Genomic DNA, 576,716 nt, shown 5'->3' on the forward strand with positions numbered 1-576,716 from the left:
GGACAATACATTTGGAATTATTCAAAATAATTGTCAGCTTAAAAACTTACTCAGTAACGAGCAATGTAGAACTGTTGATATTATAAAACATAGTGAAAAATGGCTCCCTCTGAAGTAACATAATTTTTTAGAAAGATTTTTTTTTTCACTAAAATGTTATAAGACTATACATCCCTGAAGCCTTTTTTAGTGCATCTGAAATGAAACCACACAATTTTGTCCACTATGAGTTTTTTTCTTCTTTTTTCATTGCATTCTCCTCCAACTTCGAAGACCAATGAGTCAAAATTTTCACAGGTTTGTTATTTTGTGCATTTGTTAAGACACACGAAGAGAGAACACTGGTCTTTGACAGTTACCAAAGGTGTCCAGTGCCTTTCTGAACCCGCACCAAGGCCTAGATATAAAAAGAAAATCTTTCTTCTATTTCAGGTCTGTTTTTTTCTGGTTTGATCTTCAAGAATACACCTGGAAAATATTGTCCGAATATGATACGGGTTGTTTTCGTAAAGATACGTTTCAGTTCTAAATATAGCCTGCACAAATAATGGAGTATAATTAAATTCAGTTTTGCACTGCTTTCATACAACCAGAAATGACGTAATCAAACGGTAGTTTCTCCGGAAGCGATAAAAAATGTATCCGAGTTGCTTGCACTTAAAATAAAAAACAACAACAAAAACCTGACTTGACAATTGTATTTAAAGGTACTGGACACCTTTGGTAAACACTATTCTCACTTGGTGTATAAAAACACAAACAAATGAAAATTTTGAATCTGTCATCGCAGTTGCAAGAGAGTAATGAAGGAAAAAAACAACCTTGTTGCACAAATTTGTGTATATCAGATGTCCAGCCTTGAAGTCCTTTAATATTTGGGTGAGACCTCTTTCTCGAAAACTTTATACTATCAACAGCTCTCCATTGTTTATTACCAAGTACGTTTTTATTTTGAGTAATTACCAATAGTGTCCAGTGCCTTTAAACACTAAAAAACCTGTTTTGACAATTGCATTTAAATATTCTATATTTATCTTTGTTGAATCATTAACCTGTAACAAAATGTTTATTTTTCTGATGGAAATCTTGAATAATAGGATCTGCCCCTTAATCCACCCCAATTATTACCCATACAAACTAACTTTAGACTTTACCTACACGATTTTGAACTTTAGGTTTCCGTTTTTAGAATGTGTTTTATGAAAAATAGCGCATTTAACCGGCTTCCAAAGTTCGAGTATAGGCCTACACGGATTCGCCAGACTTTCAACTTATGGATATGTTTGGTAATTGTCACAGACTAGTATTCTCACTTGGTATATAACCCAACAAATAACAAAAACAAAGTTTGGGCTCAATTGGTCATCAAAACAATGCTGAAATTAGATCAATATCCCTGCTAAAATGCTGCCGTGTGAAAAGAGCTCTATAGACAACAACACTCGCTGAAAGACATCATCGCTGATGTAAACAGATCCATATGAACGGATGACACATCATTGTTTATAACTGAGACAATATTATTTACACTGATGAGTTCGTGTTTATGAGTACGTGTGAACCGCAGAGTGAGTTCCAGGAAACCACAGTGACTGTGAGCACACAGCTAAAAACGGGTTTTTCCTATAGTGACAACACATCACAGGGCGACCGTCATTGCCACTCATCGGCTCACAATGCTAAATTGAACATGGTAGACATTTCTTTTGTTGATAAACAAACCACCTTGGTTGGCATGGTCGGCCGAATGTTAGTAAAACACTTAATCGTAAAACACTTAATCGTTAATCAAATTCAACATTTTCTGCAATCTTTCAATCAATAAAATAGCTCTCATAATTAGTTTTTTATTTACAACAAAATCAACATAATTGTTTATTAACAAAAAGTAGAGAACCTCTTTTTTTATTTGCATTTGTGACTTTCCATAATAGTTTTCTCGGGGCTGTGACGTTCAAAAGAAAGTTCTATGTTCGTTTGTACATGACGAATGAGTTTGTCCTCAACAGGGCTGGGGATTATACGGTCTCACATTTAAAGTTTACAGCACTTTTATGTGGGTCAACTTCCATCGTACATACCCAGATGCATTTCGTGCACATTGGCTAGAAAATAACCACAAATGGACAATGTTCAAATTTGAATAATAATGCCTCGTTCATAGAGAAATGTACACTTTATGCCTTATCATGCTATTCCAGTTATACGCATCACACAAACTGCAGTTCGTCCACAATTAAAAATAAATTTAAAATTAATGGAAACTTATAATATCGATGGGTGATACTGTGGAGGGACCATAAGGCAACATTGACCATCACATTTTTTATTTTATTTCACTGTCCTTAATTTAAAAGAGACTTGCATGTCGTCATTGTCAATAATATTTATAAAAAATCATACAGACGTATGTTTGCGAACAAAACGGCAGCCAAACCGAACCCATGAGAGGACAGAAACAAAATGTGTGTCTATCTCTTCATGCAGATTACAATTTTTGTTTTCATATTAAAGATGAAGATACAATCTGCACGTGTCAATAACATCCTCGATAGTCTAAACATGTAAACCTTTATGTGAACTTATAGTGGAAAACGTATGGAAAAGAGGATATCATAGGGCACTATTTCATGCATGAAGCTTAAAGGGATCTTAGTCTCAAACATGTAACCTTAAAGGGTCACGTTGCCTTGGATCGGTCGAGTTGGTCTTTGAAAAGCGTTTTAACCGTTTTTGTTTATAAAATGCATATGGGTAGAAGGATGTTGTAAAAGTAGAATACAATGATCCACACAACGATGCCTCGAAATTGCACGGTTTTCCTTTTAACTCGTCGACTAATACGGTCGGCCATTAATTTATGAGAGTCAAATCATTTTTGACTCCCATAAATGGCCGACCGTGTTGGTTCGTAAAGTAAAAGATAAACCACGCAGTTTCGAGGCAATACTTGTGTGGATCATTATATTCTACTTTTAAAACATCTTACCAACCATATGCATTTTCTAACAAACGGTTACAAACGCTTTTTAGACCAACTCGTCCGATCCAAGGCAACGTATTCCTTTAATTCGTATGAACTTCCATGGAAAACGCATGGGACAAGAGGGAACAAGACCGTCGATAAAATACCCTTTCGGTCCTTGGAAAACATGTGCGTACATTTAGGGTGATTGGAACATTCGGGGTCAGTGCTACATTTGAAGCGAAAAATATGGCGCCCAGCAAACAACAATTGACAAAAGAAACTCATGGTTCCCCCATGTTGCAACACTCTCATCTCAACACGTCACATCGTTGCACTCGGTCATAAAATACTAAACATAAAGGTTTTCGAGGCGTTCTTGGCCCAAACATTAAGCAACTTTCTGCTTTGCAGAAAATAACCAGTTTGTCACAATAACACCCAATCTGATCTTGTGCACAAGTCATACACGGTGACGATGCAAAAACGATATTAATTTAGATGTGATGAACTTCATAGGAAAGGTACATTAATGGAGGTAGAATGGTATATTCTCATAACTTTCATAAATATTTCTTCATTACTTCCTGCCGGTTATGAAACCCAAATCAATTTTTACAAGATACTGAATGTAACATGTTCAAGCCCTTGCAATGTATACCGCTTTAAAGAACTTTGTGTTGACAACTTTGCTTTGCCATCGATATTATAAGTCCTTGGTGATGTTAAATGGAAAAGTCCCACCGGGCCCCCTGACCAATGACCCCTCATTGTGAACCCCTCTCCTAAAGCCCTCTATTGTTCACTTGCTATGTAGAAAATTACCCTTTCGTGAACTACTATTGACAAACATAAACAAGCCAATGGCAGTGATAAGGTTAAACCAAAATGTACACATTTCCCCTATTTTCAAAATGGACGAGTCTATCGAAAAAAAACAAAAAAAAAACATACATAAACATGCACTCAACTTGGCCGGCGCGACATAACATGTACTTCCCCGAAGCCAGCACTTTAATTACAGTCTGGTCATCGCCCCAAGTGGATTATTCATTGTGCGGCAGGGGTTCGGCAGACACCAGACTACCTTGAATTATCTTGTACATACAGTTATATTCATCTATTTAAACAAATAGGGGATTGTACTTGCAGGGGGTCGTGAGGGGGGGGGGGGGGATAAGCTACGGAATAATAAAATAATAAAGCTTGTGAGTTCTGCTATTCAAAGCAAATATATCGAAGAAGATGATAAAGATTCTTACAAACTAAATTACTTTGAAGTAGATACACACATATACACTTTTACTTTATTCAAAACCCTGGCAATAAACTAGGATTCAACCTTTTCTTGCAGCTGTAGAAAGTTCCCTCGGTCTAGGGCATGATTCCCCTTCTATAGTAAAAATGTTTCCTACTGTTTGTCTGCGGTTATTTAGATATTATTCACCCGCATTGGAATTGGCGGTAAAACCTGTCCCCAGTCGTATACCCAGAGTGCTCTATGCATAGAGCATGAGGGTCCTACATACGTGCCCACCAGTCAGAAAGTTTATGAAAATAGACAATATCGTCACTTGTTTATCTTCCCTTATGTCTTTTACCAAACACAAATATATGTATGTTTACTTTAACATAGACAATATTATCATGCATTGATGACCCTGTAATACCGAAAGTCGTCCATGCGTGACTTTGAATTTAATAAGGAACACAGTTGGGGCTCATTGCTATGAAATGCATTCTAAAAGGCACGTAATATAATGCAGTCTCGATTCAAGGCAGTGAACGTGGATACCAACAGAGGGCGCAAATCTAATACATAGGACATCAATGACGATCGACACTTCTGGCCGATGATAGAATTTGAGCCTAGAGACAAGGCTAAATATTGACAACAAAAAACATTATATTATTGTATGGGTTGTGTTGTTCTACAAATTCCAATTCACTGCGTCACTGCATTTTAATTTGAAACAAGCAGTACAGTACATGCTTTAAAGGTGCAGTCTCGTCGCGCTTAGGCGACCGTGACAACCTTGTCCCTTCAAATACTGTTAGCCCACAACTTGAGGCACTGCGGACACTTTTTTTTGTAATTGTCAAAGACCCCTATTCCCACTTGTCCACATATTTACATTAAACGTACACGGTTTTTGCAGACAATGATGGATGGTAGGATATGCCTATTGCAGGTGTGCTGTTTTGGGTTGTTTTTTTTTCGTTTACTTTTTTATTTTTAGAAATGAGTAAAACAATGTCACTAAAATAATGTTCGTCTAATGAGACGAACATTATTTGGTCAATATTATTTTAGCATGTACAACGTAATACCAGTACTGTTATGTTATAACACAAGTAGGACTGGTGGTAATACTCAAATTAAATACAGTATTTACGCAACACGCCTGAAAACATCGCTCTGTGATTTTTCACTTGTTTTCAAGCACGCTAACTTGACGACGAAAGTATGAAGATTACATACATCTTCACTCACAGTGAGTACATAGATTCATGTCATGGCGAAACAAAAGGTATCAAAACCCTTGAATAAACGGCAACACAAGACAGTGTATGTTGGGCAGGACTGCCAGGCAGAGGAGATTTTTAGAAACCCTGGCCGTGAATTGTAAACCAATCATACGGCATTAGACTTGGCTCAAATCCCAGTACCGTGACAGTTTTCAGTCCCATCATCGCCCACATCAGGAAACTCCCCCAACCTGTGCCGCGATGGCTACATTTTGACGGCTACTCTCGCACGCGGTTTGTATCAAGTCTAACAGCAAACTATAGGCTACGTGCTTATCGCATAGGGTAATTAAACTTTCCCTCAGTGACTTCAGTGACACCATGGAGGTAGGTGACACAGTTCACGAACCCCTTTAAAACGGATCAAAAATAAACATTGGATACCTGCCAGACAGGACTATACCATTTTGAAGGACGGGTGATAAGAAACCACAAAATTGGGCGGGGCTTCGAACCAATTAAAACTCTATTCTGATGCCTTTCCCATCGTTTTTTTCAATGAAGATTGATTTAAGGTATGTACGTTTGTACGCTATATCTTTATATTCGCAAGTTTGTGACCAGTATCTTTCAGGAAATTAAATGGATACGTGCCAAACGCTTTTGTTTTTCTTTCTTTCTGGTACCACCATGGGTTGTGTATCAAGTTCATTGTTAGTGCGCACGCACGTCACTGCAACCCTGCTGTCTTCTGAAATAACAACATTGCTGCATGCCAGACGGAAACACTGATTTGCACACAATGCAATGCAGATATAGGGTGCGCTAGTGGTGCAAATAGCTTTCCAGGAAATGTCAACATCACCGAATGTGGTGTTTAAAAAAAAAAACACGGTATTGTAAAATATAAATAGAACAGAAAAATGACATCATTGATTTGTTTAGGGGCGATGCTTCGAAACAAAGGTGGAAGCTTTAAAGGAACACTGGGAGAAAAAGAAAAAAGTCATATCTATAATGACTTTATGTCATTATGTTAAATTATTATATACTAAAGTTGTGACTTAATACAGTTAGTCATAATTGCGAATTTTTACCAACATCTTTAAGTCTTAAAATTGGCACAAGCCATAATCAAGACTTATATCATTACAAGTAACGGCTATGACAAGTCATTGTGACTTCCTGTTATTTCTTTCAATGACCCTTGGATTGGAGGCAAAGTTTACCTTTGATTTTTGGAATCATTCGATTGTTTGAATCCTATATATAAATAACGATGTATAGGCCAATACATTAACATTTAAATTTCGTTTCAAAAGCTTGTCGCGATGTTTATCTATCGCCGAAGTCTGGATTACTGTCCAATCAGAAAGAAGAATGTCTGATAGAAATACACCGTCTGAGAAGCGTTACTGACAGACACGCTTCTCAAATTCAAGTTTTGGTGCTTAAAAACGTCTGATCCAATATCCGAACTTTTAAATGGCATGCTAAAATAATGTCATTTCTACAATACAGTAACAAATATGGCTGACTTTTCGGAAAAATGTCCTCAGCACTAGACAAACAGATCCAACAGTAACAGAGCAGGGTTTCTGTACAAGTAGGTTTACAAAATAATTGCTGATTTTCTTCACCAGACCGACTTAAAAAGTCTGCATTCAGATACAAGTGAGAAAATTGAATTGGCTGTTTCCTATGGTATAAATAAGGGAATAAAACAGTTTCGATCCTTTCAGAGTATTTCTACAAGGCTGAACAAAAGTCTGAAATAATTTCTCATCCCTGGTATTTCTTGAAATGGCAAAATAGTCTGCCCTTCGTAAAGGGAACATCTATGGGGGAAGGAAAACAATTGTAAAAACAACGTTATCAGTCATTATGAAGGCAAGAAATTTGGCATTATCAAAGTGCAGGATTTTCTTTATACATTGACAAAGTAACAGCTGATCTTCTTCAAGAGACTGACTTAAAAAGTCTGAATTCAGATAACAATTTGAAATTTCTCATCCTTGGTTCTTGTAAGTGCAAGAAAGTATGTCCTTAGTGAAGGGCACATCTGTGAAGGAAGACAAACAATTATTGTAAAAACAACATAATAAGTCATGATTTAGGAAAGACATTATTTCAAAAATTGGGCATTCTTTATTTTTCCACATGGTAAACCTATGAACTGTTAAATTGTTATTTCATCCCATTTAGTACAAATTACAGCAGCAACACTAAAATATATAACGTTGATTTGTTTCAATGTGAAAAAAACGACAGTTATTTTAACAACTGGCACCCCAGAGGAAGGGTTTTACACGACAGACAACTTGTGTCTAATTTCTGCCTGAAAAAAACTTGTGGAAAAACTATTCAACCATCCAATGCGGATTTCTTGACCTGAGCCAAAATTCGTAAAGCCTGTAAATACAAATCCTTGCTAAGCAAAGACAAGTATTGCTTAACCGAAAAACGTTACCAGCCAAAATTACATAAGTTTACATTGCTGTGACTGCTACCCCACTAAATGTTTGCTTAGCCGAGAAATTTGTCAAGCAGTTTTGTTTCTGCTTAACAGCTTTATGAAATTAGGCCCTGCATGCACCTTTCAGTCAGTCGAGTAGCTTGAGTTGATACATGAATTAATAACTTCATCATGTGAAAAGGGGAACCTGACAAAAATGAGAAATGTACATCCAAGCTGAGCCTTGGGCAGCGTTTAGTATCATTAGTAAGCCAGCCGTCGATTTCACCAAACTCTTCCTAACTTACTAGGATTAATCTTAGGCCTAAGGACGAATTAGGTTCCGTTTGAAAACAAGAATAAATGGACTGGCATCAAGAACAGGGAAATGGAAAAGAGGTAGACAGACAGAGAAGATGGAGAGATGACATCAGGGTATATGCAGGAGCAACATGGACAAGAACTGCAAGAAATAGAAATGAATGGCCTCTACATGAAGAGGGCTACATCCTACACTGGTTCAACATAGCCTCAAGGATGAAATGATGATGAAGTTTCACATTAGGACGCATAGATCCCATCCAAAATTAGGACGAGTCACTCGTCATAAGTTGAGATAGGACTAAGCCTAGGGTTTGCGACTACTGATTGCTTCGTCGAGTTGCAACTACTGTTTTGTAATGACGACTACAAAAACAGTTGTGACTACTACAAAAATGGTCGTGAACGCCTGTTTGATGAATCAATTGTGTCAATCACCACTATTCACGACAACATCACCTATACTTTTGAAACACAAACAGCGACAGTGAGTCAATTCTTCAATCATTTCAACATAAATTTTTACTATATTGAGCCTGTGGCAAACAATATGCCTTAATGCATCTTGGGAATTAAGAATGCATCTTGAGAATTAAAACTAGACGCGACTAGTGTCAAAGTCGCAAGTTTTTGAGGCACGACAAGTCGAATGGTGAATTCTGTCAAATATGGGGACAAAGTTTAAAAAATATGCAGCAAAATCCTAAAACAATTGAGGGAAAGACTTGTGCTGGGGTCAAGGTCATTGTTAACAATAAGGGTCTGAAACTAGGACCTCAGTTTCAGATTTGTTGAAATGGTGTAATTTGCACATTTAGATAGATTTCCAGAAGCTTTTGGGAACAGTATCGATACACACTAGAGAAGTACACGTAGATCAAAGAGCAAGACTTTTTCCTGACAAAAACAGCATACAAATGATAGATGTTAGATAAATAAATCCGAACAGAACAGACAAAAATAATAGAACTGTACATGGGGGATCTGAACTTAGTTTTTCACATATTACTAGGGTAGGATTCGAACCCAGCAGCCTTGCAATTCTAGAGCAGTATCTTACAAACTAGACTACCCAGATTGCCGGTAGCTAGAGGCAGTTCCAATCCTATGCTGGGTATGTTTGTGGAATGAAGCCACACTTTGTGAAACCTAGAGTAGCCTGAACCAACTGCTGTCACAAATGACGCCAGAGATCTGCCGTGAGACAACGCCCATAATCACCTTTGACCTTGAATTCATTTCACATGGCCTTTATGGTCCTAGAGATTCACAAGTAAATCTGACTTACATGTGTATATATAAAGCCAATACCTGTCTTTAGTGGACCAGTCTAAACCTAGAGCTTGCTGTGTGAGTTTTACTATTTTTTTACCATCTCATCTCCCTCACCAAACATCAGAAGAAATTCCTATGGGGATCTATTTACTTAACAAACAACATTCTAACTCGGACATTACGCAAGTACATTTATACAGTGATAGAAAAAGAAAAGAAAATAGTTAGTCTTTGAAGTATTTACATGAAAACACGGAAGAAAGCTAGCCAGTTAGATGGCCTTTGATGAGCATCTATGAGAGTAAAAAATGAAAAAAGAAAATTTGAATTAATACAAAACATAAACCATAGGAATACAAAGTAACACATAACTGTAATCTTTATACAATAGTCTTTGTGCACATGATATCCACTGCCTTGTAAGCCTGCGCAACTAGTGCGACTAGTGTCAAAGTCGCGACTACTGATTGCTTAGTCGAGTCGCGACTGCGCTGTAGCTACACATAGTCTATCGTGAGAGTTTAACCGAGGCCCTACAACCAAACTGTACATACGTACAAACATTACACTGGGCCAAGCCATGAGACCACATGTCCGGACCGCACACATGTCCACTAGGCCTGGGTGAATAGTGTCATAGTCACCACTATTGATCGCTTAGTCGAGACACGATTTACTACCAGTTTTCATTCACTCGGTTAATCCTGCTGCTACAACTATTACAAAAATAGCGAGGACTGCGAAAAAAAGAAGTTGCGACAGGCTTGGTGAACCAACTGTGTCGCTCACGACTATTCATGACAATCGCCAACATAATTTAGTTACGGTACACAATCAGACGTCAGTGGAATTTTGCAATATTGCGCCTGTGGCCAAAATGATACCACAATGCATCTTGGGAATTTAAAAACTAGTTGCGACTAGTGTTGAAGTCGCGACCATATAAAGACGTGACTAGTCGGGTAGTTTAATTTCACTAGTCGCTCAGGCCTCATGTCCACCCGACAAAGCACCTCCCCTAGATCTTCACCGTGAACACCACCGGTCTGTTCCCCACTGCTGCGGACACACCAGTTTTGAATAGCGCCTTCTGGACAGTGGACGTATCAAGTGGCTCACTAGAGGGTGCCATTGCATCGGATCGCATTCCGACGGTTGAGGAATAATCAGTGGTGCCCGTTGACCCTCCTCCGATTACTCTGAAGAAGGTTAAACAAGAAATTCAGAAAAAATTATAAAAGATCTTATATTACATACTTTTATCTTACCACAAAATAATCAATTAAATATATTATTATATAGTATGAGGGTTGGATGGGAATCCCTATCTGTTTAAATAATAATAATAAATTTTATAATAACTATTATAAATAATAATATATAAATGAAGCGCCTTATGTAAAATTTACAAAGCACTGTACATTATCTACGAATTAACACAAAATAATATAAATTTTGTTGAGTGCATAACACATAGTGATTAAACATGTCCCTATGTGCTGTAGAGAATGAACACAAATTTGATAAACACAAAGTATACGAATTGTACCGAGTTAAAAACAAAAATGAATGTCAAATGTACAACTTGTGATTGGCATCCAGCTCAGTTCTGCTAAGCACTAAGCAGCAAGTTGTTAAGCAATATCTTCTGCTTAAAGACAGTGGACACTATTGGTAATTGTCAAAGACCAGTCTTCTCACTTGCTGTATCTCAATATACATGTAATGCATAAAATAACAAACCTGTGAAAATTTCAGCTCAATCAGTCATCGAAGTTGCGAGATAATAATGAAAGAAAAAACACACTTGTCACACGAAGTTGTGTGCTTTCTGTGCTTGATTTCGAGACCTCAAGTTCTAAATCTGAGGTCTCGAAATCAAATTTGTGGAAAACTACTTCTTTCTCGAAAACTACATTACTTCAGAAGGAACCGTTTCTCACAATGTTTTATACTACCAACCTCTCCCCATTACTCGTAACCAAGTAAGTTTTTATGCTAAAAAATATTTTGAGTAATTACCAATTGTGTCTAACTGCCTTTAAGCAGCTCTGTGAAATTGGGCCCAGCTTTGCTTGGGAGCTTGGACCCCCGTCATCAATTTTAGAGCAGTACACATTTTGCACGTGGTTTCCAATATTTCAAACGGAGCCCGAGACCATGTCTAAATTAGTGGCTACAGCTACGGCTATGGCTAGATTTCCGCATCCTCATGCATTTAAGTATAGGACATCCTTACAATCACCCTTAGCAACAGTAGTATCCAAAGCAGATAGGGCCTTAGCCGAGTTTTGGAAAAAGCCCCTGTGTATGTAAGCTATATATGTCTGCTGCCCTCTATTGGTGAATTTGACACTGTGTTATACACCATACATGTAGCAATAAAAACAGGAACATGTTCTCTGTGTGATTCCCTACATGGCAGGCCTGGAACTTCATCTTTGAGAAGGCCAGGCTCTTTTCATTTTGCCAAGGGCACTTCCACTGTTAATAAAGTTAAAGTCTATGGGATACTGATGAAGGGGCACCAAGGCCAAGACATGGGCAGCCGAGGCCATAGCCTACACTGTATGTGGCCTCAGTGTAATTCCAGGCCCGACATGGCTGTGTCTGTTATAAGGCAACACTTCCATTTTAGCTCTATGGCAAATTACAGTTTTCACACTGCTGGAATGTCCGATAGTAATGATCCTTTTTGTACACAGGAGATCGAGTACCCAACAGCAAACACAGATGACGATTTAGCTTTCCGCATTCTATTTAAATGGCATACAATCTACATGTTTTCTGCTCACAATAATGAACAGAAAAATTGCTGAGCAGAAACTGTTATCAGCCAAAATTCAATAAAGTTTACATTGTTGCAACTGGCGCCCCACTCGATTTTTGCTTAGCAACGAAAACTTGTCAAGCAGAATTTCTGCTTAATAGTTTATGAAACTGGGCCTAGCCCAGTTGCCTGCAAAACTGATTCTTGTGACATGGTTTTATAAAAGAAGAAATCTATTGATGGGCATCACTTACTTAAATCTGTCGCTCATGGACATCCGTTTTCCCGTGACTGGAACGTAGAGACCAGTGGCTTCCGGTACCGTGCTAGTATCCAGCTTACATTGCATGGGAAGTCCGTCCAACTCCCTATTGTGATATCTGGCTATTGCCTCTAGCGCATGTTCCCTCTTAACATAAACGACCTCGGCGAGACCGGAGCGTACTAGGCGGGCTCTTTTCAAGGGTCCGACATCTCCGTATAGTTCCTAGGGGGGTACAAAGAAGAAGAGGAGAGTGAGCCATCATGGGCGAGACTGTGGAGTGTCAACTTGAATGAAACCACTGTGTAAAGTTAGGCCTAAGAAAGCGTTCATTCTATTATTTTTGCGAAACTTTATATAAATTTGTACATAGGCCTACCTGTTAATATTAACTGGTTTCATAACAGCTTCTGAAGGTCATGGCTGCGGAGGTCAGGGAACAACAAACTCAGGATGTGACAGCCATGAACTTAGGGTTACCCCCCTAATATCATTAAGAAGGCTATTGCGTGTCCCACCCCCATAACTTTCTACCACTTTAGCTAACTAATCATGTTCTGTTACAGTAGGGCATTATTTTGGCCCATGGAAGTAATTAGGCCTGGGTGACTACAGTGACTAGTTAACTTTAAACTTAGCTTAATTGGATGTATAAAGCGCTTTAACTGTTTCAAAGCACTGTACATTAAAAAACCATTGTGCATTTTTTATGTTTTTTTAAGCAGAAATGGCAGTATGATTTAAAAATACACAGCAGAAATAGCAACAATGGTTTAAAAATACACAACAGTTACAAAATAAGTACAGATTTAGTAAATTTAGTAAAATCGGTTGTCACCGATTCTTTTAGTAAAATCGGTTGTCACCGATTCTATTAAGAATCATCTTAACAATTATAGAATTAACAAGCATTTATGAGGCGCTTTACAAAGAACAGTAGAGACTGAAAACTGCCTGTGGCATGGGGTGTCATTTCACAGTGTATGCACAACATCACACAGTTTCTGCTTACCCATACAAACAGTGTACATAGTAATTTCATTTCATGTTGATATTTTATCTTAAATCACAGTATTCAAAAACGGAACCTAAAATGTTTCCTTTGTGCCGGTAAACCTATGCAGGCTATGTCACTTGGCCTAAATAATATAATTTATTCAGCCCCTAACAATGCCACAAGACAATTCAAAAACGCATCCAGATGGGGTAGGAGAAACAAAAGCAAAGTAGTTACTGTGGTCAATAGACATGACGCCTAACAACTGGTTATAAAACAAAAATAAAAAATAAACAATCAATACAAACATATGTACACGTCCATCATCAAAAACAAATCATGGTGAAAAATGCAAAACAAGTAGGGGAGATGGCCTTAGCTACCAATCCAAACCGGACCTTCTTCAGAGGCATAACCAAGTACAAACAAAAACATCCAAATAAATAAGGAGCAAAGGATTAAGGGAAGGAATCAAGAAGCAGGAAAATTAAATACCAATCAGAGTTATTCATTAACAAGCAATGTGGTGGCTAACAGCCACCCCTTTTAAAGGTTAAACATGAAAATATAACATTTGAAGCAATACAAATGTTCATTTTCGAGCAAGCAAACATTAACAAAATAGCACAATCGAATGTCAGTAATCATGACATGACCATGACATCATTAACATTCAAATAGCATAATCAATATTCAAGTAGCATAATCAATATTCATGTAGCATCATTAATATTCATGTAGCATAATTAAAATTCCTGTAATTCTTTCAATCTAACAGCACAGCAGCCAGCAATGCTCTCACCAGTGTGCATAGCACTGATTGATGCATGCCCTACTGCATTTGTCCAAACCGCATCACATACTTCTTTTATCAAGGGTCTGTATACGCTGGGTAATGACTCTAAAAATAAATGTCAATAAAAGTACAGCAGCTTTGGATAGTATATATAATGCATTTTGAGAAATGTTCCACTTTGAAGTACGAGAGAAAGGGGGAAATATCATTGTCCAGCACATTTTGTGCAGAAGTATTAATGGTAATTTGTAAGTTTGAAGAGTGTACCATCAGGGCCACCATACATTACAAGCATGAGTACTAGGCCATTTCACAATTGGCGGCTACAGCTAGGGCTACAGCTAGACATCCGTGTTATCATGCATTGAGGTATAGGGCATCCTTAGCAGCACCCTTAGCAACAGCCGTACTTGCAGGTGTACACGCACATTCAAAATAGCCTTAGGCCGTGTCCGAAATGGCGACTTCGGCTACAGCTGCGGATCAATCAGGCGTCTGCCAGTGTTGAATAATAGGGAGACACGCGTGATCTAGCCGTGCTGTAGCCAAAGTCGCTGTTTAAGGCATGGCCTTAGACTCGGGACTCACCTTAATATCAGCCTCAGATACACTTGAATGAAGGTGGCTGACTATGAGTCTAGTACCTTGTGCTGACGATACTGGGTTCACTGATGGAGGTTGCTGGGTAGCCACCCTCTGCAGCGCACTAGTAGGCTGTACATTCTGAAACAGAAGATAACATTGATTATAGAAATATAATTCTTAATAACATTAATAACGACTAGTATTTAGTAAGCTCTTCATAGTACACTATATCACAGCATTTACACAAAATAACGATACAAAACATACAACTGAGTTTCATCAGAAAAGGTACATACACAATTTAATGTTTGAAAGGGATAGGGAAAGTAAAGGGAAAGGCTTGTGTCCGCCTGCTGTGCAGCCGACTGATGATGATGATCGTGATGATGAAAGGGATATGTTACAGCTAAAACTTTTGCATGCTTTTCATCTTTCAAAATAGTATGTAAACAACTTTGCTAATCCTACTCCACACAGCATGTTATGTTAGAATAGAAGACTACCTTACTTACTACTAAAAAAAAACACAACACAAAGTGTTATGCAAAATTCATATTCTATTTAAAAGCTACCACAGTGCAAACATTTGCAAACAGTGTTGTAATGTTGGAGATTGTTAAATTGCAAATGATTACATCAACTCAATAAAGTAAAATGCATCCTTGGTCTGACTGTCAAAAGAAAAACTACACAATGAAAATGAGGTTCTTCGCAAATGCCATATATACAACCATTTAGAATGCCCAGACTGCACAGTAAAACCAAAGATATACACAAAGTCGAACACATTCTAAGGACCTCATTTCAACAGATTTTCTTCAACTTCTTTTTTCCACACAGTTTAATTTTTTTTTAATGGCAGTGCCCTTTGCAAAATGAAAATGGCTGTGTCCTCTAAAAGATGAAATTCTAGGCTCTGCTGTTCGACCCTGATTATGGTTAGATGGTTCTATGACCAATCATATGTTAATCATAATCAGTTTACTAGTGCAGCTCACAGTTCAACAAAATAAAACAAAACATGCAGGTGGGGCTGGTTATACAGGGTTAATTAAGCCTGGTTCACACTTCCTGCGAAATCGATTGCGATACAAATGTTGACGTCATATATTCGCAACTAACAATTAGCAACAGTTGAGATGTGGCGACTCCTGCTAACGATCGCAGCAAAAACAGAGATGTGACGTCAAAATTGGCATTCACAGGAAGTACGAACTAAATGTAGGTTTTTAATCAAACAAGAACAGAGAAAGGTTACCCCTATCTGGAAGGGGCTACCTAGCCCTCTTGCAGAGAAGCCCAGCAAATCTCTACCATCCTGAAATAAAAACAAAATCAAAGAAGAGATGCAAACACACAACCACATCAACCATGCAAAACAAAAACTCATGCAAAACAACAAACTTAAAAAAACAGCAAGTCTCAAATTTGACACTGGACAGCTGGCTGGAAGCCAGTGATTTTAGTGTCAGGTCAGTCAACTCATAACGAGACAAGTCCGACAGTCTTGTGTTTTATCTCTCTCAACACAAACAAATTATCTTCAAATGTTGCCTTCGATAAGATATTACTTTTGAATTCAATGAGTAATCAAGTTTACTTTATAATACCAGAAAGACAAAATGAGATAAATCTTCTTGTACATGTCTTACACCCTTTTCAGCCGAACCAAATAGATTAGGAGCGACTCTAGGTCGACCCAAATAAATTTTGGTTTGAGACATGCCAACTTAACATAACAAATTTACATTAGGCTCATCTCATGACCAGATCGACGTCTGAAATAAAGACGCTCCCAAGTTGTTCCGAACGACTGCAACAGTCGATGTTTTGACTACTGGCACGTCCAGTTGCTCCTAATTGTTTCAGACGTCGAGCTTTTAATGTACTTAATTCAGAAATTGGTTCAGCGCGACTCTGTAGCGCCAGTCTAAAATGGATGTAAGTGCTTGCAACTATGAAAGTATTTCTCATTTTTAATTTGCTTGGTCTTGTAAAAAAACTATCTGTTACATATTTTGGGCTACAAGTCAAGTTGTCTTGTGGAATTTCCACACGAACACAAGCCCTGGCCAGGCATGATATTCGACCCTCGACAAAATACCATAAATGAAGACTTTACCAGTAGCTGGGTTTCACAGAATATATGTAGGAAGAAAATATTGCTTACAAATGTTATCCTAATAAGTGTTAGATTTTAATATTGTCTGGTACAATGACATGCTTGATCAATAGTTACCACTTCAATTTGAATTCCTTAGACTATCAAGACAGTTGCTATGTCAGATGATTAGGGGCAAGTTTTCGCTTAGAGACACCAATACACAAGTCTGAGTGGTTAGGTATGACACAATGGTACCGGGGTTTGCTCATCTGGAGGTGGCTCTACAAAAGCTTGCCCTGAACATTGTGACAAAGCAACTGTCTCTATAGTCTCAGTGTTCTCCACAGACTTTTTTTTTAGGAGGGCGGCATGACGTAATCAAAATGGCGCCCGTCAATATGACATAATCAAAATGGCGCCCATTTTGATATGACGCCAGCGGACGTGAAAGCAACAAATGCTTGAGAAAACCATTTTCTTAAATAATGTATTACGACGACGCTACCTACCTATTGATGGGCATCCATTTCGGTTGGAACAACCTCATTTTAAAAACTAAACCAAACTACAATTTGTTATACATTTTGCTTTGTGCGCTGCGCCAATAACCTCAAAGGGATGATCGGCATGCCGCACGTTGGAGTTTAGAAAGCGGGTGATCGGACCATGATCGAACGGTCTTCGTGTGTAATTTTCAAAATGGAAAAAAAAACATTTCCATGAATTAGTAATTAGCGGTTCCATTGTTAAGAACTTGGTTTGTAATAAATAATCGAGATTCAATGATCAATGAACTTTGCCCCGCATCACGCATGCCCTCAATGGACAAAAGTTGACATGTTTGAACATGCTTCAAGGCTGTACACTGTACCATTCTGTACATGCGTGCGGCACTGTGTGGTAATTCTTTCTCAGTTTGTGAACGTGCGTGTTGTGTTGGAGTATATCAACGGCCAATCACAGCATGGGGACTGTTCATGCACTATGCATGCAGTGGGTATTCCCATCGTTGATGGTGAGCATTATGCACTCGGCATATACGATCCATGTGGCCGTGTGTACTTCGTGTTTTAACGTTTGTTTACGATCACATTTCTGATGCTATAATCAGGTACTCGTTTGATCTTATTGAATGCAGTCTAAAAATAGTCTCTTTGTACTTCTTTGGGCAGAGCGGCCAATAATTTTAGCAGGGCGGCCAATTCTTTGGCAGGGTGGCCTAAATTTTAGGAGGGCGGCCCGCCCTCCCAATTTACGTGTGTGGAGAACACTGAGTCTGAGGAATTCAAATGGAAGCCATACATTGTGACTATGCAAGTCATTGTACCAGACATTATTCAAACCTAACTCAGTTAGGTTTGAATAATGTCTGTAAACTCTCAATTGGCTTATTTTGGAAGCGTTCTTGGTCAGGGACTGCAGGCCCTGGGCCAGTGATTTTAACATGGAGCCAGTAAAGTCACTGAGGCAAAATTAGGCAAATCATTGGACAACAGCTGCTCCTGGTGCGCAAAATAATCTGCATGACCTCAGCGTACAGGCAGCGTTGCGCGTTATACAAAGTGTCTGTTTGCAAGCACCATTACCTGTATGGTTGTTTTGATGTTTGCCTGTGGTGCTGCTGGCACTGCCTGTGTGGTAATTCTCTTGAATTTGGCCGACACTGGTTGGAACATGAGCTCGTCTTCAAATGTGTCTTCCGTTGGGATGGTACGCTGAAACTGCATCTGCTGTCTGGCTTGACGCTACAAAAGAAAAAATAGGGATACATGATTCAGTTAACTCATCGTTATAGGCGTTGTATGGACCCTTGGCAGTGACATCACATGTTGAGCTCTGCTCATGGTCTGCCATTAATGTAGGCAAATTGCATGCTAAGATAGGGTTTGAATCCCAACCGTGAAATATGCCTGTGAGGTTTTTTTTCCCCAGAACTTTGGTAAGTACCAAGTTCACAGTGCTAACACACATGTACATGTATATAGGTAAAATCAAAAATGAATATATTCTTCATCCCCGATGCAAACTAACATCTATCAATGATATATGGTGAGTATTTCAAAGATAAAAATCACATTGTCATCTGAGTGTGGGTTCAAATCCTGGTCATGACACTCGTGTCCTTTAGAGCAAGATGCTTTACTATAATTTGTTTTATTCACTCAGGTGTATAGGTTGAGGTTTTGTATGAGAAAGCCACTGCAGCACAACAGCAGCTCAGGGCTGTACATGAGTACTCCACATGGAGCTGAGAAAGATTAAAGAAATGTTGTTGCCACAAATAGTCTGTTACACAAAAGTCGCCAAAATGAACCAAGGAAAAAGACTATTTCAATAAGTTATTTTGATAAAGTATGTATGAATAAAATCTACATAAAAGGACAATGTACTTCTACTGTGACTTGAAAACTGGATGCCAAAATAAACATTGCACTGAAGTGGTAAATTGTGCGCATAAACAAACATGATCAGGGATTAAGAAAGGTCCATTGTTTGTATGTTTGCCCTCTTGATCCCATAAATCCCTGTACAGGCAATTCAAAGTGAAAGGGCTGTTAAACCAACCATACAACAGTGTAATTGAAAACAATAATACAAAAATTAGCCAAGAACACTTAGCTTTCTTCAGCATTTTTCAGTTTCACTAACTTATTTTTACAATCTCATTTTCTACTAGTTTCACGAGAATAAAAACAATACACTATTTAAGGACCTCATTCCTTTTTGTGCATTTAAAAAGAAACATGATAGAATTGGTTTTGCTAACAAAACAGTTGCTGGCAGCTGGCATGTAATCCACCATACATAAACTGACAAACCTGTACAAGTTTACGATCGCTCAGCCATCTGGGTCCCAAGAAAATAGTGAAAAACCGATTCACATTTTTGCATGACATCGATGCAAACAGAAAAATGAATAAAACGCTCACCGAGCGATAAACTCCAAACATGAATAAGATAACTAATTTCTCAACAAATATGACATTTCAGACAATAATATTTCATATGGGATGTTCTGTACTATTATTATCATTAGACAGTGTAAGTTTTATGTTAATCTGTGATCTTCACGATTTTTGCTTCTTACCAATTCTGTAACATTTCTTTAAGTTTTTATGATTTGTGTATACTTGTGTAAATGAAACTTGTCTATGTGAGTTGTGGAAAATAAACCTTTGAAGGAACGATTGTTTGTCAAGAGTGGACATCTACTATGGTATTCGTTGAATCCTTTTAATGGACAAGTTATTATTTTTTTTTTGTTACAAACTCGTTGTGTCATGTCTTATGTTCATCTGTCCATTGTCTGTTTGTCTGGTTGTATTGTTTTCTCGTCTGTCTGGCTGCTTTTTACAAGTTCATATGCTTATCAAAACAGCCCTGTACTCTGTTAAAAATATTTATGTTGACTGTTTCTTAATGATATGTTTTGCTTTACTCTGTAATACATGTAACTGTCATTATTCTTTTATGAGAGTATGGAAATAAATGTTTTCCTGAATTGAATTAGTTCTGAACAAGAGTCAACTGGGTTTATTACCTTTTTAGCTGATTTGTTGATAGTTGTGACTTGAAGCCCCTCTGCTCCTAATGACACTGTGGGCTTCTTAGCGTTTGGTCTCCCACCTTGCGTCATTGCCTGCGTGTTGCTGATTGTGAACTGTGTGGGGCCAGTCATCTGCCGAGGCTGCCTCTGGGCTGATGGGTTATTGACTGTGAATTGCTTTGGTAGTTTCTGTATAATTGTAAGAAGACAAAAAAAAACACAGTTGGAACTCGGTACTTTGGTTTCATTCCCTGTATGGAGCAAGACCTACCGCTGATTTCACCAATCTCTTCCTTACTTAGGATTCATCTTCAAAGGACTTAGGACGAACTACGTTCCGTATAAATAGACGTTGGAAGGCATCAAACCAATCCTAAGTTGGGACGAGTAACATGAAATAGGATTAACCCTAGCAATTCGACAAACACGGTCGGCCATTTATGGGAGTCAAATATTTGACTCCCATAAACGGCCGACCGTGTTAGTTCGCAAAGTAAAAAGGAAAACCACGCAATTTCGAGGCAAATGTGTGTGGATCATTGTATTCTACTTTCAAAACATCTTTTTAACCATTGCATTTTATAACAACATTTACAAACGCTTTTCGAAGACCAACACGACCGATACAAGGCAACGTGTTCCTTTTAAAATAGGCAGATGCGCTCAATATAGCGGTAGCTGTAACTGAAGCCCCCGTTTCGGAAATGGCATCATTTGGGGGAATAGATCCTTTTCTTACCGTTGGAATAAGCTCCCACTCAGAATACAGAGTCTATCTGCCCTTAGTGATTTCAAACTTGCTCTCAAAACCCAACTCTTCCATACAGTAGTATGGCTTAGTTTTAGCTATATTGTTTTTGTATTAGTAATATTAGTAAAGTAGTAGTCCCAACTGATTTTCCACCTTCTGCCCAGGTAGTAAACAGGACAGTTCTTTTCAGAACTGAGAAGTCTCCCAAATTCAGGAAATTTTACCCGCGGCAGTAGAATAAAAGAAAGACAGTTCTCTAAAGAACCAAATCAACTTGGCAAGTAGAGACACACATGGTGTAACCGCAAACCATTTAAACACTTACATTTCCTTGATTTCTAAGTTGTGCTCCAGTTTCTAGCCCCTGCACCTGGGGCATGTCACCTTGTCCCTGTTGCCCCTGCTGCCCTGGATCCCTTTGGCGTTTAGCGTTCAACTTCATTCTAACGTCCACAAGTTGGGCCTTTTTGTTCAATTTTTCCCGGGCATCTGTAAGTCTTGCCTTTGAGATGAGTTTGTTCCGTGCGTCCGGCACAGTCACCGCAATGGCCTGATTGGGTCGAAACGTTTTCTGCCTCGTCAACGATTGGATAACCTGGGATCGGTTTGGCATTTGTACTTTGGAGTTACCGCCTCCTCGTTTCTGGACTCCGCCACGCCCCCCTCCTCCCTGCTGTCCGACATTTCTCTGACTGCCTCCGCGAAATGCACCTCGGCCACTACATACATATGGAAAGGAAGATACCTATTAAATTAAAGGCACTAACCACTCTTGATACTTAATCAAAATAAAGCATGAAAACTTACTTGATAATGAGCAATAGAGAGCTGTTGATAGTATAAAATATTGTGAGATACGGCTCCCTCTGAAGTAACATAGTTTTTTATTGAGAGAGAGAGGTAATTTCTCACTCAAATAATAAAAGACTTCAGGTCAGCTGTAGCCTTTTATATTAAGGCAGATGAAAGCACACCGATTTGTGGAACAAGGTTGTCAAGGGAGGGTGTTATTTTCTTTCATTGTTCTCTTGCAAATACGATAAACCAATTGAGACGAACACTTTTACAGATTTGTTATTCTATGAATGTGATACTCTGGTCTTTGCTAAAACAAGTTACTGGGGTGCTGTACTTTTTTTTTTTTTTCTCGAAATTTCAAGGGGGGAAAAAACCTACATCGAAACCAAAACGGTGTCCAGTTTAACTGTTTAAATTAAATGAAGAAAGTTAGGTCTATTGTTAATTATGTGTACGCATGGGCTAACAACATGAATAACATCACCACCATGAAAATATACACACTGTCCCAGCCAGTCACCAGCCATGTCTATTCGAAATCAATTCAATTGGATTCACTTAATTTCCAATTCCAAACAAATATTATAATCAAAAACACTTTATTTAATTTTAATATTAGGTAGTGAATGAAGATTAATGTTCCACAAGCAAATGGAATAATGATAATAATACATGAAGTAGGCCCCCCTGCCCTAGTTCAATAGTATAACATTTACAAGCAAAGGCAAAATATCTAGCCCAGGTTGGACTCTTCCGTTGCAGGCAACGCGACGGAGTCCGGGTATAAAGGTCCTGTACAATTGCGAAATTTTTTCAAAAAGCTGTTTAAAATATTTCTACCTAAATCGGGAGTCTGAACTTTTACTCACATGTTCCTTGTAGTTGGAACTCAAAGTTCACACTATTTAAAATTGTTGAGTTTTCTTCTTTGGTATTAAAATTTTGTGAAAAGAAAATTTAAATTAGCGTGTTCCGATCCCACGTCGTGCACTCACTTCCGTGTAAACACTTCCTTGCACTGATCACTGGCGGCCTACTATTTGCAGCCAAATCGCTGTCAACCTGCGTTTACCAAACACTAAGCAGATGGATAATAGTCAGTGACTCACTGAGTGAGGAATTTACTCAAAGCGCAGAACTATGCGATACCGAGCATTGACGTCTTGTGCCAAGACTCCATGATCCGGAAGCGTATTTTTTTCCTAGGACAAATGAGGCAACTTTTTACCATAAATTAGTGCATGCTAACCGTCCCAGGAAAAAAAATATACGCGCGCAGGAAAGCGCTCTCTGTTGTCCGCACGTGTACAAGAAGCACTGTGAAAACCAAGACGGCGGCAGGCGATTTTGCTGCACGCTTAAAAAAATTATTTTTTAACAAAAAAAACAACTTGATATTTGTAACCGAAATTCAACCTGAAATTTATAAAAATTCTATTTGAGCTGGAATATTTTATGCCTCCTGGATTTTAAAATGTATATTGGAGGAGTTGAAGGCGAGTTGAAGGCGAGTTAACGGCACCTACCCTGCCTGTTTTGACGGCGAATAGCGGCAAGATAATGCACTGTACTCACCGTACTCAAAGCCATGCGCACTTGGGCTCTTACTAACTATCCATTGGTACACGATGATCAACATCGCCAGTGCAGAACTTCGACATATTTTTGGATATAATTTCGGAAAAGTTTCCGTATGGCGCCACCACTTTTTCATTTGATATGAAATAATATAGTATCTAATTTACCTCAATGAGATACCCCTTTTTGTAAAAATAAGTGAAAAGGTGGTGGCGCCATACGGAAAGTTATCCATAATTTCTTCCATGGATTATTTGTTAGCTGTAAACTTGTTGAGAATATACATGTAGTGAGGGACACTATGAATATATGAACTGAATTTCAGCTTCTCAAATCAGGTAAAAAGTAAATAAAATAGTAGTCAAACTTGTGTTCACATTGTAAAGAACGGACCTTTATAACCAGGACGTCAGTGCAGTGGCACTGACTGACGTCCTACCAGGGCTAGCAAAATATCATATAACTACTACTAGCTACTAGTGTAGTAGTACTTCAGACAGTGTGTACTTGCATTACATTTACAATGTTCTGTTCAACCTGGGTTACCTGTTCTGTATTCAGCATGCCCGATGCCCATTGGTAACGTGCACATTCCACATGCATGTTTGTGTTGTCATTTTTTGACTTCTATTCTAGTTCTACTTCTAGTCTACTTTTGCTAACATTAGAATCATTTATCCTGCAAATACACCGGTGTTGAAACCAACAACTCACTGATTGTTAATAATAGTGCTTCTTCTACATGCTTACCGTCCACGACCTCTCCCAGACCCGACAGTCTTCCGCTCTTTGATGATTTGGTCCAGAGATTTGTCCGCCATCTTTCCTAGCTTAATCGAGTGGAGTGGAACCAGTCTATTTTCATTGTAACATGTTCAATGCCTAATGACCATTCCAATATACAGAGGGCGCTATGCAATGTTTGTGTTGGTCTTTTTCAGGGTGCACCGCAAAAGAAAAGAATGCAATAGTCAAAAAATTAATACTCAACAAAATAATACTTTAAGTCTATCAGCCTCTTAAAACCAATCAGACAACTAAACTTCAAATCTCTTAACAATTTTTGGAAGGTCAGCCATTTGGAATGCTTACTACCCAAGACAAAAAAAACACACCCAAAAAATATTGGTGCAACAACGGCAGCCTGTGGCAAGCCAGAGGGGAAAATAATAATTATATATAAATAAAATGAATGTGTGTATGTATATAATAATTGATGTAATTTTTACGTAATATTGATAGTAAAAATGTATATTATATAAAATATACATTCATACTTTACGAAACCAATGTTTAATAGTATAAATAAATATTTAATAGTAACATATTTTTTTAGGACAATTATTTTTGGCATAACGAACAACTATATATAATGAATATTTTAATTTTTTAATTTTTTATAAATTGCAAAAATATAATTCCATACAAATATTTTACCACGGAGGTCCTTGATGTTGTTGGTCATGTTCAACTCCTGGATCGACATGATCGAATGTTGTAAACTATCGTCATGTTGATGCTGTCCACGGTTGGCACTAACGAAACCACGGCCGCCCGAGTCGCCGGCTGAGTTCGCTAACATATCAAGATGCACCCCCCCCCCCAAGTTCTAGCGTAAGCGGTTTAACGCATAAATTCAAGTCGTCATCAGACCTCGAACTTCTGTTTGTTCTTTCTCATCTCCATAGGAGGCATACCAAAAATAGGAGAAACAACGTGTACCACAATCCAAAACCACATTAAAATTGGGCTATCGCTGCCATTGCCACGTATACAGGTTAAAGGCAGTGGACACTATTGGTAATTACTCAAAATAATTATTAGCATAAAACGTTACTTGTTAATTGGTAATGGGGAGAGGTTGATGGTATAAAACATTGTGAGGAACGGCTCCCTCTGAAGTGACATAGTTTTCGACGAATTTGATTTCGAGACCTCAAGTTTAGAATTATTTCGAGGTCTCGAAATCAACAATCTAAAAGCACACAACTTCGTGTGACAAGGGTGTTTTTTCTTTCATTATTATCTTGCAACTTCGACTACCGATTGCGATTGAGCATGTTTGTTATTTTATGTATAATATGTTGAGATACACCAAGTGAGAAGACTGGTCTTTGACAATTAACATAGTGTCCACTGTCTTTAAATACTGTTTGTTAAAGTTAGTCCAGCCTGTCCATCCGGAATGTGCATCTCTCTGGTTTCTGGGGAAGCAGCCATCTTGTGCCGATGATTTTATATTTGTAAACTTTATATATTTTTTAACAGTTTGCAATTTGAAGTCATTGATTACAAGAGCGCCTTCTTGTGCCGTATTTCGGCCAACTCTATATATTTGTAAACTCTATATAATTGGTCAACTTTATATAAATTGTAAACTTTATATAAGTTGTAAACTTTATATAAATTTCAAAGTTTTTATATATTGTAAACTTTATATATATTGTAAACTTTATATAATTTGTAAACTTTATATATATTGTAAACTTATATATATCGTAAACTTTGTATATATTGTAAATTTTATATATTTTTAACAGTTTGCAATTTGAACTCCTTGAATACAAGAGCGCCATCCTGTGCCGTATTTCGGCCAACTCTATATATTTATATATAAAGTTTACAAATATATAGTGTTGGCCGAAATACGGCACAAGATGGCGCTCTTGTGTTCAAGGGGTTCACAAATTAATTGCAAACTGTTAAAAACATATAAAGTTTACAATAATATAAAGTTTCCAATATATATAAAGTTTACATAATATCTAAAGTTTACAATATATATAAAGTTAAAGTTTACAATATATGTAAAGTTTACAATATATGTAAAGTTAACAATATATATAAAGTTCACAAATATTATTTGTAAACTTTATATATTGTAAACTTTACATATATTGTAAACTTTATATAAATTCTAAACCTTATATATGTTGTAAACTTTATACATATTGTAAATTTTATATATTTTTAACAGTTTACAATTATTATTATAAAGTTTACAATAATATAAAGTTTACAATAATATAAAGTTTACAATATATAAAGTTTACAATATATATTAAGTTTACAATATATATAAAGCTTACAGGAAGTTTACAATATACATAAAGTTGAAAATATATAAAGTTTACAATTTATGTAAAGTTTACAATTTATATAAAGTATGCAATAATATTATAAAGCTTACAAACCTATATAAAGGGTGCGTTCGTTTAGCTGCCCTGGGTCTACCCCGGTGTGTCGCGGATTTTTTTTCCAGGACGCACGTGGGTAATTATCTGCACACGTTTGTCCTGGAAAAAAAAACACACGACGGGGTCGACCCAGGGAAGCTAAACGAACGCACCCAAAGGTATATAAAGTGACGTTATATTTATTTGTAAACTTTATATATATAATTGTAAACTTAATATATAATGTAAGCTTTAACTTTATATATATTGTAAACTTTAGATATTATGTAAACTTTATATATATTCTAAACGCTATATATTGTAGGTCTAAACTTTATATATTTTTAACAGTTTTCAATTTGAACTCCTTGAATACAAGAGCGCCTTCCTGTGCCGTATTTCGGCCAACTCTATATATTTATACATAAAGTTTACAAATATTATAGAGTTGGCCGAAATACGGCACAAGATGGCGCTTTTGTGTTCAAGGAGTTCAAAAATTAACTGTTAAAAATATATAAAGTTTACAATATATATAAATTTAAAGTTTACAATATATGTAAAGTTTAAAATATATATAAAGTTCACAAATATTATTTGTAAACTTTACGTATATTGTAAACCTTATTTATGTTGTAAACTTTATATAAGTTTTACACTTACATATATTGTACACTTTATATAAACTGTAAACTTTATATTGTAAACTTTATATTGTAAACTTTATATATATTGTAAACTTTATATTGTAAACTTTATATAGCCTAAATTCTAAACTTTATATATATTGTAAACTTTATATAAACTATTGTAAACTTTATACATATTGTAAACTTAAATATATTTTTAACAGTTTACAATTATTATTATAAAGTTTACAAATATATATAAAGTTTACAAATATATAGAGTTGGCCAAAATACGGCACAAGATGGCGCTCTTGTATTCGAGGAGTACAAATTGCAAACTGTTAGGAATAATATGAAGAGTACAATAGTGTATAAAATTTACAATATATATAAAGTATGCAATATTATTATAAAGTTTACAAATATATATAAAGTTTTTTAAAGTGACGTTATATTTATTTGTAAACTTTATAAATTTATTGTATTGTAAACTTTATAATCATTGTACACTTCGATATTCCTAACAGTTTGCAATTTGTACTCCTCTAATACAAGAGCGCGATCTTGTGCCGTATTTTTGCCAACTCTATATATTTGTAAACTTTATATATTTGTAAACTTTATAATAATAATTGTAAACTTTATATATTCCTAACAGTTTACAATTTGTACTCAAATTTAATACAAAGTTGTATGTTAAAATAGTTCTCCGTGGTAAAATACTTTTGTGGAAGTATATTTTCGCCATTTATATAAACACAAATTAAATAAAAATATTCATTATATTTGTTATCGTTATGACTATAATTGTCCTAAAAAATATATATTTGTTAAAAAAATATAATTTGTTACTTTTCAAATTTTTAGTAAAAAAATGATTTGATTGATAATGATATCGTAAAATATTACATATATGAACGTATATTTCATATAAAATACATTTTACTATCAATATTACATACAAATTATATATATTTTTACCATTTATTATATGTACACATGTATTTATTTAATTATTCTTTCCGCTCTGGCTTGCCATGGTATGACATCACACGATTAGTTGCTATGGCTGCTTTAGATCCAATACCTTTGTGATTTTGTTTGTGTAGCATTGTTGCAAACTGTGGATATTTTACTGCTTTGCATTTTGTGGCTTCCCATAGGCCTAAGTTTTCCATTGTTGGAAAAACACGGGCTAGTGATCTCTGCAACAGAATACGCCATGATGTTCAGGAAGTAGCGTGTAAATTGATACCACTCGTCATTTACTAAAAAGAAACATTTAAAAACTCGCTTAACTGCTGAGGAAAGAGAACCTTGTGAAACCACTGCGAGCAAGAGTCGTTATAGCCATTGGACAAATACAACAATAAGTCATTAGCAACGAACATAGCAGTTGGAGCAATGGAAGAAACAGCAATGGATCACCATCACACCATAGAGCAAGGAACAGCTAACACGCAGCAACCCTCAGCTACGGGACATATCCCTTCAGATCTAGTGACACTCAATGTAGGAGGCAGCCTTTACACAACGACTGTTGCAACCCTGATCCGCTACCCTGAATCCATGCTAGGTAGCATGTTCGGTGGTAACATCCCAACAAATCGAGACAACAACGGTCACTACACCATCGACAGGGACGGGCCTATCTTCCGACACGTCCTGAACTTCCTTCGCAACCCCAAGCTCTGTCTTCCCAGTGACTTCAAGGAGTTGGACCTCCTGAGTACAGAGGCTGACTTCTTCCAAATCAAGAAGCTGATAGATGCAGTGAAGTTGCTCAAAGAGGAACGGTCGGCAGAGGGCAGCAGACACAAGATGGAATTTGTAGAAATTTCTTTCGCCAGAAGCTGGTGTGAGGATAGGTGTAATGCGTCAGTGAGTTACAGAGGGACCGAAGCGACCCTAAATGATATCCCAACCCTTTTGTTGTACTTTAAGAACAGAGACGGAAAAGCTTTGGTTAATGATACCGGTTTTGCTGAGGCGGCACACCGACACCGCGTCGTTGGAGATCGCATGAAGATATACCAGGAGGTAGCACAACTTGGTTTCAAGGTGTTGAACACTAATTATGTAGAGTTGGAGAACGTTCAAACAGACAAGATTTTGTTTGGGCGTAACATATAGGCATATCCTTTTACAAACATTATGCTAGAGATAGGCCTAGCCTGCCTGCTTGTTCATCTCAGATAGAGTGTAAATAATGCTCTTTTTTTTAAAGCTCGATCGTATTCGCTGCTGCATGTTCTTGATAGCTTGCCTAATATTATAATCTGCTCAGTCTTGTATAATATAATGTGTTATATTTTGTTAACACCGTATGCTGCTTTCATTGCATTTACATTTTAGTGGTGTTTCCCTTCCCTTCGGCTGGGTTGTTGGAAAAAAAAAATTCTCCACTTTATACAGCTATAGATCTAGAGACATTTTGTTTCAATAATGCGCTTCATTTTGATAGTTATAAGCATTTTACGGTGGCCGAATCGGGGTGCATACAGTGAGCTTTTTTAAAGAAGATAATTTCTGGGTTCTATAGGGAGCCTTAATCCATCTGTTAAGACCATTGAAGGAATAGTGTTTCACCCAAATTCATAAATACCTAAGACAGTTTATCTGTTCTGATTGGTTGAGAGTATGTGTTTAAACGGCTAATAAAGACATGGCAAACAGTTTTACAACATGGGCGTGACACGCGAGCTTGCACCTGTGCTTATAAGACAGTTTCTTCGTTCCTATTGGACGAGAGCAATGGCTTGAACACCTGTGTCACATCACGCCATACGCGCGACGCGCACGCCAATCTCCTTGTAAGGATATTTTACCAGAGGGCCTTACGATTTCATAGCTGGAGGGGTATTTTGTTGAAAGAAATTATTGAACAGTTACAATTTTTGCGTTTTATTTGCTTTTGGACCCAAAAGTTTTGGTGTATTTTGACCGAAAAGGTGTTTGATAAGGTGCTGATAATTACCCTCGCCTCCGGCTCGGGTAATTATCACATCCAGACTGCAATCGGTATTAAACAGAGTGTTTAAAACCGGTCAAGCACATATTTATCCCCTTATTAAAAGCTACTGGACTCTATTGGTAATTACTCAAAATAGTTGTTAGCACAAAAACTTACTCGGTATTAAACAAGCAATGGAGAGCTGTTGATAGTATCCGGCTCGGGTAATTATCACATCCAGACTGCAACCGGTATTAAACAGAGTGTTTAAAACCGGCCAAGCACATATTTATTCCCTTATTAAAAGCTACTGGACTCTATTGGTAATTACTCAAAATAGTTGTTAGCACAAAAACTTACTCGGTATTAAACAAGCAATGGAGAGCTGTTGATAGTATAAAATAAAATAAAAACATTGTGAGAAACGGCTCCCTCTGAAGTAACGTAGCTTTTGAGAGAGAGAGAGAGAGAGACAAAAGATAAATTTTCACTTCAATTATTTGAATTGAATTCGAGACCTCAGCTGAGGTCTCGATTTCAAGCATCTAAAAGCACACATTTTCGTGCGACAAGGGTGTTTTTTCTTCCATTATTATCTCGCAACTTCGACGACCGATTGAGTTCAAATTTTCCCAGGTTTGTTATTTGATGCATAATATATTGGGAGAGATAAACGTGAGAAGTCTGCGCTCACATGCACCTATCATATCCGCCATTTTGGACGTCAAAATGCAGGCCTACACAAAGGAATTGACAACTAAAATGGTGAATATGGTAATCGTGCATTGTGCAGAGGTTTATTCGGTATGACTGTGGGAGCTGACGTCAGCCAACGGTCCAACACAAATTTCCAAAAAGAGAGCAGGGTTCGATTTCACAAAGCAATCAAATTCATCGCATTAAACATTGTCAGTATTACCATAGTGATTTGTGTTGTGACATCACACTTTATATAGGCAACTATACAATTGATTTGCAGTTATGATCAATCTTAACTCTTTGTGAAATGGGCCGTGTAGGCCTACGAAGTACTAAATTTGTCACAATAATACGCATTATATTAACTTCAACTGGTTCAGTATTCTGGGTCCGACTTGTTTGCAGACAAGAACCAAACAAATCAATTCAATTCAGATACACGTTTTTTCCATTACTTCTATGAAAATAAGTACAGTGTAAATAGTTGAGTAAAGCAAAATGTAGGATTAAGTAGCACTAACAGGATGAACAGCATTTAGATAATTAATATTAAATAGCTATTTTATAGATTGGACATTGAATGTGTAAGCTTTCGTTTATTTCACGGAGGGGGGGGGGGGGGCGGGGAATCTACTAATTATGTGTGAGTTTATTTAACACCAAAATAATGAGTTATGGATAGTTTGCCTATTCCACGATCCTTCGGATGGGACTTAAAACCGTTGGTTCTGTGTGTTGTATAACGCACGTAAAAAGAGTCCAGTGCACTTATCGAAAAGAGAAGGGGTTCGCCCCGGTGTTCCTGGCTTGATTGGCAGCATATTGCGCCACAGCATCTTGTAAACCATTACATGGTGCTGACGATTAGGTCTTATGTCCCACTCACCTTGCAGCCAATATTTGGCGCTTTGCCTTTGGAAAAAGGCGCGTTAATACGGTTATTATTAGATCTACGATGAAACAATGGCAGTTTTCGAAACTACCTCTTTTGCTTAGCAATATGGGTTGAGGCTCCTGTTTGAAACCCCGACCAAAAAAAACACAAGTATTTAAAACAATGGGAGACTTTTGGAACGGACACTTTTCACACAAAGTTCTCGCCAGTATAGTGTGTGTGTGTGTCCCGCCGTCATATTGTACCTATTGTGGTTGGGGGAGTTTTTTGACGTTAGGTATAGGTGATTGTACTGAAAATAAAAGGGCTCTCACGGGATTGGGACTTGAGAGTCAAGTCTACACCCAGAGCCGCAAAAAGGACCGTTATGTCTGCTGCCGCCAACGTCGCAAAAGTCATCAAAGCCACAAGCCACCCCCTCCCCCCACTCGCCGTAGTTTCGAAAATGCCCCATATGTCTCCCCCATCCTAAGCATTGTTTACCTTTACCGCAGCAGTGAACACTTGACAATAGTCTCTAATGTTCAAATTCCATGTCATCAGACTATTTTTGCAAAATGTTTATTCATATTGCGTTTCGTCCGATTTTTTTGTATAGATAATCAGACGAGCCAGTTGTTCACTCCTAATCACAATGTACAGCAGGGTGGGTAGAGCGAATACAGTATGGATTCACCTATGCAACGTTAGGTCGATTGGAAAAGGTTACAAACTAGTTGTGTTTACAGTAAAATTCCTATGGAAATAACTTTGCGTGCAAGTTATTTTTTATTAGCCTTTAGATTGTCAAAAAGTTGATTGCCACCCGACGCTGTTTTTTTAATTTTCTAAATAACTGATATGAGGGAATTTTACTGGACTTTCACCTTAGGGTGTTGAAAGACAGGCTCGGAAGCGCACTCTACTGCGGGCGTATTAAAGTGTACACGACATTGGCAATAAACAACACATGCAGAATGGAGGAAAGAAACATTGACGACAACGTGAGCTGTGCCTCCTGTGAGAACAGCGAAGTGTTGTCGACAGAGAACAACGATGGGCTGCCGACAGACAACACCGAAGTGTTGTCGACAGAGAACACTGATGTTATGTCGACAGAGAACACAAATGGGCCGCTGTCGACAGAGGACACCAATGTGCTGTCGACAGAAAACACCAACGGGCAGTTGTCGACAGAGAACACCGATGGGATGTCGACAGACAACACAGATGGTATGTCGACAGACAACACAGATGGTTTGTCGACAGCATACAGCAAACGACGCTGTGTAGTGTGTTGTGGGTTGGCGACCGGATACCACTACGGGGTTGCTTCGTGTGAAGCATGCAAGGCATTCTTCAAGCGAACCATTCAGAGTAAGTCGTGCCAAACTCTGCGTTTTTATTTTGTAAAAAACCTTTAAAAACCGCATCCAATATTCAATTTAAAAAAAAATTCAATCAATATTATTTCCGTATTGGTCAAAAAAGGAGAATAATAAACAAATTAAGCTCAATTATTTAAGTCAACAACATCGACAGTAAAGAACAGATCAATAAAATAATGAAAATGAAAGAGAGAGAAAAAATTATTGGATACAGAGCAAACTAATTAAGAGACTTTTACAGAAGCCTGGACACTATTGGTTATTACTCAATGTAATTGTAAGCGTAACAACGTACTTGGTATTACGAGCAATGGGGAGCTATTGATAGTAGAAAACACTGTAAGAAATGGCTTCCTCTGTAGAAGTAAAGTAGATTTTGAGGATGTTATTTCTCACTCAATAAAAGAATTCGGGCATGAAGCCCTTTTTAGGCATCTGGAAGCGCACACTTGCACACTCAGCTGAGGTCTCGAAGTTAACTCAATATTTTAGTGAGAAATTACTTATTTTCCAAAACTACGTCACTTCAGAGGAAGCCGTTTCTCACAATGTTTTATACTACCAACATCTCTTCATTGCTCGTTACCAAGTAAGTTTTTATGCTAACATTTATTTTGAGTAATTAACAATAGTGTCCAGTGCCTTTAAGCCGGACTCTACATGTTGCTTTCGTGCTTTGTCAATATACTGGCTTAATCTTTCTTTTCTTTTCGAGTGCAGTTATTTATGTTTTCGAGTGCAGTTATTTACATTTTCGAGTGCATTAATTTATTGTTTTCGAGTGCAGTTATTTATATTTTCAAAGCAGTTAATCTTATTTTCTAGGGCAGTTAATTTTATCTTTTACAAAGTCTGTAGGACGCGCAGTCTAATTTAGTAACATTTTTGCTTCTGCATTTATTTATTTATTTATTTTGGCGAGTGCATTTATTTGTTTTGGCGAGTGCATGCATTAGTATTTCCAGTGCAGCTAATTTTATTTTCAGTGTAGCTGTTGTACTATGGCCTGCGACCCAAACTTGGTTTCGTAAAGTTCCTAAATATAATTAACTGCCCAGCAGTCGATTTCACGAAACGTAGGATCAATCTCGAGTTAGGACGAGTAACCCGTCCTAACCTAAAATGCGTCCTACGTATTTGGATACGGAACTGAACCCGCCCTAAGTCCTAAGATTAATCCTAAGTTAGGAAGAGTTTGGTGAAATCGACGCCTGGAAAATATAATTAGCTGCATTGGGAAATAAAAATAACTGTACTCGAAAATATAAATAAATGCACTCGGAAATAAAACGAAGATGTCACTAACGGGCTCTCGTAGGATGGCAAGTTGAACCCACAAAGTTTACAAATCTGATATTAATCTTACACTGAAAGGAACTACACTTATTTAGCATTGTCATCAAGAGTGCAGGTTATTATGGGCAGGCCCCTAGTAAGGAGGCATGACAACAGGTGGGCATGCAAAACAACCAACTGGACTCCAAGAAACTGGACAAGAAAAAGAGGGCGACAAAACAGAAGATGAAGAGATGACCTAAGTACACACAGGGGCATTGCTTGGCAACAGACAGCGCAGTATAGAGTGAGATGGAGAATTGGTGAAAAGGCTTTCCTCATGCAGTGGAGTGAAACAGGCTGGACGACGAACTCGCCTTGCTTTTCAATCATACCTAACTGTGTTCTTATTCTTCCACTCTCAGAGAATATATCCTACTCGTGCACGGAAAACCGACAGTGCAAAATCTCCCCGGGAAAACGTCGAAAATGCCAGGCCTGCAGATACGACCGATGCATCCAAGCCGGTATGATGGTTGACGGTGAGAACTCCTGGGCCCAATGCCCCCTTTATCATTCTGCCTTCGTCATGTTCCCTTTATCCACTAACAGTAATGAATGCTAATATTCATTGATCATGAAAAAAAAGAAACCAGACTACTTCATTGTTCGCTTTCACAGAATGACAATTTAAATATTTTTAGGTGTTCGTGTTAACCGAGCTAAAGGAGGACGGCAGAAATACAGACGTCGCCCCGACGAGAATGATTTCTCTCCCGCTACGACCGGGAAGAAGCGGAGGCACATCCTTGGTAAAAAACTTTTTTATTTTTTACAAATTGAAATTTAAAATACAAAAATTCCAAACTCACAAGGCCGGTGTGACAGGAGATGCTGTGTCCCCCATAGATTCGGTCCCCAAAGGCGATTGTGTACAAGCTTCTTCTGATAGCGCCCTCTTTTGAAACATCCTCCTTCAGCCAACGTTAGTTTTTTACAAGGGGGACAGCATCTCCGGCTGACCGGTTGCCCTGGGACACCGGACGGCCACTTCAAGGCCAGGTGAGGGTAACACCTAGGCTGATTTGGGCTACCAACCCAAATCGACTGCCACAAGGAACACATTGCCACCTGCCCCTGTGGCTGGCACAGGGTTACCCCCTTCACAGTCCGTACCTTCCCAAATAGTTAAGAAGCAATTTTGGTTAAGTATCTTGCTCAAGCGCACAAGTCTCATACTTCAAAAAAGTAGCTCTTATTATAGCGGTGCAGGAGGACAAAATACTGAGCACGGTGATACGCCCCTATAGGGCTGTGATAAAGCACCATATAATAACCTAATAGGAGGTATGTCATTGGCAACACTATCTTGCCTCAACCCCAACCACTTTTCATTATTTCTCCATCAGCTTTGGAGTTTTCTGAGCGCCTTCTTGAGATCGAACCGGACGTCTTGAAGATCACGATACCAGAGGAGGTGATTCAAAAGCGCAAACTCGCAGGCGGGAAAATCCTTCCCCAAGATCTAGCTCCAGCCATGAAGTTAATGGCCGAGATGGCGGACAGGGCACTGATCACTACCGTACGGTGGGCTAAACAAGTCCCCGGTAAGCAGAGTGAAGACCTACTCTTAATTTGTAAAAAAAAAAAATAAGTACCCAGACTCATTGCATAAAAATTACGCCCGTTTCAGACAGACGCACCAGAGTCGCGCCGAACCAAATAGATTAGGATCCACTCTAGATCGACCAAATTAATATTCTTTACCACGATGCAAATTTAAGATAATTTTTTAATATTATAAACAAATTGTGGTTTCAGACAGGCAAACTCAACATAACATTCACATTAGGTTCGGCTCATGACAAGATCGGCGTCTGAAACCAAGGCGCTCCTGAGCTGTTCCGAACGACTGTGTAACAGTCGATCTTTCAACTTCCAGCGCGTCTAATCGCTCCTAACTGGTTCAGACGTCGAACTTTTGACTCTGGAGCGCCTGTATGAAACGGGTGTTTGGATAATAAAATAATCCACATCTTTGCACTGATGATGCTTATTGTGTGAACAACAAATCCTGGCTATAGGTTTTGACAAGCTGTGCCTGAACAACCAGATGGCCCTGCTGTGTAACTCGTGGATGGAGGTACTCCTGACCAATGTCATCTACCGTACATCGATCTTTATCGACGGCAACGACATCGTGTACTTCGCCAAGGGTCTTCTGGTTTACCGGGAAGATCTCTACTCCTCGCCCGACTGGAGTACCAGTACGACCCTGCTCATCTTCGACCAGATCATGAATGTAGTCAACCGGTTCAGGCTACTCAAACTCAGCAAGGGCATCGTGGTTATACTCAAGACGATGATGCTCTTTAACGCAGGTAATAGTAGTCTCGGTTCCAAGTCGTTGATCGTGGCTTTTAGTCTACCCGATACTTCCGCCATTAGCTTGAGACAAAATGAGCTGTATATGGGGTAGATGACTTTACCAAGCTCGGACATCCAGTTTGCTTGCTTGCTTTAGTGGTAATTCCATTTCTTATATTCATCTTCCAGGTCCTTCTTTGTCTAACCGTCTCCCCTTACAATCCATGCAAGAGATTCAAGACATCCAGTCCACCGTGCAGGACGCCTTGCACTACCGCATCCAGCAGGATCACCCGGGGGACAGCCGCCTCGTCTACCACCTCATGATGCTCATGCCGCTCATCAAGGATGTCGCCCTCACCGTCGCCAGTCAGGTATGGAGTGAGTTTATCCGGGAGCAGATCCCTCTGCAGCAACTTCTGAAGGAGGTCCTGCAACCGATCATGCAGGTACAGTCCGGACAACAGGCGAGCACTGGAACCCCAAGATGCTCGCAGAGCTTCCAGACGGCCGATTTATGAGTGATGATGATGACCAGACGGCTGATATATGAGTGACTGCTGATGATGACCAGACGGCTGATCTATGAGTGACTGCTGATGACCAAACGACTGATCTGGTTGTTAGAATGAATTCGGGTCATCTCGTACCCATATAAACTTCTCCTCTGCATTTAACTTTAGACGATACGAGCTGACTTGGGTCGAGTTGACTTGGGAACGAAATAACGTGGGTACGAGTTGACCTGGGTACGAGTTGACTGGGTACGAGTTGACTTGGGTACAAAAGTTTGGGTACGAGTTGACTTGGTACGGGTTGGCCTGTTTCCGTTAGGAATTATAGCTGTCCGACTCCATTCGGCATAACAATAACCCATGGCACCCACACCAAATGCCGTGGTGCCGGCCCTATGCTTTTGCCGTGGTGCCCTCTGCCAAGTTCCAATGAAAATTTCATTGTCCACATTGAAGTACCTCTCATCAGAAGGAAATTGCTGTGCCCCTTCAAGAGCGAAGTTCAAGGCCCGCTCCATTATTAAGAGTGTATAGCCTTTGGCGACAGAGACTTCTTGTTTAAGTTTTACTAAACCTAACATGTTTAAAAAATAAAGTAACTGGCACCAAAACTAATACACTAAGAATACACTTTTGACCAGACAAATCTCACAATGAGCAGGTATACATACACAGACGCGAAACCACCGTGGTCAAGAGATTTTGCTGCAGGTCTTGCAACCACAAGGTTGTGGGTTAGAATCCTACCAAGCTAACCGCCGATTTCACAATGACTATATACGTATTGGCGTCTAGTAACTGAATCGCAATTTCTTGATTTGTGCAACTCATAATTATAGACGTTATCAATGTTTGTATGAGAGAGATTGACTGTTGTCAGCTTGTCATTTATATCCCCTTCTGGGAGTTTGCCGAGTCATCTTGACGGGAGTCTAAACAGAGAAACAAACAAAAACAAAAAACAAACAAACAAACCATTGTGTTTACGAATGACATGCAGTACTCTTCAAGGCTGAGTGCTGGACCCTCTCAGCTCATGTTACAAAGTCTTGAAGTTTATGTTCCTATTCAAAATAAATAATACTCACATAGTGAGAAATTATCGTTTACAAAATGACATTGAAATCATATGCTTCTGAATAAACTGTAATAATAATAATAATAAATAATAATAAATGAGACTTATAAAGCGCATTTTACAAAATTCAATGCGCTGGAAGAGTGCTACGGAAAAGACGATTATGAGAATAGATGTGTTTTTAATTTACTCTTGAATGTCTGGAGTGTGTTGGTGTTCCGAATATGACTTGGTAGGGCGTTCCAGCACCGGGGACCGGCGACTGAAAAGGACTGGTCCCCTGCCATTTTGTGTGTGCGAGGGATTGTAAGATTCTGGCCGGAGCGGAGCCCACTCCGGCCAGGTTTGTTGAAATTTAGCGACTCTGTAAGGTATTGTGGAAGTACGTTAGAGAGTGCTTTGTGCATGTTCACTAATATATATATTGAGTGTTTTGAGCACTTAAAACGCTAACAAAATGTGTAAAATAGTTTGAATTGTTGACATTAATGCATTTGCATTCAGGGGGAATCTGTACAAAATACAGTTTGAACGCATTATCACAAATCATCATAAAACCTGCATAAATTTTACGCGTGTCCAAAGCTATGAACAGTTACTATTTTTATCAAATAAACCGTAGTTCAATTGTTGTTAGAGGAGAACAAGAAGTAATCTTATCATACATGTTTTCTATCCTTTCGCGAAATGCACAACTATATACAAAGGCTATCTTAATGCACTTTGCCCGAATGGAGGGCTGTCGAGTGGTGTTTGAGAAACTGCGGCTTCAGCCTTTAAAGGTACGGTGGCGCAATATACATTTCTGGAAGATGTCGTTCATTCCAGTCTTGATTTCAATAACGCATCATTTATATATGCTTCTGAACACCTTTGGTAATTGCTGCCAAGGATTAGTGTCCTCAGTTGGTGTATTCCAACATTATTATGCAATAGACAATTTTGAGACAATTGGTCATCGTAGTTGCAAGAGAATAATGAAAAAAAAAATACACCTTTGTTACACAAATTTGTGTGCTTTCAGATGCCGAAAAAAAGGCTTCAGGCCTGACGACTTTTAAGATTTGAGTGAGAAATCACCTCTTTCTCTAAACTACATTCTCTACAAACTACTTCAGAGGTAGCCGTTTCTCACAATGTTTTATACTATCAACAGCTCTCCGTCGCTCGTTACCATGTAAGTTGTTATTTTTACTAGTTACGATACAAGTACGAATACAAGCGAAAATACTGGTCTTTGACAATGACCAAAGGTGTCCAGTGCATATATTATATAGGTTACGACTTTGGCTTAAAGCCAAAGACGTAACCTATATTGTTTTAGAAGGTTCACCGCTTTGCTCACGGCAACTCAAAGTATTCAAACATGTGACCTTCATGCCCAAATTCCACACTCTTATCTAACAAGTTTACTTTGTGGGTCTATCTTTTTGTTACCAGTGATGTTGCTATTTTTGTTGCATGACGTGATGTGGACGCTCAATGTCAAGGAGATTACAGGGCAAAGTTGATTATACAGGGCAAAGTTGATTATACGCGACAGTTATGCTCAAAATCTTGGTAAACTCTAGTTCTAAGGTACAATGTTTGAATCGTAGCTGTGTTCCCATTGGACTTTTTCTTCCGTGTTCCCATTGGACTTTTTTCTTCCGCTTCCACGCGAAAATTTACCGCCTCTGGTGTAATTCTAGCATTTTAAAGCGTGGTTGCAGTGGGTTTACAGCGCAGAACTATAAATTTCCCATTGGACTTTTTGGCGGCCCTGTTTCAGTTACCGTGGCTGCGTGGAAGTCTTCCGCTACCTCTTTCGGTCTGTTGGTTTTACATCACCGTCGTGGTAAGTTGACAGGGAGGGCAGTTATCATTTAAATTCAATTCAATAACAAGATATTTATTTTATATTGTACTCCTCAATGACAGTGAATATATAATTTGTATTTAGGACAATTTTAAAAAGTAGTTTGCAACAGAATCAATATAACATGTTTACAATAAGAATAACTAAGCTTATAATTGTTTTTACTTGAAGGCCACACTAACTTGACTGTAATGTTTATATATAATATATATATATATGCAAATATCTTTCCCTAGAAAACTGGACAATAGATTTTTTATTATGGTGCAGCCATCAAATACCAAACTGAGGCTGCAAGAACAAAATAGTCTGGTTCCTATTTGCAAAATAACTATTAGCATTCGTTATTGTTACTTGAAACGAGGAACATGACCTAGATGGAAGTAGCCTGATGAAGGTCTATACCGTGTCCCCATTGAATTATTTTGTTTGTTTGTCATTCCACAGAAAAGTAGCAGTACTTTAACCCCAAAAGGTCAAAGGGGACACGGGTTAGGGACCAAATGCATACGGCAAGCATCACGACGGGCTTTGGGGGAACAGAGGGTGGTTCTACGGAGAGGTGTGGCCCTATGAGGAAGGAGAGGTCTAGGAGGTTGTGCGTGGTGTGCCAAGGGTTGGCAACGGGCTACCATTACGGTGTGGCGTCATGTGAGGCGTGTAAGGCATTCTTCAAGAGAACTGTTCAAAGTAAGTTGTTTTTTATAACCAGGAATCGATTTCACTAAGATAGTTCTAGGACTATGCCATCGAACTCTTTATGAGTTGTTAACAATTTAAGGCTAGTACTAAGTTTAGGACGAGTGACCCGTCCTAGCTTACTCGAGATAAGACTTTCTTAACTCTTTGTGACCCCCCCCCCACACACAGGATTACACCTTTCAGAATTTGTTGTTAATTCATTCTGAGACAGCAACAGTTGAGCCAGGTGTCATTTTTAAAGTCATAGGGCGGCTGCAGGAAATGACTTTAAAAACTAAGAACGTATTAAAGATTTAACAAAATTGTGTAAAAATATTGACTCAATTGGTCAGCGAAGTAGCAAGAAAATGATGAAAATAAACAAAAAACTCCTTGGTGCAAAAATTTGTGTGCTCTCAGCAGCTGCCGAAAAAGGGCAGCTGAAGTATATTATTATTTAGTTGAGAAATTACCTCTTTCTCAAAAAGGACGTTCAAGTTCAGAGGGAGCCGTTTCTCACAATGTTTTATACTACAAACAGCTCTCCATTGCACATTACCAAGTAAAATGTTATGCTAACAACTACTTTGAGTACATTACTATTAAAAGTGTCCAGTGCCTTTAAAATGTTACATTCCAATGTATATAGGGAAGTTGGCCTACTCTTGCTCAGAGGACCAGCAATGTGAAGTGCTTCATGGTAATAGGCGGACATGTCAGTCATGCCGGTATAACAAGTGCATCAAAGAAGGCATGATGGTTGAAGGTAATTATACAGGGAACATATACACACTCTTATATCAAGCCAAAATAAGACTTCAAACTGTGCATGGTGGAGTTACAATGTAAGGTTATTTGCATTAAAGGCAACGTATAACTTTTTTATTGTTTTAATTTGTTTATAGAGTAGTTCGATTGTTTTAATCGTATATTTTATGAATGTAGATTAAGTTGACCTGTGAAACGTTCATTTTGAAATGTAGTCGCATTTGTGAGATATTGCCGAAACCCCAGAGCAAATAATGTCCGTGTGCATGAAGAACTTTCACCTGAGAGTCGTTACCGCGGGAACGCTTATAACATTCAAATTCTGGGGGATAACGAGTGAGTTTATTAAGCATCGTATGTTAACAATTTTGCCAAGTAATAGTAAAATGCTTTAACAGTTCTAAAGAAGTTGTTAAATGTGTTCTTATAAATGTGTGTGGTTTTCAACCTGACTTTATGGACATGTACCCCTGTTCAAAGTTCTTTTTAGTTCCATGATCGAAACGTAGTCCATTTGAGTGTGTCTTTAGTCTAACACTGTCAGAAATGTTACTGCAATTGGTAAAGCGATTGCTATTACATGTTCCTTTTCATCTGATATCTAGGTGTCCGACTGAATCGGTGTAAAGGAGGGCGACAGGAGTACAGACGCCGACCGGACGAACGCGACTTCAGCCCGGTCAAATCTGGCCCAAGAAAGAAGAACCAGCATCGTATGAAACTTGGAAGATGTCCTTTTAAGGGACACCAAATGGCCACACATTATATAGCATTTCCCCCATTCAAATCGGTTTCATTTTGAATAGGCCCAATATTTTCTATTTTTATGTTTACAGTATCATATTTACAAATTAAAAAAAAAAAAAAACAGGCTTCCGGGTGTGTCCACTTTTTCATTTTATGATTCTTGTTTCACCCAAAGGGGGCTGGACTTTTTTAATTTTAATTTTTATTTTTATATTTTATATTGCCCTTAAACGGTATCAAAAGCAAAGTATTTATTTTGTCGCTGATTTTTAATTTTGTTAAAATATTTTCTTTCATGACCACACACAGTTTGTGACTTCTCCACGCGACTGCTCGACATAGAGCCCGAAGTGTTGAAGATCACCATGCCTGAAGAGTTGGTAGAATGGTACAGGTTGCACGGAGCGGACAGCACAGAGGTCACCCCAAAGGCAGGTATGATTATCATGGCTGAGCTGGCGGATCGAGCTCTGATCAACACGGTACAATGGGCCAAGAAAGTTCCAGGTAAGTCTAACCTACTATCGTACTACTCACAAGCCTTCAAGGCAATAGACACAAATGGTTGTATTGTCAAAGATAAAAGTATCCTCACTTCGTGTATCTCAACTTAAGCATAACAAACCTGTGACAATTTGGGCTTAACTAGTCATTGAAGTTGCAAGATATTAAAAGATAAAAGAATAACGCCCTTATTTTCAGATGCCTGCTTGAAAGGCTTCAGGCCTAAAGTCTTTCTCCAAATGTTTCAGTTAGGAAATGTCATCTTTCTCAAAGACTACGTTATTTCACAGGGAGAAACTATAATGTAAAACATTATTGTCAATTCGTTACGAGCAAATGACGATACTCCATACTTCGCCCCAAAATCCAGGTTTCGACTGGCTGTGTCTGAAAACCAATAACGGTTCTTCCATTTCGTCCCCAAATCTAGGTTTCGACAAGCTGTGCCTGAGCGATCAGATGGCTCTACTGTGTAACTCATGGATGGAGATCCTTCTCACCAATGTGATCTACCGCTCCTCGCTACTACAACAGAGCAAAGAGAAACCGCTCTTCTTTGCCGATGGCTTCATCATGACCAGACGGCTGTGCATTGAGAAGGGTATACTCATCTATGACCAGATCACCAACGTGGTTGACCGCCTTCGGCCTCTTGGTGTCAGCAAGGGGATCGCCGTACTCCTCAAGGCAATGATTCTGTTTAACGCAGGTTAGAGATTATAGTCTTGGTCCAAGACGTCACCACCTGTTACTCGTAATGTAGTATGATAAACCGACAGAGGGCGTTTTTTTCTTGAATCCATTTTGGTTGACGACTGTCTAAAGCTGGGAATCGAACCAAGGAAAGACGTACACTCTAAATGGGATGGGATTTAACAAATAAAGGATTGTAATAATGGAACAATCCATTTGAAGATTTTAAACTTGATTTTTTGCATTTGAATGTTGAATGCTTAGGATTTACCAATTGAGAGTGTATTGACAGCGGGTTCAGTCTGCTCTCATTACCACATAGTGTAAAGGATGGGATGTAAGGCCGTTGGTCCCGTGTGTTGGTGTAACACGTGTAAGAGAACACAATGCACTTTTTGAACAGAGAAGGGGTTCGCCCCGATATCTGGTTAGATTGGCAGTAATTGCGCCACAGCCATAATTGTTCTATGTAAAAGGAGTAGGCCTAGACCTCATAAATCAAACGTAGTAGTCCCACACACCTTGAAGGAAAAATACTGTATGTTAAAGCGCATTGAGCGTCACTGCGTGACGGATATGCGCGCTGTATATAAGGACGGCACTGCTATTATTATTATTATGGACAAGGGTTAATATTTAGTAATCTGTTTTAATATAAACATTTTTGTTGAAACTAAATGAGTACAACAGGCCTCTATTTTTGTTTAAAAAAATCTAGGTCCATCATTGTCCAACCCGCTCCCGCTCCAGTCCACCGATGAACTGCAAAAACTCCAGTTGACAGCATTCGACGCCTTGCATCAGCGCATCTACAGAGAACACCCGAAGGACTATCGGCTCGTCTACCGCCTCATGACACTCTTGCCGCTTATTAAGGACATTGCCTTGACGATATCTTCCCTAGTGTGGATTGAGTTCAACCAGGAACAAGTCCCCATGCAACGATTGCTTAGCGAGGTTCTGCAGCCTTTTCTGCATACCAGAATGGGGCAGAAGGGCGCCCCCATCCATCCCCCTCCCCAATCAAGCTAGCCTGAACATCTGACGGTACACTTCGAGGATCGTGAATTACGCCAGAGATCGGCTATTGAGCCAACGCACATAACCACCTTTGAACTCTCAACATTGGCTTTCATTGTTCTTAAGATTCGCAGCTAAATCCGATGGTCATGTGTATACATAAAAACAACCAACAACTGTAAAGGGGACCAGTCTACCATCAAGCATGCTTCCAAAGGAACTGTCACTTAAAGAAATATATTATTTTGTCTTTACTGCGTTTTACAAGCTTGACAGATTTTAACCTAAATCGATACGAATGGGCACATCTGTATCATTTTGGTTTACGTTCTGAGTTTGCAGTTAAGTAACAACAAAATCAACGAAACATTAGGCCTATGTCTGTGAAGAAATTATATAGCCAAAATCTACTTCCACAAGGTTGACAAAACATGAGAGCAACGAATTTAGAAACGCTTCTCTTAGTTTGGTGTGAGTTTCTCTTGTGTTGAGCATTATGCAAACAACATTTCCGTATAAAATACACTCAAAGTCGTTGATTATGTCCCAGGAAAATCTGTCCGCCCGAGATTCTGTCGCCCATGAAAAGAATGGACTTGATGAGGATTCAACAGAGGGCGCTATCAGAAGAAGTTTTTTGTAATCTCCTGCCACAACTAGGTCTATACATGTTCATCACTAGAGCTGTAGAAAATTGGTTATAACGAATGTTTTACCATCTCATCAAACAAACATTGTGTTTTTCATTGTGGCATTGAGTGCCACCAGCATAGACCAAGGACTAGAGCTTTTTTTCCAGATTTCATGCAAATAAAGGACACTGTACACCTATTCTGTATAACCAAGGACGTCCATTGTGAAACAGAACTGTTCGTCAATTAAGTTGTTTGCAAACATGATGCGCTTGGCGAGGGAAGTCAGTTTGTATCCACATTGTGTCCACCTATCTCCTTATTTTCGAGCAGACATGTGGGCATTAAGGGGAGGGGATGGGTATTGGCTGATTCGTTGATTATTACGTAGTAGGGACCATTACATTTAATGTTTGCGGTGTCACTTTGGGAACACCGTACATAACATTCGACGATTTACTGAGGCTCAATAGTGTCTGGTGCACACACACAAGTTTTCCTTTCCCCAAAAAGAAGAATCTAGTTTCATCATTAGGTTTACTGGTCAATTTATTTTCCACGTGACAAACTTTGGCAAATCGTAAAGCATTAGACTGGACACAGTCCATTAGTACAAGCATGGATCCACACACACAGACAAAACAAACGTTCGCAACTAACTGCAGTCGAACTTCGAAGACAGTACAACTTAACAAATAGGCCTGTAGTTCGAAGCTTTGCATGGTATGCACAATAGGAAGAAACTATAAACAAATAGTAAACCTGTCTGTAAAACCATGTATGAATCTATGTGATTGTGAAAGTGTTGGCTTGTGAAAGTGTTGGCTCTGAAAGGGCCAGTGTGGTCTCGACGTTTCGAACTGCTTGTCTTCAGGAAAATGCTCAAGATAAATTCAACATGTGAAAAACCGGACATTTTACCAGACTGAAACGAACGTCTCCGAAACACTTATTTTGTCCATATAATTTTAATCTTTAAAACATCTCTTTGGTTTTTACCTTGTTAATTTCTGATTACACAGAGCAGTTAATGTTCAGCCTAACTTTAATAATGCCACAAAATGTAAACTGGAGTCAACATTATGACCAATACTGAACTGTATGGCAATGATCCAAACTATACAATACGACAGCATCGTCCGATACTCGCAGGGCACTCATACAGAAACACCAAAGAACCTGTCTCTTAGCTTATCACCTGGTCACTCAACAAAACATGGAAGGTGATGATGGTAGAAGCTCAGCTATATACAGATGTAGTTGCTATAAGGAAAGTCGGGGTGCTTCCAGCTGATCTTCATAACCAAAGGAAACATAGACAAAGATTGGCACAAGATTCATACCTTGGCAATTAAAAGAGAAAGAGAGTGTGTTGTTGATTTGCTGTTTACTATCATTCCCTCCTCCTTCTTTCTTGTGACTTATTTTGTTGATTGTGCAATATTTGTCTTTATTGTTGATATGAAATCAACTTTAGAGTCCAAACTGTCCAGATTTTAACCACCTTTTCAGAATAGTATTCTGAGTCTTTAGCTTGGCAGTTTAGCTTTCACATACGATAGGCCTATATGGGTGAAGGACAAATTATACCACAATACTTTAAAGGTACTGGACACATTTTGGTAAGCACCCAAAGATACAACACAATCATATACTTATCCCGACTTCTCCATCCTTCATCGAACGCGTCAAAAATAATTCTCATGTCACAAGATAAACAAACCATTACCTGAACAAAATGTTACAATATTGACTGATTTAAAGGCAAGTGTGCTCGAATGTCATGTCAACGTCAGTCTGGCTGATTTGCTAAATACACAAAGCTTATAATATCGCCAACAGCACCAGACGTTGTACACGTAGGCACGTGGCATTTAGTCACCTTTTTGACCCTCTCGGCTTTTTGCGCGCAATATGATGACACGGTCGTCTGCCGAGGGGGTTAGGTTTGATTTGACAGCTCATAGTTGCCAACTGGGTAACTGTGTCCAGGAAACCCGAACCTCACCTTCTAACAAATCCATGATCTTAAGGGTTCAATGCGTCTGGGTTTAGTGGTTTAAAGGCATGCAAAGACTACCTTTGGGTTTTTAACTATTCGATTGTTTAATTCCTATATTAATGATGTTGTATACAATAAAACCAACATGTGAACATTTCACTTCAAAATGTGGTCGTGTTTTTTTTTTAAGATATCGCCGAAAGTACGGAGCGAATGTACATGCAGGAATAATAATAATCCTTATGGAATACATATGTTCACAATCCGAGAAGCGTTACAGCCGTAACACTTCTTATTATCCAAGTTTTTGGGAGATAACAAGTTATACCATAGAGTAAGGACAGAAACTCTACTGGTTATACCTTTTCCCATAACTGTAGTAGGACTATACTTCGAAGTGAACTCATAAAATGCATTATACTATTCAAAGCTGCTGTACTTTTTGTTACGTCGTATAATATACGCATACATTTTTATTGCCACTTATGTTCAGTGTCACTCAGAGTGCATTTCAACTTGATCAAACTATGTGTATTTCTGTTCGTAAATTTAAACAGTGTGTTGAACTCAGTACAGTATTTATACAAATTGTCTTGAAATATCTTGAATTGGAAAGTTGTGAATTTGTACAAACATGTCCTTGTACTTAGTTATTGCCAATACAAGTTACTTTGTCTCAACTTAAGCTGCTTGTGATAAACTTTATGTAGCCTTTAAAAATGTGAAAGTTTCCTAATGCTTGGATCATGATGTTTTTACACCCAAACAATGAACCCCAATGCCGGTAGGCGTGTGTAAGCTTATGTAGCACTATGTAAATCGAGGTTGGTGGTTCATTGAATATTGGCAAGAAAGAGACCATGTACGATGTCACCATAACCCCTCAGATCGATCAAACCTTCACGGGAGTGCGTTACTAAGGGCCGTCTATTGACAGTCGTCATGGGGTGGAACTGGGCTCTATTGTACACGGCAAATAGTCTGACTGGTTGTAAAACAGCACCATCTATAGACTTGATTTCAAGTCTGAGATTGTGGTTATCTTTCTGAAAGTTTGTATATACTCAGCGCCTTGAGTACCTTGTTTGGTAGATACGTGCGCTATATAAGACTTCGATATTATTATTATTATTACTCTGCATTAGCCACAAAACCGCCCGCACAGAACCCCAATTCCAATTTGCCTAAGGTGTGTACAAACCATTGAACAATGTTCCCAAGTATGTGGTCGTTAACTAATAACGGAGGTTATGTTACTCTCTTAAACTGTAAACGAGTGAAACGACGGGAGAAAGACGGGTATACTTTCAACTCGATCTAGAGTGAAGTTCGTTTCAGTTTCACTCAAACAGAGTAACACAGACTGATTTTCACCCTCAAAAGAGTGAAACTGGCACCAATTGGGACAAGAGGGTAAAACTGTCCTCTTTTAAGAGAGTAAACGAGGAGGTCGCCATTATTTCAGGCAATAATGTATTTGTTTTCGGGTAGACTAAAAAAAAACACGATCGCAGACTTGGAACCAAGTCTACGCCATCTATAGTCAGCACACTAATCTATATACTGTGTCCCACTGCTCATGTGCTATAGACACCGGACACACACCGTGCGGGTTGTGAACAATAGGGCGTCCGTAGCAACAACCCGGTTGCACACTGACTGCATAATGCATTAGCTGTGCCGCCGGGGGCACGGAGTTGGTTTCTATAAACATAAACCGGTCGTGAAGAGGCATCGAGTGGATCGCTACGTTTAAGTTCTACGGATTCCCCGCATTAGGAGCAGACAAATCTTCTCGTCAGACAAATAAGACGGGGCCACCAGCTAGTTGAAGACTCGCCAGATCATTTATTCAGGGAGTTTCAGAATACTGATTTCCCTTGGAACAATTTGTTGTAGTAATAAATATAACTGAGTGGATATTAACCACTTCTTCCAGCAGACCGTACTTCACCTTTGGAATTCCCGCAACAAACCACGAGTCACACCTGTTGAGTTCAAAGTCTTGTACTACTTGACATAAATCATGCAGGATTACTACGGACAAACTATGACCGCTAGCTACTTCTCTGCCCCTAGAGTGGGTATGGGAACGAGCTATCTGCCCCCACTAGAGAGCACCATGCAGGCATCTTACAAGAGCTACGCCCCACCCTTCGTCGTCAGCCAATCTCTCAATCTACCATGGAAGCCGAGCACCTACCAACGTGGTGCCATGAGGTCCATGCCGACAAGCCTCAGCGCCCCAGAGCTCAACCCTAGCACTCTCTACCGAGACGATGTTGTATCCAGAGTCCCCCCTCTCATGCCGTCTGCTCGCACCGCTCTCTTCTCCAAGTACACCCCAACAGATTGGTTCAAGTCCAACAACCAGAACTACCGCTCTTCGGACATGACCCGCAGCGCGGCCCAGCGTCTGCGAGACGAGAACGTCCGAATCTGCCACGACACCGACGCACGGACCGTCAAGACGCAACAGGAATCCAGCAAGAATCTCGGCAACAGACTCCAAGACATCAACTTCTGGAAGTCTGAACTGAACCACGAGCTTGACGAGATGGGTAAGGAAATCGGAGACCTGGCCGCCTGGAAGCAGAGGACAGAGAACGCCCTTAAGGAGACGGAAGGACCTCTCCAGATTGCTCAGGAGTGTCTCTTTAACAGAGAGAAGAGGCAGGGTATTGATCTAGTCAACGATGTTGTGGAGAAAGAGTTGATTAGGGTGAGTTTTAAAACAATAGAAAGTTTGAACAACATTATGTTCAAAATATGACCATATTGTTCTATTTTACGAGAAGAGATAAGACGTTGCATGTTTATAGCCCAGTGGCGGCAGTTTGTGACAAGACAATGTCGAGATTTCATTTTACATGTGGGAGGAAAACCCCAGTGAATAGTTGCAGGGAAAACCCACGCAGTCAAGTAGCTCTAAAAACACAATCCTCATAGTGCCCCAGATTCGAAACCGATGTCCCAGACAAGGCAAGAAACCATTACACCAGCATACCCAACAACCTGACCGACCTATATTTGACTTCTAATTGCGAATTGTTATAATTAAATCTGTCTTAAGTAAATTTAAACCTTTGATATTAATTGCTGTGTCTTTAAATTTAAGTTTGTCACACCATGGTCAAACACTCCTTTAGTCAAACATTTATAAAAATCATGTTGCTTATCCGCTCTGATCCTTGGACCAAAATATTTTTACTTAAATTTTACAGAAAACAAAGACTGGGTCCGCAAACTGTAAGGTTCCAAACATTGGCTTTTTGTTACAATAAGATTTAAACAACTTGACAAAAAAATGGCCACACACAAACTTCAACTAAAGAATTAAACCAATTTCTATGTGTGATTCTGAAGATACCAACATCCACAATCAAATGTATATTCTCCTGACACAAACTAAAACTTCCTTTTTCAACAATCTCTGAAAAAACCCCCAAAACATACAGAAGTTATGAAACGAAGTTCAATGAGCTTAATAACCATTTCAGGTTTATTCAAAATAGTTGTTGCTCTGGTGAAGAACGATTAAATGCCGCACCTAATGATTAGATTATCACTATCACATAAATCACTATTGACTTAACTTGTACTGACATTTAGAGAGGTGCAAAGTATATGCAGTTATATCCAGCAGATAGTGCGCCACATACAAAAACACTGTGCCCATGGCGATCCAACGAATTATTAATCAAATTTATGAATGTATACACGAATTCGGGTCATATGTACATGTAGGTCTTTGTGAATGAGCAGGGTCTTGTGTATGATATTTTGGGTACGAGGTGACCGACGTCTGTGCTCAATTTAATACAGCTGCTAAGCAGAGAACTTCTTTGCTTAGCAGAAATTTAGTGAGGCACCTGTTAACAACAGTGTGAACTTAAGGCACATTGCCAGTTACATCTCACTGTTATAATCTAAAAGATTAAAACACTCGATAAAATTTCCACCTGTCCTGTGAAATATTTACAATTATGAAAACGTTTTCCATGTTCTCTGACAAAACATCTTTTCTCCATGGATTCGGCATATTGCAAAACAGTTCTTGTTGGTTGTTGTTATTGATGTACGAATAGTACCAGCCATCAGACTGCCCCAAGGCCATAGACTAAACCCATCTAAGTGCTAAGCCGGATTGCCTATACCTACCTACATGTATATAGAAAGTTTCCTACAACTAATACAGTCGACTCAATTGTACCGACGAGAAGTCAAAGTTAATGCTCTTTTAGCAGTGTAAACCTCTCACTAACTTGTTCAGCATTACTAATTTTATGTTTAAGCTGTCATTTAGGCGGGGAAAATAAGCATCTTCGAGCGAATACGAAACATGGCATTGGAAAGATAACAGAAAGTTTACTCGCCAACATTGTGTTATTTAGTTGACGCTATTTCTAAAATGCAATTATACTTTATCAGGGTCATCAAATTTACAATGTCTCTGATAATTATTGTAACTTATTGGACGCCAATTCTGAAATGCTGAATCTAATTATTTTGTTTTCATTGCAGGAAGTGAATCAGATCCGTGCATGTCAAAACAAACTACGAAAGGCGATTGATCGTGCCGCCACACAGCTAAGGTAAGTAATGACTTCGCGCCTAAAATATTGTTGGAGAGAATAACATAATGAAGCCCCGAAAACAACATTAAAATGCTAAAAATAAGATTTTGTTTTCGACATTCTCGAGCGCGATTGATATATCATAAACAACATCAAACATATATCAGCGGTTTTCAAATTGTCGTTCGTAAAATGGACCCAAAGAAAACATATACACATTTCTAAATTATTGCTACGGCTAGTACGGAAATAAATGAATTGAATTGAATTGCCTGTGCATTTCAATTCAACTATAGCGTCACATGGTTGACTTCATGCCCTAACCCAATCAAGTAATCAACCAACATGATAACATAAAACTGCTTCAGAGAGAAGTGTTACAGTAAATTGACGACCTAGTGACCGAAGTTCACTGCAATTGATTCGCTAATAGTCTCTTAAACAACTCGTCAGCTGCCACTGTGTTTGGACAGTGGGTGGTGAAGTGACGAGGATTGCCTGGCAACGTGTCATTGAGCGACCATAAAGCAGACTATAGAGTCCGGTTCATACTTTATGCGATTGCGACACGATTTTGACGTCACATTGCTGTTTTCGCAGCGACACGTCGATACAAGATTGTGACACGAAGTCACAATGGCATTTTGATACAAGAATTTGACCCGCAGTCACAATGACACTTCGATACAAGATCGTGACAAGCAGTCACTCAGGACAACTGTCAGTTATGAGTACAGAACATTGAGCAAGAAAACGTCGTCACAATATGACTTCTTTTCTCAAACAATGTAGACCCCGATTAAATGTAATAGCAAGTTGGGTTTTTTGTTATGTTTTTGCGCATCACAGGAGTTAATCGGTTGTAGGGGAACAATGTAACCTAATTGGCGCAGTGGCACAAAAGATGTCAATCAAGTCATGCGTAATGAGTGACGTCACTCAACGTCATCAATCTATACGAACGGTCAAACGCAGCAGCAGAAACTTTTTGGGCTTCTGTGCATCCAACACAATGTTCTCAGTAACTATGGATTATGTTAGCCTTCCTTTCCCGTGTAGGCTTAACGCATTCCAGGAAACTGTCCTCACTTCAAACTTTCTTAAACACAGTTATCAAGGGCAGCAGAACAAGACGTCCAGGTGAAAAAAAAGTATCACGAAAAAGATCTTATGAAAATGTACACAATAAATTCATTATAAATGCTGTGTTGTCGTTTATTACATTTCGAGGTAGACTCTGCTGGGGTAAAAACGTAAGGCCGTTCGCTATTTGTTTGCATTTAAATCATCTGCCTTTTGGTTTGTAATCAATAGCAACAGCGAAATATTTACTAATCTATATTATTATTAAGACACAAGAACAACTCCTACACATAATATACTCAATAGACTCATGCCAAGAGATCGTTGTTCAAACCCAAGCAACATTGTTGTCATCAATAGGCAACCCGATGAGAAAGTGCAGATAGAAACCATAAAAACTGATCACTTGAAAAAAAAAAACAGCCAGAATATCATTTTACTTGCCATTTATCAAGAAACAGCTGGACAGACAACGACCATTTTTGTAACATCGATTAGAGATGAAAACTTGCACCTGCTTAGGTGTGATACGGCAACTGTTAACCCCCTCCCCATCTGACACGAACTCTTAATTGATAAATAGTCTGGTGCCGTTGTCAAGACGACCCTTTGTGAATCTTGCGTCGAGACTGATTGGGGGAAACAATCCTTTACAAAAACAGCGACAAATCTAACACGATGGGAGGGGAAATTACGGTGATTAATTTGAGACTCACCTTTCAATCTTGAAGTCAATTAATATATAATTGATATTCTGAACTGTTGCAGTTTGTAAAAGAAAAACACGGGGCCACGCGTTGGCTGAAAATGATTTTCACTAGTTAAGTAACACTAAATTTGAATAATATTACAAACAAACCCAGCTAGTTCTTTCTCATAAAAGACATGACTTTTCTGAGAGGAAATACACCTTCAAGCCCTTGATCTTAAATTAAGGGTTTTCGTCAATTTAACTGAACATGTTTTAATTATTATTTCTTCTAGTATGAGCCGCGCTGCCCAGCACGAGCTTGAGAAGGACCTGACCGACAAATTCCGGGCACTGACCATCGACAATAAGTGTCACCAGCTCGCCAACACCTCCCACGGACTGGCTTACTACCGCGGGGTGGAAGGAGTCGATCAGTGGTAAGACAATCAACTATAAATCAAACAATTTTCATCTTCTGTAGTTTGAATATACTGTACTAGTGAAAATTTCACTCTCTTGTCCGAGTGGTGTTAGTTTTGCTCTTTCGAGAGTGAAAGTCAATCTAAGTCAATCTTTTTGACTCAGTGAAATTGGAACGAACTTCACTCTAAATCAATTTGAAAGTACAGGTCTTTCACTCAGGTCTTTCAAAAGGTTACCCGCCATATATGGCTATTTGCAAGAGTTGTTGCCCGGTCTCGAGAGATTTTCCTTGGGTGGTGCCGAGTGACTTCAGAAAGCTTCTTTAAACAAAAAGGTGGGGAGAAGAAAGAAAGACAACCAAAACAACACTGCAACCGAATTGAAACCTTGTTCTCCAGAAGGCGGTCAGAGCACCCTGACCGAAACGTCGAGCAGAAACAAACCCGCTCTTCTCAGAGCCAACACTTACTCAAAAAAAGACACGTTTACATGTCACCTCAAACCTTACTTCCTTAAAAACCTTGTTAGTTACTAATGGTCAGCAGCTCGACTGTCCTTCAGCTGGGGGCAAAAGGGCGGGTCGGTTACCGGTCTCTCAATTTGGAATAAAGGCAATGTTTCCCTGTACAATACAGCAATTCCCATAGGGCGTAGAGCGATGCTGTTTGTGCAATTGCTTGACGCACACACACAAACCAAACGGACTGTGGGTCTGCAGTCTTCAAGCTGAACATCTGCATTTAGACAGATACAGTGAACGTACAAAGTTATCGAGTTATTTCATCACTGAAGAGTTCCGATTTTTGTTTTGTACAACTCAATTACTTTAAGATCCCAATAACAACCACTATATCTTAATTGGTGAGTGTTTTAGAATAGAAGTAGGCCTATTCCAATCTGATGACGACCCAATAATCTGGTTGTCACGGACAGTAGCAAACAACACTATTGACTGTTTTGATTGGCAATTCTTTATGAATGATAAAACCATAAATACTTTAGGCATATAAATGCATCTAGGGTAGAACGATCGTGCCGCCAATGAAACGCATAGATTTATTTAGCAGTTGCTAAGGTAACAGCGCCAACTTTGACCCATATTATAATTTACTAGAATGAAGTTACAATAACCAAACAATATGGAGGTTCATTCTACCCCCATGATAAACCTAAATACAAACTGCACTGAAAACTCCATCTTCAAAAACCCCATATGATCTCAGCGAAAATACATCGCGCTGTTTCCACCACCAGTTGGTTTCAGAACCACAACAACTCATCAGATTTACTTACAAAACATACATCATTATATATGCCTATACATTGGTGCTATTGCAAACCTTGGTAGGTTTTTAAAAAACCTGTTCTCCATCATTCAAAGTTTGAAATCCTACTTAATTAATGAACGTTTCGCAGACCTTATGTCTACTTCGCTAATATAAGTATGCAGTTGCTAATTTAGTACTTGTATAAACATATTCTGGTTTAAGTGACATAGTAACTAAAGACCCTATAAAGTTGCACTACATGCGATCAAACAGAAAGTTTTGTTCGCAAAGTCTAAGCTCCGTTCTAAACCAAATATTTGGAAATCGAAGATGGAGTCTGCCTGAGTAGACAAACATTCAAGACAAACAATGAAAAACCAAGCAGAGGCTGGAATTAGAGTATGTATGCACTGCGCAAAAATAAACATCAGAAGGGTACACGATGGGGGTATCCATATCCCAACCCATTCCAACCAGTCTCACATGGCAAACAAAATGGCGTCTGTTGCTAGGCAATGGGTCAACAGATCCAAGGTTGTATTACTGGGCGTAACCATGGTCAGCCAAAAAGCACTCGTGGTGGTCATGAATTTTGTAAGCAGGTTGTCTTTTCAGGAGACCGCTCCCATGAATAAATTATTGGTGGGGGATTGAAATGAGTCGAAATGAATAATAGAGCACAGTTGGTGATTGTATCGAAGAAACGACAAGGAGTTGCCCCCCCACACACACACAACCCCACCCCCCTCCCACGGACAAAGCCACGGTGTTACTCCTGGCAACCACTCTGTTTCCGGGCTAATATCTAAATACTAAATAAAAAACACATTATACCTAACAAGTGTAAAACAGTTTAGTACGCCGACACGGTCGATGTTGTATATATTACATGGAATTTTAGCTTGTAACTTTGACAAATGGATTATGCTTAGCTGCTTTTGTGTTCAAGCAGAATGATCATGCTCCAGAAACAAGAATGAATCTGTATACTGAGATCTATAAAGTACATGAAGTCATTCTGACAAGCAATAATGACATTTTTATAATTTCATTGAGTTGTCAACCACTGGTTCTTTTTGAACCAACACTACTCAAAAGAGATATTCACATGGTGCTTACCGCAAACCTCTATTTTTTATTAGATATACTTCCACCATGCAAAGTTTCAGATCCTACTTTATTTCATTTTATTAATTAATAATCATTTTGCTTTTCTTTTCACAGTGTTTCTTTGCCCGAGTCATGGGCCAAGTTCACCAATGACAACATTCTGCGGTCACAACGGGAACGTAATAGCTCCAAGGGTATGCGAGGAGACATTGACAGCTGTCTACAAGAGACTTCCAACGACATGTGGGTCCAGAATAACAATGTCAATGTAGCCTTCTCTGGACGCATTGCTGAGTCTATGGATGCACGCAACAGCCTGCAGTCGCATTTAGCCAGGGTAGGTGTTCAAACATAATCATGTTGAAACTTTAAATTTGGCTTTACCCTTATAAAAAGTGGCTTCTTTTAAAGTGCTCACATCTGTCACTCAGCTCGCTCAAGACACTTCAACATTCACTATTTTACTTCAAATGGGATATGTTTGTGGTACTGTGACGCAATATGCAGCCATTGATACCAGGAACACTCGGGGCAAACCCCTTTCTCTACTATTTTTTTTTGTACGTGCGTTACACAACACGCCCGTACTTAGGAGACCTTTTCCCCCAAATTATAAGGGGGGGGGGAATCCATCCGATGAAAAAATAACACCTATCGTGCTGAAATTTTTGCACATTTAAAGTAGCAAAGGATTTCAAATTGCCAACATATTTGTCCTGGTTGATTTATCAATCTTTATCTCTCATAATGTTTTAGGTTCTACAAGAAATCAACGAGATGGAGAATAACTGTGACGTCCTTCGTAAAGCCATTGCCGATAAGACCGCACCGATGCAGGTCGCACAGAGTAGACTGGAGAGCCGTACACGACGCCCCAATGTAGAGCTTTGCCGTGACCAGCCTCAGCACAGGTAGGTACCAATAGATACCAAAAGGTACCCCGTACTCCCACCAAATTTCACGACGGTACCCAACCCGTCGGGAGCCACAATGACAGAGCCAAAACTTTCTTTTAATTGCCCCTATTTAGAAAGTTAAAGTTACATAGTTAAACTACATTTGTATCTCTGTGACGTCACTATATCGATGAAATTGTAGATTATTCTAACGATAAAACTCAACTGTTACTGTAGATTCGTATCGTTACGAATCTACACTCAATTATTTGGTTGTTACCTATAGGTATAGGTAACAACCAAATAACTGTAGATTCGTTAAAAAGTAAAATGATAGTTAAAATTGAAATGTAATGTCCTTCCAAATTGAAAGACAACATGATATGCATACTCAGCTGAAAACATGCTATATTTATATTTCCCCCAAAAAATTCGAGTCAACCGTATTTAGTAAAAAAAAAATGATGGTAAACTGACCAAAACATTGTACTCGATAATGTTACAAACACTGTAAAACACGCTGAAATCAATAGTTTAAACAAAGAAACTAACAAGTGATATGCTAAATAATTTAACACCAATTAAACGGTTATTTGACGCAATTTTAACCTCCACTTTCCTTATTTTTATACTTTAGGCTCGTACGCGAAGTCGGTGAGATTTACGAGACAGTAGACGTCTTACAGAACCGTCTCCGTGCCGCAGAGAGCGCCCTCCAGGAGCTGGTCAACACCAAGACAACCCTGGAACATGACCTCGGGGTCAAGAACAACAGCTTGTACATCGACAAAGAGAAGTGCATGGGTACCAGGAGGACCTATCCCACCACAGCTAAACTGGCCGGGTACCGCGGACAACCTTGAATTTTGTTTACGTCATTGAACTTTCATAGGCGCAAAATAGAATGGGATATAGATGTATAATTTGGCACGATACAAATTTTTAAATGTTTTGTTGTTTTTGATGGAAACAGTCGGACCAACTTTTCATTCGTTCTGGCAAACTTCTGTCCGATGGAGTTGCAAGAAAGTGTTTCAATTTTAAGGCGCGAAAACTATTTGAAAAACGTGGTCTACATGTAAATGTATAATTTGGCACCATACGAGTTTAACAAAAATGTTTTGATGGAAAACAGAGGGACCAATTTTCCTTCGTGATTGCAAACTTCTGGCCGATAGAGTTGCATTAAACTGTTTCGGTTCTATGGGAAATTTGATGTGACACTGAACTACTTTTTTTTTGGGGGGGGGGGGTGGGTGGAAAAAGACGAACCAACTTTCCTTGTGTTTAAAAACTTCTGTCCGCGAGAGTTGCTTCTGGAAAAAAACAACGTTTTATTCGAAGTGATGGAATTGGTGGAAAGGGGGTTAAATAAATTGTTTTCTGCTTTGTTCATACGATGTATATATTTTCGCTAATTGTATTATGTACCGATGGAAAATGGCGTCAGCATTTCAGTTGGTTTATTTTTTGCACATGAAAACTTTGTCATTGGTGCTTTACACACCAGGGAAGGTGTACGAACGAGCTTTATGCGATTTGGGGGAAAAGTGCACAATGTTTTTTATTATCCCATTTTAAAACCAGAACTGCTTTTTATTTTCTGTCTGGTCAAAAAGATGACCCCTTAAAGAATACAATAGCACTTATTTTGAGTTAGTACCCCCCGTATTTATAGAAGGCAAATAAATGTACGCAATATAACAAACATACAAAACAAGAGATTTAAAAGCAATTGGCAATTGTCATTTGCAATGGAATTTATCGGTAGGTTTAACACGAATTTATAAAAATCATCTTGTTTAAAAAGTGTGCTTTAATGATGTTTAACTTCTAAAACACTACCAAGTTTAACCTACACATTATCATGGAAAAGTATTCTTGTACAGTGTATATTTGATAACATTTTTAAAAACAAAATTAAATATTTTGAGATAATGATATACGAAGAAAAGGGAAACCGCGAAAAACAAATTCTAGCGGTTCTTATAAAAACCTACAATCAAATGCCGGCATCAGACAGAGTAAAAAAGCTGCTCGGTTTAGGGCAATTTTTATTCAGTAATTTTAAAGCGGCTTTTTATATAAACTGATGTGGCAACTGTTCATCATTTGCATTAAATTCATTATGTAAATAACACTGTTATAATATGTTTTGATCATATCACACTAACAAGCTTTTGCATGGAATGTTTTTAATGAGTGTGATTGTTTTGGTTTTGTTTTCACCTTCGATGGCAATTTCATGCGTTTATTTCTCCTTACATCAAATAACCAGCTAGGCATTACATTTCTGCATATTTAAAAAAAAATAAGTACAGAAAAACAAAATTATTTACAAAGGTTAAATTCAGTACATGTATACGAATTATTATTAAATTTGTCCACAAAATCGCCTCAATGTTGTTTGATGTAGAGAAATAACTTCGAGAAGTTTGTGTCCGCTGTAATTTAAAACACAATTTGCAAATCACTAATAAATGACTCTTTCAAACATGCATGAACTTATTTTTTCTCTCCATATTTTGTTAAATAAAGATTGAGACAAAAATCAATTGAGTGTTTTGTTTGTGTTATTTTAACTTTATGCTGACTTTGCCGGTCAACGGTTTGGTGTTATGTCGGGCCTCTTTTATAATAATATAAACTAATTTTAATTTGTCTATTCGTTTGGCGTTTGGAGATGGACTTGGGATAACAAAATATTGTTATTAATATAATTTATTTTTTTTTCTCCAAGTGAACAATAATGTTTGTTATCAATTTTGAGGTGGGTTTACGGTATTAAAGGGTTAAATGCAAAGTATTAATTTATTAAGTTTTAGGAAAACTTCGATCGTTTTAAGAATTTGAAAATTGTCGCGTTTTTGAGTTATCGCCGAACAACCGGTTAACTTTTTGGGGACACACAAACTTATACATGTCCATTGTGCATGTACATTACTTCGAAGTGAAATGTAAGTCCAAACCATAGAACGCTGCTGTTGGCCTTTAACAAATAGTTTTTACCTAACATAATGTACATTCACATTATATACATTTTCGTTCGGGTTACAAACTAAGGGATGCAATGGTGTCATGTTGTAATTTCGGTAATTGACCCTCAAATGAACATCACTATTGGATGGGCTGGTAAAAGGGTTTTTAGGGTTCCAGGCAAGTATTTGGGTTAGTCTTACCCAATTATGTCTAAAGGGCAGTGCCACATGAATAAATACATACATGTACAGAAACTTTTTTCTCACTACATGTACATGTATTTTGTAATATGTACCTTCAAAACATTAAAACATAGCTTTTTAATTTGATTCAAAAAAGTAAGGGAAAAGTGGAAAAGAATTACGTTATATTACACCATAGAGCATCTAGAATGAACGTATTCCCTGGGCCTTTAAGCAGGCCCAGGATACCACGCTGTAAGTGCTTTGCACCTCGAACGGACTCTGCGGTTTCGAGCTTCGTATGGGCCTGTGTACACAAAGTCAACCACTCTCTCTGAACATAAGTCAAGGCGCACATTACATATCACATTACAACACCTGGGTGCAGTGGAGAAACTAGGGTATAATTACAAAACATTCAACAAAGTATGATTTTTTTTAGGAAGATCTTTATTTTCACAGCTTTATTTTGAACAATAAACTAAAATAACACTAACAAGCATATCAAATCTCATCCGTCAAAATCTGACATCGTTAGAAAAAATAAAGCATAAGTCTATCAAACTGTTTCTAAATATTATTTAAAAAGGCAATCTTGACTAATTTGTTCATAAAGGAGTATCCCCTTCTCTTTATAATTGATCTTTAAATTAAATATTTTCTATAATCTCTTCCAATTTTATTTTTTGAGAATGAATTTTCATGATAATGTTTTGCAGTTACAAGTTGAATTGCGTCTGACTATAGCACCCTAACAAAGCAGGGACAAAATAGAGAGACCACAAACATTAGGGCCTCATGTTCCAGATGGTATAGAAACATGTTATCTAATCCAGATGGTACAGATTCAAGCCCCACTCTAGTCAATATTTCTATGTCAACCCAAATTATTTCGACAATATTTTCTTTTAGCGCCCACATTTCACATCAGTGTTACAGGTAAATACATTTTGCTTGAGAGTCAAGTACTACAGAGTACCAAAAGGTATCCATTTATGGTACTCAAGACTACCAACAAACTGGTACTCGACTCCCAAGTTGGTCCTGCTCTGTTGTCACATTAGAACAAATTCCAACAGCAAATTATGTGTACATGTGCAGTACTTAGATTTAATCTGTGGTTATGAGGACTTTAACTTGAAAAACCACACCTAAAATAAGGAAAGTTACATGTGCTTCATTCTTTCTGCTCATCGTAACAAGAAGTATCAAAAAATTACTGCAATAGCAGGAATACAAGTTTGAGTGCTTGAATTTGAGTCCAAGTACATGTGTACTTCAAGACGAGTAACACGTCCTTAGATGAGTAATTTACTATCTTTGTAAAAGTAGAAATACTTTTGAAGTAGTACAGTAGTACTTGAGTATTCAAGTACTGTAGTACTCAATAAGAACTTGAGTAGTACTCAAGTGCTAGTACTCCCAGGTCAAAATTCCTGTTGAACCTAGTTAACTGGGGTCAACTGGTTCAACTGGATAGTGACCAAACTCGTCCATTTTCCATATTAACCAACTGGTTTGGACTTGGTTTAACTGTGTTCAACTAGGTTGAAAATATAAACCAGTTGGTCTCTGTCCATTTGCCATATTAAACCAGCTGGTTTTAACTGTGTTTAACTAGTTTATCAACTGGTTTCAACTCGTTCCAGTTAAACCCAGTTTAACTAGGTTCAACTGGAATTTCGACCAGGGCTTGAGTACTCCATTACTGTAGTACTCAATTAGAACTCCAGTAGAACTTGAGCAGTACTCAAGTGCTAGTACTTGAGTACTCCATTACTGCAGTACTCAATTAGAACTCCAGTAGAACTTGAGCAGTACTCAAGTGCTAGTACTTGAGTACTCCATTACTGTAGTACTCAATTAGAACTCCAGTAGAACTTGAGTAGTACTCAAGTACTAGTACTTGAGTACTCCATTACTGTAGTCCTCTATTAGAACTCAAGTAATACTCTAGTGCTAGTATCAAGTATGAGCTCTTCAACACTGTTTATCACAGATGGCAAGCATCTGAAATGTTCTGTAGTAACTTAGTCTGGTTATTAATCTGGTTATTAGTCTGGTCTGTCAAAAATAATCAACAATTAATGGTATTTGGCCGATAGTCTAGAAGAGAAAATTGTCTGTTCAAAGCAAATTTGTATGCCTCAGCAGCTCTATGACATTCACCTCTGAACTCAGTGATTCGTTGTGACTGATGATTTTTTTAAAAACATATTCATGTACTCTGCAATATTTTATGCACAGACCCCCTTTGGACACTGCTCTAGTTCTCTTTGTAATTTCTCTTTAAAAAAACCTGGTTTCTTATCCAAGATAGATGACTCTGGGTTTGTCGTCATCCTCTGTCTCGCCTCCAAAGAGCTCCTTATCCTCTTTCTTGACCACCTTGACGAAATCATTGAGTCGACCAATCATATCGTCCAGTTTGAACTTCAGGTCATCACACTCTGCTTGTATCGGATCAATACCTGCAAAGAATTCAATACAACTCAATTCAATTTAAGGAGGAACTATAAGAAGATGAACGGAACAAAATACACAGTGACATAGCTATTTACAACCAACCTTAAAATTACAAAAACAAAAAACCACCGAAGATAAGGAACAATCATAATGTACAATCATTTAGGGTTAAGCAATCAGATCATACACCATTCCCAATCCCCAAAATTATAATAAAAAATATAATGGACACTTCAGAATTAAATTAGGACGAGTCCCAGCCTCACACTGTAGAATGTAAACCTTAAGACTAATCCATAGTTATAATGAGTTACTCGTCCCAACTCGAGATAGGATTAAACCTCCTAGCAGTTCGTGAAATTGGCTGCAGTGCTATTAACACAGATCCAACATCCCTATCTATCTCACCTTCAATGTAAGTGTGGACCTTTCCAGTTTGTTTGATTCTCTTCTCTGACATTCCGCTCCATTTCTTGAAGCGATTCACCATAAAGTCTACAATCTCAAGCTCATTCTTGCGCTGGGCACTCTCCTCTTGGACCTACAAAACAAGAAATAAAAAAATAAAAAAAAAAAACCCAAGAAGGATGTACTTTAGAAAGGCGCCTAAAAAAACCCACACTATTTGTACATTATTTAAAGACTCAAACAACACAATTATTAACTGTCATAATAAAAAGCATAACAAATATATAAAAGCAAAGGCACATCAATCGACAACACAAAAGAAAATTGTCAATTTGACAGAAACATCAACAAGTTCAAAAAGTTAGGGCATACAACAAGAAGGGTGTACTTTGGAAGCTTACTACAGCAGACAATATGCACACTTTATTAAAAGATTCAAAGTATTTATTGTCATGTTAAAAATTATGAAGTTTATTCGGAGAATAAATACAAATATAAAGGCATAACAACAATTGACAACACAAATAAAAATTTACAATTTGACAGAAATATCAAAAAATTAATACAAAGAAGTGAGGGCACACAACAAATACAACAAGATTGGTGTACTTTTGAAGTTTACTACATTGGGCCATGGTCTTTATGGATGACTTCCCTATACTTGCCCAATGTTTCATTTTGTTTCTGGTCAAAGACATATGTTTGATAGAGACACAAACTTAATTGGCATAATATGTACCTTAGCGAAGGCTTCACAGATGATGGCCAGCAGCATGTTAGTCAGAGTCCACATGACGATCACGACGTAACTGAAGAAGAAGAGCGGACCCATGTACCGGTCAACTTCTAACAAATCCTCAAACTCAAATTTGCCTATCGGGTGAAAACAAATCATTTAATATCGATAAACAAATTGTTTGTGGTTGTTATTGTGTGTTTGCTTTGATGATGTGCGTTTTTAATATTCATTCTAATGAACTTGTATCAATGTTTATATGTTTTTACACTAGGCCTAATAATAAAAGAGATTTTATATCAAAATCTGCCAAACAAGGTGCCTAAGGCACTTCACACAAACAATTAAAAGTAAGAACTAAAAACAAATGCATAAAGTATTAATAAGACTAACTTAAGAATTAAACGTTTGATAAACTACTTAAAAAGTACAGTAGGCCTACAATGTAAAGTACAAGTAAAGGCAAGTGAATACTATTAAGAGGTAATTTCATAAACCTAACTGAAGAAATAAATGTTACTTAAAAAATAGTAATATGAAAATTACAAGCAAAGACAAAAGGTTACTATCGTTAACACAATAATAAAAACAAATGCATCAATAAAAGCACACTTACAGGTCTATACGAACATGAAACAACCAAGGAACACAATCAAATGAATCGGTTTCCTTAAAAAATTGTCAAGACAAAGCAGTTATGGTAATCTTGCTCAAGGATACAAGTCCAAAGATCGGGACTAAGCCACACCCTTCTGATCAGAAACACCAGAGCTTGAGTCTAGTGCTCTTAGCCGCTCGGCCAAACCCACTACAGTGCTTGACACACAAAGATTTAATGTAGAACAATAAGAAAAGAAGATTCATTAGGATAGGTTTATAGTAATACAATACAAGCAAAGAGTAAAGGCAATGACAATAACACAAAAATGAAAACAAATACAATGATAAAAACACAGTAGCAAGGCTTTAGGAAAATTAAGCATTTCAAGTTCAGGAAAAACAATCAAGTGAATTGATTTCCTTCAGAAAGGACAGAGCAGTTATGGTAAAATATCTTGCTCAAGGACAGAAGTCCCAAAACCGGGACTCAAACCTACACTCTGCTGATCAGAAACACCAGAGCTTGAGTCCAGTGCTCTTAACCACCCGGCCAAACCCACTACAGTGCTTGACACAGAAAGGTTTAGTGTAGAATAGTAAGAACAGACAGATTCATTAGGATAAGTGTATAGTAGTACAATTTAAGCAAAGAGTAAAGGCAATGACAATAATTAAAACAAATGCAATTATAAAAACACAGTACCAGGGTTTTATGAAAACAAAAGAAGCAAACTCAAGAGAAAACATTTTAAATGAATTGGTTTCCTTCAGAAAGGACAAAGCAATTATGGTAAAATATCTTGCTCAAGGATACAAGTCCGGTATGACCGGTATGACCGAGACTCGAACTCACACTCTGCTGATCAGAAACATCAGAGCTCGAGTCTAGTGCTATAGACCGCTCGGCCACGACACACTATGGTTCTTGACAGAAAAAGGTTTATTAGTACAGAATAAGAAAAGACAGAATCATTAGTACAAATTATAGAAGTACAATACAAGCAAAGAGTAAGCAATAATAATGATACTGAAAAAGCGTCAAAATATTACAAGTGAGTAAAGAGGCTGTTTAAATAAGCCGAGGCTTGTGGGAGAACAGCCCTAGACATAATGCAAAGACAATAATCAACGACATCAAAACCAACATTAACAGGAGATTAAAGAGGGCTTAAAATCCCTGAACATTAAAACTCAATTCAAGTCAACATTTATTGACTCTTCTCAAGATATAACATAAACAAAATATTACAAATAAGCAAGATAATAAGCACAGGGAATGGAGGGAAAATAGTTTATCAATATAAACCAAAATAAAGTTTGTGTGAGGCTGTCAGATTGAACCAAGGCTTGTAGAAGACAGCCTAGACAAACAAACTACAAACAAGGAGAGAACAAAAGGTTAAAACAAGGGAACATTTGCATTAAAAACAGACTGGGTTGCTATGAGAAAAATAATGTATAAACTAACGGGGCTAAAGCAACTGGCTGATGACACAATGTAGGAGCTGGACTGACTATTAAAGAGAGCCATGCCATATACATAATGGCAGAAAAGAAATATTGGAAGAATACTTGAATCGACCCTCAGACAATAATTCACTAATTTCGTCATGAATAGAATTCCACAAGATTGACAGATACTTACCAAGCAGGGTGCCGAAGAGGGACAGCAAAGTGCGCATGATCGTGCTGTAGTCACGTAACTGGAAGAATATCAAGAAGCAGAAACTAGCGTATCCCATGTACACCACACCAAACATGATCATGAACAACGACAACTCATACGAGAATTTCTGAGAGAGGAAAAGAAAAGGTCAGAATGAAACAATTTTAAATATTTTAGTGAGCATGTTTGTCACAGATAAACAGAGTTGGAGTCGAGTTACATTTGTTGAGTCCGAGTCTCAAGTTATTTTGGGTCGGGTCCATTGGTTCGACTCTGCAGAGTCACGAGTCACTTGTTTAAATGACTAAATAGTCAAAATACTTTAAACCAGTTAACGTAGATGACTGGATGACACTTTTACTGCAAACCAAATGTAGTAATATAAGAATTGCAAATAAAACAAATTTCTGTACATACAATAATAATAATAAACACTATAATAATAATAACAATAATAATAATAAAGACATAAGTAAAATGCCTAATGCAAAAGCCTCTGCACTCATAAAATAAAATATAAAATGATTACAAACAAGCAGCTTCATACAAATGATTTTTTTATTAAGAGACTTAAAACAGTGTAAAGAACCAGCCTGGCGAATATGCACCGAAGATTATTTAAAAGAATTACAACACCATACGACAGTGCATCTATTTGGTGAGCTAAACGTTAAGACATATGCATGACGACTGGATCATCGGAATTGCTTTAAGTATTTAAAAACTTAGGGCTATTATATGGACTCGTGAGTCACATGTTTTCATGGTCAAGTCCGTATCATGATAGTCGAGTCTGATGAGTCATTTGCTGATGTGACTTGAGTCAAGTCCGAGTCACCAAAACTGTGACTCGTGATGACTTGACTCTAAGTCCTGGACTCGAGTTCAAGTCCTGGACTCGAGTTCAAGTCCTGGACTCGAGTTCAAGTCCTGGACTCGAGTTCAAGTCCTGGACTCGAGTTCAAGTCCTGGACTCGAGTTCAAGTCCTGGACTCGAGTTCAAGTCCTGGACTCGAGTCCTACAACTCTGCACATAAATAACAAATATTTTTTCCTCTATTTGTTGGAATGAGTTCTTACATTGACAGTGTCCGTTAGCATCAGCATCTTCTGATTAAACCTCAGCAGTCGAGTGAACTTGATGATGGCCATAAACAAACAAAGCCCAACCATGGTCAGGTAGATCTAGGGTTAAAAGAGAATAATACAAAAAATGTTGACAAGTTTTGTCTTCTAAATTTGACAAGATGTGCAGATCAGGAAATTAATTTAAGAAGGTCGGCAAGCTCCTATAAATAAATAAATAATACTAAATAATAAGACCACTTATAATGTGTCGATATACTTAAAGTTTTGACATTCATGGTGCAAAATACAGACTAGAAAGAATAAAAACAAAGCAACATTATCAGCGTATATAAACAACTATCAATACAAAAACAATGTCTGTAACTAAGCCAAACTACTGTTCTGGAAAAACGGGGCTTTGAGAGCAAGTTTGAAATCACTAAGGGTGGATAGGCTAGGTATTCTGAATGGCAGCTGATTCCAAAGGTGAGGACCAGAATGAAAAAAGGATCTACATGTATCCCCCCAAAAACTGTGTGGTAGAGGGATGACTAATAATGAAGAATCCAATGAACAAAGACGTATAGTGGGCAAACTAGGCCCATACATCATAACAATTAGGCGTACACATCCTACCTATACATCATAATAAATGCATCAAAATGACAGCCAAGCCCAAGAAATACTCACATAATCCCAGTACGCCAAGAACTGAAAGTTATGGAATTCATTAGGCGCAGCGTTGATCTCCTCTGTTAGCTCATTGGCCTGTAAGAGTCGATACAGGTAGCTGACAATAGCTCCGATAGCCAGCCCATGGTTGATCACCTAAAAACATTAATAAATACAAATAATTTATTGATATATAAAGTGAAAGTCCAATGTAATTTTGTTCAAATGCGCTGAAACATAAAATATAAAAAAAAAATACAAGAAAATCTACTAAAAAATTGAAACATAAACAAAAACTTGTAAACATACTTCTATCTTTGAGTAGTATTTCTAATAATGAAACAAAGCAGTCAGGTTGGCTCAGTGGTTTCTGTCCCCATGCCTTTCACCTCCGTTACCCCCTGGCTTAAATCTAACGTTGAGTGAGTTCTTAATGGGTCCCAACATTTCAACAAGCTTGCTCTAATCATCATCTGGAGATTAGACGTCATTGTACATTCATTTACCATCAAATCGGCCCAAATCTGCTAAAACAACTTGATAAGATGCAGCTTTAAAAAATACATTGATATTTTTTGCTCACCCCGTACACATTCCAAGGATCTTTGAAGTAGGCCTTCTTTTGCTTCTTGATCAGAGCAGCCTCCCTACCGACGTAGAAAAGCAGAAGCACAGAGAAGATGACTTCAGCTGCCATCACAAAATAAGCAAACGTGCCATAGTAGTGGTCCAGTGTCATCGTTTGAAATTTAGGAAACGGAAAAGCACCTGTAGTAAAAAGATTTCAACAAATATTAGTTATGGTTTATTCAAAGCACTGGACACTATTGGTAATTACACAAAATAGTTTTAAGCATAAAAAATGACTTGGTAACGAGCAATGGAGAGCTGTTGATAGTATAAAACAATGTGAGAAACAGCCCACTCTGAAAAAAACATAGTTTTTGAGAAGGGTGTTTGTTTGTTTGTTTGTTTGTTTGCTTTTGTTTTTTGATGTTTGTTGTTGTATGTAATTGAGGTATTGTTCTGCTTGTGTATTTCTTACTTACATGTGTTTGTTTTAACATTCGTGTTGTGTGTGTTTGTGTACTTGTTGGTGTGTCACAGTCTGTTTTATGTGGGTATCAGTGTACTATTTTTGTCTATTTATAATCATGTTTTTTATCAAATTTATGTAACTGTAATTTTCAACTTTATACTAATTTATATTTATACATAGTTTTTAATGATACCTGTAAGTGGCGGTTATCCGCTGTTGGATATCAATAATAAATAAATACATAAAAAATCCCTAGACCAACCCACAAACCAAGTTTGGAGTTAATACGGCAATTCCTTTTTGAGCTATGGCTCAGACAACATTTCTTTTGTTTTAGCCATAATGACCTTTATATTTAACTGAGGGGGGGGGGGGGGTCCAAAAAACAATAGGCTTTTTGGGGATTTCTAGACCAACCCACGAACCAAGTTTTGAGTTGGAAATGCCAAGTCCTTTTTGAATTATTGCTCGGACAACATTTCTTTTGTTTTAGCCATAACGACCCTAACCATTAACTGAAGGGATAAAAAATAATAATAGACTTTTGGGGGATCCCATATGACCAATCCACAAACCAAGTTTGGAGTTGATACGCCTAGTCCTACTTGAGTTATCACTGCCAATGTAACACCAACAACTGTGCAGCGACGTTGGTGCAATTATCAACTTCACTCTTACTGCCAATGTTGGCTTCAGACACACAACAATGGCTCGTCATCGGCAGCCAAACAGAAACCGAAGCAAATTTTTGCAACATTTAGCCAATGTGGGCGCAACATAATACACCAACATGGGTAGAATGTTAGTTTGCGTCACATCAGTGACATTGCCTCGTTATTGGCTGCCAATGAAACACCAACAACAACTGTGCCACAGTTGGGAAGGACCATGCGTAGTTGGGCAGGCCCATTCAAAACCAACAACAACTGTGTGGCAGTTGGGAAGGACCATGCGCAGTTGGGCAGGCCCATTCAAAACCAACAACAACTGTGTGGCAGTTGGGAAGGACCATGTGCAGTTGGGCAGGCCCATTTAACACCAGCAATAACTGTGCCACAGTTGGGCAGGCCCATTTGCAGTTGGACGGCCCATTTGCAGTTGAGCGACCCATTTGCAGTTGGGCGGCCCATTTGCAGTTGGGAAGCCCATTTGCAGTTGGTCAGACCCATTTGCAGTAGGCCAGGCTTACATTAACTACAGTTAATACTGCAGTTGGTCAGGGCCAAACTATAATTAGGCCGGTTGTACAATTGGGCCACAACTTAGTTAAAGAATAAGTTTGTACACACCAGATAAAACTACATGTAATACTCAAACAAACACCATGAAAACTATTATGGTATCTGGTTTAACACAGTTTTTAAGGACTAGTTTAGAGCAAGTTTGAGTTTGCTTGATCACATCACATATATTAAATGCAGTTTCATTATTGTATTCCATAAAAGAGAAATCTGCATCATTCATTGATACCTTTGGTAACTGTCAAAGACCAGTGTTCTCACATGGTGTATCCCGACATTATGCATATAAAATAACAAACCTGTGGAAATTTGGGCTCAATCCGTCATCAAAGTTGCATGAGAACAATGAAAGATAAAGATGTGCTTTCAGATGCCTAATAAAAGGCTTCAGGTCTGAAGTCTTTTAATATTTTAAGGAGAAATTACCACTTTCTCAAAATTACATTACTTCAGAGGAAGCCGTTTCTCACAATGTTTTATACTGTCAACAGCTCTTCATTGCTTGTTACCAAGTAAGTTTTTACGCTAACAATTATTTTTTATTATTTGTGATTGATTGAAAAGTTTGAAAACAAAACAAAACAACTAAGAAGAGCAGCATCTAATGTTGGACTTGACCTGATTTTAACCACTATGTTAATGAGGTCACACACAGCATGTGAGTGATTGTCACAGTATTGCAGTCAAACATGTAAATGATGTTATAAACTGCTCATAGGACTATTTTCAAAGGGGGACAAGTCATGTCATGGAATTGGAAAAAGCCAGTATTCAGACATATGGCTTATTCAAACAGTTTGCTGGATTGATGAATAAAACAATTGAGAAGAGCAGCATCTAATGATGGACTTGACCTGATTTCAACCACTGTGTCTGTTAATGAAGTTATAAGCCATACATGTATGAGTGACTGACAGCTATCACAGTATTACAGTTCTGTATTAGGATTTACACACAGGACTGCTTTCATTAGGAGAGCAGCTATGAAAGTGACATTAGCCAAGTACAAGTACAATGCTAATGGTTTTTAAACAGGTTATAATTACTTTTCTGGTTTTAGGTACAGTGATTGATGCTCTTTTTTTTACATGTGTATACATAATTTATTTGCAAACAAGGGCTGAGGACAAGCACTATCTGCTGATGGACCACCTGTCCGGGAGTGTCACTCTTAATTATTAATGAAATGCATGTTAGTGACTGTGAGAATGGCTCAGTAAACCTGAGTAAAATCTGATAAAAGCCACATCCACTTTTATAAGTGACTGTGATGTTGTTTCAACATTGTGGTCCTAGCTAGACCTGGTACTAGCAGCACCCAGGACTGCTTGCATTGAGAGAGCAGCTATTAACCAGTACCACACAGAATTTCACACCGTGACTGACAATATGGACGATATTATTACAAACTTGTTCAAGTTTTTACAAATGTTGATGCCACTTGTTGGGAGTTTTGGATTTGTTGGAAATGTTCTTGTATGTGTGACTATAATCTACACCAAGAAACTGCATAATGTGACCAATTTGATGATACTCAACCTCGCTGTTGCAGATGCATTGGTCTCTGTATCTTATGCTCCGTATGCATCTATAGCTTTTCAATTCTTACTTCTTGAAAACAGTTCATCTCATTCTAGCATCAGCCAGTGTACAGCAAACAGTCTGGATCAGTTCACTAGTACTTGGATATATTATTTCTTTATCAACTGTTTCAGCGCCCACTCTGTTCTCAATCTCACTCTGGCCAACTATGAAAGATTTATTGGAATCAGTCGACCTTTGCAGTATACAAGCTACTTCACAAGAAGAAAGATCACGCTGTTGTTACTTGCTGTTTGGATAATTCCAGTACTAGAGTATTTGCCTCGATCAGTCCTCATAATAGATCAGTTCAAAAGAGACAATTGCGAATACGGGGAGGTACGAAATCCTGCGGTCGCAGCCTCTGGCATTGCAGCAATGCTGTTGCTCCTTCTACCCATTGCAGCTACAATTTGGATGAACATCAGAATCCTCATCAACCTGAAACAAGGAGCCAGAAACCTAGAAGAGCAAGGAATCCAGGGCCCAGCTCAAGACCTGCACCAAGCTCACAAGAAAGTCACCAGCACTCTTGCTATCATCACTACAGCTTTCTTCATTCTGATCTTGCCTGGAGCCATCTTTTATCCTGTATCCTTGTTTCTGCATACATACGATTTCAGTTTCGATGTGGCCATGTGGAGTGTGTTTGAATCCCTTTCCTTGCTGAATTCTGCCATTAATCCAGTCTTGTATGGATTCAAGTATGTCCAGCTGAAGAAAGCATTCATATCCATGGTGTGTAGCCATTGTCACCAACAAAGACAGCCAAACCAAATTGGTCCACTGTGATTTAAAAACTGCAGTACTCAATAAGTTGCGTGCATCTGTGCAAGTTGTCCTGAACATAATTATAGGCCACATGAGTGTGGAGTGCCACAGAGCTCCATTCTGGGGCTTGTTCTCGGCTTACACTATCCATATTACAACTCTGCCATCAATCCAGTGTTATATGGATTCAAGTATGAAAAGCTGAGAAAAGCATTCATATCCATGGTGTGTAGATGTAACCAACAAAGACAGACAAACCAAATTGGTCCACTGTAGCTAAAAGTTAACTGATGTGGATCAAATTAAAGGAGACTTCTAAAACTCCGAACCTTTTGGGACTGCTTGACTAGACTGCTTTATTAGGAGGTAGTATCTGATAAATATTAATCCTATAAACTAATGCGACCTCCGACGTCATGGCATATTAACCAAAGAGTAACAACTTTACCTGCCAGTGTGCGCATGCATCGTTTTGGATCAAAAATTTGTATCGGAAGTGACCAGTATAATCATTATTAGTATTTTATTAGAGGGCAGTTTAGATGTAAATAAAAGGCACATTATCTATACATACCTCCTGTAGGGGGAAATTCAACCATACAGTGCGAGATAATGTGCGTGTTGGACGTTGGGTTGTACACGACGTACTCAAAGAACACCGCCCTCGTCTGCTGGTCCACCCACTTCTGGTCCATCAGGTAATCGATCATGACCATGTCCTCCTCAATGTTGACGCCAAACTGCACGGTGAACCCTCCGCCGAAGTAACTAGTGATATCCCCGATGGTAGGGTAGGAATCTAACTCCAGCCAGCCTCTGTACTTCCACACACCCAGGAAGGCAGACGAGTCGTAGTCTATCGGAACTGATGAGAGGATGAAGTTAACAGGGGATTAAAGTCCATGGTTTAAAGCAGGCCGTGCTACTTAATATTAGCATTCAGTGTGTACAACATAAGTTTAAATTTCTTGCTATGCACAATTGCTGGAAGAAATCATTCCCTGGCGCTCGGCCAAAGTGAAACTCCTTTATGCGAGAGATATATGATTATGTATATGTAGCAGGATTGAATCCTTGATTGTGATTGGTCGATCCATATAAGCAAGGGGTGTGATATAAACTTATCGCATGGCCCATATCACACCCTGGGTATTGTGTGTTCAAACTCTGCGTTTTGCGCTTTTATAAGCTATAGCAGAACAGACAGCTTATAAGAAATAAGTGTAAAAGTGGCACCTTTGCGTCACATGTTGAACGCCACATGCGTTGCTAGGTTTGGTGGAAGATAAACTTGTTTATCACACGCATTCTCGTGGAGTACAAACAAAACATAGTGCTTCTGCGTCCCATATCCAACTTCGGCCTTGTTGGATATAAGATGCAAAAGTGCTATACTTTTCCATATGTCCAGTCAATATTCCACTTGCGCGTGTGTGATAACCTATTAATATCTTACTTGATTCATTGGCTGGTTCCCATCCCTCATTGTAGCCAATCTCCACATCATCAGCCGAGGAATACTCATCTATACAATGATGTATGGTGTTCCTCATCTCCTCTTCAATCTTGCACGAATCTAAAACACACAAAAAATGACAAATTGTAAATAATCATACAATCTGCACCCTGTCTGGTCAACAATGGTTAGGTTATTAGGTCTACTTGTCGACTAACTATTTTGTTGTATGAGATATCCTAGGTCTGAAACAGGGTTATATGCCTCTCTTAATATTTATGCATGAGGTACGTCACAATGCTAACTCAAAACGAGGCGATGGGCGCAGCCACTGCAAGTGATGGGGGACGTGTGCCGCCCATAGCCTCATTTTGGGTAAGAATTATGATGTCATGCATAAATATAAAGTGAGGCGTACATGTATATTCCAAATAGTCAATGTTTAAACATTTGGGTTTTTTTTTCTTCTTTTCTTCAAAATTGTTGGTGGGTGGGTTAAAAGAAATAACTGAAAATTCAGTTGTTATTAAATAATACATATTAATATTTACATTACATTTAATGTAAACACGTCAATTTGAGTCTCTTTAACTTCTGTCGTGTATTTTTGTGATATTTTTAATAAACCTTATTGAACGGTTGAATGATTGAATGAATACAAAATATTGACAAACACAAACGAAGAAAACAAAATACCCAGCTAGCCCAGCTGTGAGATTGTCACCATCCCTGACTAAACTACATAGTTGTCTGTTTAAGCAAAGAAAAAAATCATTGAAAACAACTTGTGTTTGGTTCATTTTAACGCATGTTTGTGTTCTTCAGTGTATGGGGGCTATTTCATAAAGCTATTCAATATTTAAAAATCAAAATTTTGAGAAGGTTTTCAAAACACTTTCGAAAAAAAATAATAAGATTTTTGACAACTGGATGATCAAGATGAGTTTATTAATCATCTAAAAAACAATATCCCTTGAAGATGTAAGCCAAAATAACAACTCACTGGTGTAAACTCGGACTTGTCTGAGCCTCGCAACTCCAAGCAGTTTATGCGCACGGTCTGCAATGAACTTTTGCTGGGCTGACGTTTCATCGAGGACCCCGTTGTAATGTGTCCCGGCGTACAGAGACGGCACAAAGACTTCCTTTACATGCTTCCAAAACTTTGTACGAGAAGACACCTGCGGGGGAAAAATGGCCAAAGTCAATCAAAGCAAATGGAATTAAAGTTCTCTCACCTAAAACCGCACTTTTGCACAAAGACGCGCCGAGACAAAACATTTTGAATGGAGCATTTTTGCAATGACGCGACAATATCAATGTAAACAACAGGCTCTTAGAAAGTTTGTTCAATCACAACAACACTAAATTTGGTTTGCGTATTCAAGAAGTTTTGTTTAACTTTGATACAACAATGACTTCGAGGCACTGTTCATTTTTGGTAATTACTCAAAATACTTAGCATCGAAGAACTGTTGATAGTGTAAAACATTATGAGAAATGGCTCCCCCTGAAGTAACGTAGATTTTAAGAGCGAGCTTATTTCTCACTAAAATATTTGAGTATGACAAAAGACTTTAGCACAACACACAACACATTGTGCAACAAGGGTGTTTTTTCTTTAATTATTCTCTTGCAACTTCGATGACCAATTGAGCCCAAATTTTCACAGGTTTGTTATTTTAATGCTTGACAATTACCAACCGTGTCCAGTGCCTAGGAAAATTCTTTAGATCAGGTGTAAGGGTTGACTTACCGAATCAAATTTGGTAATGCCGTTATAATCTGCATTGACAAAGACGCTTTCCATGGAGTTAAAGACGCCATGACTGCTTGGGTCCTTGTTACCATACGCAATGAGGAGAAGGATGTACAGATAGAACATATACAGCCCAATCTCCTTCAATATGGCGTCCATCTTGATCTCCTTGAATCTAGAGGGAGGACAACCACAACAGAATTTAAAGTTTAACCTTTTAGAGACCATAGCAGCCACAAGCAGTTTTTACCAAAATGCCTATAGCGGGACAAAAGGTAGCAAGGTTTGAACTACTTCAAGTCATATAAAGAGGTCAAAGTAACCTCCAGTTCATAAAAGTCTTTAGGCAAACAGAGTGGATGTAGTAGCAACTGTTTAATTACGGTCTGCTATGGTGCTCCAGAACTTTGAGCTTGCTCAACATTATTGGGCAACCATCCCACCTTGCGGTAAGATGGAGTGGCAACGTACTTAAACAGAATACATACTATGAATGGAATTGCCGTGCTAGGTGTGGCACGGTCATGTGCACACAGACTGGATCCGTTTGTAGCATGCTCAGCCCGTTAAAAGACATACCCAAGTCATAACTAGAATTAAACTAGCTAAGGTCGCATCATAGACAGTGTCCGGCAAAAGCTTAACGTCTAGCCAAACCAAACCCGTTTTAAGAATTTTTTAAAGGATTGGTTCAGACGTTTTGAAACATCTAAGTTTTGACTTACCGTGTCTCTCGTGCCTCTTCCAGCTCATCAGTATCCGGTGGTTTGATCGGGCATTCCTGTTTCTGCCGTTCCAGCTGCGCCAACTTCTCGGGGTCTTTCAATTCTTCCTCAGTCAGTCTCTCGTGGATGTACTCCTCATCTGATTTGAGGTGAGGCGTGGAAGGCTGGTCGTCTTCCTTGTCTGGCCGCTTGATGACCAAGGCATAAAATGTGGCGAGGCAAAGAACCTGTGATTTAAATAGCAACAATTTCGAAGAAGAGTGATACAGAGGGCAGTCAGGTTGGCTCAGTGGTTTCTGTCACTGCCTTTCAACTATGTGGAACCTGGTTTGAACCCAGACCGTGGATTGGGTTTTCCGGTTCCTACCTAACTGCATAGTTTTTTCCTATTGGGGTATTCCTCCCATGCTTAGAACTGAAATTTCGTCATTGCGTTCTCTACAAAAAATTGCCGGGAGGTTATGCTGTCTATATAATTAAGATTCAGAAAATATCTCCCTCTAGTTGATAAACTGCCAGCAGTCCCTACAAAGATTCTCTTTACACCTACCTTGATCGGCTGAGAGAACAGGATATCCTGGACCAGAGAGCAAGCCATTGAGGTCAGCCACTCTGTCGCCTTCTCAACACCAAACTGTCCAGCCACCTCAATGGTCAACCAGAATGCCACGCCCACAGTGCAGAACGCAACAGCCCAACCGATGAACTGACATCCCCAGGGCAACATGAACTTTGGCTTCTTCTTCTTGGTCTTGACGCCGGCTACAAGTTGCAGCTCATCGTTTTCTTTCTTCTCTCCGTCCTCGCCTTCTTGGTTCTCCTCCTCCGCCACTTCATCTTGGAACCGCACCACCCGGCTACGAGCTGATTTTAAAAGACGCTTGTTGTCGTCGCCGGTGTTCAGAAAATCAAGTTGCTTCTCAAGCTCTGACGAGGCCTTCTCATCCATCCGTTCCTTCTTGTCTTGCTCGATCTCGTCTTCCTCCTTCTTTCCGTTGTCCGTCTTCACCTCTTTCCACTTCCAGAATTTCAACCAGGAAAAGTAGTTGATCTTATCCGGCGGCGTCCTGGACAGCCGGAACATCTGGACGATGATGAGGTTGGCCGGGAGGACCATCATGCTGCTGATGACGCCGACGCAGATCTCTCCGACGGAGATGCTGACGGGGCCCAGGACGAACGACTGGCCGTTGTTGCCGCCGGTGACGTCCACGTTGTAGAAGAAGATGTTGGACATCATAGTAGAGAAGAGCAGGGACAGGCAGCAGGTACAGCGCTGCATGCGGGTGAAATTGCTACGGGCTGGTCGCGCAAAGATGGAGAACCACATGTGGCCGTCGCTCAGGTTGCGCCGGGTCTTGGAGTAGAAGAGGAATCCAAAACTGGTCAGCTCGCTCTTACCAGCGATTGGAATTACTCGTTCAATCTACAAAAACAAACAGATCAAAAAAAAAAAATTCTGTTGAATGTCTGTTGAAAAATACAAGTAAGGTTTGTGGTAACACCATGTCAATGAAATCTCTTGTTAAGTTGTGGTTGCTCTGAAAAGAACTGGTTGTGATCAGTATGCTCTGACCATCTTCAAGAGAATGCAATTTATTTTATTTCTTTTTTTCAGAACCAACACAACCACTTGTTGCATGGTGTATAGATTTACTTATATTTACTTTTTCTTTATGTGTACTGGGTAAAAAAAATGGGTTTTCCACTCATGCCCAGCCAAACCACTAAAAACATAAAATACTTACAACACAATATTACAAACATATTACAAATATAATGTACAATATTACAAACAATGAGAGGGTAAAAGAAATTTGGACTTGAGGATTGCACAAAATTAAAAGGAAAAACTAAACTCCAGAATACCTGTCCGTCATCCTCTTCGACAGCCAGCCAGCGATCCAACATGAAGTAGTACATACGATCCGTCTGCAGATCCTTGACTGAGAGACGGTTCAGGTACCAAGAAGCGTGCTTCCCTTTGTTGTTATGCCAGATGCGAACATGCTGAAGGTTGCCCAGGGAGCGGGGCGCCGCCAGGACGAAGGTGTCAATACCCCCGACTTTGAAGACCTTCCTCTTGGGGTCATCTAAGAGGCGGGGCCTGGACTCCTCTGCATCCCCGGTCAGGATCAAGGAAACCTTGGCTGAGGTATCTGAGGGTAGATAGTTTATAATAAGTTTACATATAAGTTTAATTATAAAATACTACTTTTGACTTGGAAAGCACTTCATGGTCTACATTGCAGATAAAGTGCTTGCTTGTTTGTTTGATTGATTGATGGATTAGTTGACATCTTTAGTTGTCTACCTCTTGCTCCATTTTGTGTGTGCCAAGATCTAAATGAAACAGCGGTATATAAATGCCTTTTTGTATTGTATTGCATTTGTGAGAACTCTCTTTTAAATTTTTGCATTTTTGCAGAGAGATCATTCTCCATACATGACCCCAAAAGCTAGGGGTGTGATTGAACTTACTTGAACCAGCACGCATTCCTGTAAAGACAGTGATTTCATACATGTAGTGATCTCTGGGGTCGTTGTCCGCTAATGGAGTAGCACCGGCCTGGTCAGAGAAAAAGAAAAAAGGTGTTTAGAACCCTGCTGCTCACCTTGTTTCTTTATTCCCCACTCTCATCACATTGTAACAATCTTAAAGACACTGGACACTATTGGTAATTGTCAAAGACTAGTCTTCTCACTCGGTATACCTCAACATAAGCAACAAACCTGTGAAAATTTGAGTTTAATTGGTCGTTGAAGTTGCGAGAGAAATGCCCTTGTCGCACAAGTTGTGTGCTTTCAGATGCTTGAATTTGAGACCTCATCTGAGGTCTTGAAATCAATTCAAATATTTTTGGTGAGAAATTACTTCTTTCTCAAAAGTTATATTACCACAGAAGGAGTCCTTTCTCAGACTGTTTTATTCTATCAACAGCTCTCCATTGCTTGTTACCAAGAAAGTTTTTGTGCTAACATTTATTTTGAGTAATTACCAATAGTGTCCAGTGCCCTTAAACAATCTACACTCAATCCCAATCAAGTTTTGTATCATCTACAAAATTCTTCTCATTACTTTCAAAGCCAATTATGGTCTCGCTCCTGCCTTCTTAACAAATCTAATCCACCACTACTACACACTCGTACACTGCGATCATCTACTTAGTCACTTTTAGAATTTACTCGACAAATCAGCTAATTATACTCTGGTGAAACATCCAATTCATTTCAATAAAACTCTATCTTTTTTTTGTCATTTTAACAGTAAATGAAATTCCTTTTCGAGGTTTGAAAAGTATATATAAAGATACATTTTCTACAAATATATATAATAAAAAAAACATTTACAACAGACTAATCTATATCTTACAATAAAAATTGTAAAAGACTAAGCATAACAAGATGAAAGAGGATAATTTTCTTATGATCCTTCTTCCCATTGGGACAATATTCCCCTCATTATTTGCACTTCTCACAATGATTGAATTATTGTTTAAATAGCCTTTTGTGATCGTTCTTTGTTTACATGTTTGTCTATTTACCATATTAATTAGTTCTGCTAGTTTTATGTTATTATTGTACGAGCACTCGGAGGCTATTTGCAACATGCATTTATTATTACTTTTATTATCTTTATAACTATTTTTATTATTGATATTACAGAAACAAGCTTGAGACCGTTTCTACGATACAAACCATATTGATTTTTATTTTTTTCATTCACTGCATGGAGGATCAGCAGAGAGATCATAAAGACCCTCAGTTACTCACCTTAACCTTGTCTCGCTGGTCAGCCTTATTGGCCCATAGCATGACAGTCAGATAAATACACAGACAACACGTCATGAAGGCAAACACCACTGGGTTCTCATCCAGCTTGCCGAAGGCCGAGTCCGACAGATCAATACCGTTGATCGGGACCTCAAAGCCCCCTCCAAACGCCGTCAGGTGAGTGGTGAAGCACTGCGTCTTGTACAGGGTGGTCAACGGCCCAACCTGCCAAGAGGGTAAAAAAAAAACAAGAAAAGTCATAGCCATGGTTCTAGAGGGAAGTCACCCAAGTATAATAATATTAATAATAATAATAATAATATTAATATTAAAATAATAGTAATAATAATAATAATAATAATAGTGAAAATTTATAGACCTTTCCATTTTTAATAAACAAAGTGTGGCAGTTGGCATGACCAGCCGAACGTGTTGAAACAGATTGTGACAAAATTCAACATTTTCTGTAAACAATTCATGGGCTGAAATATTTGTTATGCTTTGTTGACTTGTTTCCAATAAATCAAAATGTTTTGACAATTTGTTTAACAATTCTACAAACTATATGGCTATCTGTTTTTGATTTTCATTTATGGCTTTTCATAGTTTTCCAACTTCGGTTGGTAAAAACTTGGGCGTGACATTGCGATCAGAAAGGTCTATAACGATCTGTGTCTGTCAGACTTGACACTCCTGGCGCGGTTCAGAAAAAGGCCAAAAATAGTCTGAACTGAAACTAGGGTTTTAAATGTAGGCAACAGGATTTTGAAGTAAAGAGAGCCTAGCCAGCAAAACAAATAACCCCTTCCACACAGAGATTTAAAAGTGTGTCTTACCTCGCATCCATCAGTAGCCCAGTCTTCAATTTCTTCATTATAGTAGGAGCATTTGGCACTCCATGGGCGCAAGGCGTAGGTGATCTGCCAGAAGTTGCTATACTCTGCAGTGTCCAGGTATTCTGAGTACGAGGCGTTATCTCCACCTGTGTGCTTGATGATCAGGTAGACTGGTACGGTACTCCCATTGCCATAGCTTAGAGGGAGAGAAAACAATGGGATTTAAAGGGGAGGTACACATTTGGTAATCACTCTAAAAAATAAATTGCAATAGAAACTTTTGGTTAAAAGCCTACTGCAGCTTTTAACATTCGTTTAAGACCACGTTGCCACTCTTTTATTCCCTTATTCGTATATACCTAAGACAGTTTATCCATTCTGATTGGTCGAGAGGGCATAACGTGGGGGTATTTGAACGGATGATGTAACACCAGTAAAAAGTGTTGAAACATGGGCGTGACACGCGAGCTTGCACCTGTGCTTATATGACAGTTTCTTCATTCCTATTGGTCGAGAGCAACGGCCTGGACAGTTGTGCCACATCACGCGATACGCGACGCACACAGCAATCTCCTTATAAGGAGTTGTTTACCCAAGGGCTTTACCCTTTCATAGCTGGAGGAGGGTTGTGTTGAAAGAAATCATTGAACAATTATAATTTTTGCATTAACAATGTATTTTACTTTTTGACCAGAAAGTGTTGATGTTTTTTCACCAAAAAGGTATAATTTACCTCGACTTCGTCTCGGTAAAATTATCAAGAACCAGGCCTCGGCGGGTTTAAACCACTAGTTGAAAACCTGTTCACCACACATTGATTCCCTTATTCAAAACCACTGTGGATGATACTGAATGGTCACACAGTAGCATTATTCTATGAGGACACCAACAACCACAACAGTACACGTTGAGTTGGCTTATTGGTAACAGCTTCAAGGGCTCTTTTTAACCTGATGATGCTGTTGGTTTATGTATCTTCACTTGATTGAATGAAAAACAGTGCCCTGCTAACACAAAGAGTGTTCCTGTGTCATCAACTGAGACGTTATTGGACATTTGTAATTTTCTTAAGCATTCTTAATCTGTTTATCTTAAATTGTTTGGTATTTTTCTTAACTTGCTTCAATTGTTAACCTCCTCTGGACCCTTTGGGGAGTTATTTGCGCTATATAATGATATAATATTGAAGTCTTAAATAGCGCACGTGTCTAGCAGACAAGGTACTCAAGGCGTTGAGTATGTTCAAACTTTCAGAAAGATAGGTAATTGTAGTGATGAATTCTGAGACCCAATTATGTAGCACCCTATAAAGATTTACAAGGTGCTTCGGCGCATACAGCAGCCACAGCCAGGCGAACCCCTTCTCTTTTTTTAAAAGACCAACTGGACAGGATCTAAAAAGTCCACCCAACATGACAAAACCAGCCACTGTGGCACCACAAGTGCTTGTGAGTGTCCATTGAGCGCTTTGAAACTGTGTTAAAGTGCTTTATAAATGCCTTTAAGTTCAGTTTAGTTTGAAGCTACCTATTGAATAATTTATTTAATCGGCAAGTGATAAAACAAAGAGTTCCAATACCTGTCTAGAAGTTTATTACTGAAGAAGCAGGTGTTTGGATCTGGTAGAGTATCCATGGACACGTTGATGTACTCGTAGCCATCGTATCTCTTGGGTAATGTACAGTTGAAGTCATAGAGGTCAATGGTCGGGGCCTGTCCCACCCGTAGGTACAGAAACAGGGTCACATTGTCCACATCCGTGAAGTTATTGGGCATGACATTGACCGTGATGTGCATACTGGTGTATGGGGCGTTCACTGTTGACAATGAGAGAAAAAGAACAAGTGGGGTGTCAGGGTCGAGTAGTTTAGAGAATCAAGTTCAAGTTCTTGTGGTTAAAGCCAAGTACATACTTCTTGCGAATGCGAATGCAATACGAAACTTGTCGCAAATGTTTCGCAGGAGTTCTGCATAAGTCAACTGATGCAAATTCGCTGCTATTTTGTGATGTCTACAGTCGCATTCGCAGGAAGTATGAACTGGGCTTAAGTCATTGTTAAGTGTGGTGACATTTGTGTCCTTGAGTAAGATGTTTGACTATGTGCTTCATTTCACCTGGGGGTATACATGTGCAAGGTACACGGCACGGCAGTTTAGGGCTTTATACTCCCAAGTAGATTAAAAGAATGTTATTGTGGTCAAATGTCCAAGTTTTTATGCAAACAATTATATTGAGTAATTACCAATTACCAATAGTGTCCAGTTCCAGCAGAGCTCTATGAAATTGGGCCCTGTACATTAATGAAGTACCAGCCCCAAGTATGACTTGATAATCAATCTATATCTCATATTGACTTACTGATTTCATGAACAACTGCGTTCTCCGCCATGGGTGTGGTCACTTCATAGATAGTCTCAATGCTAGACGTGTCCATCTGGTCGTCCGTCCTCTCAGTCCACACCTCGATGGGTTCCTCCAGCTCACTGATGTCAATTGCCCCGCCCGTCTCGTTACGAAAGGTCAGTTTCGCCGTGGAGCCGGCAACGCTCCCGGAACCGTTAGACCAGGTTTTACTGTTCTCTTTTTCCATGGTTATCTGTTTTTTTTGGTGTTTTTTTTAAAGATGAATGTTAATTGGGTTTGTGTGATAGTGTTTGGTGTAAGATGTGCCCCCTTTACCTTCAAGCATATTACCACTTTAATTGTTGTAGCACCCTCGAGCGTTGACACATGTAATCCCTCATCTTCCAATATGGCGAGTTAAAAGGTAAGCCTTTATTATTTTGATAAACCCATGCAAAGAAGCTCATCCTTTGTATCTCAAGTTTTAATCTTAGTTTGACCCTAACACCGCCACAGGTATGTTACTAGGGTGGGATTTGAACCCACGACCTTTGCAATTCTAGAGCAGTGATCTACCAACTAGATCATGGAGATCGCCTGGTAGCTAGAGGCAGTTTGAATCATATATTTAAGCAGCGAGTACCGCAACGCACATCAGCTTATTTTTTAAGAGTAAAACCAAAGTCATATTCTTTATCTCCACTAATTATTTTGTAATTTAACAATAAAGTTCTGTTTTGTATTTACAGTGTCTAATTTTTTTGCTGAACTCAGGCAAAACTGCTTACTGTGGGGAGTAAGTCATAAATGTCTTCATGACATAACAAGACAAGAAAGATAAACTGCCAACTTCTTTTACTTGTTTAGTTATTCAAGACATAAAGGGTTGAATGAACAGGTGCTCCTTTTTAGAAGGAAGGTGTTTTTTACACTGGCCAAATATCTGATTACAACGACAGTTATTCAGATGTTTCTTACCTGTGCATCTACAAAGAGCGTTGTTGCATTGCCACTCCCAAACAGGGATGTAACGGATGGAAGAACAAATGATGAACCACCAGCTGTACCAAAGGTTCCTGTAATAGGGGCACACAATGGTTTTTTTTTTTGGGGGGGGGGGTAGAGAGAGGAAAGAATAAAGTCAGAAGTATTTAAATGCATTAAAACTTACTTGGTAACGAGCAATGGAGAGAGCGGTTGATTGTTGATTTTATAAAACATTGTGAGAAACTGCTCCCTCTGAAGTAACATAGTTTTTGCAAAAGAGGTAATTTCTCACTAAAATATTTTAGTCTTAGAAAGATTGTAGACCTAAAGGCATCTGAAAGCACAAAAATTTGTGCAGCAAGGGTGTTTTTTCTTTCATTTTTTTTGTGCAATGTTGATGACCAATTTGAGCCCAAATTTTCACAAGTGTTAGTTTATGCATCATTGGATCATACGCCAAGTGAGAATACTGGTCTTTGACAATTACCAAAGCTGTCCGTGCCGTTGACCCTTACAGACTACAAATACATATTTTCATTTCTCTACAATCATCAACAAACACCTACCAAACGCGAACACTGTTGGTTTTGGACCCAATTGCAATTGTTTCAGTAAAGATGACGGGTAGAAATTGCAGAGGAGTGTAGTATGTGACAGTTAAAGACACTGGACACTATTGGTGTATCTCAACATACATGTATGCATAAAATAACAACCCTGTGAAAATTTGAGTTCAATCGGTCGTCAAAGTTGCGAGATAATAATGAAAGAAAAAAACATCCTTTTCACCTGAAGTTGTGTGCTTTCAGATGCTTAATTTTGAGACTTCAAATTCTAAATCTGAGGTCTCGAAATCAAATTCGTGGTAAATTACTTCTTTCTCGAAAACTACATTACTTCAGAGGGAGCTGTTTCTCACGAGTTGCATACTATCAACCTCTCCCCATTACTAGTAATAAAGAAAGGTTTTAATGCTATTAATTATTTTGAGCAATTACCAGTAGTGTCCACTGCCTTTAAGGGGAAAGGAGTAGTTTTGTTCAAGCATTTAAAAACAAGACGAGCAATCATAAAAACAAACCGTTCTCTAATCAGTAGTCAATGAAGTGCCCTAAGTTGCAACCGGTGCCCAACTCATGTTTTGCTTAGCAAAGAAATTGGCCAAGCAGTATTATCTGCTTTACAGCTTTAAGAAATTGGGCCTCGATAAGGAAATTAATAACTTGAAAAAGGGTAATTCACCAAATTTTGGGGAAAGTTTGACAAATACATTGCTTCGTGAAAACAGTAACAACAAAACAACATCTGAGTGAATAAAATCGAAAGGATTCAAAAACAAACTTACGGTGATCGAGGTTCTCAGTGAAGGATTTATCAACGGTTAAGTTCAACCCTGCAGAGGGCATAAGGATGGGTGCCTGGCCAGTCACCATTCCACTATTCACTGTGTTCATCAGGTTACCAGACATGGCATTGGTACTGTCACTCATGGATTTACTCTGTTATTGGTGGACAAATCAGGAGGGAAAAGAGGTTAGATTGTTCATATTTCCAAATGGTTGTCAAAATCATTATTATTTATATAATTTAGATATGGCACTGCTCTAGAATTGCAAAGGTCGTGGGTTCGAATCCCACGTGAGTAATATGCCTGTGATTTTTTTTGTTTACAGAATTTGGTATTTAAAGTACTGAGTATACAGTGCTAACACACATCGGTGTATATGGGTAAAAACAAAAATGAATACATATTCTTTATCCTCAATGCAAATTTAACATCTATTTATTATTTATTAGGTTGACCGTACAATGCATTTATAGATGATCTGTCTTTGGGTACAAATTGCGACAGAATCTAGCTGCGTTGGAAAGACAATGTGACAAAGTGGAGTTGTAGAAGTTTGAATGAGCTGAGAATATTGGCGACTGAAGGGAACAACTAATGGCGGCGACTTCAGGAACAAGCCCCCATTGCAATTTAATGATTATAACTTTTTAAATAATTTGTAATAAATTCCCTCATGCCATTATTTTTAATTAATAAATACATGTGTATAAACCTTTGTTCATGACCAGTAAAAAGCGTTGAAACATGGACGTGACACGCGAGCTTGCACCTGTTCTTATAAGACAGTTTCTTCATTCCTATTGGTCGAGAGCAACAGCTGAAACAGTTGTGCAACATCACGCGATACGCGCACAACATTCCCTTATAAGAGTTGTTTACCCGAGGGCGGCAGAGGGCTTACCATTTCATAGCTGACCAAAAAGTGTTGACTTTTTTGACCGAAAATGTATTTATGAATGGGAATCAAAGTGTGTTGAATCGGTTTTCAACTAGTGGTTTAAACCCGCCGAGGCCTGGTTCTTGATAATTTACCTAGACTTTGTCTCGGTAAAATTATCAAGAACCAGGCCTCAGTGCGGGATTAAACCACTAGTTGAAAACCTCTTCACCACATATTGATTCCCTTATTAACAATAAAATACCTTGGACAGTTTCAAGTCTCTGATATTGGTCAAAACCAGATCACGTAGGGATGTATTAACGAATGATAAAGGACCATCTTTGGAAAATAGCAAATAATTGGCCCATAGTCCAGCATACGTTGTGTACAATGGCATTTTCAATACGCTCTACTTAGAAAACTTATAATCACAGGGCTTACAAAACATTATAAGGTTCAGAAAACATAAATAAAATATCCAAAAAATTAATTGAATTAAATGAAATGCAAGTCACATAAAATGCAATAAGCTGATTAATGTTAAAATACATGTATGTACATGTGTATGTTTTTATAATTTTCTTGAATTTGTCAGTCTTGGTCTTAGATCAACATGGTTCATGGACGCTGGGCTCAGGCGCAACACAATACACCAATATGGGTAAAATGTTAGTTTGCTACACTTCGGTGACAATGCCTCGATATCGGCTGCCAATGTAACACCAACAATAACTGAGCCGTAGGTGGGCAGGCCCATTTAACACCAACAACAACTGTGACCAAGTTTGGCAGGCCCATTTAACACCAACAACTACTGTGACCAAGTTGGGCAGGCCCATTTGTAGTTGGGCGGCCAATTCGAAGTTGGGTGACACACTCGCATTCGAAGTTGGGCTGCCCATTCTAAGTTGGGCGGCCCATTCGAAGTTGGGCGGCCCATTCGAAGTTGGGCGGCCAATTCGAAGTTGGGCAACATATTCGAAGTTGGGCAGCATATTCGAAGTTGGGCAGCATATTCGAAGTTGGGGTGGCCCATTTATAGTTGGGCCGCCCGTTGGTAGTTGGTCAGGCCTAACTGGCGTTGGGTAGGGCCAAACTATAACTAGGCCGTTTTCAATTGGGCCACAACATACATGTAGTAAAAGAACTAGTTTGTACACACTGTACATCAAACTAATACTCAAACACACAGCATGAAAACTATTATGCTATCTTGTTTAAAGGCAGGACACTATTGGTAATTACTCAAAATAATACTTGGTAACGTCTGAACGAGTAATGGGCAGAGGTTTGTAGTATAAAACATTGTGAAAAATGGCTCCCTCTGCAGTGGCGTTGTTTTTGAGAAAAAAGTTATTTTCCACGGATTTGATTTTGAGACCTCGAGTTTACTCAAAATCAAGCATCTGAAAGCACACAACTTCGTGTAACAAGGGTGTTTTTTTCTTTCATAGTTATCTCGCAACTCCAACGACCAATCAAGCTTAAATTTTAACAGGTTTGTTAGTTTATGCATATGTTGGGATACACCAAGTGAGAAGACTGGTCTTTTACAACTGCCAATATAGTGTCCACTGCCTTAAACACTGTTCGACCATATAGGAGCAAGAAGGAGTTACAACTCCAGTCTTAATCCCCTAAGCTCAAATTAATCCGGTTAGTGCTGCATCCACCTCCAGTGGAAACACTATGGATGTGAACCGCAGCGCCTGTAAAAGGCTGTACACATTCCGACCTCAGCAAGCTCTTTGTACCCCATGTGTGTTACCGCCTTTCGCTGCCGTCGCTGGTATCACATCGTTTTCCATTCATAATTATTGGAGTGGTAAAGTAGCAACACACAAGCTCAACGCGTGCGCAGTTAACAATGTCACCTACGTTGCATGCGCACAATGCTACATTAGAAACTGTAGACTTTGAGCTTTTGACTGAATTTTGAAGCAAACAAATCGGCCTTTCCTGTGATGAATTATGATATTTGTTAGGTTTTGCTGATCGGGAAAATTATGAAATATGTGGTGTTGATTGTTTTATCATGAAAAGAATGTCGGTGGTCTCCGGCCGTTGAAAACATTTCTTTTTTTAAATTACTTTTATACAATTTCGCAAAGGATATTTTTGGTTAAGAAGATTGAGAGAGCCATAATTATTCAACTGATTTTGTGTTTGTTTAATAAGAATACTACAAAGAGGTAATTCCTATTGCATTTTTGTTTGCCAAAATCATTGAAATGTTTTGAGATATAAGACCTAATCCTTAAGCACCATGTAATGGTTTACAAGGTGCTGTGGCGCAATATCAGAGATGCCAAGTTCAGAGGCCAGCTATGCGTGAGATTTTTCGAAGCCTACCCTTATTTATCCTTATAAACACAAACAAATCTGCGTAAAAGCCCTGTGAGTTTTCTGTCGTTAAACATCGTACATGAGTCTATTCAGAGACATCAGTCTCTCCTTGAGACATAAACATTTAATCCTATGAGGAACTTTCATAAATGCTGTCATTTCTTCAAGCGTGTCTTTACTTCTGGGGCTACCTTGAAAATTGACCAGTACTTACTTGCATTTTGTAGTGTTTACTCAGTTTTATTCATATGGAAGTAATAAGTGTTAAATAGCAAAGGATTTACTTTTCATCAAAAGTAGATACTTTTAGCATTTTAGTAAATACTTTCAAGTAAAAGCTTTTACTTCCTTTTTTAGCAGTAAACACATGACATTTTCAAGTAAAATAAAATACTAGTTTTTATTCATACGACTCATTACTTTTGAGAAAGGTATGTTCTCATTCAAATATTAAAAGACTTCAGCTGAAGCCTTTTATTACGCATCTTTTAAAGCACACAAATTTGTTCAACAACAGTATTTTTTCTTTCATTATTCTCCTGCAATTTCGATGACCAATTGAGTCAAAGTTTTCACAGATTTGCTATTTTGTGCATATTTTGGGACACACCAAGTAAGACTACTAATCTTTAACATTAACGAATAGCCTGTGTCAACTGCCTTAAAGCGAACTGACTTAAACAATGGGAACCAGTGATAATGCTTACCAGCATCATGAGAGGTCACGATGTAACCATTCGGGCCAACGTCGGCATACTACATGTATATTGTGACATTATGTCAAAACGAACGTCGGCAATCATCCCTAATTGCTCGGTCCATTAACAGCCCCAGCTACCAACCCGGTCACATGCAGTGAAGACCGGGTCCTTGCACTGTTATTCCCTAATAACATGTATTGTCTTTTACAGTGTACATGTAGGTCTTAAATCTTTTACATTTTGAAATGCTTATTCTTATTCTTTATTTGGCCATTAAACAATCACAAATACAAGCAGACAGTATGTAAAATAAATAATATAAATACAAAGCAAGACAATTAGTTAGGGCACAAGAAATTACAAAACAACCCTAATGTGATGGACAGGATCAACAAAAAATATAATTATACACTGTAGCTCGAAAGCCTGTTAATCCAGTCACATAGGGATTCTCTTGTACGCTATATTGTTTTGTTTTAATTTCATGCTGATTGACGTGTTAATGTTTAAATGTTTTAGGGACTTATTCATTCCTGTCCACACATGCATTAACTGTCATTCATGTTTTTAATGAACCATTATTGAATGAATTGAATTGAATGAATGTGAAAGCTTTTTGAAAATGTGTCTCACCAATTCGTTCATGGCTGCGACCTCAACATCTGCTTGTGCCTCCAGAGCCTCCAGATCAACGTATGACGACCCCACACTGCTGACGTCTCTAGCTACCCTGGGTAGTGGCGTAGTTACCATGGTGGCTGCCCTCGCTGCTGCTGCTGATGCTGCCGCTGCTTTGGACTTGCTGGCTTTGTTCTGGACACCACTGGCAGCATTGCCTGCAAAAAGGACATACATGTAGTGTTGTCAGGAATAATAATCAGTGAGATTTATACTGCGTGATTTCCACCAAAATTATCAACTGGGCTTATGTCTTTCTCAAATATATTTGTGCAGCAAGGGTGTTTTTTCTTCCATTATTATTTTCTTTCAACTCCGATGATCAATTGGGCCCAATGTTCACAGACTTATACTTTTATGCATATGTTGGGATACACCCAGTGAGAATACTGGTCTTTGACAACCACCTAATGTGTCCAGGGCCTTTAATAATAATAACAATAATAATAGTAATAATAACAACCATATTGACATCGCGCCTTTTCCCAAAGGATACAAAGCACCAGATATTTACAGCATATTTAAGTCTCAAAACAATATCTCACACTGATATATGATATACTATCAAGGTAGAGAAAGAAAGATAGAAGTACCATCTTACCCATCATAGTGAGGATTCCTTTACCGCTGTCCTCTACCTCATCAGCCCCAGCCTCACCAGCCTTCTCTTGTAGTAGATCCATGAACTTTAATCCAGTAGCCATGGAATTCTCCTAGGGATTTATATTTTAAAAAGAAATTGTTTAATTTGTTCATCAAAAGGAATACTTGCAAAAATGTTCAATGGCTATTAAGCAGGCTAGTCAAAGTAGTGAAAGGGTAAGTAGGATTTGAAACTTTGCATGGTGGAAATAAGATATAGAAGAGTTTGCGGTAACACCATGTAATAACAATCTCTAAATGAGTTGGGGTGGTTCTGAAAAGAACCGTTGGTTTAACTTGACGTTTCGATCAGTATGCTCTGATCGTCTTCTAAATAATGTGAAAGGGTGATCACTCTTTACATTAAATGCATTTAAAACTGTTAGTTGGAATCCTGCAGCAGCGTTTGATAGTACAAAGCATTTTGAGAAACATTTCTATTGCAAAAACAACTTTTACTTAGAAGCCTACAGTTTTGAGAAACATTTCACTCCGAGATATGGAGTTTAAATCTGTTTTTGTAATTGTTTTGTTGTAATTTTTTTCTATTTGTTATTTGCTGTAACTTTTTAATGGATTTTTGTGTTATTTGCTGTAACCTTTTAATGGATTGCTGTAATTTTTTAATGGTTTTTTTGATGTAATTACGCAGTTGATTGTTTTCGTTTCGATTAATTAATTTTCATAATTTTATTTTCTTACGGGAATTGTGTAAAATTGTTATGCGCTCTCGAAAAGGCTGGTCCTGGAGAGAGCGCAATAATAAGTTCAATAAATTATTATTATTATATTGTGGTTATGTAAAAAGATTTAATGAAAAAAGAAAAATGAAAAAAAAAGGTATTCTTTATGGCCTTTACTTTGTTAGTTTCGATGGCCTCACATTTGGAACCAATATTCATACCTCTTTACGCAATGCCTCATACAAACCTCAAACTCTCACATTTGGGCCACAGGAGAGTCTTTTCTCAACGGCTCAAATTGTTTGCTACTGTTTTCTGGCCTTATTAAAGGGTTTGAGTACTTTGGGTACACAAACACAAAAGATTTACATTAAACTTTCGCGGTCTAAAGATAATGATGAAAGAAAGCTTTCCTAGAAATATTACTTGCTGAGGTGTTGTAGTTTTTGAGAAAATAATTTTTGTCTCAGTGAGACAAAAATTATTTTAGCATGTACACCAATTTCACACGCCTCTTGATAAACATTGCATTCTTTTCCTCAAAAACTTAATGATTAATGAAGCTGAAACTTCTACAGGTAAATTATATTACATACATCTTCGTTCACAGTGAGTAGGAATTCATGGCATGGCCAAAAACTTGATCTACAAAAGTAACAAAACCATTTATAAGCGAGTGTCTTACCGCTGAACTGGTTGAGATTTCTGAAGCAGAGCCTGATGCCTGTACGAAGGCTGATGCCAGCTGTTTCATGGAACCCACATTGTTAGGTGAGGAGAGAGACAGGGCACCAATCATACTCTCACGCATCTACAAAGAAATGAATAAGTAACTGCATTTATTAATAGACTTTCTCACGCATCTACAAAGAAATGAATAAGTAACTGCAACTATTAAGAGACTTTCTCATGCATCTACAAGCAATGAATTAGTAACTGCATATGTTAAGAGACTTCCTAACGCATCTACAAATAAATGAATAATTTACTGCAACTATTAAAAGTAAGGTACACGTTTAGTAATCACTCTTAAATTTAATCTTTGATTAAAAGCCTGCAGCAGCAATTGATAGTACAAATCCTTTTGAGAAACATTTCACTTCAAAGTAATGTGGTTATGTAAAATGATAACAGATTTTATGCCCGAAAATTTAAATCTAAAAAGTGCTACTGAGTCACACTTCTCAGATAGTGTATTCCTATTGGGGATTATTCTTCCTGCGTTTGCATATTCGCTCCAGATTTTCAGTGAAATCTAAAAAATGCGGCCACTTAATTGTCTGTTCCGAAGTAATAACAATAGTAACAATATTCTGGTTTCTCCAGAAGACGGTCAGAGCAGAACAGACTAGCTCTTCTCAGAGCCACCACTACCAAAAAAGTCCAGTGCATTTTAAGAAAGTGTCAAACATGAAGAACCTAAGCTCTGGAACTCCTTGGATACCTCTTTGAAAAAAATACAGAGTTTATTTTCATTCAAGCGGAAACTAAAAACTCAATTAATCAGCAATTATTTATAAGCAGACTTTCTTTATTCCAACCTCGAGTTTACTTTATATACTAGCATTGCCAATGTAGAGTGTCATGGCCGAGTGGTTAAGAGCATCGAATTCAAGTTCTGGTGCGTTTTCACCGGAGTGTGGGTTCGAATCCCGGTCGTGACACTTGTGTCCTTGAGCAAGATACTTTACTATAATTGCTTCTCCTCACCCAGGGGAATAAATGGGTACCTGCGAGGGTAGAGGTTGATATTGTGAATGAAAAAGCCTTTGGAGCAATATAAACTGTTGCCCAGGTTGTATACTCCCAAGGGAGCTGAGAAACATTAAAAAAGGGATGTTATTGGCCCTATGACCAGGGCACTAATGTAAAGCGCTTAGAGAATTAAGTGTTAGTTATTAGGCGCTATATAAATCGAAAGTTATCATTATTATTATATCTAAGTTGTAATTTAGTTGTAATATTGTTTACATATTGTTGTATTGTTCTTTGTTTTGGTATTGTATGAGTGGGGTCTCTACTCGACAAGCTGATGCTTCTTGGAGACCTCCATCCTCACACAAAATCATATTGTAATTATGTCTTCCTTAATCATTATAATTTAATGTAAACTATATCACTTTTCTTTTTATGTGGTAAAAATGAAAGAAATGAATGAATGATTGAATGAATTTTCTTTTTGTGGCTAGACTGAGCTCACCCCTTCTCTCTCCAGCCTGTCAGCCTCAGCCTGCTCAGCAGCGATTCTCTCTGCCTCAAGCCTAGCTGCTAGGAGCTCATCTTCTGTCAGCTCATCGCTCTCCCCTGCATTCCGCTTCCTCCTTCGCACATTCTCAACTGTTTTTTAAAAAGGTGGCAGTCACACGTTGGCATTATAATGGTGTTACAACACTGCGCCTTCTTAACAGAATACGGGGCTTCATTCACCTGCAACTAGCTCCTGGTCCCTGTACCCATACTTGCTACGATGAACAAGCCTTCTTCATTTGTGCCCCCAAACTTTGGAACAATCTGCCCATCTTTAAATGTAATTCCCCAACTGTGAACAAGTTCAAAACTAGATTTAAAACTTAACTATTAAAATCATGATTGCTGTTTCTTTGTTGTTAATTCCTATTTTTTTTTCATTGTAAAGCACTTAGAAACACTATGTATGAGGCGCTATACAAATGTTGTATATTACTATTATTTAAGAAGTTTTTTTTTAATGCAGTATTTTCAAAGGACACCAGCTTGTTCTTTTTAGAGGACGAGTGATATATTTCAAAGATATTTTTAATTTAAACTGCCTCTGACGTGACATTATGTTGTTCAAAATTTGGGACATGAAAAGGTGCAAGGAGACAGTGTAAACATCTCTAATCTTACCAGTAGCGGCTGTAGTGGCAGCGATAGTCGTCGCCGTACTGGCCGCAGCGTTTGATGAGGCTATATTCAACATGCCTGCACAGGCAGCGACAATGTTAGCTGCCCCGCCTGCATCACCAGAGGAGATCATTTCCGACATGATACTGCCCTCGCCTGATGTAAGGTTCTTCAGCTTCTCTGTCATGTCGGCGCCACTGAGTGATGGAGCTACCACCTTGTCATTAAGAAGGAAAAAAAACAATCATCTGATCAAAAAAAATTCTGCTTCATTAGATACAACAAATTTAAACAGTTTAAAGACCTGCTTGAACGAAAATGTCAAGTCGTGAACTTTGCTGAATTTCATTTAAACTGTTTTCAATAAATAAGGAAATCGAGTCATATGATTATAAAAAGATTTTAATTGTGTAAAAAAATGATCATTTCATATACCCTTATCCAGCGCTTTTCTGAGAGATTTGCAAAAAGCTCTGTTACGTAATCACTCTCAAAACGTCATAGTTGGGAGCTCCAACTTGTAAAGCCGCTTTGTTGCAGCCTGGAGGTATAACAAAGCAAACTCCCAGACATGACGTCAGCGCGTTGTCATTTGACTTGCACCGTCAACGGCAGAAGTGTTTTTAGTTTTTACAACCTTTAGGTTGGGGCCTGATTTTTTAATCAATAATTACGAAAAATTCAGAAGTGTACACATATCAAAATTACTTTAAAATGGTGAACAAGTGCATTATAAACAAGTTAAAATACCAATTCCGTTAAAAACCGTCTGCTCAAGTAGCTGATGTTTAAACAGCCGCTACATGATAAATCTCAATATTTTAACTATTACCTTTTTGGGGCCAAATAGACATCGTAGATAACGCTTTATAACAAATTTACGATGAAAATTTGCATTTAGTAATAAATAATTAAAGTAAAAAATGCACCTGCTTATCTATGATAATGATATGCAATGACCCCTTGACGTCACTGGCATTATTTCCCAATAGGGTATGTGCACAGTTCTCCAGCTTTGGCCAATTGAGGTGTTCTTTTTTATATCAGATAGCGCCGATTACGCCACAATTCCTTTGTCGCGCGGGTTTGTTTGACCTTAAGGTTTTTCAGTACTTCGGCTTGGAGTTTTATTGTGAGGTAAGAGGTTCGTTATATTTTTTTCTTGTTTCCTATGGACTCCATCGTCTATAAAAATGTAATAACTACATATTTCAGAGCATTCTTTAGCCCCACTTTAAATGGTTTTAATACCTTTTGTAGATCAAGTTTTTGGGCCATGACATAAATCTCTACTCACTGTGAATGAAGAGGTATGTAATATAATTTACCTGTAGAATTTTCAGCTTCATTAGTTGTCAAGTTTTTGAGAAAATAAGTGAAAATCACAAAGCAATGTTTTCATGAGAGTCGCGTAAATCTATTGTACATGCTAAAATAATTTGTGTCATTGTTTCTCATCACCTTAGAAAGTAATATTTTAAGGGACACTTTCTACCATCATTATCTTCAAACAGTGTAATTTATTGTAAATCTGTGGACAATGTGTTTTGTGCGTACAAAAAGTACGTAACACTTTAATGAAAGAAATTCAACAGAATATTTTTTGGGCTTGGAAGAAAATTCTACAAACACCATATCTTTGATGAACATATTATCTACTTCTATTTCATAGTATGCCCTCTCTCTCTCTCGAATTGAATGATCTGTTACTTACCCGCACTCTAAGTTCCAGATCTGAGTAAGACCCAATAAAGTCATCGACTCGAACTAGGATGAAGACTGTGTAATCTTCAGCCTCATAGCCCTGTGGAAAGATAGACGGCTGGGCCATGTAGGGTTTCTCACCTGTGTAACAATAACAAATATTTGAACTTATGTTGCGCTCTCTCCAGGACCAGTCTGTTTGAGGGCGCATAACAAAAACAACGCCAGTAAGAAAATCAAAATTATGAAAATTAATCCATCCGGAAACAATCGAATGCAAAACCAGCAAAAATCCATTAAAAGTTACAGCAAATAACACTCAGTAAAAATTATACAAACATACAAAACAGACTGAAAAATTCCATACAGAAGAAAATTGCACAACTAACATAAAAACTGAGATCCACACACTATAAAGTGTAATTACAGAATCCTCTGTGTGACAATGCCCTAATACTCCGACCCTAGCAGAGCCATTTTTTGAAGACTAAAACTAAAAGCTATCAGAACTGGTATTTACCGCTATACATCCATGTCCAAGAATCAGTCTCTAGTAAACGCTGAGCGAATCTGAAGTTGAGGGGGAGATCGGGGTCTGCCCAATCCTCACAGAAAATGTTGAACTCCGTCTCGAGCGCTGTCCCGTTCTCTGGTAGCATGGTGCAATTACCAACGATGGGACGCTCGTTAGCAAGGATATCCTGGGAGGCCATACCTGAAACGGAGGGTACCATGATGATTAATATAGTATCATCATCTGGGTTTGTGACAACAAAGTAGACATCATTGTTCATTTGACTTTCTTTCACGGAAATTTATGAAGTAATATATTTAACAAAACAAAAATCCAAGCAACTGAGTCTTCAAAAGCCTCTTGGAAATCAGAACAGAGTCAGTCGTACGAATATGAACTGGTAAAATAGTCCACAATGAAAGTGCAATGAATTTGAAGGTTCTTTTATTCACATTGTTGGACCACAAGCAAGAATGACTGAAATTCCTTTCCTGCCTATATGTTCATATATTTCTGTAATAGTTTGTGTACTTTAACTGTTTTTTAAAAGCAATGATTTATTTTCCGTCTTCATTTGTGCCTTGTGCACTTTTACTGTTTTACTTTTTGTCTGCATTTTTTACTAGCTTTCGTGTTGTTGTTAACTACTGGTTCTTTTCAAAACCAACACTACCCAAAAAGAGATATTCACATGGTGTTACCCAAACCTCTCTCACTTAACTAAGTTTCTTGTTGACTTGATATACAAAATGTTCCCAATTCAACCTTTAGCTTCGTATGAAATATATTTAATGAATAAACCATCAACGAATGAGTGAATGAATAAAAAAAGTTACTTCTGTTTGAACATTTTTTCGTTGGAATCAGTTCCACAGTTTGCATATAAAGCCCGCTCACAATGGAGTCATTTAAAAACATACCGAAGTTAGTGAAGTCCGGAGATCGATCACAGTAGATACGGATCCTATATCGTGCCTCATCAGCGAAGAAGCCTGCATCGATTGCCAAGTTGGCCTTGTCATTGCCAGTCCCAGAGAAAGACAGCCAATCATTGGTGTCGATCAGCTGTATGGTGGTCTTAAACCCCTCTATGACGATGCTGTAGATCTCCCACCTATAATCACCGAACCAATAGAAACAAATTTAGTCCAAGAGGAGCCACATAAGGGCCCAATTTCATAAAGCCTGTAAGCAGAAAAGCTTGCTTAGCATGTTTCTTAAAGACAGTGGACACTATTGGTAATTGGTGTGTATCAACATATGCATAAAATAACAAACCTGTGAAAATTTGAGCTTGATTGGTCGTCAGAGTTGCGAGATAACTATGAAAGAAAAAAACACCTTTGTCACACGAAGTTGTGTGCTTTTAGATGCTTGATTTCGAGACCTCAAATTCTAAACTTGAGGTCTCGAAATCAAATTTGTGGAAAATTATTTCTTTCTCGAACACTATGTCACTTCAGAGGGAGCCGTTTCTCACAATGTTTTGTACTATCAACCTCTCCCCATTACTTGTTACCAAGTGAGGTTTTATGCTGATAATTATTTTGAGTAATTACCAATAGTGTCCACTGCCTTTAACAAATATAGGTTACCAGCCTGAGCTGGGGTGCATTGTTCACAGTTGTAATCAAGTACTGTTTCAGTCAATGACAAGTGATCAACCAATGGCAAGTTTAACCGAAACAGTTATTGGTTACGCCTGTGAAAAAAGCACCCCAGAACACCATACAGTTAACATCCATTTCTTGCTTATAGCCAAGAAACTTGCCAACCAGAATTTTCTGATAGAGTGTTTCTATTCTTCCTTTATACTTCCATCAGAAAATAATCTTCTTTTACTACATCTCCCTCATTAACAACATAAATGTGAAAACGATTTTAATAAAATCTTTCCACTAAAATGCATTCTACCCAGCGTCGATATACCTGTCGTACAATAACAAAAAGATGAATAACGTGTTTTTCTTCACCTATAGTACAGGATCATCCCACGTCTCCAGTCCAGATTGGTTGACTCCAGAGCAAAGCGACTGGTTGGATTGAGCTTAGATTTACAGTTGGTCTTACAGCTGTGGAGGGAACAGGGATGAAATATATAATCCTGAAAATTGAATAACGACTTCCTCTGAAGGTCTGGTCATAATAAATGCAAGTCTTTAGTAATACCTCAAGGTGAGGGCTACACTTAACTTTCCCCAGTGGCATGTTGTGACCTACTCCTAGGGCTGAAACAGGGTTATCCCCTTCACAGTCTGTAAGGATGTTGGCATGGGTATCATCCACTAGGGGCCTGGCTGGTAGAGCAGATAGCACAACCTTTCAAACTTTGTTCAGGTTCAGTTCCTTGACCATGGGCACAAGTGTCCTGACCGAGACCCGAACCCACACACTGTTCCTGACAATACCAGCTTGGGTTCTGTGAACAAGACCGCTCGGACACGCCACAAATATGGATTGATTACAGACTAACCTTATCTCCATACGAGGTGGGGAACCGGTGGCCACATAGAGGATCTGTGTGAACTCGGCTCGCCTGGTATCCTTGAATACAACCAGTTTTAATTCATAGACCATCTCTTCATGCATGTAGTATGTATCTATCTCCATCTGGCTGGCTGTCTCATTCAACTTGCCTAGTAAATTCAAAAATTCATATATTTATATGTAATCTTTTTGAAGAGGCCAGACCTTGTACAAGCTTGGGCTTCTTGTTTGCGACCTCCCCATACTATTATTAAGTTCCTTATATTGTACTGTTTAATGGTATGGAAAAAACCTAAACCTGATATAAAAATGTGTAAATAAAAAGAAGCAGAATTTCAACACCTTCACTTAACACTTGCGGATAAAACACACTATTCTATGGACACTCACAGTCATTGTGGCGGCACAGTCAACAGTGACTAGATTTGTCATATTGGGATGGCTTTTCAAACCCTGTCCATCGTTGGTCTTTCTGTGAGCTCGCACATTTCACAGGGATTCTTTTTGCAAATGGGCAGGGCACCCTCTTTCTATTAATCAGGTGCAGTTACATAAAACAAAAGCATCGGCACGCTGAATTTGAGTGGGAACCTTAATTCGGTCCAGTTTCCAACCAAGTCAACACCAAGTTTTTATCTAGGTCACCAAAAAAGTAAGAATAGTTTCGTGTAATATTTAGAAAAAAGACACTTGTTATGTGAGAGTTGACTAACATTTACTTGGCTTCATTTCTTTTTGCAGTAAATAATAGTTTTATTGATTTCTTTCAAAGAAAACAATTTCTTCTTACCTCCAAACCCAGCCATGTCGTATCCATACCGACCGAAGCATCCTCCTACGTCTCCTTTCTCATGGATGAAAGACGCATTCACTCCTCCTTCTTGTAGCATCTCTGTATAGTCCCAATTCCATTCCTGAAACGTCTCATGCTCCCTGCGGCACAGCCACACAAAGCGGATTCCAGATCGATCTGAAGGGTCAACATCCGGATCGTACGTATCCGTGAATCCGTCAATGTCTGCTCTATCGTTCCAGCGGATGATACGCTCCGATCCGCCGGCAATCTTGGCGACGAGAGGAGTAGGCACAACGCGGATCGTGGTCGAGTCTAGGGACTCCACACCACGCTCTCCCCACATGGAGACGTTTAGCTCAAAGCGGTAGACGCCGTACGGAAGAACGAACTGCTTGACGGCCAGCTCCCGGCGAGTGAAACCGGCCATCTCTGTGTTGCCCAACTCAAAGAACTCCGTCTCCTGACCCTGGTCGTCGATCTCATATGACCTCCATGTATACATCGTGTATGGCGTTGACGTACAGTTGATCTTGACATACGAGTAGACGTAAACATCCTTCGAGGCGTAGTACTCACGATTCCCGTCCTCGTCACAGAAAGGGTAATACTGATCACAGTTGTTATTGTCCTTCACTCTTACCTCTGGATAGAAGCAGGGTCCTTTCGTGACTGCAGTCGGCAAGAAAATATTCTGTTCGGAGACCCTGTTGTGTGCCCGGACGACGATCCTGAACTGATTGACCGACAGAAAGACATTGGTGAGGGTGATATTTGGACTTCTCCCGGCCAAGAGTAGACCCTCTAGGTAAGCGTTACTGACCTCCGTGAAGCGCAGAAAGGGGTCTGCAAACTCGTCAGGGTATCTCTCCTCGCATGTTTTGCGGTGTCCCCAGAAGGCGAGGGGGTTAATTTCAGACTGCTGGTCGCGAAAGTCAACAAAGTAGCAGACGTCTGTTCCCACATTTCCTGTGTCAAGCTCAAACTCTATGGTGGTGTTTTTCGAGCGCGGTCCGTGGTCGGAGAGCTCCAAGTCGAAGATGCCTCTCTGTATCACGACGGTTTTGGTCACCACGACCCAGTGGACGGGGTTGGAGACATTGAGGGTGATGGTGTATATCCCTCGCTTCGTATACCACCAGATAGCTCTTGGTTCCGTCGTCTGGACTACCCATGGAGCGTAAGTGGCCGGAGGCTCAGTTGGTGGTGTAGTGGTTGGTGGCGGCAAGGTTGTAATGGGGGGCGCCGGGGTCGGAGGTGCACAAACAGGTGGGATTGTGGTGAAGTTATTGCGGATGACGAGGTCTGCGATTCCGGTCAGAATGTCAGCCTTCAAGCAGTACCTTTCCTTAAGTGCATCAACTAAATCTACAAGTGTAATATTCAGCTCAGGCGAGTCAACATCATCCAGCCAGTTGCTGTAACTCGCATTGGTGAAATTGTTGGTGGTGTTGAAATTGTGCACATCGGAGAAATTAAAGGACCTTGTGTAATTCAAGGTAGCCATTAGGGTCAAATTGTAGAGAAAGTCATCCTCCCCTTGAAAATTGTCATATTTGACGCACAAGTCTCTCTGCGTGACAAGATAAATGGGTGATACTTCACAAACAAGTTCCAATACTGGTGATGCTGTATCGTTAATATCACTACTATTGAAACAGTAGATGGTGGTGCCGTTGCCATCGATTGTGTGACTGTAACCAGTAGAGTTGGTGAGGTTTGAGTTTGTGCCGTTTACCTCAACACAGTACAAATCAGTGGAGTTTCCATCGGTGGAGTTAACCCACATCCCATCGGTTCCATTTAGGGTAACATTCTGCACCACCTCCACATAGGAGCAATTGGGTATTAAAGACGCCTCCATCAATGCTATTTTGTCATCATCTTCTGAGGTGAGCTGATCAACAATGAGGCTGGCCCACTCGCTGTAGAGATACGTGCAAGGTTCAGGCGGGGTGGTTGGTGCCAGAGTAGTGGTAGGCGCTAGAGTAGTTGCTTCCATAGTCCCCATAGTCGAGGGTCCAGGTGTGGCGGTCGCTGGCGGTTCAAAGTAAATATCCCCAAAGTCCCAGGTGTACGTTAACCCTGTACCAGATGCCATCGTCGCCTTCGCAACAATCGCCTCTTCGAGTTTGAAGTAGTTTTTGCCGACGTCGAATCCTTCCAAGTCGAGCGTCTCGTTGCCGGGGGAGTAGTCCCCGTCCATGATCAACTCGTTGTAGTTGATCTCCTTCTCCAGCTGGGTGATTGTCTCATAGATCCAGATGTTATAGACGAGCGTCACATCGCTGACGTAATTCCACATGTGGATGGTGACGTTGTAGTTTCCCCACGTATCGTAGTAGTGGGTCTCGCTCAGGACATGAAGCTGAAAGTCAGTGTTTTTGGAGCTGTCCGCCCTGGCCATGGTCAGGTCGCGAGCCCCGATGAACTCACCGTCGCCAAAGTCAATCTCATAATCAGCATCCGTTGGAAATTTAACGTCGTTGACCAACAGAAGGTGGAAGGTAACGGGGGCGTAGATCTGCGCAACGTAAAGACGCGTCAGCCTTCTGCCGACCCACTCCATGCCCTCCACGGGATACTCCACTATAACTGGGTCTGGCAGAGTGTACAGAACTTCTCCGAGTAAATTGTAGGCCAACAATTCCACATAATACCTGCCCTCATCATTGTATTTGTGCCTGCGTGTCCGTGCCCCTTTCGTTCCGAGACCGACTACATCCCCGTCTTTAAAGTCCCAGGTCCATTTGACTCGAGAGCCCCAGTCAATGGTCGCCGTCAGGACAGCCTTCTGGCCGACTCTCAAATGAGAATTTTTACAGGTCACAACTAGCCCCAGAATCGGCCTCTCCATTTCAATCTCCTTGGTGAAATTCATCCAGCTCACCAGGTTGGAGATGTTGACAAACGTTGAGTAGGGTCCGTAGTCAGCAAGACTTAGGTTATGAACAACCGGGTTAGTTTCAGCTATGGGGAAGTCCTCAACCGGTTCGATTCCATGGGCCAGGAAGTACTCAGTGGTAGCATCGGTTGGCGGCATGGCCTGGTCCCCGTTATACGCATATTCGTAACGGATAGTACCCACCTCCATGTACGGGATGGAGCCCGGTGTGAATACAGTCATGACGACAAACTCCACTGGATTCTGCACCTTGATCTCGATCCAGATCAGCTCATCACTCACAGCGCTGATTGCGTGGATGGTGATATTATAGTCTCGCGCCACTCCAAACTGGTGCCACTCCAGGTAGAAGTCGTTCTGCGATCTGTGCATCTCTTCGTCGATGAATACCTTGGACCAACCGTCATCAGCGTCCATGACTATAGTCAGATCAGAGCCGATCTGCATGTCGAATCGGATGGAAATTGTGGTGAATGGGATGATATACATTTCGGACACTTCCATCTTGAAGTCCTTGATTGCGAACTCTACTTGCACCTCGACCGAATCCGTGATTGGGCCGCTCACCAAGTTCCAAGTAGTCAATTCCAACGTGTAGAAACCACGGTCGTCGTACATGTCTGTTCCAATGACGATGTAGCCCTCTCCGATGACATCATCCATGTGGTACAGCGACTTGTTGGCCAAGTCCAGAGTGTTTCCCGCGAAAGTACCCGTAAAGGACAAGTTGGTGCCAGTGTCAAAACCTACTCCGACGATCTGCGTTTCACCGAATTTCAGCGGAGGCGGATCGACGATGTGGAAGTTTGTAATCTCAATCTGAACCACGGCTGTGGAAGTTATCATTGCCCAGCTGACTCTGTTAGAAGCATTGACAGTCACGGGATAGTAGCCTATACTTTCATAAACAGTATACACACTCCCAGTTAAACCTGAAAATGTGATAAGAAAGAAAAAACAAGATTTAAGGCTATGCATGGTTGAAAATACTAAGTAAGTAGGTTTGCTTTTTGTTCATGCAATGCAAAGAAACAATTTGAAATTTGTGCCTGCCTTGCCACAATAATACTAATAAAAAGGTTATAATACAATGCTAGGGGTGTATCAAAGTGCTCAGAATTTGCCTGCAAGGTATGTGGAGCTACATTTTTGTATTATGAGACCTATTCCTTTACACTTATAGCACCTTGTAATGGTGACACTATATGCAGCAAATCAATTGCGATAAGCACACTGGATTCTTTTACGTGCATTACACAATACACGGGACCAATGGCTTTACGCCCCATCAGAAGGACACGGCAATAATGGTTAAGTGTCTTGCTTTAGGACACAAGTGTCACGATGGGGTCTCAAACCCACACTCTGCTGATCAGAAACACCATGGCCCAAATTCATAGGGCTAGCTGCTTAACTACAAATGGCAATACATAATGCTTACCAGAATAACGTTACCAGCTAAAATACCATGTCACATGAACAATGTGACTGTACACTGCTTTTTTTGCTTAGCATAAAAATGTTAACACCATTCTTTGCTTAAAGACATGGACACTTTGGTAATTGTCAAAGACCAGTCTTCTCACTTGGTGTATCTCAACATATGCATAAAACAACCAACCTGTGAAAATTTGAGCTCAATCGGTCGTCGAAGTTGCGAGATAATAATGAAAAAAAAAAACACCCTTGTCACACGAAGTTGTGTGCTTTCAGATGCTTGATTTCGAGAACTCAAGCTCTAAATCTGAGGTCTCGAAATCAAGTTTGTGGAAAATTACTTCTGTCTCGAAATCTACGTTACTTCAGAGGGAGCTGTTTCTCACAATGTTTTATAGGCCAACAATCAACCTCTCCCCATTGCTTGTTACCAAGTAAGGTATTATGCTAATAGTTATTTTGAGTAATTACCAATAGTTTCCACTGCCTTTAGTAAGCAGCTCTATAAAATTTAGCCCAGAGCACAACACGCTTATTTCATCTTTTTAAAACTTACCGTTGTGTAAAACACTCAGGCGATCTTTCAAATCCCTCGGCGGTTCCCTCGTAGGTCCCTCCACACCACTAACCACATCGACCGTCACATTCACGCATACCCACCGGCCACCAACCGAACCGCCGGTCCCGTTAAGGGAAGAAGATGTCTCGTTACCCATCAATGTCTCGTTACCGAAGGTGCCATTGCCAAATGTACCATTGCTGGAGAGAGAGCTGTTGTCGTCGTCGTCCATTTGGGCATCGTCCACGGTCACGTTGTCCATAACGAACGTACAGTTCAATTCATAGACTGGTGCCACTGTGGTTGTTGGCTCGGGGGGTTCGAAGAGTAGCATCGGTACATCTAATTCCTCATCGTGGAACAAAATGAGCGTAGGTACAATTCCATCCCCTATTTCAATTTCGTAGGTGACATTTGTTCCTAAGTGCATTAACGATTTAAAAAAACATAAATAAGTTAATATCAAAACAGTAGTGATTTCTGTTATATTTCATATCCAAATAGGTTTTTTATACAAAGGTATTAAGGTACAATACAATTTTTTTTTAATGTTTTTCCTGTAAGCATTCTAATTTGAAAAATGGAGTCAAAAATGTTCTTCTCAAAAAATGCCAACCATCATAATAAATCCCCCCAAAAATACACAATTTTGGGAGATACATGTATTTATTTGAATCATTAGATTCTACTTTGAAAACAGGTTTCCAACCACGATCACTTAAAAACAACTCTTTTCAAAGCCCAAAGCGACCTATCCGAATCAGTGTGCTCCTTTCACAATTTCTTTTTAAGTCATTCGAATGTGTGTAGTTCAAAACACTTTCATTAAGTTGGCCCCTTGTAAGAGCAGTCAGGCCCAGAATGACATGGAGAACATGGAGGCCATGGCTTTGGTTGCCCCTGGTCTTGGTCATTGTTGCCCTAGTCTTGGCCTCCGTTGCCCCTGATCTTGGCCTTCGTTGCCCCTGGTCTTGGCCTTGGTGGCCCTTAACAAGAGACCAATGGCTTCAAGATTTTCCAATTGAAGGTCCCTTTGCCAAATGAATATAGCCCTTTCCTCTCAAAGATGAAAATTTCAGGCCTGGGAGTTTAACAAATCATTAAAATATAAAACATTTTGTGTTTTGATTTATGAAAAATATCTCACCTAGATCCATGCCAAAATTGATTACTGTCTCGGAACCAAAGATCTTTGGAGTAATGGGATAATCTGTCCATGTGGATTTAGGTTCAGAATCCTTCCAGTCAAAACCTTGGACCTTATGTTGCAGGACCACATAATGCTACGGAAGAGAGAAAAGAACAAGCTATATAAATCTAAACAATTTCCAGAAACCTAGAGGGGCATAGACACATTTGGTAATTACTCAAAATATATTAACATGAAAAGCTACTTGTTAACCTTCAACGGAGAGTTATTAATAGTATAAACATTGTGTGATACGGCTCCCTCTGAATCAACAAAGTTTTGTAAGAGGTAATTTCTCCCTCAAATATTTGAATCTGAGAATGAATTCAGGCCTGAAGCCTTACTTAGGCATTTCGAAAGCACACACATGTGTGCAACAAGGTTGTATTTTTTTTCCATTCTTTTCTTGTCACTGCGACGACCAATTGAGCCCAAATCACAGATTCGTTACGTGATGCATATGTTGGGATACACCAAGTGACAATACTGGTCTTTGACAATTACCAAATGTTTCCTTCAGACGTTAAGCCATAATATCTGTGTGTTGTTAAAGCATATAAAAAAAACACAGTACACTTAACAAAAAGAGAAAGGAGTTCACCCCTGTGTTCCTGGTTTGATTGGCAGCATTACGACACAGCACCTTGTAAACCAGTACATGGTGCTATAAAGGAATAGATCTCATACTTCTTGATACTCCCCTAGGGGTGTGAATAAAGCGCTGATGTACATGTAACGATCCTTTCGCTCCAGTGCTGGGCGCGGCCATGGGTGCCGCGCGCCACTGCTGCGGTGTCTTTGTGACTAATTTTGTGCACAAACACATGATAAAATCATTTTCCTTTTCACTTTTTGGGGAAATTGAATGTCTTCCTCGACAATCTATACAATTTCCCGGCTGCATGATATATAATGATGTAAGTCTACATTCTTGATAATTTCTTTTAAATTAAGCTCAAAATAAAATACTGAAATTCTGACAAAATGTAATGCATTACATGTATAGCGACTTTTATGCAGTTTACATGTCTTTTTCCCCTAAATCACCTAAGACAATCACCGTTTTTAAGATGATTTGGTTTCTCAGCTGCAAATATTTGTTGTCAGTGATCTTCATTAGTACACATATACATGTATCATGTCCTGGCAAGGAAATTGTGTAAGTCGTTGAGGAAAACATTAAATTTCCATAAAGAGTGAAAAGGAACATGATTTCCTCATGTCTTTGTGCACAAAACTAGGCACATGTACACCGCAGCAGTGGCGCGCGGAGCTCAACACTTGTGCACCTGGTGTGCGCCTAAATTTGTCTATAAGAACCAAGTTTAATAATATGGTGTTTTGAAAAGATGATGGTAAACAGAGCAGCACACAACCCACCCACCTCATATATATCTTGGCTGATGTCATTATAAGCCCTCAGAGTAATGTTATAAACTCCATCATCCATCCACGTATAGTTGGCATAGTTGTCCTGCGAGACGTACTCGTCCCCGTTGCCAAAGAACCAGTGGTATGTAACCTCTGTCCCAAGATGTGCGTTGATGGTGAGCCTTTGTTGCTCGGTTACCACGGCTACAATCAACAAGACACAAAGATTCAATCAGTTTTAAAGTAAAGATTTAGTAAAGACTTATAGTTTAATTGTTTGTTTGATAAAGCCATTTCTTCTTTCAAGAATAAAAACTTTCAGTAGTATCTGAAAGTCTGTTGATGTCATGGCCATCATGTAGTTTTCAGTATAATAACAATACATTTCTGTTTATAACAATATGTATGTATCGTAAACAAAATTATATTTGTGATGCAATTATGGTAGCAATTTCAACCAGTATATGTGGCAAATAAAGTAACACTCAAACATTTAAAAATGATTTAATACTGTATTTAAAAAAACGATTATTCATATATGAATGGAAGACATACATGTATGAGCATTTTTAACAAGAAGTTTGTACAGTTGGGAGGTGATGTATTGACCCCTTGCACGTGCATCACACGCGGCGACTGATGCCACGCTCACCATGTTGGTGGGCAAGTTAGGTTTACGTGTATTAACGCCGCGTCGCCTAAAATGCGCACTTCACTGCATAACGCACAGCATACTCTATGCATAGAGTTATATATGAAAACGCACAGTGAAATTCAAATTGCCCACCAGTATGGCGCTTTTCAAGATTTTTTTGATGATGACGTCAGGTGAAATGGGTCAATACTAGTCTGTAGCAGTTTTTACTAGACAATGTACGCCGGGCTTGTGTTAATAATAATAATATTAATAATAACAATAATACAAAGCTTTAAAGCCATTGGACACTTTCGGTAAACAGTAATGTCCAAGGCCCACACTTCGTGTATCACAACTTCTATATAAAATAACAAACCTGTGAAAATTTAGGTTCAATCGGTCATCGGAGTCGGGAGAAAATATCGGGAAAACCCACCCTTGTTTCCGCATGTTTCGCCGTGTCACGACATGTGTTTAAAATAAATCTGTAATTCTCGATATATCGAGAATTGATATTTTTTTCATGTTGTCTCAAAAAGTAAAGCATTTCATGGAATGATATTTAAAGAGAAGTCTTTCACCATTACCTTCTGTAAACCCTGTAAGTTATTTGTAAATCTGTGAACTTTTGTTTTTTCTGTACCGAAAGGGTCCAATGGCTTTAGTAGCGCTTCACACAGAAAGTCTCAAAGCACTTTACAAGAAAAACAACAATAATACAAAATACCAATAATACAAATCAACATAATTAATGATAAGCATGAACACAAAAAGCGATAGAAAACAAAAGAGAACTAATTGAATAAATATGGTTTCAGCAGTGACTTGAACTGATTTTCAGTCTTGGCAGTTTTGATGTGGTTTGGCAGAGTTCCAGAGTACAGGTGATGAGTGTGCAGAAGAGCGATGACCGTATGTCTTGGTACGTGTGACTGCTCATTAATCGTGTCTCTTGATAACTTTGTTGTCTCTTTTTTTAAAAGAATGCAGAAACAAAAAAACGACTAAGCTTCACTCACCCAAATACGGTGCATTAAACGTAAGTTGTGACACAACTTCCATGACCTTGATCTCGTGTTGCATGTCCCATATCCCGGACGCCAGGTTGTTACTCGCATTCACCGAGATGTTTCTCCGACTCGCCTCCCACGTGTAGTTATGAAATACATGCAGGTGTGAAGGCCGCACCACGTGGGCCTTGAGGGCGTGCTTGTAATTGTGCACCGATGCCCCGGAAGTATAGGCAATGTACCCTCCCGACAGTCGGCTGTTGTAGTTGGATTGGGTCGGACGGAACTCCGGCCCGTCGAGCGCAGCGTCTGCCGTCTGGTAGGCCAGCTTACCGCCATTGGAGTTGTACCACCCGATGATGTCACCCTGCTTCACCTCCACATGCTCCGAGCGCTGAAGGGACAGAAAATTGCGACCGACCACACTGATGCTGTAGGATACCTCACTCACAAAGTCGTAGTCGAGGGGTAAGGAGCTGAAGCGGTAGCGACCCTGTAAGGATCCGTCTGCGCTCTTGACGCAGTCACGGCGGTTGAAACTATAGTGGCCAGTATCGGCGCATGTCTTGCTCCAGATGCTCGCCTCCTGTTGGCAGTCAACACTTGGTCGGTGGCAGGCTGCTGTCCTATGGCAGTACACCTCATTGTTAGTGCAGCGGGGACGATAAACCTGAATAAAAAAAAACATTCGAAAAAAACCATTACTAGTGTTCATGTACTGCAGACCAGATAACAGCCTATTTTTGACTTTGTTTTTGCCTTTGTACCTTTAAATACTTTTCATTGGCATTTTAGACCTTGCAGTTGAATGTCATTATGGCTAGCTCCAGCGTATCTGACAGTTTTAAGTGACAAATGTTTTGAAAAGGCTGCAAAAAAACTGCCTGGCTGAGCTACAAAAGTTATACTTTAAGTTAATGTAAACATGTCCTAGTTTAGTTATAACAAGAATGGTGTGTTGACAACACAAATGCCCCGCTGTGATAGGGGTTGCTGCACCAAGTCGTTTTTGAGTTATTGTTTTAGCTATAACGACCCAAATAATTAACTGAGGGGAACACAAAGGGGATCCCTAGACCAGCCCACAAACCAAGTTTGGAGTTCATACATGTACAGCAAGTCCTTTGTTAGTGATTCCTCGGACAACATGTTTTTTTGTTTTAGCCATAACAACCCTAGGCTTCTTGGGGATCCCATGACCAGTCCACAAATCAAGCTTGGACTTGATACGCCGAGTCCTTCTTGAATTATCACTTGGACAAAGATGACATGTGCACATACACCTACACACAGGCAAACACTATATGCCCCTTCGGGTTTGCTGCCAATGTAACACAAACAACAACTGTGCAGCAGTTGCGCAGGATCATACGCATTTGGGCAGGCCCTAGCCTTGCTCAAGGCAGACGCATTATTCGCTCCAACAAGACGCCGCTGTAAACCCACCCGCATACACTGTGCGTGGTGCGTGTAATCACACCGCACGACCCACTTTAAACACAGTGTCATATTGTACGACTACTGTGCACACAAGTCGTCCGCACTCAGACCACTAACCACATGTGGAGGGCGTTAGGCTGACAGCCTTGTCGGGTCTGTAACTTCCGGGTTTAATGTGTTTCATGAAAAAAAATCCAATATTGGAAAAAAATGGGGGCTCTCGGAAATGCTAAAAACCTTTGGACCCTATCAAGCTCGCTAAACATGTCGCGTCTTTCGCGGGCATTAATTGAATGAGTTGACCATGGGAACTCTTTGCTGATTATAGTAATGAAGTCAGTGGCTTCAACAAAGACCCAACAAGGCTGGGCCCATTCGGAGTTGGGCCCATTCGGAGTTGAGCCATTCGGAGTTGGGCCCATTCGGAGTTGGGCCATTCGGAGTTGGGCCATTCGGAGTTGGGCCATTCGAAGTTGGGCCATTCGGAGTTGGGCCATTTGGAGTTGGGCAGGACCATTCGAAATTGGCCATTCGGAGTTGGACCATTCGGAGTCTGGCCGTTCGGAGTTGGGCAGGACCATTCGAAGTTGGCCATTCGGAGTTGGGCAGGACCATTCGAAGTTGGCCATTCGGAGTTGGGCCATTCGGAGTTGGGCCAATTCGGAGTTGGGCCATTCGGAGTTGGGCAGGACCATTCAAAGTTGGCCATTCGGAGTTGGGCAGGACCATTCGAAGTTGGGCCATTCGGAGTTGGGCCATTCGGAGTTGGGCAGGACCATTCAAAGTTGGCCATTCGGAGTTGGGCCATTCGGAGTTGGGCAGGACCATTCGAAGTTGGGCCATTCGGAGTTGGGCCATTCGGAGTTGGGCAGGACCATTCAAAGTTGGCCATTCGGAGTTGGGCCATTCGGAGTTGGGCTATTCGGAGTTGGGCAGGAGTTGGGCCATTCGGAGTTGGGCTATTCGAAGTTGGGCAGGAGTTGGGCCATTCGGAGTTGGGCCATTCGGAGTTGGGCTATTCGGAGTTGGGCAGGAGTTGGGCCATTCGGAGTTGGGCCATTCGGAGTTGGGCCATTCGGAGTTGGGCCATTCGGAGTTGGGCCCATTCGGAGTTAGGCAGGGCCATTCGAAGTTGGGCCATTCGGAGTTGGGCTATTCGGAGTTGGGCAGGAGTTGGGCCATTCGGAGTTGGGCCATTCGAAGTTGGGCCATTCGGAGTTGGGCTATTCGGAGTTGGGCAGGAGTTGGGCCATTCGGAGTTGAGCCATTCGGAGTTAGGCCATTCGGAGTTGGGCCCATTCGGAGTTGGGCCATTCGGAGTTGGAATTGCCCATTGCCTTGAGTCTTACATGTATCTTAAAAAAAATACTATAAATTCTACACCTACCTGCAGTGCTATTGTGCCAGTGGTGATTGCATTCATCTCCCACGCTACCAGGCGGCCATCATGTTCAATAACGGAATTAACCATCAGGAAGACATAGCTGTTTGGCTGGTTATTGATTGTCTCATCTTGGTCAAGCATCTGCCCATAGAACAGCGTCTCCGCATCTGCACACAAGGATAAAACAGCCAGTTTGCAGAGAGTCTTTCATTTCAACATTTGTTTGTTTGTTTGAAGGATATACCCATCAAGGGGGTTGTTCTAAAACCCCCTCGACCCCCGACCCCCTCGACCACTCGACTTTATTGGATTTTTTTTCTGTACACCGAAATTGCTACAGTTCACAACCTCAGCCAATCACGCACACATTTGTATGCTGACGTTGACTACACCATGCCTCGCACATCTAAACACAGCGTACGAGACAAACCATACACACGTGGTATGCACAAAGCAAACTGCGCGTGATTGGCTGCTGAGATCGGTCCTGTGGCAATTGTGATGTACAGATAAAAACCGTGGCATTTACACGCTAATCTCTTGGCCAATCCGAGCCTGAGTAAGATTATTATCCCAACTGGGAACCTGCTTTTACCACCCGAGTACAATTATGCCCAACTCATTACGTGATGATCAGACAGACCATTTTCCGGCCGATCGCTCCCACTCTGTGTACTACCAGTTGCTGTATGCGCGGAGCTCGAGGTTGTAGACCCGGCCGACCAAAATGGCCCACACGTGTTTTGGGGTGCCCAATCGATGTAGAGTTATTACAACTGTGAGGCTTATGCAGATAAGACTTAAAATCAAGTCTAGTCAAGGAAGGAAGTTGCGTCACGGATCACACACACTGTGAATTCTAAATCGGGGACATCATTCTTACTAGGCCGTAAAGCGACATTTTATGAATTTGGAATTTGGACATTCTTCGAACACAGGGCAGACGTCGAGGGGTCGTGGTGGTCGAGTTTTTTTTAGAACAACCCCTATCAAGGCAACTCGGCAAACTCCCAAAAAGGGATATAAACACCAAGTTAGCAACAGCCAATCTCTCTCATACAAACATTGGTTTAACATCTATGATTATAAATTACACAATCAAGAAATTGTGATTCAGTAACTAGACGCCAATATTGATCCTAGTCATTGTGAAATCAGCAATTAGCTGGGGGATTCAAACCCACAACCTTGTGGTTGCAAGTCCTGCAGTCATCAGCAATAACCTATCTTTCTGAAAGTCTGTATATACTCAGCACCTTGAGTACCTTAGTTGGTAGATTCATACGCTACATGTATATAAGACTTCATAATTATTATTATTATTATTATTTTTATTATTATTATTCTAAGAGTCCATTTTAAAGGCACTGGACAGGTTTGGTAATAACTCAAATTATAAATCAGCAACAACTAAAATGTCGATAGAATAAGACATTCTAACTGATTCCAAGCTGAAGTAACTTAGTTTTTGAGATAATGGTAAATTCGAAACTCACATGTTTGAACCAAAGTGTGTAATGTATATACTCAGTACTTTCCCGAGTTTTGTGAATAAATTCACAGTCATATTACTCGGGTGGGATTCGAACCCACAACATTAGCCAATCTAGAGGAGATGTCTTGCCAACTAGACAGCGAAATTGACGGTAGCTAGAGGCAGTTTAAATCCTAAATTTGAGCACCGGGTAGCGCAATGATTTAATAGATGTTAAATTTGCATCAGGAGTAAAAGAATATTATTTAGTGTTACCCATACAACAGTGTGTAAAAGCATTCCAAACTCTCCAGAGTTCTATGAAAAATTCACAGGCATATTACTCAGGTGGTTTTCGAACCCACAAGTATTTTGAAAAGTTAAGACATTATTTTCTACCTTCAACATCAAAAGTGACGACTCGGCCGTCCTGAAAGTCAACTGTGGCACTCAAGTTGGTTCCCTGATAGACGTAGAAATCACATCCGAATCTACTGAGATACTCGACAGCAAGAGGGCAGTCTACCATCACGTCGGTCATGTTGGTTTCAACAGTAACGCTGATTGTCTGGGTCTCCTTGTTCAACCAAAGATCGGTGGCAGATGCCGAGATGGAGTATGTTCCAGGTTTGCTGTCAACGAAAAAAACATTTCAACTTTATTTAATCCTTTGAACTCGACCCTTTTTGTTGGCAATTTTGATTTTTTTGTCAAAAGTTCTGCCGTCGATTTCACCAACCTCTTCCTATTTTAAGATTATTCTTAGGACTTGGGACGAGTTCAGTTCCGTTTCCGAAGACGTTAGGACGCATTCAACCCATCCTAAATTAGGACGGGTTACTCGTCCTAACTCAGGTTCGAATCCCCCAGCTAACTGCTGTTTTCACAATGACTAGAATAAACATTGTCGTCTAGTTACTGAATCACAATTTCTTGATATGTGCAGTTTATAATCGCAGAGGTTAAACCAATGTTTGTATGAGACAGATCGGCTATTGCCAGCTTGGTGTTTATATCCCCTGTGGGAGGAGTGTATCAAAATCCCTTGATCAGCTAAACAAACATACAAACTCACTTGTAGTGATGAGTTACTGCCGCCTCTGCTACTGCAATGTCTGAAAATCCATCCCCGTAGTAAAAGTCATAAGTCACACCGGTCCCTCTGGTGATGTTACCAGCCATATCAACTGGCTCGTAACACAACTCCAAATCTGTTAACAATACCAAAAATATTTGAATAATAAGAATAGCATTTGATCTGCATCAAACTGGAGTCTCAATGTGTTAAGAAAACCCTGCCGTGGATTTCACAAAACTCTTCCTATTACTTTAGGATTAATCTTAGGATTAATCTTAGAACTAAGGACAAGTTAAGTTCCGTATGCATCTATAGACATTAGGACGCATTGAACCAAATCCTAGCGTTTCATGAAATCGCTTGCAGGTGACCTCAAGAACGAGGTATCCTAAATCATCTCTTAAGAAATGGCGGTGTTAATAATAATAAAAATAATAACCATTTTTGTATAGCGCTTTCACACCCGGAGGGCGTCCCCAAGCGCTTCACATTACCCCTGGTCACTGGGCCTTAATTCACTCCTTAAACCATCTTAGTTCTCTGGTGGGGAGTACGTGTATACGTACAGCCTTGTGCAACATTAATATGCGCTACTCGGCTAAATCAATCACTATCTCTGCCCTCACAGGTACCCATTTACCCCTGGGTGGAGAGAAGCAATTATAGTTAAGTGTCTTGCTCAGGGACACAAGTGCCACGACTAGAATTCGAACCCACACTCTGCTGAACAGAACCACCAGAGCTTGAGTTCGGTGCTCTTACCCGCTCGGCCACGACACCCTAAAAAGATGTATGAAACAAAGCATAACAGCAATGTGTATTCTGAATTACAGATATATATACATGTAGCTCATTCATCAACACACATGTGCCTAGAGAAGTTGAACTAGCGAAGAAATATCTCTAAATGTTGAGTAAATAAGATAACAACTTATTTCATAACAACTGAAAAAGTGGTGGCAGTATACGGACGTTTTCCCAGGCTTTCTTTATTCGGATGCGTGACAAAAATATCAAAAGGTTCTCCTTAAATTCGCGTACCACTGTCTGTTTACAAATAAATAAATAAATGACTTTTTTGCAGAACCCATTTGCCGTTAAAGAATGAATACCTTGAGCAAAGAAGCCACATGTATAATGGCTAAATAATTTGTGTTTTCAGTTTTTCAAAACCTTGAGGTTGGGGCCTGATTTCTTAATCGATAATTACGAAAGTGTACACGTATCAAAATTACATTTAAATGGTAAACAAACGCATTAGAAACACGTTAAAATAGCATTTCTGTTAAAAACCTTCCGCTCAAGTAGTTGTTAAATATTAGTATTATTAATATCATTCTTACTCTATATTATCAATCGGTATTCGGTAAATATATGCATATAAAGACAACACTCGCCATGGTCAGTATGATATATTGACGACGATGTGATTTCCCTCGATTTTAGGGACATCTTGTTGAAAACAGGGCGTCCTATGATATTCATTTCAAGTGCTGGAAAACGTTCCGTGTGGCGCCACCACTTTTTCAATCGATATGAAATAATACAGTAATTTACCTCAATGATTCAATAAGATATCCCTTTTTGTACAAATTAGTGAAAAAGTGGTGGCGCCATACGGATCCCAAGTGCGTCTACTCAAACAGTGTGCAACAACGTCTGACCACGGACATTCCATCACTTTTTTTCTTCCAGTTCCATCACCGATGCTGTCATTGTACATACATGTACACTACAGTTGTAGTTGCGATAACGTACAGGAGGGTTACGTTATCGCAACTAACTACAGTTGTAGTCCCGTAGTGCAATCTTTGTTTCCACTTACTCGAGTTTCAGAGACATTTTCCTCCAAGGAAAGGCTATCTGGTTGCTTGATGCTATCCATCTTTACTCTATTGTTTACTTCTAATATCATGTCACATTTCAGGAGGTCACATGGCTGAAGAATGAACTTGAATCAATACTTCTATTGCTGAGTGTACTGTATTATATGGATGGTCTTTAAACATGGCGTCGACTATAGTCAATGATCTCTTGTTACTTACAGCCTCTTGAGGGCGCTCACATTTATTCTTTCATTTTTGGGGGCAGTGGGCCACTCACCCTGGGTGCTCAAGATAATAAAAGCCCTTCAGACTAGGCCTCTTTTCAGAATATAAGAGTGTCACTGAATTATAAATAATTAAACAAAATCACATTTTCATGATGTTTTTTACGTGTTAGGCCTAAATTATATAATGTATTTAAAAGTGTTTTAAAACTTGTACAAATATTTTGTGACTGTGAATTTTTTTACTGTTATAAACCATTTCAAATCAAATCAAACTGAATAAAATAAAATAAAATAAAATAAAATAAAAAATCAAATCAAATCAAACAAAATCAAATCCAATCCAATCAAATGATTTACACTTATTAACTAGTTATAACTATTCCCATAATACTTTTGTAGGCCTAACTCTACAATTTTGATACACCAATTTATATTGAAGTCCTCCTTTCCCACTATGTAACATAGCTTTTCTCTCCACTTATCTTATTACTTTTGTCGTCTTCAGTTAGCCTGGTTTAATATTTTGTTGTATTTTCTCGTCAGCATTTTGTTTTTTCATTGTGTGTTTGTCTTGTCTTTGTTTCTTCTTCGCTGTTTGTTTGTTTGTTTGTTTGTTTGTCTGTATATAAAGGCTGTTGTCTACAAGCCTCGGTTTACTCTAACAGCCTCATGCTCTCGCTCCTCTCTTGTACTTATAGTTAATTCCTAGTTATATATTATTATTTGTTTATAGATTATATTGTTTCTGTATAATTTAAAGCCATTGGACACTTCAAGTAAACAGTATTGTCCAAAGGCCCACACTTCGTGTATCACAACTTATATAAAGTAACAAACCTGTGAAAATTTAGGCTCAATTGGTCATCGGAGTCGGGAAAAAATAACAGGAAAACCCACCCTTGTTTCCGCACGTTTCGCCGTGCAATGACATGTGTTTAAAATAAATCCGTAATTCTCGATATATCGAGAATTGATATTGTTTTAATGTTTTCTCAAAAAGTAAAGCATTTCATGTCATAATTTTTTAAGAGAAGTTATTCACCATTACATGTACCTTCTGTTAACCCTGTAAGTTATTTGTAAATCTGTGAACTTTTATTTTTACTTCTGTTCCGAAAGTGTATAATGGCTTTAATGCGCTTTAGATTTTGTTACATTTCTATGTACTGTTTAATTCTCACAACTGTTCTTTTTTTTTTCAACAAGAGTATGGAATAAATGTATTATTGAATTGAATTGAATTGAAGGGTTAGAAGTTTCTGCAGACTCACCTGGAAGTTCCTCCAGAGTGAAGCCGACAAGAACAAGAGGTGTTGAGTAGACTTTATTAGTCAATACACCACCGCATGTATACATTGGTTTGCCCGGGCATGGATCGGTACACAGTGTAGAGTTGCCAATGCCGTTTTGACCGTAGCTCTGGCTGCAGAAACACAAGTCCCCTTGCTGAAGAGCAGCATATCTGAATGGTTGATCAAAATGCTCATAACAGTAAACAATATTTTAGGAATTACATCATTACAAATTATGCTGAAGTAAAACAATTATTACTGTGAAACTTAAAACTTTTTTTTTTTACCCAAACAAATTAAAAAAAACTATAACAAAAGCATAAGGCCTTTATGTATAACTTATTCCTGCATGTTGGATAGCATATCGTATTAAATACACTTGATATTATCATTGAAATGTTTCTATACATTTTATTGTTGAATTATATGCCATCCATCTTTCATGGTTATATTCATTGTTATTTATTTCTACTGTATGTTTAACTGTCATTTTCAAAATGAGAAACAAATGCACAACTTTTTTTTCTTTTTTCTTTCGTTAAGAAGCTCAAATTTTTACAGGTTACATGTAGTTATTTTATGCATATGTTGAGATACACCAACTGTGAAGGCTAGTTTTTGACAACTACTTTTATTATTATTTTTGTATGGAAAGTGAGGAGGTTCTTTTTTAAGTTTTAATACAAAATTACCTCTTGGGGAAAAAATAAGTAAAAAAAATAATTAAAAAATTGTCATTTGTTTTTTTTAAAGTTTGAAAAACAAATTACCTCCGGTAATAAGTAAAAAAAAAAAAAAGTAACAAACAAATATATATTAAAAAATAGGCCTAAAAACAACAAATAAACGTTACCAGAATCATACTTACGTATAGGATCTTTTGGCACAGCGAGAAATGCATAATTCAGGGGTCATCTCCATCAAGCTGAACTGACCCATCGGAACGGTGAACTCACGGCTGGCGTAATTCTCATGGAAGCAACCCTTGTATCCTAGAAAAATTTACAAATGGAAATGATTAAAGTTTCGGTTCGGAAAAAAAAACCTTTTGATTGATTTTTGGTGAAAGGTTAGACTTTTGGTAATTACTCAAAATAATAATTAATTGATGTTATCATAAAAACCTCGTTTAGTAGAATACAAAGGAGAGCTGCTGATGTAAATTTATAAAACATTGTGAGAAACGACTCCCTCTGAAGTAACGTAGTTTTTGAAAAAGAGGTAATTTCTCACTCATACATTGTAAAATAATAAAAGATTAATCCTTTATTATTCTTTTAACTTTGATTACACATCGAGTCAAAAGTTTCACAGATTTGAAGGTATTTTATGCATTTGTTTGGATACACCAAGTGAGAATACTGTAAATCAAGTAATACAGATCATCTGATATAGAGAGGTTTTTGGTAACACCATTCAATGACTGTCTCTAATGAGTTGGGGTGGTTCTAAAAGAGCCGTTGGTTTCAACTCGACGTTTCGATCAGTATGCTCTGATCGTCTTCTGGATAATCTGCTTGATAATCGATTGTACGGTAATGTACGTACCCATTGGAGAGATGACAGCCTGTAGGGAATACGCTCTGCCCAAGCTGCTGCCAACAGAAAATGTGTCACCCACTCCATAATCAACATAGTAGGCATCAGTGTGACCTGTGTAGCGCATATCCATGGACTCAGCCGCCCCTGTATCCCATCGGATACGGGATCCACCACTCTTCCATCTCCATCCGATGACGTCACCAGGTTCAAAATACAGCCACTCCTCCTCGTTCTCAACGAGGTGAGTGTTGGCCTGGTTACTGTCGTACACACTACCTGGGATTTCGATCTCGCCCGTCAGGAGGAAGGTTGTCTCGGCGTCGTTGTTGGCCCGGTACACTCCCGCCTTAAAGCCGCCGTTTGTGGCCGCGTAGAAACTCCATCCTTTCACCTTTTTGGGGGTTCGAAAGTTTTAAACAATTTAAAAAAGATGTTTTTGGCCCCCATTTTCATGTTAACTGTCTAATTCATGTACATTGTACAACAAACTTCCGTCACTAAAACAAGCAATGGAGAGCTGTTGATATTACATAAGAAATTGTGAGAACGACTCCCACTGAAGTAACATAGTCTTTGAGAAATAGGTAACGTATGTTAATCTGAGAAATACTTCAGGCCTGAAGCCTTTCTCTGGCATCTAAAAGCACACAAATTTGTGCAAAAAAAAGGGTAGTTTTTTTCCCATTATTTTCTAGCCACTGCGATGACCAATATTATTGTTAAGCCCAACTTTTCACTGGTGTGTTATGTTACGCATATGTGAGAATACTTGCCTCAGACAATTGCCCAAGGTGTCCAAGGGTCTATTTCACAAAGAGTTAGGACTAGTACTAACTTAGGACTAGTCCTAAGAGATATCAAAAACATGTAGCTAGTCCTAAGTTAGGACTAGTAACTCGTCCTAACTCAAGATACATGTAAGACTAGTCCTAACTCTTTGTGAAATCCACCCCAGTGCCTTTAAGCACAATCTCGGTTAAATCATCTACATGTAGGTGGAGTTAATTAAATCGGGTATTCGTAAAACAGCGATTTAAACAACAGTTATAACACTCCAGTTTTGAAAGTTGCGATAACAATGCAACAAATCAGTTGATGCATTTTTCTTGGGGTTTGGTGTCAGTATTAATTTTCAGCCAAGGGAAAAATATTTCAAGTTGAAACTATATACCTGGCCATAGCATGTGAAAGGCTGGCTGTGCATGATCATGATGTAGTTATCACCGTCGTTACTTGAGCGGCTTTCGGGTGGAGGTCCGTGGGTCTCTTCGGCACAGTCCACAGTGTAATCTTATCAGAGAAAAGGAAGGAAAGTTTTTCAAAAGTCCTATGAAAGTAGTAATTACCAAACGTGTCCATTGCCTAATATGCAATGGACACTTTTGGTAACTACTTGAACTGTAGCACACAACTAAGTAATGAGCAACAGAGAGCTACAAAGCATTGTGAGAAACGACTTCTTCTGAAACGAGTTTTGGAGAGAGACTCGAGGAAACACTTCAGGCCTGAAGCCTTTCCCATGCATTATGAAGCTTACAACTTTGTGCGACAAGTGTTTTTGCTTTAGTTCATTTCTTGCCACTGCGAAGACCAATATTGAGCCCAAATGTTTACAGATTTGTTATTTTGTGCATATGTTGGAGCTACACCAAGTGAGAATACTGCTCTTTGATACTACCAACGGTAGTTTGACACAGACTCCGGGACGTGAATTTTTCAGAGAATAAGTGTGTGTGACATAGACCTAAAGTAACAATGTAAACTTGTGATTGAAGGTGTGAGCTCTGCTTGCGTTTTCTCTGAGAAATTGTCTCACTGAATTTAACCGTTGACCCACTTGTGGCTCTTGATGTCAAGTCAAAGATATCGACGGCTGAGCGGCGTGGCCAGATCGGAAATTTGATATTATTTATTTTAGGACACAAGTCATGGTTTACAGAGTTCATTATGCAACAGAAGGTCAATATAGTCTAGCAACGACAACGCCTGCACTTTTAAGGAATTTGGCACAGAGGTTGCTGAAGTCCTAGTCAAAATGATTGCCAAACAACCGTTCAAACTAAATTGTCAAACAAAATACCTTCATCTTCGAAGTAAGCTTTGATGGAGTAAGCCCTCTCAGTAGTGGTACTGACAGTGTACACTGAGCCAACTGCAATCTCCGTCGAGTAATCTGATATTCCAACGTAACGCAGCGTCGTGGACTCCAAACTCAGATCATAATGCATCGCCGGACTCGAGTGCCTGAAACCGAGCATGTCACCTGGCTGGAAGGAGATCCTATCGGCGGCCGGCACCTCCACGGACGTGTACCCGCTCGAGGTAGCCGACATGGTGTTCTCCCCGACCAGCTTGTAGTAGTTGCCCGTGGTCTTGCGCCAGACGCCCGGCTTGAAGGGTTGGCTGAGTGTGCTGTAGAATATCCATCCTTTGATCCGGCCGTAACAGTTGAGCTCGGTGGCGTCAATGATATACAGACGGTTTGTGGTGTCAGAGATGATGCGATCTTTAATTGAGCCTACTGCCATCTCAGTGATTGAGCAGTAGGGATCCTCTGTTTTTGAGAAATATGTAAAAACAAGTTAGTGTTGGAACCATCAGGGTTGGAGTAAGAGATGCTTTTTCAATTGAATCTTTTTTGCCTAACATTACCAAATAACTACATTAACTTAAAATTACATTTTCAATTAAATAAAGGTAGCAATAAAAAAAAAATACTGACAAAATTATTACACATATTATTTGGGTTGAGCGATGAGAATATGAACCTGCACATGAACGGAAGAGAAAAATAAACTTTAATAAACCAAGTGATTTTTGTTCAGTAATTTAGAGTGAAATTAATTTAGTGTTAGGCCTATTTATGTCCCATCTTTTCTGAAAATTTTGAAAGTAATAGGAAGCTTGGTGTTAATACCAGTCGGCCAGAACTTTATTCTGAATACGGGTCCGCCAAACAACTGAATGTGCGAATTGAAGAGCAGGGATGGGCTAAAAATATAAATTGACTTTACCAAACTTAGCACCATTCAAAAATTTATTTCCATAATTAACATTGGTGTAAATAAAAGACAAATTTGTTGTTCTTTATTCTTGTTACTAACCTGAGGAGCCGAGCCGAAGTAAAACGACAGCAACCTGCAAGGAAAAACACAATAGTTATGAGAGTCAAAGTGAAAGTTGCCATTTTTAATAACTAGACTAAGCGAAAGCAAATAATGCCCCTTACTGAAGGTAATTGTACTACACACCAAACTGAACCTTGTTAGCCACATCCAATAACAAACCCCCCAAATTCGTTTGACTAAAAATGACAAAGTTTTGTCTCTGATGAGGTTTTGAAAAAACGTTGGACTTTTTCACTTAAAATTTCAATCAAAAAATGAGACTCAAAGTTGTTAAAACTTGTCCTGAACTAGCTCAATAAAAAAGATCTTTATATAGCGCATAATCTGCCTTAAATAGTGCATAAGGTACTTCACACTAACAATAAAACAGTAAGAAGTTAGACCCAGTGACTGGGGCGCTAGTTTCCTTTGTTTGAAATTTTGACATTATCGGTCATCTAGGAATGTAAAAATTCCGAAAAAAGGAATCTAGCGCCCCAGTCACTGGGTCTAGTAAAGAAGTATAAATAAAACTATGCTGACAAACAAAAAACACGCTACTTAAAAAGTACAGTAAAAAGTTTTTGTTGGTTCTAAACATAGACTTCTCCTTGGAATAGATTCATAGACTCGTCTTTAAAACTAGAGAATTTGAAAAAGTAAACATCCCCAAAATACCTGAACATACAAGTTTGTCATTAAACTATCCAGTGTGAAGAGAAGTAATCATGCCTAGCCTTAACTGTACAACCTAAGCTAAAACAAACAATAGAAACTTGACATTCTATTCTTTAAACTTACCACAACGGCGACAAATTCAGCTCCGTATCTCATTTTTCTGGTAAGTTTCCTCCACAAAACAACAATAATACTTTCAAACACACTGCAATTGAAGAAACTCTATATTCCTTGGTTAGTTTTCGCTCCCAAATTGACCCATTTTCAGGTTTCCCTCTTAGAGGGAAAACTGCGTATGGCTTTTCAAAATGGCGTTGCTGCTGTTTCTAAACCAAAAAGCTTAATGTATTTTTACTTTTGTGGTGCAATCATCAATCGGTAGGATGTACATCCTCTTGTATAATTAATGAGCTTAATATTGATTTTGGTGTTTGGTCGGGCCACTTTGTCCTCCTGGGGGAGTTGGGAACTTTCAATGAGGCCCAGTATTGATTTTTCATTGTGACATAAAGACTTTTTAATAGAACAGGCTGTTGCGAAATGGGCAGTTGTTTCATAATGTTTATGAGTGTGGTCAAGGTTGTGTTATAATTCATACCACTGAAAGTTTCAAACTAATAAGCAGAAAATACTTTCTTATAATGAAGCTTCAATAACAATCGATTGGAAATCCCCAATCTTTAAAAAAAAACACCTGTATCTTTAGATCCTTTTAACTATTGGTGCTGTAGTTATACCATCACTTAATTTTGCTTGAAAAACTCGAAAATGTTCTGAATTTATATCGAAGAGCCTTACTCCCTGCAGTAAAAACAATTACAAGTTATAAAATTAATTGTTTTAAAACAAAACAACAATACAAAAACAACAAACAGCCATGGCTTTTGCTTTACAGGCTGTGGTTCGTCGCATCATCATGTTTTCTTTGGTATACTTATTTTTGTTTATCTCATGGACAAAAAGTCCTAAACGACCTTAAGTAGGGCCCAATGTATACACATCAAGATTGTACAGTAGCACTTGAAATCTACAGACGTCTTGTTTATACGCTTCCCTTTATCTTGTGCTACAGTTAGGTAGCCACAGTTGCTAAGTGGGCTATTGATCGTATTTGCATGCAACTGTACGGGATTAACACATCAGAGACCTGAATAGTCTAGGGTGGTACACCCCTGGTTATTTTCAGAACCTTCTAAACCAATGGATTGATTATTTCTACGATGCTACCGCAATCGCCAAGAAATTCAATAAAAAGGTTCAAGAGGGGCTACAAGGTCAAATTAAGTTTTGTGATGCACTAATTTTCCAATAGATGAGTCCTCATGAAATGCATTAGTGGGGACAAGTCTCTAACCTCACGTTAAAATGGTGTGAAACGTCATTTCAATTGCTACTCTTTGTGAAACATGACGTCACTGCACAGCAAAAGCAAACGTGCAAATAAAAGTGCCAAGTTCAATGCTGGATGGAATATCATCAACATTCAGGGAATGAACAGAAAAAATCTCTTTGCGAAAATGTTCAGACCAAATTTGAAATGTGACGTCATCGGACGTCTTAGTACTGTGACAAAAGAATGTAGTAGAAGGGTATTTGACCTTGGAACCTTCCTTTAAAGGATCAGCCTCCAAGAATGCATTTGTCAACCGTGGGCAAAATTAGCGTTCATGTTCTTTTATCTCCATACTTGAAGATGGCGCCTAAGAATGGATAGAATAAAAAATAAAGCCAATAATAAAGATTTCTTTTTACAACACATATGTATTATACATTTAATATACATTCTATTCACTATACCTGTTTTGTTAAAGTTTATGTTTTGACTCTAATGTATGATGAATAGGCCTATCACGCACAAGCTAATTAGAAATCTAATGTTTATAACATTTTATAGAAGTTATTATATTTAAAATGCGTATATTGTTTCAAATGTCACTCTGAAGTTTTAACGATTCTTGACTACATCAAGCAAAATAATTTATAAATTAATTGCACACTGATTATAATTAGTTTGATTTAAAATAAAACATCTCATAAGTATTTATCACCAATTAACTGTTAAGATGCTTTTTAATGTTGCACAATTTTTTAGATGTTTGATCCTCCTGAAATTTTAGTTCTTGATAATTGTCATCAGGCAATTTCTATGGCACACTCGATTTGAGATACTCTCGTTATCATACAGACAAGAATATCTGTCCTTCCTCTCTGTAATTGCTGAATAGTTTGTGCGAACTTGTATTGCAAATCTATATTTTTGTTATTATTATTTTTTTTACATATAGTTTTAACAAACTTGTTTTTACTACACTTGGTTTAAGACTAAATTGACGTATATCTTGAAAGTACGTTTCCACATAGTGTAACTGCACTAGATGTGCGAACTAGTATTTTTATAACACACCTTGAACTCTTTAAAAGCTTTTACATTTAGTTTCTGTGAGCTAGTTTTACTAGACTTGGCTTTAGACTAAATTGACATGTAATTGCTGAATAGTTTTGTATTGCACATCTATAACTCTTCAAAAGTTTTTACATATAGTTTTTACTTTACACTTGGCTTATAAATAAATTGACATGGACACTTCCGCTGTCATTGCAAGTTTATGCAAACTGGTATTTGTATTGCACATCTATGACGCCTTTAAAGTTTTTATAGGCATTTTTTTTACTAGACTTGGCTTTTAAACTAATTTGACATCGACTTTAAATTGTCGTTTTCCCCTGCAATTATTTACAAAAAACTGTTTACATAGTTTCTATTAGCTGGTTTACTAGCTATTTTTACTGTCTCACTCCATTTTTTCTGTTTAGAATAGAGATTTGACTTCAGACATTTCATAAAAACTCCAGGATTTCAGACTTGAATAATTGAATCTCTTGATTCAAGAGTACAAGACCTGGGCCCAATTTCTTAGAGTCAGTTAATTAGAAATTATTAGCCTTTGAGAAAGACTTTGAAAGGGGCAACACGTCAGGTCGTTAACTTTTTGTTTTTGCAGAAAACGTTGCTTACCTGTCACAGATGGTACATATGGTGTGTTACTTTGGCTGGTAACCAGTTTCTGTTAAGCATAATTCTGTTGTGCTGATCTGCTTTTTGTGCTTAGGCAGCTCTTTAAAGTATATGCCTTGGTTAGAGACTTTAAAGGGAAGGTATACAATTGTTAATTACTCTGAAAATTAACGCCAATACAAACTTTTGGTTATATCGAAGCCAACATTAGCTTTTGATTATAGTATAAAGCATTTTTGAGAGAAATTTCACTTCAAAGTAATCTGGTTATGTAAAAAAGGAATCAGTTTTTATGCCCCAAGATTTGAACCTGAAACACGTCTCACTCAGATTGTGCATTCCTTTAAGGGAGTATTCTTCATGCATAGACATACGATCCCGAATTTCGGCGGAGTCTAAAAAAGCTGGGAACCTTTTGAAATGAACATTTCACATGTTAGGTTTATTGTACACATCTATCTTCATTTATATAAGATTAAAACAATCAAGGCATACATTGCCCTTCGGCAGAAAATATCGCTTAACTTCTTTCTGCTGAGCAAAAAATAGGACACCTGTCACAGATGATACATGTGATGTGTTACTTTGGTTTCTGGTAAGCATAGTTCTGGTGTGCTTACCTGCCTAAGCAGCTCTTTAAAATATAGGCCCTTTGGTTGAGACTTGAAAGACCAAGTTGGGAACAGGCTCACATTATAAAGACTGCACCAAATTAAATTATCATCTATATTCTCTCAGACCCTGGGATGTATTCAGATCGTCCAAGGCGGTCTTAAGGACAGAGGAAGATCTTCCTATCCTCTACCTTCTGTCCTGTCATGCCTTTCTCCGAGCGGATGAATTGGTTGAGTCGGTCAACCATGGTACTTAACTTGTCTCTTAGCTCGTCACATTCGACGTCCTTGGGATCTATGGCTGCAAGAGCAAACCCAGCAAATCATATGATAGAAAATAAATTCTTGCAAAAAAAACAGTTAATGGTCTCTGGCATTTCTACCCTAGCAGAGTCTTGTATCGAAGACTAAATGACAACACAGCAAACATGAACAGGTAGCTAAGTGAAATTAAGCAGTGAAGTGAAAGTACATGAATAGAGAGAAAGTCAGAAAGCACACAGTCACTGCTTTTGCTACACTTATTTACCTGTTCATGTTTGTTGTGTTGTCATTTGTGGTAGCCTTTGAGAAAGACTCTGCTAGGGTCGAAACATCAGAACATTAACTATTTTTGGCATTTTAACCAAAGGTTCTTTTGGTTGGTAACAGCTAGTTCTATTTTCTAAAAATAAATTGTTGTTGCAATTCTGTCTGGACATTTGTTTTTAAAGACTAACGCCATGCCACAAGAGGCAATTTAAAGGCAACAAGGTCTGGACAATTTCATAATGAGCTTACCCTCAGTGTAGTTGTATGTCTTGGTCGGTTTCTTCATCAAGCGTCTTTCAGAAAAGTTACTCCATTTCTTGAACCTTTCCATCATGAACTCAACAATCTCCAGCTCATTCTCAAGTGCTTTATTGTCTCGACGGACCTGCCACAGAATAATTCTTTTTCATTTATTAATTTTTTTTTTTGTAATGAGAGACAGCCTAATATCACTATGCCGGAAGGCCACTTGAAGGTGAGGGCTACACTTAACTCAATTGGGCTGTCGACCCACACCAAATACCACCAGGGTCACATTGCCACTATACTCCTGGGTTTGAACCGGGGTTACCCCCTTTACAGTCCGTAAGGGTGTCCGTTAGGGTATTCTCCACTAGGAGCATAGCTGGTACAGCAGAATACACTTCCTTCCCAACATTTTACAAAGCAATTATGGTTAAGTGCCTTGCTCAAGGGCACAGGTGTCATGACAGGGATTCGAACCCACACTTTGCTGCTGACAACACAATAGCTTGGGTCCTGTAAACTAGACCGCTTGGTCATGACATGCCATGGTCTTGAATATTTTGAGGTAGTCAAGTAAAAACTATTTTTGTTTCAAAATAATAGCACTCCATACAAATGCTAAAATATAAAAAATTGCTCGTTAAACCATCTTAGTTCCCTAGGGAGTAGACAGCCTGTGCACAAACATGCGCTTCTGAGCCAAATCAATCACAAGAGCCATCTCTGCCATCACAGGAACTCATTTACCCCTGGGTGCAGACAAGCATTTAGGCCCCCCTATAGTCAAGTGTCTTTTTCAGGGACACACGACTGGGACTCGAACCCACACTCTATTAGTGACTTGTGACAATCAAAAGTTATGATTTCATCATTTGTAACAACGCATCCTTTGAACCCACTTTGGACTCTTTTATTGGTAATTTCTACAATTTTGCTTGGATTAGGAATGTGCTTGTCTAGAAAAAGGAAGTTGAAGTTTTCAAACCTTTCCAAATGTCTCGTTGATGATGGACAGGAACATGCTGAGCATGACAAAGACAATGATGACGACATAGGTGAAGAAGAACACTGGGCTGAGGATGCGGTTCACTGATATCATGTCTTGGAAATCAAACTTGCCTGCAACAACAAATCAAGTTACTCTCATTTAAGGCACTTAAGGCACTGGACCTGTTTGGTTATTGTCAAAGACAAGTTTCTGAACTTTATGTGACCAAACATACACATGATATTTCTTTCTTGTAATATTTTTGTTGGCATACAAATTGTACATCTGACACGGCATTTTGGCTGGTAACCTTACTAAGAGCTTGTTCCACGATAGTGAAGTTAATAACAGTCTTATAAGCTAAAGTAGTAGTCCTGATTTGCTTCCCTCCCGCCCAGGAAGTAGTTAACAAGCAAGACATTTCTCTGAGAAGTCTCCTCAAAATCCAAAAATCTACCCCATGGTAGTAGAACAGCAATACAGTTCTCTAAAGAACAAAATCTACCTGGCAAGTACACCCAAAAATAGTGTTACCGCAAAGTATAAACCTTATTCTGGTAAGCATATTTTTGCATTTACGTAGCTCATTTATGTGCTTATAAGCAGCTCTATGAAATTGGAACCCTGATTGTACACTCACCCAGAATTGTAGAAAATAGCGTCTCAACTGTCCCGACAAACGTGCTGAAGTCTCTGAGGTACAGATGAAACAGGGCGTAGGCGAACAGCGCAAACGCAATAAAGACTACACCAAAGACTAGAGTGTAGTACGCCAGGTCCTTGCTGCATCGACGCAGAGTGAATGAGAAGAGTAGGAGGCGTCTGTTGAAGCGCAGGAGTCGCAGGAACTTGACGGTGGTCAGGAAGAGGACAAGGCCTGACAGGTAGACGTAAAGCTAGTGGGAAGTCAACAACAAAAATCAGGTATTTGATACACTTCAGAGGTTTACAGACTCTCTACATCATTTCAACTCGATATATGAAGGTCTGGGCCCAATTGAATAAAGCCTGAAAGCACAAAAACTTGCCGAGCGCAGACAAGTGTTGCTCAACAGAAACAGCTTAAAGAGCAGAACTGTATCCTTAACATCTTTCTGCTAAGCAAAAACAAGCAGGATACCTGTCACAGGTTGTACATGTGGCATGGTATTTTAGTGGGTAAACTCATTCTGGTAAACATATATAACTTGTTGTGCTAAGCTGTTTTTTTTCTGCTTAGGCAGCTCTATGAAATTGGGCCCAGGTTACCAGCTGAAATAACATTAATTTTACACTGTTGTGACTGGCAACCCACTCAAGTTTTGCTTAGCAAAGAGTTTCGTCAAGCGGTATTTTCTACATTTGTATAGGATTAAGATAAATGCAGTTTCCAAAAACCAAAGGTATACTTTGTCTTTAAATAGAAGCAGTTATACTCTTAACACAACTTCTAGCAAAAGGGGACAGAAATAACAAACCAACCTGATCCCAGTTGACCAAGTAGTGGAAGTTCAGGAACATTTGTGGGTACTTCTTCCTCTGCTCGATCATTCTGTTCCCGACATCCACCCGGTAGAAATAGAAGACCATACTGGCAATGGACAGTGAGATGATACACAACTCAACGCCGTTCCACGAGTTGTTGAAGTACTCTTTCTTCTCGCGCAGGATCTTACGGATCTCTCTGATGAGGAAGTACAGAATGAAGAGGGCGTAGATGACCTGACCAATGAGGACGAAGATCCCGAATGTAGAGTTGTAGCGGTCGAGACGGATACTCCAGAAGTACGGGAAGGCCATGGCTCCTGTGTGTTAAGAGAGACAGTTGGAGGGGAGTTGATGGTGGGGGAGGGGGAAAACTGAAATTATTGAAATAATAATGATGATTCTTATTTTTGCTTAGAATTGCAATTTGCCAGCCAATACGCCTAGTTTGTTTAATACATTTTGTATAGCTATACAGATCTGCTGGTTCCAAACCTGTTTTACAATCATGGAAAAAGATAAACTTTTTATCCTCCAAAAGTTGATATGAGAAGCGAGATTGTGCATCAGTATAGGGGTTGTTCTTCATGCGTGGACATATTCGCTCCAGATCAAACAGTTAAAAAATTTAAGGTATACTCTGCCTTTAAAGTATTAAGAGTTTGGAAGATGAAAAAGAGACAATAGGTATACTTTTTAAGGTAGAGTGAGGGAAAGCTGCACTTTTTTGGAAACAATTGCCATTAAAAAAATGCAAAGATTTTGTTTTCATTTCATATATACACGTTCATGTACTTTCTCACCTCCCTGTGGTAAAAACTCCACCAGCAAGAACGACGTGGTGTATATGTTGATGTTGGCATTGTACACCACAAACTCCATGAACACTGCCCTCGTGTACTGATCCACCCACATGTTCTCGCGCAGGTAGGCTGCGACTCGCAGGCTCTCCTCCGGGGTGATGCCCAAGTCTGCCAGGTACCCTCCACCATTGTAGAGGGCGTGCTTGCCCAAGTAGGGGAAGGAAGAAATGTTGTACCAGCTGTGGTATTTCCAGACGGCAAGCGGTTGAACCTTGTAATTAGGTTTAGCTGTTAAAATGTGAAGGGTTTAAAGACTTTGGTATGACACAAAAGATTACAAGTATACTTCACAGTAGTAGAATATAAAGGCAATCTACCAAGCAAGTAGATACACTGTACTTGCATGGTGTTACTGCAAACCAAATATATAAGTTAAGACTAGTCTTATCATCCTAAGTTTTGAATAACTCCTAAAAGAGTCCAAGAACTTCTCAGTTAGGACTATCTTTGTCAAATTGACCCCAGTGCCTTTAAGCGCAAACTGCAGAAAATCAATCATGAAAAGTTGCGGAGTACTGACCTGATTGATTAACTGCTTTCCATCCTTCATCAAAGTCTACATCTTCCTCATCAGTGATGCTATAAGGAGCTCGACAATCCTGCGTCTTATTTATCATTGTCTCAGGAATCACACAGATGTCTTGATTTAAAATAGAAGGCAAAATTGAATTCTTAACTATTTAATTTGATTCAAACTCATATTTACATGTATTTCCATACTTCATAACATTTCCAAACATACATAATCAAAGAAAACACCAGAAATTATTTCAAGAAGTGAATGCAATGGAGGTTTCTACTAGAAGCCAGGGCTTCTGGTGAGATGCCTGGTGGACAGACAAACAAAACACAAATGGAAATGTACTGAATGACAGATTGAACAAAGACTGAAATTATAAATAAAAATAATGAAAATAATTTATGTTAAGTACTGTTAAGAAAAAAGAGAGCAAATATTAGCTGACTTATTCTCAGACGACACTACCTCCAAGGAGCATAATTTTACTTTGCTTTTATTTTCCAAAAAGGTCTGGCCAATTACCAGTTTGGCAAACATGAAGGAGATGGCAATAAAATGCAATACTTATTAAACTCCTGACATAATCATGACTTAATCAAGGGAAAATAGCTAAATGCCCAAGGGCAGCTTGCCCGTCACTCAAGGGTAGCTTGCCAATCAAAATTAACCATAGATAAAATGAGTTGACAGGTTGCACAGCCTCTCTATATACAAAACTAAAACAGCAGTGTTTTCAAGTAACAACAAAAAGACCTGCAAGGGTTGTTGATAAAAGAGGGGACAGCTTGCCCGCCTCTCGAAAACACTATTATTAGCAGTGTTTCTAAAAATAATGCATACAATTTATTCAATGAGAAGCACAACAAACATGAGTGTGGTTTTATCTCACCATGTTTAATCCGTAGCTGTCTGAACCTCGCTGTTCCCACTAGGTGCATGCTTTTATCGGCCAGTGAATGTTCCGTTCTTCCAGGGATGTCAGGCTCACCGTTATACCAACTATTGGAATACATCGTTGGGATGAAGACATTCTCTGTGTAGTTCCAAAAATTCTCTCTCCCACGAATCTTAGGTTATAATTATAATAAGAACCATTTATTGCATTTTGTCAAAACTATTACCACCCCATTCATAGCAATGCTTAAAGGCACTGGACACCTTTGGTAATGGTTAAAGACCAGTATTCTCACTTGGTATATCCTAACGTGCACAAAATAACAAATCAGTGAAAATTTTGACTCAGTTGGTCATCCAAATTGCAAGGAAATAATGACAGAAAAAACACACTTAATGTAAAAAATTGTGTGCTTTCAGATGCCTGATAAAAAGGCTTCAGGCCTAAAGTCTTTTAATATTTGAGTGAACTGTACCTCTCTCTCAGAAACTACGTTACTTCAGAGGTAACCGTTTATCAAAATGTTGTATACTATCAACAGCTCTACATTACCAAGTAAGTTTGTATGGTAACAATTATTTTGAGTAGTAGTGTCCGGTGCCTTTAAAGGCAGAAGACACATTTCAAATCAAATCAAATCCCATACACTTTGGGTAATTACTAAAACATATATTATAGCATAAAAAGTTACTTGGTAATGAGCAACAGAGAGCTGTTGATAGTATAAAACATTGTGAAAAATTACTCCTTCTGAAGTAACATAGTTTTTGAGAAAGTGGTAATTTCTCACTCAAATAATTGAATCTGAATCTTTACTCACACATCTGATAGCCCACGAATTTGTGCAAAGAGGAAGTTTTTTCTTCAATTATTTTCTTGCCATTTCGATGACCAATTGAGCCCAAATGTAAAAAAACAAAATTGTTATGCATATTCTATGTATAGACCCATGTAACTTTTGCCACATTTCCATAAGGACTCAGGAAATATAACCTGACATCTTCAAAAAATATTGCAGGCACAAGAGAGAAAAATTATACCCAAGAATTGAGCCCACCTTTGTAAAACGCATACGTCCATTGTATCCTGCCTCTACAAACATGTTCCTCATTGACTTGTGCATGTGGAATATATCAGGATCGTGCTCTCCAAAGCAGATGAGCATAGTGAGGTTCAGGAAGATTAGATAAAAGATAATCTCACGGATTATCTTGCCCATCTTAATCTCCTTGATTCTGCAGAGTCAGAAAATGAAAATAGCAGAGAGAGAGAGAGAACGTCAACAAATTAACCACATGAAATGTTTTTTTTTTTTTCAAAACCCAAGGGTTTCCCATACCTAAAGGAATGGTCCACTCTTGCATATTATGGCATTAAAAATGTTAAATAACTGACATGCAGATCCTTGTCATTTGATTGGTGGAACTTACTTCACGTGGCATTCACTATTACTCCCATCCGCACCGGCGATCAAAAAGACCTATTCGCCCATGGGAAATAGCAGTTCCCATTGAACAGTTATGATCATCCTTGTTCCCAATGTTTTTGAGCAGTACATCAAATGACAAGGATCTATAACTTTATGTCAGTTTTATAAAACAAATATTGAGTGGCTTTAATTCGTGGAATGGAAGGAATATTATCACTCTGTAAAATTTGGACTGTTCCATTTCACTCGGCTTTGCCACGTAAAATGGAACAGTCCAAATTTTACCTTGCGATAATATTCCTCCCATTCCACTCTGAGCCACTCAATATTTGTATAATATTAAAGCCTAACACAGCAGCCTTCGATAGTATAAGAAATTTTAGAAACATTTGGTTCTACATGTAAGTAATGTGATTACGAAAAGTCGTCATTTTTTATGCCCTAAGTTTGAATCTGAAAAGCATTACCGCAGCAAATTTTATCATATTGTGACGACATCTCAAATACAAATACAAGGATTAAAACAATCAAACAATTCCAAGAACCAAAGGTATACTTATCCTTCAACCAAATTATGCGAATTAATTGAACCTGGCTTACTGAATTATTTGTAGAAACTTTAAATGGTGTAGTGTATATGTTTTGCCTACAACAAATTTCAGCAGTTTTAAAGTGACACAAATCACTGTTTTCTCTCAGTCAAGTCAAGTCAAGTTGCAAGTCAATGAAATCAGACTTGACTCCAAGTCAACAACACTGGATAGTGGAGGGCTAATAAGAATGTAGCTTCACCTAATCTCCCTGGCCTCTTGCAACTCCTCTGAACTCAAAGGAGCCAGCCTCTTGGACGACGCCTCATTCTTAAGATCCTGTAGCTGGGCCATCTTAGAAGGGTCTTGGAGCTCCTCGGGTGTCATGCGGGAATGCAGATACTCTTCATCTTCTTGTAGATTGATGTCGGAGCTGTTGGCATCGTTGGCTTCCTCCGTATCCGGGTCACGAATGATGAGAGAGAGGAAGATGCCAAGGAAGAGAACCTGATGGAGGATATCCCATTGGATGAATGTTACTTTAAAATGGTTTGTGTACCTTTGGTAAATGGAACCCACAGTTTTATTCTGCATAAAGTCTTGGTGTTTCTACTTTCAAAACTTTTGACCAACGAAGATATTAACATTGGGCTTTAACAGCATCAAAACAAAGCTTATTCTCTTTTTTAAATGTATCAAAAAATGCTTGATCACATCTTATTTCATTGGGAATGGAGTACACATCATATACAAGAAAATAGTGTTGAATGGTTTACCTGTTGTATTATTGCTATTTGCTATAATCGGTCACATTTATCATTTTCTCTACAGTGAAATCATCTCATTCTGCACATTTCCCGTTTGATTAGGGTTGTGGATAAAGTTCAACAAAAAAGTTTAACAAATGATGACAGTACAAAAAAATACCTTGATGGGTTGATTCAAGAAAATATCTTGAGCCAGAGAGAAACACATTGACATTAGCCACTCAATAGATTTGTCCTTCCCAAACTGACCAGCAACCTCGATAGTCAACCAGAATGCCACACCGACAGACGCAACCACCAGGAGCCAGGCAAAGACACAGCAGCCCCAGGGTAGCTCAATGCCCTTCTTGCGCTTTTTGGTGTTCTTGACGGCAATGATTGGAGTCTTGTCGCAGCCGTTTCCACCCCGAGGAGTTGGATAATTGGTGGCAGAGGTGAGATTCTCCAGATCGGCTGATGAATGGGGACGCAAGTTGACCTGGCTGTAGATGTTGAGGGAGATACTCGGCACACTGCCAATTATTTCCTTGGATTCCATGCGAGCAAGCTCCTGAACAAAATATTTGAAGAAAAAAAAAGGTTTGTATACGATGTAACAAAAATGTTCCAACCACAATGTAACAGTTCTGTAAGCTCGGGAATTGAATGCACAGTAGAACAAATAGCAGGACAAGTTCTCTGCTTTTATATTGTTGTATTATTACATTTTTTTTGTTCTTGTAGATCATTTGATTCGCAATTTGTCAATGTTTTTGATAATGTTTGATGGCAAATAAAAAAGAAACGAAATGTCAGCGCAAGAGGTCAATAGAGTTTTTGCTACCAGTCTTTACCTTCTCCAGATCACTCATCGCTCTGGACACCCCGCTCATGCTAGACACAGTGGAAAGCTTTCTGAACTTGGTCAAGTTACCCTTGGCCCTTTGACCCTTCTTAAAGCAGGGGCATGCTGGGATGGGCCGAGACAATCGGAACAACTGTACTACAATCAGGTTGATAGGAAAGACCATGAGGCTGCTGATCACACCGATGACGACGTCGCCGTAGGTGAAACTGATTGATCCCAAGCGAAACACGACCTGCATATAAAAGTTCCAGTGATCTGCGTCATTATACTACCACAGCTTCCAAGAGTTTTACTTGGAAAATCTGCGTTTATCTTCTACTTCCCATATGTGCTTGTTCCCTGCTCCCCGCACATATACGCGGTATATGGCAATCGAGCATTCACAGTCACACATTATGGATCGATCTACCTCTTCACATCCCTCAGGCATCATCTCTTGAATCCTTCAAAGCGAAAGCTCATTTGCTTTTATGCTTAGTAATACTATTTGTGTTTATTCGTAGATGCTCTGTACAGCGATTTAAAACTTTTGTAAAAGGCGCTTTATTATTATTATTTTATTAACATCTTGCATACAGTTTTTTGCTTATCTGTAAGTTTCTTCTTTTGGTAGACTTGATGCCAGTGCCAGATCTCCTCTGACAAATGATTCTGTTTGTAAAAAGGCTGGTTTAGTCAGTTGCAAGATGATCGCATGACTGAAAAGTTTACACTCATCCGTGTGAACAATTTAAGTACAGAAAAAGCTAAGTACAGATGAGAATGGTTTAAACACTTGTTGAAAAAGACACAAGAAAGAGATTGATGCATTTCAATACCTGGTTGCCCTCCATTGCTTCAAAATCCTGATTGTAGAAGAGAATATTGGCCATCATTGTACAGAACAGTAGAGACAGACAGCAAGTCGTTCTCTGCACACGCGTGAACTTGCTCTTCACGGGACGGGTAAAGATGGAGAACCAGATGTGGCCATCGCTGAGGTTTCGTCGCGTCTTGGAGTAGAAGAGATGGCCGAAGCTGGTCAACTCACTGCGGCCGGCTACTGGCACTACGCGCTCAATCTGGAATGTGTGTTATTATCAATATATTTTAAAAAAGATTCAAGGTTTGCATGATTGGCCATATTTTGTTTCAACAAAATATACGAGCAACATCTGCCACAGTTTTAATTTAAAAAAATTCAGTTGGCTTTTGGAAAAACTGAAAACACTCAAACTATACAAGCAACGTCAGCCACTATTTCAATAAAAAATATTTCAGGTGGATTTGGGGCAAACTGAAAACACTCAAACTTGTGTAAGTCAAATATTTGTGAAACTAGGAATCAAATTTTTAGGATATAGTGTAATAATGGCATTAAAACGTTTGATAACCCCTGGAGTTCATTTCACAAAGCTTTTAGAACCAGTATCCTCACCACTAGAGAGGTAGATCAAAGAGCAAGTTATTGCTTACATGTGGACAAAATAACAGCCGATTTTCATGACCAGGGCCCAATTTCATAGAGCTGCTTAAGCACAAAAAATTTCCTAAGCAAAAAAATCCTTGCTTTAAGTAAAATCAGATTACCGGCCAAGACTCCACTCAATTGTTATGCTAAGTAAACAACAGCTAAATATCATTCACAAGCAATGTATATGGCATGAAATTTTGGCCAGTAACATGTGTAAAATAAGCGAGCTATTTTCGTGCTTTATGAAATTGGCCCCTGGCTGATGTTAAAAGTCAGATTTCGTAACAAATCATTTTCATCCCTGGTAAGTATAGGAGAAAGTTGTTTTTAACACACTGGGTGTTATGGCCAAACCCCTTAAAGAGGTATAACAAAGCAAACTCCCACAAATGACGTCAGCGGCATTGTCCTTTGACGCGCGCCGTCAACGGCAGGAAGTGTTTTTAGTTTTTCAAAACCTTTAGGTTGGGGCCTGATTTTTTAATTGATAATCATGAAAAATTCAGAAGTGTACACATATCAAAGTTACATTAAAATGGTGAACAAGTGCATTATAAACAAGTTAAAAAACCATTTCTGTTAAAAACATTCCGCTCAGGTAGCTGTTAAACAAAATGTATGCAGATAAATTAAAATCAGTTGATTTAATCAATTTCCCCATCTCAATAAAAACCTAATCTCACCATTCCATCTCCTTCTTCCACTGCAAGCCAGGTATTGGCCATGAAGTAAAACGTTCTCTCCGTACGTAGATCTTTGATCATGAGTCTATTCAGGTACCTGAATTGAATTGAAATGGTTTTAAAATGAATTTAAATGGGCTCAAACATATTTGCATCACTTCTGGGGGGTATATTCATTCATACCCAAAACAGTTAATACCCACCTCTAAAGCAAACGAAACCTTGGCCAACAAAAGTGACAGAACGACTATTAAAAGCATGCAGGCGAAATCGCGTATACCCCCCTTAAATGATAAAAATACTTTTGGGAGTGCCCTCACGTGGTAAAAAATACGGCACATTGAAATGATTAATTTATAATAACATCATTGCAGCCAGAGGCCAAAATGTTTACAAATAAGAGTATTTACAAATATTTAAAAAAAGAAATACATAAAATACAAATGCGTACCAGGAGGGGTTCTTGCCCTGGTTGCCATGCCAGACCCGGACGTGATTCAGGTTACCAAGAGCCACGGGACTCGCCAGAAGGAAGGTGTCTACGCCCCCTTTCTGGAAGACCTTGCGTTTTGGGTCTCGCAAGATGCGTGGAGCACTGTCGCCTTGCTCGCCACCAATCAAGAGGAAGACAGTTGCTGTCGTTCCTAAAATTTGAAAACGACCAATAAAAATAATTCCCCTCACTAAATTGCGTAAATGGTGAGCCGGTGTGTCCCTTTAACCGACACCGACGGTGTACCAACAAAACTATGTGCCAACATTGGGCCAACATGTGCTTGCTATCTGGGTTGTACAAGGCCCAAAACCAATAATGGCTAGCCAACTGGAAAACGAAGCCAATTTTTAGCCACCGTTGCAGCAACATACACCAACATGGTTAGCTACGCATGCCTCATCGGCTTTCAATGTTGCACCAACAACCACTATGCTGACCTCTAGCCATCGTTGGTGCATCATCAACTTCAAACTTTTATTACTGCTAATGTTGGCTTCCGACCCACAACCAACGATGGCTCGACATCGGTAGCCAACCTGAAACCGTTTTAGTCAGCCATTGCATGAGCACTTGTAGTTTTAGTTTGATTAAAGGGTTTTGGAGCCTGTTGTTTTTGGTCATGGATGAACTCCTTATCACTGTAAATGAAGATGTATGTAATATAATTTACCTGCAGGTGTTTCAGCTTTATTAGTCTTTAAGATTTAGAAGGGGAAAAAAATTGAATTACAGAGCGATGTTTTCAAGAGAGTCATGTAAAATACCAGAGCTGGTGAATACTTTGTACCTTGTTAAAATAATTTGTCTCCTGAACAAACAATTATTTTGGGATATTGTTTCACTCTGCATTTCTAAAAAAAAACTACATCACCTCGCTCAGCAAATAGTAATTTAAGGGAACTGCTTTCAACCATCATTATCTTTATATACCGTGTAAGTTGAATGTAAATCTGTGGTTGTAAATTATTGTGTTTGGTGTCCTTCAAAAGGAAATAAATTAATAAATGTTACTTTCAGCATTGTTCACATGATTATTACCCAAAGGAATGTTTTTTTAATAAAAGTGACTTAAATAGTTAATTTCTCTTTACATCCACACCATAAACAATGCTCTTGATACATGTATATTTTCACCTGCATACCACATCACAAACTTGGCAATTACAATGATTTTTTTAAATGATTGAATTTATTCTCAACTTAAATTTATAGTACCCCTTTACTTACAAGTACCTGCATCAAATAATAAGTGTGAGAATATGACAATAGACAGAGTTCATTAAGCCTAATACATTATCCAAAATTAAACAAATAAACTAGGAAAAGTTTGTTTCACTACAAAACAGTTCATTGCACAATGTTCTATACATGTAAGCATGAAGTAAGCATTAACTTTAACTGGGTTTCAATTTCCAGGCAAGCAATCAAAGATTATGGGCCATTACTCCGCTGTTATTTAGTTGGTAATGAGGAATTGAAAACAAATTCATGTACTAACCAAGACCTTTTTTTTTTTAAAATAGGGATGATTCAAAACAAAGTGTACACGTTGAGTGTTTAGCATAATACGAGACACCATCGAAGCCACAGCGATTTCTCCGACCACCAGATTGGGTTAACTATAGGCCAATATAACCAACTTTCCTTTTATGCCAACCTAGGGCCAATATGTTTGGCCAATGTTGGTCCAATGCCCACGCTTTTAACGAAGGAAGGTACAAATCGTGCCGATGTTTGACCCAATTACATAACTTTAGCAATTGGGGCCAACGTAGATAAGATCATCAATAATAATAACTGCGCCAACAGAGGGCCCACTGTGACTTCTCTGATCACAGGCCAATTTGGGACAGGTATGGGCCAACATTTATTAAACTTTCTTATTATGCCAACCGAGAGCCAGTGGTGTTGGTCCAGTGCACATACTTTTAAAGAAGGAAGCTACAATTTTTTTTCTCACATTGGGTCATCGTCGGCCCAATGTAATTCAACCGACATCGACCATGTACCAACAAAACTACATGTGCCAACATTGGCCCAAATTGTGCATGCTGTCTGGGAAGGCACTGGACACTAATTTCTCGCTTAAAGTCACCTGGAAGTGGTATTTTTTCAAAATAAAGCTTTTGTCACTAATATATGTGTTTTGATGAGTTGAATGTGAATAAACAGTTAACTAAGGTTTTAAAAAATCAGTTCTTATGTTATTTAAAAATTTAAGAGTAGACCCCGACCCGAGAGGGCGCTTTTCGTGATGTCAATCGAGGCAGACTTTGCCTGTAATGCGTATAGTAAACACAATTGCAAAGTACATGTACGGACCAAGTCGTGAGTTTGTACGTTTCAAAAAAAAAATTTTTAGTTTTTTTTCCGGCAATGCCGACCAGGTGTATTGCTGCTGAATGCAGAAAAACACTTTTTGAAATGTACCAACTCACGACTTGGACGTACATGTACTTTGCACGTGTGTTTACTATACGCATTGCAGGCAAAGTCTGCCTTGAATGACGTCACAAAAGGGGTAGGTGGAGTCAGCCCCCCAAACAACTTTATATATTTTTTAAACATATAAATCGTGACAAACAATTACTAAAAAAATTGTTTTATTGTTCGTAAGCATAAACTCTTATGTTTGAAAAAAAAAAAATTATATTTCCAGGTGACTTTAATGTCAGATTACATGTAGGAATACAGCAAACAAATTTTCTCTTGCAAATTCGACAACCAATTAAGTCAAAGTTTTCACAGATTTGTTTTTTCATGCATATGTTGGATCTATAATACTTGTCTTTGACAATTACAAAAGGTGTCATGTGCCTTTCAGTGCTTACCTGCATTCCGTTTCAAACCAGTGTAGACTGTTATTTCATAGTAGTAGTGGTGACGAGGATCGTTATCTGGAAGAGGTGTAACGCCAGCCTGCAGGAAATGAAGCACAACATTTATTACTGATGGTGCAGGGCCCAATTGCAGTGAGCTGCTATGCAAATAACGGTAGGCAAATGTTTGTGCTTACTGTACATGTAGCACGAATTTGATTTTGAGCCCTCAGAATTAGATTTTGAGAAAGCACACAACTTCCTATGACAATGGTGTTTTATTCTTCAATATTATCTTGCAACTTCTACAACCAATTGAGTTCAAATATTCACAGTTTTGTTAATTCGTGCATATGTTGAGATATACCAAGTGAGAAGACTAGTCTTTAAAAAAGCTGCCCAGTTCTGGTACAGCTATCCTTTTCCTCCCCATACCTTGCCATGCACTGTACATGTAGGAAGTTTTAAAGTTCAGTACAAAAATTTGAACTTTTATTATATGGGGCATGTGGTGTTTTTCCTGGCTGGACCAGATTTTTAACCTTCGTCTCTATTGTATATTTTTCTTGTTGAAATTTTGTGTGTGCTGTTGTTGTATATCCGTAGTCTTTATTAAATTTTTTTTTTTTTTTCTATTTTTAATATTGCTCTCAATCAATATGTTATTACAAATATATTGTTATATTAATACAATTTAAAAAAATTAATGTTTGTAGTTGCTGGGCACCTTTGAAAAACAGTGTTTCACTAATAGGTTTCCCGATAGTAAATAACAAATAAATAAATAAATAAATAAATAAATAAGCTTTTTTTATTTGTATTATTATTATGCATAAGTAACATCTATTCAAAGGAATCTGCCGGACCTTAAGTATGTCTCTCTTATCTGCTTTACGAGCCCAGAGGATGACCAGGAAGTAGAGACAGAGGCAGCAGACCATGAAGATGAAGACTACAGGGTTCTCATGTAGCTTCAAGAAGGCAGAGTCAGATAGATCAATCTTATTGATGGGGATCTTGAACCCTGAACCGAACGTTGTAAGATGGGTGCACAGGCACTGGGTCAATGCTGAGGTGCTGTTTTCACCAACCTGAAAGGAAAACAAAATTCTCAAGGAATATTTTGTCTTTTCATTGTAACTAGGTTACTTCTTTAATAGTATTGTGAAAAGACTTGCTGGCACTGTTTTACAATCCTGAAAGACAAAAAGACACATTAAGTGATAGTAACCTTTGCGATATACCGTTCAAAGACACAAGTGTCAAGACCAGGCCTCAATTATATACTCTGCAGATCTGAAAGATTAGGGGCCTTTCTCAAACCTGATGCAGGATAAAGGTAGAGCTGCGTATGAAGCACCCGGAGCCTAAGACTGAGCTGGAGCCCAAGCCGAGGTTTGAAAAAGGCCCCAGAGCTCGAGTCCAGTGCTCTTAATAACTCGGCCATGACACACCAAAATATTTTCCTGGAATGGATAGCAATTGATGCAATGTGCCTTCATAAAAAGCAGAAGCTGGGTTAAGTTTTCTAAAGGGGCTACATCCACAGAGCTGCCAACTTTTGCATATTGAATTTAGAAAGTACATGTAGTCCAACTATCCATTAGGTGGCATGGTTGGCATGTGCGTAAAGCGCTCGCCTCTCACCAAGGTGACCCAGGTTCGATTCCCGGACGGGGCCATATGTGAGTTGAGTTGTGCGTTGGTTCTCTGCTGTGCCACGAGGGTTTTCCAGAACATCCGGTTTTCCTCCCCCAGGAAAAATCAAACACTTTCGATCTTGCTGTGCTCCGTGGTCATAATGGGTTGATGTGGCTGTCAGCCAAAGGCGCCCTTGCATGCCTGCTTCTCGAACATGTTGTAGCCGCGTCCTTCGCAATTCAGCTCTTAGCTGCGTGTAAGGATGATTAGCCCCCCAAATTATAAAGTAGGCAACAAGTTTCCAGAATCAGGGAGACTTTTAAACTTGCTCATCCGAACATAAAAAGAATGGTTTATGTTCCGGGAAAATTCAGCAGAATCAGGGAGGGTATCTCCGCATCTCTCCTGAAATCCCCCTTCCCACCGAGGCTAGAAATATTTTACCTGGCATCCCTTGCTTAGCCATTCATCTTCCCCATCGTTGATAGCAAGGCAGGTGAACAGTGCTGGTGTGAAGATGTAACTCATAGGATGAAAGCGCTGGTCGGATGACATTTCCGATCCTTCGATGCTTGTACCGTCGTCCGAGATTGCCGTCACTATCTCATGGTTGATGCCGACATGTAGCACTCTGGGAGATCCACTCTGACTGGACAGGTGACTGAAATAAAAGATTCACCAAAATAATGGTAGATGGATTCCTGTTTCGGGAATAACTCCAAACTAAAATACATGTAGCTGTCCGGCTGAAATAAAAGATTAACCAAAATATTGGTAGACGGATTCCTGTTTCGGAAATAACTCCAACAATTACTAACCATAAAACCTTACTTTATGTAAGATGTTCCAGTGGTCTTGTGTTGTTCAAAAGTTTACTTTCAAATTTCTTAGTGCTTGTTCAAAAACTTAAAACAGTTCAAACTGTGTAAAATAGATGTTAAATTTGCATCGAGATAAAGAATATTAATTTTGGTTTTTACTGTGTAAGTTTTCTTTTCTGACTTCAACTCTGATCTTGTCAACAAGTCTTGAGGTCTTAAGGATGTTTATGCCCAATTTTAGCAATGAAAACCTTGTACTGCAAACTGAAATAACTGTCTGTTCTAAATGCTCTCCTTTTATTCAACAACAAAATAGTAACTTTCTGACGAGTGAATTTAAGAGAAGAGGTTCCCCCACCCCCAATGTATTCCTGGACTGATTGGCCGCATATTGCGCTGCAGCACCTTAAAGGAACACGTTGCCTTGGATCGGACGAGTTGGTCAAAACAAAAGCGTTTGTAACCGTTTTTTATAAAATGCATATGGTTGGAAAGATGTTTTAAAAGTAGAATACAATGATCCACACAAGTTTGCCTCGAAATTGCGTGGTTTTCCTTCTACTGTGCGAACTAACATGGTCGGCCATTTATGGGAGTCAAAATTTTGACCCCCATAAATGGCCGACGTGTTAGTCGACAAGGTAAAAGGAAAACCACGCAATTTCGAGGCATGTTTGTGTGGATCATTGTATTCTACTTTTACAACATCTTTCTACCCATATGCATTTTATAAAAAACGGTTACAAACGCTTTTCAAAGACCAACTCGACCGATCCAAGGCAACGTGTTCCTTTAATATGGTGATAAGTAAAGGAAAAAGGGGTCATACCTCACAACAAAGCTCCACATACCTTGCAGGATAAATGATAATAATGTGAGAGCGCCATGAGCATCACTAAGCAATGGATTTGAGTCCTATTACTAGAAGCCACTATTATTATCATTATTATATAAAAGTTACTCACATGTCAAGAATTTCACTTTGGAAGAAGCATCTCGTCTGGGAGTCATTAGATATGGAGATATTTGACCACACTGTGACTGTCTGATGCAGGGTGCAGTTGAAATCATGAAGATCTGAAGATGTTAAAATAAATTTTAATCACTATACAGGAGTTAAAATGTATTTTTTTTAAACCTATGTACTGATCAAGTACAGAAAATACAATATATAAACTGCAAAGCTACAAAACATTAGGATAAAAAGAAGACAAATAAATGAATAGTAAATAAATAAATTAACTAACTAATTTATAATCAATCAATCAATTAATCAATCAATGAATAATTAAATGAATAAATAAATCACTAAACAAATGAACAAACAAAATAAAATAAATAAATATTCATAAATACCTGACAGTTTCGCTATTCCAATTGGTGGAGAGCGCGTCACGGTGGTGTGTATAAACCTTTGTTTATGACTGGTAAAAAGTGTTAATTCATGGGCGTGACACGCGACCTTGCACCTGTTCTTATAAGACAGTTTCTTCATTCCTATTGGTCGAGAGCAACGGCTGAAACAGCCGTGCCACATCACGCGATACGCGCACAGCATTCCCTTATAAGGAGTTGTTTACCCTGAGGGCGGCGGAGGGCTTTACCACTTTATAGCTGGAGGGGTGTTGTGTTGAAAGAAATCATTTAACAATTCTAATTTTTGCATTTATTTTACTTTTTGACCAAAAAGTGATGATGTTTTTGACCGAAAAGGTATTTATGAATGGGAATCAAAGTGTGTTGAATCGGTTTTCAACTAGTGGTTTAAACCCGCCGAGGCCTGGTTCTTTATAATTTACCTCGACTTCGTCTCGGTAAAACTATCAAGAACCAGGCCTCATCAAACCTCTTCACCACACAGTTATTCCCTTAGCTAAACAGAATAGTAAATAAATAAGTGAAACAGATATTTAAAAAAATATATGTTTTACTATTCTGTTTAGTTATTTATTTATTTTATTTTCACAGAAGATACAATTTAAAAAAACAAGTCACAGCCACGTCCCAGAGGAACACCAGGCACTTCGTGAGAGCGTCCAAAACAAAGACAGCAAACAGAACAACTTTGTATACCGCTGATGGAATAAATGTCTGCTAACTTACCCAGAGATGGGTCTCCACTCTCCCTGAAGAAGACATAGAGAATGATTTCATAAGACCAGGCTGGCTTCATCTCATCAGTACCCATTGATAGCACTGTCAGATCCAATGCATGATGGAATGGAACATCTAAAACAAACACATCAACAAGAATGAGTAACATCAATTCAATTCAATTCAATTCAATTCAACATCTAGAAGACTATTGAGAATGATTTTATAAGACCAGCCTGGCTTCATCTCCGCAGTACCCATTGATTCAACTGTCAGATCCAATGCATGATGGAATGGAACATCTAAATCAAACACATCAACAAGAGTGAGTAACATCAATTCAATTCAGTTCAATGGAACATCTAGAAGACTTAGAGACCAGCCTGGCTTCATCTCCTCAGTACCCATTGAACGACTGTCAGCTCCAATGCATGATGGAATGGAACATCTAAATCAAACACATCAACAGGAGTACATGTGTGTAACATCTTTATGCCTACAAACTGTTTTTTTTTAAACGGGTGGCTACTGCTCTCCATCATTTTACACCTTGACAACTTCATTTAAAGGCATTGGACACAATTGTGTACTGCAAGTCTCAGACAAAGCTGTTGAATTTTAGTAGATAGTTTTGGTTCTTTTTTTTTCAGTTCAGTATTTTGTTAAATGTTGACTCCAGTTAGTACTCGAGATCAGAATCATAATATTTTGCCTTTATTTGTGATTATTGGTATTCCAATACAGGTTAACTGTTTTTCATGTACATGAGCGAAGCCAAGGAGCATGACACAAGTAAAATCAAGTACACTTTCAAAGACATAAATTACGTTTACAGAAGAATTCTTTTTACCAATGTCGTGTACGCTCATAGCGCCACCAACTGGTGCCGTCTGGCCAGTGTCGCCTGTATTATCACCATCTGTAGAGTTGACTGCATTAGGGTGATGAACACTGGCTATCCAGATCTCGATTGGACTGGACGTGTTGGTGACCACAATGGGTGACCCATCAGTCTCATTAGTCAGGGTAAGGGTGACGACCATTGAAGTCACGTCCGATGCACCGATGGCAAACATCTTGGTGTTACGATTTCGCATGATAACCTTCAGGACAAAATACATATGAATCTGAAATATGGGACAAGCATTGCATGTGAGGTATCAATATTATTATATTTGGTTTGCGGTAACACTGTGTGTGTGCCTACATGTACATGGCAGGGACAGAAACAGCCAATCTGACAGCATATATGTCACAGGCATAAATGACAGGTATTTCTGTTGGGAAACCACCAACTACCATATCTTAACAAAAACCCCAAGTCTAACAATCAATGGAAAATAAATTGAATCATACTTTTTGCGAGACTGCAGTTAGATTGTCCACAATGCTGAATATGTCCTCGTATTTAGGAAGCTGCACTGAGTTTCCTAACCCTGGCTCAAAGTTTTCTGGAAAAAAGAAAAAAAGAGAAAAAAATTCACTAAATGAAAGCACTCTTCCAGGCCTTGTGTACATTTCGATTAAAAACGACTTTTAAGTGTAAAGACACTATACAGTACTTCTTGATGATATTGGCAAACTAGAGCTGTTGAGAGCTGTTGGTTGTATAGCGCATTGTAATGTTAGAAACAGCTCCCTCTGAAGTATCTTAGTTTTTGGGAAAGAGGTATATTATCACTTATATATTTAAATTTGAGAGAGACCTTTTTTTTCTAAGGCATCCGAGGAAAGCACATCAATTTTACCAACAATTTTTTTTTTACTGTATTATTTTCTTGAAACTTTGTAGACCAATTGAGCCCAAATTTTACACAGATTTGTTATTCTATTTTTATGTTGAAATACACCTAGTGAAAATACTGGCCTTTGACAATTACCGAAATTGTGTCCAGCGCCTTTAGACAAAAAAATACACATGTTTGAGGGGGGGGGGGGCATTTTTTACAAAAGGGTCAACCGACACATTTTTGTAGACAACTGACTGGGCTTTTTTTTTAAACATTATATTTTTCTTTTTCGTCTTAGATTGTTTAAAATAATGTATCCTCTTTTGCTTGTAAAACAAGAAGAACAAAACGAGGCGGTCACTAAAAAGGAAGTGGGTGGGGACGCAAAATGTTTCTTTATTTTCTTTTGCCTTAATGCTGAAGTCACCAACTCACATCTGCCAACACTAATTGTACAATCTATTTCTCAAGGGATAAGATACTTACTGTCACTCAGCCAGAGGACGGGAGACCTTGCCAAGATGAGGGCTGACTTAGATGAGTTGACTGTTATGGCTCTCTGTCCTAGAACCATCCTCTGTGTTATACTCTCTGCCAGCCGATCAACTACCTTCTCAGACGTCTCCATGTTCTTAAGACCCTGCCCAAACAAACATTTAATGATAACCAATAATCAAATAACAAACAACAAAGGAAACTGACTTGTGGTTAATTATTTAATATTTGATATCTGATAGGGAAATGATGGCTTCAAAGGGAGGATCTGAAAAAATATCCTTGTGGCCTACCCTAAATATAATTTTGTGACCCATTGTTCAACCAGTTCTTCTGTTCCTTTTTTTTGTTCGTCAAAGCTGTGAACATAATATCCAGACATACATGTACTTTGTACACCAGACCTTGTGAGTTGGGCGGTGCCTCATAACAAATATTAAAAACTACTTACCGCATCCTGAGTTGCGCCCTCATCTTTGGTGCTATGCTGGGCTTCCACAACGTTTTCTGTAAAGCAACATTTTTCAAGAAGACTAGTTCAAAGGTGAAACACTTAAAATTACACTTCATTGTTTTTAAAAGTGTGGGAACTGTTTACTGAAAATGGAGTGATGTCTGATGCATTTCACTTTAATTTAATTTAAAGATTTTTACTAAGGTTTACTTAAAAATCTTTCAAACTATTTGTATTTTTGTAACTAACAGAATGTATATATATTTGGTTTGCGGTAACACCATGTGTGTATCTACTTGCCAGGTAGAGTTGTTCTTAGGGAACTGTCTTGCTTTATTCTACAGCCGTGGAGTAGAAAATCGGAGGTTCGGGAGACTTCTCAGTTCTGAAAAGAACTGTCCTGCTTTATAACTATTACCAGGGCGGATGGTATAGAAATTTGACTGGACTACTACTTTAGCTTATAGGATCGTAATAACTGTACTGCCGCGGAGTCAGTTCGGAATTGGTCATCGTCAGGAGACTGACAATGGAGACTGAACGATGACTAGAGCAAGCTAGTCGAAACGCCGGGGTCCAATCTGCGAACCTACAATGTCTTGTCCCCTGTCTTAAGCAACAGTGACAACTCATAATATCAGGCAGGATACAGTCCTTGATGGAAAAAAGTGCTGACCTTTGTAGTGTATCAGACTTTATCAGACTATTCAGGTTACTAAAACACACTTTTTCAGACTTTCCAAGAAAAAAAAATAATATGAATTGGAAATCAGACCAAAGTAGGAAGACTATTGTGTCTAATGTATACACAAAAAGGGGACAGCCTAGGTTGCTCTTCAAACCTCCGTTTAGAGACAATGGATCTAACGGTAAAATAGCAAGAAAATATGAAAGCTATTTCCAAAAAAAACAAAAAACAAACTGTAACTTTCCATGCTTACTGAAGCTGAAAAATTTGCTTTTTGTGTAAGCGTTCACTGTTGATTTGCATTGTGACCGGAAGGTTAGCATACCCTTTCATGTGCTTATGGATTTCAGCGCCATGAAAGGAAAACATGCAAAGTATGCAACAAAATAAAACAGTCCTTGCTTTTTAAAATCAGATTACCAGCCAAGACTCCACTCAATGTTATGCTACGTAAACAACAGCAAAATACCAGTCACGAGCAATGTATATGGCATGGAATTTTGGCCAGTAGCATGTGTAAAATAAGCAAGCTATTTTTGTGCTTAAGCAAAGCAGCTCAATGAAATTGGGCCCTACCGGGCCATAGCTGTGGCCCCCTTCAGATTTGGGCTTACCTACAACCTCCATACAGAGTGAAGTAGTTGTCTCTAGGGTCTCAGCGCTGATAGTACTGGCTCTGGAATCTTCCTCTAACAGAACGCTGTATCGCTCCATTGAATCAATCATATCGGTCTGGAAAACAAAACAAATTGACAAACAAATTACTAACTATAGAAATTATATGCCATTATTATGAAAAATCTTTAATAAACTCTTACAGACAACCCTCAGCTTAAAGGCACTGAACATGTTTGGTAATTACTCAATTGCAAATAAAAAAAATTGTATTCTTTATTTCTGATGCAAATTTAACATCTCTTACAATCATTGCGGTACCCGCTGCCAAAACATCGGATGCCAACTGCCTCTAGCTAACGGCCAACCTAAGTAGTCTAGTTGGTAAGACACTGCTCTAGAATTACAAGGGTCTAGGGTTCGAATCCCACCCGAGTAACATGCCTGTGATATTTTTTTCACAGGGCTCAGAAAAGTACTAAGTATACAGTGCTAACACACATCGGTGTATGGGTGAAAAACAAAATTAACAATAATGGTTATTAATGAAACCTGCGAACTGATAAATGGGACAATCAGATACGCTTATTTCTTGTAAAATCTCTTCTCAGAAATAAAAAAATAAAAAAGGTCAACTTAATGACATACACTGGCCTGCTGTGAGACTTCTTCTGGTACTTTACTGATGCTAGCCATGGCAGATGTCATCTGTTGCACTCCACCTATGGTAGACACAGGGACCTTAGATAGTAAATCAGCCATTGTACTTCGCATCTGGAAAAAGAAAACAAAACTGAAAGTGAGCAGCATAAGGGCCCAATTTCATAGAGGTATTTAAAGGCAGTGGACACTATTGGTAATTACTCAAAATAATTATTAGCATAAAACCTTTAATGGTAATGAGTAATGGGAGAGTTTGATGGTATAAAACATTGTGAGAAACGGCTCCCTCTAAAGTGACATAGTTTTCGAGAAAGAAGTATTTTCCCACGAATTTGATTTCGAGACCTCAAGTTTAGAATTTGGGGTCTGGAAATCAACCATGTATAAGCACACAACTTTGTGTGACAAGGGTGTTTTTTTTCGTTCATTATTATCTTGCAACTTCGACAACCGATTGAGCTAAAGTTTTCACAGGTTTGTTATTTTATGTATATGTTGAGATACACCAAGTGAGAAAACTGGTCTTTGACAATTACCAATAGTGTCTACTGTCTTTAAGCACAAAAAGTAGCTCAGCACAGAAAAAACAGACCATGCTTACCAGAAATGGGTTACCAGCCAAAATATCATGTCACATGTACAATCTGTGACTGGTATCCTGCTTGTAATTTTTTTAACAAGCTCTACTTACCCCCTAAAATATTTGGGGAAATTTTGTTTTAAAGATCTTGATCTGTACCTCCACCATCCGGGTTTTGGGCCAACTGAACCATCTATTACAGCCCCGCGTCTCAGTCCTTATTAATCAACAAATTTCCCATCTAAATCTTCAATCTAGATGCATTTGTTTAAGAAAGTGGAATAAATATTGCTGGTAATAACTCTCATTTTAAATATGCACCACACAATTAAACCTTTGCAATATTCTTTGAACCAAATGAAAATACCACCTTGCATTGAATAATAATATAATATAACAGCTTTCATACAACAGAGGTTAAAAATTAAAGTAAGTGAACAGTGTGATCTGTTCAAATTGTCTTTAAATTGTGTACAAATTTACCTTTCATTGAACCATGTGAAAAATACATGAAACTTACAATCCTACTGTACAGCAACATTTAAAATATTACAACAAACCTTAAACATTCAAAGATATGTACACAGTTTTTACCTCTTTTCTTACTGTGAGAAAACCACCATAGTCTTCCCCCGTGTTTTCTGTTGTAAAGAAACAAAAAGAAGTGATTACATTAAATGGTGTGTGACTTGAAAAGAAACAAAAAGGTAGTGAAATAAACGGATGTGTGATTTGAGTCCAGTTTAGAGGAACCACATTGTTCCAGCAGACAGAAACAAAGATCTTCTCAGTCACAGACACTTTGTACAGGTTTGAAGCTTGCCTAAATTTGGTCCAACATGGATAGAGCCATATAAAGTGTTTGGTAATTTTAGGCGGGTGGTTCAGTGAGTACTTGGCCGAGCGGTTTCAGGCAATTCAGTTTCAGGCAGTTTAGGCAGTTCAGTAAGTAAATGACAAAGGAATTTCCAAACATGGGCAAAACATGAGATGATCTCCATGAGCGTGGTTTGGTTGGGGTGAGATCTCCTAGGTTTGAAGCTGCACTCTCTCCCCATGCTTATTTTGAACATCGTAGTCATGTGAGTAAATGGCTGAACGTTCAGTAAGTAAATGGCTAGACAGTTTCAGTAAGTTCAGTGAGTAAATGGCTGAACGGTTTCAGTAAGTTCAGTATGTAAATTGCCAAATGGTTTCCGGCTGAGTAAATGGCCAAGAGATTTCTGGCAGTTCAGTGAGTAAACGGATGATGGGGTTTCAGGCAGTTCAGTGAGTAAATGGCCAAACAGTTTTCTGGCAGTTCAGTGAGTAAATGGCCAAATGGTTTCAGGCAGTTCAGTTACTAGAAAATGGCTGAACAGTTTCAGGCAGTTCAGTGAGTAAATGGTTGAACGGTTTTAGGCGTTCAGTGAGAAAATGGCCAAACAGTTTCAGGCAGTTCAGTGAGTAATGGTTGAACGGTTTTAGGCGTTCAGTGAGTAAATGGCCAAACAGTTTCAGGCAGTTCAGTGAGTAAATGGTTGAATGGTTTTAGGCGTTCAGTGAGTAAATGGCCAAACAGTTTCAGGCAGTTCAGTGAGTAAATGGTTGAACGGTTTTAGGCGTTCAGTGAGAAAATGGCCAAACAGTTTTAGGCAGTTCAGTGAGTAAATAGCCAAACAGTTTTCTGGCAGTTCAGTGAGTAAATGGCCAAATGGTTTCAGGCAGTTCAGTTAATAGAAAATGGCTGAACAGTTTCAGGCAGTTCAGTGAGTAAATGGTTGAACGGTTTTAGGCATTCAGTGAGAAAATGGCCAAACAGTTTCAGGCAGTTCAGTGTCGAGTAAATGGCTGTACGGTTTCAGGCAGTTCTGTGAGTAAATGGCCGAATGGTTTCAAGCAGTTCAGTTAATAGTAAATGGCCTAGCGATTTTCAAGCAGTTCAGTGAGTAAAAGACAAAGTGGTTTCAGGTGGCAACTTAATGTGGCAAGACCATGTGACAATTCACCACAGCGGTATGGCAGCAGCCAGTGTGGATCGAATGCCAGAAGGATGCGCTGGGAAGACAACATCCGAGAATGGTTAGATTGTGATCTGATACCTCTGAACTCAAAGCAGCAGCACTGATAAAACTAGTGTTATTGGTTGGGTACAAATTGAGGAGGAGATCACAGAGCAAAGAGAGATAGAGCGCTTAAAGAGTTTTAACTTCACTTGCAGATGAAAATAATTACCTTGGTTTGAGGATTCCAGGTTGAGGTAGTCAGCTACAGCTATAATGAGACTGGAAGCAGAGTCAGTATTGCCGCTCTCAATCAGGTCCTTGATGTCATCAGTGACAGCATCCAGCTGCTCTGCTGACTCGTCTAGGTCAAAATTGGCTGGGCCAACCTTAAAGATACACACACACAAACAGCTACTTATATTCATCGTCTGTTTTGTAATGCGAGTAAAAGAATCCAGTGCACTTATCGTAAAGAGAAGGAGTTCACCTCTGTGCTCCTGGTTTGATTGGAAGCATACTGCACAACAGCACCTTATTAGCCATCACATGGTGCTAGAAAGGAGTAGGTCTCGTACTTCAAATTGTAGCTCCACTATCTTGCAGAAAAAATACTACACACTTTGTAATGCCCCTAGGGGTATGATGATTGTGCTATGTAAGAACCTAGTATTAATTCTGTTTTACATCTATTTATTAGTCAAGTTTCATTCATAAAACCCCCCAAAACTGCAGTGGTGGTCAAGTTTAATCTGGGTTTGGGCAGATAGGGGGTTTATGCATAGAAAGGAGTATATTGAATTTCTTTTACTAAATTAAACACATGATGTCTTAGTGAATAAGTATCAAAATGACTGATGAACTGCTTGAAGAAGCGAAAGAAGGAAGATTGTAAAGTGCCTTATGCCACTCAATATCTGGTCAATTACTGACCAGATATTGGGTGGTTGTATCAAGAGAATTGAGGACAATATTGTTTCAAAGAACGTTAAATGAAAGTACAAATCGCAGCCTCTCTCCACAAAAAACAATGAAGACAATTGTAGATAACATTTATCTCCGATGCAAGTTTAACACCTCTTATTAAGATAACATTTGATACATGCCTGAAGAAGTTGTAGGAGGGTAATACTCACAGTGACTGTCAGATTGACCGTTGTGAAGCAGCCATAGCTATCTGTTATATCAATGCTGACCAGGACTAGGAAGTCTTTCTCAAGCATACCAGGAGTCAGTTTGGTCGGCTGTGGCAGATTAGGCTGGCTGTCTGTGTTCAGAGAAACGAAAAATCTTAAAGACACTGGATACTATTTATAAATGTCAAAGACCTGTCTTCTCACTTGGTGTATCCTAACATACGCATACAATTTTAAACCAGTTGAAGTTTTGGCTCAATGGGTCATCAAAGTTGCAAGAGAACAAAAACAGATGTGCTTTCAGATGCCCAATAAAAGGCTTCAGCCCTGAAGTCTTTTAATATTTTAGTGAGAAATTACCTCTCACCAAGCGATAAACTCCAAACGGAATAAGTTTTATTTATTTCTCATCAAATATGACATTTCAGACAGAAATATTTCAAAGGGATGTTTTGTTGTATCATCATCATTAGACCGTGTAAGTTTTATGTAAATCTGTGATCTTCACAAAAAATTTCTAACCAATTCTGTAACGTTCCTTTAAAGGGTATGTGTACTTTTTCCTAACAAAAAACACAATGTCCACAGATTTACATTAAACTTACACAGTTTGAAAATTACGAATTGAAATTTTACTTACTGAGGTGCTGTAGTTTTTTTAGAAATGAGTAAAAGTAAAATTTTTGTCTCAGCTTTAGCATGTAAAAACATATTCACCAGTTACGCTATAGTTTTGGTAAACGTCAGAACTGGTTAAGGGGATATTACATGCCAAAATAATTTTGGTCTCAAATGATTTTGTGACTTGTTTTCCTCATTTCTCAAAAACTACACAACCTTAGTTATTAATATTCGAAGGGAAGCTTTCCACTATCATTATCTTCAAACCCTCTAAGTTTAATGTAAATCTGTGTACACTTTGAAAAAGTACCCAAATCCTTTAACTGAGGGGGGCAAAAATAGTAGGCTTCTGGGAGATCCCTAAACCAATCCACAAACAGTGGATACGCCAAGTCCTTTTTAGGTAATTGTTTGGACAACATTTCTTTTGCTTTAGCTAACATGACCTTAATATTCAACCGAGGGGGGCAAAAAACAATAGGGCGTCTGGGCGATCTCGTGGCCAATCCACAAACCAAGTTTGGACTTAGTACGCCCAAGTCTTTCTTGAGATATCACTAGGACAACTTTTTGTTTTTGTTTTAGCCATAATGATCATCTTAATATTTATCTGAGGAAGTCCAAACACAATAGGCGTCTGGGGATCTCATGACCAATCCACAAACCAAGTTTGGATTTGATACGCCAAGTCTTTCTTGAGATATCGCTCGGACAACAGATCTTTTTGTTTTAGCCATAATGATCAGCTTAATATTTATCTAAGGGGGTCCAAAAACAACAGGCTTCTGGAGGATCTCATCACCAACCCACAAACCAAGTTAAGACTTGATATGCCAACGCCAAGTCTTTCTTTAGATATCGCTCGGACAACATTTCTTTTTGTTTTAGCCATATAATGATCAGTTTAATATTGATCTGAGGAGGTCCAAAATCAATAGGCCTGCGAGGGATCCCATGACCAATCCACAAACCAAGTCTGGAGTTGATACGCCCAGTCCTTCTTGAATTACCACTCAGACACACACAGGCAAACACTATATGTCCCTTGACTTTGCCCATGAAACACAGCAACAACTGTGCCGCAGTTGGGCAGGACCATGCACAGTCGGGCAGGACAATGCGCAGTTGGGCAAGCCTATTCAAAGCCAACAACAACTGTGTGGCAGTTGGGCAGGACCATATGCAGTTGGGCAAGCCCATTTGATACCAACAACCCCTGTGCCACAGTTGGGCAGGCTCATTTACAGTAGGGTTGGATGACCCATTCGAAGTTTGGCTGCCCATTTGAAGTTGGGCGACTCATTCGAAGTTGGGCCCATCCGAAGTTGGGCTAATTCGAAGTTGGGCACATTCGAAGTTGGGTGACCATTTCGTAGTTGGGCTGCCAATTTTCAGTTTGACGGCCAATTTGCCCATCAGGTCTGACAGCAGTTGGTATGGGCCAAACTACAATTAGGCCGATTCTACAATTGGGCCAAGGCCACAACCACAGACATTTAGAACCTATGAAAATAGATACCGTAAATTTAAAAGCACCCCACTATAACCCAAACCGTGAGCAAATTCCAAAAAAACGCAAGCAAAACAACGTGTAAAGCTATGGGCAAATAAGGATATGATGATTAAAATGTTGTGATTTAAGGGTGAAAAACTCACCAAAATTATTTAAAATAATGTTCAATAAACAACTAGGTACCTTTCCTCTAGATACTTGCTCCTCTTTTTTCTGAACTTGCTCCAAAATGATGAAAGTTGAAGTGGGCGGCAGTGCCTGATGACGCGCTGCCTATAGATTAACGTGCTACTGACACGCGATGTTTTTGTGTATGAGCCAACGCGGTCGTACGCAAAACGTGCCTAGATGTGCATGTAAGGCCTGATGTTTTAAAACAGGCAGGGTCGAAGTGCTGTGTGATAAAGGCTCGAGCCGATGGCGAGGGCCTTTATCACACGGCAATTCGACCATGCAAGGTTTTAAATGGCCGTGAGAGAACTAGTAGCTCCCCTTTTATTCCCATTCATAAACACCTTTGTGGTTAAAAGGCGTAAAATAGAAAGAAACTCTGTAAAATTATCCATTTCCGATGAGCTCCTTATGTTTCTACCACCTTGGTATGTACATGTTTCATGTACATGAACGAAGTCTGTGTGTTGCATGCCTATTTCCGACAGTTTCCAGTTCCGTTCGTGCGCATATGCACGTATAGTCTTGGTGCATACATTCTGGTTTTCCTTTCAAACAAAGCGCAGCCAACTCACCGACAGCCCCTGCATCGCCCGTAACAAAGGTCCTTATCAGCGGTTCAAACACCCCAACATGACGCGCTCTCCACCAATAGGAATAGCCAAACCGTCTTATTACATTGTGTGTGAATTGATATTTTCGAGAAAATTTAGAAGCGTACAAATATCAAAATTACATTTATACATCGTGCCGATGTTGGACCGATTGCATAACTAAAACTGGCCCAACACCACAGGACCCACATTTAACTCATTTTCTTACATGTATCATGCCGACCTAGAGCCAATTGTGTTTGGCAAACGTTGTTCCAACACACGTGCTTTAAACGAAGGAAGATAAAAATCGTGCCAATGTTGGGCCAATTACTTTAACAAGAATGGTGTGTTAACAACACAAATGCCACGCTGAGATTTGGGTTGCTGCACCAAGTCCTTTTCAAGTTGTTGTTTTAGCCATAACAACCCTAATAATTAACTGAAGGTTCAAAAACAATATGCTTCTATGGGATCCCTAGACCATCCCATAAACCAACTTTGGAGTTGATACGCCAAGTCCTTTTTTAGTTATTGCTCGGACAACATTTATTTTGTTTTAGCCATAATGACCTTAATAAATTTCACTGAATGGGTCCAAAAACAATAGGCTTCTGGAGGATCTCACAACAACCCTCATAATTAACTGAGGGGGTCCAAAAACAAACATTTTATAGCCAATCCACAAACTAAGTTTTGCAGTTGATACACCAAGTTGTGTTTGAGTTTTAAACTTTAGCAACATAATGCCAGTGTACATGAAGATAAGATTATGAATAACAAGAATGGTGTGTCGACAACACAATTGCCCATAAAGCCATACCGACCTTCATACTAAAAAGAACAGTACAGAAATGTTTTTGCTTACAAGTCAGTTGCTGGCAGTGTAAGCACTTTATGTAATCCCCCATATACATAAACTGACAAACCGGTAGAGGACCAAAAGGCCATCAAAGTCACAATATTGCTTGGACAAAATTTCTGTTGCTTTAGCTGTAATGACCTTTTTCAAGTTTATGCTCGGGCAACATTTTTTTTGTTTTAGCCATAATATGACCTAAATATTTATCCGAGGGAGGCAAAAAACAATAGGCTTCTGGAGGATCCCTAGACCAATCCACAAACCAAGTTTGGAGCTGATAAGCTGAGTCCTTCTTGAGATATCACAAGGACAACAGTTCTTTTTGTTTAAGCCATAATGAGCTTAATATTTATCTTATGGGGGTCCAAACACAATAGGCGTCTGGGGGATCTCATGACCAATCCACAAACCAAGTTTGGACTTGATACGCCAAGTCTTTCTTGAAATATCGCTCGGGCAACATTTCTTTTTGTTTTAGCCATAATGATCAGCTTAATATTTATCTGAGGGGATCCAAAATCAATAGGCCTCTGAGGGATCCCATGACCAATCCACAAACCAAGTTTGGAGTGGATACACCGAGTCCTTCTTGAATTACCACTCAGACACACACAGGCAAACACTATATGCCCCCTTGACTTTGCCCATGAAAAACCAACAACTGTGCCGCAGTCGGGCAGGACCATGCGCAGTTGGGCAAGCCCATTCAAGACAACCAACAACTGTGTGGCAGTTGGGCAGGACCATATGCAGTTGGGCAGGCCCATTTGACACCAACAATCACTGTGCCAGTTAGGCAGGCTCATTTTACAGTGGGGTTGGACGACCCATTCGAAGTTGGGCGACCAATTCGAAGTTGGGCCATTCGAAGTTGGGCCCATTCGAAGTTGGGTCACCATTCGTAGTTGGGCTGCCAATTTGCAGTGTGACGGCCTATTTGCCCATCAGGTCTGACTGCAGTTGGTATGACCCAAACTATAATTAGGCCGATTCTACAATTGGGCCACGGCCACAACCACAGACATTATAGAGCCTATGAAAATAGATACCGTAAAATTGAAAGCACCCGACTATACCCCAAACCGTGGGAAAATGAGGATGTGATGATAAAAAGGTGGTGATTTACGGGTGAAAAACTCACCAAAATTAAATAAAATAATGTTCAATAAGTAACTAGGTACATGTACCTTTTCCCTAGCTAGAAACTGGCTCCTCTTTTTTCTGAACTTGCTCCAAAATGATGAAAGTTGAAGTGCGCGGTAGTGCGTGCATTGCGCGTGCGCCTGATGACGTGCTGCCTGTAGATGAACATGCTACTGACACGCGATGTTTTTGTGCATGACCCAACGCGGTCGTACACAAAACATGCCGAGATGTGCATGCAAGGCGGGTCAAAGTAAATCATTTTTTATCTGTTGTGGGGGATACCTTGACTCATGGGGAAAGGAAAAATACTTTTTCAACGTTTAAGAAGTGAGGCATTTGGTTGTGGAGAGCAACTTTTTTAGAAAAGTATACTTTCTCTTTCTTTACATTTGGTATTCCGACAGGAGATCAAAAGTTGTTCTTTTTAAACCTAAGTTTAATGGATTTTTTTATTCTGCGAGGTTTCCTTAAGTTCATTGTTTATTTACAAACTATTTTACATGTGAAAATCTGATTTCAAATTAAGAGAATTTCCCTTTGAAGTGGTGGAACTTCTCTCAGACACGGCGTAAAAGTGTGGAAAAAGACGCAACATAAAGTCGCTTCTGCCCACGGTTTGATAAAGTACAAAATTAAAGTTTGGCGCCCTCTCTGTCCGTCTATAGGTTCTTTATATGTCTGAGGCCACAACATAGTTAATTATTAGATTTTTACACACTAGATAAAATTAATACTCAAACATACACCATGAAAACTATAGGTTTTCCCTGCCAATTTCAGCGAAAAATCATTCAGTTTCATTAACGTGAATTCAAATTCATGCATTTTCCTCTAATCCTCTCAAACTAGGGTTTCTTTTAAGCTCTTATAATGCATTCAATTTCATTACAAGACAATCAAGACAACACTTTGACTATTCTTTAGATGAATTTCTACTCCACATTCACAGTTGACGCATTCAAGTTAAGACTCACCAAAGCCAACATGATTTTGCTGCTAGTTTGTGTTTTCTTTTTTATTTATTTGCAATGAATTTGAACTTCGTTGCATTCAAATTAAAGATGACTAGCGGGATGCCGCGCGCCCCGCTATATGATGAAAATCCTTTCCACAAATATTTTGAAATGTAATATGGGTGAGGGTGTTATCGCCTCTCTCAATATTTATGTATGGCGTCATAATTATAACCCAAAATGAAGCTATTTCACACGTCCGCCACTACTTGCAGTGGCTGTGCCCACCTCGTTTTGGGTTAGACGACGTACCTTATGCATACTTTTAGAAACTATAAGGCTCCCCCGTGAGCCTTATAGGGGTTTAATATTTAACGCTACACGTTTTCAAATCAGCGTTGATAAGTGAAACTGACCGTTAGCCAGCAATAACTAAAGTTACTTTGGTACTACATGTGTACACTACCAAAACTTTCCCCACACACTCAATATACATTCATAATGCTTGCATTTCCTTTTTTAAAAACATCGTCAAAAATGACATTTTCACGTCCCACGATACATAGCGTTGCTACAGCACTATAAGTAAAGCGAGTTTTCGGAACATGCTGTGTGCCTCAAGTCTAATTTATCTACTGTTTTGGGGGGTTTGTGTTTTTTTTTTTTTTTTTCGGGGGGGGGGGGGCGGTAAGAGCGTAGACCTCTATTTAGTTTATTCCCATCTGAATTGGTCTTGTAAACTTTCTGGTCAATAGGCTGCACGTTACGGGTGCACTTAACGTGAACGTCAAAAAAGTGTTTTGTTTATTGTCACTTTGGGCCAATTGCATCTCGCGAAATTTTAAGGACAAACAACACAATTTCTGACCGCGCTCATGTTCACGCTGCTAATAATAATAATAATAATAATAATAATAATAATAATAATAATAATAATAAAAAATATTTATAGGGCGCCAAAACCCACCAAAATGAGGTGCTCAAGGCGCACAGGAGGGGGAACCACACACAGCAAGGAAAGTAAGACAAATATATCAGTTACACATAGGCGAGATTAAACAAAGTGGTTTTCAACTTAACCTTGAAAGTATTGATGTTAGAAATATTGCGGATTTGTAGAGGCAAGTCATTCCAGAACGTGGGTCCAGCATGGGAAAAAGACATATCGCCCCATGACTTGCTACTCTTAGTAACCTGAAGCGTGCATGTATTGGAATATACATGTAGGAGAGATCGCACAGGAGTATAAGCTTTTACCAAAGAAATGTTATATATAGGAGCAGAACCATTAATGCAATGAAAGATAAGCAACAGAAGTTTGAAATTAATACAATATTCGACTGGTAGCCAGTGAAGTGACTTCAGAACCGGTGTAATGTGAGTGTGTTTCCTGGTAAGTGTGACAATGCGAGCAGCTGCGTTTTGTAATTTTTGTAGTTCAGAAAGTTGAGTTTGGGGTAAGTGAAAAAGAAGACCATTACCGAAATCCAGCCGAGAGGATATGAGAGCATGGACTATTTACTCAGTGGCTGGACGGGTCAGGTATTTGCGGATCAAGCCAACATTTCTCAACTGGTAACGAACAGATTTACACACATTGGATATATGAACTGACATAGACATTGTACAATCGAAAGTTATACCAAGATTTCTGCAAGAATGAGAGAGAGGAATCGCAGAATCCACAATCTTGAAAGAAGTAACATTGATCTTATCTAACTGAACCTTAGAACCAAATAGTAGAAACTCAGACTTGGCACAAATCAATTTAAGAGAGTACACACTCAACCAGCTACAAATATCCTCCACACAAGATTCAAGATTGTGAAGTGCCTGACTTTGACTTGGGGGGAAAAGAAACGTATAACTGAATGTCATCTGCGTAACAATGATATTTGACAGAGTGACGTTGAAGAAACAAACCTCCATACATCCCATATCTCTGGAACCCTATATCGTACAAACTAAATAAAAACGATAAATTCGTCCTCACTCCTTAATTTTCTCTAACTTATTTCACTTTCAGAAAGCATGTCAAGTTATTTTAAGGGTTTGTTACGTCCAGTTTGGGTCAATAGACAAACTCCTAAAAATGTACCCCATTCAGCCGCATGAGGTCTCTTTTGTTAATACTATCTCCAGTAATCAACCCGACGGGCTGATCGCTAAATTAGGCTACAAAATGGATTTGGCAAAATGTACATTCTGAGACCTGACCGACACACTGCTCTAACCAATTTTGTGAATAGACTTATTCAAAAGGAAACTTAATGTCGTTTTGCTTAACAACTTTGACCAAATGCAAAGTTCTTTTTACAGCTTCAAAACAGCATTTGACGGACGTGTTTAAGTTTCACAAACTTCCGTGATGGGGTAAACTCTGAAACTGCAACACTATACCTCCATGAACAGACCGTATTCTAAAATGGTATTCATGTACTCATTTGAGTTTACTGGCAAAAGATAGTGTCCATAGTTTAAAAACAGCAAGATACGTTTAGCATCAATAGTGCAATTTCTGTATGGAGATTTTTGTAAGTCCGAGGTCGCCACCCATTTTCAACCTAAAGTGGTCCCACGGCGACCTCCTTCACCAAGCAACAGGTGGCCTGTCTCAAAACCAGACAACACACCACTCACAATACACTGACCAGAATGTAAGGCGAGGTTATTGTAGGCTCTTTGTGTTTTGTGTAAGGCCCCCCAACCCCAAAATGTTATTAATTGTAAAGTTCCCTTAGACACCTTCCAACCTATAGCCGGCCCTACCCAATGTTTCCAAATTATAAAGCTTCCGTTTGATCCCATCCTTGTCCATCATGATAATTCTCATGCCGTTTGGAAGTGAATGCTTTTTTATAAATATTCTCAACAAATGAGTCACCTGTCAGAAGGATTTCTAGGAAGTCTGATAACGACGTCGACCAGTGGTTGACACATGGTCGCCTACGAAACATCAATCTACGGCACTTCATCAATTCAATGCAAATTCGTGAGATTGGTTTCGGTTTTGTCCTGGCACCCAGCCTCTTCGACCCTTTTGACCCTGCGCGGCAATGAATGAACCAATCCGGAGAACCATGCTTAGTACAACCTGAAAGTAACCTGACCAAAAAGGGCGGATCGAATGGCGGGTGTGCGGCCAAGGGGCAATGAATGAACCAATCCGGAGCACCATCTGCGAAACACTGTCCAATGAGTCGCCTGTCAGAAAGATTTCTAGGAAGTCTGGTAACAACATCGACCAGTGGTTGACGCATGGTCGCGGCCCAAACTTCCTCCAATCACATGACTTGTTAGTGCGAGTTTTGCAAACTTGCAACCCGACGTCTGAAACCACACAAACGTATTGAATTCCACACACACAACCGTGTTGGATTCCACAAGGATGCCATACCACTGGACCTTCTAATTTTCAATCCAAGATGGCGCAGGTTACGCTTTTAACAGTATAGATTTATGGCTTTATGAGAATAATTTCAATTATAGATCCTTATGCGCATAAGCTGTCCTTTGTGTTTCCATGTATTTTACATCTTTTAGGTGTTTGGGCCAACAGCCCGGAACACCTCTTATTTTTGTTCATTTTCCTTCTTTTTCTTCATACTTCTTTTTCTTCTTATTCTGTTCGTCTCTTGTCCGCTAACAAAAAATAGAAAAAACCTTTGGTTAGATATTTATAAGGAAAAAAAAAACGTTTTTACTTCAAAGTTTTTACTTAAAAGTTACATCATGATGATGTCATCCGTTTAGAGTTCTGAAAGTTCAAAGTTTATTATTTCAAAAAATTCTAACTTTTGATCTAAATGTACAATCGTTACATTATCGGAAAGGTAATTAAAAACTCTGTAAACGCCTTGCAGACATGACCCCATTTTGACCTTGTCTTTCAGTTCAAAATTGAGGTTGAAAATTCAAAAATTCATTCAAAAGAACTATGAAATTCCCCCATTGGTTGCAAGTAAAGATTTTACATGTACATTGTACACCATGTACATTGTACATGTATGCAGTGCACAGTAACACTCCAGTGATTGCGCCGATTATTCTTCGGTTATTTTTCCTTTCGGTTAGTTAGTCTCTTCTACAGTCTTCAACTTTTCATAAGTTCGTATTTCCTTAACCACATCAGCCAATTTCATGACCTACTTAAACGAAAATGGCAAATCTTGATCTATGCTCAAAATAATTTAAAATGTTTTCCATTTTCCATGTGTAAAAAAAATCATTTCAAATACCCTTTATATCTAGTGCTTTTCCGTTATTAAAGTAATAATCACTCATGTTATGTCATGCGTGGAAGCTCCAAATTGGGTTGCCGCTTTGTGCCAGCGTGGAACAAAGCAAACTCCCATGGCGTAAAATTGTTACGCACACCGTCAACGGCAGAAGTGTTTCTAGTTTTTCCTGAGGTTGAGGCCCGATTTGTTAAAACAGGCAGAGTCGAATTGCTGTGTGATAAAGGCTGATAAAAGACCCTGCAAGGTTTTAGATGGCCGTGAGAGAACTAGTAGCTACCCTTTCATTCCCATTCATAAACACCAAACTTATCTGTTTCCAATGTGCTTGAGCTCTTTATGCTTCTACCTCCATGGTATGTACATGTACGAAGTTCGTGTGTTGCATGCCTATTTACGACAGTTTCTGGTTCCGTTCGTGCGCATATGTGCATATAGTCTTGGTGCATACATTCTGGTTTTTCTTTCAAAGAAAGCGCGGCCAACTCACCGACAGTGCCGACAACACCCGTAACAAGTAACGTCTTGCATCAAGATTGGCGCGTAGTCTCTGCTCACAACCGGTTATAAACACTGGTCCTCATCAAAGGTTCAAACACCCCAACGTGACGCGCTCTCCACCAATAGGAATAGCCAAACTGTCTGAGGTGTTAACGAATTGATAATTACGAGAAAATTCAGAAGCGTACAAATATCAAAATTACATTTTGCCTCCTTTTCAAGTTTATGCCCGGGCAACGTTTCTTTTGTTTTAGCCATAATATGACCTAAATATTTAACTGAGGGAGGCATAAAACTATAGGCTCTGTTCCCTAGACCAATCCACAAACCAAGTTTGGAGCTGATTAGCCGAGTCCTTCTTGAGATATCACTAGGACAACAGTTCTTTTTGTTTTAGCCATAATGAGCTTAATATTTATCTTATGGGGGTCCATACACATTAGGCGTCTGGGGGATCTCATGACCAATCCACAAACCAAGTTTGGACTTGATACGCCAAGTCTTTCTTGAGATATTGCTCGGAAAACATTTCTTTTTGTTTTAGCCGTATGATGATCAGCGTAATATTTATCTTAGGGGGGTCCAAAAACAATTGGCTTCTGAAGGATCTCATGACCAATCTACAAACCAAGTTTGGACTTAATATGCCAAGTCTTTCTTGAGATATCACTAGGAAAACATTTCTTTTTGTTTTAGCCATATAATGATCTGCGTAATATTTATGTAAGGGGGGTCCAAAAACAATAGGCTTCTGGAGGATCTCATGACCAATCTACAGACCAGGTTTGGAGTTGATACGCCAAGTCTTTTTTTAGATATCGCTCGGACAACATTTCTTTTTGTTTTAGCTATACAATGATCAACTTAATATTTATCACAGAGGGGTCCAAAAACAATAGGCCTCTGAGGGATCCCATGACCAATCCACAAACAAGTTTGGAGTTGATACGCCGAGTCCTTTCTTGAATTACCACTTAGATATACACAGGCAAACACTATATGCCCCTTGACTTTGCCCATGAAACACCAACAACAACTGTGCCGCAGTCGGGCAGGACCATGCACACTCGGGCAGGACCATGCGCAATTGGGCAAGCACATTCAAAACCAACAACTGTGTGGCAGTTGGGCAGGACCATATGCAGTTGGGCAGGCCCATTTGACACCAACAACCACTGTGCCACAGTTGGGCAGGCTCATTTACAGTAGGGTTGGACGGCCCATTCGAAGTTGGGCGACCCATTCGAAGTTGGGCCATTCGAAGTTGGGCTCATTCGAAGTTGGGTGACCATTCGTACTTGGGCTGCCAATTTGCAGTGTGACGGCCTATTTGCCCATCAGGTCTGACTGCAGTTGGTATGGACCAAACTATAATTAGGCCGATTCTACAATTGGGCCACGGCCACAACCACAGACATGTAGAACCTATGAAAATAGATACCGTAAAATTGACAGCACCTGACTATACCCCAAACCGTGGGAAAATTCCGAAAAAGTGCAAGCAAAACAACGTGTAAAGCTATGGGCAAACGAGGATGTGATGATAAAAAGGTGGTGATTTACGGGTGAAAAACTCACCTAAATTTAATTAAAATAATGTTCAATAAGTAACTAGGTAACTTTTCTCTAGAAACTTGCTCCTCTTTTTTCTGAACTTGCTCCAAGATGATGAAAGTAGAAGTGCGCGGCAGTGCGTGCATTGCGCGCCCGCCTGATGACGTGCTGCTTGTAGATGAACATGCTACTGACACGCGATGTTTTTGTGCATGAGCCAACGCGGTCGTACACAAAACATGCCGAGATGTGCATGCAAGGTGGGTCAAAGTAAATCATTTTTTATCTGTTGTGGGGGATACCTTGACTCATGGGGAAAGGAAAAATACTTTTTCAACGTTTAAGAAGTGAGGCATTTGGTTGTTGAGAGCAACTTTTTAAGAAAAGTATACTTTCTCTTTATTTACATTTGGTATTTCAAAAGGAGATCCAATTTTTTTCTTTTTAAACATTAATTTAAAGGATTTTTTTATTCTGCGAGGTTTCCTTAAGTTCATTGTTTATTTACAAACTATTTTACATGTGAAAATCTCATTTCAAATTAAGAGAATTTCCCTTTGAAGTGGTGGAACTTCTCTCAGACACGGCGTAAAAGTGTGCAAAAAGACGCAACATAAAGTCGCTTCTGCCCACGGTTTGATGAAGTACAAAATTAAAGTTTGCCGCCCCCTAATGTCCGTCTTTAGGTTCTTTATGTCTGAGACCACAACATAGTTAATTATTAGATTTTTACACACTAGATAAAATTAATACTCAAACATACACCATGAAAACATAGGTTTTCCCTGCCAATTTCAGCAAAAAATCATTCAGTTTCATTAATGTGCATTCAAATTCATGCATTTTCCTCTAATCCTCTAAAACTAGGGTTTCTTTTAAGCTCTTATAATGCATTCAATTTCATTACAAGACAATCAAGACAACACTTTGACTATTCTTTAGATGAATTTCTGCTACACATTCACAGTTGACGCATTCAAGTTAAGACTCACCAAAGTCAACATGATTTGGCTGCTAGTTTGTGTTTTCTTTTTTATTACACATACATGTAGTTAGGTATTTATTAGCAAAAGAAACCGTTTAAGTTACATCATTTTGACGGTGATTGCTCTATATTTTGACATCCCTATGCTCCGACACCCCTATGTTCCGAAACCCCTTTGTTCCGACAGCTCAACCTACGAGTATATTTCGACGGACACCCCTATATGTTCCGATACCCCTATGTTCTAACACCCTTATATTCCAACTACCCAAACACCCCTACATGTATGTTCCGACAACCTGCACCAATATTTTGTGTTCGCCATTTTAAGAAGACTTGAAGAAACTACACCTGACAGCAATTTAGTCCATAAATGTACCGGTAACCTATCTTTATGTAGGCCCCACAGGAGTTTAAACCTATTGGACACTTTCAGAACAGAAAAAAAAACAAATTCACATAATTTCAAATAACTAACAGATTTTACAGAAGGTAATGGTGAAAAACTTCTCTTTACTGTTTCAACCAGTCTCGCCCAATCAGAAAGCACATTACATAGAATTTGAATGTAAACATTTGGAAAATGTTTGCTCATAAATGAAATTGAATGGTTGACCAGGTCTTGCTGCTGGCTTTTACGAAATTGAATGATTCTTGCGGCCAAGTGAAATTGAATGATCTAATTTGACCAGTGAATGCTAAACTAGTGAAATTGAATTACTCTTTTCTACTGTTGAATGCTGGCTCAACGGAGCATTCGTTTTCAAACTAAATTGAATAAGCCTCGAGTTAAAATGAATGGACTTTTGATGAAATTGACCGGGAAAACCTATATTATCGTATCTTGTTTGACACAGTTTTAAAGGACTAATTTAGAGCAAGTTCAAGTTTGCTTGATCACAGTTTTCTTATTATGCTAACCTACAGCCTATAATGTTTGGCCAGTCATACAACGCACATGCTTTTCAGGCCTGCGGGTGCTGGATTTTCCAGAGATTCGCCGGACGCGGTATGCGAAACCAATACGGTGCGGGGTCTGGGTCCCCCTTGAGGGCCCCAGAATTGTTTTGGTCCTAGATGCTCTGTCATGCATTCTGAGCCATTATTTGGCACTTAAATTTATCTTTTGGAGGTGGGATATTATCGCAATTAAAAAAAAAAATAACCCCACAATTCATTTTATTTAACACATTAGCAAAGGAAATACAGCACGATATTATCTCTTTATAAATAGCCAATTTGTGTGTGTGTGTGCGTGTGTGTGTGTGTGTGTGTATGTTATTGGATCTCCTCCCTGGATACCGCATCAACCTCGCCAAATTTACACGGAAAAAAGGAGCTGACTTCGTCTTGACACTCATCTATTTTTGAACAAAATCCGTTGAAAAATGACAAATTTATGAGCAAAATCCACCAAATTGGATGGGTTTCTTAGCGCTGTTTAACTGTTGCTATGGGCAGTGCGGGCGTACAATGCAAGTGCACGTACAGTACAGTGGCTGCGCGGGCCCATAGCCTCATTTTGGGTAAGAATTATGACGTCATGCATTAATATTAAGAGAGGCGTATATGGGACGGGATCATGGAGAGCAGAGGCAGGCAGGCTTTAGAGCATGTGGGACGGGGAGAGGGAAGGGGGGGGGCGGCGTGGGAACTGCCTTTTAATTAATAAAATAATAATAATAACATGCTTTTTTATAGTTCTTAATACCAGGTTTCTAAGCGCTGAACAAGCAAGTGTCTGATAAAAAAAAATGACAATTAAAAGTTGGATGAAATAGCAGAAACTGAACAGGCTAGATGGATTTAAATAAGTGTGTTTTTAGAGCGGTTTTAAATGAGTCCAGTTTATGGGACGAGATCATGGAGAACGGAGACCGGCTTAAGAGCACGTGGGACACCTTATGTAACTGTTGCTATGGGACGGGATCATGGAGAACGGAGTCAGACATTAGAGCACGTGAGATGGGGAGAGGAAGTAGGGGAACAGAGGAACAACACCTTTTTTTTTAACATTAGAGCACGTGGGTCGGGGAGAGAGAAGGGGAAGGGGAAGGGGAAACGGTACCTTACATTTAACTTTTGCTATGGGACAGGATCATTTTCTTTCATTAGAGCACGTGGGACGGGGAGAGGCAGGAGACGAGGGAACGGCACTTTTTATTTACCTGTTGCTACGGGACGGGATCAGGGAGATCAGAGGCGGGCTTTAGAGCATGTGGGACAGGGAGAGGCAGGGGGATTGGGGAACGGCACCTATAATGCAGCTCCAGTTTTTCAGGACACATGCATCCGTCCTCAAGTAAACTTAATATAGAGCACGCCTTACAATTAAAGTTTACACACGGGGACACTCAGTTTTATTTTAAAACTCCCGACACACCTCTTTTGTTACCCCCTCCCCCTCCACAAACACACAGCTTTTTGGTAGTAAAACATGCCTTAAAAGTTCATGCATTTTGGACATTCATTGCACATGACAAATTATTTTTAAGCTTTGGTTTACACAATTAATTAGACTGACAAATAACACAAAACGGGAAAAACAGGACGATAAAATAATGATCAGGACGCAGGACGATGCAGGACAGAAAAGGGACTAATAAACGATATGCAACATGAGGTCCAAACACAATAGGCGTCTGAAGGATCTCATGACCAATCCACAAACCAAGTTTGGAATTGATACGCCAAGTCTTTCTTGAGATATCGCTCGGACAACATTTCTTTTTGTTTTAGCCCTAATGATCAGCTAAATATATCTGAGGGGGTCCAAAAACAATAGGCCTTCGAGGGATCCCATGACCAATCCACAAACCAAGTTTGGAGTTGATACGCCGAGTCCTTTATGGAATATCACTCAGACACACACAGGCAAACACTATATGCCTTTTGACTTTGCCCATAAAACACCAATCAACAACTGTGCCACAGTCGGACAGGACCATGCACAGTTGGGCAGGACCATGCGCAGTTCGGCAAGCCCATTCAAAACCATCAACAACTTTGTGGCAGTTGGGCAGGACCATACCCAGTTGGGCAGGCCCATTTGACACCAACAACCACTGTGCCACAGTTGGGCAGGCTCATTTACAGTAGGGTTGGACGGCCCATTCGAAGTTGGGCGACCCATTCGAAGTTGGGCGACCCATTCGAAGTTGGGCGACCCATTCGAAGTTGGGCGGCCCATTCGAAGTTGGGCGGCCCATTCGGAGTTGGGCAGCCCATTCGAAGTTGGGCAGTCCATTCGAAGTTGGGCGACCGATTCGAAATTGGGCGGCCAATTCGAAGTTGGGTGGTCCTATTTGCACATCGGGTCTGACAGCAGTTGGTATGGGCCAAACTATAATTAGGCCGATTCTACAATTTGGCCACGGCCACGGCCACAACCACAGACATAAAGAACATGATTTTGCTGCTAATTTGTGTTTTCTTTTTCCTTAATGTGCAACAAATTTCAACTTCTTTGCATTCAAATTAAAGATGACTTGTGGCTTTATTAAAACGATTGGAATTATAGATCATTTACTAGCTCATAAGTTGTCCTTTAAAAGGTGTTTCCATGTATTTTACATCATTATTAACATCATGTTTTTTTCTTAATTGAATTAGTTGATACTTTTGGGTTGTTACCCTTGCTTAAGTTTAATTCTTCACCCGGTAACTTTGAAATTCAAAGCGAATTATTTTGCCCTGGTTATGTTGTCTTTTTCTTCTGTTAACGCCATCCAGGACCATTTTAAATTTTAAAAATTTTTAAATTAGAATTTAACGATTTTTTCAATGGAGATAAAGTCTTACAATCATAAGTTAAACAATTTAAAAAGAAATTAATGTTTTTCTTGAATGTTTCAACCAGTCCTGCCCTAAACATGTATTTGTACATTTTTGACTGCTCTGTAGTGACCTCAGGCAGCCATCTTTTTAGCCAAAATTGCTTTGGCGTTCACTTGGAGACAATGCCAAATAGTTTTCCCTCAAAGTATCCGCCTTTAAACAGCTGTACGAATCAGAAAGCACGTAAAATAGGATTTCAATTTGAATGTAAACCTTTGGAAAATGTTTGCTTGTAAATGCTATTGAATGGTTGACCATATCTTGCTGCTAATTCTGAGGTTTCGAAATTAAACTCAAATATTTGTATTAATGGAAAATTACTTCTTTTTTGAAAACTACGTTATTTCAGAGGGAGCCAGTTCTCACAATGTTTTATACTATCAACAGCTCTGCATTGCTTGTAACCAAGTATGTTTTATGCTAACAATTATTGAGTAATTACCAATAGTGTCTAGAGCCTGAAGGCGATTTGACTAGAACAGTGAGAGCATAGTCATTGAGAAAGGTTTATTCTCACTCAAATATTAAAAGACTTTAGCTGAAACCATTTATTAGGCATCTTAAAGCACACAAGCTTGTGCTACAACAGTATTATTTTCTTTATTATTCTTTTGCAATTTCGATAACCTATTGAGTCTAAATTGTTTTTTGGGGTTGAACAAAGAATTGACTAGATTGGGATTCGAATCAACAACCTCCGGATTAACGTGCCGGCGTTCTACCAACTGAGCTATCTAGCCCTATATTGGCGGTGTCCCTATTTTGTCAATATCTTTGTTCGGAGGTGCCAGTCAGAAGCCATACAACCGTTAACTGCCGTGTAGCCAGGGATCACACCCAAATTACGATACAACCTGGGAAGCGGCAGCTTGGGGATCACCTTAAGGGGATGTGACTTTTTGTTTCAGATATCAATATAAACCACAAGGGAAACTGACTGGTTAAATTTGTAAATGATTTTTGGGGTTGAACAAAGAGTTGACAAATTTGTAAATGATTTTTGGGGTTGAACAAAGAGTTGACAAATTTGTAAATGATTTTTGGGGTTGAACAAAGAGTTGACAAATTTGTAAATGATTTTTGGGGTTGAACAAGGAATTGACTAGTCAATTTCTTGTCCAACCCCATATAAACGATTTTTGGGGTTGAACAAAGAATTGACTAGCCCAAAAATTGACTTGTTCAACCCCAAAAATCATTTACAAATTTACCCAGTCAGTTTCCCTTGTGGTTTATATTGAGTCTAAATTGTCATACATGTAGATTTGTTCTTGAAAGCAGAGATGCAACAAGTGAGAAGACTGGTCTTTGACAATTACCAATAGTGACCAGTGCCTTTCGGCGAACTGACTAGAATGAGAACCAGTGATCATGCTAACAAGTGTTTTTCTTTCATTATTCTCCTGCAATTTCGATGACCACTTCTCGTCTTTTCTCTCAATCAAATATTTAACAGTTTTGTACACCTTTGATTATCATCGTTTACACGTGCCTGTACAATTTTGTATTTGATTGTTTTTTAAGGACCCATAAGCAATTTTTGGGCTATCCTTGGCTTTTATCAGTTATGTTGTATTTACTCTGTTGGCTTGATTGAAAAAAAATGATCAACAAGGGAAAAAAAAAACTGATAATAACAATTTTGAAAAAGGTAAACAACTTAACCCTTTGGCACGCTTGAAGTATACTACATAACTCCATACGCTCCTCAACGTGCACCATAAAAATTCAATCAGCTTTTATCAGTTATGTTGTATGTTTTTTCTCTGTTTGTTTTATTGTGTAAAAACTATCAAAAAGGGAAAAAAAAAAAAAAAAATAATTTAAAAAATGGTAAACAACTTATAACCCTTTGGCACGCATGAAATATTAAACATTACTCCATTCGCTCCTCAGTGCACCAAAATTCAATCGATTTCCGGCCAGATAACTGTTGATGTGATTATTTTCTTGTAACAAGTTGAGTTTAATTAGTAGAGACTGAAAATATCTTTTGAATGATTTTCACAGTTGTTTTGTTTGACTCACAAAATCAAGCTTTCAGGTTAAACTTAAGATAGATCAACAAAAACTTGAAAACATTGTTTGCATAAATGAAGTTAAAGTTTGTTTACGTGGAAAGTTGTGCAGACAAGTTTTCTCAAGCTACAAAAAGTGGTTGAAAATAATTAAAACATACCTTTAGAAATGAAAACGAATGCCTCTATTATCCACAGATACTTTCTGTACCTAAAACCTTTTGTAAATTCCTTTCAATTGGCTGTATTTCATGTGTAAAAACACCAGAAAGTTTGTCGCAAAAGAAGCGGGAGACTGCCACTACTCTGTGTACGCGAGCGCAGTATGTAGTACATCACCTACATGTATACGGTCCACCCACACAGAGAAAACAGCCTGCTCCACACAAACAAAAAGCACCCACTCGTCGTACATGCGTTGTTTGATTGTGAAATGACTTTCGACCTTTGAACCTTACGTCATTTTTTCTTATGTGGACCATGTGCTTAGACTATTGTCATCTTGACATCGCACTCTATCTATGGCTGTTTGCTGCGTTTTAATGACTCAAATTACACCATGTCAAACTGCTTGGGCGCGTGGGGGCGGTATGCGGGGTAATATGCAGGGTGCCTCCGGGCGGTATGCGGGCTAAAGGGTTCAATCAGGTAATTCATTTCATGATCTGACTTGCATGAAGATACGGTATTCATCATGGTGAAGATATACGTCAGAGGTAGATCAATGTCAGTCCAGTCCCTCTAGGAGATGTCAAAGTCAAATCGTGCTCGCTGCTAAAATGTAGGATTCAGACTGCCTATAACTACCGGGCAATCTGGGTGGTCTATTTGATAAGACACTGCTCTAAAGTGGCAAAGGTCTTGGGCTCCAATCCCTGCCACCCCGAGTAATAGGCATTTAAAAAAAATTCACATAACTCGGGAGAGTACAGAGTATACAGTGCTTATATACACATATTGGTGTAAGGGCCAAACCAAACAATATTCTTTATACCCAGTGCCAATTTAATTTATGTTAAGACTTAAATCAATTAATTTCATGTTCTTACTTGAATGGATGACTCTATTCATGATGGTGAAGATATATGTCAGAGGTAAATCAATGTCAGTCCAGTCCCTGCAGGAGATGTCAAAGTTAGTCTTGAGGGCTTCTCCTTCCAGCGGTGAGATGGAGCAAGATCCATTGGTCGGACGATCATTCACTTCAACTCGCAGAACAACATTCCCTGAATTTTGACAATTTTTGAACAGGTAGTATTAAAATAAAGAGTAACGTGAGCTTTTCTGCTATTGAGTTTTGTCTTTAAACCTTGCTTGTTTTTGCTTAGCACTTTGAGGCTGTTTTGCTGCAGTACTGCACTTTACAAGTCTCTCAATTATTATCAATTCAATAAGCTAATATTTATTGTTTTAACTTTTGGGGGAAAAAAAGGTAGGAACTTTTTATTGAGTACAAGGGCTAACCTACGAATGGTATAGGCTTTAATAGAATTTTCAGACTACTTTTTTGCTGAGTTTTCTGAGGGGCAAAAATCTAATCTAAAAATTGCATACAAGATCAATACCAACTGAACAGTTTTCTCCAACAAATAATATTTGATGGGTTTATTTGGTGTGCAGGAATCACCTTGCGTACTTACTGGTAATAACTTGTCTATTTGTTCTACAACCGAGTTCTTAAACGGTCTCAACGTTTCTAACTAGCGTACTCTTGTTTTTGTTTACCTGAATTGGAGAAGTCTGGATTTCTTGAGGCCTTAAGCTTGAGCTGGTAATTTTGAGACTCCTGAAAGAATCCTGGCTCCATGACAAAGTTTGCCTGTTGCTGGCCCGTCCTGGAGTACATCTCCCACTCACTGACTGGCACTTTGTTCCACTCTCCAGAGACAAACTTGGAAATAGTCCAGCTAGAAAGTAAAGTATTAAAAGAAATGTTGACAAGTAAAGAGTGCTTACACACCGGCGTAAGGATAAAACCAAAATAAAATTCTTTATCCCACTGCAAATTTAACATCTACTAAATTGTAGCATTACCTGATGCTAAAATTTAGGATTCAAACTGCTTCTAGCTACAAGGCCATCTCAGTGTACTAGTTAGTTAAGACATCTGCTCTAGGTTGGCAAAGGTTGTGGGTTCATACCCCACCTGAGTAATATGCTCGTGTGGTTTTTTTTGACAGAGTTTTGGAGTGCTTTACTCACATCGTTGTAAGGGTAAAATCAAAATAATATTCCCCGGATAAAATTTAAAACATCTATTGTACGAGTATAGGCATAATATTTGGTCCTTGGGAAAACTGTATGGAAATTCTTATCGAGTACAAGTCTGACCTACATGTGCACATTGTGTCGGCATAGACTTTTTTCTGATTTTTCTCGAGGGCAAAACCAAACATTTTGAAATCAAACTAAATTTGGAAGAATATCACGTTTGTATGAGTACAATGTTCTTAAAATGTTATTTGTTTGATGGTTTGAGTACAATACAATAATTTTGTCGACTTACGCATAATATAAGCTGAAGAAGTTATTTCCACCAAATGCCTCTTTAGATTCCAAAGAGTATCGGTTGGATGGATTCAGTTTACTCTTACAGTTCACCTTACAACTGTAGGAAAAATAAGCATATCAAAAGTGTGTTTTTTTGTGACAAATGTTTCAATCAACTGTTGTGTGTTAATTTTATTCCAAAACGGAACGGAAGGGTTACAACAACATTTAAAGCTTACAATACAGCAAAGAATGAGAGGTTAATATCAGATTATACTCGGGTTTTCTTTAATCAAAACACAATTGATAATGGTTTTATCATTAGAACTTATAAAGAAAATAAATTTGTTCTCCTCAAATAAGATACTAAAAATCTGTGTAACTTTGACCTATGGTATCACACAATTTCTTTCTTAACACATTGGGCAAAAACAAATGAAGAAAATTTCTTATTTTAACATCCTCCAAGCAGTGAAAATAAATACATCTTTAAAGACACTGGACACTAATGGTAATTGTCAAAGACCAGTCTTCTCACTTGGTGTATCTCAACATATGCATAAATTAACAAACCTGTGAAAATTTGAGCTCTATTGGTCGTTGAAGTTGTGAGATATAACAACAGAAAAAACCACCCTTATCACACGAAGTTGTGTGCTTTTAGTTGGTTGAGTTCAAACCTTTAATTCTAAATCTGAGGTCTCAAAATCAAATTTGTAGAAAATTACTTCTTTCTCGAAAACTTATTATGCCAATAAATATTTTGTTTTATATGAAACCATCTTTATGTTTTTTATGAACTTGATCTTTATTATAATTTTTTTTTTTAATGTAAAACAAAACCACAACAAAATTTATTATGGGGAGGGTGTTAAAAAAAAACAGATTTCGTTTCCCTGATATTTAGATAAGCAGCCCTGGTATACAAACATTTCTTTTCAAACCTACCTTTCTCATTGAAGAGAATCTCAAGTTCAAACACTCTCTATTCTATTAAACAATCTATTGGGAAATTATGGACTAAAATAGTCTTACTGTGTGAGCATGATCGGTGGTCGTCCCTCTCTGACGTCTATAACCTGGGTTGCTTCCCCTACTCTATCGTAGCTCCTGCCCCATAGAGTCATTCTCCTAATGACGGCAACCTTCAACTCATACTCCATGTTGTAGTACATTGGCATAGTGCTAACGGCAATTATCCCAGTAGTGAACTTCAATTTCCCTGTTAATTCAATTCAATATCAATTATGTTTAAGCCATGCTAAAAAGTACTTGAAATTCCTTTTCCCAGTGTGAAAACTTTGTACAACAAATATCAACAAAAACATATCAAAAATACAGTAGTTAACCAGTAGTGAACTTCAAGTTCCCTTATTAGACAACATTTATAACTTTAATAGAAGTTGAATTTGCAGCAGGGATAAATAATTAAATTTTTAAGGAATATTACAGACTTGGCAAGAATTTTCTTCTTTCTAAGATCACAGATTGACATAAAACTTACACAGTCTAATGATGAGGATAGTAGAAAATATCTCCTTAAATGTTTCTATTTGAAATGTCATATTCGATGAGAAATAAACAAAACTCATTTCCTGTTGGGAGTTTATCATTCAGTGAGCGTAGTGTTAATTTATTTTTAAATTAATGTCATGCATAATGTGTATAGGTGTTTTCTCATGACTAAGATGGCCAATCGATTTAAAACTTCTACAGTTTTGTTAGATTTATGTAATACAACTGTTTCATTAGCTAAAACCAATTCTGTAATGTTCCTTTAACTGCAATCAGAGTAAGGGTAAAACCAAATTATTATAACATTTCTAACCTTTAATGATTTTCTAACAATTTATTAAAGCCATTACACACTTTCCGTAAACAGTATTGTCCAAGTCCCACAATTCGTGTATCACATCTTATATATAAAATAACAAACCTGTGAAAATTTAAATTCAATCGGACCGGAGTCGGGAGAAAATAACAGGAAAACCCATTCTTGTTTCCTCGCGTTTCGCCGTGTCATGACATGTGTTTAAAATAAATCCTTAATTCTCGCTAACGAGAATTTATATTGTTTTTACTGCTTTCTCAAAAAGTAAAGCATTTCATGGAACAATAATTCAAGAGAAGTCTTTCACCATTACCTTCTGTAAACCCTGTAAATTATTTGTAAATCTGTGAACTTTTGTTTTGTTTTTCTGTACCGAAAGTGTACATGGGGCTTTAAAGTCAAGGAAGTGCAATGAATTTGGTAACACAAGATGCATAATTTAGGCCAATGTGTACCTTTAGTTTTTGGAGTTTTTTGATTGCTTTAATCCCATAAAATGAAGATATATTTATACAATAAAAGTAACATGTGAAAATTTCATTTCAAAAGGTGGCACCATTTTTAAGAAATTGCAAAAAAAAAACAGAGAAAAATTCCACACAGGAAGACTAATTAATCCCCGATAGGAACACAGAATCTGAGACGCACTTTATAAATCAATCCACTTTACATAACTCAGCTTTTCATTAAAGGAACATGTTGCCTTGAATTGGACGAGTTGGTTTTTGAAAAAGCGTATAAAACCGTTTGTTATAAAATGCATATGATTAGAAAGATATTTTAAATGTAGGATACAATCCACACAAGTATCACTCAAAATTGTGTGGTTTTCCTTTTACCTCGTCGACTAACCAGTCGGCCATAGCCGACCGTGTTAGTTTGTAAAGTAAAGGAAAACCACGAAAATTTGAGCCTAATTTGTGTGAATCGTTGTATTCCACTTATAAAACATCTTTCTAACTGTATGCATCATATAACAAACGGTTACAAATGCTTTTCATGGATAAACTCGACCGATCCAAGGCAACGTAGGTTTAATCATTTGTATTTCGGGGAGCCAGCAACACTAGGTTTACTTATGTTACTTACCACCGGGTTTTGGTACAACAGCATCATTTGACAAGCCGAAGCAACCTCCGCGATCAATGACTTTCTCGTCAAGTTTATCACTGGCATCAATTTCATCATTTCTGTCAATGGCTTCCTTTATCAGCTTCTCATAAAACTTATCCCACTCCTCAAATGATTCCACATCTTCAGTTGTGTTGCCGGTCGTCGTACTAAAGTAGGATTTTCGACGGCACAGCCAGACAAACTGAAAGTCCTTTTGGGTGGCGCCGGGGTCATCAGGGTCGAAGGTCGAGTCGATGGCGTCCAGGGTGACCGTATTGTTGTAGTGGACAGTCCGCTCATCGCCGCCGATGATGTTCACCACCAGAGGCGAAGCGTCCACCCGGAAGAAAATGGAATCCTTCCCAAAGATCGGAGGGTGTTCTCCGACCATTGAGACGTTCAGCTCAATGCGGTGCCAACCATACGACAAGGTTGCCGGTTTGATTATTAAACTCCCCAGGGATGGACCGTCAGTGGGGATATCAGCAGGGAGCTGTACTTCCATCCCTCCGTCATCAACAGGACTGATCCCGGTCGAGAACACAGACCACTGAAACCTTGCCTCGTTGGTGCTCTTACACTGTAGAGTAACCTTGGATAGGATGGTGATCTGCACAGAGGCAAAGTAGACCTGGTAGTCTGTGCCGGGATCACAGGTATGGTAGAGACTGTTGCAGAGGTTTGCTTCCTGGACTATGACCTTTGGGTTGAAGCAACCTGGTTTCATGACAAACTGTGGGAGGATGAAGGTTGAAGCTGAAACAACATTACTCCCTGTGATATTGATGTTGTACTGATCGTAGTTATCATATATATTTGTGATGTTGAAAGAGTGGGGTCCGCCCCCTTCCTCCCAGATGGTCAGAAAGTCTATAGGTTCAAATGTAAAAGGGTACTCTGATAGTACAATTTCTGTTTGATAGGTAGAGAAGCAGACCTCTTTAGAGCCAAAGTAACGCACTGGGCTGCTCTGCGAGTCTTGGAAATCTACTCGATAGCATGCATCTGTACCGAAGCTCTGTGTGCTCACTTCAAAGTACATCGTGACATTGCTGGTCTTGTCTCCGATATCAAGAAGGGTCAACTTGACGTCCGCCACAGGGACTTGCACGTGGACCGTCACATTGCTGACAACAAACTGGACAGGGTTGGACACATTCACGGTAGCCTTGAATGTCCCCGGCGCTTCGTACAAGTAGATCTCTCGTGGTTCTCGCGTCACACTGGTAAGGCCGGGCACTTCACCAAAGTCCCATGCAAACACAAGATCGTTGCCTGAGGTGTACTCTGCTATCAGGACCATGGCATGGTTGAGTGGCACGTATATACCACCGGCATCAAAGGCCGGCTGATCTTGCGCATCATTGGAGTTATTCAAGAGGTACTCGTTATATTTAACAACGGTCTCAACATCGGATATCTCCTCGAAGATCCAGATTTCTTTTGAGATGTTCTGGCTACTTGCAGGATTGGAAATGTAAGCTGTGACATTGAACCTCCCGGCTGCGTTGTAAACTTTAGGGAAGCTACCCAGGTGATGCGAAAGTGTGGTGTCGTAGTCCACACTGCTGGTATTAACTTTCAGTAGATCGAAGAACAATGGTTCGCCAAACCCAAAGTCCATGATAACAGTAGCAGTACTCGGCATGGCAACATTCTTCTTGAGGTATAGTGAAACTGGGATGGCAATGGATCCACCGGGGGACAACCTGTTAACCCTTGGTGCTCTCAAAGAGAAACCCTCAATTCTGCGGAATACTCTCAGGTTTGCAGTCTTCGTCACCCCTCCAACTGAATTTGAGGCTTCTATACTGAGCTCGTATCCTCCTATGCCATAATATGTTTTTGACAACAAGGTGTGCCGATCCTTTTCAGTGTATTCATTTTGTGATGTACTATCGCCATAAAACACATTAAACATAATGTTGGATCCCCAGGTAACTGTCAGGCTAAAATAAACTGGTTCTCCAACAATCACGTCAAATCCATTGCTTGCTGAAATCTCAAAGTTTTCAATGACCTCGAGAAGGGCTACTGTTATAGGGAACTCATTTGTACTGATAAGGTTGTACACAGTGACACTACCAGTGTATAATCCATGACTTGGTACCGGCAAAAGCTGGGTAATGGGATAGGGATCAGTATTGCTGATGTTCCACATGGGATCTTGAAGAGTCACATCAGAGAAGGAATACACTGCTGACGCATCTGTGGGTCGATGGCTGTCGTTGCCAGAGAAGTTGAAGACAACCGCTAACCGGAGGCCCTCTTCCTGAGTAACGCCGATTAAGTCATTGAAACTCGGCTCAACCATCAATAGTCCGGCGACTGGGTTCAGTACTCTCACAACATCACTGTATGTTATATTACTGAGGAGATTCCAAGCATGGATTGTGACAAGGTACGCCCCCGGAGAAGTGTAGATATGGCTGGTTGATACCTCGTCACCTTCTTCTTGATAGAGACACTCCGAGAAACCAGTCACTGGATTGATGTTTTCCACTCCATAGTCAACCTCATAGTTGACGCCGGATCCCTCCTTCAAAGCAAAAGTTACAAAGACCTCCCGACCGGTGACAACAGCCAGACCTGGTATGATGCTTACTTCCAGATCCGACCTGTTAAAGGTGGCTTGTATCGTGAGGTTTGTCATAGCGAAGAGAGGTCCGCTGACGTTGTTATACGCATTCAGCTCAACCTCGAAGACGCCAGCTTCGTGGTAATTTATGTAAGCACTTAACAAGCATTCTCCTTTAAGATCAGTCGTTACGCAGTTCTTGCAAAACTGGAATCCCATGAAGGTCATGTCGACTATGATGTCCGTTCCTCCGGATAGTTTGTACGAGAGCACAATGTTGTCACCAAGACGCTGGGGTGGGGTAGCAAAGACTTTGAACCCAGAGACAGGGGCTTGGACATGAATATTGGCCCAGATACGCGACTGGTTCACCAGATTATAGGCAAGGAGAGAGATACGAAGATGGCCAGCTCTATCTGTGACAAAGGTTGTTGTACCAACTAAACCTGTGAAAAAATAATTAAACCATTCAATTTCAATAATTACAATATGTGGCAGAATTTTGTTAAAGGCACATGGACACATTTGGTGAGAATTCAAAGTTTGTAAGAATGAAAACTTACTTAGAAACGAGCAATGAAGAGCTGTTGAGAGTATACAAAATTGTGAGAAACAACTTCCTCTGAAGTAACAAGTTTTTTGATAAAGAGGTAATTTCTCACTACAATATTTGAATCAGAGAAAGATTTCAGGTCTGAAGCTTTTCTCAGGCATCTGAATGCACACAACTTTGTGTAATGAGGGTGTTTTTTCTTTCATTATTGTTATGCAATTTTGATGACCAATTGAGCCCAAAATTTCACAGATTTGTTTTTTTACGCATGTGTTGGGATACACCAAGTAAGAATACTAGTCTTTGACAGTTACCAATCATGTCCAGTGCCTTTAAGCTTTGCATTCAATAAAATAAATTGATGGTCAGGGGTCGATTTCACAAAGGTAGTCCTAACTTAGGACTAGTCCTTAAGCAATGCTAAGAGATAGGACTAGTCCTAAGTTAGGACCAGTAACTCATCCTAACTGAGGACTGGTCCTATCTCTTAGCATTGCCTAGGACTAGTCCTAATAGTGAAATCCACCCCTGGTCAAGTTGTTCTGTAAGTTTTCCTCATACAAAATATTTGAAATTAAAATATTTCTTGTGACGTCACTCTGTTGATGAAAGTGTATACTATTTTGACGAGTCTACACTCAACTGTACATTCATAACGTTACAAATCTACAGTTGAGTGTGCAAACTAAAGTGTTAGCTCAACTTGAAAATGACTGTCTTTACAAAAATAACATGAAGTGAAAAACTCAGCTGAAACATATTACATTTCAATGTCCAAAAGCATTTTCCAGTTTAAACAACTTAATTTAGTAAAATAATATTGAAGCACTGTATAATATTCTTGTCAATGGTGTATGAAGCTTTGCATGGTGTGGAGAATAAGAGCAACTATAAATATAAGTGTTAATAGTAAACTTGCAGGTCGACCATGAGTAAAATCTCTTTTGAAGGAGTGGTGGCTCTGAAAAGAGCCAGTTTGGTTTCGACGTTTCGAACAGTATACTCTGCTCGTCTTCAGGAAAAGAGCAGAGTATATTGTTCGAAACATCGGGACCAACAGAGTTTTTACCCAAGCTTGTACCCGCAAGTTTACTATTAATATTTATATTTATATTTGCTCTTAATATTCTTGTCGTTTGATAACGTACAAAGATCTTGCCCATTCTTCATAACGTAACAGCACACAATTTATTTTGAAGAAAAAACCCCCCTCTTCTTTAAGGGGTCAAACCCCACCAAATAACTGGTTATGCATAAATTGTGATACCGTTGGAGGAGAGCTGCACTACGAAGTTACTGAGAGTCCATCCAGATGCACTGAGACTTGAGATGTTTGCACCACTCCCACCAACAGTCAGATTGGTATCAGGCTCACCAACGTTGCCTTCAAACTCAAACAAGTACTCAACCTCCGTCCCTACAATTGAAAAAGAGTATGGCAAGCTGTCAAGGGGTGGATTTCACAAAGAGTTAAGACTACAATCCCGGCCTTATCTCATTGAGCCCCCCCTGCCCCCTTTCAATGTTGGTTCTGATTGATGTTACAGTCAACATTGAAAAGGGGGGGGGGGGGTGGGGGGCGAACGAGAGAATGATTATTGTCAGTGGAAAGTGTACAGGGAATGATTTTATCTAACAATAGGAATGGGTGGCCCAAGCATTTTTAGCCTGGGATTGTAGTCTTATCTCTAACTCGTCCTAACTTTGAACTAGCATTAAAGCCATTATACACTTTCGGTAAACAGTATTGTCCAAGTCCCACACTTCGTGTATCACAACTCATATATAAAATAACAAACCTGTGAAAATTTAGGCTCAATCGGTAATCGGAGTCGGGAAAAAATAACGGGAAAATCCACTCATGTTTTCGCGAGTTTCGCCATGTCATGACATGTGTTTATAATAAATCAGTAATTCTCGCTAATTGTTTTAATAATTTCTCAAAAGGTAAAGCATTTCATGGAACAATATTTCAAAAGAAGTCTTTCACCATTACCTTCTGTAAACACTGTAAATTATTTGTAAATCTGTGAACTTTTTTTTCGTGTACCGAAAGTGTATAATGGCTTTAAAGGCACCGGACACTATTGGTAATTACTCAAAATAATTGTTAGCATAAAACCTTACTTGGTTTAGGAGCATTGGGGAACTGTGGATAGTACAAAACATGGTGAGAAACAGCTCCCTCTCAAGCAGCTTAATTTTTTAGAAAGAAGTAATTTACAACTGAAATATTCAAATTTGATTTCAAGATCTCAGAATTTATTATTATTATTATCGGTTTATTTAAAACATCCAAACTTGGCAGCCAGAGGCTGAATTGCGTTTAGAATTACAGAGCATAAGAAAATATATATACTATTTTTTAAATTACAGAAACACATTAGGATATAAAAATACTTATTTAAGTACAAATACAAAATACAAGATATTCAAAGACTAAACTAAAAAAATACTTTCCACTATGGAGGCATAACACACCTCTTGCTATAGACTCTGTTAAGTGCTACTATTCATTTAATATTTTAAAAGAAAATAAATAGAAGCACGAAATAAACAATTGCACCACAAGAGCATGCAGTAAGAGGCAAGTTAAAAAATAAATAGCAATTTAATTTTTAAGGTTTCAAAATCAAGCATCTGAAACCACACAACTTTGTGTGACGAGGGTTTTTCTTCTTTCGTTATTATCTCACAACTTTGGCGACCAATTGAGTAAAAATATACACAATTAAAATTTGTTTTAGTCATGTGACTCAAATTCTTTATTGATTAAAAACATTTCAAATGAAATTCAGCAAAGATCCCAACTTGTCATTTTTGCTCAAGTAAAATACATTGAAAAGTTGCAAGTTTAATAGGAGTTTTAAAATAGGATATTAATCTCTTTACCATTTTCAGCTGTCCATTCCATAGTTACTTGATTGCCTAGTAGGATAGGTGCCTCCAGGTCGGAATTCGTCCACTCAAGGCCAATAATGTTCTCTTGAATAATTATCAATTTCTGTGCAGGGAAAACATTGTCATACTAAAACTGTTTACCTAAAGAAATTGCAGTTTTGTCACAATAAAGTCATTAAATACAAGAAACTAACTTTTCAGATAAGAAGATCACAACATTTAATTAGCTTTTGCATACTGCTTACCAAATAGCTAATGGCTTGAGGTTTCGACACTAGCTGAGTCTTTCTTTAAGACTTTAAACATTATTTTTAGCCTTTGAGAGAGACTTTGCTATAGGGTTGAAAAGTCAGGCCATTAACTTTTTTTTGCAGTTACATTTTAGTTTGTTCTTGTAACACAAATTTAACTTCCATTTCTGTTTCATTCTTGTTCATAAATTGTTAGAGCCTACTGTTTGGAGCATAAGGCAAGCTTCAAAGTTCGTTAACATTTTATCTCATTTTATGAATTGTTGGTACCTTTTGTGGCAGGTCGTGACCGAGCCGTCTAGACACTGGCTCCAGCTATGGTTTTGTCAGCAGCAGCATGTGGGTTTGAGCAAGGCACCTAACCATAATTGCTTTGTAAAAAGTTGGGTAGGTGCTCCAACATCCAGGCTCCTACAGTGAATGATACCCTGTTTCACCCCCGGGGAGTACATATGTAGGTGGCTATGTGTCCCTTGTGAGAGATGATTTGGGTTGATAGCCGAAATCAGTGTAACGCTCACCCTGAAGTGGCCGTCCAGCCTTGTATCTCATAAAACAAAAATTAGAAAAACACCTACCGTATTGGACTGTGAGTTGTACAGGTTTGTCACCGTGACCGTCACATTGTAATGACCAGCATGACTCCAGCTAAACGAAGAGGAATTCCTTGTTGTATTGTAGGTATTGAAACCATCTCCCATATCCCACTCATACCAGACTGGTCGGCCGTCATGCTCAACACTTAAGCTAACCGTTTCAAAGACAGTGGCTAGCAAAGCAAAAAAAAGAAAAGAGCGCTTTTAGTGTGCTTACACCCATTTCAGACAGGTGTTCCAGGGTGGCGCTGAACCAAATTTGAATTAAGTCCATGAAAAGGACATCTGAAACAGTTAGGAGCGACTGGACAGGCCAGAAGTCAAATAATCGACTGTTGCAGTCGCTCGGAATGACTCTAGAGCACCTTGGTTTCAGACATCGATGTTGTCATGAGCCAAGCTAATAAATGTTATGTTAAGTTTGCCTGTCTGTATCTAGTCTTGGCCCAAGACTATGGTGCTTGATTCTGGATAGTGTACTACGCGTAGTTGTAAATCGCCAAAGCGCGCACGCTACGGTATGATTTAGTTAACTGGGAGCTTGAAATCTAGACTACACTGGCAAGCTACCAGTGTAGTCTAGATTTCAAGCTCCCAGCACACCTTTTAGAGGTTAGAAAAGAGTAACAAAAATGGTGAAAAGGCAAATGTGGTTGTTATGAGAAAACCACAGACCCAGTTGAAGTGGCACCACTGTTAACTTGTAAACTTCTAATTTTTTAGTGTACAACTAAATTTAATTTAATATTTTTATTATTTTTTGTTCATTTTTGTACACCCAAATAAACAATTATTAGTACCAATACGAGGATGGATAGGAAACAAGAAAAAATGTTCAGTTTTACATGTTGGAGGAAAACCCAAATGGGGAAAACCCGTATTCAGGTAGGGACAGACTGAAACCCAATCCCCGGCTCTGGTCTGAGGTGGGATTCAAACCCGGGTCCACAGAGGTGAAAGCAGAGAAAGAAACTGCTGAGCCAACCTGATCCCCCAAATGAAACTTAAAAAAAAAATTTATCTTACCAGCTGAGTGGCTGATCGCTAGGGTCACATTATCAATTTCATTCTCGACAAAAAACGTCATCGTGGTTGTTTCATTGCTGACGGCATTCCCAATCTCCACGGTGATGTTGTGGGGTCCTAGAGCGCTACTCTCTGGGTACGTTCCCGACATGTAAAGCCTTGATGGTTTGACCGTCACCGCTCGGAATAAATACTGGCCCTGGTGCTGCACAGACTCTGGAGATAGCACGATTAATCTATAATCCGGCACATCAACCCCAAACCAGCCCAAACACACATCACCTTCTCCCGGAGTCAGGGGCTGAACCTCTCGAATTTTTGCCGATCCCTCGGAGTAATAACCAATCAGATCTCCTGCTTTAAGTTCAAACTCAAGATCCTCAGCGAACACCATTGGGATGAAATGTTTTCCAATCTCATCGATAGTAAATTGAATCTTCCTGAGTTCTTCATAGGTGGTGTTACCAGGTGGGATCCCATTCCGCTGGAAGATTGTACCGTTTTGAGCATTTGACATACAGGCCCGTTTGGTGAAGCTGAACTTCTCTTCTGGAGTGCATGTGTGGGCTGCGAGGCTGGACTGCTCCGAACACTTTTCTGACGAGTCGATGTAGCTTAGAGTCCGGTGACAGAATGACTTACCAGATATTGACTTTGGGCGATAAATCTAAACACAAAAAAAAACAGAGCACTCAATTCCTCAAATTTTATACAATATTCTTAGTGACCCGTTCCACAAGCAGGGCATTATTGGGGGCTGACCCGGGTAAGCCCCTGGAATGATGTCAAAGATTTTTGTACAAACCGGGGACAGACCGGGGTCGACCCAGGGAAGCTAGTCAAACGCACCCATTCACTGCTATTTTTTAGTATTGAAAGAGCACATGTACAACATTTTAATAACAATGGAGAAATCTGCCACTCTTACTCTAAATTCAACACTTCCAGCGGTGTCAATGACGACTTCCCATCCAATGAGAATTCCATCCTCTGGGAGTTCATCCATCACTTTCACACAAAGTTGGGCCCCACCGAGCAAGGCAGAGTGTGCAGTAGCATCAAGATCAGGCCCAACTGCTACACTGGTTGCATCTGTTGGAATAGTATTTCATTTTATTTTAAAGTTTGTACAGTCACTGTTAAAGTGAAAAGTTGTTAAAGGCAGTGGACACTATTGGTAATTACTCAAAATAATTTTTAGCATAAAACCTTTCTTGGTGACGAGTAATGGGGAGAGGTTGATGGTATAAAACATTGTGAGAAACGGCTCCCTCTGAAGTGCCATAGTTTTTGAGAAAGAAGTCATTTTCCACGAATTTGATTTCGAGACCTCAGATTTAGTACTTGAGGTCTCGAAATCAACCATCTAAACGTACACAACTTCGTGTGACAAGGGTTTTTTTTTTCTTTCATTATTATCTCGAAACTTTGATGACCGATTGAGCTCAAATTTTCACAGGTTAGTTATTTTATGCATATGATGAGATACACCAACTGTGAAGACTAGTCTTTGACAATTACCAATAGTGTCCACTGTCTTTAAAGGGAAGGTGTACATTTAGTAATTTTTTTAAACTACTGAAAATAAATTTATTTGGGAAGAATCCTACAGCACCATTTGCATCACATTTTGGTAAACATTTCACTTCAAAGGTATGTGGTTATACATGTAATAGTTTTGTTCTGTGCTGGGCGGCACAGTGTATTTTGCTCAAAGTGATGGTTGAAAAATTTGAGTTCTGGACTGGCCTCGCCCATCACCGCCCACAGTGGCTACAACACGTACATGAGAGCTCAACTTCACAGATTCTTTAGCTGATGGGAATATGAACAGAAAGATCTTAGCCGGTTCTGCAAACAACAAATACTAAAGAAAGCGCAATCCATCTTAGCCTGTTATTGTCATATTCTGAAACAACACTTTGAGTTACTTCAGTCTGAACGCCGTTTTAAATACCCACCTTGTACAACTTTTTGGTTGGAAGCTCTCCTTTATTCAAGTGGCAACCAAAGTTCTGAATGGTGGATGCTCTGCTTCATGTTTCCGTCCAATTTTCCAGTGCAATTATAAATGTATTGATTCATTCCATTTCCTTATTTTCTTTCTTTCATGTCGATAATTTATACTGTGATGTTTCATATGTAACTACGTATATGTGATTTTATAATAGGCTTCCTCTTTATTGTGGTGTCGCCCTAGTTGGTAATTTTAAAACTGTCTTTTTTTATAGAGCTGCCCAAGGTTTTGTATAGTTGCCTAATCTAGGATAATTTTTCATTGAAAAAAATTGAATTGAATTGAATTGAATTTCTTTACCTGCTATGGTCATATTAAAACTCCCAATGTCATCAATGTGAACCGTGGCTGCCATTCCTGTTCCAAAGGCAGTGAATTCACAACTAAAAGGCATTCCTCGTAAGACGACGGCGGGGCAGTGTGATCTGATGGTCAGCACAGGTAGGTGGACATTGAGGTACATCCCAACAGTGTACGTCACTTTGGCTGCATCAGCGACTGTGGCTGTCATGTGCATTAGCCCAGGAAACCTGGGGATGTAACAAACAAAAATTAATGAACATTTTTAGAATCACAAGGAGGTTGATGGTTCAAATCCCACCCTAGTCATTTCTTTGTTCACCCCCAAATCGTTTAAAATTCCCCCAGTTGTGGTTTATTAATTGATATCTGTCACATCCCATACCAACACTTGGGTGTGATCAACAGTTAACGTTGTATGGCTTCTGACTGGCACCCCTAAAAAGAGATTTTAACAAACTAGGGCGACCGCCAACATAGGGCTAGATAGCTTGTATATAGTATTTTAGTTTCAGTTCAGAAAAAAATGTAACTTTCACACAATAGAATAATGTGAATCTGCAAGCCTTTCTCAGGCATTTGAAAACTCAAAATTCAATAGTGTTATTTTTTTTCCATTCATAATTTTCTTGCAACTTCGATAACCAATTGAGCCCAAATTTGTATAGGTTTGCTACTTGATGTTGGGATACACATAGTGTGGATGGTTTCTGACAATTACCAAAAGTATGCCTTTAAACACAAAAGTGGAAGTGACAGGCTGTGCCATTGCAAAGCAGCCCAACTACAAAATGGTGGTTTCTTATATAAGATAATTTCTGGGTAAATTGAGGGAGTTTTTTTCCATTTCAAAGTTTCAAAGGAATGCAAGGATGTGAATACAACATGTCCTATCTTGGCCTCTTTTTTACACTTTCATGCCATTTTTGCGGCGAACAGCTTGTCTGTGTACTTGCTTTTCTCATTTTTTGTGTTAGGCTCTTTTGCCATGGAAGGGCCGTTGGGCTCAATTTCACAAAGGACTAATATTTGTCTTGAGATGAGTTGTCAGTACCACCATTGTCACATCGCACTTGTCTTAGCGATCAAGATCGATTCACAGTTTAATAAGAATGACAGGCCTGGAATTACAGGCTTTGTTGCTCAGTGTTGGCCTTGGTGCCCTTTTCCACAGTTTCCCATAAGACTAAAAGATTTTCCAATAGAAGTGCCCTTTTTGATAATGAAATATGATCTTGCCCTTTCAAAGATGAAATTTCAGGCATGGAATAATAAAAATAATAACACTCGGTTTAGCACTTTATCACACCCCTGAGGGCGTATCGAAGCACTCAGTATTATATCCTGCAAGGTATGTGGAGCTACGTATTGAAGTAGGAGACCTAGTCCTTAAACAGTAGCACCGTGTAGTGGTTTACAAGGTGCTGTGGCGCAATATGCAGCCAATCAAACCAGGAACACTGGGGTGAGGCCCTTCCTTTTTTGGTAAGTGCACCAGGTTCTTTTATGTGCATTACACAACACAAGAGACCTTCGGCTTTACATCCCAGGCTTAAAGGACGCAGCAATAATGGTTGAGTGTCTTGCTAAAGGACACAAGTGTCCGACTGAGAATAATCTTAGCTCTTTGTGAAATCGGCCCGTGGTGTTACTTACAGGTACTGATGACAAAATGAATCTTCACGAGACTCCTCTTTATATCCATCACCAAAATCCACTAGCTTCATCAATGGATGCTCAACATCAATGGAGAACCAAATCCCAAAGTAAGCTGCCACATCCTTTGGAGTTGCCACTGAAATCACAAACACAAATTTTCTTAAAATAAAAAATAAAATACTTGTCATCTTTTCTAAATGTCACCATGCAAATGTCTGGTGTGAAACTACAGTGAAATCTCAGTGACATGCAGGTTTTTCGCTGAAATTGTAAAAATGTTTCTCCTTCACTGGACACTGTTGGTAATTACTCAAAATAATGGTTAGGATAAAAACTTACTTGGTAGCAAGCAGTTGAGAGCTGTTAATAGTATTTAAAAAATATTGTGAGAAACAGCTCCCTCTTTAAGTTTATGAGAAAGGGGTAATTGATCACTCGAATATTAAAAGACTTCAGGCCTGATAAAGCCCTTTATAAGGCATCTGAAAGCACACAAACTTGTGCAACAAGAGTGTTTTTACCATTTCATTCTTCTTGCAACTTTGATGACTACTTGAGGCCAATTTTCTTCTACAGAATTGTTATTTAATAAATATTTCATAAATATGTTGGGACACCAAGTGAAAATACAGGCCTTTGACAACTATCAAAGGTGTCCAGACCTTGAAAACAGAGTCCCCAGACCATTGACTGGTCTCAATGAATTTCACCCTGATTTCAGGGTATGCTCCCTGTCCCATGCCCAGACCTCTTTAAGTGGTGAGTAATTCTCTGGAATGTCATTTCTCACTTCCCTTCACTCTATGGTCTCATGGGGGTTAATAGGCTACACTCCAAATGAAAACATTGGTCTATCCACAGTGTGTTGAACCATGGTTGAACATAACGGTACATTGCTGACCTGAAATAAGGTGAAAAGGCTGACCAATAAACCATCTATCCACTCAAACAGTAATCTATTCAGCTATGGGTATATGATGGAGGAAGGAAATACCAAGGACACACTGAAAACTTGGTGAGTATTCCTTGAATTAAACCACACATAGGGGGGGGGGGGTGAAACAAGGTGAAATGGGGAATTTAAAGTATAATAATTATTATTATTATGTATTAGACCTCAACAGTACAAGTACAGAAAATACAAACAAGGCAACAATGTAAGGGAAAAACCCATATTACAGAAACGACAACGCTTTAAAACATTATGAGTAAACAAAAAAGACAAATAAGTGAAAAATAAATAAATAAGTTAATTAATTTAACAAACAGTCAATCAATAAATAATACAATAAATAATAAAGTGAATAAATAAACATTTCTGTAAACAAGAAAGTAAACAAACAAGCGAAAAATAAAATAAAATTAAATAAATAAACAGAAAAGAAAGTAAATAAATAACGAATAATAAAAAACTGGTGACGTGAGGGCAAATAGAGAGAACAGTGAAAAAAGAGTTTATGAGGGGAGCATGCAAATATAAGAAGTTAATCTGGGGGAGGACACAAGAAAACTACTCAACAAATGACCAAACAATATAATGCGGGTCAGGGACAACAAAAGTAAACTAAATTACTGATGCTCGGAAGCATGTTGTCCCACACATGGTAAAACAAGAAAACTGGCGACAATAAACTAGACAATATAACGAGGGAAAGGAAGAAGATCAAGTCCCCATACATGTATGCTCTCGGGTCAAACGGGAGAGATCGAAACAAAACAAAATGTTAGACAGGATTTAAACAGACGGCTTTAAGTTGGTGGAGAAATGTCGGCAGAGGACAAATTACAGCAGCATCCCGGATGTGTTGTGGAATGGTATCCCACAGTCTCGGGAAACGACGGGACGGAGAGAACAGTGGATTTTCACTCCATTTTGAAGACAAAAGTTGTACAAAGTGTACACCACATCTCACATACATCTCACATGGCGGTATGAATGCTGACATTGTTTTACACAAACAAGTTCCTCTTTGCTTAAACAGCCCAGAAATTTGGCATTTGCCCTGTAAGCCAAGAATAGCGGTTGCAACACAGAATTTTAATATATTTATAGTGATAGTTATTGTATTTTAACTCCTTGTATATTATGCATCCGCAATTCGGCTTTTTGGCCCCCATGTTTGCATTTTTAATAAACCAATAATACTAATAATAAAAAATAATAATAACACAGAATTTGGCGGCACTTTTATTGAGTGCAAACTGGTCCAGCCCCCAGTCAAAGTACCAACTTTAAAAAAAACCATTAAGTACTTTTGCAGCCCTTGTAAACTTAGGAGTTATTTTTTAAAAGCTACATTTTATAAATTGAGTCTCACTTGCATGGAGATTACACTACACACAGCACTCAGATCAATAGTCTTGACATGACTGATGGGTGAAATTGGACAATGAAAATGATTTAACTTATGTCAACATAAAATTTATATTGATTACAAAATGAAACTTAATAAGCAGGGCCCTAATAAAAATCAACATCAATGAATGACATTTCGTCATAGTGTTAAATTGACGTCCATCAATTGAAGACAAAGTATCATTGAGAATGGACCAGCCGTTGCAGCCGTCAACCTGGAAATGTTGATTATCTAAAATGTATCTAAGCAAATACTATACTAGGAACCAGTCTCAGGACATTTAATTCACTGGTATTTTTGGATAGTACACCAGGGCCCAATTTCCTAGGAGGAGAAACACAGTCAATATATACATGATACAGTGTAGTTTTAAAAGGAAATGCCCAAACCATCCTATGAGGAAAAACACAGTTAACATGTCTTTATTATTTGTAGAATGGTTGAGGAAATGCATTTACCATCCTAGGAGAAAAAAACAAAAACAGTTAACATGTCTTTTTCTTCATATGATGGTTGAGGCATTTCCTTAACTATCCTAGGAATAAAAAATACATGTTAACTTCTGTTTTTCTTCCTATGATGGTTGAGGCATTTCCTTAACTATCCTAGGATTAAAAAATACAGTTAATGTGTTTTTTATTCCTAGGATGGTTAAGGAAATGCCTCAACCATCATAGGAAGAAAAACACAAGTTAATATGTATTGTTTTTATTCCTAGGATAGTTAAGGAAATGCCTCAACCATAATAATAGGAAGTTACAAGTATTTTTTATTTCTAAGATAGTTAAGGAAATGTCTCAACCATCCTGTGAGGAAAACACAGTTGCATGTATGTTCGTTTTTGTTTCCAGAACAGCTAAGCAGAAATGAGCAGGATACCAGTCACAAATTGTACATGTATTACGGTAGTGTGGCTGGTAACCTTATACTGGTAAACATTATGCAATTATACACTCGAGGGGGAAAATGGCACCCGAGGTGAAGCCGAGGGTGCCATTTTCCCTCGAGGGCGTAGAAAACCCATGGACCTCAGTCACAGCGTGCAACAATTGTTTGGTTATGCCTTGGTAACATTATTAAGCCTCTTCTCGAAGTTCTGTTGTCATCTTCAAACATTATTACATAGTTTCAAAAAAAATTCACTGTTCCCTCAAACCCGCGGTTGATCGTACTAAGCGCTGGAAATCGACAAACGATGGGAAACGATCAAGGAAATGTACACCGGTGAACATCACTCAGCCATGGTACATGCATATTTTTTGCACGGCACGTGATTGGCTCTCGACCAATCAAACTTCACAGTGATTGGTTCACAAACCAATCAAACTTCACAGTGATTGGTTCACAAACCAATCAAACTTCACAGTTTATTACCGAGGTACATCCATGTATAACAAAGTTTTTTTCTATGCTTAGCTCCTTTTTGTGCTTAAGCAGCTCTATGAAATTGGGCACTGTTGATGTTTCCATGCCAACCATTTCCCGGATCGACGTGAATCTCGAGGTTCCAGCCCATGCATGTTTGCTATTTAGACACTATCAAACATTAACCAGTAAATAAAATGAATAATTGATAATATCCATTATGCCTCATTGTGACGGGCATACTCTTGTATTGATCCAAATTCACCAGACGTCAGCGCACATAAAAGTAAATTTTACAATTTTTTTTTTGTAGTTCTTGAAGTTCAACCCCAAAGCACTATACTAAGGGTTTGGGTATTTTCGGGGTACTATTTTTGGGTACATTATGTAAGACACAAAACAGAAACGTTTACAGATTGACATTAAACTTACACAAAGATAATGATAGTGTATGTAGAAAGCTTCTTTTAAAATATTACTTGCTGAGGTGCTTTAGTTTTTGAGAAATTAGTAAAACAATTTCACAGAATTTTTGTTTGTCTCATTGTGACAAAAATTATTTTAGCATGTACACTGGTGTAAGCGATACTCCAGAAAACACTGCTCTGCCAATTCAGGGCCCTCTTTTCAATATCAAATAGCACCGATGACGCCACAATTCCTTTGTCGCACAGGTTTGTTTGACCTCACGTTTTTCAGAATTTCGGCTTGGAGTGTTTCGGTGTTTTGTGATACACTCATTGTCCAATGAAAATAGGGGATACAATACAAGTCTCTAACCTCAAATAATAAACCACAAAGGAATCTTACTGGGTAAAATTTAAATTATTTGGGGTTGAACAAAGAATAATTTAATAAAGCGGGATTTAAACCACCAGCCTCCAGATTAACGGGCAGGCGCTCTATACATTTCTACAACTAAGCTATATCTAGCCCTATGATGTCAGTTTTCCCTATTTTGTCAACATTTGTGTTCGGGATGCAAAAACCCCACATCTAAATGGTGTAAAATGCCTGCTGTTTTTGATGATGACCTATATGTGCAATTATTTATCAAAATCCAAAAACATGTTTACCGGAATTGTTGCCGACATCGAGCATCTTGAGCGATGAGATACCTGTAGGCACAGTGTAGATAGAACTCTGCCTTTTGCTTCCACATTTTTGAGTTGGATCTCCAGAGCAGTTGAAGCTACATAATTCTTGTTCACGAGATGATGCATATAGGAAAGCGTGACTGCAAAGACATAGCTGGCCAAGATGGAGGTTGGCATAGCTATAACAAAAAGAACCAGTCAGCATATTCTTAGGTGCTCCATGATAATTACAGCAAAATGTCCTCATGAAAATTTATATTTAATGTTAGTCTCCTGACGATGACTAGAGCAAGCTAGTCTAAACGTTGAGACCAATATTCAGAACTGACTCCGCGGCAGTACAGTTAATTACGATCCTATAAGCTAAAGTAGTAGTCCAGTCTATTTTCTATACCATCCACCCTGGTAATAGTTAAAAAGCAGGACAGTTCTTTTCAGAACTGAGAAGTCTCCCGAACCTCCGACTATCTACTCCGCGGCAGTAGAGTAAAGCAAGACAGTTCTCTAAGAACAACTCTACCTGGCAAGTAGATACACACATGGTGTTACAGCAAACCAAATACATGTATACATTGATACCTCACCATGCAATGCCTCAAATCCTATATAATGTTAGTTTTGTTTTTGCTTATAATAATTAAAGGTGCTCCTGGTTTTTTAATGACAAAAATGTAGACTTTGAATCTGAAAAAATATCATTCATCTCTATTGAATATGGAAGTACACTTACACATACAAAAAATAATGAGATAGAATAGCACTTTGATCTTTGTTAAAAGCGCTTTATAAATACCTATGTTATAATTATTGTTATTGTTATTATTCTCTCAGTGTTTTTGGGGGGCACTGAGTTCAGTGTTTTAGTTTTGGTTTAGTTGTTTTTAGTTATTTCTTGGTTTAGGTTTCACTTGGTTCTCAGAGGTTTCAAGCAAATTCATTCTAAGGTAGAAATTCATCCTTTTATCGGTCCAAAGGTGTTTTTATTGTTTTATTGCCAGTTTTATTACTGGATGCCAATCACTGGTTTTGCTTTTGATCATTGGTTTACAGTCAATAAAGTTAGTTTTTGTTTTTGTTTGAGAAACCAACAACTTTGAGTCACTGTTCCAATTTTTTGCATCTCCTTGCGTCGTATCCATCGCGGTTTTTCTCAATTGTGTAAGCGAGTACCCCAACAGTTAGTGTATTTATTAGTTTTTACTCATTAGTTTTCTAAGTGGTCCATTTTGCCCTGTTAAATTTTCCTGTTTAAAAAAAAAAAAAAATTGGTCCAGTGAAAATGTTGAGTTACAGTGTACAAGCCCTTCGTCCCCTCAACAGGGCCCTGTCATACCAGGCAAGTTTTGAGAGGGGCAACCTGGAGAGATACACATGCACTGCATTTAAAGGCACTTGGCACCTTTGGAGACTGTCATAAGATCAGTATTCTCACTTGGTGTATCCCATGCAGAATGCCTAAAATAACATATCTGTGTAAATTTCGACTCAATAGGTTATAATAATAATAATTGTGGCTTCTTATATAGCGCACATGTCCGTCACTCAGAGACGCTCCTGGCGCTGTAACATACAGTATTTCCTGCAAGATGTGGGACTACGTTTTTGAATTATGAGACCTAATTCTGATAGCACCATGTAATGTTTTACAAGGTGCTGTGGCGCAATTTGCTGCCGATCGGACCCCTTCTCTTTTCGATAAGTGCACTGGGTTCTTTTACATGCGTTACATAACACATGGGACCAACGGCTTAACGTCCCATCCAAAGGACGAAGCAATGGTGAAGTGTCTTGCTTAAGGACACAAGTGTCACGGCTGGGGATTTGAACCCACACTCTGCTGATAAGAAACACCAGAGTTTGAATTTGGTGCTCTTAAGCGCTCGGCCACGACACTTTCAAGAAGAACACCCTTGTTGCACAAATTTATGTGCTTTCAGATGCCTACAAAAATAAGAATTGACTTAAGGGCTGAAGCCTTTGAATGTTTCAGTAAATGTTACTTCTTTCTCAAAAACTACGTTTCTTCAGAGTGAGTCGTTTCTCATGATGTTTTAAACATCAACAGCTCTCCAATGCTCATTACCAAGTAAGATTTTATGCTGACAATTATTTGGAGTGATTACCAATAGTGCCCAGTGCCTTTAAAAGGAGCCCTTGGGTAGAACAAAATGACACTTTTCTAACAGTAACAGTAGCTATCCCCAAGAATATTATGTAAATATATTGAAACAAGAATGTTTTTTCTTCTTCAAAATTGCCTGGAGCTGGTCGACTGTAAATTAGCTTGAGACATAAACTGAGGTCTTACTTGTAAGTTGGGCGGCACAAAGCTGCACAGCTCTCCGGAGTGATATTGTTGTTGTCATAGTTCCCAATATTAACAATTCCCCTTGGGTCTTCTGAACTCAAATCCTCATCAAAACATCCCAGATAATCTACAAGATAAAAACATTATCCTTGATCAAAAGATGTTGAAATTCTTTTTCCTTTTGCCTGGGCCCTATTTGATAAAGCATGCTAACCACAGAACAGTATTGCTTTGCAGGAAAAAGTTACCAGCCATTTTTATGGCTGGTGCCCAACTTACTTTTTTGCTTAGCAAAGAAACTTGGCTAGCAACATTTCCTGCTTCATGAAATTGGGCCCGATGACTTTCTATAACAATATACATTACTCGTAAATATGTCATTTGTGAAAACTCCTGTAAAACACTGAAAGAGAATTGAAACTGTAACTTGAAGGTTTTGTTATTTTTTACATGCTCAAGTTCATCAGGATTCATTTTTGGTTTGTGGTTACACAATGTGTGTATCTACTTGCCAAGTAGCCGATTTTCTACCATCCGCCTGGGAAGTAGTTGAAAAGCAGGACAGTTAAAAGCAGGACAGATCTTTTCAGGACTGAGAAGTCTCCCAAATTCCTAAAATATATATTTATATGGTATTTGATGTGCTAAATTCCTAAAATATATATTTATATTTGATATGGTATTTGATGTGCTAAATTCCTAAAATATATATATATTTTTTTGATATGGCATTTGATATATGCTATTTTCAAATTTTTTATGACATTGTACCCTTTTGTGCCTTTGTTATTTTTATTGTCTGGATCGCCTTTAGTTAGTGATTATTTCCGCCGTTGTGGTTATCCGTAGGCTTTATCTCTGTGTAGTCATATATTTATTGCCTATTCTTTGTACACATGTACTGTTTGCATGGAAATAAATAAAAACTAAATAAAAAATAGCTATAGTGGAATATAAAGCAAGTTAAGTTCTCAAAAGCACATCTGGTAAGTAGTACATGGCGTTACTACAAACCAATACACCAATTCAGGCGCTCAGTGTTGAGCACTGCGCGCCATTGCTGAGGTGTACATGTACATGTGCCTAGTTTTGTGCACAAAGACATGAGGAAATCATGTTTCTTTTAACTCTTTATGGACATGAAATGTTTTCCTCAACGACTATCACATTTTCCCTAACAGGACATCATGATATACTAATGAAGATCACTGACTACAAAATTTGCAAAATAGAACTGAATCATCTTGAAAACGGTGCTTGTCTTAAGTGAATTAGGGGGAAAAGACGCGGAAACTGCATAAAATAGTCACTAAAATGAGATTTTGTCACAATTTCAGTATTTTCCTTTGTGCTTAATTAAAAAAAAATAGCAAGAATAGTAGCAAATCGTCATATCATGCAGCCATGTCAGAGAAATCGCATAGACTGTTGAGAAAGACATTACATTTCCATAAAAAGAGAAAAGAAACATAATTTCCTTATGTCTCTGTGCACAAAACTAGGCACATACCTCAGCAATGGCCGCGGTGCTCAACACTTGCGCACCCGGTGCGCGTCTGAATTGGTGTATACCTCACCATGCATAGCTCAAATCCCATATAGCTTTCATATAACTTATGCTGGTTGCCTCTACAAATACTTGGCATACATAAATGAGACCCTTATTTAATACAATAAAATCATTGTGTTAAGTTGATGCCAGGGCCCAATTTTATAGAGCTGCCCAAGTGAAGAAACTAGCTAATGTAAGTGTAACAAAAGTATGCTTTTACCAGAACAAGGTAACCAGCCAAGCTACCATGTCTTATACTCAGGTTGTGACTGGTATCACGCTCATTTCTGCTTAGCAGACAGTTTTTTGCTTAAGCAGCTCTATGAAATTGGATCAAGGGCCTTGTGGAAGACACATCTTTTGATGACAGTTTTTAAAGTTCTGTATTTCCCTAGACTACTCCTAGTCAACTGTTATGTTATATAAATAAGACTTACTCAGTTGAGTGGAAGCCGGAGTAGTAGTGAGGAGAATCTGGGAAATAATAATTCAAATAAAAACAGTGATGATTGTAAGGCAAAGTTACACTATACATTTAGTTTCTTCACAAAGGCAAGGAAAAAATACCTCTAATGGGCACACATTAAACTTTGAGCAGCAACTTAAGGTATTGAGTGAAATACAAATGATCACAGATTTTAACTCAACTTACATGGTTAAAAGATGGTCAAAATGGGTAACTCCCTTGGAAATATCTTTGCTTGAAATGCAATTTGTTTTTGTAATTTTAAAATTTTTAGACTCACAAGCCGAAGTGAATTTCAATGTATATGTATATATATGTGTGACAATAAAGCAATTGAATTGAACTGAACAAAACAAGTGGTTTGATCTCAAGAGTCAAAAACTCAATGGGTGAATACAGTGTAAACATTTCAGCTCTTTTCCACTTCTTTTCTTGTGACTCAATTAACCGAGCTTCAACTTTCACAAGGTTTGTTATTTCATATAGTCTCGTGCGGATTTGAACTTCCGGGACCATTGTGGTCCCAACCTTATGGAGTTTTACGTTGGGGAGATTTTGTTTCGTCCAATACTTTAGTTTAATGTAGTTTATGACCATAAAAATGACATATGTTGTTACAAATGTAATACTAATTAACATCATTATAAAATTTTTTAAAAAGTCAACATAATAACGAAGAAAACCAATATTTAAACTTGACCTCAGGTCAGGTTACTTGGTAAAAATTAAGAATTTGTGCCCATCTCCGATCATGAAACTTACGCAGACGCTTGTTTTGGTCGCGCGGGGTGAAAAGCCTTTTCATTGGTCATTTAGGCGTCGGCTTCCTGTCAAAACTGCGTCACGCATTTATCTAACGCCCTTGCGACCATCGTATATCCGCGTGTAACCAGCATTGAGTAGTTTCACATTCAGGCGTAGATTTACAAAAGGGGTTTCAAAAAATTTAAGATCAAACAAACATCCTTGTCCCAGAGTTTTACTTTTGTCTATACATAGACTTTAACCAAAGATTTTATTCATAAAAAAATAAATTTCCTCAGTTGTTGCGTTTTCTCGCTCCGGTGCACGCGAGACTTGCACAGTCTATACTGGGTCACATCAAGTGTGGATACTTTTGACAATTACCAATGAGACACATGTGCCTTGAACAGAAAGACAAATCTAGCTGCTCTGTTGTTAACTCCCAGAACTGAGTGATGAAAGTTACATATTTACACACTTTACCATATAAATATCCAAAGCTGATGTTAGTGATAATTCCCCCGCCCAACTCATCTGTCTAGGAGTGTGCAGCTGTGCTGGTGGTGGTGGTGGTATAGGGGGAAGGCAGAAGGAGGATTGGGAGGGAATCATCTCTCAAGGAAAGAAGCAGAGGATGTGTGGGGGTGGAAGGGGAGGAGGAGAAAAACCAGGTCCCGATTTCATGGCTCTGCTTATGTTTGTGTAACCAGGAAAAGAGAGCATCGTAACGCGATGGTCGTGGGTTCCAGCCCCACACTGACCACCTAGAAAACTAATGAATAAAACGGGAGCTGGGAATTCCGCTTGTACATGTAGGCAAAGTGTATTTTACATGTGAGCAGGAAGTTTGTCTTATGCGCGTAGGTACTCCACGTTTCTAGGCATTCTGTTTACACATTTGGCGCTTGCACACGTAAAGTGGAGAATTGTGATCATAAGAGCAGGATTTGGCGGTAAGCTGAGTGATGAAACTTGGGCCAGCTGTTTGGTGGTGGTGTTGGGGGGGGGGGGTGGGGGAATTAGAAAGAACATCAAAGAGAACAGTGGTGATGGGGGGAGGGGAAGAGCTAACGACAGGGAACTACCTGCCAAGGAGAGCAGTGGTGGTGTGGGATGTAAGAGGGAGAGGTAAAACATCTGTCAAAGAGAGCAGCGGCGGCGATGGTGGTAAAGAGAAAGGGGGCATCACCTGGGCTCAATCTCATAAAGCCTGCTGTAAGCATAAAAACTTGAAAAACACAAACAAATATCTCACAAAATACCATAAAGTGGACATTGCTGTGACTGGTGCCCCACAATTAATCCCAAAGCAGATTTTCCTGCTCAACAGCTTTATGAAATTGGGCCCAGCCAAGGAGAGCAGGGTGGACAGGGGGAGAGGAGGTATTCATGGCAACGCCGTAAAATAATGTAAACACATTGCCTGCTGCGTTGCGATCGCAAATGCATCATCGCGTGCTATCTATGTACATGTTCATGGAAAATAAGACAGTAATTTTGTATTTACAAGGGTCTGGCAGCAATGGGAAACAAGTCTGGCTGGTCACACGAGGAGAGCAAAGATGGTGGTTGTGATGGTGGCAGGGGAATGGGAAGGGGTTGGATTGGCAAAGACCTTAAATAGCAACAACAACAAACAGGCTTACCCATGCAATGACAATAAAGCAGTTCCGGATAAACATTTTCGCCTTCTAGACCGAGTCCAGTATTCATGAAAGTTCTTTAAACATCATGGCAGAATACTTCCTTAAACAAATGATTTGCCTTAAGAAACTGCCTCAAGACAAAATCACACGAGCACACTGAAATGACGTCCAAACCAAAACTAAAAGATGTTTCTTTTGCGGCCAAGAAATTTATTGAAATATTCAAAAGCTTGCCCTAAAAGCCAGATCGATAGAGCCGCTATTTGATCTAGCGCTTGTTGACTTTTCTGGCGGTCGCTATTGACTTCTACTGGTTGTGAGAATACCCAGGTGGTCTACAATTCTGAGCTAAATTTGTTTCTTTTGGTTTTGAGACAACTTGACTTATTGATCAGTAGCTGAGTGAACAGAGCGGTAAATATTTGTTTCTCTATAAATGATTGAAAATGATGGGTGGGGACTTGTGTCTCCTTAAATAATAAATGTACACGCGATCTAAACTGCCCTAGTGAAATACATAATACCAAATCTTATAATAATATTTAACCTTAAAGTGAACCATTAATGACTTTTGATACTTTAAATTACTAGTAATTAGCAGGGATAAGTCATTGCAGACAAAAAAGACCACAACTTGGATCCAGATCTTGGGAGGTACATTGAAATGATGGCAATTCACCCTTTAGTTCACCCCTGGAGCTTTTACGAACAGTCATAGAAAATAGTTCTTTTAATTATTAGAAAAAAACAGTCTCTTGATTACCAAGAAAGTCTGAATTCAGACTTTGAACTGTCTCATATCTGGGTTAGTATGAATTTTCCAATTTCAAACAATTTGGAAAGCAGATTTTTAAAGTGTAAGACAAAAAACCCAAATCTTAAATGAATTCTGATCATTTCATTAAAACGATCTTAATATAATTTTGTTTTATTTTTCAACTTTTAACTTTTTGTTTACCATTTTTAAATAATGTTATATTTGTTTTGTTAGCATTTTTATAAAACTGATTTTTTTTTAAAGATGTGTCCTCCCTCCCTCCCTCTAGACATAACGCAGCAAAGTAGATCTTCAAACTGTTCACAAAGGAATGAGAAAGACGTCTTGTCAGGAATGCAACCCAGCTAAAAATTTTAATTCATCCAATTTATTTTAACCCCCTTGAGTAATTGTGCCCTTAGCATTATTTGTTTACCTTCCAGTGATACAGTATGGCAGAGTTGCCAACATTTGCATCTTGCAATCCGGGAGATTTGGTCCAACAACCAGCAACCACGTTTAGAATGTCATTTACACATGATGATAGTTACTGTATGAAAATGTTTCGCTACACGTACCATGGGCTGTTAATCAGTAACTATTGCTTAGCAAAACTTACATATAGAACAAAAATGTGCTAGGCTTTAAAATGCCAATCAGGTGGGGTTAGTAGAAAGTTCTGTGTAAAAATGCCGTGATCATTGTGATCTTTTAGGGTAATGTTCTTACCTTTAGACACAGAAAATGCTGGTGACCTCCAGAACAGGAAGGCCTATCCCCAAGCCAAGATGAGTTGTGACCTTTAATGGATTGAACAGGAGGTTTGGAGAAAATTACAAAACCAACCTAAAAATTGTTTAAACATTCGTTTCCAATTTATTTTAAAGACACTGGACACATTGGTAATTGTCAAAGACCAGTCTTCTCGCTTGGTGTTTCTCAACATATGAATAAAAGAACAAACCTGTGAAAATTTGAGCGCAATTGGTCGTCAAATTTGTGAGAGAATAATAAAAGAAAAAATGCCCATGTTTTAAAGTTGTGTGCTTTCAGATGCTTGATTTCGAGACCTCAAAATCAAATTCTGAGGTCTTGAAATCAAATTCAACTATTTTAGTGCGAAATGACTTCTTTCTTTAAAACTACGATAGGCCCTACTTTTCACAATGTTTTAAACTCTCCATCACTCGTTACCAATAAGGTTTTCCACTAATAACTATTTTGAATAATTACCAATAGTGTCCAGTGCCTTTAAGAATAACAAATAAATAGACCAAAAAGAAAACTGACTGGGTTAATTTCCAAAATGTTTGGGTGAAACAAAGAAAAAAAGACAAGAAATTGGGAGTGGTACACTCCAGATATTCCTCAGGATGCTGGATTGTAAAGATTAACTGGTGGGATGAGGTTCACTTCAATTTACCTTGCCACTCTTACCTTTCTTTACTTCGGATCTTTGCAGATGAAAAATGTCTGGCTAGTGGTGTATTGAGGTGTCTCTAGAAAACTCTGAAATGAGAAGAGAAAAATGTTAAGTTTTTTGATCATTAAATGTAAAACTTTTAGCAAAAGTACATTCCTTATTAGTATCCAAATTTGTGAATCTAAATTACGGCAAATGTTTTAGGTGTCACACTCCAGAATGTTGGATCGTCAAGACTCTTTGAGGGTATGAGGTTCACTTCAATTTAGCAAAAGTAGTGCTTATAATATTTAGTATCAAAATTTGTAAATAATAATTACAGCTAATATCGATGGAAGATATTTTTAAAAAGATAACACTGAAGAAGTCGTGGCAGTGGAGCGCCAAAGACGAACTCACATTTACCAGTTGCACGACATCAACTGTCCGTCATAGCAAGTTCTGGTAATGAGGGTCCTGGACTCCTGGGGAAACAGGAGATCTTCCTTCAGGGCAACGGGAGATCTTCCTTCAGTGCAACGGGAGATCTTCCTTCAGGGCAACGGGAGATCTTCCTTCGGGGCAACGGGAGATCCTCCTTCAGGGCAACGGGAGATCTTCCTTCAGGGCAACGGGAGATCTTCCTTCAGGGCAACCGGATTTCTTCCTTCAGGGCAACGGGAGATCTTCCTTCAGGGCAACGGGAGATCTTCCTTCAGGGCAACGGGAGATCTTCCTTCAGGAGATCTTCCTTTCAGGCAACAGGAGATCTTCCTGAGGAGATCTTCCTTCAGGGCAACGGGAGATCTTCCTTTAGGGCAACGGGAGATCTTCCTTCAGGGCAACGGGAGATCTTCCTTCAGGGCAACGGGAGATCTTCCTTCAGGGCATTGGGAGATCTTCCTTCAGGGCAACGGGAGATCTTCCTTCAGGAGATCTTCCTTTCAGGCAACAGGAGATCTTCCTGAGGAGATCTTCCTTCAGGGCAACGGGAGATCTTTATTCAGGGCAACAGGAGATCTTCTTGAGGAGATCTTCCTTCAGGGCAACGGGATCGGATCTTTCTAAGGAGATCTTCCTTCAGGGTAACGGGAGATCTTCCTTTAGGGCAACAGGAGATTTTCCTGAGGAGATCTTCCTTCAGGGCAACAGGAGATCCTCCTGAGGGGATCTTCCTTCAGGGCAACAGGAGATCTTCCTTTTGGGGATCTTCCTTCAGGGCAACAGGGGATCTTACTTCAGGGCAGCATGAGATCTTCCTTCAGGAGATCTTCCTTTGGTTAGTTTGGGGAAGAGCAGCTTGACATGGATGATCCTGCAAGATAAAACAACTTATCATCACAAGAAAGGTTAAAACCATTAAAATGCAGCTTACTAGTTGTGGGCTCATTTTTTGGTAGTTTTTTAGAGTGACTGGAGAATTAAAGGCACTGGATGGACACTTTCGATAATTGTCAAAGACCACTATTTTCATTTGGTGTATCCCAACATTCGCATAAAATAACCAACCTTATGGAAATTTGAACTCAATTGGTTATCAAAGGTGCAAGGAAATTATGAAATAAAAAACACCCTTGTTGCACACCCTTTCAGATAACACCCTTTCAGATAAAAAAAAGTACCAATAGTGTCCAGTGCCTTTCATTTTATAGCAAATAGTGACTAAAGAAAATTTCTCCTTTTTTGTTCAATTTAGAGGCTAAAGTCTTGTTAACATTTTTGTTGGAAAGATGTAAACAACAGATATTATTAATGAATTTTAATTAATAGGTTGGAAACACATTACAGAAAAAAATATTTGATGAGAATTGCTATGATTCAGGACTGAAGGGTATTCTGATGAGTTGATCCTCAATCAGGAAACAAAGTTTGTACTTGGGCAAGGCTGGACCATAGACATATCTTCTGGCACCTCACATAGTACATACCACAGAGATTTAGTAAACTGCTGCTGCTTCCATGAAGTTCACAGGTATAAAATGTCCATTAAAACTCCAATAAAGATGATCATTTTACCAATTCCACTAGCCCTTTGATTATGCAGTGACGTCAACCAACTGTCATCTTAGAGGTAAAACGATAGCAAAACAATCAAACGCACAGACTTGTTTGCGCGGCGCACAAGTGTGGCCATACAATGACTGGCAGCTTTTTTACTTCAAGGTGAGGGCGCCGTACTGATATGACATCATGTGCATAAGGTCTATGGATGAAGGGGCTTACAAACTCCACAACCTGATCACACCCTCTATAGACGATGTGACCTCTGACGTCACTCGAAAACCATAACATCATTCGCGCGCATACCGCCGGGCAAAACCTTTGTGTTTTGGCAGCCAGCTAGAAAGTGTATGCACTCTTACCATGACTACACGTCTTTTTGCCCGTCGAAACATGACGTATACAGTGTTTTGTCAACAGAGGGTGGTTGAATGGAAACATTGGTCACACCGTTTATAGTCGTCTCTGATTACTATAAAAGGAGAAAACCAGCTGTGTGTTGCTAGTCCAATGAAGCAACCAGTGTAGTGGAAAAACGTCACTGACAAATTTATGAGTTGGTTCTCCATTTTTCATCCATATATTGGAATTGGTAAAACAAACATCTTTACTGAAATAATACCTACCTGTTTGTCTTCCTTTGTCCATCTGAGTCTGTGTTCCTCCTTCCACGCTCAACATCATCCGCAGAGTGTGAGCTAGGATTGATAGACATGGCCGAAGACACAGCCATATTACTGAGGGACCGATACTTGTGATAGCTCATAAAAGCCAACACTTTCTTGTCAATAGTCCCCTGATCCTGTTCCTGTTGAGAGGCCTTCTTCTGTTCCTGGTGAAGGGGCTTCTCATGTTCTGGTTGAGAGGTGGTCCAGTCGGTGATAGCCCATGATGCTGCTGCCATGACGGGGCACGTTGCAGTTGGGGCTTGGTTGCGGTACAGCGGTCTCGATGACGAGGCCCTGGTAATGCCATTTGGTTGACAGCCAAAGCTGCTTGGACCACTACTTGTGCTGTTGATTTGCCGCACCCGTGGATCTGCGAGGGCACCCTCAATGTCAAAAGCAGATACTCTCGGGCTGGTTCTAAACATCAACAAAGTTATTCAATAGATGTTAAATTTGCATCTGGGATAAAGAATATTGATTGTTTACTTTACCCTTACATCAATGTGTGTTAACACTGTATACTAAGTACTTTCCGAGTTCTGTGATTTTACTAAGGTGGGATTTGAACCCACGGCATTTACAATTCTCAGTGTCTTACCAAGTTTTTCAAAATGTTTGAATGCATTTAGCTAGCCTTGTTTAAGACACTGATTTACACTCTTTCATGGTGATTTGTGAAAGGATGTGTATAGCTGGTTATTTTTATCCAAATCAAACAACTTACAAATGATGCACCCTGATTAAAAATACAACCAAATTTTCTAAAATCTATCCCAGATGTAGATTTGCAACTTCAAGAAACAAACTCCTATCAATTTTCATTGTAAAATTTGTATGCCTGACAAGTATTTTTTACTCACTTTTTGTTGGATCGATATAAGATAGGATGCTGTTCTGCATGGATGTCATCATCAGGAGGGCAAGAAGGAAGAGGGGCTACTTTGCTGGTGTACCTTCCTGCATAGGAGGTCTCGACAGCTCTCCATCTGTCCCATTCCTTGGATGACTTGGACTTCCCTTTTGGAGATGCCTTCCAGGCTACCTTTCTGGTCTCGACACTCGGCTTTGGTCTGTGGTAATCAATCTCTGTCCCAATGGTGATGGACTCCATGGAAACGTTTTCAGAAAGGTCCCTGTCGAACATCATTCGTGTGAAATTAAATACATTCAGCATGCCATTTTTCATTCAACAAGTGCGACATCTAGGACCAATTTACAACAGTTGCTTTTAAAAGCACAAAATGTAGCTTACCAGAATATTGTAACCAGCCAAACTACCTTGTCACAGGAATAGTTTTTTACTGGTATCCTGCTCGATTCTGATGAGCAGGTAAATGTTGAACATTATGTTCTGCTTAACAGCTCTATGAAATTGGGCCATGAGCAGTTCTCCTTTTCAGTGGTTTGGTAGACAAACAGGCCTCATACACTACATGTATAGTAGCTATGTTGGCAGTTATCTCTATCATATGCCCGTGATCTTTGCATTGGTACCTCTTAAAATGCCCAGGATAGTAAGTTGTTTGCAAGCATAGTAAATTATGCATTCTTTGTAGTAAACATTTAATTATCAAACATCTATACTACAATAGCGCTTAAATTGCATGGGCGCCGCCATTTTTATCTGGGCGCCGCCATGTTGTTTTCACATCAAGTGGTGCCCGCACCCTGCTAAAATGATGCGTCATGGGCTAAATTTCGGGGTACCCTTGGGTTGGGGGCATGTGTTGTTTGTGACGCCACAGTCAAAGAGCGAGCGTGTAGTAACTTTGGGATTGAGGACAGGCGTCCTTTGTGATGTCACAGTCACAACGCGAGCGTCCAGTTAATTTGCACGTACATACAGCAAAGAAAAATGCATGGGATCGAGGCACGACGACAGGACGAAGGCTGGTGGGGGTTATTAGAGCACATTGTGGGACAGCGAGAAGGAAGGGGCATGTAGTGTGCTACATCTTTTGGAAGAGGGCGGGGTAATGGCAAATGTAGGGAACATAGTAATAGGGCTGGGAAAATTATACGGAAAGGGGAAAAAGAAAAAGGGACTTATGATGACATTGGACAGGGAAAAAATAAACTGGACAGAGAAAAATACATTAAACGGAGAACCACCTGACTGGCGGCACCCACGGGGAAAGGGGAAAGTTATGGGACGGCAAAAAGTGTAAAGAACAATTCACGGGCGGGATGACGGGAAGGAGGCAGGGGTTAGATTTTGGACGAGAATAGGAGGTAGGGGCACAAAGTGGTACGTCTGTGGAACGGGGGACGGGGAACGACAAAAATAGAAATGACGGGGGAAATGAACAGGGCTGGGGTAGGGATTGAACAAAATTAAAAGGGACTATCATGATATGGGAAATGGGACAGGAAAATATTAAACTGAATGGGGGGGGGAAATCAAGCCGATGAAACGGAAAAGAACAACAAACAGGACCCGCGCAAGCTGGAAGATATGAGTTATGGGCAAACAGTGGCAAGCAAAGAACAATGCCAATGCAGGGGATCGCAGGGACGGGAGGCACAGTGATTTGTTTTGTGACCCTGCCCAGCCACTTTAACCCTCCCCTGTACACAACGCCACACTTGCAGCATTTTTACGTAGAGCTTTCTAGTGGGGTTGCCACACGAAGCGCGACATTGGGAGAGTCCCAATCAAAACTTGTAACATTTTGGTACACCCCTGGTAAACAAAAGACATAGTAAAGTAATAAATGAATGATTTCAGACTTATTTATTTTATTCTTTAAAGAGAAGAAAAACAAAACATGGGAAGACTCGAAATAATATAATACTAAGTCAAGTAAAGTGTTGGTTTTTAAATTACCTTTCAGTAAAGTCAGTGACCACATAGTTTGAAGCCTTCGACTGTTGTGACCGTACTAGTCCTCTCCGGTTCCCAAGCGACTTAAAAAAACCTTGCACCTTGGTATGTAACGTGGGTCGACTGCTCCTCTTAGTCTTATCAGTCCCTGATACATGCTCTGGTGTTGCTGATCGCTCCTCGGGTTGGCTGAAATGTCCTGCAGGCATTACAGGCAGTCTTTGCTGACGAGACCTGCGGATTGGACTCGTTGGTGGTGCTGGGCAGGATGAGTCTTGGCAGTCACTCAACAGCTCCACTGCTTGCATTTTGCCACTGAGGGGTAATTATAAAGACATTGGCCTAATTTCATAAAGCCTCTATATCACAACCAAAATTTCTAAGCACAGAAAAATATTGTTTAAAGCCATTGGACCCTTTCGGTTCAGAAAAAAATAAAAGTTCACAGATTTACAAATAACTTACAGGGTTTGCAGAAGGCAATGGTGAAAGACTTCTCTTGAAATATTAGTCCATGAAATGCTTTACTTTTTGAGAAAACAGCAAAACAATATAAATTCTCCTTAACGAGAATTACAGATTTATTTTTAACACATGTCATGACACGGCGAAATGCGCTGAAACAAGGGTGGGGTTTTCCGTTGTTTTCTCCCGACTCCGATGACCGATTGAGCCTAAATTTTCACAGGTTTGTTATTTGATATAGAAGTTGTGGTACACAAAGTGTGGGCCTTGGACAACACTGTTTACCGAAAGGGTCCAATGGCTTTAACACAGCAGAGACGGTCAGCTAAAAAGTCATACATAATATATTATATATTTTGCAACAGGTGCCCCCACTTTGTCAAACAGGATTTTCTGCTAAACAGAACAGATGAATGAAATTTAGACATGGTCAGTAGTAATAACAAAACAGTGTTCCCAAAACAAGTATTTTTTGACAATAAACCTTCCGATTGGCACCTAGGTATAATTAAAATCGAGGACAACTTCCTACCCGCGGCGCTGCGATATCCGACCATCCGCCCTGGGCGAATAATTTGAATATCCGGTTAATGGCGAATAGGTTTTTCTATCCGTAACCGCGAATGCCTTTTTTTTCTTAACCGGATGTCCGCAAGGGCCGCGAATACCTGTAGTCGGCGGCAAAAAGGTATTAGAATATCCAGTTAATTACAGAAACTTGGCCAGCTGTTAACCGAATACCAAAATTCAATATTGCGCGCCCTGATCGCATCCACTATGGTGCGCCCAATCGCATTGTCACATCAAGTGATGCCCGCACCCTGCGCATTGATGCGTCATACGGAGGCCGGGGGTGTAATAAGAGAAAGGAAAACAAGAAAAGGGACTTGAAAGCGATACAGGACAGGGAAATAATTAACTGATGATCGGGTAAAACATAAACGAAACAGGTAAAAGGTGGGCAAGTGTCTGCTTTCACAAAGCACTGAAAGGTTCATCGTTACACCGAGTGTCCCTAACCACTTACTAGCAACATTTAGCCAATGTTAGTAACATAAAACACCAACATGGGTAGAATGTTAGTTTGCTACACTTCGGTGACAATGCCTCTATCGACTGTCAATGTAACACCAACACACAACTGTGCCACAGTTGGGCAGGCCCATTTGTAGTTTGCCAAGCTAATTGTTAGTTGGGCTGCTCATTCGAAGTTGGGCGGCCCATTCGAAGTTGGGCGGCCCATTCGAAGTTGGGCGGCCATTCGAAGTTGGGCGGCCCATTCGAAGTTGGGCGCTCCATTCGGAGTTGGGCGGTTCATTCGGAGTTGGGCGGTCCATTTGAAGTTGGGCGGTCCATTTGAAGTTGGGCAGCCCAATTGTAATGGGCGGTCCATTTCAAGTTTGGCAGGCCAATTTGTAGTTGGGCTGCAGTTGGTTTGACCCATTTGCAGTTTGGTCAGGCCTAACTGCACTTGGTCGAGTCAGGGCCAATCTATAATTAGGCAGATTTTTCTACAATTGTTTGTACACACTAGATAAAACTAGACTCAAACATACACCATCAAAACCAAAATGGTTTCTGTAAAACATATTTAAGGAATAATTTAGAGTAAGTTTGAGTTTGCTTTCAAGATCACTGATGACACAATGCAGATTCATGATTTATCTTGTACGGCCAAGTTTCCGCGGCATCATGGCTTATTTGGGGGTGTGGGAATAAATAAACTGATCGCAATAAATCAAATCATTTGTCAGAACAAAGTTCTTAAACAAACAGAAATAAGTGCTGAAACCAGAATCCTTTGATATCTAATTCAATTAAACTGTCTGCGTTTTATTTTACATTCAAAATTATTACAAGGCAATTATATCAAAATAAAATTAATAAATGATATAAGTTAAATACAATCTTTGTTTGAAATTCAAGGAGTTTCCTTACGAAGTCACAGTTTTCTGAGTACTCTCTGTCTTTCTTTCACTGATATGTAACTTTCACATTAAATCTTCAAACACAAATTGTTACCAAACACTTTTATCTTATCTAAATTTCACATCAACCCAGTGGTTGTCAAATTACCTTCCCTATTTGTTTACTAGAAGTATTCATAAAGCTTTTAAGACTGGTTGAAGTCGCAATCATAATACCACGCACCTATCTTTGGTGTAACCAGTAGCGGAGAAGAATGTTTGGCGAGTAGAAAATGTAACTTTGTATCTGGGGGGTTGTTTACTTTGCGCGCAATGACGTAAAAGACTGTACCGTGATTTTAGAGTTTAAATGAACACAGGACCGCCTACGATAAACATGTTTCTGTATGGGTGATAAGTTTCCCAATGGAAATTCTCAAACGCAACTTTAGCTAACTATGAACTTAATTTCTTTTTTGGAAGTTTGCACCTGGCTCTGGCTGAATTTGCTTATTTGTATTTTACAAATTGCATGATATTCTCAAAACCTTTGATTGATCTAACAATGACTAATAAATTAGATTACAAACTTTGAGTGGGAAAGACTTGGCCATTTTCATTTTAGCAAAGCCCCCAAAGGTATTTTTCCCGTGAAAAATCTTACTTGGGAACTTTTGAAGGGTCCGAGTCCTCTAATCACTACACCTAGACATGCACAGCTTCATGTAAAAAAGTTTGGAAAAGTTTCCGTATAGCACCACCACTTTTTCATTCGTTTGAAATAATAAATATAGGAACTTATTTTCCTGATTGATACATCCCTTTTTGTAAAAATGAGTGAAAAAGTGGTGGCGCCATACAGAAAGTTATCCAGAAGTTTTCAAGAAATTAAGTTTTGCCTTCTATATATTATCATTCAAGGCTGTAACAAAGTGTAAGATGGAGCAGCCCATTGAAGACTGGGGGAAACTATATCCAGGGATGGACCAGCATGACCATTACAATCACGATTCGCTGCTTATGTCAAGCGCCAAATTTCTACGCTAGCCTTGTAATAAGGATAAGAAACATTTAATAATGAGCGTAGAAATGCATAGTAACATGGAGTACGCACGCGCAGAAGCCAAAATACGCCGCTAACCTGTGAAATAATATGGTAAGCAGAGCCATGAAATTGGGCCCTGCAACTTCATATAGCTGCTATAATATTATAGCCTGTTTGTTCGCACACAAAAATTGCTTAGCATGAAATTAAGAACAGGATTACCAAATTTCCCTTGTTGCATATTGCTCGTTACTGCTGGTGTGGTAATTCAGCTTGCTTGGTTAAACCCTTAAAATCACGTGGAAATTTGGTTGGTAATCCCGTTTTTAAATTTAATCAAGGCAAAAATTTGATGTTAAGCAAATTTTTGTGCTCAGCAGCACTATATGAGTGACTATGAATTATTGAATATGAATATATGAGTATGATCATGAATTGAATGTGATTGACATTGGGTTTGTAAATCATATCATTAATCCTGTTCTTACCTCATTTCCTGTCCGTCCTCACAATCTCCAAGGGAAACTTTCCCATGCGGGTTCACTTCATCTAATCCCTCGTCGTCATAGTCAGGCTCAACGTCCGGTTGACGGAGACAGAAAGCGAGAGGGCATGGGTTACCACATCGGCCACGCCGACCACAACGGCCACGCCGACCACGCGGGCTGCAGGACGTCCCGGGCCCCTTGGCTAGGTCCTTCTTCGTAGCCCGCTGCTCTTCTTTCTTCGGACTCGTCGTCCCCCGTGCGGTCTCATTTCTTCGAACTGACCGCACCACAGCCTTCAATAAAGACTTCTGGTTGACGTTCAACATCGCTAACACTAGTAACAGAAGTTACAGATACCAAGTTGCTTGTGAAATTATTGTTTCTCAGTGAATTACTGGAAATAAAAATCAAACGATTTGCTCCCTTCGCTGTAAAAACCCGTGCTTACAATACGAACTTCGTTGTTTGTTTGTTTGTGTGTGAACTCCACTAATAAAACAACAAACAACAAAACAGGTTCGAGTCAAGTTGCCACTTCTTATACGCGCGCGTAAGCAACAAGACAATGGTATGCAAATCAGATTTGTTGGTAAAATATATAAAACTACTATATTTTTACCAAAGAGCTTAATGTTGCATTTTTAGCTACAAAAGTATTAGTTTTGTATTCGTGACGTCACAGTTGGAGAACTAGTTACCAAAGATCGATCATAGAGCGCGCGCCGTATGATATGTATTTTTCAACAATAACTTACTCTTTTTTGGATACTTCCGCCTTGCAGGGCAACAATTATTAGCATAAAACCTTACTTGGTAACGAGTAATGGGGAGAGGATGATAGTATACAAAATTGTGAGAAACGGTTCCCTCTGAAGTGGAGTAGGTTTCGAAAAAGAAGTAATTTTCCACGAATTTTATTTTGAGACCTCAGATTTAGAATTTGAGGTCTCTAAGTCTAAGCATCTAAAAGCACACAATTTTGTGTGACAGGGGTGTTTTTTCTTTCATAGATGTCTCGCAACTTCGACGTTCAATTTTGAGCTGAAACTTTCACAATTTGGTCATTTCACGTTCGAAAATAATGACACCAACTACACGTTCGAAAATTTTAGTGGTCAAAATATCTTCGAACGTGTAGCTGGTACATGGACACTAACTACACGTTCGAAAATTTTAATGGTCAAAATAATTTAGCCCGTATAGTTAGTGTCACCGACACAAACTACTCGTTCGAAAATTTTAATGGTAAACATATTTTTGCGCGTGTAGTTCGTGTCACTGGCATGAACTACACGTTCTAAAATTATAATGACCAAAATATTTTTGCTGGTGTAGTTCATGTCAGTGACACGAACTACACGCGCAAAATTATTTTGACCATTAGAATTTACGAACGAGTAGTTCATGTCAGTGACACGAACTACACGCGCAAAAATATGTTTACCATTAAAATTTTCGAACGAGTAGTTCGTGTCAGTGACACTAACTACACGGGCGAAATTATTCTGACCATTAAAATTTTCGAACGAGTAGTTCGTGTCAGTGACATTAACTACACGGACGAAATTATTTTTACCATAATAATTATTGAACGTGTAGTTGGTGTCCATGTACCAACTACATGTTCGAAACAATTTTGACCATTAATATTTTCGAACGTGTAGTTGGTGTCATTTTTTCGAACGGCACCACACGATCTTTATATAGAAATTATGAAAATCATTCATTATATAAAAGTAAATAAATAAACCCGTTCGAAGTTGACAATCATAAATTAAGTTCATTTGAAATTATCATGGTAGTTTTATTCTTAAAATAATTATGCTTAATTATCTTGATCAAATTCAAATCTTTAAAACTTTTCAGAATGGTCATATTCCGTCACATGGGGGCGTACTCTCAAAATCGTCTGCTAATTTTGCAAGATGGCCGACGTTCCAGAAAACGCACCTGAACGTAAGCAAAATTACTTTCCTTTTATTGGTGTCAAGAAGTAACTCAAGTCTTCACAGTTGGTGTATCTCAACATGTGTACAAAAACAACAAACCTGTGAAAATTTGAGCTCAGTCGGTCGTCCAAATTGCGAGATATTTATAATATTAATGAAAGAAAAAACACCATTGAAAATTGATTGTCACACACATACATTTACAAACTTAAAAGGTAAAAGTTGTGTGCTTTCAGATGGTTGATTTCGATCCACCTCAAATTCTAGATCTGATTCCGAGGTCTCGAAATCAAGTTCGTGGAAAATTACTTCTTTCTCGAAAACTGGGAGCTGTTTCTCACAATGTTTTATACTATCAACCTCTCCCCATTTTACTCGTAATCAAGTAAGGTTTTATGCTAATAATTATTTTGAGTAATTAAATTACCAATAGTGTCCACTGCCCAAACCTTCCCCCACCCACAATTGTCAATCCTAACCCAAACCCTACCCCTACCCCTACCCCCACCACCCTACCCCTAACCCTATCAGTATATTTATGATATTCTAACCCTATCCCTACCCAAACCCTATACCATTGTATACCCTCAACCAGAATTTACGATCTTATTGTAAATTGCACGCGGGTTAAAAAAAAACATCAGAAGCGTTGTTGATAAAAAATACGCTCATTTATTATTCATAATTTGTTATAATACAATAAACTATGAAAAAACAACAGTTTAGTGTTGTGTAATTTAGTTTTGTAAATTGATGGCTTCACCACAGGTGGGGCCTGGTGTAAGACAAGGGTTCAGCTAATGAGCCTGGTAGAAACCCAACAATTGATGGGGTAAAAATAGTTATAACTGGCAGTTTTGGCCTTCTAGTTTCCCTGCCGCTCGGACTCGAGTGTTTAGAAGAAAAGGCGGCATAGAAAGGGACCCGTATTGACATTTCAAATTAAGTGCATGAATTTATGTGACGCAATACACATGCCGACAAATTGGGGTCGTTTGCAGACGACAACCTCCGTTGTGCTTTGATGGCGTTCTACGGGCTTGAAATTATCCTCTCAGGTGGGCTATGACATTGGACAAATAAAAATAAAGCTCAAAGTTGTTTTTGGTTTTGTTAATTAAACTAAAATTCTATCTCAAGTCTTCAGTGCGTGAATACATGTATATAGGGTACACGAGGATACGCTTGATTTAAAAGAACTTTTTATCTTTGGAAAGTTTTGGCTAACTAAAAAATAAAACAGTTCGCATCACAACAACAAGCAATTACAAGGACGTCAATTATTCAGTGAATCACACTAGCCCACACCAAATTCATGATCCTCAGCAGAACACTGCACTGCTGACAGTGACATAATATGCGACTGTGTTTATTAAATTAGTAGACACAAAACTAGCGTATTGGTTGTTTATAAGTTGAAGTAACTACTTATCATCAGTCAAATCAGCAATGTTTCATTATTTTATTTTGTCAGAGGATTGATTACTGAAAGCAATTATGCAATTTATGAATAAACTGAAAGGAAGAAAAAATCTGCACAAAATGCTTTTTGAAAAGCTGTGGTGTAGATTAGATTGTCATCAAAAAGCCATCCTTCTTGCTTTTGTTTTGCAGAATGTCCAGGAACACAGAGTGAATTAGCCGGCAAGCAGTCAGCATGTCAGGGCTGTCCAAACCAGGACATTTGTGCAAGTGGGCTACCCGCAGCACCCGACCCAGGTAAACCTAGTGGTAAATGTTGTTGGATAATTTTGTACACATTGAATAACACTTTACTTTATATAGGTCCTTTGCAATGGCCGCCATTGCTGGTGAAATTGGCGCCTGAAAGGCTACGTATCATTGCCCATTGGCTGAGCATGCTGAAGGAGAGGTGATCTGAGAGTCTCGCACACACGTAGGGCCTACACGTGATCACTTTGTGCAGTCCATCTATTTTGGTTAGCAACAATCTACAAATTTCATCCACTATTAAACATCCCAGGAGTCAATCATTGGTATCCCCCCCCCCCCCCCCCCCCCCGAGGAGAACATTTTGGTAGTTTGATTAGCATTATTAATAACGTTTGTTTGTTTTTCTAAACAGCAATTGAGGAAATCCAAGAACGAATGTCTTCTGTAAAGCACAAGATTCTGGTGCTATCGGGGAAAGGAGGGGTTGGCAAGAGCACCTTCACAGCTCATCTGGCGAGAGGGTTGGCAAGAAATGAAGAAACACAGGTATGGTATTTTGAGTGTGATCTACCTGCCACTTTTTGCACTGGATCAGGTATTTTAACCATTTATTGCCGGCAGACCTGTACATAAGCAAAACATGTCAAACATACAAACAGAAGTTTGGTAGACACTTTTTTTTAAAGTTCCACCAGATACTGGATTGGTCTTTAATAATAACTAGTTTATACACCGCACATTTTTACAATAACATACACTCGGGTCATTGGGCCAGTAACATCCCTTTAATTTTTCTCAGGTCCATAGGGAGTATTCAACCCTGAGCCATGGTGCTCGAGTGGCATTTTCAGACACAATATCATCCTCTACCCTCGCAGGTACCCATTTATACCCCTGGGTGAAGAGAAGCAATTATAGTAAAGCATCCTGCTCAAGGAAACAAGTGCCATGACCGGGATTCGAACCCACACTCCGACGATTTAACCACAAGAACTTTAATTTGATTCTCTTAACCGCTCGGCCAAGTCACACCACTATCAGTGTATGACGAGAGGTTTTGATTAACAAACATTGATTTTTTTGTGCGCAGGTGGCAGTATTAGACATTGATATTTGTGGACCATCAATCCCTCGGGTAATGGGTCTTGAAGGAGAGCAAGTTCATCAGAGTGGATCTGGATGGTCACCTGTGGTGAGTCAAACCTGGGCCCATTTTCAAACATAAAATCATTTTTTTTTTAAATTGCGAAGGACGTGGCTACAACGTGTTCGAGAAGCAGGCATGCAAGGGCGCATTCAGCTGCCAGCCACATCAACCCATTATGACCACGGAGCACAGCCAAGATCAAAAGTGTTTGATTTTTTTCCTGAGGGAGGAAAACCGGATAGTCTGAAAAACCCTCGTGGCACAGCAGAGAACCAACGCACAACTCAACTCACATATGGCCCCGACCGGGAATCGAACCGGGGTCACCTTGGTGAGAGGCGAGCGCTTTACGCACAAGCCAACCGTGCCACCATTGCTTGATAATCGGGGATAAAGAATATTATTAAATTTTACGCTTACACCGATGTCTGTAAGTGCTATTTACTCTGTTATTTCCCAAGTTCTGTAATAAAAAAACAGGCATATTTTTCCGCTGGGATTCAAACACATGACCGCAGTCTGAATCCTATATTTTAGCAGGAGCTACATCTGCTTAAATCAGATTTGTCATACACTTCTCAGCATTGCCGAAGTTCATGGCAATGTGTACCCAAGAATTTGGCACTTACCAACCTATACAATGACAAACTTTACATGGAATAAAAACTAGTTCAGCCAGTTTTCACTTCTAGTGTCATCTAGGTAGAAAATGAAAAATTGACTATTGTCATCCATTGTTTCATTTGACAGTATGTTGAAGATAACTTGAGCGTGATGTCAGTTGGGTTTCTCCTGAGCAGTCCAGATGATGCAGTTATATGGAGAGGCCCGAAGAAAAATGGTAGAGTGTTAAGCAGAAGCTATGCTTACTAGGAATCTTAACATTGAACTATCAAGTTTTCTTGGTTTACCCTGAAAAATAAAAAACATATGTTTACCTGCTGCACAAAAAGTACACTTGATGGTTATCCATTTAAGTATTTTGTGTTTCACTGCTCAACATCTTTCTGACTTTGTGTCCCAATTGTTTCTATTAGAGAGCAGAAAACATTGTTTCATAGTTAAGCTATTCAGAAATGGTTAAGAAACGCATTTGAACTGGAAATCTTTGCCCCCAGGATGGGACGTGAAGTTGTTGGTCCCGCGTATTGTGTAAAGCCCGTAAAAGAACCCAGTGCATTTATCGAAAAGAGAAGGGGTCCCCCCGGGTGTTCCTGGTTTGATTGGCAGCACATTGCACCACAGCACCATGTGAACCGTTACATTGTGCTATGTTAACGGAGTATACATGTAGGTCTCATAATTCAAAAGTAGTCCCACATGCCTTACTGAAAAATTACTGAATATTAAAGCACCATGAGCGTCACTGAGTGACGGATATGAGTGCGCTATTATTATTATCATTAACAAGCATTGTGTTTGTTGTTGATTTCAGGTCTTATTAAACAGTTCCTGCGTGATGTGGATTGGGGCGATACCGACTACCTTATAGTAGACACCCCACCAGGGACATCTGATGAACACCTGTCTATTGTACAATATCTCAGCTGTACCAATGTAGACGGGGCAGTGCTTGTTACTACACCACAGGTAAACACTGCTTTTTCATGTTAAACTATGTTGGGAACAGTGATTCAATTTGGGGAGTAACAAGTGTGCATAAAACTAACAGTTGCCATGTACGCTTCCATTAATTGACCCAACTCACCTGAGTTAAAGGATGTCATGGCTGAGCGGTTTAGAATCCAGGTCATGACACTTGTGAGGTGCCCTAACTGGGGTGCGTTCCACTTGCACAAACAGATCAAAACTGTTTGGGCAAACTTTTTTTATTGCTGGAACGTTTGGTTGCATGCTTTGTGATGTCAATACAGCAGCGCTCTGTAACATCATGTGTATTAGTTGTTTGTAACGTTGGTTTTTGCTGTATTGTGGGTATACTTCAGTCCTCTTTTGCATATCATGACATCAAAAAGTAAATTTTTTATTTCAACTCTACCTGACTGCGTTATCAACCACCGAAAACACTAGAACCCAAAACACTAGAACTATTTTCATGACAAATAATATTATCTACGTACCCACTAGCACCTTAGAAGTGCGTTCACCTTGGCGGTGCTCAGCTTGTTCCAGTCGAAATTGTTGGCTAACATCTGAAATGATGACGCACGAGGAATGCACCCCTGTGTGATTCAACTACAAATGATAACTTCAAATTATTCCTTATCCAAGCTATGCATCAATGCAGACAATGGGATAAATCAACTTTTAAAATTTTGGTTATAAGTATAAATTTCTCTTTTTTTCTGCAACTCTGTTGTAACTGTAGGAAATCTCTTTGATGGACGTTCGTAAGGAAATCACATTCTGTAAGAAGGTCAACTTGCCAATCTTGGGAGTTGTTGAAAACATGAGCGGTTTCGTCTGCCCCAAATGCAAAGTGAGTACCAAACTGCAATTTCAGTTCTTTATTTATTTATTTATTTATTTATAACATTTCTGTGCCTAGTGTACATCAAATAAAACTAATATTAATGGTAAAGTATTATATAGCACCTTAAGCCTGGTTCATACTTCCTGCAAATGCGTACAAAAATTTGACGTCAAAGTCCTCTTTTCGCTGCAAATGTTCGTGATAGTTGAACACATTTCCACTGTTGCAAATTATTTGTTGCGAATTTGTGGCGTCAAAATGTCGATCAGCATTCACAGGAAGCATGAGCTGGGCTTAATGCGAGGGCCTCAAGGCACTTTACAGATGAAAAAAAGTAGCAAAAACTTAAGTTAAACAGCAAAAGCCAAAATACAATTCAAAAGAGACAAGTTAGGAAAAAGGTCTACAGTAAAATTAGTCAAAGCCTAAAATAACAAGTACTTTAAAGGCACTGCACATCATTGGTAATTACTCAAAATAATTTTTAGCATAAAAACTTACTTGGTAACAAGCAATGGAGAGCTAATGATAGTATAAGACATTGTGAGAAAAGACTGGCTCTGAAGTAACATAGTTTTTGAGGAAGAGGTTATTTCAGGCATTCGATGGGAAAAGGTTTTTTTTTTTAATAAAGACTCACTTAGCTATATTTAAGACTGATTTCCACTGTGGTCCTGCATTCATCAATGCATTTTTGATTTGTATTTACTACTGGCTCAACTTATTTTATAGCACACCTCTTGCTGGTTGTTGTTCTGGTCAACTGAACCCGGTCACATTAGTTAATTTTTCTATTTTATTATACTTCACACTTGCAAAATACTAAAAGGAATTAAATGATCTAAGAATTCTAACATTAGTACTATGACTGAGAAAACAAAGATAAATACAAAGATTTAAATTGTATAAAATACCAAACCAGTGAGTAGCATGGAGTAATAGTTGACCAACACCTATTCAAAAACACAGACATCCTTCAACAACAACAACTGTCAACTAATAACTGCCCTTCTGATAAAAAAAAAGGGAGGCATGAAAATCTTTCATGGTAATTTTTAGATATTTATCTAACATTTTTTTATTTGTGTTTAATAACGTAAAAGTTTATAAATTCCTGTACCAAACATGTACGTAGGTCAACCCTTGTACTTTCGTCCGCTTTTCAAAAGGACAAATATCATGATTGCAAGGGGCACCGCCACCAGGGCCCAATTTCATAAAGCCTACAGTCAGCACAAAAACTTACAAAGCTTTTGCTCGTCAAAATAGGTGGCCATTCAGAATAGCATTTGGTTACCATATCTGTGACTGACTGCATGGTACCCCTACCATTTCTTGCTGAGCCAAGTTGCAGAATATTCTGTTTAACAGCTTCATTAAATTGAGCCCAGGTTGGCACACCCCTCAAACATTAACTAATCTATGACAACAATTTAATAAATATACATTAGATAATAATTCATATTGACGTTACAGCTCTCCTTTCGCAGCGATATTCGCAAGTGATTTGAGTAGAGTTGAAGTGCTGCAAAGTATTCGTTGCGAATTTGTGATGTCAATATTCACTTCGCATTCGGAGGAAGTATGAACCGGGCTTAAATATAAAAAACCAGCCACTTCTTACACATTTGCTCATCTAATAGATGAGAGAAGAGCTTAAGGTACAAGGCCTCAATGAGTGTCTGTATTGCTCAACCAACAAATTTGTGCAACAAGGGTGTGTCCCCCCCCCCCCCTGGACTTAAAGTTATTGTACCCAAACCAAATTACTGAAGGACATTTTTGTTTTCAATGTTTGAAATGTTTATAAAAGTCAGAGAAAGTGGACATTAACTACCGATCTGCATTAAGCAATAACACATGTCACATTTGGTTAAACATCAGGGCCAAATTTTGTAGCGCTGCTTAGCGGCCGATTTTGTGCTGTTTGTTTTCAATTTCATAGCGCTGCTAACCGTAAGCACACAAGAAGGCATGCTAACCTTCCGGTGCTTACCTTACGAAAATAAATGACGTCACAATACAAATCAATGGTGAACGCGTAATGTATGTATGGCCGCCAAATTTTTCTGCTACAGTAAGCACAAAAATTTGCTTACCGTTAAGCAGCTCAATCAAATTGCGCCTAGGGCAACCATTCATTCTACCTCTGTCCCTCAAATTCAACCATCTGCCCCCATGAAGCATCAGTCCTGTGGTATATACCACTCCAGTGCTCTATTTGTGCCCAGTGGAAGAGAAAGCCATTTCGCATTGATACGACTTAGGAATGGCACTAGCTTGTTTAACTCCTTCCTGAAATCCCTCATGTGTAAGCCCTCAACATGTTGCATAGCCTGCTTGAAAGATAGGATATCATCAAGCGGAGGTATATCAAGGCCACCAGCCATCATGGCTGCTCGTAGGTACACCATGAACCACTCGCTGTTGTCACGATACTCCATCTGATTTCTGATAGCCCAAGGTGAGGACAGCTGCCTTCCCGTGTCTCTTCTGTACAGCTGCATCGTCTTATCACTGGAATCCATCTTGAAAAGAGCATCTGGGATCAGAAAAAGCCAGTCCTGCAACTCGGTGACTATCACTGCATTTCTGTTGCAAGCATTCAGGAGTGGTCTGAATATCTGAAGAAGTTTGCAGATGCCGACTCTGTCGGCTAGAGTGGACGTGAAGATCCTGTCGTAGTCCACCATGCCGAGGGTCTTATGGGCGTCCGGGACCTCTAAGCAGCTACTGACCAAGAGGTGAATCTGAAGCCTTCCTTGAGTGAAGAGGGCTTTTGCTTTTTGCAGGAGATCTACCACGTATGCATGGTACATCCCTATCACTGAGGAGCTGGGGGTATGTGCGTGCTGCTTGACTTGATTGCAGTCCCAGGCTGAGAAGGGTGTAAATGAGGGTCCAATACAGTACTTGAACATAAGCTTCCTTTCCGTTGTCGTGCTTAAAAATTCATCTCTCACAGTTGATTCTTCCAACACGGGTCCTGTCAAGGTTGGATTGTCATAGGGTAGGTCACTCTTCTTGGCGTCATCCGGAAGGAACAAACCACGGTCCAGCCACTGTCCAACAGAAATGCCTTCCGTTTCTGAGAGACTCTCCTGATAGAACTTGAATTCATGGATAAATTGTCGATCTTGTTGCGCAAACCATTCCCGACGCTGTTGGCTGAGGTTGATGGACGACCTGTCGATGCGTTTACATGAAAGGGAATACCATAGCTTCCAGATATCACGTATCTTATCAAGATCTGCATTGCTGATAATTACTAGTCCACCAACAAGCTCCTGGAGTCTCTCAGCGTTGATTTCCAGAAGGTCCTTTAAGCTTCTCTGTAGCAGCTTATAATCTTTCTTTGAAATGTGTAGTGAATACCAGATGGTGGCCAAGCTGGAAGCAAGGCCTTCCTCGCCTTCTTCACGTATCAACATAAAGAGAAACAGGACGTTTCTGGCCATCACAGAAGGTTCAACATCATTTAGTGTGATGTGGAGTTTCCCTTGATATTCTGCTGGCAGGGAAGCAGCCGTCAAAATGGTGTTGCGCAGATTCCCACATCCTGTCGACAGAACGTGGAAGTCACATTCTAATACTTCTCTTCTACCTACAGCACAAGCCATTTCGTTGTCTGCAAGTTGTAGGAAGTCGCATGCCATCTTGTTTCCAAAGTATTTGGACACTTCTGCACGCCATTTAGCATCCTGTGAGTTGTTAGCATAATCTTGAGCTTTAAAATTGTAGATTTGATTCAGTCCTGCGACAGCACTTTGAATGCATCTTTTGATGGTCTTGCAGTGAAGCTTATGATTTGAGTGGTCCTTCCTTTGGCATGACACATTGCAGTACCATGCCGTGCTGCATCCAGCACACTGAAAATAAAGGATGCGGATGGATTCAGCAATGAAAATGGGTATAAATGGATACCTGCAAGGGTTGACATTGTGTACAAAAAAGCATTTGGAGCGCCACGGCAGCTCAGGGCTGTATACTCCTCAGGGAGCTGAGAAAGATTAAAGGAATGTTATTGGCCCAGTGACCAGCAGCTGATTTCTGGAAACACTAGGATTAATTCTATCATGTGTTGCTTGTCGTAACTTAGGATGGGTTCAATACGTTCTAATGCCTATGGTTACGGAAATTAACTCGTCCTGTATTAAGTCCTGGAAGAGTTTGGTGAAATCGACGGCACGGCACTAGTATACAAATATTGACTGCTTCGAGTGCTATGGTTAAAACTATGACTCCCGAGGTGATCCCCGGAGCGTTCTATTTTCCCGAGGCGAAGCCGAGGGAAAATAGAACGCTATGGGGATCACCGAGGGAGTCATAGTTTTAACCATTGCACGAGTAAAAGCAGTCAATATTTGTTTTATAACACCCCAAACATTTCTAAATACTGTACTATTATTATTAAGTTACAGACCTGAATGCTACAATCCACGGACGACGCGAATACAGATTGCAAAAACTTTTACTGTGCTGCATGTAGAGTGTCGTGCAATCCGAAATGGTTACAGACTATTAATTTATTATCCTCGTACACGCAACGGACGTCTGGGTACTGCACGCCATGTGCTAGTCTTCGGACTAGCGCACGGCAAACCGACGCACTATCACACGGCCGTCGTCTAGCAAAACTAAGACATGTCATGTGATGCGCTCTAAACCAATGAGCAGGCAGAATACTTGTAAGGGGTGTTATAATTATTATTATTAATACATCAGTGGTATAACTTTAATAATATATTATTTTTCCAAGAAACATAAGAGTATACTGCGGATACAGCATTACAGTTTTCTCAAGATTACTTTTTTGTTATCATACCAAGTGATACATGTACCTTAAATAATTATAAAAACTAATTATTATTGTATTTTTGTTTTGTTGATTGTGCATCATGTTTCCTTGTGACGACAATACTCATGTTTAATTTGGTTTTAAGTTCTATTACACCGATGTGTGTTAGCACTGTATTCTTAGTACTTTCCAGAGTTCTGTGAAGCAAAATCACAGCCATACTGAGTAAACAGTGCTTACACACATCGGTGGAAGGGTAGTAAAACCAAATAATATGCCTCATCCCGATGCAAATTTAACATCAATTAAATATTCATGTACCTGCTTTTGGTCACCTTCTTTCTTGCAATAAGTGCATGTTTTGGGTCCAAATATTTGGCATTCAACAGCACCATGTCTTACTAGGTCCCGCTTTTGGCATAAGTTGCTGCAGTAAACGGCCTTGTTGCAGCGATCACATCGCACCACACAATCAGGGAGGGCTTTCTCACAACGCCAACAGTGGCCTGGCTTTACGTCCATGTTTTTCAGCTCTGAAAAATAATAATACACTCTCTTAAAACTGTGAATCTATGTCCAAAAATAAACCACAAAAGAGAAGAATTAAAGCAATCTGCGTTGGTCAAAAAATAACGGAGGATTGCAGTTTACACAGGGCTCAATTTTTTCCCCAAAAAATTTCACCCTGTTATTTGCTGGTTTATCCATACTGATTTAGCTTGAACGCATCACATAGGGCCTATGTAATAATCATACCCTAAGAACACAAATATTTTATTTATTTCATCTTTATACACCAAGTACTATTTCTCAAAATAAAATAAAACACCAATGACACAATCAAGAATACTCATACTGCTGCTTCCCATTGCATTGAGCCTGAATCCAAAAAGCTATTAGTGATAATATGTCCTAATTTGGGATTTTACCCATACACCGATGTGTGTATCACAGGCAATTAACATTTATTACATTGTTGTAGCACCCACTGCCAAGATGTAGGATTCAAACTGCTTCTAGCTACCGGGCAATCTTGGTGGTGTAGTTGGTACACTACTCTAGAACTGCAAAGATCCCTGGTTCGAATCTCAGGAAAGTACTGAGTACACAGTGCTAACACACATTGGTGTATGGGTGAAACCAAATTAATATGTTTTTTTTTCCTGATAAACATCATTTATTAAATGAAAATATGAGTGTTCAGCATTCGGGAACTTACCTTCAATGAATCTCAAAATACCAAGTTGTCAGATGAAAACGTTGTTGAATGAAGACCGCTTATTTAACCACTTGCGCACTCTGCATCTAAATGCAGACAGCCTGTTGGTTTTATACTCAATGTCAATACAATGAAGTAATTTCACACAATGTGGGATTGCAAAAGGCCACCACTATGTCATGTAGATTGTACAGCTATTACTCAATTACTGGGATAATGTACATGTCCTTGAACGTATTTCACATAGTGAAGGATTTCAAACTGGTGTCAAACATCTCTGTGCAATTTAACATGCAAGTCTTATTGCATAGTGAGGGAGTTTCCCCAATATGAGAAATACACATTGAACCACTTTATTTACAGTACACGTACCATTAAAGGTACATATCTGGACCTTTTTTTACAATGTCATAGCACGAGTTGTTGCCAACGGAGGGTGGAAAACTATGGAAAGCCATAAATGCGAATGAAAAACAGGTAGCTACAGTTCGTAACAAAATTACAAAAATATTAAGCATGAAATCATGGGAGGTGTTTTATGTAATTGACAGTTTGCAAAAAATGTTGAGGTTGTTCTCTTAACACAACTGAATGTTTTGCAAACATTCGCCCATTCCATGCCAACCAGCGCGATTTATTTACCAACAGAGAAAGGTCTATAGGCTTAATGCTGCATGGAGGTAACCATGGTAACGGATGCAGTTACCTTGTTACCAATGAGGAAATACCATGGTCAAAGCTTCTTGCCATTAACTATCTTTTGCGATTAAATAAAAAAATGCAGTCAACATTGCCTTTAAAGGTAGCAGTTTCGTCACGTATCAGTCAATTCGACATGTTTAGACAAGTTTACTGTCAGAGCCAAAGGTGGTGAATATTTGTACTTTGCATGAGTGCTTTTATTGTGTGTTTTCAAGGGTACATGTAGCTTTGGAGTCACGGCAAACCTTGAACTTGTGGGTGTGTCATATTAACCCCTATAGAGACCAATCATTTATATAATCATCACCATAAAAAAATTACTCCTTTTTTATTTAGAGAAAATTTTCCCATACATTCCAAGAAAATAATTGTTAAGCAACACAAATAATATATGGGTTTAATTTGGAACTGTAGATTTTTTGGAAAAATGGAAACATTTGGACATGTTCATTTTAGTGAATTTCTTTTTCTTTAACCTCTTGCATAAGTTGTCAAATGTTGTAGCCATTTGTGGCTGCTATGGGCAATTTGGTACAGGTCACTTGTAGACTCTACATTCTCTGAAGGGGGACACTTGAGTTTAATTTGTGCATTGTGAGCGCAGTTTTCAAATTGAAACAATTGTATTAAAGACAGTGGACACTATTGGTAATTGTCAAAGACTAGTCTTCACAGTTGGTGTATCTCAACATATGCATGCAATAACCTGTGAAAATTTGAGCTCAATTGGTCGTCAAAGTTGTGAGATAGTAATGAAAGAAAAACCACCCTTGTCCCACTAAGTTGTGTGCTTTCAGATGGTTGATTTCGAGACCTCAATCTCTAAACTTGAGGTCTCGAAATCAAATTCGTGGAAAATTACTTCTTTCTCGAAAACTACATCACTTCAGAGGGAGCCGTTTCTTACAATGTTTAATACTATCAACCTCTCCCCTAACTTGTTGCCAAGTAAGGTTTTATGCTGATAATTATTTTGAGGAATTACCAATAGTGTCCACTGGCTTTAAACATTACTCATTAATTATACTTTAAACAGATTATTTTGTTTTACTGTTAATTACGACAGTTTTTATTTTGATTATTTGTATTGTTGTTTTCTCTACACAGAATGAATCTCAAATTTTCCCTCCTACAACTGGTGGTGCAGAAAAAATGGCAGACGATCTCAAAATACCATTCCTCGGCAAACTGCCTCTTGATCCAAGAATAGGTAAATTATGTTTGTTTGTATTTCCATTTTCTCTCTTTGTCTGTTAAAGGGTACTTGTTTTGACACAAAACAAAATGTCCACAGATTTACTTTAAACTTACACTGTTTGTAGTACTTCCCTTAAAATGTTACCTGCTGAAGTGTTGTACATAGTTTTTTAGAAATGAGTAAAAAATTGTCACATATTGTTTAAGGATGTACAACATATTTATCAGTACTAGTATTTAAATGACTCTTTCTGAAAATATCACTCTGTGATTTTCACTTTTTTGTGCAAAAACTTGACGACTAATAAAGCTGAAACTTCTACAAGTAAATAATATTACATACAGTGAGTAGTGAATCATATCATGGCCAATCAAAATTGATCTACAAAAGATATCAAAACCCTATAACAGACAAGACACTCTCAGTAAACAAGATATATTTCCAAGAATGTTGGGGTCATGGGTTCGAATCCCTCTTTGCATGTGGATTTTATTTCAACACAGGACTGTGGAAAACACCGAGTATTCAGTGCATATGAATCATCAAGGTGTGGGTTCGAATCCCGGTCATGACACTTTTGTTATTGAGCAAGACATTTAACTATAATTGCTTCTCTTCACTGAGGGATAAAAATGGGTACCTGTGAGGGCAGATATGGTTCTTGTGATTGATTTAGCTGAGTAGCGCATATTTGTTGCACATGCTGTATACTCCCCAGGGAGCTTAGGTTTAAGAAATAAAATAAATTGTCCAGTGATCAGGGGCAACAATGTGTAAAGCGCAACAATCATTCGTTGGAGTTGCGCTATATGAAAGCCAATTTTATTATTATTATTAAGTACTGTGCTTATTGAATTTGTTTGCCCCTGTTTTTAGGTAAATGTTGTGACGAGGGTAAATCTTTTTTTGAGGAGGTGCCAGACTCTCCTGCTACACATGCATACCTGTCTATCATCAACAGTGAGTACCTCCATCCCTTGTGTCTTTATCTCTAGTGCAAATTTAACATCTATTAAATCATTGTGGTTCCAAATGCTAAAATAAAAGATCAAACTGCCTCTAGCTACTGAGCAATCTCTGGATGGCAAAGGTCGTGGGTTTGAATCCCACCGAGTATACAGTGTAAGGGTAAAACCAAATGAAATCCCTTGTTTCTTTATCCTTTACATTGCTAAGATAAAGGAATTGCATCTAGCCATCGGGCAATCTCGGTGGGTCTAGTTGGTAAGACATCTGCTCTAGATTGGCAAAGGTCGTTGGTTCGAATCCCACCCCAGTAATATGCCTGTGATTTTGTTGACCTAACTCAGGAATGCTTAGTAGACAGTGCTCGAACACATTTGTGTAAGGGTACAAACAAACAAATCTCCTTGTTTGTAATGAAATGATTGGTCCACGTTAATTGGAAAACAACACTCTACTAAAAAAGGACAAGACATTCACCAAAAGTACAAAATCTACACAACGTAACCAAAATTACTATTCTCCAACAACTAAATAGTTAGAAGTACACAATATAATAGCTCAGTATTATAACAGTATTTGTCATGGAATAAAGTAACTTCACCAAGCCACTTAACAAAACAAACAAACTGTAGCTACAACATCGCCTGTGTGCTGTATGCGCACGGACATCACCATGATGATGATGATGGTCACTGGTCACAACATGGCATTTAGAGATACAGAGCTGCCTACTCCCCTAAGGTAACCCTGAAAATAAACCTGTCCATGTTCTGATGAACAAGCTTGAAAATCTCCCTGATTATGCCGACAGGCAGAATAAATTAGTATTTGAGTTCATGCTACACCATTTCTTGTCTACATATATGTTTAAGAACTATTTCAAATATGGCTGTATAATAAGTCCTGTTTTTATTGGCACTATGATGGAGAGGCCAAATGCACACATCATTGTAAGCCAAATGAGACTCCCTTAGTTGCTAACATTGTAATTTAACTAACCCAGTTTCTTTTATTCTGCTTTTTCAATAAAGAACTAAAAAGTGCCTGCCAGAAGGACAACCAAGGAGGGGAAAACAACATGGACTGCTCATGATACCGCCGCCACAGTCCATTCCTCTTTGCTTTCAACTGCCCCAACCCCAATCTATCTTTACCCAGACCCATTAACTAAAGTAATAGAGCACACACAAAAAGTGCACACTGACTGAAAAGTCGGAGCAGAACAAACCTGCTCTTCTCAGAGCCAACACTACTCACAAAAGAGTTTTTTTACATGGTGTCACCGCAAACCTTACTTACTAAGCATTTTTCCATCATGGATACCACTAATTCTTATCTCTTTAAAAATAATTAGTGCCTGTCTTCCAGTTATTTGTTTTTCTTTTCTTGAGACCAAGTAAAATAATAGATAAATAAATTATTTACTTTTAAGAGTACGGCATGAAGTTTTAAAGTCGAGCCCAGCCTCCGCTTCTAGGATTGCTAGGGTGCCTTCTGTTTTACTCCCACTCACTCCATAAATGACTAGGGCATAAACTGTCTTTTGCAAAAAGGCACTGGACACTTGGTAATTGTCAGTATCCTCACTTTGTGTATCCCAACATCATGCATACAAAATTGTAGTGCTTTGCTTTCAGATGCATAAGAAAGGCTGCAGGCCTTAAGTCTTTCTCAGATTCAAAAACAATGTTTTAGACTAACAAAAGCTCTCAGTTGCTCATTACCAAGTAAGTTTTTATGCTAATATATATTTTGAGTAATTAAAAAACATGTCAAGTTCCTTTAAAACAAGAAGCATTTGAACTATGTTTCAGTCATCCTGTGTGGCAATGGTTGATTCTATTCTGAATTGTAGTATGTTATGTTATTCTGGTTTAAAAGCAGTGGACACTATTGGTAGTTACTTAAAATAATTATCATCATAAAACCTTTCTTGATTACAAGTAATGGGAGAGGTTGATGGTATAAAACATTGTGAGAAACAGCTCCCTCTGAAATGACGTAGTTTTCGAGAAAGAAGTAATTTTCCACGAATTTGATTTCGAGACCTCAAGTTTAGAATTTGAGGTCTCGAAATCAAGCGTCAGAAAGCACACAATTTCGTGTGACAAGGGTGTTTTTTCTTTCATTATTATCTCGCAATTTGAGCTCAAATTTTCACAGGTTTGTTATTTTATGCATATGTTGAGATACACCAACTGTGAAGACTAGTCTTTGACAATTACCAATAGTGTCCACTGTCTTTAATCTATTTTAGAGAAGTTTTGCTACATTGTGCCACTCTTGAAGGTTTACGTTTGGTAATCACTCTTTAAAATTAATGCCAATACCAACTATTGGTTAGAAGCCTGCAGCACCTTTCTTTTGAATCTGAGAAGAGTTACGGCGGTAACACTTTCCAGATTGACTATTTCTTGTATAGGGATTATTATTTCTGCGTGAACATACTCGCTCCAGATTTTCGGCGAGATCTAAAAAAAAACACGACTATCTTCCGAAATGAAATTTTTACACAGGTTGATTTTCTTGTGTACATCAACATTTATATGTGTCTTAAAAAATTACCGGTTTCAAAAACAAAAGTTATACATTGCTTTTGACTACAGCTACCTTAGTATTGTGATCATCTTGTATGTTAATTTTTCTCATTTAACATAATGTACACCATACTATAACAATGTGTTAATAATAAAAATAAAAAAATATATCGACATGAAAATTACTACAAAGTTTTGTTGTTTCTCGTTTGTTTAAAACAACCCTCCCCCACTCCTAGAATAGAGTTGCATTCCACTAAAATAACAACAATGCTGGTGAATAATAATGAGCACCCACGTATTTGGATGGGCTGTGAAATCAATTATGCTGTAGAGATGCTGTAGGCCTATGGGCTGTAGAGACTAGAGGTAGGACCTCCATGGACTGAGTGATTGGACAACTGGTAATTTAATAACCAATTAAAACACAACAGTAGTTTGGACATTGGACATGATGGGTCGCTGTCATATGCATCGCTATGTACTTCTTTAACCTGTCTTGTAAGACAAAACAAACTTTAAGGCATTGCCTCCTTCATGAGGTTGTTTTGCTGATTACAAAAGCTGCCATTTGCAGATACTTGAAAAGCTAGTCCCAACCACTTAATCAAACAGAAAGGCAATTATACTAGAGGTATGGATCAATGGACCAAGCGATCACAATGCACACCCCTCAGGCCATGACACCTATACGAGTGAACGTTTTGTATGTAGGACCCACTTAAGAATCTACAGGTGAGTCGATAGGAGTTTGGGGGCCTTTGTTTCAATTTCCACTTAGATAAAACTCAAGTGGCTATCTCTGAGAAAAATAAGGGAAGGTACTCTTCAAAAGTAAACACAGCCCGGTAAACTTTCTCTTAGTGTAGTATTCTGTGACTAATAATGTTTACTCTGATGAGTATGGTACGGATGTTGAACCAGGGGCAGCCAGTGTATCTTTGAGCATGGGGCAGCAAGCTTATCTTTGAGCAAGGGGCAACCAGTGTATCTTTGAGCAAGGGGCAACCAGTGTATCTTTGACCCAGGGCAGCCAGTGTATATTTGACCCAGGGCAGCCAGTGTATATTTGAGCAAGGGGCAACCAGTGTATCTTTGAGCGACGGGCAACCAGTGTATATTTGAGCAAAGGGCAGCCAGTGTATCTTTGAGCAAGGGGCTACCAGTGTATTTTGGAGCCAGGGGCAGCCAGTGTATCTTTGAGCCAGGACAGCCAGTGTATCTTTGAGCAAGGGGCAACCAGTGTATCTTTGAGCAAGGGGCAACCAGTGTATCTTTGAGTAAGGGGCAACCAGTGTTTCTTTGAGCAAAGGGCAACCAGTGTATCTTTTAGTCAGGACAACCAGTGTATCTTTGAGCCAGGGGCAGCCAGTGTATCTTTGAGCAAGGGGCAACCAGTGTATCTTTTAGTCAGGACAACCAGTGTATCTTTGAGCCAGGGGCAACCAGTGTGTCTTTGAGCCAGGGACAGGCAGTGTATCTGTGAGGCGCAATCGGCCATCTTGATCAACTGCAAACATTTTCTTCGGTTTTGGTAACATTGTTGGCGGTATGGACAAATTAAGGATTGAGCGAGACGTTGATGCGACTGATAACTACTTTGCAACCACAAAGAAGGTGAGCTAATGTTGTTCTGTAAAGATTTGCCATGGAATTTCTTAAAGGAGGAAGTGGATATGGTGATTTTACCAATAAATAAAAATGTGGTGTGTGAGTTTATATTCTATCAAAATCAAAGTTCGAACCAAAATGGGGAAACTTTACAGTCTTTTGTGGTACATTTTAACTAATTTTGGGGTTGAACAATAAAAATCGGGGTTTCTTCTCTTCACTTAATTCACCACGTACAGTAAGAATAACATTGAAATGGGAGTTTTTTATGCTCACTTTTCTCTACCCAATTATTATTATTATTTATTAATTATTCTAATGAATGATATCCCTTTTCAATCAGCACAAGAAAGTACCGTTATACGATCGGATTTACCACCAAGGCGAGCATGACTACAACGCTAAGATGCATCGTGATGATCGAAGAAGTATTCTTTCGCTCAACACTGCACATGAGGTAATAAAATACACTGTTATGAACGGGTCAGAATTGATCTGAATTCTAGGGGCCCTCGGGTCGATTTCACAAAGATGGTTTCTAACTTAGGACTAGACATAGGACTCTTAGAAAGTAGTAAAAACGTACGGTTATTCCCATTTGACGAGTTAAGAATAGTGTTAAGAATAGTCTTAACTCTTTGTGAAATCCACACAGGGGTATATGTTCACAAAGGTAGTCCTAACTTAGGACCATTCATACAGGACTAATAGAAGTTTTTAAACACGTATGGCTATTCCTAATTGACGAGTTAAGAACAGTCTTAACTCTTTGTGAAATCCACACAGGGATTTATTTCACAAAGATGGTTCTAACTAATAGGACTAGTCACTTTTAATTCCCCAAAATGTGAATATAATATGCATTACCACGGTAACGCTTCTCAGATTGTGTACGGACATTCACTCCGGTGTTTCGGCAATGCGACCCCCTTTTGAAATGATTTTTTTTCACAGGTTATTTTGTATTGTATACCCACATAAGTAAGCCCACATACGACCGGTTCAAAAACCTAGTAGATTTGTATACATTGTGTTTCAGGGGTTATCCGACCCCTGTGTTTCAAGTTGTGGTAACCCGAGGTTTCCGACACTTAAAGGGGAGGTATACGTTTGGTAGTTACTCAAATCAAATATTAACATAAAAACTGACTTGGCAACGAGCATTGAGAGCTGTTGATGGTATAAAACATTGTGGGAAATGACTCCCTCTGAGGTATATTAGTTTATGAGAAAGAGGTAATTTCTCACTAAAAAAGTAAAAGTCTTTTATTCTTATCTGAACACACACAAATTTGTCAAACAAGGGTGTCTTTTTCTTTCCTCATTTCCTCGCAATTTTGATGACCAATTGAGCCTAAATTTTCACAGGCTTGTTATTTTATGGTTATGATGGGACACACCAAGTTAAAAGTCTTTGACAATTACCAAACGTGTACATTCCCTTTAAGTATCTTTTAATGGATTTATTTACCCGCGGTCTCTTCATTAATACAGGAAGAAAGTCGCAAGGTGCCGTTACTCTCCTCAACCATGATAGGAAAAAGTAAAGGTCACGTGGTGGACTTGGACCAAAAGAAAAACGCGCGCAGTTCAACAACCCAACGAGAATTTTACTCTTCTAAAGGACCTCCAGTACCGTTTGGTTGCAATATCACGCACTAGAACCAGAAGATGCATTTGCACACATTTATTTCATTGCTGCCCTAAATGTACACTTACACATTTTACAAAGTTTGATAATTATATTCAAATTATGAGTAGTTTACAGTATTACGTAGTATCTTATATGAAAGTTCACAATGATTTAGATTAGGAAGCTTAAAGCATGATGAAAGTAGGACAACAATTAGGTTAGACAAACAACATAATACAGAAGACAGAAAACACTTCCCTACATACTGCAACTATTTCACTCATTTTACAAAAAGGAATATCTCATTTGAGTAAATTACATACTATCTTGTTTCCATAGAGACTGAACAAAGGGGCGGGTAAGAAGACAAAAATTGTACATTCCATTTTAACAAAAACGAGTGAAAAGTGGTGGCAGGATACGGACATTTTCCTAAACATTTCGTCTCTCACATAAGCAACTGTATAAGAGCTGGACAATTTCACGCCACGCATTCAAGTTTGCCGCCGTCACACCCAACCGTATGTTTGCTGAATTTTGACTGTTTTGGAACCTCATAATCACCACAAGAACTCTACCAAGGGATTTTATAAGTAACATTGAACTCACCCCACTCATTTCGCTGTAGTTTCGTCCACAGAATTCGCTGTAAGATGTGAGAAAACGGCAGAGAAAATCATAGTACTTCATACGGCGGCCATGTCGTCTTTCTTGTGTGGGTCACGGATGAATTATGCCCTGTGAATAATTTGCTTATCAAAGCCATTCAATTGGTTGGGAATCAGACAATGCTTCTATAAGGGAAAGGAATTTCTCGCTGAGGAATTCAGGAATAGTATAAAAGAACAGAATAATCCGAAATAGAGATTGCGTAATTTAATTAACATAATGCGGGCTTTTCGGTTAAAAGAGCATATGAAATACCGGAAAGCATTTCGATAGTCTTGACACCTTTTGGGAAAGATGGATTAAGAGAAACTAGACCCAGTAACTGGGGCTCTGTACTAATTTTTGTTTAAAACAAACAGTTGTTAATTAATACGTACAAGCTTTATTGTTACTCATCGCGAAAACAAGAGTTGTTACATTGGCAGCCATTTATACAAATTTATTATTGAAACACTTTTTATTAAACACTTTTTAAGATATACGATAAAAAGCATGCTACACACTGTTACTCCCACCTGTTCATTGGACTTTAAAGGCAGGGTATGCTTTCGGTAATCAAAAACTAACCAGAAACGTCACTTGGTGTGTCTCAACAAATGCATAAAATAACAAACTCGTGATGTTTGGACGTCATCTAAGTTGCAAGAAAATAATTGGGGAAAAACTACAGCCCATGTTGCATAATTGTGTGCTTTCAGGTGACCAAAATAAGCTTCATGTCAGATAACTTTTTGAAATTTGCCTTTTTCTCTGAAACTACATTTTTTTCAAGGGGGTCGTTTCTAAATATGTTTTACATTATCAACCACTCTCAAGTTTTTATGACCATTAACTTGACGAGTAATTAACAAAAGTACACCCTGCCTTCAAGTGAAACAATCTCAACTCATTTGGAGCAGATTTGATGTCTAGAGCTTATTGAATTTGTATCGGTTAAGCATATCATTATTATGGTTTAAACATTTATTTTACAATAGACCTATATAATACGTGATAAAACTTGTATGATATATTTTAATAAAACCACGACAAACCTTATTCAAAAAACAAAACAATAAACTTTCATTTTCAGTAGCCTACATTGTTCGTAAATATAGTGTACAAGATATTTCGATTTGTTTGGCAAAATAAGAACTGGTTTATTTCAGAGAAATATGTCGCACATGACATGCTTTTTGTAGGGGTAATTAAAATTACAAAAAGTTGGTCAAGTGTGGAATAATAAAAAAGATTGCGAACTTAGGCCTATGTATCTCTCAAAAGATAAAATAATATTTAAAGTTATAACGTTTACTCTCTCTTACACAAAACAAAGATTATTTCTTCAGACTGCCTAAAAACAAAACCAAATCTCAGTACCAGGCCTGATACTTCACGCGCCTCAGTTGCCCCTTGCCATTGCCTTGGTGCCCTTGAAATGCTCCAGTAAGAAACTTACAATTTCCTCATAGGGTGCCCTTTGCCAAAGAGAAAATGCCTTGGTGCCCTTGCCCTTTCAAAAACGAAGCATACACGCCTGAATGACTATATATGGTCATTCAAACATGTCTCTTGAAAAATATATATTTACGGTAAAAATATTGAGTCTTTAAAATCTAAAATGACCAATTCATTGTGGCGCCGAAATAAGTAGCTCAAATCTTTTGTAAGAGTAAAAACAAAAATAGTAATTATGGGCATTATTAAATTTTAGAGCTATAAATGCTAATCTAAACTATTAAGCAGAAACTACTGCTTGTTCTACACAAAAAATAGAGTCGGACACCAGACTCAACATTGCAAACCTAATGCAGTTTGGTATTGTAACCAATTTCTGCTAAGCAATACTATTCTGTGTTTAGCAGGTTTTTGTGCTTACAGGCTTTATGAAGTTTGGCCCTGATCATGGGAAAGGTCCAAGATGCCAGGTCCATTTTGGGGGTCAGCATGGTCTGTTTTCCATGCAAAAAGGGCCTGGTGAAAAGTTTCATAATGAGCCACTATGCACAAAAACTTGCTAAGCACAGAAGAAAACTTGCTTAGAAGCCAACATTCCATGAAGTCCTACCTTACGACGAGTAATTCGAGTTAACTCGTCCTAACTCAAGATAATACTAGTCTTAACTCTTTAAGAAATCCAACCCCATTGGACTCTGTTGTGGCTCAATTTTAGATCTGCTTTGGGACTTTTTAGGGTTATGGTGATCAAGTGAATCAGCCCTATAAAGGTAATTGAGGAATCTCAAAATAGAACTGTAGAGAGAAGGGAATTTATTTTCCCTCACAAAATAAAGTTGTGTGACTGGACCCTTTCCAATTTAAATTCGGATGGGGGGGGGGGGTATACTTTACCAATAAATCAATTATAACCCAAATATACACACTCAACTACATTTGTTGATCTACTGAACTATGCTTTTTTCGAGACAGTCTTGGTTAATACTAACACATTATGCACACAAAATGTTTTGATTGCACAAAACAAACAATCAAACCTTTTTTTCCTGGTACCACATCCGTTAGAGGGGGGGGGGGGTTAGGAGGGTCCCAGGCCCCCTTCTCCAACCTAACTCTGGTAATGCCGCCGGCACAGAAACAGAATCCAAAAAGAAAAATGAACAAAATCAAGCAAGAGAGAATCGATTGTATTTATGTTTTTGTTATAAGCCATCACTACCCATAACACATACTTTTACTGAAAACTTTACTTACTTTTTTTTCTGTTAGGTATTTAATTTTGGTTAAAAACAAATCCTAACCATAATCAATGTTTTTGAAAACCATCGCTAAATTTTGAATAATATATGGTATGATAACTTGGTTGATTTCAAGTGACCAGTTAAATTGGAATCTCAAGACTATAAGGCAGCGTTGGTACATCACATAGTTTGGGGAAAGCTTTTGTAAAGCTATTTCTTTGGCCCAATTTCATAAATCTTGTGAGCAGAAAATACTGCTTAACAAATGTCTTTGCTAAGCAAAAATGTTCTGCGCTTTGCAAGTTTTTGTGCTTACAGGCTTTAAGAAATTGGACCTAAACGGGCAAAGCCTATTCACATTCACATGTCACATTTATTCATAAATCTGGGGGGGGGGGTGATCAAATAACCATCCAAAAGCTTACCCAAACCATAGCAAAGACCTTCAAGTGTTTGTACCAGACCTTATTTAAGTCTCTATACAGTATGTGCCAATGGCTTTATTGCTCGTTTTGAAATCTGATGTTGTAGCCACCCTGGTTAAAGGCACAGGACACGTTTGTTCATTATCAAAGACCAGTATTTCACTAGGTGTATCCGAACAAGCATAAAATAACAAATCTGTGAAAATTTGTACTCAGTTGGTCATCAAAGTTGCAAGAGAAAAACACCCTTGTTGCACAAAATTTGTGTGCTTGCAAATGCATTATAAAAGGCTTCAGCTAAAGCCTTGTATTTTTTAAGTGATAAATTACTTCTTTCTCAAAAACTCTGTTACTTCAGAGGGAGCTGTTTCTCACAATTTGTTATAATATCAACAGCTCCCCTGCCTTTACCAAGTACACTGCTAAAAATGGTTTTCTTGAAACAAGAAAAACATCTTATTTTGAGAAAATCTTCTTGTGTCACTTCCTAAAAAATATTTTCTAGGGAGTGACACAATAAGATTTTTCTTAAAATTAGATGTTTTTCTTGTTTCAAGAATACTATTTTTAGCAGTGTAAGTTGTTACGCTAAAAATTATAAGTGTTTACCATATGTGTCCAGTGCCTTTAAATTCCCGCGATTTCATATTTGCTCATGTTGTTGTTTGATCTCCTCAAACTTTGCCAGAATTCCCTCATAGTTGCGGACTTTTGGCACGCCCACCAGCTGCTCATCTTGGATGTCAGCGTTGATGAAGATCATGAGCTGCCTCAGGTCTAGTCCATCCTCTATGTCATTGATGGCCGCTTCCACGATGGCTTTCAGCATTGCTACCTCATCCAAGCCCTGCAAGCCATCAATAACAGAAATATAAATACAAAACATTTACTTCACACTTAATACGGTTGTTTCTAAGTGCACATTTAGTATTTTCCTGCAGGGAATGTGGGACTATGTTTGAGGGATGACACCTACTTCTTTTACATAGTACATATACTACATATGCTGTTGGGTAATATGCTGCCAATCAAACCGGGAATACGGCGGTGAACCCCTTCTCTTTTCGATAAGTGCACCGAGTTCCTTTACGTGCGTTACCAAACACACAGGACTAATGGCTTTACTTTCCATCCAAAGGCATATTACTCGGGTAGGATTCAAGCCGACAACCTTTGCCTTTCTAGCGCAGAATTAGATAACCTAGATTGCCCGGTAGCTCGAGGCAGTCTATTTGGTAGCCCATCTGCTATGGAATTGTAAAGGTTGTGAGTTGTTTACATCATTAAGGAAAGTTTTTTAAATACATTTGAAAAAAAGACAAAATGTAGATAACAACTCAAACATGGACAACAATGAGAGTGACACAGACTGGTACACTTCAAACTTAGTTGACCCCTGACCTATCCTATAGTAGACTTTTTAGGACCTAATTCTTAGAACATCCCCAGGGTATTGATGCACTTTGATTGTTTACAACACACACTCAGATCTGACTAAAGGTTGAATTGCTTCGATAAGGCCAAGTTAGAATAAAACACTTTGATTGACCCTACCCTCATCCCTTTTTTATTTTAAAGCCACATCCTTTAATTACTTTTGTCCTCAAAAAGACAACATTTTTCCAGGTATTTTCACTTCATCTTTCTTTTCAACAGCAATTTAGTTTAATCCATATTTTAGAGTATCAGGGCATTTCTCAAACCTCAGCTTGGGCTTTGGCTCTGGCCCAATGTGCCATCTGATCATAAAAAACAGGGGCTAAAAAAGTTTAAGGCCTGAAGGCTTCATTTCCACTGTGTACGTAAAGAGGAGGTATTCTGCACAATAAGGTATTACGCCTACTGTTATTCGCCAATTGAAAAACACAAAACCACCAGGTTTACGGGCTCATCGCTAAAAGTACTAGCCTCGGGCCTGCGGTCCATTGTTAAATTCAAGCCCTGCACAGGGAAAATGGCAAAGTGATGACACAATAATGATATTCTCTTACCTGGCCTCCAGTATTAAGCAGAGATGCCGCTGCTTTGAAGCTGGTCCGTTGAAAGATCTCTTTCAGGCAAGTGAAGACATTGGTAGTACAGTCTGTAGCTATGCCAAGTTTAGACCTGTTTGAAGTCCATTAGAGAATTAAAAACTTGTAATAGAGTGTGGGTTCGAGTCCAGGTTGTAACACTTGTGTTCCTGAGCAACAACTAAACCATACCATTATTATTATTAATCATAATCTTTATAATAAAGTCAAACAGTAAACAAATGTGTGTACCCAGATTCGTAGCAGAGCAGTCTCCCAAACGGCATATTTTGAAGGGGCTGAGACCACCAGCATTTATGGGTGCTTCTCTTGTCGACAGCCTTGTTCTTGGCCAGATCGCCGACATTTAGGGCAAGATTTGTGCTCAATGCGGCCATCACGGTGTTAGCTGGGGTGCCATAGCTATCTACAAAGGGGATACAAATTGAAGGAAGTTGCTGAGATGTTAGATGTTTTAGACCCAGTATCTTGGGCGCTGTAGCCCACCTTGTTGGGCTGTACGTTATGGCTCTGTTTTAACATCGGTCTTATCACAGTCACCATTTCATATCGACTGTGATAAGACTGATGTTATAAGAGAGCAATAGTGGGCTAGGGGCAGTGGTAATAATAATAATAATAAATGTGGCTTCTTATATAGCGCACATGTCTGTCAAAGAAGTACAGTGTCCCAGATACTGGGTCCAGGGTGGTTCAATATTTATAATATTTTTGCTAGTGTACAAATGGTTAGTTTCAATAATTGTAACCCTTTGCCTTGAACCACCCTTTTGATGACAGTTTGTAGACTGGATTACTAAAATGAGCCATGTGTACAAACTTGGCAAGTTCTGTTGACGACGCGGTTCGCAGTTGGAGTAACTTCATTGGCACAAAATCAGGATTGCACTGCCGTTGGAGCCAAAAATACAAAGTGACTATGCACCAAATTGAAGCAATGTGTAAAATACAAACAAACTAAAAAAAGTGCTTTGTCAAAACATTTCAATTTTATTATTTAAAGGAACGTTACAGAATTGGTAAGTAAACAAAATCATGATCATCACAGATTTACATCAAACTTACACGGTCTAACAATGATGATAGTAGAAAACATCCCTTGAAATATTTCTGCCTGAAATGCCATATTTGATGAGAAATAAATATAATTTTTTTTTTTTTTCTCTTAATGTGTAGAGTTAAACTACTCCGTTCATTCAACAGCTACATCAGAAACAAACTACATAAACCAGCTCCTACAAATACTGCTATAATTTTTACAACAGATAAAATGAGCTACATGTACGTGAGGTTATTAAAAAAATTAAATTGATAACATACACACAAAAAAAACACATAAATATTTGAATATACATTCATAAATACCATAGACAGTTTCTCTACTCCTATTGGTGGAGAGCGCGTCACGTGGGGGTGTTTAAATGGTTGATAATGATCAGCTGTGGAGCTATTTATAACTGGCTGGCTGCCGCGTGTCGGGCGCGAAAGATTATCACGCGGAACGCAATTCAAAGCTATAGTAACACACGTGTCAAACAGATTCTTCTCAGAGTTTATAAAAAAAATATTTAAAACCTTGAATTTTCAATTGTCAAGTGTCTATAACTGTATTTTTGAAGTGCATTTATGAATGGGAATAAAAGAGTAGGCCTAGTGACCCATTCTTAAACGTCTGTTTAAAACCTTGCAGGGTCATTGCCGTGCGATATCACACGGTACTGTCCCTGCCGGTTTTAATTGGCCATTTAAGAACATGGTGCTACCCTTTCATTCCCTTATTTTAGCGTGATATAATCACAGTGTTCGAGAGAAAACGAGGGTAGAAATTACTTCAGACAAATATTTACTTATTTATTCATTTATTTATTTATTTACTTAATTTTTTTTTTTATTTCTTTTTTTACATCAATATGCAAAATGTGTAATCATTTGTGACCAAGATGGCTGATTGATCTCAAACTTCTACAGGTTTGTCAGTTGTTTTTTTATAATGGTGGATTACATAAAGTGCTTACACTAGTGCCAGCAACTGTTTTGTTAGCAAAACCAATTCTGTAAAGTTCCTAGATAACCTTCAGTTTATGTGAAATTGGCAGTTGGGCATGCCCATTGGCAGTTGGGCATGCCCATGTGCAGTTGGGCAGGCCCATATGCAGTTGGGCCGCCAATTTGCAGTTGGGCGGCCCATTTGCAGTTGGGTGGCCCATTTGCAGTTGGGCGGCCCATTGCAGTTGGTCAGGCCAAACTATAATTAGGCTGATTTATGTGATTTATGCCACGGCTTGACACTGCAATTTATTTAAGAAGACTTGTAATGCGCACGTATCCACCCTGCTGGGTGTTCAAGGCGCAGAAAACCAACAACAAACAAAACAAGACAAAACAAAAACAAAAACAAAGAAAAACAGACACAACAAAAATTACTCCTTGAAAACCTGTGACACAAGATAAGTTTTGAGAAGAGATTTGAATGTTGTGGTACAAAGACAAGTTCTAAGATTAAGTGGTAGAGAGTTCCAGATGCGTGGCGCAGCTGAAGAAAAAGACCTGTCTCCCCATGAGTGTTGAGACTTGGGTTCAATGAGAAGAAGCATGGTACTTGGTCGAAGATTTCTCGATGGAGTGTAAACTTGGAGAAGTTCAGAAATATAGAGGGGAGCCTTGCCATTAAGTGCTTTGTGGACAATGAGCATCAGCTTGAAGATGATTCGTTGAGAGATAGGGAGCCAGTGTAGTTGTTTCAGAATGGGGGTGATGGAACAGGATTTCTTAGACATTGTCACAATGCGGGCAGCAGTATTTTGGAGCCGTTGAAGACGGGAAATCTGGTTGTTAGGAAGACTGTAGAGAAGACCATTGCTGTTGTCAAGACGAGAAGTAACAAATGCATGAATGACCTTTTCAGTGGCACTTTTGTCCAAGTACTTACGAATCTTACCAATATTCCTGATGTGGTATGATGACAGATGAACCATGTTATTGATGTGTGGTTGAAGTGTCATTGATGAATCAAAAATAACCCCTAAGTTCCGAGCTTGCAGCGAGGGAGCTATCTGAGCATCACCGATGAAAATGTATGGCACTGAAACCTTTGTTAACTGTTGACGTGACCCAAATAGAAGGAACTCTGTCTTATCATCATTCAACTTCAGGAAGTTTTGTTGTGTCCAACGTCGAATCTCTTGGATGCATTTCTCAAGTCTTGCAATAGATGCATTGGCGTTTTCTTGAGAACATTTAAACGTGATGTATACATGTAGCTGAGTTTCGTCTGCATAGACATGGTAATTCAGGTTAAATTTCAGGATGATGTCACGAATCGGTAAAGTGTAGAGTGTAAACCACTGCGGGCCCAGGACAGACCCCTGTGGCACAGAGTAGTTCAAAACAACAGGGTCGGATACCGCGGTGCCAATACAAACATGCTGAGTTCTATTGTAGAGATACGATTTGCACCATGCTTGGGCCGTGTCCTCTATGCCAAGGTGATTCTGGAGCCGAGAGAGAAGGATGTTGTGATCAACAGTGTCAAAAGCAGCACTCAAGTCTAGCAGGACCAGTGCTGTAAGGTTACCATTGTCCATTGCAGAAAGAATATCGTTGCTCACATGGACTAGTGCACCCTCGGTCCCATGGAAAGGCTTGTATGCTGACTGGAACACGTCGGACAGGTTGAAAGCGTGAATGTGATCAGAAATGCGTGATGAGACTACTCGTTCGATGAATTTTCCAAGATATTTTAAGTTTGCAACTGGTCTGTAGTTTTTGAATACCTCCTTGTCCAGGTTTGGTTTTTTGATGAGCGGCCTGATGTAGGAAACTTTGAGGCTATCAGGGAAACAACCAGAACTGAGAGATTCGTTGACAAGATTAGTGATGTAGGGTACAAATATATCAATGCTTTGCTTCATCATTGATGTTGACACGGGATCCAACTCGCAGGATTTTGAAGGAGATTTCATAATAACCCTTTGAATCTCAGCAACAGTAGCAGGCTCAAACACAGATAGTCTACACTCTGGTTGAAGTTGTGGCAATGTCTGCGGCACGTTGTAAGGGACTGATGAAAATGATGAGGGGATGTCTGAAATAAATACCTCAACAACAACAAAAACGTAAATATTTAAATATACATTCATAAATACCCTAAACCGTTTCGCTATTCCTATTGGTGGAGGGCGTGTCACGTGGGGGTGTTGATAATGACCAGCTGGAGCTCTGTTTATAACTGGTTGTTTTCTGATACTACGCCCTAGTCTTGCGGGCACTGTAGGTGAGTTGGCCGCGCTGTGTATGAAAGGAAAACGAGAAACGTCTTGCACCAAGACTACGCACGTACTGTACACGAAGCATATCCAAAAACTATCTCAGTCATAAAAATGCAACACACGGATGTACAGAGCTCAAGCACCGTGGGAAAAAGATAAGTTTTACAGAGTTTCTTACTTTATTACGCCTTTTAACCAAAAAGTCATTCATGAATGGGTTTGGCTTGGGCCTTTATCACACGGCAACGACCCTGCTTGTTTTAAACGGCCATTTAAGAACCCGTCGCTACCCTTTTATTCCCTTTTTAGTAATACTGTACCTGCCATTAAAGACACTGGACACTATAGGTAATTGTCAAAGACTGGTCTTCTCACTTGGTGTATCTCAACATATTTGCATAAAAACAAAAAACCCGTGAAAATTTGAGCTCAATTGGTCATCGCAGTTGCGAGATGGAAGAAAAAACACCCTTGTCACTCAAAGTTGTGCTCTTTCAGACGCTTGAATTCAGGACCTCAAATTCTAATTCTGAGGTCTCAAAATCAAATTCGTGGAAAATTACTTTTTTCTTGAAAACTCATTACTTCAGAGGGAGTCATTTCTCACAATTATTTATACTATTAACAGCTCCCCAATACTCTTACCAAGTAAGGTTTCATGCTAATAATTGTTTTGAGTAATTACCAATTGACCCAATTCACCTGACTTCATCATCAGAAAAATCTTGAATGCACCATATTGGTGGGCAATTTCACTGTGCATATTTATAAATAACTCTATACTGTGCGTTATGCAGTGAAATGCGCATTTTAAGCGACGCAGCATTAATACACGTAAACCTAACTGCCCACCAACATTGCGAGTGTGGCATCAGTGGTGCGTGTGACGCGCCTGCAAGGAGTCAATAGTGTCCAGTGCAGAACAACAATTTGTAAAGTTGACAAGGAGCCGGATACCCAACATTTTTAAAACCCAGAGCAGGCGACAGCGCCCGACCAGTTTCATAATAATAATAATAATGGATCTAGTTTAACCACATTTGGGCGCAGAAATTGGTCGTCAAGTTTTTCTCAACCCACTTTGTAATGATACAATCGGACCCATGGGGCCTAACTATAGGTCTATTTTTGTCAATACCTTCGCCTAAATCATTGCTGCAGGCTTTGCCTAGTCGTGGTGGTTTTCCTCTTGGTTTTTGTTTGCATTCCCTTTGTGTTGTTTTTTCCTGTCATTCTCTGAGCGCTTTGTTACCTTAAGAAAAGGTGCTATATAAATGTTTTTATTATTATTATTAAATATTAGGCCCTACCTGTTGCAGCTGACATGATGAGTATGTCCACATTATTGCGTTGTTTATCCAGTTGACTAATATCGCCCAACAACAGCTCAATGCTGTTTATGGACTCACTTCTCTTGTTGTACACATTTATTGTACTTTTCACGATGAAATTCGGTTTAGAGTGCGCCATTCTGCTTCGATCTTCAGGAAGAATTTGTTAAGATATGCTGCCTGGGCCTTCTGTCAATCCTACTTTGTTGTACTGCGACAGAAGATTCACAAATACAACCACTGCTGCTCTGTGCTTTTCAACTCATAATACACTCAGTTGCAGAGGGAAATTACACGAAATGTATTGCAACAATACGGGGATTCCCCAAATGAACTACGTAGTCTGATACATAAACTTTGAGTTTGCGTCCACACGCCCATAGACGTCGGGGTACTTTCAACAACTGGTGTAGCTTAAAGGTTACCATTGTTGAAAGGTGCTGGGACGATCATATTAAAGCAAAATTGAGGCTAGTTCTAGTTTTAATTAACAACACAACACAACACAAGGTGCAGGGATGATTATATTACAGAAAATTTGATGCAACAAAATAATAACATTGACGATTTTGTTTTTAGAGCTGCACAAACAGTAGCCTCCCACAAAGAATTAGGTTACAAGCCAAAATATGGCCATGGACAACATTAAAGTTTGTTTGTTTGAATGATCTTCACATCAAGGAAACTCAGCAAACTTCCACAAAGGGATATAAACACCAAGCTGGCAACAGCCCCCCAAAAACTCTCTCATACAAACAATAATCTATGATTAAGATTTACGCAAATCAAGAAATTGTGATTCATTAACTAGACGACAATATTTATTCTAGTCATTGTGAAATCAGCGGTTAGCTGGGGGATTCGAACCCACAACCTTGTGATTGTAAGTCCTGCAGTCTAACCACTTGACCATGATGACACTGAAGTACTGAAAGGCCGATTGGGGGGGGGGGGGACGCACGAGTATTGATGCATTGAGTTTAATTAATTAATGCTCTATTTAAAAGTGTCAGTGCTGAAGTTGTGTCATTTTGTGTGAAATCAACATTATTAAAAACTCATTAAGTAAATAATGTAAACCCAATGTGTATAGGCTTGCAACTGTTTCGTTGAGCACATTTCTTTGCCTGCTGTTCCAAGAAAACCTTTTAAATCATCATAATTCTTTAAAAAAAAAAAAAAGAAGGAAATTGACAATTCCAAAACATCAAGCAAAAAGACAACAAAGTTATGTTTCCAAACAGCATATTATTATAGTTTTATTTCAAATTGGCTGAAAAACCCCATTATTTTTACAAGTTGTTTATTGCCAAGTGAATTAAACCGGATAACTAATATTCTTCATTTTAATTTCAACCTTTACACTCTTTCTTTAAGTATCAAAAATATTTGTGTATTTTTTATTAGCCTGGGTTGACAAGTTCTGATCATAATAAAACATATTCAACTATTTTTACATAACTGCGTGAGGATGTCTACCCTTGTATTAAATTTCGATTTTGCAGCCACAACCAGCTTTTACACAATTTCCCCTTACCCATCACAATCCTGCAGCAGTCAGAGAAGGTTTTGCTGTATCGTGGAGTTTTGTAGGGTTAAGCAAACACAAAACACACAGTAAACACACCAATAAAGCAACTATTTCAACGCTGCTTCCACTTTCAATGAGGTAAAAAACATACAGCTTTTTGGATTACAACTTAGATTTTTGAAATATAATTTCCTTCAATCCCTTAGCACCCCGCTCCCCTCTCCTACCCACAGGCTACTTTGACCCTCCAAAATCCTTTTCTCTTACGTCACTCAATGTAAGAATGTATTAGATATTATAGACTGAAATGCCTAGCCCAGTAATAAGAAATCCTCTGCAATCAGCCAAATTCCTGAAGAGGATTTCGGAGGAATTGGGTTTTGGATCAAAATATGTTTCACTTCTAAGCTGTTTTGATGCTCTTAAAACAAATAATTCAATAACAAATAATTTGTAAGTACAGATTCACAAAAAAACTAACAAGCATTTTTTTCATTACACCATTGGTCCTTTTAGTTGGTAAGCAGTTTTGAAACAGCTAATTCTATTTTTCTTTAAAAATTACAAGCGGCAGACAAAACACATTCCTCACACACTAAAAGCAAACAAACCATATATACACATTGTTTTTACAAATAATAAAAAACATATTGTTGTATCTCAGCAGTAAACATTTTAAATACATGTACAAGACTAAAAGTATACACCCCGTCAACAAAAGTATAATCGTAGTTCCCTCCACTAGATTAAATAGTTATAATCAAATAATAATCATAGAAGACTTTCATGCTCCTACTGAAAGACAATTTCACCATACAGCAATTAAGTAAACATTCTTACATGAATCAAGACATGTGAATCCAAATCAAAATTGGACCGAAAAGCCTTATGTCCCAAGATATCATTGTAGTAACAAATTTCCTGTCGTCTAGTAATCCATCTGAACAAACACTTCTACCCTTATCTATTTTATCTTGTTTCTGGGTGTAAATTTTAAACTTTGCTGTTTTTAGCTATTGTCTTTTACCTTTTCTGTTTTTAAATAGCGGCAGTGTCTTAACCTGCAATTTTCACAAAGGCAACAAAAGTAATTCCAGTGTTTAGTTTTACCCTAAAATCAAAAGTTACAAAATGACATTGTACATGAGAAGTTTTGGGTCGTCATTTCAATAAAGAGAGAGCCTATAAACTGTATCTTTTAATCTACAGAAAGCTACTACATTTCTTTTGTTTTTAGACCTTTGGTGTAGCAATTTTGAATAGCGTTTCTGATTAAAAACCTATCACTTGGTTTTTTTTAATATCCATATAAAAAAATTGCATCACCTCCAATCTTCAATCTTCATACTAAAAATCTATCACTCATATTTAGACAATTAAACAATTTATGGCAACAAAATAGAAAAAATATCGCAATATTACAGTGTATTACAGTGAAAATGAAATGAGAAACAACAACTACACACAACATTTTTAACAATACGCAAAACCCTATTGGTGGATAAAATGAATAGTGTTTCTTTATTAAATATCGTTTAGTTTTTGCAAACTCATTATTTTCTTGTATAAAAAGTTAATATAAAAAAAACACAATTAATTCTATGTGAGGAATGAGTTCATCATGAAAATACTCCACTCTCATAATATTAATATAAATTTCAATAATAAATGGCCCAGACCAATCCAGCAACTTGATGCCAGTCGATGGTTTATTGAGCTGATCATATTGTTTCTGTTTACCAACCAGTCCTAACCTCCAATGGTGTTTGAAGGGTCTGTATATGTTTGGTTTTGGGACCCTTCGAATGTTTCAATCCTATGTAAATGTAGATAAATACAATAAATGATAATTTCATTTCAAAAGGTTTTTGAGATATTGCTAAAAACCTGAGTAGATATTTCCACGCTTGAAGACCAGTCCCCAACAGGAACACATATTCTTAGAAGCACTACCAGTACACTTCTTATATTAAAATTTGTTGGGATACAAAGTGATATATATTTTTCCATAACTGCCGTACTTCATTATTTTAGTTTTCAAAGTCATTCCCAATCGTATACAGACCATTCAAATAAAGCCGTGTCTAAAGTATTGGCTTCTTCGGCAGTTGCTATTGACGGAATGCAAAAAATACACCACATTCTGCAACACTGATGTTGCAGCCAGCCGACATAGCCGCAGCCAAAGTCACAAGCGCTGAACACGACCTATACTGTTTAAAGACACTGGACACAGTTGGTAATTGTCAAAGACCAGTCTTCTCACTTAGTGCATCTCAACATATGTATAAAGCAACAAACCTTTGAAAATTTGAGCTCAATTGGTCCTTGAAGTTGTGAGATAATAATGAAAGAAAAAACACCCTTGTCACATGAAGTTGTGTGCTTTCAGATGCTGGATTTTGAGACTTCAAAGTCGCATTCTGAGGTCTCAAAATCAATCAACAGCTCCCCATTACTTGCCACCAAGTATGGTGTTATGCTAATAATTTTTTTGAGTAATTACCAATAGTGTCCACTGTCTTTAAGCTTGTCTGTGGAGCGAAACCCACACAGAGGTCCCGAAGGCTGGAGGCAGCAGCGGTCGCTTTATTCCTTTTTGTTCCGACTCCATAAGCAGCCGCATGCACAGAGAATGACGATGAATATGAAGGCAAGGACTGACAGGATTGTAAGGATGACGATCCATTCCCACTCTAGGTTTGTCAGAGGAGCTGGTGTGGCTGGGGGTATGATAACTGTGGAAGAAGACAAAATAATAATAACAATAATAATTTATTGAATTTATATTTCGCTCTCTCCAGGACCAGCCTGTTTGACAGTGCATAACAGTAAAAAAATACAGTCTCCCGACGAAGACTAGAGCAACCTAGTCGAAACAAGTAACAATAATAATAATAATAAAAATTTAATGAACAAATATTGCGCTCTCTCCAAGACCAGCCAGGTAGAGTTTGAGCGAGGGACAAAAGTTGCAGGGAATCCGCTTAGGCTGCTCTCTTGGCTTTGTGAATCAATGGGAATTCTCATTATTTTTATAATAGTTATAGTAATAAACAGTTTTTATGTAGTGCAAAATTGCAGTGAAGTTTCAAAGTGATTTTGATAGGTCAAGAGAGAAAAACCAGGGTCCAATTCACTAAGAGTAGTTTAACTTAGGACCAGTCCTTGGACAATTTAAAACTAGTCCTAAGTTAGGCGTGTAACTCTTTGTGAAATCCACCCCTGGACTGGTTATACAAAAATTTCAGAAAGTACAGCAATGTGTGTTAAGTACCATGTTCAAGAGCACAAGTGACTGGGACTCAAACCCACACCCTGCTGATCAGAAACACAAGAGCTTTAGCCATTACATTCCTCAACAAATCGGTAAATCCTTAAAATTTGACCCAGCTTTGCAGTTTGCGGCCCAATTTCATAGAGCTGCTTAAGCAGAAAATATTGGCAAACAATTGTCTGCTAAGCAGAAATGAGCAGGATATCCGTCACAAATTGTGCAAGTGATATGTTAGTTTGGTTGGTAACATTATTTTGTTGTGCTTAGCCACTTGTTGGGCTTATAAGCAGCTCTATAAAATTGGGCCCAGGTTTTAACTCAAGAGGAGACCACTAGCATTTTTCAGAATTCCTCACACCGCTGTTTTTGGTTATGTCACTGTTGTACTTACGTATTTCACACGTCAATCCTGTATAATCCACAGGGCATGTACAGGAGAACCTATTTAACAAGTTTTTGCAGTTTCCATTATTCTGGCATGGGTTACTGTTGCACTCATCGGTATCTAGAGAAAATAAAAACAATAATAATAAGTAATAATCCTTAAAAAGCACCTTACATCCATGACTGGACCAAATTCACCGTACAAATTAAAATAGCACCAAACAAGAGACAGAAATAATCAAAGGGCACAAAAAAAAAAGTCTTAAAACAAAAACCACAAAAATGGACCAGCCAGATATTAAAACCACACACCTTAAAAAAAGGTTATGAAAATAGGTCCACAACAAAAACATGGACAAGATTTATCGTTGCGGTACCTGCTGCTAAACTATATGACTCCAAATGCATCTAGCTACCAGGTTATCTGGGTGGTCTAGATTGGCAAAGGTCATGGGTGCGAATCCCACGACCTAGTAATAGGCCTGTGATCTTTTGCTCACAGAACTCTGGAAAGTACTGAGTATACAATGCTGACACACATGGGGAAAAACCACAATTAATATTCTTTAGCCCCAATGCAAATTTAACCTCCATTAAGGATTTATTCAACAATAGTGATTTCTTCATTTGTTGGGAAACTTCCTTAACCCTTCAGAGACAATAGCAGCCAGAAACGGCTTGTACCAACTTGCTTATACATCCCACAAACAGCTGCAAGATCTTGCAAAATTTGTTCAATCTTTTCCACGTTGAAGGGGTTGGGTACTTTTTGTACGACACAAAACACAAACATCCACAATTAATTTGAATTAAACTTAAGGCCTTTTCACACTGTCCAAAATCTCAGGGTCGAAACCGGTTCCGAACTGGAGATTTTGTTAAACCGGTTTCACACTGGAAAACTTAAATTTTTTCCGATCTGGGTAGCATGCTCTAGCCGGATTGAAATCAACCCTGGCAGGGACCAGGGTTGAAAATCTCAATCCGGATCAAATTGCATTTTTCTTTAAATGGTTCACGCATTAGCTGGTTCACGTAAAAACAAGTGTGAATGTGCTGATCTCGGATCTGTGTCGAAAAGAAGCAAGGCTGAACCGAAGAGGACCCGGGTAGGTTTCAATGCGGTTCAAAATGGAGGTAGTGTTAAAAAGGCCTTTACACGGTTTCAAAAAAACTTCCCATAAAATATTGTACTTTTTGAGAAATGAGTAAACGCTTTCACGATAATAGCGAAGTGCTGTTGTAGTCTGTCTGCTTACCTTCGTGACAGTAAAGTCCAGAGTAACCAGGATTACATAAGCAGGTGTAGTTATTCCTACTACCAGGAAGGCATCGCCCTTCGTCACACTTGTTACTGTCACAGGCGTTGTTAACCTCTGCAGGGAAAAAAGAAAGAAAAAACACAAGTTAACTCTAGACTAGAACAATGAGAACATAGCTTTTGAGAAAGGTATATTCTCACTCAGTTAATATTTAAATAAAGAAGCTTTCTTTGAGTAATCTTTATTGAAGAAATTAAGACTAATTTCCCATCTGTTGTCTATTGGATCAAGAATTGTTTAGTCATGAAGCTGGGTTTCTTTTCTTTTTTTTGGGGGGGGGGGGGTATTTTACAAATTAATTAAATTAACCAAATTAAACAAACTTGAATTAATTAATATAAATTGATAATTAAAAAAGGCGTGTGCAACCAACCAACATATCAAGAATTATTTACCATATTAGTTGTTTGCTTAATCTAAACTGACTAAGTATTTGTATGTTTGCATAACATTTTTATTATAAGTTGTTTCATTTTTGTAAATAGTAATGAATTAATAAAACACTAACAATTACAACTTGAAAATTATGACACAGGTCAAAGGGAAGTTGTTATCGATCTTTAAAAAAAAAATTAAAAAATGAAAGACATTGCCATTGATTATTTCCACTGGGCAAAAACGTGTGATGGACAAATATATTCTGGGAGGTTTCATTAAGGAGAAAACAGCAATTTATTTGAACCGACTTGAGATTTAAAAATAAACAACATTAGACGTTGATCTTTGCTTTTTATAGATGAGACTATTCTCCCACTTTAAATTACATAAAGTGCTTACACTGCCAGCAACTTATTTGCTAGCGAAACCAATTCTGTAATGTTCCTCACACATCACCACAAAAGATAACTGTAAATTTTGATGTTGAATAGTACACAATAGTCTTAACTGTGAACTAGCAAGAAGCTCTATCAAGCGTAACATACTGGACCATCTCATTTATTTTTATTATCATTTTATATTTCTGGTAATGACCTTTTTAATTCTTTGGACAATACAAACATTATATTAATAACAAGCAGAGGCCGCCAAGGAAAGGCAAAAATCATAAAAACTGTCATCAAAAAAGATGTGCCCTCCCAGACCTTGCTTGTAAAAAAAAGTTAAAACTGTCTATACTATACATAACACAGAAATCTAAAAAGTTAAAACTAAAACATAAGATTGCAACTAAAAGGATAGTTAAAAGGATAAGACACACGATATAAATAAGAACCACCAAATTAAAACTATAGCCCTATTTGTCAAATGAAAGCAGAAACACCAACTGGTACTTGCAACATGAACTAGAAACACTGAGGTTCTTCCATGATAAGTGTTCAGGAAGTCTTACCTATTTCACATCTCTCCCCAGCAAAGCCCAATGGACAAGAACACATCGTTATACCATTGTCCTTGATACAGATGCCATTGTTACTGCAAATATTGGTTTCGCACACCAAGGAGTCATCAGCAACTAGAAAAAAGAGGTTTTAAATAGACTAAGCTTCAGAAAGACTGATTCAAACCCCCAAAACATGGAGTAGTTTAAAATAACTGCTAAGTTGCAGCTTGTGCCATGGCAGAGTGCTTCGTAAAAGAGGGCAAACATACTATACAAAAATCTTATGACAATTAATGTACTCGGGTTTATATAGGATTTGAAACTTTGCATGGTGGAAATACGATACGGAAAGGTCAGCGGTAACACCATGTAATGACTATCTCTAATGAGTTGGGAATGGTTCTGAAAAGAACCGTTGGTTTCAACTCCAAATTTCGATACTAGGGTTTTGTTGAGTGAATACCTGATGTGAGCCAGACTCGATCAAGTTTTATTCCAATGTTTTTATGGTGTTACTAGGGGACAATCCTCATTTCGAGTACAAATCCATCAACTACATGTACTACTCACCCTGTTTGCAGTCAGGGCCTGTCCAATCCGGTGGGCAGTTACAACGATAGTTATCATCGGGTGTCTCAATACATGTTCCCTGGTTGGAGCACGGCATAGACTGACATGCCAACGCTGTAATACAACAAAAGTTACACAATGTTTGGTGTCTGATCACAAGTATTGAATTTGCATCCACCAGCTTTGTAACAGATGGAAATTTGCATCAGGGATAAAGAATACTAATTTCATGTTTTCCAATATAAACCTTGTATGTGAGCACTGTATACTCAGTATCATCCCGAGCTCTGTGAAAACAATCACAGGCATATTCCTGGGTGGGATTCAAACCCTCGACCCTTGCAATTCTAGAGCAGATGTTCTACCAACTAGACCACCGAAATTACCTGGTTGCTAGAGGCAGTTCGATGGAGAGGACAGAAGCTCTTTCTAAAACATGATACTAAATCTTAGTTTTTAGAGAAAGCTTTGAACCTGTCAGAAATCTGCGTTCCTGTTCCCACACTTCAATTTTTTACATTCAGAGAACTAAATACAGTTGCGGGATCAAGCCTTTTCTATTGCAGCACCAAGGATGTGGAATCATCTTCCTCAGAACATCAGGCAATCTACTTCATTAGCAAATTTCAAAACTTTCCTTGAGTCTCATCTTTTTTCAAAAGCCTACTGTAGGGCGCTTTGAGCAACGACTGTTGGATTAGTGCCATCTAAATCAACGATTGATTGATTGATTGATTGATTATATTTTTCTTTAAATAAATTTTCTTGGCAAATGTGCGGAAATGGCGATTTGAAGTCTATGTAGCTTACCTCCACGGCACTGTGGTCCCATACCAACTGGACAGTCACAACTGAAGGCATTGAAGAGATCCTGACACTGGTAGCCATTCACACAAGGGCAGCTTGCACACTCATTTAACTCTGAAGAGTGAAATAAAAAACAAATAATAATTTGAAAAGATGTGAAAATTGCAGCACGATAAAGAAAATTTTTTAGTTTTACCCTTTCACCTTTGTAAGTAAGGACTGTATACTCAGCGTTTCTAAAGTTTTCTCTATGAAAACGCAGCTGAAATATTATAAGATTCGAACTGCCTCCAGCTACAGGCAATTTTTAGAGGTCTAGTTGGTAAGACATCTGCTGTAGATTGGCAAACGTCGTGGGTTTAAACCTCACCTGAGTTATAAAAGCCTGTAATTTTCTTTTTAAGAACAGGGGAAAGTACCAAGTATACAGTGCAGTGCTACTTAACATGTGTAGGGGTAAGACCAAATAATAAACTACACAATTTTAAGTCAAATGTGAAAGTATCTCAAACTTTGTTGAGGGTAAGATGTTGGTGTAAAGTATTTTACCATATCAAAGTATATTACCCAATGGTTTGCTTACCAGAACAGATTGAGCTGCTTTAGCAAACACACAAAAAAGCAACCACAACAAAATCATGCTTACCATAGAATAAGAATACCAAACAAGACATTTTTCAATCAGGTCAGTTTGGTAGTAACATTCAATTTGGATCGATGAATATCATCCAATGGAATGTTCCAATACCAATGGGTATATTGCCCCACCACACCTTGTAAACCATTAAATGAGTGCTATTTAAAATGGAGTTGGTCTAGCTGATAATGCAAACATATCTGCAGGTAAGGTTAGGTTCATTTTATTTGCAACCACATACGGTTGGATTCATTATATAAAAAAATACTAAAACTTACAAAATACATCACAAAAACTTTAAAATCATTAAACTATGTATTTACAGGATAAAGGTAAACTATGTAGTTACAGGATAAAGGTATTTAACAACCGTATAAAGCGCATAATAAATGTTGTGTACATGTAGTATTACTATATTCCCTGAAATATCAATTTTACGGCTGCAATGTTGCAATTCACTAGAAGGTTCTCGCGGATCACTGGATTGCGAGCAAGCAATCAAATTCAGTTGAACTATTGAACATCTTTCGCGCCTAGACTTTGACTTTTGAGACTCTCACATTAACAGCCTCATGAAATCGGGCCCTGGTCTAGTGACCTACCTTGTTCACAGTTTGCTCCCAAATATCCAGACATACAGAGACACTTGTACTGGTCATTGGTGAAGACACACGTTCCTCCATTCTGGCATGGGTTGGGATTGCATAAATCCCTTGATGTATCTGTAATAAAAAGGATGATATAAATGAAGGTCCGGAAATGAACATGTATCAGGTTTTACAAATTAAATGGGATTTGAGGCATTGTATGGTGAGGTATCAATATACATTAAGTCCCCTCTATCCCTTAAAGCTAAAGTACATGTAGTAGTTTCTACCAATCTTCTACCTTCCACCCAGGTAGTAGCTAATAACCAGGACAGTTCTTTTCAGAACTGAGAAGTCTCTTGATTTCCAAAAATCTACTCTGCGGTAGTAGAATATAAAGCAAGACAAGCTCTCAAAAGAACATAATCTACAAATATTTGGAATTAAAGGCAAAAAAACAAAACATGATGAACGTCCAGGCTTTTTCTTCAGAAATGGCCCAACGACACATTTTTAAAGAAAACCGGCTTGGCTATTTTTAATGTTTTTAATTTTAATTCTTTGCCAGAGACTGCTAAAATGTATTCTTTGCTTTCGTAAAAAAAAGAAAAAAGGAGGCGGCCTCTAAAAAAGAAGTGGCCTAAAAGTGCCAATGGGATTTGGTAGGAACAGTGTTTATGTACAGTAAGCAGTCAGGAGGAGGTTTTAAGGTATCTTACCAATCTGGCAAACAAGGCCCTCAAAGTCCGGCATGCAATGACAGACAAAGTGAGCCAGGTTGTTGATGCAGGTTCCACCATTACGACATGGGTCACTCAGACACTCATCAAAGTCCACATTACAGTGTAGTCCCTCCCATCCGATGTCGCAGTTACAAGCGTACAGACCTTGAACCTCCCTGCATGTCGCTCCGTTGGCGCAAGGGTTACTGCTGCAGGCGTTGCGGTCAACCAAGTCTGTGTTTGGACAAAGGCAAAATAAAGTCAATACAATGTACTGACTTGCTGAAATTTGTGCGTGGTTTTTCACTATTTACTCCTGACTCATGAATTAAAATTAGAATTAGAATTATTTACGTTAAAAAGTTACAAATGTAGTGCACCTCCAGCTCTCTGGATTTTACAATCACAAAATTACGTTTAAAAACACTTATCAAAGAAAATAAAAAATACATTAATATATACATGACTCACTTTTATGTAATTGGTTATTCACACATAACATGAACACTGCCTGTGATTATTTTGCCAGCTCTACAACTCCGGAATATTACCTCTTTACAATCAAACAGACATTAAGTTGCATTCCTAAGAATTGTTTAGACTTACTTTCTGTACTGCATCGAGAATCTTCCAGTCCTGCTATGCAGTTGCAGACGTAACCTTCTGGTGTATCCAAACAGGTGGATTCTTGTGGGCATGGTGATGATGAACAATCATTCTTAGCTAAGTGCACAAAACAACATCAGTAATATAAATTAATTATATTTACAAATGTTTTGACAACAGTATTATATAAAGCAATAATTTACAAATTTGTATAGACTATGTGGCCTGTGATGAAACAAAACAATGGATTGTATTGTACTTTGTGTTATTGTCAGTCATTAGGGTGAAACTGTTTTTTATGCTTATAAGCGCAGCGAAGGAGCATGAAATTACAAATTTGTATAGACTATGTGGCCTGTCACATCACATGCTTGTAAAAGAGCCACAGAATTGTACAGAGCTCAGTGGAGATTTTATAAAGATTGCCCCAAAGAGCGTTAATCCGGAGGTCGTTGCTTTGAATCCGGAAGTGGTTGGTTCGAATCCCACTCTACTCAATTTTTTGTTCAATCCCAAAATCATTTCAAAAATAACCCAGTCAGTTTCCCTTGTGGTTTATATTTATATCTGAAACAAAAAGTAGCATCCCCTTAAGGTGATCCCCTGGCTGCCGCTTCCCAGGTTGTATCGTAATTTGGGTGTGATCCCTGGCTACACAGTAGTTAATGGTTGTACAGCTTCTGACTGGCACCCCCGAACAAAGATATTGAGAAAATAGGGACTGCACATAAAGGGCTAGATAGCTCAGTTGGTAGAGCGCTGGCAGGTTAATCTGGAGAACGTTGGTTCGAATCCCACTCTAGTCAATTCTTTTTAACCCCCAAAATCAAGAAAATATTTTCTAAGGAGAATGCCCAGTATGTGGCAGAGGTTAGTTCTTGTTGCAAAGACAACAACAAAAACAGCCAGGAGAAGTCCAACATCAACTTACCAAGTGCAGTTTGACAGTTAGTGCCTTTATAATAACGATGGCACATACAGACGTACTGGCCTATGCTGTTGACACACGTTCCTCCATTCAGACACGGATCACTTGTACATTCATTGAAGAGATCTGGAATATTAAATAGAGTTTTTAGAATCAATAAATCTAAGGTTTAAGATTAAAACTCTGACGAATTTGGTAATATCCTTTCAAATCATGGTATTCCGTGTGTGACCATGGCTGTAAGATTTTCATGATACAAGTGCGGATGCCATGTTTTCTTCAGGGTATCTGCATACTCAAAGTCAAATTTAAGACTTTTAAAGACCCTTTTAGAACCACCCTTAACAAATTGAAGACCAAAAGTAAGTAAAAAACCAGCTGCACCAGCTCACATTTTTGGATACTTTTTTTTGCACACAGTGTATTCTGGCTCTTTACGAGCTGAGAAGAAAATTCTTTACACACTTTTTCCTCTTTTCTTAAAGACCTCAATTAACTGATTTTAATGCTTCTGAAGGCCTCACATTTGGACAGATCTATTTAAGACTTTTAAAAACTTTTTAAGGATCCGAAGAAACCCTGTTTGTAATGCCTACCTGCATTGTCCTCCTCTGTCAACCTAATAGTGAACCCCTGCTCCGTCTTAGTGGCATCCGAGCTAAACTTGGCCCACACCACGTTGTTCGTCGTCAAGAAAGCCGGCGGGAGGTCCCTCCCCGCGTAATGGACGACCCTTGACCCGAGATCTGCGGGGTCTTCACCGTTACCGATACTAACGTAGTCGTACTGCATCTCTGTCTGGAAGCTGTTGAACTGAACGAGGATGTGCTTTCCGGGACTAGCAAAGATGAACCACTGACACTCCTCATTGCTCAGGTAGTTGTCTGGGTAGTTGGGCGACGCTATATCGATGAAGCCACTTTGTGGTATGGTGTAGTTTGCAATACACTGACCACCTTGAAGAAAAAAAAATCATCACTAGTTTGATAGACTTAAAGGATTTGGGTACTTTTTCAAAATGTCCACATATTTACATTAAACTTAATTTTGAAGATAATGATAGTGGAGAGCTTCCCTTCAAATATTACTAGCTAAGGTTGTGTACATGTAGTTTTTGAGAAATGAGTAAAACAAGTCACAAAATAATTTTGGTCTCATGAGACCAAAATTATATTAGCATGTAAAATCCCCTTAACCAGTTATGATAATACCAAACCATAGCATAACATATGATTAAACATGCTAAAACTGAGGCGAAAATTATTACTTTTACTAATTTCTCAAAAACTACAGCACCTCAGTAAGTAAAATTTCAAGGGAAGCTTTCTACTATCATAATCTTCAAGCTGTGTAAGTTTAATGTAAATCTGTGGACATCGTGTTTTTTGTTAGGAAAAAGTACATATACCCTTTAAGAAAGTTTACCTTTGGTTTTTTGAACCGCTTGCTTGTTTTCTTCCCTTATAAAATGTTGATGTACACAATAAAACTAACAACGGGAAAGTTGATTTCAAAAGGTGGTTGTGATTTTGAGAGGTCGCAGAAAATATGGAGTGAATACGCATGCAGGAAAAACAATCCCTCACTTAGATTCAAATTTTGGGCCGTAAAAACAGTACCACATCACTCCAAGGCGAAATGTTTCTGAAAATGCTTTGTACTATCATGCTGTAGCCTTCTTACCAATATTTGTTATTGCTATTAATTTCTTTTACCAAACATATATTAACCCTTTAAAAACATTATTAACAGTACACTCGCAAAATTTAAGGGACCAAAGTTTGTCCAGGAAAATGAGCCAACAAGTACAGCCAGGGACAAGGATTTATTTTTACCTGAATTGAGTGTTGGAGATACGTACTATGAGAGAAGTTCATAAAGTCAATAGCAGAACTTTTTTTAACAAGCTTCAAAGTTTATGATAACAAAGTAAACAAAACATATTTTAATAATGTTTTTAAACAAGTTTAATAAAAAAGAAGAAGATTGGAATAATTGACATACGATCACCGCAGTTCTCTCCACTCCAGCCTGGTTCACACTGACATGTATAGCTATCAATACCATCAATACAAATGCCACCATTGACGCATGGGTTGACTGTGCAGTCATCTACATCTAGAATCAAGAACAGAATACCAATATGCTAGAAGATATACAATCGTTGCAGTTCTATCCATCTAACATTTTCTGTTAGACTTATATATATAAACCCAGTCCACAATTCAGGGCCAGACATGACTCGCTACCATGGGTAGCGTGTCGTATCCATACCTCTCATCACTAAACCTTGGTAGGGATGGATTGACAAACAGAGCTGGCTCCCAAGGGTAACTACTCTGCGTGCGAGCTTGTTGAACATTTTTGAGCGCTTGTTTAGCTCTTGTAAGTTGTAGGACACTAAGCTTGCGAGTAGGTAAATGCAAGTATTTTGGCGCAATTCCATTTCAAATGAATCATGTTTTTAAATGGTCACACTAATCTACATACATTTAGACATAGAAATGAAGATGCAGAGAAAAAACAAATAAATAAATCTTCTGTCCTTCTTCGGGTTCCTATATGTCCCAAGATAGATCAAAAACTTTCTCAACAAAATTGGTGAAAAGGGCAAAGAAATTAAAAAAAAGGCTGCAAATTGATTACTTACTGTTCTGGCAGTGGATACCAATGAAGCCTCTGATGCATCTACACTGGTAACTGTTAATACCGTCAATACAGTCAGCGTTGTTCTGGCATGGATTACTTATACACTCGTCAATATCTACCATAGGGAAAACAAAGGTATCGGTTAAATTGTCTAACTTTTAGAGTTGTGAAAATTGCCAGGTGTCTATAGGGAAAAGATGGCAGAACAGTTCAAGCAAGAACGATACAAATTTTTTTCTTTTCAGAAGGATACATTAAACTTACTGTTTTCACAGCGTTCTCCGTTGTAACCATTTAAACATGTACAGGTGAAGTTCTGTATACCATCAATGCACAGACCACGATTCAAACACGGCCTGGAAGCGCAGTCATTAATATCTGCAAAGACAAAGAGGAATATAATATTTTCAACATCTCTTCTTTAGACAAACAATCCATGGTTATTCTTTAACAACTTCAGCTGTAGGGAGTCAATCAGCATTGTTTTAACCTGGCCCCCTGCCTTGTTCCAGAAGGATGATGACAGGTATTGGTTTTACAGACCCAAGTATAATTTCATTGGAAACAATGATTTCATTGGATAAATGATATTTCCATATCTGTGTTTTGATTGCTCCAAGGTGAAGTTTGCCAACTGCGCTTTCGGTCTGCATGCAGCGTGCATTTATGTTTGTGTGTACATGAACATGTAAAGATTTTTTATATGTATAAAAGTATGTAGGATTTGACTGTGAATCTCCATGTAAAATGAATGCAAGTTCACAGGTAGCTTTTAGAAGGGGATTGACATATAGGCTCAAATCAGGGCCCAATTTCATAGAGCTGCTTAAGCAAAAAATTTTGCTTAAGCAAAAAATTCATTGCTTAGTAAAATCAGATTACCGGCCAAGACTCCACTCAATTGTTATGCTAAGTAAACAACAGCTAAATACTAGTCATAAGCAATGTATATGGCATGAAATTTTGGCCAGTAACATGTGTAAAATAAGCGAGTTATTTTCGTGCTTAAGCACATTTTTTGCTTAAGCAGCTCTTTGAAATTGGCCCCTGGTCTCTGGCATAGATCACAAGCGTGATGTCAGATGTTAAGGCTACAATGTTTGTCGCTATATACTGGTTAGTGAAGGGAATTGTTTTGATATGGCACAATCAAACCGCAGCCACCAATTCACACAACTCATTGAAATCACTCCTTGCACAACATTCTTTTTGAAAGCAGGATGACGAGGAGGTCACCAAAGGTAAACTCACTAGTTTGACAGGTGAAGCCAGTGTATCCAGGTGGGCAGAAACAACGGAAGGAGTTTGTAAGATCCTCACAGGTTCCTCCGTTCATACATGCAGGAACACCAGTACCCTGGTCGGTACACTCGTCCACATCTAGGGGGCAGAAAATTACATAATAAAATCAGTGGCTTCTTATAAAATGTTTAAATTCGTCACTCAGTGATGCTCATACATTATCCCTGGTCGTTGGGCCATTTATTTCAATCCTTAAACCATCTCAGCTCCCTGGGGAGTATACAGCCTGTGCTGCCAACATCGTATCAAACTGTTGGCTAAATCAATCACAAGAACCATCACTGCCCTCACAAGTTCCTATTTTTTAACCCTGTATGGAGAAGAGCATTTACAGTTAAGTGTTGTGCTCGACGCAAGTTGTAAAGACTAGGATTCGAACCCACAACCTGATGACTTAGCCACCAGAATTTATTCCAAATTTTCCAAGAGCGAAATACTAACAACCTTTGTCAAAAAAATCAAAGTTTTACACTGCCTTCAAATATATAGCAAATACTTACTCATGTCACATAGTTTGCCAGTCCATCCTAGCTGGCATCTACAGAGGAATGTTGCTTCTTGATTGGTGCAGATACCACCATTCTGGCATGGGTCATCCGCACACTCATCAATATCTAAAGGAGGCGACATCAAGAATTACTGTTCAATGTTCAAATAAAACACAAACTGAAATATGCATTAATCCACCAGCCATTTTCAGTAAACTATTTTTAACCTACTTTACTGTTACCACTGGAACCCTCCTCCCGTCCTCAATTGAATTATTGTTTGCATCTAATCTTACTTTTGTTTTTAGCCTTAACATATAAAATTTAAAAAAACTGTTTTATATAGGTGTTATTTTGTTTATTCGTCTATTGTAAGGCTGATGATTTGTTTAGTTTTTAAAGAAGTTCTTTGACAAGCCCCATGTACTTTTCTTCTTCTTGGTGATGATATGTGGAAACATTGCTTTGATTTGAATTGTTTTATTGTATTTCAAGGTGAGGGCTACTTTCAAATGATTTGGGCTATCGACCCAATCAACTTTAATAAGCGTGCATCAAAGTAGTCGCCCTCAGTCCATCCCTCCAAGGGGTTAGTGACGAGAGGCTGCCCCAAGGTAGCGAGGCTGGTTAGGGACTTGTAAGGGGGAAGACATTTAATCTTGTATACATGTACCTATATTGCACAGGGTACCGGTCCAGCCTGGTCTGCATGTACAAATGAAACCATTAGTCTGGTCCTCGCAGTCACCGTTCACACAAGGGGAGTTGCTACACTCATCATTATCTGCAAATGGATAAAAAACACGGTCGTTATTTTACAGATTTATTTTATGAAAACACTGGGGCTCCTTTTTATAAAGCTGATATTAAAGGCACTGGACAAACCTGTGAAAATTTGAATTCAAGTGGTCATCGAATTTGCGAGAGAATAATTGAAGAAACAACGCTCTTGTCGCCCAAGTTGTGTGCTTTCAGTGGAAAGCTTCCATTAAAATATTACTTGCTGAGCTGCTGTAGTTTTTTAGAAATGAGTATACCAAAACACAAGCAAAATATTAGTCTCTAAAAAGATGAAAATTATTTAGCATGTACATGTGTAAAACGTATTTTCGTGTCATTGTTTTACTCAATTTTCAACAACTAGTCACCCCAGCTAGTAATATTTTAAGGTAAGCCTTCTACTACCATGAACTACAATAGCGTAAGTTTAATGTCAATCTGTGGCCAATGTGTTTTGTGTTACAAAAAGTACCCAAACCCTTTAAGTGTGGGCATCAGCTTGATGTTTTTTCCATTTTGTACTCACTTATTTGACAGAGGAGTCCCCTGAATCCGTCCAGACACTGACAGGAATAGCTAGCCACTCTGTCCAGGCAGGTACCTCCGTTGAGACAAGGTGCACTCAAACATTCATCCACATCTACAAATCGAATAATAAAATAATTAATTAATTTTAATTTCAATGTGCAATGATTTTTGTATGTAAAAATGTGGCTGAACTATTCCATCTATATTTTATTACTAATTTGCAGTATTTTAAATGTAAAATTGTGGCTCAATTAATAGTGCTATACTCAGCCTCCTATTTAATTTAATTTGGTATTTTTTTGTAAATGTAAATTGTTGTTTAATCAGCCTTTGAGCTGTGTAAACAATTTTTGTATAAACTATATTACCTATATATCTATCATAATAATAATAATCATCTAAAAATTTATATAGTTCTCTTACACAGAAAATGAAATGAATAGCCTAGTAAGCAAAATTAGTCTGGGAAAAGGCGATTTTAAGAAATGTTTTGAATTCAAATAGTGAAACAGCATGACATATTTGATACGGAAGATTGTTCCGAAGGTTGGAAAAAAAAAACCGTTGGAAGATGAAGAGTTTCTGGTTTGTGGTTTTGTGTAACTCCTTGTATCTGAGCTTGAACGGATTACACAACAATTGAACGTTTCAGAAATAATCATGAGGGTCAATAATAATAATAATTTTTTCTTCTAGTTCAGATCTTCTACAGTGCATTACACAAACGCATCAATGCCCTTTACATTAGTACCCTGTAAAGTACCCTGGCCATTGGCCAATAACATTCTTTAATCTTTCTCAGCTCCAAGGGGAGTAGGGAGACATAAGAATACATAAAAAGCTTTAAGAAAACTTTGGAAAAAAAAGAGGAAATTAAATTGCTCGCTCAATGTTAAAAAGCACCACAAATATCAAAAAGTAACAACAGGCAGATTTAAAAATAGCACAAGAAACAATGCACAAGGAATATACATCAGCCCCGAGCTACCATGGCGCTCAAGACTGGCTTCTTAATACACAATATCAACCTCTACCCTCGCAGGTACCCTTTTATACCCCTGGGTAAAGAGAAGCAAATATAGTAAAGTGTCTTGCTTCCACACTCTGATAACGTAACCACCACATTTTTAGTTGAATGCTCTTAACCGCTCGGCCATGACACCCAATAATGCCATGTTTAGAGTCAAATACACTTTACTACTAGGCCACGACATACCACAAAAAAATGCAAGCAGATTGGATGTTGGCTGGGAAACAATTTCTTACCTATTTCACATCGCAACCCACTCCAGCCGGGATCACACGCGCATTGATAGCTGTTGACTCTATCCAGGCATGTGCCGCCATTCCCGCATGGATTGCTCACGCACTCGTCAACCGCTGTTTGGAAAATAAACACGAGAAAAAAAGCAACAATGGTTTAAATCCAGATATCAAACTTAAGTATTTATCATAAAACACAGTGGAGAAAAACTACATGTAAAGATTGATGCAATATATACACTTGTCAACTGCAGAATTGAAAATTAGATCAGAAAACAAAAACAGCTGCTCACAGCCAGACATGAAGGACTAAGGACCTTTTACAAGCAAAGGTTTGAAAAAAGCCCTGCGTTGAATTTCATTCATTATTTGGTTTTGCCCTTACACTGGCGCTGTCCGGTACATTCCGGTTCAGTCTGGTCGAGTTAGGTTTGATTCGGCCCGGTTTGAGGGTGAATCTGGTTGTTAGGAAGATCGTTAGGAGATTGCCCGGTACCTAGAGGCAGTTTGAATCCCCATTGCAAATTTAACATCTGTTGAACTCTATTTTAGTATACTTACAAGCATCACAATTATTGCCAGTCCATCCAGCAGTACAGGCACATATGTAAGCTCTGAATTGGTTGACACAGGTTCCGCTATTCCGACAAGGTGAGCTTATGCACTCGTCAAAATCTAAAAGAAAGAAATAATTCAAAATGAGGCTTGGATCTGGATCGCAGGAATTAATCAGGGCGTTCAATCAAGACAAAAGACATGGGCCCAATTTTAGAAACCTGTTTAACAGAAAATACTGTTTTACAAATATATTTACCAAGAAAAAACTGGGTGGGACACCAGTTGCGACAATGTTAACTTTATGGATATGGCTGGTCAATTGGTTTGCTAAGCAATATTTTCCTGTGCTTAGCAAGTTTTTGTTCTTACATGGTTTATGAAATTGGACCAAGGGGTGAGAGTCATTGTTGACCAGAAAGTCTGAAACAAAGTAGAATCCAAATTTAAATAGTTTGTTCAAACCCAAACAAAATAAACAATATCCAACAAACAAATTCAACATACAAATGATGAGAGAAAGACATGTACCATTAAAGAAAAGGTAAACTACTGTAACTTACCCATTTCACAAAATTGACCAGTCCAACCAGGTGTACAGGTGCAACTAAACGAATTAAGAGAGTCGATACAAGTCGCACCATTGAAGCAAGGGTTGCTTGTGCATTCATTCAGATCTATAAACGAAATAAAAACAAATTCAATAAGTTAAGTAAAAAAATATTTCAGTTTTTGCCCCTGAATTTGAAGCAACACTGCTGTTACGCTTCCCATTGTTTTTTGCATAATGGATCATTCTTCCTGCGTGGAAATCGATATCTAAAAGACGCGAGCGCCTTTTGAAATGAAATTTTCACATGATAGTTTGATTGTATACATCTTCATTTACAGTACATGTATGTAGCATTAAAACAATCAAACAGTTCCAAAACTACAAAGTACATTTTTCCTTTCAGTAAACACAAAAACAGAATATGATAGTGAAGGGCGCTTTGAGACGCCCTTCGAGCGTAAAAAAAGCGATCTAAAAACTATTATTGTTATTATACTCACTGGTTTCACAATTAGTTCCAGTCCACTGCAGTTCACAATTACAGGTGTAGGAATTGATGCCGTCGTTGCATGTACCGCCATTTCGACATGGGAACGAAGCACACTCATTTACATCTAGAAGATTTAAGCAGGTTTACCTCAAATTAAATTCTCAAAGTTAGTATTTATTTATTCGTCTATTTAGTGCTGTTATCCTGTTTTGTTTTATATTGTTGGGCACAACCACCACAAGCCTCGACTTTTAGGATGATGCCTCCATGTGAATGTGTAAATAAATGTTCTTTTTATTGATTGTTGTAGCTCCTAGGGTCCCAACTTGTTGCTTCCATTTTTAGAATATCTTGCTTGTATTATTTCCGACCAATGTGACCTCACGGTGCAAGCAAACCAATTTGGTAAAGCTGTTAAGCAGCAAATCCTGCTTTACAAGCGTGCAAGGGTCCTTAGACTTTTATCATGGTGCCGACATATTGGTTTTTTCCATAATAAACTGGTCCCCTTTCATAAACTGAAAATACAAACTATCCATGTCATTGTGTATACAGGAAATCTGACCAAGATTGCTTGAGTCTGATAAAAGGTCTATAGACCTTTCGATAGTTGATAAATGAATCGCACTGGTTGGCAACTTGTGACCGCATACAGCATTGCACAGTGAGAAAGCTCGCCAGGGAAATCAAGGGTTTAAAGAAGTCCATGGGCCTCTCAAAACTAGTGTGAAAAGGGTTAACGTTCAATCACTTACTCGTTTGACAGTAAGTGTCAGTGAACCCAGGTCTACAGCTACAAGTTATGCTGTTAAGTCCATCAAAGCATGTCCCTCCGTTCTGGCAAAGGTTGGTGCTACAATCGTTGATATCTGAAATAACAAAAACAAGAATGACCCAGTTTTTAAAAGGGAAGGTATATATGTTTCGTTTTGACTCCTAATATTATTGGCTATAAAAACCGTTGGTAAAAATGAATGGCCCAGGTTTTAAAGGGAAGGTAATGACTCCTATTTTTATGGCAATAAAAAACCTTTGCAAAAAGCCTACAGCAGGGTTTATCACTTCGAAGTAATGTGGTTTTGTTAAAAAGCCTTTATGCCCAGAAATATGAATGTAACAGCATAATGCTTCTCAGATTGTGTATTCATATTAGGGATTATTATTCCTGAGTGGACATATTTGCTTAGAATTTTCAGGGATCTATAAAAAAAATGCGACCACCTTTTAAAAATGAAATTTTCAGATGTTAGTTTTATTGTGTACGCTACCACACTCTATTCATATTATTAACGACAGCCAGTAACTGTTTCTTATTAAGTAAGCTTTTCAATATGACCTCGTGTAAACACAGCTTTGAGTCTTATAGCAATTTTCCATTTTATAGACCTTATGCATTGATGTCATCAAGCCGCCTTGTTAGAGGTAAAACGGTGACGAAACGATCGAAACGCACAGATTTGTACGCGCGTCGCACAGGATTGAACAACCTCCTTTTGACCTCTGGGTGAGGGCGCCCTACTGAAATGACGTCATGTGCATAAGGTCTACAAACATTGAAGTGAATTGATTGGGAAATACTCACTTTCGTTGCAGTTTTTGCCTGTATATCCAAGAGGGCAGTCACAGGAGTAATCTGCTATGAGATCAATGCACGAACCGCCATTTCTACATGGACTTACTGCACATTCATCCGTTGCTGCAAGGTCAAAGATTCAAAATCGACCAATAAAATGACATTCATGTAAGCTAGCTGCTACATAAACTCACAAATCTACATGTATACAATGAAAACTCAAGCATGCAGGAAAAGGCAAAACAATCACGCTTGTGACTGGTTCAATTGTAATTGGTATTGTTGCCTAAACTTTCCAGGGCTCGATTTTACAAAGCACTACATGTACATGTACTTTCATCTTAAGATGACTTGTCAGTAATGCCATAGTTACTTGTATTGTGACATCATACTTTGCTAGGCAATTAAGATTGACTCATACCTTCTGCTGAACGGCTTTTAGAAATAGCCAAAATATGGGTAAAAAAAACTCTAACTGTATGCAATCTGGAATCATTTGAATCTCTAGTCATCACATTTTAACTTGAGCCTAATTTTTATCCTGAGCCCCACTTTGACTCCAACCCGGTACTATCCAGCTTCATAAAACTTTTAAGCAGACAATGTTGACAATTTAATTTATGAACTATAAGCAAAACATAGATGCCAATAGCAGTGCAGGTTAAAGGGAGGGTATTTTTGTTTTTATTCTATTACTCCAAAAATGTATTACCATTACAAACTTAGTAAGAAGTACTACAGCTGTTGATAATGCAAACAATTTTTAAAAAACAGTTCCCTTGTTTGTGAGAAAGGGGTTCAAACAATTTTATCAAAAAAATGTTTCATGCAGAAAATTTTCTCAGACTGTGTTTTCCAGTTATGGAATATTCTTCTCGTGGAAAAAACAGGCTTATATAACCTCTCTGGAAATTCAGTAATAATACCTCAAATTATATATAATATCTAAAAACATTATAAAAGACACTCTAAAAAACAAATTAGTCCGCCAGTTCAGAAAATTAAATCTTGTCCCTGCACAGAAAATCTTTTGGAAACCCTGCCACTAAGTGGTTAAACACTTCCAAACGATTTTATGCAAATTATCAAAATCACACTAGCTTACAGACTCAAGCGAATACACACATTCCAAAACACTGCATATCTCGTGTAGCCTTGCAATTCTCAGTAAAAAGCAAAACTGAAAAACAGCCTACACAGTGAGCAACAATTATAGTTCATCAAACAAGATTTGAAACAACATTTAAATACCCCCTAATTCCTCTGAAAATGAAGCATGAAAAATGGACAAAAAAAAAAATAATTATGTCCTGTGCAAGAAATTATCAGTCAATGTTTTAAAAAGCACTTTTAAATTATGCAATCCTTGTTTAATCCTTCTGAAGTTCAATAAATTTTGTGTTGTGTACTACACGTACATGTATAAAAGAACCCAGTGCACTTATCAAAAAAAAGGGATTCGCCCTGGTTTGATGGGCTGCATACAAAGTGCTATGTAGAATGAGTACAAGTAGGTCTCATAATATAATCGTAGTCCCACATACCTTGCAGGAAAATACTGATTATTAAAGCATCTTGAGCATCAGTGACGTAAAAGAGTGCGATATAAAGAAGCCACTGTTATTATAAGTAAAGTGTAAGTCTTCAAACAACTTGTTGGTGAAGTGTTGGTATCAATGTTACAACCCCTCTCCCAACTAGGTCTGTAGCCAGCCTCTGTCATTTTTACAGATATTTTCATGGTAAATGTGCCACCACAGTGTGTCTGACTTGGTTCCACCAACATGAAAATCAGAGTTTTTTAGCGTGAACCAGACTTTCTGCTTCTTCTCACCACTACACTCTTGATTTGCTTAGATGTTGAACAGGGAGCCATTCAAAGAGCTTTATTCCACGAACTGCATCTTTTTGGAACTCCCTGCCCGGTGTATGTATACCTCCATCCTACAATCTAGACTGTTTTAAGAGGAATATCAACTCCTACCTTCAGCTCCCCAAGCTGATTTTTTTTTAAGTTGAGTTCTTTAAATAGTTTTTCTTTTAGTAGCCCCATATCAAGAGTGGCTTTCAGCCTTGTTTTGGGCGAAATTGCATCAGCAAAGCATTATTACAAAATTAAAAAACTCACCGATTCCACAGTTGTCTCCAATCCACCCCGCAAGGCAGGAGCAGCGGTAGTACGTGTTATAGTTATTACATGTACCCTGATTGAGACAGGGGTTGACAGGCTGGCACGCATTCAGCTCGGTGTCACAGTTGATACCGGTAAACTGCTGCGGGCATGTGCAGCGGTACCGGTTGACAAGGTCCGTGCAGGTGCCCCCGTTGACGCATGGACTGCTTGCGCATTCATCAACGTCTGAGAGAAATAAAGACATTGTCATGTCAGTGTGAAAAACATTGTATCTCGATTTTGCAAATGAGACAAAAGTCCCCACAACTATTATCTTTGTTCAACTGGGTTCCCCACAATGTGATTCTTTACAAAAGGGAATACTACATGTAGGGAAACATGAGAAAGTTCCCACAATTAAGCTACTTGTTTTGAGTACATCCAAGAAAAGAAATATAAAAACTACAGGTTTGGACACGATATAGACTATTTCTTTCTCCCCTTGGTTTTTTTTATACGTCCATCAAAATAGTTTAAGTCCTCAGAGGGATTTTCAAAAATTCCTTAAATTAGGATAAAATCCTGAGGAATCACATGCTTGGTTTATGGTCCCCAGTCTGTATGTGTTTCTCTCCTACATGTAGCTTGGGGATTTCTTTACATCCATCAAAATAATTTAGGGGTCAAAGAGAGATTATCAAAAATCCTGAAATCAGGATAAAATCCTGAGGAATCTCGTGCTTAGTTACTTTACCCTGTCTTATTAAATCCACAAGCATAAAGACAGGTATTGGTTTTATCTGTATACACATGTATGCTTGATTTGACTGCGAATATCCAGGAATTTAATCGCCATATGAAATGAATGCATGGTCAAAGGTGATTATGGACAAAGGCTCATGGCAGAATCCATGAAGCTTTTAATTGTGATATAAACCAATCAATAATGAGCCTAAATTGTAACTAGGTTACTTACTGATTTCACAGTTGTTGCCTGTCCAGCCAGATACACAGGTACAGGAATAGGTCCCAACCAGATTATTACACGTTCCGCTGTTCTGACATGGCGTCCCCGTGCACTCATCAAAATCTGACAACAGAAAGTAAAAAATAAATGACATTAACATCTTATATCTCATGAATCACTTGTCTTACCCAATAATATCGGGCAAACAATGATATTTTAAATTATCTCACAAGAGGAGTGGAATGGGAAAAATCTAGCGCTTCTGCATCCCATATCAAAATTTGGCACAGATTTGTACGAATCTGTGTTGTTGCTGTTAGCAAGTTCTGCAATGTCTTTGCTAAATAAATGTTCCTTTGCTAAAAACAAGTCTCACCGATAAGTAAAAGATGCGTTTTTGATCATGATCTTCAACAATCCAGATGAACTTATTCAATGAAGTCTCATTGATATTGGGCTCAGGTTGTCACTTATGCTTTTTGTTTTCGACACTCTTGTTTGTTAACAACTTAGGGATCAGGTTGGCTCAAGGGACCGGAGCCTTGCATGATGGGACTTAGGTTTTCAGTCCCTATTTGGGTTTTTTTCTCCCACACCTAAAACTAAATATTTCTTCTTGTTTCCTATCCATCCTGTAATTGGCACTTATTGTGCTGTTGGGTGGGTAACAAAATAAAGAAATACAAAAATAAAAAACTAATCGAACTTACCAAGTTCACAGTTAGCTCCCATAAACCCAGGTGGGCAGCTGCAGGTGTAGTAGCTGATGCGGTTGACGCACGTTCCTCCGTTTACACATGGTGCATTATCACACTGGTTATCCTCTGTCACACAATCAAACAAATTTATTATTTTTAACCCCTTGATATCAAAAGCAGTGATCGGCAACAGGTACATCTCTCTGCAAACACAATCATGGACAAAAAGCCGCTGGGCTTGGCCTTGCAGTACATGTGCAACAGGGTGGTCTTGCAGCAGCAGTGCTTGACGAAAACCCATTTGGAGACCGTCGCAGGGGTGGAAGACCCAAACTCAGCTGAATCGACGGACTCACCAGGTCGAGTGGCCTCAGCGTGGCTGAACTAACTGCGCCGCCCTACAGCGAGGCAAAATCACCCCTGCACCAGCCACATAACCAAGGAGAAATGGATGGTTGTTGTGTCAATGGGCAGTAAAGCCTACACCATTTTTTGTTTTCCCGTTTTGTTTTCCCAATTTCCATTCAACCAAAAACGACCAGAGCAAAGGCCAGATACTGAATTCAAAGCTATTCTACAAGCCAATTTGACAAACACAAGGCCAAGTTACCAAGTTTCAAATACTACTCATAACGTACCTTCCCCATTTAGTTGCAATTCAGGATTTTTTTTTAGTTGACTTACCGAGCTCACACATGTTTCCTGTATATCCAGGAGGACAGAAACAACTGAAGGCGTTCAGGAGATTATTACAGTTGCCGTTGTTGAGGCAAGGGTTGCTCTGGCACTCATTTATATCTGCAGTTAAAACAAGTGTTTATAAAAAGATACATCAGTTTAGAATTTAATCAAAGTATTTGCCCTCATTGTATGGAACACATGGAAATGCATTTGTTAAAAACCATGTATGGTGCTGGTTTTAATAGTAATGCAGATTTTAGTATGTGATTGAAACAAATACATTCTTTCATGACCTCTCAGAAATGGCCAAGTAAATTTGTATGTCAGCAAAATTAGAAGAATTAGAAGAATTCCATGTTCAAAATAATCAGTTTGTGCTTTAACTTTGAAACTTTTACAAACTCCACTTTTACCTTTTTTGTATATTTTAAATATTTTTGTAACCCTTCCCAAGCTTATTATGCCATTTGGGAGTTAGATTTTAATAATGTCTGGTACAATGACTCGCTTAGATTAGAGTTGGTGAACACCCATACACAATTCTTAATGGATGTGTATGGCCAATGGTATAACAGGGTTTGCTCATCCTGGAGGTTGCTATACAAAAGCTTGCCCCTAATCACGTGGCATGGCAACTGTATCCATAGTCTGAGGAATTCAAATGTAAAAGGTGCATTGTAACTAAGCAAGTCAATGTACCAGACATTATTTCAATTTTAACTTATTGGTTGTTGAATAAAACAAATCAATCAATCAATCAATCAATCAATTAAAATGTGGTAAACTAACAGAGTTCTTCATCACACCATGTCTCAAAACATTGTTTTTGTTGACAGGTATGCAGAGCTATTTTTTAATTACACCATTCATTAACCCTTTATAGAGACAATAGCAGCTACAATCGGTTTGTACCAAAATGCCCAGAACCGCCGCAAAACTTAACAAAAAGATTATTTTTCACAGCCAGAGAGTCGGAATTACACCAAAAGGCAGAATAATAATAATAATAACAATAATAATAATAGTAATAAAAGAGTATTTATAACGCTCAATATGAACAAGCATTCCTCAAAGCACGTAACAGCAAAATGAAAAGCATTCCCAGATAAAAAAGGCAGTGGACACTACTGGTAATTCCTAAAACTAGTTATTAGCATAAAACCTGACATGGTAACGAGTAATGGAAAGAGGTTGATAGTACAGAGCATTGTGAGAAGCGGCTCCCTCTGAAGTGATGTAGTTTTCGAGAAAGAAGTAATGTTACACAAATTTGATTTTGAGACCTCAGATTTAGAATTTGATGTCGAATCAAGTATCTGAAAGCACACAATTTCGTGTGACCAGCATGTTCTCCTATCATTATTATCTCGAAACTTTGACGACCAATTGAGCTCTTATTTTCACAGGTTTGCTATTATAAGCATATGTTGAGATGCACCAAGTGAGAAGACTGGTCTGCCCACAACAAACTTGTATAAAATAAGGCCAGACCAGCTGTTAACTAAATGAAACGATTACAGAAACTACACACAACCAAATGATCTGAAAAGTTACTCTTTATAAACAACATTATTGAAACTACCAGTATAAAAAGCCAAAAAGCAGGAATAATCTCTTCTCTAAATGCTGTGACAGAATTCTCTTACCTGTGTCACATGTTGAGCCGGTGTAGCCAGCAACGCAGATGCAGACAAATCTATTGAACTGGTCAACACACGTTCCTCCATTACTGCAGGGGTTGAGAGCTGTCAGCATGCACTCATTGGTATCTGCAATTCAGAAAGAATGGTTATTTAGCATGCCAATCTCACGCAGAGATAATGTAATCAAATTGAGAAGATATTGAAAGGTTTGCGGTAATACCATGTAATGTCTATCTCTTGAAATGAGTTGGGGTTGTTCTGAAAAAAAAAAAATAGTACCAACATCAACCGTGCAGCATCACAACCGTTGGTGCAACATCAACTTTGCACTTACTGTCAACTTACTGCTTCAGACACACAAACAACAATGGCTCAACATCAGCAGCAAAACAGAAACCAAAGCAAATTTGTGCAACATTTAGTTGCAACATACTACACCAACTTGAGTAAAATGTTAGTTTGGTCCACCTAGGTGACAATGTCTCGTTATCGACTGCAAATGTAACACCAACAACTCTGCCGCAGTTGGGCAGGCCCATTTACAGTTTGGCAGGCCCAATTTGCAAATGGGCGGCCCATTTGCAGTTGGGCAACCCATTCGAAGTTGGGCGGCCCATTTGAAGTTGGGTGGCCCATTTGAAGTTGGGCGGCCCATTTGCAAATGGGCAGCCTATTTGTAGTTGGGCAGATCAATTTGCAGTTTGGGCATACCAGTAGTTGGGCGGGCTCATTCCTAGTTGGTCGGGCCCACTAGCAATTGGTCAGGGCCAAACTATAACTGGGCTGATTCTACACGTTAGGCTGTACATGTATGTACACCATTAAAACTATTGCATGTATGGTATATTGTTTAGCACAGTTTTTAAGGACTAATTTAGAGCAAGTTTGAGTTAAAAATATTTTATACATTCATTATTGTATGGCTTCCTCTGTATCAAATTTCTCGTATCTACTGTCACAGTCTGATTGTCTTCAGTGTACATTTCTTTTTATTTTTGTCCCTCAGATTTTCTGAGTTTGAATAACAGAATTTTCATTTGTAAAAATCATGTAATTCAGCCTTTGGCTTCAGTGTAATAAAGCACGCTGGTTATAAACCAATGAGCTCTTCAAAGGTTGTTCAAACAAGAACAAGCTGCAAAATACAAACGCACCAAGTGAAATTGGAGAAAATGATTGACATACGTACCAACATTGCACTGAGTCCCCTCCCAGCCAGATGGGCAGATACAGCTGTAGCTATTCACAGCGTCCACACAGATGCCGCTGTTAAAACATGGACTGCTTGTACATTCATCTATGTCTACATTACAAGAAATTTAGGAATTGTTTTAATAAATATGTTAAATTTGCTTCGGGGATAAAGAATAATAAGTTTTTACCCAATATACATGTACACCGATGTGTGTTAGCAGTGTATACTCAGTACGTACTTACCCAAGTTCTGTAAAAAAAACTACAGGCATGTTACTCTAGTGGGATTTAAACCCAGGACCCTTTCAATTCTAGAGCAGTGTCATACCAACTAATTAATAACAAATTGTTAAAAACATTCCTCAAAGTAAGACTGCAGAAAAACGAGGCACATGTGAAATCAAAACGTTGTTCCAATAAAAAACAAGCTTTCAAGTTGTTGTGTTGTGGCAACTCGTTTGTAACTCGATTCTGCAACAAATTTGTATTGCTCATGAAAAAGCCCCGTACAAAAAACATTGTATCTCTGCGCTCCGTGACTCTGTGCATACATCCAAGTTATTTTTTTTCAAAAGCGAGAGAAAACCATTGACTTTCTAAACTAATAATAATAATAATAATAACCGTATTTATAACGCCCCTTTTGCCAAAGGATACTGCAAGGAGTGGGGCGAATTTTGAGATATAAGACCTGATCCTTAAGCGCAATGTAATGGTTTACAAGGTGCTATGGCGCAATATGCTTCCAATCCAGCCAGGAACACAGGTCGAACCCCTTCTCTTTTCGATAAGTGCACTGTTTTTATTTTTACATGCGTTTACACAACACATGGGACCAACGGCTTTACGTCCCATCCGAAGGACGAAGCAATGGTTATGTGTCTTGCTTAAGGACGGCTGGGGATTCGAACCCACACTCTGCTGATCAGAAACACCAGAGTTTGAATTCGGTGCTCTTAACCGCTCGGCCACGACACTCCCATAAACTCATATTTAACATAAATGCCACTTTATGTATCTCAGCGCTCATTGACTTTGTGCATACATCCATATTATTTTAAGTGAGATAAAACTAAAATTTTTACATAAATGCCATTTTAGGGGATCTAAAATTTCTTTAAATCTTACTGGTTTCACAGAACATTCCAGTCCAGCCGCTTGCACATTCACAAGTGAAGGAGTTGATTTCATCCACGCAGTTGCCGTTATTTCTGCAAGGTTGACTGTCACACTCTCTGCTATCTGAAATTTAACAAATAATATGATTCGTAACTGAACACATTTGGTAATTAAAGTAAAAATATATGTAGAAAAACATACTTGGTAACTAGCAATGAATAGATAAAACATTGTGAGAATGGCTCCCTACGAAGTAACATACATGTACATAGTTTTGAGAGAGAACTTATTTCTCACTAAATTATTTTAATCTGAGAAACACTTCAGTACTGACGCTATTCTCAGGTGTCTGAAAGCACACACATGTGTTTTTTCTTCTAACAGACTTTTATCAAGCTTTATCATCAACAAATTTTCTGATTTTCCCAAAGGCCAACATTTGGAAAATAGCCATAAAGCCTGTTTAGTACTCCAGGGGTCGATTTCACAAAGAGTTTAGTTCAGGACAAGTCCGAGGAGATATGAAAAACTTCAGGCTTTAGTCCTAAGTTAGGCCGAGTAATTCGTCCTAACTCGAGATAAGACTAGTCTTAACTCTATGTGAAATCCACCCCTAGTTGTATAAATTCCTGGAGGCAGATAACTTACTTATCTCACAGCTGACACCAATGTAGCCGGCATCACAGTTACAGGTATAAGAGAGGTGTCCATCGATGCATGTACCTCCATTTTTACACGGGCCTGACAGACATTCATCGATAGCTGTAAAATAAAAATAAAAAGCAAAAAGGGAAAACAAAACAAGAGTGTAATTATACGAAAATTGAAAGAAAAAAATGGCCTTGTCTTGGTGTGGATATAAAAGCCCAGGAATACCCAGTGTGCATTGAGTTTATTTATTAATTAATTTAATAACAAATCCAATGGCTCATCCCAATAATTAAGATGTTAAACAGATTTATAAGATCAGGCTCTCTTGGCTATGCAAAACTAAATTTATTTTTTAAACCAAATTGATGGAAAACAAAATACTACATGAAGAGATTAATTGTTTTTTTTATTGCTTATTTTTTTTCATCAAGTTATAAACCACAAGGGAAACTGGTTGGGTACAATAAACCACAGTTTTCTGGCGAACAAAGCAAAACTGAGTGGATAGCTCAAAACCCAACATTCAGCCTAATTTTTATAGGGTTTTAACTAATAATAAGAAAAAGATCTTGCATAGCGCAGCCGTCTAAAAGGGCATCCAAGGTGGTTCACACAATCAATTAAAGTACGTAAGAAGTTATAAAAAAATGCGCAATGTAAAAAACAAAACTGTATTGAGGAAATAAAAGTTACCTAAAAAGTACAGTACTAAAAATATAGCAAATATTACTTACAGAGTTCACAGTTGGTTCCAGTCCAGCCTTGCCGACAGATACACCTGTAGCCGTTGGTCTCGTCAGTACAGACGCCTGCATTCTGACAGGGATTGCTAGAGCATTCCTGAATATCTGCAAAGAAAACAACAACAAACACAAAACAGAAAATTAAATTAAACAAGAATCAAGTACAAAACCACAGGGGAAACTGACTGAGTAAGTTTGATGATATGAGGTTGAACAAAGACAAATTTAAGAGAGCAGAATTTGTACCAACGATCTTCAGGTCAATGTGCTGGCACTCTACCAACTGAGCTACATGTATCTACCCTATGTTGCAGTTTTCCCACAGTGTATAAAACCTGCCAAGCACATTTTATTCCCATTCATAAATACCTTTATCAAAAAAATCCAAAAAACTTTAAGGTGGAAAAGGGGAAAAAACGCAAAAATTATAATTGTTCAATGATTTCTATCAACAAAACACCCCTCCAGCTATGAAATGGTAAGGCCCTCTGGGAAAAACTCCTTACAAGGAGATGCACGTCGCGTGTATCGCGTGATGTGCCCAGGTGTTCCAGTCGTTGCTCTCGACCACTAGGAATGAATAAACTGTTTTATAAGCACAGGTGCAAGCTCGCGTGTCCAGCCCATGTTTAAACACTTTTGGCCAGGTCTTTATCAGCCGTTTAAACACACAAGCGTGACATAATCTCAACCAATCAGAATAAATAAACTGTCTTACATGTAGGTATTTATGAATATATGATTAAATGCACTTACCTAGTTCACATCTTGTACCAGCAAAGCCAGTGGGGCATGAGCAGACATAATTATTGACTCCTTGACTGCAAATACCATTGTTCACACATGGGTTGCTGGCACATTCATTAATATCTAAAATAAAGACAAACACAAAGACAAGGATTCAAATGTCTTCTTTATCACACCGAAAGATGTTTAGCATGGGGACATGTTTGGTAATTACTAAAACTAATACTAGCCTAATAACTTAATTGGCAACAAGCAATGGAGAGCTGTTAATAGTATAAAACATTGTGAGAAACGATTCCCTCTAAAGTTACGTATCTTTTGAGATAGAGGTAACTTCTCCCTAAAATATTTGAACCTGAGAAAGACTCCTCCAGGCCTGAAGCCTTTCTCAAGCATCTGAAAGCACATACATTTTTGTGTTTTTTCTTTCATTATTTTCTTGCAACTTTGGTGACCAATTGAGCCAAAATGTTCACAGGTTTAATATTTTATGCCTATGTTAGGATACACCAACTGAGCAATTCGACAACAAAGTTGTTGGACTTTGTTTATGGCGGTATGCCTGACCTCAAGCAACGCATGATGAGCTTACTAGTGCAGTCCTCAGTCAAACATAATCATACCAATTATTTAATTGTTGGGTTGGTGGTTAGTAAAAAACTCTTGAGGGCAACATAAGAACATCAATGGTAGAATATCCATGGTCACCCACATAAGGAACCTCCAAGGAACCTCATCATAGGTCTTTTTGTTCACATTATTAAATGTATAAAGATAGAATAGCTTACAACGATGATGGTCTTGGGTGTGGCTCAAGCTATCCGAGCCAACCCTTGGATGTGGCTCAAACTCCCAGAGCCACGCCCTTGCATGTGGCTCAAACTCCCAGAGCCACGCCCTTGAATGTGGCTCAAACTCCCAGAGCTACACCCTTGGATGTGCCACTGATGTGCCGCTAATTACTAAGTTAGTGCAGTTAGTCAACCTTGCCTGAACCTTGCCTAAAGCTCCCAGAGCCACGCTATTGGGTGTGGCCAAACTCCCAGAGCCGCGTCTTTGGATGTGGCTCAAACTTCCAGAGCCACGCCCTTGGATGTGGCTCAAATTCCAAGAGCCACACCCTTGGCTCTGGCACTGATCAGCCACCGATTACCCAATTAGTGCAGTTAGTCAACCTTGTTGTTTTCATACTACATGTATTCAGAAGATTATGTAAAAAGGAGACACTGCAAAAAAGTATCAATTATTAGTATAAATAGTTGAAATGTACTTAGTTCTCCACAGCAAACCTTAGAGATAAGAAAATGTGTTGATAATATAACATCAAAAGCAATATGGGTTTAAACTGCTGGTAAGCAATGAGCACAGACAGAGTATAATTTCATGCAGGCCAAACTTGATAAAGATGTTAATGCTGAATATAGGCCTACTGCTCAACAGTCAGTTTGGCACCAGACACAACAACGTTGACTTAACATAATTTTTGCTGGTAACCTACTTCTGTTAAGCAATATTTTTCTGTTCTTAGCGAGTTTGTTTTTGCTTACATGCTCTTTGAAAATTGAGCCCAGATGGCTTCATTCACATTTGATTAACTGACGAGGATGAAGAAATGAGACTGAATTGTGGGAGTGACTTGTTATGGATTTGCTATGTATGATGATGATAATGATGATGATGTCTTTGAAATTTACTCTTATATTTCTGGAAGTCAAATATTTCTCCATGGATATAAACCCTAAAATATGAACCCAGATAAGGGATGTTGTCTTGAAATTGGGTTAGAACAACAAATTTATTGTACGGATTTGAACATTCCTTTTTCCGGATTAACATGCCGGCACTCTACCAACTGAGCTATCTAACCCAATGCTGGCCGTGTTGTGTTTACAAACCCTTTGTTATTCCATGTAGGGCACTATATCAGGACTGCTTGTTACGCGCTTAAAATAATGAGTATATTAATGAGAAAATCTGGGCTCGGCCTGGTATAGGGTGGGATTCAGAGATACAGTGTAGAAAGAGCTTTGGGTATAAAAAAAACCCTGAAACTTTGCTGTGAAAATTAATGAAAACAAAGAGAGATGAAGAATGATGTTAGTTAAGGAATGTCTTGTTGATTAGTGCGAGGTGAGACATCTGCAGATGATGATCGATGATTTGAACGGATTTCATGTTTTACCAAGTTCACAGTTGCTTCCCTGGTATCCACCTAGGCACTGGCAGAGATAGTTGTTGATCAGATCGACGCACATTGCACCATTCTGGCATGGTAAGGACGCACACTCGTTGATGTCTACAAGTAGCGAGGAGAATTGGGGGTTTAAGGTGGTTACTGAACAAGCACAAACATATTAAGTGCTTTTGTTTACAGTCAAGTGTGCCCTTCAAGTAAAGTTAATTATAAGCTTACTAACTGTAAAGATGTTTTATTGATTCTGTTGCAAAATACTGTTTAATATTGTCCTTATACAAATTGTTTTTTATTGTCATTGAGGATGCCAACATGACTTAAATTGCTTATTGAATTGAATTGAATACTACCTTTAAACTTTGCGTTCATTATTTTAATTGATTTGGGGGTCGAACAAAGAAAAATTTACTAGAGTGGGATTTGAACCAACAACCTCCGAATCAATTTCTGTACATTCATCACAAACCCACATATCACTAATGTTTATTTACTTTATAAAAATGTTTGCTGAAAAATTATTTTTGTGTAATTGTTTTACTCATTTACAGCACCCTGGCAAGTAATTTTTGAAGGGAAGCTTTCTACCATCATTATCTTTTAACCGTATAAGTTTAATGTAAATCCATGGAACTTTGTGTTTTATGTAGTACAAAAAGTACCCAAACCCTTAAATGGTAAATCAACACATGGGAGGGGGTGTTTACTTATGTTGCACAGTGTGCCGGTATAACCAGGATGACAGGTACACAAGAACATGTTGACTTGATCTGAACAGGAACTGCCATTTAGACATGGGGAACTTGCACATTCGTCAATCTCTGTCAAAAAGGAAAATCTTGCCATTATTAAAAGTGAAGTCTGTTAACAAATATAATGCAAGTATTCAATTGTGAACAAAGAAAATATAGATATTTATGTGAATTCTCTACAGATGTATAAAAGAAAAGAAACATGTAATAGAACAGGAATACATTATACATTGATAGACTTCTTCAATCGCCAATCTCAAATGGCAAAATCCTTATTCAGTTATACATGCTATAGCTACACTAGGATGGTGCAGAGGTGACGTAACAGGCAAAGTGCATTGCCTCTATCATGCTACATTTGCCTCCGTCATGTTCCCTGTATTATAAAGACATTTATAGTACAACCAAATCTGATTCGACCAAAGTAGGGGCAGAATCTTTTGCCCTTCAAAGCTCACTTTGGTTGATACTGATTTGAACTAGATAGAGGAGAAAACAACATGGTAAACAATAATATGATATGGATCTATACAAACTAAGTACATGGGTAAAATTATCTCGTTAACTATCAAGTTAGACAAATTCCAACACACAGGATCTCCTGGCTAAACACAGCTTAAAATCCCATCCTAAGAGAGAAGCATTTACTTAACTATTGCAAAGCCTAAAATTTAAACCCACACAGCTTTGAGAAAGGCAATTCAATGTTCACTACCTTATGGAGACCGAGGACAAAACAGAACAGGGAAAACAAAGGGTCTCCATAGGGAAATTCTAATGACAAAGAATTTGTGCACAAAGTCTATGGGAGGTTCTTAACTAAAGGGGAAAAGGTAAGAACAAAAAATTGTCTCCACAGGAATGCAATACAAAAAAATATGTTCACTAAGCCACAATTATCTGACAGGCATGGTTTACCTATATCACAGTTTGAACCGGTGTAGCCTGGTCGACAGTCGCACCTGTAGTCATTCAGTAGATCAACACATTGGCCATTCAAGCAAGGATTGGAGGAACACTCGTTAATATCTAAGTGAGGAAGTAGAGAGCAAAAAACAATCAGAAATGTGAAAAGATGTAATAATTGTGTAGGGATAAAGCGTGGTTCATACTTCCTGCAAATGTGAATGCAAAGCGCGTTTTTACATCACAGGGCTGTCTTTGCAGCAAATGTTTTCCAGCCCATCTTGCTAATGGTTTGTTGCGAACTTGTGTAACATCAAAATTTGCTTCGCTTTGCATTCACATGAAGTATGAACTGGGCTCTAAGAATAGTATTTTGGTTTCACCTTTCACTGATAGGTGTTATTAGAAGGCACTGCATACTCAGTGCTTTCCACAGAGTCCTGCAAAAATAGAACTTCAAATGCCAGGCATACTACATCTCATGAGCTTGTTGTAGTCTAGTGGTTGAGACATCCGGGGCCCAATTTTGCAAAGAAATTCTGCTTGCAAAAATTGCTTAGCTAAGCAAAAACTGAGTGGGGGCACCAGTCAAAACAATGCAAACTTAATACAATTTTGACAGATAACCTGTTTTTCACCAAGTAATACATTCCTGTGGTTAGCATATTTTGGTGCTTACCACAGGCTTTATGAAATCGGGTCCTGCTCTAGAATGCAGGGGTCATGGGTTCGAATCCCATCTAAGTAGTATGCCTGCAGATTTGTTGCCACAGGACTCAGGAATGCACCGAGTATACAGTGCTTATCACACATCGATGTTATGTGAAACCAAATCGGTGTCAGACATTTTAATTGCAGTTTAGTCATCAAACTTCTTCAAGATTTCAGAATTTCATGAATTGATCAGCAGGATAAAAGCAGGATAAATCAAACTGTTCACTTTTAAACAAATCCATCTTTTAAATTCTCTTTCTACATTTTTGTTTAAGTGTGCTAATTTCTGCACAGTTTTGCAGCCAAGCAAACGCTTAAAAAAATTATTTAAACAAATTCTGTGGCAAAACACTTAATTTTGTAATGTTGTAACGGGCACATCCAGCATCACAAGCCTTGGCTACTAGGATGATGCCTCCATGAGTAAAACTGAAAATAAATTTTCTATTGAATTGAGTTGTTTACGCATTTGTATGTTACTATGACATGCACTTAAACTACCGATGATTACAACAAGATGCAGAATTTCAATGAAGTTCAAAATTTTTTCTGCAAAGAACTGAATTTCTCAAACAAAGTTATATCTGGTATGTAAAACTTGAGGGGGAAAAAACGAGTATGAAAAGAAGCATGCAAGTAAATTATGAAGTAGTCCTTAAAAATCATAATAAATATGCACTTAATTATATGTACACACGATGCAAAATGATTCCAAGCTGTTAGTGTTATTATAATTATAACAAGCAATTATTTGCCAATAAAAAACACCCCTTAATGACAGTTGTTAGTAGTGCAAGTATAAATTCACCACAAACCAATAATTAAACAAAAATACCCCACAGCTTTGGGGTAGTTCATCTGACGTGAGATTATTTGTATTCCCCTGGACAGGATGACAGTCCATCGCAGGTTACTCCCTAGATCTCCCCAGTACCCATTTCTAATCCTGGGTGGAGAGAAGCATTTATGATAAAGTGTCTTGCTCAAGGACACAAGTGTCGTGATTGACCAGGCCAGGATTCAATGCCGAATTCTGTAAATAGCAGAACTTGGGGCCACCCCCCTAGACAACTTAGCCACGTTCGAAACCCCACTAAATACTTCCTACTAAATATTGAATGTTTATTCATAAATACCTAAGACAGTTTATCCATTCTGATTGGTCGAGAGGGCATTACGAGGGGTTGTTTGAGGGATGATATAACACCAGTAAAAAGTGTTATAACATGGGCGTGACACGTGCTTATAAGACATTTTCTTCGATTCTATTGGTCGAGAGCAACGGCTGAAACAGTTGTGCAACATGACGCAATACACGCAACGCGCACAGCGTCTCCTTATAAGGAGTTGTTTACCTGAGGGCCTTACCATTTCATAGCTGGAGGGGTATTGTGATGAAAGAAATCATAATTTTTGCATTTATTTTACCTTTTGATCAAAAAGTGTCGACGTTTTTTTACAGAAAAGGTATTTATGAATGGGAATCAAAGTGTGTTGAATCGGTTTTCAACTAGTGGTTTAAACCCGCCGAGGCCTGGTTCTTGATAATTTACCTTGACTTCGTCTCGGTAAAATTATCAAGTCCAGGTCTCGGCGTGGGTTTAAACCACTAGTTGAAAGCCTCTTCACCTACCATTGATTCCCTTATTGTAATACAGCAATGAGAGCAAACATGCTTTAGGCAGCAACAGTGTTTGAAAGCACTAGACATGTTTGGTAACTAGTATTCTAACTTGGTGTATCCCAACATGAATGACATAGCAAACCTGTGAAAATTTTGGCTCAATTGGTCATCGATGTTGCAAGAACATAATGAAAGAAAACAAAATCCTTGTTCCACAAATTTCTGTATTTCAGGTGCCTTATAGGCTTCAGGCCTGAAGTCTTTGAATATTTGAGTGAGAAATTACCTCTTTTTCAAAACTATGTTATCCAGAAGGAGTCGGTTTTTTTTTACAATCTTTTATACTATCAAAAGCTCTCCATTGCTAAGTAAGTTTTTATGCTAAAATATATTTTGAGTATCTACCAATAGTGTCCAGTGCCTTTAAGTACATTGTATACTATGACATGTCAGATTGAAATGGGTTAAGAATGACATGTTGTTATATTAATATGTAGCACAAAGTCAATGATTAGCAAAACGATGTCTGCGCCTGATGAGAAGATGAAAATGTGAACATTAGTGGTGAAAAATATGAATCATGAAAATATTTCACAGCAAACTAATTGCCAAAGTTTAGGTTGAATGAAGCAGAAAGGGTGTTACAGCGGAATTTTATTTGAAACAGTGATGAAGTCACACCTTGCTTTGGTGCTGCAGGTTTTATATATTATGGTGTGGATAAATAGGAAGAAAGCATATATACAAGTATAAGTAGCAAACTTGGGGGTACCACCATGTGTCAATCTTTTAAGTGTGAGTTTTGGCTCTGAAAAGAGCCGGTGTGGTCTTGACATTTCGAACAGTATATTCTGCTCGTATTTAGGAGAAAAGAGATATACACATGGTTGTACCCCCAAGTTTACTGATTATTTTTAGTTTTTTTTCCAATATTTCATGGTGTTTCAGCCAATGTTGTGGTTAAATTCCAATACAGCTATGCCTTGTGCTCTTGACTAAAGCAATGCATTTTTTTTAAAGCAAAATGTATCAGCCAAAATAAGTTTATAGGTATGTATTGATTACTGTATTGATCACTGTTGATCACTTGCCAGAAATAACTATCCGGAAGTATAGCATGGTTTTGGCAAAAATTGTGGACACAAGTAAAAACACTGAAACTTAAAGAGCATTTTTGCTGGTAACCTGTTTTGGGGGCTACTGAGCAATCATTATCTTTGCTTAGCAAATTTTGCATACTTGGCAGTTTGGGAATATTTGGGCATGGTGTTTTGAATTTGCTATAAATCCAAAATGTGCTGCCTTTTGTTTTACATGGTAATGAAATAAAAAGGGTGTAGTGTGTAAAATACACAGACACCCTTCTTGCAAATGAAACGGGCCTTTTCCAAACCTATGGTTTGGCTCTGACTAAGGCTTTCTCATAAATTTTTCCCAGTGTGCATTTCGCATGGCAAATGGAGCCATAAGGTGAAGCCTCCGCCAAGATTTGAAAGAAAAAGTAGCCTGGGTGAAAATTCCACTTGAAATCAGTTAAACAGTCAACTGGTCTAAACTATTTCAATCTGAATAAACTGGTGTTCAACCGGTACATGATGGATTCAACTGGTAGCTCAACTATTGCAAAAGAAACCAGTTGAAACTAGTAGTTGCCAACTGGTAACTTGGCGTCAACAGGAACTACTTCAATCCAGTTACCAATTCCCAGTTCAACTGGAAAAGTTGGGACTGATTAACACCTGGGGCCAATTTCATATGGAGAGCTGCTTAAGCAAAAAAATTGCTTAAGCACGAAAATAGCTGCGACTGGCCAAAATATCATGACGTATACATTGCTTGTGATGGTATTTTTTAGCTGTGTTTACTTAACATAACAATTGAGTGGAATCTTGGCCGGGAAACTGATTTTTACTAAGCAAGGATTTCTTTGCTTAAGCAAAATATATGAAATTGGGCCCTGTTGAACTGGTTTCAACTGGAATTTTCACCTGGGGCAGGATTTGGAAAGCACACTTTTTATAGTTCTGTGAGCACACCTCCTGCTGTAGATGAAGGAAATTATGCAGTTAGTATGAGGGTGAAGAAGACAATGTGGATATTAAGTATAGGATGAGATGGGTACCAGTTCCACAGATGGTGTCCGTGTATCCGGGGGCGCACTGGCACTGATACATGTCAATGAGGTCCAGACATGTAGCTCCGTTCTGGCAGGGGTCTGGCATGCACTCGTCAATTTCTATCAATTAATCAATCAATCAAACAATCATTCCTAAGAAAATTTTAAAAGATGCACTTTGACTGTTGAACTTAATTACTTAGATCAAAAGTAAATTTAAAAAGATGCTCTTTGCATGACTACTGAACTTTATTTCTAAGATAAAGCGTGTGAATTATTATACTTGGGGAATGCCATGCATAAAAGGATCACACACTTTAAGAAACAAGTTTTTTTAATATGCTTCATGTGAATAAAAAGCAACTCATGAGTCAAAGACCTGTAAGTTGTTTATTTGAGCACATTTCATTGTACTTTTCATGTGTGTGAAAATTGAAAACAAATATATCACTATGTTTGTGCAATAAATGAATTCAGTCATAAATAATCATAATGCTATAATTGTTCTATGCCCAATTCTTCACACTACATTGTGTGTGCATTATTAAAAATTGTCTTCAAATGAATAAACGTCAATATAAAAAACAAAAAACTTATAACAAAAGGCATGCCACTTTAAAATACTTTGACCTAAAAGCCAACCATATTTTTTTGGTTTGGTGAATAATTGATTCTGGGTTAAAGTAAACAAGACATGCAGTTTTAGCTTCAAAATATTTGTAGTGCTCTCTTTTGTCTTCAAATGAATAACAAATTTATTCAAAAAAAAAAGTATCAACAAAAAGCATGCAATTGAAAAGATTTTTGTGAAAAATACTATTTGTTTGCAACAATAGTGAACAAGGAATTGGTATGCAGTTTTAGCTTCAAATATTGTGTATCGCTCACTTTTGAAAACTATGCAGATTTTTTCAATATCTGTTACTTTCTAGAAATTGTCCATTTCAAATTTTACCATTTCTAACACCAAAAACATTTCCAACAGTTTTCTTATGTTTTTTTTTTTTTTGGGGGGGGGATGTGGTGGTACTTTTGTAAGTCTTGGTGTTTTGGGGTTCAATTTTTTAAACCAGACACCTTTTTATATTTACAATTCGCCAGACACACAAGGCCTGAAGGTGTGGGCTACAATCAACTATTTTTTCATGGGCCATTGCTACCTACTCCTGGGGCTGAAACAGGGTCACCCCCTTTACAGTCCATGAACGGATGTAGGCTTGGCTGGTAGAGCAGAAAGCACAATCTCCCCAACTACTTCCCCTCACTGTTTGAAAGTGGCTGGGATTATTTTGACTTTCTTGTTTAATCTGATGGGTTCTTTAGGGAACTTTTTGCCAGCACTTTTTTAAGGGACACACAGAGACTCCAATTACCTGTCTCACATCGATCACCAGTAAACCCAGACAGGCATGTACAGCGATACTCATTGACCAAATTTGTACATGCTGCCTGATTTAGACATGGCGAACTGCTGCACTCATTTATATCTGCAAACAAAAATGACATTTAATGGAAAGGAAAAGAAAAAAGGAAAGAAATGTGAAGTTTAAAACCATTTAAGATACCAAATAAAACATTAAACAAATAGTTGTAGTTTAGAATCAATTCAGATCATAATAATAATAATAATAACAGTTAGTTCATAATAATAACCAGTGTAAATAGAGAATGAGCGATGGCAATATCCATTTGAACAACATAATATATAGTATCCCTACATGCACATTTTACAATAGGGGAATAAAAGAGTGACAACTCTCTCTCCTAAATGGTCATTCGAAAAAGGCAGATTTAGGGCTGTGAAAAGGCTGTTAAGGCTGCGCCAAACGTAATTTTCTTTATCACCAACCACGACCCTGCAAGGTTTTAAATGCCCATTTAAGAATGTGTCACTAATCTTTATTTCCATTCATAAATACGATCAAGTCTCTGGAGTATATTCGAACATTTTGAAAACCTTGAATCCAGACACACACTGTCTGACTATAATGTAAAGAAAAACCATTAGAATATGTGTGAGAGACTTGCACAGAAGAATCTGAACACGGCACATAAGGAAATAACAAATTGATCTAAAAACAGTTATGACAATTCAGTGTCAAATTAAAAGTGTAACAGACATGACAAAGGGACCCCATTGTCTGAAGGCAGCCTACATCCACAGCTTCTGAAAAGTGCAACATGATGATTATACAAACATGACGCATACACCGTCAATAAATCTGCGATGTAAAAAAAACCTTGTGTGTTAGTATTTATAGGCACTGGGCCGAAATGTCCAACATTTGTGGCCTTTTTTTTTTTGTCAAGAATATGACGGCCAAGTCTACACAATTTGTCATGCATCGCTTATGACCCAGCCAATTTGAAAAACAAATCATTTCAATTCAACATACCTCTTTCACACCTTAGGCCATCAAATCCTGCAACACAGGTGCAGATAAATGAATTAGTAAGATCGTTGCAGAAGCCCCCATTCTGGCATGGATTTGAAAAACATTCATTCACATCTGTAGAGCAAAAGGAAAAGACATGGTGCTAATGGTCAGGGCCCAATTTCATAGAGCTGCTTATGCAAAGATATACGCTAAGCAAAAAAAAATTATGTTAACCAGAATAAAGTTACCAGCCAAAATACCATGACTGCATAGAGTTTCAGTCCCTACATGTATGACTGAGCTGGGTCCAATTTCATAAAGCTGTGCACTTGATGATACTTGTTACTGGTTGTTATTGAAAGAAGATACATACTTGTGTCACAATTGATGCCGACATATCCAGGAACGCAGACACAGGAATACCGGTTACGGTCGTTGTTACAAATTCCCCCATTCAGGCACGGCGAACTTTCACATTCGTTGAAGTCTAAAACAAAGAAAGTTGAAAAGGAAATAAGTTACAAAAACATGACTGCTTCTTTTAAAAATGCTGGGTCTGATTTTTGGCTGATTTGACCTGAAAATTTGGATCAAAATTTCAAATATCCATTCTATTATACAATGTTGACCCTAGCTGAGTCTGTCTTGCAGGCTAAAAAGAAAGACTCTGCTGGCCTTTTTAAGAAGGGTCGAATCTTCAAGCCACTACCTATCTTTTTCATTCAAACCATAGGTCAATTTGGTTGGTAAGCAGTTTGCAACAGCTAATGCTATTTTGTATGTTATATGATTACACATGTTTTAAAAGCCTTATAATGAGTTATCTGGTCTCTTGAATGTTTGGTTGTTAAGTCTTTTTATGTCAAAGGGAAAGTATTAGTTTGCTTGGGTCGAAATTTGGGCCATTACAATTTTGCAAGTAATGTTATCGACATAAAACCATGATATGGCTGCAACCTCTGGTTTGACACCTACCTTCTCCACACCTTGGTCCTGTATAGCCATTGACGCATTCACATACGAAGAATGTGCGTTCATTTCTACAGTTTCCCCCATTCAGACACGGGCCACTCTGACATGGGTTCTTAACTGCAAACAAAACGAATGGCACCCACAAAAGTATAAATAAACACTCATTAAGTTAGTTAATCTGATTAATAAATCATGGATTAATATGAAGTAACACCCACATTAATAATAATAATAATAATAATATTGAGTTTTTATATGGCGCCTTAACAAGATCACAGCGCTTCACAGAAAGACCTAAGCAAAAGCTTGACTGAGCAGAAATAGAAAAGAGGAAGGTTTTTAGTTTGTTTTTCTATGTCTGTATGAAAGGAGCATCTCTGATGTGAACAAGGAGTTTATTCTATTCCCCGGGCCCTGCTGTGGACAAAAACTTGTTGCCTATACTATGAGATTTGATGTTAACATGGTAGACGAGAAGTATCAGATGAAGACTGAATACCATTACTTTATTTTTTGGATTACAAGAAAAAAGAACCTCATAATTCATAAATAAATACCTTAATGCGGAGATGTATATGTAGTGATTTTTTATTTTGGTTGGTTAACTATTTTTACATGTCTGCTAAGCAAGATTTTGTTGTGTTTAACAAGTTTTTTGTGCTTACAGGCTTGATTTAATTGGGCCCAAGACTAGAAGCATTATGTATGGTGTCTGACTGTTTATGCCTCACCGAACCAAGGCTGATCAGAGGCAACAGTATTAATTGATTGAACCAATAGTTCTTGGAAAAGTTAACCAAATTGCAACAGTATTATTTGATTGAACCAATAGTTCTTGGAAAAGTTAACCAAATTGCAATTCAACTATATTTCCTTTGATCATGTTTGACGGAATTTGTGTTCAATCGAGCGTGCCCTAGGACTTTTACACAAATTCAGCAATAATGGTTTGCCGAAAGCTTTCAAGAGCAGAAATTGTTTAGGTAGCTTCACGTTTCAATCTCAGTTGAGTGTTTCTCAAGGTTAAAATGAACAGAAAATCTTTAAAGGAGTCAAGGCTAAATTTGTGTACTTTCTTTTTTCCATGCTACATGTGTTTTCATGACCTGGGTCAATTTCAGTGCTAACACTAACAGGACTAGTCCTAGGGACTTTTTAAGTTGTTAAAAACTTAAGGCTAGTCCTACATGTACATTTAGTTAGGATGAGTAACATCGCCCCTGGTCTTGGTGCCCATTCAAAGGTTCACTGTAGACTTGAAGAATTTCTCATGGAAATACAATTTGCAAAAAGAAAATGGACTTGCCCATTCAAAGTCGAAACCTGCACACGCGCTGTTGAATCTTCTTGATAGTTTATGAAATACTCTTTTGCTTTCAGCATGTTTTTCTGAAGTAAGCACAATATTTGCTGATCGATAAACAGAATTAACGTTTTCAGATTTTCAAGGGACTTTTCAAGTCTCATTTTTTAAATCTTTCTTTGTAACAATTACTTTAAGTATATTTTTCACTGTTTCATGTTTTGAGCTGCGCATAGAGGCTCCTGCATTATGTGGCATATAAATGCCTTGTATTTTTATTATTAAGAAGATATGACCTTCTTCATCCTTACCAATGCTGTTTCATATCTTTAATTATAATAAAAGAGGGTGATTTATTCTTACGGATATCGCAGTTGACCCCTTCATATTCTGGCGGGCATTGGCAGGTGTACTGCTCTACACCATCGATGCAGGTGGAGCCATTCGCACAAGGAGAACTGGCGCACTCGTTCATACCTAAGATGGAAACAAATTAATAAAGAATTTAATTTAAATGTGCTTTCTGATTGCTGGAATAATAACAATATTAATAAAGAAAACAAAATAATGGAGCAAGTTTTCCGCCTAAAAAAGGTGTTCATGTTGTTTGAGGAGGAAAAACAATTTAGGACTGTGGATTGTGTGAGTAAGCTTGTTTGAACCGGTGAAAATGATTTGACAGTCAGTGGAAGTTGGTTCCACACCTAGGCTGATGTTACAGAAAAAGACCTACTGCCCCAAAGAGTGGAAGTTCTGAGCTGATGAAGCATCATGAGCTCATTTGAATGCAGTATGGTGTAATGTGTATGTACACAAGTAGCTAAAGGAAGCAACTACAACTACATGTACAAGAAGACACACCTGCCTTGGACATATGAGAGTTTGTCCTTTGTTTCTTTTTACAGTATTTTTGTTTTTTACTTTTCTACGTTACTCATCTTGCAGTTGAAAATTGAATGACATTTTATCCTTGTATGTAACTTTTCATACAATTTAATTCTCTGTCTATGTGCTTAGTTTGTTTTTTTGTAATGCAGGCCCTCGAGTTTATAAACTAATTTGGCCCGCCCTTGGTAAATTAAAGGAAACAAATAAATAAATCAAATGGAAACTCAAATCGAAAACAATAAAAGGAAATCAGTCAGTGCTACAAAGACCAAATGAGGGTGTAAAAGGATCCAGTATTCCTGAGAGAAGCAATGATCCCAAATATTGTTACCCTCAAAAGGACATAATGATGAAATATTTTTGGGCAAACAAATTGTTTTGAAATTCTGCCAAGGAATGCAAACATCCTGGGTGTACTTACTCTCACATCTGTAGCTATATTCACCATCAATACAGAGTTCCCCTTGTGCACATGGACTTATCAGACATTCATCACCATCTGCAAAGAGAACAGTCACTTTTTGTTAGGATGATCAAGTCAGAGTAAAATTGAATAGAATATAATAGAAATTTATTTGCATCCTTAAAGCCATTGGACCCTTTCGGTACAGAAAAAAAAAAAATTCACAGATTTACAAATAATTTACAGGGTTTACAGAAGGCAATGGTGAAAGACTTCTCTTGAAATATTAGTTCATGAAATGCTTTACTTTTTGAGAAAACGGTAAAACAATATAAATTCTCGTTAACGAGAATTACGGATTTGTTATAAACACATGTCATGACACGGCGAAACGCGCGAAAACAGGAGTGGGTTTTCCCGTTATTTTCTCCCGACTCCGATGTATTTTATATATAAGTTGTGATACACGAAGTGTGGGACTTGGACAATACTGTTTACCGAAAGTGTATAATGGCTTTAAAGCCATTGGACCCTTTCGGTACAGAAAAAAAAAAAAAAAAATCACAGATTTACAAATAACCTACACGGTTTACAGAAGGTAGTGGTGAAAGACTTCTCTTGAAATATTATTCCATGAAATGCTTTATTTTTGAGAAAACACTAAAAAAAGTATCAATTCTTGATAGCGAGAATTACAGATTTATTTTAAACACATGTCATGACACGGCGAAACGCGCGGATACAAGGGTGGGTTTTCCCGTTGTTTTCTACTGACTCCAATGACTGATTGAGCCTAAATTTTCACAGGTTTGTTATTTTATATATAAGTTGCAATACACGAAATGCGGGCCTTGGACAATACTGTTTACCGAAAGAGTGCAATGGCTTTAAAGATACAATTGAATAAAAAGTAAAAATTACTTAAAACCTACAATACAACTAAAAAACAATTAAGACTTGACTGTACTCATTTCAAAAACGTTGACAAGGGAACCAGGCAGGACAAAAAGCAATAGAAACTAAACGATCTGTACAAAACAAAAGGAAAGTGACTGAGAACTTGTGTGAAAAGACATCAGGAAAATGGGCACAAAATTTACATGAAATTATAAAAATTTAAAATTGTTCAATGAGATCTCTCAATAAGCAACAAGGAAAAAAACCCACACAAAACGATCGAACAGCGACAAAAAAATGTGAAATACATGTTGAGAATCAACTAAGCAGACTTTTCTATTGGCCGTATTATATTAAAGTACCCCTAGAACTATGACTTTGTGCTAAGTACATCTCAAAGTTCTACTTTATTTTACTACAACGCTTGACAGAGCAAGCGCCAATGTCAGGATATAGGGGAAGAGCAGACATTTTAAATTTTAGGGTTAATTTATAACTATTTTTGTTTTGAATGATTTGACTGTACCCCCTTTAAAAAAATGCTTGATGGCTGTCGTACCATATTTTCGAATCAATCACCAACCCAAAATTTGGTGCCCCCCCCCCCAACTATTGTGTCCTATTGTGTGCTTGGAATCTAAGGAATTCTTTACAGAGTATTTTAGGGTGTACTTTCTGTGCAAGAGGAAAATTATGTTAAAGTACACTGTATAGGAATATAATAGGATTATATACATGTAGGATTGGACGAGAGCTGACAAAAAGTCACAGACGGTGTGTATGTTTTGTGTGATACAAGAAATAACAAACCTGTGAATATTTGGGCTTAATTTACATTTTGTGAGTCAAGAAAAAAACAGTGAAAATCCATGCACAGTTGTCAGCATTAATTAACACAATGTCCCTAACCAATTCTAGCTGATCAACGTACAACCAATATCAGATTTTTTGTAACGTTTTCTTTAAAACAGTTTTCTAAAATACGACTTGATTTTCACAGGGACATTTCATAGGGAAAAAAATGGTTCTAGTAGGACTATGAACTTCGTAAAGAAGCTTTCAGAATGAAATTCAAACACTATCCTTGAAAATCCAATCGTGTTTAACCCTATCTTTAAAACCATTGGACCCTTTCGGTTCAGAAAAAAAAAAAGTTCACAGATTTACAAATAACTCACAGGGTTTACAGAAGGCAATGGTGAAAGACTTCTCTTGAAATATTATAATATTCCATGAAATGCTTTACTTTTTGAGAAAACAGCAAAACAATATAAATTCTTAACGAGAATTACAGATTTATTTTAAACACATGTCATGACACGCGAAACGCGCGGAAACAAGGGTGGGTTTTTCCGTTGTTTTCTCCCGACTCCGATGATCGATTGAGCCTAAATTTTCACAGGTTTGTTATTTGATATAGAAAGGGTCCAATGGCTTTAAAGCAATACTCATTGGACCAACAGGGCCACATACACATGGTACCCTATTTTGAGGAATAAAACCCACTTCATTCACGCCCCCTTCTGAGTTTCTTTGTAGCTTGAGATTGGAATGTTTTTATTGAATTTTAAGCCGATCACAAATTTACGGTTTAAAAGGTCACTTGTCTATTATTACAATTTCCTGACGTACATGTACACATACAGTGTAATGGGGTTGAACTGCTCAAACTTAAGTGTGACACGTTTAAGGAAGACAGAATTAAATTCATTTTTTTGTCAGGCCTATTACTATTGTTTTTTTTTTATTCTAAGTTCAACTGAACATCATTCAAAAATGTCAAAAACAACAGCAGCGCCTCTTGTGGTACCTCTGTTCTCAGAAGACAACTTTCCACAGGATCTGAAGAGGTTCTCCTGAAGTAACTTTCATGTTAACTGAACTGATACAAATAACCTCTTAATTATGCAGACATACTAATTAAGTTTATTTGTTACACTGTAAATAAACAAACAACATTAGTGGCCCAGTGACATTTCTGCCCTAGCAGAGTCATTTAGCCTTTGAGAAAGACTCTGCCGGGGGCACAAATTCAGGCAACTATAACTATTTGTTGCATACTATACAATATCTTTTTGGTTGGTAAGCAATTTTACCCACTGTAGGGCACTTCTTAATCGTGAATACTTAATACAGGCACTTCAGGCATGGATTAAGGTGCATGCTGGTCAAGCTAGCGATCAAGTTTGATCGCTATCTAGACCAGCAGGTAATTACAGGCCTTATATCACTGCATTGGACCACGCTCATACAGTGGTACCAGAAATTTAATTGTATTCTCTGTACAAATATGTGTAAAGCAAAATTAAGTTTCTGCATGATTAACTTTATACACACCTACACAGACTTCAGAGTGATACAAACCCACACAGGTGTTGATGCTAGCACACTCAACTAGTCACTATGTCCTAATTAAAATTATTGTGGACGACAACTCATTCTTTAGTCAACGCTGCAAAATGTACTGTGCCAGATTTATAGGCCTATACTGTAACTGTGTGCAACAGATGGTGTTCTATTATCATGCTATGCTTGTGGCTATTTTTCCCCCCCCATTAGAATACAATGTCATTAGGGTACAAGTAGCTTTGGACTAAAATAGTGTTTTTCGGACGTGAACTTTCATTCTAATCAGCAAGCAGCCCTGATACTCCAAGAAAGCAACCAAGGGGATTGCCTCCAAGCCCCTTGGTCATTGCCTCGGTGCTCTTGATATGCTCTAGCACAGATTGACAATTTCCTCATGGGGTTACTACTGTACCAAGGAGAAAATAATTAGCTGCCCTTGCCCTTTAAAAAAACAAATTGTACAGACCTGAGGGTACACTGTTGTTTTGGTGTACACATGTAGCTTGGCAAAAATCACGTTTTTCGAAAGTGCACAGTAATATCATTTTTTTAAATGTCATTGAGTGACAAACTTATGGTGATTTTAAAAGCTTCAATCAGCAAAATCATTTAGCCTTAATCTCAAGAAACATAATCAGTCGATATTCTATGATTGCAGGAAAAAAATCTGCAAACTACGTAACTGCAGTACCCAAGAAAAAATACAATGTGTTGGTATTTACTATTTATAAAAGGAATTGGCACTTTTAGGCCTATACATCAGCCAACAACCACGCAGAACTGTGACTCAGTAATCAACAATAAAAGAAAAAAGTGCAAAATGGTTGGGGTGAGTGCACATTGTTAAAAACGCAGGAATGTGAAACCTTGTCGCTACTGGACTGTATAATATGACAACATTTCGATTGAAAATTGAACAAATTTAAACCTGTTTTTTTTCTGGGTTGTTTCCACATGTGTGTTGGTATTATTCGCAGAGCTGTATTATGTGTCAACTGTTGACAATGACAGAACAGATGCGATATAAATCACTCCAACATTTGTTAAACTTTATACTCCCAAAATGTTTTTGAAATCTGAGCATACAATGTCGAACTACATGTAAGTTACGAGGAAACCTGCTCTGATCTGCACATCACCTTTAAAAAATGATCGAAGTATTCAAGCTTTGCACAAAATGTTCATGAATAAATGCTAACCATCATTTTGAAAAAGCATTTTGGTTGAACTTGAAATCCTTTTAAACAAATTATACAAACTTTGCTGATCAACATTTCCATTTTATGCTATAAAATATACATTTTGAAAAAAATTGTTGGTGGATCTTGATCGATTGGGTAGATCTTGACCGGGTCGATATTCCCAAGGTTACAATTTTATATCTTTATTTTTTTTTTACTTTTTTGAAGCTTCAAGAACCCCGACTTGACACAAGAATCGCATTACAACAAAGGTTCCCATATTAAGGGCACCCTATGAGGAAATTAAAAATTTCAAGGGCACGAAGGCAATGCCAATGGGGGCATGAATCTAATACTGTACTAACCAATAATCCAGCTCATGTTGAATCCAGTGCGCGGAATGTTGAAGTCAGAAGAGAAGAAAATCCATATCCGGTCTGCCATGATTTCCAGTGGAGCTGGAGGTGGGTTATACAGCCCTACGTCAAACGCTGCAACCAAATTATCAAAAGTAACAGGTCCGGTACCAATCTCCACTGCATCCTTAGACTCTTCAACATCTAGGGCGTGGAATGTCAGGCGAAATTTGATGGCGTCCTTAATGCCAAGGAAAAAATAGCAGTATTGGTTGTTTGGGTAGAGACCTGGGTACCCGGGTGACGTGATGAATCCCCTCTTCTGGCCATAAAAGTAACGCTGTCCACTTATGTTGCATGAGGAACTCGCTGGACAATGATAGAGACAAGATAAATTTGTTTTTGTTTATATAGATATTTATACAAATGGTTTCCCTGGGGGGACCTCTCAGCCAAACAATCTTTTTCAGAGTTGCTATAATCTACAATCCCGTCCAGAATGCTTGGGCCACCCATTCCTAACCTTACATTAAACCGTTCCCAGTACACTTCTCACCAACAAGAAACATTCTCTCCCCAGTCCTCAAGCTCAATGTTCACTATATTAAAGCAGAAGAGAGTGCAATCAGAATCAACATTGAAAGGGGGCAGGGGGGCCCAACAAGATATGGCTGAGATTGCAGTTGACAATCGTCAATCCTCCATAAATGGTCATGGATCTTGATGAGATAACCGTCACCTTCCGATCTCCTCGTGACAGTCGCATATGTTTTGGAACCAGGGGTAAATGGGAACATTTGAGGGCAGAGATGGATCTTTTACAAAGCAGTGGACACTATTGGTAATTACTCAAAATAATTGTAAGCATAAAATCCTACTTGGTAATGAGTAAAGGGGAGCTGTTGAAAGTAAAAAACATTTTGAGAAACTGCTCCCTCTAAAGTAACGTAATTTTCAAGAAAGAAGTAATTTTACACAAACTTGATTTTCAGACCTCAGATATCCCTGTCGTGAAGGCAATTAATAAATAATAATAACACACATTTGTAATAGCGCTTAATACAAGGTAAAGCGCTAATTATACAGTACATTTTACCAAGTCACTGTTTTAAAATGAAACTTACATGGAGTCAATGTCGGTCGATCACAAGTCTCCCCTTCAAAGTCCTGTCGACACTCGCAATAGAAGGTCCCGCCATCTGGTTTATTTTCACAGTTGGCATTGTTTTGGCATGGGTTGACCTCGCACGGTGCTGCAGAAGAAAAAAAAGAGAAAGAAGGGTTTAGCTTTACAGTGTTAAACCTAATATGGAAGAATTTAGTAAGGCTAAATAAAACAAAATAACCCACTGCAAACTTATTTTACATTTCTGTGTTGCAAGTATTGTAAAATAAAAAAAATAAAAAAAAGTTAAAATTAAAAAGAAGGATGCGGCCCCCAAAAAAGGATGGGACCGGGGGGGATGGACTGTTTTTCCCCCGTTTTTTGGGGGGCCGAAAACTAAGAATTAAAAAACACCAAAAGGATGTAAAAGCCATGAAAATGAAACAAGTGTAACCCCCATGGCCCTGACCAGCAGATTTCAATTATTGTATAAGAACATTTGAAGCAAACGTTGGACCGATGCGATAATGCAATGACAAAATTTTGGGAAAAATGAGTATATAATAGTGGAAGTGTCGTGGATGAGCGGTTAAGAGCACCGCGAATTCCAACTCTAGTGCTTCTGATCAGCAGAATGTGGGTTCGAATCCCCAGCCGTGACACTTGTGTCCTTAAGCAAGACACATGTAACCATTGCTTCGTCCTTCGGATGGGACAGAAAGCCGTTGGTCCTATCTGTTGTGTAATGCATGTAAAAGAACCCAGTGCACTTTTTAAAAACGTAGCACCTTGTAAACCCTTAAAAAGTGCTAATAATTGGGTCTCAAATTCATGACTGCAATAGACTGTGCAAGTCTCGCGCGCACCGGAGCGAGGAAACTCTTAATATTCTTTAATTTTACAAAGTAACCTGACCTGCGGTCAAGTTTACGATTAAGGGAGTATCGGTTTTTCTTCGTTATTACTTTTATAAATGATGTTAATTAGTATTACATTTTTAACAACATTTAAAGTAATGGACGAAACAAAATCTCCCCAACGTAAAACTCCAAGTTTGGGACCACAATGGTCCCGGAAGTTCAAATCCATGCGAGACTTGCACAGTCTAATTACTTATCTTTCTGAAAGTTTATACGTACTCAGCGCCTTATATAAGACTGCAATATTATTTTTATTATTATTATTATTATATTTATACTATAGCGCCCATTAGTAATACTGGGTCTAACCATTTCTTTGAAGATTTCACATACAAAACGTATATCCTCAAGATACATGTCTCAACTCTTTGTGAAAAAAGATTGTATTTTGTATCAAACATTCATTTTTTTTTTACATTTCATATTTATAAGGAAAAAATTGCTTTCATTCCAGACTGCCAGGCACAAATAAAGATCCAACATGATGCTAACGTGTACTACTAGGAACTTACCATTTTAGGTCATTTAATTATATCACACAACTCTCTTAAATCTTACTCTTATTAGTCTTATTATTTCACGACAACAACTTGTGGTGAAGATAACATTGATTTGCGCCCGATCTACCCCTGCGCAAACCTTAAAATCATGGCGACGCAATAAGAATTGCGCCGTACAAAAATTGCAGCTTGCGCGAATTCCGAAAAAGGCCAATTTCAAAGATTGCTCTCCCAACAAACATTTTTCATAAAAACTGCTGGATGATCTATCCTGGTGTAATGTGTTTTCAGTAGGATAACAGGAGCACTGTTCACAATCAAATAATAAATATTTTTCAAATCATCTATCCAATTTTTAAACAATAACACTTACACTTCATGGTGTGTTGTAATTTTAAAAGTTTTGGTTTTACGTTGCGAGAGACAGTCCGCCATTAACAGTACTTATTGCATGCACGACATTGGAGCAACGTCATATGTTTTCACACCTTTCATTGGTCGGTATTTTATTGAATATTCAGAAGCTATTATCAAAACTAATATTCAATTACTACAAATTTAATTACATTTTTGTCCCAAGGCATTATGGCTACTATATTAGAATCCAGAGATATAATAAGGCATGAAAGTAAAACTTCCCACCCCCCTTGAAGCACACACATTTCATAACAATCCGTTTTCCCCCATTACAGACCAGTAAAAATGAGTAATGTTTGTTTCAGGAGATGCAAAACCAATCTATGATATTTTCTCTTTAATGTAGACTTAATATTTATTATGCTTATCGGAATTTATTACAGTATGCAGTAAATCAAAAAGAAAATTGTTGTTGTCATTTTCACTTCAAATATTTTATTTTTTTCCCCATATTGGCACACCATAAAATCCCAAATAGTAACCACCTCACGTGATTCATCTGGTGACTAAAGCAGAATGAAACTCAATCTAGCAGATAGTAATTTTGTTTTGACATTCGAGGTTGGATTTTGTTTCTTTGACTCATTTGAATGTTGGCATAATAATGCACTAGTGATTAGTACCAAAAATCAGCCATTTTATTAATGTTTGAGCATAACCAACGACAGGAAACCTTATTCTCAGCTAGTTGCGATAACGTAACCCTCCTGCCGACGCCGTCGGCAGGAGGGTTACCAGGAGGGTTACGTTATCGCAACTAATTCCCAGCATGATTATGCCCGATGAAAATACAGACCGTAATAACTTCTTTCACCGGTGCAGCTTGCATAATCTCGTGCGTGGTATACGGGAATCAAAGTTGGGGACCGAAAACATTATGAGGGTCTATTAGACCTAGTAACTGGGGCGCGGTACTCCTTTTAAAACAATTTTTGACTTCATCTGTACTCTACTACTAGTACGACGTACGACAGATGAAGTCAAAAATTGTTTTAAAAGGAGTACAGCGCCCCAGTTACTGGGTCTAAGGGTCGATAACGTATGACGCTACGACTACAACAACAATCGTAACCAAACTCACATTTAACAATTCCACTCAAATCTAAGTTCTCACCATTATCTTGTGTAGTAGTAGTATGGCATCTTTCACGTTAAAATGTATAAAGTCTTCAGGGAAAGTTTTAAATTAAAGGGACTTTCCCCGACAGCGCCCTCATCGACAGAATTGTGATAGGTAGTTGGTTAATAAAGGTACCTCCATGGTAGCCTTGCTCAAGGCAGTAGCATTATTCGCTCCGAAAAGACGCCGCTGTAAACCCACCCGTATACCCACCCTGGTCGTGGTGCGTGCGATCACACCGCTGACCCACCTGTCACACCGTACGACGACTGTGCACACAAGTCATCTGCACTCGTACCACTAACCGCATGCGGATAGTGTACGAGGGCACCGTGTCGTGCGATGTTACTCAGAGTGAATATGGGTGACAACGGCGGTCTTTTTTCGGAGTGAATAGTTCGACTGCCTTGAGCAAGGCTACTACCTCCATGGAATAATGTTCAGTTGTGTCACGTTACTTCAAAACGTAGTGTCCTATTAATTAAAATGATATTAGTGGTACAAGTTAAAGCTAATTTTTTAAGTCATCCCCAAATAAAGTTCCAAAATATTATTTGTATACATTCATTGTGTTTCCTGCACAGCGCCAAGGCATTTTTTCCCACACAGCTTTGACATGGCTTGGGCTTTTATGTCCCAGCGGTAGTTGATTGATGCCGCATTCATAAAAAACAAGAGTGATATCGATCACGTGACCCATTTCACAATAAAACACAATATTTTTTTGTTTTTATGCCTGGATTTTATTGAACCAAAACAAAATTACATTTAAGGCCCAATGCAAATATTATTTAGAAGTCGAAAATCTAAAATCTAAAATACTAGTGTTTTTCCAGCCATTGTTTATTCTTCTGGGTAATAATTCAAGAAAAACAGGCCCACAAAATGAAATTGACGCATCAAACGAGAACTTTATATATACACAATACCGAAAAATATGGCATTGTTTGTGGTTGAGCCAATTAGCATTATAGCCCGGAATGGAGTGGCCTCGTTTTGATCCCAAGGCCGACCATTAAAGGCTCTGTACACTATTGGTAATTAGGGCGTACTCCAAATACTAACTTTTCAGCATCATAAAAATTAACTTGGTAAGAGCAATGGGGAGCTGTTGATAGTATAAAACATTGTGGAAAACGGCTCGTTCTGGTAATGTAGCTTTGGGGAAAGGGGTATTTTCTCACACAAAAAATTTCAGAGACCTGAAGCCTTTTCTTGTGCATCTGAACGCACACACATAGAGCACTAAGGGTGTTTTGTCTGTTATTATCCTGCATTCATAAATACCTCAGACAGTTTCGCTATTCCTATTGGTGGAGAGCGCGTCACATGGGTGTGCATAAACCTTTTGTTAATGACCGGTAAAAAGTGTTAATTCATGGGCGTGACACGCATTTGCACAGGTTTGTTATTTGATGAGAATACTGGTATTTGACAACTACAAACATGACAAAAGTCCCAGTGCCTTTAACCACATTGAGGACGACAGATGGAATTACCCCAGTTATAAGTAGCCAATTAAAATGTAGATCATCATCCTCTTTGTTATTTCGTTTCCCTAATGCAGACATGCTGCATGAATTATTTCTGCAGTCACTTTTTACTATGACTGTGCTTCATTACGCCTCTGTGAAAAGTCAATAACATTCTATCTCCGGGTGATGTGCGTTTCTATGGTAACCAGGTAATTCCTTTGGGAGTGATGCCCTTTGACCTTGTCATTGTAGTCTAAAAACCAAAACGAGAATGGAGGGAGGGAATAATTTGTGACCCAATAATAATGACTTCTTATCTTTTACTGACGTTCACTGATGGTGCCGTTTGGGTGTGGGCAGGGGTGCGTCGCCTTTGTAAAAAAAAAAAAAAAAAAAAAAAAACGTTTTTGTTAGTTCCAAAATGGCGAGTCAGCAGACAATCAAAGTTCAGGGCCATCAAACCATGCAGGGCCTATCTGTGAAAGGGGGAGGGGAATGCCATTTCAGGGCAAATTGTGTCCGGTTTAACAAAGTGAGTTGTAGCATTGAACTATCTACAGCACTTCACAACACCATTTCGTCTTTATACGAATGTGGTGATATTTCTCATATTTTGAAACTGACTTCGGTATATCAATAAAGAAAATCTGCCGAAAAGACATGCACTTGCACGTGAACACCGTTTAAAAACTACGGTTATATTATAACAATCCAGATAGAAATTAATGAACTTGGGTGTGGCCATTGCACTATTGAGGTTAACAGAGCTACACTGCAGTAGTCTGAACTCGGGTAATTCGATATTCCGCTTGTGTGCCTACCGTCACTACGTTACTGAAAAGGCATCGAGGTTTGGGGCACACAAAAGTCAAAAAACCCCAAATCACAGGCAATAAATTATTCTTCCAAACTTTCAGGCTAATAAGAAATTTGTATCCCATCATTCTTCACAATAGTCAAGTAGTCACAATGAACGCTTATTCTACTTCAATTTTTTTTATGGAGAAATAATAAACCACAAACATAATATTTATAGGCCTAAATAAAACCCATAAAAACCATTACCATTTTCAAATTTTCATTTCGGTCTGTAAGTTTACGATACACTCACAAATCGGTTTACATTGTACACCATTAATTATAAATGAATGGCATTCAACAATATTGGCACCATGGGTGCTGTGCTGGCTGGATAACTTCCGCCATGGTTAATAAGCTGTACACCAGGGTGGCACGCCTTAAATTTACCATTGTAAAAATAATGTTGATTACAGAAGCATGAGTCGCCAGTGCACCCATTGTGTATAAAAGGTCAATAAATAAAGGAACGGCAAACTCTCACTCCTTTTGTGTTATAATACCACCTGTATATAGTGTGCTGTGGTATAGGCATACCAACGTCAGAAATGGTACAGATCGGTATGTACTCCCCTGTAATTAAAGGCCCAAAATATCAGGTTACATATTAGGCCTAGTCATGAAAAACAAGACCATCTGTTAACGCAGATATCCGTTGTTGAAGCAGAGTAGACCTTTGGTTTTTAGAACCGTTCAAAATATTTCAATCCTTAATAAAACATGAAGAGCATGTACATGGTATATAGAACTATACCGATGAACATAATTATTATATATTTTAAAGGGTGGTCGCGTTTTCGAGATATCGCCGAAAACCTTCTGGGAGGGATGATTTCCAAGCAGGAAACAGTTCACTTTTGTATCAACTTTCCCTGTACAAGATCATTTTGACCGTATTATATTATTTCGTATAATATTGTTCATTTTGAATTATTTTGATTTCTACAACACTGCAAAGGAAGCGTATTTAAAATAAACTAAAAATTGGGGGGGGGGGGGAGTAACAAGTTATTATATCTGTTTCGTAGATAGTTCGAAGTGAAAAATTTCTTGGATACTATCCAAAGCTTATGTAGGCCTACTTCTTACCACGCAAGTTTTATTGCAGTTTGAGAGTCATGTCACAGACCCTATTTGCAAGTCGTTAAAACGACTTGCAAATAGGCTAGCCGAATTGCGGAGAAAGTAAACATCGATTTATCTTTATGACTTGATCCTGATGGTCTAATTTACGATAGAATCAAAATTAATGACACGGTAATCGAACAATATTACTGACAGAACTAAAACGGAGTTTGGAGTTGGACGCGGGCTTTGCAAGACTTCATTTCAGAGTTGAAAATTGAAAACAAAAAATTATAAAGCCTACCATCAATCGTCGAGAATTATTTTGTTCTGAAATTATGTCCAAGACGGTGAAACAGCAATTCAAGACCATACACAATTATTTCGATTGCCACAAAACAAAAACCCGTGTATAAAACCTATAACAAAATAATATAGATTTTGTCTCTCTCAAAAGTGTGACTATTATTTTAATCAGATGAAGAGTAACAATGTTAGTTGTATCATGGATTGTATGGTAAGGTGAGTTTAGGATACAGTGATTTGTTAGTTTGTTAAAACAGAACCAATAATTCGCGAACCATTTCGGGAGGGATGAAAACGCAAGCTTGTTTCTACAACCCACTATTTAAAATTCCAAGGGAATAAGAACAACTCAAAATATAATTAGTTGTATCTTGTGCACAAATTTCATTGATAAACTCCTTTCATACAATGAGTGTAATATAATGACATAATTATTGTATAAACCATTTCGAATAATTGCCATTCCGTCTCTCCAAAGGTCAGCATCTGTGCTATTGTCAGCGAGCACATTATTGTTAATTGGTTTGACTTTTTATAGAAATTCTAATTCTAAATAGAACACCTTGTGTTCTGCAGAGGTACATTTGCACGAGCGGTAATAAACCATATTGTGACGACTGGCAATGTAAAAACACAGATCAATCCCATCTGTTTGCTTTCCGTTTTATTTGTTCTGTGACGGACACAATTAATGCAGAATGGGTTCATTTGTCAAATTGAATGCAAATCAGAAGCACCTACATATAGCACGACAAAAATGATATTTCATGTATTTCTATTTTGATGTCATATTTTATTTGTCAATTATTTTTTATTATTTCTTTTTCCCCTGTGTTGTCAACGCTTTTCAATAATTATTTCATTCTTAATGAAATCTTTTTTACCTAAATGATACATTTCTTTTTGTTAAAGTAGGTACACAGTGGCAGGAAACCGATTTTTTAATATTGGTTTAACCATGGAGGAATAAATTTATTCCTCCATGGTTTAACCATCGACAATCTGCAGGCTGGCGGTTTTTGTTCAAATTTGAAATTTAGCTTATTGTTGTCGTATTCTTTTGTTAAATTTACTCATCATATTGTTCCTTATGTCATAGGAGATAACTAATTTATCGTTCGTTTTTGATCCACATTTACATTTCCTAAAATATCAGATTAAACGGCGATTTTTTGTTTATCCCTAGCCGTACGAAAAAATATTACATGGTTAATTAAAAAGGCATAGAGTCTACATGTACACGGTTAATTGTAACAAGAAATACCTTGACGATTACGCAAAGCTATTATCTCAATGCACAAATGCTTCTGCTTGGAGCGAGTGGTTCGCCTCATCAACAAAGTAATTATTGGGAATTTTTGTTTTAACTATGCACGAATAGAACGATAGTAATTTGATGTACAATGTACTCCGCTTAATGTAATAATGGTGTCATATCAGATACCGTTATATAATTTATGTGTTTACCTTGTTGTTGCGTTCTAACCGACACTGCGAGCACAAATATTCCCAGAATAACTCCAAGCTTCCTAACCGCTGAATCCATCTTTGGCTTGAAGGAATATTGTCAACTCTAGGCAAGCAATAAAGCACCGACCCAAGAGGGTCAAGTTAACACAGTTTCCGAGTGGTTTAAATATCTTTTCGATGTATCTCTCTCAAAAAGATGGTGTTGTTGTTTTATCGTTATCTTCCAGTGGTATTTAAAAACACAACCAGTTCGTCTGGTGCCCTGCCGGACGCTTTCACGTCTCCTTCGTAACACGCAATGTATACCGTTGCAGTGTAAATCCAACACGTCTGGGAAACAACCACCTGTTTACGACGAATATCTGAGACCGTGACAGCACAAAATAAAATTCCACATCAGTGTTCACTCTGCTCCCACGATTCACGTCTGAACCACATAATGATTTTGTTAATACTTTATATTTCCTCGATTCGGTCAAGTCCACCTTTACAAAAGACAAATTTCCGAAATGGTCCAGTGGGCTTGTATTATTCCCATCCAATTCCAAGCCGTTGATTACGGCAGAGCTTCGGCACGCTGACGCAGTGTTAACACGGCTTTGTTGAACGCCACCGATTCACTCAACCGTAGAACCATTGAAATTCAAACTACTGACTTGAATGCTTTCTGGAAACCACCAACCGGGGGCGATAGTTAACGCCTCAGTGAATGCACACAAAACGCACTAGTAGATTTCTCACAAGGTTTATGGGCAAGTGTTTCATAAGTACGTAGTTTGATAATAAGGCTGCTCTTAAATTTTAAACACATTTATATGATAGCCCTTTCCTACCATACACCACGTTGAATGGAATCACTTTTTATTTATTTTATGTTTTACTAAAGCTATTTTTAAAATAATTTTATATGCTGGAGTATTTTTAGGCCACATTATTACTATTATTATTATTATTATTTATTATTTTTTTTTTTATTTTTTTTTATTTTTACTTTTGTTTATTTTACTCTTTTTCCCCCAAAAAGACATTCTGTGTATTTCTAGATTAACTAAACAATATTTAAAGAACTTGTTACTACATAAAGTAAGTGGTGTTTTTAAACTAAATAGTTTAGAATTAAACTGTTTGACGGCCACCTTTGAAAGTAATTTAAAATAGAAAGGGCCCCCCCCCAGCCTCCTCTTTTTGGATCCCCCCCCCCCTCCCGGGCGATCAACTGATATTTTCTACTCTGCCTATAAACAATTTTTTTCTCGTATTATACCCTCTAACATCATTAAAATAAAAGGGGGTGGGGGGGGGGGCTTTGGAATCGCGGTTGGGAGGTGGGGGGGGGGGGGTTCAAAAGTACCTTCAACTTGTACAATATCCAGATTTATTGTAATACTATTTTTTTAAAGTGATTTTAAGCGAATACGTCCTTGCTCAAAGGTTAATTGAACAACACCGAAGGAGAACGATTCGGGCTGTTGAACACTAAGTTGCATTCTTTTCAGTACAAGGTTAAAACAAACCAACCCTGACGGGGTAAAGAATATGAGGCTGAGTCAACTTTTGTCAGCCCCTAAAGTGTTAAATTTGTAAAAAATTAGGCAGCTACAAACAAAGTTCAGGGTTAAACATAACTAGGTAGAATGTTTTTGTTGTACATCGACTGTTATTTCGGTTGTTTAAAATCTTACACAACTTGTGTAAAATTTTACACAACCCCTGTTTACTATATGAACCTAGCAACTGTTGTGTAAACGGTTTACACAACTCCAGTTGTGTAGTTTTTAAACAACGGTTGTGTGATAAGTGTACACAATTATGTGTAAAAGTTTTTTAACCAAGTAGCTGTGTAAACAGTTTACACAATAATTGGGTATACTTTGTAAAATTAAATTCTACAAAATTATGTGTAAAGTACCAAATTAGCTATTATTGTGTAAACTGCTTACAGAACAATCAGTTAATTTGTTTTCACAATTATAGTTGTTCACAATGTATTACTATTTAGTTGTGGAATGCCCATTTTTAAGTAAAGTGTAGACACATAATGAGAAAATAATTCAGCAACTTGTTTTTAATAATATTTAAATTAATTTTATTGGCCAAAACTACACCAATCATACATTTATTCACCACAAATGACAATAAAACAATGTGCTGGTCACCAGCCAATATCGACCTCATGTTGACAAAATGGTCCAAGAGAGAACTTGGCCAAGGCCAAAATGCTCTGCGCAATAAGCAGGTTTTTAATATTGCTTGTTTATTCTGGGTTTTTTTATGGAACAACTGCGAATTTCAAGAGCAACACGCCGTGTCTTGTCACTTAGACAAACTGTAATTTAGTTACAAAATGACGCAAAAAGGAATACAACATGACAAACAAACTGTCCACTTTTCAAACATCCAGCTTCCCCTTGCAAATACTGTTTCGCAGTCAATTGTTCATTTTCAACTCTCCAACGAAACAAGTATTGTTCATCTACTCGGTCCATCCAGATAGTCATGTTGGTAGTTCAAGGGAGCTGGTTTTTGCTATTCTTCTTGCATTTCCAAACAGTACAAGCGTGTATACTGAACAGTGTGGCTTATAGTTCATGATTGTTCTACATCCAGCACATAATGATCTCCATAGCTTGACGTTCAGAATTCAACTAAACTGCGCCAATAAAGTATCTAAACACTTACAAATGGTCAGATATATCGGAACCTGAAATAGTATGCCAAAAAATAATTATTCATTTCTATTCACCGTTAATTTCTGCACATTTTGACACATCTTATGTTGCGCTACGATTTTGTTTGGTGGATTTATGGGCACTTGAGTGGCTTAAGGTCGAATTTCAAAAGTTGCAAAAGCCCCTATTCAAGCTACATCGTTGTATTGTGACGAGTAAGATCAGCGTTTCTTTTGCCCGCCCTTTATAAATGATTTGTTTGTCGCGTTTTGGATAAATCGGTTGCGATGAACATAAGCAATAATTGTCAGTAACCAAGCAAAGGGGTCAAAGATGGGAGGCATACAACAAAATGGGTTAAGAGCCAGAATCCCTGATTATGGTAAGACAGGGAAAGGTGTTTCAAGATAACAGGAAAGATGGCTCAACTGACCAAACAGGAAAGAGGACGGATCGTTGGTTTGATAGAAGCCGGTATGTCGATTCGAGCTGCAGCTCATCAAGTTGGAACGTCACCAGCGACGGTCAGTAAAATGGTGGAATGGCTACCAAGCTCAGGGAAATGTGGACAACCTGCCAAGGAGTGGCCGCCCGAGTGTGACTTCTGCAGCAGAAGAAAGTGAACAAGTCCAACAAGCCTGACACCACTCTCGAGGGATTGCGACGCATCCTGATCAGGAAATGGCAGGGGGATTGACCAGGGACAGATCAGATGTCTCGTTTGGAGTATGAGAAGACGACTCATTGCCGTTAAGAGTGATGGAGGACACACCAAGTATTGAGGACAGGATATCAGCAGTTTTAGAGTTAAAGATACACCTGGTCGGCATAGCCGGAAAATGCCAGAAAAAAAACCTTTTTCGCAGCGTACAAACTCACGTCTTAGAATTACATGTACTTTTGCACGTGTGTTTATCTACGCATCGAGGGGGGTCTATGTTTGATCGAGGCAATGTCTTCCTTTTCATACGTCACAAAAGGGGTAGGCGGAGTCAACCCCCAGTCACTTAATTAATTTTTTTTAACATATAAATTGTGACAAACAATTACTCAAAAAATTGTTTTATTGTTAATAAACATATACTCTTACGTTTAAAAGAAAAAAATCCTATTTCCCGGTGCCTTTAATAAAAATAAAGTCGGGTATATAGACCTTTAATACGGTAGTAAAGACGGGTCCATAGGCCTTAATAAAAAGTAAAGGTGTGTCCATAGGCCTAAAGTAAAGATGGGTCCATAAAAATAGGCCTTTAATAAATATTGAAAAGAGTTCTTTTCAATTTTGATTCAAGGCCAATATGGATGCCATAGAAAAGTTGGGTCCATATGCCTTCATGCATTCATTCATTCATTCATTAATAAAGCCGTCCTCCTGAGGTCCCAGAGATTGCTTCCCATGCGTCTCCATAGGTCTCTGTTGTTTGTTTATGTCCTAGCTGCTGCCTCGTCAGCCTCATCGCAGAAGTGCTTGATATCTTCAAATCACCTTTTTCAGGTCCACCTTTGGGTCTGCTTCCTGCAATGTGTCCTTCTAGGATAATTTTGGGCCTTAAGAGTCAGTTCAGGTAAATAGTTGACATAGTTGCTCACAGTCAAAAAATGAATTTTTTTTATACTTTGTGGGTGGAAGGGCCTTGGGGTGCAAGTAAACAAAATTGCATTTTCAATTCCATATATAGCCTGTTGCCATGGTTACGGCTCATTTTGTTTTTTTGCCATTTTAGGCTGATTTTGGGGTCTGAAAAACTAGTTTTTAGCTCATATTTACAACTCCACCCAACCAAAATGCAAAATTATTTCAAAAAAGCTAGTATATCACTACAAAGTATCATTCTTGGCCTTCCTTGAGAAAAAAAAATTAATGCTTTAAACATCACCCTTGTGCTATTTTTGCATCGTGCATTACAGTGTGTTTTTAGAACTTGCAAATCGCCATTTTTACCCTATTTTTGGACCCCAAAATGTCAACTTGCCAGGGGTCTCAGAATTTTCCTTTCGGCTGTGGTTAAGACCAACATTGGTCTTTTCATATCTGGTGAGAAAAACTTGGGCAATTATATCGTATTGTGACAGTACTGCCTCAAAACTAGACTTTTTTCCCCAAAACGTGAAAAAAATGCTTTTTAAGGGTCTTTATGCAATCATTGAACATCATAGATTATAAGTCTTTGCCATACTTTACACTGCTTAGTTCATACATTGGTTCAAGCTAGTTTAATTAATTGCTCCATGGTTCAGGGAATCAATAACAACAGAAAGAAGGACAATAAACCATAGAGCAAGAAATAAACCTTGCAAAAAAACTCTTGTTCTCAAAATAAATTTTGCTCTTTAAAGTGGTTGATTGTGGCAGGTGACAATTTTGTGTGCATAACAAACATTAAAACCCCTTCATTAGTCCATCCATAATCACGTGCTTGGTGTTAATTTTGCTAATTACCAAACACACATGTGAGTATTCACGCACGCGGTATATGCGCGTGACAAGGAGAAAGCTCCCAGGAGCTGTTCTACTTGTCATGCGCATTACCATTGTGTGACGTCATCCCCGGACACTACTCTACTTGTCATGCGCTTCACAATAATGGGTTGAGCTAGATCCATGTGTATCCTTCCTTGTGTTTATTAATGAATCACAACAGATTCTCTCAGTTTTGGTGTTCATAAACGTGCATAGTCAGCTTTTGTGTTCATGAAGTGCAGAAAAAAAAGAAAAAAAAGGAGTTAATGAAAAAATTTATCCAGAATGCATTTTATTTCAGTCGTCATTTCCTCTTGCTCCTACTTACAACGTTAACTGAATATGTATGGAGTATAGTAAAACAAAACATTGTTTATTTCGGATGACTAGTCGATCATTAGCTCCCCTCGAGAACTAGTTTGTCAACTTCCAACACCTCAAGGAGCTAATATCAACTAGTCACCCTCAAATCATGTTATAAACCCGCCAAGGCCTCGGGTTCCGGTGGTGTACAGTAAGTGCCAATCTAAAATTGTCTTGGATAAGAAAAGGGCCTCTGTGTTTTGTCATTATTTCCAGAGAAACTAGTTGTATACTATACAACTTGAGAAAATAATAGCCAAATTCAAATAAACAGATTACAAGGCACCTTTAGCAAATGAAATAAAAATAAAAACACACATCAAGTTTTAAAATGCTACCAATCAAATGCAAATCATAAAAAGAGACAAATAAAAATGACATGAATGACAGTGCTTGCTGTGATTTACATTTAATCTTCTTTTCACAATCCAGCTGGACAGGTCTTTAGAAAAATCATTCTTAAAATTGGTGCTGTTCAGTTATGGGAGACTGCTGGATTAACTTGGTCCCGTTGTGTCGGTTCAGTCTTTCGCCGTGTTCAGTTTTCCGGGACTCAGTAAAGCATATAACAATTGACTTCTTTCGCTTGCTGTGCGCAGGCGTCGCATGACGTAATGTTGCCGTATTTGGTCATTCGGAAAACTGAACACGGCGGAAAGTTGAACAGCCACACGGACATTCAAATATGCCTGAGACTTAACGTTTTGCTGGTCCAAGCCACATGTATTATCACTAGCATTTGGCCAGAAACCACAATAAAGTAGTTAAAAAGTACATGTAACAACCTCAGGCAACATCCACTGTGGTCATTTCGAATGACAAAAGACAGAAACACAAAACATGTGCTGCTCTAGTGCAATAAACTTACATAGGGATTTTCTTTTGCAGTAAAAGCCAAGGACAACATCGGTATAATTTTGTCAAGTTTTGGTCAAGCTAGATCAAAACAAATTGTTTCACCTATAATCATAACTTATTTACTTAAAGCCATTGGACACTTTCGGTAAACAGTATTGTCAAAAGGCACACACTTCGTGTATCACAACTTATATATAAAATAACCAACCCGTAAAAATTTAGGCTCAATCGGTCATCGGTGTCGGGAGAAAATAACGGGAAAACCCACCCTTGTTTCCGCACGGTTTGCCGTGTCATGACATGTGTTTACAATAAATCCGTAATTCTCGCTATCGAGAATTGATAATTGTTTTAATGTTTTCTCAAAAAGAAAAGCATTTCATAGAATAATACTTCCAGAGAATTTATTCACCATTATTACCTTCAGTAAACCCTGTACATGTAAGTTATTTGTAAATCTGTGAACTTTCTGTCCCGAAAGTGTATAATGGCTTTAACTGGCATTTCAGGCAAAAGCATTTAAAGAAAATGTTTCAACCATAAAAGTAATTATACCATAATTATTTGATTTTTTGTTGTTTTAAAATTAACATACCGTATTTTCCTGCGGATAAGACGCGTCTTATCTGACTTTTTTGACCCCAAAAACATCGATGCGTCTTATCTTTCGGTGCGCCTTGTCTGCTGACGATTGATTTTTGTTTTGATGATCACTGCGTGAAATAAAAAATACCTACATGTCCAGTTCAAATCAACGATCTTTGTGTGAAGAATCCTTACTCCATAATGCGGTCGAACAAGGCTATTCAGACACTGAGACCGTATTTTCGTTCGAACAATGCCGCAATCCCCCAGACGGTCCGATTATTCCAACAATGCTGCAACGTGTTTATTCCCCATGACCGTTCTTTCATTCCATTAATGCCGCAAAGCGTCTAGCTTTCGGAACACACGTCGGCGGCGTACAAACGTTTTTCTGTGTGGCCGTGTATTCGTTCCGAAAACGATTGACAGTCAATAACTTCATTCACACGTCATTCACCCAACCGCTATTGTGTGGTAAATTTTGAGGGTTTTTATTGTAGAGAACAACGATCTCTGAAGTGTGCTTTAGGCTGAATATTTATTGCCTCTTTTTTGACGTTTGCTTTTAACAAGTATTATGAGAACTAGGATATGATTTGTATTTGTTTGGAATGCCAAATAAAATAATACAACACTAGCCCAAAAAAATTAGGGAAGAATTTATTTTATTGAACTATTTTATTGCTTCAAAACTTCGGGTAGGAATGGTTGTGAAAATGATGGTTGCCCTTGCATGAAACTTGCCTGTAAAATCAACGATGTCCAAGTTCAGACTCGAAAATCTCTCAAAATGACACAGAAAATTAGCCCCAAAACGCAACCGTTCTGAGGGCTATAACACGCAACACAAAAGCAAATATCACGCCTATAGTCGTTGTGACTGTGCGTGTGACAATAAATACAAGAAAAATTGAACGCTAGAGGGCGTTTTGGAACGATGTAATAGCGTGAGGTTAAACGCCCTCTATTTGTAAAAATTACGCGAACGAGCAATAAACGCATTGAGACAAGACTCGACGTGTCTGGGCTAGACTGGGCCCCTGTCTTTATCCGCAAGGATAAAGACGGGTCCCTGCCGCTAGATCCAGCGATTCCCATTGGATACACTGAACGTGCAGTGACATAGATGCCCAAATAGTCACTGCTCTCAAGTCCGCAATGGAATTTGACCGCGTATGTATACGGTCAGGCTATGTCTGGGCATGCTTTGGATCCGCACAGTCACGTGTGAATTTTGGCGCATTTCCAGGCAGCGCAAATGCGAGGGTGTAGCGCAACCCGTCGGCGAACATCGCTCAATACGGTGCCCACGTGTCTCCAACATCTGTTGTGCAATCTCGAGATTGAGCAGCGCAATGCACAGTGTACATGTGTATATTAATGTGCAAGCAGCGACATCCTGGCCGTACGATACATTACTACAAACACGCTACGTCCGTCTGTCGTTGCAATGTATCTGTATTAGCAAGGATCCTCGTTGCGGGACTTCGGATGTCCAGGGAGGCATTGTGTTCACGTTGCAAATAAAATTAACTTCAGACAGTGCGTGGACCATGGTTTCTGCCCGCTGATTGGGCCGAACTTTATGTTATTAACAATATACCGCGTTGGCTGATTGGATAAAGGTCGGTATACGTAGGTTCTCAAAGGCAACAAATTACGTCTTTAAGTCAATGTATCGACACCGGGTGGCGCCAGGTGTTCTTTTGTGTGAGGTTAAACGTGCGCCTTGTGCGGCGGTGCGCCTTGTCTGCTGACGTTTGAATTTTTTTGGGTCATTTTAGCGTCCTGCGCCTTGTCCGCCGAGCGTCTTATCCGCAGGAAAATACGGTACTTTTTTCTGGGACCACTGGATTTACCTGCCAAGTTTGCTGCCACCTATTGTCCACTATTCAAGACTCATAGAAATAATTATGTTGAGAAAATACTGCTCCATGCCATGATTCTTAGCACAATAAGTAGATAGCCATTCAAATTCCCCCAAACATCACGAACCCCCCCCCCCAAAGGTGGAACACAGGACTCTCTTTGTTGAACACTGACAATAAACTTATCTTAAAATTATCAGTTAACTTTCACAGATTCCAATTCATTTTGCATTGCCTGCGGCAAAAATATTAATTATAACATTATTTAATAGAGAAAACTGTGTGTTTTTTGGTGATCTCGTCGAGACAATTATATATGCTTGCGATACGCAAAAAGTTAATTATTCAAATATGCAAAAATTCAAACATACATGTAGGGGTTAAAAAGTCATCATTACTCACCCTGAGAAAGGAATATGTAATATAATGTCAATTGCTTTTCATTGCAACTTGTTGGTTAAGAAAACAAAGAAATGTTTTGTGTTTGTTTTTTCCGAGACAAATATAAACTGCAGTAAGATGAGCTGATGACTGTCTAGTTTGAATGAACGAAAATTGAAAAACAAGATGGTTGGAATTAATGTACCCTTTTTATCTTCCCGTTCACGCTAATCTACCAATCAGATACTCGAACTGGAGGGTGGTATAAAAAGCTATAACCTACTTTCATTTTTTATATTGCATTATGCGTACAGTGTCAATGTGTCACGCTCCGCATACGGAAAGTGCAAAAATGACTTTTCCAAACTTTGCACGTGCATGATGTTCGTCGTTTCAGTTGCAGTCATTGAAAACATTTTGTTCAAATTATTTGGAAAAAATCCAGTACTACATGTTTCAAAACTAGATTTTTTGCAGGGTGATTGCTCTAATTGAGCACACATTTTTCAGTGAAATGGACAGTTGCATGTGTTTTGTATTTTGTAAAAACCCTCCTAGGAAAACCTCCCTAGAGAACTCATTTTAGGAAAATCTTTCAAGGGTAACATTCCCCAAAACTCTCCTTAGCAAAACCGCCTAGGGTACCCTCATTTTGGAAATCTTCACAGAAAATTCCTCTAAGGGAAAACTTCCTTGGGAAACTTTTTAGAAAATTCCTCCTAGGGAGACCCTCAAATGAAAACCTTACTGGGGAAATCTTCCTACTGGACTCCTCTTAGAGAAACCTTCCTTAGGAAACCTTCCTAGGGAAACTTTCCTTGGGAAACTTTCCTAGTCAATTCCTCTTAGGGAAACCTTCCTTGGGAAACCTTCCTAGTGAATTCCTCTCAGGGAAACCTTCCTTGCGAAACCATCAAGTAGACGCCTCCTAGGGAAACCTTCCTTGGGAAACCTACCTAGTGAATTCCTCTTGGGGAAACCTTCCTTGGGAAACCTTCCTAGTGGACTCCTCCTAGGGAGACTCCTCCTCGGGAAACCTTCCTTGGAAAACCTCCCTAGTGACATCCTCTTAGGGAAACCTTCATTGTGAAACCTTCCTAGGTAATTCCTCAAGGGTACTCGCTCCGATTAAAACCTTGCTAGTGAAACCCTCCTAACCTGACAAATTTCTCATCATAATGCTCCAGCGATGGCCTCTACACTCCCACCAGAATACAGACTCTTCTTGCTTATCAACAGCAACAGCATCAGCAACGGCAGGTGAAGCAATGTGAACTTAAACAGCTGCTTGGCCGACTTGCTGTCCGCCCTCTGGTAAAACCTCCAGCCCAGGTACGTCAGCCACAGGTTGAGGGGTAGAGAGTCCAGGGCGAATGCCCATGTGGTGAGGTCCAGCATCGGGGCCAGGGTGCACAGCCCGATCATGGCGAAGCAGTGTCGGAGGGCCACACGGCGGCAGAGGGAAGGGTTTGTGGTGGCCATCATGCGGTAGCCACCCCTGGAGTAATCACTGCGGAGGTTCCAGCTCAGGGCGTTGAAGTGGGGGAACTGCCAGCAGTAGAGGAAACCAGCCATCAACAAGGCACCTTAAAAAAAAAGACATACCTCAGTCTTTAAGTTTATGATAAATCAAAACTAAATCCTTAAAATGTAGCTACACTTCATTGTAACCAAAATGTAGCAGTTGTCTGATACATATTTAAAACTGCACAAAATGTTGCATCTCTCTATAAATACCCTGAATGTATGTGTGCAAAACATGATAAAATTACGAAATACAGCAACACAGGATCCTAGTGGCTTAAGCAATACAAAATGAGGAGCGAACAAGAAGGTAAGGATTGTAAACCACAACTAAGCCCCACTGTGGCTCGTACTCTATCAGCTCAGTCAAGCCTAAATTAAAAACACATATTTTCAGACAATGTTAAAGCGCTTTGATGGACAGCGCTATACAAATGATATTTATTATTATTTGGCATTCATGAGTTTTGTTAGAGCAGGTATTGTGGAATGTTTGTTAGGGGTGATATTGCAAAAAGGAACGATTAAAGAAACTTGTGCATGAGACCTGAGAACTCTTGTACTGTTTCTAATTGGGGGAGCAGACAATGAAATTTTGTGAAATGGGAACATTGGGGAATATCACACTGTTTTGTAATGCGTCTAATGACTGCGTGACGCAGTCGCAATTGTGCATCTGCTTAGTGCACATCTGTATGGCATCTGTGAATGTACACATGTACTTAGCATATTTCATGGGAAGGGTCTAATAGAAACCTACCTGGTGCTAGAGCTCCAGTGCTAGCTGCCCAGCCAATGGCGGGAGGTAGGGCTCCGACCACGGCACCAACCCATGTGTTGACGATGCTTAGCCGCTTCAGCGGGGTGTACACACCCACATAAAGAACCCAGGTACTTGCGGCTATGGCTGCGGCTAATGGGTTGACAGCCAGTGCCAGGATGCCTACTCCTGCCGTACCAACCACTGAAGCAAACCCAACAGCATGGAGGGGACTGTCAAGAACATCAAAACAATTTGGTGAATGCAAATAATTTGGTGGAAAATACGTTTGTGAAAATTCAACCCTGCCAAGTAGCAAATGTTACTCAATAAATTATTAACCCCAGTACGAAATACACAGAGAGTAGCTAAGCATAACAAAATTATGCTTAGCAGAACAAGATTACCACGTCACATGTACAATTTGTGAATGGTTTCTTGCTCATTTATGTTTAGCAGACAACCGTTCAGCAATATTTTCTGCTAAAGCAGCTCTGAAATTGGGCCCAGGTCTGGAGTTACACAAAGACCATGGCCTCTGTTGACCTGGTCTGGTGCCCCTTCAATAGTTGTCAATAGACTTTAAGGTGCCCTTAGCAAAACGTAAGTGGCCTTGCCCTCTCAGAAATGACATGGCAGGCCTGCCACCCCCCCCCCCTCATTAAGCCAATCAAAGTGTTGACTTAATGACGAGGGAGCAAGGGAGCTAATTATAACCAAGGAATTGCCATTGTAGAAAGACACCTAGTTGCCTTTGAACAGGGACCAATCAGAATTAGCGACTACCGCTTTGGCTACCGCTAGATTTCCGCATCATCGTGCACTTAAGTGTCCGACGGGCTTTGAAACAATTGTAGCACTAGCTGTAGCCACCAATTCAAACACCATTTAAGTATTCAGTGAAGTAGAATATCGAATTAAAAAATGAGGTTGTATACTATGAGGAGTACCTCCAAATGTTTGCCTTTGGGACAGCTATTGTGAATGTTAAAAGAAATATATTACCTCAGCAGTCCTTTAACCAAGACTCTATTCCTTGTCCGGGCCATCTGAGAATCATAAGGTACTTCAAAATACTGCAAGGGCAAACAATAATAACAATCATATTGAGTGAAGGCATGTGTATAAAGCTCTTACACAAAGATATCACAGCACTTTTCTCTGACACTTGTAACCTGGGTTTCTCATGTCCGCCTCTCCCTACCCTCGAGACGCCCCCAGTTTTCTGGTTTTCTCATCTTCCAGCACTTTGCATCCTCTCGTAAAACTTAAAGGCACTTTAAATATGCCCTGTTTATCATTGAAAATGAATGGTGGGTAGATATGTTAGACAGGTAATTGAAAAGAGGAAAGTAAAATGTAGCACTTAAATAATTAACAAACAATAAATAAATATCTACACGAGCTTTCGTAGCACCAACTACCATATCAGAAAAACAACTTCAACCAAGGTTTCTATACAGTCCAGCAACAAGTCTGAATAAAGGATGGTAATACCACAAGTCCAAAGTGTGTACACTGACCTGATTGACTGTGTTAGCTGAGCAGGACGTCATGAAGGTTCCTAGTCCCATGAGGGCGCATGTTGACAATTCAAACACCCCGGGAGCCATTCCATAGCCTGCTAACGCTGAGATAACCACTAAACCTGCAGGAGTATCAAATAAACCAAACTAAAATGACCATTGCAATTCAACGCACTGATTTAACAAGCAGCTACTGTCTTCCCATGCTGGCATTTTCTGAGCAGGAAAGGTAATAATAATATTAATAAAAAATAAAAAAATAATAATAGTGGCTTCTTTTTATAGCGCGCATATCCTTCACTCAGTGACGCTCAAGGCGCTTTAACATACAATATTTCAAAACAGACTTACATTGGGAGTATACATCATTCACTACAATTTACCTGTGAGTCTGCTCTTTGACAATTGTAGATACAGTGAAGGGAGCTGACTAACTGCTACACTCTGCTCCTTCCACTGACCCTCTTTGACCTCTACAACCTCCTCCGTGTCACCCTTGTTCCCATCCTTTGGCTCAATTGGGCATGGAGTGACATGATCGAGGGTGCTCTGGATGGCTGTCTCCACACGCTGGTGGAGATCCAGACCAGCAGGGGTTTGATCGGTGACGGTTGAAGATTCTGACGAGTTTGAAGGATGGATGCTTGCTGACTGCTGGTAGTCTGAGGTATGCCTAGGCTGTGCTTGAGGCCCGTCAGACGATGCATATTTGTTTGTTAACTTCAATGAGAAAGGAAGTCAATTCAGGGCTTGGGTGAATAAACATGAAGGCCATTTTTATTTTTGCAAGGGCACTTTATGAATTTGTACAAGTGAGGCAAGAGCTGGGTCTCAACAATATTAATTCTCCTGAAGATGATTAGAGCCTGTTTAGAGCATACTGATGTGATAGAAACGTTGAGTCGTTAACCACCAGTTCTTTTCAGAACCAACACTACTCAAAAAGAGATTACCGCAAACCTCTCTTAGTTATACTTCCACCATGTAAAGTTTCAAATCAAATGAAAAATTATTGAAAAAGGTGTCAAATGCCATGTCGTACAATATGAAAAAGGGTAACTGGGAGCACGTCATTTCAATGGAAAATGGCAAAGTAAATGATACTGTACAGAATTTTTTTAATCAAGGCAAATGTCAGGTAAAAGGGGCAGAGGTTGAATATAGCCTCACTGAAATCCTTAGCTTGTGGCATATTCTTTATATGGACCATTTGTGCATCTGAAATTCGGACCCTGATATTTTCATAAGTGAAAGCTATTGTTTTCATGTATACATTGTAATAAACTAATAGGTAACTAATAAACTAATAGCTTTTGAATGGGCAAGTGATGGGCAGGTGGGGGATATTGACAAATAATTTAACAGCAAAAGACAATCAAAATCTGACAATTAAACAACAAATTGGGGAAAAAATCAGTAATTTTACTTTCGGCATTTTTCTCTGTCAAAAATATCATCAACATGGGTAGAAATGTTTATTTTCTACACTTTGGCGACAATGCCTCATTATCGGCTTCAAATATAACACTAACAACAACTGTGCAGCAACATTAGTGCAACATCAACTTCACACTTACTGCCAATATTAGCTTCAGACACACAACCAACGATTGCTCGACATCGGCAGCCAAACAGAAACCGAAGCAATTTTTTGCAATATTTATCCAATGTTGTCACAACATAATACACCAACATGGGTAGAATGTTAGTTTGCTTCACTTCGGTGACATTGCCTCGTTATCGGCTGCCATGTAACACCAACAACAACTGTGCCAAAGCTTCTGGGCAGGACCATGCACATTTGTGGGTAGCCCATTTGCAGTTGGGCCGCCAGTTTGCAGTTGGGCCGCCCATTTGCAGTTGGGCCGCCCATTTGCAAATGGGCAGACCATTTGCAAATGGGCAGACCATTTGTAGTTGGTTGGGTCCATTTGGAGTTCGACGGGCCCACTTGCAGTAGGTCAGGTCCATTTGCAGTTGGTCAGTTTCATTTGCAGTTGGTCAGGCCTAACTGCAGTTGGTCAGGGCCAAACTATAATTAAGCTGATTCTACAATTGGACCACAACATAGTTAAAGAATAAGTTTGTACACACTAGATAAAACTAATACTCAAACATACACCATGAAAACTATTGTGATCTTGTTTTACACAATTTGTAAGGACTAATTTAGAGAAAGTTCTAGTTTGCATTCAGATCACATCAAGTATATTTAATAGTTTCATATTGTACTCCATAAAAGGAGAAATCTGCATCATTCTTTGACGACACTGGACACCTTTGGTAATTGTCAAAGACCAGTGTTCTCACATGGTGTATCCCGACATTATGCATATAAAATAACAAACCTGTGGAAGTTTGGGCTCAATCGGTCATCAAGTTCCTTGTGATTTATGTGCAATACATTTTTTTTAAGAATTCACATGCTTTGGTCAAAGTTGGCAAGACACTGAACAGTCTAGAACTACAAAGGTCGTCAGTTGGAATCCCTCTCGAATAATATGCCTTTGATTTTTTTTCAAAGAGCTTGGGAAAGCTACAGTGCTTACACACAAACCAGTGTATTTTTTGATGGGTAAAACCAAAATTCATTATTATTCACCTGCTTAACTCGATCTTTTTTGCTGACCTTCTGCGACAGTGAAGCACAAAGGTGTACCGAGCGCCTTGACTGGGTTCGGAGCAGGTTACTCAGTAATCCAGAGTACCGGGGAAGAACTGTCAATGCATACTGGTGTATAGACATTGTGACTTTTGGTTGGTTGCCTAACCCCGAACTACTGTGAAGGCGACATAGCTCTGTCATTTGTAGTGAAGAAATATGGAGGAAAATATACATAAATTAAGACTCAGCAGTTCGTCTGTTCATTGTACTGTTTAAGTGCGGGTACAGCGCTTGGTGACCAAAAAATAAAGCTTTGAACATGAGAAGTAAAAAAAAAACGTGACCTGCGACTGCATTTTTTTAAGATGTTTTTAATTTAATTTTTTTATTTAGCATTATGAATACAATGTTTGGTTGTGTTTTGGTTGTGTGTAGTACAAAGGAAGTAATCTAGAAGAAGTAGGCCTATACTGCAGCCATCGGCCGAATTGTCTTGTTGTTGGCCATCTGTTCGTTGAGTTGTCCGGCTCCAAACATGCCAAACCATTCAGTTGTATCAACCTTCAAGTTGTCCAACTGGTCGAGTTGTGGACCAACGACAAACTTGTCCTTGCCTCATTTGCTAGTAGGCCCTATCTATACAAAAACAGTTTCTTCATTCCTATTGGTCGAGAGCAACCCGCTGGAATCGTTTCACCACATCACGCGATACGCGTGACGCGCACAGCAATCTCCTTATTTTTATAAGGAGTTTGTTTACTCGAGGGCCTTACCATTTCATAGCTGGAGGGGTGTTGTGTTGAAAGAAATCACAAACAATTATAATTTTAGCAGTTATTTAACTTTTTGACCAAAAGTGTTGATGTCTTTTGACCGTAAATGTATTTATGAATGGGAATCAAAGTGTGTTGAATCGGTTTTCAACTAGTGGTTTAAACCCGCCGAGGCCTGTTCTTGATAATTTACCTCAACTTCGTCTCGGTAAAATTATAAAGAACCGGGCCTCGGCGGGTATACATGTAAACCATAGTTGAAAACCTCTTCGCCACACATTGATTGATTCTCTTATTAAAAACTTCAATCCAAATTTCATTCAGTTCAAGTTTATGAATTTGAGTTCATTACCTCCAGGTTCAACCAAATAGAGCAAGGACAATTAATAGCCCCACTTTTGTGTGGCCAAGGCTAGCTGAATCCTTATTAATAGCCTTGTGGACACACAAAAACAAGTGGGGCTAGGACAATAAGTAACATCATGTACGTGACATTACACACGTAGTCAAGTTTTATTTATAAGTAACATGTTATTATCTGCAGTGTTGTTGCCGACTGTGCTAGTGTAATAAAACACAACTAAACTTACCAAAATGTCAATATGTTTCAAATAGCTATTTCATGTATACAAATAACTTAACGATATGCTTACCACATTTTCCCAGATTTGATAAACGCCGGTAAACGAACGGTCGTGTCTTTCCAATAAAAGTTGCCATCTTTCATCAATCGTTACGAAAGATGGTGAGGCGAAACGTATTGACTTTTGAAACAAACTTCTAAAATTACTACATTGGACGGAAAGTTATATTAATTTAAATGTTTAAAATTTGTTTTTGTTATAAAAAGGGTATCCTTTCTTCCTAAACGACGGTTTTATTGAACATTTTACACACAAATAATGCAATATATTTTGTAACATTATTAATTATTCACGTTTGCACAAGAGAGGGCGCTGTTTATCTTGGAGCGGGACAGAACGAGATATATAACACTAACAGAACAGACCCCAACAATATTCAACAGCACTATTCGTCTGCTAGTAAAAAAATAGTTTAAGTTTCAATTGGAAACCATGAATCCGAATCAAGATTCATTGCAAAGAATCAATTTTCTCTATCAGGTGAGTTCAATGACGTAGAAAACGTTTTGAAATTTAGTAAGAAATAGGAAGGATTCATCCACTACCTAAACTAATAAACGTAATTTGTATTTACAAAGAAATTGCTTTGCACTGCACATGCACTGTAGGATGCTAGTCTCTGAAGTGCACTATTGGGCGAGTCCCAACTGATAAATATAATGACTAGGGGCCTACATAGTACATTGTTTTGACCTACTCCATTTGAGGTTCGTTCCACCATCACCTCAATGATAGTGGAACGAACCTTTATAAAATAGTCTACCATTTTGTTGTGTGTATTTGTTTTTAGTACTACTACTACTAATACTACCCTAATGTAGGTGTAATAAAACATAATAGGGGGCCTAGGTCAAAACTACTCATGTGCTGTTTTGACCTGGTGGGTAGGGTACTAAAAATAAGGACAACAAAATGGTACTTCTAGAAACTATGAGGCTTTTACAAGCCTTAAAGTTTTTAGAAGTAACAATGCACACAATTTCTTAGTTTGAATTAGACAGAAATTTCAATAATTATTATTATTATTACTTTTTCATTTTTTCATAGGCTGCCCATTGTATGCTACTCCAGAACCCAGAAAACACCAGCCTAGCAAGATTCTACATCACAACCATGAAGAATGTTGCCAAGAAATCCGTCTTGAGAATGTAAACAGATGTTTTGCTTCCCCTTATTAAAATACTCAGTTATTTTAGGCCTCTGAACAAACTGCTTTTAATATAACCAATGGTAAACTCTTACCAATGATAACAAAATTATGATTTCTGGAAGTGGAAAGAATTTTTGTTGGGGAAGTTTGACAGAGGAGGAGGATGCAATTATAAGAAAGTTTTTAGAAGGCTTTCTCCATTCTGTTCGAAAATGGCCAAGACTAAACCAGCTCTTTTCAGAGCCAGCACTCCTTCAAAAGAGAATTATTACATGGTTGTACCAGTACCTGCAAGTGTTCTTATCCCTCACACCAGGCAAAGCTTCAAATATGAGTTACAGTTTTTAAAGTTTGAAATGTTTTCTTCTTTACAGACACCCCGGTATCAAGAGAACCATTTGCAAGCGATGTGATCTACTCTTAATACCTGGCTTGACCTCAAAAGTCAGAAGTAGAGGTCAGAGAATAACAAATTAAAATAACTTCCTTTCGATTTTGTAATTTTAAATCTTTTTCAAGATAATGGACAAACCAACCACATATTGGCACTTTTTAAAAAAATTTTTTAAGCCACACTTATTTTCTGCAAAAGAGAGGAGATCAAGCCGATTGTCAGATTTAGAAGATGGACCTTTTTTCCTTGTGTTAAACCAAAGAGGGCTTGAAAGAAAGTTTCATTTTTATTTTGAACCTTTTTGAAACGCATTTAATTACAATTTAATGAGTTCAGTTTAGCTTTTAAAAGATGAAAGACCTTAGCTAATAATGTCATCTGCCTTCACACAATCTCAATATCTTACTTTTACCCCTTTAAAATTAGTTCCCTCACTAATTCCCTTTTCTTGGCTCTCTTTTACCATCAGGTAAACGGCAGAAGCACCTCGTTGTGACATGCATAGAATGTGGAGGAGTGAAACGCTTTGTCAGCAACAAAGACTACAAATTATGGGTGGACAGACCAGAATGCACCCAAAATCCAGTCATAGGTAACTCAAGTCACATTTTGCACGAACAATTATAATAATGGACAGATGAAAAATAACACTTCTTTAACTTCCTTAATGGAAACATTACACCAACTTGTTGAAGAGAAAACAATGAGGAAATTTCAGTTTTAGACGAAGAAGGAAAACCCCTTAAGGGAAAACCCAGGTAGGAACTGAACAACCCAATCCACATGCAAGGCTCTGATTTGCCTTGAATCGGAGTCCACAAGGGTAAAAGGCATGGACAGAAACCACTGATCCAACCCGACTTCCCTTAAAAATTTGGCTCATAAGCACAGAAACCAAAGCACAACTTAGAATAACATACCAGTTTCAAGATGAATAGGACACTCAATAGCTGATATTTCTGATAATTTGTTATTATTTTCTACAGCTCAACCAATCTCAGAAAAGGACAAGCAGGAAGTACCTGGATGAGAAAAACCTTAATTGGACTTTTCCACAAAGCCTGATAGACATCGTGTCAGCTTCTACAATCAGGGTCATGGGTCGGTTCAAGGTCTGGTCATGGGTCAAGTCAAGGCTGGGGGAGGTCCTCCAACAACTTGAAATATGGACCTTTCCAGTGTTTAACTGAGCTGGTTGGCGTTGATGGCTGAATGTTAGTAGAACACTCAATCTCGTTAACATATATTTTACCCAAATTCAATATTTTCTTATTGAAATACCTCCCATGATTGGTTGCTTTGTTTCAAACAAATTCAACACTGCAAATATTTGTGGAACAAACAGTAGCCATCTATTTTTGTTTTTTTTCATTTACGTATTGCTTTCAATAGTTTCAAGACCACGACACTCCCACAAAATAGATTTAAAGACACTGGACACTATTGGTAATTGTCAAAGACTAGTCTTCTCTCTTGGTGTATCTCAACATATGCATAAAATCACAAACCTGTGAAAATTTGAGCTCAATTGGTCGTCAAAGTTGAGATAATGACAAAAAAAACCACCCTTGTCCCACTAAGTTGTGTGCTTTCAGATGCTTGATTTCCAGACCTCAAATTCTAAATCCGAGGTCTCGAAATCAAATATGTGGAAAATTACTTCTTTCTCAAAAACTAGGTTACTTCAGAGGTAGCCGTTTCTCACAATGTTTTATACTATCAACCTCTCCCCATTACTCATTACCATGTAAGGTTTTATGCCAATAATTATTTTGAGTAATTACCAATAGTGTCCACTGCCTTTAATACATGGTTGTACCCGCAAGTTGACTATTTATTTGTAGTTAATTCTTTCAAAGGTTAATGGTTAAGTGGGTGTTTCTGTAATGGAAAGGAATGAATGTGCTCTAATGAAAACCCTTTCAAAAGATGGGGTGAATCAAGAAAGTTATTTGAAAGTACTATCATTACAAATTATCGCAAAGAATTGAAGATGAGGGTAGGGGGTGCGGGTGGTGCTAACAAATTGAAAAAAAAAACCTGAATAAAAGCACATAGACAAATCCTACTTTACATAACTGGTTTATTAAAACCTTCATTTATGTACAAAATTTATTTACATTAATATGCACCTAATTTATTATCATGGGGATGAAGTTTATTAAGAGATCTATACTTGTCAGGTTGAAGATTTGCTTCCATCTGAACAACTGAATTCAGCTGCGATTTTCAGATGCAGTTTCTTGAATGTGACTTCATTTCAGAGAGAAATATTTTAGACAAAATGGTTCTGATATGAATTATATTTTGTTTTCTTACCAATCCTGTATAATACTTTTAACCCAGAAAAAAACATAAGTGAATCAAAATTATTTGGGTAAAAATAAGAAAACAAATTATGAATTTTCTTTTTCCAAACCTGCTCAAACAATATTGCATTCCTTAAAGGAACACGTTGCCTTGGATCGGTCGAGTTGGTCTTTGAAAAGCGTTTGTTTTCATTTGTTTTAAATAGCATATGATTAGAAATATATTTTAAAAGTAGAATATAATGATCCACACAAGTATCACTCGAAATTGCGTGGTTTTCCTTTTACCTCGTCGACAAACCAGTCGGCCATTTATGGGAGTCAAATTTTTGACTCCCATAAATGGCCAACCGTGTTAGTACGCAAAGTAAAAGGAAAACCACGCAATTTCGAGGCAAATGTGTGTGGATCATTGTATTCTACTTTTAAAACATCTTTCTAACCATATGCATTTTATGACAAACGGTTACAAACGCTTTTCAAAGACCAACTCGACCGATCCAGGGCAACGTGTTCCTTTAAATAAAGAGTACTCTGTAAAGGGAAGGTACACGTTTGGTAATTACTCAAAACAAAAATTAACTTAAAAACTGACTTAGTTAAGAGCATTGGAAAGCTGTTTATAGTATTAAACATTGTGGGAAACAACTCCCTCTGAAGTAAAATAGTTTTTGAGAAAGAAGTAATTTTCCACTAAAATATTAAAAGACTTCTGGCTATGAGTCTTTTTATTCCTATCTGAAAGCAAACAAATTCGTTCAACAAGGGTGTTTTTTCGTTCATATTTTTCTCACAACTTTGATGACCAATTAAGCCAAAATTTTCACAGGCTTGTTATTTTAAGCTTATGACAGGAACACTGGTTTTTGACAATTACCAAACGTGTACAGTGCCTTTAAAACAAAAAGCAAACTGTAGTAAAACAAAAATGATGAGCTTAATGGGATTCAGGTGTAACTCCCTGTATGGTAATTTTGTACCTTACAATAAAATAAACAGTAACTTAAATTATTCAGACGACGATTGTAAATTAAAGAAAGAAAACTTTAAAATGATGTGTGTGCAGTTAACTTTGTGCCTGTGTTTAACGGTTAATCCTGTGCTCCGATTTTAGCTGTATGGCAATTAAACCTTGGCACAATAACATGGCTCTACACTTTAGCAACGAATGGGGGGTTATTGAGGCATGTACTTCTGTGCTTACATCAACTATATTTTACAGGTTAATAAGGAATTTTAGCTTGTGCGTACTCCATGCCATACCTGATCCTTTATAGAGACAACAAAGGCGGTTGCCTCCATGCCCCTGGTCATTGCTTTGGTGCCATTGAAATGCCTCAGTAGACATTTACAATTTCCTCATAGGGTGCCCTTTTCCAAGGTGAAAATGTGTTACAAAGTGCCCTTGCCCTTTCAAAAAATGAAGCCTACAGGCCTGCCATGCTACTACTTACTAGGCACGCTTTGCTTACACAGCAACCACAGATTTGGCGCTTGCCCTGTAAGCAAAGAATGGTGATTGCAAGCGCAGAATTCAGTGGTAAGCAGGGCAATGAAATCGTGCCAGATTCATTTTGCCGTACAGGCTGACAGGCAAGTCACATAGGATTGATACAATGATATCCACAGTTTGTTCAAACTAAAGATGAAAATAGAGATCAACATATTCTGTAGTCTATCTATTATGAGATAATAGAACAAGTAGTTGCTAACTTCTTACCAAGCATAAGGATCTATGGTATTAATGCAAAAAATAGTTACTGTCCCGACGTTTTGACCCTAGCAGAGTCTATGTTGATAGCTAACAGAAAAGATGAAGATTTTTTAGCCTTCCACAAAGACTCTGCTATATTATACCAAACTTGATAATTAATAATTAAATATCATTGATTTGTTTTGGCTGTTAAAAATACATTAACAGAGAGGGAGTGGCGACTTGGAAAAGCAGCACCATCTGTCAAACCCCTTCAAACATTACATGACTTCTACTAAGCCTGAGCGTCTAGTGAAATTTACTAATCGACTAGTCGCACCTAATATAATTTTGACTTTGACACTAGTCTGCTCATTTCTGCTTAGCAGACAATTGTAAAGCAACACATGTACTTTGCTTCAAGCAGCTCGATGAAATTGGGCTCTGGTGATATGGACTTTTGCAAAATCAAAATTAAAGGCATAAGCAAATTATAATGCATGACTTTATCCAGCTTAAAATAACCGTGATGCACAAAAGTAGCATCCTGAGTGGTTTGATAAAACTAAAAAGCTGTTGTGAAACTTAACTTTTAAAAATCTACTATTGCTCCTTTAAGAACAGACGAGTTAGCCCCCAAGTCTCAAAATTGTTTAAAAGTTCAATTACTTCATTTGTTATCCTGATCTATGGAGGATCACCATACCTCATTGGTAAACTTTCCCCATGGCTTTGTCATCAACCAGCCTAGTGGAGGGGTGCAGAATGAATTTTCCACAGGAGTTCACCTGCACACAAGTGAACAAAATCACACCACTGTAGAGTTATAATGGCATGTCAATACCATAGCTTGCCATTTTTTAACGGAGTGCCCTCTCAAGTCGATATGTCCTCATAACAAGCATGAGGTGAGATGAGACTAAGCCGAGATGAGACAAGGCATGGTCAAGGTTCAAGTCTAACCTATGCACCAGGGAAAAGATGGGACTACACAAGTGCAACGATCGAGTCCAAGCCATGTCACCCAGGCAATGACGCAAAGACGAGACAGCACAAGGCCATTGTTCGAGTCCAACTGGAGTTACTAGGGCAAAGATGGCGCTGCTTACAGTTCGAGTCCAAGCCAAGTCCCAACGCAGAGATGATACTCTACAATGTCAATACAGCAGTCCAGACCTAGGGGTCTAGAAGACGCTGCCCAAGGTTGATGCTCGTGTCCAACCCAAGTCGTCCAGGCAAAGATGAGACTACACAAAGTCAATACCAGAGTCCAGGCCTAGATAACGCTGCACAAGGTCAAGGGTCGAGTCCAACCCAAGTCACCCCCTGCACAAGAGCAACATTCGAGTCCAACCCAAGTGATGTATCTATTGTTCAACAGACCCCTCCAGCACCGAGTAGCCTAAGGGCCCAGATAATGCCGGTCAAGGTTCAAGTCCAACCCAAGTCACCCAGGCAAAGATGAGACATACCAGAGCAACGTTCGAGTCCAACCCTCGTGACCCATGTACCTATTCCTCAACAGACCCCTCCAGCACTGAGTGTTAACGCTGCTAGATCTGGGGTCAGAGCTGAGAGTGCAACGGTTGGCTGGTCAGTAAAGATGTTAAAAAAGGAATTTTCTCACTTGCACGGAAACCTACTGCCTGTTGGGTTGATGGTTTTGGTCACTATTGGTGTTGTTTAAGAATGCCTGGTTGTACCCTTTGGGACACCTGTTGGCAAAATGGCCCATCTCTCCACACTAAAAAGTAAAAAGAAATTATTATTATTACTATTTATTCGTCATGAAAACAGCAAACATTCACAAAAAATGGGTACTAAAAACAAATTTTGTAAAACTGTGGCCAGAGGGGCTCTAATATACCTCTGGCTACACACATATGAAAATTGCCTATATAAGATTATTAACATGTAAAAAAATCTATAAAAGTATATGTATATTAAGTAAAAAAAAAAACTGCCAACCAATAGAATATGTAAAGTTGAATGCAAGGTGGCCTAGTTGACCCTTGCTGTCCCAAATCCTTCTGTAGATGGACTGCAATTGGCGTCATCAGTTGCTATATTTGATGAACTGGGCACGCATGAAGATCTACCTTTGGCTGAGAGTAATGCACAGTGCGTTACACTTTCCATTGTTTTGCATCAAAGATGGCGGTCAATGACACGTATTGCAAACATCCTATATCCCCATTGCCGAAATGAAGGATTCAGAAGGACTGAGGGCTGTAGGACTCAAGCAACAAGTGCTTGTCACTGGGTTAGTAATTTCATTTATAGCCACAGTCCGAAAATTTTGGTGTGAAGTGACATAGGAGAAGAGGATATTTCAGGCCTGGAGTTTTATCTTAGGGCAAGGCTATTTAAATTTGCTAAGGGCACTTCCATTGTAAAATCTGAAAGTCTATGAGACACTTACAGCTGTAATGTAGAAATTCAGCGCTTGCACAGTAAGCGGAGAATGGTATAAATCGTAAGCGCAGAGTTCGGCTGTAAGCAGAGCCATGAAATTGGGCCCTGATCAATCTATAAGATATGTACATAACCTAGTCATCTAATCTTTAACATATTCAGAGTGTCGTTAAGGAAAGACATTGCTGTCCAATCCCCTTTGACATGTCATGCTGTGGTGAAGAGGGGCGGGGCTTTGAGAGCATGTCTAGAATGCCTCAAAGTGGACGACAAAATACAACTACAAGTACAATCAATGGACTTGGACAGCTTGACCGTTAAACATTTTTTTTGCCCAACAACCAGCTGTCCATACTTTTTACCGGCGTCCCTACACTCTTTTACCGATGTCTCCACACTCCAGATGCTAGGCTTACGAAGCTGTTAAAATATATACTAGCATAACAAACATGACAAAGGACCATTCACACGAGCGCTGCAAACGAGGGTCCCGTGCGATTTCATAACATCGATGTTATGAAATCGCAAATCCACGTCGTGTGAATGCTATGTATGTTACGAAATTACCTGGGTCCCGTGTTGTTCATAACACAGATCGAGACCTCCTCCAAAAAATCGCATCGATGTTATAATCATGGGGAGCCATCGTCTGAACCGAATGCCTGCGATCGTAACGAGGGACCGCTGCGTTGGCACGTGAAGAACTATGGAGGAAGAAATGGGCGAACTATAGCATGCATATACATGTACATATATATCTGCTCAACGCTGGACTACGATCCGTTTGGCTGGTGGGTTTTGTGGCCGGATGCTAGACCAGCCCAAACCGTGAAGCAAAAACATCGTTCTATCAGAAGCAGAATACGTCATTTGGCAAAGCTTTTCGATGTTTTAATTCACCATTTGTTATGTCTAATCAATAATTCCATATCTAAAAAACATTTTCATTCAACAATGTAGCGTTTTTAACGTCCAAAAATCTATTTGAATCGTGGAATTTTGTGTTTTTCTTCGACTCGAACATGACTCGACGTTGCTGGATCGCTGCATTTCAAGACAAGCTCAAACCTTGAAGCAAAAACATCGTTCAATCGGAAGCAGAATACGTCACTTGGCTAAGCTTTTCGATGTTTTAATTCATTATTTGGTATGTCTCATCAATAATTTCATATCTATAAAGCATTTCCATTCAACAATGTAGCATTTTTAACGTCCAAAAAGCTATTTGAATCGTGGAATTTTGTGTTTTTCTTTTTTTAGCTTCGAAAACGTAACCCCCTTCCCGCCGGCAGCCGGGATAAGAGTTATGTTATCGCAAATGTTTTTAAAATATTCTACATTTTATGTGACTTAAAATAAAATTGATTTCAATGAAATTGATTTATTTTATTCCTTTTAACTGTAAGGTTTTTGTTTTAACTCAAACCTCTTGCTTGTAGGCTTTTGTCCATGCAGTAGGCCTACCCAAACGAGGGCCGTATTTTTACATGTGTGTGTGCGTGTCGTGTGAATGCTCGCTAAAAAATCGCACGCGGTAAAGGTGACAGACGGCTGGCGCCCTTAACCAGGGACCCGCGTTTGCAGCGCTCGTGTGAAAGGGGTTTCAAGTTACTTGGTAATAAGCAATGAGATCTGTTGATGGTCTAACACATTGTGGGAAAAAGACTCCCTCTAAGGTCACGTAGGATTTGAGAAAAGAGGTAATTGCTCTATAAAGTATTTGAATCTGTCAGAAAGACTTCAGCCCTGAAACCTTAAGATTTACTTGCATTGTTTAAAGATAATGATCCAATATTACTTGCTCAGGAAAACTAGGATTTTAAAAACTTCAAAGTCCTTTTTATAGCATACATGTACATATGCAGTTTATGCATATCCTTTACTGTCCTAGAAACAAAAACACACATACATGGCAACTGTGTTTTCCTCATAGGATGGTTGAGGCATTTCCTTAACTATCCTAGGAATAAAAAATACATGTTAACTTATGTTTTTTTCTCCTAGGGTGGTTGAGGCATTTCCTTAACCATCCTAGGAATAAAAAATACAGTAAATGTATTTTTTATTCCTAGGATGGTTAAGGAAATGCCTCAACCATCCTAGGAGGAAAATACAGTTGTTATGTGTTTTTTAATCCTAGGATGGTTAAGGAAATGCCTCAACCATCCTAGGAGGAAAATACAGTTGCTATGTGTTTTTTAATCCTAGGATGGTTAAGGAAATGCCTCAACCATCACAGGAAGAAAACATACATGTTAACTGTGTTTTTTTTTTTCTCCTAGGATGGTCTTTGATTTTCCTCAACCATTCTACGAATAATAAAGACATGCTAACTGTGTTTTTCCTCTTAGGATGATTTTGGCATTTCCTTAACTATCATGTATAATGACTGTGTTTCTCCTCCTAGGATATTTTAGGCATGATCTCAACTTTCCTAAGTCTGTTTATTTACGCCTAGTTCAGCTTTAATCGTGTTGCCATGGAACATCGATGTTAAATTAAACTTAAGTTTTAAAATAAAACAAAAACTTATCTCTACAGTGTTGTTGATGATTGATCTCGACAAGCACTGAGGGGAGTTCGCTGTACACTGACGTGAAACAACAAACCAATTGAAACAACCCAACCCAACCCACAACATTGTGAATGTTCCCGTTGAAACGTTCCGCTGGGAATACAGTATGCTTTCGTTGTTCCCACAGGATCGCTGACTGGGAACACGCTGCCGATCCGCTGAGCACACACGCTGTTCCCACTGAGAACATTGTAAAGTTCCCGCGGATCGCTCGAGTATTCCCGGCGAAACGTTCCCGCGGGCATATAGCCGTTCCGACTTTTGAGACGCTCCCTTACACGCTTGAATCGTGTTTATCGTGTTTCTAAAGGCCTATTATCTAAGTGCTACTGTATAAATGAACACCGAGGCCAAGACCAGGTGCAACAAATCCAGGTCTCATTTTGGAGGATAGCTTTCACATTATCATCATTATTCATTTATTATTATTATTACCATTTATTTGGTATTAAAAAAAGAACAAAATACAAACATACACAAAACAAAAGCCAGGGACGTAGGTATGCCCGGAATTTAACAAGTTTACCGAAAGACTGCATTCCGAAGACCTTTAATTCCAATATTATCTCTGGTAACATTAAAATAAAAAATATATATATATACTTATTTACATTAAGCCTATAAATCATTCTGAACATTAGACAACATTAAAAAGAATCAAAGGCAACAATTCATGAAGGCAACAATTCTTTGGGAGTAAGGATTCATGACATTTTAGGGGAATATAATGTGATCAACTTTTAAACTAAACTTTCAATACAGTTTTTTGGGGGAGATGCAAAGTTATTAAACTGACCTTAAAACACTTGACGGTGTCCATGTTCCTGAATGGCCGATGAGATTGGAAATGTTGACCATTGCTCTGAGGCTGCCCTGGGTTCTGGTTGCTTCCTCCACCAGCGTTAGTGTCTACCGTACCAAGAACCTGCACAAATAACAAAAGAGATCAAATACAATAAAGTTGGTAAAGAAACATTGTCCTGGACAGTCATGACAGTACTAAATCTGCTGGTTGTCCTGGACTAATATTAACAAGGGCTCTTATATCATCTCGTCAGTCGCAATCTTTATGGCAATCTTGTTGGCAATCTTGACTGAGAGCAAAGAATCGGCGCTTACAAAACGCAAGGAACTTCGCACTTACATGACTTAAGTCAAGTGTATTTCCTGGGTTAGCAAGAAATTGTTGCTTGTGCGCACTCCACCGTGACCATGTCCTTGTTACTATGCATTCTTTTCTTACACAGCTAGAGCAGCAATTCGGCGCTTGCACAGTAAGCAGAGAATGGTGATTGTAAGAGCAGAATTTGGCGGTAAGCAGAGCCATGAAATCTGGCCCAGGTTTTTCAGTCATTGCACCAAGGTCGGGAAAACATTTTCCCATCACGCATGAACAAAACCGATTTACACTGACCCTGTCTGTTTGTTGTCTGCCTTGTTGTGAGGAGCTCCATTGGTTGGGTGCCTTGGGGCAGTTGACCGCCTTGTGCCCAGACTCCCTACAATTGTGACATATCAACTTCTTCATACCATCCTTCACCTCCAGCACAGGAAGGTCAAACTTAGGGCTAAAGAAAAAAATAAACAGGTGCAAGAATTTAATGTACAAAACTGTACCTAACACTTTCCCACCATACATTTAAGACACATTAGATTCTAGTCAGTTTACTTAAAGGCACTGAACACTATTGGTACATGTCAAAGACCAGTCTTCTCATTTGGTGTATCCCAACATTTTTATGCATAAAATAACATCTTTAAAAATGTGGACTCAAGTGGTCATCGAAATTGCAAGAGAATAATGAAAGAAAAAACAATGTTGTTGCACAAATATGTGTGCTTTAAAGTCACCTGGTATATAATTTTTTTTTCTTCAAACATTGGAGTATATGTTTATGAACAATAAAATAATTTTTTGAGTAACTGTTTGTAACGATTTATATGTTAAAAATGGATGAGTTGTTTGGGGGGTGACTCCACCTACCCCTTTTGTGATGTCAAACGAGGCAGACTGTGCCTCGATCGAACATCGAACACACGTAAGAGCAAGTACATGCAAGTCCTAGTCGTGAGTTTGTACGTTTCGAATAAAGGTTTATTTCTTGGATTTTTCCGGCAATGTCGACCACGTGTATTGCTGCTGGATGCAGCCAAACAACTAAAGATGGGGTCAGTTTGCTAGCGCTTGGTGAATAGTGAAATTTTGGTATTCGGATACCGCTGGCCAACTATCCGAAATTAACCGGATATTTGAATATTTTTTGCCAAAAGAGGGCGCTGTTCGTTTGTGAGTGAGATCTTATGGGCGGATTGATATTAGTTTTAGACAGTGTCACTCGGTTCATTCATAAAAATAACCGGATCTTATTTAAAGATGGCGATTTGCTTTTTCTTTTGATCGTGATTGACTCTACGTGAAGGAAAACTTTCGTAATCTTTGAACAAGTTTCTCAGAAATGTCATTGTTTTAACTCTTCACGGAGGTGAGCATCGTTAAACACTTAATTTATGCTGTTTTATGCTGTCTTAAAAGAAGTTTCATAAGGATTCAGACAAAACATTCCTATTAGTTGTCGCCTGACGTCCGCGGATATTCGGATATTAAAGAATATCCGGTTACTTGGTTGTAATTACAGAACTATCCGGTTTATAAATAGGTATTCGCGCCCATTGCGGATATCCGGTTAAGAAAAAAAAGGCATTCGCGGTTACGGATAAGAAAACCTATTCGCCATTAACCGGATATTTGAATAATTCGCCCAGGCCTACAGTTTGCAAAGTGGTCCGGTCCGACGTCTTTTCCAGCGCTGTGCAGCAAACATCTCAAGCCATCGTGCTTCGAGAATCCGGAATACACCACACATTTTGACATCAAGAGAAAAGTTCTTTTCTGAAACATGACGCCATCCCAACAATTTTTCCAGCTAGTGGGAAGTCTAGGAAAGTACCTGAAAGACGTGACGAACTTAATGGAGCATTTGCCTAATGTGAAAAAATCGGGTATTGTTTCAACTTTGAGGGCATGTTTTTAGCTTGCGCCGAGCGTCACTATCTGTGTTCGCACTGCATGCGATTCACCATGCTGGGTAATCTGAATGGACCATCCGCACAGCAGCCATACAGTGCGTGCAGTCTGCTCCGTGACCGTAGTTATGTTCGTAGGCATCATACCGATCAGGTACCCAGACGTAGTGTACGGGGCCAGACTACATATTTTCTCTTCAAATATCACGCCTAAGCTTGGGCGATATCACGATATTATCGAATATCGCGATATTAATTTGGACACGATTTCGATATCGGATGGATTTGGTTTTAATTGAAATATCGATATATCGCGATATATGACGATAATCGCGATAATCGCGATATATCGAAATATCGATTAAATATCGCGGTGTGTTTGCTAGCTGATACCCCATAGGTTTGGAGTAAAACCAGAAGAATAGGTCATTAGAACACCTCTCTTATACTAGGACTGTCTCTTCTTCAACTTTTCACTTGGAGTTTTGACTGATGATGTCAAATTTCATTAATCGCGATTATATCGAATACCGCGATATATTGTCGGCGATATATCGTGAATAAAATAAATCGATATCGCCCAAGCTTAATCACGCCTCGATTGACGTTACAAACAGCTCCCCCTTATGGTTTATCACTTGAAAACAACAACATTTCATTCAATAGATGAAAGTTTGCATCGGGGATAAAGAATATCTGCTCTAGAATTGCAAGGGGCGGGGTCCGAATCCCACCTGAGTAATATGCCTGTTATTGTTTTCACAGAGCTTAGGAAAGTACTGAGTATACCGTGCGAACACACATCGGTGTACAAGTTGGGTAGGTCCTATTAAACCAATATGCCATTTCACTTCTAATATGAAGTATAATATACATGTACATTGTAAGTCCACTTACTGTTGAAATTTGCATTCTGATCCTTCAAGACAAAAGCCATTGAGGTAGTTCTTACACATGACTCTTCGAACATGTCGGTTTTTACACGAGGGACCTTTGGAGATAATAACAACATTTGAAAATAGTTATTTTAAAAAGCCAAACTCTGAATTAAAATACACTCAACAGAGAATTATAGGTCGAGCTATAAAACAAGAAGCCAATAAAAAAATTACAACACTATCTTAATAACTGTTATAATAACTAGTTGAACGGAGCCAAAAAGTTATTTCTTTATGCAACCACTGATCACCTTAAAACAACAACTAGGTACCTAAGGAGTCCTAAAAGGGCGAACATAACTAGAAAAAAGCTAAAACAGACAGGGAAAAAAATACACAATTTCTATTTTCATAAAGCTACTCCCTGGTCCCTTTAAAAGAACATGAAACAATTAAGTACCTTATAAATGGAGTTATAATAAGAATAATTATAATACTGAACATTTATAATGCACAAAAGCAACATTACACAGACTTAATTATTGTATACATTGGTATTTATATACAACAAAATGACCAGAAGCAAAAGCTGAAAAGGTCACAGTACATCTTAAAAATAGCAACAATCACAAATTAAAAGGCAATTAAGTGTTGAAAGTACAACATTTACAAAAACTACATAAAAAAATTATTTGAGCAATTATGGAATGAAAAATTACAAAACTGACTGGTTCAATGGCAAAATGCAAGAACAGTGAAAATACAAACAACCACAAGAAAAATAGATGGGATTTGTTTAAAACAAGAGCAAACAAGATATAAAATAAAGAATATAAAAAGTACTCGTAATGCACTTAAAGATACATTCAAATTCAAATAAACAATAATGGCAAGGTTACTTAATAAAAACCCATAAACCTTTGGAAAACTGCACTTGCCAATCAACACCACACTTGCCCAATGATCTGGGCTAAATTTCATAAAGCTTGTAGGCACAAAAAACTTGCTAAGCACAGAAAAGTATTGCTTAAGAAAAATAGGTTTCCCGCCAAAGTTAAATTAAGGATACATTGTTGTGACCTGTGCAAACACGCCAAAGTTAAAAGAAAGAAAACAATCTATATAAGCCACTGAAAAATAAATTTGAGATTATCTCACCGTGTTTACAGAAGCCTCTGTCGTACCAGGGGCAGTCCCTGACCTTACTCTCTGGGTCAATGTGAAGAAATGGACATTCTTTGTTGCTACACATGCCTTCAAAGGGAAAATGTAAAGGAAAAAGGTTTTAGGAAAACTCATTCTACAAAACAAAGGCTGCCAATTTCACAAATTTGATTTCAATTTCATTGCTTGAAAGCCTTCTGCTATACATGCTTGCAAAAATAAAACGTATTTTTTTGTTTTTAAATCAAGAAAAATCTTTTTACAGTTATAACTTCTACAAAAACTAAGGATGTCAGCTTCACAGTATTGATTTCATAGCTTGAAAACTGTCTGCTGCATTACAAATTTCAGAAATGTCAGCTCTACAAAGCCGTCCGAGCCACAAAGGCCTTTGCAAAAGGCTAGTCAACCACTGACCCTCTTTCATTCATAATTCAGAACTTACCAAACTTGGTGAAGAAGAAACATTCAGGCATCTTGGTCATATCAAACTGATGGAGAAATTCACACTCGTCTCCTTTCTTACAGAGTCCCCTCAGCCAATGTTTACATACAACGCTCTTCTCTCCACCCACGTGACGGAACGGACACATGCTCCCTTTATGGCAGTTGTTCTGTTTGTAGAACTGGCACACGGCAGAGCCTGACTCTGTTGAATCAAACAATCAAACTGGTAAGAAAAAAAGTCATCTAAGATTGAAGATTTACATAAAACTTAGTCTAATGATGATGATTAGTAGAAAACATCTCTTGAAATATTTCTGTCTGAAACGTCATTTTTGATGAGTCCTGTGAGCTGTTTTTCTGTAGCGCCCTCTGCAAGGTTCCAAAATAAACATACAATTTTTCCCATAAAAGTGCCCCTTACCCGAAAAAATTTTCCTTTTTTTTTATTGGATTAAATGTTATAACAAGAGGCGTTTATGTGTGCAAATTTCATTAATATCTGGACCGACTTTAATCTTTGAAAATTATGTTATCAGGAGTAGGAGTAGAGTTTTTCAAGACTTGGGGGAGCCATCAGGGAAATTTGGGAAAAGTTTCCGTATGGTAAAGTGGTGGTGCCATACGGAAAGTTGTCCATAGTTTGGTTCATCATGCATTTACTTTAATAATTACATTTTAAATTTAAGGAAATGGCAGAATTATATTCCGGAAAAGTTTGTTACCCCTGACGCCTATAATTCTAAGTTCCTCCTTGAAAATATAAAATTTGAGTAGTACATTGTAGCATGCATGCACATTTATAGCCCAGTGGCGGCGGTTTGTGCAGTAAAGACGAGACAAGACAAGACAAATACTGAGATTCCTTTTTGATAACTTTCCATAGGAATGGTGCCACTATAAATTTGGATAACTTTCCTGTATGGCGCCACCACTTTTTCACTCATTTTTACAAAAAGGTATATCTCATTGAGGTAAATTAGATACTATATTATTTCATATCGAATGAAAAAGTGGTGGCGCCATACAGGAAACTTTTCCATTAATTTAACTAATTTTTACAAAAAGGGATATCTCAATCTCATTGTTGAAGTAAAATAGATACTATATTATTTCATATCGAATGAAAAAGTGGTAGCGCCATACAGAAACTTTTTTTCAAATGAATAAAAAAGTGGTGGCACGATACGGAAACTTTCAGAAATCGGAAATCAGACTAATTTTTTAATTAAATTAATTAAAATTAAACTTTAATTAAGTAAATTGAGGGCAAGAATAAAATATTTAAATTGAAATAAGTGGAAGAATGTAAACAAAAATGTGTTTACAACCAGTGCATCAAAAACACACAAAAAATATCCATGGTTATTGCTTATTTATTGCTCGACCTACAAAAACACACTTAATTAAAATTAACAACAATTGGTGCGCAGGTAAAACATTTCTCACGTAACTGGTTCAACATGTTTTTAACTTACTATCCATCCCTGGAAAAGGGAGAGGTTGCGACCCGATTTGCTGCTCCAAAGCCGTCTCCAAATCGAACCTTAAGCCTTCCACGTTTGCCACAATGCTCTGCATTTTGTCAGTTGGCAATATGAGAACACGATTGATGAAAAAATGTGTAATTTGCCTTTAAAAAGACGCAGCGTGTTCGAGCAGCATCACTCGGCAAAAACCAGAAAATCTTTTGCAAAAAAAAAGTGAATGGGTTGAAGTGCGCCCTCTTGTGTCTTCATCTGTAACTCGTTTTCGCCTCAGAGCAGGCATAGCATGTGATAACAAAATACTTGAAAGAGCAAACTGATAATGAAAAATAAGATTTTGTATAGAAAAATATACATTTAGAAATTTTAAATGGTAAAAGGAAAGACAAGCAAGATTGGCTAAATGACGAATATTGTAGTGCAAATGATTATCACTACTTTTTGTTCTCACCCAGATGAGAGAAGGTTTTGTTTTTGTTTTTTGAGCACTGGTCAATTTCTACCCCGAGATAGGTATTGCCTATTTTTCTCCTTCGAGGACCTCTAGCATTCTCGAGACTTAAAAAATAATCCACAAACCACAATTACACTGCTACAAACAGCCTCTCAAAAACAAAACAACAAAAACACAATTTTTTAAAGTATCGCTGAAAATCGGGAGACTAATCAATCTGATAAGCATTACCGCAATAATGCTTTTCAGATTCAAATGCTGGTGCTTAAAATCTGATGCATTTTTAACATAACCACATCACTTCTCAAAATGATTTATAGAAGAAAAACTGCTGCAGGCTTCCAACAAGAAGCTTTTTTTTACTATGGGCATTGTGCTGTCCTACCTTCCCTTTAAGCCCTGTTTTTCGTATTAGTCTACCAGCACAACATAGACTGTATGGGAGGCGGACTTGACTTGAAGGGACAATTATCTTGGGCAAATCTGTGAATCTAGATCAAACCATGCCACTGGTGAGGAAGGGGGAAAGGGTTTGGGGCAGTGTCTCAAGCGCGCGGGGGGTGGGAGGGGTGTGGCGGGGGTTTCCCTTGTAAACATAAAATGCTCCAGAAAACTTTCTGTATCCCCGCCACCACTTTTTTATTTGTTATCTAATTTACTCACTTAAGATATTCCTTCTTTTTTTAATGAGTGAGTCAGGCTGGATATGGAAAGTTTTCCAATGCTCTCAAGAATACTTTGAGATTAAAAGGGAAGGTACACTATTGGTAATTGTCAAAGACCAGTGTTCTCACTTGGTATATCTCATTATATGCAAAAAATAACAAACCTGTGAAAATTTGGGCTCAATTGGTCATCGGAGTTGGGAGAAAATGATGAAAGAAAAAACACCCTTGTTGGACGAATTTTTGTGCTTTCAGGAATAAAAGACTTCTAGCTAGAAGTCTTTTATTATTTTAGTGAGACATTTCCTCTATTTCAAAATCTATGCTACTTCAGAGGGAGTCGTTTCCGACAATGTTTTATACTATCAACAGCTCTCCAATGCTCGTTACCAAGTCAGTCTTTAAGTTAATATTTGTTTTGAGTAAATACCACACTGTGAGAAACAAGCAACTGTGGACAGCATTAATTTAGATTAAATCTCTTCCATAATGAAAATGTTGGTTCTGAATTGAGGGTTGAGATTTGTTGGTCCAGACCTTTCGAAGTATACTTCAATTGTTTCAAGATCTTACAATTTCACATTTCTGTTCCCATAAACTTATTTTTTGTTATCACACCTAATAAGCTTCAAATGTAAGAAACCAGGGCCCAATTTCATAGAGATTCATAAAAAGCAAAATGCTTACCAGAATTACCAGCCAAACTGCCATGTCAAAAGTACAAATTGTGACAGGTAGTAGGCCTATCCTGCTCATTTCTACTGAGCAATAAAACTTTAAGCAATACTTTCTGCTTACAGCAGCTCTATAAAATTGGGCCCAGGTATATTTTTCAGGTGCGTTTTATTGAGCAAAGTGAAATAAGTTGTAGACACCGAAGAGTAGTTTGTCCCACTGTAAAGTGACTTTATTATCAGTAACATTATAATGGTTTGAATAGAGTAATAGTTACACTTATGTGTCTTCCTGCAAATGCGAATGTGATACAATTTTGACTCAGAAATTCGCAACAAAATAATTCGCAACAGGTGATCAACTCCTGCTAAACATTCACAGCAAAAACAGCCATCTGATGTCAAAAACCTGCTTAACATTCGCATTCGCAGGAAGTATGAACCCGTATGGTAAATATATTATTTTCGCCTCCCCCTTTTCTTTATTTTCCCCTCTTTAGACAAAATTTTGAAACATTAAATATATCAACTCAGTAGGCCTATTAATAACATCAGCCTGTGTTTGTGCCGACAGAAAGAACTATAAAAATTACATCATTTCATTCAACTCGCCTAAGTCTTAAAGGCAGTGGACACTATTGGTAATTACTCAAAATAATTATTAGCACAAACCTTACTTGGTAACGAGTAATGGGGAGAGGTTTGCAGTATAAAACATTGTGAGAAACGGCTCCCTCTGAATTGGAGTAGTTTTCGAGAAAGAAGTAATTTTCCACGAATTTGATTTCGAGACCTCAAGTTTAGAACTTGAGGTCTCGAAATCAACCATCTAAACGCACACAACTTCGTGTGACAAGGGTGCTTTTTCTTTCATTATTATCTCGCAACTTCGACGACCAATTGAACTCAAATTTTCACAGGTTTGTTATTTCATGCATATGTTGAGTACACCAAGTGAGAAGACTGGTCTTTGACAATTACCAATAGTGTCCACTGTCTTTAAGCCTTTTCGAGGTACCCTATTTTCATGGGAACCCTATTTTTGCGTTAACCTAATTCCGTGGGTACCATAATTCTGTGGGTACCCTTTTTTTGAGGTACCCTATTCTCGTGGGTACCCTATTTTCGAGGTACCGCAAAAACAGGGTACCCACGAAAATAGGATACCTTGAAAAATAGGTTACCACCAAACAGGGTACCTCGAAAATAGGGTAGCACAAAAGAGCGTACCACGAAAGTAGGGTACCTCAACTATATGGTCCCCACGAAAATAGTACCCCGATAATTTCAATTTTGAGTTCAAATTCGATATAATGCTAGACCTTCAGAAGAAAGCTATAAACAATTTGCTTCTAGGAAGTAGACCTTCTGGAATTGCAAGTTTTAGAATAGAAATTAGTTTTGTATTGTATATAGAGCCTCTTGCATACATGTATATGCATGATTCTAACAAATTATGTGTATTTTGGTATCATTGTCATCAAAAGCCATGTTCCCATTGCACATTTTATAATTTCGCAACATTTGCATAGTGTTTGACAGCAATGTTGCACTATAGGTTTACAGCGCAGAGCTGTTCCCTTTGGATTTTCGCAGCCCTGTTAAGATGATGCAAACTAAGCTTTTCAAAAGTACAGTGGCACTTTACAGCACATTCATTATTATTGATATTTTGTTTTAATAATACCACAAATCAGGGCCCAAGGGTCAAATTGCATGTGACTGGATAAATAAATATATTAAAAATATAAGATATAAAGAAAATTATCAAACCAACTACTAAATCAAACAAATTATTTATTTAAAATGTTAATTCAACATCATCAGTCTGCTGACTCTTTCTTGGCATGCATTCTCTTGTGTTTAAGAATCTCTGTGGATGTGAAGGAGAACTCTTGGTTGCAGACGGTGCATTCATATTGCCTCCTCAGTGTTCCCATTCCACTCATGTCGCTCTGGGTACCCTCAGCCTTCTCCGTAAGTCCTGCTTCATCTTGAGACGCTGTAAAAGTGAGGATAAAAATTATAATATTAATCATAGTTATAATAATAATACTAATTATAGTGCAGGGCTCTACATGTAAATAACCCAAATATCCTTTCCAAAGTTCCAACACATCAACATTTCCCTCATAGAACTGCCCCAAGAGTGAACATCAAGGCCTGATAGTGGCTTCTTGTATACATGTAGTGTTCATATCCGTCACTCAGTGACGCTCCTGGCACTGTGAAATACAGTAAGGTATGTGTGACTACGATTGAATTATAAGACCTATTCCTTTCACTGCTCTAGTATTGCATAGGAGATGGGTTCCAACCCCACCCAAGTAATATCCCAGTGATTGGTTTTACAGAGCTTGAGAAAGTACTGTACTGTGCTAACACACATCAGTGTATATGGGTAAAAACAAAATATATATTTTGATATTTGTTATTGAAAAATTTTATTTTCCACTTTTTTGTTTTCCCCGCTTCTTCTTAAACCCATCTCCCCCATCCCCTGGATTTCCAGTTAAAAACGGAGAAATCACATCCCTGAAGACTGTATACTGACCTGTTGATGCCTGTAGACACTCTGTCTCATGTTGAATCTTCTCTAGTGTAGTCACAATCAGTGTGTTGTTGCAATGAGGACACGACCAATGCCGACGTAGAACCGAGCTGAATTCACCTAAAGAATCACTGGCAACGTTGAACAAACTGCAACAACAGATATAATGAGTTTGAATATGGGTCATTCTGAAAAAAACTCATCACTCAAAAAATAAATCTTATGATTTGGGTTTTGAGCAAAGAAAAATTGACTGGAGCAGGACCAACTACCCCCAGATTAACATATACCAGGGCTCTACCGACTGAGCTTTCCAGCCCTATGTTACTGTCTCCTGATTTCCAAAAATGTACTCCGCTGTAGTAGAATATAAAGCAAGGCAGTTCTCTAAAGAAAAAAGTCTACCTGGCAAGAAGATTCCCCCTATGTTACCGCAATTCAAATATATGTTAGATGTTAAGTTTGCATTGGGGATAACAATATTAATTTTAGTTTGAGGGTAAAACCCAAATGATCATTTGAATATATGTTGATACTTCACCATGCAATGCCTCAAATCCCATAAAATTGAACTCACCATCCATAGGTTAGGTAATCATTAACCTGCGTCCCTCCCTTAGTAGGGTGAGGGTGACCTTTTGTACTCTGTGATGTGAAGAATGTTTCTTGCTTTCCTTTCCCTTGGACTTTAATCAAAAAAAGGTAAACAAAAAGTTAGAAAATAGAATTAGCAGAGTCTTTCTCGAAGGCTAATAAATGACAACACATCGATCTCTGTTCATGTATTTCCACTTCACTGCTTATGTTAAACTTAAGGCCTTTTGCACACAAGGACAATAAGCAGGGGGGGTTGGTCCACTTAAAACACAACGTTAAGTCCACAAGGTGTGAAATGTACCTCTGCTCTAAACAAGCACAGGTCCCAAGTCCTTTTAAGACCACAGTCGCGATTAGCGTCTAAAACACCCAACATTGTGTAATTATACCATGATCTGATGATTGCTGTGCGTGCTGTGTGAATAAACACCGCACGAGAAAACTAAGAATGAAATCCAGATGTTCAATCTTTAAACGTATTTATGATGAGAATGTTTGCACAACTCCTTCATAAGCAAGTTGTCAGGATCGTTACCATGAGGGCCAGTGTAGAGGTTGTGCAGTTCAGTTGAGCCAAGTTTCCTCATTGTGTACTCAACGTGGCAATCTAGAAACTCAGCTAGTTTAATAGATAGAACTCTCTCCTGGTGTACAACACGCAGATTGCCACGCCCACCCGCAGACTCAACGGACACCTGACTGTCTGCAAATACAAAGTCAAACATTCCAAATCAGGGCCAGATTTTTATAACTTTTGTAGAGGTTTTTGGTCATGACATGAATCCTACTCACTGTGAATGGAAATGTATGTAATATAATTTACCTGTAAAAGTTTCAGCTTCATTACGTAGTTGTCAAGTTTTTGAGAACCCCCTAAATTAGAGCAATGTTTGCAGGAGAGTCAAGTAAATAAGATGCACATGCTAAAATATTTGTTGTCTCCTGTGACGAGACAAAACCTTTTTTTGTGACATTGTTTTACTAATTTCTCAAAAACTACAGCACCTCAGCAAGTAATATTTGAAGGGAAGCTTTCTACCATCATTAATGTAAACCTGCGGAAAATTTGTTTTGTGTCTAACAAAAAGTACCCAAACCTTTTACTGACTGCCTATTGATGTTAAGTGACGTTCGGTTATGCACTGATTTATAGAAAGTGACTAGTCCTTGGAATAACAAATCAGCAACCTTTAAAAGGTTTCTACCTTTTAGTCTTATTTCAAGGAGTTGAAGCCATGAAGCTCGTAGCTGCATGACAGCAGATAGGATGTGCTCGGCTGTATCTACATCAGGAATGGTAAACTCAATCCACTCATCGACAACAAACCTGAAATACAAGTACAAATTTGAAAAATGAAATGGTTCCTGACTTGATTCAACAGAACTTGGCCCAATTTCATGGCTTTGCTTACAGTAAGCAAAGAATCTGCTCTTACAGAAGCAGGGAGTTCTGCATTTAAAGTTAGCAGGGAATGTTTTATTAAGTGCATTCATATTCCCTGTGCTTCTTTGCTTACACGGTAACTTGTAGCCCCTCTGCTGCATACATGTAGAAGGAAGCTAGCCAAAACTTTGATGCAAAATATGGAGATTTACACAATGCTATAATAATATTCAATAGAATTTGTTTATTACTGTCAAAACAACCACCCTGAAATATGAGCGTAAATAAGCTCGAGAGCGCGAAAGCTTCTGAGTGCAAAGCCTACTTCCATACATTTATCTTTGGTTTTGAAAGACCTACACTGCAATCAGGGGTGTTCCATATGGTGTTATCTCCATTTTCTTAAGTATTGTTATCTCAGTTATAAAATATTACTTTATGCTATTTTGGAAACAAAATGTGATGACAATGTCACCTTTACTGCCAAGGCTGGGAAGTTACCTTGTACATGACGGGTTGGTATCCAAGCAGTTTGCATACAACATGACAGTCTGTAAAGCTGGTACCCTCATTGTGTTTACTAAATATGGTTTGTTAGTTTCCAGTAGAGATCTGAAAGAAAACGGTGAAACTATTTAATTCATATAAAAGACAATAGACCCATTGCACTCTATCCCTTAGCAGCTGATTTCACAAAACGCTAGAATGAATCCCATCTCGAGTTTGGACGAGTAACCTGTCCTAACTTGGGATGGGTTCAATGCGTACTACGTCTTTGGCTACAGGACTTTACTCGTCCTAAGTCCTAAGATTACATTGTAATACAAATTTATGAAGATTTTGGTGAAACTGACGGCTGGACATGTCCTGTATATTGGCAAGACAAGTATTCTTACTTGGTGTATCCTGAAATACGCTTAAAATAAATAATGTTGGTCAAATTGAAAGAAAAATTATTCTTATTGCATTTGTGTGCTTTAAGATTACTGAGAAAGGCCTCAGCCCTCAAGTCTTTCTCAGATTCAAAATATTGAGAAATTATCTCTTTCTCAAAAACTTCATTACTTCAGAGGGATTCGCTTCCCACAATGTTTTATTCTATGAACAGCTCTCCATTGCTAGTAAATTTGTATTCTAACATATAATAAAATTGTATCGCATTTGCATTCACAGTCAGTATGAACAAACTGTTTTAATTTGGTTACTTGGCTGTGGTGATTAGGGTAAATAAGGAAATAAAAGGGTAGTGACAAGTTCTTAAACGGCCGTTTAAAGCAGGCAGGGTCGGCGGCCATGTGAAGGCGAGGGTGTTTATCACACAGCACTGACCCTGCAAGGTTTTAAACGGACGTTTAAAAAGGAGTCACTACTCTTTCATTCCCATTCATGTATAACCTTTTGTTAAAAAAACGTAAAAAAATACAATTATAGACACTTTAACAATTGAAAATTTGAGGTTTGAAATATTTTTTCAAAAACTTTGTGAAGAATCTGTTTGATGCGCGTGGGTCGTTATCAACTGTTTAAACACCCCCACGTGACGCGCTCTCCACCAATAGGAGTAGAGAAAGTGTCTGGGGTATTTATGAATTAAAGATAAAACAATCTTACACATATGCAAGGAGTTGATGTTTACTGCTCAAGGCCCCTCTGGAACTAGAATGGCCTACTTGGTCCTTCTCCTCTGGTGGTTCAAGGACGGATGGGTTGTTGGCAAATACTCCAGTTGGATGAAGAAGAACAAATTGCTTGGCCTGAAAAACAAGATCATTGGTAGTTCAATGGTTTACTGTATAACAAAGACAAACCCTGCCAAAGTTTATACTGCTTGAGTCCGGTCCTCTTAAAAACTTAGCCACATTACGTCAACAAGTATTCTGGAGGTTTATTCAAAACAAAAGATGTGTCTTTCTTGTTAATGTTGGTAACTTCTTGACTTGGCCTATGTCACACGAGGGAATTTACAGGCAACCAGTTCTAGGTAATCTCTAAGAAGAAAATGCATTCACATTTGATTTTTCACTTATTGTTCTCGGGGATCGTAAGACATTGTTCTAAGAAAGACTCATCTGCTACCAAAGTGGTCCTGTAGCACACACTGCAGTTGGCTGCCTATAAGTTGCCCCGTAAAAAGTTGTCTCGTGTGAAAAGGCGCTAAGGTGAAAAGAGATCATATAAAAACTTGATTTTAGGAAAAATGCATACCTTGGTGTGGAATACTTGGTCACATTCTCGGCGGTAGGTGTTGCAATCCTCAGCGATGGCTAGCTGTGGGTAGAGTCCGCTACACAGAATCACCTTCAGAAGGTTCAGCTGACGTAGAGTGAAGCTACGGTTCAGGCTAGCTGTGGTCTGCACGGGGGGGGGGGGGGGGAAACCAATAGGGTTAAAAAATATTTGTTAACTATACTTTGTAAGCTATACTTTGAATAAAACCTCACATTAAAGGAACTTTACAGAATGGTAAGAAAAAACTTGTCTAAGATGACACATTTGAAATATTACAGTCTGAAATGTCATAATTTGATGAGAAATAGAAAACAAAAATTTTGGTTTGGAGTTTATTGCTCAGTGAGATTATTTTTTCGATTGATGATGTGCAATGTAGAATTTGAAAGAATGACTTCCCCAATGTCATATATTCGATGAGAAAAAAATAAAACTAGTTTCCCGTGTGGAGTTTATTGCTCAGTGAGCATTCTATCAATTTTTTTACCAATCGGTGTCACTCAATAAAATGTGTGATGGTTTTTTCACTATTTTCTGTGTTACCTGAAGGCGGTTGAGGTCATGGGTTAATTTGAACTCTAGACTCTTGAGGTCCTTGCCATCATCATCTTCATCATCGCTCGCATCAAAGTCCTGCAGTACCAACAAAACACAAAGTATTCAGCACAAAGCGGAAAGCACCTCCACACAATCTGCACCTACCAATTTAATTTCTGAAGGCGCTCTTGCCCTCTGACAAATTATTATTATTAATTGTTTTGGGAGGTGGGTACTTAAAGAATAATGGATTTCCAGTAAAAAACAGAGAAATCGCATCCGTACACATTGCACAACGTGGTACGCATCTGCCTGCAATGCAGAAGGTCTCCTGACCCCTTCACATGAGCACAGATAAAACATAACAATTTCTTCCATAGACCTTATGCACATGACGTCATTTCAGTAGAGCGCCCTCACCCAGAGGTCAAAAGGAGGTTGTTCATTGGCCAATACTGTTGGCCGCACGTACAAATCCGTGCGTCTCGATTGTTTCGTCCCCGTTTTTCCTCTAAGATGGTGGCTGGATGACGTCAATGCATAAGGTCTATTAACATCTGAGGTATTTCATAGGCACCATGGTGATGTAGAACCAAACCAAATGCAACTTCTGCAACTGTAGGGAATGCTTTTGACCAAACCTCAATATTTTAAATACTGAAGAAAAATACCCAGCAAATAAACAAACAAAAAACAGTTCTAACAATTATTGAATACATTCCTAGAAGCAAACACAGTTGGGGTGACTGCGCCTGTTCTGCCACACACCCTGGATCAGGAACAGTCTTCCTTACCACATCAGACAATCACCTAAAAGACAAACTTTTAACACGTCACTCTTTACAAGAGCTTGCATGAGCAATGATCATTTGAATATGGTACCATCTAAATGTTACGATTGATTGATAAAAAGTTAATATATTATTATACAAATAAATAAATAAATAAATACAAACAAGATAATGTCCTACTAATACAGAGAAACAAACTGACCTCCTGTCCTAATCGGAGAACTTTGCGTTTCTTGGGCCCACTGTGTTCTTTTTTCTTCAGATCTCTGAGCTGTCTTTTTTCTAGATTCCGTTTATACCTCTCTGCGCTGCTATAGCGCCTCTCAGATGGATCGCTCAATCTCTCCACAAGGTTATGATCCTACATCAACAAATTGATTAAATTGAAATGTCATTGTTCATAATTATTATAACAAAATTCTTATATAGCGCTTTTCACAATAACCATCTCATAATTCCCTTTACATTAGTGCCCTGGTCATAGGGCCAAATAACCTCTCTTTATGTTTCTCAGCTCCCTTGGGAGTAAACAACCTAGGCATGCTAGGCAACCTTAGCGATCCAAAGGCTTCTTCAAACACACTATCAACCTGTACCCTCTCTGGGTGAAAGTATCTTGCTCTAGGACACCAAGTGTCACGACTGGAACTCGAACCCACACTCTGACTTAACCACCAGAACTTGAATTTAATGCTCTTTATAACCACTCAGCCATGACACCCTGCATGGAGGTTCAAATCCCTTTAATGGTCACCTACCCTGAGAAGTGCTTCAAACTGTCTCTTGAGTTTTGACATCTCATAGAATCGTTGCTCTTCCAATCCTCGTTTCTTGCACCATTTTCGAGAAGGTTGACCTTTGCCCTTTACCTGTTACAATGGTCGGATACAATTAACTAAAATTAGATTATGATTTTGGATTTTACTCTACAGTGATTTTTAAGAGTTCTTTGGGGAAAACATCCACAGGGGAACTTAGGTGGGATTCGAACCCTGGTCACCAAATAAAGAGCATACATTTATGAATAATTGTATACCAATAATTTGGGCAGAATTCAAGGTAAACTATGACATAAATAAAGTTCAAATATGATAAGAACAGATTCAATTTAGCTTATATATATCAAATTATGAAAAATTAAGACCCCATGTTCACATGAGTAAAATAAAAAAAAAGGTAAATTCAGGGATAAGTATAACAAGAGTCAACTTGCAGTTATTTGCAGCCGAATGGGTATTTCAGTACGAGCCACTTGGGTACACAAGCCACTTGGGGTCACTATGGTCTGAATGGAGCTAATAAATATATTGAAAATGTCAAGCCTCGAACAGTATACTTTTTTTTTCAAATTTATGGTGTAAGCTAAAACCTTGAATAATTGCAAACTCATTGACAGTTATTTATTTATTGATTTCTTATTTACCCTGGGGAAACTTTTTAGTGAGAAAACTTGCAAAGGTGTCCAGCATTAAAACAGCTATTAAAATTATAAATTGAACTTACTTGAATCCATTCATCAAATGCATTCAATAATGTGAAAGGATCTCCATGGTCAGACTCCAGAGGGCGCCGTGCAGTCTGTTTATCAAATAAAACGAAAATGTTTACAATAATTAAAAAAGTTAATTTTACATGATAGATATTAAAATCCAATATTTAACAAAATATTATTTTTGGTTTGATCCATATACACCTATGGTTGTTAGCACTGTATACTCAGTACTTTCCCGCGCTTTGTGAAAACAAATGACAGGCATACTACTCGGGCAAGACTCGAACCCACAACCTTTTCAATTCTAGAGCAGTGTCTTACCAACTGTTATTTCACAAAATGTTACCATTACTGACAGGAGTGGGTTCTTTTAAAGTCTAAAACCACTGTATTAATTGTAAAAAATAAATACATTTAACATAAATGCAGGGTGCAAGATGATTTTAAATATTTCTGCACACCACAGAGAGCCAAAAGTAGCTGTCAGATTACCGTGTAAAAAAGGCACTGGAGACTTTTGGTCGTTACTCAAAAAAAATTGTTAGCATAAAAAGTTACTTGGTAGTAAGCACTAGAGAGCTGTTGATAGTATACAACATTGAGAGAAACGGCTCCCTTAGAAGTAATGTAGTATTTGAGAAAAAAGCAATTTCTCACTCAAACATGAAAAACATCAGGCGTGAAAGCACACAAATTTGTGGAACAAGGGTGTGTTTTCTCTCATTATATTCTTGCAACTTGATGACCAATTGAGCACAACTTTTTACAGGTGCTGGGATACACCAAGTGAGAATCCTTTGACATTTATTAAAGGTGTCCAGTGCCTTCAAAGGTCTCTTCAGTAGGAATCTAGACTCAAGTAAGACATAAAAAGCTATGTAGACTACTTTTGGACTCTCCCTAAATTCATCCCCCAAATGTACTATAAACTTCAAGAGTTACTTGCCATAGCTTCCGAGTCCCTGTGTGCTCTACTTGTGAATGGTGATTGGACACTGAGAGATGCTGCAATGCATAACACTGGCTCTATCATCTGTAATGACCAAAACAACCGATTTGGAGAATTTTTACAATATAAGTTATCACACAAGCATGAGTGGAATGTATTTTCCGTATTTCCACGAGCAAACTTGGAGCGTGACATAGAACACACAAGACGCATGGTACTGATATTAGCCGTGCAATATAGGTTTTTATCACCACTCCATTCTGCCAATCTGATTGGAGGATTAGCGCGCACTTGAAGAGAACGCCTAATGTTCAAAGTGCAGAAAAAGAACAACGGTATCAAGTGAAAGCAACACATAAAACAGAGGAGACAATTATAAAACAACAAAATTATTAAAAGAGAAAACAAAAGGAGCAAAAAGGCTAAAAGATAACAGCAGAACAAAACATTGTTGACACTCACCTTGAAGACTGTAGCCATGATGAGCATCTTTCCAATGACTACATCTACAGGTAGGTCAGCAAGGAGTCTCCCAATGGATGTCAGCTTCTCCTGTTGAGTCAGAGCTCCTTGCTCCTTCAAGAAGATGATGGAGCTCTCTACACTAGAGGCAGGAGGCGGCTCAATGAACGGGAATCTGTAATCAAAACACACACAAGCTTGTATAATGAGAGTATAATAATAATAATTTAGGAGGCTAATCATCCTTAAGCACGGGTCATACACTATCGCTCAGATTATAAGCCTTTAGAAAAACAATAAACATGATCCCAGTGTGTCAGCTTGAAGCGTGGTGATTAAGACACAATGGAGGATTAGTTTGGATTAGAGTAAACCGCTAACGTTCCCTGCGCTACACGCTAAACACACTCCAATGCATTGCATGATACAGAGGGAAAAATACATGTACACACACACAATAAAAGCCCTCTAAAAAGCTGACTGACCGACCCAACCATGAACCTTGTATCTGGTCGGGTCATGACGCATACATTTGGAGGGTTTTCAATTGGGAAAATCAGTCGTGGAATAAGATTGTTATCACCACTAATCCGATAAGTGTTTGACAAAGATGTTAAAGCCATCCCGCCTGAAGAAATCCATGTCCATTTATTTCAATGGAACACTAGGATATTGAGTGATATTATATTTAAAATAATTAGAATTTTAAATGTCAGGTTTTCTTTTTAAGTTTTTGAATGGTAAAAATCCATCAAGGAATGGCAGAAAACGGTCAATTGTTTGTGTGAATTTTCTTTCAACCGCCTGTGCTGTGCTTTCGCACTAATATTTCGTGTAGATAAAATAGTGCTGCCGGTTACAATACATCTGTTTCCTTTTAAAGCATGCGTACGTTTAAGGCAAACTTATTCTAAAACATCGGAAAGTAATTATAAAAAAGAAATTCTGAAAAACTGAACTCATTTGGTGTTAGTAAGTGTATTTTAGTAAATTTTACCTGGCTATAATTGAAAGCATCCTTTGTTCATCCATCATTGTTTGGTTTGGCTGGGACGGGGAAATACACCTGGGACGGGGAAATAATTCTGGCACGGGGAAGGAAAATCATCTAACAGCATATGCTTTGTGGCTGCAGTATCAATGCACATGACGTGATAGACTTAATTCCAAGTCTAAAAACTGCAGTTGTTTCTCTGCATCAGCCACATTGCATGCATTGAGGCTAATGACGTAAGTGTATCCACAAGAGGGTGCTGTTTCAGCATGATCACAGACTTGGGACCAAGTCTATGGACGTGACCGTTCTCCCTCCACTAAAAAAATGTCAGCCATTTTGTTTTCGCTTTGGCGCCAGAATGTTGACAGTTTACGATTTTATTTTAGACCTTTCCGAGAATCAAAAACATTGTATGTGTTCTTATAGATAATATAGTTTGTGTATTATTGTTGGTAAAAGGGAGGAAGAAAATGCAACTTGGGTGAAAAGAAAATGTAAAAAACGTGCCGTGAATGCCCTCCGCATGTATACAATGTGTGTACTGGATGGATCAAGTAAAAAAGAATGATCCATGGTTAAGATCTCGTACAAAAAGATCCTTAATATAGAATGCAATTGCAATAGTTTTGGCCTAAAGCACATAAAAAAAAGTATAACAAGAATTCTCATTTTTTTCCTTTTGTTTCTTTCTTCTAAAATCCCGTTTCCGTTTCAAAGGGCGAAGTCCGCAAATTCTGTCTGTTTTCCGCGATCGCAGAAAATCATTGGCCCTACTCGATTCGCCGCCAATGTAACACCATGGTAACACTAACAACTGTGCCACAGCTGGGCAGGACCACTTGCAGTTGGGCAGGACCACTTGCAGTTGGGCAGGACCACTTGCAGTTGGACAGGCCCATTTGCAGTTGGGCGACCCATTTGCAGTTCGGCGGCCCATTTGCAGTTGGGCTGCCCATTTGAAGTTGGGCTACCCATTTGAAGTTGGGCAGTCCATTTGAAGTTGGGCAGCCCATTTGCAGTCGGGCAGACCCATTTGTAGTAAGGCAGGCCCTTTTGCAGTTGGTCAGGCCTAACTGCAGTTACAAAAACACACAGGCTATTCACTGTCGTTGTTACAATGCAGTACCTTCACGTCTTAGGGATGTGAGCTAATTTAGGTTTATTCATTATACGAAGTGCACCAAGAATCCTGTTCAGATTGTATGCCAAAACCTTTCTTAAAAAATACTGTGTTTCATAACAAACTTTCCTCTATAATGTGCAAGAGATGCATGCCTTCACATATTCAACTTTCGATCCAAGCAAGAATTACTCAGCTTAAATTTAGATAAGTTTCAACAACACACATTCAAAATAATTTAACGTACGGTTGGCCTATTACTTTTTGTCAAAGCTCAAAGCTATTCTACTTCATTAAAATTCCCAGTGATTCGGAACGAGAAACTTGGTTGTGGTCTGTCTTGTCATGTACATGTAACTGCGTCCGGTTACAATTTTGTCCCCATATACATTTATGCATGATGTCATCGTACCATGCAGTAACACCTGTTGCAGTGAATGGGAAGGAGAATGATCACCTCAATCACTTGGCTGGCAGTAAGAACCGTTTTCAGATTGTTCTGATTTGCAAATGGATCGTTAAGGTGTCTGTTTTGCCGTCTTTTGAGTATGATTTAACTGTCATAATGAATATACATGTAGATGGTCTGAAACACATAAAACTTCAATATTTTTGCAGCACTCGAGGGAAAATATCAAGGCCTATACGGCAACACAAGGAGAAAATAATAAAGGCCACGAATATCGCACTGAAAATTTGAAAAACACGATGTTTACACAGCCAAGGTCAGTTGCGTTTCTTATCTACAGACAATTATTAAGTTTCACCACTAAAGAAAGATGAGTTAGTAGCGGAAGTGTTTGCTGCAAACTGGCGTTGCGATCATGGAAGTCCCTAAGGGATATTCACCAACAGATGTTACATTAAATCGTGAGAAGTGTTGGCAAAACAAGCAGGGCGCTCAGATGAGATAAAAAAGTACAGCATTTTGGGTAGAATATAATTCGGTAAGATCAATCAAACATTGAAAATTAAAAGTGATCATCATGTTTCACAAAGCGAACTGTTTCATTTCGAAACAAAATGTTTGAGTCAATTTTAGCACTAATAATTGACAACAAAATCAATTAAATTGTACAACTGAATTGAAGGTCAGTTATTCATCCGACTGCTGACTGTGAGCGTGTTAAAAAAACACTACATGTATATGCACGATGGCGGCGTCACTAAATGCATTCATTGGCGAAAGTTGTCACTGAACAGATTAATTTAAAATCCAAATATTAGGTAGAGACTGAAAACCCAAACCACATGCAGGGGTCTATAGAGTTGAAAGGCAGGGGAAAAACAATATGACATACTTTCTAGGATCATTGAGTCCCAGTGCCATCATCTGTAGGATGAGTGAGTCCAGTGGAACTCGGTGAATCTCAGGCGTTGAGTACTCCTGGAACTCATCGTAATCTGACTCATCGTAAAGACGGAAACATACACCTGGCCCGGTACGCCCTGGAAGAACAAAATGTAATAAAAATAATAGTAGCTTCATGTAGCACGCATATTCCTCACTCAGTGACGCTCATGGCGCATCAACATACAGTATTTTTCTGCCAGGTATGTGGGACTACATTTGATTTATGAGATCTACTCCTTTAACATAGCACCATGTAATGGTTTACAAGGTGCTGTGGAGCAATACTCTACCAATCAAACCAGGAACACACCGGGGCAAACCCCCTTCTCTTTTTGATAAGTGCACTGAGCTCCTTTACATGCATTAGACAACACACCGGACCTACAGCTTTACGTCCCATCCGAAGGACAAAGCAATGAACAAGTGTCTTCCTTAAGGACACAAGTGTCACAACCGAGACTCAAACCCACACTCAGCTGATCAGAAACACCAAAGCTCGGGTGTTCTTGTCCGCCTGACCGTGACACGCTAGGTGATAACTTTGTAATGAGTAAACTGCGTATAGGTTAAAAACTTAGCGATTTTGAATTACATGACTGTTATTTGTTATCACTCTTACCTGCTCTTCCTTTACGTTGCTCAGCGCTTGCTCTGCTAATCCAAAACTCCTGCAGTTGTTGCATCTTGGCTTCTGCATTGTAACTCATCTCCTTCACCTACAAGATGTCAATATTCCTTTATTTTTTAACAATTTTCTCTTTAATATAATGTCTTTTTAAGCACGGGATCCGAGGCAATTTATATTGTATACTTGTATACGAATAGCAATAAACCAATTCAATCAATCAATCAATCAATCAATCAATCAATCAATCAATCAATCAATCAATCAATCAATCAATCAATCAATCAATCAATCAATATAAAATAAAGAATTTAAAGTTGCATCGATAATATGCCTGAGATATTCTGTTCACAGGACTCGGGAAAGTACTGAGTATACAGTGCTACACACATCGGTGAATGGGTAAAACAAAAAAACTAAAATAAAAGAATAATAATAATGTAATAATAAAAGCAACAATTTAAATTTAGGTTTGTGCACGCATGTACGCAGCACTAACAACTCTCAGCCAGTGAGTTTTCCTTTGACTCCGGTCATTTCAGTCGCGGAGCTTTTTCAGGTTTGTGAAGTCAGATGCAAAAGAATCAATTGTGAAACAAATTTTGAAGAAAATTAAAAAACTACTTACTTTTCCTGAGTCAGTAATGAAGCGTATGCCATCGATAGTAACGGACGTCTCAGCGATATTAGTTGACACAATGCACTTCCTGACGCCTTCAGGGGCGATGTCAAACACCTGCACAGATAAACACAATCAATGTATTTTTAATTATTTGTTGCTCTTTATTTAAGTCGACAAACATACAAGGCCTGGAGGCCACTTCAAGGTGTTGGCTACAATCAACTACTTGTCAACTATGTCACTTACTTTATCTTGTTCAGTGATGGACAGTGTACTGTGTAGAGATAAAACAATCCATCGCTTTGTCGTTTCAGCATAGAGCTTAGCAGCTTCCGTCACGCTGGATATTTCTGACATGCCGCTCAGGAAGATGAGTAGATCTCCTCTCTCCGAGGACGGATACTTCTTATCAATCCGCTGCATGATGCGTAGATAAGGTCGAGGGTCAAGCTTCTCAGACTTGGAGCTCTGCTCCTAATGGATAGGAAGAAAAGAAATACTTGATGTGCCTTGAGGCATGGCATGGTGGAGAAGTCATATTCAGTTTTATATATATTTGTTTAAAGATATTCCTGTATATGATTTGAGGCATTGCATGGTGAGGTGTCAATGTATTATTTGGTTTGCGGTAACACCATGTGTGTATCTACTTGCCAGGTAGAGTTTGTTCTTTAGAGAACTGTCTTTCTATGTTCTACTACCACAGAGTAGATTTATCGGATTGTTCAGGAGACTTCTCAGTTCTGAAAAGAACTATCCTGCTTTTAAACTACTACCTGAGCGGAAGGTTTAGAAAATTGGCTGGGACTATTATTACTTTAGCTTATATATGAAGGATCATTTTTAACTACACTACCGCGGAGTGAGTTCTTAAATTGGTCTCAACGATTCGACTAGCTTGCTCTAGTCATCTTCAGGAGATCTTCGGCAAACGTCCTCAAGGGGATATAAACACCAAGCTGGCAAGTACACTTGTCAAAGTTTACACTTTAAACTCTATACATTAAAGGAACAAACTATTTGCACCACCACCTACAGAATCAATCCACCATAAACATATACTGACAAACCTGTAGAAGTTTGAGATAGATAGGTGAAATAGTGAAAAACAATTTGCCTGAAATCGATTAAAAAAAAGGATAACAATCCAAACAGGAAATTAGTTTTAGTTTATTTCTCATCAAATATGACATTTCAGACAAAAATATTTCAAGGGATCTTCTACCATTATTACCATTAGACCCATAAGTTTTCTGCGATCTTAGAAGAAGTTTTTCATACCAATTCTGTAATGTTTATTTAAAGGATTATGGCATCAATAATTTCTTTTTTAAACATACCTCCATTTTGATAGGAACATACTCCATTGTAATTGGATACAACCGGCCTGGAACCTGAATAACAGAATACAAATGGCAACGTTTAAGATTTAGTATAAGATTCCAACAACATGTATGAATTTCAAAGTTAATATTATTTCTTCTAAAGAGGTGCTCCTAGGCTGGAATAAATTTTGTGAGGCACTTTATCTTGAGTTCTAAAAGAGAACGTGTTGAAAATTGCTCATCTCTAAACCTCATGCTAAAAAGGTGTAAAATGCCATTTTATTTGATACCCTTTCATAGCAAAATTTTGAACATCATCTGGCATAAAAAACAATTTTTTTTTCTTTTATTACTATCTCGCAACTTCGGCAACCAATTGAGCTCAAATTTTCACAGGTTTGTTATTTGATGCATATGTTGAGATACACCAAGTGAGAAGACTGGTCTTTGACAATTACCAATATACTGTCTAGTGTCTTTAAAGTTTTTTGGGGTATGAATAAATTTACTACCGGGGTGTGATAAATATTTTGAGAGAGCCCTCACATGACTGAAAATCCGGCGGACTAACAAATGAAAAGAAACTTAAAGTACCTGAATGACTGGTGCCTTATCAAAGTAGCCAGAGAAGAGACCGATATTGATTGTAGCTGACATGAGGACGAGCTTCAAGTCTTCTCTTTGCTCCAGGAGGCAACGTAAGACTCCCAAGAGGAAATCGCCATGGAGATGACGCTCATGCACCTCATCCAGAACGATGACGTTATACTGCTGTAGGGTAGGATCAGAGCTCAGTTGTCTCAACAGTAGCCCTAATATGGTCAGTAAAATCAAATCAAGTCAAATAAAGTAGCTCTTGCGCTTAAAGAAATAAAAATAGCTCTTGCGTGTTAAAAGTTAATGTTAAATTCAGTGGCTCATGAACCTCATCTGGAACGATGATGTTATACTGCTGTAGGGTAGGGTCAGAACTCAGCTGTCTCAACAGTAGCCCTAATCAAATCAAGCATTTTTTTTGTAATTTAAATTTAAAATAATAAAAATGAAAAAAATTCTGACTCTGACAAAAAAAATCATTTGGAAGTCTAATTGAGAAAAAACCCCAACAGTTTCTGTTAATACCTGGTAGACTGACAAAAGAAGAAAGTCTGAAAGGTCTTCAATTTCTCATCCCTTGACTACGCGGTTATTCTCAAGCAGATTCGTTTTGGAAGTGAAGTAAACATGGACATTTTGGGAGCATAATAGGTTTAGTTTTACCCGTACACCGATGTGTGTTAGCACTGCGTACTCAGTACTTTCCCCGAGTTCTGTAAAAATCACAGGCACCTTACGCGAGTAGGATTCAAACCAACCACCTTTGCAATATTGAAGCAAATAAACATGCTTTCCCTCTTGGGCTGACTTAAGGAAGGGGGGTTGCACAAAGTTATAGTATTTCTTATTACCTTCAGTGAGAAAGAGGATTTTGGTTGATGAACTCTTACTGGCCTCAAATCGAATCTGGTACCCCACCTCCATGCCATACTCATGTAGTGTTTCAAACCCAACTCGCTTAGCCAGGGAGATACAGGCTATGCGTCGAGGCTGGGTACAGGCTATTCCCTTGAAGCCCGCTTTCATCAGATACTGTGGCACCTGAAACAGACAAGCAATGGGAGATTTTTGGATCATCCTTTTACACAGTTCTCATCAGTAGTAATGCGTGCTCAGACCTACATGTGCAATACTGAGGATGTGCGCGCTTGCTCAGAGCCGCAAAAAAAGGACTGTTATGTCTGCTGCCGCCAGTTTCTTAAAAGTCTTGCAGTCAACACTCAAAAGCTTGATGGTTTATTATAAACAAGGCAGGCACAGCATATTCCAGGAGTACTGGATTGAAATAGGCCCTCTGAGACACACTCTGGGTGGATTTCATAAAGAGTTGAGTAGGACTAGTTCTATCTCGAGTTAGGACCAGTTACTCGTCCTTACTTAAGACTATCCATGCAATTTGTTAGGACAAGTCCTAACTCTTTGTGAAATCGACCCCTGGTGTGTTAAAGCACCATAAGAACTGGCAAAGCAATAGCCAATCCAGCTCCTACATAATGTCATCAGTCAGTTGCTTTAGCCCTGTTAGTTTATACATCACATGTACTTCTCTCATAGCAACCCAGTCTGTTTATTGTAAAGGTTTTCTTGTTACTTATTTTTCTCATTGTTTGAAGTTTGTCTGTCTATAGGCCGTCTTCTACAAGCCTTGGCTAAAAAGACACACTTGGTACATTGTCAAAGACCAGTCTTTTCACTTCGTGTATCTGAACATATATGCACAAAGTACCAAACTTGTGAAAATTTGAACTCAATTGGTCGTCAAAGTTGCGAGATAATAATGGAAGAAAAAACACCCTTGTCACACAAAGTTGGTGTCCTTTCAGATGCTTGATTTTGGGACCTCAAAATCTAGTTCTGAGGTCTTGTAATCTTATTAGTGGAAAATTACTTCTTTCGAAAACTTTGTTATTCAGAGGAAGCAGTTTGTCACAATGTTTTATACTATCAACAGCTCCCCATTACTCTGTTACTAGTTACTAAGTTAGTTTTTATGCTAACAATTATTTTGAGTAATTGCCATAGTGTCCGCTGCCTTTAATTTGACAGCCTCATACCTCTCCATTATCTGTGTTTACTATTTTGCATACATCTATTCAACATTCTAATCATAATCATAATCGTGATCATAATCTAATCATTTATTGTTTCAAGTGCACCACATACAATTATCTCAGCACACTGTACATTGTACATAGAGACAATAAAAGTTAATGTTAAAAAGTTAAACAAAAAGATTAAAAGTTTTAACAACAACTATCATAATAAGAACGAAACAAATGACAAAACAATTCTGTATCTGTTATATCTTGAGAAGAGTAGTATGAAATAAATCTTAACTTGAATTGAATAAATTTAAAAAAACCTCAGCATTAAAAAAATTATTTTATTTTATATAACACCCAAGCAGATCCTTGCCATTTGATTGGAGGTCTGTCTGTCACGTGATAGCAAATAAAAGTACTATTGCACGCAATGTCACTCATGTGCATTTTTCGTTCCATCCAAAAAGTACTATTGCACGCTGAGTAAAAACATCACTGTGTGCGCGTGTCTTTGGGTACCGCAGCAGTGTAATACTGCAAGGCATGTACGTGTACATTCGGCCTCTGCATGTCTTAAAATAGCTGTACAGAACGCACATTGTCACTGTTGACTCCAACAGGGCGACCCAAAAGAAACGGGGGTAATTTCACAGTTAAAAATTGTAGGCCTACGCTTTGTTTGTTTTGAAAGCTGTATCCTTCAATTAAAATGACAAAGATCTACTTGGATGTGATATAAAACAAATAATGAATGTTTTTAGTTCGTGCAATAGTGCAAATATATTCATTCGTTGAAAGCTAAAATGTTCCATTCAACTCGGCTCCGCCTCGTTGAATAAAAATTTCCATCTTTCAACTCAAGAACATATTCGCACCATTGCACTTATAAACATTCGTTATTTGTATAATATTATAATTTCTTTGAGCTGTATCAAAGGCCCAAATGCTCAATAGAACTTTTGTCCAACTCACCTGCGTTGACTTTCCACACCCTGTGTCTCCAGCCACAATAACTGTCTGGTTGGCTCTGACTGCATCTACGATCATATCCTGGTATCGAGCAATAGGGAGGTTGGCTTTATCATGGAGTAACTTAGCCAACTTTGTAAACTGTTAATGAAATATAAACAGAGTCAGTCGTAAAGGGAAAAGAATGAATTTATAAAAGTGAATAATAAAAGTGAAAGTAGTATGTACTGTTTAGGGGTTGGAGCGCTTGGCACCATTAAAAAAGCTCTGGGGAAACATCTAGACAAAAGGGGGACAAATGAGAGGCTACATGACGTAGCCCGACTCAAGAGTTACTGGCACGAATAATAATAATAATGATTGTTTTTATGTAGGGCTTTATACACCCATTTTTTTCTTGTAAGGCACTGTGTTAATTGTAGAGTGTCATAGAAGTACTATCATTTAGAAATATCTCTGCTCTCAAAGGTACCCATTACGCCTGGGTGGAGAGAAGCAATTATAGTTAAGTGTCTTGCTCAAGGACACACGTGTCACAACTGGGATACAAATTCTCACTCTGCTGATCAGAAACACCAGAGCTAGAAATGTTGTTTATTATAAATATTATTATTCATTATTCATTATTATCTTCCCTTTGCATGATGATAAGATTAAATATAAATAGCTTCATGATAATGCTCATATCCATCACTCAGTGACGCTCTAGGCACAAGTTGTTGCTGATTTGGATTCTAGGTGAATTTGTACATCTATAGTTCACCTGTTGCTTTTGGCAGAAGTCCATGTAGTACAACAGAACCTTGCAGAATTCTCTTATCCTCTCCTTTGGTAAGTCGTCTTCATCATCTACAATTACAAAACCAAATTGAAATGAACTTATATAGATGTGAAGATAAACCCTTAGGGGGGCTATAGTGGCCATAAGTGGGCGTGTAACAAAATGGTAATTAGCAGCCACAATTAATGGCTGCAAAATTTGACCTACTTCCACTCGACCAAAAAGGTCATACTGTTTAAGGTCATGTCCTGAATTGACTTTTTTTTATTGTTTCCAATGTAAATGTTCTTAGTAAAAAATGTGTAAATATACACATTACACAACCAAAACTTATTTCCCCCATGCAGAAAAAAAAATTACTGACAAAATTTAGTCACAAAATCATCAGAGCCATAATATGGATGCATGTTGACACAGGAATGCAAGGTCCTTGTAAATGGTTAAAAGGGCTTGAGTTTTGACTTTCAATTCTTGCTCCCTTCATGTTGAGGTTGTTAGGGTTGAAATTAAGGCACCTTTTTTTTTTGCTGATCTAAAATCTTGTGCGCACAGTTTGTTTACGTGCTTTTAAGCTTGTGAAATAGGTGTGCACTTAGCATGGGGGAAGAATGGTTTTAAGCAACAAAATTTGCTTACCGTTAAGCAGCTCTATGAAATTGGGCCCTGGTCTTTAATAATTACCAAATGTGTTAAGTCCCTTTAGTGTACCTTTAGAAGTGTTAAGCCATGATGACCTTCTCTCAGCCTCATCAATTCCTTTGATGACCAATTTCATATTGATGCGATGTTTCTTATCATATCTCAGGGGCAGTCCTAGTACTGGAGATTTCCCTGAGCTCTTCTTTTTATCAGCTTCATTTTCAGCATTACCTACAATTGGAAAAATTTAAAGAAATTTCGTATCAAAAATCTTGTTGTTTGTTAACAACAAGATTTTTGATACGAAATTTGTTCAATGCACTAGACCACGACAGGCCACTTGCTGGACTTTTATTTGAAACAAACTTTGTGATTTCAATATTACATCACTACAAATCCCCAACTCATAGAGTGAACAAACATTACCTTTATCAAGTCGCTTTGAACTCTGCTTGAATTGGAAAGTTTGGTAACGCTCAAAGAACTTCCAGAAATCTTTATAATCCTGAGATTTTCTGAAAGTAAAAAACAAAACTTAATTACTAACACCAGAACAACTTCGGAGAACCATAAATTTTCTTCTAGCAGCCGGACTGCTGACCTGAATTTCCAGCTTGGCCCAATTTCACAGAGCTGCTAGGCACAAAATGTGGCTTAGCATGAAACTTTTACCTTGACAAAAACGGGATAACCAACCGAATTTCCAGGCGATTTTCAGAATTTATAGCAAACAACAGCTGTACCAGTAGCAAGCAATATGCAACAAATGGAAACTTCCTTGGTAATCTTGTTTTTATTAATTCATACTACATGTAAGGAAATTTTGTGCTTAGCAGCTCTATGAAATTGGGCCCAGGACGTTTCATTTTGTAACGTGTACACAGGGTAAAAGAATGTGGGAGAAGAATCCCAGAAGATCGCAAGGCTTGTTGTAGTTAAAAATGTTTATACTGGACCAGAAATGTTTGTGAAGTACTCCTTGAACTATGAGGTTCGATCAGCTATCATCTAACGGGAGACGATAGCAGAACAAACCTGATAGTTCAAGGAGTTTTTGTGAAGTAAGCATATTACTCAGTAGAATTGAAAAGTTTTTTCTGACTCGCAGTCAACATTTAAACATGATTTGTTTCTGTTCAAGGTATGACACAGTCCTGTCGTGTTATTCAATTTTGAAAAAACACAAGGCCACCGAACGTGTCGGAACATAAGTCTATACTGGCCCAACATACAAACCACTGCCCTCAGGTTCACTGTAAAACTTGAGTCCCGGCACATAGGCATGCACCTTCCAGACCTTTATTATGGTGTTGTTCAACAGTGGCATACAAGGATGGACAGGCTGCCACCATTATTTACTGTAGTATTGCCTCAATGGGAGGTTAAGGGTTAGCGTTCTGAGACTCCAGCATCCTGTGGTTTACTCGCAAGGTTCTCCAATAGTACCATGGGTAAGCACAGAAAATTGTACGGAACCAACTTTAGGCCTGTAAGCTTCGTTTAAGAAAAGGCATTTCCTCCTTGCACTCCTCGCCAACCCAGAGCAGTCTAGACAACGGCCTTAAAACCTACATGATGACCTACACATGTATGAGAAAATTGTAAATTTCTACTGGGGAATTTCAAGGGCACTAAGGCAATGTCCGTGAGGGCTGAAGCAATCGCCTTTGTTGCCTCCATGAAGTATCAATCAGGCCTGCTGCAACCTAAAACATGAAGTGATCAACTGTGCTTACCTTTTGATGATTCCGTCATCTCTGAAAAATATTGCATCTAATTCTCGCCGGTGTCTCTCCCAATTGAACACTCCATCAAGTACGACAGCTTCCTCTACTGGGTGCCGATCAGGGGGCTTCTCCCGAGATGAAAGTTTGATATCGTTTTCTCTAACCTTCTGTGTCTTTGACGTCATTGAATCATCCTGATTCATGGAGCTTCGATGAATCCCAATATCTGGCAAAATGTCCAATGATCTTGATTGTTCTTGTTTGGGAACATCATTGGCAGTGTAACCATAATAAGTCCAAGACTTTGAACTTCTTTTATCATGTTTATGGTCCCTTGTGGGTGATGTTTTATGGCTTGAAGATGACAAAGATGAAGTTCTATGTTTTTCTTTTCTGTCGCGTGAGGAAGATGACCTCTTATCACTCTCATCCCGATCCCGTCCTCTTGATTGCGATGTTGAACTTCTTTCATAATCATAAGGATGCTTATCTGTTTTGATTCTAGAGTCTGTACTGCTTCCGTCTTTACGACTGTGAGAGTGTTTGGTAGTTCTTTGCTTCTTGTCAACTTTTTCATCCAATGATCGTTGTTTTTCTTTATGCTCAATGTTTGCCATGATGGCGTTGATAATGTTGAGAGGAATCTGATGCCCTTTTGTCAGACTCCATTAATAGTCCCCCAATATGCAGTCACCTGTGCAAAACAAAAAAACTCAATTAATATTCTTTATCTCAAATGCCAATTTATCTCCAATGTATTAAATCATTGTGGTACTTATTGCAACTATTGTGATACCTGCTGCTAATAGGATTCAAACTGCCTCTACATGTACAGTGTATGTAGCTACAAGCAGTCTCAGTGGTTTCGTATACAAATATTGACTGCTTAGAGTGCTATGGTTAAAACTATGACTCCCGAGGGGAAAATAGAACGGGAGTCATAGTTGTTAACCATTGCACGAGTAAAAGCAGTCAATATTTGTTTTATAACACCCCAAACATTTCTAAATACTGTACTATTATTATTAAGTTACAGACCTGAATGCTACAATCCACGGACGACGCGAATACAGATTGCAAACACTTTTACATCGGTCTCATCACTGACAGTGATGAGACCGATGTTAAAAGCGGAGCCATTACAGCTCAACAAGGTGGGCTAGACGAGTCCCACCATAAGCAGTGACCATGGCAAAATCAATCACTCACAATCATGCAATGATTTCATTTCAAATCAGTATTGTCCTTGCTCAATTTAAACAAAGCAATAGAATTACAATTGCTCTTCTAGAAAATCCTCTCCTCACCCCAATCAACTCACTGTTTTGTTTAAGAACATCACAAATATTATTTTGCCTACTTACGTGCAATTCTTCACCTTTACCTCCCCGGTAAGTGATGTTTACAAAATCACGCATGAAGGTTTATTGTTACCGTAATGGCTTTTCACCAACAGAGGGCGCCCTTTTGCTAGCTTCACCGGGTCGACCCCGGTGTGTGGCGGTTTTTTTCCCAGGACAAGCGTGTGCAGATAATTATCCACGTTCGTCCCAGAAAAAAAAACCCGCCACGCACCGGGTCGACCCAGGGGAACTAAACGAACACACCCATTAGGAGACCGATCCAGTAGGCTCCGCCCACAACGCACGTGTGAGCAAGAATACGTGGGGCTCCCCAATGCCTTCCTGCAGTACTCTGCCACGTGTGCCAAGATACACGCACGCATGTCGGACCATCGTTGCGTTGTGATTGGTCAATACGCAATGGGGCGTAGCTTAATGGACCGGTATATTGGTTGGGTACGTGTGTGTGTGCGGGTGTGACATGCGGCATTAGCGTAGCTGGTACGGTCAGATAAGGAAGTGCCCGTGTTTCAACATGGACAAAATTTCTTCGGGTTAAAAGTCGAAGAATTACAGACATGTTTAAGGAACAGGGGAATCCTTGTTGGCCACCAAAGAGCAAGAAAAAGACATGGAGTCGTCAAAGAGCGCCAAGCTTAAATTCTTCATGGTGGCATGTGATTAGACTTCCTCGGCCATGGCCAGAGGCACTTCCAAAAGGATGGGAAGATTGCCAAACAATTCCCGCCCAATAATTTGTAGAGATCATCTGGATAGCTACATTAAAGCTGAAAAGATAAACAAAAAAGTATCTGTATGTGATGTTTTTATCGGTAATGCAACAATTAAATGCAACCTGTTCGGTACATGACCCGGGTGTCGGACACTTCGTACATTTGCCACTTCGTACCATGGACACTTCGTACCATAACCAAATTGGTCACTTCGTACCGTGGGCGGGGTACGCAGTGACCGTCAGCTGAATCACTTCGTACCTTCATTAAAATGTGGATTCCTCAATAATTTGAGATAAAAGTTGATAATACTTATTGAATTATTTTTTGTACAAATAATTATTCAGAAGTCAAACAATCACGCAATCGTCAAAATGGCTCCTTGATCCCAACAAAATAGTAACAATTGGTTTGATTTGCTTTTATTTCATAATCATCCTATCAAAAAGCACAAAAAAAAAATCATAAACGATGCATGCAGAAATCCCGAATTAGTACGAAGGTAGGAAGTGTCTCGAGAGAAGGTACGAACTGCCAAGGTGGGAAGTGTCCTAAGTGACTTCGTACCTTGAAAAGTGTCCAGGGTACGAAGCTTCGTGGCAAAGGTATGAATTGTCCTGACACCCACGACCAAGGTTGTTTTTGGGTCCTTTTTTCTCTTTCTTTTACGACATAATAGGCATTTGTCAGTCCCACTTGTGTGTGGCTATAGGCTTTGGTCATGTCGGTAGGTCACAAGAAAGAATGCAAGTCTTTACTTTTAAACACTGTAAGGGGCCATTCATAATAGTCAATGTTGATTTTTTTTTGGAGTCATCCTTGCATGTCCCTGCATCCGAATTTCAAAGTTTTAGGGCGCCTTCCATACTTCTTGATAGCGAAAATGACATGTAAGCGGCTGTGCTCCGAAGCTAACTCAACAAGCCTCCCTATGGGATTTTTGTGCACAGAAAAAATCACAAGTTACAACTGGCCAGTTCGACCCCAAATACTTGATCAATCTAAATAAGTTTAGCACCATTCGATAGATATGATCAAGGGCTTTCCTCTCGTATCAAACTTAATGTTGTGGGGATTTTCAAAGCGAGGCTAGAGGTCAGCGAGTGGACCCGACACACACCCCTAAATTCGGGGAAATTAATGCATGATTTACACGGCGCGTGGTGATTTAATGGAAAAAAAAATATATTCATTGAAAAGAAAGCCCGGACTTTTAAAAACTGTCAGCTATGCTCTTGAATAATTCTGGAACTAAAAATGCTAGAGAGACGCGGTTTGTACCCAAGTCATCCTTGCATGTCCCTGCATCCGAATTTCAAAGTTTTAGGGCGCCTTCTTGATAGCGAAAATGACATGTAAGCGGCTGTGCTCCGAAGCTAACTCAACAAGCCTCCCTATGGGATTTTTGTGCACAGAAAAAATCACAAGTTACAACTGGCCAGTTCGACCCTAAATACTTGATCAATCTAAATAAGTTTAGCACCATTCGATAGATATGATCAAGGGCTTTCCTCTCGTATCAAACTTAATGTTGTGGGGATTTTCAAAGCGAGGCTAGAGGTCAGCGAGTGGACCCGACACACACCCCTAAATTCGGGGAAATTAATGCATGATTTACACGGCGCGTGGTGATTTAATGGAAAAAAATATATATTCATTGAAAAGAAAGCCCGGACTTTTAAAAACTGTCAGCTATGCTCTTGAATAATTCTGGAACTAAAAATGCTAGAGAGACGCGGTTTGTACCCAAGTCATCCTTGCATGTCCCTGCATCCGAATTTCAAAGTTTTAGGGCACCTTCCATACTTCTTGATAGCGAAAATGACATGTAGGCGGCTGTGCCCCGAAGCTAACTCAACAAGCCTACCTATGGGATTTTTGTGCACAGAAAAAAACACAAGTTACAACTGGCCAATTCGACCCCAAATAATTGATCAATCTAATTAAGTTTAGCACCATTCGATAGATATGATCAAGGGCTTTCCTCTCGTGTCAAACTTAATGTTGTGGGGATTTTCAAAGCGAGGCTAGAGGTCAGCGAGTGGACCCGACACACACCCCTAAATTCGGGGAGTTTAATGCATGATTTACACGGCGCGTGGTGATTTAATGGGAAAAAATATATTCATTGAAAAGAAAGCCCGGACTTTTAAAAACTGTCAGCTATGCTCTTGAATAATTCTGGAACTAAAAAAGCTAGAGAGACGCGGTTTGTACCTGAGTCATCCTTGCATGTCCCTGCATCCGAATTTCAAAGTTTTAGGGCGCCTTCCATACTTCTTGATAGCGAAAAAGACATGTAAGCGGCTGTGCTCCGAAGCTAACTCAACAAGCCTACCTATGGGATTTATGTGCACAGAAAAAAACACAAGTTACAACTGGCCAATTCAACCCCAAATAATTGATCAATCTAATTAAGTTTAGCACCATTCGATAGATATGATCAAGGGCTTTCCTCTCGTGTCAAACTTAATGTTGTTGGGATTTTCAAAGCGAGGCTAGAGGTCAGCGAGTGGACCCGACACACACCGTAAATTGTGGATATTTAACGCATGATACACACGGCATGTGGTGATTATTGGAGAAAACAAATATATGCGTTGAAAAAAAGCCCGGACTTATAAAAACTTTCAGCTATACTTTTGAATTATTCTGGAACTAAAAACGATAGAGAGACGCAGTTTGTACCTGCGTCATTCTGGCATGTCCCCCAATTCAGATTTCAAAGTTTTAGAGCGGCTTCCAGACTTCTTGATACCGAAAATTAAAAGTAGGCGGCTGTGCTCCGAAACATTTTTGTGCACAGAGAAAATCAAAAGTACAGCGGGTCAATTTGACCCAAAATCATTGCTCAATCTAAACAAGTTTAGCACCATTGGATGGACAATTTCAAGGGCTTTCCTCTCGTACAAAAATTACTGCTATGGGGATTTTCAAAGTGAAGCTAGAGGCCAGGGAGTAGACCCGACACACACCGTAAATTGTGGATATTTAACGCATGATACACACGGCATGTGGTGATTATTGGAGAAAACAAATATATGCGTTGAAAAAAAGCCCGGACTTATAAAAACTTTCAGCTATACTTTTGAATTATTCTGGAACTAAAAACGATAGAGAGACGCAGTTTGTACCTGCGTCATTCTGGCATGTCCCCCAATTCAGATTTCAAAGTTTTAGAGCGGCTTCCAGACTTCTTGATACCGAAAATTAAAAGTAGGCGGCTGTGCTCCGAAACATTTTTGTGCACAGAGAAAATCAAAAGTACAGCGGGTCAATTTGACCCAAAATCATTGCTCAATCTAAACAAGTTTAGCACCATTGGATGGACAATTTCAAGGGCTTTCCTCTCGTACAAAAATTACTGCTATGGGGATTTTCAAAGTGAAGCTAGAGGCCAGGGAGTAGACCCGACACACACCGTAAATTGTGGATATTTAACGCATGATACACACGGCATGTGGTGATTATTGGAGAAAACAAATATATGCGTTGAAAAAAAGCCCGGACTTATAAAAACTTTCAGCTATACTTTTGAATTATTCTGGAACTAAAAACGATAGAGAGACGCAGTTTGTACCTGCGTCATTCTGGCATGTCCCCCAATTCAGATTTCAAAGTTTTAGAGCGGCTTCCAGACTTCTTGATACCGAAAATTAAAAGTAGGCGGCTGTGCTCCGAAACATTTTTGTGCACAGAGAAAATCAAAAGTACAGCGGGTCAATTTGACCCAAAATCATTGCTCAATCTAAACAAGTTTAGCACCATTGGATGGACAATTTCAAGGGCTTTCCTCTCGTACAAAAATTACTGCTATGGGGATTTTCAAAGTGAAGCTAGAGGCCAGGGAGTAGACCCGACACACACCGTAAATTGTGGATATTTAACGCATGATACACACGGCATGTGGTGATTATTGGAGAAAACAAATATATGCGTTGAAAAAAAGCCCGGACTTATAAAAACTTTCAGCTATACTTTTGAATTATTCTGGAACTAAAAACGATAGAGAGACGCAGTTTGTACCTGCGTCATTCTGGCATGTCCCCCAATTCAGATTTCAAAGTTTTAGAGCGGCTTCCAGACTTCTTGATACCGAAAATTAAAAGTAGGCGGCTGTGCTCCGAAACATTTTTGTGCACAGAGAAAATCAAAAGTACAGCGGGTCAATTTGACCCAAAATCATTGCTCAATCTAAACAAGTTTAGCACCATTGGATGGACAATTTCAAGGGCTTTCCTCTCGTACAAAAATTACTGCTATGGGGATTTTCAAAGTGAAGCTAGAGGCCAGGGAGTAGACCCGACACACACCGTAAATTGTGGATATTTAACGCATGATACACACGGCATGTGGTGATTATTGGAGAAAACAAATATATGCGTTGAAAAAAAGCCCGGACTTATAAAAACTTTCAGCTATACTTTTGAATTATTCTGGAACTAAAAACGATAGAGAGACGCAGTTTGTACCTGCGTCATTCTGGCATGTCCCCCAATTCAGATTTCAAAGTTTTAGAGCGGCTTCCAGACTTCTTGATACCGAAAATTAAAAGTAGGCGGCTGTGCTCCGAAACATTTTTGTGCACAGAGAAAATCAAAAGTACAGCGGGTCAATTTGACCCAAAATCATTGCTCAATCTAAACAAGTTTAGCACCATTGGATGGACAATTTCAAGGGCTTTCCTCTCGTACAAAAATTACTGCTATGGGGATTTTCAAAGTGAAGCTAGAGGCCAGGGAGTAGACCCGACACACACCGTAAATTGTGGATATTTAACGCATGATACACACGGCATGTGGTGATTATTGGAGAAAACAAATATATGCGTTGAAAAAAAGCCCGGACTTATAAAAACTTTCAGCTATACTTTTGAATTATTCTGGAACTAAAAACGATAGAGAGACGCAGTTTGTACCTGCGTCATTCTGGCATGTCCCCCAATTCAGATTTCAAAGTTTTAGAGCGGCTTCCAGACTTCTTGATACCGAAAATTAAAAGTAGGCGGCTGTGCTCCGAAACATTTTTGTGCACAGAGAAAATCAAAAGTACAGCGGGTCAATTTGACCCAAAATCATTGCTCAATCTAAACAAGTTTAGCACCATTGGATGGACAATTTCAAGGGCTTTCCTCTCGTACAAAAATTACTGCTATGGGGATTTTCAAAGTGAAGCTAGAGGCCAGGGAGTAGACCCGACACACACCGTAAATTGTGGATATTTAACGCATGATACACACGGCATGTGGTGATTATTGGAGAAAACAAATATATGCGTTGAAAAAAAGCCCGGACTTATAAAAACTTTCAGCTATACTTTTGAATTATTCTGGAACTAAAAACGATAGAGAGACGCAGTTTGTACCTGCGTCATTCTGGCATGTCCCCCAATTCAGATTTCAAAGTTTTAGAGCGGCTTCCAGACTTCTTGATACCGAAAATTAAAAGTAGGCGGCTGTGCTCCGAAACATTTTTGTGCACAGAGAAAATCAAAAGTACAGCGGGTCAATTTGACCCAAAATCATTGCTCAATCTAAACAAGTTTAGCACCATTGGATGGACAATTTCAAGGGCTTTCCTCTCGTACAAAAATTACTGCTATGGGGATTTTCAAAGTGAAGCTAGAGGCCAGGGAGTAGACCCGACACACACCGTAAATTGTGGATATTTAACGCATGATACACACGGCATGTGGTGATTATTGGAGAAAACAAATATATGCGTTGAAAAAAAGCCCGGACTTATAAAAACTTTCAGCTATACTTTTGAATTATTCTGGAACTAAAAACGATAGAGAGACGCAGTTTGTACCTGCGTCATTCTGGCATGTCCCCCAATTCAGATTTCAAAGTTTTAGAGCGGCTTCCAGACTTCTTGATACCGAAAATTAAAAGTAGGCGGCTGTGCTCCGAAACATTTTTGTGCACAGAGAAAATCAAAAGTACAACGGGTCAATTTGACCCAAAATCATTGCTCAATCTAAACAAGTTTAGCACCATTGGATGGACAATTTCAAGGGCTTTCCTCTCGTACAAAAATTACTGCTATGGGGATTTTCAAAGTGAAGCTAGAGGCCAGGGAGTAGACCCGACACACACCGTAAATTGTGGATATTTAACGCATGATACACACGGCATGTGGTGATTATTGGAGAAAACAAATATATGCGTTGAAAAAAAGCCCGGACTTATAAAAACTTTCAGCTATACTTTTGAATTATTCTGGAACTAAAAACGATAGAGAGACGCAGTTTGTACCTGCGTCATTCTGGCATGTCCCCCAATTCAGATTTCAAAGTTTTAGAGCGGCTTCCAGACTTCTTGATACCGAAAATTAAAAGTAGGCGGCTGTGCTCCGAAACATTTTTGTGCACAGAGAAAATCAAAAGTACAGCGGGTCAATTTGACCCAAAATCGTTGCTCAATCTAAACAAGTTTAGCACCATTGGATGGACAATTTCAAGGGCTTTCCTCTCGTACAAAAATTACTGCTATGGGGATTTTCAAAGTGAAGCTAGAGGCCAGGGAGTAGACCCGACACACACCGTAAATTGTGGATATTTAACGTATGATACACACGGCATGTGGTGATTATTGGAGAAAACAAATATATGCGTTGAAAAAAAGCCCGGACTTATAAAAACTTTCAGCTATACTTTTGAATTATTCTGGAACTAAAAACGATAGAGAGACGCAGTTTGTACCTGCGTCATTCTGGCATGTCCCCCAATTCAGATTTCAAAGTTTTAGAGCGGCTTCCAGACTTCTTGATACCGAAAATTAAAAGTAGGCGGCTGTGCTCCGAAACATTTTTGTGCACAGAGAAAATCAAAAGTACAGCGGGTCAATTTGACCCAAAATCATTGCTCAATCTAAACAAGTTTAGCACCATTGGATGGACAATTTCAAGGGCTTTCCTCTCGTACAAAAACTACTGCTATGGGGATTTTCAAAGTGAAGCTAGAGGCCAGGGAGTAGACCCGACACACCGTAAATTGTGGATATTTAACGCATGATACACACGGCATGTGGTGATTATTGGAGAAAACAAATATATGCGTTGAAAAAAAGCCCGGACTTATAAAAACTTTCAGCTATACTTTTGAATTATTCTGGAACTAAAAACGATAGAGAGACGCAGTTTGTACCTGCGTCATTCTGGCATGTCCCCCAATTCAGATTTCAAAGTTTTAGAGCGGCTTCCAGACTTCTTGATACCGACAATTAAAAGTAGGCGGCTGTGCTCCGAAACATTTTTGTGCACAGAGAAAATAAAATCAAAAGTACAGCGGGTCAATTTGACCCAAAATCATTGCTCAATCTAAACAAGTTTAGCACCATTGGATGGACAATTTCAAGGGCTTTCCTCTCGTACAAAAATTACTGCTATGGGGATTTTCAAAGTGAAGCTAGAGGCCAGGGAGTAGACCCGACACACACCGTAAATTGTGGATATTTAACGCATGATACACACGGCATGTGGTGATTATTGGAGAAAACAAATATATGCGTTGAAAAAAAGCCCGGACTTATAAAAACTTTCAGCTATACTTTTGAATTATTCTGGAACTAAAAACGATAGAGAGACGCAGTTTGTACCTGCGTCATTCTGGCATGTCCCCCAATTCAGATTTCAAAGTTTTAGAGCGGCTTCCAGACTTCTTGATACCGAAAATTAAAAGTAGGCGGCTGTGCTCCGAAACATTTTTGTGCACAGAGAAAATCAAAAGTACAGCGGGTCAATTTGACCCAAAATCATTGCTCAATCTAAACAAGTTTAGCACCATTGGATGGACAATTTCAAGGGCTTTCCTCTCGTACAAAAATTACTGCTATGGGGATTTTCAAAGTGAAGCTAGAGGCCAGGGAGTAGACCCGACACACACCGTAAATTGTGGATATTTAACGCATGATACACACGGCATGTGGTGATTATTGGAGAAAACAAATATATGCGTTGAAAAAAAGCCCGGACTTATAAAAACTTTCAGCTATACTTTTGAATTATTCTGGAACTAAAAACGATAGAGAGACGCAGTTTGTACCTGCGTCATTCTGGCATGTCCCCCAATTCAGATTTCAAAGTTTTAGAGCGGCTTCCAGACTTCTTGATACCGAAAATTAAAAGTAGGCGGCTGTGCTCCGAAACATTTTTGTGCACAGAGAAAATCAAAAGTACAGCGGGTCAATTTGACCCAAAATCATTGCTCAATCTAAACAAGTTTAGCACCATTGGATGGACAATTTCAAGGGCTTTCCTCTCGTACAAAAATTACTGCTATGGGGATTTTCAAAGTGAAGCTAGAGGCCAGGGAGTAGACCCGACACACACCGTAAATTGTGGATATTTAACGCATGATACACACGGCATGTGGTGATTATTGGAGAAAACAAATATATGCGTTGAAAAAAAGCCCGGACTTATAAAAACTTTCAGCTATACTTTTGAATTATTCTGGAACTAAAAACGATAGAGAGACGCAGTTTGTACCTGCGTCATTCTGGCATGTCCCCCAATTCAGATTTCAAAGTTTTAGAGCGGCTTCCAGACTTCTTGATACCGAAAATTAAAAGTAGGCGGCTGTGCTCCGAAACATTTTTGTGCACAGAGAAAATCAAAAGTACAGCGGGTCAATTTGACCCAAAATCATTGCTCAATCTAAACAAGTTTAGCACCATTGGATGGACAATTTCAAGGGCTTTCCTCTCGTACAAAAATTACTGCTATGGGGATTTTCAAAGTGAAGCTAGAGGCCAGGGAGTAGACCCGACACACACCGTAAATTGTGGATATTTAACGCATGATACACACGGCATGTGGTGATTATTGGAGAAAACAAATATATGCGTTGAAAAAAAGCCCGGACTTATAAAAACTTTCAGCTATACTTTTGAATTATTCTGGAACTAAAAACGATAGAGAGACGCAGTTTGTACCTGCGTCATTCTGGCATGTCCCCCAATTCAGATTTCAAAGTTTTAGAGCGGCTTCCAGACTTCTTGATACCGAAAATTAAAAGTAGGCGGCTGTGCTCCGAAACATTTTTGTGCACAGAGAAAATCAAAAGTACAGCGGGTCAATTTGACCCAAAATCATTGCTCAATCTAAACAAGTTTAGCACCATTGGATGGACAATTTCAAGGGCTTTCCTCTCGTACAAAAATTACTGCTATGGGGATTTTCAAAGTGAAGCTAGAGGCCAGGGAGTAGACCCGACACACACCGTAAATTGTGGATATTTAACGCATGATACACACGGCATGTGGTGATTATTGGAGAAAACAAATATATGCGTTGAAAAAAAGCCCGGACTTATAAAAACTTTCAGCTATACTTTTGAATTATTCTGGAACTAAAAACGATAGAGAGACGCAGTTTGTACCTGCGTCATTCTGGCATGTCCCCCAATTCAGATTTCAAAGTTTTAGAGCGGCTTCCAGACTTCTTGATACCGAAAATTAAAAGTAGGCGGCTGTGCTCCGAAACATTTTTGTGCACAGAGAAAATCAAAAGTACAGCGGGTCAATTTGACCCAAAATCATTGCTCAATCTAAACAAGTTTAGCACCATTGGATGGACAATTTCAAGGGCTTTCCTCTCGTACAAAAATTACTGCTATGGGGATTTTCAAAGTGAAGCTAGAGGCCAGGGAGTAGACCCGACACACACCGTAAATTGTGGATATTTAACGCATGATACACACGGCATGTGGTGATTATTGGAGAAAACAAATATATGCGTTGAAAAAAAGCCCGGACTTATAAAAACTTTCAGCTATACTTTTGAATTATTCTGGAACTAAAAACGATAGAGAGACGCAGTTTGTACCTGCGTCATTCTGGCATGTCCCCCAATTCAGATTTCAAAGTTTTAGAGCGGCTTCCAGACTTCTTGATACCGAAAATTAAAAGTAGGCGGCTGTGCTCCGAAACATTTTTGTGCACAGAGAAAATCAAAAGTACAGCGGGTCAATTTGACCCAAAATCATTGCTCAATCTAAACAAGTTTAGCACCATTGGATGGACAATTTCAAGGGCTTTCCTCTCGTACAAAAATTACTGCTATGGGGATTTTCAAAGTGAAGCTAGAGGCCAGGGAGTAGACCCGACACACACCGTAAATTGTGGATATTTAACGCATGATACACACGGCATGTGGTGATTATTGGAGAAAACAAATATATGCGTTGAAAAAAAGCCCGGACTTATAAAAACTTTCAGCTATACTTTTGAATTATTCTGGAACTAAAAACGATAGAGAGACGCAGTTTGTACCTGCGTCATTCTGGCATGTCCCCCAATTCAGATTTCAAAGTTTTAGAGCGGCTTCCAGACTTCTTGATACCGAAAATTAAAAGTAGGCGGCTGTGCTCCGAAACATTTTTGTGCACAGAGAAAATCAAAAGTACAGCGGGTCAATTTGACCCAAAATCATTGCTCAATCTAAACAAGTTTAGCACCATTGGATGGACAATTTCAAGGGCTTTCCTCTCGTACAAAAATTACTGCTATGGGGATTTTCAAAGTGAAGCTAGAGGCCAGGGAGTAGACCCGACACACACCGTAAATTGTGGATATTTAACGCATGATACACACGGCATGTGGTGATTATTGGAGAAAACAAATATATGCGTTGAAAAAAAGCCCGGACTTATAAAAACTTTCAGCTATACTTTTGAATTATTCTGGAACTAAAAACGATAGAGAGACGCAGTTTGTACCTGCGTCATTCTGGCATGTCCCCCAATTCAGATTTCAAAGTTTTAGAGCGGCTTCCAGACTTCTTGATACCGAAAATTAAAAGTAGGCGGCTGTGCTCCGAAACATTTTTGTGCACAGAGAAAATCAAAAGTACAGCGGGTCAATTTGACCCAAAATCATTGCTCAATCTAAACAAGTTTAGCACCATTGGATGGACAATTTCAAGGGCTTTCCTCTCGTACAAAAATTACTGCTATGGGGATTTTCAAAGTGAAGCTAGAGGCCAGGGAGTAGACCCGACACACACCGTAAATTGTGGATATTTAACGCATGATACACACGGCATGTGGTGATTATTGGAGAAAACAAATATATGCGTTGAAAAAAAGCCCGGACTTATAAAAACTTTCAGCTATACTTTTGAATTATTCTGGAACTAAAAACGATAGAGAGACGCAGTTTGTACCTGCGTCATTCTGGCATGTCCCCCAATTCAGATTTCAAAGTTTTAGAGCGGCTTCCAGACTTCTTGATACCGAAAATTAAAAGTAGGCGGCTGTGCTCCGAAACATTTTTGTGCACAGAGAAAATCAAAAGTACAGCGGGTCAATTTGACCCAAAATCATTGCTCAATCTAAACAAGTTTAGCACCATTGGATGGACAATTTCAAGGGCTTTCCTCTCGTACAAAAATTACTGCTATGGGGATTTTCAAAGTGAAGCTAGAGGCCAGGGAGTAGACCCGACACACACCGTAAATTGTGGATATTTAACGCATGATACACACGGCATGTGGTGATTATTGGAGAAAACAAATATATGCGTTGAAAAAAAGCCCGGACTTATAAAAACTTTCAGCTATACTTTTGAATTATTCTGGAACTAAAAACGATAGAGAGACGCAGTTTGTACCTGCGTCATTCTGGCATGTCCCCCAATTCAGATTTCAAAGTTTTAGAGCGGCTTCCAGACTTCTTGATACCGAAAATTAAAAGTAGGCGGCTGTGCTCCGAAACATTTTTGTGCACAGAGAAAATCAAAAGTACAGCGGGTCAATTTGACCCAAAATCATTGCTCAATCTAAACAAGTTTAGCACCATTGGATGGACAATTTCAAGGGCTTTCCTCTCGTACAAAAATTACTGCTATGGGGATTTTCAAAGTGAAGCTAGAGGCCAGGGAGTAGACCCGACACACACCGTAAATTGTGGATATTTAACGCATGATACACACGGCATGTGGTGATTATTGGAGAAAACAAATATATGCGTTGAAAAAAAGCCCGGACTTATAAAAACTTTCAGCTATACTTTTGAATTATTCTGGAACTAAAAACGATAGAGAGACGCAGTTTGTACCTGCGTCATTCTGGCATGTCCCCCAATTCAGATTTCAAAGTTTTAGAGCGGCTTCCAGACTTCTTGATACCGAAAATTAAAAGTAGGCGGCTGTGCTCCGAAACATTTTTGTGCACAGAGAAAATCAAAAGTACAGCGGGTCAATTTGACCCAAAATCATTGCTCAATCTAAACAAGTTTAGCACCATTGGATGGACAATTTCAAGGGCTTTCCTCTCGTACAAAAATTACTGCTATGGGGATTTTCAAAGTGAAGCTAGAGGCCAGGGAGTAGACCCGACACACACCGTAAATTGTGGATATTTAACGCATGATACACACGGCATGTGGTGATTATTGGAGAAAACAAATATATGCGTTGAAAAAAAGCCCGGACTTATAAAAACTTTCAGCTATACTTTTGAATTATTCTGGAACTAAAAACGATAGAGAGACGCAGTTTGTACCTGCGTCATTCTGGCATGTCCCCCAATTCAGATTTCAAAGTTTTAGAGCGGCTTCCAGACTTCTTGATACCGAAAATTAAAAGTAGGCGGCTGTGCTCCGAAACATTTTTGTGCACAGAGAAAATCAAAAGTACAGCGGGTCAATTTGACCCAAAATCATTGCTCAATCTAAACAAGTTTAGCACCATTGGATGGACAATTTCAAGGGCTTTCCTCTCGTACAAAAATTACTGCTATGGGGATTTTCAAAGTGAAGCTAGAGGCCAGGGAGTAGACCCGACACACACCGTAAATTGTGGATATTTAACGCATGATACACACGGCATGTGGTGATTATTGGAGAAAACAAATATATGCGTTGAAAAAAAGCCCGGACTTATAAAAACTTTCAGCTATACTTTTGAATTATTCTGGAACTAAAAACGATAGAGAGACGCAGTTTGTACCTGCGTCATTCTGGCATGTCCCCCAATTCAGATTTCAAAGTTTTAGAGCGGCTTCCAGACTTCTTGATACCGAAAATTAAAAGTAGGCGGCTGTGCTCCGAAACATTTTTGTGCACAGAGAAAATCAAAAGTACAGCGGGTCAATTTGACCCAAAATCATTGCTCAATCTAAACAAGTTTAGCACCATTGGATGGACAATTTCAAGGGCTTTCCTCTCGTACAAAAATTACTGCTATGGGGATTTTCAAAGTGAAGCTAGAGGCCAGGGAGTAGACCCGACACACACCGTAAATTGTGGATATTTAACGCATGATACACACGGCATGTGGTGATTATTGGAGAAAACAAATATATGCGTTGAAAAAAAGCCCGGACTTATAAAAACTTTCAGCTATACTTTTGAATTATTCTGGAACTAAAAACGATAGAGAGACGCAGTTTGTACCTGCGTCATTCTGGCATGTCCCCCAATTCAGATTTCAAAGTTTTAGAGCGGCTTCCAGACTTCTTGATACCGAAAATTAAAAGTAGGCGGCTGTGCTCCGAAACATTTTTGTGCACAGAGAAAATCAAAAGTACAGAGGGTCAATTTGACCCAAAATCATTGCTCAATCTAAACAAGTTTAGCACCATTGGATGGACAATTTCAAGGGCTTTCCTCTCGTACAAAAATTACTGCTATGGGGATTTTCAAAGTGAAGCTAGAGGCCAGGGAGTAGACCCGACACACACCGTAAATTGTGGATATTTAACGCATGATACACACGGCATGTGGTGATTATTGGAGAAAACAAATATATGCGTTGAAAAAAAGCCCGGACTTATAAAAACTTTCAGCTATACTTTTGAATTATTCTGGAACTAAAAACGATAGAGAGACGCAGTTTGTACCTGCGTCATTCTGGCATGTCCCCCAATTCAGATTTCAAAGTTTTAGAGCGGCTTCCAGACTTCTTGATACCGAAAATTAAAAGTAGGCGGCTGTGCTCCGAAACATTTTTGTGCACAGAGAAAATCAAAAGTACAGCGGGTCAATTTGACCCAAAATCATTGCTCAATCTAAACAAGTTTAGCACCATTGGATGGACAATTTCAAGGGCTTTCCTCTCGTACAAAAATTACTGCTATGGGGATTTTCAAAGTGAAGCTAGAGGCCAGGGAGTAGACCCGACACACACCGTAAATTGTGGATATTTAACGCATGATACACACGGCATGTGGTGATTATTGGAGAAAACAAATATATGCGTTGAAAAAAAGCCCGGACTTATAAAAACTTTCAGCTATACTTTTGAATTATTCTGGAACTAAAAACGATAGAGAGACGCAGTTTGTACCTGCGTCATTCTGGCATGTCCCCCAATTCAGATTTCAAAGTTTTAGAGCGGCTTCCAGACTTCTTGATACCGAAAATTAAAAGTAGGCGGCTGTGCTCCGAAACATTTTTGTGCACAGAGAAAATCAAAAGTACAGCGGGTCAATTTGACCCAAAATCATTGCTCAATCTAAACAAGTTTAGCACCATTGGATGGACAATTTCAAGGGCTTTCCTCTCGTACAAAAATTACTGCTATGGGGATTTTCAAAGTGAAGCTAGAGGCCAGGGAGTAGACCCGACACACACCGTAAATTGTGGATATTTAACGCATGATACACACGGCATGTGGTGATTATTGGAGAAAACAAATATATGCGTTGAAAAAAAGCCCGGACTTATAAAAACTTTCAGCTATACTTTTGAATTATTCTGGAACTAAAAACGATAGAGAGACGCAGTTTGTACCTGCGTCATTCTGGCATGTCCCCCAATTCAGATTTCAAAGTTTTAGAGCGGCTTCCAGACTTCTTGATACCGAAAATTAAAAGTAGGCGGCTGTGCTCCGAAACATTTTTGTGCACAGAGAAAATCAAAAGTACAGCGGGTCAATTTGACCCAAAATCATTGCTCAATCTAAACAAGTTTAGCACCATTGGATGGACAATTTCAAGGGCTTTCCTCTCGTACAAAAATTACTGCTATGGGGATTTTCAAAGTGAAGCTAGAGGCCAGGGAGTAGACCCGACACACACCGTAAATTGTGGATATTTAACGCATGATACACACGGCATGTGGTGATTATTGGAGAAAACAAATATATGCGTTGAAAAAAAGCCCGGACTTATAAAAACTTTCAGCTATACTTTTGAATTATTCTGGAACTAAAAACGATAGAGAGACGCAGTTTGTACCTGCGTCATTCTGGCATGTCCCCCAATTCAGATTTCAAAGTTTTAGAGCGGCTTCCAGACTTCTTGATACCGAAAATTAAAAGTAGGCGGCTGTGCTCCCGAAACATTTTTGTGCACAGAGAAAATCAAAAGTACAGCGGGTCAATTTGACCCAAAATCATTGCTCAATCTAAACAAGTTTAGCACCATTGGATGGACAATTTCAAGGGCTTTCCTCTCGTACAAAAATTACTGCTATGGGGATTTTCAAAGTGAAGCTAGAGGCCAGGGAGTAGACCCGACACACACCGTAAATTGTGGATATTTAACGCATGATACACACGGCATGTGGTGATTATTGGAAGAAAACAAATATATGCGTTGAAAAAAAGCCCGGACTTATAAAAACTTTCAGCTATACTTTTGAATTATTCTGGAACTAAAAACGATAGAGAGACGCAGTTTGTACCTGCGTCATTCTGGCATGTCCCCAATTCAGATTTCAAAGTTTTAGAGCGGCTTCCAGACTTCTTGATACCGAAAATTAAAAGTAGGCGGCTGTGCTCCGAAACATTTTTGTGCACAGAGAAAATCAAAAGTACAGCGGGTCAATTTGACCCAAAATCATTGCTCAATCTAAACAAGTTAGCACCATTGGATGGACAATTTCAAGGGCTTTCCTCTCGTACAAAAATTACTGCTATGGGGATTTTCAAAGTGAAGCTACAGGCCAGGGAGTAGACCCGACACACACCGTAAATTGTGGATATTTAACGCATGATACACACGGCATGTGGTGATTATTGGAGAAAACAAATATATGCGTTGAAAAAAAGCCCGGACTTATAAAAAACTTTCAGCTATACTTTTGAATTATTCTGGAACTAAAAACGATAGAGAGACGCAGTTTGTACCTGCGTCATTCTGGCATGTCCCCCAATTCAGATTTCAAAGTTTTAGAGCGCTTCCAGACTTCTTGATACCGAAAATTAAAAGTAGGCGGCTGTGCCTCCGAAACATTTTTGTGCACAGAGAAAATCAAAAGTACAGCGGGTCAATTTGACCCAAAATCATTGCTCAATCTAAACAAGTTTAGCACCATTGGATGGACAATTTCAAGGGCTTTCCTCTCGTACAAAAATTACTGCTATGGGGATTTTCAAAGTGAAGCTAGAGGCCAGGGAGTAGACCCGACACACACCGTAAATTGTGGATATTTAACGCATGATACACACGGCATGTGGTGATTATTGGAGAAAACAAATATATGCGTTGAAAAAAAGCCCGGACTTATAAAAACTTTCAGCTATACTTTTGAATTATTCTGGAACTAAAAACGATAGAGAGACGCAGTTTGTACCTGCGTCATTCTGGCATGTCCCCCAATTCAGATTTCAAAGTTTTAGAGCGGCCTTCCAAGACTTCTTGATACCGAAAATTAAAAGTAGGCGGCTGTGCTCCGAAACATTTTTGTGCACAGAGAAATCAAAAGTACAGCGGGTCAATTTGACCCAAAATCATTGCTCAATCTAAACAAGTTTTAGCACCATTGATGGACAATTTCAGGGCTTTCCTCTCGTACAAAAATTACTGCTATGGGGATTTCAAAGTGAAGCTAGAGGCCAGGGAGTAGACCCGACACACACCGTAAATTGTGGATATTTAACGCATGATACACACGGCATGTGGTGATTATTGGAGAAAACAAATATATGCGTTGAAAAAAAGCCCGGACTTATAAAAACTTTCAGCTATACTTTTGAATTATTCTGGAACTAAAAACGATAGAGAGACGCAGTTTGTACCTGCGTCATTCTGGCATGTCCCCCAATTCAGATTTCAAAGTTTTAGAGCGGCTTCCAGACTTCTTGATACCGAAAATTAAAAGTAGGCGGCTGTGCTCCGAAACATTTTTGTGCACAGAGAAAATCAAAAGTACAGCGGGTCAATTTGACCCAAAATCATTGCTCAATCTAAACAAGTTTAGCACCATTGGATGGACAATTTCAAGGGCTTTCCTCTCGTACAAAAATTACTGCTATGGGGATTTTCAAAGTGAAGCTAGAGGCCAGGGAGTAGACCCGACACACACCGTAAATTGTGGATATTTAACGCATGATACACACGGCATGTGGTGATTATTGGAGAAAACAAATATATGCGTTGAAAAAAAGCCCGGACTTATAAAAACTTTCAGCTATACTTTTGAATTATTCTGGAACTAAAAACGATAGAGAGACGCAGTTTGTACCTGCGTCATTCTGGCATGTCCCCCAATTCAGATTTCAAAGTTTTAGAGCGGCTTCCAGACTTCTTGATACCGAAAATTAAAAGTAGGCGGCTGTGCTCCGAAACATTTTTGTGCACAGAGAAAATCAAAAGTACAGCGGGTCAATTTGACCCAAAATCATTGCTCAATCTAAACAAGTTTAGCACCATTGGATGGACAATTTCAAGGGCTTTCCTCTCGTACAAAAATTACTGCTATGGGGATTTTCAAAGTGAAGCTAGAGGCCAGGGAGTAGACCCGACACACACCGTAAATTGTGGATATTTAACGCATGATACACACGGCATGTGGTGATTATTGGAGAAAACAAATATATGCGTTGAAAAAAAGCCCGGACTTATAAAAACTTTCAGCTATACTTTTGAATTATTCTGGAACTAAAAACGATAGAGAGACGCAGTTTGTACCTGCGTCATTCTGGCATGTCCCCCAATTCAGATTTCAAAGTTTTAGAGCGGCTTCCAGACTTCTTGATACCGAAAATTAAAAGTAGGCGGCTGTGCTCCGAAACATTTTTGTGCACAGAGAAAATCAAAAGTACAGCGGGTCAATTTGACCCAAAATCATTGCTCAATCTAAACAAGTTTAGCACCATTGGATGGACAATTTCAAGGGCTTTCCTCTCGTACAAAAATTACTGCTATGGGGATTTTCAAAGTGAAGCTACAGGCCAGGGAGTAGACCCGACACACACCGTAAATTGTGGATATTTAACGCATGATACACACGGCATGTGGTGATTATTGGAGAAAACAAATATATGCGTTGAAAAAAAGCCCGGACTTATAAAAACTTTCAGCTATACTTTTGAATTATTCTGGAACTAAAAACGATAGAGAGACGCAGTTTGTACCTGCGTCATTCTGGCATGTCCCCCAATTCAGATTTCAAAGTTTTAGAGCGGCTTCCAGACTTCTTGATACCGAAAATTAAAAGTAGGCGGCTGTGCTCCGAAACATTTTTGTGCACAGAGAAAATCAAAAGTACAGCGGGTCAATTTGACCCAAAATCATTGCTCAATCTAAACAAGTTTAGCACCATTGGATGGACAATTTCAAGGGCTTTCCTCTCGTACAAAAATTACTGCTATGGGGATTTTCAAAGTGAAGCTAGAGGCCAGGGAGTAGACCCGACACACACCGTAAATTGTGGATATTTAACGCATGATACACACGGCATGTGGTGATTATTGGAGAAAACAAATATATGCGTTGAAAAAAAGCCCGGACTTATAAAAACTTTCAGCTATACTTTTGAATTATTCTGGAACTAAAAACGATAGAGAGACGCAGTTTGTACCTGCGTCATTCTGGCATGTCCCCCAATTCAGATTTCAAAGTTTTAGAGCGGCTTCCAGACTTCTTGATACCGAAAATTAAAAGTAGGCGGCTGTGCTCCGAAACATTTTTGTGCACAGAGAAAATCAAAAGTACAGCGGGTCAATTTGACCCAAAATCATTGCTCAATCTAAACAAGTTTAGCACCATTGGATGGACAATTTCAAGGGCTTTCCTCTCGTACAAAAATTACTGCTATGGGGATTTTCAAAGTGAAGCTAGAGGCCAGGGAGTAGACCCGACACACACCGTAAATTGTGGATATTTAACGCATGATACACACGGCATGTGGTGATTATTGGAGAAAACAAATATATGCGTTGAAAAAAAGCCCGGACTTATAAAAACTTTCAGCTATACTTTTGAATTATTCTGGAACTAAAAACGATAGAGAGACGCAGTTTGTACCTGCGTCATTCTGGCATGTCCCCCAATTCAGATTTCAAAGTTTTAGAGCGGCTTCCAGACTTCTTGATACCGAAAATTAAAAGTAGGCGGCTGTGCTCCGAAACATTTTTGTGCACAGAGAAAATCAAAAGTACAGCGGGTCAATTTGACCCAAAATCATTGCTCAATCTAAACAAGTTTAGCACCATTGGATGGACAATTTCAAGGGCTTTCCTCTCGTACAAAAATTACTGCTATGGGGATTTTCAAAGTGAAGCTAGAGGCCAGGGAGTAGACCCGACACACACCGTAAATTGTGGATATTTAACGCATGATACACACGGCATGTGGTGATTATTGGAGAAAACAAATATATGCGTTGAAAAAAAGCCCGGACTTATAAAAACTTTCAGCTATACTTTTGAATTATTCTGGAACTAAAAACGATAGAGAGACGCAGTTTGTACCTGCGTCATTCTGGCATGTCCCCCAATTCAGATTTCAAAGTTTTAGAGCGGCTTCCAGACTTCTTGATACCGAAAATTAAAAGTAGGCGGCTGTGCTCCGAAACATTTTTGTGCACAGAGAAAATCAAAAGTACAGCGGGTCAATTTGACCCAAAATCATTGCTCAATCTAAACAAGTTTAGCACCATTGGATGGACAATTTCAAGGGCTTTCCTCTCGTACAAAAATTACTGCTATGGGGATTTTCAAAGTGAAGCTAGAGGCCAGGGAGTAGACCCGACACACACCGTAAATTGTGGATATTTAACGCATGATACACACGGCATGTGGTGATTATTGGAGAAAACAAATATATGCGTTGAAAAAAAGCCCGGACTTATAAAAACTTTCAGCTATACTTTTGAATTATTCTGGAACTAAAAACGATAGAGAGACGCAGTTTGTACCTGCGTCATTCTGGCATGTCCCCCAATTCAGATTTCAAAGTTTTAGAGCGGCTTCCAGACTTCTTGATACCGAAAATTAAAAGTAGGCGGCTGTGCTCCGAAACATTTTTGTGCACAGAGAAAATCAAAAGTACAGCGGGTCAATTTGACCCAAAATCATTGCTCAATCTAAACAAGTTTAGCACCATTGGATGGACAATTTCAAGGGCTTTCCTCTCGTACAAAAATTACTGCTATGGGGATTTTCAAAGTGAAGCTAGAGGCCAGGGAGTAGACCCGACACACACCGTAAATTGTGGATATTTAACGCATGATACACACGGCATGTGGTGATTATTGGAGAAAACAAATATATGCGTTGAAAAAAAGCCCGGACTTATAAAAACTTTCAGCTATACTTTTGAATTATTCTGGAACTAAAAACGATAGAGAGACGCAGTTTGTACCTGCGTCATTCTGGCATGTCCCCCAATTCAGATTTCAAAGTTTTAGAGCGGCTTCCAGACTTCTTGATACCGAAAATTAAAAGTAGGCGGCTGTGCTCCGAAACATTTTTGTGCACAGAGAAAATCAAAAGTACAGCGGGTCAATTTGACCCAAAATCATTGCTCAATCTAAACAAGTTTAGCACCATTGGATGGACAATTTCAAGGGCTTTCCTCTCGTACAAAAATTACTGCTATGGGGATTTTCAAAGTGAAGCTAGAGGCCAGGGAGTAGACCCGACACACACCGTAAATTGTGGATATTTAACGCATGATACACACGGCATGTGGTGATTATTGGAGAAAACAAATATATGCGTTGAAAAAAAGCCCGGACTTATAAAAACTTTCAGCTATACTTTTGAATTATTCTGGAACTAAAAACGATAGAGAGACGCAGTTTGTACCTGCGTCATTCTGGCATGTCCCCCAATTCAGATTTCAAAGTTTTAGAGCGGCTTCCAGACTTCTTGATACCGAAAATTAAAAGTAGGCGGCTGTGCTCCGAAACATTTTTGTGCACAGAGAAAATCAAAAGTACAGCGGGTCAATTTGACCCAAAATCATTGCTCAATCTAAACAAGTTTAGCACCATTGGATGGACAATTTCAAGGGCTTTCCTCTCGTACAAAAATTACTGCTATGGGGATTTTCAAAGTGAAGCTAGAGGCCAGGGAGTAGACCCGACACACACCGTAAATTGTGGATATTTAACGCATGATACACACGGCATGTGGTGATTATTGGAGAAAACAAATATATGCGTTGAAAAAAAGCCCGGACTTATAAAAACTTTCAGCTATACTTTTGAATTATTCTGGAACTAAAAACGATAGAGAGACGCAGTTTGTACCTGCGTCATTCTGGCATGTCCCCCAATTCAGATTTCAAAGTTTTAGAGCGGCTTCCAGACTTCTTGATACCGAAAATTAAAAGTAGGCGGCTGTGCTCCGAAACATTTTTGTGCACAGAGAAAATCAAAAGTACAGCGGGTCAATTTGACCCAAAATCATTGCTCAATCTAAACAAGTTTAGCACCATTGGATGGACAATTTCAAGGGCTTTCCTCTCGTACAAAAATTACTGCTATGGGGATTTTCAAAGTGAAGCTAGAGGCCAGGGAGTAGACCCGACACACACCGTAAATTGTGGATATTTAACGCATGATACACACGGCATGTGGTGATTATTGGAGAAAACAAATATATGCGTTGAAAAAAAGCCCGGACTTATAAAAACTTTCAGCTATACTTTTGAATTATTCTGGAACTAAAAACGATAGAGAGACGCAGTTTGTACCTGCGTCATTCTGGCATGTCCCCCAATTCAGATTTCAAAGTTTTAGAGCGGCTTCCAGACTTCTTGATACCGAAAATTAAAAGTAGGCGGCTGTGCTCCGAAACATTTTTGTGCACAGAGAAAATCAAAAGTACAGCGGGTCAATTTGACCCAAAATCATTGCTCAATCTAAACAAGTTTAGCACCATTGGATGGACAATTTCAAGGGCTTTCCTCTCGTACAAAAATTACTGCTATGGGGATTTTCAAAGTGAAGCTAGAGGCCAGGGAGTAGACCCGACACACACCGTAAATTGTGGATATTTAACGCATGATACACACGGCATGTGGTGATTATTGGAGAAAACAAATATATGCGTTGAAAAAAAGCCCGGACTTATAAAAACTTTCAGCTATACTTTTGAATTATTCTGGAACTAAAAACGATAGAGAGACGCAGTTTGTACCTGCGTCATTCTGGCATGTCCCCCAATTCAGATTTCAAAGTTTTAGAGCGGCTTCCAGACTTCTTGATACCGAAAATTAAAAGTAGGCGGCTGTGCTCCGAAACATTTTTGTGCACAGAGAAAATCAAAAGTACAGCGGGTCAATTTGACCCAAAATCATTGCTCAATCTAAACAAGTTTAGCACCATTGGATGGACAATTTCAAGGGCTTTCCTCTCGTACAAAAATTACTGCTATGGGGATTTTCAAAGTGAAGCTAGAGGCCAGGGAGTAGACCCGACACACACCGTAAATTGTGGATATTTAACGCATGATACACACGGCATGTGGTGATTATTGGAGAAAACAAATATATGCGTTGAAAAAAAGCCCGGACTTATAAAAACTTTCAGCTATACTTTTGAATTATTCTGGAACTAAAAACGATAGAGAGACGCAGTTTGTACCTGCGTCATTCTGGCATGTCCCCCAATTCAGATTTCAAAGTTTTAGAGCGGCTTCCAGACTTCTTGATACCGAAAATTAAAAGTAGGCGGCTGTGCTCCGAAACATTTTTGTGCACAGAGAAAATCAAAAGTACAGCGGGTCAATTTGACCCAAAATCATTGCTCAATCTAAACAAGTTTAGCACCATTGGATGGACAATTTCAAGGGCTTTCCTCTCGTACAAAAATTACTGCTATGGGGATTTTCAAAGTGAAGCTAGAGGCCAGGGAGTAGACCCGACACACACCGTAAATTGTGGATATTTAACGCATGATACACACGGCATGTGGTGATTATTGGAGAAAACAAATATATGCGTTGAAAAAAAGCCCGGACTTATAAAAACTTTCAGCTATACTTTTGAATTATTCTGGAACTAAAAACGATAGAGAGACGCAGTTTGTACCTGCGTCATTCTGGCATGTCCCCCAATTCAGATTTCAAAGTTTTAGAGCGGCTTCCAGACTTCTTGATACCGAAAATTAAAAGTAGGCGGCTGTGCTCCGAAACATTTTTGTGCACAGAGAAAATCAAAAGTACAGCGGGTCAATTTGACCCAAAATCATTGCTCAATCTAAACAAGTTTAGCACCATTGGATGGACAATTTCAAGGGCTTTCCTCTCGTACAAAAATTACTGCTATGGGGATTTTCAAAGTGAAGCTAGAGGCCAGGGAGTAGACCCGACACACACCGTAAATTGTGGATATTTAACGCATGATACACACGGCATGTGGTGATTATTGGAGAAAACAAATATATGCGTTGAAAAAAAGCCCGGACTTATAAAAACTTTCAGCTATACTTTTGAATTATTCTGGAACTAAAAACGATAGAGAGACGCAGTTTGTACCTGCGTCATTCTGGCATGTCCCCCAATTCAGATTTCAAAGTTTTAGAGCGGCTTCCAGACTTCTTGATACCGAAAATTAAAAGTAGGCGGCTGTGCTCCGAAACATTTTTGTGCACAGAGAAAATCAAAAGTACAGCGGGTCAATTTGACCCAAAATCATTGCTCAATCTAAACAAGTTTAGCACCATTGGATGGACAATTTCAAGGGCTTTCCTCTCGTACAAAAATTACTGCTATGGGGATTTTCAAAGTGAAGCTAGAGGCCAGGGAGTAGACCCGACACACACCGTAAATTGTGGATATTTAACGCATGATACACACGGCATGTGGTGATTATTGGAGAAAACAAATATATGCGTTGAAAAAAAGCCCGGACTTATAAAAACTTTCAGCTATACTTTTGAATTATTCTGGAACTAAAAACGATAGAGAGACGCAGTTTGTACCTGCGTCATTCTGGCATGTCCCCCAATTCAGATTTCAAAGTTTTAGAGCGGCTTCCAGACTTCTTGATACCGAAAATTAAAAGTAGGCGGCTGTGCTCCGAAACATTTTTGTGCACAGAGAAAATCAAAAGTACAGCGGGTCAATTTGACCCAAAATCATTGCTCAATCTAAACAAGTTTAGCACCATTGGATGGACAATTTCAAGGGCTTTCCTCTCGTACAAAAATTACTGCTATGGGGATTTTCAAAGTGAAGCTAGAGGCCAGGGAGTAGACCCGACACACACCGTAAATTGTGGATATTTAACGCATGATACACACGGCATGTGGTGATTATTGGAGAAAACAAATATATGCGTTGAAAAAAAGCCCGGACTTATAAAAACTTTCAGCTATACTTTTGAATTATTCTGGAACTAAAAACGATAGAGAGACGCAGTTTGTACCTGCGTCATTCTGGCATGTCCCCCAATTCAGATTTCAAAGTTTTAGAGCGGCTTCCAGACTTCTTGATACCGAAAATTAAAAGTAGGCGGCTGTGCTCCGAAACATTTTTGTGCACAGAGAAAATCAAAAGTACAGCGGGTCAATTTGACCCAAAATCATTGCTCAATCTAAACAAGTTTAGCACCATTGGATGGACAATTTCAAGGGCTTTCCTCTCGTACAAAAATTACTGCTATGGGGATTTTCAAAGTGAAGCTAGAGGCCAGGGAGTAGACCCGACACACACCGTAAATTGTGGATATTTAACGCATGATACACACGGCATGTGGTGATTATTGGAGAAAACAAATATATGCGTTGAAAAAAAGCCCGGACTTATAAAAACTTTCAGCTATACTTTTGAATTATTCTGGAACTAAAAACGATAGAGAGACGCAGTTTGTACCTGCGTCATTCTGGCATGTCCCCCAATTCAGATTTCAAAGTTTTAGAGCGGCTTCCAGACTTCTTGATACCGAAAATTAAAAGTAGGCGGCTGTGCTCCGAAACATTTTTGTGCACAGAGAAAATCAAAAGTACAGCGGGTCAATTTGACCCAAAATCATTGCTCAATCTAAACAAGTTTAGCACCATTGGATGGACAATTTCAAGGGCTTTCCTCTCGTACAAAAATTACTGCTATGGGGATTTTCAAAGTGAAGCTAGAGGCCAGGGAGTAGACCCGACACACACCGTAAATTGTGGATATTTAACGCATGATACACACGGCATGTGGTGATTATTGGAGAAAACAAATATATGCGTTGAAAAAAAGCCCGGACTTATAAAAACTTTCAGCTATACTTTTGAATTATTCTGGAACTAAAAACGATAGAGAGACGCAGTTTGTACCTGCGTCATTCTGGCATGTCCCCCAATTCAGATTTCAAAGTTTTAGAGCGGCTTCCAGACTTCTTGATACCGAAAATTAAAAGTAGGCGGCTGTGCTCCGAAACATTTTTGTGCACAGAGAAAATCAAAAGTACAGCGGGTCAATTTGACCCAAAATCATTGCTCAATCTAAACAAGTTTAGCACCATTGGATGGACAATTTCAAGGGCTTTCCTCTCGTACAAAAATTACTGCTATGGGGATTTTCAAAGTGAAGCTAGAGGCCAGGGAGTAGACCCGACACACACCGTAAATTGTGGATATTTAACGCATGATACACACGGCATGTGGTGATTATTGGAGAAAACAAATATATGCGTTGAAAAAAAGCCCGGACTTATAAAAACTTTCAGCTATACTTTTGAATTATTCTGGAACTAAAAACGATAGAGAGACGCAGTTTGTACCTGCGTCATTCTGGCATGTCCCCCAATTCAGATTTCAAAGTTTTAGAGCGGCTTCCAGACTTCTTGATACCGAAAATTAAAAGTAGGCGGCTGTGCTCCGAAACATTTTTGTGCACAGAGAAAATCAAAAGTACAGCGGGTCAATTTGACCCAAAATCATTGCTCAATCTAAACAAGTTTAGCACCATTGGATGGACAATTTCAAGGGCTTTCCTCTCGTACAAAAATTACTGCTATGGGGATTTTCAAAGTGAAGCTAGAGGCCAGGGAGTAGACCCGACACACACCGTAAATTGTGGATATTTAACGCATGATACACACGGCATGTGGTGATTATTGGAGAAAACAAATATATGCGTTGAAAAAAAGCCCGGACTTATAAAAACTTTCAGCTATACTTTTGAATTATTCTGGAACTAAAAACGATAGAGAGACGCAGTTTGTACCTGCGTCATTCTGGCATGTCCCCCAATTCAGATTTCAAAGTTTTAGAGCGGCTTCCAGACTTCTTGATACCGAAAATTAAAAGTAGGCGGCTGTGCTCCGAAACATTTTTGTGCACAGAGAAAATCAAAAGTACAGCGGGTCAATTTGACCCAAAATCATTGCTCAATCTAAACAAGTTTAGCACCATTGGATGGACAATTTCAAGGGCTTTCCTCTCGTACAAAAATTACTGCTATGGGGATTTTCAAAGTGAAGCTAGAGGCCAGGGAGTAGACCCGACACACACCGTAAATTGTGGATATTTAACGCATGATACACACGGCATGTGGTGATTATTGGAGAAAACAAATATATGCGTTGAAAAAAAGCCCGGACTTATAAAAACTTTCAGCTATACTTTTGAATTATTCTGGAACTAAAAACGATAGAGAGACGCAGTTTGTACCTGCGTCATTCTGGCATGTCCCCCAATTCAGATTTCAAAGTTTTAGAGCGGCTTCCAGACTTCTTGATACCGAAAATTAAAAGTAGGCGGCTGTGCTCCGAAACATTTTTGTGCACAGAGAAAATCAAAAGTACAGCGGGTCAATTTGACCCAAAATCATTGCTCAATCTAAACAAGTTTAGCACCATTGGATGGACAATTTCAAGGGCTTTCCTCTCGTACAAAAATTACTGCTATGGGGATTTTCAAAGTGAAGCTAGAGGCCAGGGAGTAGACCCGACACACACCGTAAATTGTGGATATTTAACGCATGATACACACGGCATGTGGTGATTATTGGAGAAAACAAATATATGCGTTGAAAAAAAGCCCGGACTTATAAAAACTTTCAGCTATACTTTTGAATTATTCTGGAACTAAAAACGATAGAGAGACGCAGTTTGTACCTGCGTCATTCTGGCATGTCCCCCAATTCAGATTTCAAAGTTTTAGAGCGGCTTCCAGACTTCTTGATACCGAAAATTAAAAGTAGGCGGCTGTGCTCCGAAACATTTTTGTGCACAGAGAAAATCAAAAGTACAGCGGGTCAATTTGACCCAAAATCATTGCTCAATCTAAACAAGTTTAGCACCATTGGATGGACAATTTCAAGGGCTTTCCTCTCGTACAAAAATTACTGCTATGGGGATTTTCAAAGTGAAGCTAGAGGCCAGGGAGTAGACCCGACACACACCGTAAATTGTGGATATTTAACGCATGATACACACGGCATGTGGTGATTATTGGAGAAAACAAATATATGCGTTGAAAAAAAGCCCGGACTTATAAAAACTTTCAGCTATACTTTTGAATTATTCTGGAACTAAAAACGATAGAGAGACGCAGTTTGTACCTGCGTCATTCTGGCATGTCCCCCAATTCAGATTTCAAAGTTTTAGAGCGGCTTCCAGACTTCTTGATACCGAAAATTAAAAGTAGGCGGCTGTGCTCCGAAACATTTTTGTGCACAGAGAAAATCAAAAGTACAGCGGGTCAATTTGACCCAAAATCATTGCTCAATCTAAACAAGTTTAGCACCATTGGATGGACAATTTCAAGGGCTTTCCTCTCGTACAAAAATTACTGCTATGGGGATTTTCAAAGTGAAGCTAGAGGCCAGGGAGTAGACCCGACACACACCGTAAATTGTGGATATTTAACGCATGATACACACGGCATGTGGTGATTATTGGAGAAAACAAATATATGCGTTGAAAAAAAGCCCGGACTTATAAAAACTTTCAGCTATACTTTTGAATTATTCTGGAACTAAAAACGATAGAGAGACGCAGTTTGTACCTGCGTCATTCTGGCATGTCCCCCAATTCAGATTTCAAAGTTTTAGAGCGGCTTCCAGACTTCTTGATACCGAAAATTAAAAGTAGGCGGCTGTGCTCCGAAACATTTTTGTGCACAGAGAAAATCAAAAGTACAGCGGGTCAATTTGACCCAAAATCATTGCTCAATCTAAACAAGTTTAGCACCATTGGATGGACAATTTCAAGGGCTTTCCTCTCGTACAAAAATTACTGCTATGGGGATTTTCAAAGTGAAGCTAGAGGCCAGGGAGTAGACCCGACACACACCGTAAATTGTGGATATTTAACGCATGATACACACGGCATGTGGTGATTATTGGAGAAAACAAATATATGCGTTGAAAAAAAGCCCGGACTTATAAAAACTTTCAGCTATACTTTTGAATTATTCTGGAACTAAAAACGATAGAGAGACGCAGTTTGTACCTGCGTCATTCTGGCATGTCCCCCAATTCAGATTTCAAAGTTTTAGAGCGGCTTCCAGACTTCTTGATACCGAAAATTAAAAGTAGGCGGCTGTGCTCCGAAACATTTTTGTGCACAGAGAAAATCAAAAGTACAGCGGGTCAATTTGACCCAAAATCATTGCTCAATCTAAACAAGTTTAGCACCATTGGATGGACAATTTCAAGGGCTTTCCTCTCGTACAAAAATTACTGCTATGGGGATTTTCAAAGTGAAGCTAGAGGCCAGGGAGTAGACCCGACACACACCGTAAATTGTGGATATTTAACGCATGATACACACGGCATGTGGTGATTATTGGAGAAAACAAATATATGCGTTGAAAAAAAGCCCGGACTTATAAAAACTTTCAGCTATACTTTTGAATTATTCTGGAACTAAAAACGATAGAGAGACGCAGTTTGTACCTGCGTCATTCTGGCATGTCCCCCAATTCAGATTTCAAAGTTTTAGAGCGGCTTCCAGACTTCTTGATACCGAAAATTAAAAGTAGGCGGCTGTGCTCCGAAACATTTTTGTGCACAGAGAAAATCAAAAGTACAGCGGGTCAATTTGACCCAAAATCATTGCTCAATCTAAACAAGTTTAGCACCATTGGATGGACAATTTCAAGGGCTTTCCTCTCGTACAAAAATTACTGCTATGGGGATTTTCAAAGTGAAGCTAGAGGCCAGGGAGTAGACCCGACACACACCGTAAATTGTGGATATTTAACGCATGATACACACGGCATGTGGTGATTATTGGAGAAAACAAATATATGCGTTGAAAAAAAGCCCGGACTTATAAAAACTTTCAGCTATACTTTTGAATTATTCTGGAACTAAAAACGATAGAGAGACGCAGTTTGTACCTGCGTCATTCTGGCATGTCCCCCAATTCAGATTTCAAAGTTTTAGAGCGGCTTCCAGACTTCTTGATACCGAAAATTAAAAGTAGGCGGCTGTGCTCCGAAACATTTTTGTGCACAGAGAAAATCAAAAGTACAGCGGGTCAATTTGACCCAAAATCATTGCTCAATCTAAACAAGTTTAGCACCATTGGATGGACAATTTCAAGGGCTTTCCTCTCGTACAAAAATTACTGCTATGGGGATTTTCAAAGTGAAGCTAGAGGCCAGGGAGTAGACCCGACACACACCGTAAATTGTGGATATTTAACGCATGATACACACGGCATGTGGTGATTATTGGAGAAAACAAATATATGCGTTGAAAAAAAGCCCGGACTTATAAAAACTTTCAGCTATACTTTTGAATTATTCTGGAACTAAAAACGATAGAGAGACGCAGTTTGTACCTGCGTCATTCTGGCATGTCCCCCAATTCAGATTTCAAAGTTTTAGAGCGGCTTCCAGACTTCTTGATACCGAAAATTAAAAGTAGGCGGCTGTGCTCCGAAACATTTTTGTGCACAGAGAAAATCAAAAGTACAGCGGGTCAATTTGACCCAAAATCATTGCTCAATCTAAACAAGTTTAGCACCATTGGATGGACAATTTCAAGGGCTTTCCTCTCGTACAAAAATTACTGCTATGGGGATTTTCAAAGTGAAGCTAGAGGCCAGGGAGTAGACCCGACACACACCGTAAATTGTGGATATTTAACGCATGATACACACGGCATGTGGTGATTATTGGAGAAAACAAATATATGCGTTGAAAAAAAGCCCGGACTTATAAAAACTTTCAGCTATACTTTTGAATTATTCTGGAACTAAAAACGATAGAGAGACGCAGTTTGTACCTGCGTCATTCTGGCATGTCCCCCAATTCAGATTTCAAAGTTTTAGAGCGGCTTCCAGACTTCTTGATACCGAAAATTAAAAGTAGGCGGCTGTGCTCCGAAACATTTTTGTGCACAGAGAAAATCAAAAGTACAGCGGGTCAATTTGACCCAAAATCATTGCTCAATCTAAACAAGTTTAGCACCATTGGATGGACAATTTCAAGGGCTTTCCTCTCGTACAAAAATTACTGCTATGGGGATTTTCAAAGTGAAGCTAGAGGCCAGGGAGTAGACCCGACACACACCGTAAATTGTGGATATTTAACGCATGATACACACGGCATGTGGTGATTATTGGAGAAAACAAATATATGCGTTGAAAAAAAGCCCGGACTTATAAAAACTTTCAGCTATACTTTTGAATTATTCTGGAACTAAAAACGATAGAGAGACGCAGTTTGTACCTGCGTCATTCTGGCATGTCCCCCAATTCAGATTTCAAAGTTTTAGAGCGGCTTCCAGACTTCTTGATACCGAAAATTAAAAGTAGGCGGCTGTGCTCCGAAACATTTTTGTGCACAGAGAAAATCAAAAGTACAGCGGGTCAATTTGACCCAAAATCATTGCTCAATCTAAACAAGTTTAGCACCATTGGATGGACAATTTCAAGGGCTTTCCTCTCGTACAAAAATTACTGCTATGGGGATTTTCAAAGTGAAGCTAGAGGCCAGGGAGTAGACCCGACACACACCGTAAATTGTGGATATTTAACGCATGATACACACGGCATGTGGTGATTATTGGAGAAAACAAATATATGCGTTGAAAAAAAGCCCGGACTTATAAAAACTTTCAGCTATACTTTTGAATTATTCTGGAACTAAAAACGATAGAGAGACGCAGTTTGTACCTGCGTCATTCTGGCATGTCCCCCAATTCAGATTTCAAAGTTTTAGAGCGGCTTCCAGACTTCTTGATACCGAAAATTAAAAGTAGGCGGCTGTGCTCCGAAACATTTTTGTGCACAGAGAAAATCAAAAGTACAGCGGGTCAATTTGACCCAAAATCATTGCTCAATCTAAACAAGTTTAGCACCATTGGATGGACAATTTCAAGGGCTTTCCTCTCGTACAAAAATTACTGCTATGGGGATTTTCAAAGTGAAGCTAGAGGCCAGGGAGTAGACCCGACACACACCGTAAATTGTGGATATTTAACGCATGATACACACGGCATGTGGTGATTATTGGAGAAAACAAATATATGCGTTGAAAAAAAGCCCGGACTTATAAAAACTTTCAGCTATACTTTTGAATTATTCTGGAACTAAAAACGATAGAGAGACGCAGTTTGTACCTGCGTCATTCTGGCATGTCCCCCAATTCAGATTTCAAAGTTTTAGAGCGGCTTCCAGACTTCTTGATACCGAAAATTAAAAGTAGGCGGCTGTGCTCCGAAACATTTTTGTGCACAGAGAAAATCAAAAGTACAGCGGGTCAATTTGACCCAAAATCATTGCTCAATCTAAACAAGTTTAGCACCATTGGATGGACAATTTCAAGGGCTTTCCTCTCGTACAAAAATTACTGCTATGGGGATTTTCAAAGTGAAGCTAGAGGCCAGGGAGTAGACCCGACACACACCGTAAATTGTGGATATTTAACGCATGATACACACGGCATGTGGTGATTATTGGAGAAAACAAATATATGCGTTGAAAAAAAGCCCGGACTTATAAAAACTTTCAGCTATACTTTTGAATTATTCTGGAACTAAAAACGATAGAGAGACGCAGTTTGTACCTGCGTCATTCTGGCATGTCCCCCAATTCAGATTTCAAAGTTTTAGAGCGGCTTCCAGACTTCTTGATACCGAAAATTAAAAGTAGGCGGCTGTGCTCCGAAACATTTTTGTGCACAGAGAAAATCAAAAGTACAGCGGGTCAATTTGACCCAAAATCATTGCTCAATCTAAACAAGTTTAGCACCATTGGATGGACAATTTCAAGGGCTTTCCTCTCGTACAAAAATTACTGCTATGGGGATTTTCAAAGTGAAGCTAGAGGCCAGGGAGTAGACCCGACACACACCGTAAATTGTGGATATTTAACGCATGATACACACGGCATGTGGTGATTATTGGAGAAAACAAATATATGCGTTGAAAAAAAGCCCGGACTTATAAAAACTTTCAGCTATACTTTTGAATTATTCTGGAACTAAAAACGATAGAGAGACGCAGTTTGTACCTGCGTCATTCTGGCATGTCCCCCAATTCAGATTTCAAAGTTTTAGAGCGGCTTCCAGACTTCTTGATACCGAAAATTAAAAGTAGGCGGCTGTGCTCCGAAACATTTTTGTGCACAGAGAAAATCAAAAGTACAGCGGGTCAATTTGACCCAAAATCATTGCTCAATCTAAACAAGTTTAGCACCATTGGATGGACAATTTCAAGGGCTTTCCTCTCGTACAAAAATTACTGCTATGGGGATTTTCAAAGTGAAGCTAGAGGCCAGGGAGTAGACCCGACACACACCGTAAATTGTGGATATTTAACGCATGATACACACGGCATGTGTGATTATTGGAGAAAACAAATATATGCGTTGAAAAAAAGCCCGGACTTATAAAAACTTTCAGCTATACTTTTGAATTATTCTGGAACTAAAAACGATAGAGAGACGCAGTTTGTACCTGCGTCATTCTGGCATGTCCCCCAATTCAGATTTCAAAGTTTTAGAGCGGCTTCCAGACTTCTTGATACCGAAAATTAAAAGTAGGCGGCTGTGCTCCGAAACATTTTTGTGCACAGAGAAAATCAAAAGTACAGCGGGTCAATTTGACCCAAAATCATTGCTCAATCTAAACAAGTTTAGCACCATTGGATGGACAATTTCAAGGGCTTTCCTCTCGTACAAAAATTACTGCTATGGGGATTTTCAAAGTGAAGCTAGAGGCCAGGGAGTAGACCCGACACACACCGTAAATTGTGGATATTTAACGCATGATACACACGGCATGTGGTGATTATTGGAGAAAACAAATATATGCGTTGAAAAAAAGCCCGGACTTATAAAAACTTTCAGCTATACTTTTGAATTATTCTGGAACTAAAAACGATAGAGAGACGCAGTTTGTACCTGCGTCATTCTGGCATGTCCCCCAATTCAGATTTCAAAGTTTTAGAGCGGCTTCCAGACTTCTTGATACCGAAAATTAAAAGTAGGCGGCTGTTGCTCCGAAACATTTTTGTGCACAGAGAAAATCAAAAGTACAGCGGGTCAATTTGACCCAAAATCATTGCTCAATCTAAACAAGTTTAGCACCATTGGATGGACAATTTCAAGGGCTTTCCTCTCGTACAAAAATTACTGCTATGGGGATTTTCAAAGTGAAGCTAGAGGCCAGGGAGTAGACCCGACACACACCGTAAATTGTGGATATTTAACGCATGATACACACGGCATGTGGTGATTATTGGAGAAAACAAATATATGCGTTGAAAAAAAGCCCGGACTTATAAAAACTTTCAGCTATACTTTTGAATTATTCTGGAACTAAAAACGATAGAGAGACGCAGTTTGTACCTGCGTCATTCTGGCATGTCCCCCAATTCAGATTTCAAAGTTTTAGAGCGGCTTCCAGACTTCTTGATACCGAAAATTAAAAGTAGGCGGCTGTGCTCCGAAACATTTTTGTGCACAGAGAAAATCAAAAGTACAGCGGGTCAATTTGACCCAAAATCATTGCTCAATCTAAACAAGTTTAGCACCATTGGATGGACAATTTCAAGGGCTTTCCTCTCGTACAAAAATTACTGCTATGGGGATTTTCAAAGTGAAGCTAGAGGCCAGGGAGTAGACCCGACACACACCGTAAATTGTGGATATTTAACGCATGATACACACGGCATGTGGTGATTATTGGAGAAAACAAATATATGCGTTGAAAAAAAGCCCGGACTTATAAAAACTTTCAGCTATACTTTTGAATTATTCTGGAACTAAAAACGATAGAGAGACGCAGTTTGTACCTGCGTCATTCTGGCATGTCCCCCAATTCAGATTTCAAAGTTTTAGAGCGGCTTCCAGACTTCTTGATACCGAAAATTAAAAGTAGGCGGCGTTGCTCCGAAACATTTTTGTGCACAGAGAAAATCAAAAGTACAGCGGGTCAATTTGACCCAAAATCATTGCTCAATCTAAACAAGTTTAGCACCATTGGATGGACAATTTCAAGGGCTTTCATCTCGTACAAAAATTACTGCTATGGGGATTTTCAAAGTGAAGCTAGAGGCCAGGGAGTAGACCCGACACACACCGTAAATTGTGGATATTTAACGCATGATACACACGGCATGTGGTGATTATTGGAGAAAACAAATATATGCGTTGAAAAAAAGCCCGGACTTATAAAAACTTTCAGCTATACTTTTGAATTATTCTGGAACTAAAAACGATAGAGAGACGCAGTTTGTACCTGCGTCATTCTGGCATGTCCCCCAATTCAGATTTCAAAGTTTTAGAGCGGCTTCCAGACTTCTTGATACCGAAAATTAAAAGTAGGCGGCTGTGCTCCGAAACATTTTTGTGCACAGAGAAAATCAAAAGTACAGCGGGTCAATTTGACCCAAAATCATTGCTCAATCTAAACAAGTTTAGCACCATTGGATGGACAATTTCAAGGGCTTTCCTCTCGTACAAAAATTACTGCTATGGGGATTTTCAAAGTGAAGCTAGAGGCCAGGGAGTAGACCCGACACACACCGTAAATTGTGGATATTTAACGCATGATACACACGGCATGTGGTGATTATTGGAGAAAACAAATATATGCGTTGAAAAAAAGCCCGGACTTATAAAAACTTTCAGCTATACTTTTGAATTATTCTGGAACTAAAAACGATAGAGAGACGCAGTTTGTACCTGCGTCATTCTGGCATGTCCCCCAATTCAGATTTCAAAGTTTTAGAGCGGCTTCCAGACTTCTTGATACCGAAAATTAAAAGTAGGCGGCTGTGCTCCGAAACATTTTTGTGCACAGAGAAAATCAAAAGTACAGCGGGTCAATTTGACCCAAAATCATTGCTCAATCTAAACAAGTTTAGCACCATTGGATGGACAATTTCAAGGGCTTTCCTCTCGTACAAAAATTACTGCTATGGGGATTTTCAAAGTGAAGCTAGAGGCCAGGGAGTAGACCCGACACACACCGTAAATTGTGGATATTTAACGCATGATACACACGGCATGTGGTGATTATTGGAGAAAACAAATATATGCGTTGAAAAAAAGCCCGGACTTATAAAAACTTTCAGCTATACTTTTGAATTATTCTGGAACTAAAAACGATAGAGAGACGCAGTTTGTACCTGCGTCATTCTGGCATGTCCCCCAATTCAGATTTCAAAGTTTTAGAGCGGCTTCCAGACTTCTTGATACCGAAAATTAAAAGTAGGCGGCTGTGCTCCGAAACATTTTTGTGCACAGAGAAAATCAAAAGTACAGCGGGTCAATTTGACCCAAAATCATTGCTCAATCTAAACAAGTTTAGCACCATTGGATGGACAATTTCAAGGGCTTTCCTCTCGTACAAAAATTACTGCTATGGGGATTTTCAAAGTGAAGCTAGAGGCCAGGGAGTAGACCCGACACACACCGTAAATTGTGGATATTTAACGCATGATACACACGGCATGTGGTGATTATTGGAGAAAACAAATATATGCGTTGAAAAAAAGCCCGGACTTATAAAAACTTTCAGCTATACTTTTGAATTATTCTGGAACTAAAAACGATAGAGAGACGCAGTTTGTACCTGCGTCATTCTGGCATGTCCCCCAATTCAGATTTCAAAGTTTTAGAGCGGCTTCCAGACTTCTTGATACCGAAAATTAAAAGTAGGCGGCTGTGCTCCGAAACATTTTTGTGCACAGAGAAAATCAAAAGTACAGCGGGTCAATTTGACCCAAAATCATTGCTCAATCTAAACAAGTTTAGCACCATTGGATGGACAATTTCAAGGGCTTTCCTCTCGTACAAAAATTACTGCTATGGGGATTTTCAAAGTGAAGCTAGAGGCCAGGGAGTAGACCCGACACACACCGTAAATTGTGGATATTTAACGCATGATACACACGGCATGTGGTGATTATTGGAGAAAACAAATATATGCGTTGAAAAAAAGCCCGGACTTATAAAAACTTTCAGCTATACTTTTGAATTATTCTGGAACTAAAAACGATAGAGAGACGCAGTTTGTACCTGCGTCATTCTGGCATGTCCCCCAATTCAGATTTCAAAGTTTTAGAGCGGCTTCCAGACTTCTTGATACCGAAAATTAAAAGTAGGCGGCTGTGCTCCGAAACATTTTTGTGCACAGAGAAAATCAAAAGTACAGCGGGTCAATTTGACCCAAAATCATTGCTCAATCTAAACAAGTTTAGCACCATTGGATGGACAATTTCAAGGGCTTTCCTCTCGTACAAAAATTACTGCTATGGGGATTTTCAAAGTGAAGCTAGAGGCCAGGGAGTAGACCCGACACACACCGTAAATTGTGGATATTTAACGCATGATACACACGGCATGTGGTGATTATTGGAGAAAACAAATATATGCGTTGAAAAAAAGCCCGGACTTATAAAAACTTTCAGCTATACTTTTGAATTATTCTGGAACTAAAAACGATAGAGAGACGCAGTTTGTACCTGCGTCATTCTGGCATGTCCCCCAATTCAGATTTCAAAGTTTTAGAGCGGCTTCCAGACTTCTTGATACCGAAAATTAAAAGTAGGCGGCTGTGCTCCGAAACATTTTTGTGCACAGAGAAAATCAAAAGTACAGCGGGTCAATTTGACCCAAAATCATTGCTCAATCTAAACAAGTTTAGCACCATTGGATGGACAATTTCAAGGGCTTTCCTCTCGTACAAAAATTACTGCTATGGGGATTTTCAAAGTGAAGCTAGAGGCCAGGGAGTAGACCCGACACACACCGTAAATTGTGGATATTTAACGCATGATACACACGGCATGTGGTGATTATTGGAGAAAACAAATATATGCGTTGAAAAAAAGCCCGGACTTATAAAAACTTTCAGCTATACTTTTGAATTATTCTGGAACTAAAAACGATAGAGAGACGCAGTTTGTACCTGCGTCATTCTGGCATGTCCCCCAATTCAGATTTCAAAGTTTTAGAGCGGCTTCCAGACTTCTTGATACCGAAAATTAAAAGTAGGCGGCTGTGCTCCGAAACATTTTTGTGCACAGAGAAAATCAAAAGTACAGCGGGTCAATTTGACCCAAAATCATTGCTCAATCTAAACAAGTTTAGCACCATTGGATGGACAATTTCAAGGGCTTTCCTCTCGTACAAAAATTACTGCTATGGGGATTTTCAAAGTGAAGCTAGAGGCCAGGGAGTAGACCCGACACACACCGTAAATTGTGGATATTTAACGCATGATACACACGGCATGTGGTGATTATTGGAGAAAACAAATATATGCGTTGAAAAAAAGCCCGGACTTATAAAAACTTTCAGCTATACTTTTGAATTATTCTGGAACTAAAAACGATAGAGAGACGCAGTTTGTACCTGCGTCATTCTGGCATGTCCCCCAATTCAGATTTCAAAGTTTTAGAGCGGCTTCCAGACTTCTTGATACCGAAAATTAAAAGTAGGCGGCTGTGCTCCGAAACATTTTTGTGCACAGAGAAAATCAAAAGTACAGCGGGTCAATTTGACCCAAAATCATTGCTCAATCTAAACAAGTTTAGCACCATTGGATGGACAATTTCAAGGGCTTTCCTCTCGTACAAAAATTACTGCTATGGGGATTTTCAAAGTGAAGCTAGAGGCCAGGGAGTAGACCCGACACACACCGTAAATTGTGGATATTTAACGCATGATACACACGGCATGTGGTGATTATTGGAGAAAACAAATATATGCGTTGAAAAAAAGCCCGGACTTATAAAAACTTTCAGCTATACTTTTGAATTATTCTGGAACTAAAAACGATAGAGAGACGCAGTTTGTACCTGCGTCATTCTGGCATGTCCCCCAATTCAGATTTCAAAGTTTTAGAGCGGCTTCCAGACTTCTTGATACCGAAAATTAAAAGTAGGCGGCTGTGCTCCGAAACATTTTTGTGCACAGAGAAAATCAAAAGTACAGCGGGTCAATTTGACCCAAAATCATTGCTCAATCTAAACAAGTTTAGCACCATTGGATGGACAATTTCAAGGGCTTTCCTCTCGTACAAAAATTACTGCTATGGGGATTTTCAAAGTGAAGCTAGAGGCCAGGGAGTAGACCCGACACACACCGTAAATTGTGGATATTTAACGCATGATACACACGGCATGTGGTGATTATTGGAGAAAACAAATATATGCGTTGAAAAAAAGCCCGGACTTATAAAAACTTTCAGCTATACTTTTGAATTATTCTGGAACTAAAAACGATAGAGAGACGCAGTTTGTACCTGCGTCATTCTGGCATGTCCCCCAATTCAGATTTCAAAGTTTTAGAGCGGCTTCCAGACTTCTTGATACCGAAAATTAAAAGTAGGCGGCTGTGCTCCGAAACATTTTTGTGCACAGAGAAAATCAAAAGTACAGCGGGTCAATTTGACCCAAAATCATTGCTCAATCTAAACAAGTTTAGCACCATTGGATGGACAATTTCAAGGGCTTTCCTCTCGTACAAAAATTACTGCTATGGGGATTTTCAAAGTGAAGCTAGAGGCCAGGGAGTAGACCCGACACACACCGTAAATTGTGGATATTTAACGCATGATACACACGGCATGTGGTGATTATTGGAGAAAACAAATATATGCGTTGAAAAAAAGCCCGGACTTATAAAAACTTTCAGCTATACTTTTGAATTATTCTGGAACTAAAAACGATAGAGAGACGCAGTTTGTACCTGCGTCATTCTGGCATGTCCCCCAATTCAGATTTCAAAGTTTTAGAGCGGCTTCCAGACTTCTTGATACCGAAAATTAAAAGTAGGCGGCTGTGCTCCGAAACATTTTTGTGCACAGAGAAAATCAAAAGTACAGCGGGTCAATTTGACCCAAAATCATTGCTCAATCTAAACAAGTTTAGCACCATTGGATGGACAATTTCAAGGGCTTTCCTCTCGTACAAAAATTACTGCTATGGGGATTTTCAAAGTGAAGCTAGAGGCCAGGGAGTAGACCCGACACACACCGTAAATTGTGGATATTTAACGCATGATACACACGGCATGTGGTGATTATTGGAGAAAACAAATATATGCGTTGAAAAAAAGCCCGGACTTATAAAAACTTTCAGCTATACTTTTGAATTATTCTGGAACTAAAAACGATAGAGAGACGCAGTTTGTACCTGCGTCATTCTGGCATGTCCCCCAATTCAGATTTCAAAGTTTTAGAGCGGCTTCCAGACTTCTTGATACCGAAAATTAAAAGTAGGCGGCTGTGCTCCGAAACATTTTTGTGCACAGAGAAAATCAAAAGTACAGCGGGTCAATTTGACCCAAAATCATTGCTCAATCTAAACAAGTTTAGCACCATTGGATGGACAATTTCAAGGGCTTTCCTCTCGTACAAAAATTACTGCTATGGGGATTTTCAAAGTGAAGCTAGAGGCCAGGGAGTAGACCCGACACACACCGTAAATTGTGGATATTTAACGCATGATACACACGGCATGTGGTGATTATTGGAGAAAACAAATATATGCGTTGAAAAAAAGCCCGGACTTATAAAAACTTTCAGCTATACTTTTGAATTATTCTGGAACTAAAAACGATAGAGAGACGCAGTTTGTACCTGCGTCATTCTGGCATGTCCCCCAATTCAGATTTCAAAGTTTTAGAGCGGCTTCCAGACTTCTTGATACCGAAAATTAAAAGTAGGCGGCTGTGCTCCGAAACATTTTTGTGCACAGAGAAAATCAAAAGTACAGCGGGTCAATTTGACCCAAAATCATTGCTCAATCTAAACAAGTTTAGCACCATTGGATGGACAATTTCAAGGGCTTTCCTCTCGTACAAAAATTACTGCTATGGGGATTTTCAAAGTGAAGCTAGAGGCCAGGGAGTAGACCCGACACACACCGTAAATTGTGGATATTTAACGCATGATACACACGGCATGTGGTGATTATTGGAGAAAACAAATATATGCGTTGAAAAAAAGCCCGGACTTATAAAAACTTTCAGCTATACTTTTGAATTATTCTGGAACTAAAAACGATAGAGAGACGCAGTTTGTACCTGCGTCATTCTGGCATGTCCCCCAATTCAGATTTCAAAGTTTTAGAGCGGCTTCCAGACTTCTTGATACCGAAAATTAAAAGTAGGCGGCTGTGCTCCGAAACATTTTTGTGCACAGAGAAAATCAAAAGTACAGCGGGTCAATTTGACCCAAAATCATTGCTCAATCTAAACAAGTTTAGCACCATTGGATGGACAATTTCAAGGGCTTTCCTCTCGTACAAAAATTACTGCTATGGGGATTTTCAAAGTGAAGCTAGAGGCCAGGGAGTAGACCCGACACACACCGTAAATTGTGGATATTTAACGCATGATACACACGGCATGTGGTGATTATTGGAGAAAACAAATATATGCGTTGAAAAAAAGCCCGGACTTATAAAAACTTTCAGCTATACTTTTGAATTATTCTGGAACTAAAAACGATAGAGAGACGCAGTTTGTACCTGCGTCATTCTGGCATGTCCCCCAATTCAGATTTCAAAGTTTTAGAGCGGCTTCCAGACTTCTTGATACCGAAAATTAAAAGTAGGCGGCTGTGCTCCGAAACATTTTTGTGCACAGAGAAAATCAAAAGTACAGCGGGTCAATTTGACCCAAAATCATTGCTCAATCTAAACAAGTTTAGCACCATTGGATGGACAATTTCAAGGGCTTTCCTCTCGTACAAAAATTACTGCTATGGGGATTTTCAAAGTGAAGCTAGAGGCCAGGGAGTAGACCCGACACACACCGTAAATTGTGGATATTTAACGCATGATACACACGGCATGTGGTGATTATTGGAGAAAACAAATATATGCGTTGAAAAAAAGCCCGGACTTATAAAAACTTTCAGCTATACTTTTGAATTATTCTGGAACTAAAAACGATAGAGAGACGCAGTTTGTACCTGCGTCATTCTGGCATGTCCCCCAATTCAGATTTCAAAGTTTTAGAGCGGCTTCCAGACTTCTTGATACCGAAAATTAAAAGTAGGCGGCTGTGCTCCGAAACATTTTTGTGCACAGAGAAAATCAAAAGTACAGCGGGTCAATTTGACCCAAAATCATTGCTCAATCTAAACAAGTTTAGCACCATTGGATGGACAATTTCAAGGGCTTTCCTCTCGTACAAAAATTACTGCTATGGGGATTTTCAAAGTGAAGCTAGAGGCCAGGGAGTAGACCCGACACACACCGTAAATTGTGGATATTTAACGCATGATACACACGGCATGTGGTGATTATTGGAGAAAACAAATATATGCGTTGAAAAAAAGCCCGGACTTATAAAAACTTTCAGCTATACTTTTGAATTATTCTGGAACTAAAAACGATAGAGAGACGCAGTTTGTACCTGCGTCATTCTGGCATGTCCCCCAATTCAGATTTCAAAGTTTTAGAGCGGCTTCCAGACTTCTTGATACCGAAAATTAAAAGTAGGCGGCTGTGCTCCGAAACATTTTTGTGCACAGAGAAAATCAAAAGTACAGCGGGTCAATTTGACCCAAAATCATTGCTCAATCTAAACAAGTTTAGCACCATTGGATGGACAATTTCAAGGGCTTTCCTCTCGTACAAAAATTACTGCTATGGGGATTTTCAAAGTGAAGCTAGAGGCCAGGGAGTAGACCCGACACACACCGTAAATTGTGGATATTTAACGCATGATACACACGGCATGTGGTGATTATTGGAGAAAACAAATATATGCGTTGAAAAAAAGCCCGGACTTATAAAAACTTTCAGCTATACTTTTGAATTATTCTGGAACTAAAAACGATAGAGAGACGCAGTTTGTACCTGCGTCATTCTGGCATGTCCCCCAATTCAGATTTCAAAGTTTTAGAGCGGCTTCCAGACTTCTTGATACCGAAAATTAAAAGTAGGCGGCTGTGCTCCGAAACATTTTTGTGCACAGAGAAAATCAAAAGTACAGCGGGTCAATTTGACCCAAAATCATTGCTCAATCTAAACAAGTTTAGCACCATTGGATGGACAATTTCAAGGGCTTTCCTCTCGTACAAAAATTACTGCTATGGGGATTTTCAAAGTGAAGCTAGAGGCCAGGGAGTAGACCCGACACACACCGTAAATTGTGGATATTTAACGCATGATACACACGGCATGTGGTGATTATTGGAGAAAACAAATATATGCGTTGAAAAAAAGCCCGGACTTATAAAAACTTTCAGCTATACTTTTGAATTATTCTGGAACTAAAAACGATAGAGAGACGCAGTTTGTACCTGCGTCATTCTGGCATGTCCCCCAATTCAGATTTCAAAGTTTTAGAGCGGCTTCCAGACTTCTTGATACCGAAAATTAAAAGTAGGCGGCTGTGCTCCGAAACATTTTTGTGCACAGAGAAAATCAAAAGTACAGCGGGTCAATTTGACCCAAAATCATTGCTCAATCTAAACAAGTTTAGCACCATTGGATGGACAATTTCAAGGGCTTTCCTCTCGTACAAAAATTACTGCTATGGGGATTTTCAAAGTGAAGCTAGAGGCCAGGGAGTAGACCCGACACACACCGTAAATTGTGGATATTTAACGCATGATACACACGGCATGTGGTGATTATTGGAGAAAACAAATATATGCGTTGAAAAAAAGCCCGGACTTATAAAAACTTTCAGCTATACTTTTGAATTATTCTGGAACTAAAAACGATAGAGAGACGCAGTTTGTACCTGCGTCATTCTGGCATGTCCCCCAATTCAGATTTCAAAGTTTTAGAGCGGCTTCCAGACTTCTTGATACCGAAAATTAAAAGTAGGCGGCTGTGCTCCGAAACATTTTTGTGCACAGAGAAAATCAAAAGTACAGCGGGTCAATTTGACCCAAAATCATTGCTCAATCTAAACAAGTTTAGCACCATTGGATGGACAATTTCAAGGGCTTTCCTCTCGTACAAAAATTACTGCTATGGGGATTTTCAAAGTGAAGCTAGAGGCCAGGGAGTAGACCCGACACACACCGTAAATTGTGGATATTTAACGCATGATACACACGGCATGTGGTGATTATTGGAGAAAACAAATATATGCGTTGAAAAAAAGCCCGGACTTATAAAAACTTTCAGCTATACTTTTGAATTATTCTGGAACTAAAAACGATAGAGAGACGCAGTTTGTACCTGCGTCATTCTGGCATGTCCCCCAATTCAGATTTCAAAGTTTTAGAGCGGCTTCCAGACTTCTTGATACCGAAAATTAAAAGTAGGCGGCTGTGCTCCGAAACATTTTTGTGCACAGAGAAAATCAAAAGTACAGCGGGTCAATTTGACCCAAAATCATTGCTCAATCTAAACAAGTTTAGCACCATTGGATGGACAATTTCAAGGGCTTTCCTCTCGTACAAAAATTACTGCTATGGGGATTTTCAAAGTGAAGCTAGAGGCCAGGGAGTAGACCCGACACACACCGTAAATTGTGGATATTTAACGCATGATACACACGGCATGTGGTGATTATTGGAGAAAACAAATATATGCGTTGAAAAAAAGCCCGGACTTATAAAAACTTTCAGCTATACTTTTGAATTATTCTGGAACTAAAAACGATAGAGAGACGCAGTTTGTACCTGCGTCATTCTGGCATGTCCCCCAATTCAGATTTCAAAGTTTTAGAGCGGCTTCCAGACTTCTTGATACCGAAAATTAAAAGTAGGCGGCTGTGCTCCGAAACATTTTTGTGCACAGAGAAAATCAAAAGTACAGCGGGTCAATTTGACCCAAAATCATTGCTCAATCTAAACAAGTTTAGCACCATTGGATGGACAATTTCAAGGGCTTTCCTCTCGTACAAAAATTACTGCTATGGGGATTTTCAAAGTGAAGCTAGAGGCCAGGGAGTAGACCCGACACACACCGTAAATTGTGGATATTTAACGCATGATACACACGGCATGTGGTGATTATTGGAGAAAACAAATATATGCGTTGAAAAAAAGCCCGGACTTATAAAAACTTTCAGCTATACTTTTGAATTATTCTGGAACTAAAAACGATAGAGAGACGCAGTTTGTACCTGCGTCATTCTGGCATGTCCCCCAATTCAGATTTCAAAGTTTTAGAGCGGCTTCCAGACTTCTTGATACCGAAAATTAAAAGTAGGCGGCTGTGCTCCGAAACATTTTTGTGCACAGAGAAAATCAAAAGTACAGCGGGTCAATTTGACCCAAAATCATTGCTCAATCTAAACAAGTTTAGCACCATTGGATGGACAATTTCAAGGGCTTTCCTCTCGTACAAAAATTACTGCTATGGGGATTTTCAAAGTGAAGCTAGAGGCCAGGGAGTAGACCCGACACACACCGTAAATTGTGGATATTTAACGCATGATACACACGGCATGTGGTGATTATTGGAGAAAACAAATATATGCGTTGAAAAAAAGCCCGGACTTATAAAAACTTTCAGCTATACTTTTGAATTATTCTGGAACTAAAAACGATAGAGAGACGCAGTTTGTACCTGCGTCATTCTGGCATGTCCCCCAATTCAGATTTCAAAGTTTTAGAGCGGCTTCCAGACTTCTTGATACCGAAAATTAAAAGTAGGCGGCTGTGCTCCGAAACATTTTTGTGCACAGAGAAAATCAAAAGTACAGCGGGTCAATTTGACCCAAAATCATTGCTCAATCTAAACAAGTTTAGCACCATTGGATGGACAATTTCAAGGGCTTTCCTCTCGTACAAAAATTACTGCTATGGGGATTTTCAAAGTGAAGCTAGAGGCCAGGGAGTAGACCCGACACACACCGTAAATTGTGGATATTTAACGCATGATACACACGGCATGTGGTGATTATTGGAGAAAACAAATATATGCGTTGAAAAAAAGCCCGGACTTATAAAAACTTTCAGCTATACTTTTGAATTATTCTGGAACTAAAAACGATAGAGAGACGCAGTTTGTACCTGCGTCATTCTGGCATGTCCCCCAATTCAGATTTCAAAGTTTTAGAGCGGCTTCCAGACTTCTTGATACCGAAAATTAAAAGTAGGCGGCTGTGCTCCGAAACATTTTTGTGCACAGAGAAAATCAAAAGTACAGCGGGTCAATTTGACCCAAAATCATTGCTCAATCTAAACAAGTTTAGCACCATTGGATGGACAATTTCAAGGGCTTTCCTCTCGTACAAAAATTACTGCTATGGGGATTTTCAAAGTGAAGCTAGAGGCCAGGGAGTAGACCCGACACACACCGTAAATTGTGGATATTTAACGCATGATACACACGGCATGTGGTGATTATTGGAGAAAACAAATATATGCGTTGAAAAAAAGCCCGGACTTATAAAAACTTTCAGCTATACTTTTGAATTATTCTGGAACTAAAAACGATAGAGAGACGCAGTTTGTACCTGCGTCATTCTGGCATGTCCCCCAATTCAGATTTCAAAGTTTTAGAGCGGCTTCCAGACTTCTTGATACCAAAAATTAAAAGTAGGCGGCTGTGCTCCGAAACATTTTTGTGCACAGAGAAAATCAAAAGTACAGCGGGTCAATTTGACCCAAAATCATTGCTCAATCTAAACAAGTTTAGCACCATTGGATGGACAATTTCAAGGGCTTTCCTCTCGTACAAAAATTACTGCTATGGGGATTTTCAAAGTGAAGCTAGAGGCCAGGGAGTAGACCCGACACACACCGTAAATTGTGGATATTTAACGCATGATACACACGGCATGTGGTGATTATTGGAGAAAACAAATATATGCGTTGAAAAAAAGCCCGGACTTATAAAAACTTTCAGCTATACTTTTGAATTATTCTGGAACTAAAAACGATAGAGAGACGCAGTTTGTACCTGCGTCATTCTGGCATGTCCCCCAATTCAGATTTCAAAGTTTTAGAGCGGCTTCCAGACTTCTTGATACCGAAAATTAAAAGTAGGCGGCTGTGCTCCGAAACATTTTTGTGCACAGAGAAAATCAAAAGTACAGCGGGTCAATTTGACCCAAAATCATTGCTCAATCTAAACAAGTTTAGCACCATTGGATGGACAATTTCAAGGGCTTTCCTCTCGTACAAAAATTACTGCTATGGGGATTTTCAAAGTGAAGCTAGAGGCCAGGGAGTAGACCCGACACACACCGTAAATTGTGGATATTTAACGCATGATACACACGGCATGTGGTGATTATTGGAGAAAACAAATATATGCGTTGAAAAAAAGCCCGGACTTATAAAAACTTTCAGCTATACTTTTGAATTATTCTGGAACTAAAAACGATAGAGAGACGCAGTTTGTACCTGCGTCATTCTGGCATGTCCCCCAATTCAGATTTCAAAGTTTTAGAGCGGCTTCCAGACTTCTTGATACCGAAAATTAAAAGTAGGCGGCTGTGCTCCGAAACATTTTTGTGCACAGAGAAAATCAAAAGTACAGCGGGTCAATTTGACCCAAAATCATTGCTCAATCTAAACAAGTTTAGCACCATTGGATGGACAATTTCAAGGGCTTTCCTCTCGTACAAAAATTACTGCTATGGCGATTTTCAAAGTGAAGCTAGAGGCCAGGGAGTAGACCCGACACACACCGTAAATTGTGGATATTTAACGCATGATACACACGGCATGTGGTGATTATTGGAGAAAACAAATATATGCGTTGAAAAAAAGCCCGGACTTATAAAAACTTTCAGCTATACTTTTGAATTATTCTGGAACTAAAAACGATAGAGAGACGCAGTTTGTACCTGCGTCATTCTGGCATGTCCCCCAATTCAGATTTCAAAGTTTTAGAGCGGCTTCCAGACTTCTTGATACCGAAAATTAAAAGTAGGCGGCTGTGCTCCGAAACATTTTTGTGCACAGAGAAAATCAAAAGTACAGCGGGTCAATTTGACCCAAAATCATTGCTCAATCTAAACAAGTTTAGCACCATTGGATGGACAATTTCAAGGGCTTTCCTCTCGTACAAAAATTACTGCTATGGGGATTTTCAAAGTGAAGCTAGAGGCCAGGGAGTAGACCCGACACACACCGTAAATTGTGGATATTTAACGCATGATACACACGGCATGTGGTGATTATTGGAGAAAACAAATATATGCGTTGAAAAAAAGCCCGGACTTATAAAAACTTTCAGCTATACTTTTGAATTATTCTGGAACTAAAAACGATAGAGAGACGCAGTTTGTACCTGCGTCATTCTGGCATGTCCCCCAATTCAGATTTCAAAGTTTTAGAGCGGCTTCCAGACTTCTTGATACCGAAAATTAAAAGTAGGCGGCTGTGCTCCGAAACATTTTTGTGCACAGAGAAAATCAAAAGTACAGCGGGTCAATTTGACCCAAAATCATTGCTCAATCTAAACAAGTTTAGCACCATTGGATGGACAATTTCAAGGGCTTTCCTCTCGTACAAAAATTACTGCTATGGGGATTTTCAAAGTGAAGCTAGAGGCCAGGGAGTAGACCCGACACACACCGTAAATTGTGGATATTTAACGCATGATACACACGGCATGTGGTGATTATTGGAGAAAACAAATATATGCGTTGAAAAAAAGCCCGGACTTATAAAAACTTTCAGCTATACTTTTGAATTATTCTGGAACTAAAAACGATAGAGAGACGCAGTTTGTACCTGCGTCATTCTGGCATGTCCCCCAATTCAGATTTCAAAGTTTTAGAGCGGCTTCCAGACTTCTTGATACCGAAAATTAAAAGTAGGCGGCTGTGCTCCGAAACATTTTTGTGCACAGAGAAAATCAAAAGTACAGCGGGTCAATTTGACCCAAAATCATTGCTCAATCTAAACAAGTTTAGCACCATTGGATGGACAATTTCAAGGGCTTTCCTCTCGTACAAAAATTACTGCTATGGCGATTTTCAAAGTGAAGCTAGAGGCCAGGGAGTAGACCCGACACACACCGTAAATTGTGGATATTTAACGCATGATACACACGGCATGTGGTGATTATTGGAGAAAACAAATATATGCGTTGAAAAAAAGCCCGGACTTATAAAAACTTTCAGCTATACTTTTGAATTATTCTGGAACTAAAAACGATAGAGAGACGCAGTTTGTACCTGCGTCATTCTGGCATGTCCCCCAATTCAGATTTCAAAGTTTTAGAGCGGCTTCCAGACTTCTTGATACCGAAAATTAAAAGTAGGCGGCTGTGCTCCGAAACATTTTTGTGCACAGAGAAAATCAAAAGTACAGCGGGTCAATTTGACCCAAAATCATTGCTCAATCTAAACAAGTTTAGCACCATTGGATGGACAATTTCAAGGGCTTTCCTCTCGTACAAAAATTACTGCTATGGGGATTTTCAAAGTGAAGCTAGAGGCCAGGGAGTAGACCCGACACACACCGTAAATTGTGGATATTTAACGCATGATACACACGGCATGTGGTGATTATTGGAGAAAACAAATATATGCGTTGAAAAAAAGCCCGGACTTATAAAAACTTTCAGCTATACTTTTGAATTATTCTGGAACTAAAAACGATAGAGAGACGCAGTTTGTACCTGCGTCATTCTGGCATGTCCCCCAATTCAGATTTCAAAGTTTTAGAGCGGCTTCCAGACTTCTTGATACCGAAAATTAAAAGTAGGCGGCTGTGCTCCGAAACATTTTTGTGCACAGAGAAAATCAAAAGTACAGCGGGTCAATTTGACCCAAAATCATTGCTCAATCTAAACAAGTTTAGCACCATTGGATGGACAATTTCAAGGGCTTTCCTCTCGTACAAAAATTACTGCTATGGGGATTTTCAAAGTGAAGCTAGAGGCCAGGGAGTAGACCCGACACACACCGTAAATTGTGGATATTTAACGCATGATACACACGGCATGTGGTGATTATTGGAGAAAACAAATATATGCGTTGAAAAAAAGCCCGGACTTATAAAAACTTTCAGCTATACTTTTGAATTATTCTGGAACTAAAAACGATAGAGAGACGCAGTTTGTACCTGCGTCATTCTGGCATGTCCCCCAATTCAGATTTCAAAGTTTTAGAGCGGCTTCCAGACTTCTTGATACCGAAAATTAAAAGTAGGCGGCTGTGCTCCGAAACATTTTTGTGCACAGAGAAAATCAAAAGTACAGCGGGTCAATTTGACCCAAAATCATTGCTCAATCTAAACAAGTTTAGCACCATTGGATGGACAATTTCAAGGGCTTTCCTCTCGTACAAAAATTACTGCTATGGGGATTTTCAAAGTGAAGCTAGAGGCCAGGGAGTAGACCCGACACACACCGTAAATTGTGGATATTTAACGCATGATACACACGGCATGTGGTGATTATTGGAGAAAACAAATATATGCGTTGAAAAAAAGCCCGGACTTATAAAAACTTTCAGCTATACTTTTGAATTATTCTGGAACTAAAAACGATAGAGAGACGCAGTTTGTACCTGCGTCATTCTGGCATGTCCCCCAATTCAGATTTCAAAGTTTTAGAGCGGCTTCCAGACTTCTTGATACCGAAAATTAAAAGTAGGCGGCTGTGCTCCGAAACATTTTTGTGCACAGAGAAAATCAAAAGTACAGCGGGTCAATTTGACCCAAAATCATTGCTCAATCTAAACAAGTTTAGCACCATTGGATGGACAATTTCAAGGGCTTTCCTCTCGTACAAAAATTACTGCTATGGGGATTTTCAAAGTGAAGCTAGAGGCCAGGGAGTAGACCCGACACACACCGTAAATTGTGGATATTTAACGCATGATACACACGGCATGTGGTGATTATTGGAGAAAACAAATATATGCGTTGAAAAAAAGCCCGGACTTATAAAAACTTTCAGCTATACTTTTGAATTATTCTGGAACTAAAAACGATAGAGAGACGCAGTTTGTACCTGCGTCATTCTGGCATGTCCCCCAATTCAGATTTCAAAGTTTTAGAGCGGCTTCCAGACTTCTTGATACCGAAAATTAAAAGTAGGCGGCTGTGCTCCGAAACATTTTTGTGCACAGAGAAAATCAAAAGTACAGCGGGTCAATTTGACCCAAAATCATTGCTCAATCTAAACAAGTTTAGCACCATTGGATGGACAATTTCAAGGGCTTTCCTCTCGTACAAAAATTACTGCTATGGGGATTTTCAAAGTGAAGCTAGAGGCCAGGGAGTAGACCCGACACACACCGTAAATTGTGGATATTTAACGCATGATACACACGGCATGTGGTGATTATTGGAGAAAACAAATATATGCGTTGAAAAAAAGCCCGGACTTATAAAAACTTTCAGCTATACTTTTGAATTATTCTGGAACTAAAAACGATAGAGAGACGCAGTTTGTACCTGCGTCATTCTGGCATGTCCCCCAATTCAGATTTCAAAGTTTTAGAGCGGCTTCCAGACTTCTTGATACCGAAAATTAAAAGTAGGCGGCTGTGCTCCGAAACATTTTTGTGCACAGAGAAAATCAAAAGTACAGCGGGTCAATTTGACCCAAAATCATTGCTCAATCTAAACAAGTTTAGCACCATTGGATGGACAATTTCAAGGGCTTTCCTCTCGTACAAAAATTACTGCTATGGGGATTTTCAAAGTGAAGCTAGAGGCCAGGGAGTAGACCCGACACACACCGTAAATTGTGGATATTTAACGCATGATACACACGGCATGTGGTGATTATTGGAGAAAACAAATATATGCGTTGAAAAAAAGCCCGGACTTATAAAAACTTTCAGCTATACTTTTGAATTATTCTGGAACTAAAAACGATAGAGAGACGCAGTTTGTACCTGCGTCATTCTGGCATGTCCCCCAATTCAGATTTCAAAGTTTTAGAGCGGCTTCCAGACTTCTTGATACCGAAAATTAAAAGTAGGCGGCTGTGCTCCGAAACATTTTTGTGCACAGAGAAAATCAAAAGTACAACGGGTCAATTTGACCCAAAATCATTGCTCAATCTAAACAAGTTTAGCACCATTGGATGGACAATTTCAAGGGCTTTCCTCTCGTACAAAAATTACTGCTATGGGGATTTTCAAAGTGAAGCTAGAGGCCAGGGAGTAGACCCGACACACACCGTAAATTGTGGATATTTAACGCATGATACACACGGCATGTGGTGATTATTGGAGAAAACAAATATATGCGTTGAAAAAAAGCCCGGACTTATAAAAACTTTCAGCTATACTTTTGAATTATTCTGGAACTAAAAACGATAGAGAGACGCAGTTTGTACCTGCGTCATTCTGGCATGTCCCCCAATTCAGATTTCAAAGTTTTAGAGCGGCTTCCAGACTTCTTGATACCGAAAATTAAAAGTAGGCGGCTGTGCTCCGAAACATTTTTGTGCACAGAGAAAATCAAAAGTACAGCGGGTCAATTTGACCCAAAATCATTGCTCAATCTAAACAAGTTTAGCACCATTGGATGGACAATTTCAAGGGCTTTCCTCTCGTACAAAAATTACTGCTATGGGGATTTTCAAAGTGAAGCTAGAGGCCAGGGAGTAGACCCGACACACACCGTAAATTGTGGATATTTAACGCATGATACACACGGCATGTGGTGATTATTGGAGAAAACAAATATATGCGTTGAAAAAAAGCCCGGACTTATAAAAACTTTCAGCTATACTTTTGAATTATTCTGGAACTAAAAACGATAGAGAGACGCAGTTTGTACCTGCGTCATTCTGGCATGTCCCCCAATTCAGATTTCAAAGTTTTAGAGCGGCTTCCAGACTTCTTGATACCGAAAATTAAAAGTAGGCGGCTGTGCTCCGAAACATTTTTGTGCACAGAGAAAATCAAAAGTACAGCGGGTCAATTTGACCCAAAATCATTGCTCAATCTAAACAAGTTTAGCACCATTGGATGGACAATTTCAAGGGCTTTCCTCTCGTACAAAAATTACTGCTATGGGGATTTTCAAAGTGAAGCTAGAGGCCAGGGAGTAGACCCGACACACACCGTAAATTGTGGATATTTAACGCATGATACACACGGCATGTGGTGATTATTGGAGAAAACAAATATATTCGTTGAAAAAAAGCCCGGACTTATAAAAACTTTCAGCTATACTTTTGAATTATTCTGGAACTAAAAACGATAGAGAGACGCAGTTTGTACCTGCGTCATTCTGGCATGTCCCCCAATTCAGATTTCAAAGTTTTAGAGCGGCTTCCAGACTTCTTGATACCGAAAATTAAAAGTAGGCGGCTGTGCTCCGAAACATTTTTGTGCACAGAGAAAATCAAAAGTACAGCGGGTCAATTTGACCCAAAATCATTGCTCAATCTAAACAAGTTTAGCACCATTGGATGGACAATTTCAAGGGCTTTCCTCTCGTACAAAAATTACTGCTATGGGGATTTTCAAAGTGAAGCTAGAGGCCAGGGAGTAGACCCGACACACACCGTAAATTGTGGATATTTAACGCATGATACACACGGCATGTGGTGATTATTGGAGAAAACAAATATATGCGTTGGAAAAAAGCCCGGACTTATAAAAACTTTCAGCTATACTTTTGAATTATTCTGGAACTAAAAACGATAGAGAGACGCAGTTTGTACCTGCGTCATTCTGGCATGTCCCCCAATTCAGATTTCAAAGTTTTAGAGCGGCTTCCAGACTTCTTGATACCGAAAATTAAAAGTAGGCGGCTGTGCTCCGAAACATTTTTGTGCACAGAGAAAATCAAAAGTACAACGGGTCAATTTGACCCAAAATCATTGCTCAATCTAAACAAGTTTAGCACCATTGGATGGACAATTTCAAGGGCTTTCCTCTCGTACAAAAATTACTGCTATGGGGATTTTCAAAGTGAAGCTAGAGGCCAGGGAGTAGACCCGACACACACCGTAAATTGTGGATATTTAACGCATGATACACACGGCATGTGGTGATTATTGGAGAAAACAAATATATGCGTTGAAAAAAAGCCCGGACTTATAAAAACTTTCAGCTATACTTTTGAATTATTCTGGAACTAAAAACGATAGAGAGACGCAGTTTGTACCTGCGTCATTCTGGCATGTCCCCCAATTCAGATTTCAAAGTTTTAGAGCGGCTTCCAGACTTCTTGATACCGAAAATTAAAAGTAGGCGGCTGTGCTCCGAAACATTTTTGTGCACAGAGAAAATCAAAAGTACAGCGGGTCAATTTGACCCAAAATCATTGCTCAATCTAAACAAGTTTAGCACCATTGGATGGACAATTTCAAGGGCTTTCCTCTCGTACAAAAATTACTGCTATGGGGATTTTCAAAGTGAAGCTAGAGGCCAGGGAGTAGACCCGACACACACCGTAAATTGTGGATATTTAACGCATGATACACACGGCATGTGGTGATTATTGGAGAAAACAAATATATGCGTTGAAAAAAAGCCCGGACTTATAAAAACTTTCAGCTATACTTTTGAATTATTCTGGAACTAAAAACGATAGAGAGACGCAGTTTGTACCTGCGTCATTCTGGCATGTCCCCCAATTCAGATTTCAAAGTTTTAGAGCGGCTTCCAGACTTCTTGATACCGAAAATTAAAAGTAGGCGGCGTTGCTCCGAAACATTTTTGTGCACAGAGAAAATCAAAAGTACAGCGGGTCAATTTGACCCAAAATCATTGCTCAATCTAAACAAGTTTAGCACCATTGGATGGACAATTTCAAGGGCTTTCCTCTCGTACAAAAATTACTGCTATGGGGATTTTCAAAGTGAAGCTAGAGGCCAGGGAGTAGACCCGACACACACCGTAAATTGTGGATATTTAACGCATGATACACACGGCATGTGGTGATTATTGGAGAAAACAAATATATGCGTTGAAAAAAAGCCCGGACTTATAAAAACTTTCAGCTATACTTTTGAATTATTCTGGAACTAAAAACGATAGAGAGACGCAGTTTGTACCTGCGTCATTCTGGCATGTCCCCCAATTCAGATTTCAAAGTTTTAGAGCGGCTTCCAGACTTCTTGATACCGAAAATTAAAAGTAGGCGGCTGTGCTCCGAAACATTTTTGTGCACAGAGAAAATCAAAAGTACAGCGGGTCAATTTGACCCAAAATCATTGCTCAATCTAAACAAGTTTAGCACCATTGGATGGACAATTTCAAGGGCTTTCCTCTCGTACAAAAATTACTGCTATGGGGATTTTCAAAGTGAAGCTAGAGGCCAGGGAGTAGACCCGACACACACCGTAAATTGTGGATATTTAACGCATGATACACACGGCATGTGGTGATTATTGGAGAAAACAAATATATGCGTTGAAAAAAAGCCCGGACTTATAAAAACTTTCAGCTATACTTTTGAATTATTCTGGAACTAAAAACGATAGAGAGACGCAGTTTGTACCTGCGTCATTCTGGCATGTCCCCCAATTCAGATTTCAAAGTTTTAGAGCGGCTTCCAGACTTCTTGATACCGAAAATTAAAAGTAGGCGGCTGTGCTCCGAAACATTTTTGTGCACAGAGAAAATCAAAAGTACAGCGGGTCAATTTGACCCAAAATCATTGCTCAATCTAAACAAGTTTAGCACCATTGGATGGACAATTTCAAGGGCTTTCCTCTCGTACAAAAATTACTGCTATGGGGATTTTCAAAGTGAAGCTAGAGGCCAGGGAGTAGACCCGACACACACCGTAAATTGTGGATATTTAACGCATGATACACACGGCATGTGGTGATTATTGGAGAAAACAAATATATTCGTTGAAAAAAAGCCCGGACTTATAAAAACTTTCAGCTATACTTTTGAATTATTCTGGAACTAAAAACGATAGAGAGACGCAGTTTGTACCTGCGTCATTCTGGCATGTCCCCCAATTCAGATTTCAAAGTTTTAGAGCGGCTTCCAGACTTCTTGATACCGAAAATTAAAAGTAGGCGGCTGTGCTCCGAAACATTTTTGTGCACAGAGAAAATCAAAAGTACAGCGGGTCAATTTGACCCAAAATCATTGCTCAATCTAAACAAGTTTAGCACCATTGGATGGACAATTTCAAGGGCTTTCCTCTCGTACAAAAATTACTGCTATGGGGATTTTCAAAGTGAAGCTAGAGGCCAGGGAGTAGACCCGACACACACCGTAAATTGTGGATATTTAACGCATGATACACACGGCATGTGGTGATTATTGGAGAAAACAAATATATGCGTTGGAAAAAAGCCCGGACTTATAAAAACTTTCAGCTATACTTTTGAATTATTCTGGAACTAAAAACGATAGAGAGACGCAGTTTGTACCTGCGTCATTCTGGCATGTCCCCCAATTCAGATTTCAAAGTTTTAGAGCGGCTTCCAGACTTCTTGATACCGAAAATTAAAAGTAGGCGGCTGTGCTCCGAAACATTTTTGTGCACAGAGAAAATCAAAAGTACAACGGGTCAATTTGACCCAAAATCATTGCTCAATCTAAACAAGTTTAGCACCATTGGATGGACAATTTCAAGGGCTTTCCTCTCGTACAAAAATTACTGCTATGGGGATTTTCAAAGTGAAGCTAGAGGCCAGGGAGTAGACCCGACACACACCGTAAATTGTGGATATTTAACGCATGATACACACGGCATGTGGTGATTATTGGAGAAAACAAATATATGCGTTGAAAAAAAGCCCGGACTTATAAAAACTTTCAGCTATACTTTTGAATTATTCTGGAACTAAAAACGATAGAGAGACGCAGTTTGTACCTGCGTCATTCTGGCATGTCCCCCAATTCAGATTTCAAAGTTTTAGAGCGGCTTCCAGACTTCTTGATACCGAAAATTAAAAGTAGGCGGCTGTGCTCCGAAACATTTTTGTGCACAGAGAAAATCAAAAGTACAGCGGGTCAATTTGACCCAAAATCATTGCTCAATCTAAACAAGTTTAGCACCATTGGATGGACAATTTCAAGGGCTTTCCTCTCGTACAAAAATTACTGCTATGGGGATTTTCAAAGTGAAGCTAGAGGCCAGGGAGTAGACCCGACACACACCGTAAATTGTGGATATTTAACGCATGATACACACGGCATGTGGTGATTATTGGAGAAAACAAATATATGCGTTGAAAAAAAGCCCGGACTTATAAAAACTTTCAGCTATACTTTTGAATTATTCTGGAACTAAAAACGATAGAGAGACGCAGTTTGTACCTGCGTCATTCTGGCATGTCCCCCAATTCAGATTTCAAAGTTTTAGAGCGGCTTCCAGACTTCTTGATACCGAAAATTAAAAGTAGGCGGCGTTGCTCCGAAACATTTTTGTGCACAGAGAAAATCAAAAGTACAGCGGGTCAATTTGACCCAAAATCATTGCTCAATCTAAACAAGTTTAGCACCATTGGATGGACAATTTCAAGGGCTTTCCTCTCGTACAAAAATTACTGCTATGGGGATTTTCAAAGTGAAGCTAGAGGCCAGGGAGTAGACCCGACACACACCGTAAATTGTGGATATTTAACGCATGATACACACGGCATGTGGTGATTATTGGAGAAAACAAATATATGCGTTGAAAAAAAGCCCGGACTTATAAAAACTTTCAGCTATACTTTTGAATTATTCTGGAACTAAAAACGATAGAGAGACGCAGTTTGTACCTGCGTCATTCTGGCATGTCCCCCAATTCAGATTTCAAAGTTTTAGAGCGGCTTCCAGACTTCTTGATACCGAAAATTAAAAGTAGGCGGCTGTGCTCCGAAACATTTTTGTGCACAGAGAAAATCAAAAGTACAGCGGGTCAATTTGACCCAAAATCATTGCTCAATCTAAACAAGTTTAGCACCATTGGATGGACAATTTCAAGGGCTTTCCTCTCGTACAAAAATTACTGCTATGGGGATTTTCAAAGTGAAGCTAGAGGCCAGGGAGTAGACCCGACACACACCGTAAATTGTGGATATTTAACGCATGATACACACGGCATGTGGTGATTATTGGAGAAAACAAATATATGCGTTGAAAAAAAGCCCGGACTTATAAAAACTTTCAGCTATACTTTTGAATTATTCTGGAACTAAAAACGATAGAGAGACGCAGTTTGTACCTGCGTCATTCTGGCATGTCCCCCAATTCAGATTTCAAAGTTTTAGAGCGGCTTCCAGACTTCTTGATACCGAAAATTAAAAGTAGGCGGCTGTGCTCCGAAACATTTTTGTGCACAGAGAAAATCAAAAGTACAGCGGGTCAATTTGACCCAAAATCATTGCTCAATCTAAACAAGTTTAGCACCATTGGATGGACAATTTCAAGGGCTTTCCTCTCGTACAAAAATTACTGCTATGGGGATTTTCAAAGTGAAGCTAGAGGCCAGGGAGTAGACCCGACACACACCGTAAATTGTGGATATTTAACGCATGATACACACGGCATGTGGTGATTATTGGAGAAAACAAATATATGCGTTGAAAAAAAGCCCGGACTTATAAAAACTTTCAGCTATACTTTTGAATTATTCTGGAACTAAAAACGATAGAGAGACGCAGTTTGTACCTGCGTCATTCTGGCATGTCCCCCAATTCAGATTTCAAAGTTTTAGAGCGGCTTCCAGACTTCTTGATACCGAAAATTAAAAGTAGGCGGCTGTGCTCCGAAACATTTTTGTGCACAGAGAAAATCAAAAGTACAGCGGGTCAATTTGACCCAAAATCATTGCTCAATCTAAACAAGTTTAGCACCATTGGATGGACAATTTCAAGGGCTTTCCTCTCGTACAAAAATTACTGCTATGGGGATTTTCAAAGTGAAGCTAGAGGCCAGGGAGTAGACCCGACACACACCGTAAATTGTGGATATTTAACGCATGATACACACGGCATGTGGTGATTATTGGAGAAAACAAATATATGCGTTGAAAAAAAGCCCGGACTTATAAAAACTTTCAGCTATACTTTTGAATTATTCTGGAACTAAAAACGATAGAGAGACGCAGTTTGTACCTGCGTCATTCTGGCATGTCCCCCAATTCAGATTTCAAAGTTTTAGAGCGGCTTCCAGACTTCTTGATACCGAAAATTAAAAGTAGGCGGCTGTGCTCCGAAACATTTTTGTGCACAGAGAAAATCAAAAGTACAGCGGGTCAATTTGACCCAAAATCATTGCTCAATCTAAACAAGTTTAGCACCATTGGATGGACAATTTCAAGGGCTTTCCTCTCGTACAAAAATTACTGCTATGGGGATTTTCAAAGTGAAGCTAGAGGCCAGGGAGTAGACCCGACACACACCGTAAATTGTGGATATTTAACGCATGATACACACGGCATGTGGTGATTATTGGAGAAAACAAATATATGCGTTGAAAAAAAGCCCGGACTTATAAAAACTTTCAGCTATACTTTTGAATTATTCTGGAACTAAAAACGATAGAGAGACGCAGTTTGTACCTGCGTCATTCTGGCATGTCCCCCAATTCAGATTTCAAAGTTTTAGAGCGGCTTCCAGACTTCTTGATACCGAAAATTAAAAGTAGGCGGCTGTGCTCCGAAACATTTTTGTGCACAGAGAAAATCAAAAGTACAGCGGGTCAATTTGACCCAAAATCATTGCTCAATCTAAACAAGTTTAGCACCATTGGATGGACAATTTCAAGGGCTTTCCTCTCGTACAAAAATTACTGCTATGGGGATTTTCAAAGTGAAGCTAGAGGCCAGGGAGTAGACCCGACACACACCGTAAATTGTGGATATTTAACGCATGATACACACGGCATGTGGTGATTATTGGAGAAAACAAATATATGCGTTGAAAAAAAGCCCGGACTTATAAAAACTTTCAGCTATACTTTTGAATTATTCTGGAACTAAAAACGATAGAGAGACGCAGTTTGTACCTGCGTCATTCTGGCATGTCCCCCAATTCAGATTTCAAAGTTTTAGAGCGGCTTCCAGACTTCTTGATACCGAAAATTAAAAGTAGGCGGCTGTGCTCCGAAACATTTTTGTGCACAGAGAAAATCAAAAGTACAACGGGTCAATTTGACCCAAAATCATTGCTCAATCTAAACAAGTTTAGCACCATTGGATGGACAATTTCAAGGGCTTTCCTCTCGTACAAAAATTACTGCTATGGGGATTTTCAAAGTGAAGCTAGAGGCCAGGGAGTAGACCCGACACACACCGTAAATTGTGGATATTTAACGCATGATACACACGGCATGTGGTGATTATTGGAGAAAACAAATATATGCGTTGAAAAAAAGCCCGGACTTATAAAAACTTTCAGCTATACTTTTGAATTATTCTGGAACTAAAAACGATAGAGAGACGCAGTTTGTACCTGCGTCATTCTGGCATGTCCCCCAATTCAGATTTCAAAGTTTTAGAGCGGCTTCCAGACTTCTTGATACCGAAAATTAAAAGTAGGCGGCTGTGCTCCGAAACATTTTTGTGCACAGAGAAAATCAAAAGTACAGCGGGTCAATTTGACCCAAAATCATTGCTCAATCTAAACAAGTTTAGCACCATTGGATGGACAATTTCAAGGGCTTTCCTCTCGTACAAAAATTACTGCTATGGGGATTTTCAAAGTGAAGCTAGAGGCCAGGGAGTAGACCCGACACACACCGTAAATTGTGGATATTTAACGCATGATACACACGGCATGTGGTGATTATTGGAGAAAACAAATATATGCGTTGAAAAAAAGCCCGGACTTATAAAAACTTTCAGCTATACTTTTGAATTATTCTGGAACTAAAAACGATAGAGAGACGCAGTTTGTACCTGCGTCATTCTGGCATGTCCCCCAATTCAGATTTCAAAGTTTTAGAGCGGCTTCCAGACTTCTTGATACCGAAAATTAAAAGTAGGCGGCTGTGCTCCGAAACATTTTTGTGCACAGAGAAAATCAAAAGTACAGCGGGTCAATTTGACCCAAAATCATTGCTCAATCTAAACAAGTTTAGCACCATTGGATGGACAATTTCAAGGGCTTTCCTCTCGTACAAAAATTACTGCTATGGGGATTTTCAAAGTGAAGCTAGAGGCCAGGGAGTAGACCCGACACACACCGTAAATTGTGGATATTTAACGCATGATACACACGGCATGTGGTGATTATTGGAGAAAACAAATATATGCGTTGAAAAAAAGCCCGGACTTATAAAAACTTTCAGCTATACTTTTGAATTATTCTGGAACTAAAAACGATAGAGAGACGCAGTTTGTACCTGCGTCATTCTGGCATGTCCCCCAATTCAGATTTCAAAGTTTTAGAGCGGCTTCCAGACTTCTTGATACCGAAAATTAAAAGTAGGCGGCTGTGCTCCGAAACATTTTTGTGCACAGAGAAAATCAAAAGTACAGCGGGTCAATTTGACCCAAAATCATTGCTCAATCTAAACAAGTTTAGCACCATTGGATGGACAATTTCAAGGGCTTTCCTCTCGTACAAAAATTACTGCTATGGGGATTTTCAAAGTGAAGCTAGAGGCCAGGGAGTAGACCCGACACACACCGTAAATTGTGGATATTTAACGCATGATACACACGGCATGTGGTGATTATTGGAGAAAACAAATATATGCGTTGAAAAAAAGCCCGGACTTATAAAAACTTTCAGCTATACTTTTGAATTATTCTGGAACTAAAAACGATAGAGAGACGCAGTTTGTACCTGCGTCATTCTGGCATGTCCCCCAATTCAGATTTCAAAGTTTTAGAGCGGCTTCCAGACTTCTTGATACCGAAAATTAAAAGTAGGCGGCTGTGCTCCGAAACATTTTTGTGCACAGAGAAAATCAAAAGTACAACGGGTCAATTTGACCCAAAATCATTGCTCAATCTAAACAAGTTTAGCACCATTGGATGGACAATTTCAAGGGCTTTCCTCTCGTACAAAAATTACTGCTATGGGGATTTTCAAAGTGAAGCTAGAGGCCAGGGAGTAGACCCGACACACACCGTAAATTGTGGATATTTAACGCATGATACACACGGCATGTGGTGATTATTGGAGAAAACAAATATATGCGTTGAAAAAAAGCCCGGACTTATAAAAACTTTCAGCTATACTTTTGAATTATTCTGGAACTAAAAACGATAGAGAGACGCAGTTTGTACCTGCGTCATTCTGGCATGTCCCCCAATTCAGATTTCAAAGTTTTAGAGCGGCTTCCAGACTTCTTGATACCGAAAATTAAAAGTAGGCGGCTGTGCTCCGAAACATTTTTGTGCACAGAGAAAATCAAAAGTACAGCGGGTCAATTTGACCCAAAATCATTGCTCAATCTAAACAAGTTTAGCACCATTGGATGGACAATTTCAAGGGCTTTCCTCTCGTACAAAAATTACTGCTATGGGGATTTTCAAAGTGAAGCTAGAGGCCAGGGAGTAGACCCGACACACACCGTAAATTGTGGATATTTAACGCATGATACACACGGCATGTGGTGATTATTGGAGAAAACAAATATATGCGTTGAAAAAAAGCCCGGACTTATAAAAACTTTCAGCTATACTTTTGAATTATTCTGGAACTAAAAACGATAGAGAGACGCAGTTTGTACCTGCGTCATTCTGGCATGTCCCCCAATTCAGATTTCAAAGTTTTAGAGCGGCTTCCAGACTTCTTGATACCGAAAATTAAAAGTAGGCGGCGTTGCTCCGAAACATTTTTGTGCACAGAGAAAATCAAAAGTACAGCGGGTCAATTTGACCCAAAATCATTGCTCAATCTAAACAAGTTTAGCACCATTGGATGGACAATTTCAAGGGCTTTCCTCTCGTACAAAAATTACTGCTATGGGGATTTTCAAAGTGAAGCTAGAGGCCAGGGAGTAGACCCGACACACACCGTAAATTGTGGATATTTAACGCATGATACACACGGCATGTGGTGATTATTGGAGAAAACAAATATATGCGTTGAAAAAAAGCCCGGACTTATAAAAACTTTCAGCTATACTTTTGAATTATTCTGGAACTAAAAACGATAGAGAGACGCAGTTTGTACCTGCGTCATTCTGGCATGTCCCCCAATTCAGATTTCAAAGTTTTAGAGCGGCTTCCAGACTTCTTGATACCGAAAATTAAAAGTAGGCGGCTGTGCTCCGAAACATTTTTGTGCACAGAGAAAATCAAAAGTACAACGGGTCAATTTGACCCAAAATCATTGCTCAATCTAAACAAGTTTAGCACCATTGGATGGACAATTTCAAGGGCTTTCCTCTCGTACAAAAATTACTGCTATGGGGATTTTCAAAGTGAAGCTAGAGGCCAGGGAGTAGACCCGACACACACCGTAAATTGTGGATATTTAACGCATGATACACACGGCATGTGGTGATTATTGGAGAAAACAAATATATGCGTTGAAAAAAAGCCCGGACTTATAAAAACTTTCAGCTATACTTTTGAATTATTCTGGAACTAAAAACGATAGAGAGACGCAGTTTGTACCTGCGTCATTCTGGCATGTCCCCCAATTCAGATTTCAAAGTTTTAGAGCGGCTTCCAGACTTCTTGATACCGAAAATTAAAAGTAGGCGGCTGTGCTCCGAAACATTTTTGTGCACAGAGAAAATCAAAAGTACAGCGGGTCAATTTGACCCAAAATCATTGCTCAATCTAAACAAGTTTAGCACCATTGGATGGACAATTTCAAGGGCTTTCCTCTCGTACAAAAATTACTGCTATGGGGATTTTCAAAGTGAAGCTAGAGGCCAGGGAGTAGACCCGACACACACCGTAAATTGTGGATATTTAACGCATGATACACACGGCATGTGGTGATTATTGGAGAAAACAAATATATGCGTTGAAAAAAAGCCCGGACTTATAAAAACTTTCAGCTATACTTTTGAATTATTCTGGAACTAAAAACGATAGAGAGACGCAGTTTGTACCTGCGTCATTCTGGCATGTCCCCCAATTCAGATTTCAAAGTTTTAGAGCGGCTTCCAGACTTCTTGATACCGAAAATTAAAAGTAGGCGGCGTTACTCCGAAACATTTTTGTGCACAGAGAAAATCAAAAGTACAGCGGGTCAATTTGACCCAAAATCATTGCTCAATCTAAACAAGTTTAGCACCATTGGATGGACAATTTCAAGGGCTTTCCTCTCGTACAAACATTACTGCTATGGGGATTTTCAAAGTGAAGCTAGAGGCCAGGGAGTAGACCCGACACACACCGTAAATTGTGGATATTTAACGCATGATACACACGGCATGTGGTGATTATTGGAGAAAACAAATATATGCGTTGAAAAAAAGCCCGGACTTATAAAAACTTTCAGCTATACTTTTGAATTATTCTGGAACTAAAAACGATAGAGAGACGCAGTTTGTACCTGCGTCATTCTGGCATGTCCCCCAATTCAGATTTCAAAGTTTTAGAGCGGCTTCCAGACTTCTTGATACCGAAAATTAAAAGTAGGCGGCTGTGCTCCGAAACATTTTTGTGCACAGAGAAAATCAAAAGTACAGCGGGTCAATTTGACCCAAAATCATTGCTCAATCTAAACAAGTGTAGCACCATTGGATGGACAATTTCAAGGGCTTTCCTCTCGTACAAAAATTACTGCTATGGGGATTTTCAAAGTGAAGCTAGAGGCCAGGGAGTAGACCCGACACACACCGTAAATTGTGGATATTTAACGCATGATACACACGGCATGTGGTGATTATTGGAGAAAACAAATATATGCGTTGAAAAAAAGCCCGGACTTATAAAAACTTTCAGCTATACTTTTGAATTATTCTGGAACTAAAAACGATAGAGAGACGCAGTTTGTACCTGCGTCATTCTGGCATGTCCCCCAATTCAGATTTCAAAGTTTTAGAGCGGCTTCCAGACTTCTTGATACCGAAAATTAAAAGTAGGCGGCTGTGCTCCGAAACATTTTTGTGCACAGAGAAAATCAAAAGTACAGCGGGTCAATTTGACCCAAAATCATTGCTCAATCTAAACAAGTTTAGCACCATTGGATGGACAATTTCAAGGGCTTTCCTCTCGTACAAAAATTACTGCTATGGGGATTTTCAAAGTGAAGCTAGAGGCCAGGGAGTAGACCCGACACACACCGTAAATTGTGGATATTTAACGCATGATACACACGGCATGTGGTGATTATTGGAGAAAACAAATATATGCGTTGAAAAAAAGCCCGGACTTATAAAAACTTTCAGCTATACTTTTGAATTATTCTGGAACTAAAAACGATAGAGAGACGCAGTTTGTACCTGCGTCATTCTGGCATGTCCCCCAATTCAGATTTCAAAGTTTTAGAGCGGCTTCCAGACTTCTTGATACCGAAAATTAAAAGTAGGCGGCTGTGCTCCGAAACATTTTTGTGCACAGAGAAAATCAAAAGTACAGCGGGTCAATTTGACCCAAAATCATTGCTCAATCTAAACAAGTTTAGCACCATTGGATGGACAATTTCAAGGGCTTTACTCTCGTACAAAAATTACTGCTATGGGGATTTTCAAAGTGAAGCTAGAGGCCAGGGAGTAGACCCGACACACACCGTAAATTGTGGATATTTAACGCATGATACACACGGCATGTGGTGATTATTGGAGAAAACAAATATATGCGTTGAAAAAAAGCCCGGACTTATAAAAACTTTCAGCTATACTTTTGAATTATTCTGGAACTAAAAACGATAGAGAGACGCAGTTTGTACCTGCGTCATTCTGGCATGTCCCCCAATTCAGATTTCAAAGTTTTAGAGCGGCTTCCAGACTTCTTGATACCGAAAATTAAAAGTAGGCGGCTGTGCTCCGAAACATTTTTGTGCACAGAGAAAATCAAAAGTACAGCGGGTCAATTTGACCCAAAATCATTGCTCAATCTAAACAAGTTTAGCACCATTGGATGGACAATTTCAAGGGCTTTCCTCTCGTACAAAAATTACTGCTATGGGGATTTTCAAAGTGAAGCTAGAGGCCAGGGAGTAGACCCGACACACACCGTAAATTGTGGATATTTAACGCATGATACACACGGCATGTGGTGATTATTGGAGAAAACAAATATATGCGTTGAAAAAAAGCCCGGACTTATAAAAACTTTCAGCTATACTTTTGAATTATTCTGGAACTAAAAACGATAGAGAGACGCAGTTTGTACCTGCGTCATTCTGGCATGTCCCCCAATTCAGATTTCAAAGTTTTAGAGCGGCTTCCAGACTTCTTGATACCGAAAATTAAAAGTAGGCGGCTGTGCTCCGAAACATTTTTGTGCACAGAGAAAATCAAAAGTACAGCGGGTCAATTTGACCCAAAATCATTGCTCAATCTAAACAAGTTTAGCACCATTGGATGGACAATTTCAAGGGCTTTCCTCTCGTACAAAAATTACTGCTATGGGGATTTTCAAAGTGAAGCTAGAGGCCAGGGAGTAGACCCGACACACACCGTAAATTGTGGATATTTAACGCATGATACACACGGCATGTGGTGATTATTGGAGAAAACAAATATATGCGTTGAAAAAAAGCCCGGACTTATAAAAACTTTCAGCTATACTTTTGAATTATTCTGGAACTAAAAACGATAGAGAGACGCAGTTTGTACCTGCGTCATTCTGGCATGTCCCCCAATTCAGATTTCAAAGTTTTAGAGCGGCTTCCAGACTTCTTGATACCGAAAATTAAAAGTAGGCGGCTGTGCTCCGAAACATTTTTGTGCACAGAGAAAATCAAAAGTACAGCGGGTCAATTTGACCCAAAATCATTGCTCAATCTAAACAAGTTTAGCACCATTGGATGGACAATTTCAAGGGCTTTCCTCTCGTACAAAAATTACTGCTATGGGGATTTTCAAAGTGAAGCTAGAGGCCAGGGAGTAGACCCGACACACACCGTAAATTGTGGATATTTAACGCATGATACACACGGCATGTGGTGATTATTGGAGAAAACAAATATATGCGTTGAAAAAAAGCCCGGACTTATAAAAACTTTCAGCTATACTTTTGAATTATTCTGGAACTAAAAACGATAGAGAGACGCAGTTTGTACCTGCGTCATTCTGGCATGTCCCCCAATTCAGATTTCAAAGTTTTAGAGCGGCTTCCAGACTTCTTGATACCGAAAATTAAAAGTAGGCGGCTGTGCTCCGAAACATTTTTGTGCACAGAGAAAATCAAAAGTACAGCGGGTCAATTTGACCCAAAATCATTGCTCAATCTAAACAAGTTTAGCACCATTGGATGGACAATTTCAAGGGCTTTCCTCTCGTACAAAAATTACTGCTATGGGGATTTTCAAAGTGAAGCTAGAGGCCAGGGAGTAGACCCGACACACACCGTAAATTGTGGATATTTAACGCATGATACACACGGCATGTGGTGATTATTGGAGAAAACAAATATATGCGTTGAAAAAAAGCCCGGACTTATAAAAACTTTCAGCTATACTTTTGAATTATTCTGGAACTAAAAACGATAGAGAGACGCAGTTTGTACCTGCGTCATTCTGGCATGTCCCCCAATTCAGATTTCAAAGTTTTAGAGCGGCTTCCAGACTTCTTGATACCGAAAATTAAAAGTAGGCGGCTGTGCTCCGAAACATTTTTGTGCACAGAGAAAATCAAAAGTACAGCGGGTCAATTTGACCCAAAATCATTGCTCAATCTAAACAAGTTTAGCACCATTGGATGGACAATTTCAAGGGCTTTCCTCTCGTACAAAAATTACTGCTATGGGGATTTTCAAAGTGAAGCTAGAGGCCAGGGAGTAGACCCGACACACACCGTAAATTGTGGATATTTAACGCATGATACACACGGCATGTGGTGATTATTGGAGAAAACAAATATATGCGTTGAAAAAAAGCCCGGACTTATAAAAACTTTCAGCTATACTTTTGAATTATTCTGGAACTAAAAACGATAGAGAGACGCAGTTTGTACCTGCGTCATTCTGGCATGTCCCCCAATTCAGATTTCAAAGTTTTAGAGCGGCTTCCAGACTTCTTGATACCGAAAATTAAAAGTAGGCGGCTGTGCTCCGAAACATTTTTGTGCACAGAGAAAATCAAAAGTACAACGGGTCAATTTGACCCAAAATCATTGCTCAATCTAAACAAGTTTAGCACCATTGGATGGACAATTTCAAGGGCTTTCCTCTCGTACAAAAATTACTGCTATGGGGATTTTCAAAGTGAAGCTAGAGGCCAGGGAGTAGACCCGACACACACCGTAAATTGTGGATATTTAATGCATGATACACACGGCATGTGGTGATTATTGGAGAAAACAAATATATGCGTTGAAAAAAAGCCCGGACTTATAAAAACTTTCAGCTATACTTTTGAATTATTCTGGAACTAAAAACGATAGAGAGACGCAGTTTGTACCTGCGTCATTCTGGCAATTTTTGCAAACTATTTTCAGGTCAAGCCATTTTTGTGCTTTTATATAGATGGCCCAGACTTAAATCTTCTAGCGCCTCCTTTGCTTATATATACGCCGGGTGACGCTTCAATGAAATAGGAATGGAAGACCTGTATAGAACTCTTTGTCTGTACTGTAATTCCGTACACAGTATTTAAGAACACAAAAATGCAGGGCCGCCAGGTCTATAGGAATGGCGCCCAGTCACGGCATTATGTCCTCCCACCGAACAAAACTCAATCTTCATGCTCCTTCGCTTTGCGTATAGGCATGAAAAAATAGTTTTGCTTTATCGGGCGACATAAAAATTACACTGACACATCAGTCTGATTCCAAAGAATTGGTGTAGCAGCCGACAAAGAATATCGGTTAAAAAGGTTTTGTTTCATTACCTCAAAGCGGATCACGGTTTGCAGAAAGTGTCTTGTAGCCATCTTGGTACATATGGTCCTTCTTATAGCTCGATTTCTCTCTTGGATGCCTTCTCTGATGCTAAAACTCTCTGTCTGTCCTCTGAGGAAATGCTGGTTTTCTCCCCACTCTCTAGATGTTGGATGGTTATCCAACCAGATTTACTTGTGTCAGTTTTCCCAACCAAATTTCCAACTGTCCGCAGAAAGAGAACGTTGCTATTTTCCTTTTTTGTAAGCTGTTGTGCCTCTCCCGCTCGAAGCTCTTTGAATCTTACATCATTCTCGTTTGTTGTTGCGTTTGTGATCGACTGGAACTTTCGGTCGAAATAATGCTGACAATATTAATATGTAGAATGGCAAGTCGACTCATCTGTATTATACATCGTTTCTCGGTAGTACTGATTTACTAATGTACAAGGTATTGAGGTGTATCCTCTGGCGTATATCGGCAAGACCTATTCTTTTAGCGCCTCTTGTATACTACAGGGTTATGCTTCATTGAACTAGGAATGTCAACTATTTCCTTGACTTGTTATTGGAATCAATGGACGCTGATGTTGTGGTACCCGCAGATTCTCTGTGTAACAACGGGACAAACTTTAAGATGTCACACAGCTTTAGTGAGAAGTTGGCAAGGCACCAATTCGTTTTGAGATTAACCACGGTGGAAGGATGTAATAATAAATCTGAGTAATGAGTACTGAGTGCTAACACACATCGGTGTATAGGCCTATGGGTAAAACCAAAATATTAATATTCTTTATCCCCGATGCAAATTAAACATAATAAATCGTTTGCAGTACCCGCTGCTAAAACATGGGATTCGTACTGACTCTATACAGCATAGCCATCGGGCAATGTGGTCTAGTTGGTATGACACTGTTCTAGAATTGCAAAGGTCGTGGGTTCGAATCTCACCCGAGTAACATGCCTTATTTTTTTTCACAAAACTCGGTTAGTACCGAGTTTACAAGGAATTGTTACACACATCTGAGTATATGGGTAAAAAAAACTCATGTCGCACCCGATTTTGGTGGATCTGGAACCTGAGATCCGATCTGGGCCAAATCACATAGCAAATCTTTAGGAGAAAACAAAGCTTGAAACATTTCTTTTCTAAGCAAAGTCGGTCACTAGCCACAACATGCAAACTTAATGTAACCTTTGCAAATAATTTGTTTTTGCTAAGCAATACTTTTATGTGATTACATTTGTGTATAGTGCCTGCATGCTCTGTCAAATAGGGACAAGTATAATAGATGCTTAACGGCATATATTTTTTTCTTACTGTGCGATTTCCATTTCAACGCAAAGGCAATCCCTAGGGCCCCCTACTTCTTGGAATAAATACTTGGCTGCAGGGGCGTCAATCCGCGTTGAAAGATGGGGGACGCATAACATTTACGGCCTGGGGTCCGGGGCCCGCTTTAGGGCCGGCATTTTTGTTTGTTTAGGCCGTAGATGCTCTCTATGGCAATCTAGGGAGTCTGAGGGGTGACGTCCCCCTCCCAGATAGTGGAATTTAATGCCTATTTCAAGCTATGGTGCACTTTTTTTGCTATCATGGTCATTGTATTTAAAATCAAAAAACAACTCAATGTAGCTTCGTAATATCCGATATTGTTTCTGCATTATATATGCTCAGATGGCGTTTCATCCCTATCATCACCAGCATCGTCTAGGGCGGATAAAGACAAGACATTTAATTGGGTTGGAGGGGGTGGGGTTGGTGGAGGTGGGGGGGGCAAGTCTGTTAAAGATGGAGCCTGCGATAAAGCAGGGCGCTAAGCCAAAGGCCCAGGAAGTTTTGCATTGTACATGCTCTGCGTTGCAATCTCAGAGAGCTACTGGCCAACGAAACGGAACAATAAGCCTTCAAAATTTGAGCAGTAGAATTTGGGCCTTTTCAGATTTTGGAAATGCTTGGACTTCCATTATCAATGCAAAAATGGGTATGTGTAGTGGACTGTTTGTTTATACGCAAGGTTTCAAATGACAGACAGAGACAGCACGTCACCGTGAAGTAAAACATACAGTAGCCTATCTACAATAGAACTAAAAAGTACATTTTGGAACCTCCTTAACACATTCCGACCTAGTGGTAACCGGTCCAAGGCATCAAACATGTTTTAAAGGGACAGTCAATATATTCCAATAATTTTTACTGCATTTCAATACACACAGAGTCTTATAGTAATACAATTTATTTAAACAATACTGGAACCCCCATTACTGGGCTATAATTTTAATTTTGTAAAGTTTGAACCTCCCTAAACATGCCCTGATAGTTGTAAAATTTGATATAACAATGATATCAATTTTACACCTACCAGGACGTGTGCACACATACACTTGTGGAAATAAAGACGAAACGGCAATTTAGAATTTGTAGATTATGCATATTTTCCGTGATTCCTTGTTTCTGCATAATTATTTGATACTTTGTTTTGGGTTGTTTCAAGAGACATTTTGCTTGAAATTTGAGGGGAAAATTATATAACTTTTACTACATGGCTTATGTATAAATAAATTTGTGTAAATAGAAAACAAACATTACAACTTACAATTTATGCAAACTATGCATATTTTCAGGTCAAGCCATTTTTGTGCTTTTATATAGACAGCCCAAACTTAAATCTTATAGCGCCTCCTTAGCTTATATATACGCCGGGTAACGCTTCAATGAAATGGGAATGGAAGACCTGTATAGAACTCTTTGTCTGTGCTGTAATTCCGTACACTGTATTTTTAAGAACACGAAAATGCAGGGCCGCCAGGTCGATAGGAATGGCGCCCAGTCACGGCATTATGTCCTCCCACCGAACAAAACTCAATCTTCATGCTCCTTCGCTTTGCGTATAGGCATGAGGGGAAAAAATACTTGTACTCTATCGGGCGACATAAAAATTACACTGACACATGTAACATTCGCCTCTCTCGGAGAGGGGCAATGCGAAGCGCTTTCGTACATTCAGCGAATGTTGTGAAGAGGGTAATTCGCCATCGATTTGCGTAAGCATTTGGTAAGCCATTGGTACTGTTTGTAAAGCGTGCGTATTATGCGTAAGATATTGGTAAGGAGGAGTTTAGGGACGACCGAGAACATATTCACTATCAAATTGCAACATTTGGGCGAATTCATCGCGAATTTCAAACATTCATATTCGCAAGATATCGCCCAAGTGTGAGAGTAGCATCAAGACACACGATTCAACAAAACTGGGGAACATTGTGTGCCCCCCCCCCCCCAACCCAGGATTGAGGGCAATGACGGGACACAGGGTTTGGTCTTACACACTGCAAAACATGAGTTTCATGATAAAGGTGGACCAGAGACACGGGGGACATTTGATATTGTGTCCCCACCCCTCGAAAATGTAGTGGGGTGGGGTAGGGAGACACGGCCTTTCCACTATTTCAAGGGGGAGGTGCAAATCTGCCAACGATGGAGCATGCGTGTGAGAAGCCATTACAGCATGGGTGCGGACCCGATCAAGGGCCCGGGAAAATTGTGCATTTTAGATGCTCTGTGGTGCAATAAAGGGACAATTTTGAGGGGGACATTTGATATAGTGTCCACCACCCTTCAAAAAGTTGTGTCATCCTTTGCCCCCAGGATTAATGTACATGGTGCGACACAGGGTTTGGTCTTACACAGTGCAAAATTTAGGCTTCATGATAAAGGTGGTCAAAAACATGACAAGGGCAGGGAGGGATGGCAATTTGATATTGTGCCCCCCCCCCCACCCTTCAAAAGTGTGTGTGGGGGGGGGGGGGCTTGTCCCCCTGTGCCTCCCCAGATTGACGCCCATGGTGTTAAGCACACTTCTGTTTGTGCTTAGCAAATGTTTATGCTTAAAGCATGGTTTATAAAATTGGGAAAAAAAATGCAATAGTACAAACTTTTGAATATTATTTACAGCCCTGCAACTTATTGTAATAGGAAAGCAAAGTGAAGCGGTTTCCAAAAATGGGTTTTCTCCACAGCACAAAAAGTAGTTCTGGATCAAATATAAATTGACAGGATGAACAAACTAATGTTTTACAAATAACCCTGAAAATAAAACAAAAGTGGATGCAATAGTTTAATTCTGATCAGCCTTTTTATTTACTCCTCCTTAACTTTTCCTCAAATAACATAATTGTTTATAAACAAGTAAGCTAAGAACAAGAGGCACTTGGAGTTGAGTCTTCAAGACTTTCACTTTTCTAACAGTTAAGGACACTGGACACTATTGGTAATTGTCAAAGACCAGTCTTCTCACTTGTTGTATCTGAACATTATACACAAAATAACAAACCTGTAAATACTTGAACTCAATTGGTTGTCAAAGTTCCGAAATAATTATGGAAGAAAAACCACCCTTGTCACACGAAGGTGTGTGCTTTCAGATGCTTGACTCCGGGACCTCAAAATCTAACTTTGAGGTTTCAAAATGAAATTTTTGGAAAATTACTTCTTTCGCAAAAAACTATGTTACTTCAAAAGGGAGCCGTTTCTCACAAGGTTTTATACTCTCAACAGCTCTCTTTTGCTCATTAACAAGCTAGTTTTTAAGCTAAAAATAATTTTGAGTAATTACCAATGGTGTCCACTGCCTTTACAATACAAAAATCTTACCCTAAAGCCTGTTCATACTTCATGGGAATGCGAAGCAAATTTTGACATCACAAGGCTGTTTTCATAGCAAGTTTTTTGGCAGGAGTTCAGCACAAGTCAACTGTTCTGAATCATTCACTGCAAATCTAGCACCTGTTTGAGGCCGCTTTTGGTAACTTGGTGCAAGCCACTTGTGGCCCCTATGGTCTCTAACGGCTTAATAACAAAACTTTTAAGGTAGGTTTAAAGGTAGTGATCGCACCATTGGTGCAAAATAAAAAAGCAATGGAACAATAGCATAAGATCACAGTTTGAGGTTTAATGTTAATAACAAATACTTTCAGCGTAACGTTCTAGTCAATGGGCCTTGACGCACTCATTGCTGGTAGACAAATCAATTTAAAAAAAGAAGCAAACATACAATCAAAACTTGCTCATGGAAAAAAGATCTAGCTTTGCTGATATTGTAAATGTCTACCCGACAACATAAACACCTATTTTTGAAAAACAGCATAAATTCCATATATTTAGGACCCTACTTTAAGAACTACAACAACTGCAAGTCAAAGACTTATCAATTTTACTGTGAGATAAAGGACTCCCAAATCAACCAATAATGAAAAAACAAAAATGCTGTTTTGTTTTTCTTTTCAAGTTATCCCCAAGCAAGTGTGACACACCTTAATTGTTACTGCACTGTATGGACACCTTTAGTAATTGTGAAAGACCATTATTCACACTTGGTGTATCTGAGAAAATATGAAGAACAAAACCTAAACTTTGTGTGCTTTCGGACGACTATAAAAAGTTACCTCTTTCTCAAAACTGCATTACTTCAAAGGGAGCTGTTACTCACAATGTTTCATAACATTAACAGATCTCCATTGCTCATAATCAGGTAAGTTTTAGACTAATATTACCAATAGTGTCCAGTGCCTTTAAAGTAGATCATAGAAATAATCCAATCCCTGTCCGAGCTCCCATATAGATATTCCAGTTCCTAATTCCTCTGCCAATTTAAGACGAACTTCAATAGACTATAAAGATATAGGGAGGGAAAAGCAAAAAGAATAAGTCTGGTTAGTTATTAGGATAGGGTTTGTTATTTGGTATCTTAAACAAAAAGTTGCAACCCCTTAATATAACTCCTTGGCTGTCGGTCCCAGGCTGTACCCTAAGCTTGGGTGTGATCCTTGGCAACTTGGCAGTTAAAAGTTGTATGGCTTCTGAATAACCCCCGCCAAAGATATTGACAAAATAGGGAGACCGCCAAAAAGATAGGGCTAGATACAATGTAGATTTAGTTGGTAGTGCCCTGGCACTGTTTCAGAGGTCACTGGTTCAAGTCTCGCTCAAGTCAATTTGTCTATGTTAAACACCAAATCAACAGGACCTAATGATAATTTTAAAACTGAGTTTATTATAGCGCTTTATCACACCCTGGGCGTATGAAACCGGCAACATAGTTTGTCACTATTTTTGGCATGATGGGGTGGTTTAGTTATAGTAATAATAATAATAATAATAATTTGGGGGTCTAATCATCCTTACTCGCAGTTAAGAGCTGAATTGTGAAGGACGCGGCTACAATGTGTTCGAGAAGCAGGAATGCAAGGGCGCCTTTGGCTGCCAGCCACATCAACTCATGACCACGGAGCACAGCCAAAGATCGAAAGTGTTTGATATTTTTTTTCCCGATAGAGAAAAACCGGATGGTCTGGAAAACCTTTGTGGTACAGCAGAGAACCAACGCACAACTCAACTCACATATGGCCCCGGCCAGGAATCGAACCGGGGTCACCTTGGTGAGAGGTGAGTGCTTTACGCACAAGCCAACCATACCACCCCATAGATGATAGATGATGTAAAAACTCTCACCTTAAGGGACGGATAATAAACCTGATGAACCCACGGGCCATCTCTGTAAACAAGACAAACAATTGCATTAATAAATCAGCTCTTGTAAGCATGTCAAACACAATAATAATACAATAATTATCATATTTTGTTCTTAAAGGCAATTGGGTTTTGGAACTGTGCGATATACATGTAGAAATGTAGGTGTATACAATTAAACCAACGTGTGAAAATCTCATTTCAATTTCAAAAGGAGGACGCTTTTTTAACTATCACCAAAAATCCAGAGAAAGTATGTCCACAATTATCAGATTCATATTTAGGGGCAAATTTTTTTATCAGCATCCGATTTTACAAAACACTAGGATTAATCCTATCTCGAGGTAGGATGTGTAACCCGTCCTAACTTAGGATGGGTTCAATGCATCCTAACGTCTTCAGATGCGGAACTGAACTCGTCCCAAGTCCTAAGATGTATCCTAAGTTACGTTGAGTTTGGTGAAATCGACGGCTGTTCACATAACCACAGTACTTTGAAGTGAAATGATTCTCTTTAAGGTAGTTCAAACACAGTACTAAAAGACAGTTTAACTCATGGTTCAACCCGATCGAGTTCAACTGTGTGCGCCTGAACGGTACTAAAGTAAGACCGAATCAAATTCACCCCAAAAAATAGACCGTCCAGCAAGGGGGTTTATCTTTAGACCGCTTCGGGTTTGTCTTTTAACACTGTGTGTGGACAGAATAAAAAAAGACCACATCTGGTTTAACTCACAACAGAGGACCCATTGACCTCCGTAATCACACAGTGACCAATGAACAGGACAATAAACCGGATGTTATAGAGTAAACAGGGTTGCGCTGGCTTCGACATCTTCAAACCAAAGATAAACCGTATCGGGTTTAACTCACTGCTGTCTTGAACGCAAGGGGAACAACTTTTTACAACCACCTCGAAAGTTTAACCGGTTCGGGTCCAACTTAGTACGCTGTCTGAACATACTCTATGAGAGTGATTTACAAATGAATACCTTCCCTTCAATCAACAAGTTATTGAACAGATCATATGCTCGACCTATCAAAAATCTAATTTCTTTTGTGTTTTCTAGATTTTTTTTAAATTCAAACATAAGAATAAAGGGATAATGTACAGAACTGAATCAAGAAAAAATGAGAAACAAACTCAATTCAGCTAGAATGTTCGAACTCCGGAAATTTGTATTCAGGGCAGGTTTAGAGAAGGAATTATTAACAATCTTGAGATGATTAATAAACGACTTACTTTTTATAATCAAAGACATGTTCTGCTTGTGCTGTGTTCCATTTTAGTTTCCGCTTCTTCAATAGCTCTAGATACCTGAAAGTCAAAGGAATAAAATTACAAATTTTGTAAACTTGAAAAACATCAGTAGTCAGCTGCTGCTTTAATTAGTTTATGATCAATCTTTTTTTATTGATTCCAAATTTGCTGATGTGTGTACTCAGTATTTTTCAAGCATATTACTCAATTCCGGAAAAGACTCAGTAGACAATGCTGTACTCATCAGTGTATGAATAAACCATATTCTTTATCCCTGATGCAATTTTGGCACTAATTATGTTGTGACGATGCCTGCTGCCACAATACAGGATTCAAACTGTCCCTAGACTACCAGCTATCTCTAGGTGGTAAGACATCTGGGCCCAATTTCATAGCGCTGCTTAGTGGCCTATTTTGTGCTTACTTTGCAATTTTTATTTCATAGCGCTGCTAACCGTAAGCACACGAAAAGGCATGCTAACCTTTCGGTGCTTACCGCACGAAAATAAATTACGTCACAATGCAAATCCGCGGTAAACACGCAATATGGCCACCCAAATTTTTTCTGCTAACCTGTGAAATATGCTAAGGCTTAAGCAAATTTTAAAGGGATGTTTATTGGCTCAATGACCTGGGGACTAATGTAAAGCGCATTGATACAGTTTATTGTGAAATGCGCTATACAAGAACTTGTTATTATTATTATACCATTAGTTCAGGGTTGAATATCATACCTCCTGATTCCTCTAGGTGTCTGACCGATCTGAACTGTTGTTTCATTCATTTTATAAGAGGCTTGCTTTGATTGGCCAAGCGAGATTTCTTGTAGTGCTCCATTTGATTGGCTGGAAGGAGTACTCTCTTGCGAAGAAGTATGTGGTGCTGACTATCTAAGAAAAATAAAGAAATCCGACAGAAATATAGTAAATAATTGACTGGGTTTGTTTTGGTGTTAGCTCTTTTTCTTTTCCAAATTACCCTTGGTTGGCCTACCTGGTATTAACTAAGAGTAATGATAAAACTAAAGTCTTGTAATGTGCACATATCCACCATGCTGGGTGTTCAAGGCGTAGTAAAAACCAAAAACAAAATTAAAGAAAACAGACACAACAAAATTAGTCCTAATTGAAAACCTGTGGCATAAGATAAGTTTTGATTAGATTTAAATTTTGTGGTACAAAGAAAAGATCCAAGATTAAGTGGTAGAGAGTGCCAGTACGACGCTGCACTGTTCCTCACTCCAAAGATTCGAGGAAAAAGCTGAGATGATGGGAATGCACACATCATGGGCAAAAACCAAGATCCAGAACTGTACCAACCTCCGCCAAACACCTGCTTCAGTCAACGTTGAGGGTAACTCTGTCCAAATTACACAGAAGTTCAGGTATCTCGACTGTGACATCCATTCCTCAGGCTCATCCTCCCCCGACATTCTCCGACGTCTTGGACTTGCCTCATCCACCTTTGGCCAATGAGATTGTGTCTGGAGGAACAAACGCCTGAAGCTCACAACCAAGCTGAAGGTATTTACTACCTGTGTCCTCCTCGTCATACTCTTTGGCTCACAAACATGGACACTCCGGGCAGACGACACAGGAAGGCTCCAAGCCTTCAGCCCAAGTTGTCAACTTCATCACTAATGCAACAATCTCGGAGACCACCGTCATTGAGGACATCCCAGAGGATACACCTTCCCATGTGACCATTAAGCTGAATGTCGACGCACAGGGAAGATCCCGCCCCTGCCGACCTTGCGGACTTCGGGTCTGGGCATGGCAGCTGTGGTGAAGAGCATTAGAACCCATTGGTTTGGCAGCTTAACATCCCCATAATGTATTAAGGGAATGATGATGACGATGATGATGATGATGATGATGATTATCCAGATGCATGGCAAAGCTGAAGAAAAAGACCTGTCACTCCATGAGTGTTGAGACTGGGGTTCAATGAGGAGAAGCATGGAACATGATCAAGGACTCCATGACGAAGTGTAAACTTGAAGTAATTCAGAGATATGGTGGGGAGCCTTGCCATGTCAATTTCCCCAAGTACACACTTTCCTGACCCGAAATTTGCTGCAAACGCCAGCAATTAAAAAAAAGAAGCTAGGATTAATCTAGACTTGTGGACAAGTCATTAAATCGGCCCCCCTGAGATAGTGCCCTCGCGAGATCACTGCTCTCACGCGAACTGATGGCTCCCGATTTTGACTCCTCAGCGAGTGGGGCCGATTTAAGGACTTGTCCACAAGTCTAGGAGTAATCTAGACTTGTGGACAAGTCGTTAAATCGGCCTCTCGCGCTGAGATAGGGCTATCGCGAGATCCCCGATTTCGACTCCTCATTTTGAGGAGTCGAAATTGGGGAGCCATCAGTTCGGGCGAGAGCAGTGATCTCGCGAGAGCACTATCTAAGCGCGTGGGGCTGATTTAACGACTTGTCCACAAGTCTGGGATTAATCCCGATCTAGAGTAAGGACAAGTATCTCATCCCAACTTAGGTAGGGTTCAATGTGTCATAACTAGTATGGTTACGGAATTTAACTCGTCCTAAGCCATTAGATTAATCCTAAGTTAGGAAGAGTTTGGTGAAATCAACGGCAGGTTATACTGTGTATCGCACTCTGTATGATGAACAACTAGCATTAAATGAGTGATTGATTGATTGATTGACTGATTAAAGTTATTTGGTTAAAAATACAATAAGAACATGCCAAAAAAACACACACAACAACATGAGAAAAGACAATGAAATAAGATAAACCAAAATGTAACACAAGATAGAAATACTGCACAATTATAACCCCCAAAGATCAACCTTAAAATGTCAAAGACCAACAAGGTTTTATACCAATCTTCACAAACTATTATTTTGTCTGTATTTATTTTCTTTTTCTCTATTGTTACAAAGAAGTACAGTACCATCAGCTATTGTTGTAATCCGAAGGAATTATATGAATTTTTTGGATTCGATTGTAAACAATACCTTCTTTAAAACTGTGGCAAGCGTATTGGGCAGTCTTCCCTGTACCAGTCTTTCCAAGCACGGTTCAAAGAAAGGCAAGGACCTGGAGATACAGATAAGAAGACGGATGATAAATTAGGAACACCCCCTGAATACAAAACTTTACAAGATATGTTGAAATAAAAATGAATAACGAAATAAATCACAGCAGGACTGGGCACCTATCAATGTGGTGGGTGTTAGTACTGAACAAAAAAAATAATGAGAGCAGAGAAATAAGTAAGTGAAAATCCTTGTAAAGAGAAGTTCATATGCTCATTAAAGGAAGTGGACACTATTGGTAATGACTCAAAATAGTTATTAGCATAACACCTTACTTGGTGACGAGTAATGGGGAGAGTTCGATAGTAAAGAACGTTGTGAAACATTGTGAGAAACAGCTCCCTCTGAAATGACATAGTTTTTGAGTAAGAAGTAGTTTTCCATGAATTTGATTTCGAGACCTCAGACTATTTGCTAACACGTGTCGGACAATCCTGCAATCAAATGGCAAGGATCAGCTTGGGTGTTATATAATATAAAACATTGCGAGAAACAGCTCCATCTGAAGTGACGTAGTTTAAGAGAAGGAAGTATTTTTCACGAATTTGACTTCCAAGACCTCAGATTTAGAATTTGAGGTCTCAAAATCAAGCATCTGAAAGCACACAACTTCATGTGACAAGGGTGTTTTTTATTTCATTCATATCTTGCAACTTCGAGGACCAATTAAGCTCTAGTTTTCACATGTCTGTATTTTTATGCATATGTTTTGATACACCAAGTGCGAAGACTGTTCCTTGACAATTACCAATAGCGTCCACTGTCTTTAAAGCAGATAATATTCCTGCTTGATGCCCTAACACTCATAACAAGTATTTAGTCGTACCTGAACTGTTTTTCCCAATCCCATGCCATCTCCCAATATAGCACCCTCGCCCATCTTATAATGCTGGCACAAGAACTTCACTCCCTCCCTTTGGTAATCTCTCAAATATCGGTTGATAGTTACAATAACCTACTGGGTGGTCACAAAGAAAACAAAGATAGGATGAGTTGCTCATTGTTTTTCAATTACAAGTCATAAATGGTTTGTGAGTTTTGTCTAAAATTGCATCTAGTTACAAGAATGCCACTTGAAATAAATAAGATGCAAGATGGAAAAACCTACATAGCACATGAAAACAATTACCATTACTAATAATTACAACAATCAAGCCTTATCAGCCAACACATTTTTTGTGTCGCCAGACACACATGGCCTGAAGGCCACTTCAAGTTATTGCCAACAAACAACTATTTTTCTACAGGATTAACCCTTTTACAGTCCATACAGATGTAGGCTTGCGTACATCATCTATCTGAAGCCTGGCTGGAATAGCAGAAAGCACTACCTCCCCAACTTTTATGAAGCAATTATGGTTACATGTCTTGCTTAAGAACACAAGTGTAACATGTGTAATGACCAGGACTCAAACCTACGTACACTCTACTGATCTAACGCCAGAGCTTGAATCTGCCGCTCTTAACTGCTAGGCCATTACTCGTTACGAAGTGAGGTTTTATGCTGATAATTATTTTGAGTAATTGCCAATAGTGTCCACTGCCTTTTAAGGCAGTGGACACTGGACACTATTGGTAATTACTCAAAATAATTAGCATAAAACCTCACTTGGTATTGAGTAATGGGGAGAGGTTGATAGTATAAAACATTGTGAGAAACGGCTCCCTCTGAAGTGACGTAGTTTTCGAGAAAAAGTAATTTTCCACGAATTTGATTTCGAGACCTCTTAGTTTAGAATTTGAGGTTTGGAAATCAAGCATCTGAAGGCACACAACTTCGTGTGACAAGGGTGTTTTTTATTTTATTCATATCTCGCAACTTTGTTATTTTATGCATACAGATGTTGAGATACAGAAGACTGGTCTTTGACAACTACCAATAGTGTCCACTGTCTTTAAATGATGCTGCTAAATATTCATCATCTCTATCTGTATTTGTTAAAAACCTACATAACAGCTCAGTTCCTTGACTCTTTTTCAATAAGTTGTGTTGGCCTTGTCTCATCCAGTAGCCCAGAGCACTTTGGTCAAACGAACAAGGTACCAATAATTGAGTACAAGAACATTTACTGGATAAGTTGACATAGTCAGATATGGATGTCTGCCGAGGCGCATGGACACACAACATCACATGAGCTGAATCAAACATTGTAGGTACCACCTGAAACCAAGTCGAAATGACCAGTAACGATATTCTTCGTTGAAGTATCAACCGCCAGACACGTCCCCCTCCCCCAAACATCGGAGGAACCACCTAAAACCATGTTGAAATGACCAAAATCAATATTTCCTATACGACGTATGAGTCGCCAGACAAATGTTTTGCTGCATTAGGCCCGCTAGACAACCCCCCCCCCTCCCTGCCTCCTGGGTTAACCATCAGACTAACCACCTGAAACCATGCTGAAATGACCACATTGGAGGAACCACCTGAAACCAAGTTGAAAAGATCAACAGCCAGACAAATCGTTCGCTGCATTTTGCCCCCCAGACACCCCCTCCCCCCTCTCTGGGTTAAACATCTGAGGAACTACCTGCAACCAAGTTGAAATGACCAACAACACTAATCTCCATACAAGTATCACCCACCAGATCAATTGTCTGCTGCATTAGGCCAGCCAAACACACCCCTCCCCGTCACATCGGAGGAGCCCTATGAAACCATGTTTAAATGACCCCAAAAAACTAATCCCAATACAAAGTAACCTCTGCTTTGCTGCATTAGGCCTGCCATGGACAACACCCCCCCCCACCCCCACCATCGGAACCACCTGAAACCAAGTTCAAATGACCAATAACACCATTGCCAATGAAAAGTATCAACCACGAGACAAATTGTCTGCTGCATTTTGCGCGCCCAGATACCTCCTCCGCCCCCTCCCTGGGTTTACCATCTGAGGAACTACCTCCCAGCAAGTCGAAATGACCAATAAAAACACTACTCTTCCAACCAGTATCAACAACCAAACAACATGTCTTCTGCATTAGGCCCGCCAGACACACCCCCTCCCTCCCCCAACATCGGAGGAGCTATCTGAAACCATGTTGAAACGACCAATAACACTATCCCAATGAAAAGCATCAACTGCTAGACAAATTGTCCGCTGCATTTTGCCCCAAAGGACACCCACCCCCTCCCCCTCTCTGGGTCAAAACCAAGTTGAAATGCCCAATAACACTTTTCTCCATACAACATGTACAAGCATTAACTGCCAGACAAATTGTCTGCCGCTTTAGGCCCCCCCCCCACCCCCCCCCCCACCCTCGGAGGAACCACCTGAAACAATGTTGAAATGACCAAAAACGCTATTTCCTAAACAATGTATAAGCCGCCGGACAACTGTTTTGTTGCATTAGGCCCGCCAGACAACCACCCCCTCCTCCCCACCCCCTGGGTTAACCGTCATAGTAACCACCTGAAACCATGTTAAGATGACCAAAAAAAGTATACCGATACATAGTATCAGCCAACACACAATGTTTTGCTGTGTAAGGATGCAGACACCCCCCACCCAACATTGGAGTAACCACTAGAAACCAAGTTGAATATGACCAGTAACACTATTCCCAATGAAAAGATCAACAGCCAGACAAATTGTCTGCCGCATTTTGCCTGCCAGACACCCTATATCCCCTCTCCCTGGGTTTACCATCTGAGAAAGTACCTGCAGTTGAAAATGACCAATAACACTATTCTTCATACAAGCATCAACCACCAGACAAGTTTTCTGCTGCATTAGGCCAGCCAAACCTCCCCCCCACATCAGAGGAGCCCCATGAAGCTATGTTTAAGTGACCCAAAACTCTAATCCCAATACAAAGTAGCCTCTGCTTTGCTGCATTAGGCCTGCCATGGAAAGCACCCCCCCCCCCCCACCCCCCGAAGTACCACCTGAAATGAAGTTCAAATGAACGATAACAGCATTGCCAATGAAAAGTATCAGCCACTAGACAAATTGTCTGCTGCATTTTGCGCCCAGACACCCACCCCCCCCCCCTCCCTGGGTTTACCATCTTAGAACACCACCCCCTTCCCCTCTCTTGGTCAAAACCAAGTTGAAATGACTAATAACACTTTTCTCCATACAAGCATTAACCGCAATACAAACTGTCTGCCGCTTTAGGCTGCCATACAACCCCCCCCCCCCCCCAACATCGGAGGAACCACCCGATGAAACAATATTGAAATGACCAAAAACACTATTTCCTAAACAACATACATGTATGAGCCGCCAGACAAATGTTTTGCTGCATTAGGCCCACCAGACAACCCCCCCCCCCCCCCCCGTCAGAGTAACCACCTGAAATCATGTTGAAATTACCAAAAAAGTATACCGAATACATAGTATCAGCGACCAGACAATGCAGACGCCCCCCCCCCCCCCCTCACCCAACATTGGAGTAACCACTTGAAACCAAGTTGAATATGACCAGTAACTCTAAAGAAAAGATCAACAGCCAGACAAATTGTCTGCTCTTTTTTGCCTGCCAGACACCCTCTACCCCCTCTCCTTGGGTTTGCCATCTGAGAAAGTACCTCCAACCAAGTTGAAATGACCAATAACACTATTCATCATACAATAAGTATCAACCACCAGACAAGTTTTCTGCTGCATTAGGCCTGCCAGACACGTCCCCCCCCCCCCACATCAGAGTAGCCTAATAAAACCATGTTTAAATGACCCACAACACTAATCCCAATACAAAGTAACCTCTGCTTTGCTCGATTGTTGACTTTGATGGATTTGAATCTTGTAAAAGTTACCTTACACTCAGCCACCTCATTGTATCCATTCTTCTGCAGGGTGTATTTTCCTCCAATTTCGTCGATTCTCAATCCCGACTGTGAGACGTCTCCCTACTTCAAGCCACCTTCTCACCGGACCTGGGCGAAGAACGCTTCTTCCTACACAGGGATGTCCTTGACACCTGTTTTGTCTTGGGCTTAAGAAAACGTCTTGAAAGTTTACTTGTGTGCGTGTTGACATTGGGATGTTAACGGCTACATTGGGATCTACCTTGTAAATTCTGTAAGAAGAAAGACAGACAAAAATCAGTTAATTTCTTTTTTCAGAACTATAAAGTCTCCTGATGTATGAGTTAATACAAAACAAGCAATACACAACATTGTGGCTGGTATAAATATTATTGTTTCTTTATTTAAATAAAACTCCACCAACATAAAATAATTGTAAATGATAAAAGTAATATAACATATTTAGAAGTTTCAATAGGCCGATGGTTTACTACAACACATAGTTAAAGCTTTAGTTATGCGTATTGTATAATAAATAACTAAAAACAATAAATTGTGTAATTTTATCCAACGAGATCATGAAAACAACGTTTGCACAGGAAAGCCAGCGTCAGGTCAGGGATGGATTCCTCAGAACACTCACTCATTGCTTACTTAATTTAGTTTAGATAACAAAATGACACACCAGGACAGGTCGAACCATCACACTCAAAAAGAGCGGGAAACTTTCTAAGTCCAACTTCTTATCCAAATGCCATTTTTAATTACCCATTGTTGTCAAATGCAAAATCTCGTTTGAGTAAAATAAGCTATGGGGGCCTACTTTATTTTATTTAATAACAAACAAGTAAATGTGGAACTTTCACCAAAATGTGAAAACAAATTGTGGAACTTTGTTTTAGTAGTTTTGTTTGTTGTGAAGAGTGAATATCAATATATGTGTAAATTGGACCCCTTAAAGAAACTGGACACCTTTGGTTATTGTGAAAATTTGAACTCAATTGGTCGTCGAAGTAGTAACATAATGGAAGAAAAACACCCAAGTTGTTTACACGATCTCTTGTGCTTTTAGATGCTTGATTTTGAGACCTTAAAACAAATTGTAAGTCCCGAAATCATTTTTTTGTTCATAAACTAGTGGAAAATTACTTCTTTCTCATTACTTCAGAAGGGAAAAATTTCTCAAATGTTTTAAACTATCAACAGCTCTCCATTGCTCTTTAACAAGTCAGTCTTTATGCTGACAGTGATTACCAATAGTGTCCAGTGCCTTCAGGGTCAACCTAATAATTCGCTATTAAAAGTACCATCAATTGGTTTCATATAAAGGCTTTGTACTACATATTTTAGTACTTTATACAATGTAACGAACGTTTGATTGTAGAATGAAACTATGGTTCTACTCTGGTTTTTCATTTAAAGATCACCAAGTGGTACTTTTAATTAAACATAGCATACAACATCAACTGAAATTATCTTCAAGTACGCGCTAATTCTCCAATCAAATTGGCAGAATGGAGTGGTGATAAAAACCTATATTGCACGGCTAATATCACTACCATGCATCATGTGTGTTCTATGTCACGCGCCAAGTTTGCTTAAAGATAAATACGTTATCACACGCTCGCTCGTGGAAATACGGAAAATATAGCGCGTCTGCGTCCCATATCCAACTCGGCCTTCGGCCTCTTTGGATATGGAACGCAGAGGCGCTATATTTTTCCGTATTCCACTCGCGCTTGTGTGATAACTTATATAATAAGATACTAAAAGCTTTAAGCTCAATACTCTACAGATCTGAAACAGCAATAACATTTCATAAATCTCCCCCAGAATAGATAGCATAGAATAATAACTTTCTAGAAGTTTGAGTCCAGACACCAATTGTAAAACTATAGTTAAGTTCGGGAAACAAATAAAATGCAAAAACAAACAAAAACCAGAACCTTAAAAATAAAACAATAATGCTGAAAAATACTGATACTGATAACGCACTGCAGGCCAATTTCATGTAGCTGCTTAAACAGACAATTTTGCTTAACATTTCCTTGTCTGCTGAGCAAATTTAAGCAGGAAACAAGCAAAAGATGGACCATGTGACATGGTTCCTTGCTGGTATCTTTTTAGTCTGGTAACAAGAAATGTGTTTGTGCCATGGAATTATATATACGAACTAGAGGGCACACGAGCGATGCTTCGTGCACAAAGGCCACGGGACCGCAAGATGATAAGCGCATCATTCTGCACGCGCGTTGAATACGAAATACATGTTTGAATTTTTGTATTGAACGCTCACGCGATGCTGTTTGTTCAACTTACAAAAGGGCCGCACAAACACACGCTGTGAGATAGCTGTGTTGTCAACTTAAAAAATGGCCGCCTGCTCGCATACCGGGGCGCGTATATAGGTCAGTGCGCGCTCTAGTTCTTATATATAACTCTACGGTTTGTGCTTGCTAAAAGTAGCTATATGAAATTGGGCACTGATGTTAATGCTACTGTACAAGTACATTGCATGGTTTGTTAATACTATCACAGGTAGTACGCATCTTAATTAAAAAAAAAACCCAATAAGGACTGAACACGTTTGGTTTTTGTCAAAGACCAGTATTCTTACTCGGTGTATCCGGACATATATGCATAAAGAAACAAGAATGTGGAAATTTTGGACTCAACTGTTCATTGAAGTTGCAAGAAACTGATGAAAGAAAAAATCACTCTTGTTGTATAAAATAGTGTGCTTCTGGCCAATTTTTATATATATTATTTTAGTGAGAAATTATCTCTTTATAGGAAGTCGTTTCTCACAATGTTTTATACTATCTACAGTCTTCCGTTGCTCGTTACCAAGTAATGTTTTATGCTAAGAAAGGCCTATTTTGAGTAATTACCAAATGTGTACAGTGCCTTTAAAACAGTAAGTTAACTTTGTTCCTTGTTATAAGTTTTGCTTTTTATACAAACCCTACTATCCCATATAACATCATATAATTGTTTTAATTTGTTGTTGTATTCATGCCCTTATGGAAAGGGTCTGCTTTGTGTATGGCATCCTGTCACATAATTTGATATTAACAAGTCCACGGTGCTAATTCATTTAGGGGTCAGCACTGCATACCAGTTGATTATGAGTAATGGGGAGAGGGTGATAGTATAAAACTTTGTGAGCTCAAATTTTCTCAGGTTTGTTATTTTGTGCATATGTTGAGATACACCAACTGTGAAGACTAGTGTTTGACAATTACCAATAGTGTCCAGTGTCTTAAAAGCCAAGTTAAATAATTATACATCTGAGGTGGTTTAATACATTTTAAAGCAACTGGTACAACTGTAGCGTCATTGTTGCAGTTAATATGTATAAAACTCAAGAATAACAAAACAATAAAACCTAATTAAAAAACTTCGGGATTGACGCCTTCTTCCGGTACTTTCTTATGGCTGATGCTTCTGGTGTGATGACCAGGAAACGCTGCAGAGAGCTCATCACCTTGGGATTTCTGTGGTGAACCCCAAGGTGATGGGATGACAGCATCTTTTCTTGGAGATTTCTCCGTTGATCGTGTTGGCGATGGAGGCTCTGAACCGACTGACTTTGGTGAAGCATTACCAAATTCATCACTGTGACAAAAATGATGTCGTCTGAGCGACTGGACTTCAAAATGGTTGACCTCACCAGTCTTATCTGACCTCTCCTTAGGATTTTGCTTGGTGACCACCTGAACCTCAAGATTCCCATTGGTGTTCTGGTCGGCAGACTATGGGGCTCTCTTGATGGGCTTGGGTACCATCACTATGGACTATGATGACAGGTGTTTTGGATGAGGCCTGTTGAGCTGCTCACAGTTTGAATCATACTCCCAATCAATCAAGTCAAGCGCCATCTAGAGGCTCGAGCCTGCTCAGTGATTTTTCTCCAGATGTTCCGGTCCAGCATGAAGGAGCGTAGTTCTTCAGCGCTGGTCAAGCCGATGTGTGTCTAGGTATAGGAGAGTCATCTTCTCCCACGAGAAGCCTTGCCTTGGGTGGGCTCCCAGAGGATGATTGGGCAAGGGGCAAGCTCTGAGTGGCGGACACAGTGCCAAGCAAGCTTGAGGCGGCGTTCACGGATCTTCTCTGTAGCCTTTGGCCAGCCATTGGAGTTTCTCATGTGGTCTTGCCAGGGGATGTTTAGGGTCATACGCTGCATCCTGGTGTAGCAACCATCCAGAGACTTCTCCATCCTGGTGGTTAGGGTCTAGGTCTCATCTCCGTATAGTAGCACTGACTCCACTGTTGTGACAAAAGGTGATCTTTTCACTCCCACTCCAGCGCTGCTGCGTGCTGCAGATGAAAATAAACATTACACAATAACTTTACATTTCTAATACAAGCAATTTGGAAAGAAACAACACAAATTTTCACTACTGGCACTACAATTATTTATTGTTAATAGGGTTATGGGTCAGTCAGTTTTTTAAACCCAGGATTTGAGCTGCCTCTAGCCATCGGGCTAGCTCGGTGGTCTAGTTGTAGGACATCTGCTTTAGCAATGCAAAGGTCGCGCGTTCAAATCCCACTCGAGTGATTTGCATATTATATTTGTTTTCACAGGGTACAGTGGTTAAAACACATCAGTATAAAGGTTAAAAACAAATTATAAACCCAGAAATGGTTCAGTTAATAAATGCATTCTCATTCAGGGACAATAGATAAAAGGAATGACGATCTCAAAAACAAGTACAAAGTTGTATCTTTAAAGGGTTTTGGTACCTTTTGTATAACAATTTTGCCCATTACATAAATCCCTAGATGCACTGTAATGATGTACATGTATTATACAATTTTAGCAACATTAGTTTTAAAGTTTTGCGAAGAAAACAAAAGGCAAAATCAAACAGCAAGGTTTTCAGGAGAGTAGCGTAAATACGTTTTACATGCTAAGATCACTTTTGTTTCATGAAACGAAAACTACTTTCATAATATTTTTTTACTCATGTCTCAAAACTTACAACCTCAGCAAGGCAAGTAATATTTTAGAAGCCTTCTACCACCATTATCTTCAAACCGGATAGTTTAATGTATATCTGTTGACATTGAGTTTTGTTTTGTACAAAAGGTATCCAAACCCTTAAGTACGGTGTTGCTGAGATGTAATCTTGAATAAGAAAAAAAACAGTGTCTCTTACACAGTCTTCCTCCGCTTCCTGTTATCCTTCATTTGACTCTCCAGCTCAGCTCTTTTGCTCTCTTGGGTTTTGTGCAACTGAGAAAATGAGAAAACATTTATAATGTTATAATTTCTTTAGAGTGACCATTAGCATCGGCGTCAATCTGTCTTGAAAGATGGGGGGAGGAACATCGTTAGTCATACCATCTACGGCGCGGGGTCCGGCCTCGAGTAAGGGCCCCAGGAAAATTTTAAGGCCATTTATGCTCTCTAGTGCAATCTTATGAGTCTGAGGGAAGATGTGCCCCATCTGAGATCTTGGAATTTAATGGCTATTTCGAGCTATGACAAATGATGCACCATTTAATTGCTATCCTGGTTATTAGCTAAAAACCAACTCAGTTATAGCTGCGTATACAAATTATTTCTACATATAATGCTCAGACGGCGGTTCATTCCTAGCATCGTCAAGGGTGGATTAAGACAGGAAATTCTATAAAGGGGGTGGGGGCTTGTTGGTAGGGCAAACCAATTAAAGATGGAGCATGCTATAAAGCGGAACGCAAAACCTTTTTCGGAAAAAACTTGGGAAAACTTTGCATTCAAGGTGTTCTCTGGTGCAAACTTAGGCCAATAGGCAAAACGAATGGAACAGAACATTTATAAAGCCTTTTAAATGTGAGCAGCAGTTGTATAACCTTTTTGGTTAACATCATCTTCATGTGGGGATCTATAAGCATGCTCGTGTGAAACCTTTACGGCGTGGGTCGGGCTCGTTTGAGGGGCCTGGGAACAGTTCACATTCTAGATGCTCTGTGGTGCAATCTTAGGGCAACTGTCAACAAGAGGCAAAAAGAATGGAATAGAGCAAAGCCTTTAAAATGTGAGCAGCAGTAGAACCTTTTGAGTTAACAGCATCTTCAAGTACGGATCTACATGACACAAGTTGTAGGGGGCAAATCTGTCAAAGAGTGGCATGCGAGTGTGAAATCTTTACGGCATGAGTCCAGGCTTGCCTAAAGACTCTGGACACTATTGGTAATTTTCAAAGACCAGTCTTCTCACTTGGTGTATCTCAAAATGCCTAAAATAACAAACCTGTGAAAATCTGAGCTCAATCGTTCGTTGCGAGATATTAATGCACAAAACAAAAAAACACCTGTCACACAGAGTAGTGTGCTTTCAGATGTTTGATTTTGAGACCTTGCATTCTAAATCTGAGATCTTGAAATGAATTTCATGAAAAATTACTTCTTTCTCGGGAACTACGACACTTCAGAGGGAGCCGTTTCTCACAATGTTTGATACTGTCAACCTCTCCCCATTGCAAGTTACCAAGTGAGGTTTTAGGCTGACAATTATTTTGAGTCACTACCAATAGTGTCCACTGCCTTTAATCAGGCCTGGATCCTAGATGCTGTTTGGCTTCTCACACTAATGCTCAAACGTTGACAAAATTGCACCTCCCCCTTGAAACAGTGGAAGGGACTATCCCCCCCACCCCCCCCCCCCCCATTTTTGAAGGGTGGAGGGCATAAACTCAAATGTTTGCCGTATCTAATGACGTGTCTTTATCTTGAAACTCAAGTATTGCACCGTATAAGACCAAACCCTGTGTCCCGTCAATGGCATCAATCATAATGTTTGAGCATTCGTGTGAGAAGCCAAATAGCATAGGGTCCAGGCCCGCTTATAGACGATGTGACCTATGTTTACATTCAAACCACCCTCTGTTGACAAAACACTCTATACGTCATGTTTCGTCGGGCACCTGAGTTGCGCAGTCACAGTAAGATTGCGTACACTTTCTAGCTGGCTGCCAAAACACAAAGGTTTTGCCCGGCAGTATGCGCGCAAATCATGTTATGGTTTTCGTGTGATGTCAGAGGTCACATCGTCTATAGGCACAGGAAAATTCTGCATTTTAGATGCTCTGTGGTGCAATCTTTGGTCAATTTTGAGAGGGGACGTTTGATATAGTGTCCCCCACCCTTCTAAAAAGTTGTGTCATCCTTAGCCCCCAGGATTAATGCCCATGGCGAGACACAGGGTTGGTCTTACACAGTGCAATACTTTGGCTTCATGATCAAGGTGGTCAAAAAGATGGGGGGGGGACATTTGATATTGTGCCCCTCTCCCCTTGTCACACCCCACCCCCACCTATTTGATGCCCACCACCATTAGTAGAATTTGAAACTTTGTATGGTGGAATTATAACTATAAGAACATTTTGCGATAACACCATGTGAGTCTCTTTTTGAATAGTGTTGGTTAGGAAAAGAACTATTGGTTAAAGACTCATGTTTCTATTAATATACACTGATCATCTACAGGAGAAAAATCATAAGACTGTACTTACCGTTTGTCTAGACGCTACTGCTCGCCGAATGTACTTCTGTAGGGCTTCTCTACGCAACCTACAATAGACAACAAATATCGGACAAATTTACATCAGCTGCTGTTAAACGAATAAATTCAGTCTGAATGATCTACATGTGTAGTTGCATGTTTTGTGTGCATTTGATCACTAGGCATAGTTAATTTTTTACAGTATTACATTTAACAATCACCAGTTTCTTAAAAGCTCAGAAATGCCTAGTTCATTTTGATGGGCCATAATAAATAATTTGCAGATATTAATTACCTATTTGTCTTTTTAAAGACAAATAAAGCACTTGTGTTTTAATCCAACGAAGTCTTTTGGGGAAAAAAGTACCTACATGTGAGGTGAAACTAAACATGGATTGGAAATCACTAACAAGGCAATACTTTTTTTAGAAACCTCTTTCATCAGTGAAAAGGGTACAAAAGAATTTAGGCATTGCATGGTGAGGTATCAATATATATTTGGTTTGCGGTAACAAACACCATGTGTGTTTCTACTTGCCAGGTAGAGTTTGTTCTTTAGAGAACTGTCTTGCTTTATTTTACTACCGCAAAGAGTAGAATATCAGATTTTGGGGAAACTTGTTCTGAAAAGAACTGTCCTGCTTTGTAAATATACCCTGGCGCAGGTATAGAAAATTGGCTGGGACAACTACTTTAGCTTTATAGGATCATAATTAACTGCACTACCCCGGAGTCAGTCTCTTGACGATGACTAGAGCAAGCTAGTCAAAATGTTGAGACCAATTCAAGAACTGAATAGTGATTTGGTTCCCTATTGGGCAATCCCTATAGGCTTCTGCTTGCTTTTTGTTGATATGTCTCTAATTATTTTACTAATAATGCAAAAGTTATACATTTCTACTTATTGTTGCTGTGTGTTTTGAAGTTTTTAAAGCCTGGGTGAATAAATAAATAAACAAATAAATAAACTACTTGATGGATTGGTATTGGACGAAAACTAAGTACAGTTTCAATAAAAAGGGACAAAGCTTTATGGAAAGATTTCTCCAAATGTAATAACCTGTGTGGAGCTCCTGGTTGTCTCTTAGTCTTTTATCCATATGCTTCAAGTCCTCTGCATTGTTCTCACTCAGCCTCTTCCTTGATTCAACCTCTTCCCTGCAAACGGCCAATCAAAACAAACAAAGCTCGGTAAATAACACCAAACTCACAAATCTCAACTCATGTTAATCCGGCATGGTTAGGCCTGTCGTCTTCTTGATACTCCAAGGGTTTATGAAGATGCACCAAAAATTCAATCCATACTCAGTGAAATCCATACTCATACTCTTGAAATACATAATTCTAAAAACACCCCCTTTCTGGAGCTCCAGCCCTGGCCCCACGCGTCGACCTGGTATTCTTTTAAAACGTAAGAGCCCATAATTTAATAACAACAAGTATGCTAGTAGCTGGGTTAAACAACAGAGGAACCGCAGTTGAAATGACCAGATAGAGAAAGGACCAATAACACTATAATTAATACCAGTAACAGCCACCAGACCCCCCCCCCCCTCTCCTGGGTTAAAGATCTGAGGAACCACCTAAAACCAAGTTGAAATGACCAATGATGACACTATTCCCAATACCAGTATCAGCCACCAGACAAAGGTTTTGCTGCATTAGGCCTGCCAGACCCCCCCCCCCCACGTTAAATATCAGACCCCCTTGTAAACCAAGTTGAAATGACAAATGATGACACTATTCCCAATACCAGTATCAGCCGCCCGACAAAAAAATTGCTGCATCCAGGGGCCCGCCAGACACCCCCCCCCCCCCAGTTAAACATCAGAGGAACAGCCTGAAACGCAGTTGAAATGACCATAGAGAATTAGGACGATTAACACTATTCTTAATACCAGTATTCAGCTGCCTGACAGAAGTTTTGCTGCATTGGGCCCGCCCGACACCCCCCCCCCCCCTACTTAAGTTAACATCAGAGGAACCACCTCAAACAAAGTTGAAATGACCAATGACACTATTCCCCAAACCAGTATCAGCCGCCTGACAAGGTTTTTGCTGCATTGGGCCCGCCAGACTCCTCCTATCCCAACCCCCAGGTTAAACATCGGAGGAGTCACATAAACCAAGTTGAAATGACCAATAACACCATTCCCTATACAAAGTTGGGGGGGGAGCAGAGCGTCTGCCAGGCCAAATGCAGCAAAACATTTGTCTGGCGGGTGACACTTTGTTTTTGGAAAAGTGTTTTTGGTCATTTCCACTTGGTTGCAGGTGGTTCCTCCGATATAATGTCAAAGGGGCGGAGGAGCGGGATGTCTGCAGGCCTAAGCAATTTGTCTAGCAGTTCATACCTGTGGATGTAAAGGGTTTTAAACCAGAAAGGGCTTTCAACCTTTTTCAGTTGCTCAGATCTCTTGGTGTTATCTCCTTTCATAAATTTTGAACAAAAGGTTGTATAAACCTAGAGTTTTCAAAGTAGCAGAGTATAGCTTTTGCTCTTTTCAGATTTCCAAAAATTAAATAAAAAATGACAAGGGTCGAAAGACAACTCATTTTGCCTTAAAGCATCATTGTACAAACTTAAAGTCACCTGGAAGTAGAATTTTTTTCTTTCAAACATAAGAGTATATAATTTTTTTAGTAATTGTTTGTCACGATTTATATGTTAAAAAAATATATAAAGTTGTTTGGGGGGCTGACTCCGCCTACCCCTTTTGTAACGCCATTCGGGGCAGACTTTGCCTGCAATGCGTATAATAAACACACGTGCAAAGTACATGTACGTCCAAGTCGTGAGTTGGTACATTTCAAAAAGTGTTTTTCTGCATTCAGCAGCAATACACCTGGTCGGCATTGCCGGAAAAAAACATTTTTTTTTTGTTTTTAAAAGTACAAACTCACGACTTGGTCCGTACATTTTGCAATCGTGTTTACTCTACGCATTACAGGCAAAGTCTGCCTCGATTGACGTCACGAACAGCGCCTTCTCGGGTCGGGGTCTGCTGTTAAATTTGTAAATAACATAAGAACTGATTTTTTAAAACCTTAGTTAACTGATTCACATTCCACTCATCAAAACACATTAGTGACAAAAGCTTTATTTTGAAAAAAATACCACTTCCAGGTGACTTTAAGAGCCCAATAAAACTTCTGCCCACAAATTAATCACAGAAGATGTTCAACTGCCTCACTGGCTGATGACCATTATGCAATACAAGACCTACCATTGGAACTAGTTGTGGTATTGGCAGTCTGTTTTTCAGCTGAAGTGCCAGGCGGAACATGTCAGTACTGGGCAGGCCCGCCCACCGTCGCCCACCATGGCTACAACACTGATCATCACCAATGAAGGTAAGTATTACAGTTCCAACATCAAGAGTACTGTACTGTAAACAAAAAAGGTGAAAGCAAAATGAGAAAATTGGAAAGAAGTTGTTCAATCTTCACTTACCTTCATCCATTGTTGAAATGAACGAGCTTTACCACTGATTGGTGATGTCTTTACCTCTTCCACAGAATAGAAGAAGCAGGCGTGGGTAAACAAAGCACACATCACATATCCGTAGACAACGAAACAGGCCTAGGCCTAGTGTCAATTATTAATATTTTTTTGTTATATAGGTAATACAGCATGTACACAAAACAATGAGATCAACTGGATTATTAGGCCCAAAGAGAAGAAACACAGCACTAGTAACCTTAATAATCAACCACTTGATGACTGGGTACTCCGGAACTTCTGTAACTACGGTAAAACACTACCATATCGTAACTGGTAAACAACAAACTTTCCCATGCACGCAGCAAACCATCAATGATTGATCATCACAGTCACACTGATCACGAGCCCCATACTTAAAAAATACCAATATCCCATCTTTAGAGATAACAAAATAAGAAAAGTCCTACTCACTTTTATACTGCACGGACGGGCGAGAATTAACTGGTTGATGGATGAAGAATAATCTGTGATTTTTAATGCGATTTCGTGAAATTATTGGAGAACATTGGTGAAGAAAGAACAACTGGCGATATAATTTGAATCATAATGAAATTAGCCTGTCAATAGAGGGCGCTATCAAAATTCAATTTGTATGACTTTTTCCAATATTTTTGTGCAGAAATCCAGCCTTCTATTTATTTGGTCGTTATTATACAGCATTTTTCATAATATGAGCAGTGGAATGTATTGCCTGCCAGGAAATAGACTGGAACGTAGGCCTAATTTCATTATGCCTGGAAGCACAAACACTTGCTAAGCACAGAAAAATAGCTTAAAGGCAGTGGACACTATTGGTAATTACTCAAAATAATTATTAGCATAAAACCTTACTTGGTAATGAGTAATGGGGAATTTGAGGTCCCGAAATCAAGCATCTGAAAGCACACAATTTTGTGTGACAAGGGTGTTTTTTTTTTCTTTCATAGTTATCTCGCAACTCCGACGACCAATCGAGCTCAAATTTTCACAGGTTTGTTATTATTATGCATATTATGTTGAGATACAGCAAGTGGGAAGACTGGCCTTTGACAATTACCAATAGTGTCCAATGGCTTCTGGCGACCCCAAAATTTAATGTAAGAAGCGTCACTGCGGTAATGCTTCTCAGATTGTGTTTCTATAGGAACTATTCTTCCCATTATGACTATGAAACTCTGATAAACCAGTGGAAAAAAATTTAAGTGGTAAGAAGTAGCTTTGGATAGTACAATGCATCGTTTAAGAAGAACATTTACGTCCGGGTATGGAAAACGGGGTACCACTTTTTATTCCCTCCCCTCCCCCCCCCCCCCCCCCCCAATTGAATATAAAAGCATTACCGCAGTAACGCTTCTCGGATTGTATCCCTATTGTATCCTAATTTGACTAAATTCTTTCCAGTTGGACCATATTGAACTCTGGAATGCCATAAAACTTTATACATGCGGTGAGGAGTAGGGCCTACAGCAGTTGGATAGTAGGCCCTACAGTGCAAGTTTTAGATAAACAAATTATACTTCGCTTCCTGTTACAAACGCTTGACCCCCCCCCCCCCGATCATAACACGCATTACCGCGGTAATGCTTCTCAGATTATATTCCTATTGGGATTATCCTTCCTATTTTTATTCTCCCAAAAAATTAAAATGAGAAGCGTTAAAGGGAAGGTACACGTTTGGTAGTTACTCAAAACAATTAACTTAAAAACTGACTTGGTAACGAGCATTGGAGAGCGGTTGTTCATGGTATAAAACATTCTGGGAAACGACTCCCTCCGAAGTAACGTAATTTTTGAGAAAGGGGTTATTTCTAACTAAAATATTAAAAGACTTTTAGCTAGAAGTATTTTATTCCTATCTGCAAGCACACCAAATGTTTTCTCGCAACTTCGATGGCCAATTGAGCCCAAATTATGACAGGCTTGTTATTTTATGCTTATGATGGGATACACCAAGTGAGAATACTGGTCTTTGACAATTACCAATCGTGTGCAGTGCATTTATTGCCTCCCAGATTGTATTCCTATAGATAATGTTCAACTTTCAAATAATGGGTCAGTAAAAACTTATAACTGCGGTGAAGCTTAGTAAACAGCTTTAGATAATCGCATTTTGAGAAACATTTCATCTTTTTTGTACATTATGTGGATGAAAAAGGGGTAACAATTTTGAACCCCTCTCACAAATTGAACATAAGAATCGTTACAGCGGTAATGCTTTCCAGCTTGTATTCCTATATAAAGGGAAAATTCTTTCCATGTTGACACAAATTACACAGGTTTTTAAAAAACGCAATCACTTTTTGAAATGTTTTGTTGCAGATTAATTCTATGTTTGAAGTTCTGGCATAAAGAATCGTTAACCAACGGTCTTTAAAACAAACACTTCTCAAAACAGATGTTTTACTGTGTACTATCTCTTTAATAAAACTTCCACCGTGCAAAGTTTCAAATCATATCAAAGGAAATTACTGACTGGGCAAATTGTAAATGATTTTGGGGTGAACAAAGACAAATTCACTGGAGTGGGATACAAACCAAATAACTTAAGGTTTTTCCGGATTTTTTATAGGTTAACAAATCATAATTCACACAGGCCCCTTTTCCTTTGACATTTTGACAAAACAATGCACGGTTGTTTTACAGGGCAGGGGTATTTCTACTATTTTTAACAATGATCAGTCTACATCACACAGTTGCTTCCTGTTTCACATGACCAATGCATTTATTTTACTCAAAAGCCATACTTGTACACTGAATGTTAAGCTATATTTTTCTCTGCCTCAATAAACAGCTTTGTTTATTGGTTATCCTTTACAAAACCAATTGTTTGTACTTGATTTCATGAAGATAAATGTAAGTTTGAATGAATAAAAACCTGGCAACACAAATTGAACATTTTAAAACTTACTATAGCTTAGACCTAATGGCAAAAGAAAACACTTCAAAGTAATATGATTGATAATTATGTTAATGAGCATTACCAGCAATGACATACGGATACTAAAAATAACATAATGCTAGGGAGCTGATACACAGTGGAGTTATGATAATGCATTAAAGTTAATAAACTGCAAACTAAGAAAGCTTAGACGGAAGTTTTACTGAAATTCATGAAATTTATAAAAATCAATTCGTAAATACCCAAGACAGTTTCGCTACTCCTATTGGTTGAGAGCGCTACACCTGAGGTGTTTAAATGGTTGAGAATGACCAGGGCCCAATTTTATGGCTCTGCTTACCGCCGAATTCCGCGCTTACCATCACGATTCCGCTTACGTGCAAGCGCCAAATTTCTGAGCTAGGCTTTTAAGCGTAGAATGCCTAGAAGCGTGGAGTAGGCTTGCGCAAAAGCCAAAATTCGTCGCAAGCCCGTGAAATACACTTGCCATATACACATAATTCACTGCTTCCGTAAGCGCTGATTCTTTGCTTACAGCAAGCAGAGCCATGATATTGGGCCCAGCTGGAGCTGTTTATAACCAGCTTTCTGTGCTAGCCTTTTAAGCAGAGAATGCCTAGAAACGTGGAGTAGGCATGCGCAAAAGCCAAAATTCGCCGCTAACCGGTGAAATACGCTTGTCGAATACACAGAATTCCCTGCTTCCGTAAGCGCTGATTCTCTGCTTACCGTTAGCAGTGCCATGAAATTGGGCCCAGCTGGAGCTGTTTATAACCGGATTTCATTGCTAGCCTTTTAAGCGCAGAATGCCTAGAAATGTGGAGTAGGCACGCGCAAAAGCCAAAATTTTCCGCTAACCCGTGAAGTACGCTTGCCGTATACACAGAATTCCCTGCTTTCGTAAGCGCTGATTCTCTGCTTACCCTTAGCAGTGCCATGAAATTAGGCCCAGCTGGAGCTGTTTATAACCGGATTTCTTTGCTAGCCTTTCAAGCGTAGAATGCCTAGAAACATCATGCGCAAAAGCCAAAACTCGCCGCTAACCAGTGAAATACGCTTGCCGTATACGCAGAATTCCCTGCTACCGTAAGCGCTGATTATCTGCCTACCGTAAGCAGTGCCATGAAATTGGGCCCAGCTGGAGCCGTTTATAACCGGATTTCATTGCTAGCCTTGGAGTAGGCACGCGCAAAAGCCAAAATTTTCCGCTAACCCGTGAAGTACGCTTGCCGTATACACAGAATTCCCTGCTTCGGTAAGCACCGATTCCCTGCTTCGGTAAGCACTGATTCTCTGCTTACTGTAAGCAGAGCCATGAAATTGGGCCCAGCTGGAGCTGTTTATAACCGGCTGGTTTCCGCCTGTCAGGCTTGCACGTACGCCAATATACTCATGCCAAACACGCAATTCATAGCTTTTAGTAACAGGGCGTAATGTAAGTGCGCACACATATCTATTTCTAAGCGCGCTTTTTAACAAAAGGGCATTACTATTAATGGGAATAAAAGAGTAGTGACTTGTTCTTAAACGTATGTTGCCGTGCAATAAAGGCCCTCGCCATCTGCTCGGGCCTTTATCACCTGGCAATTACCCTGCTGGTTTTAAAGGGCCAATAAAGAATTTGTCGCTTCCCTTTTGTTCCCCTATCAAACGTCCATCAATTGAACAGATAAACAGTTCTTGAACTTGGTTCATGATCTGCTCTAATGAACATGTTATGAACTGTTTTAGGCATGGTCATTGACTGATCATGAACATTCTTGAAAGTTCATCGAGCCTGATGGGGTATATTGGTTAAATGCATAGCTATATATACATACGTATATACAGCTGTATTGTTTGATGACAATTAGTTAACAACAGGGTGGACCACGTGAAGGTTGTCATCTCCCACCCCACCAAAGGGATCGTAATAAGTTTGAGTGTGTAACCATTACAACAGTTGCTTATTTGTAATGTTACCCCTCTTTGAAAATTATTTATCACTATTATTTTATATTATTATTATAATATAAAATCTTGTTAATGAGTACTCTATTCAGCTAAGACAATGCCATGACCTTTGTAATTATTAAACCTTGTTAATGAGTACTCTATACAGCTAAGACAATGCCATGACCTTTGTAATTATAAAACCATGTCAATGAGTACTCTATACAGCTAAGACAATGTCATGACCTTTGTAATTATTAAACCTTGTTAATGAGTACTCTATACAGATAATGTCATGACCTTTGAAATTATTAAACCTTGTCAATGAGTACTCTATACAGCTAAACAATGTCAATACCTTTGTAATTAAATAACATCGTTAATGAGTACCCTATGACATTGTCAACACCTTTGTAGTTAAATCACCTCGTTAATGAGTACTCTATGACAATGTCATTCCCTTTGTAATTAATTAACCTCGTTAATGAGTACTCTATGACATTGTCATTCCCTTTGTAATTAATTAACCTCGTTAATGAGTACTCTATGACATTGTCATCACCTTTGTAGTTATATAACCTCGTTAATGAGTACTCTATGACATTGTCATTCCCTTTGTAATTAATTAACCTTGTTATTGAGTACTCTATGACATTGTCATCACCTTTGCAATTATTTAACCTCATAAGTATTCTATGACATTGTCATCACCTTTGGTATTAATTTACCTCGTTAATGAGTACCCTATGACATTGTCAATACCTTTGTAATTAAAAAACCTCGTTAATGAGTACTCTATGACATTGTCATTCCTTTTGTAATTAATTAACCTCGTTAATGAGTACTCTATGACATTGTCATTCCCTTTGTAATTAATTAACCTCGTTAATGAGTACTCTATGACATTGTCATTCCCTTTGTAATTAATTAACCTCGTTAATGAGTACTCTATGACATTGTCATTCCCTTTGTAATTAATTAACCTCGTTAATGAGTACTCTATGACATTGTCATCACCTTTGTAGTTATATAACCTCGTTAATGAGTACTCTATGACATTGTCATTCCCTTTGTAATTAATTAACCTTGTTATTGAGTACTCTATGACATTGTCATCACCTTTGCAATTATTTAACCTCATAATAAGTATTCTATGACATTGTCATCACCTTTGGTATTAATTAACCTCGTTAATGAGTACTCTATGACATTGTCATTCCCTTTGTAATTAATTAACCTCGTTAATGAGTACTCTATGACATTGTCATTCCCTTTGTAATTAATTAACCTCGTTAATGAGTACTCTATGACATTGTCATCACCTTTGTAGTTATATAACCTCGTTAATGAGTACTCTATGACATTGTCATTCCCGTTGTAATTAATTAACCTTGTTATTGAGTACTCTATGACATTGTCATCACCTTTGCAATTATTTAACCTCATAATAAGTATTCTATGACATTGTCATCACCTTTGGTATTAATTTACCTCGTTAATGAGTACCCTATGACATTGTCAATACCTTTGTAATTAAATCACCTCTTTAAAGAGTACTCTATGACATTGTCATGACCTTTGTAGTTAAATAACGTAGTTAATGAGTACTCTATGACATTGTCATGACCTTTGTTATTAATTAACCTCGTTAATGAGTACTCTATGACATTGTCATGACCCTTGTACTTAAATAAACTCGTTTATTGAGTACTCTTAACCAACCTCCATTTTCACACGACACAATGGCATGACCTTTCACATTAAAAGCTTTATTCAGAGTTACCAACAAAAAACCATGGTGGCCACCATGTAAGCTACCCCAGAACAAATACCATGTAACTAATTAGACTTATAAATAATTGATAGACAGAATGACACATTACAAAAGTTACATTTTATATTTGATTCATTATTCAAATTAAGTAGTAACAATACAAAACTTAATGTCTAATAAACACTTAAAAATTCTCTTTTTATTTGTTATGAATTTACTACAAATAAAATTATGTTGTTTCGTATTTTGTAATTAGCAAACTGCATTACAAATTAACTTAACTTGTTTCATGGTTGTAATGCGGTACTTCATTACGCACATGAAACTTTTACATACTTGCAGTAAGGTACTTTATTGCAAGCATGTTATAATTACATGATTGTAATGAAGTACCTCATTACAAACATGCAATTGTTGTATGTGAACACATGAACTTGTATAGTACCTCGATACAAGTTTATTATGTATTCTGTCTACATACTTGTAATGAAGTACCTCATTTCAAGTATGTTGACAATATTTCTAAAAGCACATACACTTCCAAGAATGAATTAAACAGGCCAACGAAATGTGAAATCCTCACAAATCTTTTTTTTGTTATTGTTAAGTGACATAATATCTAGCCTATGTGGCTCCATACTGCAGAAGGAAGGCTTCTTCATCACCATTCCACCTTGATCTTTCTTGTGCTTGTTGCTTGATGTCATCCATCTAACGCCAACTTGGTCTGTCTCTTCGTCTCATTCGTGTACGTGGGTTGCATTCTGTTGACAATGTGTTCATCTGTTGTCATGACGCCTTAGATGAGGTGGTGATGATGATGTTGTATGGTATGCTGATTTTTAATGGTACTGCATAAGGTGGCTCAGCATCTTGATGTGTCCAACTCAAAGTTGTTCGACTGCGTTAGTCCTGTAATATGATCAAAAACCGAAAAATAAACCAGTTAGATTGCGACATGGATTTAAAGATCGAAGATTTGTGCATAATAGTAACAATAATGGCTTTTTATAAAGCATGCATATCCCTTATTCAGTGACGCTCCTGGCCTTTAAACATGCAGTATCCGTGCAAGGTAAATGGGACTAACTTTAATTGTGAGACCCAAGAAATGTCTATTTTATGCACTTTAATGGATTTCTAAACTTTCAACTCAAGCTTAACTTAAAAGACATCTTACCTTCATATTCCATTTGGGACCCTGGTATGTAGCTGCCTCAAGAACATCATGTATCTCTCTCTGTACTGTGCTGTCACATCTTCATGGTCCATGTTGACGGGATGGCTGGAAAGCAGTCGTCACAATCATCTGAAAGAACATTACAATGTACTACATTAGTACAAACCATATAAAGACATAGATCATCAGGGGCAAATTTCATAGAGATGCTTATAGGCACAAAAAGGATCCAAGCATAAAATAATAGAGAACTGTTTTAGCAATATTTTCTGCCTAAACAGCTCAATAAAATTGGTCCCAGATGATCATCACAGGACGACTGCTTAAAAAATGCTTAAACCGACTTTTAAAGCACTTTTAAAGGCATTTATCAAAGTAAAGGAACCTTGTAGGGGATGGAACTTCCAACACCATTTGGGGGTCTAAACCAACATATTTTCTACGAGGGACCAAGTGTTAAACCGAGAGCCCTTGAATTAACAAGATAATTTTCTAGCCATCTACCAATGTTTGATGTGCTTCAATCACATGGGATGATGTCCTCTAGGCAGGCACCCTCTGGGATGTGGCTCGTAGTCAGGCACCCTCTGGGATGTGGCTCGTAGTCAGGCACCCTCTGGGATGTGGCTCGTAGTCAGGCACCCTCTGGGATGTGGCTCGTAGTCAGGCACCCTCTGGGATGTGGCTCGTAGTCAGGCACCCTCTGGGATGTGGCTTGTAGTCAGGCACCCTCTGGGATGTGGCTCGTAGTCAGGCACCCTCTGGGATGTGGCTTGTAGTCAGGCACCCTCTGGGATGTGGCTTGTAGTCAGGCACTAAAAAGATTAAACAAAACTCGGCTAGGACAAGCACTTTTAAAGGCATTTATCGAAGGAAAGGAACCTTGTAGGGGATGGGACTTCCAACACCATTTTGGGGTCTAAACCACCACGCTTTGTAAGAGGGACCAAGTTTTAAACCGAGACCCAATGAATTAACAAGATCATTTTCTAGCCATCTACCAATGTTTGATGTGCTTCAATCACATGGGATGATGTCCTTTAGGCAGGCACCCTCTGGGATGTGGCTTGTAGTCAGGCACCCTCTGGGATGTGGCTCGTAGTCAGGCACCCTCTGGGATGTGGCTCGTAGTCAGGCACCCTCTGGGATGTGGCTTGTAGTCAGGCACCCTCTGGGATGTGGCTTGTAGTCAGGCACCCTCTGGGATGTGGCTTGTAGTCAGGCACCCTCTGGGATGTGGCTCGAAGTCAGGCACTAAAAAGATCCACACAAACAAAACTTGGCTAGGGCAAGCACTTTTAAAGGCATTTATCGAAAGAAAGGAACCTTGTAGGGGATGGGACTTCCAACACCATTTGGGGGTCTAAACCACCATGCTTTGTAAGAGGGACCAAGTTTTAAACTGAGACCCAATGAATTAACAAGATCATTTTCTAGCCATCTACCAATGTTTGATGTGCTTCAATCACATGGGATGATGTCCTCTAGGCAGGCACCCTCTGGGATGTGGCTTGTAGTCAGGCACCCTCTGGGATGTGGCTCGTAGTCAGGCACCCTCTGGGATGTGGCTCGTAGTCAGGCACTAAAAAGATCCACACAAAAAAACTAGGCTAGGGCAAGCACTTTTAAAGGCATATATCAACGGAAAGGAACCATGTAGGGGATGGGACTTCCAACACCATTTGGGGGTCTTAACCAAAAAGTTTTCTAAGAGGGACCAAGTCTTAAAATAATAGAGAACTGTTTTAGCAATATTTTCTGCCTAAACAGCTCAATAAAATTTGTCCCAGATGATCATCACAGGACTACTGCTTAAAAAAATGCTTAAACTGACTTTTAAAGCACTTTTAAAGGCATTTATCGAAGGAAAGGCACCTTTGAGGGGGATGGGACTTCCAACACCATTTGGGGGTCTAAACCAACATGTTTTCTACGAGGGACCAAGTGTTAAACCGAGAGCCCTTGAATTAACAAGATAATTTTCTAGCCATCTACCAATGTTTGATGTGCTTCAATCACATGGGATGATGTCCTCTAGGCAGGCACCCTCTGGGATGTGGCTTGTAGTCAGGCACCCTCTGGGATGTGGCTCGTAGTCAGGCACCCTCTGGGATGTGGCTCGTAGTCATGCAGGCACCCTCTGGGATGTGGCTCGTAGTCAGGCACCCTCTGGGATGTGGCTCGTAGTAAGGCACTAAAAAGATCCAAACAAAACAACTTGGCTAGGGCAAGCACTTGTAAAGGCATATTACGGAAAGGAACCATGTAGGGGATGGGACTTCCAACACCATTTGGGGGTCTAAACCAAAAAGTTTTCTAAGAGGGACCAAGTCTTAAACCGAGACCCCTTGAATTAACAAGATCATTTTCTAGCCATCTACCAATGTTTGATGTGCTTCAATCACATGGGATGATGTCCTCTAGTCAGGCACCCTCTGGGATGTGGCTTGTAGTCAGGCACCCTCTGGGATGTGGCTTTTAGTCAGGCACCCTCTGGGATGTGGCTCGTAGCCAGGCACCTTCTGGGATGTTGTCAGCAGCAGGTAGCAGCACATCCCCAGCAGACTCCTGAATAAAATATCAATCGAGTCAAATCAAAAAGTGTAACACTGCATGTCTCTATGTGGGTCTATACTTAAGCATAGACTTGGGGCCCTTTTGATTAATTATGATCAAAATTTGGAAATGAACTGACAAATTTCTGTTGAATTTCAACTCAAATTTCAACCCAAATATATTTGAATCGTAATTGAAAGGTTTCGAATAGAATAGCATTTTACGAAGTTTACACACTCATAATCTAACCCCCCTCCCCATACTCATGAGGACTCTCGCAAATGGAAAATTGGTGATTTACAAAGATAAACTTGACCATGGAGTCCCTTTTTTCAATTTAAACAAAATCTTTTTTTTTAGGATAAATCTGAACAAATTATGGTCCCTCATTACTTCCCCAGCTGTCAATCAAACTGAAAATAAACTTACCTTGTGCTGTTGCCTTCCTCACAGCGTACACAGCTCCCGTTGATGTCTTCGTGGCCGGACCTGGATGGCGTGTGCAGTTTCCATTGGACTCCAATAGGCAGATGGTTCCATTCACCGTCGCCGTAGAAAATAAAAGACAAACATAAACAGTGAGAAAAGTGCACTTCGAAACAGAGTTATTCATGTTAACTTTATGATTGTCAGGTGTGAAAAAATGGCGTGCGTGGTTGTTACATGACGTGTAAACAATGACGGATGGTGTGGAGTTAGAGATTAAGATGTCACATGCAAGCATGCTGGGATATGAGCTTAGTAGATTTAGGTTAGTGTGCAACGCTGCGCAATGGGTAGGACGTGCAAGTTTGGTTAGTATAGCAGTTATAAATAAATTAGTGATAGTAAGGTTGATAATGTACCTTTCTAGGTGGACGAGATCCCTCTGTGGTAATGCAACTCAGTAGATTCCCATGAATTAAAGATGTGTCCAAGTATATTGAGTACCGCTTTATCATCAACAGGATTCTAGAGGTTGCAGGGCATGTGGAGATGAGAAGGACTCCATACCAGGTCACCAGACTCAGTCATTGCATGTAGGGAAAAAGGGTGACATTTCCAAGTTAGACAACAGAAATCAGAGAAGTGATAAACTAAGGAGCATTTTTAGTATAGTTTTTGCATTATTAAGCACCTTAATGAGCCGGCACAAGGTGCTTAAGAACAAGAATGTTGGCATGGAAATGCTATTCATCTTGTTAGTAATGTGTTTGTTGGGGTGCTGTAACACAGCATCATTGTGGAGTTGTGTTGTTGCGAGCCCCTGCTGAAAGGTCATGACAATGTTCCGTTGGGGAAAGACATGAACTTAGCATGCGTGTTGTTTTAACTGTTGCTGGTGTAAGGGTGTACAAGGTGTTCAGTGTAAAGACATGACCGACGTATATCTTTTTGTGAGCTAAAATACTAGGTGTCAAATAATTGGGGTCTCGTCTTTTGCGCGCTCTATGGTACTGAGTTGACCTCGGGGTCTTGTATTTCGGATTCATTATAATGACTACACGTAACACGCGCAAACCCCTACTATTGATTACACAGCTCGGACGAGAAGGAAGCTCGGATGGGTAACGCGGCGCTAATCATAATAAACATTAAACAATCACTAAAACATTTTTAAATCCCCAAAGCAACGTATCACGCGCACACTAATGACTACTGCAAAACACAGCTCAGGCGGGAAGGTAGCTCAAACAAGTTGCGCGGCACAAAGAGCGGTAATGTAAAGTCTTCTTCGGTTTTGCTGACGCTCGAACTAGACGCCCACGGATGCAGCTCTTTTACACGAACGCATAGAGAGAGAGCCATAGTTTCGCCAACACCTAAAATATTTTGTAATTTTTTATATATTTTTAAGAATTAATTATTTCATAAGCTATAATTTTTTAGCTTGACTTTGTAAATTTTCTATATCTTTTTTTAAATTTGGATTTGTGATTTGTTTCATTTATACATTTTTTTTAATTTTACTCAATTTTTTTAATTTTATACATTTTGTAAACTTAAATTTTTTAATACTTAATCGACTTTAAATATTTAGTAACATTTTATACATTTTTTCCACTTTTTTTTAAATAACTAATAGACTTTACATTGTTTTTAATTTTTTTAATTTTTAATTTTTTTTTCATAATACATAGACTTTACATAGATTTTGTATTTTTTTATACCTTTTTTTAATACATTTTTTGTATACATTTTTTAACTTTGTTTATAATTAATAGACTTTACATATTTCGTACAATTGCTTATTTTTTTTTGATAAATAATTAATAGACTTTACATGATTTTTAATTTTTCTTATTTTTTTAATTTTTTTTTGTATAATACATAGAATTTACATAGATTTTGTAATTTGTTTACATTTTTTTAATACATTTTTAAATACATTTTTATGATTAATAGACTTTACATATTTCGTACAATTTCTTAATTTTCTTAATTTTTTTAAGTAATAGACCTTTAATATATGTATATTTATAAATGTTTAAACATTTACATGTCCATAGAAAAAGAGGAGAAAGGTAATAAAAGAAGGATCCCGAAAAAAAAGGTTAGATTATAGCCAATCAAAGTCTCTAGAAAACATTTGGTGGCTATGAACCAATGAGAGTAAAGTGTGGAGAGGATGGTCCAGGAAAGGAGAGTACGATTTTTTACAAATAGGCATGAGGAACCTGTGGAAATATATATTTATATAAAAACTATACATTTATATAGTTTAATTATATAAATTATATATATTGCACTATATCCTATACAAATTTGTTTAATTTATACAATTAGCATAAGTAGTATTAGAGTGCGGCGCCTGTGGTTTATTTCATACTCAATCGGATTTACTGGAAGCCAAAGTATGTCCGAACTGTATTTATGTGAAGTGTTGTCATGCTTACCGTTGTCAACTATTCAACAGTGATGTGATAACGGTGAGAATTTCCTTTGCACTTTTTTTTGGCGGGCTGGATTGTTTTCCCTGGACCCACGCTGAGCTCACTATGACAAGAACTTAGTGACTTATTTTTGAGATATCCAGTTTCAAAACTCCAGGTGTGCAAAAGGAAATGTGTAATAAAGGTTCGAGGAGACGGTTGATAGTTATATATATGTTGCAGAATGAATTTATGTTGTCGTTATAGTTCTAGGAGTCCTATAGAAACCTGGAAAGTATCGAAGAAAAACCAGTACTCACAAAACATAGCACAGCAAAGCAAAGCAAAACAGCACAGCACACAGGTCCACCAATAAGCACTCCCAACCGCGGCATATCGTCGAGTCACTCAACCGTGCCGTGTGCAGGTTTCGTAGCAGAAATTTCCACTCAATCACGTGCTTACTTGAGAAGAACTATTGTAACACTTTTACAACTGGGCTATTCACATTCAAATTAGCCAAGGAGCATGCAAGCCCCACACCAAAATAACAAAGAAATTGGATCCCAAAAGCGCTCGTCTTAATCACTGGGATCTTATAGTAGTAGCGATCAATGGAATCTTCGTGGGCCTTTACTTTCTGCGTTATGATTGGTCAGCTCTGAAATGACGTACGAAGTTATACATCCAGGGGGTAATTTCATATATAGCTGTTAAAGTCACTATTTGTAATTACTATCAAAATATATTTTTGTAGCATATACCCCCGGTAAATAGACAATCGGGCGTGAAATGAAAGTTTTTAAAAATATTTACTCACTTTAGGCAGAATTGCCCAAAAATGTATAAATTCTCGTGACCAAAATTTGCATGAATACGAATTATTTGTCTAAAACGTTTACCCTTCGTCCGATTTCTGCAAAATACCCCCTTTTTCGCACCATGACTAGAACTACGTACCCAAAATACCCCCTTGCCAAATGTCGTCTCTGGTCGAATATTAAACTACCAAACCATACTGCGGATGTAAACATACATCCAGCCCCGGGGGCCACGAAGTACAAAGTGGCTCTCTAAAAAAGCTAAAGACAGATAAAAAAGCTATTCTAACGACTAAATAAGAAACCCTTGTAACGAGTAAAAATCTTGTTCAAGTGAGTGCCATCTTAATATCAAAATTGACAAATCTTAATACTTAATACAAACAGAAAATAGGTGAATGTCTTTACCGATAGGGTGCATGCATATAATCGTGCCACATTTTCAACGGTATCTCAATAACACACACACCTTTTGAAAAGCAACGTTCACAACTAATAATTTTATTGTATATTTCTATATTTAAGATTTGCAAATTAGAGAAGGCAAAGTCATTTTTGAACAGATACTACTCATCTGCATTTCATAAATCCGATATAGACAGGGAAATATTGTAGTTCTCTATTCAAGGGAAAAGTCAACTGCATTGCATCGGCATAAATATATTATATCCCAAGCTTATTATATGACATTTGTAAGAATGAATAATTCAGTCGGCACAAACGCCTGCAATTATATTATGTATGAGCAAAATTACAGCTTCCGTGCAACTGATTAGCAAAAGTGGTCTACCATGGCCCTTTTACCTCGTAGCCCCGGGCTGTATGTATATCACCATAATCTTTACGTAAACAGTATTTTTGGTTGAAAAATATTTAACCGTATATGGAAACTTGGTAAAATGGTAATTTGGCAAACTCTAGCGACTAAATATTTGCATAAATAATAATTATTATAAAACCTTTAACTTTACGTCCTGCAAAAACTTTTCGCACCATGACACCAACTACGTACTAAAAAACCACGTTGCCAACATTCGACACTGGTCAAATATTCTTTAAAAAAAGTAAAAAGAAAACGCAAATGTAAACATCTTAATAGTTACATCCAGCCCCGGGGGCCACGAAGTACAAAGTGGCTCTCTTAAAAAGATAAAGACATATACAAAAAAGCGCTATTTTACACGAACAAAGTAGTTATTGGTTTTTGTTTTGTGTCCGTGGCATGGATCTATGCGATGCAAGTCGACAAAGGCCCATATCATAACCAAGACATTACTGGGTTCGCACATTCTATACACCAACGGAAAGCCTTAATCATGGGGTACAGTTTCATGTTTTTGTTTTGTGTCTGTGATTTGGATCTAAGCGATGCAGGCCGACAAAAAAGGGAGCCATTTTTGACAAATTTTGGGAAGTTTGAAAACGCCAGGAGACGGGGTGCCGAAAATGGTTGGCATACAAGTTCGCTCAGAGTCTGTGAACTTGACCATTATTCCTGAACTTGGTAGGCTAGAGAAATAATCAGGGTACCTGTGTGTGGCTTGAATAATACCGCATCCGATAATCAATTTGCGGAGACCCTGCATCAACTCCGTGGTGCTCAAAAAAACGTTTGAGCAAGCCTACTCCGAATGGTTGCACGAAGATTGTTTCCGGACATCAATATTAGCCATTCTGGAGAGAAATTCAAAGTACAACCCGAAGAAATGTTTTGATCCACACATACTATACACCAGAGGAAAGCCCTATTCAAGGGCTACACGTTTATAATTGCTTTGCGGCGAAAAGGCTACCCCTCACCCTAAGGGAGAAAAAGGCTAAAAAAGTAAGTTTTTCTCCAAATAATGACACTACACGGAGGCCCATATCATATCCAAGACATTATTGGATTCGCACATACTATACACCAACGGAAAGCGCTAATCATGGGCTACAGTTTCATGTCTTTGGTTTGTGTCTGTGGCTTGGATCTAAGCGATGCAAGCCGACAAAGGAGGGAGCTATTTTCGGCCATTTTGGTCAAGTTTGAAAATGCCAGGCAACGAGTTGCCGAAAATGGTTGGCATACAAGTTCGCTCAGAGTCTGTGAACTTGACCATTATTCCTGAACTTGGTAGGCTAGAGAAATAATCAGGGTACCTGTGTGTGGCTTGAATAATACCGCATCCGATGATCAACTTTCGGAGACCCTGCATCAAATCCGTGGTGCTCAAAAAAACGTTTGAGCAAGCCTACTCCGAATGGTTGGCACGAAGAGTGCTTTCCAGACGTCAATATTAGCCATTCTGGAGAGAAATTCAAAGTACAAAGGTTATTTTGAACCCGAAGAAATGTTTTGATCCACACATACTATACACCAGAGGAAAGCCCTGTTCAAGGGCCACACGTTTATAATTGTTTCGTGTCTGACGCCTAAATCTGCGCAACAAGGGCGTCGAAAAAGCTACCCCTCACCCTAAGGGAGAAAAAGGCTAAAAAAGTAAGTTTTTCTCCAAATAATGACACTACACGGAGGCCCATATCATATCCAAGACATTATTGGATTCGCACATTCTATACACCAACGGAAAGCGCTAATCATGGGCTACAGTTTCATGTTTTTGGTTTGTGTCTGTGGTTTGGATCTAAGCGATGCAAGCCGACAAAGAAGGAAGCCATTTTCGGCCATTTAGGGCAAGTTTGAAATCGCCAGGCAACGGGGTGCCAAAAATGGTTGGCATACAAGTTCGCTCAGAGTCTGTGAACTTGACCATTATTCCTGAACTTGGTAGGCTAGAGAAATAATCAGGGTACCTGTGTGTGGCTTGTTTAATACCGCATCTGATGATCAACTTGCGGAGACCCTCCATCAACTCTGTGGTGCTCAAAAAAACGTTTGAGCAAGCCTACTCCGAATGGTTGGCACGAAGAGTGTTTTCCGGACGTCAATATTAGCCACTCTGGAGAGAAGTTCAAAGTACAAAGGTTATTTTGAACCCGAAGAAATGTTTTGATCCACTCATACTATACACCAGTGGAAAGCCCTATTCAAAGGCTACACGTTTATATTTGTTTCGTGTCTGACGCCTAAATTCAAAGTACAAAGGTTATTTTGAACCCGAAGAAATGTTTTGATCCACACATACTATACACCAGAGGAAAGCCCTGTTCAAGGGCCACACGTTTATAATTGTTTCGTGTCTGACGCCTAAATCTGCGCAACAAGGGCGTCGAAAAAGCTACCCCTTACCCTAAGGGAGAAAAAGGCTAAAAAAGTAAGTTTTTCTCCAAATAATGACACTACACGGAGGCCCATATCATATCCAAGACATTATTGGATTCGCACATTCTATACACCAACGGAAAGCGCTAATCATGGGCTACAGTTTCATGTTTTTGGTTTGTGTCTGTGGTTTGGATCTAAGCGATGCAAGCCGACAAAGAAGGAAGCCATTTTCGGCCATTTTGGGCAAGTTTGAAATCGCCAGGTAACGGGGTGCCAAAAATGGTTGGCATACAAGTTCGCTCAGAGTCTGTGAACTTGACCATTATTCCTGAACTTGGTAGGCTAGAGAAATAATCAGGGTACCTGTGTGTGGCTTGTTTAGTACCGCATCTGATGATCAACTTGCGGAGACCCTCCATCAACTCTGTGGTGCTCAAAAAAACGTTTGAGCAAGCCTACTCCGAATAGTTGGCACGAAGAGTGTTTTCCGGACGTCAATATTAGCCACTCTGGAGAGAAGTTCAAAGTACAAAGGTTATTTTGAACCCGAAGACATTTTTTGATCCACTCATACTATACACCAGAGGAAAGCCCTATTCAAAGGCTACACGTTTATATTTGTATCGTGTCTGACGCATAAATCTGCGCAACAAGGGCGGCGAAAAAGCTACCCCTCACCCTAAGGGAGAAAAAGGCTAAAAAAGTAAGTTTTTCTCCAATTAATGACACTACACGGAGGCCCATATCATATCCAAGACATTATTGGATTCGCACATACTATACACCAACGGAAAGCGCTAATCATGGGCTACAGTTTCATGTTTTTGGTTTGTGTCTGTGGTTTGGATCTAAGCGATGCAAGCCGACAATGGAGGGAGCCATTTTCGGCCATTTTGGGCAAGTTTGAAATCGCCAGGCAACGGGGTGCCAAAAATGGTTGGCATACAAGTTCGCTCAGAGTCTGTGAACTTGACCATTATTCCTGAACTTGGTAGGCTAGAGAAATAATCAGGGTACCTGTGTGTGGCTTGAATAATACCGCATCCGATGATCAACTTGCGGAGACCCTGCATCAAATCCGTGGTGCTCAAAAAAACGTTTGAGCAAGCCTACTCCGAATGGTTGGCACGAAGAGTGTTTTCCGGACGTCAATATTAGCCACTCTGGAGAGAAGTTCAAAGTACAAAGGTTATTTTGAACCCGAAGAAATTTTTTGATCCACTCATACTATACACCAGAGGAAAGCCCTATTCAAAGGCTACACGTTTATATTTGTTTCGTGTCTAACGCATAAATCTGCGCAACAAGGGCGGCGAAAAAGCTACCCCTCACCCTAAGGGAGAAAAAGGCTAAAAAAGTAAGTTTTTCTCCAATTAATGACACTACACGGAGGCCCATATCATATCCAAGACATTATTGGATTCGCACATACTATACACCAACGGAAAGCGCTAATCATGGGCTATAGTTTCATGTTTTTGGTTTGTGTCTGTGGTTTGGATCTACGCGTTGCAAGCCGACAATGGAGGGAGCCATTTTCGGCCATTTTGGGTAAGTTTGAAATCGCCAGGCAACGGGGTGCCAAAAATGGTTGGCATACAAGTTCGCTCAGAGTCTGTGAACTTGACCATTATTCCTGAACTTGGTAGGCTAGAGAAATAATCAGGGTACCTGTGTGTGGCTTGAATAATACCGCATCCGATGATCAACTTGCGGAGACCCTGCATCAAATCCGTGGTGCTCAAAAAAACGTTTGAGCAAGCCTACTCCGAATGGTTGGCACGAAGAGTGTTTTCCGTACGTCAATATTAGCCATTCTGGAGAGAAATTCAAAGTACAAAGGTTATTTTGAACCCAAAGAAATTTTTTGATCCACACATACTATACACCAGAGGAAAGCCCTGTTCAAGGGCTACACGTTTATAATTGTTTCGTGTCTGACGCATAAATCTGCGCAACAAGGGCGGCGAAAAAGCTACCCCTCACCCTAAGGGAGAAAAAGGCTAAAAAAGTAAGTTTTTCTCCAATTTTTGACACTACACGGAGGCCCATAACATATCCAAGACATTATTGGATTCGCACATACTATACACCAACGGAAAGCGCTAATCATGGGCTACAGTTTCATGTCTTTGGTTTGTGTCTGTGGCTTGGATCTAAGCGATGCAAGCCGACAATGGAGGGAGCCATTTTCGGCCATTTTGGGCAAGTTTGAAATCGCCAGGCAACGGGGTGCCAAAAATGGTTGGCATACAAGTTCGCTCAGAGTCTGTGAACTTGACCATTATTCCTGAACTTGGTAGGCTAGAGAAATAATCGGGGTACCTGTGTGTGGCTTGAATAATAACGCATCCGATGATCAACTTGCGGAGACCCTGCATCAAATCCGTGGTGCTCAAAAAAACGTTTGAGCAAGCCTACTCCGAATGGTTGGCACGAAGAGTGTTTTCCGGACGTCAATATTAGCCATTCTGGAGAGAAATTCAAAGTACAAAGGTTATTTTGAACCCGAAGAAATGTTTTGATCCACACATACTATACACCAGAGGAAAGCCTTGTTCAAGGGCTACACGTTTATAATTGTTTCGTGTCTGACGCATAAATCTGCGCAACAAGGGCGTCGAAAAAGCTACCCCTCACCCTAAGGGAGAAAAAGGCTAAAAAAGTAAGTTTTTCTCCAATTAATGACACTACACGGAGGCCCATATCATATCCAAGACATTATTGGATTCGCACATACTATACACCAACGGAAAGCGCTAATCATGGGCTATAGTTTCATGTTTTTGGTTTGTGTCTGTGGTTTGGATCTACGCGTTGCAAGCCGACAATGGAGGGAGCCATTTTCGGCCATTTTGGGCAAGTTTGAAATCGCCAGGCAACGGGGTGCCAAAAATGGTTGGCATACAAGTTCGCTCAGAGTCTGTGAACTTGACCATTATTCCTGAACTTGGTAGGCTAGAGAAATAATCAGGGTACCTGTGTGTGGCTTGAATAAAACCGCATCCGATGATCAACTTGCGGAGACCCTGCATCAACTCCGTGGTGCTCAAAAAAACGTTTGAGCAAGCCTACTCCGAATGGTTGCACGAAGATTGTTTCCGGATATCAATATTAGCCATTCTGGAGAGAAATTCAAAGTACAAAGGTTATTTTGAACCCGAAGAAATTTTTTGATCCACACATACTATACACCAGAGGAAAGCCCTAATCAAGGGCTACACGTTTATATTTGTTTCGTGTCTGACGCATAAATCTGCGCAACAAGGGCGGCGAAAAAGCTACCCCTCATCCTAAGGGAGAAAAAGGCTAAAAAAGTAAGTTTTTCTCCAAATAATGACACTACACGGAGGCCCATATCATATCCAAGACATTATCGGATTCGCACATACTATACACCAACGGAAAGCGCTAATCATGGGCTACAGTTTCATGTCTTTGGTTTGTGTCTGTGGCTTGGATCTATGCGATGCAAGCCGACAAAGGAGGGAGCCATTTTCGGCCATTTTGGTCAAGTTTGAAAATGCCAGGCAACGGGTTGCCGAAAATGGTTGGCATACAAGTTCGCTCAGAGTCTGTGAACTTGACCATTATTCCTGAACTTGGTAGGCTAGAGAAATAATCAGGGTACCTGTGTGTGGCTTGAATAATACCGCATCCGATGATCAACTTGCGGAGACCCTGCATCAAATCCGTGGTGCTCAAAAAACGTTTGAGCAAGCCTACTCCGAATGGAGAGACGCAGTTTGTACCTGCGTCATTCTGGCATGTCCCCCAATTCAGATTTCAAAGTTTTAGAGCGGCTTCCAGACTTCTTGATACCGAAAATTAAAAGTAGGCGGCTGTGCTCCGAAACATTTTTGTGCACAGAGAAAATCAAAAGTACAGCGGGTCAATTTGACCCAAAATCATTGCTCAATCTAAACAAGTTTAGCACCATTGGATGGACAATTTCAAGGGCTTTCCTCTCGTACAAAAATTACTGCTATGGGGATTTTCAAAGTGAAGCTAGAGGCCAGGGAGTAGACCCGACACACACCGTAAATTGTGGATATTTAACGCATGATACACACGGCATGTGGTGATTATTGGAGAAAACAAATATATGCGTTGAAAAAAAGCCCGGACTTATAAAAACTTTCAGCTATACTTTTGAATTATTCTGGAACTAAAAACGATAGAGAGACGCAGTTTGTACCTGCGTCATTCTGGCATGTCCCCCAATTCAGATTTCAAAGTTTTAGAGCGGCTTCCAGACTTCTTGATACCGAAAATTAAAAGTAGGCGGCTGTGCTCCGAAACATTTTTGTGCACAGAGAAAATCAAAAGTACAGCGGGTCAATTTGACCCAAAATCATTGCTCAATCTAAACAAGTTTAGCACCATTGGATGGACAATTTCAAGGGCTTTCCTCTCGTACAAAAATTACTGCTATGGGGATTTTCAAAGTGAAGCTAGAGGCCAGGGAGTAGACCCGACACACACCGTAAATTGTGGATATTTAACGCATGATACACACGGCATGTGGTGATTATTGGAGAAAACAAATATATGCGTTGAAAAAAAGCCCGGACTTATAAAAACTTTCAGCTATACTTTTGAATTATTCTGGAACTAAAAACGATAGAGAGACGCAGTTTGTACCTGCGTCATTCTGGCATGTCCCCCAATTCAGATTTCAAAGTTTTAGAGCGGCTTCCAGACTTCTTGATACCGAAAATTAAAAGTAGGCGGCTGTGCTCCGAAACATTTTTGTGCACAGAGAAAATCAAAAGTACAACGGGTCAATTTGACCCAAAATCATTGCTCAATCTAAACAAGTTTAGCACCATTGGATGGACAATTTCAAGGGCTTTCCTCTCGTACAAAAATTACTGCTATGGGGATTTTCAAAGTGAAGCTAGAGGCCAGGGAGTAGACCCGACACACACCGTAAATTGTGGATATTTAACGCATGATACACACGGCATGTGGTGATTATTGGAGAAAACAAATATATGCGTTGAAAAAAAGCCCGGACTTATAAAAACTTTCAGCTATACTTTTGAATTATTCTGGAACTAAAAACGATAGAGAGACGCAGTTTGTACCTGCGTCATTCTGGCATGTCCCCCAATTCAGATTTCAAAGTTTTAGAGCGGCTTCCAGACTTCTTGATACCGAAAATTAAAAGTAGGCGGCTGTGCTCCGAAACATTTTTGTGCACAGAGAAAATCAAAAGTACAACGGGTCAATTTGACCCAAAATCATTGCTCAATCTAAACAAGTTTAGCACCATTGGATGGACAATTTCAAGGGCTTTCCTCTCGTACAAAAACTACTGCTATGGGGATTTTCAAAGTGAAGCTAGAGGCCAGGGAGTAGACCCGACACACACCGTAAATTGTGGATATTTAACGCATGATACACACGGCATGTGGTGATTATTGGAGAAAACAAATATATGCGTTGAAAAAAGCCCGGACTTATAAAAACTTTCAGCTATACTTTTGAATTATTCTGGAACTAAAAACGATAGAGAGACGCAGTTTGTACCTGCGTCATTCTGGCATGTCCCCCAATTCAGATTTCAAAGTTTTAGAGCGGCTTCCAGACTTCTTGATACTGAAAATTAAAAGTAGGCGGCTGTGCTCCGAAACATTTTTGTGCACAGAGAAAATCAAAAGTACAGCGGGTCAATTTGACCCAAAATCATTGCTCAATCTAAACAAGTTTAGCACCATTGGATGGACAATTTCAAGGGCTTTCCTCTCGTACAAAAATTACTGCTATGGGGATTTTCAAAGTGAAGCTAGAGGCCAGGGAGTAGACCCGACACACACCGTAAATTGTGGATATTTAACGCATGATACACACGGCATGTGGTGATTATTGGAGAAAACAAATATATGCGTTGAAAAAAAGCCCGGACTTATAAAAACTTTCAGCTATACTTTTGAATTATTCTGGAACTAAAAACGATAGAGAGACGCAGTTTGTACCTGCGTCATTCTGGCATGTCCCCCAATTCAGATTTCAAAGTTTTAGAGCGGCTTCCAGACTTCTTGATACCGAAAATTAAAAGTAGGCGGCTGTGCTCCGAAACATTTTTGTGCACAGAGAAAATCAAAAGTACAACGGGTCAATTTGACCCAAAATCATTGCTCAATCTAAACAAGTTTAGCACCATTGGATGGAAAATTTCAAGGGCTTTCCTCTCGTACAAAAATTACTGCTATGGGGATTTTCAAAGTGAAGCTAGAGGCCAGGGAGTAGACCCGACACACACCGTAAATTGTGGATATTTAACGCATGATACACACGGCATGTGGTGATTATTGGAGAAAACAAATATATGCGTTGAAAAAAAGCCCGGACTTATAAAAACTTTCAGCTATACTTTTGAATTATTCTGGAACTAAAAACGATAGAGAGACGCAGTTTGTACCTGCGTCATTCTGGCATGTCCCCCAATTCAGATTTCAAAGTTTTAGAGCGGCTTCCAGACTTCTTGATACCGAAAATTAAAAGTAGGCGGCTGTGCTCCGAAACATTTTTGTGCACAGAGAAAATCAAAAGTACAACGGGTCAATTTGACCCAAAATCATTGCTCAATCTAAACAAGTTTAGCACCATTGGATGGACAATTTCAAGGGCTTTCCTCTCGTACAAAAATTACTGCTATGGGGATTTTCAAAGTGAAGCTAGAGGCCAGGGAGTAGACCCGACACACACCGTAAATTGTGGATATTTAACGCATGATACACACGGCATGTGGTGATTATTGGAGAAAACAAATATATGCGTTGAAAAAAAGCCCGGACTTATAAAAACTTTCAGCTATACTTTTGAATTATTCTGGAACTAAAAACGATAGAGAGACGCAGTTTGTACCTGCGTCATTCTGGCATGTCCCCCAATTCAGATTTCAAAGTTTTAGAGCGGCTTCCAGACTTCTTGATACCGAATATTAAAAGTAGGCGGCTGTGCTCCGAAACATTTTTGTGCACAGAGAAAATCAAAAGTACAGCGGGTCAATTTGACCCAAAATCATTGCTCAATCTAAACAAGTTTAGCACCATTGGATGGACAATTTCAAGGGCTTTCCTCTCGTACAAAAATTACTGCTATGGGGATTTTCAAAGTGAAGCTAGAGGCCAGGGAGTAGACCCGACACACACCGTAAATTGTGGATATTTAACGCATGATACACACGGCATGTGGTGATTATTGGAGAAAACAAATATATGCGTTGAAAAAAAGCCCGGACTTATAAAAACTTTCAGCTATACTTTTGAATTATTCTGGAACTAAAAACGATAGAGAGACGCAGTTTGTACCTGCGTCATTCTGGCATGTCCCCCAATTCAGATTTCAAAGTTTTAGAGCGGCTTCCAGACTTCTTGATACCGAAAATTAAAAGTAGGCGGCTGTGCTCCGAAACATTTTTGTGCACAGAGAAAATCAAAAGTACAACGGGTCAATTTGACCCAAAATCATTGCTCAATCTAAACAAGTTTAGCACCATTGGATGGACAATTTCAAGGGCTTTCCTCTCGTACAAAAATGACTGCTATGGGGATTTTCAAAGTGAAGCTAGAGGCCAGGGAGTAGACCCGACACACACCGTAAATTGTGGATATTTAACGCATGATACACACGGCATGTGGTGATTATTGGAGAAAACAAATATATGCGTTGAAAAAAAGCCCGGACTTATAAAAACTTTCAGCTATACTTTTGAATTATTCTGGAACTAAAAACGATAGAGAGACGCAGTTTGTACCTGCGTCATTCTGGCATGTCCCCCAATTCAGATTTCAAAGTTTTAGAGCGGCTTCCAGACTTCTTGATACCGAAAATTAAAAGTAGGCGGCTGTGCTCCGAAACATTTTTGTGCACAGAGAAAATCAAAAGTACAACGGGTCAATTTGACCCAAAATCATTGCTCAATCTAAACAAGTTTAGCACCAATGGATGGACAATTTCAAGGGCTTTCCTCTCGTACAAAAATTACTGCTATGGGGATTTTCAAAGTGAAGCTAGAGGCCAGGGAGTAGACCCGACACACACCGTAAATTGTGGATATTTAACGCATGATACACACGGCATGTGGTGATTATTGGAGAAAACAAATATATGCGTTGAAAAAAAGCCCGGACTTATAAAAACTTTCAGCTATACTTTTGAATTATTCTGGAACTAAAAACGATAGAGAGACGCAGTTTGTACCTGCGTCATTCTGGCATGTCCCCCAATTCAGATTTCAAAGTTTTAGAGCGGCTTCCAGACTTCTTGATACCGAAAATTAAAAGTAGGCGGCTGTGCTCCGAAACATTTTTGTGCACAGAGAAAATCAAAAGTACAGCGGGTCAATTTGACCCAAAATCATTGCTCAATCTAAACAAGTTTAGCACCATTGGATGGACAATTTCAAGGGCTTTCCTCTCGTACAAAAACTACTGCTATGGGGATTTTCAAAGTGAAGCTAGAGGCCAGGGAGTAGACCCGACAGACACCGTAAATTGTGGATATTTAACGCATGATACACACGGCATGTGGTGATTATTGGAGAAAACAAATATATGCGTTGAAAAAAAGCCCGGACTTATAAAAACTTTCAGCTATACTTTTGAATTATTCTGGAACTAAAAACGATAGAGAGACGCAGTTTGTACCTGCGTCATTCTGGCATGTCCCCCAATTCAGATTTCAAAGTTTTAGAGCGGCTTCCAGACTTCTTGATACCGAAAATTAAAAGTAGGCGGCGTTGCTCCGAAACATTTTTGTGCACAGAGAAAATCAAAAGTACAGCGGGTCAATTTGACCCAAAATCATTGCTCAATCTAAACAAGTTTAGCACCATTGGATGGACAATTTCAAGGGCTTTCCTCTCGTACAAAAATTACTGCTATGGGGATTTTCAAAGTGAAGCTAGAGGCCAGGGAGTAGACCCGACACACACCGTAAATTGTGGATATTTAACGCATGATACACACGGCATGTGGTGATTATTGGAGAAAACAAATAATATGCGTTGAAAAAAAGCCCGGACTTATAAAAACTTTCAGCTATACTTTTGAATTATTCTGGAACTAAAAACGATAGAAAGACGCAGTTTGTACCTGCGTCATTCTGGCATGTCCCCCAATTCAGATTTCAAAGTTTTAGAGCGGCTTCCAGACTTCTTGATACCGAAAATTAAAAGTAGGCGGCTGTGCTCCGAAACATTTTTGTGCACAGAGAAAATCAAAAGTACAACGGGTCAATTTGACCCAAAATCATTGCTCAATCTAAACAAGTTTAGCACCATTGGATGGACAATTTCAAGGGCTTTCCTCTCGTACAAAAACTACTGCTATGGGGATTTTCAAAGTGAAGCTAGAGGCCAGGGAGTAGACCCGACACACACCGTAAATTGTGGATATTTAACGCATGATACACACGGCATGTGGTGATTATTGGAGAAAACAAATATATGCGTTGAAAAAAGCCCGGACTTATAAAAACTTTCAGCTATACTTTTGAATTATTCTGGAACTAAAAACGATAGAGAGACGCAGTTTGTACCTGCGTCATTCTGGCATGTCCCCCAATTCAGATTTCAAAGTTTTAGAGCGGCTTCCAGACTTCTTGATACTGAAAATTAAAAGTAGGCGGCTGTGCTCCGAAACATTTTTGTGCACAGAGAAAATCAAAAGTACAGCGGGTCAATTTGACCCAAAATCATTGCTCAATCTAAACAAGTTTAGCACCATTGGATGGACAATTTCAAGGGCTTTCCTCTCGTACAAAAATTACTGCTATGGGGATTTTCAAAGTGAAGCTAGAGGCCAGGGAGTAGACCCGACACACACCGTAAATTGTGGATATTTAACGCATGATACACACGGCATGTGGTGATTATTGGAGAAAACAAATATATGCGTTGAAAAAAAGCCCGGACTTATAAAAACTTTCAGCTATACTTTTGAATTATTCTGGAACTAAAAACGATAGAGAGACGCAGTTTGTACCTGCGTCATTCTGGCATGTCCCCCAATTCAGATTTCAAAGTTTTAGAGCGGCTTCCAGACTTCTTGATACCGAAAATTAAAAGTAGGCGGCTGTGCTCCGAAACATTTTTGTGCACAGAGAAAATCAAAAGTACAACGGGTCAATTTGACCCAAAATCATTGCTCAATCTAAACAAGTTTAGCACCATTGGATGGAAAATTTCAAGGGCTTTCCTCTCGTACAAAAATTACTGCTATGGGGATTTTCAAAGTGAAGCTAGAGGCCAGGGAGTAGACCCGACACACACCGTAAATTGTGGATATTTAACGCATGATACACACGGCATGTGGTGATTATTGGAGAAAACAAATATATGCGTTGAAAAAAAGCCCGGACTTATAAAAACTTTCAGCTATACTTTTGAATTATTCTGGAACTAAAAACGATAGAGAGACGCAGTTTGTACCTGCGTCATTCTGGCATGTCCCCCAATTCAGATTTCAAAGTTTTAGAGCGGCTTCCAGACTTCTTGATACCGAAAATTAAAAGTAGGCGGCTGTGCTCCGAAACATTTTTGTGCACAGAGAAAATCAAAAGTACAACGGGTCAATTTGACCCAAAATCATTGCTCAATCTAAACAAGTTTAGCACCATTGGATGGACAATTTCAAGGGCTTTCCTCTCGTACAAAAATTACTGCTATGGGGATTTTCAAAGTGAAGCTAGAGGCCAGGGAGTAGACCCGACACACACCGTAAATTGTGGATATTTAACGCATGATACACACGGCATGTGGTGATTATTGGAGAAAACAAATATATGCGTTGAAAAAAAGCCCGGACTTATAAAAACTTTCAGCTATACTTTTGAATTATTCTGGAACTAAAAACGATAGAGAGACGCAGTTTGTACCTGCGTCATTCTGGCATGTCCCCCAATTCAGATTTCAAAGTTTTAGAGCGGCTTCCAGACTTCTTGATACCGAATATTAAAAGTAGGCGGCTGTGCTCCGAAACATTTTTGTGCACAGAGAAAATCAAAAGTACAGCGGGTCAATTTGACCCAAAATCATTGCTCAATCTAAACAAGTTTAGCACCATTGGATGGACAATTTCAAGGGCTTTCCTCTCGTACAAAAATTACTGCTATGGGGATTTTCAAAGTGAAGCTAGAGGCCAGGGAGTAGACCCGACACACACCGTAAATTGTGGATATTTAACGCATGATACACACGGCATGTGGTGATTATTGGAGAAAACAAATATATGCGTTGAAAAAAAGCCCGGACTTATAAAAACTTTCAGCTATACTTTTGAATTATTCTGGAACTAAAAACGATAGAGAGACGCAGTTTGTACCTGCGTCATTCTGGCATGTCCCCCAATTCAGATTTCAAAGTTTTAGAGCGGCTTCCAGACTTCTTGATACCGAAAATTAAAAGTAGGCGGCTGTGCTCCGAAACATTTTTGTGCACAGAGAAAATCAAAAGTACAACGGGTCAATTTGACCCAAAATCATTGCTCAATCTAAACAAGTTTAGCACCATTGGATGGACAATTTCAAGGGCTTTCCTCTCGTACAAAAATGACTGCTATGGGGATTTTCAAAGTGAAGCTAGAGGCCAGGGAGTAGACCCGACACACACCGTAAATTGTGGATATTTAACGCATGATACACACGGCATGTGGTGATTATTGGAGAAAACAAATATATGCGTTGAAAAAAAGCCCGGACTTATAAAAACTTTCAGCTATACTTTTGAATTATTCTGGAACTAAAAACGATAGAGAGACGCAGTTTGTACCTGCGTCATTCTGGCATGTCCCCCAATTCAGATTTCAAAGTTTTAGAGCGGCTTCCAGACTTCTTGATACCGAAAATTAAAAGTAGGCGGCTGTGCTCCGAAACATTTTTGTGCACAGAGAAAATCAAAAGTACAACGGGTCAATTTGACCCAAAATCATTGCTCAATCTAAACAAGTTTAGCACCAATGGATGGACAATTTCAAGGGCTTTCCTCTCGTACAAAAATTACTGCTATGGGGATTTTCAAAGTGAAGCTAGAGGCCAGGGAGTAGACCCGACACACACCGTAAATTGTGGATATTTAACGCATGATACACACGGCATGTGGTGATTATTGGAGAAAACAAATATATGCGTTGAAAAAAAGCCCGGACTTATAAAAACTTTCAGCTATACTTTTGAATTATTCTGGAACTAAAAACGATAGAGAGACGCAGTTTGTACCTGCGTCATTCTGGCATGTCCCCCAATTCAGATTTCAAAGTTTTAGAGCGGCTTCCAGACTTCTTGATACCGAAAATTAAAAGTAGGCGGCTGTGCTCCGAAACATTTTTGTGCACAGAGAAAATCAAAAGTACAGCGGGTCAATTTGACCCAAAATCATTGCTCAATCTAAACAAGTTTAGCACCATTGGATGGACAATTTCAAGGGCTTTCCTCTCGTACAAAAACTACTGCTATGGGGATTTTCAAAGTGAAGCTAGAGGCCAGGGAGTAGACCCGACAGACACCGTAAATTGTGGATATTTAACGCATGATACACACGGCATGTGGTGATTATTGGAGAAAACAAATATATGCGTTGAAAAAAAGCCCGGACTTATAAAAACTTTCAGCTATACTTTTGAATTATTCTGGAACTAAAAACGATAGAGAGACGCAGTTTGTACCTGCGTCATTCTGGCATGTCCCCCAATTCAGATTTCAAAGTTTTAGAGCGGCTTCCAGACTTCTTGATACCGAAAATTAAAAGTAGGCGGCGTTGCTCCGAAACATTTTTGTGCACAGAGAAAATCAAAAGTACAGCGGGTCAATTTGACCCAAAATCATTGCTCAATCTAAACAAGTTTAGCACCATTGGATGGACAATTTCAAGGGCTTTCCTCTCGTACAAAAATTACTGCTATGGGGATTTTCAAAGTGAAGCTAGAGGCCAGGGAGTAGACCCGACACACACCGTAAATTGTGGATATTTAACGCATGATACACACGGCATGTGGTGATTATTGGAGAAAACAAATAATATGCGTTGAAAAAAAGCCCGGACTTATAAAAACTTTCAGCTATACTTTTGAATTATTCTGGAACTAAAAACGATAGAAAGACGCAGTTTGTACCTGCGTCATTCTGGCATGTCCCCCAATTCAGATTTCAAAGTTTTAGAGCGGCTTCCAGACTTCTTGATACCGAAAATTAAAAGTAGGCGGCTGTGCTCCGAAACATTTTTGTGCACAGAGAAAATCAAAAGTACAGCGGGTCAATTTGACCCAAAGTCATTGCTCAATCTAAACAAGTTTAGCACCATTGGATGGACAATTTCAAGGGCTTTCCTCTCGTACAAAAATTACTGCTATGGGGATTTTCAAAGTGAAGCTAGAGGCCAGGGAGTAGACCCGACACACACCGTAAATTGTGGATATTTAACGCATGATACACACGGCATGTGGTGATTATTGGAGAAAACAAATATATGCGTTGAAAAAAAGCCCGGACTTATAAAAACTTTCAGCTATACTTTTGAATTATTCTGGAACTAAAAACGATAGAGAGACGCAGTTTGTACCTGCGTCATTCTGGCATGTCCCCCAATTCAGATTTCAAAGTTTTAGAGCGGCTTCCAGACTTCTTGATACCGAAAATTAAAAGTAGGCGGCTGTGCTCCGAAACATTTTTGTGCACAGAGAAAATCAAAAGTACAGCGGGTCAATTTGACCCAAAATCATTGCTCAATTTAAACAAGTTTAGCACCATTGGATGGACAATTTCAAGGGCTTTCCTCTCGTACAAAAATTACTGCTATGGGGATTTTCAAAGTGAAGCTAGAGGCCAGGGAGTAGACCCGACACACACCGTAAATTGTGGATATTTAACGCATGATACACACGGCATGTGGTGATTATTGGAGAAAACAAATATATGCGTTGAAAAAAAGCCCGGACTTATAAAAACTTTCAGCTATACTTTTGAATTATTCTGGAACTAAAAAGGATAGAGAGACGCAGTTTGTACCTGCGTCATTCTGGCATGTCCCCCAATTCAGATTTCAAAGTTTTAGAGCGGCTTCCAGACTTCTTGATACCGAAAATTAAAAGTAGGCGGCTGTGCTCCGAAACATTTTTGTGCGCAGAGAAAATCAAAAGTACAGCGGGTCAATTTGACCCAAAATCATTGCTCAATCTAAACAAGTTTAGCACCATTGGATGGACAATTTCAAGGGCTTTCCTCTCGTACAAAAACTACTGCTATGGGGATTTTCAAAGTGAAGCTAGAGGCCAGGGAGTAGACCCGACACACACCGTAAATTGTGGATATTTAACGCATGATACACACGGCATGTGGTGATTATTGGAGAAAACAAATATATGCGTTGAAAAAAAGCCCGGACTTATAAAAACTTTCAGCTATACTTTTGAATTATTCTGGAACTAAAAACGATAGAGAGACGCAGTTTGTACCTGCGTCATTCTGGCATGTCCCCCAATTCAGATTTCAAAGTTTTAGAGCGGCTTCCAGACTTCTTGATACCGAAAATTAAAAGTAGGCGGCTGTGCTCCGAAACATTTTTGTGCACAGAGAAAATCAAAAGTACAGCGGGTCAATTTGACCCAAAATCATTGCTCAATCTAAACAAGTTTAGCACCATTGGATGGACAATTTCAAGGGCTTTCCTCTCGTACAAAAATTACTGCTATGGGGATTTTCAAAGTGAAGCTAGAGGCCAGGGAGTAGACCCGACACACACCGTAAATTGTGGATATTTAACGCATGATACACACGGCATGTGGTGATTATTGGAGAAAACAAATATATGCGTTGAAAAAAAGCCCGGACTTATAAAAACTTTCAGCTATACTTTTGAATTATTCTGGAACTAAAAACGATAGAGAGACGCAGTTTGTACCTGCGTCATTCTGGCATGTCCCCCAATTCAGATTTCAAAGTTTTAGAGCGGCTTCCAGACTTCTTGATACCGAAAATTAAAAGTAGGCGGCTGTGCTCCGAAACATTTTTGTGCACAGAGAAAATCAAAAGTACAGCGGGTCAATTTGACCCAAAGTCATTGCTCAATCTAAACAAGTTTAGCACCATTGGATGGACAATTTCAAGGGCTTTCCTCTCGTAAAAAATTACTGCTATGGGGATTTTCAAAGTGAAGCTAGAGGCCAGGGAGTAGACCCGACACACACCGTAAATTGTGGATATTTAACGCATGATACACACGGCATGTGGTGATTATTGGAGAAAACAAATATATGCGTTGAAAAAAAGCCCGGACTTATAAAAACTTTCAGCTATACTTTTGAATTATTCTGGAACTAAAAACGATAGAGAGACGCAGTTTGTACCTGCGTCATTCTGGCATGTCCCCCAATTCAGATTTCAAAGTTTTAGAGCGGCTTCCAGACTTCTTGATACCGAAAATTAAAAGTAGGCGGCTGTGCTCCGAAACATTTTTGTGCACAGAGAAAATCAAAAGTACAGCGGGTCAATTTGACCCAAAGTCATTGCTCAATCTAAACAAGTTTAGCACCATTGGATGGACAATTTCAAGGGCTTTCCTCTCGTACAAAAATTACTGCTATGGGGATTTTCAAAGTGAAGCTAGAGGCCAGGGAGTAGACCCGACACACACCGTAAATTGTGGATATTTAACGCATGATACACACGGCATGTGGTGATTATTGGAGAAAACAAATATATGCGTTGAAAAAAAGCCCGGACTTATAAAAACTTTCAGCTATACTTTTGAATTATTCTGGAACTAAAAACGATAGAGAGACGCAGTTTGTACCTGCGTCATTCTGGCATGTCCCCCAATTCAGATTTCAAAGTTTTAGAGCGGCTTCCAGACTTCTTGATACCGAAAATTAAAAGTAGGCGGCGTTGCTCCGAAACATTTTTGTGCACAGAGAAAATCAAAAGTACAGCGGGTCAATTTGACCCAAAATCATTGCTCAATCTAAACAAGTTTAGCACCATTGGATGGACAATTTCAAGGGCTTTCCTCTCGTACAAAAATTACTGCTATGGGGATTTTCAAAGTGAAGCTAGAGGCCAGGGAGTAGACCCGACACACACCGTAAATTGTGGATATTTAACGCATGATACACACGGCATGTGGTGATTATTGGAGAAAACAAATATATGCGTTGAAAAAAAGCCCGGACTTATAAAAACTTTCAGCTATACTTTTGAATTATTCTGGAACTAAAAACGATAGAGAGACGCAGTTTGTACCTGCGTCATTCTGGCATGTCCCCCAATTCAGATTTCAAAGTTTTAGAGCGGCTTCCAGACTTCTTGATACCGAAAATTAAAAGTAGGCGGCTGTGCTCCGAAACATTTTTGTGCACAGAGAAAATCAAAAGTACAGCGGGTCAATTTGACCCAAAATCATTGCTCAATCTAAACAAGTTTAGCACCATTGGATGGACAATTTCAAGGGCTTTCCTCTCGTACAAAAATTACTGCTATGGGGATTTTCAAAGTGAAGCTAGAGGCCAGGGAGTAGACCCGACACACACCGTAAATTGTGGATATTTAACGCATGATACACACGGCATGTGGTGATTATTGGAGAAAACAAATATATGCGTTGAAAAAAAGCCCGGACTTATAAAAACTTTCAGCTATACTTTTGAATTATTCTGGAACTAAAAACGATAGAAAGACGCAGTTTGTACCTGCGTCATTCTGGCATGTCCCCCAATTCAGATTTCAAAGTTTTAGAGCGGCTTCCAGACTTCTTGATACCGAAAATTAAAAGTAGGCGGCTGTGCTCCGAAACATTTTTGTGCACAGAGAAAATCAAAAGTACAGCGGGTCAATTTGACCCAAAATCATTGCTCAATCTAAACAAGTTTAGCACCATTGGATGGACAATTTCAAGGGCTTTCCTCTCGTACAAAAATTACTGCTATGGGGATTTTCAAAGTGAAGCTAGAGGCCAGGGAGCAGACCCGACACACACCGTAAATTGTGGATATTTAACGCATGATACACACGGCATGTGGTGATTATTGGAGAAAACAAATATATGCGTTGAAAAAAAGCCCGGACTTATAAAAACTTTCAGCTATACTTTTGAATTATTCTGGAACTAAAAACGATAGAAAGACGCAGTTTGTACCTGCGTCATTCTGGCATGTCCCCCAATTCAGATTTCAAAGTTTTAGAGCGGCTTCCAGACTTCTTGATACCGAAAATTAAAAGTAGGCGGCTGTGCTCCGAAACATTTTTGTGCACAGAGAAAATCAAAAGTACAGCGGGTCAATTTGACCCAAAATCATTGCTCAATCTAAACAAGTTTAGCACCATTGGATGGACAATTTCAAGGGCTTTCCTCTCGTACAAAAATTACTGCTATGGGGATTTTCAAAGTGAAGCTAGAGGCCAGGGAGCAGACCCGACACACACCGTAAATTGTGGATATTTAACGCATGATACACACGGCATGTGGTGATTATTGGAGAAAACAAATATATGCGTTGAAAAAAAGCCCGGACTTATAAAAACTTTCAGCTATACTTTTGAATTATTCTGGAACTAAAAACGATAGAGAGACGCAGTTTGTACCTGCGTCATTCTGGCATGTCCCCCAATTCAGATTTCAAAGTTTTAGAGCGGCTTCCAGACTTCTTGATACCGAAAATTAAAAGTAGGCGGCTGTGCTCCGAAACATTTTTGTGCACAGAGAAAATCAAAAGTACAGCGGGTCAATTTGACCCAAAATCATTGCTCAATCTAAACAAGTTTAGCACCATTGGATGGACAATTTCAAGGGCTTTCCTCTCGTACAAAAATTACTGCTATGGGGATTTTCAAAGTGAAGCTAGAGGCCAGGGAGTAGACCCGACACACACCGTAAATTGTGGATATTTAACGCATGATACACACGGCATGTGGTGATTATTGGAGAAAACAAATATATGCGTTGAAAAAAAGCCCGGACTTATAAAAACTTTCAGCTATACTTTTGAATTATTCTGGAACTAAAAACGATAGAGAGACGCAGTTTGTACCTGCGTCATTCTGGCATGTCCCCCAATTCAGATTTCAAAGTTTTAGAGCGGCTTCCAGACTTCTTGATACCGAAAATTAAAAGTAGGCGGCTGTGCTCCGAAACATTTTTGTGCACAGAGAAAATCAAAAGTACAGCGGGTCAATTTGACCCAAAATCATTGCTCAATCTAAACAAGTTTAGCACCATTGGATGGACAATTTCAAGGGCTTTCCTCTCGTACAAAAATTACTGCTATGGGGATTTTCAAAGTGAAGCTAGAGGCCAGGGAGTAGACCCGACACACACCGTAAATTGTGGATATTTAACGCATGATACACACGGCATGTGGTGATTATTGGAGAAAACAAATATATGCGTTGAAAAAAAGCCCGGACTTATAAAAACTTTCAGCTATACTTTTGAATTATTCTGGAACTAAAAACGATAGAAAGACGCAGTTTGTACCTGCGTCATTCTGGCATGTCCCCCAATTCAGATTTCAAAGTTTTAGAGCGGCTTCCAGACTTCTTGATACCGAAAATTAAAAGTAGGCGGCTGTGCTCCGAAACATTTTTGTGCACAGAGAAAATCAAAAGTACAGCGGGTCAATTTGACCCAAAATCATTGCTCAATCTAAACAAGTTTAGCACCATTGGATGGACAATTTCAAGGGCTTTCCTCTCGTACAAAAATTACTGCTATGGGGATTTTCAAAGTGAAGCTAGAGGCCAGGGAGTAGACCCGACACACACCGTAAATTGTGGATATTTAACGCATGATACCCACGGCATGTGGTGATTATTGGAGAAAACAAATATATGCGTTGAAAAAAAGCCCGGACTTATAAAAACTTTCAGCTATACTTTTGAATTATTCTGGAACTAAAAACGATAGAGAGACGCAGTTTGTACCTGCGTCATTCTGGCATGTCCCCCAATTCAGATTTCAAAGTTTTAGAGCGGCTTCCAGACTTCTTGATACCGAAAATTAAAAGTAGGCGGCTGTGCTCCGAAACATTTTTGTGCACAGAGAAAATCAAAAGTACAGCGGGTCAATTTGACCCAAAATCATTGCTCAATCTAAACAAGTTTAGCACCATTGGATGGACAATTTCAAGGGCTTTCCTCTCGTACAAAAATTACTGCTATGGGGATTTTCAAAGTGAAGCTAGAGGCCAGGGAGTAGACCCGACACACACCGTAAATTGTGGATATTTAACGCATGATACACACGGCATGTGGTGATTATTGGAGAAAACAAATATATGCGTTGAAAAAAAGCCCGGACTTATAAAAACTTTCAGCTATACTTTTGAATTATTCTGGAACTAAAAACGATAGAGAGACGCAGTTTGTACCTGCGTCATTCTGGCATGTCCCCCAATTCAGATTTCAAAGTTTTAGAGCGGCTTCCAGACTTCTTGATACCGAAAATTAAAAGTAGGCGGCTGTGCTCCGAAACATTTTTGTGCACAGAGAAAATCAAAAGTACAGCGGGTCAATTTGACCCAAAATCATTGCTCAATCTAAACAAGTTTAGCACCATTGGATGGACAATTTCAAGGGCTTTCCTCTCGTACAAAAATTACTGCTATGGGGATTTTCAAAGTGAAGCTAGAGGCCAGGGAGCAGACCCGACACACACCGTAAATTGTGGATATTTAACGCATGATACACACGGCATGTGGTGATTATTGGAGAAAACAAATATATGCGTTGAAAAAAAGCCCGGACTTATAAAAACTTTCAGCTATACTTTTGAATTATTCTGGAACTAAAAACGATAGAGAGACGCAGTTTGTACCTGCGTCATTCTGGCATGTCCCCCAATTCAGATTTCAAAGTTTTAGAGCGGCTTCCAGACTTCTTGATACCGAAAATTAAAAGTAGGCGGCTGTGCTCCGAAACATTTTTGTGCACAGAGAAAATCAAAAGTACAGCGGGTCAATTTGACCCAAAATCATTGCTCAATCTAAACAAGTTTAGCACCATTGGATGGACAATTTCAAGGGCTTTCCTCTCGTACAAAAATTACTGCTATGGGGATTTTCAAAGTGAAGCTAGAGGCCAGGGAGTAGACCCGACACACACCGTAAATTGTGGATATTTAACGCATGATACACACGGCATGTGGTGATTATTGGAGAAAACAAATATATGCGTTGAAAAAAAGCCCGGACTTATAAAAACTTTCAGCTATACTTTTGAATTATTTTGGAACTAAAAACGATAGAGAGACGCAGTTTGTACCTGCGTCATTCTGGCATGTCCCCCAATTCAGATTTCAAAGTTTTAGAGCGGCTTCCAGACTTCTTGATACCGAAAATTAAAAGTAGGCGGCGTTGCTCCGAAACATTTTTGTGCACAGAGAAAATCAAAAGTACAGCGGGTCAATTTGACCCAAAATCATTGCTCAATCTAAACAAGTTTAGCACCATTGGATGGACAATTTCAAGGGCTTTCCTCTCGTACAAAAATTACTGCTGTGGGGATTTTCAAAGTGAAGCTAGAGGCCAGGGAGTAGACCCGACACACACCGTAAATTGTGGATATTTAACGCATGATACACACGGCATGTGGTGATTATTGGAGAAAACAAATATATGCGTTGAAAAAAAGCCCGGACTTATAAAAACTTTCAGCTATACTTTTGAATTATTCTGGAACTAAAAACGATAGAGAGACGCAGTTTGTACCTGCGTCATTCTGGCATGTCCCCCAATTCAGATTTCAAAGTTTTAGAGCGGCTTCCAGACTTCTTGATACCGAAAATTAAAAGTAGGCGGCGTTGCTCCGAAACATTTTTGTGCACAGAGAAAATCAAAAGTACAGCGGGTCAATTTGACCCAAAATCATTGCTCAATCTAAACAAGTTTAGCACCATTGGATGGACAATTTCAAGGGCTTTCATCTCGTACAAAAATTACTGCTATGGGGATTTTCAAAGTGAAGCTAGAGGCCAGGGAGTAGACCCGACACACACCGTAAATTGTGGATATTTAACGCATGATACACACGGCATGTGGTGATTATTGGAGAAAACAAATATATGCGTTGAAAAAAAGCCCGGACTTATAAAAACTTTCAGCTATACTTTTGAATTATTCTGGAACTAAAAACGATAGAGAGACGCAGTTTGTACCTGCGTCATTCTGGCATGTCCCCCAATTCAGATTTCAAAGTTTTAGAGCGGCTTCCAGACTTCTTGATACCGAAAATTAAAAGTAGGCGGCTGTGCTCCGAAACATTTTTGTGCACAGAGAAAATCAAAAGTACAGCGGGTCAATTTGACCCAAAATCATTGCTCAATCTAAACAAGTTTAGCACCATTGGATGGACAATTTCAAGGGCTTTCCTCTCGTACAAAAATTACTGCTATGGGGATTTTCAAAGTGAAGCTAGAGGCCAGGGAGTAGACCCGACACACACCGTAAATTGTGGATATTTAACGCATGATACACACGGCATGTGGTGATTATTGGAGAAAACAAATATATGCGTTGAAAAAAAGCCCGGACTTATAAAAACTTTCAGCTATACTTTTGAATTATTCTGGAACTAAAAACGATAGAGAGACGCAGTTTGTACCTGCGTCATTCTGGCATGTCCCCAAATTCAGATTTCAAAGTTTTAGAGCGGCTTCCAGACTTCTTGATACCGAAAATTAAAAGTAGGCGGCTGTGCTCCGAAACATTTTTGTGCACAGAGAAAATCAAAAGTACAGCGGGTCAATTTGACCCAAAATCATTGCTCAATCTAAACAAGTTTAGCACCATTGGATGGACAATTTCAAGGGCTTTCCTCTCGTACAAAAATTACTGCTATGGGGATTTTCAAAGTGAAGCTAGAGGCCAGGGAGTAGACCCGACACACACCGTAAATTGTGGATATTTAACGCATGATACACACGGCATGTGGTGATTATTGGAGAAAACAAATATATGCGTTGAAAAAAAGCCCGGACTTATAAAAACTTTCAGCTATACTTTTGAATTATTCTGGAACTAAAAAGGATAGAGAGACGCAGTTTGTACCTGCGTCATTCTGGCATGTCCCCCAATTCAGATTTCAAAGTTTTAGAGCGGCTTCCAGACTTCTTGATACCGAAAATTAAAAGTAGGCGGCTGTGCTCCGAAACATTTTTGTGCACAGAGAAAATCAAAAGTACAGCGGGTCAATTTGACCCAAAATCATTGCTCAATCTAAACAAGTTTAGCACCATTGGATGGACAATTTCAAGGGCTTTCCTCTCGTACAAAAATTACTGCTATGGGGATTTTCAAAATGAAGCTAGAGGCCAGGGAGTAGACCCGACACACACCGTAAATTGTGGATATTTAACGCATGATACACACGGCATGTGGTGATTATTGGAGAAAACAAATATATGCGTTGAAAAAAAGCCCGGACTTATAAAAACTTTCAGCTATACTTTTGAATTATTCTGGAACTAAAAACGATAGAGAGACGCAGTTTGTACCTGCGTCATTCTGGCATGTCCCCCAATTCAGATTTCAAAGTTTTAGAGCGGCTTCCAGACTTCTTGATACCGAAAATTAAAAGTAGGCGGCTGTGCTCCGAAACATTTTTGTGCACAGAGAAAATCAAAAGTACAGCGGGTCAATTTGACCCAAAATCATTGCTCAATCTAAACAAGTTTAGCACCATTGGATGGACAATTTCAAGGGCTTTCCTCTCGTACAAAAATTACTGCTATGGGGATTTTTAAAGTGAAGCTAGAGGCCAGGGAGTAGACCCGACACACACCGTAAATTGTGGATATTTAACGCATGATACACACGGCATGTGGTGATTATTGGAGAAAACAAATATATGCGTTGAAAAAAAGCCCGGACTTATAAAAACTTTCAGCTATACTTTTGAATTATTCTGGAACTAAAAACGATAGAGAGACGCAGTTTGTACCTGCGTCATTCTGGCATGTCCCCCAATTCAGATTTCAAAGTTTTAGAGCGGCTTCCAGACTTCTTGATACCGAAAATTAAAAGTAGGCGGCTGTGCTCCGAAACATTTTTGTGCACAGAGAAAATCAAAAGTACAGCGGGTCAATTTGACCCAAAATCATTGCTCAATCTAAACAAGTTTAGCACCATTGGATGGACAATTTCAAGGGCTTTCCTCTCGTACAAAAATTACTGCTATGGGGATTTTCAAAGTGAAGCTAGAGGCCAGGGAGTAGACCCGACACACACCGTAAATTGTGGATATTTAACGCATGATACACACGGCATGTGGTGATTATTGGAGAAAACAAATATATGCGTTGAAAAAAAGCCCGGACTTATAAAAACTTTCAGCTATACTTTTGAATTATTCTGGAACTAAAAACGATAGAGAGACGCAGTTTGTACCTGCGTCATTCTGGCATGTCCCCCAATTCAGATTTCAAAGTTTTAGAGCGGCTTCCAGACTTCTTGATACCGAAAATTAAAAGTAGGCGGCTGTGCTCCGAAACATTTTTGTGCACAGAGAAAATCAAAAGTACAGCGGGTCAATTTGACCCAAAATCATTGCTCAATCTAAACAAGTTTAGCACCATTGGATGGACAATTTCAAGGGCTTTCCTCTCGTACAAAAATTACTGCTATGGGGATTTTCAAAGTGAAGCTAGAGGCCAGGGAGTAGACCCGACACACACCGTAAATTGTGGATATTTAACGCATGATACACACGGCAAGTGGTGATTATTGGAGAAAACAAATATATGCGTTGAAAAAAAGCCCGGACTTATAAAAACTTTCAGCTATACTTTTGAATTATTCTGGAACTAAAAACGATAGAGAGACGCAGTTTGTACCTGCGTCATTCTGGCATGTCCCCCAATTCAGATTTCAAAGTTTTAGAGCGGCTTCCAGACTTCTTGATACCGAAAATTAAAAGTAGGCGGCGTTGCTCCGAAACATTTTTGTGCACAGAGAAAATCAAAAGTACAGCGGGTCAATTTGACCCAAAATCATTGCTCAATCTAAACAAGTTTAGCACCATTGGATGGACAATTTCAAGGGCTTTCCTCTCGTACAAAAATTACTGCTATGGGGATTTTCAAAGTGAAGCTAGAGGCCAGGGAGTAGACCCGACACACACCGTAAATTGTGGATATTTAACGCATGATACACACGGCATGTGGTGATTATTGGAGAAAACAAATATATGCGTTGAAAAAAAGCCCGGACTTATAAAAACTTTCAGCTATACTTTTGAATTATTCTGGAACTAAAAACGATAGAGAGACGCAGTTTGTACCTGCGTCATTCTGGCATGTCCCCCAATTCAGATTTCAAAGTTTTAGAGCGGCTTCCAGACTTCTTGATACCGAAAATTAAAAGTAGGCGGCTGTGCTCCGAAACATTTTTGTGCACAGAGAAAATCAAAAGTACAGCGGGTCAATTTGACCCAAAATCATTGCTCAATCTAAACAAGTTTAGCACCATTGGATGGACAATTTCAAGGGCTTTCCTCTCGTACAAAAATTACTGCTATGGGGATTTTTAAAGTGAAGCTAGAGGCCAGGGAGTAGACCCGACACACACCGTAAATTGTGGATATTTAACGCATGATACACACGGCATGTGGTGATTATTGGAGAAAACAAATATATGCGTTGAAAAAAAGCCCGGACTTATAAAAACTTTCAGCTATACTTTTGAATTATTCTGGAACTAAAAACGATAGAGAGACGCAGTTTGTACCTGCGTCATTCTGGCATGTCCCCCAATTCAGATTTCAAAGTTTTAGAGCGGCTTCCAGACTTCTTGATACCGAAAATTAAAAGTAGGCGGCTGTGCTCCGAAACATTTTTGTGCACAGAGAAAATCAAAAGTACAGCGGGTCAATTTGACCCAAAATCATTGCTCAATCTAAACAAGTTTAGCACCATTGGATGGACAATTTCAAGGGCTTTCCTCTCGTACAAAAATTACTGCTATGGGGATTTTCAAAGTGAAGCTAGAGGCCAGGGAGTAGACCCGACACACACCGTAAATTGTGGATATTTAACGCATGATACACACGGCATGTGGTGATTATTGGAGAAAACAAATATATGCGTTGAAAAAAAGCCCGGACTTATAAAAACTTTCAGCTATACTTTTGAATTATTCTGGAACTAAAAACGATAGAGAGACGCAGTTTGTACCTGCGTCATTCTGGCATGTCCCCCAATTCAGATTTCAAAGTTTTAGAGCGGCTTCCAGACTTCTTGATACCGAAAATTAAAAGTAGGCGGCTGTGCTCCGAAACATTTTTGTGCACAGAGAAAATCAAAAGTACAGCGGGTCAATTTGACCCAAAATCATTGCTCAATCTAAACAAGTTTAGCACCATTGGATGGACAATTTCAAGGGCTTTCCTCTCGTACAAAAATTACTGCTATGGGGATTTTCAAAGTGAAGCTAGAGGCCAGGGAGTAGACCCGACACACACCGTAAATTGTGGATATTTAACGCATGATACACACGGCATGTGGTGATTATTGGAGAAAACAAATATATGCGTTGAAAAAAAGCCCGGACTTATAAAAACTTTCAGCTATACTTTTGAATTATTCTGGAACTAAAAACGATAGAGAGACGCAGTTTGTACCTGCGTCATTCTGGCATGTCCCCCAATTCAGATTTCAAAGTTTTAGAGCGGCTTCCAGACTTCTTGATACCGAAAATTAAAAGTAGGCGGCTGTGCTCCGAAACATTTTTGTGCACAGAGAAAATCAAAAGTACAGCGGGTCAATTTGACCCAAAATCATTGCTCAATCTAAACAAGTTTAGCACCATTGGATGGACAATTTCAAGGGCTTTCCTCTCGTACAAAAATTACTGCTATGGGGATTTTCAAAGTGAAGCTAGAGGCCAGGGAGTAGACCCGACACACACCGTAAATTGTGGATATTTAACGCATGATACACACGGCATGTGGTGATTATTGGAGAAAACAAATATATGCGTTGAAAAAAAGCCCGGACTTATAAAAACTTTCAGCTATACTTTTGAATTATTCTGGAACTAAAAAGGATAGAGAGACGCAGTTTGTACCTGCGTCATTCTGGCATGTCCCCCAATTCAGATTTCAAAGTTTTAGAGCGGCTTCCAGACTTCTTGATACCGAAAATTAAAAGTAGGCGGCTGTGCTCCGAAACATTTTTGTGCACAGAGAAAATCAAAAGTACAGCGGGTCAATTTGACCCAAAATCATTGCTCAATCTAAACAAGTTTAGCACCATTGGATGGACAATTTCAAGGGCTTTCCTCTCGTACAAAAACTACTGCTATGGGGATTTTCAAAGTGAAGCTAGAGGCCAGGGAGTAGACCCGACACACACCGTAAATTGTGGATATTTAACGCATGATACACACGGCATGTGGTGATTATTGGAGAAAACAAATATATGCGTTGAAAAAAAGCCCGGACTTATAAAAACTTTCAGCTATACTTTTGAATTATTCTGGAACTAAAAACGATAGAGAGACGCAGTTTGTACCTGCGTCATTCTGGCATGTCCCCCAATTCAGATTTCAAAGTTTTAGAGCGGCTTCCAGACTTCTTGATACCGAAAATTAAAAGTAGGCGGCTGTGCTCCGAAACATTTTTGTGCACAGAGAAAATCAAAAGTACAGCGGGTCAATTTGACCCAAAATCATTGCTCAATCTAAACAAGTTTAGCACCATTGGATGGACAATTTCAAGGGCTTTCCTCTCGACGTACAAAAATTACTGCTATGGGGATTTTCAAAGTGAAGCTAGAGGCCAGGGAGTAGACCCGACACACACCGTAAATTGTGGATATTTAACGCATGATACACACGGCATGTGGTGATTATTGGAGAAAACAAATATATGCGTTGAAAAAAAGCCCGGACTTATAAAAACTTTCAGCTATACTTTTGAATTATTCTGGAACTAAAAACGATAGAAAGACGCAGTTTGTACCTGCGTCATTCTGGCATGTCCCCCAATTCAGATTTCAAAGTTTTAGAGCGGCTTCCAGACTTCTTGATACCGAAAATTAAAAGTAGGCGGCTGTGCTCCGAAACATTTTTGTGCACAGAGAAAATCAAAAGTACAGCGGGTCAATTTGACCCAAAATCATTGCTCAATCTAAACAAGTTTAGCACCATTGGATGGACAATTTCAAGGGCTTTCCTCTCGTACAAAAATTACTGCTATGGGGATTTTCAAAGTGAAGCTAGAGGCCAGGGAGTAGACCCGACACACACCGTAAATTGTGGATATTTAACGCATGATACACACGGCATGTGGTGATTATTGGAGAAAACAAATATATGCGTTGAAAAAAAGCCCGGACTTATAAAAACTTTCAGCTATACTTTTGAATTATTCTGGAACTAAAAACGATAGAGAGACGCAGTTTGTACCTGCGTCATTCTGGCATGTCCCCCAATTCAGATTTCAAAGTTTTAGAGCGGCTTCCAGACTTCTTGATACCGAAAATTAAAAGTAGGCGGCTGTGCTCCGAAACATTTTTGTGCACAGAGAAAATCAAAAGTACAGCGGGTCAATTTGACCCAAAATCATTGCTCAATCTAAACAAGTTTAGCACCATTGGATGGACAATTTCAAGGGCTTTCCTCTCGTACAAAAATTACTGCTATGGGGATTTTCAAAGTGAAGCTAGAGGCCAGGGAGTAGACCCGACACACACCGTAAATTGTGGATATTTAACGCATGATACACACGGCATGTGGTGATTATTGGAGAAAACAAATATATGCGTTGAAAAAAAGCCCGGACTTATAAAAACTTTCAGCTATACTTTTGAATTATTCTGGAACTAAAAACGATAGAGAGACGCAGTTTGTACCTGCGTCATTCTGGCATGTCCCCCAATTCAGATTTCAAAGTTTTAGAGCGGCTTCCAGACTTCTTGATACCGAAAATTAAAAGTAGGCGGCTGTGCTCCGAAACATTTTTGTGCACAGAGAAAATCAAAAGTACAGCGGGTCAATTTGACCCAAAATCATTGCTCAATCTAAACAAGTTTAGCACCATTGGATGGACAATTTCAAGGGCTTTCCTCTCGTACAAAAATTACTGCTATGGGGATTTTCAAAGTGAAGCTAGAGGCCAGGGAGTAGACCCGACACACACCGTAAATTGTGGATATTTAACGCATGATACACACGGCATGTGGTGATTATTGGAGAAAACAAATATATGCGTTGAAAAAAAGCCCGGACTTATAAAAACTTTCAGCTATACTTTTGAATTATTCTGGAACTAAAAACGATAGAGAGACGCAGTTTGTACCTGCGTCATTCTGGCATGTCCCCCAATTCAGATTTCAAAGTTTTAGAGCGGCTTCCAGACTTCTTGATACCGAAAATTAAAAGTAGGCGGCTGTGCTCCGAAACATTTTTGTGCACAGAGAAAATCAAAAGTACAGCGGGTCAATTTGACCCAAAATCATTGCTCAATCTAAACAAGTTTAGCACCATTAGATGGACAATTTCAAGGGCTTTCCTCTCGTACAAAAACTACTGCTATGGGGATTTTCAAAGTGAAGCTAGAGGCCAGGGAGTAGACCCGACACACACCGTAAATTGTGGATATTTAACGCATGATACACACGGCATGTGGTGATTATTGGAGAAAACAAATATATGCGTTGAAAAAAAGCCCGGACTTATAAAAACTTTCAGCTATACTTTTGAATTATTCTGGAACTAAAAACGATAGAGAGACGCAGTTTGTACCTGCGTCATTCTGGCATGTCCCCCAATTCAGATTTCAAAGTTTTAGAGCGGCTTCCAGACTTCTTGATACCGAAAATTAAAAGTAGGCGGCTGTGCTCCGAAACATTTTTGTGCACAGAGAAAATCAAAAGTACAGCGGGTCAATTTGACCCAAAATCATTGCTCAATCTAAACAAGTTTAGCACCATTGGATAGACAATTTCAAGGGCTTTCCTCTCGTACAAAAATTACTGCTATGGGGATTTTCAAAGTGAAGCTAGAGGCCAGGGAGTAGACCCGACACACACCGTAAATTGTGGATATTTAACGCATGATACACACGGCATGTGGTGATTATTGGAGAAAACAAATATATGCGTTGAAAAAAAGCCCGGACTTATAAAAACTTTCAGCTATACTTTTGAATTATTCTGGAACTAAAAACGATAGAAAGACGCAGTTTGTACCTGCGTCATTCTGGCATGTCCCCCAATTCAGATTTCAAAGTTTTAGAGCGGCTTCCAGACTTCTTGATACCGAAAATTAAAAGTAGGCGGCTGTGCTCCGAAACATTTTTGTGCACAGAGAAAATCAAAAGTACAGCGGGTCAATTTGACCCAAAATCATTGCTCAATCTAAACAAGTTTAGCACCATTGGATGGACAATTTCAAGGGCTTTCCTCTCGTACAAAAATTACTGCTATGGGGATTTTCAAAGTGAAGCTAGAGGCCAGGGAGCAGACCCGACACACACCGTAAATTGTGGATATTTAACGCATGATACACACGGCATGTGGTGATTATTGGAGAAAACAAATATATGCGTTGAAAAAAAGCCCGGACTTATAAAAACTTTCAGCTATACTTTTGAATTATTCTGGAACTAAAAACGATAGAGAGACGCAGTTTGTACCTGCGTCATTCTGGCATGTCCCCCAATTCAGATTTCAAAGTTTTAGAGCGGCTTCCAGACTTCTTGATACCGAAAATTAAAAGTAGGCGGCTGTGCTCCGAAACATTTTTGTGCACAGAGAAAATCAAAAGTACAGCGGGTCAATTTGACCCAAAATCATTGCTCAATCTAAACAAGTTTAGCACCATTGGATGGACAATTTCAAGGGCTTTCCTCTCGTACAAAAATTACTGCTATGGGGATTTTCAAAGTGAAGCTAGAGGCCAGGGAGTAGACCCGACACACACCGTAAATTGTGGATATTTAACGCATGATACACACGGCATGTGGTGATTATTGGAGAAAACAAATATATGCGTTGAAAAAAAGCCCGGACTTATAAAAACTTTCAGCTATACTTTTGAATTATTCTGGAACTAAAAACGATAGAGAGACGCAGTTTGTACCTGCGTCATTCTGGCATGTCCCCCAATTCAGATTTCAAAGTTTTAGAGCGGCTTCCAGACTTCTTGATACCGAAAATTAAAAGTAGGCGGCTGTGCTCCGAAACATTTTTGTGCACAGAGAAAATCAAAAGTACAGCGGGTCAATTTGACCCAAAATCATTGCTCAATCTAAACAAGTTTAGCACCATTGGATGGACAATTTCAAGGGCTTTCCTCTCGTACAAAAATTACTGCTATGGGGATTTTCAAAGTGAAGCTAGAGGCCAGGGAGTAGACCCGACACACACCGTAAATTGTGGATATTTAACGCATGATACACACGGCATGTGGTGATTATTGGAGAAAACAAATATATGCGTTGAAAAAAAGCCCGGACTTATAAAAACTTTCAGCTATACTTTTGAATTATTCTGGAACTAAAAACGATAGAGAGACGCAGTTTGTACCTGCGTCATTCTGGCATGTCCCCCAATTCAGATTTCAAAGTTTTAGAGCGGCTTCCAGACTTCTTGATACCGAAAATTAAAAGTAGGCGGCTGTGCTCCGAAACATTTTTGTGCACAGAGAAAATCAAAAGTACAGCGGGTCAATTTGACCCAAAATCATTGCTCAATCTAAACAAGTTTAGCACCATTGGATGGACAATTTCAAGGGCTTTCCTCTCGTACAAAAATTACTGCTATGGGGATTTTCAAAGTGAAGCTAGAGGCCAGGGAGTAGACCCGACACACACCGTAAATTGTGGATATTTAACGCATGATACACACGGCATGTGGTGATTATTGGAGAAAACAAATATATGCGTTGAAAAAAAGCCCGGACTTATAAAAACTTTCAGCTATACTTTTGAATTATTCTGGAACTAAAAACGATAGAGAGACGCAGTTTGTACCTGCGTCATTCTGGCATGTCCCCAAATTCAGATTTCAAAGTTTTAGAGCGGCTTCCAGACTTCTTGATACCGAAAATTAAAAGTAGGCGGCTGTGCTCCGAAACATTTTTGTGCACAGAGAAAATCAAAAGTACAGCGGGTCAATTTGACCCAAAATCATTGCTCAATCTAAACAAGTTTAGCACCATTGGATGGACAATTTCAAGGGCTTTCCTCTCGTACAAAAATTACTGCTATGGGGATTTTCAAAGTGAAGCTAGAGGCCAGGGAGTAGACCCGACACACACCGTAAATTGTGGATATTTTAACGCATGATACACACGGCATGTGGTGATTATTGGAGAAAACAAATATATGCGTTGAAAAAAAGCCCGGACTTATAAAAACTTTCAGCTATACTTTTGAATTATTCTGGAACTAAAAACGATAGAGAGACGCAGTTTGTACCTGCGTCATTCTGGCATGTCCCCCAATTCAGATTTCAAAGTTTTAGAGCGGCTTCCAGACTTCTTGATACCGAAAATTAAAAGTAGGCGGCTGTGCTCCGAAACATTTTTGTGCACAGAGAAAATCAAAAGTACAGCGGGTCAATTTGACCCAAAATCATTGCTCAATCTAAACAAGTTTAGCACCATTGGATGGACAATTTCAAGGGCTTTCCTCTCGTACAAAAATTACTGCTATGGGGATTTTCAAAGTGAAGCTAGAGGCCAGGGAGTAGACCCGACACACACCGTAAATTGTGGATATTTAACGCATGATACACACGGCATGTGGTGATTATTGGAGAAAACAAATATATGCGTTGAAAAAAAGCCCGGACTTATAAAAACTTTCAGCTATACTTTTGAATTATTCTGGAACTAAAAACGATAGAGAGACGCAGTTTGTACCTGCGTCATTCTGGCATGTCCCCCAATTCAGATTTCAAAGTTTTAGAGCGGCTTCCAGACTTCTTGATACCGAAAATTAAAAGTAGGCGGCTGTGCTCCGAAACATTTTTGTGCACAGAGAAAATCAAAAGTACAGCGGGTCAATTTGACCCAAAATCATTGCTCAATCTAAACAAGTTTAGCACCATTGGATGGACAATTTCAAGGGCTTTCCTCTCGTACAAAAATTACTGCTATGGGGATTTTCAAAGTGAAGCTAGAGGCCAGGGAGTAGACCCGACACACACCGTAAATTGTGGATATTTAACGCATGATACACACGGCATGTGGTGATTATTGGAGAAAACAATATATGCGTTGAAAAAAAGCCCGGACTTATAAAAACTTTCAGCTATACTTTTGAATTATTCTGGAACTAAAAACGATAGAGAGACGCAGTTTGTACCTGCGTCATTCTGGCATGTCCCCCAATTCAGATTTCAAAGTTTTAGAGCGGCTTCCAGACTTCTTGATACCGAAAATTAAAAGTAGGCGGCTGTGCTCCGAAACATTTTTGTGCACAGAGAAAATCAAAAGTACAGCGGGTCAATTTGACCCAAAATCATTGCTCAATCTAAACAAGTTTAGCACCATTGGATGGACAATTTCAAGGGCTTTCCTCTCGTACAAAAATTACTGCTATGGGGATTTTCAAAGTGAAGCTAGAGGCCAGGGAGTAGACCCGACACACACCGTAAATTGTGGATATTTAACGCATGATACACACGGCATGTGGTGATTATTGGAGAAAACAAATATATGCGTTGAAAAAAAGCCCGGACTTATAAAAACTTTCAGCTATACTTTTGAATTATTCTGGAACTAAAAACGATAGAGAGACGCAGTTTGTACCTGCGTCATTCTGGCATGTCCCCAAATTCAGATTTCAAAGTTTTAGAGCGGCTTCCAGACTTCTTGATACCGAAAATTAAAAGTAGGCGGCTGTGCTCCGAAACATTTTTGTGCACAGAGAAAATCAAAAGTACAGCGGGTCAATTTGACCCAAAATCATTGCTCAATCTAAACAAGTTTAGCACCATTGGATGGACAATTTCAAGGGCTTTCCTCTCGTACAAAAATTACTGCTATGGGGATTTTCAAAGTGAAGCTAGAGGCCAGGGAGTAGACCCGACACACACCGTAAATTGTGGATATTTAACGCATGATACACACGGCATGTGGTGATTATTGGAGAAAACAAATATATGCGTTGAAAAAAAGCCCGGACTTATAAAAACTTTCAGCTATACTTTTGAATTATTCTGGAACTAAAAACGATAGAGAGACGCAGTTTGTACCTGCGTCATTCTGGCATGTCCCCCAATTCAGATTTCAAAGTTTTAGAGCGGCTTCCAGACTTCTTGATACCGAAAATTAAAAGTAGGCGGCTGTGCTCCGAAACATTTTTGTGCACAGAGAAAATCAAAAGTACAGCGGGTCAATTTGACCCAAAATCATTGCTCAATCTAAACAAGTTTAGCACCATTGGATGGACAATTTCAAGGGCTTTCCTCTCGTACAAAAATTACTGCTATGGGGATTTTCAAAGTGAAGCTAGAGGCCAGGGAGCAGACCCGACACACACCGTAAATTGTGGATATTTAACGCATGATACACACGGCATGTGGTGATTATTGGAGAAAACAAATATATGCGTTGAAAAAAAGCCCGGACTTATAAAAACTTTCAGCTATACTTTTGAATTATTCTGGAACTAAAAACGATAGAGAGACGCAGTTTGTACCTGCGTCATTCTGGCATGTCCCCCAATTCAGATTTCAAAGTTTTAGAGCGGCTTCCAGACTTCTTGATACCGAAAATTAAAAGTAGGCGGCTGTGCTCCGAAACATTTTTGTGCACAGAGAAAATCAAAAGTACAGCGGGTCAATTTGACCCAAAATCATTGCTCAATCTAAACAAGTTTAGCACCATTGGATGGACAATTTCAAGGGCTTTCCTCTCGTACAAAAATTACTGCTATGGGGATTTTCAAAGTGAAGCTAGAGGCCAGGGAGTAGACCCGACACACACCGTAAATTGTGGATATTTAACGCATGATACACACGGCATGTGGTGATTATTGGAGAAAACAAATATATGCGTTGAAAAAAAGCCCGGACTTATAAAAACTTTCAGCTATACTTTTGAATTATTCTGGAACTAAAAACGATAGAGAGACGCAGTTTGTACCTGCGTCATTCTGGCATGTCCCCCAATTCAGATTTCAAAGTTTTAGAGCGGCTTCCAGACTTCTTGATACCGAAAATTAAAAGTAGGCGGCTGTGCTCCGAAACATTTTTGTGCACAGAGAAAATCAAAAGTACAGCGGGTCAATTTGACCCAAAATCATTGCTCAATCTAAACAAGTTTAGCACCATTGGATGGACAATTTCAAGGGCTTTCCTCTCGTACAAAAATTACTGCTATGGGGATTTTCAAAGTGAAGCTAGAGGCCAGGGAGTAGACCCGACACACAACGTAAATTGTGGATATTTAACGCATGATACACACGGCATGTGGTGATTATTGGAGAAAACAAATATATGCGTTGAAAAAAAGCCCGGACTTATAAAAACTTTCAGCTATACTTTTGAATTATTCTGGAACTAAAAACGATAGAGAGACGCAGTTTGTACCTGCGTCATTCTGGCATGTCCCCAAATTCAGATTTCAAAGTTTTAGAGCGGCTTCCAGACTTCTTGATACCGAAAATTAAAAGTAGGCGGCTGTGCTCCGAAACATTTTTGTGCACAGAGAAAATCAAAAGTACAGCGGGTCAATTTGACCCAAAATCATTGCTCAATCTAAACAAGTTTAGCACCATTGGATGGACAATTTCAAGGGCTTTCCTCTCGTACAAAAATTACTGCTATGGGGATTTTCAAAGTGAAGCTAGAGGCCAGGGAGTAGACCCGACACACACCGTAAATTGTGGATATTTAACGCATGATACACACGGCATGTGGTGATTATTGGAGAAAACAAATATATGCGTTGAAAAAAAGCCCGGACTTATAAAAACTTTCAGCTATACTTTTGAATTATTCTGGAACTAAAAACGATAGAGAGACGCAGTTTGTACCTGCGTCATTCTGGCATGTCCCCCAATTCAGATTTCAAAGTTTTAGAGCGGCTTCCAGACTTCTTGATACCGAAAATTAAAAGTAGGCGGCTGTGCTCCGAAACATTTTTGTGCACAGAGAAAATCAAAAGTACAGCGGGTCAATTTGACCCAAAATCATTGCTCAATCTAAACAAGTTTAGCACCATTGGATGGACAATTTCAAGGGCTTTCCTCTCGTACAAAAATTACTGCTATGGGGATTTTCAAAGTGAAGCTAGAGGCCAGGGAGCAGACCCGACACACACCGTAAATTGTGGATATTTAACGCATGATACACACGGCATGTGGTGATTATTGGAGAAAACAAATATATGCGTTGAAAAAAAGCCCGGACTTATAAAAACTTTCAGCTATACTTTTGAATTATTCTGGAACTAAAAACGATAGAGAGACGCAGTTTGTACCTGCGTCATTCTGGCATGTCCCCCAATTCAGATTTCAAAGTTTTAGAGCGGCTTCCAGACTTCTTGATACCGAAAATTAAAAGTAGGCGGCTGTGCTCCGAAACATTTTTGTGCACAGAGAAAATCAAAAGTACAGCGGGTCAATTTGACCCAAAATCATTGCTCAATCTAAACAAGTTTAGCACCATTGGATGGACAATTTCAAGGGCTTTCCTCTCGTACAAAAATTACTGCTATGGGGATTTTCAAAGTGAAGCTAGAGGCCAGGGAGTAGACCCGACACACACCGTAAATTGTGGATATTTAACGCATGATACACACGGCATGTGGTGATTATTGGAGAAAACAAATATATGCGTTGAAAAAAAGCCCGGACTTATAAAAACTTTCAGCTATACTTTTGAATTATTCTGGAACTAAAAACGATAGAGAGACGCAGTTTGTACCTGCGTCATTCTGGCATGTCCCCCAATTCAGATTTCAAAGTTTTAGAGCGGCTTCCAGACTTCTTGATACCGAAAATTAAAAGTAGGCGGCTGTGCTCCGAAACATTTTTGTGCACAGAGAAAATCAAAAGTACAGCGGGTCAATTTGACCCAAAATCATTGCTCAATCTAAACAAGTTTAGCACCATTGGATGGACAATTTCAAGGGCTTTCCTCTCGTACAAAAACTACTGCTATGGGGATTTTCAAAGTGAAGCTAGAGGCCAGGGAGTAGACCCGACACACACCGTAAATTGTGGATATTTAACGCATGATACACACGGCATGTGGTGATTATTGGAGAAAACAAATATATGCGTTGAAAAAAAGCCCGGACTTATAAAAACTTTCAGCTATACTTTTGAATTATTCTGGAACTAAAAACGATAGAGAGACGCAGTTTGTACCTGCGTCATTCTGGCATGTCCCCCAATTCAGATTTCAAAGTTTTAGAGCGGCTTCCAGACTTCTTGATACCGAAAATTAAAAGTAGGCGGCTGTGCTCCGAAACATTTTTGTGCACAGAGAAAATCAAAAGTACAGCGGGTCAATTTGACCCAAAATCATTGCTCAATCTAAACAAGTTTAGCACCATTGGATGGACAATTTCAAGGGCTTTCCTCTCGTACAAAAATTACTGCTATGGGGATTTTCAAAGTGAAGCTAGAGGCCAGGGAGTAGACCCGACACACACCGTAAATTGTGGATATTTAACGCATGATACACACGGCATGTGGTGATTATTGGAGAAAATAAATATATGCGTTGAAAAAAAGCCCGGACTTATAAAAACTTTCAGCTATACTTTTGAAGTATTCTGGAACTAAAAACGATAGAAAGACGCAGTTTGTACCTGCGTCATTCTGGCATGTCCCCCAATTCAGATTTCAAAGTTTTAGAGCGGCTTCCAGACTTCTTGATACCGAAAATTAAAAGTAGGCGGCTGTGCTCCGAAACATTTTTGTGCACAGAGAAAATCAAAAGTACAGCGGGTCAATTTGACCCAAAATCATTGCTCAATCTAAACAAGTTTAGCACCATTGGATGGACAATTTCAAGGGCTTTCCTCTCGTACAAAAATTACTGCTATGGGGATTTTCAAAATGAAGCTAGAGGCCAGGGAGCAGACCCGACACACACCGTAAATTGTGGATATTTAACGCATGATACACACGGCATGTGGTGATTATTGGAGAAAACAAATATATGCGTTGAAAAAAAGCCCGGACTTATAAAAACTTTCAGCTATACTTTTGAATTATTCTGGAACTAAAAACGATAGAGAGACGCAGTTTGTACCTGCGTCATTCTGGCATGTCCCCCAATTCAGATTTCAAAGTTTTAGAGCGGCTTCCAGACTTCTTGATACCGAAAATTAAAAGTAGGCGGCTGTGCTCCGAAACATTTTTGTGCACAGAGAAAATCAAAAGTACAGCGGGTCAATTTGACCCAAAATCATTGCTCAATCTAAACAAGTTTAGCACCATTGGATGGACAATTTCAAGGGCTTTCCTCTCGTACAAAAATTACTGCTATGGGGATTTTCAAAGTGAAGCTAGAGGCCAGGGAGTAGACCCGACACACACCGTAAATTGTGGATATTTAACGCATGATACACACGGCATGTGGTGATTATTGGAGAAAACAAATATATGCGTTGAAAAAAAGCCCGGACTTATAAAAACTTTCAGCTATACTTTTGAATTATTCTGGAACTAAAAACGATAGAGAGACGCAGTTTGTACCTGCGTCATTCTGGCATGTCCCCCAATTCAGATTTCAAAGTTTTAGAGCGGCTTCCAGACTTCTTGATACCGAAAATTAAAAGTAGGCGGCTGTGCTCCGAAACATTTTTGTGCACAGAGAAAATCAAAAGTACAGCGGGTAAATTTGACCCAAAATCATTGCTCAATCTAAACAAGTTTAGCACCATTGGATGGACAATTTCAAGGGCTTTCCTCTCGTACAAAGATTACTGCTATGGGGATTTTCAAAGTGAAGCTAGAGGCCAGGGAGTAGACCCGACACACACCGTAAATTGTGGATATTTAACGCATGATACACACGGCATGTGGTGATTATTGGAGAAAACAAATATATGCGTTGAAAAAAAGCCCGGACTTATAAAAACTTTCAGCTATACTTTTGAATTATTCTGGAACTAAAAACGATAGAGAGACGCAGTTTGTACCTGCGTCATTCTGGCATGTCCCCCAATTCAGATTTCAAAGTTTTAGAGCGGCTTCCAGACTTCTTGATACCGAAAATTAAAAGTAGGCGGCTGTGCTCCGAAACATTTTTGTGCACAGAGAAAATCAAAAGTACAGCGGGTCAATTTGACCCAAAATCATTGCTCAATCTAAACAAGTTTAGCACCATTGGATGGACAATTTCAAGGGCTTTCCTCTCGTACAAAAATTACTGCTATGGGGATTTTCGAAGTGAAGCTAGAGGCCAGGGAGTAGACCCGACACACACCGTAAATTGTGGATATTTAACGCATGATACACACGGCATGTGGTGATTATTGGAGAAAACAAATATATGCGTTGAAAAAAAGCCCGGACTTATAAAAACTTTCAGCTATACTTTTGAATTATTCTGGAACTAAAAACGATAGAGAGACGCAGTTTGTACCTGCGTCATTCTGGCATGTCCCCCAATTCAGATTTCAAAGTTTTAGAGCGGCTTCCAGACTTCTTGATACCGAAAATTAAAAGTAGGCGGCTGTGCTCCGAAACATTTTTGTGCACAGAGAAAATCAAAAGTACAGCGGGTCAATTTGACCCAAAATCATTGCTCAATCTAAACAAGTTTAGCACCATTGGATGGACAATTTCAAGGGCTTTCCTCTCGTACAAAAATTACTGCTATGGGGATTTTCAAAGTGAAGCTAGAGGCCAGGGAGTAGACCCGACACACACCGTAAATTGTGGATATTTAACGCATGATACACACGGCATGTGGTGATTATTGGAGAAAACAAATATATGCGTTGAAAAAAAGCCCGGACTTATAAAAACTTTCAGCTATACTTTTGAATTATTCTGGAACTAAAAACGATAGAGAGACGCAGTTTGTACCTGCGTCATTCTGGCATGTCCCCCAATTCAGATTTCAAAGTTTTAGAGCGGCTTCCAGACTTCTTGATACCGAAAATTAAAAGTAGGCGGCGTTGCTCCGAAACATTTTTGTGCACAGAGAAAATCAAAAGTACAGCGGGTCAATTTGACCCAAAATCATTGCTCAATCTAAACAAGTTTAGCACCATTGGATGGACAATTTCAAGGGCTTTCCTCTCGTACAAAAATTACTGCTATGGGGATTTTCAAAGTGAAGCTAGAGGCCAGGGAGTAGACCCGACACACACCGTAAATTGTGGATATTTAACGCATGATACACACGGCATGTGGTGATTATTGGAGAAAACAAATATATGCGTTGAAAAAAAGCCCGGACTTATAAAAACTTTCAGCTATACTTTTGAATTATTCTGGAACTAAAAACGATAGAGAGACGCAGTTTGTACCTGCGTCATTCTGGCATGTCCCCCAATTCAGATTTCAAAGTTTTAGAGCGGCTTCCAGACTTCTTGATACCGAAAATTAAAAGTAGGCGGCTGTGCTCCGAAACATTTTTGTGCACAGAGAAAATCAAAAGTACAGCGGGTCAATTTGACCCAAAATCATTGCTCAATCTAAACAAGTTTAGCACCATTGGATGGACAATTTCAAGGGCTTTCCTCTCGTACAAAAATTACTGCTATGGGGATTTTCAAAGTGAAGCTAGAGGCCAGGGAGTAGACCCGACACACACCGTAAATTGTGGATATTTAACGCATGATACACACGGCATGTGGTGATTATTGGAGAAAACAAATATATGCGTTGAAAAAAAGCCCGGACTTATAAAAACTTTCAGCTATACTTTTGAATTATTCTGGAACTAAAAACGATAGAGAGACGCAGTTTGTACCTGCGTCATTCTGGCATGTCCCCCAATTCAGATTTCAAAGTTTTAGAGCGGCTTCCAGACTTCTTGATACCGAAAATTAAAAGTAGGCGGCGTTGCTCCGAAACATTTTTGTGCACAGAGAAAATCAAAAGTACAGCGGGTAAATTTGACCCAAAATCATTGCTCAATCTAAACAAGTTTAGCACCATTGGATGGACAATTTCAAGGGCTTTCATCTCGTACAAAAATTACTGCTATGGGGATTTTCAAAGTGAAGCTAGAGGCCAGGGAGTAGACCCGACACACACCGTAAATTGTGGATATTTAACGCATGATACACACGGCATGTGGTGATTATTGGAGAAAACAAATATATGCGTTGAAAAAAAGCCCGGACTTATAAAAACTTTCAGCTATACTTTTGAATTATTCTGGAACTAAAAACGATAGAGAGACGCAGTTTGTACCTGCGTCATTCTGGCATGTCCCCCAATTCAGATTTCAAAGTTTTAGAGCGGCTTCCAGACTTCTTGATACCGAAAATTAAAAGTAGGCGGCTGTGCTCCGAAACATTTTTGTGCACAGAGAAAATCAAAAGTACAGCGGGTCAATTTGACCCAAAATCATTGCTCAATCTAAACAAGTTTAGCACCATTGGATGGACAATTTCAAGGGCTTTCCTCTCGTACAAAAATTACTGCTATGGGGATTTTCAAAGTGAAGCTAGAGGCCAGGGAGTAGACCCGACACACACCGTAAATTGTGGATATTTAACGCATGATACACACGGCATGTGGTGATTATTGGAGAAAACAAATATATGCGTTGAAAAAAAGCCCGGACTTATAAAAACTTTCAGCTATACTTTTGAATTATTCTGGAACTAAAAACGATAGAGAGACGCAGTTTGTACCTGCGTCATTCTGGCATGTCCCCCAATTCAGATTTCAAAGTTTTAGAGCGGCTTCCAGACTTCTTGATACCGAAAATTAAAAGTAGGCGGCTGTGCTCCGAAACATTTTTGTGCACAGAGAAAATCAAAAGTACAGCGGGTCAATTTGACCCAAAATCATTGCTCAATCTAAACAAGTTTAGCACCATTGGATGGACAATTTCAAGGGCTTTCCTCTCGTACAAAAATTACTGCTATGGGGATTTTCAAAGTGAAGCTAGAGGCCAGGGAGTAGACCCGACACACACCGTAAATTGTGGATATTTAACGCATGATACACACGGCATGTGGTGATTATTGGAGAAAACAAATATATGCGTTGAAAAAAAGCCCGGACTTATAAAAACTTTCAGCTATACTTTTGAATTATTCTGGAACTAAAAACGATAGAGAGACGCAGTTTGTACCTGCGTCATTCTGGCATGTCCCCCAATTCAGATTTCAAAGTTTTAGAGCGGCTTCCAGACTTCTTGATACCGAAAATTAAAAGTAGGCGGCTGTGCTCCGAAACATTTTTGTGCACAGAGAAAATCAAAAGTACAGCGGGTCAATTTGACCCAAAATCATTGCTCAATCTAAACAAGTTTAGCACCATTGGATGGACAATTTCAAGGGCTTTCCTCTCGTACAAAAATTACTGCTATGGGGATTTTCAAAGTGAAGCTAGAGGCCAGGGAGTAGACCCGACACACACCGTAAATTGTGGATATTTAACGCATGATACACACGGCATGTGGTGATTATTGGAGAAAACAAATATATGCGTTGAAAAAAAGCCCGGACTTATAAAAACTTTCAGCTATACTTTTGAATTATTCTGGAACTAAAAACGATAGAGAGACGCAGTTTGTACCTGCGTCATTCTGGCATGTCCCCCAATTCAGATTTCAAAGTTTTAGAGCGGCTTCCAGACTTCTTGATACCGAAAATTAAAAGTAGGCGGCTGTGCTCCGAAACATTTTTGTGCACAGAGAAAATCAAAAGTACAGCGGGTCAATTTGACCCAAAATCATTGCTCAATCTAAACAAGTTTAGCACCATTGGATGGACAATTTCAAGGGCTTTCCTCTCGTACAAAAATTACTGCTATGGGGATTTTCAAAGTGAAGCTAGAGGCCAGGGAGTAGACCCGACACACACCGTAAATTGTGGATATTTAACGCATGATACACACGGCATGTGGTGATTATTGGAGAAAACAAATATATGCGTTGAAAAAAAGCCCGGACTTATAAAAACTTTCAGCTATACTTTTGAATTATTCTGGAACTAAAAACGATAGAGAGACGCAGTTTGTACCTGCGTCATTCTGGCATGTCCCCCAATTCAGATTTCAAAGTTTTAGAGCGGCTTCCAGACTTCTTGATACCGAAAATTAAAAGTAGGCGGCTGTGCTCCGAAACATTTTTGTGCACAGAGAAAATCAAAAGTACAGCGGGTCAATTTGACCCAAAATCATTGCTCAATCTAAACAAGTTTAGCACCATTGGATGGACAATTTCAAGGGCTTTCCTCTCGTACAAAAATTACTGCTATGGGGATTTTCAAAGTGAAGCTAGAGGCCAGGGAGTAGACCCGACACACACCGTAAATTGTGGATATTTAACGCATGATACACACGGCATGTGGTGATTATTGGAGAAAACAAATATATGCGTTGAAAAAAAGCCCGGACTTATAAAAACTTTCAGCTATACTTTTGAATTATTCTGGAACTAAAAACGATAGAGAGACGCAGTTTGTACCTGCGTCATTCTGGCATGTCCCCCAATTCAGATTTCAAAGTTTTAGAGCGGCTTCCAGACTTCTTGATACCGAAAATTAAAAGTAGGCGGCTGTGCTCCGAAACATTTTTGTGCACAGAGAAAATCAAAAGTACAGCGGGTCAATTTGACCCAAAATCATTGCTCAATCTAAACAAGTTTAGCACCATTGGATGGACAATTTCAAGGGCTTTCCTCTCGTACAAAAATTACTGCTATGGGGATTTTCAAAGTGAAGCTAGAGGCCAGGGAGTAGACCCGACACACACCGTAAATTGTGGATATTTAACGCATGATACACACGGCATGTGGTGATTATTGGAGAAAACAAATATATGCGTTGAAAAAAAGCCCGGACTTATAAAAACTTTCAGCTATACTTTTGAATTATTCTGGAACTAAAAACGATAGAGAGACGCAGTTTGTACCTGCGTCATTCTGGCATGTCCCCCAATTCAGATTTCAAAGTTTTAGAGCGGCTTCCAGACTTCTTGATACCGAAAATTAAAAGTAGGCGGCTGTGCTCCGAAACATTTTTGTGCACAGAGAAAATCAAAAGTACAGCGGGTCAATTTGACCCAAAATCATTGCTCAATCTAAACAAGTTTAGCACCATTGGATGGACAATTTCAAGGGCTTTCCTCTCGTACAAAAATTACTGCTATGGGGATTTTCAAAGTGAAGCTAGAGGCCAGGGAGTAGACCCGACACACACCGTAAATTGTGGATATTTAACGCATGATACACACGGCATGTGGTGATTATTGGAGAAAACAAATATATGCGTTGAAAAAAAGCCCGGACTTATAAAAACTTTCAGCTATACTTTTGAATTATTCTGGAACTAAAAACGATAGAGAGACGCAGTTTGTACCTGCGTCATTCTGGCATGTCCCCCAATTCAGATTTCAAAGTTTTAGAGCGGCTTCCAGACTTCTTGATACCGAAAATTAAAAGTAGGCGGCTGTGCTCCGAAACATTTTTGTGCACAGAGAAAATCAAAAGTACAGCGGGTCAATTTGACCCAAAATCATTGCTCAATCTAAACAAGTTTAGCACCATTGGATGGACAATTTCAAGGGCTTTCCTCTCGTACAAAAATTACTGCTATGGGGATTTTCAAAGTGAAGCTAGAGGCCAGGGAGTAGACCCGACACACACCGTAAATTGTGGATATTTAACGCATGATACACACGGCATGTGGTGATTATTGGAGAAAACAAATATATGCGTTGAAAAAAAGCCCGGACTTATAAAAACTTTCAGCTATACTTTTGAATTATTCTGGAACTAAAAACGATAGAGAGACGCAGTTTGTACCTGCGTCATTCTGGCATGTCCCCCAATTCAGATTTCAAAGTTTTAGAGCGGCTTCCAGACTTCTTGATACCGAAAATTAAAAGTAGGCGGCTGTGCTCCGAAACATTTTTGTGCACAGAGAAAATCAAAAGTACAGCGGGTCAATTTGACCCAAAATCATTGCTCAATCTAAACAAGTTTAGCACCATTGGATGGACAATTTCAAGGGCTTTCCTCTCGTACAAAAATTACTGCTATGGGGATTTTCAAAGTGAAGCTAGAGGCCAGGGAGTAGACCCGACACACACCGTAAATTGTGGATATTTAACGCATGATACACACGGCATGTGGTGATTATTGGAGAAAACAAATATATGCGTTGAAAAAAAGCCCGGACTTATAAAAACTTTCAGCTATACTTTTGAATTATTCTGGAACTAAAAACGATAGAGAGACGCAGTTTGTACCTGCGTCATTCTGGCATGTCCCCCAATTCAGATTTCAAAGTTTTAGAGCGGCTTCCAGACTTCTTGATACCGAAAATTAAAAGTAGGCGGCTGTGCTCCGAAACATTTTTGTGCACAGAGAAAATCAAAAGTACAGCGGGTCAATTTGACCCAAAATCATTGCTCAATCTAAACAAGTTTAGCACCATTGGATGGACAATTTCAAGGGCTTTCCTCTCGTACAAAAATTACTGCTATGGGGATTTTCAAAGTGAAGCTAGAGGCCAGGGAGTAGACCCGACACACACCGTAAATTGTGGATATTTAACGCATGATACACACGGCATGTGGTGATTATTGGAGAAAACAAATATATGCGTTGAAAAAAAGCCCGGACTTATAAAAACTTTCAGCTATACTTTTGAATTATTCTGGAACTAAAAACGATAGAGAGACGCAGTTTGTACCTGCGTCATTCTGGCATGTCCCCCAATTCAGATTTCAAAGTTTTAGAGCGGCTTCCAGACTTCTTGATACCGAAAATTAAAAGTAGGCGGCTGTGCTCCGAAACATTTTTGTGCACAGAGAAAATCAAAAGTACAGCGGGTCAATTTGACCCAAAATCATTGCTCAATCTAAACAAGTTTAGCACCATTGGATGGACAATTTCAAGGGCTTTCCTCTCGTACAAAAATTACTGCTATGGGGATTTTCAAAGTGAAGCTAGAGGCCAGGGAGTAGACCCGACACACACCGTAAATTGTGGATATTTAACGCATGATACACACGGCATGTGGTGATTATTGGAGAAAACAAATATATGCGTTGAAAAAAAGCCCGGACTTATAAAAACTTTCAGCTATACTTTTGAATTATTCTGGAACTAAAAACGATAGAGAGACGCAGTTTGTACCTGCGTCATTCTGGCATGTCCCCCAATTCAGATTTCAAAGTTTTAGAGCGGCTTCCAGACTTCTTGATACCGAAAATTAAAAGTAGGCGGCTGTGCTCCGAAACATTTTTGTGCACAGAGAAAATCAAAAGTACAGCGGGTCAATTTGACCCAAAATCATTGCTCAATCTAAACAAGTTTAGCACCATTGGATGGACAATTTCAAGGGCTTTCCTCTCGTACAAAAATTACTGCTATGGGGATTTTCAAAGTGAAGCTAGAGGCCAGGGAGTAGACCCGACACACACCGTAAATTGTGGATATTTAACGCATGATACACACGGCATGTGGTGATTATTGGAGAAAACAAATATATGCGTTGAAAAAAAGCCCGGACTTATAAAAACTTTCAGCTATACTTTTGAATTATTCTGGAACTAAAAACGATAGAGAGACGCAGTTTGTACCTGCGTCATTCTGGCATGTCCCCCAATTCAGATTTCAAAGTTTTAGAGCGGCTTCCAGACTTCTTGATACCGAAAATTAAAAGTAGGCGGCTGTGCTCCGAAACATTTTTGTGCACAGAGAAAATCAAAAGTACAGCGGGTCAATTTGACCCAAAATCATTGCTCAATCTAAACAAGTTTAGCACCATTGGATGGACAATTTCAAGGGCTTTCCTCTCGTACAAAAATTACTGCTATGGGGATTTTCAAAGTGAAGCTAGAGGCCAGGGAGTAGACCCGACACACACCGTAAATTGTGGATATTTAACGCATGATACACACGGCATGTGGTGATTATTGGAGAAAACAAATATATGCGTTGAAAAAAAGCCCGGACTTATAAAAACTTTCAGCTATACTTTTGAATTATTCTGGAACTAAAAACGATAGAGAGACGCAGTTTGTACCTGCGTCATTCTGGCATGTCCCCCAATTCAGATTTCAAAGTTTTAGAGCGGCTTCCAGACTTCTTGATACCGAAAATTAAAAGTAGGCGGCTGTGCTCCGAAACATTTTTGTGCACAGAGAAAATCAAAAGTACAGCGGGTCAATTTGACCCAAAATCATTGCTCAATCTAAACAAGTTTAGCACCATTGGATGGACAATTTCAAGGGCTTTCCTCTCGTACAAAAATTACTGCTATGGGGATTTTCAAAGTGAAGCTAGAGGCCAGGGAGTAGACCCGACACACACCGTAAATTGTGGATATTTAACGCATGATACACGCGGCATGTGGTGATTATTGGAGAAAACAAATATATGCGTTGAAAAAAAGCCCGGACTTATAAAAACTTTCAGCTATACTTTTGAATTATTCTGGAACTAAAAACGATAGAGAGACGCAGTTTGTACCTGCGTCATTCTGGCATGTCCCCCAATTCAGATTTCAAAGTTTTAGAGCGGCTTCCAGACTTCTTGATACCGAAAATTAAAAGTAGGCGGCTGTGCTCCGAAACATTTTTGTGCACAGAGAAAATCAAAAGTACAGCGGGTCAATTTGACCCAAAATCATTGCTCAATCTAAACAAGTTTAGCACCATTGGATGGACAATTTCAAGGGCTTTCCTCTCGTACAAAAATTACTGCTATGGGGATTTTCAAAGTGAAGCTAGAGGCCAGGGAGTAGACCCGACACACACCGTAAATTGTGGATATTTAACGCATGATACACACGGCATGTGGTGATTATTGGAGAAAACAAATATATGCGTTGAAAAAAAGCCCGGACTTATAAAAACTTTCAGCTATACTTTTGAATTATTCTGGAACTAAAAACGATAGAGAGACGCAGTTTGTACCTGCGTCATTCTGGCATGTCCCCCAATTCAGATTTCAAAGTTTTAGAGCGGCTTCCAGACTTCTTGATACCGAAAATTAAAAGTAGGCGGCTGTGCTCCGAAACATTTTTGTGCACAGAGAAAATCAAAAGTACAGCGGGTCAATTTGACCCAAAATCATTGCTCAATCTAAACAAGTTTAGCACCATTGGATGGACAATTTCAAGGGCTTTCCTCTCGTACAAAAATTACTGCTATGGGGATTTTCAAAGTGAAGCTAGAGGCCAGGGAGTAGACCCGACACACACCGTAAATTGTGGATATTTAACGCATGATACACACGGCATGTGGTGATTATTGGAGAAAACAAATATATGCGTTGAAAAAAAGCCCGGACTTATAAAAACTTTCAGCTATACTTTTGAATTATTCTGGAACTAAAAACGATAGAGAGACGCAGTTTGTACCTGCGTCATTCTGGCATGTCCCCCAATTCAGATTTCAAAGTTTTAGAGCGGCTTCCAGACTTCTTGATACCGAAAATTAAAAGTAGGCGGCTGTGCTCCGAAACATTTTTGTGCACAGAGAAAATCAAAAGTACAGCGGGTCAATTTGACCCAAAATCATTGCTCAATCTAAACAAGTTTAGCACCATTGGATGGACAATTTCAAGGGCTTTCCTCTCGTACAAAAATTACTGCTATGGGGATTTTCAAAGTGAAGCTAGAGGCCAGGGAGTAGACCCGACACACACCGTAAATTGTGGATATTTAACGCATGATACACACGGCATGTGGTGATTATTGGAGAAAACAAATATATGCGTTGAAAAAAAGCCCGGACTTATAAAAACTTTCAGCTATACTTTTGAATTATTCTGGAACTAAAAACGATAGAGAGACGCAGTTTGTACCTGCGTCATTCTGGCATGTCCCCCAATTCAGATTTCAAAGTTTTAGAGCGGCTTCCAGACTTCTTGATACCGAAAATTAAAAGTAGGCGGCTGTGCTCCGAAACATTTTTGTGCACAGAGAAAATCAAAAGTACAGCGGGTCAATTTGACCCAAAATCATTGCTCAATCTAAACAAGTTTAGCACCATTGGATGGACAATTTCAAGGGCTTTCCTCTCGTACAAAAATTACTGCTATGGGGATTTTCAAAGTGAAGCTAGAGGCCAGGGAGTAGACCCGACACACACCGTAAATTGTGGATATTTAACGCATGATACACACGGCATGTGGTGATTATTGGAGAAAACAAATATATGCGTTGAAAAAAAGCCCGGACTTATAAAAACTTTCAGCTATACTTTTGAATTATTCTGGAACTAAAAACGATAGAGAGACGCAGTTTGTACCTGCGTCATTCTGGCATGTCCCCCAATTCAGATTTCAAAGTTTTAGAGCGGCTTCCAGACTTCTTGATACCGAAAATTAAAAGTAGGCGGCTGTGCTCCGAAACATTTTTGTGCACAGAGAAAATCAAAAGTACAGCGGGTCAATTTGACCCAAAATCATTGCTCAATCTAAACAAGTTTAGCACCATTGGATGGACAATTTCAAGGGCTTTCCTCTCGTACAAAAATTACTGCTATGGGGATTTTCAAAGTGAAGCTAGAGGCCAGGGAGTAGACCCGACACACACCGTAAATTGTGGATATTTAACGCATGATACACACGGCATGTGGTGATTATTGGAGAAAACAAATATATGCGTTGAAAAAAAGCCCGGACTTATAAAAACTTTCAGCTATACTTTTGAATTATTCTGGAACTAAAAACGATAGAGAGACGCAGTTTGTACCTGCGTCATTCTGGCATGTCCCCCAATTCAGATTTCAAAGTTTTAGAGCGGCTTCCAGACTTCTTGATACCGAAAATTAAAAGTAGGCGGCTGTGCTCCGAAACATTTTTGTGCACAGAGAAAATCAAAAGTACAGCGGGTCAATTTGACCCGAAATCATTGCTCAATCTAAACAAGTTTAGCACCATTGGATGGACAATTTCAAGGGCTTTCATCTCGTACAAAAATTACTGCTATGGGGATTTTCAAAGTGAAGCTAGAGGCCAGGGAGTAGACCCGACACACACCGTAAATTGTGGATATTTAACGCATGATACACACGGCATGTGGTGATTATTGGAGAAAACAAATATATGCGTTGAAAAAAAGCCCGGACTTATAAAAACTTTCAGCTATACTTTTGAATTATTCTGGAACTAAAAACGATAGAGAGACGCAGTTTGTACCTGCGTCATTCTGGCATGTCCCCCAATTCAGATTTCAAAGTTTTAGAGCGGCTTCCAGACTTCTTGATACCGAAAATTAAAAGTAGGCGGCTGTGCTCCGAAACATTTTTGTGCACAGAGAAAATCAAAAGTACAGCGGGTCAATTTGACCCAAAATCATTGCTCAATCTAAACAAGTTTAGCACCATTGGATGGACAATTTCAAGGGCTTTCCTCTCGTACAAAAATTACTGCTATGGGGATTTTCAAAGTGAAGCTAGAGGCCAGGGAGTAGACCCGACACACACCGTAAATTGTGGATATTTAACGCATGATACACACGGCATGTGGTGATTATTGGAGAAAACAAATATATGCGTTGAAAAAAAGCCCGGACTTATAAAAACTTTCAGCTATACTTTTGAATTATTCTGGAACTAAAAACGATAGAGAGACGCAGTTTGTACCTGCGTCATTCTGGCATGTCCCCCAATTCAGATTTCAAAGTTTTAGAGCGGCTTCCAGACTTCTTGATACCGAAAATTAAAAGTAGGCGGCTGTGCTCCGAAACATTTTTGTGCACAGAGAAAATCAAAAGTACAGCGGGTCAATTTGACCCAAAATCATTGCTCAATCTAAACAAGTTTAGCACCATTGGATGGACAATTTCAAGGGCTTTCCTCTCGTACAAAAATTACTGCTATGGGGATTTTCAAAGTGAAGCTAGAGGCCAGGGAGTAGACCCGACACACACCGTAAATTGTGGATATTTAACGCATGATACACACGGCATGTGGTGATTATTGGAGAAAACAAATATATGCGTTGAAAAAAAGCCCGGACTTATAAAAACTTTCAGCTATACTTTTGAATTATTCTGGAACTAAAAACGATAGAGAGACGCAGTTTGTACCTGCGTCATTCTGGCATGTCCCCCAATTCAGATTTCAAAGTTTTAGAGCGGCTTCCAGACTTCTTGATACCGAAAATTAAAAGTAGGCGGCTGTGCTCCGAAACATTTTTGTGCACAGAGAAAATCAAAAGTACAGCGGGTCAATTTGACCCAAAATCATTGCTCAATCTAAACAAGTTTAGCACCATTGGATGGACAATTTCAAGGGCTTTCCTCTCGTACAAAAATTACTGCTATGGGGATTTTCAAAGTGAAGCTAGAGGCCAGGGAGTAGACCCGACACACACCGTAAATTGTGGATATTTAACGCATGATACACACGGCATGTGGTGATTATTGGAGAAAACAAATATATGCGTTGAAAAAAAGCCCGGACTTATAAAAACTTTCAGCTATACTTTTGAATTATTCTGGAACTAAAAACGATAGAGAGACGCAGTTTGTACCTGCGTCATTCTGGCATGTCCCCCAATTCAGATTTCAAAGTTTTAGAGCGGCTTCCAGACTTCTTGATACCGAAAATTAAAAGTAGGCGGCTGTGCTCCGAAACATTTTTGTGCACAGAGAAAATCAAAAGTACAGCGGGTCAATTTGACCCAAAATCATTGCTCAATCTAAACAAGTTTAGCACCATTGGATGGACAATTTCAAGGGCTTTCCTCTCGTACAAAAATTACTGCTATGGGGATTTTCAAAGTGAAGCTAGAGGCCAGGGAGTAGACCCGACACACACCGTAAATTGTGGATATTTAACGCATGATACACACGGCATGTGGTGATTATTGGAGAAAACAAATATATGCGTTGAAAAAAAGCCCGGACTTATAAAAACTTTCAGCTATACTTTTGAATTATTCTGGAACTAAAAACGATAGAGAGACGCAGTTTGTACCTGCGTCATTCTGGCATGTCCCCCAATTCAGATTTCAAAGTTTTAGAGCGGCTTCCAGACTTCTTGATACCGAAAATTAAAAGTAGGCGGCGTTGCTCCGAAACATTTTTGTGCACAGAGAAAATCAAAAGTACAGCGGGTCAATTTGACCCAAAATCATTGCTCAATCTAAACAAGTTTAGCACCATTGCTATGGGGATTTTCAAAGTGAAGCTAGAGGCCAGGGAGTAGACCCGACACACACCGTAAATTGTGGATATTTAACGCATGATACACACGGCATGTGGTGATTATTGGAGAAAACAAATATATGCGTTGAAAAAAAGCCCGGACTTATAAAAACTTTCAGCTATACTTTTGAATTATTCTGGAACTAAAAACGATAGAGAGACGCAGTTTGTACCTGCGTCATTCTGGCATGTCCCCCAATTCAGATTTCAAAGTTTTAGAGCGGCTTCCAGACTTCTTGATACCGAAAATTAAAAGTAGGCGGCTGTGCTCCGAAACATTTTTGTGCACAGAGAAAATCAAAAGTACAGCGGGTCAATTTGACCCAAAATCATTGCTCAATCTAAACAAGTTTAGCACCATTGGATGGACAATTTCAAGGGCTTTCCTCTCGTACAAAAATTACTGCTATGGGGATTTTCAAAGTGAAGCTAGAGGCCAGGGAGTAGACCCGACACACACCGTAAATTGTGGATATTTAACGCATGATACACACGGCATGTGGTGATTATTGGAGAAAACAAATATATGCGTTGAAAAAAAGCCCGGACTTATAAAAACTTTCAGCTATACTTTTGAATTATTCTGGAACTAAAAACGATAGAGAGACGCAGTTTGTACCTGCGTCATTCTGGCATGTCCCCCAATTCAGATTTCAAAGTTTTAGAGCGGCTTCCAGACTTCTTGATACCGAAAATTAAAAGTAGGCGGCTGTGCTCCGAAACATTTTTGTGCACAGAGAAAATCAAAAGTACAGCGGGTCAATTTGACCCAAAATCATTGCTCAATCTAAACAAGTTTAGCACCATTGGATGGACAATTTCAAGGGCTTTCCTCTCGTACAAAAATTACTGCTATGGGGATTTTCAAAGTGAAGCTAGAGGCCAGGGAGTAGACCCGACACACACCGTAAATTGTGGATATTTAACGCATGATACACACGGCATGTGGTGATTATTGGAGAAAACAAATATATGCGTTGAAAAAAAGCCCGGACTTATAAAAACTTTCAGCTATACTTTTGAATTATTCTGGAACTAAAAACGATAGAGAGACGCAGTTTGTACCTGCGTCATTCTGGCATGTCCCCCAATTCAGATTTCAAAGTTTTAGAGCGGCTTCCAGACTTCTTGATACCGAAAATTAAAAGTAGGCGGCGTTGCTCCGAAACATTTTTGTGCACAGAGAAAATCAAAAGTACAGCGGGTCAATTTGACCCGAAATCATTGCTCAATCTAAACAAGTTTAGCACCATTGGATGGACAATTTCAAGGGCTTTCATCTCGTACAAAAATTACTGCTATGGGGATTTTCAAAGTGAAGCTAGAGGCCAGGGAGTAGACCCGACACACACCGTAAATTGTGGATATTTAACGCATGATACACACGGCATGTGGTGATTATTGGAGAAAACAAATATATGCGTTGAAAAAAAGCCCGGACTTATAAAAACTTTCAGCTATACTTTTGAATTATTCTGGAACTAAAAACGATAGAGAGACGCAGTTTGTACCTGCGTCATTCTGGCATGTCCCCCAATTCAGATTTCAAAGTTTTAGAGCGGCTTCCAGACTTCTTGATACCGAAAATTAAAAGTAGGCGGCTGTGCTCCGAAACATTTTTGTGCACAGAGAAAATCAAAAGTACAGCGGGTCAATTTGACCCAAAATCATTGCTCAATCTAAACAAGTTTAGCACCATTGGATGGACAATTTCAAGGGCTTTCCTCTCGTACAAAAATTACTGCTATGGGGATTTTCAAAGTGAAGCTAGAGGCCAGGGAGTAGACCCGACACACACCGTAAATTGTGGATATTTAACGCATGATACACACGGCATGTGGTGATTATTGGAGAAAACAAATATATGCGTTGAAAAAAAGCCCGGACTTATAAAAACTTTCAGCTATACTTTTGAATTATTCTGGAACTAAAAACGATAGAGAGACGCAGTTTGTACCTGCGTCATTCTGGCATGTCCCCCAATTCAGATTTCAAAGTTTTAGAGCGGCTTCCAGACTTCTTGATACCGAAAATTAAAAGTAGGCGGCTGTGCTCCGAAACATTTTTGTGCACAGAGAAAATCAAAAGTACAGCGGGTCAATTTGACCCAAAATCATTGCTCAATCTAAACAAGTTTAGCACCATTGGATGGACAATTTCAAGGGCTTTCCTCTCGTACAAAAATTACTGCTATGGGGATTTTCAAAGTGAAGCTAGAGGCCAGGGAGTAGACCCGACACACACCGTAAATTGTGGATATTTAACGCATGATACACACGGCATGTGGTGATTATTGGAGAAAACAAATATATGCGTTGAAAAAAAGCCCGGACTTATAAAAACTTTCAGCTATACTTTTGAATTATTCTGGAACTAAAAACGATAGAGAGACGCAGTTTGTACCTGCGTCATTCTGGCATGTCCCCCAATTCAGATTTCAAAGTTTTAGAGCGGCTTCCAGACTTCTTGATACCGAAAATTAAAAGTAGGCGGCTGTGCTCCGAAACATTTTTGTGCACAGAGAAAATCAAAAGTACAGCGGGTCAATTTGACCCAAAATCATTGCTCAATCTAAACAAGTTTAGCACCATTGGATGGACAATTTCAAGGGCTTTCCTCTCGTACAAAAATTACTGCTATGGGGATTTTCAAAGTGAAGCTAGAGGCCAGGGAGTAGACCCGACACACACCGTAAATTGTGGATATTTAACGCATGATACACACGGCATGTGGTGATTATTGGAGAAAACAAATATATGCGTTGAAAAAAAGCCCGGACTTATAAAAACTTTCAGCTATACTTTTGAATTATTCTGGAACTAAAAACGATAGAGAGACGCAGTTTGTACCTGCGTCATTCTGGCATGTCCCCCAATTCAGATTTCAAAGTTTTAGAGCGGCTTCCAGACTTCTTGATACCGAAAATTAAAAGTAGGCGGCTGTGCTCCGAAACATTTTTGTGCACAGAGAAAATCAAAAGTACAGCGGGTCAATTTGACCCAAAATCATTGCTCAATCTAAACAAGTTTAGCACCATTGGATGGACAATTTCAAGGGCTTTCCTCTCGTACAAAAATTACTGCTATGGGGATTTTCAAAGTGAAGCTAGAGGCCAGGGAGTAGACCCGACACACACCGTAAATTGTGGATATTTAACGCATGATACACACGGCATGTGGTGATTATTGGAGAAAACAAATATATGCGTTGAAAAAAAGCCCGGACTTATAAAAACTTTCAGCTATACTTTTGAATTATTCTGGAACTAAAAACGATAGAGAGACGCAGTTTGTACCTGCGTCATTCTGGCATGTCCCCCAATTCAGATTTCAAAGTTTTAGAGCGGCTTCCAGACTTCTTGATACCGAAAATTAAAAGTAGGCGGCTGTGCTCCGAAACATTTTTGTGCACAGAGAAAATCAAAAGTACAGCGGGTCAATTTGACCCAAAATCATTGCTCAATCTAAACAAGTTTAGCACCATTGGATGGACAATTTCAAGGGCTTTCCTCTCGTACAAAAATTACTGCTATGGGGATTTTCAAAGTGAAGCTAGAGGCCAGGGAGTAGACCCGACACACACCGTAAATTGTGGATATTTAACGCATGATACACACGGCATGTGGTGATTATTGGAGAAAACAAATATATGCGTTGAAAAAAAGCCCGGACTTATAAAAACTTTCAGCTATACTTTTGAATTATTCTGGAACTAAAAACGATAGAGAGACGCAGTTTGTACCTGCGTCATTCTGGCATGTCCCCCAATTCAGATTTCAAAGTTTTAGAGCGGCTTCCAGACTTCTTGATACCGAAAATTAAAAGTAGGCGGCTGTGCTCCGAAACATTTTTGTGCACAGAGAAAATCAAAAGTACAGCGGGTCAATTTGACCCAAAATCATTGCTCAATCTAAACAAGTTTAGCACCATTGGATGGACAATTTCAAGGGCTTTCCTCTCGTACAAAAATTACTGCTATGGGGATTTTCAAAGTGAAGCTAGAGGCCAGGGAGTAGACCCGACACACACCGTAAATTGTGGATATTTAACGCATGATACACACGGCATGTGGTGATTATTGGAGAAAACAAATATATGCGTTGAAAAAAAGCCCGGACTTATAAAAACTTTCAGCTATACTTTTGAATTATTCTGGAACTAAAAACGATAGAGAGACGCAGTTTGTACCTGCGTCATTCTGGCATGTCCCCCAATTCAGATTTCAAAGTTTTAGAGCGGCTTCCAGACTTCTTGATACCGAAAATTAAAAGTAGGCGGCTGTGCTCCGAAACATTTTTGTGCACAGAGAAAATCAAAAGTACAGCGGGTCAATTTGACCCAAAATCATTGCTCAATCTAAACAAGTTTAGCACCATTGGATGGACAATTTCAAGGGCTTTCCTCTCGTACAAAAATTACTGCTATGGGGATTTTCAAAGTGAAGCTAGAGGCCAGGGAGTAGACCCGACACACACCGTAAATTGTGGATATTTAACGCATGATACACACGGCATGTGGTGATTATTGGAGAAAACAAATATATGCGTTGAAAAAAAGCCCGGACTTATAAAAACTTTCAGCTATACTTTTGAATTATTCTGGAACTAAAAACGATAGAGAGACGCAGTTTGTACCTGCGTCATTCTGGCATGTCCCCCAATTCAGATTTCAAAGTTTTAGAGCGGCTTCCAGACTTCTTGATACCGAAAATTAAAAGTAGGCGGCTGTGCTCCGAAACATTTTTGTGCACAGAGAAAATCAAAAGTACAGCGGGTCAATTTGACCCAAAATCATTGCTCAATCTAAACAAGTTTAGCACCATTGGATGGACAATTTCAAGGGCTTTCCTCTCGTACAAAAATTACTGCTATGGGGATTTTCAAAGTGAAGCTAGAGGCCAGGGAGTAGACCCGACACACACCGTAAATTGTGGATATTTAACGCATGATACACACGGCATGTGGTGATTATTGGAGAAAACAAATATATGCGTTGAAAAAAAGCCCGGACTTATAAAAACTTTCAGCTATACTTTTGAATTATTCTGGAACTAAAAACGATAGAGAGACGCAGTTTGTACCTGCGTCATTCTGGCATGTCCCCCAATTCAGATTTCAAAGTTTTAGAGCGGCTTCCAGACTTCTTGATACCGAAAATTAAAAGTAGGCGGCTGTGCTCCGAAACATTTTTGTGCACAGAGAAAATCAAAAGTACAGCGGGTCAATTTGACCCAAAATCATTGCTCAATCTAAACAAGTTTAGCACCATTGGATGGACAATTTCAAGGGCTTTCCTCTCGTACAAAAATTACTGCTATGGGGATTTTCAAAGTGAAGCTAGAGGCCAGGGAGTAGACCCGACACACACCGTAAATTGTGGATATTTAACGCATGATACACACGGCATGTGGTGATTATTGGAGAAAACAAATATATGCGTTGAAAAAAAGCCCGGACTTATAAAAACTTTCAGCTATACTTTTGAATTATTCTGGAACTAAAAACGATAGAGAGACGCAGTTTGTACCTGCGTCATTCTGGCATGTCCCCCAATTCAGATTTCAAAGTTTTAGAGCGGCTTCCAGACTTCTTGATACCGAAAATTAAAAGTAGGCGGCTGTGCTCCGAAACATTTTTGTGCACAGAGAAAATCAAAAGTACAGCGGGTCAATTTGACCCAAAATCATTGCTCAATCTAAACAAGTTTAGCACCATTGGATGGACAATTTCAAGGGCTTTCCTCTCGTACAAAAATTACTGCTATGGGGATTTTCAAAGTGAAGCTAGAGGCCAGGGAGTAGACCCGACACACACCGTAAATTGTGGATATTTAACGCATGATACACACGGCATGTGGTGATTATTGGAGAAAACAAATATATGCGTTGAAAAAAAGCCCGGACTTATAAAAACTTTCAGCTATACTTTTGAATTATTCTGGAACTAAAAACGATAGAGAGACGCAGTTTGTACCTGCGTCATTCTGGCATGTCCCCCAATTCAGATTTCAAAGTTTTAGAGCGGCTTCCAGACTTCTTGATACCGAAAATTAAAAGTAGGCGGCTGTGCTCCGAAACATTTTTGTGCACAGAGAAAATCAAAAGTACAGCGGGTCAATTTGACCCAAAATCATTGCTCAATCTAAACAAGTTTAGCACCATTGGATGGACAATTTCAAGGGCTTTCCTCTCGTACAAAAATTACTGCTATGGGGATTTTCAAAGTGAAGCTAGAGGCCAGGGAGTAGACCCGACACACACCGTAAATTGTGGATATTTAACGCATGATACACACGGCATGTGGTGATTATTGGAGAAAACAAATATATGCGTTGAAAAAAAGCCCGGACTTATAAAAACTTTCAGCTATACTTTTGAATTATTCTGGAACTAAAAACGATAGAGAGACGCAGTTTGTACCTGCGTCATTCTGGCATGTCCCCCAATTCAGATTTTAAAGTTTTAGAGCGGCTTCCAGACTTCTTGATACCGAAAATTAAAAGTAGGCGGCTGTGCTCCGAAACATTTTTGTGCACAGAGAAAATCAAAAGTACAGCGGGTCAATTTGACCCAAAATCATTGCTCAATCTAAACAAGTTTAGCACCATTGGATGGACAATTTCAAGGGCTTTCCTCTCGTACAAAAATTACTGCTATGGGGATTTTCAAAGTGAAGCTAGAGGCCAGGGAGTAGACCCGACACACACCGTAAATTGTGGATATTTAACGCATGATACACACGGCATGTGGTGATTATTGGAGAAAACAAATATATGCGTTGAAAAAAAGCCCGGACTTATAAAAACTTTCAGCTATACTTTTGAATTATTCTGGAACTAAAAACGATAGAGAGACGCAGTTTGTACCTGCGTCATTCTGGCATGTCCCCCAATTCAGATTTCAAAGTTTTAGAGCGGCTTCCAGACTTCTTGATACCGAAAATTAAAAGTAGGCGGCTGTGCTCCGAAACATTTTTGTGCACAGAGAAAATCAAAAGTACAGCGGGTCAATTTGACCCAAAATCATTGCTCAATCTAAACAAGTTTAGCACCATTGGATGGACAATTTCAAGGGCTTTCCTCTCGTACAAAAATTACTGCTATGGGGATTTTCAAAGTGAAGCTAGAGGCCAGGGAGTAGACCCGACACACACCGTAAATTGTGGATATTTAACGCATGATACACACGGCATGTGGTGATTATTGGAGAAAACAAATATATGCGTTGAAAAAAAGCCCGGACTTATAAAAACTTTCAGCTATACTTTTGAATTATTCTGGAACTAAAAACGATAGAGAGACGCAGTTTGTACCTGCGTCATTCTGGCATGTCCCCCAATTCAGATTTCAAAGTTTTAGAGCGGCTTCCAGACTTCTTGATACCGAAAATTAAAAGTAGGCGGCTGTGCTCCGAAACATTTTTGTGCACAGAGAAAATCAAAAGTACAGCGGGTCAATTTGACCCAAAATCATTGCTCAATCTAAACAAGTTTAGCACCATTGGATGGACAATTTCAAGGGCTTTCCTCTCGTACAAAAATTACTGCTATGGGGATTTTCAAAGTGAAGCTAGAGGCCAGGGAGTAGACCCGACACACACCGTAAATTGTGGATATTTAACGCATGATACACACGGCATGTGGTGATTATTGGAGAAAACAAATATATGCGTTGAAAAAAAGCCCGGACTTATAAAAACTTTCAGCTATACTTTTGAATTATTCTGGAACTAAAAACGATAGAGAGACGCAGTTTGTACCTGCGTCATTCTGGCATGTCCCCCAATTCAGATTTCAAAGTTTTAGAGCGGCTTCCAGACTTCTTGATACCGAAAATTAAAAGTAGGCGGCTGTGCTCCGAAACATTTTTGTGCACAGAGAAAATCAAAAGTACAGCGGGTCAATTTGACCCAAAATCATTGCTCAATCTAAACAAGTTTAGCACCATTGGATGGACAATTTCAAGGGCTTTCCTCTCGTACAAAAATTACTGCTATGGGGATTTTCAAAGTGAAGCTAGAGGCCAGGGAGTAGACCCGACACACACCGTAAATTGTGGATATTTAACGCATGATACACACGGCATGTGGTGATTATTGGAGAAAACAAATATATGCGTTGAAAAAAAGCCCGGACTTATAAAAACTTTCAGCTATACTTTTGAATTATTCTGGAACTAAAAACGATAGAGAGACGCAGTTTGTACCTGCGTCATTCTGGCATGTCCCCCAATTCAGATTTCAAAGTTTTAGAGCGGCTTCCAGACTTCTTGATACCGAAAATTAAAAGTAGGCGGCTGTGCTCCGAAACATTTTTGTGCACAGAGAAAATCAAAAGTACAGCGGGTCAATTTGACCCAAAATCATTGCTCAATCTAAACAAGTTTAGCACCATTGGATGGACAATTTCAAGGGCTTTCCTCTCGTACAAAAATTACTGCTATGGGGATTTTCAAAGTGAAGCTAGAGGCCAGGGAGTAGACCCGACACACACCGTAAATTGTGGATATTTAACGCATGATACACACGGCATGTGGTGATTATTGGAGAAAACAAATATATGCGTTGAAAAAAAGCCCGGACTTATAAAAACTTTCAGCTATACTTTTGAATTATTCTGGAACTAAAAACGATAGAGAGACGCAGTTTGTACCTGCGTCATTCTGGCATGTCCCCCAATTCAGATTTCAAAGTTTTAGAGCGGCTTCCAGACTTCTTGATACCGAAAATTAAAAGTAGGCGGCTGTGCTCCGAAACATTTTTGTGCACAGAGAAAATCAAAAGTACAGCGGGTCAATTTGACCCAAAATCATTGCTCAATCTAAACAAGTTTAGCACCATTGGATGGACAATTTCAAGGGCTTTCCTCTCGTACAAAAATTACTGCTATGGGGATTTTCAAAGTGAAGCTAGAGGCCAGGGAGTAGACCCGACACACACCGTAAATTGTGGATATTTAACGCATGATACACACGGCATGTGGTGATTATTGGAGAAAACAAATATATGCGTTGAAAAAAAGCCCGGACTTATAAAAACTTTCAGCTATACTTTTGAATTATTCTGGAACTAAAAACGATAGAGAGACGCAGTTTGTACCTGCGTCATTCTGGCATGTCCCCCAATTCAGATTTCAAAGTTTTAGAGCGGCTTCCAGACTTCTTGATACCGAAAATTAAAAGTAGGCGGCTGTGCTCCGAAACATTTTTGTGCACAGAGAAAATCAAAAGTACAGCGGGTCAATTTGACCCAAAATCATTGCTCAATCTAAACAAGTTTAGCACCATTGGATGGACAATTTCAAGGGCTTTCCTCTCGTACAAAAATTACTGCTATGGGGATTTTCAAAGTGAAGCTAGAGGCCAGGGAGTAGACCCGACACACACCGTAAATTGTGGATATTTAACGCATGATACACACGGCATGTGGTGATTATTGGAGAAAACAAATATATGCGTTGAAAAAAAGCCCGGACTTATAAAAACTTTCAGCTATACTTTTGAATTATTCTGGAACTAAAAACGATAGAGAGACGCAGTTTGTACCTGCGTCATTCTGGCATGTCCCCCAATTCAGATTTCAAAGTTTTAGAGCGGCTTCCAGACTTCTTGATACCGAAAATTAAAAGTAGGCGGCTGTGCTCCGAAACATTTTTGTGCACAGAGAAAATCAAAAGTACAGCGGGTCAATTTGACCCAAAATCATTGCTCAATCTAAACAAGTTTAGCACCATTGGATGGACAATTTCAAGGGCTTTCCTCTCGTACAAAAATTACTGCTATGGGGATTTTCAAAGTGAAGCTAGAGGCCAGGGAGTAGACCCGACACACACCGTAAATTGTGGATATTTAACGCATGATACACACGGCATGTGGTGATTATTGGAGAAAACAAATATATGCGTTGAAAAAAAGCCCGGACTTATAAAAACTTTCAGCTATACTTTTGAATTATTCTGGAACTAAAAACGATAGAGAGACGCAGTTTGTACCTGCGTCATTCTGGCATGTCCCCCAATTCAGATTTCAAAGTTTTAGAGCGGCTTCCAGACTTCTTGATACCGAAAATTAAAAGTAGGCGGCTGTGCTCCGAAACATTTTTGTGCACAGAGAAAATCAAAAGTACAGCGGGTCAATTTGACCCGAAATCATTGCTCAATCTAAACAAGTTTAGCACCATTGGATGGACAATTTCAAGGGCTTTCCTCTCGTACAAAAATTACTGCTATGGGGATTTTCAAAGTGAAGCTAGAGGCCAGGGAGTAGACCCGACACACACCGTAAATTGTGGATATTTAACGCATGATACACACGGCATGTGGTGATTATTGGAGAAAACAAATATATGCGTTGAAAAAAAGCCCGGACTTATAAAAACTTTCAGCTATACTTTTGAATTATTCTGGAACTAAAAACGATAGAGAGACGCAGTTTGTACCTGCGTCATTCTGGCATGTCCCCCAATTCAGATTTCAAAGTTTTAGAGCGGCTTCCAGACTTCTTGATACCGAAAATTAAAAGTAGGCGGCTGTGCTCCGAAACATTTTTGTGCACAGAGAAAATCAAAAGTACAGCGGGTCAATTTGACCCAAAATCATTGCTCAATCTAAACAAGTTTAGCACCATTGGATGGACAATTTCAAGGGCTTTCCTCTCGTACAAAAATTACTGCTATGGGGATTTTCAAAGTGAAGCTAGAGGCCAGGGAGTAGACCCGACACACACCGTAAATTGTGGATATTTAACGCATGATACACACGGCATGTGGTGATTATTGGAGAAAACAAATATATGCGTTGAAAAAAAGCCCGGACTTATAAAAACTTTCAGCTATACTTTTGAATTATTCTGGAACTAAAAACGATAGAGAGACGCAGTTTGTACCTGCGTCATTCTGGCATGTCCCCCAATTCAGATTTCAAAGTTTTAGAGCGGCTTCCAGACTTCTTGATACCGAAAATTAAAAGTAGGCGGCTGTGCTCCGAAACATTTTTGTGCACAGAGAAAATCAAAAGTACAGCGGGTCAATTTGACCCAAAATCATTGCTCAATCTAAACAAGTTTAGCACCATTGGATGGACAATTTCAAGGGCTTTCCTCTCGTACAAAAATTACTGCTATGGGGATTTTCAAAGTGAAGCTAGAGGCCAGGGAGTAGACCCGACACACACCGTAAATTGTGGATATTTAACGCATGATACACACGGCATGTGGTGATTATTGGAGAAAACAAATATATGCGTTGAAAAAAAGCCCGGACTTATAAAAACTTTCAGCTATACTTTTGAATTATTCTGGAACTAAAAACGATAGAGAGACGCAGTTTGTACCTGCGTCATTCTGGCATGTCCCCCAATTCAGATTTCAAAGTTTTAGAGCGGCTTCCAGACTTCTTGATACCGAAAATTAAAAGTAGGCGGCTGTGCTCCGAAACATTTTTGTGCACAGAGAAAATCAAAAGTACAGCGGGTCAATTTGACCCAAAATCATTGCTCAATCTAAACAAGTTTAGCACCATTGGATGGACAATTTCAAGGGCTTTCCTCTCGTACAAAAATTACTGCTATGGGGATTTTCAAAGTGAAGCTAGAGGCCAGGGAGTAGACCCGACACACACCGTAAATTGTGGATATTTAACGCATGATACACACGGCATGTGGTGATTATTGGAGAAAACAAATATATGCGTTGAAAAAAAGCCCGGACTTATAAAAACTTTCAGCTATACTTTTGAATTATTCTGGAACTAAAAACGATAGAGAGACGCAGTTTGTACCTGCGTCATTCTGGCATGTCCCCCAATTCAGATTTCAAAGTTTTAGAGCGGCTTCCAGACTTCTTGATACCGAAAATTAAAAGTAGGCGGCTGTGCTCCGAAACATTTTTGTGCACAGAGAAAATCAAAAGTACAGCGGGTCAATTTGACCCAAAATCATTGCTCAATCTAAACAAGTTTAGCACCATTGGATGGACAATTTCAAGGGCTTTCCTCTCGTACAAAAATTACTGCTATGGGGATTTTCAAAGTGAAGCTAGAGGCCAGGGAGTAGACCCGACACACACCGTAAATTGTGGATATTTAACGCATGATACACACGGCATGTGGTGATTATTGGAGAAAACAAATATATGCGTTGAAAAAAAGCCCGGACTTATAAAAACTTTCAGCTATACTTTTGAATTATTCTGGAACTAAAAACGATAGAGAGACGCAGTTTGTACCTGCGTCATTCTGGCATGTCCCCCAATTCAGATTTCAAAGTTTTAGAGCGGCTTCCAGACTTCTTGATACCGAAAATTAAAAGTAGGCGGCGTTGCTCCGAAACATTTTTGTGCACAGAGAAAATCAAAAGTACAGCGGGTCAATTTGACCCAAAATCATTGCTCAATCTAAACAAGTTTAGCACCATTGCTATGGGGATTTTCAAAGTGAAGCTAGAGGCCAGGGAGTAGACCCGACACACACCGTAAATTGTGGATATTTAACGCATGATACACACGGCATGTGGTGATTATTGGAGAAAACAAATATATGCGTTGAAAAAAAGCCCGGACTTATAAAAACTTTCAGCTATACTTTTGAATTATTCTGGAACTAAAAACGATAGAGAGACGCAGTTTGTACCTGCGTCATTCTGGCATGTCCCCCAATTCAGATTTCAAAGTTTTAGAGCGGCTTCCAGACTTCTTGATACCGAAAATTAAAAGTAGGCGGCTGTGCTCCGAAACATTTTTGTGCACAGAGAAAATCAAAAGTACAGCGGGTCAATTTGACCCAAAATCATTGCTCAATCTAAACAAGTTTAGCACCATTGGATGGACAATTTCAAGGGCTTTCCTCTCGTACAAAAATTACTGCTATGGGGATTTTCAAAGTGAAGCTAGAGGCCAGGGAGTAGACCCGACACACACCGTAAATTGTGGATATTTAACGCATGATACACACGGCATGTGGTGATTATTGGAGAAAACAAATATATGCGTTGAAAAAAAGCCCGGACTTATAAAAACTTTCAGCTATACTTTTGAATTATTCTGGAACTAAAAACGATAGAGAGACGCAGTTTGTACCTGCGTCATTCTGGCATGTCCCCCAATTCAGATTTCAAAGTTTTAGAGCGGCTTCCAGACTTCTTGATACCGAAAATTAAAAGTAGGCGGCTGTGCTCCGAAACATTTTTGTGCACAGAGAAAATCAAAAGTACAGCGGGTCAATTTGACCCAAAATCATTGCTCAATCTAAACAAGTTTAGCACCATTGGATGGACAATTTCAAGGGCTTTCCTCTCGTACAAAAATTACTGCTATGGGGATTTTCAAAGTGAAGCTAGAGGCCAGGGAGTAGACCCGACACACACCGTAAATTGTGGATATTTAACGCATGATACACACGGCATGTGGTGATTATTGGAGAAAACAAATATATGCGTTGAAAAAAAGCCCGGACTTATAAAAACTTTCAGCTATACTTTTGAATTATTCTGGAACTAAAAACGATAGAGAGACGCAGTTTGTACCTGCGTCATTCTGGCATGTCCCCCAATTCAGATTTCAAAGTTTTAGAGCGGCTTCCAGACTTCTTGATACCGAAAATTAAAAGTAGGCGGCGTTGCTCCGAAACATTTTTGTGCACAGAGAAAATCAAAAGTACAGCGGGTCAATTTGACCCGAAATCATTGCTCAATCTAAACAAGTTTAGCACCATTGGATGGACAATTTCAAGGGCTTTCATCTCGTACAAAAATTACTGCTATGGGGATTTTCAAAGTGAAGCTAGAGGCCAGGGAGTAGACCCGACACACACCGTAAATTGTGGATATTTAACGCATGATACACACGGCATGTGGTGATTATTGGAGAAAACAAATATATGCGTTGAAAAAAAGCCCGGACTTATAAAAACTTTCAGCTATACTTTTGAATTATTCTGGAACTAAAAACGATAGAGAGACGCAGTTTGTACCTGCGTCATTCTGGCATGTCCCCCAATTCAGATTTCAAAGTTTTAGAGCGGCTTCCAGACTTCTTGATACCGAAAATTAAAAGTAGGCGGCTGTGCTCCGAAACATTTTTGTGCACAGAGAAAATCAAAAGTACAGCGGGTCAATTTGACCCAAAATCATTGCTCAATCTAAACAAGTTTAGCACCATTGGATGGACAATTTCAAGGGCTTTCCTCTCGTACAAAAATTACTGCTATGGGGATTTTCAAAGTGAAGCTAGAGGCCAGGGAGTAGACCCGACACACACCGTAAATTGTGGATATTTAACGCATGATACACACGGCATGTGGTGATTATTGGAGAAAACAAATATATGCGTTGAAAAAAAGCCCGGACTTATAAAAACTTTCAGCTATACTTTTGAATTATTCTGGAACTAAAAACGATAGAGAGACGCAGTTTGTACCTGCGTCATTCTGGCATGTCCCCCAATTCAGATTTCAAAGTTTTAGAGCGGCTTCCAGACTTCTTGATACCGAAAATTAAAAGTAGGCGGCTGTGCTCCGAAACATTTTTGTGCACAGAGAAAATCAAAAGTACAGCGGGTCAATTTGACCCAAAATCATTGCTCAATCTAAACAAGTTTAGCACCATTGGATGGACAATTTCAAGGGCTTTCCTCTCGTACAAAAATTACTGCTATGGGGATTTTCAAAGTGAAGCTAGAGGCCAGGGAGTAGACCCGACACACACCGTAAATTGTGGATATTTAACGCATGATACACACGGCATGTGGTGATTATTGGAGAAAACAAATATATGCGTTGAAAAAAAGCCCGGACTTATAAAAACTTTCAGCTATACTTTTGAATTATTCTGGAACTAAAAACGATAGAGAGACGCAGTTTGTACCTGCGTCATTCTGGCATGTCCCCCAATTCAGATTTCAAAGTTTTAGAGCGGCTTCCAGACTTCTTGATACCGAAAATTAAAAGTAGGCGGCTGTGCTCCGAAACATTTTTGTGCACAGAGAAAATCAAAAGTACAGCGGGTCAATTTGACCCAAAATCATTGCTCAATCTAAACAAGTTTAGCACCATTGGATGGACAATTTCAAGGGCTTTCCTCTCGTACAAAAATTACTGCTATGGGGATTTTCAAAGTGAAGCTAGAGGCCAGGGAGTAGACCCGACACACACCGTAAATTGTGGATATTTAACGCATGATACACACGGCATGTGGTGATTATTGGAGAAAACAAATATATGCGTTGAAAAAAAGCCCGGACTTATAAAAACTTTCAGCTATACTTTTGAATTATTCTGGAACTAAAAACGATAGAGAGACGCAGTTTGTACCTGCGTCATTCTGGCATGTCCCCCAATTCAGATTTCAAAGTTTTAGAGCGGCTTCCAGACTTCTTGATACCGAAAATTAAAAGTAGGCGGCTGTGCTCCGAAACATTTTTGTGCACAGAGAAAATCAAAAGTACAGCGGGTCAATTTGACCCAAAATCATTGCTCAATCTAAACAAGTTTAGCACCATTGGATGGACAATTTCAAGGGCTTTCCTCTCGTACAAAAATTACTGCTATGGGGATTTTCAAAGTGAAGCTAGAGGCCAGGGAGTAGACCCGACACACACCGTAAATTGTGGATATTTAACGCATGATACACACGGCATGTGGTGATTATTGGAGAAAACAAATATATGCGTTGAAAAAAAGCCCGGACTTATAAAAACTTTCAGCTATACTTTTGAATTATTCTGGAACTAAAAACGATAGAGAGACGCAGTTTGTACCTGCGTCATTCTGGCATGTCCCCCAATTCAGATTTCAAAGTTTTAGAGCGGCTTCCAGACTTCTTGATACCGAAAATTAAAAGTAGGCGGCTGTGCTCCGAAACATTTTTGTGCACAGAGAAAATCAAAAGTACAGCGGGTCAATTTGACCCAAAATCATTGCTCAATCTAAACAAGTTTAGCACCATTGGATGGACAATTTCAAGGGCTTTCCTCTCGTACAAAAATTACTGCTATGGGGATTTTCAAAGTGAAGCTAGAGGCCAGGGAGTAGACCCGACACACACCGTAAATTGTGGATATTTAACGCATGATACACACGGCATGTGGTGATTATTGGAGAAAACAAATATATGCGTTGAAAAAAAGCCCGGACTTATAAAAACTTTCAGCTATACTTTTGAATTATTCTGGAACTAAAAACGATAGAGAGACGCAGTTTGTACCTGCGTCATTCTGGCATGTCCCCCAATTCAGATTTCAAAGTTTTAGAGCGGCTTCCAGACTTCTTGATACCGAAAATTAAAAGTAGGCGGCTGTGCTCCGAAACATTTTTGTGCACAGAGAAAATCAAAAGTACAGCGGGTCAATTTGACCCAAAATCATTGCTCAATCTAAACAAGTTTAGCACCATTGGATGGACAATTTCAAGGGCTTTCCTCTCGTACAAAAATTACTGCTATGGGGATTTTCAAAGTGAAGCTAGAGGCCAGGGAGTAGACCCGACACACACCGTAAATTGTGGATATTTAACGCATGATACACACGGCATGTGGTGATTATTGGAGAAAACAAATATATGCGTTGAAAAAAAGCCCGGACTTATAAAAACTTTCAGCTATACTTTTGAATTATTCTGGAACTAAAAACGATAGAGAGACGCAGTTTGTACCTGCGTCATTCTGGCATGTCCCCCAATTCAGATTTCAAAGTTTTAGAGCGGCTTCCAGACTTCTTGATACCGAAAATTAAAAGTAGGCGGCTGTGCTCCGAAACATTTTTGTGCACAGAGAAAATCAAAAGTACAGCGGGTCAATTTGACCCAAAATCATTGCTCAATCTAAACAAGTTTAGCACCATTGGATGGACAATTTCAAGGGCTTTCCTCTCGTACAAAAATTACTGCTATGGGGATTTTCAAAGTGAAGCTAGAGGCCAGGGAGTAGACCCGACACACACCGTAAATTGTGGATATTTAACGCATGATACACACGGCATGTGGTGATTATTGGAGAAAACAAATATATGCGTTGAAAAAAAGCCCGGACTTATAAAAACTTTCAGCTATACTTTTGAATTATTCTGGAACTAAAAACGATAGAGAGACGCAGTTTGTACCTGCGTCATTCTGGCATGTCCCCCAATTCAGATTTCAAAGTTTTAGAGCGGCTTCCAGACTTCTTGATACCGAAAATTAAAAGTAGGCGGCTGTGCTCCGAAACATTTTTGTGCACAGAGAAAATCAAAAGTACAGCGGGTCAATTTGACCCAAAATCATTGCTCAATCTAAACAAGTTTAGCACCATTGGATGGACAATTTCAAGGGCTTTCCTCTCGTACAAAAATTACTGCTATGGGGATTTTCAAAGTGAAGCTAGAGGCCAGGGAGTAGACCCGACACACACCGTAAATTGTGGATATTTAACGCATGATACACACGGCATGTGGTGATTATTGGAGAAAACAAATATATGCGTTGAAAAAAAGCCCGGACTTATAAAAACTTTCAGCTATACTTTTGAATTATTCTGGAACTAAAAACGATAGAGAGACGCAGTTTGTACCTGCGTCATTCTGGCATGTCCCCCAATTCAGATTTCAAAGTTTTAGAGCGGCTTCCAGACTTCTTGATACCGAAAATTAAAAGTAGGCGGCTGTGCTCCGAAACATTTTTGTGCACAGAGAAAATCAAAAGTACAGCGGGTCAATTTGACCCAAAATCATTGCTCAATCTAAACAAGTTTAGCACCATTGGATGGACAATTTCAAGGGCTTTCCTCTCGTACAAAAATTACTGCTATGGGGATTTTCAAAGTGAAGCTAGAGGCCAGGGAGTAGACCCGACACACACCGTAAATTGTGGATATTTAACGCATGATACACACGGCATGTGGTGATTATTGGAGAAAACAAATATATGCGTTGAAAAAAAGCCCGGACTTATAAAAACTTTCAGCTATACTTTTGAATTATTCTGGAACTAAAAACGATAGAGAGACGCAGTTTGTACCTGCGTCATTCTGGCATGTCCCCCAATTCAGATTTCAAAGTTTTAGAGCGGCTTCCAGACTTCTTGATACCGAAAATTAAAAGTAGGCGGCTGTGCTCCGAAACATTTTTGTGCACAGAGAAAATCAAAAGTACAGCGGGTCAATTTGACCCAAAATCATTGCTCAATCTAAACAAGTTTAGCACCATTGGATGGACAATTTCAAGGGCTTTCCTCTCGTACAAAAATTACTGCTATGGGGATTTTCAAAGTGAAGCTAGAGGCCAGGGAGTAGACCCGACACACACCGTAAATTGTGGATATTTAACGCATGATACACACGGCATGTGGTGATTATTGGAGAAAACAAATATATGCGTTGAAAAAAAGCCCGGACTTATAAAAACTTTCAGCTATACTTTTGAATTATTCTGGAACTAAAAACGATAGAGAGACGCAGTTTGTACCTGCGTCATTCTGGCATGTCCCCCAATTCAGATTTCAAAGTTTTAGAGCGGCTTCCAGACTTCTTGATACCGAAAATTAAAAGTAGGCGGCTGTGCTCCGAAACATTTTTGTGCACAGAGAAAATCAAAAGTACAGCGGGTCAATTTGACCCAAAATCATTGCTCAATCTAAACAAGTTTAGCACCATTGGATGGACAATTTCAAGGGCTTTCCTCTCGTACAAAAATTACTGCTATGGGGATTTTCAAAGTGAAGCTAGAGGCCAGGGAGTAGACCCGACACACACCGTAAATTGTGGATATTTAACGCATGATACACACGGCATGTGGTGATTATTGGAGAAAACAAATATATGCGTTGAAAAAAAGCCCGGACTTATAAAAACTTTCAGCTATACTTTTGAATTATTCTGGAACTAAAAACGATAGAGAGACGCAGTTTGTACCTGCGTCATTCTGGCATGTCCCCCAATTCAGATTTCAAAGTTTTAGAGCGGCTTCCAGACTTCTTGATACCGAAAATTAAAAGTAGGCGGCTGTGCTCCGAAACATTTTTGTGCACAGAGAAAATCAAAAGTACAGCGGGTCAATTTGACCCAAAATCATTGCTCAATCTAAACAAGTTTAGCACCATTGGATGGACAATTTCAAGGGCTTTCCTCTCGTACAAAAATTACTGCTATGGGGATTTTCAAAGTGAAGCTAGAGGCCAGGGAGTAGACCCGACACACACCGTAAATTGTGGATATTTAACGCATGATACACACGGCATGTGGTGATTATTGGAGAAAACAAATATATGCGTTGAAAAAAAGCCCGGACTTATAAAAACTTTCAGCTATACTTTTGAATTATTCTGGAACTAAAAACGATAGAGAGACGCAGTTTGTACCTGCGTCATTCTGGCATGTCCCCCAATTCAGATTTCAAAGTTTTAGAGCGGCTTCCAGACTTCTTGATACCGAAAATTAAAAGTAGGCGGCTGTGCTCCGAAACATTTTTGTGCACAGAGAAAATCAAAAGTACAGCGGGTCAATTTGACCCAAAATCATTGCTCAATCTAAACAAGTTTAGCACCATTGGATGGACAATTTCAAGGGCTTTCCTCTCGTACAAAAATTACTGCTATGGGGATTTTCAAAGTGAAGCTAGAGGCCAGGGAGTAGACCCGACACACACCGTAAATTGTGGATATTTAACGCATGATACACACGGCATGTGGTGATTATTGGAGAAAACAAATATATGCGTTGAAAAAAAGCCCGGACTTATAAAAACTTTCAGCTATACTTTTGAATTATTCTGGAACTAAAAACGATAGAGAGACGCAGTTTGTACCTGCGTCATTCTGGCATGTCCCCCCAATTCAGATTTCAAAGTTTTAGAGCGGCTTCCAGACTTCTTGATACCGAAAATTAAAAGTAGGCGGCTGTGCTCCGAAACATTTTTGTGCACAGAGAAAATCAAAAGTACAGCGGGTCAATTTGACCCAAAATCATTGCTCAATCTAAACAAGTTTAGCACCATTGGATGGACAATTTCAAGGGCTTTCCTCTCGTACAAAAATTACTGCTATGGGGATTTTCAAAGTGAAGCTAGAGGCCAGGGAGTAGACCCGACACACACCGTAAATTGTGGATATTTAACGCATGATACACACGGCATGTGGTGATTATTGGAGAAAACAAATATATGCGTTGAAAAAAAGCCCGGACTTATAAAAACTTTCAGCTATACTTTTGAATTATTCTGGAACTAAAAACGATAGAGAGACGCAGTTTGTACCTGCGTCATTCTGGCATGTCCCCCAATTCAGATTTCAAAGTTTTAGAGCGGCTTCCAGACTTCTTGATACCGAAAATTAAAAGTAGGCGGCTGTGCTCCGAAACATTTTTGTGCACAGAGAAAATCAAAAGTACAGCGGGTCAATTTGACCCAAAATCATTGCTCAATCTAAACAAGTTTAGCACCATTGGATGGACAATTTCAAGGGCTTTCCTCTCGTACAAAAATTACTGCTATGGGGATTTTCAAAGTGAAGCTAGAGGCCAGGGAGTAGACCCGACACACACCGTAAATTGTGGATATTTAACGCATGATACACACGGCATGTGGTGATTATTGGAGAAAACAAATATATGCGTTGAAAAAAAGCCCGGACTTATAAAAACTTTCAGCTATACTTTTGAATTATTCTGGAACTAAAAACGATAGAGAGACGCAGTTTGTACCTGCGTCATTCTGGCATGTCCCCCAATTCAGATTTCAAAGTTTTAGAGCGGCTTCCAGACTTCTTGATACCGAAAATTAAAAGTAGGCGGCTGTGCTCCGAAACATTTTTGTGCACAGAGAAAATCAAAAGTACAGCGGGTCAATTTGACCCAAAATCATTGCTCAATCTAAACAAGTTTAGCACCATTGGATGGACAATTTCAAGGGCTTTCCTCTCCTACAAAAATTACTGCTATGGGGATTTTCAAAGTGAAGCTAGAGGCCAGGGAGTAGACCCGACACACACCGTAAATTGTGGATATTTAACGCATGATACACACGGCATGTGGTGATTATTGGAGAAAACAAATATATGCGTTGAAAAAAAGCCCGGACTTATAAAAACTTTCAGCTATACTTTTGAATTATTCTGGAACTAAAAACGATAGAGAGACGCAGTTTGTACCTGCGTCATTCTGGCATGTCCCCCAATTCAGATTTCAAAGTTTTAGAGCGGCTTCCAGACTTCTTGATACCGAAAATTAAAAGTAGGCGGCTGTGCTCCGAAACATTTTTGTGCACAGAGAAAATCAAAAGTACAGCGGGTCAATTTGACCCAAAATCATTGCTCAATCTAAACAAGTTTAGCACCATTGGATGGACAATTTCAAGGGCTTTCCTCTCGTACAAAAATTACTGCTATGGGGATTTTCAAAGTGAAGCTAGAGGCCAGGGAGTAGACCCGACACACACCGTAAATTGTGGATATTTAACGCATGATACACACGGCATGTGGTGATTATTGGAGAAAACAAATATATGCGTTGAAAAAAAGCCCGGACTTATAAAAACTTTCAGCTATACTTTTGAATTATTCTGGAACTAAAAACGATAGAGAGACGCAGTTTGTACCTGCGTCATTCTGGCATGTCCCCCAATTCAGATTTCAAAGTTTTAGAGCGGCTTCCAGACTTCTTGATACCGAAAATTAAAAGTAGGCGGCTGTGCTCCGAAACATTTTTGTGCACAGAGAAAATCAAAAGTACAGCGGGTCAATTTGACCCAAAATCATTGCTCAATCTAAACAAGTTTAGCACCATTGGATGGACAATTTCAAGGGCTTTCCTCTCGTACAAAAATTACTGCTATGGGGATTTTCAAAGTGAAGCTAGAGGCCAGGGAGTAGACCCGACACACACCGTAAATTGTGGATATTTAACGCATGATACACACGGCATGTGGTGATTATTGGAGAAAACAAATATATGCGTTGAAAAAAAGCCCGGACTTATAAAAACTTTCAGCTATACTTTTGAATTATTCTGGAACTAAAAACGATAGAGAGACGCAGTTTGTACCTGCGTCATTCTGGCATGTCCCCCAATTCAGATTTCAAAGTTTTAGAGCGGCTTCCAGACTTCTTGGTACCGAAAATTAAAAGTAGGCGGCTGTGCTCCGAAACATTTTTGTGCACAGAGAAAATCAAAAGTACAGCGGGTCAATTTGACCCAAAATCATTGCTCAATCTAAACAAGTTTAGCACCATTGGATGGACAATTTCAAGGGCTTTCCTCTCGTACAAAAATTACTGCTATGGGGATTTTCAAAGTGAAGCTAGAGGCCAGGGAGTAGACCCGACACACACCGTAAATTGTGGATATTTAACGCATGATACACACGGCATGTGGTGATTATTGGAGAAAACAAATATATGCGTTGAAAAAAAGCCCGGACTTATAAAAACTTTCAGCTATACTTTTGAATTATTCTGGAACTAAAAACGATAGAGAGACGCAGTTTGTACCTGCGTCATTCTGGCATGTCCCCCAATTCAGATTTCAAAGTTTTAGAGCGGCTTCCAGACTTCTTGATACCGAAAATTAAAAGTAGGCGGCTGTGCTCCGAAACATTTTTGTGCACAGAGAAAATCAAAAGTACAGCGGGTCAATTTGACCCAAAATCATTGCTCAATCTAAACAAGTTTAGCACCATTGGATGGACAATTTCAAGGGCTTTCCTCTCGTACAAAAATTACTGCTATGGGGATTTTCAAAGTGAAGCTAGAGGCCAGGGAGTAGACCCGACACACACCGTAAATTGTGGATATTTAACGCATGATACACACGGCATGTGGTGATTATTGGAGAAAACAAATATATGCGTTGAAAAAAAGCCCGGACTTATAAAAACTTTCAGCTATACTTTTGAATTATTCTGGAACTAAAAACGATAGAGAGACGCAGTTTGTACCTGCGTCATTCTGGCATGTCCCCCAATTCAGATTTCAAAGTTTTAGAGCGGCTTCCAGACTTCTTGATACCGAAAATTAAAAGTAGGCGGCTGTGCTCCGAAACATTTTTGTGCACAGAGAAAATCAAAAGTACAGCGGGTCAATTTGACCCAAAATCATTGCTCAATCTAAACAAGTTTAGCACCATTGGATGGACAATTTCAAGGGCTTTCCTCTCGTACAAAAATTACTGCTATGGGGATTTTCAAAGTGAAGCTAGAGGCCAGGGAGTAGACCCGACACACACCGTAAATTGTGGATATTTAACGCATGATACACACGGCATGTGGTGATTATTGGAGAAAACAAATATATGCGTTGAAAAAAAGCCCGGACTTATAAAAACTTTCAGCTATACTTTTGAATTATTCTGGAACTAAAAACGATAGAGAGACGCAGTTTGTACCTGCGTCATTCTGGCATGTCCCCCAATTCAGATTTCAAAGTTTTAGAGCGGCTTCCAGACTTCTTGATACCGAAAATTAAAAGTAGGCGGCTGTGCTCCGAAACATTTTTGTGCACAGAGAAAATCAAAAGTACAACGGGTCAATTTGACCCAAAATCATTGCTCAATCTAAACAAGTTTAGCACCATTGGATGGACAATTTCAAGGGCTTTCCTCTCGTACAAAAATTACTGCTATGGGGATTTTCAAAGTGAAGCTAGAGGCCAGGGAGTAGACCCGACACACACCGTAAATTGTGGATATTTAACGCATGATACACACGGCATGTGGTGATTATTGGAGAAAACAAATATATGCGTTGAAAAAAAGCCCGGACTTATAAAAACTTTCAGCTATACTTTTGAATTATTCTGGAACTAAAAACGATAGAGAGACGCAGTTTGTACCTGCGTCATTCTGGCATGTCCCCCAATTCAGATTTCAAAGTTTTAGAGCGGCTTCCAGACTTCTTGATACCGAAAATTAAAAGTAGGCGGCTGTGCTCCGAAACATTTTTGTGCACAGAGAAAATCAAAAGTACAACGGGTCAATTTGACCCAAAATCATTGCTCAATCTAAACAAGTTTAGCACCATTGGATGGACAATTTTAAGGGCTTTCCTCTCGTACAAAAATTACTGCTATGGGGATTTTCAAAGTGAAGCTAGAGGCCAGGGAGTAGACCCGACACACACCGTAAATTGTGGATATTTAACGCATGATACACACGGCATGTGGTGATTATTGGAGAAAACAAATATATGCGTTGAAAAAAAGCCCGGACTTATAAAAACTTTCAGCTATACTTTTGAATTATTCTGGAACTAAAAACGATAGAGAGACGCAGTTTGTACCTGCGTCATTCTGGCATGTCCCCCAATTCAGATTTCAAAGTTTTAGAGCGGCTTCCAGACTTCTTGATACCGAAAATTAAAAGTAGGCGGCTGTGCTCCGAAACATTTTTGTGCACAGAGAAAATCAAAAGTACAGCGGGTCAATTTGACCCAAAATCATTGCTCAATCTAAACAAGTTTAGCACCATTGGATGGACAATTTCAAGGGCTTTCCTCTCGTACAAAAATTACTGCTATGGGGATTTTCAAAGTGAAGCTAGAGGCCAGGGAGTAGACCCGACACACACCGTAAATTGTGGATATTTAACGCATGATACACACGGCATGTGGTGATTATTGGAGAAAACAAATATATGCGTTGAAAAAAAGCCCGGACTTATAAAAACTTTCAGCTATACTTTTGAATTATTCTGGAACTAAAAACGATAGAGAGACGCAGTTTGTACCTGCGTCATTCTGGCATGTCCCCCAATTCAGATTTCAAAGTTTTAGAGCGGCTTCCAAACTTCTTGATACCGAAAATTAAAAGTAGGCGGCTGTGCTCCGAAACATTTTTGTGCACAGAGAAAATCAAAAGTACAGCGGGTCAATTTGACCCAAAATCATTGCTCAATCTAAACAAGTTTAGCACCATTGGATGGACAATTTCAAGGGCTTTCCTCTCGTACAAAAATTACTGCTATGGGGATTTTCAAAGTGAAGCTAGAGGCCAGGGAGTAGACCCGACACACACCGTAAATTGTGGATATTTAACGCATGATACACACGGCATGTGGTGATTATTGGAGAAAACAAATATATGCGTTGAAAAAAAGCCCGGACTTATAAAAACTTTCAGCTATACTTTTGAATTATTCTGGAACTAAAAACGATAGAGAGACGCAGTTTGTACCTGCGTCATTCTGGCATGTCCCCCAATTCAGATTTCAAAGTTTTAGAGCGGCTTCCAGACTTCTTGATACCGAAAATTAAAAGTAGGCGGCTGTGCTCCGAAACATTTTTGTGCACAGAGAAAATCAAAAGTACAGCGGGTCAATTTGACCCAAAATCATTGCTCAATCTAAACAAGTTTAGCACCATTGGATGGACAATTTCAAGGGCTTTCCTCTCGTACAAAAATTACTGCTATGGGGATTTTCAAAGTGAAGCTAGAGGCCAGGGAGTAGACCCGACACACACCGTAAATTGTGGATATTTAACGCATGATACACACGGCATGTGGTGATTATTGGAGAAAACAAATATATGCGTTGAAAAAAAGCCCGGACTTATAAAAACTTTCAGCTATACTTTTGAATTATTCTGGAACTAAAAACGATAGAGAGACGCAGTTTGTACCTGCGTCATTCTGGCATGTCCCCCAATTCAGATTTCAAAGTTTTAGAGCGGCTTCCAGACTTCTTGATACCGAAAATTAAAAGTAGGCGGCTGTGCTCCGAAACATTTTTGTGCACAGAGAAAATCAAAAGTACAGCGGGTCAATTTGACCCAAAATCATTGCTCAATCTAAACAAGTTTAGCACCATTGGATGGACAATTTCAAGGGCTTTCCTCTCGTACAAAAATTACTGCTATGGGGATTTTCAAAGTGAAGCTAGAGGCCAGGGAGTAGACCCGACACACACCGTAAATTGTGGATATTTAACGCATGATACACACGGCATGTGGTGATTATTGGAGAAAACAAATATATGCGTTGAAAAAAAGCCCGGACTTATAAAAACTTTCAGCTATACTTTTGAATTATTCTGGAACTAAAAACGATAGAGAGACGCAGTTTGTACCTGCGTCATTCTGGCATGTCCCCCAATTCAGATTTCAAAGTTTTAGAGCGGCTTCCAGACTTCTTGATACCGAAAATTAAAAGTAGGCGGCTGTGCTCCGAAACATTTTTGTGCACAGAGAAAATCAAAAGTACAGCGGGTCAATTTGACCCAAAATCATTGCTCAATCTAAACAAGTTTAGCACCATTGGATGGACAATTTCAAGGGCTTTCCTCTCGTACAAAAATTACTGCTATGGGGATTTTCAAAGTGAAGCTAGAGGCCAGGGAGTAGACCCGACACACACCGTAAATTGTGGATATTTAACGCATGATACACACGGCATGTGGTGATTATTGGAGAAAACAAATATATGCGTTGAAAAAAAGCCCGGACTTATAAAAACTTTCAGCTATACTTTTGAATTATTCTGGAACTAAAAACGATAGAGAGACGCAGTTTGTACCTGCGTCATTCTGGCATGTCCTCCAATTCAGATTTCAAAGTTTTAGAGCGGCTTCCAGACTTCTTGATACCGAAAATTAAAAGTAGGCGGCTGTGCTCCGAAACATTTTTGTGCACAGAGAAAATCAAAAGTACAGCGGGTCAATTTGACCCAAAATCATTGCTCAATCTAAACAAGTTTAGCACCATTGGATGGACAATTTCAAGGGCTTTCCTCTCGTACAAAAATTACTGCTATGGGGATTTTCAAAGTGAAGCTAGAGGCCAGGGAGTAGACCCGACACACACCGTAAATTGTGGATATTTAACGCATGATACACACGGCATGTGGTGATTATTGGAGAAAACAAATATATGCGTTGAAAAAAAGCCCGGACTTATAAAAACTTTCAGCTATACTTTTGAATTATTCTGGAACTAAAAACGATAGAGAGACGCAGTTTGTACCTGCGTCATTCTGGCATGTCCCCCAATTCAGATTTCAAAGTTTTAGAGCGGCTTCCAGACTTCTTGATACCGAAAATTAAAAGTAGGCGGCTGTGCTCCGAAACATTTTTGTGCACAGAGAAAATCAAAAGTACAGCGGGTCAATTTGACCCAAAATCATTGCTCAATCTAAACAAGTTTAGCACTATTGGATGGACAATTTCAAGGGCTTTCCTCTCGTACAAAAATTACTGCTATGGGGATTTTCAAAGTGAAGCTAGAGGCCAGGGAGTAGACCCGACACACACCGTAAATTGTGGATATTTAACGCATGATACACACGGCATGTGGTGATTATTGGAGAAAACAAATATATGCGTTGAAAAAAAGCCCGGACTTATAAAAACTTTCAGCTATACTTTTGAATTATTCTGGAACTAAAAACGATAGAGAGACGCAGTTTGTACCTGCGTCATTCTGGCATGTCCCCCAATTCAGATTTCAAAGTTTTAGAGCGGCTTCCAGACTTCTTGATACCGAAAATTAAAAGTAGGCGGCTGTGCTCCGAAACATTTTTGTGCACAGAGAAAATCAAAAGTACAGCGGGTCAATTTGACCCAAAATCATTGCTCAATCTAAACAAGTTTAGCACCATTGGATGGACAATTTCAAGGGCTTTCCTCTCGTACAAAAATTACTGCTATGGGGATTTTCAAAGTGAAGCTAGAGGCCAGGGAGTAGACCCGACACACACCGTAAATTGTGGATATTTAACGCATGATACACACGGCATGTGGTGATTATTGGAGAAAACAAATATATGCGTTGAAAAAAAGCCCGGACTTATAAAAACTTTCAGCTATACTTTTGAATTATTCTGGAACTAAAAACGATAGAGAGACGCAGTTTGTACCTGCGTCATTCTGGCATGTCCCCCAATTCAGATTTCAAAGTTTTAGAGCGGCTTCCAGACTTCTTGATACCGAAAATTAAAAGTAGGCGGCTGTGCTCCGAAACATTTTTGTGCACAGAGAAAATCAAAAGTACAGCGGGTCAATTTGACCCAAAATCATTGCTCAATCTAAACAAGTTTAGCACCATTGGATGGACAATTTCAAGGGCTTTCCTCTCGTACAAAAATTACTGCTATGGGGATTTTCAAAGTGAAGCTAGAGGCCAGGGAGTAGACCCGACACACACCGTAAATTGTGGATATTTAACGCATGATACACACGGCATGTGGTGATTATTGGAGAAAACAAATATATGCGTTGAAAAAAAGCCCGGACTTATAAAAACTTTCAGCTATACTTTTGAATTATTCTGGAACTAAAAACGATAGAGAGACGCAGTTTGTACCTGCGTCATTCTGGCATGTCCCCCAATTCAGATTTCAAAGTTTTAGAGCGGCTTCCAGACTTCTTGATACCGAAAATTAAAAGTAGGCGGCTGTGCTCCGAAACATTTTTGTGCACAGAGAAAATCAAAAGTACAGCGGGTCAATTTGACCCAAAATCATTGCTCAATCTAAACAAGTTTAGCACCATTGGATGGACAATTTCAAGGGCTTTCCTCTCGTACAAAAATTACTGCTATGGGGATTTTCAAAGTGAAGCTAGAGGCCAGGGAGTAGACCCGACACACACCGTAAATTGTGGATATTTAACGCATGATACACACGGCATGTGGTGATTATTGGAGAAAACAAATATATGCGTTGAAAAAAAGCCCGGACTTATAAAAACTTTCAGCTATACTTTTGAATTATTCTGGAACTAAAAACGATAGAGAGACGCAGTTTGTACCTGCGTCATTCTGGCATGTCCCCCAATTCAGATTTCAAAGTTTTAGAGCGGCTTCCAGACTTCTTGATACCGAAAATTAAAAGTAGGCGGCTGTGCTCCGAAACATTTTTGTGCACAGAGAAAATCAAAAGTACAGCGGGTCAATTTGACCCAAAATCATTGCTCAATCTAAACAAGTTTAGCACCATTGGATGGACAATTTCAAGGGCTTTCCTCTCGTACAAAAATTACTGCTATGGGGATTTTCAAAGTGAAGCTAGAGGCCAGGGAGTAGACCCGACACACACCGTAAATTGTGGATATTTAACGCATGATACACACGGCATGTGGTGATTATTGGAGAAAACAAATATATGCGTTGAAAAAAAGCCCGGACTTATAAAAACTTTCAGCTATACTTTTGAATTATTCTGGAACTAAAAACGATAGAGAGACGCAGTTTGTACCTGCGTCATTCTGGCATGTCCCCCAATTCAGATTTCAAAGTTTTAGAGCGGCTTCCAGACTTCTTGATACCGAAAATTAAAAGTAGGCGGCTGTGCTCCGAAACATTTTTGTGCACAGAGAAAATCAAAAGTACAGCGGGTCAATTTGACCCAAAATCATTGCTCAATCTAAACAAGTTTAGCACCATTGGATGGACAATTTCAAGGGCTTTCCTCTCGTACAAAAATTACTGCTATGGGGATTTTCAAAGTGAAGCTAGAGGCCAGGGAGTAGACCCGACACACACCGTAAATTGTGGATATTTAACGCATGATACACACGGCATGTGGTGATTATTGGAGAAAACAAATATATGCGTTGAAAAAAAGCCCGGACTTATAAAAACTTTCAGCTATACTTTTGAATTATTCTGGAACTAAAAACGATAGAGAGACGCAGTTTGTACCTGCGTCATTCTGGCATGTCCCCCAATTCAGATTTCAAAGTTTTAGAGCGGCTTCCAGACTTCTTGATACCGAAAATTAAAAGTAGGCGGCTGTGCTCCGAAACATTTTTGTGCACAGAGAAAATCAAAAGTACAGCGGGTCAATTTGACCCAAAATCATTGCTCAATCTAAACAAGTTTAGCACCATTGGATGGACAATTTCAAGGGCTTTCCTCTCGTACAAAAATTACTGCTATGGGGATTTTCAAAGTGAAGCTAGAGGCCAGGGAGTAGACCCGACACACACCGTAAATTGTGGATATTTAACGCATGATACACACGGCATGTGGTGATTATTGGAGAAAACAAATATATGCGTTGAAAAAAAGCCCGGACTTATAAAAACTTTCAGCTATACTTTTGAATTATTCTGGAACTAAAAACGATAGAGAGACGCAGTTTGTACCTGCGTCATTCTGGCATGTCCCCCAATTCAGATTTCAAAGTTTTAGAGCGGCTTCCAGACTTCTTGGTACCGAAAATTAAAAGTAGGCGGCTGTGCTCCGAAACATTTTTGTGCACAGAGAAAATCAAAAGTACAGCGGGTCAATTTGACCCAAAATCATTGCTCAATCTAAACAAGTTTAGCACCATTGGATGGACAATTTCAAGGGCTTTCCTCTCGTACAAAAATTACTGCTATGGGGATTTTCAAAGTGAAGCTAGAGGCCAGGGAGTAGACCCGACACACACCGTAAATTGTGGATATTTAACGCATGATACACACGGCATGTGGTGATTATTGGAGAAAACAAATATATGCGTTGAAAAAAAGCCCGGACTTATAAAAACTTTCAGCTATACTTTTGAATTATTCTGGAACTAAAAACGATAGAGAGACGCAGTTTGTACCTGCGTCATTCTGGCATGTCCCCCAATTCAGATTTCAAAGTTTTAGAGCGGCTTCCAGACTTCTTGATACCGAAAATTAAAAGTAGGCGGCTGTGCTCCGAAACATTTTTGTGCACAGAGAAAATCAAAAGTACAGCGGGTCAATTTGACCCAAAATCATTGCTCAATCTAAACAAGTTTAGCACCATTGGATGGACAATTTCAAGGGCTTTCCTCTCGTACAAAAATTACTGCTATGGGGATTTTCAAAGTGAAGCTAGAGGCCAGGGAGTAGACCCGACACACACCGTAAATTGTGGATATTTAACGCATGATACACACGGCATGTGGTGATTATTGGAGAAAACAAATATATGCGTTGAAAAAAAGCCCGGACTTATAAAAACTTTCAGCTATACTTTTGAATTATTCTGGAACTAAAAACGATAGAGAGACGCAGTTTGTACCTGCGTCATTCTGGCATGTCCCCCAATTCAGATTTCAAAGTTTTAGAGCGGCTTCCAGACTTCTTGATACCGAAAATTAAAAGTAGGCGGCTGTGCTCCGAAACATTTTTGTGCACAGAGAAAATCAAAAGTACAGCGGGTCAATTTGACCCAAAATCATTGCTCAATCTAAACAAGTTTAGCACCATTGGATGGACAATTTCAAGGGCTTTCCTCTCGTACAAAAATTACTGCTATGGGGATTTTCAAAGTGAAGCTAGAGGCCAGGGAGTAGACCCGACACACACCGTAAATTGTGGATATTTAACGCATGATACACACGGCATGTGGTGATTATTGGAGAAAACAAATATATGCGTTGAAAAAAAGCCCGGACTTATAAAAACTTTCAGCTATACTTTTGAATTATTCTGGAACTAAAAACGATAGAGAGACGCAGTTTGTACCTGCGTCATTCTGGCATGTCCCCCAATTCAGATTTCAAAGTTTTAGAGCGGCTTCCAGACTTCTTGATACCGAAAATTAAAAGTAGGCGGCTGTGCTCCGAAACATTTTTGTGCACAGAGAAAATCAAAAGTACAACGGGTCAATTTGACCCAAAATCATTGCTCAATCTAAACAAGTTTAGCACCATTGGATGGACAATTTCAAGGGCTTTCCTCTCGTACAAAAATTACTGCTATGGGGATTTTCAAAGTGAAGCTAGAGGCCAGGGAGTAGACCCGACACACACCGTAAATTGTGGATATTTAACGCATGATACACACGGCATGTGGTGATTATTGGAGAAAACAAATATATGCGTTGAAAAAAAGCCCGGACTTATAAAAACTTTCAGCTATACTTTTGAATTATTCTGGAACTAAAAACGATAGAGAGACGCAGTTTGTACCTGCGTCATTCTGGCATGTCCCCCAATTCAGATTTCAAAGTTTTAGAGCGGCCTCCAGACTTCTTGATACCGAAAATTAAAAGTAGGCGGCTGTGCTCCGAAACATTTTTGTGCACAGAGAAAATCAAAAGTACAACGGGTCAATTTGACCCAAAATCATTGCTCAATCTAAACAAGTTTAGCACCATTGGATGGACAATTTCAAGGGCTTTCCTCTCGTACAAAAATTACTGCTATGGGGATTTTCAAAGTGAAGCTAGAGGCCAGGGAGTAGACCCGACACACACCGTAAATTGTGGATATTTAACGCATGATACACACGGCATGTGGTGATTATTGGAGAAAACAAATATATGCGTTGAAAAAAAGCCCGGACTTATAACAACTTTCAGCTATACTTTTGAATTATTCTGGAACTAAAAACGATAGAGAGACGCAGTTTGTACCTGCGTCATTCTGGCATGTCCCCCAATTCAGATTTCAAAGTTTTAGAGCGGCTTCCAGACTTCTTGATACCGAAAATTAAAAGTAGGCGGCTGTGCTCCGAAACATTTTTGTGCACAGAGAAAATCAAAAGTACAACGGGTCAATTTGACCCAAAATCATTGCTCAATCTAAACAAGTTTAGCACCATTGGATGGACAATTTCAAGGGCTTTCCTCTCGTACAAAAATTACTGCTATGGGGATTTTCAAAGTGAAGCTAGAGGCCAGGGAGTAGACCCGACACACACCGTAAATTGTGGATATTTAACGCATGATACACACGGCATGTGGTGATTATTGGAGAAAACAAATATATGCGTTGAAAAAAAGCCCGGACTTATAAAAACTTTCAGCTATACTTTTGAATTATTCTGGAACTAAAAACGATAGAGAGACGCAGTTTGTACCTGCGTCATTCTGGCATGTCCCCCAATTCAGATTTCAAAGTTTTAGAGCGGCTTCCAAACTTCTTGATACCGAAAATTAAAAGTAGGCGGCTGTGCTCCGAAACATTTTTGTGCACAGAGAAAATCAAAAGTACAGCGGGTCAATTTGACCCAAAATCATTGCTCAATCTAAACAAGTTTAGCACCATTGGATGGACAATTTCAAGGGCTTTCCTCTCGTACAAAAATTACTGCTATGGGGATTTTCAAAGTGAAGCTAGAGGCCAGGGAGTAGACCCGACACACACCGTAAATTGTGGATATTTAACGCATGATACACACGGCATGTGGTGATTATTGGAGAAAACAAATATATGCGTTGAAAAAAAGCCCGGACTTATAAAAACTTTCAGCTATACTTTTGAATTATTCTGGAACTAAAAACGATAGAGAGACGCAGTTTGTACCTGCGTCATTCTGGCATGTCCCCCAATTCAGATTTCAAAGTTTTAGAGCGGCTTCCAGACTTCTTGATACCGAAAATTAAAAGTAGGCGGCTGTGCTCCGAAACATTTTTGTGCACAGAGAAAATCAAAAGTACAGCGGGTCAATTTGACCCAAAATCATTGCTCAATCTAAACAAGTTTAGCACCATTGGATGGACAATTTCAAGGGCTTTCCTCTCGTACAAAAATTACTGCTATGGGGATTTTCAAAGTGAAGCTAGAGGCCAGGGAGTAGACCCGACACACACCGTAAATTGTGGATATTTAACGCATGATACACACGGCATGTGGTGATTATTGGAGAAAACAAATATATGCGTTGAAAAAAAGCCCGGACTTATAAAAACTTTCAGCTATACTTTTGAATTATTCTGGAACTAAAAACGATAGAGAGACGCAGTTTGTACCTGCGTCATTCTGGCATGTCCCCCAATTCAGATTTCAAAGTTTTAGAGCGGCTTCCAGACTTCTTGATACCGAAAATTAAAAGTAGGCGGCTGTGCTCCGAAACATTTTTGTGCACAGAGAAAATCAAAAGTACAACAGGTCAATTTGACCCAAAATCATTGCTCAATCTAAACAAGTTTAGCACCATTGGATGGACAATTTCAAGGGCTTTCCTCTCGTACAAAAATTACTGCTATGGGGATTTTCAAAGTGAAGCTAGAGGCCAGGGAGCAGACCCGACACACACCGTAAATTGTGGATATTTAACGCATGATACACACGGCATGTGGTGATTATTGGAGAAAACAAATATATGCGTTGAAAAAAAGCCCGGACTTATAAAAACTTTCAGCTATACTTTTGAATTATTCTGGAACTAAAAACGATAGAGAGACGCAGTTTGTACCTGCGTCATTCTGGCATGTCCCCCAATTCAGATTTCAAAGTTTTAGAGCGGCTTCCAGACTTCTTGATACCGAAAATTAAAAGTAGGCGGCTGTGCTCCGAAACATTTTTGTGCACAGAGAAAATCAAAAGTACAGCGGGTCAATTTGACCCAAAATCATTGCTCAATCTAAACAAGTTTAGCACCATTGGATGGACAATTTCAAGGGCTTTCCTCTCGTACAAAAATTACTGCTATGGGGATTTTCAAAGTGAAGCTAGAGGCCAGGGAGTAGACCCGACACACACCGTAAATTGTGGATATTTAACGCATGATACACACGGCATGTGGTGATTATTGGAGAAAACAAATATATGCGTTGAAAAAAAGCCCGGACTTATAAAAACTTTCAGCTATACTTTTGAATTATTCTGGAACTAAAAACGATAGAGAGACGCAGTTTGTACCTGCGTCATTCTGGCATGTCCCCCAATTCAGATTTCAAAGTTTTAGAGCGGCTTCCAGACTTCTTGATACCGAAAATTAAAAGTAGGCGGCTGTGCTCCGAAACATTTTTGTGCACAGAGAAAATCAAAAGTACAGCGGGTCAATTTGACCCAAAATCATTGCTCAATCTAAACAAGTTTAGCACCATTGGATGGACAATTTCAAGGGCTTTCCTCTCGTACAAAAATTACTGCTATGGGGATTTTCAAAGTGAAGCTAGAGGCCAGGGAGTAGACCCGACACACACCGTAAATTGTGGATATTTAACGCATGATACACACGGCATGTGGTGATTATTGGAGAAAACAAATATATGCGTTGAAAAAAAGCCCGGACTTATAAAAACTTTCAGCTATACTTTTGAATTATTCTGGAACTAAAAACGATAGAGAGACGCAGTTTGTACCTGCGTCATTCTGGCATGTCCCCCAATTCAGATTTCAAAGTTTTAGAGCGGCTTCCAGACTTCTTGATACCGAAAATTAAAAGTAGGCGGCTGTGCTCCGAAACATTTTTGTGCACAGAGAAAATCAAAAGTACAACAGGTCAATTTGACCCAAAATCATTGCTCAATCTAAACAAGTTTAGCACCATTGGATGGACAATTTCAAGGGCTTTCCTCTCGTACAAAAATTACTGCTATGGGGATTTTCAAAGTGAAGCTAGAGGCCAGGGAGCAGACCCGACACACACCGTAAATTGTGGATATTTAACGCATGATACACACGGCATGTGGTGATTATTGGAGAAAACAAATATATGCGTTGAAAAAAAGCCCGGACTTATAAAAACTTTCAGCTATACTTTTGAATTATTCTGGAACTAAAAACGATAGAGAGACGCAGTTTGTACCTGCGTCATTCTGGCATGTCCCCCAATTCAGATTTCAAAGTTTTAGAGCGGCTTCCAGACTTCTTGATACCGAAAATTAAAAGTAGGCGGCTGTGCTCCGAAACATTTTTGTGCACAGAGAAAATCAAAAGTACAGCGGGTCAATTTGACCCAAAATCATTGCTCAATCTAAACAAGTTTAGCACCATTGGATGGACAATTTCAAGGGCTTTCCTCTCGTACAAAAATTACTGCTATGGGGATTTTCAAAGTGAAGCTAGAGGCCAGGGAGTAGACCCGACACACACCGTAAATTGTGGATATTTAACGCATGATACACACGGCATGTGGTGATTATTGGAGAAAACAAATATATGCGTTGAAAAAAAGCCCGGACTTATAAAAACTTTCAGCTATACTTTTGAATTATTCTGGAACTAAAAACGATAGAGAGACGCAGTTTGTACCTGCGTCATTCTGGCATGTCCCCCAATTCAGATTTCAAAGTTTTAGAGCGGCTTCCAGACTTCTTGATACCGAAAATTAAAAGTAGGCGGCTGTGCTCCGAAACATTTTTGTGCACAGAGAAAATCAAAAGTACAGCGGGTCAATTTCACCCAAAATCATTGCTCAATCTAAACAAGTTTAGCACCATTGGATGGACAATTTCAAGGGCTTTCCTCTCGTACAAAAATTACTGCTATGGGGATTTTCAAAGTGAAGCTAGAGGCCAGGGAGTAGACCCGACACACACCGTAAATTGTGGATATTTAACGCATGATACACACGGCATGTGGTGATTATTGGAGAAAACAAATATATGCGTTGAAAAAAAGCCCGGACTTATAAAAACTTTCAGCTATACTTTTGAATTATTCTGGAACTAAAAACGATAGAGAGACGCAGTTTGTACCTGCGTCATTCTGGCATGTCCCCCAATTCAGATTTCAAAGTTTTAGAGCGGCTTCCAGACTTCTTGATACCGAAAATTAAAAGTAGGCGGCTGTGCTCCGAAACATTTTTGTGCACAGAGAAAATCAAAAGTACAGCGGGTCAATTTGACCCAAAATCATTGCTCAATCTAAACAAGTTTAGCACCATTGGATGGACAATTTCAAGGGCTTTCCTCTCGTACAAAAATTACTGCTATGGGGATTTTCAAAGTGAAGCTAGAGGCCAGGGAGTAGACCCGACACACACCGTAAATTGTGGATATTTAACGCATGATACACACGGCATGTGGTGATTATTGGAGAAAACAAATATATGCGTTGAAAAAAAGCCCGGACTTATAAAAACTTTCAGCTATACTTTTGAATTATTCTGGAACTAAAAACGATAGAGAGACGCAGTTTGTACCTGCGTCATTCTGGCATGTCCCCCAATTCAGATTTCAAAGTTTTAGAGCGGCTTCCAGACTTCTTGATACCGAAAATTAAAAGTAGGCGGCTGTGCTCCGAAACATTTTTGTGCACAGAGAAAATCAAAAGTACAGCGGGTCAATTTGACCCAAAATCATTGCTCAATCTAAACAAGTTTAGCACCATTGGATGGACAATTTCAAGGGCTTTCCTCTCGTACAAAAATTACTGCTATGGGGATTTTCAAAGTGAAGCTAGAGGCCAGGGAGTAGACCCGACACACACCGTAAATTGTGGATATTTAACGCATGATACACACGGCATGTGGTGATTTTTGGAGAAAACAAATATATGCGTTGAAAAAAAGCCCGGACTTATAAAAACTTTCAGCTATACTTTTGAATTATTCTGGAACTAAAAACGATAGAGAGACGCAGTTTGTACCTGCGTCATTCTGGCATGTCCCCCAATTCAGATTTCAAAGTTTTAGAGCGGCTTCCAGACTTCTTGATACCGAAAATTAAAAGTAGGCGGCTGTGCTCCGAAACATTTTTGTGCACAGAGAAAATCAAAAGTACAGCGGGTCAATTTCACCCAAAATCATTGCTCAATCTAAACAAGTTTAGCACCATTGGATGGACAATTTCAAGGGCTTTCCTCTCGTACAAAAATTACTGCTATGGGGATTTTCAAAGTGAAGCTAGAGGCCAGGGAGTAGACCCGACACACACCGTAAATTGTGGATATTTAACGCATGATACACACGGCATGTGGTGATTATTGGAGAAAACAAATATATGCGTTGAAAAAAAGCCCGGACTTATAAAAACTTTCAGCTATACTTTTGAATTATTCTGGAACTAAAAACGATAGAGAGACGCAGTTTGTACCTGCGTCATTCTGGCATGTCCCCCAATTCAGATTTCAAAGTTTTAGAGCGGCTTCCAGACTTCTTGATACCGAAAATTAAAAGTAGGCGGCTGTGCTCCGAAACATTTTTGTGCACAGAGAAAATCAAAAGTACAGCGGGTCAATTTGACCCAAAATCATTGCTCAATCTAAACAAGTTTAGCACCATTGGATGGACAATTTCAAGGGCTTTCCTCTCGTACAAAAATTACTGCTATGGGGATTTTCAAAGTGAAGCTAGAGGCCAGGGAGTAGACCCGACACACACCGTAAATTGTGGATATTTAACGCATGATACACACGGCATGTGGTGATTATTGGAGAAAACAAATATATGCGTTGAAAAAAAGCCCGGACTTATAAAAACTTTCAGCTATACTTTTGAATTATTCTGGAACTAAAAACGATAGAGAGACGCAGTTTGTACCTGCGTCATTCTGGCATGTCCCCCAATTCAGATTTCAAAGTTTTAGAGCGGCTTCCAGACTTCTTGATACCGAAAATTAAAAGTAGGCGGCTGTGCTCCGAAACATTTTTGTGCACAGAGAAAATCAAAAGTACAGCGGGTCAATTTCACCCAAAATCATTGCTCAATCTAAACAAGTTTAGCACCATTGGATGGACAATTTCAAGGGCTTTCCTCTCGTACAAAAATTACTGCTATGGGGATTTTCAAAGTGAAGCTAGAGGCCAGGGAGTAGACCCGACACACACCGTAAATTGTGGATATTTAACGCATGATACACACGGCATGTGGTGATTATTGGAGAAAACAAATATATGCGTTGAAAAAAAGCCCGGACTTATAAAAACTTTCAGCTATACTTTTGAATTATTCTGGAACTAAAAACGATAGAGAGACGCAGTTTGTACCTGCGTCATTCTGGCATGTCCCCCAATTCAGATTTCAAAGTTTTAGAGCGGCTTCCAGACTTCTTGATACCGAAAATTAAAAGTAGGCGGCTGTGCTCCGAAACATTTTTGTGCACAGAGAAAATCAAAAGTACAGCGGGTCAATTTCACCCAAAATCATTGCTCAATCTAAACAAGTTTAGCACCATTGGATGGACAATTTCAAGGGCTTTCCTCTCGTACAAAAATTACTGCTATGGGGATTTTCAAAGTGAAGCTAGAGGCCAGGGAGTAGACCCGACACACACCGTAAATTGTGGATATTTAACGCATGATACACACGGCATGTGGTGATTTTTGGAGAAAACAAATATATGCGTTGAAAAAAAGCCCGGACTTATAAAAACTTTCAGCTATACTTTTGAATTATTCTGGAACTAAAAACGATAGAGAGACGCAGTTTGTACCTGCGTCATTCTGGCATGTCCCCCAATTCAGATTTCAAAGTTTTAGAGCGGCTTCCAGACTTCTTGATACCGAAAATTAAAAGTAGGCGGCTGTGCTCCGAAACATTTTTGTGCACAGAGAAAATCAAAAGTACAGCGGGTCAATTTCACCCAAAATCATTGCTCAATCTAAACAAGTTTAGCACCATTGGATGGACAATTTCAAGGGCTTTCCTCTCGTACAAAAATTACTGCTATGGGGATTTTCAAAGTGAAGCTAGAGGCCAGGGAGTAGACCCGACACACACCGTAAATTGTGGATATTTAACGCATGATACACACGGCATGTGGTGATTATTGGAGAAAACAAATATATGCGTTGAAAAAAAGCCCGGACTTATAAAAACTTTCAGCTATACTTTTGAATTATTCTGGAACTAAAAACGATAGAGAGACGCAGTTTGTACCTGCGTCATTCTGGCATGTCCCCCAATTCAGATTTCAAAGTTTTAGAGCGGCTTCCAGACTTCTTGATACCGAAAATTAAAAGTAGGCGGCTGTGCTCCGAAACATTTTTGTGCACAGAGAAAATCAAAAGTACAGCGGGTCAATTTGACCCAAAATCATTGCTCAATCTAAACAAGTTTAGCACCATTGGATGGACAATTTCAAGGGCTTTCCTCTCGTACAAAAATTACTGCTATGGGGATTTTCAAAGTGAAGCTAGAGGCCAGGGAGTAGACCCGACACACACCGTAAATTGTGGATATTTAACGCATGATACACACGGCATGTGGTGATTATTGGAGAAAACAAATATATGCGTTGAAAAAAAGCCCGGACTTATAAAAACTTTCAGCTATACTTTTGAATTATTCTGGAACTAAAAACGATAGAGAGACGCAGTTTGTACCTGCGTCATTCTGGCATGTCCCCCAATTCAGATTTCAAAGTTTTAGAGCGGCTTCCAGACTTCTTGATACCGAAAATTAAAAGTAGGCGGCTGTGCTCCGAAACATTTTTGTGCACAGAGAAAATCAAAAGTACAGCGGGTCAATTTCACCCAAAATCATTGCTCAATCTAAACAAGTTTAGCACCATTGGATGGACAATTTCAAGGGCTTTCCTCTCGTACAAAAATTACTGCTATGGGGATTTTCAAAGTGAAGCTAGAGGCCAGGGAGTAGACCCGACACACACCGTAAATTGTGGATATTTAACGCATGATACACACGGCATGTGGTGATTATTGGAGAAAACAAATATATGCGTTGAAAAAAAGCCCGGACTTATAAAAACTTTCAGCTATACTTTTCAATTATTCTGGAACTAAAAACGATAGAGAGACGCAGTTTGTACCTGCGTCATTCTGGCATGTCCCCCAATTCAGATTTCAAAGTTTTAGAGCGGCTTCCAGACTTCTTGATACCGAAAATTAAAAGTAGGCGGCTGTGCTCCGAAACATTTTTGTGCACAGAGAAAATCAAAAGTACAGCGGGTCAATTTGACCCAAAATCATTGCTCAATCTAAACAAGTTTAGCACCATTGGATGGACAATTTCAAGGGCTTTCCTCTCGTACAAAAATTACTGCTATGGGGATTTTCAAAGTGAAGCTAGAGGCCAGGGAGTAGACCCGACACACACCGTAAATTGTGGATATTTAACGCATGATACACACGGCATGTGGTGATTATTGGAGAAAACAAATATATGCGTTGAAAAAAAGCCCGGACTTATAAAAACTTTCAGCTATACTTTTGAATTATTCTGGAACTAAAAACGATAGAGAGACGCAGTTTGTACCTGCGTCATTCTGGCATGTCCCCCAATTCAGATTTCAAAGTTTTAGAGCGGCTTCCAGACTTCTTGATACCGAAAATTAAAAGTAGGCGGCTGTGCTCCGAAACATTTTTGTGCACAGAGAAAATCAAAAGTACAGCGGGTCAATTTGACCCAAAATCATTGCTCAATCTAAACAAGTTTAGCACCATTGGATGGACAATTTCAAGGGCTTTCCTCTCGTACAAAAATTACTGCTATGGGGATTTTCAAAGTGAAGCTAGAGGCCAGGGAGTAGACCCGACACACACCGTAAATTGTGGATATTTAACGCATGATACACACGGCATGTGGTGATTATTGGAGAAAACAAATATGCGTTGAAAAAAAGCCCGGACTTATAAAAACTTTCAGCTATACTTTTGAATTATTCTGGAACTAAAAACGATAGAGAGACGCAGTTTGTACCTGCGTCATTCTGGCATGTCCCCCAATTCAGATTTCAAAGTTTTAGAGCGGCTTCCAGACTTCTTGATACCGAAAATTAAAAGTAGGCGGCTGTGCTCCGAAACATTTTTGTGCACAGAGAAAATCAAAAGTACAACGGGTCAATTTGACCCAAAATCATTGCTCAATCTAAACAAGTTTAGCACCATTGGATGGACAATTTCAAGGGCTTTCCTCTCGTACAAAAATTACTGCTATGGGGATTTTCAAAGTGAAGCTAGAGGCCAGGGAGTAGACCCGACACACACCGTAAATTGTGGATATTTAACGCATGATACACACGGCATGTGGTGATTATTGGAGAAAACAAATATATGCGTTGAAAAAAAGCCGGGACTTATAAAAACTTTCAGCTATACTTTTGAATTATTCTGGAACTAAAAACGATAGAGAGACGCAGTTTGTACCTGCGTCATTCTGGCATGTCCCCCAATTCAGATTTCAAAGTTTTAGAGCGGCTTCCAGACTTCTTGATACCGAAAATTAAAAGTAGGCGGCTGTGCTCCGAAACATTTTTGTGCACAGAGAAAATCAAAAGTACAGCGGGTCAATTTGACCCAAAATCATTGCTCAATCTAAACAAGTTTAGCACCATTGGATGGACAATTTCAAGGGCTTTCCTCTCGTACAAAAATTACTGCTATGGGGATTTTCAAAGTGAAGCTAGAGGCCAGGGAGTAGACCCGACACACACCGTAAATTGTGGATATTTAACGCATGATACACACGGCATGTGGTGATTATTGGAGAAAACAAATATATGCGTTGAAAAAAAGCCCGGACTTATAAAAACTTTCAGCTATACTTTTGAATTATTCTGGAACTAAAAACGATAGAGAGACGCAGTTTGTACCTGCGTCATTCTGGCATGTCCCCCAATTCAGATTTCAAAGTTTTAGAGCGGCTTCCAGACTTCTTGA

General features: G+C 39.1%; 17 protein-coding genes and 1 long non-coding RNA gene across 28 annotated transcripts; 7 read left to right on the forward strand and 11 right to left on the reverse strand.

The window, feature by feature from the left end:
• Nucleotides 1-7,531: 7,531 nt before the first annotated feature.
• LOC139944261 (uncharacterized) lies at nt 7,532-24,525 on the reverse strand. 2 transcript variants are annotated; one of them, XM_071941241.1, is made up of 8 exons: nt 24,424-24,525; nt 21,623-22,016; nt 20,541-20,735; nt 18,586-18,744; nt 16,154-16,213; nt 14,899-15,033; nt 12,510-12,742; nt 7,533-10,684 (listed from the first exon to the last, which is right to left on the reverse strand). In XM_071941241.1, the coding sequence occupies exons 1-8, from the start codon at nt 24,492-24,494 to the stop codon at nt 10,504-10,506; spliced, it is 1,428 nt and encodes a 475-aa protein (XP_071797342.1). In that variant the 5' UTR covers nt 24,495-24,525; the 3' UTR covers nt 7,533-10,503. The 2 variants fall into 2 exon arrangements, with proteins under 2 accessions (XP_071797343.1, XP_071797342.1); XM_071941242.1 differs by lacking the exon at nt 16,154-16,213 and having other exon boundaries at nt 7,532-10,684.
• Nucleotides 24,526-28,654: 4,129 nt separating this feature from the next.
• LOC139944474 (uncharacterized) lies at nt 28,655-30,196 on the forward strand. The gene has a single exon (XM_071941498.1). The coding sequence runs from the start codon at nt 28,883-28,885 to the stop codon at nt 29,609-29,611; it is 729 nt and encodes a 242-aa protein (XP_071797599.1). The 5' UTR covers nt 28,655-28,882; the 3' UTR covers nt 29,612-30,196.
• Nucleotides 30,197-32,679: 2,483 nt separating this feature from the next.
• On the forward strand, nt 32,680-39,161 carry LOC139944221 (steroid hormone receptor ERR2-like). Of its 2 annotated transcripts, none has more exons than XM_071941195.1 (6): nt 32,680-33,381; nt 35,093-35,194; nt 35,372-35,479; nt 36,077-36,274; nt 36,752-37,048; nt 37,224-39,161. In XM_071941195.1, exons 1-6 carry the CDS (start codon nt 32,982-32,984, stop codon nt 37,553-37,555), a joined length of 1,437 nt encoding a protein of 478 aa, XP_071797296.1. In that variant the 5' UTR covers nt 32,680-32,981; the 3' UTR covers nt 37,556-39,161. The 2 variants fall into 2 exon arrangements, with proteins under 2 accessions (XP_071797296.1, XP_071797295.1); XM_071941194.1 differs by having other exon boundaries at nt 32,682-33,381; nt 35,093-35,209; nt 37,224-38,903.
• A 1,039-nt stretch (nt 39,162-40,200) lies between these two features.
• Nucleotides 40,201-47,662, forward strand: LOC139944048 (steroid hormone receptor ERR2-like). Of its 2 annotated transcripts, XM_071940996.1 has the most exons (7): nt 40,201-40,464; nt 40,933-41,175; nt 41,816-41,932; nt 42,540-42,647; nt 42,991-43,188; nt 43,616-43,894; nt 44,597-47,662. In XM_071940996.1, the coding sequence occupies exons 2-7, from the start codon at nt 40,989-40,991 to the stop codon at nt 44,908-44,910; spliced, it is 1,203 nt and encodes a 400-aa protein (XP_071797097.1). In that variant the 5' UTR covers nt 40,201-40,464; nt 40,933-40,988; the 3' UTR covers nt 44,911-47,662. The 2 variants fall into 2 exon arrangements, with proteins under 2 accessions (XP_071797097.1, XP_071797098.1); XM_071940997.1 differs by lacking the exons at nt 41,816-41,932; nt 42,540-42,647.
• Nucleotides 47,663-49,221: 1,559 nt separating this feature from the next.
• Nucleotides 49,222-60,135, forward strand: LOC139944468 (tektin-3-like). Its single transcript, XM_071941490.1, has 6 exons — nt 49,222-50,254; nt 52,057-52,127; nt 54,177-54,320; nt 56,799-57,021; nt 57,441-57,595; nt 58,218-60,135. The coding sequence occupies exons 1-6, from the start codon at nt 49,559-49,561 to the stop codon at nt 58,441-58,443; spliced, it is 1,515 nt and encodes a 504-aa protein (XP_071797591.1). The 5' UTR covers nt 49,222-49,558; the 3' UTR covers nt 58,444-60,135.
• A 1,086-nt stretch (nt 60,136-61,221) lies between these two features.
• On the reverse strand, nt 61,222-124,094 carry LOC139943803 (uncharacterized). 2 transcript variants are annotated; one of them, XM_071940622.1, is made up of 46 exons: nt 123,791-124,094; nt 122,987-123,020; nt 121,963-122,436; nt 121,054-121,172; nt 119,889-120,273; nt 119,209-119,332; nt 118,320-118,510; nt 114,993-115,128; nt 114,317-114,549; nt 112,447-112,610; nt 109,629-110,289; nt 107,986-108,176; nt 106,560-106,695; nt 105,410-105,832; nt 100,509-104,348; nt 99,705-99,867; nt 99,205-99,303; nt 98,152-98,345; nt 97,238-97,432; nt 96,728-96,858; nt 95,017-95,230; nt 94,349-94,485; nt 92,834-92,959; nt 91,425-91,536; nt 90,779-90,981; nt 86,216-86,369; nt 84,862-84,959; nt 83,899-84,136; nt 83,119-83,356; nt 81,540-81,735; nt 80,704-80,928; nt 79,411-79,498; nt 78,799-79,088; nt 77,480-78,355; nt 76,930-77,156; nt 76,202-76,379; nt 75,449-75,626; nt 74,446-74,565; nt 73,564-73,854; nt 68,941-69,125; nt 68,376-68,513; nt 67,698-67,802; nt 66,597-66,744; nt 64,355-64,488; nt 63,616-63,748; nt 61,222-63,212 (listed from the first exon to the last, which is right to left on the reverse strand). In XM_071940622.1, the coding sequence occupies exons 1-46, from the start codon at nt 123,821-123,823 to the stop codon at nt 63,049-63,051; spliced, it is 13,122 nt and encodes a 4,373-aa protein (XP_071796723.1). In that variant the 5' UTR covers nt 123,824-124,094; the 3' UTR covers nt 61,222-63,048. The 2 variants fall into 2 exon arrangements, with proteins under 2 accessions (XP_071796723.1, XP_071796724.1); XM_071940623.1 differs by lacking the exons at nt 118,320-118,510; nt 119,209-119,332; nt 119,889-120,273; ... (2 more) ...; nt 122,987-123,020; nt 123,791-124,094 and adding an exon at nt 116,821-116,924.
• A 1,231-nt stretch (nt 124,095-125,325) lies between these two features.
• LOC139943987 (polycystin-1-like protein 2) lies at nt 125,326-205,287 on the reverse strand. 3 transcript variants are annotated; one of them, XM_071940910.1, is made up of 47 exons: nt 205,149-205,287; nt 204,764-204,835; nt 204,056-204,126; nt 200,151-200,187; nt 198,162-198,288; nt 195,833-196,032; nt 191,032-191,170; nt 189,376-189,605; nt 187,987-188,150; nt 187,059-187,725; nt 186,015-186,205; nt 185,177-185,288; nt 183,552-183,701; nt 179,130-182,177; nt 177,245-177,431; nt 176,226-176,327; nt 175,445-175,626; nt 174,769-174,945; nt 154,728-154,858; nt 153,824-153,980; nt 152,204-152,250; nt 151,015-151,140; nt 150,366-150,483; nt 149,061-149,116; nt 148,601-148,754; nt 147,741-147,835; nt 147,235-147,487; nt 146,394-146,519; nt 145,256-145,367; nt 143,914-144,130; nt 142,695-142,919; nt 141,841-141,928; nt 138,965-139,157; nt 138,514-138,610; nt 137,196-137,438; nt 136,364-136,609; nt 135,691-136,080; nt 135,026-135,270; nt 133,862-134,039; nt 132,799-132,976; nt 131,910-132,029; nt 131,330-131,617; nt 130,524-130,846; nt 129,703-129,958; nt 129,060-129,193; nt 128,078-128,213; nt 125,326-127,598 (listed from the first exon to the last, which is right to left on the reverse strand). In XM_071940910.1, the coding sequence occupies exons 6-47, from the start codon at nt 195,855-195,857 to the stop codon at nt 127,456-127,458; spliced, it is 10,449 nt and encodes a 3,482-aa protein (XP_071797011.1). In that variant the 5' UTR covers nt 195,858-196,032; nt 198,162-198,288; nt 200,151-200,187; nt 204,056-204,126; nt 204,764-204,835; nt 205,149-205,287; the 3' UTR covers nt 125,326-127,455. The 3 variants fall into 3 exon arrangements, with proteins under 3 accessions (XP_071797011.1, XP_071797013.1, XP_071797014.1); XM_071940912.1 differs by having other exon boundaries at nt 204,750-204,835; XM_071940913.1 differs by lacking the exons at nt 186,015-186,205; nt 187,059-187,725; nt 187,987-188,150; ... (6 more) ...; nt 204,764-204,835; nt 205,149-205,287 and adding an exon at nt 185,707-185,919.
• Nucleotides 205,288-216,001: 10,714 nt separating this feature from the next.
• LOC139944300 (cytosolic Fe-S cluster assembly factor nubp1-A-like) lies at nt 216,002-232,919 on the forward strand. Its single transcript, XM_071941290.1, has 10 exons — nt 216,002-216,082; nt 217,690-217,794; nt 218,162-218,295; nt 218,840-218,941; nt 219,647-219,737; nt 220,332-220,486; nt 221,226-221,336; nt 229,157-229,259; nt 230,124-230,207; nt 231,245-232,919. The coding sequence occupies exons 1-10, from the start codon at nt 216,052-216,054 to the stop codon at nt 231,304-231,306; spliced, it is 978 nt and encodes a 325-aa protein (XP_071797391.1). The 5' UTR covers nt 216,002-216,051; the 3' UTR covers nt 231,307-232,919.
• LOC139944299 (uncharacterized) lies at nt 221,406-227,614 on the reverse strand. Its single transcript, XM_071941289.1, has 3 exons — nt 227,348-227,614; nt 226,450-226,661; nt 221,406-225,199 (listed from the first exon to the last, which is right to left on the reverse strand). The coding sequence occupies exons 2-3, from the start codon at nt 226,648-226,650 to the stop codon at nt 223,517-223,519; spliced, it is 1,884 nt and encodes a 627-aa protein (XP_071797390.1). The 5' UTR covers nt 226,651-226,661; nt 227,348-227,614; the 3' UTR covers nt 221,406-223,516.
• A 643-nt stretch (nt 232,920-233,562) lies between the features above and the next one.
• On the forward strand, nt 233,563-239,030 carry LOC139944302 (cilia- and flagella-associated protein 90-like). The gene is made up of 3 exons (XM_071941294.1): nt 233,563-234,367; nt 234,705-234,818; nt 235,856-239,030. The coding sequence occupies exons 1-3, from the start codon at nt 234,302-234,304 to the stop codon at nt 236,021-236,023; spliced, it is 348 nt and encodes a 115-aa protein (XP_071797395.1). The 5' UTR covers nt 233,563-234,301; the 3' UTR covers nt 236,024-239,030.
• Nucleotides 236,082-247,681, reverse strand: LOC139944301 (uncharacterized). Of its 2 annotated transcripts, XM_071941292.1 has the most exons (5): nt 247,378-247,681; nt 242,031-242,205; nt 241,758-241,872; nt 240,376-240,613; nt 236,082-239,214 (listed from the first exon to the last, which is right to left on the reverse strand). In XM_071941292.1, the coding sequence occupies exons 1-4, from the start codon at nt 247,535-247,537 to the stop codon at nt 240,410-240,412; spliced, it is 654 nt and encodes a 217-aa protein (XP_071797393.1). In that variant the 5' UTR covers nt 247,538-247,681; the 3' UTR covers nt 236,082-239,214; nt 240,376-240,409. The 2 variants fall into 2 exon arrangements, with proteins under 2 accessions (XP_071797393.1, XP_071797392.1); XM_071941291.1 differs by lacking the exon at nt 236,082-239,214 and having other exon boundaries at nt 239,297-240,613.
• Nucleotides 247,682-248,626: 945 nt separating this feature from the next.
• On the reverse strand, nt 248,627-309,665 carry LOC139944303 (uncharacterized). Its single transcript, XM_071941295.1, has 47 exons — nt 309,091-309,665; nt 300,982-301,110; nt 299,867-300,226; nt 295,093-295,170; nt 294,147-294,260; nt 292,484-292,597; nt 291,882-291,995; nt 291,527-291,640; nt 290,504-290,617; nt 289,137-289,250; nt 284,689-284,799; nt 283,726-283,839; nt 283,010-283,123; nt 280,837-280,950; nt 280,072-280,185; nt 279,335-279,448; nt 278,696-278,809; nt 277,563-277,676; nt 276,377-276,499; nt 274,734-274,847; nt 274,062-274,175; nt 273,361-273,474; nt 272,400-272,630; nt 270,281-270,394; nt 269,454-269,567; nt 268,709-268,822; nt 268,219-268,332; nt 267,662-267,775; nt 267,104-267,217; nt 265,836-265,949; nt 265,203-265,313; nt 264,542-264,655; nt 263,991-264,119; nt 263,004-263,117; nt 262,741-262,854; nt 262,095-262,208; nt 260,687-261,046; nt 260,094-260,216; nt 259,163-259,279; nt 258,554-258,790; nt 257,850-257,969; nt 256,614-256,724; nt 255,804-255,917; nt 255,243-255,365; nt 253,850-253,966; nt 252,598-252,711; nt 248,627-251,667 (listed from the first exon to the last, which is right to left on the reverse strand). The coding sequence occupies exons 1-47, from the start codon at nt 309,167-309,169 to the stop codon at nt 251,519-251,521; spliced, it is 6,114 nt and encodes a 2,037-aa protein (XP_071797396.1). The 5' UTR covers nt 309,170-309,665; the 3' UTR covers nt 248,627-251,518.
• Nucleotides 309,666-314,140: 4,475 nt separating this feature from the next.
• LOC139944426 (protoheme IX farnesyltransferase, mitochondrial-like) lies at nt 314,141-326,381 on the reverse strand. The gene is made up of 7 exons (XM_071941443.1): nt 326,120-326,381; nt 324,691-324,887; nt 322,472-322,808; nt 322,086-322,210; nt 321,568-321,638; nt 320,563-320,795; nt 314,141-319,864 (listed from the first exon to the last, which is right to left on the reverse strand). The coding sequence occupies exons 1-7, from the start codon at nt 326,184-326,186 to the stop codon at nt 319,452-319,454; spliced, it is 1,443 nt and encodes a 480-aa protein (XP_071797544.1). The 5' UTR covers nt 326,187-326,381; the 3' UTR covers nt 314,141-319,451.
• An 84-nt stretch (nt 326,382-326,465) lies between these two features.
• Nucleotides 326,466-329,570, forward strand: LOC139944041 (ribonuclease P protein subunit p21-like). Its single transcript, XM_071940990.1, has 5 exons — nt 326,466-326,590; nt 327,158-327,258; nt 327,635-327,717; nt 328,124-328,246; nt 328,641-329,570. The coding sequence occupies exons 1-5, from the start codon at nt 326,543-326,545 to the stop codon at nt 328,682-328,684; spliced, it is 399 nt and encodes a 132-aa protein (XP_071797091.1). The 5' UTR covers nt 326,466-326,542; the 3' UTR covers nt 328,685-329,570.
• Nucleotides 329,571-329,720: 150 nt separating this feature from the next.
• On the reverse strand, nt 329,721-343,832 carry LOC139944040 (cleavage and polyadenylation specificity factor subunit 4-like). Its single transcript, XM_071940989.1, has 7 exons — nt 343,635-343,832; nt 342,158-342,361; nt 341,707-341,802; nt 340,568-340,661; nt 338,061-338,214; nt 337,443-337,571; nt 329,721-333,400 (listed from the first exon to the last, which is right to left on the reverse strand). Exons 1-7 carry the CDS (start codon nt 343,735-343,737, stop codon nt 333,296-333,298), a joined length of 885 nt encoding a protein of 294 aa, XP_071797090.1. The 5' UTR covers nt 343,738-343,832; the 3' UTR covers nt 329,721-333,295.
• Nucleotides 343,833-345,644: 1,812 nt separating this feature from the next.
• On the reverse strand, nt 345,645-439,972 carry LOC139944454 (probable ATP-dependent RNA helicase DHX34). 2 transcript variants are annotated; one of them, XM_071941473.1, is made up of 27 exons: nt 439,540-439,972; nt 369,236-369,920; nt 367,926-368,014; nt 367,569-367,730; nt 366,843-366,928; nt 366,083-366,220; nt 363,920-364,109; nt 363,066-363,283; nt 362,487-362,540; nt 361,393-361,620; nt 361,153-361,260; nt 360,519-360,615; nt 359,847-359,994; nt 356,429-356,603; nt 355,964-356,050; nt 355,029-355,103; nt 354,284-354,394; nt 353,728-353,886; nt 352,741-352,830; nt 352,174-352,320; nt 351,580-351,722; nt 350,470-350,580; nt 349,790-349,911; nt 349,120-349,287; nt 348,565-348,673; nt 347,991-348,136; nt 345,645-347,438 (listed from the first exon to the last, which is right to left on the reverse strand). In XM_071941473.1, the coding sequence occupies exons 2-27, from the start codon at nt 369,841-369,843 to the stop codon at nt 347,260-347,262; spliced, it is 3,948 nt and encodes a 1,315-aa protein (XP_071797574.1). In that variant the 5' UTR covers nt 369,844-369,920; nt 439,540-439,972; the 3' UTR covers nt 345,645-347,259. The 2 variants fall into 2 exon arrangements, with proteins under 2 accessions (XP_071797574.1, XP_071797573.1); XM_071941472.1 differs by lacking the exon at nt 439,540-439,972 and adding an exon at nt 370,591-370,725.
• Nucleotides 439,973-443,644: 3,672 nt separating this feature from the next.
• LOC139943852 (chitinase domain-containing protein 1-like) lies at nt 443,645-466,694 on the reverse strand. 3 transcript variants are annotated; one of them, XM_071940700.1, is made up of 12 exons: nt 466,550-466,694; nt 465,861-466,022; nt 463,694-463,791; nt 462,644-462,701; nt 460,304-460,380; nt 455,148-459,458; nt 451,209-451,337; nt 450,302-450,383; nt 448,052-448,203; nt 447,300-447,374; nt 446,039-446,081; nt 443,645-445,197 (listed from the first exon to the last, which is right to left on the reverse strand). In XM_071940700.1, exons 7-12 carry the CDS (start codon nt 451,235-451,237, stop codon nt 445,099-445,101), a joined length of 480 nt encoding a protein of 159 aa, XP_071796801.1. In that variant the 5' UTR covers nt 451,238-451,337; nt 455,148-459,458; nt 460,304-460,380; nt 462,644-462,701; nt 463,694-463,791; nt 465,861-466,022; nt 466,550-466,694; the 3' UTR covers nt 443,645-445,098. The 3 variants fall into 3 exon arrangements, with proteins under 3 accessions (XP_071796801.1, XP_071796800.1, XP_071796802.1); XM_071940699.1 differs by having other exon boundaries at nt 451,209-451,340; XM_071940701.1 differs by lacking the exon at nt 451,209-451,337.
• A 9,250-nt stretch (nt 466,695-475,944) lies between these two features.
• On the reverse strand, nt 475,945-478,423 carry LOC139944329 (uncharacterized). Its single transcript, XR_011786939.1, has 3 exons — nt 476,888-478,423; nt 476,284-476,470; nt 475,945-476,096 (listed from the first exon to the last, which is right to left on the reverse strand). It is a non-coding gene; the product is annotated as an uncharacterized lncRNA (long non-coding RNA).
• Nucleotides 478,424-576,716: the final 98,293 nt, after the last annotated feature.

This window comes from Asterias amurensis, chromosome 11 (genome assembly GCF_032118995.1).
Source record: "Asterias amurensis chromosome 11, ASM3211899v1".
Lineage (NCBI taxonomy): Eukaryota > Metazoa > Echinodermata > Asteroidea > Forcipulatida > Asteriidae > Asterias > Asterias amurensis.

Bases quoted from the DNA above. Each gene is read 5' to 3' on its own strand.
- LOC139944261 (XM_071941241.1), bottom strand. From the start codon at position 24,494: ATGGCGGACAAATCTCTGGACCAAATCATCAAAGAGCGGAAGACTGTC. The intron at 15,034-16,153 runs GTAACCTTTCTC...CTTCTGTTTCAG, and splicing joins GTAGCCCCTTCCAGATAGGG to AATGTACAGCCTACTAGTGC. The intron at 10,685-12,509 runs GTAAGTGATGCC...AACCTTCTTCAG, and splicing joins TCCATGAGCGACAGATTTAA to AGTAATCGGAGGAGGGTCAA.
- LOC139944474 (XM_071941498.1), top strand. From the start codon at position 28,883: ATGGAAGAAACAGCAATGGATCACCATCACACCATAGAGCAAGGAACA.
- LOC139944221 (XM_071941194.1), top strand. From the start codon at position 32,982: ATGGAGGAAAGAAACATTGACGACAACGTGAGCTGTGCCTCCTGTGAG. The intron at 35,210-35,371 runs GTGAGAACTCCT...AAATATTTTTAG, and splicing joins AGCCGGTATGATGGTTGACG to GTGTTCGTGTTAACCGAGCT. The intron at 37,049-37,223 runs GTAATAGTAGTC...TTCATCTTCCAG, and splicing joins GATGATGCTCTTTAACGCAG to GTCCTTCTTTGTCTAACCGT.
- LOC139944048 (XM_071940996.1), top strand. From the start codon at position 40,989: ATGCATACGGCAAGCATCACGACGGGCTTTGGGGGAACAGAGGGTGGT. The intron at 41,176-41,815 runs GTAAGTTGTTTT...CAATGTATATAG, and splicing joins CTTCAAGAGAACTGTTCAAA to GGAAGTTGGCCTACTCTTGC. The intron at 42,648-42,990 runs GTATGAAACTTG...GACCACACACAG, and splicing joins AAGAAAGAAGAACCAGCATC to TTTGTGACTTCTCCACGCGA.
- LOC139944468 (XM_071941490.1), top strand. From the start codon at position 49,559: ATGCAGGATTACTACGGACAAACTATGACCGCTAGCTACTTCTCTGCC. The intron at 50,255-52,056 runs GTGAGTTTTAAA...TTTTCATTGCAG, and splicing joins TGGAGAAAGAGTTGATTAGG to GAAGTGAATCAGATCCGTGC. The intron at 57,022-57,440 runs GTAGGTGTTCAA...ATAATGTTTTAG, and splicing joins TGCAGTCGCATTTAGCCAGG to GTTCTACAAGAAATCAACGA.
- LOC139943803 (XM_071940622.1), bottom strand. From the start codon at position 123,823: ATGAGATACGGAGCTGAATTTGTCGCCGTTGTG. The intron at 121,173-121,962 runs GTATTTTGTTTG...TTCTCTGATAAG, and splicing joins AGCTTACTTCGAAGATGAAG to ATTACACTGTGGACTGTGCC. The intron at 64,489-66,596 runs GTAAGTATCTGT...TTCACCCGATAG, and splicing joins CCTCTTCGGCACCCTGCTTG to GCAAATTTGAGTTTGAGGAT.
- LOC139943987 (XM_071940910.1), bottom strand. From the start codon at position 195,857: ATGCTCGATGTCGGCAACAATTCCG. The intron at 188,151-189,375 runs GTAAAGAAATTC...CTATTCCAACAG, and splicing joins TTTTAATATGACCATAGCAG to ATGCAACCAGTGTAGCAGTT. The intron at 131,618-131,909 runs GTCAGTACTCCG...ACATTTTAACAG, and splicing joins GAAAGCAGTTAATCAATCAG to CTAAACCTAATTACAAGGTT.
- LOC139944300 (XM_071941290.1), top strand. From the start codon at position 216,052: ATGGCCGACGTTCCAGAAAACGCACCTGAAC. The intron at 216,083-217,689 runs GTAAGCAAAATT...TTTGTTTTGCAG, and splicing joins TCCAGAAAACGCACCTGAAC to AATGTCCAGGAACACAGAGT. The intron at 218,296-218,839 runs GTATGGTATTTT...TTTTGTGCGCAG, and splicing joins CAAGAAATGAAGAAACACAG to GTGGCAGTATTAGACATTGA.
- LOC139944299 (XM_071941289.1), bottom strand. From the start codon at position 226,650: ATGGACGTAAAGCCAGGCCACTGTTGGCGTTGTGAGAAAGCCCTCCCT. The intron at 225,200-226,449 runs GTACATGAATAT...CTTTATTTTCAG, and splicing joins AAGAAGGTGACCAAAAGCAG to TGTGCTGGATGCAGCACGGC.
- LOC139944302 (XM_071941294.1), top strand. From the start codon at position 234,302: ATGGACAAATTAAGGATTGAGCGAGACGTTGATGCGACTGATAACTAC. The intron at 234,368-234,704 runs GTGAGCTAATGT...CTTTTCAATCAG, and splicing joins ACTTTGCAACCACAAAGAAG to CACAAGAAAGTACCGTTATA. The intron at 234,819-235,855 runs GTAATAAAATAC...TCATTAATACAG, and splicing joins CGCTCAACACTGCACATGAG to GAAGAAAGTCGCAAGGTGCC.
- LOC139944301 (XM_071941292.1), bottom strand. From the start codon at position 247,537: ATGGCGCACTCTAAACCGAATTTCATCGTGAAAAGTACAATAAATGTG. The intron at 242,206-247,377 runs GTAGGGCCTAAT...TCCCCTTTGTAG, and splicing joins CATCATGTCAGCTGCAACAG to ATAGCTATGGCACCCCAGCT. The intron at 241,873-242,030 runs GTACACACATTT...GACTTCAAACAG, and splicing joins CTGCTCTGCTACGAATCTGG to GTCTAAACTTGGCATAGCTA.
- LOC139944303 (XM_071941295.1), bottom strand. From the start codon at position 309,169: ATGGATTCAGCGGTTAGGAAGCTTGGAGTTATTCTGGGAATATTTGTG. The intron at 290,618-291,526 runs GTATGTTGAATT...TTTTGTTTGCAG, and splicing joins TGGCCTAAGGTGTGAAAGAG to ATATAAATGAGTGCAGCAGT. The intron at 261,047-262,094 runs GTATGTCAATTA...TTTTTCTTCAAG, and splicing joins TGGAGAGAACTGCGGTGATC to GTGGTCAGTGTATTGCAAAC.
- LOC139944426 (XM_071941443.1), bottom strand. From the start codon at position 326,186: ATGGCAACTTTTATTGGAAAGACACGACCGTTCGTTTACCGGCGTTTA. The intron at 324,888-326,119 runs GTAAGCATATCG...TACAAATGACAG, and splicing joins ATCAAATCTGGGAAAATGTG to AGCTATGTCGCCTTCACAGT. The intron at 322,211-322,471 runs GTAAATTGTAGT...ATACTCCTGCAG, and splicing joins GTCAAAGAGCAGACTCACAG to GTTTAGTGGTTATCTCAGCG.
- LOC139944041 (XM_071940990.1), top strand. From the start codon at position 326,543: ATGAATCCGAATCAAGATTCATTGCAAAGAATCAATTTTCTCTATCAG. The intron at 326,591-327,157 runs GTGAGTTCAATG...ATTTTTTCATAG, and splicing joins GAATCAATTTTCTCTATCAG to GCTGCCCATTGTATGCTACT. The intron at 328,247-328,640 runs GTAACTCAAGTC...TATTTTCTACAG, and splicing joins CACCCAAAATCCAGTCATAG to CTCAACCAATCTCAGAAAAG.
- LOC139944040 (XM_071940989.1), bottom strand. From the start codon at position 343,737: ATGCAGAGCATTGTGGCAAACGTGGAAGGCTTAAGGTTCGATTTGGAG. The intron at 340,662-341,706 runs GTGAGATAATCT...TTATCTCCAAAG, and splicing joins CAGAGGCTTCTGTAAACACG to GTCCCTCGTGTAAAAACCGA. The intron at 338,215-340,567 runs GTAAGTGGACTT...TTTTTTCTTTAG, and splicing joins TCAGAATGCAAATTTCAACA to CCCTAAGTTTGACCTTCCTG.
- LOC139944454 (XM_071941473.1), bottom strand. From the start codon at position 369,843: ATGGCAAACATTGAGCATAAAGAAAAACAACGATCATTGGATGAAAAA. The intron at 362,541-363,065 runs GTACTTTAAGTT...TCTGTTATTCAG, and splicing joins ATAAGGCACCAGTCATTCAG to GTTCCAGGCCGGTTGTATCC. The intron at 349,912-350,469 runs GTAACTTCCCAG...CTTGTATTTCAG, and splicing joins ACCAACCCGTCATGTACAAG to GTTTGTTGTCGATGAGTGGA.
- LOC139943852 (XM_071940701.1), bottom strand. From the start codon at position 455,176: ATGGATACAATGAGGTGGCTGAGTGTAAG. The intron at 450,384-455,147 runs GTAACTTTTACA...CTGTATCTCCAG, and splicing joins ATGAGGTGGCTGAGTGTAAG to GTCCTTGCCTTTCTTTGAAC. The intron at 446,082-447,299 runs GTAAGTCGTTTA...TCTTGTTTACAG, and splicing joins CATGTCTTTGATTATAAAAA to AGATGGCCCGTGGGTTCATC.